This window comes from Callithrix jacchus, chromosome 1, assembly GCF_049354715.1.
Source record: "Callithrix jacchus isolate 240 chromosome 1, calJac240_pri, whole genome shotgun sequence".
NCBI lineage: Eukaryota > Metazoa > Chordata > Mammalia > Primates > Cebidae > Callithrix > Callithrix jacchus.
In genome coordinates this window covers 149,082,906-149,636,089 of record NC_133502.1, presented here as the reverse complement: position 1 = coordinate 149,636,089, position 553,184 = coordinate 149,082,906, and the positions used below count along the sequence as shown (strand labels likewise).

Genomic DNA, 553,184 nt, shown 5'->3' with positions numbered 1-553,184 from the left:
GATTTCTTTCCAGAACACCAGGCTTAAGAAAAAATAGAGAAGGATTTAAAATCCACTGGATCTTTAATGCCCACTAGCTGTAACATTTTATCAATCTAAGATTCTAAAAATGAGGAATTTTATAAAATATTGTCTTTTTTAACTGAAGATGCTATCAATTATAAAAGATATACCATAACCCTAGCTTTCCTTAACAGCTTTTTAGGGAAAAAAAAAAAAGCACGAGAGGCCGGGCGTGGTGGCTCAAGCCTGTAATCCCAGCACTTTGGGAGGCCGAGGCGGGTGGATCACGAGGTCAAGAGATCGAGACCATCCTGGTCAACATGGTGAAAATCCGTCTCTACTAAAAAGATACAAAAAATTAGCTGGGCATGGTGGCGCGTGCCTGTAGTCCCAGCTACTCAGGAGGCTGAGGCAGGAGAATTGCCTGAACCCAGGAGGCGGAGGTTGCGGTGAGCCGAGATCGCGCCATTGCACTCCAGCCTGGGTAGCAAGAGCGAAACTCCGTCTCAAAAAAAAAAAAAAAAAAAAAAAAAAAAGCACGAGAAATATATTAAGAGTATACTTATTATAAGATGCACTTCAATGTCAAGAACGTTCTTAAGTGCGGTTTTAGAATACTCATTCCAGCAAGTAGGCCTCGAGTTTTGGAAAGGGGTGGGAAGGATCAGCCTTTATAATTTAAAGTGCCCAACTTGTGGCCTCAGGACCAGGGCTAGTCTCAGGCATCATCTCCTTCCTTTAAAGAAGAAGCAGTACATTGCAACCCTACACATTGTGCTCAGCACTAGTTTCTCCAACCCCAGAATTTGTAGATGGTGCGGTTAGAGCCCAAATCCCACTCAAGTCTAAGGAATTGAAGCTAATTTTCATTTATTTATTTATTCATTCGCCAAAAACTTATTGGGCACCTGGCACTGTTCTAAAGTCTGGGGACAGAGTAAGAAACAAGACAGATGAGAGTCCCTGACCCCATAGTGCTTACATTCTAGCAAGGAAAACAAATGCTTACAAAGTATACAGATAAACACAATATGGGTCAGGCACGGTGGCTCACGCCTGTAATCCTAGCACTTTGGGAGGCCAAGGCAGGTGGATCACCTGAGCTCAGGAGTTCGAGACCACCCTGGTCAACATGGTGAAACCCTACCTCTACTAAAAACATAAAAATTAGCTGGGCATGGTGGTGAGTGCCTATAATCCCAGCTACTTGAGAGGCTGAGGCAGGAGAATCGCTTGAAGCCAGGAGACGGAGGTTGCAGTGAGCCAAGATTACGCCATAGCACTCCAGTCTGAGCGACAGAGAGAGACTCTATCTCAAACAATAACAAAAACAAAAAACACAAGATGATTTCAGATTGTGATAAGTGCTATAAGGAAAAGCAAAGCTGCTTAAGGATGTAGAAGGTGTGTGGGTTATTTCTGATAAGTTGTTATAAAGACTTCTCTGAAATGACATTTAGGCAGGGATGTTGATGATATGAATGAGTAAACTGTAAAAATCTGGAGTGTAGGATTCCATGCAGAAAGCACAGCAAGTAGTATCAGTTCCTGAGGTGGACATAAGCTTGGCCTGTTTAAGGAGCAATAAGGTCAGTATGGCTGGGGTACACAAAGAAAGAGGGAGTGGTCAGAGGTGAAGTGTGATGGGAAGCTATTGGAGAGGTGGTAAGCTTCTGAACCCTCCACTGAGGTTCAGAAGAAATATCTTCTGAGCACAATACTGACATCAGCAGTCTTACCTAATCTCCTCTACAGCAAATAGTTAGATTCTTTCTATTAATCACAAGACATAAAAGTACAAAGAATACTGTATTGTGCTAGAAATCAAGGAGAAGGGTCACTCACATGCTACAGACGGGAATTTTTGCAAGATACAATACAGATGGGACTAGTTTGAAAAAATGGCCAGTCCTATCTAGGACAACTCAGTCACAAGAAGGAACAACTAACCAGGAAGTGGACTGGCCGGGTGTGGTGGCTGATGCCTGTAAACCCAGCAGTTTGGGAGGCCGAGGCGGGAGTATTGCAAGGTCAGCAGATCAAGACCATCCTGGCCAACATGGTGAATAAAACTCCGTCTCTACTAAAATACAAAAGCTTAGCTGGTCGTGGTGGTGTGTGCACCTGTAGTCCCAGCTACTCGGGATGCTGTAGGCAGGGAATCACTTGAACCTGGGGGCAGAGATTCCAGTGAGCGGAGATCATGCCACTGCACTCCAGCCTGGAAACAGAGCAAGATTCTGTCTCAAAAAAAAAAAAAAAACAGAAAGAAGTGGATCCCAGCAGAACCCACCTATTTACTCAGGAGCTAGGGTTGGAGATGAGAGTGAAGCAACAGATAATCTGAGGGTGTATCTGGATCCCCCCAACAACTGTGGTACAGTGTACTTGATACCACAAGTCATTCCAAGCAGGATCCTCCAGTGTCATTTACTGCCAACGTGCCTTCGACAAGGATAAATATGCCTGGCAAATATCTGAGGTGCTACCTTGTCTGGTATCTAAAAGGCAAACCTTGCCATACAAAAAATAAGGGCATATGCCCGGCTACTTTCTAATGACACAGCAAACAAAAAATTGAAGCTCTTTAGTATACAAATGAATTTCCTAGGAAAATTCATTTTTTCAGGAATGGAGGTTTCCACACTATCCCCAAACATTCTGACGCTCAAAGTAGCAAAGAAAAACTACTTAAAAATCAAAATTGTCTATAGAGCCTTCATTTAGACACCACAAAAACTCTGAGAAATTACATTTTAAATTTCCAGGCGAGGCAATCAGAAATTACTCTAAGCTTACTTCTTTAAGAGTGTGCAAATGGAAGCATTTATAGGTGATTCAAAGAGATGAAAAAGAAGAGCAACAATCAGAGAAATATCTTCCCATGAAATACAGTTGCTACAACAAATAAGAGAAGTTTTAGAAAATTCCAAATCAAGTGTTTGCCAGATTCAAGAGGACTTTGAGCCAGGTGTGTGTGGCTCATATTTGTAATCCCAATACTTTGGGGGGCTGAGGTGGGAGGACTGCTTGAGCCCAGGAGTTAGAAGCTGCAGTGAGCCATGATCACACCACTGCAGTGGGTGACAGAGCAAGACCCTGTCTAAAAAAAGCAAAAAACCAACTTCAAGAGGACCTTGAAACTTCAAATCTCAAGTACATAGTCATGGAACATTAATGAAAAAAAAAAAAACCCAAAAACCTAGAACCATCTGTTGGTTGTAGTGAGTTTAATAAGCCTGTCTGGGTCAAATTTCTTAGTCCTATCCTGCCACCTCCCTCAATACCTTGACAAATGCCACCGTTTAGAGTATGTGCACAAGTGACAAGTTATGGTCCCGAATCACGATGTCATCTATCCTTGTGAATTAGGCTGGACTGAATGTCTTGAGACCAAGTGAGTCCTCTGCCTGCCCATGGGGCTTCCTTCACTCTGGTTCTTCTTTAGTCTTCTAAGTGGAGGGAGCAACCTTTTTAACTGGAAGAGCTAACCCAATGTCTTTCCATAGCACCAGCTTCATGGGAGAAAAGGAAACAATTCAATAGAAAGTACCTAAAAAGAGAAATTTCCAAGACCAAGTGACACTGGAGCATTTATTCTAACCGGGTTCTGCGTATCTTCACCCTTTTCGCTGGAAGTACTGATTCCATTCCTCTATCAAAGGAGAAAGCCTTGCGCGCCCCCTAGAGGACAAAGCGTGTAGACAGCATTTCCCCGTCTGAGCTCTCTGGTCTTCCCGTCTCAGGAGAGGCAGTGAGGCCTCGCTTACTGCCACGGGCACGCCTCTTTACAGCACTCACCGCATTGTGCTATTTGTCGCAGCTCATCATTTCCTTACACACGTGAGCCTCTTGGCAATCAGACTGTCATTACATCTCGTCTAACCCTTAAAATGGGGTCTGGTGCAAAGCGGGCCCTCAGCAACTGTGCTTGTTAGGGGAATAAAAGCATTCAAGAGGAACAAAAACATTAACATTCCTGGAATGCCCATATTTTATCTTGCTGTGCTCAGTTATTTCTCCTACTTTCTTTTCTACTTTTTCTCCATCACATATTATAACTAGCAACTTACATAGCCCTTGTTCATGCAATATGACAATGAATCCTACAATTCTATGTGAATAGAATTTCCCTTTTGCCCTTTATAGAAAAGAAAACTAACAGGTGAAGTGACCTGCTCAAGGTCACACAGCAGGAAGTATTAGAACAAAGAAACAAAGCCAGGTTTTTCTGACCAGATGGTATGATCAACTAGGCAACTTTATTGTGTTCCTTCAGATTTTGGTCAGCTTTAGCCTTGGTTTGTTTGCAATAGCAACATGCACACTGCATACGCACCATATGCACACGCATACTGCACATAAATTTGCAAAATGGAGATAACTTCTTCTGGCTCTCCCTTCTTCCTGATTTATAAAATGATCACTGATTGTAACGCATTCAAACCATATACCCACTCCAAGCTTGATTGCACATTGAATCATCTGGGTAACTTTTAAAATTACTAGAACCTGGGTTCACCTCCGGTAGTTCTGCCTTAATTTGTCTAGAATGGGCCGAGCATTCAGATTTTTCATAGGTTGTTAATGTACTAAGTTGAGAACCGCTGCAGTACAGAAAACTGTAAATAATTTTTTAAAAATCTGTAATTCCTTGGCCGGGTGCAGTGGCCCATGGCTGTAATCCCAACACTTTGGGAGGCCGAGACAGGTGGATCGGATTGCTTGAGTTCAGGATTTTGTGACCAGCCCCGCCAACATGGTGAAACCCCATCTCTACCAAAAATACAAACGTTAGCTGGGCATGGTGGTGCGTGCCTGTAATCCCAGCTACTCAGGAGGATGAGGCAGGAGAATTGCTTGAACTTGGGAGGCGGAGGTTGCAGTGAGTGGGGATCATAGCACTGCACTCCAGCATGGGTGACAGAGCATGACTCAGTCTCAAAAAAAAAAAAAAAAAATCTGAGGGTGGGGGCGGGGCACCAAGATGGCTGAAAGAACCCAGCACCTGAATGCAGTTCCCCGCGAATGAGATGCAAAGGGCTAGAGGACTTCAGGATTCCAAACAAGGTGCTGGGTTCATTTCTGTGGGACTGATAGGGGACTGAAATTGGCCCAGGGAAGGAGCTGCAGGGCGAGAGCCCCCCAAGGGGGCAAATCAAGACGGTGGGGGTGGGGGAGCGCATCCCTACCTGAAAGGTGAAGGAGGCTCGGAGGTTCAGGGGACTTAACCCCCTCGGTGCTCCGTTTTGGTCCTGTGCTTACCTCATCCATCCTGCAACCCACCCCACAGTCCACCAGAGCCCTGCCAGACGGCGGGGCGCCGTGGGCAGTGGATGCAAATTTGAGCAGCAGCTATCACCAGGTGCAGCAAGTTGTCGCAGGGACCTGGGAGGGAGTTTAGACTAACGTCAGCGGGACAGACTATCCCACAGAGGGAGGTAGAGTTGAAAACAGGGAAACAGACCATCAGGCCTGGCAGGCCTCACCTCCACAGAGTGCAAACTGAAGCCCTCGCTAGAGAACTTGGCAGCATAAATATACCAACTTCACCCCAACCAGGAAGATCCAGCTGGGGAAGGAGAGACGCCATGGGAAGGCGGGGCCAATCTCACCTGCGAACAGACACCAGGGAGGAACCACCCACCCAACAACCTGACTGAACCGAAAGAGTCCAGCAACGCCCTCTACAGGCCAAAAAAGATACAGCTCCAACCTCAACAGGAAAAAAGTCCACTCAGACTCCTGAAATCACCAGCTTCAAAGACTAAAGGGAGATAAATCCACGAAGATGGGGAAAAAACAGCACAAAAAGGATGAAACCATCAAAGAACAGAACACCTCTTCTCCTTCCAGGGATCACAACTCCTCACCATCAAGGGAACAAAAAAAAGAGAATGAATCTGACGAATTGACAGAAGCAGGCTTCAGAAGGTGGGTAATAAACTTTTCTGAGTTAAAAGACCATGTTCTAACCCAATGCAAAGAAACTAAGAACCTTGAATAAAAGGTTAGACAAAATGCTAACTAGAATAACCAGCTTAGAGAAGAACATAAACAACTTGACGGAGCTGAAAAACATAGCACAAGAACTTCGTAAGGCATACACAAGTTTCAACAGCCAAATCGATCAAGCAGAAGAAAGACTATTAGATATAGAAGATCAAATCAATAAAATAAAATGAGAAGGCAAGATTAGAGAAAAAAGAGTGAAAAAAATGAGCAAAGCCTCCAAGAACTATGGGATTATGTGAAAAAAAAAAAACAAAACCTAATCTACACTTGATCAGCATACCTGAATGTGACAGGGAGAATGAATCCAAGTTGGAAAACATTCTTCAAGATATTATCCAAGAGAACTTTCCCAACCTAACAAGGCAGGCCAACATTCAAATCCAGGAAATACAGAGAACACCACAAAGATATTCCTCAAGAAGAGCAATCCCAAAATACATAGTTGTCAGATTCACCAGAGTTGAAATGAAGGAAAAACTCCTAAGGGCAGCCAGAGAGAAAGGTCGAGTCACCAACAAAGGAAAGACCATCAGACTTACAGTGGATCTCTCGGCAGAGACCCTGCAAGCTAGAAGGGAGTGGGGGCCAATATTCAACATCCTTAAAGAAAATAACTTTCAACCCAGAATTTCATATTTGGCTAAACCAAGCTTGATAAGTGAAGGAGAAATAAAATCCTTTACAGGCAAGCAATTGCTGAGAGATTTGATCACTACTATACCTGCCTTACAGGAACTACTGAAGGATGTACTAAACAGGTAAAGGAACAACCAGTACCAGCTCCTGCAAAAATGTACCAAATGGTAAAGAATAATGATACAATGAAGGAGCCATGTCAATTAACGGGCAAAACAACCAGCCAGTAACAAAATGGCAGGAGCAAATTCAAACATAACAGTATTAACGTTGAATGTAAATGGCCTAAATGCCCCAATCAAAAGACACAGACTGGCAAACTGGATAAAAAATCAAGACCCATTGGTGTGCTGTATTCAGGAGACACCATCTCACATGCAAAGACTCACATAGATTCAAAATAAGGGGGTGGAAGATTTACCAAGCAAATGGAGAGCAAAAAAAAGCAGGGGTAGCAATCCTAGTCTCTGATTAAAATGGACTTTAAACCAACAAAGATCAAAAGAGACAAAGAAGGGCATTATATAATGGTAAAAGAATCAATGCGAGAAGAAGAGCTAACTATCCTAAATATTTATGCACCCAAATGCAGGAGCACCTAGATACATAAAGCAAGTTCTTAAAGACCTACAAAGAGACTGAGACTCCCACACAATAATAGTGGGATTTTAACACTCCACTGACAATATTGGACAGATCAACAAGACAGAAAGTCAACAAGGATATCCAGGACTTGAATACAGATTTGGACCTAGTGGACCTAATAGACATTTATAGGACACTCCACCCCAAATCCACAGAATACACATTCTTCTCAGAACCACATTGCACTTACTCCAAAATTGGCTACAAAATCGGAAATAAATCACTCCTCAGCAAATGCAAAAGAATGGAAATCATAACAAACAGTCTCTCAGACCACAGCACAATCAAATTAGAACTCAGGATTAAGAAAAGCACTCAAAACCATACAATTACACGTAAACTGAACAACTTGCTCCTGAATGATGAATGGATAAACAATAAAATGAAGGCAGAAATAAAAATGTTCTTCAAAACCAATGAGAATGAAGACACAATGTACCAGATCATATTGGACACATTTAAAGCAATGTCTAGAGAGAAATTTATAGCAATAAATGCCCACATGAGAAACAAGGAAAGATCTAAAATCAACACCTTATCATCAAAATTGAAAGAGCTAGAGGAGCAAGATCAAGAAAACTCAAAAGCAAGCAGAAGATGAGAAATAACTGAGATCAGAGCAGAACTGAAGAAGACAGAGACACAAAACACCCTTCAAAAAAATCAATAAATCCAGGAGCTGATTTTTTGAAAAGATCAACAAAATAGACCATTAGATAGACTAATAGAAAAGAGAGAAGAATCAAATAGATGCAATTAAAAAAAAAAAAAACGCTAAAGGGGAAATCACACCAATTCCTCAGAAATACAAACTACTATCAGAGATTACTACAAACAACTCTATGCACATAAAGCAGTAAATCTGGAAGAAATGGATAAATTCCTGGACATTTGCACACTCCCAAAACTAAGCCAAGAAGAAGTTGAAACCCTGAATAGACCAGTAACAAGGTCTGAAGTTGAGGCAGCAATTAATAGCCTACTGACCAAAAAAAACTCCAGGTCCAGATTGGTTCACAGCTGAATTCTACTAGACATTCAAAGAGGAGCCGGTACCATTTCTGTTGAAACTATTCCAAACAATAGAGAGAATCCTCCCTAACACTTTCTATGAGACCAATATCATCCTGATACCAAAATCTGGCAGAGACACAACTAAAAACAGGCCAATATCCGTGATAAACATAGATGCAAAAATCTTCAATAAAAAACTGTCAAACTGAATCCAACAGCATATCAAAAAGCTTATCCACCACGATCAAGAAGGCTTCATCCCAGGGATGCAAGGCTGGTTCAACATATGCAAATCTATAAATGTAATTTACCACATAAACAGAACCAAAGACAAAAACCACATGATTATCTCAATAGATGCAGAAAAGGCCTTTGACAAAATTCAACAGCCCTTATGCTGAAAACTCTCAATAAACTAGGTATCAATAGAACATAACTCAAAACAATAAAAGCTATTTATGACAAACCCACAGCCAATATCATACTGAATGGGCAAAAATTAGAGGTATTCTCTTTAAAAATTGGCACTAGATAAGGATGCCCTCTCTCACCACTCCTATTCAATATAGTATTGGAAGTTCTAGCCAGAGCAATCAGGCAAGAAAAATAAATAAAGGACATTCAATTAGGAAGAGAAAAAGTCAAATTGTCCCTATTTGCAGACAACATGACCATATATTTACAAGACCCCATTGTCTCCGCCCAAAACCTCCTTAAGCTGATAAACAACTTCAGCAAAGTCTCGGGATACAAAATCAATGTGCAGAAATCACAAGCATTCCTATACAGCAATAACAGACAAACAGAGAGCCAAATCATGAGCGAACTCCCATTTACGATTGCTTCAAAGAGAATAAAATGCCTAGGAATACAATTAACAAAGGAAGTAAAAGAGTTCTTCAAGGAGAACTACAAACCACTAATCAAGGAAATAAGAGAGGACACCAACAAATGGAAAAACATTCCATGCTCATGGTTAGGAAGAATCAATATTGTGAAATGGCCATACTGCCCAAAGTAATTTATAGATTCAATGCTATCCCATCAAGCTACCATTGACCTTCCTCACAGAACTGGAAAAAAACACTTTAAACTTCATATGGAACTAAAAGAGAGCCTGCATAGCCAAAACAATCCTTATCAAAAAGAACAAAGCTGTAGGCATCATGCTACCTGACTTCAAACTAGACTACAAGGCTACAGTAATCAAAACAGCCTTGTTGGTACTGGTATCAAAACAGAGATATAGACCAATGGAACAGAACAGAGGCCTTGGAGGCAATTCCACACATCTACAACCACCTGATCTTTGACAAACCTGACAAAAACAAGCAATGGGAAAAGGATTCCCTGTTTAATAAATGGTGTTGGGAAAACTGGCTAGCAATGTGCAGGAAGCTGAAACTGGACCCCTTCCTTACACCTTATACAAAAATTAACTCCAGATGGATTAAAGATTTAAACCTAAGAACTAACACCATAAAAACCCTAGAAGAAAACCTAGGCAATACCATTCAGGACATAGGCACAGGCAAGGACTTCATGACTAAAACACCAAAAGCACTGGCAACAAAAACCAAAATAGACAAATGGGACCTAATTAAACTTAAGAGCTTCTGCACCACAAAAGAAACAATCATTAGAGTAAACCGACAACCAACAGTATGGGAAAAAAATGTTCCCAATCTACCCATCAGACAAAGGGCTGATATCCAGACTCTACAAAGAACTAAAACAGATTTACAAGAAAAACAAACAAACAAACAAACAAACAAACCCATTCAAAAGTGGGCAAAGAATATGAACAGACACTTTTCCATAGAAGACAAATATGCAGCCAAAAAACATGTGAAAAGATGCTCATCATCACTGGTCATTAGAGAAATGCAAATCAAAACCACATTGAGATACCATCTCACACCAGTTAGAGTGGCGATCATTAAAAAATCTGGAGACAACAGATGCTGAAGAGGACGTGGAGAAATAGGAACACTTTTACACTGTTGGTGGGAGTGTATATTAATTCAACCATTGTGGAAGACAGTGTGGCGATTCCTCAAGGATCTAGAAATAGAAATTCCATTTGACCTGGCAATCCCATTACTGGGTATATACCAAAGGATTTTAAATCATTCTATCATAAAGACACATGCACACGTATGTTCACTGTGGCACTGTTTATCATAGCAAAGACCTGGAACCAACCCAAATGCCCATTTATGATAGACTGGACTAGGAAAATGCAGCACATATACACCATGGAATACTATGCAGCCATAAAAAATGATGAGTTCGTGTCCTTTGTAGAGACATGGATGAACCTAGAAACCATCATTCTCAGCAAACTGACACAAGAACAGAAAACCAAACACCGCATGTTCTCACTCATGGGTGGGTGATGAACACTGAGAACACTTTGGCATATGGAAGGGAACAACACTCACAGGGATAGGTAGGGGGGTTGGGGGGAGGATGGGGAGGGATAACACTGAAATGTAGGCAACAGGGAAGGGGGGATGGAGACAGCGAACCACCATGGCATGTAAGTACCTATGTAACAATCCTGCGGGATGCGGAATGTACACATGTACCCCAGAGCCCAAATACAATAAAAAACAATATGCAATTCTATCACTCTGAGATGACCACCACCATAGTTAATATTTTAGTGAATTTATCTTCTCTTAGCATAGAGAAGATAAATTACAGAAAAGGGCTACTATACAGGTTGTTTTGTAACTCAGTTTCTTTACCTGCACCTGTATGTGTGTGTATGTCTGTAGTGTGTACTCATATATGCATTTTAATGGCTTTATAGTATTTCACTGTATAAAGGTAATACAATCACTTAAAATCTCCTCCTAATGAACATATATCTATATATATATATAGATAGATAGATAGATATTTTCTGTTAAAGCCAGTACTTCAGTAAACATCTTTGTATATACTATTATGACACCAGGCTTGTTACAACATCATCATTTATTAATCTAATCTGATTTGCATGTCATTACATTTTCTCCTCACCTAAATTAAGAAAAATGAGAGAGGAGGCAAGGAAGAAAAAAATATATATGAAAGGCAAGTTCGGGAAGCAGAAAACCCATCTCTCTTGCATATTTTGAGGGTTTATTTTTAGACACATTTGGAATGATAACCTTTATTTGAGACAAGGTGATGACCCATTTCCTAACCGTGATTTCCTTGAAGCATTTTTTCTGTAGCCTGGGTGTTGGGGTGGGAGGTGGGGTGGCAGTGGCGGTGAACATGAAGCAGCAAGCCAGGTATATTCCAGAGGCAGGGTCTTGGCAGGGTGTCTGTCAGCCACAAGAGGTCACTAGGGGGATTAAAAAGAACCCTCTTGGCCGGGCGCAGTGGCTCAAGCCTGTAATCCCAGCACTTTGGGAGGCCGAGGCGGGTGGATCACGAGGTCAAAAGATAGAGACCATCTTGGTCAACCTGGTGAAACCCCCTCTCTACTAAAAATACAAAAAAATAGCTGGGCATGGTGGCGCGTGCCTGTAATCCCAGATACTCAGGAGGCTGAGGCAGGAGAATTGCCTGAACCCAGGAGGCGGAGGTTGCGGTGAGCCGAGATCGCGCCATTGCACTCCAGCCTGGGTAACAAGGGCGAAACTCCGTCTCAAAAAAAAAAAAAAAACCCTCTTTCCCTGAGCAAACTCTCCCAGATAAACACACTAGTTTTCAGAGTATGTGCTGGCAATGGTAAACATGATAAAAAGAGTGATCTGACAGGATACTGAATTTATTGGAGATACTGATTTGCTGCAAGATGTAAAGAAAAACATTTGCTTTTGAAATCATACCACCATTGTTTTAGGAATTATCTTGCCATCATAGAAAAATAGAGAGAAGTGGTTATGCTCATACGCTTTGGAGCCATAAATACTGAAATCATGTCTCAGCTCAATATTACCTTCAGTAAGTTACGGAAGCTTCCATTTCCTTATCTGGAAAATGGTCACAACGAATGATGATACCTAATAAATGAAATAACCCTGCAAAATGCTTGATACATGTTAAAAGCTAAATAAATGTTAGTTGGGTTTGTGTCTGTGTTTGCTGTTGGAGGGGACATGAGTTTGGTTTGGGGCAGTTTGAATTGGACATGCTGTTAAAATATCAAATGAAGACAATAGCAAGAGCAGAGGGAAGCATTTGTGGTCATATACTGCTCATGGGGGTGTTAACTAAACATACAGACATACTCTCTTTGTTATACAATTGGCAGTATGTTTTGAGAACTAAAAGTGTCTTCATTAGTCAAGACACAAAGTGTACAAAAGGGACCCCAAAATACAACAGCGTAAGCTAGGTTAAAATGTATTTCAATCTTGTTTAACATCCAGTAGGCAGGCAGTCCAGGGCTCTGCTCTCCAGAGCTGGCTTTATGAGTGTCTGTCTTGTGCAGTCACACAGAGCCCCACAATCGGAAGGGCCCAATGTGCAGCTTAATACTCTGCTGCTGCCGTCTTGAAATGCTTAATAATTTCATCTTTGAATTTGTATTTTGTAAGTCAAATCCAGTGGAACAATGAAGCATGCACATAAGCAGAGGAATACACAGTAGGTGTATCTGTCCTTCCTTTGTGTGACACCTGTCATTCACAGTAGATTTATCGTGTCATGCCACCATGTTTGAATGTAGTAATGGCAATGCTCTCTGAGCACAGAATCCCAATGGGCCCACAATCCATGGGAGTTCAGGGAGACTCCAAGTGAGTACAAGTTAAGTGTGTTATGTCTCTGACTAAGAAGCTTCTGGGAGACAGTACTGACAGATCTCAAAAGGCCAAGCTTTTCAAACTAGACTTGTTCTGTTGCAGAAAGAAAGCAATGGCATTGTAAGAAACATGAACAACCAAGGAATCCCATCACATCCATTATTACTTGTGCTACTTCCCCGTGTCAGCCAGCCACTTACTTTGAAAATGATGACACAGAAAGGGAACAAGAGGGTGATCTGTAGTTCCTTTTCCTGTCAGTTCTTCCTTACTCATCAGTAGGTGGAAGGCAGAGAATGCTGATAAAATATATGTTATCAAGCAGTGAAATAAAAACAGTTGAATTTTTTGTGTGTGCATTTTTCCTACTTTTCTGGTAAGAGTGAACTACATATGCATGTATGAATCACAAAATACAAAATTATAATTTTTGTGATCCTACATGAGTTAATGCTCTTATATTTGCATTTAAAATGGGTGTGGTACAATATAAAAATGAAAATTTATACTAATGATTTAAGCTTGTAGTTTTTTTTACTTAAAACAACATTATTGAGACACCATCTCACGCCAGTTAGAATGGCGATCATTAAAAAATCTGGAGACAACAGATGCTATAGAGGATGTGGAGAAATAGGAACACTTTTACACTGTTGGAGGGAGTGTAAATTAGTTCAACCATTGTGGAAGACAGTGTGGCGATTCCTCAAGGAGCTAGAAACAGAAATTCCATTTGACCCAGCAATCCCTTTACTGGGTATATATCCAAAGGATTATAGATCATTCTACTATAAGAACACATGCACATGAATGTTCATTGCAGCACTGTTTACAATAGCAAAGACCTGGAACCAACCCAAATGCCCATCCATGGGACAGGGAAAATGTGGCATATATATACCATGGAATACTATGCAGCCATAAAAAATGATGAGTTCGTGTCCTTTGTAGGGACATGGATGAACCTGGAAACCATCATTCTCAGCAAACTGACGTAAGAACAGAAAATCAAACACCACATGTTCCCACTCATAGGTGGGTGTTGAACAATGAGAACACATGGACACAGGGAGGGGAGCATCACACACTGGGGTCTGTCAGGGGGAAATAGGGGATGGACAGTGAGGGGTGGGGGGAGTTGGGGAAAGATAACATGGGGAGAAATGCCAGATATAGGTGATGGGGAGGAAGGCAGCAAATCACACTGCCATGTGCATACCTATGCAACAATCTTGCATGTTCTTCACATGTACCTCAAAACCTAAAATGTAATTAGAAAAATTAAAAAGTAACAAAAATTCTATAAAAAATTAAAAGAAAGAGCTTGGAAGAAAAACTTTATCTTTTATTACCTTTAATGGCAATTTCCCCCTCTTTCTTTATATTTCCATTTTGCACTGAGCCCCACAAATTATGTAGCCAGCCCTGTTGTAATTTCCACTTGTGGATCCTGTGCCTGCTTCAGGATGTTTGCCATCTTCCCACCATTAAAGGGCTGAAGGAAAATAAACAACAACAGGGAATAGAAGCATAATTCTTTAATAAGCCCACATCATCACACTCACATCTCACTAACCAGACCTCAGTCACACAGCCACATTTAGCTGCAAGGCTGCCTACATACAAATATCATTAATGAAGTAGCTATAGATCCAGATAAAACTCTACTCATTTAGGAGAGGAAAATGGATATTGGAGAATAATTTGCAGTTGGCCACAGAATTAATTCAATTTGATCTAATATTTCTAGTCCTAGAAATTTATGAATGAAATAAGCAGACGTGTATAAAAAGCTTTACTTATAGTGTTATTCATGGTATCTTTCTGTAGAATAACAGCGAACAATTAGAAATAGGCAGATTTCCAATAATAGAAATTGGTTTGTTATGAGAAAAACTTGGGACTTTAATGTCCTCTTCAAACAGAGAAGGAATGAAGAGACCAAAAAGTGACTCGAATAAGTCCAGCTTGACGCATAGATTATTGGGACTCATGAGCAGGACACTCCTGGATGGTGGCAGGATACCTCCAGAGATCCACACTGCCTCCCATTTCTAAACTGCTTTTAAGCTAATATCTGGCTCTTTGCCTTCGGTGTTTGAGCAATGAAACTGTTTTTCTTGTTAGGTTCTCAGATACTCTCCAGGATGTTTGGGTTTTCAGGGACACTTGTTTGCTTCTGTGCTGGGCATCATGACTATGACTCACTGCCCAGCCTTCAGGATTCAGGCAGCAGACATATACCCTTAAGTAACCTGGTGGGGGACTTGTCACACTACTGATCAAAGAAATAAAAGCATACCTATATCTTAGAATATAATAGACACAGTAAAAATTATATTCTCAGAGACTGTTTTTCTCTGATGATGTCATAGGAAAATGCTCAAGATGTAATGGAACATGAAAAAGCAGAATGCAAAACCCTACATGTAATGCAATTCAGTTGCACTTTTTCAACTATGGGGGTAGCGTCTGAATTTATCCAGGGATTAAAAGGACAAGACTACAGGTCTCAGAGGGTAAATTTCTCATGGCATATGGTTTGAACTATAGCCCTGCAGCATCAAAAACTAAATTTTGTTTATAGGCTCAGAACAGATACACTTCTCAGAGTGAATCATCTTAACCAGGATCATAAGATAAAAACATAGATCCAGAAGACTAGTTCATTCATTTACAATGAGGTATAATAGTGACATAAACTGTATATGTGTACATAGGGGTGTGTGTGTGTGTGTGTGTGTGCATTAGTCTGTTTTCATGCTGCTGACAAAGATATACCCCAGACTGGGCAATTTACAAAAGAAAGAGGTTTATTGGACTTAGAGTTTCACATGGCTGGGGAGGCCTCACAATTATGACAGAAGGTGAAAGGACTTCTCACATGGCAGCGGACAAGAGAAGAGAGAACTTGTGCAGGGTAACTCCCCTCTTTAAAACCATCAGATCTTGTGACACTTATTTGCTAACACAAGAACAGCATGAGAAAGACTTGCCCCCATGATTCAATTACTTCCTACCAGGTTCCTCGGACAACACATGGCAATTCAAGATCAGATTTGGGTGGGGACATAGCCAAACCATATCATTCTGCCCCCGGCCCCTCCCAAATTTCAGGTCCTCACATTTCAAAACCAATCACACCTTCCCAACAGTCTCCCAAAGTCTTAACTCATTTCAGCATTAACTCAAAAGTCCATAGTTCAAAGTTTCACCTGAGACAAGGCCAAGTCCCTTCTGCCTATGGGCCTGTAAAATCAAAGCCAAGTTATTGGGCCAGGCGCGGTGGCTCAAGCCTGTAATCCCAGCACTTTGGGAGGCTGAGGCGGGTGGATCACGAGGTCAACAGATCGAGACCATCTTGGTCAACATGGTGAAACCCCGTCTCTACTAAAATTACAAAAAATTAGCTGGGCATGGTGGTGTGTGCCTGTAATCCCAGCTGCTCGGGAGGCTGAGGCAGGAGAATTGCCTGAACCCAGGAGGCGGAGATTGCAGTGAGCCAAGATTGCGCCATTGCACTCCAGCCTGGGTAACAAGAGCGAAACTCCGTCTCAAAAAAAAAAAAAAAAAAAGCCAAGTTATTTACTTCCTAGATACAATGGGGGTACAAGCATTGGGTAAATACAGCCATTCCAAATAGGAGAAATTGGCCAAAATGAAGGGGCTACAGGCCCCATGCAAGTCCAAAATCCAGCAGGACAGTCAAATCTTAAAGTTCCAAAATAATCTCCTTTGACTTCAGGTCTCACATTTGGGTCACACTAGAGGTGTGTTCCCATGGTCTTGGGCAGCTCTGCCCCTGTAGCTTTGCAAGATACAGCCTCCCTCCCAGCTGCCTTCATGGGCTGGCATTGAGTGTCTGTGACTTTTCCAGGGACACAGTGCAAGCTGTTGGTGGATCTACCATTCTGGGGTCTGGAGGATGGTGGCCCTCTTCTCACAGCTCGACTAGGTGGTGCCCCAGTAGGAACTCTGTGTGGGGCCGCCTACCCCACATTTCTCTTCCACACTGCCCTAGCAGAGGTTCTCCATGAGGGCCCCACCCCTGCAGCAAACGTCTGCCTGGGCATCCAGGCATTTTCATACATCTTCTGAAATCTAGGCGGAGGTTCTGAAACCCCAGTTCTTAACTTCTATGCACCCACAGAAACCACCACATGGAAGCTGTCAAGGCTTGGGGCTTCCACAGTCTGAGGCAACAGCTTGAGCTGTAAGGTCTCTTTTAGCCACAGATGAGGTGGCTAGAATGCAGGATACCAAGTCCCTAAGCTGCACAGAGCGGGGGGGCCTGGACCCAGCCCATGAAACCATCTTTTCCTCCTAGGCCTCCAGGCCTGTGATGGGAGGGGCTGCTGTGAAGACCTCGGACACCTTGGGACATTTTCCCCATTGTCTTTGTGATTAACACTTGACTGCTCATTACTTATGCAAATTTCTGCAGCTGGCTTGAATTTCTCCTCAGAAAATGGGATTTTCTTTTCTATTACATAGTCAGGCTGCAAATTTTCTGAACTTCCATACTGTTTCCCTTTTAAAACTGACTGCCTTTAACATTACACAAGTCACCTCTTGAGTGCTTTGCTGCAGAGAAATTTCTTCTGCCAGATACCCTAAATCATCTCTCTCAAGTTTGAAGTTCCACAGATCTCTAGGGCAGAGGCAAAATGCCACCTGTTGCTTTGCTAAAACATAACAAGAGTCATCTTTGCTCCAGTTCCCAAGAAGCTCCTCATCTCCATCTGAGACCACCTCAGCCTGGATTTCATTGTCCACATCATTACCAGCATTTTTGTCAGTCATTCAACAAGTCTCTAGGTAGTTCCACACTTTCTCACATTCTCCTGTCTTCTTCAGAGCCCTCCAAAGTGTTCCAACCTCTGCCTGTTACCCAGTTCCAAAGGAACTTCCACATTTTTGGGTGTCTTTTCAGCAGTGTCCCACTCTACTGGTATCAATTTACTGTATTAGTCCATTTTCACACTGTTGATAAAGACATAACTGAGACTGTGTAATTTATACAAAAGAGAGGTTTAATAAACTTACAGTTCCAAGTGGGTGGGGAGGCCCCACAATCATGGTAGAAGGCAAGGAGAAGCCACATCTTACATGGATGGCAGAAGGCAAACAGAGAGCTTGTGCAGGGAAACTCCTTCTTATATAACCATTAGATATAGTGTGACTTATTCACAGTTAGAAGAACAGCATGGGAAAGACCTGTTGCCATGATTCAATTACCTCCCATCTGGTACTTCCCACAATACCCGGGAATTCAAGATGAGATTTGGATGGGGACACAGCCAAACCATTTCGGTGCACACATGTGTGTGTGCACGTGCACATGTGTGTATATCTTTGTGTCCATGTTTATATATCATCTCATATATATGATATAAATATATAGAGATATAGAGATGATAATATAGCATGGCCAAGGAAATGTCAGTCCAGCAACAAGATTGACGGTTTTATTCTTACGGAATTTTCCAAGAGTATTTTTTGAGAAAAGCAACCAGAGTGAGACAACAACTAAATTTCTTAGAAGCTCTTAACTTCTCTCTATAAAGAATTACAGACAAACGGAGGCACAGAGTTCCTATGTCCTTCAGCTGTTTTCAGGAATCCTGGTGCAGTTGATAAACAGAAATACTAGAAAGCCAGCAGTAGCTGGCTTCCATTTCCTGTGGAGAAGAGATGTGATGTGGCACAGGGAAGGAGTAACGAAAAGAATCTGCTCTAAAGTCTTGTCTAAGAGACCTTTGGAGGAGAGGAAAGGGAGGGTGCGAGATAGTGAGAAATGCTGAAGTACTTATGGAATGAAAAATCAAAGAAAAGGGGGTTTAAAGAAGTGTTACTGTGCTTAAAAATCTGATTTTTGTTAATGTTCCTTGAGAAACATAATATGCTTCTAAGTTATTTTTCCATTACTTTTGATTATATGATTTGGCATGTGTTCATGGCAGGACTGAACTCCATGGGGCTTTGGTTTATAATCATGTAATATTCCAAGGATACAAATTACATAAAGTAATTAATGAAATAAAAATCATCATATTAACAGTGAAAAACAAAATATTTTTAATAACCCAAAAGACTTTCATGATACTAAACATCTGTGTTTTTTTTTTTTTTTTGAGAGATGAAACATTTAAGATATGTCTCCACTGAAAAAATATTACTAAGTACCCTTAAGATGGCAGACTTCAAGCTGGGAGCAGTGGCCCCAGCCTGTACTCCTGGCTACTCCAGAGCCTGACACAAGAGGATCACTCAAGATCACGCCTGAGCCCAGGAGTTTGGGGCGGTAGTGCACAATGCCTGCGTCTATGAATAGCCACTGCACTCCAACCTGGGCAGCATAGCAAGCTCCCATCTCTAGAAAAAATTTTTTTAAAACCTGCATTCTTTTCAAAAATAATTTTGAGAGACAATGTACACCTTTGCATTTTAAATGAGTATCTACGTTTCATTATAAATGTAACTAATTCCAAAGGATGTCATACCCAGTATGTTTTAACATTGGTCACCCTTTTAAGTACAAAAAATGGAAACTTAAACAAGATAATGATTAAATTTCCATTATCATTCATTAAAGAAAAATACATGTTAAAGTTCAGAACATTTACATTATTCGGTTCCACATCCCTCACAGAACTTTATGTAAATATGATATACGTTTAGGCTTGGAAGTTTTATTGATAATCGTATTATACTTCTCCACAACAAACTAAAAAACTTCCTTCGTTTTCTATAACCATAGAGCTCTAATACTGCAGTGGCCAACACCATTGCCACTAGCAACACATGGCTAATGCACTTGAAATGAGATTAGAGTGATTACAGTACTACATTTTAAATTATATTTAAAATTAAAATGGTTTTCTAATTTCTCCATAGAGATCTTACCTATTTGCTAAGTTTATTTCTAAATATTTTATGCTGTTTGACGAGTTTGGAAATAATTTTTATAAAAACTTTTTTTTTCATTTGTCATTTGTGTGAGCACTGCTCAGTACCAAGCTTGGATTTTCTAATCTTTTCAGGCAGATTCGTGGGAAGAAAAACACCAGCCGAGGTATATAGAGAAAAAGAGTTTGTTTACAAAGAAAGGAAAAAAAAGTTTATTTACAAGGATACCTAGAGACGCTCACAAACTTCAACACCGGCAATAAAGCAGCACGGGTTTTCGCAAGTCCAAACCAAATCACCATCGAAGCTCAGTTCGGCTTCTGCTAAACAATCTTTTATACTTTTTAAAACAAAGAAGGGTCAAGTCAGGACACTGTCCATGTCTTCATCATGTAACTAACATCCTTGAGGTGTTTACCAAAAACTGGATCAGGGAACTGGCCAGGTTCCCAGGTCCGGCTCTTCAGAGCCTCTTTTTGCATTGGGAAAATTCTGAGCTCGGAATACTCCCAATGATAAGGAAATGAAGACAACATAAAGTCTGTCCATGACTTGTAAACTTAATTAACTCCTTCTGTTCCATTACAATTCTGCCCTAGGCATGGGCAGACTTATTATACACATAATAGTTGTAAGTAAATGCATCATATAAATTTTTAATGTGTTGATATAAGTACAAAGAACAGCAACAACTACATATACTAATAACTATTAAAATGAATACAATCATGAATAGTGGGACGAATCTATATGTCACTGATGAGTGTGTGAATAACCAATCCCACCAGTTATGATTACTATCTGTCGCTATAGCATGGGAATAGTCCTGCAGTTTATGACTTATTATGGTGGTTTGTAGTCTATATTCACTTAATTGTCGATCTCTTTTCTGTAATGTCTGATTTAAAGCTTTATTTTCATATAATATAGTAGTTAAATTTAAATAGGTTTCTAACTTTGGTTGGGGCAGGCTTATTGGGGTAAAAGTAATATTTTCATAGTCAATGATTGGGGTTAAATAAATAGTAGAATTATGCCAGGGAAAAATAGAGATATTATAAATACATCCAACAAATGGAAAATCAACTTGCATATAGACAATACTTCAGATTGATTGGATACAATACATAATGTATGGGGCTGGACTTCAAAAAGGGCAGTGTAATCACTTACTGGTAATAAGGTAAAAATACAATGATTAACAGAAAAATGCAATAGACATGGCTCCATCTGTTGTTGTAAATCAGTGCATACTAATCCTTTTGTAGTTACAGCACAATCATTGATTTTATATGTTATATTTCTATTGTCAATGTGGGTACCATAAAATTCTGGTTGCAAATAATAATAAGGGTATGGAATTGGCAGCACATGATAGGGACATAGCATAGTAGTATTTTGGGGTATATAATACATTATTATACCATAACAATATGTAGTGGTACAATAAAAGGGATTATGATCTTCTACCCATATATCTGCATGGCATTGTTTGGAAATTATTAAAAATTCAGACCAGCGTACTCTTCCTAATTGTAACTCCTGTTGTAGATTTTGTATTTGTATGTAACTAAATAAGTATTGAAGAGAACATTCTGTCCAAGCAAATAGATAAGTAATATTATTAGTAGTAGATACTATAGTTCGATTAAATATCTTTAAAAATATCTTTTGATAAGCAAGATTAGAGGTTAATGGGCTTATTACAGTAGGGATCCAATTAGCAGTAAGTTTAGTAGCTAATGCGGCATTTTTCCCAGTATTTTTTAATTTGTATGATAAGCTATCTAAATCAAAGCTATTAGCAAGTCCAATACCTGTTCCTACTCCGCCGAATAATGTATCATACCATTCCCGTTTTCGTCTAGCACAGGGATGTAATTTTGGGAAAGTTACATTTAATTGTAATTGATACTGCTGTGCAAAAAAGGTGGTGTTAGTACAAGCATGAGGTATACGTACAATAGTAGGTTGACTGTATGTGGGAGTTTTATGAATTATTACATGTAAATGTTGTGCCCATATAGTTCTGTTGTTGATTGCACTAGAATTAATACACCAGAGATATGTACTAGTATTAAATGCAAATACTGTACCTATTCCAGTGGGTATTACATGTTGAGTTTTGCTTGTAATTTCATTACAAGACAATTGGTTTCTCCAAATAGCTTTTGAAAACATGTTAGTATATAGAACAGTAGTTAAATCTTGTTGACAACAGGAAATATTCACTTTAGAAGTGACATTAATAATAATACTATCATTACTATAAATTATGCCTTGAGCAGGTTTCTGTCCCATCCAATAGGTAAGTGTAGTGTTGGTATCTCCACTAATAGTAAGATTGGTATGGTGACAGACTTGATTAGCAGAACAGTTGTAAGAGTCTTGACTTCTTACTTTTGTGGAGTTGACCCATCCCCACTGTAGAATCATGTGTCTATTGCTGGAAGTAGTTTGGTGAGACAAGATTTGTCCGGGGGAAATGGTCCAAGCAATCCAGACGTGAGTGCTAACAATAATACCTGTAAATACACAAATCTATACACGATGAAACAAATGATTAGTAGGTACTAATATAGGAGTATCAGCGGGGGGAATTAGGACATATACACAGTTATTTCTTTCTTGTGCTACTATCTCTCCAGCTTGTAATGGTTTATGGGGAGACGTTTGTACTTAAACATGACCTGATATTTGTTTCTTTTCATCAGTACTGCCAAATCCTAAATGAGCTGATTTTGGAGGGAACCTTTGGGATTCCCATACTGTGTTTTGTAAAACTGGAATTATTAATAGTTGTGCTATTCGGTGGCCTTTAGGCAAGATGATATCTTCTTCACTAAGGTTATAACAAAGCACTTTGATTTCACCATAATAATCTGCATCAATTATTCCCCCTAAGATTGTCATTCCTTTTTGTGCTAGACTAGATAGAGCAGCTATTTGTCCATAATATCCTGAAGGTAACTGTAAACCTATTCCAGTGGGTATTACATGTTGAGTTTTGCTATTTAATTTAGTTACAGAGTAGTTAAATAAATCATAACCTGCAGCAGTACTAGTAGCATTCCCAGGTTGTATCGCATCTGGGTGGAATCTCCACCAGGAGATAGTTATAGGCTCATGTGTTACTTGGGATCTGATCTCAACTGTATTAGAGGAATATATCATCCGTTGCAACGGGGTTTGGCCACTAGTTAGGGGTCTATTATTAAGTTGTTGTAAGGCTGGTAATAAAAAGGTTTTCCATCCTGAATACATTGGATTGGTTAATTTCCATAGTTTTTCCTTTAATAACCCATTCATCCTTTCAATGAGGCCTGCTGCTTGTGAGTAATAGGGTATATGATAAATCCATTCTATATTATATTGAGCACAGTAATCAGTAATTAACTTACCTTTAAAATGAGATCCGTTGTCATTTTGTATTTGTAATGGCACTCCATAATATAAAATAATAAAATCTAAGGTTTTCAGAGTATTTTGTTGGGTGGACCGTTTATAGGGACATCCAATAAGCACACCAGAATAAGTATCTACAACAGTGCATATGTAAGTGCACCCTTTAGAAATGGGGAGCGGCCCTATGTAATCTAGTTGCCAAATTTGTGCCGCTTGTTTTCCTCTAGCTAATTCTCCTGTGACGACACGAGGGACATTTTGCAACCGTTCTTGGTTACAAACTGGACACTGTGTTGTGATGGTTTTACATACATCTAATGGCAGGTATATGCCTCTCTGTTGCGCCCATCTGTACATAGCTTTGGCTCCTGCGTGTCCAGTGTGTTCATGCACCCATTTTGCGCACTTGGGATGATCTTCAGGGTAAGTATTAGAGCTAATTTTAGTTAATTGGTCAGTCTTCTTATTGTAAATACATTCAATAGAGTCAGTAGGCACGTGAGCGTCTACGTGGAAAATAGAAACATTAGTACTTTGCAATACAATCTATATATTTTGCTATAAGTCCTTTCCCCATAAATCACGGTCACGAATCTTCTAATTATCATGCTGCCATTGTGCAATCCAGGTTAATAATCTCATATACACAGACCAGGAATCTGTGAACACATGACATTCTCCCCCATATTCCTTTTCTAGGCACAGCCAGGCTGCGTGTAATTTGGCGAGTTGGCTGCTGCCGTTTGCTCCACTAGCTTCTAGTGTACAATCCAGAGCAGGATTATACGCTATAGCTTTCCAGTGCCACTTTCCCCCTATGTACTTAGCAGAGCCATCTGTAAACCATGCATGCTTCTGTTGTTCCTTACTTAAAGAGTCATATCCTTTATTAGCCCAAACTTTACTGTCAATATGTTTAACAAGTTGATCATGATTACCTTCATCAGTTGGGCAGGAAAAAACCTTTTCATGTAGCTGCAAAACTCCAGTGGGGCCTGGTTTAGCACGATTTTGTATATACCATTTCCATTTAATGACATGGGATTCTTGGGCATGTCCAATCTTATGTGATACCGGGTCAGAAAGTACCCACTGCATTATTGGAATTTGAGGGCGTAAGATTACTTCTTTATCAGTGGTTAAATGTTCTGTTTCAGATAAGGCCCAGTAAGCAGTTAATAATTGTTGTTCTAACTGGGTATATGGGTTTTTACATTGGGGTAATTTTCGAGACCAAAATCCTAATGGAACTCGTTTACCATTCTGCTTTTGCCAAAGACTCCAATTAGCATGTTCACTTTCTACACTAGTCATTAATTCAACAGGTCCTGACTGTAGGGGCCATAAATCTAAGGCTTGCTGGATTGCCTCTTTAGTTCTCTCAAAAGCATCCTGTTGGTCTTGAGTCCATTCAAATTGGTATTTTTTCTTAGTTACTTTAAAAAGTGGTTGTAATAGCATTCTCAAATGGGGTATATGATGTCTCCAGTAACCAAATAAGCCAATATATTTTTGTGCCTCCTTTTTGGTAGAGGGAGGGGGAAAATCTAATATTCTCTGTTTTGCTTTTGGGGTAATGGCACGTAAGCCATGATCCCAATATATTCCTAAAAATTTTACATGTTGACTGTGTCCCAATCAGCTTTAGCAGTTGCAATGACAGCATGCACCTTCTTTGCATTCACTTTCCGCTTTCGTTTTCTATATTTATACTGTGCACACCGTACAGCAGCCTTTTCAGCTACTCCCTGATATATTCTTGCCTGGTCACCAAGGATAAAATTCTGACATTGTAACATAGACAATTTGCCTTGTAAATCAGCCAATTCTTTTTCTAACTGCAATTTTTCCTGTATAAGGGCTTGGCGAGCTAAGTATTGTTTCCTATAAGCAGACAACAAAATTCAGCCTCGTCTACTAATGGCAGCTAACTCCTTTCCTTTATCTACTGACACCAGATCTAAAACTTCACATACCTGTGCGGGATCAGCCGTCCTAAGGCGGCCGTCCCAATTTTCACTTAAGCCAGTGCCAGAGGCCCAATTACGAGCAACAGAAACAAACACAGGATCTTCCCAACCAGGAATTTCACTAACAACAATTTTAACATTTTTTTTTAAAGAAAGGCATGATGCACTCCTTCTCCCCGAATCCTGCCGACTACGCCAATTTTGTGTGAGCACTGCTCAGTACCAAGCTTGGATTTTCTAATCTTTTCAGGCAGATTCGTGGGAAGAAAAACACCAGCCGAGGTATATAGAGAAAAAGAGTTTATTTACAAAGAAAGGAAAAAAAAGTTTATTTACAAGGATACCTAGAGACGCTCACAAACTTCAACACCGGCAATAAAGCAGCACGGGTTTTCGCAAGTCCAAACCAAATCACCATCGAAGCTCAGTTCGGCTTCTGCTAAACAATCTTTTATACTTTTTAAAACAAAGAAGGGTCAAGTCAGGACACTGTCCATGTCTTCATCATGTAACTAACATCCTTGAGGTGTTTACCAAAAACTGGATCAGGGAACTGGCCAGGTTCCCAGGTCCGGCTCTTCAGAGCCTTTTTTTGCATTGGGAAAATTCTGAGCTCGGAATACTCCCAATGATAAGGAAATGAAGACAACATAAAGTCTGTCCATGACTTGTAAACTTAATTAACTCCTTCTGTTCCATTACATCATTGGAGATATTTATATATGTCTGAGCACCTACCTGTTCTTTGCCTGGTGATAGATTGCTTTAAATATGCTAAGGTGACACATTTTGTTGTACTTCTAAGTTTAGTTCAGCTGACTGTGCTGTTGCCCTGAATTATGGTTACTTATAAACTATACTTTTTAGTAAGCTGCCTGGAGACATACGGTTTCTATGTTGCTATTTCTCCCTTCTGGAACATCCGTCCAGGATTTGCATAGGACAACTGTGCTTGCTCTTGGAAGGTCACATGGATTTGACAGCAGCTCTGCTCACTGATACGCAGCAGGTGTTGGCCCCTGCCGCCTCCGGAATCCAACTCCCTGGACACCGCTACCTTTTCAGCCACCAGGTACCCGTGCGCCGCCTAGTGACGGGTTTAGTGCGGGCCTCGGGGACTCGCAAAGCGTCGGTCGGCTCCCGGTGGAGCTCTCGGTTCCGTGTGCTTCGTTTCTCCTTCGCCGCTGCTTGTCCCTGACTGCCGGACACAGCGGCTGCCCTCTCTTCACCAGTGAGTGACCGGGTCGGGACAGGGTCCCCGCCCTAGCCCTGCGCCCCCGGCCCGGCCTGAACAGAGGGACCACCTCGGCCCTGCATGTCCCACCCGGCTCTGACGGCGTCCCCGCCTCCAACCTGGACCGCCAGCGCCTCCTGCAGGCACCCCGCGCCGCTGCCTCCACAGCGGCTCAGCTGTTGAACGTCTTAAAATTGTCAATCGCCTGCCTACCCGGCCTCTGGCCGGCCTGCCTGCCTTTCTCCTCCCCTCCTCTCCTTTTCTCTTCAATTCTTTTTCTTTCTTTCTTATTTGCTTGCTCTTTCCTTCTTTCTCTCCCTCCCTCCCTCCCTCCTCCCTCCTTCCTTCCTCTCTTTCTTTTTATTTCTTTCTTCTTTCTTTGTGTGTTTTTTTTTTTTCTTTCTTATTTCTCTCTCTTTGGTTTTTTGTTTGTTTGTTTTGAGATAGAGTCTCACTCTGTTTCCCAGGCTGGAGTGCAGTGGCACGATCTCAGCCCACTGCAACCTCTGCCTCCTGGATTCAAGTGATTCTCCTGCCTCAGCCACCAGAGTAGCTGGGGTTACATGTGTGTGCCACCACACCTGGCTAATTTTTGCATTTATAGTAGAGACAGGGTTTTACCATATTGCCCAGGCTGGTCTCAAATTCCTAGGCTCAACCTTTTCTATAATAAATAAAAAATAGATTTTCCAACAACAGTATTAGGTTAAAAATATAATAAGAAAATGTCAAATTTAACATAACACAAATCTTCTTAGAACAAACTTAACAAGAATTGCACAGAGCAATCTTGTTTTTTTGTTCTATCAAAACTTGTTCTATCTATCTTGTTCTATCAAAAGAACTACAAATATTTCATGAATTACAAAAATTAAGATGTAAATGGAGCATTTTTTTGATGGTAAGTTTTATTAGCGTATCGATTATTTCCTAATTTGTTTGTAAGTTTAGTATAATTTCAATCAAAATAACAAATTGGGAACTTCATGAAATTATTTTAAACTGTGTTTCAAAAATTAAAAGATAATAAGGGCAAGAAATATTGGAAGGAGATTGTGAGGAATATGTTCTCTCAGATGTCTAAATATATCATAAAGCTACAATCAATAAAACAGTGTTAAGAATAGCACAACTATTCATAGTTTTCCAGTCAGACAGGGATCTCTGAGCACTTCATAAAGAGCATAGCTTATGAAGAGATTACTGGACAACAGCCTGAGAGAGGGTTGAATAGACCTTTTTCTGATGATGACCTTCAGACAAATCAGATGGTAGCATGCTAAAAGCACAGAAGTTCTATTCCTGCAAAATGATTCCAGGAGGAAAGGTGTAGGCACAAGTATATAAGGGGCTCATTCTTGATACCTCTGAGTTTATTCAAACTAGATGGGCCACATCTTCTTCAAGCAATCCTCCCCTAATATTTGTTTCCAGTAGTTGTTTGCTAAATAAATAGGGGACTTGAGGCCAAGTTCATATTGCTTTGCTGTGGAATAAATATATATGTGTATATATCTGTATATATATGTGATTCATATATAAGGCATGTATGTATACAAACAATCAAGGTAGGTGAAAGATGGGGCCTTACAAAGGCCAAGGGACAAACAGGCTACTTCCATACTTTTAAGTTTCCCATCAATATAATAAAAGTGAAGAAATGGCAAAACCAGAGTTACCAAAACTTGGGTAAAATTTGGATTTATAAATTTAGTAAAATATTGCTTTGAATCCATTCATGAAGCAGTAAGTGTGTGTAAGACTCATTTGGTAATAACATCCAAAATGAATTTTAGACCTGATATGATTTCAATGTGTGTCCCCTCCAAATCTCATGTTGAAATGTAATCTGCGATGCTGAAGGTGGGGCCTGATGGGAAGTATTAAATCTTGGGGGTAGATCCCTCATGAGATAGCACCACTCCCTTCTTGATGAGAGTTCTCTCTCAGTTCACTCAAGATCTGGTTATTTAGGGGTCTGGGACCTCCCCCGGCTCTCTCTTGCTCCCCCCTTTGCCTTCTATTATGACTAAAAGCCTCCTGAGGCCCTCACCAGAAGCTGAGCTGATGTTAGTGCCATGCCTGTGCAGCTTGCAAAACTGTCAGCTGAAATAAACCTCTTTTCTTTATAAATTACCCAGTCTCAGATATTCCTTTGTAGCAATTCTTTTTAGCCATGTCCCACTCAAATCTCATCTTGAATTGTAGTTCCCATAATCCCCAAGTGTCATGGGAAGGACTTGGTGGGAGGTAATTGAATAATGGGGGCAGTTACCCCCAGGTGCTGTTCTCATGATAGAGAGTGAGTTCTCATGAGATCTGATGGTTTTATAAGGGGCTTTTGCTTGGCACTTACCCTTGCTACCACCATGTGAAGAAGGATATATTTGCTTCTCCTTCTGCCATGATTGTAAATTTCCTGAGTCCTCCTCAGCCATGCCAAACTATGAGTCAACTAAACCTCTTTTCTATATAAATTACCCAGTCTTGGGTGTGTCTTTATTAGCAGCATGAGAACGGACTAATACACAATCCAAACAGATGAACACAAAGCTTTTCTTGAATGCGAAGCTCAGACTCTCCTGAGCCCCTAGCATTGATTTGATCAAAGTGAAGGAGTCAGACCATTCAGTCTCTACTCAGCAGACAGCCACACAAATGTGGAAGCCGATGCAAGCATTGTTTTACTCCATTTCAAAAACTGTCTTTACTTTATTTCAAATGAGTGCCTACAACACAAGATGCTTAGAGTCTGTATATTACTAATCAAGTAGCTCAAGCCTCAGCTAGATTTCCTACATGTCTATGATAGCAACATTGATAAATGCCTAATTTTAAACAATGTTATTCTTGGTTTTAGCAAGCGAATGTGTGGGCTTTGAGTTTGACAACCCAGTTTAAAGAAGGGGATGTCTATTTAAAAAAATAGTTTCAGGTTCAAAATTATCTGTATCTTCCCTCGCCTTTCTTCCTGGCAATGATTAGCCAACAAGGCCAGTGTCTGCTCTGGTCATATCTAGCTCAAGAAAATGAAATTACATGAGCTGGGGAAAAGGAATGCTTGTCCTCTGTTAATTATTCTCTGGTGTTTTCTGTTTCACCCCACAGTCACAGAGCAAAGGGGCAGGAGAGAAGACAGATATGTAGAAGGACTGCTCCTCATCGCAGCTCAGCATCCACCTCCATCCTCCATTCCATGCACACACACACCTGAGAGTTCCAACTCAGAGCAGAAACACTGCACATTCCCAACCCTGTTTGGAGCTTCCTTATTTTGATTCTTGTCTGCAGTCTCAGAGAAAAAGAGACTGCCTTTCCTCTGAACTCATTTACAGCACTCCCCTTTGCCTCTCCTGTGGCCTCACAACACAACCTTGGAATATACTTAAAAGAGAAACTAAAATTGTGATGTAATACCAATAATGCCTTTTGAGGAATATGGAGCGTATTTAAAGAAGAAAAAGGTTTTTGTGAGGCATTTGTTGCTAGCAGAGAAGGTAGCCCTGTCCGATAGCCCAGTACATTGATCTTTTTGGAAACACAAAGTTTAAAGGTGAATTGAAGAGTGCGGTCCAGGGGAGAAAAAGCAGCTCAGATCTCTAAGTGAAATCTGTGAAGAAAGAGGTGAGGAGGAACGATGAGAAAGGAAGGAGAGAAGCAGAGCTTGAAGCAGTGAATGGAACACACCATACATGGTGTCTCACACGTGGTGGGGTATTTTAAGGGACTTCTACAAATAAGGATGACTAATGCTCAATTTCATTTATTTTCTTCCTTCTTTTTCTCTTCCTATGATCAGTTGAAATGATTAAGGCTTATTTTAAATTGATCTATTGCCACCATGTAATTCCCGTTTCTCTTTGTAAACTTTTAGTTGTGGCTACATAAAGGCTTTTTGAAAGTGAAATTTTTGTTTGTTTGAAGTTTGTTTCGGTGCTTTATGGAAATCAAATAAAGGAAGCCAAATTTCTCATCACGACGTTGGCAGGGCTGGTCCATGGGCCTGTCGTGATGAGCCTGGTAGTTGACTGAACTGAGTCCATGAAATGAGAAGCTCTGAGCCAAAGTGACCTTAATATCGTAACTCCCCTGGGAAGTTCCCCCACATTAGGGGAAGGCATTGAACTTCCTGGAAGTTGTAGAATGAAGATCTGAGCCAGCCCTTTCTGGATCTAAAAAGGCAAGGAGAGCCCAGCTGAGATGTGAGTTATACATATCTATGTGTGATCTTGCTTTCTCTTCTCTGTTAGACCTGAGTCAAAAGGGACCCTCACTTTTGCAGAATCTCTATAGGCAGCTTCCCTTATAGGTCCAGGATGGAGGAGAAAGAAGATGTCAGAGACTGTGCCTTTGGGGCTGGAGAAGGGGAGAGGGCACTGGAGAAATGACTGGCAAATTTACCTTCATACACTGTGAGCAAGAGGTAGCTGCTTATTTTCTCCGACCATGACATCTCTAAATGTAATTATTCTATTTTCACTTATTGTTTAACAGCTGTTGTAGGCATACTTTCTGTATCATAAAATTCATCTATTTAAAGTGCAAAATCCAATGGTCTTCAGTAGATTTACAAAGTTCAGCAAGCATCTCCACTATCTAATTTTAGAAAAATTTTGTCATTCCAAAAGAAACCCAGTATACATTAGCAGTTACTCCCCATTCCCTCTGCCCTAACTGATCTAGGCAATACTAATATACTTTCTGTCTCTGTGGATTTATATATTTTAGATATTTTATATAAATAGAATGATGCAATATGTGAGTTTTTGTGCCTGGCTTTTCTCACGTAGCATAACTTATTCAAGGTTCATCCATGCTGTATCTTGTATCAGTCCTTCAGTCCTTTTTATGACTCAATAATATTTCATAGTATGGCCGTATCACATTTTGTTTATCCATTTGCCAGTTGATGAATATTTGGGTTATTTCCACTTTTTGGCTGTTATGGATGATACTTCTGTGAATACTAGAGTGTGTGTTTATGTGGATGTATGTTTTTATTTCTCTTGGGTAGATATCCAGGAGTGGAATTTCTGGGTCATATGGTACAAAATATAATTGTATTTAAATAAATGACTGCCTTTCTATTCTTCCCATTTTTTTAAACTGACAGCTTTTTCATTCCTCTCTAGTATCAGACGGTCTCTGTTCTCACTTGGCAAATAGCCCAAAAAGAGCCATAAAAGGAGTGGCAAAAAGGGCAGGCATAAATTGAAAGAGCATGAATATCCCCCTTTCTCCCCTCCGAGGAAGCCAGGACATCTGCTGCCTGGTCATGATCATTCGGCATGCAGCCTCCTGCTGGAGTGCCAGCAATTGGACGAATTTCCTGGGCTCCCTGCCACAGAAATAACTTGCTCCAGCCTCTTATTTACACCTCCATCTGGCACCCCAGTGGGGGATCTTGCACACCTAAGAATCAGCTGTGCCACGGAGGACAGGCGTGCTCCAGTGCAGGCCAACCACACACCTTGAATGATGTGGTGGAGGGGTGCTAACGAGGTCAGCTGCCTGCCTGGCAGGTTGGGTCTTCCACCTGCCCAATCTGCTTCTAACTCAGAAAACATGGGCGCGAGTCCTTATCTCTTTATTCATCTTCCCTCCTTCATTACTTTTTACACTTTCCACAAATAATATTGCCTTCTTCTCAATTTTCCTCAAACCTGCTTCTACTGCTCTCCACGTTTTCTGCATGTAGCTTATACCCTCCTTTGGTTTATGTAACAGGGAATGAAGTCTTTATTTACCACTCCCCACTGTCTTCTACAGGGGTACTCTTCTTGGATACAGGTATACAACCTCTGAGATGAACTCAGGGTCCAGCTTCATTTTCTACATAATAAATGGGGAAATCTTTTGAGGGTGGAAGGGGGATGGAAGGATTTCACATGAAGGACATGGGAGATAATGAGACTGAACACTGTGGGAGTGAAAAGTTTGAAAGGGCTTCTCTTTGGTGACAGAGGAAGAAGGGAATGTGGAAACTCTGGAAAGGAGAAAGGCGTAGTGACAATGATCATCACAAGACCTGTTATTTATACGGTACTTACCTTTGCCAGGCATATACTTACAGCTTTGATTTATTATTCAATCCAATCCTCCAGCAATGTTGAAGGGTAAGTCTTATTATTTTTTGCTGAGGAGGAAACTGAGGTTCAAAAAGTTTAGAGAACTTTTCCAAAGTAACCATGCCTGAAAGTTCTGAGCTGGAATTTGAAACAAGTTTAATCTGACTTCAGAGCCCACATTCTTCATGACTAAATTATATTGACCTTCCAAGAAGGTATATGGCTGGACCTTCTGAAGGGCAGAGAGTTAAATTTGTAGGTGACTGGATTAATAACCTGGGAAGCAGAGTGGCCCCATTCTTCACCCTGTGTGAGAGCAAGTGGCATTGAGGTGGCCACTAACTGGCCTGCCACTGGCACTCGCTGCTGGCTCTTTGCCCCTTGCCAGTCTGGGCCTTTTAGCCAGACTTTTAGGAAAGTGTAGTTCTGGATCCAGCCAGGCTGGAGTTCTTCATTCCTAAAGGGTGCTGAAGTGGGACGCAGGAACTCCAAATAGCTGGGGGAAAAGAGGCAGGATGTTAGAACTACCCATTTCTTCCATACATGCCAGCATTGTGAAGATTTCTAGGTAAGAGTTAACAAATAATCCATACTGACAGCACTTCTCAACAGAAAACATTTTATCTTCTAATCTAAGTTATTATATAACTGTTTAAAATTATTTTCTTTTTTCTAATATAACCATGTATCTCAAAAACATGCAATATGAGCGGCAAAGACCATAGAATATCACAGCTAGAAGAGATCCCCGTTTTGCTGTATAGATAAGAGTTCAAAGCCTCGGGTGGATTAAGAGTCACAGATCTGTGTTCCAGACCCTACTCTGCTTCTTACTAATGGTAGGACCTCGGGGAAGATACCAGATCATCTCCCTCCTTTCCAAAACAATGCCTACCCTGCTGAGGTCATGGAGATTAAATGAGGTATTCTAGTGCCCAGAAAAGTCTCCCTAACAGTATGTGCTCAACAAATGAGACTACACTCCAGTGGGCAAGGTCATGAAGGCAAAGCTAGGGCCAGAACCTTGTTTTCTGATTCTCAAACTTGTGTGTGTATGCGTGTGTACGTGTGTGTGTGCATGAGTGCATACATGTGTGTGTGCATGCATATGTGTACACACAGGCACCAGGAATTGTGTAATGCCCGCTTTATAATGTTTCACACTTATGTAGGTCTTTGTAGTTTTTAGGACACTCATTTAGATGATATGATTAGATCACTGCAACAACACAGTAAAATTAGGCATTCGCAGTATTACCAGGCCATTTTACACATCAGAGAAGGGAGGCTGGGAGAAGGTGGCTTTATTTAGCCTGATGACCAGTCAACAGCAGAACCAGACTCAGCATCCAGACTCCTCATGCCTCCTCATCCAGAGGTTTTTTTCACCCTAGCTTAAGGTCATCTCACCTAAATGCCAAAGAGTTTTATGAAAGAGATAAGGAGGGGTGAAATAAATACTGTGCTGGGGTCATAAATGACCTAGGTAACTGACAACCTGATTAGATAGTGAGGGAAAAATTGAACTTTGAGATGATTGAGCAAAAGGCAAAGAAAAAAACACTGACAAGGCAGTTAACAAGCCCATTAAAGAAACACGGGGAAATGGGGGGGTTGGTGGACACTTCAGACCACTCTGTAACTTTCCTGTAAGCTAAATGCTCGTCGCTGAGTTTGAAGTTATTTCCTGTTCATTCTGCCTCTGCAACATCCTAACTCCACATCCACATTTCCTCAAACAAGGAAATCCTCCAGGTCTTCAACATAGTTCAAGCATCAGCTTTACTCTTTTTCTTTTCTTTTTTTTTTTTTTGAGAGACAGTGTCTCACTCTGTTACACAGGCTGGAGTGTGGTGGTGCAATCTCGGCTCACTGCAACCTTTGCCTCCTGGGTTCAAGCGATTCTCCTGCCTCAGCCTCCCAAGTAGCTGGAACTACAGGTGCCTGCCATCATGCCTGGCTAATTTTTTTTGTTTTTTTTTGTATTTTTAGTAGAGACAGGGTTTCACTATACTGGCCAAGCTGGTCTTGATCTCCTGACTTTGTGATCTGCCCAACTCAGCCTCCCAGAGTGCTGGGACTAAAGGCATGAGCCACCATGCCTGGCTTACTCTTTAGTCTCAAGGGGATATTTTTAAGCCCCAGAATTTGGATACTCTTGAATGTACTTACACTGGATACTCTAGTGTTCCTAGAATACACAGAGTTCAGATTTCTCAGTGATGAAGAGCATCTAAAAAAATTGCCACAAGGAAATGAAAGGGGCCCCATGACTCTTCCATTCTCATATCTGCTGCGCCCCAGTGGCTGTTATCCCTGGACTTCTTGCTGGTGCTTTAAAACTATTTACACCATCAGATTTGCAGCATCTTAAAAAAACTATCTTGTCTCCCTCACAAACTGACATCTAATACTGTAATTCTATAAGCAGACTAAAACAGCACTGGGTTGTACATTTTAAATGGGTGAATTGTATACTATGTGAATTCTATCTCAATAAAGCCATGAAATAATTGAAAGCAGAGTATAAATAAAGATATTTGTACACCCATGTTCATAGCAGCATTATTCACAATAGCTAAAAGGTAGAAGCAACCCAAGTGTCCATCAACAGATGAATGGATAAACAAAATGTAGTATACAATGCAATATTATTCAGCTTTAAAAAGGAAGGAAATTCTAACACATGCTACAATATGAATGAACCTTGAGAACATCATGCCAAGTGAAATAAGCCAAATACAAAAAGACAACAACAATATGATTTCACTTGCATGAAGTATATAGAGTAGTCAAATTCACAGAGATAGAAAGCAGAATGATGGTTGCTCAGGGTGGTGGGAGGATGAATGGAGAGTTGTCGTTTAACGGTATAGAGTTTTAATTTTGCAAGGTGAAAAGGATTCTGAAGATTGGTTGCCCAACTATGTGAATACACTTAATGCTACTAAGCTGAACCATTAAAAATGGTTAAGATGTTAAATTTTGTGTTATGTGTATTGTACCAGAATTTTCTGAAAGTAGGGAGGCTATGGTTCTTGTGTACCATTGCAAGGCACTACAGCCTGGATTCCCGTGAAATTCCAAATGAACAATGATAGAAGAGCTTTCAGAACCTAGTATAGTTTTAGAAGAAAGAAGTGTTCATATTCTACTTACTATTTATTTCAAAGCTCTCTGGGATGAGAATTATAAGCCAGTTACTCCAGACTTTTCTGAAATTGATGCTAATATACACCCACATTGTTAATCATATAGCTATTGATTCATGGATTCAACAAAAGTTGATTGGGTGCCTAATGTGTTCTAGGCATGGTGTTAGATAATGAGGAAACATTGGTGAGATACTACGACCTCCTACCCCCATAGGTCTTACAGTCTGACAGATTGAATCATTTGACTTGGTCTTGTAAAAAATCTCAAGTCTTTGGGTTTTTCATAGGACTTTTCTTTCATGTTACTTCACACAGTCATCCATGAACACTGCAGTAACAACAACAATCTTTTGTTATTTTTATATACATTCCCATATTTTGTTTGATTTAATTTAATTCTCAACTTCAATCTTTTCCTCCTTTAAGAATGCAGCTTTCTTTTTTTCTTTTCTTTTTTTTTTTTTTGGAGAGAGTCTTGCTCCATCACCAGGTGCCAGGCTGGAGTGCAGTGGCGCGATCTCAACTCACTGCAACCTCCACCTCCCGGGTTCAAGCAATTCTCCTGCCTCAGCCTCCCAAGTAGCTGAGACTACAGGCATGCACCACCATGCCCAGCTATTTTTTTTTTTTTTTGTATTTTTAGTAGAGACGGGGTTTCACCACGTTGACCAAGATGATCTCAATCTCTTGACCTCGTGATCCGCCTGCCTCGGCCTCCCAAAGTGCTGGGATTACAGGCATGAGCCACCATGCCCGGCCTAGAATGTAGGTGTCTTGAGAAAAGGCCAGTCTCACTTATCTTGTATCCTCTTAAAAGTCTCCATAGCTAACAAATGCCTTATACACATAAAAGCAAAACACTTTTAAGAACTGTGCTGAGAAAACACAGCTCTATCTCTAGACCAAAGTAGTAACTGCTGATTTTGGGGTTTTGAAACTATTCCAACCATCAATGCAGATTGCAATATGATAAGGAAATATCTGTACCACTGTTTGGAAAATATATTTTAAAATGCCAATCATGATTCTTCCAGTTGCACTGTGTAATGTGATCTCTTTTTATGAAAGTTCTTTCTCTATAGTATTACCAATTCTACAGTAAGTGTATCTCCATAATATGTGACATTTATTTGCAGGTACAAGTTTGCTTATGACTCAGACCTCACTCTATACATTAATCTCATGGCCTGTGACTTACATAGATATCACATTTAAACCAGAAGAAATATCTCAAGTTGGGCAAGGAGTGGAGAATAGGCCACTGTTGGAAGTATTGACTGTAAGGATCATGAATAGTATTGTTGTCATATTGCCTATTAAAAGATTCTACAATCAAAGCCCTCTAAACCAGAGTTATGCATTCAGATCTCTCTATCTAATGAAAACCCATTCTGTACAAAGTGCCACTCATATATTATTTCATTTATGCTTCATAATACATTTCTGATGGAAGCATTCCTAGTTCATTTTACAGATGGGGAAACTGTGGATCAAGGTTGAAGAATTTCCCAAATGTTTCACAGCATTTTAAAGTCCAATGCTGTTTCCACATATAACACTCAATTTTGAACATTTTATTGAAGTAGGAGACTTAAAAAATAAAAATGAAAACAAAAACCCTGCAAGCAGTGTGTGTTGGTCAAGAGTTGCTGTTTCTCTAAGATCCAGTAAGTCCTTAGCTTTGTTTTCCTGAACTTTGAATTTCAGTTGCACATCAAGCCCCCGAGGTGGGCAAATGCTGATGCTACAGGAATGGCAGCAAGTGGCAGCACTCGGGGCAGGAGCACTCATGCTGTTCTGACATTCCTAGCCAGGCTGTTGTTCACGTGAAACCATGCCCAGCTAACCAAGGACACCTAGGTCTGCCGGCGCAAGTCATTTCTCCCTGAGAGAAGGTTTAATGTCCAGGGTTATAAACTGCTGAGAGGGCAATAGGGAAAGAGCTAATTTATGAGTCTCTGGTTACCAAAATGTAAGTAACTCTGCTTTAGATCACTATCTTGGAATGAGACAAACTCTCCAACTACCTGTGCTGTGATTCTGGACAAGTTACTTGCCCTCTCTGAACCAGAGTTTCATTATACATAAAATGGGGATAATAAGCCTTTCTTAAGAAAGGCATTGAGATTGGAGGTGATTTATGAAAAGAACCAAGTACATCATAGGATCCCAAATAAAGGTAACAATTATTGTTGTATAACAAGAATAATTAGTACTAGTAGCATTTCTCAGCAGGTGGAATGTTTTAGCTTTGGTTCTGACCACTGCAGCCCTCACTCCCAACAACTTTCATTACACCCACTCACTTCTTTCATCACTATCCCCCTCTTATTCCTCCACTGTCCTTTATCAAAAACCATGAGGATGAAACCTCACATAGCCCCAAAGCTGGTCACATTGGTCTGATTAATCAGGTACCAGATGCCTGAATGAGCCCAAGAGGAGATGGAGAAACCAGGATACGTGCTGTGCCATCAGATAGTAAGTGGAGTCAAGGGAGCTGATAAGACCTTTCCCTGGTCTACCCATCTACTATCCTCAGGACTGGCTTTGGTCAAAACTTCCCTAGCCAAATGAGCCTCAATATTGTATTTCAAATACTTCAGTTTACTTCAATATTCACATTCAATGATGAATACTTACCATTTTCAGAAGCTGACTAAACCTAAACTCTATTTAGACCACCTAGTTCTGTTTCTTTTTTCCTTCATTTTGTGGACATTTCACCTTTTAATCCATAAATTCTAGTGTTACACTCTGTACCGTCAAGTATCTTGGTTTTGTTTTCCATTTTATGAATTATTCCAGAGGAACATGTTCATGAGAATTTACCTTTTTCTGTAATCATGGCCATTTCATCACTTTTAGATTTCCCTCTTTTATTTGCCTCATTTATCATTTGCCTCTGGAAGCATATAATATTTTTATTTGCCTTCTCTTGAATTAAATTTGGGTTTCATACTTAGGAAAAAGCCCTGCAGAATGAACCCATACCCAGACAGTGCCATATATTTAGGGGTGCTGACGGCTTAGTTCAATCACTTTGCGTTTAATTCTAGTTTTTACCAAATTTGAAGACAAAAGTACAAAGGTTGAAAGACAATATGAATAAAAAACAATTATTCCTGGCATTAAATACATCAAAAAGCCCAGCTAGGTTTTGGAGGACTGGAAAGAATGGGAGAAGCAATGATTTTTAAAAACAGAATGTTTTGAATTTGATTTTCCATCTGGACAAAATTCACACATGGGAAATTCAAGGATTCAGAATCCATTTCTTTTATTGAAAGATTATTTAAATTTAACTATAAATTATAGAATAAATTGTTGGAATTGGCTACTGTGTACAGACACTATAAAAACTCACTTAATGTTCCTGTGAAGTCGAGATCTCACTTTAAAAAGAAGAAAATAAAGGCTCAGACAAGTAAAAAGCAAAACGAAAAATACTTCACCAAGTTTATGTGCTTTGTAAGTGTTACAGCTACACTAACATTCTTCCTGGTATCATTTAATGGACCCTAGAGCTCTGTCTTTGACTAGCTGCACGACTTAGGGGAATCTCCTAGTCTTCCTTACCTCAGTTTCCTCACCTGTAAAATGGAGGGTCTGGATTAGGAACTATGTGGTCTCAAGACATTCCTTGCAGCTTCAACATTCTATGAGCATAGGAGTATATGAGTATGATTGTAAGGATTGGTTGTTTATGAGCCAATCAGAGATGTTGAATAAACACCTCCCTACTAGGTCAAGGTAGAAAGGGGAGGGCAAATGTTGATAAAAAAAAAAAAACAACTTTGATGAGAACTCTATAAAAATTGTGTGCTACCAAAGATCTGTCCTATTTGGCAGCTGCTGCCTCACTCACAGCTTTCGATATCCAGGAGGACTCTTCTCTCCCAAACTGTAAGTAAAAAAGCTTCCTTTGTAAACCTGGACTGTACCAGTGAATAAGGGGTTAATGACAGAACTGAGCTTATAGCGGGGAAGATTAATGTGCCTTTGTTTTAGAGAAAAACTTGTTCATGGCTGAAAACATGATGGCTCTGCTTGGAGAGAAATGCATGTTTTTCTCTCTCTAAGCATAAATGCTCATTCACACCTTTCCTGGCTTTTTGAGAGGTGGCAAATTGCCCAGGATTGATTGCCAGTTACATGTGTTACCTGAATGAGGCCTTTGTGAGTCTCTGATCTAGAAAAAAACACTTGAACACAACTATCGTTAGGTTCTAATCGGTTTTTGAGATTCCTGTTCATTTCAACTCTTGACTCTCTTTTCATAACAACGACTTATTTTAGTGGTTTATTTACATATCTATTGCCTTATGTCATTTTCTACATTCTCTTCCCACACGTACTGGTACTAACACTGAAGTTTCTTTTGTCACAGAAACAAACCCTTGGAGTGTTTTGCCCTTTGCCTTCACTCACTGCTCAAATGAGGAAATACAACAGGGTTGGAAACTTCACTGACCATAGTCATCATTTGATTATGTATTTCCAAACCCTTCATGTTTGACACTTTCTAGAACATTTCACGCTGGCCCCAGACACTGTGAAGAGCCGACAGCCTAAGACAGTAGAAATGAAAAGGTTGTATATTTTCATACATTTGCTCTACTATCTGAAAAACAGGCACTTGTGAGAATATGCTGCCTTTTTAAAAAAAATAACTTCTCTTTAAATAGTTACCTAGGGCTCCATTAGCTAATTTGGATGCCACAGGGCTTGAGTTCTGCCGCTCAGCTGTTCATCACTTTAGCTAAGGCACATCTAGGTAGCATCCAGGCCCAAGTTAGAGCCAGAGATACTGGGCCCCGGAATGGAGAATAGTTGCTGAAAAAAAACTAAGAGTTTCTTTGGCTTCAGCCCAAGCGTAGAGGAAAGAGCCCTACTCAGGACTCTTTCTGGGCTCCTCCACATGTGTTGAAGGACACTGGAAACCAGGCTGTCCTAGGGCTGCCCTAGATCATCCCACCGCACTTGTCACTGGGGCATTGGGGTGGATAATAAAGCTTTGGGCATCTTTACGCATCATATAAGAAAGTGCTGCATATAATGCCTAGAAATCACAGGCTTTCAATAAATAAGCTTCCTTATATTTGTCTTAAAAATCCATTTGTCTTGTACATAGAGAAGCAAATGGACTCTCTGCTGCCGTCTAATTGTCCAGGAATTAAACATTCATATGTTACAAATAATTATGTTTTCACAGAACATCTTCAAGGAATGCAGAAAGAACCATACCATAGGATTCTACCTGCTATTTTGCTGAAGGATTAGAAATAGAATTCTAAGTCATAAGCCAGTAGGATGTGACTTGCAATCCTAGAACATTACAACTTAGAAGGCACATCAGACATAGTCTCTCTGACCTCAGTTTCCTCATCTCTAAAGTGACAGGGTTGCCACAGATATCTCTGAGGTCATTTGTAGCTTTGTTTTTCTGTGGTTACTTTCTGTTGTTAACACAACTTTCCTCCAGATTTATATATACATTACTTGTTACACCTATGTAATAAAGTATGTGATAAAGAACTTATAAAATGAAATGTGACTGGGTGCAGCGGCTCACGCCTGTAATTCCAGCGTTTGGGGAGGCCAAGGTGGGAGGATTGCATGAGCTCAGGAATTCAAGACAAGTCTGGGCAACATAGCAAGACTTCGTCTCTACTAAAAATCAAAAAAATTGGCCAGGCATGGTGGCAGGCGCCTGTAGTTTCAGCTGCTTGGGTATCTGAGGTGGGAAGATCAGTTGAGCCCAGGAGGTCAAGACTGCAGTGAGTCATGATCATGCTGGTGCACTCCAGGCTAGGCAACAGAGCAAGACCCTGTCTCAGAAAACAAAAAAGAAAGAAAGAAAAAGAAAAGAAATGTGAGACTCTTTCCACCCTACCCCTTCTTCAGAGGTAATCTCAGAGTTGTTACTCTTTATACAGACACACAAACAGTATGAGTATATATCATTTTTTTAATTAAAAAAATAGGAGGATAGTATATATTCTTTGAAACTTGTTTTTTTTTTTATTTAATAATATAATGTGAACAAGTTTCCATCACACTGAAAAAAGTTAGCCTGAGACCTCAGAGAGCAGAAGCTTAGCTTAGGGGCACTGAAATCTTTCTGTGTCATTACCCATCCCAGGCTGGCCTCCTGTCTCCCAGTAGTGAACATTGGCCTGTGACCCTGTTTTACGATTAACAGAGAGGCGACATTTGTGCTAACGTGGAACAGACCTTTAATCCCGCTGTAGAAGTTTAACTCCCTGTAAACAGTATTAGCTTGAATTGACCTTTCCTCTGTTACTCTGGTTGAGTCAGCACACCCAGACTGAAGAAAATAGTTTGGAAATAGGTAGATAATAGAAACATGGAGGTACCTTAGATTTTTTTTTTAATTAAAAAAATAGAATTAGTAATACATTGCATTTTATAGTGCTTTGTAAAGCATCTTCATGTTTACCATGCAATTTAACAAATACATTTTGAGCAACTACAGTGAGCAGGGGGCTCACAGATTGCATTTGAGTTACCTGGCAAAGACACAACCAGAACAATCATTAGCACCATTTAATCCATAGTAAACGGAGACTCAGGAAGTTGCCTGACTTGCCCGAGGTTCCAGCTAGATTAGGCAGAGCTGGTTCTTAAACCCAAGTCTGTCTGATCTGCTAGCAGCAAACCTCTACGTGAATATGTCAGATGTTTGAATTAGTAATGTCCATGGTATAATCTCCCACAGCCTAAGGTACTCTGGGGTGTTATCAAGGACATTAGGAGTCATCCAAAGGCCATTCATTTTTTCATTGAGCTCATTCTTTTCCTTGAATAGAAATGAGTACTGCTCCTTATCTCAGTTTTGTACCTTCTTAGCTATTTTTCCTTGGACAAATAATTTATACTCTCTTATATTCTTTCCTAATCTATTAAATGGGAGGGCAGAAGAGCCCAACCACCTTCTGGGATTATTTTGAAGACTAAATTATATAACTGCATGTAAAGCCATTAGCAGAGGGCTTGATAATACATGACTACTTGTTGTTGTTATTATGATTGGGCTGATTTTTCCTTTTGTTTCATTAAGAAAACATCTTTCTTTTTCGGTGATTCTCAACTCCTTGGTGCAAATGCCCAAACTGAGAGAGAAAGTTTTCACCTTGCTCTGAGGGTCACCCCAGGTTGGCTTTTTTCAGCTAGATGATCTGGAGGCCAGGTCCAAAGCTAAAAATCCCTGACTCTAATATTAGAGGCTGATATATAAACAGGGCAAACACACTCTGCTGGTGGCTGGGATGTAATGGGCCTTAGAAGGTCTTCTTCTCTAGAAATTGTTGCCCACTAGCTTGCCCTGTTACCCCAATAACAGCACTGTGGTTTCATTATTCTAGGTTAAGACAAGAACCTCTGTTGAAATGGAGAGGCAACAATGAGTTCATCGGTTATACCTTCTCAGGATTTAGCTCAGTAGCTATTCACTCTTTATATCAAGGAACAGAGTACTGAGAGCCTACCCTGAAGGGATGCAGAAAATGTGGAGAAATAGATCTGTCATGAGGACAGGACTGTCTAGGGAGCCTGCTTCACCATAGCTGGGACCTTGGACAAGTCAGTTAGATTCTCTAAGTCTTAGCTTGCTCATTAATTAATTAAGATAATACCTGCTATATGCACCTCATTGCCAGTGGACCAAATGAGACCTGAGGTGTCCCTGGGCTTCCAGGAAGTAATCTGTAGACATGGAGCATCCATCCTGTGCTGAGTGCATTGGAAAGAGAGAAGATAAGGAAAAGGAGGAGACCCCAGGATTGATAGGAAGCTACCTGAGACACTCTTCACAACCATTTTTTCTTTGATAGCCCAATCTATGCAAAAAACACTCTTTGTGACACTCAAAGTGAGAGCTCTTTTTTTTTTTTTTTTGAGACGGAGTTTTGCTCCTGTTACCCAGGCTGGAGTGCAATGGCGCGATCTCAGCTCACTGCAACCTCTGCCTCCTGGGTTCAGGCAATTCTCCTGCCTCAGCCTCCTGAGTAGATGGGATTACAGGCACGCAGCACCATGCCCAGCTAATTTTTTGTATTTTTAGTAGAGATGGGGTTTCACCATGTTGACCAGGATGGTCTCGATCTCTTGACCTTGTGATCCACCCGCCTTGGCCTCTCAAAGTGCTGGGATTACAGGCTTGAGCCACCGCGCCCGGCCAGTGAGAGCTCTTTGAGCTTGCATTTTCAAGAACAAAGTGGCAGTTGACCAGGGGCGATGATTCCCTTCAGAGCACCACCACTAAAAGGGCCACTTGATTAGGGGGTCTTCAAGCCAGAGTCTCCCCTTGCTAAAGCAGTGAAGCTGGAGCAGGGAGTGCAATACAACTTTAGCATCTTCATAGAAACCTGAGCACAGAGGTATTATATATTTAGGCACTTAGGACGCATCCTCCCCAGTCTGCCCCAAGTGGTTTCAAAGATGGTTGAATACAAGGATAAGGAAACTTGCACTCAACCCTCTAGCCCAAGGCCAAAGGGTAACTACCTTGAAGCTACACATAGCTTCAGGACTATGTATAGATTTCTCCTTTCAAGCTTGTTGCCTGGAGAATAATCTGTTGGGACTACAGACTAACAGAGCAAAGTGGAGGATAACTACAGAGGCCAAGAGCTTCATTGTCCTGGCCTCAAGCCATTAAGGAAATCCAGTGTTGTTTCCTTATCCAGAGAATAGAGACAGTCCATTACTGCAGTTCCCTCCATTAGTCATATTTTTGTGGGTCACTAATTAGCTGGTTCAGTGTTAGGATTAATGATTCCAAAGGTCTCCTGGAAAGCATTCTGTCTAGGATAACCATGAACATTCAGCATCCCACCTTCATTCATTACAGCTAATTGCAACTAATAAGTGATGGGGGAAAAGCACACCTCATTTGTTTATCCAGTTGTGGAAATGGGCCAGAGGTGCCACAGGGGTCTGCACCCCCAACTGTCTTGATCATGCATCCATCTGAGCCACCCATGGTTCTGTGCACAACTCTCCTGCATTCTTTTCTAGACCTGTCACCATGGCCCACCGATTTCCAGCCCTCACCCAGGAGCAGAAGAAGGAACTCTCAGAAATTGCCCAGAGAATTGTTGCCAATGGAAAGGGGATCCTGGCTGCAGATGAATCTGTAGGTGAGTGTGAAAAGCAGTCCCATCATATAACAACATATTATTTTTTCTACACTTAGCAAAAACAACTTGATAATCATATTTTTTATGGAAGTCAAGGTTTATGTACACAGGAGTGGGAGCAGAAGACTCAGTAAGTGTAGAACTTTTGAGTCCTATAAGTAGCAGACACATTTCTGAAAGACACAGAAAGAGCCTCAAGCCCTTCATTTTCAGGCTCTTTGCCAGGGGTCATTTGAATCAGCCTTGTAGTAAGGCTAGAAACTTAGTAACTAGCATAAGATCAGATACACAGAAATCTGCTGCTAATGAGAAATCAGTTTAAAGTCAGTTAAGTCAGCAAAGGGAGGAAAGTATCTGCACCTGGAATAGGGCAGGGCTTATGGATGGCAGAACCTAAGGATGCCACAAGGGAGAGCTATGGCAGAGTTCCCCAGCCCACCAGAAAACGACAGAAGCCTGAGAATCAAGAGCGTGCCCCATCCCTCCTTCTGTATGTGCATTCAGAGAGACTGAGGACTGGATCAGGGAGGGCTAGAGAGGGCTTAGAGCTTTACATATCCACCTGGACCCCATGATAGCTTACACCCTGACCGCTACATGCTCAGCCCACACACTCCCTAACCATCAACCTGATAGCAACCAGGGTCTCTGGAACACAAAAAATTGAGGCAGGAGCTTTGACTACCTGAAAAAAGAAAGGGAGCCTTGCTTTCCTCTGTGGAGAGGGCCTCTGAGATGATGTAGAGAAGGGCAACAGAAAAGCCCTGGCTTGCTCCTTATGCTGCCCTCTGCCTTCCCACCGTAGGCACCATGGGGAACCGCCTGCAGAGGATCAAGGTGGAAAACACCGAAGAGAACCGCCGGCAATTCCGAGAAATCCTCTTCTCTGTGGACAGTTCCATCAACCAGAGCATCGGGGGTGTGATCCTTTTCCATGAGACCCTGTACCAGAAGGACAGCCAAGGAAAGCTGTTCAGAACCATCCTCAAGGAAAAGGGGATCGTGGTGGGAATCAAGGTGAACACCTCCGTTCACACCTCACCTCTGCCTTGTCCTAGGCAAACTCCTAGCACACTGGCAAGGGTGGAGCCAACATTCTGAACGTTCTCCTCTTCGAATTTCTCTTCTCACCCTTTTCCATTGCCATCTTCCCACAGACAACCAGATTCTCATCTAGATTTTTCCTCCAGTGCCCTCTTCTTTCACTCAAGTTTTCTACACCTTCTTAATCTCTTTGCATCTCAATCTCATTTCTTAAAATGGGATTCCTATTACTTAAAATGGGAATCTGTCTCATAACGTTCTTACAGGGATGAAATGAGTCAATATTTCTAGACTGGAAGTGGTTGCTTATGGTATAATCCCAGCACTTTGGAAGGCAGAGGAAAGAGGATCACTTGAGCTCAGGGGTTTGAGACCAGCCTGAGCAACATAATGAGACCTTGTCTCTAATAGAAACATAATGAGCAACATAATGAGACCTTGTCTCTCTAACAGAAATTTAAAAAAAATTAGCCAGATGTGTTGGTGCATGCCTGTAGTTCCAGCTACTCAGGAGGCTGAGGCGGAAAGATTGATCACCTGAGCCCTGGAGGTCGAGGCTGCAGTGAGCTGTGGTCACACTACTGTACTCCAGCCTGGATGACACAGTGAGACCTCGTCTCAAAAAAAAAAAAAAAAAGTTTATATTGCATAATTATTCAATTAATGGTAACTATTATAATTATTAAAGCATTTACTATTCTATCTTGTAACTAGGTCTTCCAATAATGCATAAACTTCTCAAAAGTGAAGACTAGCATACATTGGCTGGGCGCAGTGGCTCACGCCTGTAATTCCAGCACTTTGGGAGGCCAAGGCAGGAGGATCACGAGGTCAGGAGATCAAGACCATCTGGCTAACACGATAAAACCCTGTCTCTAATAAAAATACAAAAAATTAGCCGGACATGGTGGCACGTGCCTGTAATTCCAGCTACTCGGGATGCTGAGATAGGAGAATCGCATGAATCCTGGAAGTGGAAGTCGTAATGAGCTGAGGTTGTGCCACTGCACTCTACCCTGGGCAACAGAGTGAGACTCCATCTCAAAAAGAAAAGAAAGCTAGTATCCATTGAGTATGAGCATTTACCATTCTAAGCACTCATTTAGGTCTCATAACCTCTGGCAGTAGACTCAATTATTACCCTTATTTAGAGATGAAGTGAGAAAACTGAACTACAAAGAATAACATAACTTGCCCTTACAGCAAGGCAAGGTCAGAGCCAGTTTAGGCTAATTCTCAAGGTCATGACCTTGGCCTCTGCTATGTAGAGAGTAGAAGTTGTATTCTTATTCTCTTTACCTCCTGTATTAACACAATACCTGGTGTATGCAGCTGCTCAATCAATGTTAGGGTCGATACTCTCACACTGTACCTTCCAGGTAACTTCCCTTCTGCTATGTACTGAACTGTGTCCCTCACAATGACTAATATACTTTCTTAATTCAACTTCTTGGTCTGTAAAAGAGACAAACTATTAGTTCCCAGAGTTCTGCTTGTGTTTCCTGACATCTGACACCTGCGAATTAATTGTTAATTATTTGTATCCACAGTTAGACCAAGGAGCTGCTCCCCTTGCAGGAACAAACAAAGAAACGACCATTCAAGGTAAGGATATTGCCCACTGAGATGCGTCATGACAGTATAAGCTAGAAATTAAGGCAAGTAAAGAAGGGAGCAAGGAAAAACAAAACGCAACTCTTAGGCTGGTCTTAGAGCCACACATGCCTGGTTTTGAATATCACCTCCTCCGTTTAACAAGTGTGAACTTGGGCCAGTCACTGAAATGTTCTGAGCCTCAGTTCTCTGATCTCAAAATGGAGTAACTGTTGTGGGGATTAAATTAGATGACGTACATACGATGCGAACAAAAATACCTTTCACAAAAAAGATTAAACTCTGCACCTGCAAGTATTATTTTTAGAAAAAAATCTATCAGTATAAGAGTGGAAAGGCCCCACACTTTGAGATCAGGTACACCTGGGTTTGAATCCTGGTTCTATCACATGCTACCTAGATAATTTTGCGACGTACTTCTGCCCAAGTAGACAAGCATTAACCCACAACATTGGTTAGCTAAGCAGAATTTGAATCCCAGCTCTGTCATGCTTTAGCAGTTCAAACTTGGTAAATTGGCTTAACCGTAAGAGTCTCAGTTTCCACATTTGTGAAATGAGTATCAAATTAACTATTGCTTTCTTCTATTCTATATGTGGAGTAGATAGTATGTATATCAAAACAATATTTATTAAATCTAGGTCTTCTGGTTCAGTGTTGTGATTAATGCTTATATGCTTAGCTTTTTTCAGTCCTCAAGCTCAGTGAATTGAAAGCTAAGCAAAGGGAGAACTCCTTCACTTTATCAGAGGCCCCATGGTTCAGGTACAAAGGTGCAAGGAAGCCTTTCTCTCTTTTGTGACTTGCAGGGCTTGATGGCCTCTCAGAGCGCTGTGCTCAGTACAAGAAAGATGGTGTTGACTTTGGGAAGTGGCGTGCTGTGCTGAGGATTGCTGACCAGTGTCCATCCAGCCTCGCTATACAGGAAAACGCCAACGCCCTGGCTCGCTATGCCAGCATATGTCAGCAGGTGCTCTGCCTTCCCCTTGGGCTGAAAATGAGTAGGCTAGAGCTTTTCTTTAAACTTTTCTATAACTACACTTGGGCTCTTCTTTCCCCTCACCAGTATATCCTAGTGGCATTTTTCACAACTTTTTTGCTATAGCCAAGTATGGTAGGAAAGATTTGGTCCCACAAGCCAATAGGAGTTCAAGGATAACGAGTTCAAAGCATAAGCTATGAGTTCAAAGGATAATGTCATCAACTGCTGCCCTCTGTCAAAACTCCATAACTGTCTTATAAATGATCAGGCTTTTGAGGCCAGATAACTTGCTTCTCTACACTCTATTACATCCAATACATGATCCTCTTAGATTTCTAGCTGAAGAGTGGCAGCTCTGACCGAGTTCTGATCCAAATAATTCCTTGGAGGGTGATGACCAGATGCTAGAGTTTCCAACACATACTAAAATGTCTCTGGGTCCAAGTTAAGTTTGATTTGCTTCTGTGAGTACTACATTGGGGTTTTTAGAGTTGTGGACAGCTGGAGATTGCCAATTAGAACTATAAATACTGCTTGAATTTCTTCATTAGCCCACACTAGAGGCATTTTTCTTAATGATATATGTTTGAATGCCCTAAAAAGGTAGCAGTTAGGTTCTCAGGCAGTTAGAATAGTCTCTAGAAAGAGATATAGAAATTAAGTGTTTGTATTTATTTTTTACCCTGTTCTGAAAAATTTCACTGGCTTTAAGTCACCTATGTAGTATTTCTCCATAATGGCTTCAATTTAAACTAATTGCAACTGCTGAATCTCCTCCTAAGGAAAGGATGACTGAGCACACAGCTTCACTTTTGCTTCCCTGCTTTTCCTTTTTAGAATGGACTAGTACCTATTGTTGAACCAGAGGTAATTCCTGATGGAGACCATGACCTGGAACACTGCCAGTATGTTACTGAGAAGGTAAGTCTTAAATATAAAGTTCCCAATTCTAGCTGAAAAATCTTATTTTTAGGTAATAGCTATTACTTAACACATAGCAGCTGTGATATTTGAAGTAGTCTTTAGATTGGACTCATTGTAGCATTGAGAAGGTAGGGAGGTGCTCATCAGCCCTTCGCTTTTTTGGCACATGGTATGCTACATATAGAAAAAGCACAGGAGTTGCAGAACCAAGACTTGGGTGGGAGATTCCACTTTTCCACTTGTGGGATATTGGGCAAGTCATATTATCTCTTTTGACTTCAAGTCTATTATGTGTACACAAAGAAATTTTAAAATAAGATATGTGGCTCAAATGAGAAGATGTAATTAGAAAGTACTTTATTCCATCTGATTTTCTAAATTAGCCACAGTATATCTGAAAGAGGGTGGTTCCATTCATACACTGTGAGAACGTAGGAGAGTCATAATGTCACCTGACCTTAGTTTCTCTACTTGGAAAATTACGTGGACTGAAATGTGATCTAAAAGCGCTTCTGCCTCTGAAATGTATGCCTATATAACTACTCAGCTTCTGTAAACATGGACAGTGGAGGCCAGTTTAGATGACCCCAAATAGCTAAAACAATGCAGTCTCAATAGGGGATGACATTGACCAAGGGAGTAATGGGAAGAAAGGAATGAAGGGCTTCTTGGAAGCAGAGCCATGCCTGTCATTCATGCAGTGAATGAGAAGCTAGATTAGGGGTGGCGAATACAGGCCAGTTTGGTTGTGCTCAGTGGCTATGGATTGCAACACACTGGTCTGATGAGGCTTGGAGGTTGGTTCAGAAGCTTTTGCCAAGTGACAAATGAGAATTCCTTTATCCTGCTTTCCTGTGGTGTAAATGTGCCAAGGTCACATGATTCTGAGACTAGCTTTGAGTTTTACCTGGTGGGACCTCTTGTCCTTCAGGTCCTAGCTGCTGTCTATAAGGCCCTGAATGACCATCATGTTTACCTGGAAGGCACCCTGCTAAAGCCCAACATGGTGACTGCTGGACACGCCTGCACCAAGAAGTATACTCCAGAGCAAGTGGCAATGGCCACCGTAACAGCTCTCCACCGTACCGTTCCTGCAGCTGTTCCTGGTAATGCCTTCTTTCTTCTCTAACTCAAGGTCTTGGCCCTCATTCTTTGGAGAGCCATAAGCATTTGTGTTTGTTCAGGAATCTGCTTCGATTCATGAAACAAAATTCTGTTATCCCACAGGCAGCCAGCACTTCCCCTCACACTGAATACCAAGCATCCGAGTCTGCCCAAATGCCCACAACCCCTGTATTTCTTCAACATTTCACTGCCTTCCTTATGTATTTAAAGCCCTTCTCTCTAGCCCAACTAGCTTCAGCAAAAGCAAACTGATTTCTCTGACCCAGTTCAAGCAAATCAAACAGAGAAAAGACTGAGACATTGCATTTATGGTAGGTTCATTGCTTGCTTTCTCAAGCAGGGTACATAAGGTGGGACTAATAGAGCAAAATGGCTTTTCTTCTACCAGGCATCTGCTTCTTGTCTGGTGGCATGAGTGAAGAGGATGCTACTCTCAACCTCAATGCTATCAACCTTTGCTGTCTACCAAAGCCCTGGAAACTAAGTTTCTCTTACGGACGGGCCCTGCAGGCCAGTGCATTGGCTGCCTGGGGTGGCAAGGCTGCAAACAAGAAGGCAACCCAGGAGGCTTTTATGAAGCGGGCCGTGGTAAGATGCTGCTACCTCTTATCTACTTGACTAAGTTCACATTTGGGGCTTGATTCTCTGACATAAAGAAGTGTTGTTTTCAGGCCATGCAGGTATCTACAGATAGTGTCTATTAGGCATTTGAAAATGTGGCATTAGAGCTCAGTATGAGGATAGATGTTAGAGAGAGTTTTGAATTAGCCACACTAGTATAGTTGAGACAATAGACTGAAGACAATTTCAACAGAATCACTTCAGAGGGAAGGAGATAAGAGGACCAAGAACTGAACCTAGGATACTTTTAATTTGGGGAAGATGAAGAAGAAAAGCCACCAAGAAAAGCAGCAATTATATCATAGGATGAACCAAGGATTATGGGAACAAAGAGTAAATAATTTCTTTTTTTGAAATGGAGTCTTACTCTGTCACCCACCCTAGAGTGCAATGGTGCAATCTCGGCTCACTGCAACCTCTGTCTCCTGGATTCAAGCAATTCTACTGCCTCAGCCTCCCAAGTAGCTGGGACTATAGGCACACACCACCACGCCCAGCTAATTTTTGTATTTTTTAGTGGAGAAAGCGTTTCACCATGTTGGCCAGGCTGGTTTGGAACTCCCGGCCTCAGGTGATCTGCCCACCTTAACCTCTCAAAGTGCTGAGATTACAGACGTGAGCCACTGTGCCCAGCCAAGTAAAGAATTTCAAAGGGCCAATAACAACATGCTATACAGAGATTCTAAACAAAGGCCAAGAAAAGGCACTGAGATTGGCATTTAGGAGCATATCAGTGACCCTTACTGAAACACTTTCACTAAAGAAGAAAGGAAAGGTGCCCATTCAAGAAGTTTTTCAGGAAAAGATCCAGAAAGGTTGTCAGGAGAAATGGGGACCACCAAAGTTTTTATTCAAATAATAACCATAAATTTAAAAATACCCTTTATGAGCCTAGAACTGGGGTGAACAAATCCCATATAGCTGTGGCCTTCAGGAAGCTTGGAGTTTAGCCAAATAGGAGAGAGCCTGGTATGTTTAAATGTAAAGCAAGAGGAGACAGTAAAGATGAGGAGAGTGGGGATAACTGAATGGAGAAGAACTTAGAGGAAGCAGAACTGCATGAGACTCAATATTAAACATAGGTGGCATAGCTGGCGAAAGACAAAAGGGGGGTAAGAGGCAGAAAAGAGAACGCGGTTGGAATCAGCTCTATAGAAGTCAAGAGATGTAGCAGTTCATGACTGATTACAGTTAAGGTATCTGCTGAGAATGTTGAAGAAATGGAAATTTCCATACTGACAGTCGGAAAGGGTAGAAAAGCAGTTAAAGGAACTCGCTAGGAAATCAATCAGACATTATGGCCAGACATAGCCAAGCATCAAGTAAGGTGCTGCTGAAATAAGAGTCTGAGTTTGTGGTAGCTTGATTTCTGAATTTTCCTACCAGCTGTCTGAAGCATGCAGGAAGATTTAGATAAACTCGAATGCAAAATAGCAGGGTGGAAGAGTGAAAGTTGAACAGGAAGATAGAAGAGTGACAAATGTTAGCAATAGCCTCAGTTAGCATGCTGACTCCTCAGCAGCATTGAGGAGGCTGGGCAAGGAATCAAGTGCAGTCAGAAGTGTGGTGGTGAGGCCCTAAAGGAAAGGAAAGCCCCAGGGAATCTAAACCTCATCTCACAGGCCTAGGAGAGGTCTGAGATTTTCGAAGTAGTGCTTTACCTTGACTATGGAAAGCAGGGTGTGGCTGTGCTGCTGGGCAGCTGATGGATTGAGGAGACCTAGCTCACTTGACGGAGGGATTGTGAAAGCACAGGTCATGAGGGGCATCCACACAGAAGAAGGGAAGCTGAGTTTATCATCAAGGATGGTGCTTCTCAAGCTCCAGTGTGGATCCAAATCACGTGAAGGGCTTGGTTTTATTGTTGTAATCTTTTTTATTTACACATAATAATTGTATATATTTATGTGGTATCTGTGACGTTTTATACATGCATATAATGTATAATGATCAAATCAGGATAATTAGGGTATTCACTCCAAACACTTATTATTTCTTTGGGCTGGAAACATTCCAAATCTTCTCTTCTAGTTATTTCAAAATATGTAACAAATTATTGTTAACTGTAATCACCTTACTGTTCTATTGAACACTAGAACTTATTCCTTCTCTCTAACTGTGTTTTTGTACCCATTACCAACCTCTTTTCATTTCCCATACCCTCATTTGAAGAGCTCGTTAAAATGCAGATTATGGGCCTCACCCACTGAGTTTCTAATTCAGTAGGTCTCGGGTAAGGCCAGAGAATTTCTATTTCTAACATGTTCCTAAAGGATGCTGGTAGACCATGAAACACACTTTAAGAACTGTTGATGTAAAATGTAGAAATAAGTCCTGGAGAGAATAGACAGTAGCAACAGTGACTAGAAAAAGTGGTACCAACTGAGCTGCATTCAAATATTATCATGTTTCATAATTCTGAATTTACCTTTAACTGGAATGTATACAGGAAAGCAAATGATACCTTAACAACTAAATAAAAATTACATATTCTTCTAGACCAATATAGGTAGGAAATGAAAATGCTTTTAAATAAACATGTTTTTCTTTTGGTATTGTGCACTATACTAGTGAGAAATTTCTCAATTTTAGTTTCTACTGTTGCTGCAATATTGCTGGTACTGAACAGAGATTTTCCCAGTAACTGACACAAACCTCAAACTTACCAAAGAAATGCTCAGAAAACTGGGATAAAAAGGGGAGACACTTTATAGAAGGAAGGGGATGGTATCAGCAGCAATACTCAGCGACATCGCTGTAAAAAAAAGAAAATCTAAGTGAAGGTATGGCTGCTTTCTCAGGAGAAGTAGACAGGGTCAAGGTGAGGTCACATTTACTCTAACTGGTCTCCTCTCTCACGTTTGTCTTCTAGGCTAACTGCCAGGCGGCCAAAGGACAGTATGTTCACTCAGGTTCTTCTGAGGCTGCTTCCACCCAGTCGCTGTTCACAGCCTGCTATACCTACTAGGTTCCAATGCCTGCCAGCCTAGCTCCAGCACTTCTAGTAGGAGGGCTGAAAGGGAGCAACTGTTCCTCCAATACTGGAAATTAGACACAGTTAGATTTGAACTGCTGGAAATACAACACATGTTAAATCTTAAGTACTAGGGGGAAAAAGAATCAGTTGTTGAAACGAAAAAATAAATACCAAGGACCTGATCAAATTTCACATAGCAGTTTCCTTGCAACACTTTCAGCTCCCCATGCTTCAGAATATCCGCCCAAGAAAATAATAGGCTTTAAAACAATATCAGCTCCTCATCCAAAGAACAACTGCTAAATGAAATACCTCATTAGCTGAGTGTAGAGAAGTGCATCTTCTGAAACAATCTCAGCAGTGGGAAGGAGATAGCTGCAACCAAAAAAGAAATAAATATTCTATGAATCTTTGGCTGCTATTGAGTTTCACTTTTCTGCTCTTGTTGTCCAAGGACTCTGTATTTCATTACTTTTGACTCTACTAGACATGACTGGGTTTCGACAGTCAGGTTCTTCAACTCTGGCTATTCATTGGAATTAAACAGCAAACTTTTAAAAACTCTGATGCTCAGGCCACACCCCAGCTCAATTAAATGAGAAACTCTAAACCTGGGATCCTCTATTAGATTTCTTAAAGCTTCCTCAGTGATTCTAATGTACAGTCAAGTTTGAGAACTACCAATCTAAATTTCAAGTTTGAGGATATTTGAAAAGTAAAGCCATTCACAGTAGGAAGCCAGATAAAAATGTAGAATGTTTCTGAGCCACTTGTGGAGTGTAATAAGAAAATTAATGTGACTTTGATGCTTGGAGCATTCCTCTTCAAGTGGCCCAGTTTTGGTGACACAGGACTACACTGTTGTCTGCACGTCCAGGCACATTTCCTAGTTTTGCAGAAAATAGTATTCACATAATTATACTGTATTGACTTTCACTTTTCAGAATTAACCTATGTTATGAAAAATAATTTAAATATTATAACTTTGGATGATATAAAAGTAATGATTTAACTGACAGAAGCTGGGAAATATAAGGGGGAGGAGAATTGGAGGAAAGCAAAAAGAGTCAGGAATACTACTTAAAACAGATGGGTTAAGAAATAGTGCTTTAAATCTATTTAAGTAATAAAAGAAATGGATGTAAATCATTAAAATATATATCTAAAACTAAAATACTGAAGGTAGTATGCTAAATTTCTTACCTTGACTAATACAAAGAAAAATGGTATTTCATAGATTAATAAATGAAGAAACAGAGGCTTAACATATTATTTTGAGGCATAAGAATTAGCCAAAGGAGTTTACTTTAAGGGGAAAGACCTGTGAATGGGGTACAGGAAAGACAACTTTTCCTTCTTACATGCCCTCTACGGTATTTGAATGTTTATTTCCATGAATTTGTCATTACTTTTCTAAAAACAACTATATTCATGCAAGCAATTCAAGCCTACATTAGAGATCCATTAAGCCCACGGCTTTCATTTTACAGATGATAAAACCAAGCCCAGAGAAGTAAAATTACTTGCTGAGGGTCACACATTTATGGTAGAGCTGAGAGATTAAAATTCAGTTCTCTGAATTCAGGTCTCTTGCTCAAAAAATGGAGACAGCCAGAGATTTTGCAGGGCAAGTTTACAGGCTGTGTTCAGTATCTCTGCCACCAGTGGTTTAGGCCTTCTACGTTTCCCCTTAGCATTCAGTCAATCATCAAGCATTTCATCTCTTCTTATGTGCCAAGCTCTCTTAAAAGCCGGTAGGTAACACCTTGTGAGACAAAGCTTTTCCGCCAGATAATTTTTATCTAGATCTTACTCAGCATCGCTATATTTAGATATTTTAAGAGGTATCTAAAGAAACCTCTTAGATTCTTATCAGTTAAGCATGAATTTATAATCAAGGCTGAGTTACTTACCTATTGTGGTCAAGGCTGAATAACATTTTACTGGGAGTGAGACTCTACATAATGCATTTTCCTGGCTACCATCAGCTATATTTTCCCTACTAAAGGACTATAGTTGTCTTTGAAATCTCAATCCCATTAATTTCCTTCATTCAGGGTAATATGAAGACAAGTGTTACAAGGCTACAGACTTCAATTTCTCTGTGATTACTGAGTGAATATTTAGCAGCTTCCCAGTTTTGGTTACTTTGTCAGATTTATTTTAGTAATTATTAAACACCTACTAAAACTAAAACCTAGTACTAGACATAAAAAAATAATTAGAGAAATTTCAGCTTTAGGGCACACCAGACAATTAAGCTTAAATAGCTAAAAGAAACACACAAACCATTGACTGGGGGTTGGTAAGTGGGGAGGAGAGTCAGGGTGTAGAATCAAACGTCTGGGTGTAGAATCAAACGTCTGGGTGTAGAATCAAATGTCTGGGTGTAGAAAAGGGAGAGATGGTATTTAGGTTGGACATTACAACCTAGAACTCATAGAGAGGATACTGCCTGTGTGTAAGAAAATACATTCAGAAGTCACTGAAAGAAGATGACATTTTGAAGCTATCAAGAGCCAAGGCCACACACACACACACACACACACACACACACACACAAAAATGACTAAGTTCTGGAAAGAATGAAAAGAGGAATTTGTTTTGCTCTGAAGAGGGAGGAGGGAAAGAAGGAAGGAAATGGGCAAGAAAATGAGGGAAAAGAGGAAGAAATGAGAAAGGAAAAATAGGAGGCAGGAAAGAAGCTAGGGCAATATGTAATTGCGGGGAGGTGACTGACGGGCTTTTGAGAAGGAGGAGAACTATTATTAAGCATTTAAAGATACTGTCTTCTTGCCAGAAAGAACTGAGTTTCTCATATGAGTCTATATCATGCTTTATAAAAACAAGATACTGAGACGATTCGTAATGATTCATAATGTGAATTAATTTAGCAGAAGCAAAAGCCAACTGTGACAGTGAGAATGTAAGCTTCAGAAACTTGCAGAAATTTTGGAGTGAGCTTTAGGCAAAGCAGAAATGGGACTTTCAGATCATCTGATTTAGCCCTCCTGGAATGAAAGACTCCAGCCGCCGTCTAGATGTTACTTGCTTGAGCAACAGAGGAGGAAACTGGGGTCCAGCGTGCTAAGGAAGTTGTCCAAGGTCACATAACCAGTTGGTGGTGAGATTTAGGCTAGTGTGATTTGCAGGGTCCTCTTGGATGTGTGTAGTAAGGGGTCTCCAGCACAGGTTCTGGAGTCAGACAGCATAGATTCAAATGCTGGCCCTGTCACTTACTAGCCATGAGACCTTGGACACATTATACCTTTCTGTCTTCCATTTCTTCATCACCAAAATAAGAAAAAATATATTATCACATATTGTAGAAAGAACAAATGAGTTAATAAATCTCAATAACAAGTTCACGATCCCTTATTCACAATTCTGAAATCCAAAAACTCTGAAGACCAAAAATTTTCTCATAAGTTTTAATAAATTATTTGGTGGCAACACCTGACCTGAAGCTGTCATCTTTGTTCCATTTGATGATATGCAGCAATATTAACATGCTCAATTGCAGGTGCTGCCTCAGACACTGCAGAGGGAGTTATACAATATATAGCAAAAGTAATATATTTATTCTCTAAAATCTGACAAAATTCTGATTTCCAAAGCACATATGGCCTCAAGGCTTTCAGATAAAGAATTGTGAACCTTCCCTTAGAACAATATCTGCCATCCATTTTACCCATTTCTAGGGTAAAAGATAAATTGGCATGCTCAATGCAGCCTGGAGGGCTCATGCAATGCTACCAGTCCCAAAGCCTATTTTGTAGAGAGGATGAGTTAAGAGAGAGAACTGATGCAAAGCTCAACACAGCCAGTCACAGCTCTTTTTCTGCTGCTCGTATAAACATGGTATTCTGGCTGGAAAGTAGTCTAAGCCTCTTGAAATAATCTAAAGCACTCAGTACTGGGCATCAATATGTATAACACACATAAAAATCAGACAACTAGCACTCTTGTAACACCCACTGTATACTCAGCACTGTATGCTTACCAAGAAAATGAGGAAGGCAAGCACACAGTTAGAAAACAAAGAAAATTGTACACAATTATGTGCTAAATTGCAGTGGCATAGGCTAGATGCTGAGATCAAAAAGGAAGGATTGCTTTACAAGAGGGAGGATTAGCTGAAGCAGTTTATTATTACTTTTATGATCTTGGTCTCTCTGAGCCTCAGTTTTCACATCTGTAAAAGAGGGTTGTTGTGAGGGCAATATTTTATGTACAGTGCCAGATACATAAGTAGTGAATAAATATTAGTTTTCCCTGTCAGCTGGCTCTTGAAGAAAAGTAAAGGCTCATGAGTGAGAATAAACATAAATTATGTGTCTTTACTAGAGTACAAACTATGTGTTGAGAGAAATATGGGCAATCAGCCTGGCAAATGGTGAGGCTGATTTCCCATGATGGAGTGGCACACGGATGGACAGAGATATTTCAGAAAGTCTTGCCTTGAAGTGATGAGAAATAGGTAACTATGGATGATTTCTTTTTTCTATTTGTGTATTCTGATTATTTTTCTATTGTACTTGAGGTTCTGGAGTACATGTGCAGATCATGCAGGATTGTTGCATAGGTACACACATGGCAATGCAGTTTGCTGCTTCCATCCCCCTGTCACCTACATCTGGCATTTCTCCCCATGTTATCCTTCCCCGACTTCCCCACCAGCTTGCTGTCCCTCCCTTGGCCCCCACAACAGACCCCAGTGTGTGATGTTCCCCTCCCTGTGTCCATGTGTTCTCATTGTTCAACACCTGCCTATGAGTGAGAACATGTGGTGTTTGATTTTCTGTTCTTGTGTCAGTTTGCTAAGAATGATGGTTTCCAGATTCGTCCATGTCCCTACAAAGGACACGAACTCATCGTTTTTTATGGCTGCATAGTATTCCATGGTGTATATATGCCACATATTCCTTGTCCAGTCTATGGTCGATGGGCATTTGGGTTGGTTCCAGGTCTTTGCTATTGTAACAGTGATGCTATGAACATATGTGTGCACGTGTCTTTATAACAGAATGAATTATAATACTTTGGATATATACCCAGTAATGGAATTGCTGGGTCAAATGGAATTTCTTTTCTATCCTTGAGGAAGCGCCACACTGTCTTCCACAATGGTTGAAATAGTTCACACGCCCACCAACAGTGTGAAAGTGTTCCTATTTTTCCACATCCTCTCCAGCATCTTTTGTCTCCAGGTTTTTTAATGATTGCTATTCTAACTGGTGTGAGATGGTATCTCAATGTGGTTTTGATTTGCATTTCTCTAATAATCAGTGATGATGAGCATTTTTTCGTACGTTTATTGGCCTCATATATGTCTTCTTTTGAAAAGTGTCTGTTCATATCCTTCTCCCACTTTTAGATGGGTTTGTTTTCTTCTTGTAAATCTGTTTTAGTTCTTTGTAGATTCTGGATATTAGCCCATTGTCAGATGGGTAGATTGCAAAAATTTTTTTCCATTGTGTTCGTTGCTGATTCACTCTAATGATTGTTTCTTTTGCTGTACAGAAGCTCTGGAGTTTAATTAGGTCCCATTTGTCTATTTTGGCTTTTGTTGCCAATGATTTTGGTGTTTCAGTCATGATGTCCTTGCCTATGCCTATGTCCTGAATGGTTTTCCCTAGATTTTCTTTTAGGGTTTTGATAGTGTTAGGTCTTATGTTTAAGTATTTAATCCATCTGGAGTTAATTTTAGTGTAAGGTGTCAGGAAGGGGTCCAGTTTCTGCTTTCTGCACACTGCTAGCCAGTTTTCTCAACACCTTTTTAAACAGGGAATCCTTTCCCCATTGCTTGTTTTTGTCCGGTTTGTCAAAGTTCAGATGGTTGTAGATGTGTGGCATTGCCTCCAAGGCCTCTATTTTGTTCCATTGGTCTATATCTCTACCAATGACCTTCTTCACAGAACTGGAAAAAACCACCTTAAACTCCATATGGAACCAAAAGAGAGCCCACATAGCCAAGACAATCCTAAGCAAAAAGAACACTGGAGGCATCATGCTACCTGATTTCAGACTAAACTACAAAGCTATAGTAATCAAAACAGGATGATTTTTAAGAAAAGAATAACCTAAGAGCAATGCAGAAAATTACTTTCTAGAATGTAGAAGATCAGGTGGGAACTAGGAGCCAGCTAAGTGTCTATAATAGCAATTCAGTGGAGCACCTGGGCTTTTGTTGGTGGGTGGATGAGTAGACATGACATCTTTTTTTTTTTTTTTTTTGAGATGGAGTCTCACTCTGTTACCCAGGCTGGAGTGCAATGGTATGATATCAGCTCACTGCAACCTCCACCTCCCAGGTTCAAGCAATTCTCCCACCTCAGCTTCCCAAGCAGCTGGGACCACAGGCATCCACCAACAGGCCTGGCTGATTTTTATATTTTGTAGAGATGGGGTTTCACCATGTTGGCCAGGCTGGTCTTGAACTCCTGACCTCAGGTGATCCTCCCATCCTGGCATTCCACAGTGCTGGGATTACAGGCATGAGCCACTGCCACCACACCTGGCCAGACATGACATCTTTAGACTAGAGAAAACAACAAACAACTCCTTGTGTGTAGCATAGCCATTTGCCATCCTAATAAAGTCTGTTTCATTGCAGCCTGATAGGCAAGCATTTGGGACAAATGAAAGCTCAAAATTCTTTACCTCATTCTCGAAAAGAGACTTACATACATGCACAGACTCGGTCAGGCTGAGTAGTGTGGCACATGAAAAACAGGGCATTTTCTAAACATGGCATCAATTCTTTTGGCAGTTCAGAATATCCAGGGCTAGGTGGTAGCCCAAGGTCTCAGGTGTCAGAGAAATGTATTCTGCCCTCTTAAGTTAATCAAGGTCAAGGCATCTTTCTGCAACTATGTACAACTTTTCCTTGTCCTGCTCTGTTACTCCGTCCTTTTCAGAGTACATCTCTGGGTTGCAGGGACACAATGACTGTCATGTAATGTGGAGATTTATCTCAGCCAGTAGTCTAACATGAGAAACCTGTTCTTAGAGTATGGCTCCTAGACGGGCAACAACACAGGCAAGATGCACACATCATGTTTTATTTGTGTGAACGAAATACAAAGTTAATGAAAACTCAATGTTTTGGAAAGTTGGGTGACTTTTCCTGTCTTTATGCACTATATATGGCTTATTATGCATATTAATTGCATATTATGCATATTATTATTCTTCAAGTCTTCAAGTCTCCTTAATAATAAAAGGCTACTTGATGCAACTGTGAAACGGACATAACACCTAGCAGGTATTTTTTAAATACATGTTAATTGACCTCGTCCCACATGTGCAGTAAAGCAAATGTGTCTTTCTCTTTGTGCAACCTGGTTATGGATGGCCTTAATTTAAAAGAAACCAATCAACCCACCCCTATCACCCACCTCAGGCCACAAAATACCTTTGAATGTGGTAGAAGAATGTCAAAGGTCAAATACTGACTGGGAACAGTAACTTTAAAAAAATGATTAGAATATCTGGACTAGATTGTTTTCTAAAAAGGAGTTGAAATTTATTCTCCAAGCACTGTGCTCAAGTAGGTATGTTCTGTGTGCCCCTAGACTTGCTGATGACATCCTCCTTTAGAAAGACAGATAAATATGAAATGCCTCACTCATCAAAATTACAGTGAAATAGAATATTTTTGCCTGTTCTTTTTTTTTTTGCCACCAAAACCCCTTTTACTTGCTCATTTTGAAATTTTATCTAATCAATAATTTGCTTCATCTACTTTAAGCTTAATTTTCTTTTCAAAATTGTCTCAGATGTTAATACCCAGAATAAATTTGAGTAATTTCATTAAGTTCATACTTTTACTTCTTGCAATGCCATAGGAGTAAAAAATAAAAATAATTTTTAAAAAGTTTTACTTCAGCTGGGCTCTAAACAAAATCCCAACTCTCCCCAGCTGCTCCTTCAAACCATTATTATTGACAAGACACCTAACTCTACCCCTAACCATGTCCATCCATCTTCCTTCCCTGACCCTCAAAACATGAATTTACTATTTTTTCAAATGGGTCATCTCAAATGAATTCGATTTTCCTGTCACCCAACCAGACACCAAATCTGTCCACTTTCATTTTTTCCCAAATTGAAGGAAGAAGGTTTCAGAAGAAAATCTTTCCATAACTGCTAGTACTCATTTCAGCATATCCGATAACTTAATCAACTTGCATTCTGCTCTCCTCTATCTTCAACCTCTCCCTCAACTGGCTATCTACTCAAATTTTTCTTTAATCTCCATATACAGCCCTCTTTATATTCACAGATGAGTAATCTAGTTTTATTCTCTAGCTTTATAGAACAGTAAAATCAAGCAAGTAAAAAGAATAACCAATAAAGGGTTGCCCTTTTTTAAAAATAAAGACAAAAATGTAACAAACTATCCTCCCGAATCACTATTATTTCATAAAAGAACTTAAGTTTTATTTTTTTAAGAGCATACTTTCAGAATAACGGTCTCTAATAATCAATTTATCTTTTTAAGACAAGAATATTATATTATTATTTTTACTACTTGAATGTAGAATAATTTTTGTCAAGAATTGACAGTATTTGGGAGCTGATGATCCACTCTATTTAGCCCCCTGAAAACTGGCTCTTCCTAACTCCAGAAGCTGTTCTTACAGAAACCCATTAATGACACTCTAATTATCAAATCTAAACACTCTTCAGCCCTTCCTCAGCCTCTCTCCAGCATGCTTCTGGATCACTTTCTTATAGCAGTTATCACTATATGTTGGGCTTCCCATACTTCTGGTTGTTTCTGCTCCTTTGCACTTTGCCCACCCGCTAAATAGAGTAAGCCCTAGGATTCCATCTCTGGCTTTCTTTTCTTCCTTTACTCTTTCTTTAAAGCTTAATCCATACGTGTTTAAACACTGGTGAATTCCTAAATCAATTTCTAGCTCAATTCTTTTTGCTGAGCACCATATCCATATGAGCAGCTGCCTCTGGATATCTTTACTAGCTCACAGACAGAACGACACACATTCAAAGTGTTAGTGATCTCCTCATTCCATACAATGTAATTTTTTTGGTCCTGTCTCATCAAATAAAAGCACTAACCACCCAAACTGACTTTGAATCTTTACTCTTCCTTGTTTCCTCATCCAATTAGCAACCAAATCTCACTGTTTATAAATATTTCCCAAATTCATCTCTTTCTCCTATTCCCACTGCCTTAGTTGAAGCACCATAATCTCTCACCTGTACTACTATAAAGATCTCTCAAGGTTTCTACACAGAAACAAGGCCCTGGCACAATATTTTACACATGCAATTTTCTGAGAATTAAGATCCACAAATCTAAGGAAGGTCAAGAACCATGGTCCCTGTACACTTAATAAGAACCAGGTGAAAATTTAAAAAACAAAATATAAAAAAACAAAAACAAACAAAAACCTGGCCCTAAATTTTCCCCTCCCATTCACTTTCAAATTGTCCCAAGTTAAAATGGAGCATAGGATTTTTGGGGGTAGTATTTGGAAAGTTGCACAAGGGAAGTATTTGTAGTACTAGTGATGCTATTCTTAAGCTTGGTGCTGGTTACAAAGGTGTTTAGTAGCGAAAACTGAGAGCTGAATACTTCAAATATATGCCCTTTTAATATACACATCATACTTAAATACAATATAATGCCACAGAATTTTAGGCAGAATAGTCTCCCTAGCATGACAACTCTTGATCTGCCCTTACTGAAGGGCAGCCTTACCTCCTGTCACATTCCCAATTCACCAAGCAATCAGGAATTCAATTTGTAGCTACCGTTCTCTCATAATTTCCCCACCTTCAGATACTATTCATCTTCCCTGGTAATCATCTTTTAGCCTCATCATAAGCATCCTCCTCTTGATTTGACTTTTTCCTTCCCTTCTCTTTTGGATACTTCATTTCCCTCTCTAGAGCTCTCTGCATACCTGTATAATTTTCTTGGGAAACAGAAGTGGACACTTAACAGTTTTTTTAAAAAATAAATTTGTAAGTAAAAATGGCCATACTGCCCAAAGTAATTTATAGATTCAATACTATTCCCATCAAGCTTACAGAATTGGAAACTATTTTGAATTTCATATGGAACCAAAAGAGCCCATGTAGCCAAGGCAATCGTAAGCAAAAAGAACAATGCTAGAGGCAACACACTACCTGACTTCAAACTATATTACAAGGCTACAGTAACCAAAACAGCATGATACTGGTACCAAAACAGAAATATAGACCAATGGAACAGAATAGAGGCCTCAGAAATAATATCACACTTTACAACCAAATCTGATTAAAAAAACAAGCAATGGGGAAAGGATACCCTATTTAATAAAAGGTGTTGGGAAAACTGGTGAGCCAAATGCAGAAAACTGAAACTGGACCCCTTCCTCACATTTTATAAAAAATTAACTCAAGATGGATTAAAGATGTAAACATAAAACCTAAAACCATAAAAAGCCTAGAAGAAAACCTAGGCAATACCATTCAGGATTTAGGCATGAGCAGACTTCATGACTAAAATACCAAAAGCAATTGCAACAAAAGCTAATATTGACAAATGGGATCTAATTAAATTAAAGCGCTTCTGCTCACAAAAGAAACTATCATCAGAGTGAACAGGCAACCTACAGAATGGAAGAAAATTTTTGCAATCTATCCACCTGACAGAGAGTTCATATCCAGACTCTAGAAGAAACTTAAACAAATTTACAAAAAAACAAAAACAAAAACAAAACCCCATTAAAAAGTGGGCAAAGGATAGGAACAGACACTTCTCAAACGAAGACATTTATAAGGCCAACAAACATATGAAAAAAAGCTCATCATCACTGGTCATTAGAGAAATGCAAATCAAAACCACAATGAGATACTATCTAATGCCAGTCAGAATGGTGTTCATTACAAAGTCAGGGAACAACAGATACTGGTGAGGATATGGAGAAATAGGAATACTTTTACACTGTTGGTGGGAGTGCAAATTAGTTCAACCATTGTGGAAGGCAGTGTGGCAATTCCTCAAGGATCTAGAACTAGAAATATCATTTGACCCAGCAATCCCATTACTGGGTATATATCCAAAGGATCATAAATCATTCTACTATAAAGACGCTTACAAACATTGTTTGCTGCAGCACTATTCACAATAGCAAAGACTTGGAACCAATTCAAATGACCATCAATGTTAGACTGGATAGAGAAAATGTGGCACATACACGCCATGAAATATTATGCAACCATAAAAAAGAATGAGTTCATGTTCTTTGCAGGAAATGGATGAAACTGGAAACCATCATCAACAAACCAACACAGGAACAGAAAGCCAAACACTGCATGTTCTTACTCATAAGTGAGAGCTGAACAATGAGAACACATGGGCACAGGGAGGGGAACATCATACACCAGGGCCTGTCAGGGGTTGGGGGTAATGGGAAGGATAGCATTAGGAGAAATACCTAATGTTGGCTGAGCACGGTGGTTCATGCCTGTAATCCCAGCATTTTGGGAGGCCAAGGCAGGTGGATCACAAGGTCAGGAGTTCAAGACCGGCTTGGCCAACATGGTGAAACCCCTTTTCTACTAAAAAATACAAAATTAGCTGGGTGTGGTGGTGGGTACCTGTAATCCCAGCTACTTGGGAGGCTGAGGCCTCCTGAGGCTTGAACCTGGGAGGCAGAGGTTGCGGTGAGCTGAGATTGTGCCACTGCACTCCAGCCTCAGTGACAGAGAAAGACTCCATCTCAAGAAAAAAAGAAATACCTAATGTAAATGATGGGTTGATGGGTGCTGCAAACCACCATGGCACATATGTACCAAACCTGCATGTTCTTCTGCACATGCATCCCAGAACTTAAAGTTTAATTAAAAATATAAATATTTAGGGGCTATGTTTTTTACAAGCAATGATTTGCATATGCAGTCAAGAATTGTTCACTGCTACTGGAGTTTCTAAGTTGTCACTCCAGTTGTCATATCCAAGAATTTTAAAAATTATGTAGGAATACCTCATACAACCATGGCCTCAAACTACTATGAAGCCAACAGCAGCCAGTGCTTCTGCTGTAGAAGATAACCACACATGAAACTGATGTGACTTCTACAAAAAGCAAAGAAACGTGTTTCAGTGTGCATGCAGTGAAAACATACACATTAGATTTTTCAATTCTGAGAACAGGTCTAAAAACCTCTTTAGTTGAGATCCTGATCTGGGAACCACAGGTGTAAAATAAATAAAACTAGGAAGACCAAGGGCAGGATAATTTTATAGAAGATTCAGGTGCAATATGTTTGTTTTGTACTTTTCACTGGACTACAAATTGTTTTGAAATGTCAACTGTATAATAACTATGAGTACCTAATTTGAATTAGGGAGTGCACAAAGATAGGTATCTTTCTATACATGTACCATAATCTCCACACTCACATGCAGGTACACACATAAAGAGATGGGAAGACAAAAGTCTGGAGGTAATATTTAAAATGACTGAGGTACAGGAGAAAGGCAGGGATTGTCTGCTCAAACTATTAGAAAGCTGTAATTACAGAATTCTGGTAATTTGGAATTCTATACTCAGAAATGAAAGAACCTGGGTTTAGCTGAACTATTCCAGAAAAGGTTAAGGAGTCACAGGCAGAACAAATGAGAGCAATTTCCTTCCTATCTTTGATTCTAATTTTAAAAACACAGTAATGTGTTTGACAGAATTGGTTTTATACTAAAGTAACAACTCTTACACAAAGCAAAAAACAAAACAGGTTTTAATGATTAAAACAGATGAATTAATAGTTTATAATGAACATTAACTAAGGGAAGCCCTAGAATAAGAAACAAGGATTTTTAATTGCATGCAAAACCTAGTTACCATAAAAACCAATGCAATACCAAAATATCTCAGCTTCCTAGCATAGACTCCAGGTCTTTTTATTTCCGATTCTTGGCAATCAAAATATGTACACTTTTATATGCACCTGGTTGTGGAGGAATAAGCTTATTCACATAGGACTACAAATATCTTTCACAGATAGGAGGACACAAAAGAACAGTATCTTCCTACACTTTTTTGGGTCCATCTTGAAAAACAAAAAGGCACTCCCAAAGGTTCCTTGGTAACACCTTTGTTAGGTTTCTTAATTACCAACATAATCTTTACATATAAAGTTAACGGTCCACTCATTTCATAAATCTGGGAACCATTAGGCATTGGAACCGCCTTTAACTCACATGCCAAACAAGTGGCTTTCTTAAACAATAACAAAAACTGTACATTGGTTTCAAAAACATCTGGGCTTTGTTTCCTTGACAACTTATATATGCTTAATCACTGGACTTTGGCATGCAGAGCCAAACATATCATGGAACTAAAAGAACCACAATATGAGATGTGACAGAAGACTCTTTGAATTATTATTCTGTTTTCCAACATCAGCTGCTCCAGCTCCCTTATACGAATTCAACTTTGTCCCTCAGAGTACTCATGCTCTGAACCTGGGTTTAATCTCTCTGCTGGAAAATTTATTAAGGATACTTAGATAAATTACCAAGTCTTTCTCTATGATCATCAAACAAAGAGTAATGGAAGTCAGTTGCTCATGGGTAGTTGTCCACTATTCACAGAATCTTTAGAAACCATTTGCCTGAGGCCAAGGAGAATTTGCTTTTATCACTAAATCTGACCATGTTGAGCCATACTAAAACTGCACTTGGGTAACTAGTCTCAAATCAAATTGAGCTTACGTATTGCTCTACATTTATTGCATCCATGCTGTGTGCAATTTCTGATGCTGAATAAGAGATATGCGGCAATTAAAGGCTTCACCACAAGCATCGCATTCATGGGTTTCTTGGGTTTTCACCTCTGCATGAATCTTCTGATGGTTGACAAGACTGCGCTGCTGACTGAAACTTTTGTCACACTTCTCACACTTATAAGGTTTCTCTCCTGTGTGTATTCTCTGATGCTGAATAAGACCCGAGTTCCGACTAAAGGCCTTTCCACATTCATCACATTTATGGGGTTTATTACCTGTGTGAACACCCTGATGTCGAATAAGATTACAAAGCTGACTAAAGCTTTTGCCACACTGTCTGCACAGATAGGGTCTCTCACCAGTATGGATTCTCTGATGTTCAATAAGAAATGAGCTTCGACTGAAGCTTTTCCCGCAGACAGTACATAGATAGGGCTTTTCACCAGTGTGGATTCTTTGATGTTGTACAAGATGAGCACTAACACTGAAAGTTTTCCCACATTCATCACATTTATAAGATTTCTCCTTAGGGTAGATCTCCTGATGTATAACAAGACTGCAATTTGGATCAAAACTTTCCTTAGTTTCACTGTATGGATAAGTCTTCTCCCTGGTGTGAATTCTCTGATGCTGAATAAGACCTGAGCTTCTACTAAAGGCTTTTCCACATTCCTCACATTTATGGGGCTTGTCTCCTGTGTGAATTCTCTGATGACGAGTAAGGTTACAAAGTTGACTGAAACTTTTCCCACACTCTTTGCACTGATAAGGTCTTTCACCAGTATGGATCCTCTGATGTTCAATAAGGAATGAGCTCCGACTGAAGCTTTTTCCACACTCAATACAAAGAAAAGGCTTCTCCCCAGTGTGGATTTTTTGGTGTTGTATAAGGTATGTACTTAATCGAAAGGCTTTCCCACATTCACCACATTTATGGGGTCTTTCCCCAGTGTGAATTCTTTGATGCTCAACAAGCAATGAATTTCGACTAAAGCTCTTCTTACATTTGGTACAGTGATAAGGTTTCTCACCAGTGTGAGTTCTCTGATGCTCAATAAGGTGTGATTTCCAACTGAAGGCTTTCCCACAGTCACTACATTTGTGGGGTTTCTCACCTGTATGAATCCTTTGATGTTTAACAAGGCTCCTTCTCTGGCTGAAGCTCTGTTTACACTGATTACACTGATAGGGTCTTTCTCCAGTGTGGATTCTCTGATGTCTAATAAGGGTTGAGCTCACACTAAAGGTTTTTCCACAGTAGTTACATTCATAGGGCCTTTCTCCAGTGTGAATTCTCTGATGTTCAATAACAAATGAACTGCGACTAAAACTTTTCCCACATTCGTTGCACTGAAAAGGTTTCTCACCAGTATGGACCCTTTGATGTTGAATGAAATGGGCCTTGCGGACAAAACCCTTTCCACATTCTTCACATTTATGGCATTTCTCTTCTGAGTTTGGTCTTTTACGGATAATGTTAGTGTTTTCTCTGAACATTCTCTGTTCCTGGGTCAAAGATTCCCTTGGTATTTCCCATAAGAAGATCCCTCTTTGTTTATCTAACCTACCAACAAGTTCAAAGGTTTCTCTACCCATAGGATCCTGGTCAATTTCACTTTTGATTCTTGTAACTATTACACCCTGTGGTTCCACTTCTTCCTCAATTTCTTCAATTTCTTGTTTTACAGTTGGCTCCTCATCTTTATCTCTGTTCAAAACATCTGGAATAATAAACAGGAAATACAAAGATCAATCAAGGTCTTTAAGGCAAGGAGAAACAAAGTAAGATGGGCAAACAGAGAAAATAAATCAAGACAAAGTGGGATTAATCAGTCCATCAAGGAAAACAGGGTAGGATGAAAAAAAATCCCACTAAGTTCAGGAAAATTTAGGATGAGAAAGCATTATTGGAATATGATCAGACCATATAATTAACAGAAGGGACCAAAAGCTAATGGCTGGACATAGTGGCTTATGCCTGTAATCCTATCATTTTGAGAGACTGAGGTGGGAGGATCACTTGAGCTCAGGAGTTTGAGACCAACCTGAGCAACAGTGAGACTTCATCTCTACAAAAAAAAAATTTTTTTTTAATTAGCCAGGTATGGTAGTGCAAATATGTAGACCCAGTTACCCAGGTAGCAGGAGGATTGATCACTCAAGCCCAACAGGTCAGCTGCAGCGAGGCATCATCATGTCACTGCACTCCACCCTGGGCAATAGAATGAGACCTAACTCAAAATAATAATAATAAAAAAAGATGCTAAGAAAGATAAAAGACGAAGAACTAGGGGAAACAATAATTCATTCATTAATAAGCATTTATTCACTGTCCATCAAAAGCACTCCAGAAACAATATAATAAACCAGGATTCAGAGATAAGATGTGAAGCCTCCCTGCCAAATGGAATGGATGTTAAGTAAAAATGGGGAAAGAAAATAATATGATAAAGAAAATATTAAGTAAAAAGCAGTTCCTATATAAAGAGACAAAATCGCTTTTAAAAACAATAATAAAGGGTTAGGGGACAGAGAGTCTATGATATCAAGACACAGAGTTAAATAAGTATTAAGAAACATGGTCACAGTTCACGGAAGCAACAACAAAAAAGGGCAGTCTGTGGTAGCTTATGGCTTCACTTACCACAAGTCATACCTCAGGTACAAGTGATTCTAAACTCTCTAACAATATAAGACCCAAGGTTCACCATCTTGTTCCAACTGAGAGGCTACATGACATCTGAGAAATGAAAATCTTGCATGTGTTGAAGAAAAGACAGCACAGTAATCTGTGATATAACAGAGTGGCATATAGTACATTTAGGCCTGCTTCTGACATCTTCCTGATTTTCTATCTCTTGCTAGAATAGATATTAGATAATTCTGCTAGAAGATTCAATTATGACCAAATTTATATTTTGGCCTAAACAAGCTCCTTTTTCATACATCCTCTTTTCTCTCAATTTTTTATGGAGTCATCTTTGAATTTTCTATTTGTTTACTTCAAACCAGTCATTATTTTATTCTAAAAAAACCCTTCTCTTATTCCCCTAAGAAACTACTAGAAACTCTATTTCTTCTAAGGTTACTTATAATATCCCATCTCAAATTCATTTTCAGTAGACTGTATTTTCTTTCACATAATGAAAAAAGAATTCCCTCAGCTTTCTGTCCTCTACCTATGAAATTATCTGCCAACGGTACATAAGGATATATCCCACTCCTATGCAAAGATAATCCATCCACCCTTTATTGACCCCACTCACCTCTGGGCAGTTGCTTAATTATCCCCAGTTTTTCCTCTTTCTTCAATATACATTCTCTAATGACACTTTCCTACCATTACATAAATATGTTCAACTCTATCTTGAACCTGAAATCTTTTCTTTATGAAATCCAAGCATTTAAAAAAAATCTTAACATCATAGTTTTCTATTTCCTATATTTTCCATGCCCAACCTCTTCCTATTCAAGCTATTCTGCAACCTATGGCAAAATCTGGTTTCTGTTTCCAGCATCTAGAGAAACTTCTTATAAGTTCATCAGTGACTCAAATTTTTAAAAAAGGGGCATTTTTTTTTTTTTTTTTTTTTTGAGATGGAGTTTCACTCTTGCTACCCAGGCTGGAGTGCAATGGCATGATCTTGGCTTACTGCAACCTCTACCTCCCAGGTTCAAGCGATTCTCCTGCCTCAGCCTCCCTAGTAGCTGGGATTACAGGTGCCTGCCACCATGCCTGGCTAACTTTTTGTATTTTTAGTAGAGAGGGGGTTTCACCATGTTGGCCAGGCTGGTCTCAAACTCCCGACCTCAGGTGATCCACCTACCTTGGTCTCCCAAAGTGCTGAGATTACAGGGGTGAGCCATCGTATCCAGCCTAAAATGGGCATTTTTCAGTCCTTATGTTATTCAGCAGCACCTGACACTGTTGACCACCCCAGTTTCTTGACATTATTTGATTTTAGTTTTTACACTATTACATTCTTTTATTTCCCTCCCTACTTCTTTGTCCTTTTCTGATAAATTTCCCTCATTTATTTCTTTTCCTTTGTCAACTAATTTTTGTTATTGTTACCCACATTTACATCCTTACTTGTTCTGTATATACACCCTCCAAATATCTCCAGTTAAATGCCTCACAAAGGGCTCAAAATTAACATGGTCATCATCATCTGCTCTCATGTCTCTTCTCACCTTTAATTATCTCTTGAGAGGCACCATCATGCATTATCCTACAGTTCCAAAGCAGGAATCATCCTCCTATATTTCTTGCTTCTTTTTACTATTGATCAATCATCCAAATCCTAGATTTTTTTCTATCACCTACCTTTTAACTCTCACAATCATGTAGCTGCCTTATAATCTTTGGCTCCAATCTTCAGGCTGCCAACACATTATATATGCCTTACTGATTCCAGAAGAGATCTCTATAAAATGGAATTCTACTCATGTCATCACCTGTAGATTTAGCAGCTCCCCATCACCTTTAAGATCAAATCAAAGCTCTTTACTATGATACAAATCTTCAGGACACAAATCTCTAAGCCCCAATTCATGTTTCTACCTGCTTTATCATGCTTTATGTAGGCAATTTGCTTGTGTTACAGTCTTTGATATCTTTACATATCTCATTTACTAAATGTCCCTTAACACTGTTTACCTGGAAAACTCTTGGTTTCACTTTAAAATTCAAAGGAATCTAAGATTAAAGCAACAGTTCCTTTACAAAGCCTTTACTAAGTCCACTAGACAGATTTAGTGTTCTATTTTTTAGTACCAGCCCTCATCCAAAACTCTATTATAGCTATTATTACACTGCCCTTTTTATTTTTATTTTATTTATTTATTTATTTTTAGAGACGGAGTTTTCGCTGTTGTTACCCAGGCTAGAGTGCAATGGCGTGATCTCAGCTCACTGCAACATCCGCCTCCTGGGTTCAGGCAATTCTCCTGCCTCAGCCTCCTGAGTAGCTGGATTACAGGCATGCACCACCATGCCCAGCTAATTTTTGTATTTTTAGTAGAGACAGGGTTTCACCTTGTTGACCAGGATGGTCTCGATCTCTTGACCTCGTGATCCACCCGCCTCGGCCTCCCAAAGTGCTGGGATTATAGGCTTGAGCCACCGCGCCCGGCCTACACTGCACTTTTTAACTGCTTGTTATTTGTTTGTCTCTTCCACTGGATTGTAAATTCTTTGTGAGAAGGCAGTCTCTTCATAATATTAGTTCAGTGGATACCGTTCTGTCAATTTCATCAAAAAGAATAAGACAAAATTATCATTATATGAAGATGACATGAATGTATACCTGAAATTCCTGAAAGAAGCCAATGAAAATATAAACCTAATAAGATTAAAATGCTTTTTCTTACTACAAAATGTTGGTAAATACCATAGAGAAATGATATAAGCTCCTCACGATAGTAACAAAAAACATAAAACCTAGGAATAAACATAAGAAATGTGTAAGATCCATAAAAAATTCCATACCATTTTTCTGAAAGACAAAAGGACAATTAGAGTCAACCAAATGGCTAAAGAGATTCTGTATTATAAGGATCTCAATTCTTTTTAATCTATGAAACTAATCAGATTCCAATAAAAAAAATCATATGAACCAACAAAAAAGTCAAAAAAATCTAAATTTTAACTAGAAGGCAGATAGTTAAGTACATCCTGAAAAAGATTTTTAAAGAATGACTTATATTACTAGACATAAAATGTAATATATTGTTAAAGCAAATAAAATAATGACATTGGCATAAAAATAAATATGTCAACAGGATAGGCAGGTGAAGAAAACAAGTGTAAGGCTTTCACACAGTGCAGCCTTGAAATGACTATCCATTAGATTTGGGCTTGGCAATGCTTATACAATATCTTCCCATCCTGTGGTCATAGCTAATTTTTCTACAGTAGATAGTTGATGCAAAGTGGGTCTCACCAAAGAGCCTGGAATTGAAACTGAAATCGCTAGTTATTCTGAAGGTAGCTAGAATTGTAGCCTATCAAACCATAAGCTGAAAGGATGATAGTATGTGAACATAAGGAGGAAAGACTAAACTGTCAAAGAGAAAAAAGAGGTAAGACAGTGTTATAGACTGAATATTTGTGTACCCACCAAAAATTCATATGGTGAAGCCCTAATCCACAACGTGATGGTATTTGGAGGAAGGCCTTTGGGAAGTAATTAAATTTAGATGAGGTAATGACGGTGGGGCCCCCAAAATGGGATTAGTGTTTTATAAAAAGAGGAACAAAGACCAGAACATTTGTTTTCTTTTCTCTCTCTCTCTCTCTCTCTCTCCTTCTGCCATGTGAACATACAGTAAGAAGGTGGCCATCTACAAGCCTGCAAGAGGGCCCTCACTAGGAACCGAGTCTGCAATCACCTAGATCTTTGACTTCCCAGCCTCCAGAACTGAGAGATAAATATCTACTGTTTAAATCATCCAGTCTTTGATATTTTGCTATAGTAGCCTGAGCTAAGACAGATAGTAATTCCTGACATTCTGAGAATGATTCAGTTTCTGGTTGCAGTCCTTTTCTGATGTCCAGCTGTAACCATGCCCATATAGTCTATAAGATATCCCTATAGGAATTTCCCTTGTTGTCTTAAGCTGCTTGAATTGATTTCTATAATCTGAAATCAAACAGTTTTAATAACATCATAGCTGTGGGGAGGGAGAGAGAGCAAGGAAATAGGAAAGTAGAAGTAAATAAACTTTAGTATAGAATATGAGTTGGCACACTTTTTCTGTAAAGAACCTAACAACAAATACTTTGGGCTTTCTGAATCATAGGGTCAGTGTTGCAACAGCTCAATTCTGCCATTATAGCATGAAAGTAATCATACAATACATAAATGGGATGTCTGCATTTCAATAAAATTTTCTTTACAAAAACAGGCAATGTGCCAGATTTGGCCTGTGGGCCATAGTTGCCAATCTCGCTAGCCAACATATAGCAGACTATAAAATGAACAGTTTTCCTGGATGACATAAAAGAATGGGAGAATGGTCAAAAACTAAAATTTCTAGGGTGTAGCACAGTGTTTGATAACTATTCATTGAATGAATTAATGAATTCAATGAATTTTCAAGACTATAACCAAAGAAGAAAAACAGTAAGTTTCAAGGTCTTGTACATACAGCCATTCCAGTTCTCTTAAGATCCAATCTGGGCTCAAGCCGACTGAAAGAGTTATGAAAATGGAAGACGGCCATGACCTGAGATATTAAGCTATCAACTGTATCATCAATGTAGCTATTAATTTTTTTTTTAAATCAGCTTGAAAAGGAAAAGTATAAATGAAAAGCTAAAACTATAAAGCTAGTCCAGAGTTGCATTATGAACAGCAGTAAGATGAAGTAGAAGAGAATACTGCATTGCAACAGTAGAGTAATAGTGACCTCTCATCATGGAAGCTCTCACCAAAAGGATGGAGATAGGGTCTACTGAGGAGGATGAAAAGACTCCTGTGAGAGAAGAAATGATGAATGATGGAAAGCTGTATTTAAGTTGAAATAAAGAAGACAAGTACAAGATCACCTATAGGCACACTGTCATACCTTGTCCATGTGGTATTTACATGCTGCAGTTTTAGAGGAAGGTAGGGCTGGGCACTTATCTGGTTCTCTCAACCAGAATACTATTAATATATGGATAAGCTGGCAGTGACTGGGAGACATCATGGCATATTAACACACACACACACACACACACACACACACACACACACACCAGCAGCTGATACGGCTGAAGACTAAAGTGGTATGCAGGAAAAAACAGGTGAGGCAAGAAGGCTAGGCAGAGGCTATACTTGGAAGGTCCTATATAATAAGAAATTAAGATTTGTATCCTTTAAGCCATCAGGAACCATCATATGTTTTACGCAGTTAACTAATACAAAATCACTTTGGTAGCAGTAGAGATGAAATATTTTAAAAAAAGGAGACTAGTGGCAAGGGGTTAGTTTTTAGGGATTAATGCAATAATCCAGTTAAGAGATACTGAGTCTTAAATTAACTATACTTACTCAGTCATACGAATATTTAGGAAGCATATAATAAAGGTCCTGCTAAGTGATAGAGAAATAAAATGAAACCGGTATATTTACCATCCTAACAGTAATCAGTGAGGTTAGAAAAGTAACATATATAGAATGACTGTAGTATAGTATGATAAATTCAATAATAGGAGGATATACACAAGGTAGAACAAAGAAAGGAGTGTTTAACTCTGGAGAGAAGGCCCTTGATTTTAATGGATTGAAACTTGCCAGGGGTGAGTAACTTATGTGGTCTTCAAAAGATGACTAGGAATTTGAAGCTCAACAGAGAAGATGATGATGACAATAAAAGTCAATATTTATATTGTACTTACTACATGCTAGTCAGTGTCTTAAATGTTTTACATATATTAATTCAGTTTATGCTCACAATAACCCTAAGAGGTAGGTGCTATTATTATTTCCATTTTATAAAAAAAATAAACCAAGGCAAAGAGAGGTTAAATCACTACAGTCACAAGGCTAAGAAAGTAATGGGACCAGGATTTAAACATAGGCAGTTAGGCTCCCCATTACCTTTCTTAAATGGAAGTAAAGATTTGGGCTGGGCACAGTGGCTCATGCCTGTAATCCCAGCAGTTTGGGAGGCCGAGGCGGACAGATCACCTGAGGTCGGGAGTTTGAGACCAGCCCGGCCAACATGGTGAAACCCCGTCTCTACTAAAAACACAAAAATTAGCCGGGTGTGGTGGTGCATGCCTGTTATCTCAGCTACTCAAGAGGCTGAGGCAGGAGAATCTCTCGAACCCAGGAGGTGGAAGTTGCAGTGAGCCAAGATCACGCCACTGCACTCAAGCCTGGGCAACAGAGCTTGACTATGTCTCGGGAAAAAAAAAAAAGATTTGAGACTTACCATTACAGAGTGGTAGTTGATCTGAGTGTAGGTAAGGTTCCCCAAGGAAAGAGTACACACTGAGGGGAAGTCTGAGAATGCAAGCCAATGGAGGAAAACAATAAAGAGTTTCAAATATTCACAGAGAGACGGAATAAAATAAGGTCCCAAAAAAGTCTACTGCATTTGACAATGACGTTATTACAGATCACTGTTAAACAATTTAAGGGGAGTACTGGAGACAAGACAAAGGGGCTCAGACACAAGGGGAGGTAAAGAAGTACAGAACACACATTGACTACTCTTAAAAAAACTTAACTATGAAAAGAACAAGTAGTAAATTACAGGCAGCAGCAAGAGGGAGACTCTGGCTCATAGGAGAGATTTTTCTTTTTTCTTCTCTTTTTTCCTATTGGAAGAGCTATGAAAGTACCAATCATCAAAATAAGGGTACCAAGGGAGAAATAGAGACTGAAACTATAAGGGAAAAAAGTATGACTGGTAAGTTTCTAGAAAGGTGAGAAGATGAGAGCAGCTTTAAGTGTGTAGATAAGAGGCAGAGAAGTTGAGAGTTTGTGCTTATCGGCCTTTATTTTCTCTGACAAACAGAAGTAACATCACTACTGAATGATAGAAAGCTTTTGGAATAGTCACTAAATAGAACAGGGCAGTGAGCAAATCAAGGACAAAAAATATTGCTAAGACATAAAAACCCAGTAGAGACCAGAAGAAAAAAGCCATACAGGATATCAATCCTTTTGGCTAGAGAATTTCTCCTGCTGTGTTTAGCAATTTGGACAGAAAAGAGGAAAAGGTGCATTTTATAACAAATACAGGATTTGAAGTTTGCAGAATGGGTAGAGAATAAAGACAAGCTGGTAAGAGAGCTTGCTGGTGATTAGATGGGGAGGCAAGCCCAGAGAGGATGGACACTTTGGTGAAAAAACAGAGACGTCAGGGGACAGGAAACACTGTTAATAATGAATGGGTTTAGGTGGAAAGGAGTAGGAAAGACAGAGCAATTGTACTAAGCTCCACAAGGGGAGAAAGCCTGTCTCTTTTGGTTACCCTTGTCTAGTTACAGCCAATAAACTTCCATTGCCAAATAACTGGTCGGAGAATAGAGTATTGGGATTTAGGAGCTGGCTGTGATGACAAAATTGATATGATCCATGTTGCAAGATGCTGAATAAAATTGGAAAGCAGAGTCCCTGAAGTAAGATCCACTGAGGCTGAAATATGAACTAGGCCATCCATGGCAGGAGTTAGACAATGAAACATGTGACAAAGTTATGTGTGAGGGACCAAACAAAAAGTTGACAGATAGTGAAAAGAAATTGAGTGGAAAAAGCAAGACACCTCAAAGAAGGAGAGATTTTGCCTGAAGGTGGAAAACTAATGCTTTGGGGACAGCATTTAAAAGCTGGGAGAACAATAATGTCTCCCTTCCAACACTGAGACAAAGGATGGGGAAGGAGGAGGATGTGGGAGGATAAGCAGCCCCCACTTGAAAAACTGCCAGAGAAATGATGTCCTTGGGAAAGTGCCAGGTTTCAGTTAAGGCCAGGAGGTAAGGAACATTATGTGAAGAGGAACAGGGGCTCCAGAAGGCAGAGTGAAAAAGGGTGGGAGGAAAGCTGTGGGAGGATGAGCCAGGATGGAAAGTACAGAACAATATGGGAATGAGATTATGGAGACAGGATGCCAGAAAGGCTTGCATTTTGGTGACTGCAAGCAATCTAGGGATTAGAGTTATGGAAGCAATTGGCTTAAAGGTTTGAATCAGAACTGTAGAACAAAGCAGTTTTGGTACTGGTTTCCATCCAAATGTTCTGTTAGTCTGTTTTCTCTCTACCTTCTTAAGACATTTTAATTAGAGAAACAGCAGATTCTTACCCAGAGAGACCAGGTTTCCATAATTCTCCATCATGACATCTTTATACAGGCTTCTCTGAGCTGGGTCCAGATAATCCCACTCCTCCTGGGTAAAAAACACAGCCACATCCTCAAATGTCAGCAACCCCTGAAATAGTATGATTTCTGCAGTCAGTTCTTGTCTCAAGGACAATTCTACCACTGAAAGTGGCAGAGGCAATCACTTATCAGGGCCAAGTAGGCCAGGAGGAACATGATAACTGAAAGTTCCATATGGTGCCCAATTCTGGGAACGAACTGCAACTGACAGGCATCTCAGATTAGAAAGGACCTAAGGATAAGGCTTTTCTCATTTAATAATTATGCCCTAACAGTTTAATGTTAGTGAACTGCCCCAAGGCATCTCCAAGCTTCCCTCATCTCACTGCCTGCTACAATTCTCCATTTGCACTAGCTTGTGACTCTATGCAATTCCTTGAGGTTCTCTAAGCGAATTCCTTGGGTCCAGGCACTGTGCCAGGAACAGAAGACACAAGGGAAGGTCAAAAATGGTGCTTCACCTGAAGAACTCACAAATGAGAGAGCTAGCCTGAAGCATTACTTATTTTCTCAAGCCGATTTATAAAGCCTCTCTAGAAAAAGGAAAAAAAAAAGGAGCCAGTGGGCAGTTTGTTCACGAACCGCACCCCAACTCACTAGTGGGGAGTTCCTTGCAAGGCGCTGGCCCTTAAGAGGCAGTCAGGAGGTTGGTGGGGAGCCTGGGGGAGAAAGCAATGGTGCGGCCTTGCTAGGGTAGTGGCGAGACAACGGGGATCCCGGGGGGTGCTTACTTACCTTTGGCTCCGGCGGGGGACTCGGGGAAGCCATCTCCCGGCCAGAGAATAAGGGCAGGAATTGGGGGCGGCTGCACGGAAAGGAGCCTCTGGTGAGGCCTAGCCGGCTGCTGGAAATTAGGCCGGACGAAGACGAGGATCCCTGGCTGGGTCTGGCCAGTGACTGCCTCAGCCCCCAGGCGGTCACGACCCCAGTAGCATATTAGACCCGATCCCTGGCTGTCCCCCAACCCCGAACCCCAACCCCCACTCCTGTCTTGTTGCGCAGCCTTTCAGGCCTCGCAAGAGCCTCCTCCCTGCTGCCAGTCCTCCTCCTTTCAGCCAAGTAGCGCTCTGACCGCCCGCCCCCGGACCAGAAGGCGTCACCCGGATCATTCCCGGGACGCCCCTCAACTACAACTCCCGTCATGCTCCGAAAGAGCGCCGCGACCCAGGCGCCGCCGGCAATAGCTACCGGACTACATTTCCCAGAGTGCAAAGGGCGAGGGAGCCTACCGGAAAAAGAAAACGCTTGCCACTGAGCTTGCATCCGATTGGCTGTCTGGGCGCGTCACTGTTGGCTGAGGGCAGCTCTCAGGTCAGCGGATCTCAGCGAAGATGGCCGCGCGATATGTGTCTGGCATTGCCGGAAGAGTCTTCCTGTGGAAAGTCTCAGGGGCACCACGTAGAGAATTTTGGTCTCGATCCAGGTAAAGCTGAAGGGTGGACGGTGGGTCACGTTCAAGGAAAGTTAAGAGGGACGAGTTCAAAAAGAGTGTTACGCCTTCGTGGTCCCGCGCCTGATCAGAGCAAGGACAAAAAGGTCCCGTTAGGGTCCCGAGTTGAGAAGCACTCATTGAGTGGTGGGACCCAATCTCTTCCCCTCTCGGCCTTAGTTTTCTCATCTTATAACGGAAATACCACCCCCTTTCCCTTTCACTTCACTCATTCATTTATTAAGCAAACAGGATTAACCTCATGTGCGAGGCACCCAGTGTGTTGTCTGCAAACACAAAGCGCCTGATAGGCCGGGCGTGGTGGCTCACTCCTGTAATCCCAGCAGTGTGGGAGGCCGAGGCGGGAGGATCACCTGAGGCCAGGAGTTTGAGACCAGCCTGGACAACTTGGCGAAACCCCGTCTCTACTAAAAATACAAAAATTAGCCGGGCGTAGGAATACACACGCCTGTAATCCCAGCTACTCGGGAGGCTGAGGCAGGAGAATCGCATGAACCTGCGAGGCAGAGGTTGCAGTGAGCTGAGATTGCGCCATTGCACTCCAGCCGGGGCACGAGTGAAACTACGTCTCAAACTAAAAAAGAAAGAGAGAAAGAAAGAAAGAAAGAGAAAGCGCTTGGTAAACTAAACTCATTGTTTGCCGCCTGTGTTTCTTCATAAGCAAGGTTCAGAAATGTAGTACGGCCTCCTCATTTTGTGTGTTCATTCACGGAGTCATTCAGGAGATTTCTCAGGGCCAGCATTACTGTAAGCGCCTAGGATACAGCAGGAAAAACAAAATCGCTTCTCATCCTCGAGGTACTCCAAAATATGAGGAAACGGAGGCCCACAGGAGGGAAGTGTTTTTCCCAAAGTCACAAAGCAAGTTAATTGCAAATCTGGATCTAGAACATATGTCTCCTAACTCCCCATCTGTTGCTTTTTCCGCTGCACGGCTGCACCATGTGTAGTTGTTTGAAGGTAAATCTAATTTAACTTACATACTGTTTAGGAAATCAAAACGTATGGTAGGAACTGTAGGGAACAATGTATGCGCTCTTAGGTTTCAAACAAAAACTACAAGTAGGAAAGATGTTTTTCATCAGTTCATATATTAGCTCTCCCTCTTCTTTGGTTAATGTTTGTTATTATCTCTCAGATCTCTTCCAAGTTTGTTTTATTCAGTGACTCAACAAATATTTTTTAGACTGTTTACTATATGCCAGGCTGTATTTCAGGTATTTTAAGAATACAGAGGTTACAAAAACAGACTAAATTTTTGTTCTCATAGAGCATATGTTCTAATCGAGGAAGAAATGAACAAATGTGTAATTTCGAGATACGGTAAATTATGAAGAAAACTAGAGAAAATAAGAGATAACTGAGAATGATGAATTATATTTTATTATTTATTTTTAAAAATTTAAGGTATAAAACGAAATTGATTATTAGTCAAGATAATTATCATATTCATCTCTTTGCATACTTTTTGTTTTGTTTTAGATAAAGGAAGTCTCACTGTGTTGCCCAGGCTGGTCTTGAACTCTTGGGCTCAAGTAATCTTCCCCTGTCAGCCTCCCAAATTGCTGGGATTACAGGGGTGAGCCACCACTCCTGGTCAGTTACTATTTGTGTGTGTGTGGTGAAAACACTTAAGATTTACTCCTAGAAGCTTTCAAGTATGCAATATAGTATTATTAATGATTGTCACCATGGTGTACATTAGATCTCTTTAAATTTTACCTTTGCCCAATATCTCTTCATTTCTAACACCTGTGGTAACCACCATCCTACTCTCTGTTTCTGTGAATTTGACTTTTTTAGATACCACATGTAAGTGAGATGATGTATTTTTCTATCTGGCTTATTTCTCTTAGCATAATATTTTCCAGGTTCATCCAGGTGTCACAAATATCCTTTTTTAAGGCTGAATAAAATGCCATTTTATGTGTGTGTGTGTGTGTGTGTGTGTGTGTGTGTGTATGCATTGCATGCACATAATATACATATATTCATACATAGACATACACATACATATATACACACATGATGGCATTCTATTCAGCCTTAAAAATTTTATGTAGGTATGTATACATATATACATACATGCTGCAATGAACCTGAGAGTGCAGATATATTTTTGAGATACTGCTTTCATTTCCTTTGGAAATGGAATCTTACCCAGTGCTAGATCTTAGGATAGTTAGGAAAGTTCTGTTTACAACTTTTTGAGGAACCTCAATACTGTTTTTTGTAATGGCTCTGCCAGTTTTCATTCCTACCAGCAGTATATAAGAGTGCCCTTTTTTCCATGTCCTCCTCACACTTGTCTTTTTGGTAATGACCATCCTAATGGGTATGAGGTGATGTTTTATTGTAATTTTTTTAATGTTTATGGATGCATAATAGTTGTACAAATTTATGTGGTACATGTGATATTTTGATGCAAGCATACAATATATAATGGTCAAATCTGAATGGTTGACATATCTATCACCTCAAAAATGTATTTCTTTATTTTGGGAACATTCTAAAGCTATTTTGAAATATAAATAAATTATTATTAACTATGGTTACCCAATTGTTAAATCAAACACTACAACTTACTCTTTCTAACTGTATTTTTGTACCCATTAACCAATTTGTCTTCATACCACACGTCCCCACTATCCTTCCTGGCCTCTGGTAACCAACAGTTTATTACTACCTCCATGAAGTTATATTTTTTTGGTTCACACATGGGAGTGAGAACATGCGTTATTTGTCTTTCTGTACTTAGCTTATTTCACCTATCAGTGTCCTCCAGTTTCATCCATGTTACTACAAATGACAGGATTTCATCCTTGGTGGCTGAATAATATTCCATTGAGTATGTGTACAGATTTTTTAATATCCATTCATCCGTTGGTAGAAACTTCGTTTGTTTCCATATCTTGGCTATTAATAGTGCTGCAGTAAACATAGAATGCAGTTATCTCTGATAGACTGATTTCCTTTCTTTTGGACAACCCAGCAATGGGATTGCTGGATCATATGGTAATTCTGTTTTCAGTTTTTTTAGGAAATTTTCATACTTTTCTCCATAGTTGTTGTACTAATTTACATTCCCACCAATGCACTAACTAGTGTTCCCCTTTCTTCACATCCTTGCCAGTATTTGTTATTTTTTGTCTTTTAAATAATAGTCATTTTAACTGAGGTGAGATGATACCTCATTGTGGTTTTGAGTTGCATTTCCCTGATGATTAGAGATCATTTTTTCTAATGACTTGTTGGTCATTTGTGTATCTGCTTTGAGAAATGTATATTCAGATCTTTTGCTCATTTTAAAATCAGGTTACTTTTTTGTTATTGAGTTGTTTGGGTTTTTTATATATTCTGCTTATTAATCCCTTGTCAGATAGTTTGCCAGTTTTTCTCCTATTCTGTAGGTTGTCTGTTCACTTGTTTATTGTTGCGTTTGCTATGCAGAAGCTTTTTAGCTTGATGTAATCCCATTTGTCTGTTTTTGTTCTTGTTGCCTGTGCTTTTGAGGTCTTACTCAAAAGGTCATTGCCCAGATCAATGTCCTGAAGCATTTAATCAACGTTTTCTTCTACCCAGAAGCTTTTTAGATTAATGCAATCCCCTTTGTCTATTTTTGTTCTTGTTGCCTGCACTTTGGAGGTCTTACTCAAGGCCCTTGCCCAGACCAATGTCATGAAGCATTTCCCCAGTGTTTACTTTTGGTAGTGCTATAGTTTTGTAACTGCCCTACACGTTCACTTTGCTTAGACAGAGCTGATTTATCAAGACAGGGGAATTGCAATGGAGAAAGAGTAATTCACACAGAGCCCCTGTGTGAGAGACTGGAGTTTTATTGTTACTCAATTCTGTCTTCCCAAAAACTCGGGGTTTGAAGGTTTTAGAGATAATTTGGCAGGTAGGGGCTCAGAAAGTGGGGAGCGTTGATTGTCAGGTTGAAAATGAAGTCATATGGGGTCTATGTGAGTTCTTCTGTTCCTGGGTGGGATCACAGAACTGGGTGAGCCAGATTACTGGTTTTGGTAGTATCAGCTAATCCACTGAATGTGAGCTCTGCAAACTATCTCAAATACTGACCTTGGATTTTAAAATAGCCATGTTATTTCTAGGAGCAATTTGGGGAGGATCGTACTCTTGCAGCCAGACTCTGTATGACCCCTAACCATAATTTCTAATCTTGTAGCTAATTTGTTAGTCCTACAAAAGCAAACTGGTCCTCAAGCAAGAAGAAGGTCTTTTCAGGAAAGGGCCACCATCAATTTTGTTTCAGAGTCAAATCATAAACTGAATTATTTCCCAAGGTTAGTTTGGCTTACACCCAGGAATGAACAAGGACAGCTTAAAAGGTTAGATGCAAGGTAGAGTAGGTTAGGTTTGATCTCTTTCACTGTCATAATTTCCTTGGTTATAATTTTTGCAAAGATGCTTTCAGTTACAGGTCTTACGTTTAAGTGTTTCGTCCATTTTGATTTGATTTTTGTATGTGATGAGAGATAGGGGTATAGTTTCATTCTTAGGCGTATGGTTATCCTTTTTTTCCAGTATCATTTATTGAAGACTGTTTATCCCCAGTATATATTCTTGGCACCTTTGTTGAAAATGAGTTGGCTATAAATGCATGGATTTAATTCTGGTTTCTGGATTCTGCGTGCCTATTTTTATGTTAGTACCATGCTGTTTTGCTTACTATAGCTTTGTAGTATATTTTGAAGTCAAGTAATGTAATACAGCTTTTTTTTTTTGAGCTTAGCATTATTTTGGCTATTCAGGGCATTTTGTGGTTTCATATGAATTTTAGGATTTTTTTTTCTATTTCTGTGAAGAATGTCATTGATATTTTGTTAAGGATTACATTGACAGTTTATTGCTTTGGGTAGCATGGGCATTTTAACAACATTAATTCTCTCAATCCATGAACATGGAATATTTCCATTTTTGTGTGTGTCCTCTTCCATTTTTTCATCAGAGTTTTGTAGTTTTTATTGTAGAGATCTTTTACTTCTTTGTTGAAGTTTATTCCTAGACATTTTTTGTGTGTGGCTATTGTTAATGGAATTTATTTCTTGATTTCTTTTTCAGATTGTTCACTGTTGGCATATGGAAATGCTACTGATTTTGTTTGCTGATTTTTTACTGAATGTATTATTTCTAAGAGTTTTTTTGTGGATTATTTAGGTTTTTATAAATATAAGATTATGTATCACGTATAATATGTTAGATCATATATCAAATGACAATTTGACTTCTTTTTCAATTTTGATGTACTTTATTTCTTTCTTGTCTAATTGCTGTGACTGGGACTTCAAGTCCTGTGTTCAATATAATTAATGAAAGTGAGCATCCTTATCTCATTCAAGATCTTAGAGGAAAGGCTTTCAATTTTTTCTCCATTTAATGATGCTAGCTTGTTTTGTGTCCTTGTTTGGTGACTTTGTCATATATGACCTTTATTAGGTTGAGGCGTGTTCTTTCTGTATTCAGTGTAGTGACATTTTATATGCAGAAAGGATGTTGAATTCTATGAAATGCTTTTTAAGCATCTATTGAAATGATTCTTGTTCTTGATTCTATCAGTGTGATGTATCAAGTTTGTTGATTTGCATATGTTGAACCATTATTGCATCCTGGATGAATCCCACTTGGTCGTGGTGAATGATCATTTTAATGTGTAGTTTAATTCTGCTTGCTTATGTTTTGTTGAGGATTTTTGCATGTGCTTAACAGTAATGCTGACCTGTAGTTTTCCTTTCTTATTTTGTCTTTGTCTGCTTTTGGTATCAGGGTAATGTGGCCTTGTAGACTGTGTTTCAAAGTATTCTCTCCTTTTCAGTGTTTTGGAATAGTTTTGATAGAATCGGTATTGGTTGGTATTAATTCTTCTTTAAATGCTTGGTAGAGTTCATTAGTGAAGCCATCAGGTCTTAAGCTTTTCTTTGATGGCAGATTTTTATTACAGCTTCTGTCTCGTTATTTCTGTTTGGGTTTTCTCTTTCTTCATGATTGAGTCCTGGTAAGTTGTCTGTGTTTAGGAATTAATCCATCTCTTTTAGGTTTTCCAATCTGTTGGCTTATATTTGCTTGTAATAGTCTCTAATTAGTCTTTAAATTTTTGTGATGTCAGTTGTAATGTCTCCTTTTTTGCTTCTGATTTGATTTATTTGTGTCTTCTCTCTTTTTCTTAGTCTAGCTAAAGGTATGTTGATTTTAACTTTTTAATAAACCAGCTTTTCAATTCAGTGATCTTTTTATTGCTTTTTTAGTCTGTTTCGTTTCTACACTGATCTTATTTCTTTCCTTCTACTAATTTTGGGTTTTGTTTGTCTTTTTCTAATTTTTTAAAGTGCATCTTTAGACTGTTTATTTGAAGTTTTTCTTTTTTTCATGTAGGTGTCTATTACTATAAGCGTCCCTCTTATTACTGCTCTTGCTGTTTTGCATAGGTTTTGATGTGTTGTGTTTTCATTTTTATTGCTTCAAGACACTTTAAAATTTCCTTCCTAATTTCATCATTGACTCATTGGTCATTTGGGAGCATGTTAATTAATTTTTATGTAGTTGTACAGTTTCCAGAGTGTTTGTTACTGATTTCTAGTTTTATTTCATTGTCATTAGATAAGTTTGTGATATGATTTTGAGTTTTATGAATTTGTTAAAACTTGTTTTGTGTTCTAGGATACAGTCTGCCCTGGAGAATGTACCATGTACTCATGAGAATAATGTGTATTCTGCAGCAGTTGGGTGAAATGTTCTCTAAGTGTCAAGTCCATTTGGTCCAGAATGTAATTTCAGTGTTTCTTTATTGATTTTGTCTGGATGATCTGTCTATTATTGAGAGTGGGGTATCGAAATCTGTAACTATTATTGTATTGTAGTCTGTCTCTTTAGATCTATTAATATTTGTGTCATATGTTTAGGTTCTCCAATATTGGTTGCATATATATATGGTTGCTGAATTGACCCTTTTATGATTATGCAATGACTTTGTCTCTTTTATAGTTTTTGACTTGAAATCTCTGTTATCTGATATAAGTGTAGCTTCTCTTGTTCTTTTTGGTTTTGTTTGCATGGAATATTGTTTTCCATCTCTTCACTTTCTGTGAAGTAGAATGTAAGTAAAATTAAAACTCAGGTAGGATGTGATATGCTCTGAGAGCAGTATAAAGTGCTGAAGAGATCACATGAAATTACAGTTATATTTGATTCTAGAAATTAGTCCTCTTGGAAGAGAACAGTTTTATCCTAAGACTTACAGAATAAGCAAGATTTCCGTAGGTGAAGATAAAAGGCATTTCAGAAAAGATATAACTTGAGCTAACACATTGTGTCAGGAAAGTAGGAGTATGCTTGGGACACAGGATATAGAATAGCACATGGAGTACATGTAGGTGATCAGTGAGAGGTGAGAATAGCAAGGTAGACTGGGGTTGGATCTTGGAGGATGGGGAATCCCAGACAGAATGATTTACCTTACAACTTCACCCATTCTTAGGAATTCTTACAGTATGTAAAATATGTACTTAGTTTTTTTCTGTCTCTCCCAACTCAGTTCAACTATGAATGTTCCAAGGGCAGGGGCCTATCATTTTCTTTACTACTCTCCATAGTCCCCAGAGGTGGTCAGTGTGCATTTGTTGATTTTGATTGGTAGGCAAGATTTGGTCTGGTGTTTTTCAACTTCATTAATGTGGTAAACCAAAGATTAATATGTTTGTTTTTGATCATTCCAGAAAAGAGATAGAGCCAGTGGTTGCTGAGACTGTAGAAGAGGCGAAAAAGGAATCTATCCTAGTGTGTCCACCCTTACGAAGCCGAGCATACACACCACCTGAAGATCTCCAGAGTCGTTTGGAATCTTATGTTAAAAAAGTTTTTGGTTCATCTCTTCCTTGTAATTGGCAAGACGTCTCCCTGGAAGATGGCCGTCTAAAGTTCAGTCTCTTGGTGCATTTAGCTGATGACTTGGGTCATGTAGTCCCTAATTCTAGACTCCACCAGATGTGCAGGGTTAGAGATGTTCTTGAATTCTATAACATTCCTGTTCAAGATAGATCTAAATTTGATGAACTCAGTGCCAGTAATCTGCCCCCCAATTTGAAAATCACTTGGAGCTACTAAGCAATTTGGAAGAGAAATACACTGAAATCATTTTTTTTCCCTGGGCAGAGGGGCTGCTTATCATACCTTTCAATACTTTACCATATGAAATACTACCAGAACTGTTTGCTAAACACACTTTTTCTATAGATGAATGTATCATATCTTTTTTTTTCTCATATTATTAATGGACAAGTAACAGGACTTTCTACTTTCATATTTGCTGAAACTGTTTTTTAAATGAAATTAGGTCATTAATAATTTGAAAAATTTTGTGAGGATACTGTTACTAACTTGGATTTAAGACAGGAGGACATTTCAAGTTCACACCCTTCATAGGCATAAAGTAGTAGTTACAAGAAAATATTTTTATCCTGTTAGGACTCATATCTAAGGTAGAGTTATTATACGTTGCACATACACAAATAAACTTGTATTAGATAGATACCTATAAAAAAAACAGAAGTATGTTGCATGTTACTGACCATTCTAGATTAATTTCTTTTGGAATTAAAGTAGATTTGTTGAAGTGTATTGTGTGTTGTAAATTTTTTTAAGTGAAATTTACTTCAGTTCTGCCTTGGCATTTCTTTCCAGTAAGTATAACTTTGAAAAATTAAAATATGTGCCAACTATTGAGTGCTATGACTCTTGCTCATAAGAGATGTGCCAGATTCTATGTCTAATTGTGTACTATTTTCAGAGGAGATGATGCTTATTTTAAACCTTTTTTGTATAACTTCTAAAAAGTGGTATTGAGTATTCACTAGAATAGCAAGTCGTTGTACTTTAATGCACTTAATTTGTGGAAATTACTTAAACAGCAGGTTATCAGATGGTTCTGAATGACAAAGTTAGTTGTTAAATTCTGGATTATTTATTTATTTATTTTGAGATGGAGTCTCGCCCTGTCACCCAGGCTAGAGTGAAGTGGCACGATCTTGGTTCACTGCACCCTGTACCTCCCGGGTTCAAGCAATTCTCCTGCCTCAGCCTCCCAAGTAGTGGAAATTACAGGCATATGCCACCACACCCAGCTAAATTTTTGTATCTTTAGCAGAGACAGGGTTTCACCATGTTGGCCAGGCTGGTATCAAACTCCTGACCTCATGATTTGCCTGCCTTGGCCTCCCAAAGTTCCGGGATTACAGGCATAAGCCACCACGCCTGGCCAGGATTATTTTTGTTCAAGTGTTAGATATGGCCGGAGAGTAATGAGGCAGAAGGAATGTCTTGTCTTGTTTTGACTGCTGACAATTCCTAAAGAAATGTGATAGGAAGATTTTTAACAAAAGAAATTGCGTTTATTCTCTTTTTCAGGGTGACTTGAAGAGGGCAAAATTCAGTTGGGTATATAAATTCTGGAATGTTCATTAAGAAAATTAGTTAATAGTACAGCCATGCCCTACAAATGTCATCCGAAGGCACTAATTCAAGAACTTCAGGTGTCAGTGCCCGGAGTTCTGGAGCTTAGACATTAGAGTTGATTTCTTGATAACCACTGGGGATTGGTTCCAGGACACCTACTTGGATACCAAAGTACACAGATGCCCAAGCCTATTGTATAAAATGATATAGCATTTGCATATAACATATGCATATCCTCCCATATACTTTAAATTTAATTTTAGATTACTTATAATACCGAATACAATGCAAGTGCTATGTAAATAGCTGTTATGCTGATTGGGGAATATCGAGAAGGAAAAATGTATACATATTGAGTGAATATATCAGAATAACGGCCTTTAGTTTTCCTGAAGCATGCTTCAAAAGCTGATTATGCAGTTATCTTTTTTCCCCCCCGATTCATTTTTGATGCATAGTTGGTTGAATCACCGTTGGGGAACACACAGATATAGAAGACCCACTGTATGTCCAGCTTCTACTATGTAAAAGATTCAGCACTGGAATTTTGTATACAGGATTTGATTATTTCATTTTCTATACAATTTTTCCTTCTGATCCGGAGACAGGAAAACAAAAGCCAGATTGGAACTAAGGGATGAGGAGGTCTGTGTAGAAAAATACTTGGTCACAACTGGAGAGTTAACTGCAAAGACCAAGCAGCTTCATGTGACTGTTATGACAGAAGAAATTTCTCCTTTGTAGCCAAGAGCAGTATTTTCAAAATTTAATATGCACATTAATCATTTGGGGATCTTTTATTGATTTATTTATTTTCATGTGGGGATCTTTTAAAAATGCAGATTCTGATTCGGTAAGTCTGGAGTACATCCTGAGCTTCTGCATGCTTCAAAAGCCGATTATGTCTTGAGAACATGGACCTAGATGCTAGTATTGAGTTGGGAGACAAGTACCACTGCCTGAAACAGTCGTAAATTTAGCCAACAAGGAGGGTAAACACATCCGGACAGGGAAGGTAAACTGCATGTCGATCATTACCTCTAGAGGGCATCACTGGTTTATAGTTTAATACAGTGAATATATCAAAATAATGGCCTTTAGTTTTCCTGAAAGATTAAATTAGGCTTGCTAACTTGTTTAATGAGATAGTCAAACATGATGCAATTTTAAAGGGTTTACATTTTTTTAAATTTGATGGTTTCTACATAAAAAGGATATCTGTTAACTAATTTTACTTAGTTGGAACTTCTGGAAGCTTAGTAGGTATGCTTACATAAAGCCTGCTAATAAAATAGAGATTCAGACTCAATAGAATGGTTTTACATATGTAATATAGTTTTAAACAGCATAAAATAGACTTCTCCTATCTTAACATGTCATTCTTTTTCTTAAAAAAAAAAAATAGCACATTCTTTTTAGAAAATTAGGAAAGATAAAAAGTAAAACCAATAATGAAAAAAAAAAGCTGAGTGCAGGGGCTCACGCCTGTAATCCCAGCACTTTGCGAGGCTGAGGTGGGTGTATCACCTGAGGTTGGGAGTTCGAGATCAACCTGACCAACATGGAGAAACCCCGTCTCTACTAAATATACAAAATTAGCTGGGCGTGGTGGCACATGTGTGTAATCCCAGCTACTTGGGAGGCTGGAGAATCGCTTGAACCCGGGAAGCAGAGGTTGCAATGAGCTGAAATAGTGTCATTGCACTCTAGACTTGGGAACAAGAGCAAAACTCCATCTCAAAAAAAAAAATTGCAGCTTATAATTACCTAACATTTTGGTGTATTTCCATACGAAAAAATATTTTTTTCCTGTATTTTACAATTACTATGGCATCATGCCCCTCTTTACATTATAAGCATTTCTCCATATTTTTAAATAGACAAGAGTAACAAATTTGATTAATAGCATGTTGTATAATTAAATGTCATTGCAATTTTTCAATCAATATTCAATTAGATATTTAAGTTTTTCCCAGTGTTTTGCTTTTCTAGTTCTTAGAGAGTTGGTTTGCCATAAGTCTTTCTACTTAGAAGTAGAAGCTACTCTACTGTAAATTTCTTGACCCTAAACAAACCTAAGAATGAACAGTTTGTTCCTGCTTCTTTGATTCACAGTCCCATTAGCATATATTCTCTGAATCCTAAAATACAAAGTGACAAGGACCTTTAGATTTTTACTAGGTTGTTTCACAATGCAAAAGTCCAAAAGCTTTTACTTGAAAGGTTTCCAAATTTAAAAATAGTCTGTGTCCTCTGATTTCATAGAATTCAAAATTAATCTTAGCTGTATGGTAACAGACTGCAGCGACCATCAAAGTTCTGCTTTCCATAATTAAATAACAAATTCAAAATATGTAACACTGATATAACAATAATATACTGTCTACATTCAAATTTCACCAATGTCCTAGTAATGACCTCTATTGCAATTTCACCTCCAGTCCAGGATCCAATCCTGGTTTATTTAGTTGTTCGTTAATTATTATGTTTTCTTGGTCTCATTTATTCCTCTGTATATTTCTTCAAGTAATTGATCTAATGTAAGTTATCAAATTTGTTAGCATAAAATTGTTTGTAATATTCCCTAGCTAATGTCAATTGGATCTATAATAATAAGCCCACTTTCATTTTGAGTAATTTGTGTTCTATCTTTATTTAATCAATCTAGGTTGTAGTTTATCACTTTTTTAGCTTTAGCTTTATTTTATAATTTTAAAATTATTTATATTGTTCTTCCTTTATCATTCAGTTTGAAATATTTCCTAATTTCCAGCGTGATTTCTTTTTGACTCATGACTTATTAGAAATATGTTTGATTTTCAAATACTTGACAGTTTTCTAGATATCTTACAGTTTTTAATTACTAATTTTATTAAGAATATGTGATTTCAGTATTTTTACATGTATTGCAATTTTATGGCCCAGCTTATGGCCTATCTTTTTAAACATGTCATGTACATTTGAAGTTACTGAGGTGATTAGGGTAAGGTCATTATACTGTTCAAATCTAATGTTTAAAGAGGCATTTAAAAATCTCCATGGTTATGGAATTGTCTATCTTTCCTATTTCTCCCTTTAATTCTGTCCATTTTTGCCCTGTTGATATCTTAAAATCCATTATTTGGATTTATGATTTTTATGATCCTGTCATATAGATACATAATAGTTATAATTATAGTCATTGCTACTTTATGTTTCTTATGCTTACTGTTGCATGGTATGTATTTTTTTCATTGCATTCTGTCAATGTAAACTACATTAATAATTTTTCACCACTATCCAGTTTCTTAGTAATTCATTCCTTGGTTTGCTTAAATATTTACTCCAAAAGTGTGGCCTATAGTTTTAGTTCAGCAAATATAAGTTTGAAAGATTGATTTGTGTGTATTTTATGACAATATTACAATATTCTAACAATATTATGTTTGTAAGATTCATCCAGGTAATTGCATGTAGTTGTAATTCATTTATTTTTGTTCTCTAGAAGAGGAATGGCTGGGTCAAAAGTTATTCATATTGTCACATTTATTAGACAATGTCAGATTGCTTTCTGAAGTGGTGATACCAATTTATATTCCCTTAGTAGGGCTTGAGTCTGAGTGATTCACTTCCTAACCAACTCTTATTTTTGGAATTTTTAATTTTTGCCACGCTTATAGGTATGAAATATGCCCCATGATTTTAATTTGCATTTCATTGATAATAAATGAAAGTAAGCTTTTTTCCATATGCTTAAGCTTGTGTCTCATTAATACCTGTTTAAGTCTTTTTCTCATATTCATCTGAGATTTTTAGACTTTCCTCTTTTTCAGAATATTTTATGTATCCTAGTTAATAATTCTTAATTAGTTGTATCTGTAGCATAAGTCTTACAAGGTAGTAGCTTGTAGTTTTCAAGTTTTTTACGGAGTATTTGGCTGATCAGACTTCCTTAAAATTAAAGAAGTTGAGATTGCCAATGGCTTCCTTTAAGTTTGCACTTTTTAAATGCTCCATCACCTCAAAAAAGATCCAATACCCTTATGCAGATAGTCCGTTTATTTTCTTGTTATGTAAAGTCCTACTAACACTTCATTCTATAGCTATTTCAAAAACCCATGTGAATTAGTTGAGGGGATTAGTAGGAGATTTGGTGCTCCCCACATTCTGAAAGTGGGGCTTAAGTATTTTATTACTGGTTACTGTGATCACATTTGTATTTTTCAGCTTATGTTGTCTCAGGAAAGAAAGATTTGCAAATGTAGAGCCCTTCAGAAGTTACCTTGAGTATTTTATTGTAGAGGAAATAATATGCCCTAATGGTGCCAACTGCTGGAAAAGAAGGCTCAAGAGGAAAAGTCCAGGTATGTTGTGTTTTAATCAGTGCCAATAGAGGTCAAGCAACGTCTATAAAGAAAATTATTAACATTTGAGTAAAATGTAGTGGCAATCCCTAAGAGAGATTTCAAGAGAAGAGAAAATGAACAGGGAAAATAGTGATACATTTATTGGATTCAGTAACTGTTAAAAGTTAATAGGAAACTAGAGCAAATAGTATGTGGTAACCTGGCACTGACGTTAGCTCTGTTACTCTTCAAAAGGCATATTTGAGGTTTTGGCCTCCTGGGCAACTTGTGGTGGAGGTCTGTCATTTTCCCTTTGCTGCTGGAAAAGAAGGCTCAAGAGGAAAAGTCCAGGTACATTGTGTTTTAATCAGGACTACTACTTTTGGACTGATTGGGAAATAAGTTAAAATCTTTTAGCTCTTGAATTAACAATCAGTTTATTTACTTCAGTGTTTGAAATTTTAGCAGTTCATGAGGACAAATAGTCTTTTTGCTCATTTCATAATCTCAGTTGTAAAGTTGCCAGGAGTGCTCAGATAAGTGTGTCTTTTCATTTTGATTTGCTTAGAAAGGATGACACTAGGGACTTGCTATTATGATAATATAGAGCTGGAATTTGTATTTCCGAGGAAAATGAAAGGCTATCAGAAGTCATTTGTTAAAATGTCTTTATTCTGTCTTCGCTATCCCATTCAATATTTCTCCCTCTTTTAAAAGACTGTTTCCTAGAATGTTATAGAATAAGGCCTCCTATTCTGGGAAACTGGATTGTGGTCCTATTTATATTTTGTTTGAAGGGTAATTTTATTTTAATATAAGACTAATGCCATGCTAGAATTACATTCTGTGAAAATATTTCTTGAAGCTTTGAATATATGTCCTACATATTTATGCAATTCAGGAATGCTTTCTGGTAGTGAAATGTAATGTTCAAAAGAATACCAAAAAAGTAAGTATAAGTTGAGTTAATGACTTTCTAATTGACTTCTTTCTGTTTGGGCACACTGGTTGGTGCATGTAATATTTGAATAGAAATAAATTTAATGGATAATATTGTTAGGGGTGGTGAATATCTGAGTTACTGGGGCAAATCCGTATGGGTCTGCAGCAGTCTCATTTCTTGCCTCCTCAGAAGAAATAATTCAACTGAGGGGCATAAAGGAGTAAAAGAGACTGAGGCAAGTTTCAGAACAGGAGCAGAAGTTTATTAAAAAGCCTTAGATCAGGAAAGAAAGGAAAATACATTTGGGAGAGACCCAAGCAGACATCTCAGGGGTCAAGTGCCCCATTTGACCTTGAACCTAAGATTTTATATGCTGGCCTACTTCTGGCATCTTGCACCCCTTTCCCTTTATCCTTCCCTTAAGGGGAGCCACCCACATGCTTGGTGTCCTGCTTGTGCTCAGGATGTGAGCATGCACAGTATGCTTACTGGAGTTTTATGCATGCTCATCTGAGGCTTTCTTTTGAATTCTGGTCGAATACCCCTGGAAGGTCATACTCTGTCATTTTGCCTCTTAATGCACATGCTTGAGCTCATTTGCCCAATTCCTGAAAGCTGCTGATTACCAATTTCAGGTGTTTTTATCTATTGAGAAACTGCCTCTCCTTGGTGCTGGCTGTGATTGATACTTATTTTAGAGAAGCAGGGTGACAATCACTTGATAGTTACTTGACATTCTGTTGGGTGGGGGGACTCTCTCCTGTCCCACTCATGCATAACTAGCTACCTATATAACAATATGTGAAAAGAATACTATACCCTAAGCTTCTTTAGAGTAGGAACTGCATTTTATCTCTCAGTAACTATAACATGTAAACCTTTGATAAATTCTTTTTGAAGTACTAATCAATTTAAGAGTTGGAGATGTGGATTCCATTTCTGACTCTGTCATGTACTTCTGTATGACCTTAAGTTCTCAATTTCTCGATTACAAGAAAACAAGTGAAATGTGGCACTTGGAAGCTATAGTATCACTTATTTTTAAGCTTCTTAGGAAACAGATGCAACATTTACACATCACTGAATTATTCTCAGCACTTCTCTCTCTGTAGGCTTATTCTCATCAGTGTGTATTTATGCCTGTGTCTGTCTCATCTCTCTCTCATATATACACACACACACACATATATATACATACATATATGTTCAGTGTGCAAATATATGCAACACAAACACTATATATATATATATGTATTTCAATCTGTCTTTTTTTGACAATGTGTTTCTGGAAAAGAAACACTTGCTTTTTCAACTAGTTTGACAATCTGTCTCTTTCTTATTTTTATTTATGTATTTATTTTAGAGATAGGATTTCAGATCTGTCACCCAGGCTGGAGTCCAGTGGCATGATCACAAATCACTGCACCTCAGCCTCTTGAGCTCAAGCAATTCTGCTTCAGTCTCTCAAGCAGCTGGGACTACAAGTATGCCCCACCACACCCTGCTAATTTTTACGTTTTTTGTAGAGATAGAGTCTCCCTATGTTGCCCAGTCTGGTCTCAAACTCCTGGGATCAAGCGATCCTCAGACCTCAGCCTCCCAAAGTGCTACGATCACAGTCATGAGTCACCACACCTGGCCCATGTCTTCTAATTTGAGTGTTTGATCTCTTTATATTATAATTATTGATATGGTTGGATTTAAAACTCCCAAAGTGCTAGGATTACAGGCATGAGTCAGCACGCCTGGCCCGTGTCTTCTAATTTGAGTGTTTGATCTGTTTATATTTAACATAATTATTGATACAGTTGGTTTAAAACTCCCATCTTGGTATTGGTTTTCCATTTATCCCATTTATTATTTGCTCCTTTATTCCTCCTTTCCTGTTGTGGCCAATCGAATTTCCCAAAGATGTATATACAGATACACATACAAATACACACAGCCAGGTGTGGTGGCTCATGCCAGTAATCCCAGCACGTTTGGAGGCCAAGGTGGGTGGATCACCTGAGGTCAGGAGTTTGAGACCAGCTTGGCCAACATAGCGAAACCCCTTCTCTACTAAAAATACAAAAAGTAGCTGGGTGTGGTGGTGGGCGCCTGTAATCCCAGCTACTCAGGAGGCTGAGGCAGGAGAATCGGTTGAACCCAGGAGGTGGAGGTTGCAGTGAGATGAGATTGTGCCATTTTACTCGAGCCTGAGCAAGAGCGAAACTCTGTCTAGGAAAAAAAAAGTGACATTCATTACTGACCACAGGTCAGGAACCTTGTAAAGGGCTGTGTAGGGAAGGTACTTACTAGGCCAGTCTTTCTAAGGTGTTTTTTTTTTTTTTTTTTTTAAATCAGCTCTATAAAGTCAACCTCAATTTCTCAAAGAAGTAAGATCATATTTGAAAATATACCATTTCAGTCAGAGCTTTGGCAAAATTTCCAATGTGTCTTGTTAGAAAACATATTCTTCTTGAATTTATGTAATTAATGATATTTCCATAAAATAAGAATACAAATAGTTTCCAAATTTTAGAGAATTCTGGTAGAAAGGTAAATTTTTCTCACAAAAGTATATTCTATTTAATTGTTATAAACTATAGGTCATAAGAAGAAAGGTATATTAGTCAAGGTTCTCTAGAGGGACAGAACAGGATATATATATGTATGAAAGGGAGTTTATTAAGGAGAATTGACTTACATTATCACAAGATGAAGTCCCACGATAGGTCATCTGCAAATTGAGGAGCAAGGAAGCCAGTAGTGGATCAGTTCAAGTTCCAAAGCCTCAAAAATAGGGAAGCCAACAGTGCAGCCTTCAGTCTGGCTAAAGGCCAAGAGCACCTGGCACACCACTGGTGTAAGTGCAAGAGTCCAAAAGCTGAAGAACTGGGAGTCTGATGTTTGAGGACAGGAAGCATCCAGCGTAGGAGAAAGATGAAGACCAGAAGACTCAGCAAGTCAGCTTCTCCCACCTCCTGCCTGTTTTATTCTAGCCTGCTGGCAGCTGATTGGATGGTGCTTACCCTCACTGACAGTGGGTTTCTCTCTCCCAGTCCACAACTGAAATGTTAATCTTTGGCAACACCCTCATGAACACACCCAGGAACGATTCTTTGCATCCTTCAATCTAATCAAGTTGACACTGAATATTAACTATCACACAAGGTTTCTTTTGCTGAGCAGAAGCTCTTTACTTTAATTAGATTCCATTTGTCAATTTTGGCTTCTGCTGCAATTGCTTTCAGTGTTTTTGCCTTGACTCTTCTTTAATCAGACAGAGTAGCAGCCTTCCAAACAGGGCGTTATCAATTAACCTTGGCACTGCCATCCACAAATCAAGCAGCTCTTTGTAAGGCAAGTGAGAGCTATTTATTGGGCACCGTAGAATCCAGCAGTTCCTCACATAGTTCCAGAGTCATTTCTAGCGGAAAAAAGGCTTCCTGCACATGAGTGTCCCTCCTTGCACTTCCCAGGTAGTATGATCCTATATAAACCAATTCTATCTTATTTTGGAACTCTTTGGGGTACTGCTGTTTGCATTCGAATGTTTCTCTGACATTACCCCAGACTGCATGAGGATTTTAGCTTTCAAAACTGGGGTTTTATGGCCGATTATGGTGGCTCATGCCTGTAATCTCAACACTTTGGGAGGCCGAGGTGGGCAGATCACTTGAGCCCAGGAGTTTGAGACCAGCCTGGCCAACATGGCAAAACCCCATCTCTACCAAAAATACAAAAAGTAGCCAGGTGTGATGGCATGTGCCTATAATCCCAGCTACTCAGGAGCTGAGGCAGGAGGATCGCTTGAACCCAGGAGGCACAGGTTGCACCACTGGACTCCAGCTTAGTTGACAGAGTGAGACCTGTCTAAAAAAAAAATTTATGTTCTTTAGTCATAGGAGTAACTTCAGTTAATATCCCATAGCAACATAGCAAGGCAGTAAATGCCCTTCACGTGGAAATTCTCTAGCCTAGGTTCCTTCCTGGTAGTTGCTGCTGGGAGGCATTCACAGGCTTTTGCCATAAGCCCCAGTAAACATTCTACAAAAAGCTATCAAATAGAGAATTTGTCCCTGGCAGAATTCTAACTTCTGCTTTACCCTCTCTGGACTCAAAAATCTTACTGGTTCCCATTTAGTATGACCAATTAATATTGCTCAAAGGGTAGATTTATATGCCTTCCATTTATTTTCTAGTTACATGTAATCTCTATTTCCATAAAACATTTAGGTAAAGGAGACAACTTCCTACATAAACTCTATTCAAATATTTCAACCTTTTTTTTTTTTTAATTCTGGGAAATGTGCTGAACGTGCAGGTTTATTACATAGGTATACATGTGCCCTGGTGGTTTGCTGCACCCATCAACCTGTCGTCTGTATTAGGTATTTCTCTTAATGCTATCCTTCTCCTTGCCCCCTCATTGTTCAGTTCTAACTTATGAGTGAGAACATGTGGTGTTTGGTTTTCTGTTCCTGTGTTAGTTTGCTGAGGATGATGGTTTCCAGCTTCATCCATGTCAATGCAAAGGACATGGACTCATACTTATTTATGGCTGCACAGAATTCCATGGTGTATATGTGCCACATTTTCTTTATCCAGTCTATCATTGATGGGCCTTTGGGTTGGTTCCAAGTCTTTGCTATTATAAATACTGCTGCAATAAACATATGTGTGTATGTGTCTTTATAGTAGAATGATTTATAATCCTTTGGTTATATACCCAGTAATGGGATTGCTGGATCAGGTGGCATTTCTCATTCTAGATCCTTGAGGAATCGTCACACTGTCTTTCATAATGGTTGAACTAATTTACACTCCCACTAACAGTGTAAAAGCATTCCTGTTTCTCCACATCCTTTCCAGCTTCTGTTGTTTCCTGACTTTTTAAAGATTGCCATTCTAACTGGCATAAGATGGTATCTCACTGTGGTTTGATTCTCATTTCTCTAATGACCAGTGATAATGAGCGCTTTTTCATGTTTGTTGGCCACATACAAATGTCTTTTTTGAGAAGTGTCTGTTCATATCCTTCACCCACTTTTTGATAGTGTTGTTTTTTCTCTTGTAAATTTGTTTAAGTTTCTTGTAGATTCTGGATATTAGCCCTTTGTCAGATAGATCAATTGCAAAAATTTTCTCCCATTCTGTAGGCTGCCTGTTTGCTCTGATGACAGTTTCTTTTGCTGAGCAGAAGCTCTTTACTTTAATTAGATTCGATTTGTCAATTTTGGCTTCCGCTGCAATTGCTTTTGGTGTTTTTGACATGAAGTCTTTGCCCATACCTATGTCCTGAATGGTATTGCCTAGGTTTCCTTCTAGGATTTTTATGGTTTTGGAATTCATCGTGCATTAATTTTTGTATAAGGCATAAGGAAGGGGTCCAGTTTCAGTTTTCTGCATATGGCTAGCCAGTTTTCCCAACAGCATTTATTAAATAGGGCATCCTTTCCCCATTGCTTGTTTTTGCCAGGTTTGTCAAAGATCAGATGGTTGTAGATGTATGGTGTTATTTCAGAGGCCTCTGTTCTGTTCCATTGGTCTATATATCTGTTTTGGTACCAGTACCATGCTGTTTTGGTTATTGTAGCCTTGTAGTATAGTTTGAAGTCAGGTAACATGAGGTGTCCAGCTTTGTTCTTTTTGCTTAGGATTGTCTTGGCTATATGGGCTCTTTTTTGGTTCCATATGAAATTTAAAGTAGTTTTCTCTAGTTCTGTGAAGAAAGTCAGTGGTAACTTAATGAGAATAGCATTCAATCCATAAATTACTCTGGGCAGTATAGCCATTTTTACAATATTGATTCTTCCTATCCATGAGCATGGAATGTTTTTCCATTTGTTTGTGTCCTCTCTTATTTACTTGAGCAGTGATTTGGAGTTCTTCTTGAAGAGGTCCTTCATGTCCCTTATAAGTTGTATTCCTAAGTATTTTATTCATAGCAAGTGTGATTGGGAGTTCACTGATGATTTGACTCTCTGCTTGTCTAATATTGGTGTATAGGAATGCTTGTTATTTTTGCACATTGATTTTGTATCCTGAGACTTTGCTGAAGTTGCTTACCAGCTTAAGGAATTTGGAGGCTGAGACGATGGGGTTTTCTAAATATAGAATCATGTCATCTGCAAACAGAGACAGTTTGACTTCCTCTCTTCCTACTTGAATACCCTTTATTTCTTTCTCTTGCCTGATTGCCCTGACCAGAACTTCTAAAAGTATGTTGAATAGGAACAGTGAGAGAGGGCATTATTGTCTTGTGCTGGTTTCAAAGGGAATGCTTCCAGCTTGTCCCCATTCAGTATGATATTGGCTGTGGGTCTGTTATAAATAGTTCTTATTTTGAGATATGTGAGATATGTTCCATCAATACCTAGTTTATTGAGAGTTTTTAGAATGAAGAGATGTTGCAAACATTTCAGCTTTTATAATCCTATCAATCCTCACATTTTATGCTTTAGTCTCAGGAACTTCTATTCTCCACCCGCAGACCACCTCTATTGTGAAAAAAGCTTCGGGTTCCCAGCAAGGGGATGAGCCAAAGGACATGGGCCTTTTTTATCAAACTTTATCTGATTAGCCTGTCTTCACATTGCCCCAGGAAATTATTAATCAGCTTTCTCATTTGTAATTTTTGCCTTCTGATTTTTGAAACTTCCCCAATCTGGTGTAAATACAGAAAACTGGTGTGGGGCTCTTTAATGTTGGGGAATCAGCAGGGACTCCCTTTGGTTCACCCAACATTTGATAGTGTTGTATTAAGACCTAAAGGGTAAATAAAAATTTTTATTATCTCTCATTAATACTCTCTGAAAATCTTCAAAAGAGAAAACTAAATTTTACTTTGTGTTAGTATATTATAAATAGTAAAGCTATTTTTTTTTTTTTTTTTTTTTGAGATAGAGTTTTTCTCTGTAGCCAGGCTGGAGTGCAATGATGCAGTCTTGGCTCACTGCAACCTCCGCCTCCCAGGTTCAAGTGATTTTTCTGCCTCAGCCTCCCCAGTAGCTAGGACTATAGGTGTGTGCCACATTGCCCAGCTAATTTTTGTATTTTTAGTAGAGGCAGGGTTTCACCATGTTGGTCAGGATGGTCTTGATCTTTTGACCTCGTGATCTGCCTGCCTCCGCCTCCCAAAGTGCTGGGATTACAGTCGTGAGCTACTGCACCTGGCTGTAAAGCTAATTTTAACAAAATCTTGTGAATGAATTCATTGACTCTCACTCAGCTTTTGACCACACAAGAATTCCATCAATCTTTTATACCCTCTTAAAAATTGTTTTCTATTTTTCTTTCTCCAACTTTTAGATCTATTTAGTTATATCTGTATCAGTTCTTCCATTCATTTGGAAACAATCTTTAAATAACTACTAAACCGAGCCAGCATGCCTACATGCTCTCTAGGTTCAGCTAGTCTGTGTGCATTAGTAGGAGGTGGCAGGCCTCCAACTCTAGCCTTCTCTTCTGACTGTTTTTGTGAGATGTCTCCATCCATGAACTATTTTGGTACCTAGTTGGTGGGAGGCACAGTGACCTCGTTGTCACCACCGAAAGCCCTCAACAATGTAAATCTCAACAAAATTGATGTCTTTGGAGGATATCATCAAACTAAACTGAAAGGAAGGGAAAAAGCAGAATTTTCTAACTGGAGCCTGGAAATTTAGGATGAGAGTATGATAGAGAATCCAACAGAATTCTGGCTTTGGTAAGGCTAGTCTGAGCCACAGAGGAAGAGTAATGCCTGGAAAGAGACAGCTTTATGTCATTATCACTAGGCTCGCATCTAGGAAAGCAACTGGAATTCACAAAGGAATTAGTCCTATGAATCATCCATCTCTAAGTGACAGGAATATAGAACGATGTTTTCTGTTGTTAAAAAGGAAGGCAAACCTTCTGAGAGAAATATGAGGTGCAGAAGAAATCAGTTGCAGTTCTCAAGGGATCTAACCAGCTACACAGAAAAAATCAACATTCCAGCCAATTTTGCCAAGAGTGAAAATAAATTAAACCATCAGGAAGACATGTGTCAGGCAATTTTTCTTTTTAGAAGAGGCCTGAAGGTTCAGGCCCAGGCAAACACAGGTGCAATTGCTGGGTGATACAGCAGGAAAGAGAAATAATCAATGGCAGAGTTTTGTTACAGGACTGCTTTTTAGTTCAGTTAAAGCTGTGGTCCTTGTCTCATGGCCACAAAAGTTTAGGCTCACAGACAATTTGTGGAGTAAGAAAAATGGAATTTATTGGGCAAGAAGGATTAAGGGGGAACAGCGATCTTCCGCAAAGCCAGAATTACTGCTAGTGTGCTTCTTGCCTTGCCATTTGAATCCCAGGCTCCACACGGGAAGAGGAGAAGCCAGGCTCCTCCCTATTGCAAATGGCGGGAACTTCTGTGGCTCCTCCCCACTGTGCATTCCTCCCAGTGGCAGGCAGTTGGAGTTTTTCCAGGGACTTCTTACCTGGCTGTTCTCACTTTCACCACAAATGGAGGAATTTTAACTGTATCTGTGGACAATCCTGGAGCAGCGCAATGCCCAGTAACACTGAAATCATGATTAATTCATACTGCTGTATCTTCATTTTTAACAAAATGGAAGCAATCTAACATAAAGTTTTTAATGTGGTCCCCTACAATTGACATAGTAGTGCTGGAAAACAGAGATGACTTTGAGAAGTTTAGAATCCTGAAGGAACCAAGAGCTGCTTTGACAAACAACAATGGAGGAAGCTACTTTGTAACTGTATTAGTGTGTTCTCACACTGCTAATAAAGACATACCCAAGAGTAGGTAATTTATGAAGGAAAGAGGTTTAATGGACTCACAGTTTCACATGGCTGGAGAAATCTCACAATCATGGTGGAAGACAAAGGAGAAGCAAAGTCATGTCTTACATGGAGGCAGGCAAGAGAGCTTGTGCAGGGGAACTCCCATTTATAAAACCAACAGATCCTGTGAGACTTACTACCACTAGAACAGTATGGAGAAGAACCGACCCCGTGATTCAGTTATTTCCACCTGGCCCTGGCCTTAACATGTGGGGGTTATTACAATTCAAGGTGAGGTTTGGATGAGGACACAGCCAAACCATATCAGTAACCATGGGATAGATCCTATATCAAAGGACTTGTGAGTGATGACTTTGAAAAGTTGAATTGCTTGAAGAATTCATCATAGAAATTCAAGAAACTTTGCTTTAAAATATTCACAAGGCTAACTAACTCATTTTTATTTTTGAAGTTTTTTTTTTTTTTTTAAATAAATATAATGCCCTGAGCAAGTAACAGGGAACATACTTGACTGTTCTTAAAGATTTCATTGTTGGCTCAGACAGAACAATTATCTATTTGACTTCTTTGGTTCCTCTTGCAGCAGAAGGAAGACAGAAAGATAGAAATTGATTATTTTTATGATAGTGGTATTTAGGATCTCATTGCCTTTGCCTATTTTTCTATACTTTGTCAGGGCAAATCTTGGTCTTCAAAAATTATGAGTAGGTCCCTTTGTTGCTGTCACTTATCCTTTAATAGTGTTGATACAGTAAATCCACTCACCTTGTCTTCATTAGACATATTTTTTTAAATATTGGAATACTAGTTTGGAGCTTTAAGATTTATGGAAATATCTGAAACTTGGTTCATTTTTCAGGTGCATTTTAGGCTAATGTCCCAGAAATATGAACTTTTAGTGCTGAACTTTTAAAAAGAAATGTGGCTCTAGGCCTTAGTCTCAGATTAAAATGTTGATGCTTAAAGGCTGCAAATGCATATTTTCAAAGTTATCTGATAGGGCCTTGGAGGAGAGGGTCCAGTATAAATATCTGACAGTTTGTATTTAGTAAATGAAAGCATGAGAGGAAATAGCAAGTTGAAGGACAGGTAACTGGGATGAAAAACTTCAAAACTTAGGTCATAGGTATACTGTTTGGATTTAGTTTAGTCTTGAGTTGTGTCCACAAATAATTTTTCAAATGATATGTAGAAGAATAGTAATTATTTAAATGAATTGAGTCCCTTGGACATTTTGATAGTAAAATAAATAGCCGTAAAGTCATAAAGTTTATTTGAAAAGTTACTTCTCATTTGAAAAGTTAAAATTTATGAGCTTGAAGCTTGCTAAATTAATTTATAGCTTCAATACCAAAAATATACTTGTACATGTTGCAAATAACAAATGCAAAATTTATAATAGAATTACATTGTAACCTTGTTGTTTACCTTTCACAGATTTATTGTATGGTTCAGTACTGATGGGGAGAAAAGGGCTCCATCCCTACCCCCGGGTGGGAGGAGTTAGTCTGTTTGCCAAGATAGTGCTGAGTTCTCAGATGTACGCTATAAATTACAGTGTAATGTTCCAACTATGAGTTGGAACATTTATATACTTATTTATACTTATTCATATAAGTATAAATGCAGCAAAATGTTCCAACTATAAGTTACAAGTTTGGTCATTTTGCAGCTTGACATTTTAGTTTGCTATAATGTTAAAAACATCCAAGTAGGTGATTGTTTATCTGGAGTTTATTATTAGTGCTCTCGTTTCCTATGAAACAAAACATCGTTATCATTCCGCCTGCCTTGCATTGTACACTAGACTTCATTGTTGTCTCTCACACTTCTTGGGTTGCTTAATGGTTTATGCTAGCCCTGGAAAGCTCTCAGCAACAATTTCATGCTTATATCAAATAATTAAATCTGATCCTTAATATCTGATATTTTGCCAGTACTTCTAGTGATAAGGGATTATTGGAAGTTGGTCACATAATTTAAAAATAAATTCTAGTCTCTCCTTAGCTATTTGATGCTCATACCTGTTCCTGCAAAAGATATGATCACAATTTTTTTATGGCTGTGGGGACATATAGGCCAAGTACTCACTGTAAAACACTTTTGCAAGTATGCATGCTTATATTTGGTCCAGAAAGAATGCTTTCTAGACTGGTTTAGAATTACTGGTGGCTTATTTTACAGCAAGGAAAAGCAACTGAGCATGAGTTTGGTGTCTTTAGAACAGTTTGTGAAAATATGCTGTAAGGCTGTTTCCATTTTCATTTTCCTATTCCCTTAAATATTATTGTACAGAGCTGCTATTAGTGCCACTTTTTTTTTTTTTTTTGGAAACCTTAAAAATATCCCCAAATGTTGAAATTAAGTGTATCAAATAACAAATTATCTTTGGTATATGAAACTTTTTCCCTCATGGATCTATAATTTAAGTATAAAATGTTGCCTTTGGTACAATTAAAACTCTTGAGTATTTACATGTTGTATATAAACAAAACAATATGCTTTCTTGGAGGAAAATTTTGTTTCTTGACATTTTCTTTCTTTCTCTGGCTTTTTTTTTCATGATTGTAGTCGTTCTTGTTCAGTTCTTAAAAGTTTTGTTTTGCGTTGTTTTGTTTTAAGCAGAATGCAACTTAAAATTTCCTTTGCATCAAGGTTTATCCAAAACTTTGATGGAGTGCATCACAAAATGAAAGTTTGCATTTAGGGAGGAGATGCTTTACACTGTACTGTTTGTTGCTTTTTTGGAAAAGTTACATTTAGATCTATTCTGAAGCTGTTAACTTTTGATAAATAAGATGTTACTGGTTTCCACAATGAAATACCATCTCATAACAGTCAGAGTGACTATTATTAAAAGTCAAAATATAGCAGATGCTGGCAATGTTGTGGACAAAGTGGAACACTTATACACTGTTGATGCGAATGTCAATTAGTTCAACCATTGTGGAAAGCAGTATGGTGATTACTCAGCTAAAAGCAGAACTGTCATTCAACCCAGCAATCCCATTACTGGATATCTATCCAAAGGAATATAAATAAATCATTCTACCATGAAGTCACATGCATTTGAATGTTCATTGCAGTATTATTCACAATGGCTTTTTACAATTTCAAAGACATGGAGTCTACTTAAATGCTCATTAATGACAGCCAGGATAAAGAAAATGTGGTCAAAATACTATGGAATACTATGCAACCATAAAAAAGAATGAGATCATGTCTTTTGTAGGAACATGGATGAAGCTGGAGGCTGTAATAGTAAGCTAACACAAGAATAGAAAAACAAGTATCACATGAAGCTAAATATGGGAACTCATGAACACAAAGAAAGGAGCAAAAGACACTGGGGTCTACTTGAAGGTAAATTGTGGGAGGAGGGAGAGGAGCATAAAAGATAACTATTCTGTGCTGGATTTAATACCTGGGTGATGAAATATTCAGTACAACAACAAACCTTCACATATATCCCCGAATCTAAAAGTTTAAAAAGAAAGAATGAACTCATGAGCAATAAAGAGTTACAGATTTCACATGAAAACAATAAATAAATAGCTTCTAAATAAGACAAAGCTATTTCTCCTTTAGCAAAAACTACATCATCATGTCTTTTTAATAAACTTCTTTACCAAAAAACCACCTTATTTTTGTTGTTTACCCTGTATATGGAATTGTTTCTCTTATATCTAGTAGTTTTACTTATATATGTTTACTACTATTTTGACCTTTCGTAACCCTAATTTCCAGTGTAAAACCTAAGTTACTTAATTTAACATAGCATGTCTTTAAGATTTTAAATGACAGAAAAGAATTTGAAACTATGACACAGGTATTCTCCTGTATTAGTCAGGGTTCTTTTAGAGGAACAGAACTAATAGAATATATATAATATATATAAGTATATTTAAAGGGAGTTTATTAAGTATTAATGTACATTATCACAATGTCCTACAATAAGCCGTCTGCAAGATGAGGGGCAAAGAGAACCAGTCTGAGTCCCAGAACTGAAGACCTGGATTCCGACATTCGAGGGCAGGAAGCATCCAGCATGGGAGAAAGATGTAGCCTGGGAGGGAGGCTAGGTCTATCTCTCATTTTCATGTTTTTCTGCCTGCCTTATATTCCCTGGAAGCTGATTCGATTGTACCCACCAGATTAAGGGTGGATCTGCCTTCCCCAGCCCACTTTGACTCAAATATTAATCTCTCTTGGCATCGTGCACACAGACACACCCAGGAATAATACTTTGTATCCCTCAGTCCAATCAAGTTGACACTCAGTATTAATCATTACACCTCCCTAATGTCTTCCTCAGTTATCCTAAGTTCCAGGCACCCAAGGATGGCTATGAAGGGCAAGGTGCATTTGGGTCTTGAATTTACTCAGCAAGTGTTGACCTTAAGACAGAGGAGATTGCTGTGAAGCTAATGCCTGACCCTTTTACACAAAGCAAGGAGGCAGAGCTGGGCTAGGGAGAATTCTACATGGCCTCAGGCCTTACTGCGACCATTTACGTAGATTCTAGAATCTAAAGGCTCTAAGACATAAGGTCACAGACAATTCAAACAAGTATTATAAAATATCACAGAAGTGACTGTTTATAACCTTAAAATGTCTATTAGAAATAGCCTAAATCTGATCAGTAGAATTATATTTAATTCTCACAATACAAAAGACAATCCTATTTTATTTTACCAACAGTTTAAAAACTACCATTATTTACCAAAGATAACTAAAATTATGTGAACTAAAAGGCATGTGAGTTTTTATTGCTTTAATAAAATATTTGATTTAAGTACTTTTATAAGCCAATTAATTAGAACTTTTAAAATGTATTTTGTTGGTGAAATATCACATACACATTACACATATAAACATAGATATACAGACATACAGAGAAATCTTTTATAGCTGTGAAAGACTCTTCATTTGCCAGTTTCTAAATAGTTTCTCTCTACACCTTTAGATGACTAATCTCTTGATTACCTGTTCCGTTTTGATAAATAATAGATGGCCAGGCAACTCTCAATTTGTATTAACACAGACATAATTCTTAGGGTAAAAGAGGTAGAAAATTTACATCTTGAAGTCAGAGAACTTAGATCTAAACACGTTATCTGCGGAGACAAAGAAGAACACAGCTTAAAGCCTAATTCAGACAAAATTGCTAGGAAAAGTTTCTTAACAAAAGTAAGTTTGTTATGTAAACTTTAAGCCTAAAAGTTTTCAGTGGTTTAGATGCAGAGAAAAGGATGTCCTTACAAATGGAAATTTTCTTTTTTGTTTGTTTGTTTGTTGTTGTTGTTTGTTTGAGATGCAGTCTCAGTCTGTTGCCCAGGGTGGAGTTTGGTGGCAGGATCTTAGCTCACTGCAGCCTCCACCTCCCAAGTTCATGCAGTTATCCTGCCTCAGCCTCCTGAGTAGCTGGGATTACAGGCACACTACAGATATTTTACAGTCCAGGAGAGAATGGAATGATATATTTAAAGTACAAAAAGAAAAACAACTGCCAGCCAACATTACTACCCCAGCAAAGTAGCCCTTATTAAATGAAGAAAAAATAAACTCTTTCCAATACAAGCAAAAGCTTCGAGAATTCATCACCACTAGACCGGCCCTACAAGAAATGTTTAAGTGAGTCATATAGCTGGAAGTGAAAGGACAACATCTACCATCATGAAAACATGTGAAAGTAGAAAGCCCGCTGGTAGAGAAAACAAGCAACTAAGAAAGAGAAAGCAGGACTCAAATGTTACCATTACAGACAACCACCAAACTTCAATGATAAACAACTATAGAGAAAGAAAGGAACAAAGGATATAGAAAACAACCAGAAATCAGTTAATAAAATGACAGGAGTATTAGTGTAATTAATAACCTTGAATGTAAACAGATTGAACTTTCCACTGAAAGATATAGATGGGCTGAATGGATAACAGAAACATGACTCAACTGTATGCTGCCTATAAGAAACTCACTCCTCTGTAAAGACACACATAGGCCACAAGTAAAAAAATGGAAAAAGAGTCCATGTAAACAGAAATCAAAAGTGAGCAGAAGTAGCTACACTTCTATCAGATAAAAGAATTTAAGTCAAAAATGGTAAAAGGAGACAAAGAAGAGAATTACATAATAACAAAGAGATCAATTTAGCAAGAGGATATAACTATTCTAAACATGTATGTACCCCATGCCAGAGTGCCTAAATATATAAAGCAAATATTATTAGTTATAAAATGAGAGATAGAGTCCAATACAATAATAGTTGTAGACTTCAACAACTTATTCTTAGCATTAGACAGATCACTTAGATAAAAAGCTAACAGAAAACCATTGAATTTAAACTGCACTTTAGACCAAATGGACCTAATAAATGTTTGTGTAACATTTTCTCCAGTAGCCACAGAGTTAATTTTCTTTTCATCAGCACACAGAACATTCTCCAGGATAAACCATATATTAGGACACAGAACTAGTCTCAACAAATTTTTGAAAATTGAAATCATATCAGGTATCTTCTCAGACCTGAGTGGAATAAATCTTAAAAACCAATAACCAAAGAAAACTTGGAAACTGTACAAATATAAAAAAATTAACCACCATGTCCTTGAATGACCATTGGAGTAATGTAGAAATTAAGAAGGAAATAATAAAATGTTTCTTAAAATAAATGAAAATTGAAGCACAACACACTAAAACCTATGGGAAAGAGCAAAAGCAGTATGAAGAGGGAAGGTTAGAGCAAAGAAAACCTACATTAAAAAAATGAAAGTATTTCAAATAAATAATCTAATGATGCTCCTCAAGGAAATAGCAAAGAAGAAACTAATAAAGCTCAAAGTCAGAAAGAAAGAAATAGTAAAGATTAGAGAAGAACTAAATGAAAAAATTACAAAAGATTAAACAAAAAGTTGGTTTCTTGGTAAGATCAAATTTGATCAACTGCTAGCTAGACTAACCAAGAAAAAAAAAAAACCCAAATAAATAAAATTAGAAATGAAAAAAAAATTACAACTGATGTTACACAAATAGAATAGATTATCAGGAACTATCATGAACAACTATACACTAACAAACTGTAAAACCTAGTAGAAATGGGTATTTTCATGGACAAATACAACCTACCAAGGTTGAATCAGGAAGAAACAGAAAACCTGAGCAGACCAATAATGAGTAATACAATTGAATGAATAATAAAAAGTCTGCCAACTAAGAAAAGACTAGGACAAGTAGGCTTCACTGCAAAATCTACCATACCAAACTTACAAAGAAGATTTTCCTTAAGCTATTCAAAAAAAAAAAAAATGGAATAGCAGGGAATTCTCCCTAATTTATTTTATGAGGTAAGCATTATTCTGATACCAAATCCAGACCAAAAAAAAAAAAAAAAAAGAAAACTTTAGGTCAATGTATTCCTAACGAACATAGATGTAAAAACCCTTAGCAAAACAAATTCAACAATACATCAAAAAGATAATACACCATAATCAAGTGTTTGTATCCCAGAGATGCAAGGATGGTTTAACATATACAAATCCATAAACATGATATATTACACCAACAGAATGAAGGATAAAAACTGTATAATCATTTTAATAGATGCAGAAAAAGCATTTGTTAAAATTGAACATCCTTCATGATAAAAACCCTCAACAAGCTAGGCATAGAAGGAATATATCTCAACATACTAAAGGCTATATATGGCAAACCTATATGAATGCAGAAAAGCTGAGAGCCTTTCCTATAAGAACCAAAACAAGGATGCGCACTTTCACCACTCCTATTGAACATAGTGCTGGAAGTCCCCAACAGAGCAATCAGGCAAAATAAATAAATAAAAGGTATCCAAATTGGAAAAGAAATTAAATTGTCCCTCTCTGCCAGTGACATGATCTTATATTTAGAAAAAGATAAATACCCCACCAAAAACCTCTTAGATTTTGTGAATTTAATAAAGTCAAAGGGCATAAAATCAACATGCAAAATCAGTAGTGTTTCTATACACCAATAATTAATTAGCTGAGAAAGAAATCAGGGAGGCAATTCCATTACAATAGATAAAAATAAAATATGTAGGAATAAATTCAACCAAAAAGGTAAAAGACCTCTACAAGGAGAACTACAAAACACTGATTAAAGAAATTGAAGAGGACACAAATTTTAAGAAAAACTCATGCTCATGGATTGAAAGACTGAATATACTTAAAATGACCATATTTCTGAAAGCAATGTACAGATTCAATGTAATCCCTATCAAAATGCCCAGTCATTTTTCACTGAAATTTTTTAAAAAATTCTAAAATTTGCGGGGAACCACAAAAGACCCCGAATAGCCAAAGCAAACCAAAGCTAGCCATGTGCAGAAAGCAGAAACTGGACCCCTTCCTGACAGCTTATACTAAAATTAACTCCAGATGGATTAAAGACTTAAACATAAGACCTGGCACCATAAAAACCCTAGAAGAAAATTTAGGCAAAACCATCCAGCACATAGGAGTAGGCAAGGAATTTTTTTTTGAACACTGTTGATGGGAATATAATTTAGTACAGCCACTGTGAAGGACAGTAAGGAGATGCCTGAAAAAACTAAAAATAAAACTACCACTTGATCTAGCAATCTCACTACTTATTCAAAGGAAAGGAAATCATTCTATTAAAGAGATACTGCCATATTTACTGCAGCACTTTTCACAACAGACAAGATGTGGAATCAACCTAAGTGTCCATTAGTGGATGAATGGATAAAGTAAATGTGGTATGTATATACAATGGAATATTACTTGGCCATAAAAGAGAATGAAATCACGTTATTTGCAGCAACATGTATAAAACCAGAAGTCATTATGTTAAGTGAAATGAGCCAAGCACAGAAAGACAAATGTCACTCTCACTAATATATGGGAGCTAAAAAAGTTGATCTCATGGAGGTAGAAAGTGAAATATATATCAGAAGATGGTGAGGGTGTGGGTTGGTGAGGAGTGGGAATGAAGAGAGGTTGGTTAATAGATACAAACATACAGTTAGATAGAAGGAGTAAGTTCTAATGTTTGCTAGGCAGAGTAGAATGACTACACTTAACACATTGTATTGTACATTTCAAAACAGGAAGAAAGAACTTCAAATTTTCCAAACACATAGAAATGATAAATTCTCGAGGTAATAATAGATTCCCTAAATACCTTGACTTGATCATTATACATTCTATGCATGTAACAAAATATATCATGCACCTCATAAATAGGCATAAATATTATATCTGAATAAAAAGGTATCCTGAAGACCTTTAACTCCCACTTATAAGTGAGAACATGTGGTATTTGGTTTTCTGTTTCTGTATTAGTTCACTTAGGAAAATGGCCTTTAGCTGCATCCATGTTGCTGCAAAGGATATGATTTCATTTTTCATGGCTGCATAGTATTCTTATTCCATGATCTGTCTATTTTTTTGTGTTCTGTTGCAGGTGAACTCTTGGTTGCAAGGTGTTTTGTTTACAGGACTTGAGGAAGGAATTAGTGTGAAGTCAAATGTCTCATATCTACAGATGTTCAGTAAATCACCGTTTTCAGCCCCACATCTCACTTTTATCCTCCATTGTACCTGATTTCTTAAAGGTTCTGTATAACAGATTGTGTTATATTTCTAGATGTATTGACACTATTTATGCATATTTTGGCTGCTTCTACACTGGTTTATTACTGTTATAAAATTTGTTGGCTTGTTTACTGTCTTCTAGAAATTCGTTAAAAGCTCTCAGGTGTCTTGTACTAGAAGATTCTATTGGGAATCCTTATCTCTACTTTATTTTACTGCTCCTTCTTCTTTTTTGAGGTTTTGCTGAAGATATTTCTGAGGAATCATCCCAGGTGCCACACTACAAGAATGATTCAGTTGACAGCTACCCCTGTGAGTGCACTCGTTGATGAGCCGGTGCATATCCGAGCTACAGGCCTGACTCCCTTTCAGGTGGTGAGTTTTAAGGCATCACTTGAAGATGAAAAGAGAAACATGTTTTATTCTCAAGCCCACTATAGGGCCAATGAATTTGGTGAGGTGGACCTGGAGCATGCTTCTTCACTTGGAGGGGATTATGTGGGAGTCCACCCCATGGGTCTCTTTTGGTCCCTAAAACCTGAAAAGCCATTAAAAAGACTGTTGAAAAGAGATGTGATGAATAGCCCCTTTCAGGTCCAATTAGAACTTTATGACATAGAATTGCTACCAAACAATAAAGCTACCAGTGCTCCAAAGGCCAGCCTGACTTTGAAGAGGTGGTATGTGGCACCTGGTGTCACACGAATTCAGGTTCGAGAAGGCCGCCTTCGAGGAAATCTCTTTCTCCCTTCAGGTAAGTAGAATTTCTCTGTTTTGTTCTTCCATTTTAAATACATTATCTCTCTAGAAATTTAGCTTGAATATGGATAATACACTTGCTTCCTGCCTTACAATCAATGTTAACCTTGGGTCAGAACAAGAATGGGGTAATATTCCACTCCAACTCAAGTTTCATCTCAACAATTCTGAACCTTGTCTAAGAATGTGACTACATATAGTTTATGGAGTCCCTACATTATGGGATTTACATAGCTTTGGATTTATGCTAAATTTTTCTGCATTGAAGACTGGCTATATGAAGACCCTCATCCTGATGTCATGGAAACCATATCCCAGATCCTTGTGCGGGCTCTGTCAGGTTGAGTTTCAGTTTAGGCATGGGTTATTACCTTGTTGCCACAACAAGCTTCAGATAAGATGCACTGAAAGACTGCAGCAAATATAGAGAATGCAAAGAAACTTTGTACCCTCTAGTTTCATAAATATTACATATTTATAGACTATTCCATGAATCAGATAGTATAACATGCTTCCTAATGGCTACAAAACTTATCGGAACACTCATAGTTTCCCACAGAAATCTCCAAATACCAACAAATAACTTGTTTAAACATCTATTGGTACATTTCTCAGAGTTTATTGTGGGGCCAAATAAAGCAAAGTTAATTTCTCAGAAGAGAAGAAGCAATAAAAGCTTTCCTTTCCAAATTCACTACAACCATGCATTTGTTCAGATAAATTTGAATTTTTAAAATACCCAGTAAATAGCACGTAGACCACTTTAGCACAAATTGCTGTGACTCTATTATCCCACCCAGTTAAAAATCTGTTTATTGGTGCAGGCCTTCCATCTTGGAATGATGTGCTGGTGTAGTGTGCTGTTTGTGAACCCTCTTGAATGATGCATGTGCTGGGTCTCTTGCTTCAAGTGTGTTTTCTATAGGGGGAACAAAAGAGAGTTGAGTTGTGTGAGGTCATAAGGAGGTTGAGCCAGATCACAAATATTTCTTGATGGCAACATTCTTCAAAGATCAAAGACTCAGTACTTTTAAGTGTTCCCCATTCTTGTGAATCAGAAGGTCAAAACGTCCTTATTTATTTATGCAAATGATAATTTGTAACTAAGATATATTTAACATCACTTTATTTCTTTTTTATTCAATGTGATTAGTTATAGTAATTTTTTAAAATTCCCAGTACCCCTTTAAATCAAGCCACTCCTTTCAAACATGGATAGGTTTGGTCTGTCTTAGTTAAAACCACTTATAAAAGAATAGAATATCCCTAATAAGTGCATGGTAAATTTCTTTCAGTGTGTGGGTTCTGCTTTGTTTTGGAAAAAAGTGGCCTATATGGAGTGAGTGTAGAGTGATACTCTGGCCATCCCTACTTTTTACCATGTGTCAGCCTGCAGAAAATGAGCATAGTGTTATTGAATTAAAGGGCCCATCATTTACACATGCTTAGGTGTAAGATTTCATCACTGTATAGTCAAATGAGTGTAACAGAGCAGTGTTAAGTCAGGATTTTAGCGAATACAACCATTTCAAAAACTTTTTTGAACCGTATATTTCTTTGAGAACCAAGTTAAACCTGTGGAACCTCATAAGTAAAATTCACCTATAAATATATATATATACCATATTTAGCATAGATTGTAATTTCAGGATCTTCATGGACTTCCTAAAACCTATTTGTAAACTTCTTTATAGGTTAAGAAGCCTTGGCTTTGGTTGGGTGTGGTGGCCCATGCCTATAATTCCAGCACTTTGGGAGGCCAAGGTGGGCGAATCATGAGGTCAGGAGTTCAAAACCAGCCTGACCAACATGGTGAAACCCTATCTCTACCAAAAATACAAAAAAAATTAGCTGGGTGTTGTGGTGCACACCTGTAATCCCAGCTTCTCAGAAGGCTGAGCCAGGAGAATTGCTTGAACCCGGGAGGCAGAGGTTGCAGTGAGCCCAGACTGCGCCCTCATACTCCAGCCTGGGCGACAGAGTGAGACTCCATCTCAAAAACAACAAACAACAAAAAAGAAGCCCTGGCCTTATTTCTCTGCCTTTCTTTACAACAAGAGTATAGAAACTACTGTGAATTCCCATCTCCTCAGCTGCAGAGTAAATATGTCAGTGAATGTAGTTCCCAAACATTTAGGTGTTGTGTTCCATTATACATTCAATGGGCCTTAATTCTGCCTCAGATAGAAGGCTAAACATGTTGGAACTGTACATGAAAATTTAAATGTTAATTTCAAAATTACATTTGAAATGTAATTTTGCATTTCTGCTTTGTGTTCTCATGTTTTTATTATCTTTTTCACACCTCTTCATGTACAATTCTGTTTTGTTTTGTTATTTTTCAGGAGAGGGTCAATTCCCAGGGGTAATTGATTTGTTTGGTGATTTGGGTGGGCTGGTTGAAATTCGGGCCAGTCTGCTAGCCAATCGTGGCTTTGCCTCCTTGGCCTTGGCTTACCATGACTATGAAGACCTGCCCTCCAATCCAGAAGTAACAGATTTGGAATATTTTGAGGAGGCTGCCAACTTTCTCCTAAAACATCCTAAGGTAATTTTTACCTTTTCAGTAGCTTTGAATCCCTGGGTTTATTTATTTATTTTTAATTTTTTTATTTTAAGAGACAAGGTCTTGCTCTGTCACCCAAGCTGGAGTGCAGTGGCATGATCTGGCACTTGGCTAGAAGCCAGTCCCTTTTGATACTACGATGGGCACAGGCTAACTTCCTATGCATTTTGTCTTTCTGGGCAAAAGACACTGGATAAGAAATAAATTATGTGAATTATAAATAACATGGGCATGAATAGAATTTCAAGTTCACTGAGAAAGAATCATACTTGGAAGTTAAGAGAGGTCAAAGGATATTATGGTTATTTTTAAAAAAGGGACTGGCTGGGTGTGATATCCCAAGCCTGTAATTCTAGCACTCTGGGAGGCCAAGATGAGAGGATCAATAGAGGCCAACAGTTCAAGACCAGCCTGGGCAACATAGTCAAACTCTGTCTTTATAAATATTAAAAAAATAGCTTGATGTGGTAGCAGGTGCCTATAATCCCAGGTACTCGGCAGGGGCTGAGGTGAAAAGATTGCTTGAGCCTGGGAGGGTTGAGGCTGCAGTGAGCCATGTTCCTGCCACTGCACTCCAGCCTGGGTGTAAAAGCAAGATCCTGTCTCAAAAAAAAAAAAAAGAAAGAAAAAGCATAATGCATGCAAAATGCTTATCATAGAACCTGGCAATACTAAGCACTCAATAAAGATGAACATATGTTAGACAAAACTTTCTATGATCAGACTTCTGCATAATTCTTCAGTCTTAGAACTCTAATTATTAACTAGCTCTCATTTTTCTCATCACTATACTTAATCAGACAGATAATCTGTATTTCCTTGAAGATGAGTATGAATCTTCAGTTATTTGCGAGCCCTTAAACATAATACTATACTGCTTTTCAACTCATATGTCTTTTAAAATCTTAAAACATGTACTTTGCTACTATAATAGAGTTGGAGTTTATTAACCCTTGTTAATTGACCAATATTTTTTCTTTCCTTTTTTTTTTTATGAGACAGAGTCTTACTCTGTCACCCAGGCTGGAGGCAGTGGTGCTATCTCAGCTCACTGCAACCTCTGCCTCCCGGGTTCAAGAGATTCTGCTGCCTCAGCCTCCCAAGTAGCTGGGACTACAGGTGCATCCCTGTAGACTACCTGACTAATTTTTGTATTTTCAGTTGAGACGGGGTTTTGCCATATTGGCAAGGCTGGTCTCAAACTCCTGACCTCAAGTGATCCACCCGCTTTGGCCTCTATTTTTTTCTTAATAAGAATTGAAATAAAATTAAATCTGCATACTACATGGGTATGTAGATCCTATATAAGGATCACCAAAATATAATCAGGTTTGCAGAAATAACATAAGCAACAATTACTGAAAATCTACTGATGTATTGAAAATTTTAAATGGCTATTTTTGATGCATATAATGGAACTGCCCTTGGACTGTCAGTCAATATTATCATCGTGAGCCTTCTTCTTAGCTTAGTTGAGAAGTGGAGAGGTTATGTGATTCTCCTTTTCACTGTCTTTGTCTCGTTTCCCTTATATTTGCTATATGACTTTTTCATCACTATTCCTGCCAATGTCATATAAATAGCTAGTTAATGATTAATTAATTCAGGCCTGGAAACCAGATTTTTTTCCCCCAGACTCCAAGAAATCCCATTAAACTTGCTTCACATTGTCTCTTCTGCAGGATGATAGAACACAGATCTTTCTTGCAGGTCTAGTTTCTCTACCTGTTGATTTTAAGTAACTTCTAAGAACTCAGAATTTTCTGATCCTAAATTTGGTAGTAGAAGTTGTGACAAGAGTTATTGTTTTGGCAAGGGTCAGAAACATATTTGTTTCATGCACATATTTGAGTCATGATTTTTTTGTTCATTCGTGTTATACTTGCTTTTTACTTTATCTTCCATGGCCAAATCCATTCTGAGTTCCCATCTTTCCTTACCATAACTGCCACTCTCTATCTTTTATATTAAGATAAAGGACTGGGAGGGGTGGGGGAGAAAGGTAGGTCAAAGGATACAAAGTTTCCATTAGACAAGCAGACTAAGATCTGGAGATCTATTGCACAGCATGGTGACCATAGTAAATACTAATATATTTACTATAAGCTAAAAGATTAGAACAATGAGAACACATGAACACAGGGAGGGGAGCATCACACACTGGGGTCTGTCAGGAGGAAATAGGTGAGGGTCAACGGGGTGGGGAGTTGGGAAGAGATAGCATGGGGAGAAATGCCAGATATAAGTGATGGGGAGGAAGGCAGCAAATCACACTGCCATGTGTGTACCTATGCAACAATCTTGCATGTTCTTCACGTGTACTCCAAAACCTAAAATGCAATTAAAAAAAAAAAAGATTAGATTTTAAATGTTCTTACCACAAAGAAATGATAAGTTTGTGAGGTGATGGATGTGTTAATCAGCCTGATTTGTTCATTCCACCACATATATATGCACTGAAATATCACATTGTCCCCATAAATATGTATAATTATTATTTGTCAATTGAAACTAAAAGTTAGGCCAGGCCCAGTGACTCATGCCTGTAAACCCAGCACTTTGGGAGGCTGAGGTGGGCAGATCACCTGAAGTCAGGAGTTCAAGACAACCCTGGCCAACATAGCAAAACCCCTCTCTCTGCTAAAAATAAAAATATTAGCCGGATGTGGTCGTGGGCGCCTGTAGTCCCAGCTGAGGAGGCTGAGGCAGGAGAATTGCTTGAATCTGGGAGGCAGAGGTTTCAGTGAGCCGAGATTGTGCCATGCACTCCAGCCTAAGAGAGACTCAGTCTCAAAAAATAAAAATATAAATACATAAAAAAAATTAAAATTAAAAAATACAGAATTTCAGAGCTGGAAAGGAACTTTTAATTGATTTAAGCCGTTCCTATTAAATATGCAGGGTAGGAAATAGAGAGTACATATAACTCATTCCATTTGTTTAGTTTTTTTCCCTCTTACCCTAAGAATATCTCACATTTCCATCAGTTTGGCATTAATTGTACATTGATTCATGTATTTCTAGGTGGTATAGAAAATATCCCAAACATTGGTTTATAAAATACCTTTAAAATACAGGAGATCAATTAAAATAAATACAGGAAGTCAACAAAGGTTTTAGAAAAGTGATGCTTCTCTCTGAGACTGTCCTCACCAGGAGCCAGTGCTCAAGGAGAATCAGAGCTTTATTTTGTGGCACAAGAAACAATTTTCTTTAACTCCTTCTCTGTTGAATTCCCAACCAAACTGGTAAACGGGAGCAATACACTCAATACTCAAAAATAACTCATGAACACGTGGCTTCTTTTCATTTTTACTGGTGTTAGCTTAGTTCAGGACATCATAATTTCCTGCTTATGCCAGTGAAATAAGCTATGGCTTTTCTGCCTCCATTTGTGCAAGTCAGAGTTGTAAGACGGGCCTTCATAGAACACAGCTATTTTACTCACTTGGCTTACAAGTCTCCCTATTTATTACAGGATACAGGCCAGACTCCCTAGCATGTTAGACAAAACTTCCTATGTCTTATCTTGTACCTATCTTAAAAATTGTCCTAATTCTCCTCCTTAGTTTGGAAAAGAACTGAAGATGCTTAATACATCTTTCAAAGCTATGCACCATAAAGTTGGTGTTTTCTGTTCCAGACTTCTTATGTTATTTCCCACCTTATACTCTAAAGTCAAGTACTGAAGAACTACTTGTGGTTCCTCAAAATGCCTTGCTCTTCATTGCCTCTCAGTTTTTGCATGTGTTTCTCCCATGGTGAATACATTAGGAATGTTTTGGCTACATTTCCCAGAAAAGTGGCTGATGGTGGCTTAAGCAATATCAACATAAAGCCTCTTATTCTCTTACATAACAGGTTTGGTGATAGGTGGTTCAAACTTTGGTTTAGAAACTCAGTGTGGATTTTGGTCAAGGAGGTTAGATTGACATTTCTGCAATTTTCTATCCTTACTCTGAAGGTCACACAATGACTTTGGCAGTTTCAGGAATTAAGTCAACAGGCCAGCATCTTAGTCTGAAAACAGTGACCATAAACATAGGCTTTCTCTTCATGATTCTGTGTCATTTTGCATGGGGCAAAACCAAAGTTTTTAGGAATAAAATGTTGGCCTTAGAAGAGGGGCTGAGAAAGGGGAATAGATTAGGACCCATCAGAATTTATCCCTTGGGGCTGGATATATTGCTACACTGGACAAAATCACGGTCATATTAGCCTTGAAATTGTAGAGAATGGCTTCTGTGTAGGCAACTAACAGTGTCTTCTATACTCAGCATAGAATACTGTTCCTTCTTGTTGGCTTTCTTTTTCTTTTTCTTTTTTGAGACAAGGTCTCATTCTGTTGCCCAGGCTGGGGTGCAGTGGCACAATCATGGCTCACTGAAGCCTTGAACTCCTGGGCACAAGTAATCCTTCCACCTCAACTTCCTGAGTAGCTGGGCCTACAGGCACACACTGCCATATCCAGCTAACTTTTTTAAGTTTTGTAGAAATGGAGTCTCACTATGTTGCCCAGGCTTGGCTTTCTTTTTTGATATAAAGACCCATTTTGCAGCCTGTTTCCTCTGATAGTCTTTCTTTGATCCTGCCATTATTCCCTGCTAATCTGGGTTGGCAGTCTGGCCTATATGCATTCTTATATCACAGAATTTATGATACCTTAATCACTGTTGTGTTTTTTTCCTCCTTTCTCTCCATCTGGCAGTGAGTTCCTTAATGACAAGAGATTGTTCCTTTCTTCTCTGTGATTACCAGTGCTTGCTGTCGGGTGGAGGATCTGAGGATGTTTATTTGATGACTGACAATGAGGGAGGAAGCTGAACCAAGTCTCCTTTATGATATTTTTCTCCAAAATAAGAAAACTTTTGGGAAACCCAAAGCAAATCTAGAATCCTCTGTTGAAGTTTCTATGCTGTACCCCACTGATCTCACTTTCCTTCTCAGTCTCTTCCTACAAGGTGCCCTTTCCTCTAAAGGGAGCTCAGAACTGGTGCAAGAAAGTTTACTAGTCACTGTACTTACCACATTATTCACAATAGTCACGTACCATTTCTCATTCTCCCTACTATGTTTGCATTTCTTTAAGGAATTTTAAACTCAGGACCAAACACAATACTGAATCCATAATATACAGTTGGTAAAGCTTGACATGTTTTTGGAGTATTTCTTTTGAATACATATTATATATTCCAGAATTCTATAGCTAGGGTTGTGGGTGGGATTAATACTTGCTTTTGAAGTTCTTTGGTTTTTTGAGATTGTGGAGATTCTATCCTAAAAGAAGGATAGAATAATTTCTCATTTCTATTGTTTATTTTCAGGTCTTCAGCTCAGGCATAGGGGTAGTCTCTGTATGTAAAGGAGCAGCGATTGGACTGTCGATGGCTATTCATCTAAAACAAGTCAGAGCCGCGGTACTTATTAATGGGACCAACTTTAGTTGTGGCGTTCCACAGGTATATCGTGGTCAGATCTATCCGCCCCTTCCCTATTCTACACAATTAATATCCACCAATGCCTTGGGGTTAGTAGAGTTCTATCAGATTTTTAAGGAAACTCAAGTTGAGGCCAGTCAATATTTTTTTCCGATTGAAGAGGTCCAGGGGCATCTCCTCTTCATTGTGGGAGAAGATGATAAGAATCTCAACAGCAAAGCACATGCTGAGCAAGCCATAGGACAGCTAAGGAGACATGGAAAGAACAACTGGACCCTGCTATCTTACCCTGGGGCAGGCCACCTGTTAGAGCCTCCCTATTCCCCTCTGTGCTGTGCCTCAATCATGCACGATATGAAAATGTACTGGGGAGGAGAGGTGATCCCACACGCAGCTGCACAGGAACATTCTTGGAAGGAGATTCAGAAATTTCTCAGGAAGCACCTCATTCCAGATGTGACCAGTCAACTCTAAGAAGACTAGATGTTCCTAGAAAATAAAGAAGCAACTCTCTTTACCAGTTTTCATGGAGGAATGTCCTCCCCTCAACACACACATTTTTTATTAATTTTAATGATTAAAAAGAGCACAGGGTAAAAACCTATTATTTCACTTATACTGCATAACAAGCTAACCAAATTGGACATGGTGGATAAATCGTAAAACGAATAATTTTACTTATTATTTACTTGACTTTTCTTACCATCAGGTCTTCTAAATGCGACTGAGGTATAGTACACTGGCAAAAATAAGAAAAGGCAAACACGAATAGCACCAAAGTAACATAACCAAAATCAAGTACCATGTCAGAAAACACTGGATAGTAACAATTTATCAGATTAGAGCAGAAGGAGAAAGTTACTGTTAATTATTTTAGTGATATTTTTCAACTTCACCACAGTAAATTTTTTATTACAGATCCACTTCTAAAAGGTTTCCTGTGACATTGCAGCAAGACTTTTTTTCAGAGGAAAAATCCTAAATTCTTCCTCAAATAAAAATACATTATAGTAAATGGTAAATGCATAAAATTACAGTAAGCCAGACACTTAAAAGGACAGCCAAGAAGTCTTCCAGCAGTTTATTAGAAAGAATGTAGACATAAAAAATATCTCTACTGTCATTAATATAAATTGAGGTTTTCAGCCTTGGTACAAGCAGAATTTAAAAAAAAGGACATTAAAAATCCAAAGTGTACTAACCTTTTTTCAGTCATTTGCCATACTTCCAGTGCAAATACAAATCTGGTCTAAAGCTGCAGACTCTCAAGCAACAATGTACAGCTTCCTTCGTCCTTCATGCTAAGAGAATTAAAAGCTTATGGGACAAACAATACCACAGGCTTCAGAAACTATGTTACGGCATTTACTCATTTTAGCTATGATACATCTGGCACACTGACAAGTGGTCACTTACATACAATAGTGTGAAGTGAAATTTTTGAAATCTAAACGTTAGTGGAGTAGTCCTGAAGTGTATACCACAAGAACAGCAGGTTACCAGTTTAAGGTGTCAGCCAATTTGCTTTATCTGCTTTTGAGTCCATATACTATACCCTGAATTTAGTTATCTTTGCCAAAGCTGAGAGCTTCCTATCACATCGGTATTTAAGTTATGAAGAAAAGGAGACTTCGATGATATATTTCATTTATCACAACTGGTTCATCAATTACCTAGGACCTCAACAGCTTCATGGAAGTCTGGGAATGTTCGTGCGTAAGGTTACTGCCTTAGCTGACTTCAACTTGCCCACACGCTGGTACATATCAACCCTCAGTGAAGCCTTTAAAAACACAAACAAGTTGACATATGGGTTAAAGTAGGCAAACACAGCAACTGCCTTGAGAACTGTCAACTCAGGAATTCTCTCAATTATGAAATCTTGCAGAGAAGTTGCTTTTCTTTTTCAAAATCCAGTTGACGATAATATTCTTTACTCCAGATCTGGCATTTTTTCATTACTATCTTGTGAATTAGCATCTGCTCCATTGACTTCTGGTAAATCCTCACCACCCATGTTGTTAATGATCTCAGAGAAATGATCAAAATTAGACACGTCTTCATCCAAGTCATCTTCCCAGCTTTTCCAATTATTGAAGTCCACACTCAGCCAATTAAGTTTTGCTCTTTCTTTTGTTAACTTTGGCTCATGATTGGCCAGATTCTCCTTTTTGTAAACAATATAAAGTTGTTATTTGATGCCGGGAATCATTTGGATCAACACAGTGACAAGGGTCAATTTTCCTTAAATCTTTAAAATTGTCACTTCCGCCAAAAAAGATGAATGTAAGTTTGGATTTTTCAAAATTTACATCAACATCTTTACTGTCTTCAACACAAAATTTAATGAGGACATCTTCCCGTTGATGGCACCACTTTGCAGAAGCAGGCTGCATTGTGAACTGGGTAGGGGGACGGGTGCACAGGTGGGCAGGCCTCTATGGCGGCTGCTGCTAGGGAGTTGCCTCTTTTCTGGTGGTAACTCAGTGTTTTCCTCCCTGGTTGAGCCTCTTCTTTTGCAGCTGCAGCCTGACCTGGGTTCTCAGAATATGCCTAGCGGAGAGAGTGGCTCTTCCTGCTGGGGACAAGAGGAAAGTGTTGGAAAAGGGGCAGGAGGACGGAGAAGGTCAAATCTTGAATCATTAATAAAGATGACTTTGCTCTCCTTTTCAATACTGTATTGAATATTGAAAATATTGAAGTGAATCTTCCCTTTCACACTGCTCTACTATCACCTTATACAGTATCCTGTAACTTATTATAATCATTATTTATTGTCTGTGGTCCATTACTAGAATGTAAGCTCCATGAGGGCGGAAATTGTTGTTCTGTCTAGTGCACACTATATATTTGTTGAATGAATGAACAGAAAATAACACTGGCTACCATTTACTATATAAATGAAAGGTGCTTTGCATGTTCTCTCTCAGCCTTCGCTGCAGACTAATGAAGTAGTTTAATATTAAAGTTCTTCCAGCAACTTGAATAGAGTGATGAGAACTTTTTACATGAAAATAAACTTCAGCATAAAATAACAAATGTTTGCTATCATTCCCTTCTCCTCATGAGGGTGAGAAAAAAAATAAATTTAGTACATTTTAAATTACCTAGTTAGGAATTTTTATGCAGTTGTGCATATATCCATATAAATATATTTCTTTCATATAGGCAATAAATATATTTCACCTCTATTGCAATAGCCAGAACATGTAGGATAAACATTCTTTTGTATACTAAATAATTGTCAACTCCTATAAGTAACATTCCAATGTATTTCTGAAAAGAAACTCAATTCATATGAAAATTTATTATGTGAGAATTCATACTACACTTCCTACCATCTATATTTTACATGTCATTTTGATGCAGGGCGGGTGAGCCCCAAAGTAGGGCTTAGCCTGCAAGCATTCTTGGCTTCGCCTAAGGAAGAATTCATGGCAACCTGGTGTTAGGGTAGAAGAAAATAGCCTGACTCAAGTGGAAGTACTACAGCTTCAGCAGTGTTGCAGCTCCGGTGCTGGTAGAGCTCCCTGACTTCTGCAGAGCAGGACCTCCCCACAGGCAGTGTGCTGAGAGCGGCAGCTCAGGGCAGCTTTGCAGTTGCATTTATACCTACTTTTAATTACATGTAGATTAAGGGGTGGTTTATGCAGAAGTTGCCCAGAAAAGGGTGATAACTTTTGGGTCATGAGTTCATTGCTATGGAAAGGAGCTGCGACTATGAGGTGTTGTCATGGCCACGGTAAGCTGTCACAGCACATTGGTAGGTGTGCCTTACAGAAAACTGCTTCTGCCTCATCCCTGTTTTAGCTAGTCCTCAGTTTGGCCTAGTGTCCGAGCCTCACCTCTGGAGTTGAGTCCCACCTTCTGCCTCAATTTGAACTTCAAAACAATAATTTTAGAAGTTTTAGTTCCCAAAGGTTTAAAATACTGATAGGCTCACCTGAGCACCATCCTTAATGTCATGCAGGCAACTTGTTGAGTATTACTCTTACCCTAAAATATCAATGAAATCAGGAGATTGACACTAGCCTTGAAGTATTGTTCAGAAAAAGAAACCCATAAATTCCCTAGTCAAAGTGCACGTTTATTACCTCATGGGATCAATGCCCTTGTGAAAGAGGTTGAAGACAATCCGCTGAGTTTGGATGTGCGAGGGTGGGGCCCCGTGGCTTCCCCCTGCACCTCCAGGCCATCAAGGTCTGCATCTGCCCTCTGGAGTCTGCATCTGCCCACTTAGTGGCTGGTTATGATACCCTTGATGGAGTGGCCGCTGCTCCTGGAGGCAGCTGATATGTACCTTGCACCTGATCGTGGTGCCTAAAGGGCCAGTTGAGACATATGAGGAGGATGAACAGTTTCTGAGGAAGATGCACCATGTGCTGCCAGAGATATATCTATATATAAATTTTTCTTTCTTTCTAGAAGGAACTTTTTTTTTTTTTTAAACGGGGTTTCACCGTATTGGTCAGGCTGGTCTTGAACTCCTGACCTCAGGTGATCCGCCTGCCTCAGCCTCCCAAAGTGGTAGGATTACAGGCGTGAGCCACCGCACCCGGCTTCTAGAAGGCACTTCTATACTTCTTTGTTTAGTGAATCCCTACCCAGGTGTCAAGCTCCACTCATAGGTACCACCTCCAGGAATCTTTCCTGCTATGTGTTAGGCTCCCCTTGTGAGTACTCCTGGGATTTTATTTTTGGAAGTGTACTTACCACACTCCATTAAAATAGCTGGTGTACTTTTTCTATCTTTTTAGCTACAACAGGGGGTCAGCAAACTTTTCCTGTAAAGGGCTAAATAGTAAATATTTTAGGATTGTAGGCTGTATTAGGGCTTTTCAAAGAAACTGAAACTATGCAGATTGATCCTTGATCTGAAAATCTGAAATGCTCCAAAATATATGGTCTCTATTGTGATCATCAACTGCCATTGCAAAGTGAAAGGAGCTGTAAATAATACATAACCAAACTTTATCTGTTACAACAGATAGAGACTGGATTTGGTCTGCAGATTGTAGTTTGCCAACCCCTGAACTAGACTATGAATTTCTCGAGCAGGAACAGGGTCCTGATTAATTCAAACATCCTCGGATATAACAGGAACTTAATGAATTATTGTTGAATGAAAATGGAACTGATAGCATAATAGCTATGTGATTGCCATTATGGATCTGCATATTGGCAAATTCACAAGCATTTTGGTTACTATCAGGAACTATATTTCACAATATGTTTACTTATGTCATCTGGATGGCCATATGTGTTTTTCTTCAGTTTGCATGTGCATATACTTTATTTTAGTTAAGCAAAAATGCATATATATAGCTTTGTCATATTTTAAGTTTTCCTACAATTTTTCCAAATGAAATGATACAAATCAAACAGAATTTTATTTAAAATAATTTGTCAATGTTAGGGTGTCCAGGCACTCTAAATTTTTCTTCAGTTATTTTTAAGGAAAATCAAGTAACAGTCATTAAGCACTAAAATATGCCAACTACTTTATACCTTCACCTCTATTTTACAATTCCTGATCCTTCTGGAGAATGTGGAAAATTTTTCTGCTGAAAACAACCCTCACAGTTATTTCTGGGGTGTCCTTAGGGGATGTCTCATGTGTTAATCAGTAAGTTCTATCTGCTTCCCTGTAACACTGATCATTCATTATTTTCTTTCTCTCTCTAGCTCTGCTTGCTCCAGGCCTTCTTCAGTGAATGACCGAAGCTGAGTGATGTCCTCTCACCTTTGGTGTGTGTGTGTGGCTCATACATATCACTGACATCTGCGAATACTTCCCTTGTATATGATGAACACCTTATGTCCAGTGCTTTGCCAGTGTCCTAAATTCTCATTGGCTATATCCCTTGAGGGTCTTTGGACCATGATGTCATCTGTTCTGGGGAGCAGCATGGAGAAGGCCTGGATGTGTGCTAGTTTAGCCTGTCTATCACTTTGTTACCTAAGTCATCATGACTTGCCTAGCCTTTTCTGTGTTTCTCTTAGAACCTTAGTGAAAAATACTCATATGGCTTTGGGATTTTGAATTGGTAAATATTCACGATGTGTGAAAAAGCATAATACATACTGTATGATCTCAGTCCCATAAAATCGGATGTTGTGCCTACACACGTACAGGATCTGGAAGAAAATGTCAAACTATAAACTGCTTGTGATTGTGAATCACTTTGTTCTTTGCTTCTTGTGTTTTTCAGTTTCCTATAATGCACATATTAACTTTTTAAAAATAAAGGTTATTGTAAAAGCCAAAAAAAAAAAAAACCCACCAGTTTCTATTTCTGCTGCACCTCTCCTCCACTTCATCTCCTATGTTTGGATCTGGTTCTGGAAATCAGTCATGAAGATGGGGTCCTTGCTATTTTGCCAATGTATCTCCCATCCAGTGTGAGAACTGTGTATCAAAATACCTCCTTTTTCTAGGCATCCCAATATGTCTTTGAGTTCCAAGATCAATCCCTTTTTCCCAAGTCTTTCACTTTTATTACATTTTATCATGTTACTCCCATTTTACAATTTAGAAAGCTGAAGCACATGGCAAGTTAAGTAATTTGTTTGATGTAAGTCACACAGAGTAATGGAGTAAGGGTTCTAATCTAAATCTCTCTGAATCCAGAGACCAGTGATCTTCCAACTACACTTTACTGGCTGCCAGAGATGCAAAAATGAAAAGGCAAGGCTCCTCCCTTAAAGAATTCACAGCCTAAAGCAGAGTATACAATCTGTATGTTAGCTCATTTTTTACATTTTGACAATGGCTATTGGCTGATGAAATTAATAGTGGACCATGGGAATTTTAGAAGTTCCAGTTCTGGGTAACTCTTTGTTGTCTGGGAGAGCTTTTGCTGTCCTTTGGAAAAGTGGTTTCCAAAATGGGACACACATTAGAAACCCCTGTTAAAAATACACGTGCAAGTACCTTATCTCAGACCTATCAAGTCAGAACTTTCGGGTGCAGGACCCAGGAATCTTTACTTAACAGGCTCCTCAGGTGAGTCTTATGTCATCAGCTCACATTGCTCCTAAAATTGGAATTTGGGAGTTGCCCTTTTAGACATTGTTCCAGGGGAAACTGTTCAGAGACCACTGACTTAAAGGAGGAAACACAGAAGGAACTAAAGCAAAGGAGACTAGAGCCAGGAGTTGAGTGAGTCAAGAGAAAAGGCTTAGAAACCTGAGCTATGTGATGAAATATTAGACTCCATTGTGAACACCTGAACTGAAAAGCAGAGTAGCGAGACGACTCTGCCCAGACCCTTCGGCGCATCTGCTGGTAGCCCTGTTGCTGGGGATTTAAAAAGAGGAGCAGTGGATGGTTTTTGTGCAGACAATTTCAACTTTAATAGGCTGGGCTGTTTTAAATGATATAAATTAGCAAGCAACCAGCAAGCATCCAGTGCTTCTAAGTTGGATTCTAAGTTCATCAAGCCATCCTGCTTTAGGATTGCATCTGGCAGCTGAATTCAACGGTGAGTATTTGGGGAGTCAGGGCTGTCATTGCATGATAACGAGGGTCAACTTTCTGATACATCTGCCTGCAGGGCATCTGGAAAGGCTGCTTTCATCATGCTGTGTTTGTTTCTCTCATCCCAGAGGGGAGCTTGATTACCTGAAGTAATCATCACTTCAGGTGGTTCATTGCTCTGAAACACAGATTTTTGTCAGACGCGTCAACCTAACTAAGAGATTGTTGGGTGACTATTTTGGAGGCAACATGCACAACCTGGCTGCCAGAGTAAGGGTTCAGCTAATATGAATTGATAGAGATTGTTTCTTGACTTTCAAAACAGTTTTCTCTGGGATTTAGTGAATGGGAGTTGGGGGAGGTGAGCTGGGGGCTGTGTTTCTACCTGGGCTGAGAGGTGAGGTGCCAGTGTTGACAAAAGCGACAGACCCCTCAAAAGAATAAGAGTTTTGTTTCTTGGTTAGTAATTTTTATCTGCATTGGTGATCTTCTAATCTTTTATTCTTTGTCTTCTGCCTCTTCTTTTTGGTGCCCTGCCAGTTTTTGACTTCTCTTGCTTCGAATAGGTCACTGTCTCCCAGTAATATAGACTTGATCCCTTTCACTGTGGGAGTCTGGAGGTCCCTGACCCCAGCATGGCTTTCATGTTCAGCTTCCAATAAGGCTGTCTCCATATTGCTAAGGGCTCCCTCCCCAACCACTCCAATGCGAATCCTGTGGGAGGCAGCAGAGTTAACGCTGCTTGTCCTCCACTGCTTTGTAACCTTTGTCTCCTGAATACCTTGCAGTGTAGGGAGTCCTGGCTTCCAGTGCAAAAAAGTGGGGAAGCTGGGAAAATATATTCAATTGGATGTTGAAAGGTCTCCTATCTTCAGAAGCAGACTATAAACAGTCAAGTTGGCTTCTATTCTTTTTTATTCATTACCTCAGAAATTTCAATTTTGTCTTTAGCGCATATCATTTATTCTTTTACACATTCATCAAATATTTATTAAGCAGCCACTTACTTAGTAAATATGTGCCAGGCCCTATTCTAAGAACTGAGGAACATAGTGCTGAACAAAGTATAATTTCTGCTTTTGAGAAATTTACAATCTAGAATAGCACCATCCAATGGAATATTCTCTGATGGCAGAAATGTTTTCTACCGACATTGTTCAATAGAGTAGCCACTAGTTACACCTAGTTACTGAAATTAAGTTGTGGTTAGTGTGGTAGATAAACTAGATTTACTGTTTTATTTGTTTTTGATTAATTAAATTTAATTAGCTGTGCATGGCTAGTGACTACTGTATTTGGACAGAACAGAAAATGGATAGTCAGATAAAGCAGCAGACTTTTACAACATCATATGTTAAGTTTGTAATGAGGCAGTTGTTTAGACTAGTAAATAGATTGAGGTTAAAGGCTTTGATTGAATCAGATTCTGAAGGGTGCCAAACACAAAGGACCATCCAAGTCTAACACTTACAGATTTCAGCTGGTAAAGAAATAATGAACTAATTTTAGATTCAGCCAGATTATTACTTATACGTATAATAAGACAAGAGAAGCTAAAGATGTCAGCCCTGTGAGTCCTTATCCCACACACCAAAAGGAAGGCATTGAAACAAAAGGGGCCAGATTGCTTCAATATAAGTTGTGATACACCCTATTGCTGACCAGTCAATTCCAGACTGCAGCTAAATGGCTACAGAGCTGCAGTTCTGCCCTACGGAAGCCTGGGGATTAAGTTGGAAAGTCTCTTGTTCTTCGAGAACCTAGAAGGTATATCAGAAAACTGCCTCATGGCAGTGTCCCACAAGATAGAGGCAGATGAGAAAACAACCTCATGAAGCCTTCTTTGAAGATTTCCTCCCTTGCCATGTTGCTGGGAGGATCACAGGGCATTCTACTAGATTTAGGTCACATAGCAGTCCAAGCTTTGCCTGTGCATCCCATGTAGATACATGCAGAGTCTCTAGGGCTACATGGTGGAGTCATTCCTTTGGAAATGGTCTTAAGTGCTATGCCAAAGGATTTAGACTCTACCCTTGAATCTGGGAGCTACTGGAAGTTTAAAGTAGAAGAGTAATTTGACTTTTGAGTTTTGCAGAGATCAGTCTCACAACATTGTAGAAACTACAGAAAAAAAAACTGTGAAAACAAAGATTTGGGAAAAAAGGATGAGAGTTTGTGGGAATGAAGAAGCGTGTACAGTTAAAATCATTTATGAACACATGGAATGTGAAGGGCTCCATACACAGTAGAAGTGATGAATTAATGAAACAATTCTGCCCTCAAGAAACTTTCAGATTAATAGGAGAGGGGAAACACAAAACGAATGATTATAAGGGTCAGCTTTGTGCAGTGGCTGTATCATAGCCAATGAGGTTTACTGAGGCGAGATAATTGATAATTGAAAACTTTTCCCAATACCCTGCTATGACGACTTGCAATATAGTCAGCATTGGCAATTTTTGACAGTCTATATGGAGATAAATAAAATTTTTAAAAAATGGCTATAAGGCTCAATATGTTAAGCACTTTGAGAAGCATGCTGGAGGGCCCAGAGAAAGGAGAGACCTCTTCAGAGGGGTGTCCTTTATATAGTAGGTAGTTTATTGGTGATGATGACAATGCAGTGTGGACAGGAGAAGCCTTAAGGATCTTACAAATTAACACTCTGGAAATCTATGAGGTGCTAGCTCTGAGAAGCAATGAGGCTTATCAACTAACAGGGGTACGAATCCATATACATGGATTAGAGTCCAATTGAGAACAAGGTAATACAAATGTAATACAAGAAAAGTAGGAAAAAGTCATACAGATTAAGCATGGGGAGAGGTGGTAAGGAGGAGGTTTGAAGGCTTTGGATTTTGAGGACAGCGTCAACTTGTTCTTTATCAGTGTACATAGTAATAGATAGGTCCTCACTTCTCACTTCCCATCCCCACATTTTGGCATTTCTACTTTGTCGTCCATCGTTTAACCAAGGGAGGCCAGTTGATATCCATGGCCTTAAAAAAAGGTAACACATCAGAAACAGGAAAAAAATCTTCTTCTGGCTTTTGAGTTACAAAAAGCCTAATGGTTGGTATGCAGTCCAGAAGCCACAACTGAGTGTGTTTTGTTTGGTTCACATCTTGTTTTGCTGCACATTGAATACCTTTAGACTGGGCTAAAGACTAGGCAGTCTTTAGTTCACTACAGCTCTGAATTTGATTTATTCCTGTCCCTTATCTACAAATTTATATTATCTGCTTGGTCCCTATGGGTATCTGAATTTGGAACCTCTGGAATACATTGTACAGCAGGTTCAGAAGAATGCATAATAATGTATAAGCTCCCTGAGTCGTCTGTCAACATTATAGAAATCACAGAAAACTTACTTGGATTCCAAGTAATTTGAGTCTTTCTTCTTCCAGGTGGCAGAGATATAATCTTAGAACAAAGACTTAAAATAGAAATTACTTGGAATCTAGAAAAATAGAAAAAAAGTACATTTTGTGCACACATGAGTTTGTGGACTATAATTTAATTCTACTATTTCACTATCCTGCCGAAGTATGCACCAGGGTGTGTTCTTAAATAAAAGCTTCAGAGTCAGGAAAAAGAGAGATGAAATTAAAAATGAGAAAGTATTGGGAAAGCAAGAAAGGAGGGGTAGGTCAAGAGAAGAGTGAGTTTTCATATATCTACTCTCATTTGGGGAAAATAGTTAAGGTTTGTGTGTGGGGTCATCTGGTATCGGTCAAGATTCTTGCTTCACCATTTTCTACCTAGGCAAACTTGGCTTAATCATTTGACTCACTGAGCTCAATTTTCTAATTTGTAATGTAAGGGTAGTAATACGTTTTTATTCCCACAGGTTGTTGTTCCTACAGGGAATAAGGACCTTGAAAGAGCCTTGAAAAAGTGAAAAGGCTTTACTGTGGGAATTAATATTATCCAGTAGCTAGGTTTTAGTAAATACTTAATAATTCCTGTTAGAGAAAAAGAAATTAAGGGGAGAATAGAATTCCAATAATCATTTTAAATAACAAACCCTTTCTCTTGTCAAATCATTGTGATATATAATTGTCTTTTCAATTTTCCTAAAGTCATTGCTGCATTTTCAAATAGTTTGTTACACTGAAAACAATGGAATAGGACAACTTTTATTACCAGTAAATGAAAATCCCATTGATAATTAGCCTCATTGTAAAGATGGATTTTTTGATGTGTGGTCCCCTGAAGTTACTCAGAAAATGGTAATTCTGCATCACTAATCTTATGAGTATTGTCCCTAGTCTTGCAATCCTTGACCATTTAAAATTTCTCTTCAAAAATCACCCTATTGGACCATCTGACATATTTGTAAAGTGCCTACTACAACAGAGCAGCATACTAAATTACAAAATGAGAAAAATCCCCCAAAATACAATTTCTTATTATAATGCTCCTCTTACACTGCCCATATTTTGCAATGTTTACAATAACAGCAAGGTCTCAGGGTGCAGCTGAGTGGCTGTGTATTTTTAAGAATGTGAATTTCCCTCTAATTTTCTGTTACACCAATACAGTTTGTTCTGTCCCTTAACTAATTCCACAGAGCTTAGGGAGAATGGGGGGAGGTAATTCAGGAAGGAGAGAAAAATATTATCAGCCTGTTGTTCTTCTCTTCCTGCAATATAGTGTTCACTAATCAACAACCTCCTCTGTCTTGCATCAAAAACTGAGAATGGGCTCAACCCATTGAATATGGTGCCTTTTCACACCACCCTATAGGGATGAGAGAACTGTAAAGAAATCAGCAAGAGGGCTGCTTAGTGACTATTCATCACTGTAAACACTAGCATTGCATGACATTTGAAGTCCGAAAACTGTTTCTTTTTTCTCAATTAAGACTTCTTGTGGATCCCTTGTGATATTTTGCTGGACCTTAAAGTACTTCAAACCCTAGTTGAGATTCCATGGTATATAGGTAAAAAGTTTATCATGTCTGTTTTGTGTGTGTGTGTGTGTGTGTGTGTGTGTGCGCACCTGTGTTGTGTGTATGTATTTCAATCCTAGATTTTTCTTGTTTCCATTGAATATCTAATGGATGTTACTTAAGGGAGAGATGAACACATGGATTTGGTAAGTCTAAGGTCTGTTAGACTTACAACCAATTGTGAAAATGCAATTTTTTGAAACTTGCCTTAAATCTCTACCAAATTTTTATCAGGGCACACCCTGCCTTGATAGTTTGTGAAAGAAGGTATCTTGTTTTAGCCCACTGATATGATTTGGCTGTGTCCCCACCCAAATCTCATATGAATTATAGCTCTTGTAATTCCCATGTGTTGTGGGAAAGACCCAGTGGGAGATGATTCAATCATGGGTGCAGTTTACCCTATACTGTTCTCGTTGTAGTGAATAAGTCTCACAATATCTGATAATTTTGTAAGAGGAAATCCCTTTCACTTGGTTTTCATTCTGTCTTGTCTGCTGCCAGGTAAGCTGTGTCTTTCACCTTCTTCCATGATTCTGAGGTCTTCTCAGCCACATGGAACTGTGAATCCATTAAACCTCTTTTTCTTTATAAATTACCTAGTCTCAGAGATGTCTTTATCAGCAATGTGAAAACAGATTAATATAGTAAATTGGTATCAGTAGAGTGGGTGCTGCTGTAAAGATACTGAAAATGTGGAAGCGACTTTGGAACTGGGTAGCAGGCAAAGGTTGGAACAGTTTAGAGGGCTCAGGAGAAGACAGGAAGATGTGGGAAAGCTTGGAACTTCCTAGAGACTTGTTGAATGACCTTGACCAAAATGCTGACAATAATATGGACAATGAAATTCAGGCTGAGGTGGTCTCAGATGGAAATGAGAAACTTGTTGAGGACTGGGGCAAAAGTGACTCTTGCTATGTTTTAGCAAGAGACTGGCAGCATTTTGCCTCTGCCTTAGAGATTTGTGGAACTTTGAACTTGGGAGATATGATTTAGGGTATCTGGTGGAAGAAATTTCTAAGCAGCAAAGCATTCAAGAGGGGACTTGGGTGCTGTTAAAAGCATTAAGTTTTAGAAGGAAAACAGAGCATAAAAGTTTAAAAACTTTGCAGCCTGACAATATGATTTAAAAAAACTCATTTTCTGAGCAGAAATTTAATTCTGCTATAGAAATTTGCATATGTAACAAGGAGCCAAATAATAATAACCAAGACAATGGGGAAAATGTCTCCAGGACATGTCAGAAATCTTTGCTGCAGCCTCTTCCATCAGAGGCCTGGAGGCATAGGAGGAAAAAATGGTTTAGTGAGCAGGGCCTGGAACCCCACTGTTGTGTGCAGCCTAGAGACTTGGTGCCCTGCTTCCCAGCTGCTCTAGCCATGGCTAAAATGAGCCAAGGTACAGTTCAGGCTGTGGCTTCAGAGGGTGCAAGCCCCAAGCTTTGACAGCTTCCACATAGTGTTGAGCCTGCAGGTACACAGAAGTTAAGAATTGAGATTTGGGAACCTTTGCCTAGATTTTAGAGGATATAGAGAAATGCCTGGATGTCTAGGCAAATGTTTGCTGCAGGGGCAGGGCCCTCAGGGAGAATTTCTGCTATGGGCAGTACAGAAGGGAAATGTGGGGTTGGAGCCCCCACATAGAACCCCTAGTGGGGTACCACATAGTGGAGGTGTGAGAAGAGGGCCACTGTCCTCCAGACCTCAGAATGGTAGATCCACTGACAGCTTGCACTGTGTGCCAGGAAAAGCTGCAAATACTCAATGTCAGCCCATGAAAGAAGCCAGGAGAGGCATTATACTTTGCAAAGCCATAGGACAGAGTTCCCTAAGGATGTGAGAGCCCATCTCTTGCATTAGTGTGACCTGGATATGAGACATGGAGTCAAAGGAGATCATTTTGGAGCTCTAAGATTGGATTCTCCTCTGCATTTCAGACTTTCATGGGTCCTGTAGCCCATTAAAGTGTTTTAGCTAATTTCTCCCATTTGAAGTGGCTGTATTTACCCAATGCCTGTACCCCATTATATCTAGGAAGTAATCAACTTGATTTTGATTTTATAGGCTAATAGGCAGAACGCACTTTCTTTGTCTCAGATGCGACTTTGGACTGTGGACTTTTGAGTTAATGCTGAAATTAGTTAAAACTTTGGGTTAATACTGTGAAGCCAGTGCACACAGATGAACCACTGGAAAAACCAGTTGGGAAGGTATGATTGATTTTGAAATGTGAGAACATAAGATATGGGAGGGTCCAGGGGCAGAATGTTATGGTTTTGTTGTGTCCCTGCCCAAATCTCATCTTGAATTGTAGCTCCCGTAATTCCCACATGTTTTGGGAAGGAGCCAGTGGGAGATAATTGAATCATCAGGGCAGTTTCCTTCATAATGTTCTCATGGTAGTGAATAAGTCTCAGGAGATCTGTTGCTTTTTATAAGGGGAAACACCTTTCACTTGGTTTTCATTTTTACTTGTCTGCTACCATGTAAGACATATCTTTCCCTTTCCACCATGATTGTGAGGCCTCCCCTGCCACATGAAACTGTGAGTCAATTAAATCTCTTTTTCTTTATAAATTACCCAATCTCAGGTATGTCTTTATCAGCAGTGCGAAAATGGACTAACACACCAATAATCCAGGGTCAGTGACTGTAGGGTTACTGACCATATGGCCATTCTGTAGATTTTGGTTGGGAAACCTGACACAGCATTTCCAAGTACACATTGTTGGCCGATCTAGTGGCCTCTCTCTCTCTCTCTGTCTCTCTCTCTCTCTCTCCCTTCTCTCTCTCTCTCTCTCTCTCTCTCTCTCTCTCTCTCTCTCTCTCTGTTATCTCTATCTCCATCTCTGTTTCTTGGGTTTGTTTTTGTCAGAACCACATAGTCCTCCTGAGAGAACTTCTTATAGCAAATTTCACTATAATCTAATCTCTTGCATTTCCTTGGTATAATAGCAAAATTTAGACTAAGAATAACAATGATTATTACAAGGAATTTCTGACAAGTCAAAATTAATAAATTCGCACATTTAACTAGCACTACAGAAAAATCAAGAAACAAAACATCAAGGATTTAATAGGCTGCTGAGTACTAAGCCCCCACAGCCAAATTCCAGCTTCAAGATAGAGTATCTCAAAGCCTATAGCTTTCTGAAACCTATCCTCTTGCATCTCTTTCCTCTTGCATTTATCCACATAAACACTGACTTTTAAAATTAGCCATCCTTTCCTTCTTCACGGTATTCTCAGGATAAGAACAAATCACATTGTAAAATTGCTAGGTCAGAGGCAGGGGCATAGAGATGAATCAAATATAGAAACACATACTATAATTAAAGATCTTTCTGAATCTCAGGAAATTTATGGAAATTTGCTGTAAAATCATAATTTTAAAAGACATGTTGTTCTATATTATAGAACTATACTATACTGTTGGTAGCCCCTCAATTATAGTATAGTATGAAAGGGAAAATTTGAATAAACCAGCTGTGTAAAACTTTCTAAAAGTTACCTTGACAGAGCAAGAAAACAAAAAATCTCTGAATATGGTAATTTCAGATGCATCTTTTAAGAGTAGATTGGGAAAAGCATCAAGATTTTAAACAAAATAAAGACTTAAAAAACAGTCATCAAACAGTATTCTGGAGAAGATCCTTGGCTAAAATAAAAAGAGGCTTGTCTTCTATTTTTGTAAACTGTCTAAAACCTTAATTAAGGATTTAATTAAAAAATAAATTAAAATGTAAAATTGCCAGTGTAAAAAATGTTCAATATGCCAGTAGACATTTTTAGGAAAATAATCAGTCCCACTGATGACTTTCTAGATAAATCAAGTGGCTCTTGAAATTAAAAAGTCAAAAACAAAAGTAATAAACAAAGAGGTCCTCTGTTATCTTTGAATTAGAAGCATATAGATGAGGAAGGATATTGCAAAACTAGTGCGGACAGATGAACCATTGAAAAAAACAATGTCCCCATATTGACTAAGAAACAGAACAAGAACCAAAATCTCTCCAGTGATGTGGCTCCAGAAGAAAAACTATCACTCCATTCCTTGTTTTCACTTCCAATTAAGGAATGGGAGTTGCAGAATTTGAAGTGACCATTGACATTTTTTCCCTCACTTTGGCTGACATATTAAATAATACAACCTAAACTTAGAGAAATACAATATAGTTTTCATTTCTAGTTCAAGTAGTTATGGATAATAGAATAGGATTAGATTTTATTTTTGCCAAACACAAAGGAGTTTGTACCATTGCTAATATTTCTTATGGTACCTGGAATTAACACTGTAGGTGAGGTATAACAATCTATATTTAAATTGGTGAGAAAGTCAACCTGGCTATTTAAGATAAACAAAGGGAGTTATTGGGACATATTTTTCTTATAAGGTCACCTGCCATGTTTCTTTTATCTTGCTTATGAAATATCTTCTAGTCCCATCTGATAGTACCTTTAGTTAGACTTTGATATGGGTTGGCTGTGTTCCCAACCAAAATCTCATCTTGAATTCCCACATGTTTTGGGAGGAACCTGGTGGGAGGTAATTGAATCATGGGGCCAAGTCTTTCCCATGCTGTTCTTATGATAGTGAATGAGTCTCACGAGATCTGATGGTTTTACAAAGAGGAGTTCCCCTGCACAAGTTCACTCTCTTTGTCTGCTGCCATCCATGTAAGATGTGACCTACTCCTCCTTTCCTTCCACCATGAGTTTGAGACCTATCCAGCCATGTAAAACTATAAGTCCATTAAAATTCTTTCTTGTGTAAATTGCCCAGTCTTGGGTGTGTCCTTATCAGCATCCTGAGAACAGACTAATATAGTAAATTGGTACCAGGAGTAGGGCGCTACTGAAAAAATACCCAAAAATGTGGAAGCAACTTTGGAACTAGCTAACAAGAAGAGGTTGGAATAGGTTAGGGGGCTCATAAGAAGACAGGAAAATGTGGGAAAGTTTGGAACCTCCTAGAGACTTGTTGAATGGCTTTGCCCAAAATGCTGGCAGTGATATAGAAAATAAAGTCCAGGCTGAGGTGGTCTCAGATGGAGATGAAGAACTTGTTGGGAACTGGGACAAAGGTTATTCTTGTTATGTTTTAGCAAAGAGACTGGTGGCATTTTGCCCCTGCCCTAGAGATTTGTGGAACTTTGAACTTGAGAGAGATGATGTAGGGTAGCTGGTGGAAGAAATTTCTTTCTTTCTTTTTTCTTTTTGAGAAGGAAAGAAAGAAAAAAAAAGGAGTGAAGGAAAGGAAGAAAGAGGAAGAAAAAGAGGGAGAGAGAATGGGAATATTGCTTTATTCTAAAAATGGGTATTAATAATGGCAGATCAATATTTTGTGTATTTAAAGTGGAGAATGTATATTTTGTGTATTTAGAGTGGAGAGCTCTATAAATATTTATTAAGTTTACTTGTTCCAGATCTGATTTCAAGTCCTGGATATCCTTATTAATTTTCTGTCTCTTTGAATCTAAATCTCTTTATGGGTCTTACGTATCTGGGTGTTAGGATAGTTAGCTCTTATTGTTGTGTTGATCCTTTTACTGCTATATCTTTGTTGCTTTAAAATCTATTTTATCAGATGCAAGAATTGCAACTCCTGCTTTTTATTTATTTATTTTTGCTCTCCATTTGGTTGGTAAATCTTTCTCCACCCCGTTGTTTTGAGTCTTTGTGTATCTTTGGATGTGAAATGGGTCTGCATGTAGCATACCGTTAGGTTTTGGCTGTATCTTTTGATTGGGGGATTTAGTCGATTTAAATTTAGGGCTACTGCCATTTGATGTTAACTGGAGGGAAGAAGACCCCAGATTTTCCTTATAATGGGTACAAAATGGTCAATCAAATGTAAATTGCAGTGTCTTTACTACAAACAGCATTGGCATTTATAACTGTATTAAAAAAGCATAATAGCAACAAATAAAATATAACAACAAAAGCATGAAGTTTTATTTTCCCTTAAAAAGAACCAACAATGGAAAATCTACAGAGAGTTAGAGGTCCAACAATGGCAGGTGGGGATGAAAGACTAAAAGGAAAAACACAACCATAATACAGTGCTTGCTTATGTAATGCTATGCCCAAACCCGTACCCAACAGGTGTGGGGGCTGAAAAGCAGTGTTGTTTCAAAGCCCTTTGTCATATATTATCCCCTTTGGCTCCTAACACCTTGTAAAATAGGTCACGCGGATAATATTTCAACTGAAGAATTAAACTTTGATGTACTGAAAACCACAAAACTAAGATTTACTGGTGTTATAATGGGTAAGACGAGGCTATGGTGTCAGATATAGCTTGAATTCCCACTTCTACTATCAACTATTTATTAGACTTGGAGCTCCCGTATGGCCCGTTCCCTCATCTGTAAAATGAGAACAATGAGTACTTTCTGCATGTTTCCCTCTCCCTCCTCCAAAAGTTCTGCACATTTTTCACTGAGTTCCCAGAAGTTTAATTTGGTTAGACCCAATATAAACCTTGCTTTGATCTTTTCTTAGAATTTAAGCCTCCAACTTAAAGTGTTCTCTCCTACTACAAGGTGTGAAGCACCAATTGGTCCCTTGCCAGTTGCCAATGTTCCAGCTGTCAGCCACCCCACCAAGTGCCCTTGCAGATGACCCAGTGCATATCCACGTGACAGGCCTGCCCCCATCCCAGGTGGTGACTCTGAAGGCCTTGCTGAAGGATGAGAAGGGGAATCTGTTCCAGTCCATGGCCTTCTACAGGGCTAATGAGGTTGGTGAGGTGGACCTGGAGCAGGCTCCTGCATTTGGAGGTGACTACACGGGGGTACATCCAATGGGCCTCTTCTGGTCTCTGAAGCCTGAGAGGTCTTTCCCGAGCCTGCTCCAGCAGAATGTGATGAACAGCCCCTTTTGGGTTACGCTGGACCTATATGACTCTATTTGTTTTCAAGATTCAGCCACTGTTCAGCCCAAGGCTAGCCAGACTGTGCAGCACTGGTTCTCAGTCTCTGGGGTGCAGAGGAAGCAGATCAGAGAAGGTCGAGTGCGAGGGGCCCTTTTTCTCCCTCCAGGTGAAACTAATCTTTGGTGATAGAGAAAGCAGTGTTAATGTGTACTGGTTTGTTTTCACACTGCTGATAAAGACATACCCGAACCTGGGAACAAAAGGACATTTAATTGGTCTTACAGTTCCACATGGCTGGGGAGGTCTCATAATCATGGCCGTGGGCAAAAAGCACTTCTTACATGGCAGCAACAAGACAGAATGAGGAAGAAGAAAAAGCAGAAACCCCTGATAAACCCATCAGATCTCACGAGACTTATTCACTGTCACGAGAATAGCACGGGAAAGACCAGCCCCCATGATTCACTTACCTCCCCCTGGGTCCCTCCCACAACGCATGGGAATTCTGGGAGATACATTCAAGTGGAGGTTTGGCGGGGGACGCAGCCAAACCATATCATAATGGAAATAAAACCAATAAAAAAGTATCAGATTATTAGAGCGCTAGTATTTTTTATAAACTTTAAAAATTAATGTGCGTGTGTGTGTGTGTGTGTGTGTAATTAATTTTGCTCACCTTGTATTTTTACAGCTATTTGACCCTTTTTTCACTCTTTCTGATCTTACTTTCTTTTCTCTCTGCACTCTCAGGGGAAGGCCCTTTCCCAGGAGTAATTGATTTGTTTGGGGGTATTGGGGGCCTAATAGAATTTCAGGTCAGTCTTTTGGCTTCTGGTGGTTTTGCAGTGCTGGCATTAGCATATTTTGCCTACGAAGACCTGCCTGACAAACTGCAGGAAGTGGACTTGTAATATTTTGAGGAAGCTGCCAACTTGCTACTAGCTCATCCCAAGGTATTTAAAATACTTTCCATTTTACCTTGCAACATTACACATACACACACACAAAGTCACCAATGTCTGCTCTGTTCTACCAACTTGTGCAGACTTGGAGACAGCACCGCTGACAGTTACATGGAGATATAATAGCTGCCTTGTAAGTTGAGTTGATTTGTGATCACTTTTGTGATTATTGGCACATAGAAGACAATAGATAAGTGTTGGACATAATACAATTATTTTTTAGTAGGAAAAAAAAACAAGAAATCTTTAATTTGAAGTGCTTGTAACTTTTTCATAAGTGGCTCTTCAATGCTTTACTGTCACTCATCTCAAATCATGAATTCCGTCGCTTGACAGGTTTTCAAACTTCAGTGATTATCTCTGCAGGGGAATAATGCTGTAATAAGTAACACTGAAGAGTCCTGAAACTAGAACAATGCAGAAGTTCAATACTAAACCCGAGGTACAAGATCAGGTCAGGAGTATTGGCAAAACTGATTTGACTGCATCATCTGCCTAGCTGAATTAGCTCTTTAGTTAGTTTCAGAGCTAGGGGCAGAGTGAAGCATAGAGTAAGTGTCCAATGCCATGAGCCAGGCTAGAGAAAGGAATCTGAAAAGGAAGGGTCATTTTAGCACTCTTTGTCAAGTGTGTCCTTCTACTACTGAAAATGTAGTTCATGGACCAGTGGCCACAGCATTATCTGGAAGCCTTCAGAAATGCAGAATCTCATTTTTCATCCCTGAATCAGCATACTGCATATTAAAAAATCCCCAGGTGATTCTTAAGCACATTAATGATTGAGAAGGACTGGAATAGTACACTAACCTAGCTTCTTCTAAGAGTTAAATATCAGTTGAACTAGGATCTCGTTCTCTTGAGGAGTTCCAAAGTACTAATATTTGTGCTAATGATTAAAAAGAGAAACCCAGAAATAGATATCACAATATCAAGTATCAAGGTTGGTATTCCACTGAGTTTAACTTATTGTTTTGCAAACCACAATGTTCAAATATTAGACATATCTTATGGATCAACTTAATAATGGTAAAACATTACTGGCTTACATTGGTTGAGTGACTATTTGTTAGACTCTAGGAAAGATATTTTATATGCAGTCTCATGTAACATTCACAATAGCCTTATGAAGTACTATCAACAGCAACCTCATTTTTCAGATGAGGAAGCATATTTAAAGTAATGTGTCAAAACTACATAGCCAGTAAGTGACGGAGAAAATCTGATCATGTCTTTGCTCCAAACCATTAAATTATCTTTGAGTTCCCCAAATGTTTCATTCTCTTCCACCCCAACCCTGAAGAGCCTTGACTCTTCTCAAGGAGAAATAGGATATGTTTCCTATTCGAATATTATCAAGATCTTCATCTTTAGTGTTGAGAAAACATGTAATTTTTCTAAGCTTATTTGAGTGTTTTTAAAAGATTGCCTAAAAAGAATTAACTACCAACTAAAATGTTTTCAAATTATTATTTTTTTATTTCTCATGTAACTATTTGTGACATTAGCCTGAGGAAAATAAGTCAACTGCAAAAATTCAACTTAGATTCAGAAGATAAGCTTCAATTTCTACCTCTGCCTTTTGATAATGTTGTGGCCTTAAGCAAATCTTTTAAGTTTCTTGAATCCAGTTTGGCTATTGGAAAGACCAACTGAGATACTGTGTATATATCACTTAGCATACAGTAAACTCTCAAAAAATCCACTGTTATCTTTGCCCATCTATTTTCTTCCCTCTCCTCCCAAGTCTTCAACCAATCACCAAGTGTTTTAAGTTCTACTCCGGTCTTTCTCAATACATCACACCCTCTTCGTCCTCCTCGACATTGTTTTAGCCCACTTATCAATTCCTACTTCCAGATACAGCCGTCCTCCTTCACTCTCTATTCATCAATAACACGGATGGTTCCCGATTTTCTTGGGGGACATTTTACACTATCAGATTCCTGGGCCCACTCATACCTATGGAACAGACACTCAAAAAAATTGAATTTCAGAAAGCTCAAATTAAATAAATAAGGATGATTCTAATGACAGGAAGTGCTGGGGATAAAATTGTGAACAAAATAAGCAAAGTAGGTCTTTAAGGACTTGCTGTTGTTTGTCCAGACTGCCCTTCCTTTACTCCTTCATCTTTGAGACCTCTCATGGCCCTTCCGCTCCCTCAGTCTACAAGAGAATTAATGATCCGCGTCTATGAGCTACTACCTTTTCCTCTTGGGCTAGGTACTACAATTCAATTATTTATTGATTATACTCTCATTGCTTTCAAAATTAGCTGTTGAATTTATGGAGGTAACAAATACATGGGCAAAACCTTCGTAGCTATAAAATGCTATTTAAATGTGAATTCCACTTACATAATATTTAAGAGAACCTGGGAAACACCTTTTTATTTTCTGGCTAGAGACAATTTTGCCCTTCAGAATGCTTACCTGGCTCTGTTCTTGCACTGTCAAGTATCACTGGTGCATTAGACTCTTTTTGCCTTTACAAAACTGTGCAATTGATGAAGAGTGTTTATTTCTATTGTTTCACTGGATCCTCATAACATCCTTGAAAGGTCAGTAATAGTATCAGCCCTACAAGACAATAAAACTTAGAGAGGGTAAGTGGGTAATGTTCTCAGTCCCAGAAACTGGTAAACGTGGATGCCAGGTCTCGACCTCCTTTGACTCTTTCTATCATACTTATTTGTTGGCATGCCTGAGACAGCTATTTCTCAGCTTGTGACCTGTAACAGATTTCCCTTTTTTTTGTGCTTCAGATCCAAAGCCCAGGGATTGGAGTGATCTCCGTGTGCAAAGGTGCCGAGATTGGCTTGGCTATGGCATGCTACCTAAAGCAGGTGGTGGCCACCGTCTGCATTAACGGGACCAACGCCAGCTTTGAAATTCCACTCAGATACGGTGATCTGGTTGTGACACCCATTCACTCAGCTCAGGAGCGCCTGCAGGTCCACGTCTCTGGAGCTGTGCGCATCCGCCACTCTAAGGGGGACCCCCGAGATGAGCTCCATCAGCAGAGCGTGCTTCCTATTGAAAAGGCCAGGGGTCGGATTCTTTTCATCGTCGGAGAGAGTGACGAATGCCTGGATAGCAAAGCGTACGCTGAGCAGGCCGTGGACCAGCTGCGGAGCCACGGCAGAAGCAGCGGGAGGATGCTGGCTTATCCCCGGGCAGGCCACCTCCTAGAGCCTCCCTATGCTCCCTTGTGTTTCGCGTCCTGGAACCCGGGCATTTCAAGGCCCTTGCTTTGGGGAGGAGACCCTGCTGCTCATGCGGCAGCCCAGGAGCACGCCTGGGGGGAGATCCAGAAATTCTTCAGGCAACACCTCAATAAGACCAGAAGCAAACTCTGAGCAAGGGCTGAGTGATGATGGGGTGGGCAGAGGCTGGAGTGAGGGTGGGAGGATGATGAGGATGAGGCGAGAACGAGGTGGGGTGAGGGGATTCTCCTAGTTTGGCTAGATCCACAGTCATCTTGAATCAACTGGAAGGAGGTAAGACAAAAATCAAAGGACTGGGCACACATTCATAGGAAGTATTTCTCATAAATTTGTACGTGTTACAAATTTTTGTAAATTGAATTCTACTTTATACAAACTAAGGCACATTATTATTTCAAAATAGTGATACCCTTGCAAACTGTTTTATTGTTTTTGTTGTTGAGACAGAGCCACGTTCTTTCACTCAGACTTGAGTGCAGTGGTGAGATCATGGCTCACAGCAGTTTCGAACTCCCAGGCTCAAGCTATCCTCCCAGCCTCCTGAGTCACCGGGACTGCAGGTGTGTATCACCAAGCCTGGCTAATTTTTTTTTTTTTTTTTGAAGAGACAGGATCTTGTTAAGTTGCCCACACTGATGTTGAACTCCTGACCTCAAGCAATCGCCTTGTCTCTGCCTCCTAAAGTTCTGAGATTAAAGGCATGAGCCACTACACCTGGCCCCTTGCAAATGGAATATCTTTTATACCCCGGTTAGCAATAACTTGAGCCAGGCATTGCCAATCTAGATAAATTCCCTAGAACCTCCCAGTTACTGACAGAAATACATTTTCTGTTTATACTATTTTGAATTGTATTTCAGACTCTTTTTATAATTTTATAATTGTATTTCAGACTCAATTTATAATGCTTGCTATAGATTTCCAGTAGATTCTTAATTTTTTTTTGAATAGTGATGCTTCTATTTATTCCTAAAACATAATATTTACCATTTTAATAAAATAGGATTTTATCAAATGCCTTTGTGGTATTCATTAAAATTAAATGAGTTGATATTTTTAAAGCTGTTAGAACAGTGCCTGGCACATAGCAATTACTATTCTGGAGTTAGCCATTATTATTTTCTTAAAGCTTTCCTTCTCAAGTCTGTTAGTGAAGTGAATTACATTTATTAATTGACTCATTTTTCTTATGTATCTAATTTTAATAGATGAGTTTCTCATATTGATTAATGTGGGTTCTAAAACTTGTTTTAGAGCCAATGTGGTCATTTATATTTTTTCAGAATTGCACCCATGTTTTCTAGAATACATTTTTCTCTTATAATTTTTGACATGGCCCCTATTTATATATGTGTTTTCTTTTTCTTCTTGGCCTGATTTGCCAAATATTTCTCTTTTATTGATCTTTTCCAGGGACAGTTTTTGGTTTATTTGTTGGTCAAATTGTTTTTTAACTCGTTGAGTTCTGATTTTTAGAAATAAATTATTTTCTGCTGCCACTTTTGTATTTTTCTGGCTTTGTGATAGACAGTGCTCTCATTTCCTTAATTTCTTAAAAAGTTCTAATTTACTTTTTGTTCCACTTAAACCCAAGACTTATTTTGCAAAAGTACAAAGCATTATCCTGTAAATAATTTGTCATTACTAGGAGGTGGGGAGAAATGTTACTTTGCAATGAAGGAATCAGATTATTACAACCTGAACTCAAGGCTCAAATTTAGCATCTGTAAAAGGGGTCAGTGACATTATATGTTTCAGGATGGGATGTAATGTGGGGGACCCAGCACTGCTTAAAACTATTCCTGACAACAGTTTCAGGAATAGTAAAAGTAATCCTAGGAGGAGACTTGAGACTAACCAACCCTTTAATAATTAATTAATAATTACTATGGTATCTGGAAAACAAAGTAAATGGCCCTACAAGTTAACAAACTGATTATGGGTCATTCTATGGGACAACTGCCTTGCTTCTTCAAGTTAATCGCATGAAAAAAAGAAAGGCTGGAGTGGGCTGGGGCAATTCAGAACTAAAAGAGACTTGAGACTTGTCAACAAAATGCCATGTGTGGCCCTGGTTTGAATAAAGTAACTGTAAAAAGACATTTTGGGGATAATTTGAGAAATATGAATATGGACTGGATATTAAATGATACTAAGGAATTATCTCATTCAGTGCAATAATACTATTGTGGTTATATTTAAAAATCACTATTTAGAGATCCATTCTGACATATTTAGCATAATAAAGTGATATTTGGTAATTTAAAATACTATGGGAATATGGCAAAATGTGAATAAGTATTAAGTTTAGATGATAGGTATAGTCAAGTTTGTTATATTATGCTCCCTATTTTTATGTGTGATTGCAATTTTTCACAATGAAAAGTTAAAAAAAGAAATATAATCAAGATATTTACCTTTCTGCTCCAGAAGACAAGAATATGAGTATGTATGACATCTTCTTCTCCATGGCATTCCTCATTAGTTTCGGGTTTTTTAAAACAATAATAACTATGCTTTAGTAACTTCCTTGCTCTTTTTATTTACAGCAATAACTGTGGCATTCTCGCTCCTTCTTACAATTCATTTTTTAAAAATTCTTGGCTTTACTTTTGCCATTTGTTCAAAGTACAAGCTATTTAAAAGATTCACATCCATTTGAAGCTTAGCATATCTGAAAATGTCTATATTTTGCTCTGACATGTTAATTGTAATTTTTATAGATAAAGAATTTGATGTTAATAATTATTTTCCTTCAATACTTTGGGGTTTTTTTTTTTGTTTTGGGACAATTTTTGTCAAACATAAGTTGATTCCCATTATTTTGTGGGATTTTTTTCCTTCTCTCTCTCTGGAAGCTTTTTACCATTTTCTCTTTGTTCTGAAACTTCATTAACATATGAATAAGGGCAGGTTTATTAGTACCCTTTAAATTTATTTATGGCCCATTTTAAACTGAAAACTTGTTTCAATGTTGTAGTTAGAATATATGGCGCCCCCACAATTCCAGGTGTTGAAACTTAATGTAATGTTTATACTACTACATCACATTAAATTTCAACACCTGAAATTGGGAGGGGAGCTATACAAGGTAATAGTATTAACAGCTGAGGCTTTTGAGAAGCGAGGCCTCCTCCCGTGTGGATGAGATTAGGGTTCTTAATAAAAAGAGGCTTCACGGAGCATTTGGGTGTTTTGCTTTCTGCAACACGAAGATATAGTATTGCTCCCCATGAGGACTCAGCAACAAGGCACCATCTCAGAAACAGAGCAGCTCTCACCAGACGACTGAACCTGCTGGCACCTGGATTTGGACTCCTAGTCTCTAGAACTGTGAGAAATACTTTTCCCTGTTTTATAAAGTACCCGGTTGTATGTATTCTGTTATAGCAGCACAAACGGCCTAAGACAATCTGTCTTCAGCTTTAGGACATTTGCTTCTGTTAATTATCTGTCCACTTCACCTTTTCTATTTTTCTGTTCCTTCCTTGGAACTCCTATTAAGAGGATTTTGGAGCTTCTGATTCATGCTCCGTAAATGTTAAGTTTTTCTCCCTTTGCTCTGTACTTTCCCCTCATGCATTCTTGGAGAATTTTACGGTTTAACTATTCAACCCACTAACTTGTTCTTAAATTATATCTAATCGATTTAGTTAACCTCTTGGGTTTTATTTTGATGATCATTATTTTTAATTTTCATGATCCATAATTATATCTGATTCTTAAAATCTGTTCTTATAGATATGTCATCTTTTCTTATTCCTCCTTTTACCCATGGCTTTCATGAATACATCCAGGTTCTATTGTGAGTACTGTCATTATATTTAAAAAACGAATGAACTGGAGTCCCCTTATTGGGATCAGCACCACCTAGGTCTTACTTTTCAGGGATCTGATTTCAGCCGAATAAAGACGTGTTTTTTTCAGCTTTCTTCTTTGCAAGACGCTGTTGGGATCTTGGCTCCTAGCTCTGCCTTGTGGGCTTAATTTTACCAAATGTACAGAAATGAGTTTTCAAGGTTGTCATACTTAACTTAAATCTCTCAAATGGTGAATTAATTCCACAAGTGGTGACTAGTTATTAGTTATCCCTAGTTATGAACCTCACTGGGCCAAGGCCCTGAACCAGGGAAAGCCTTACCAGACAATGGGCAGCTGTGGCGGAGCTGCGCCTGCTCACCTACACGCTTAAACCCCACAGCTGCTGACAAACAACAACAAAAAAAACGGCAAAATGAGAAAACCCCTGACTGCAAGGTCCCTATAAAGGCAGAGAGAAACTTTTGGCTGTGAAGAGGGGGAATTAAAAGAACAGATTTTGTCCAGAACTACATGTAACAAGTCTGTGTGACTTTAGTGAGTCTAGATTTATCCAATCCTGAAATACTAAAAAACATCACTTGAAATTGGAAAAAAAACTTTTTTCCTTACAGGACAATTCAGTAGAGAAATTACTTTGTGTAACAACATTAAACATCATCCCAAAGGAAGAGTTGTTCTCTGTTCCAAAGAACTTGAAGTAAATTGATAGATGGACGTTCCATTAAGGTTAATAGGGAAATGTGAGCACATTTCACATCTTTCTTTTAAAGAGAAAGAGAATGGCTTTGAGGAAAAGAGTTTTACCCTCACTCTCCCCTCCGCTGATCGCATGGGTTTACTTGGCTTCTTGGAAAGTCACACAATGTTGCTTTTTATAGATGCTGACACACAGGATACCAAAACGAAAAGCCAGGGTGAGGACAGAGGCACTAGTTTTGGGAAGTGCAAAAGTTAATTTTCCTGGCAGAGTCATTTCTAGTGTTAGAAGTATGTGTGGTGTCACCTGGGTTTCCATGAGAAGTAAAACTGTTAGGGCTCAATGGGCTAGAGAGTAAATCCAAATTCAATTTATTTTCTTTTCCAGCTTTTCGTCTATCACCAGGCTCCTATGATTTGGGGGAGTCAGATTTGGAAAAGTATTCTCTAGGAAGAAAGGGTTTATTGAAAGCTATGATCCCACCACATACAATCGGGTCTCAAACTCTGTGGAGTCCGCCTCCTGGATACGTTTCATGTCTTTCCAACCCATGTTCTCTTTGTCATTACTGCCCCTACCCTATGTCCATCATAATGTTGTTTAGCCCAACACAATACCCTCTTTTTTTTGAGACGGAATTTTGCTCTTGTTACCCAGGCTGGAGTGCAATGGCGTGATCTCGGCTCACCGCAACCTCCGCCTCCTGGATTCAGGCAATTCTCCTGCCTCAGCCTCCTGAGTAGCTGGGATTACAGGCATGCACCACCATGCCCAGCTAATTTTTTGCATTTTTAGTAGAGACGGGGTTTCACCATGTTGACCAGGATGGTCTCGTTCTCTTGATCCACCGGCCTCGGCCTCCCAAAGTGTTGGGATTACAGGCATGAGCCACCGCGCCCAGCCGCCCACAATACCCTCTTAATTGATCATCTCACTTCTCTTGATTTTCTTCAGCTCATTCTATACACAGATGTAGCCCAGATGGACCCTTTAAAAATACAAATCTGAGGATGCCATTCTCCTGTTTACTGAAGGCTTCCTGTCCACTGAGGGCTTCTTACCACTTTAGGATAATTTCAGAGTCTATAACAAATCCTCCAAGATCTCTGATATTCAGTATCATTAAATGTCTCTTCCCCATTCACTCCACCAGCGGATCTTCAGTTCTTCCCATGTATAAAGCTCTCTCCTGCCGTAGGGCTTTTGTACGTGCTATTCCCTTGGTCTCATATGCTTTCCCTTATGGTTTCTGTCTCATTACCTTCTTATTCTAAATAGATCACTTCTTTAGAGAAGCCTTACCTCATAACTCTGTCTTCCCTGTGTAAATCAGGAGTCCCTTAAAAACATTTAATTATATATTAAATATTTTATGTGTGTTCTCCTTTTCTTCCATGTGACTCTAAGCTTTGTAAGGGTAAGAAATAGGTCTGTTTATTTGGTTGTGTACCTCTAGTTCTTCACATGATCTTATCATATAATAGATGCTCCTTAAGTACTTATTGAATAAATGAATGCATGTATCAATCCTGGAACAATCTGAATTAAGAATGAGGATGTGAGCAAGAGATTTGATATTTATTACAAAATCCCTATAGTAGTATAGGGGATGATAGTAGATGGCATATAGTTCTAGTACGTATCTTGAATTCAACAGAGTGGGAATAGTAGAATGACCATAATAAAATCTCCTTAAAACAAACTTGAGCAAGCTGGTATTTGGTGTGTTTATCTCGAAGATATTGAACACATTTGAGAGGTTCTGGCAGTTGGATGTAATAAGGAATCTAATCAGTTTTTTGAAACAAAAATGCCCCTTATGGTTCTTTCACTCTTTACATCATCCCAGTGATCCCTACTGTCTTGCATTGTGAGGATAGAATTTAGTCTGTTTGCATTCTCTGATTCAGTACAGATTACACAGTCTCTCCTGAAGGGCTATATATTCAGCTACACATAGCCCATCTGTCTATCACAGCCTGATAGGGAGAGCTTTAGAACTTACTGAGAGAGGCACCCACATGTTTAGCTGGTAAGTGCAATTTCCTCACCCTTGTTAGTCCTGCACCTAAATGTATTCATCTCTCAGCTATTTTCAGGTTCCACTAACATCCTCTTGATTACCAAATGAGTCACAGTCTCCCTTCAGCCAAGGTTGGAAGAAATCTGGCATCTATTCATGTATGACAGAAATATTAACTAAGTGATTTTTCTCTGTGCCATGTCATGTTCTTGGCACGGAATAAAAGAAAAATGAAAGACATCATAGATAAACAAGGGGGTAACAGCCTCATGAGGTTGCTTATGTCAGTACACCTGGCTAGCCTTTTTTTTTTATCATTTCCTTTTCAGCTTCCCTCTTCCAATGAGTCAGACTTCCTCATGCACCTGTGGGCTTTCCTTAAAAAGAGAAAAGTTTACTACAGAATTCATTCTCTGAGGCTACAGTCACCACTTGTTCTAGTTGGACAGAGGGCTTTGTCCTTGGCAGAAGACACACATGGAGGAGTCTCTAGCCTGAAGGATTTCAAAGGACAAATTGAAAGATCAGTGTGAGGCCTGTGAAGTGTCTTGGGGCTAAATAGGAAGCAACGCTAAAGTTGCCATGCCATAGTAAGGAGTCAGACTGGCTCAGGGATTCCAGGGGTGTGAGTCCAGAGTTGCCCCTTAGCTCCAAGTACACAAGGGTGGTGTCTTGGCATGGTTCAGTCATGCACCAACATCTCCCAAGTCCAAGGCCAGGAAAATGGAGTTTGTGGCCAAAGCTCCTAGAATACTACAGATAGGTCCCTTTAAAATCAAAACTAGAGGCTGGGCATAGTGGCTCAGGCCTGTAATCCCAGCACTTTGGGAGGCTGAGGCAGGCTGATCATGAGGTCAGGAGTTCAAGACCAGCCTGACCAATATGGTGAAACCCTGCCTCTGCTAAAAACACAAACATTAGCCGGGTATGGTGGTACATGCCTGTAGTCCCAGCTACTTGGGAGGCTGAGGCAGAATTGCTTGAACCTGGGAGGTGAAGGTTGCAGTGAGCTGAGATCATGCCACTGCATTTCTGCCTGGGAAACAGAGCAAGACTCTGTCTCGAAAAAACCCAAAAAACAACATTGTAAAAAAAAAATCAAAACTAGAAAGAAGAGTAGAAAGATAACATGACTCACTCTGCCAACTTATGTTCTTAAAATGCTATTTGGTAGCCAGATTTACTGTGACAAGAAATGCGTAACATAAAAGCAATTTAGACTGCCAGCATTTTTCCAGCATGTCTTGTGAACAATAAAATGAATCCCTCATTGCTCTTTTAAAAATCCTAAAATGTTTAGAAAAAAAAGTCATTGTGAAATTGCATGATATTACATGTAGGTAGCTTATACAGGATTGGAGAGCTCGGAGCCTACAAATAATTCCTTCTCACTATTTCCTTTTCTTCTAGTATCCCTTAAGCCAGATAAGTAGGTATATTACACTGAAAACCCATGAAAAGATGTGGACTTGGTTCAAAGGCCTATCTTGATGAAGTGCAGAGAATGAAATTTGGAGTCGGGCAGAGCTGGGTTTTAATATTACTGCTGACATGTAGAGTACTACTTTGTCTCTGTTACAGCCTCACTGGGCTCACTTTTGAGAACAGACAGATTATGTTTGTGAAACTTCACAGCTTAGCACCTGCAATGAATAGAGCCTTAAATATTCTTTATTCCTTGTCCCTCTCCCAACTGTGGTCAGATATCACCCAGAAGATGTGTGCAACCATTGTGTGTGTGTAGGTAAGCTTAGGCCAGAATGAGATGGGGGATTATGAAAAATGTTAGCAGAGGTAACTTTTGTTATTAAAAACTATTGTCTAACTTTTTATTGACAACTCGGAAGTATCTATGGGTAGCCTTGAGGTAGAGGAGCGTGCTAGGGATCCAGAATGTTTGAGTAGCTTAATAATTTAAAGAATTTTACTTGCCTAAAAGCTCACACTGTCACACACGCATGTGAAATTATCTCTTGGTCATGTCCCTATTAGAATTTATTTCAGCTGACATGAAACTGAATAGTGTAAACACTCGAGTTCACTTCATAAAGACTTTCCAAATACCTTTGTCCAGTGGATGAAGGTTAAAACAAAAGACATCAGCCAGAATACATTTTGTGATAACTTTTTCTTCTCTTTAGAAAAAAAAATATGTACAAAAAAAGCTAAGAAGAGCCAATATGGAAGTGTCAAGAAAACATTCTGATAGGTACAGACAAAAGAGCTCCCTCTCTCAAAGGAGTTACATATTAGTTATCACCATGCTAGAAAAATGAGATGCAGTTAAAATTCTAGAATAATTAAAAGCCACAAAGTGAAGCTGTTGTTTTGGGGCCCTATGTTGTAGATTCTCTGATTCCCTTTCTGTAAAATAATACTGTGCAAACTGTAAAATACTCATTTTCATATAAAGTCATACAATATGATATACAAAACTGTTGAGTTGACAGGGAAGGCTGATGTTGGCTGCTTTTTGGAAAAACGCGGCAGTGACACCTGCCTGCCAAAGGACATTCCAGAAAGATCTTGAGTTTTTTAGTAGAGGCCGTTATCTAGGAAAGGATCATATAACCCCAAATACCCTCCAAATCCAGGATTCTCTGACAATTTTTTGTGTGACTAGGTGACTTTGTTATATATTACTTTAAACTGTGGATGTAACAACTTTTTAAAAGATCAGAACGTAATGTTCTTTTTAAAAACAAATTTTTTTTCTACAATTGACTTTGAGATTTGTTATTAACCAACATTGCCCTTCCTGTAGCTCAAAAGTTTGCCTTTCATTAAAATTCAAAAATTCTGGAGGAGGCAGAAACTATAGTAATAAAAGTTTAAAGTGAACTGTTATATTCTGTGTTTATAAAACTGAGAAAAGAAGATTTGTGTACAAATATCACAAAACAACATCAACGATTGAATAAATGTGGTTCTTCGATGCACGCTTGAACAAGAAAATTTTGTTGGTTTTAAAATTCTGGCATAAATATATTAAAGCTGACCAAAAAAAAAAAAAATTCAGGGCAAGCTACATCACTTCCTCATACAAAAGATGTACAAAACATTAGCTTCTAACTAGATAAACATAATATTTGTCATCACAGTTTGTCATTGAGCAACTGTGTGTTTTGAAGTATAGAATTGGAAGGTGATTTTTAAAAACGGCTTGTGCCACGTCAGTCATCTCAGGTAACTTCGGTCATGGAGGCAGAGTGATTCTGTGGAGCAAACACAAGCAGATACAATCTGAGACTGGGTTGTGTGACACTTGCACACTCATTGTCTCTAAACATTCCCTCGTTTTGTCTCCTCAAGTGTGCACAGGCTGTTGCCTCCCCTTAATATGCTCTTCCAAGGTTCCTCAAATTCTCTTACCTCCTTTATTAAAACTTTCCTGATTTTTCATCCAAAATAGGATAATTTCTTCACCTAAGCTTTCTGTTTTTTTTTTTTTTTTTTTTTTTTTTTTTGAGACAGGGTTCACTCTGTTGCCCAGGCTGGAGTGCAGCCTTGATCTGCTGGGCTTGAGTGATCCTCCTTTCTCACCCTCCCTCCCAAGTAGCAAGGACATTCGGTGCATGCCACCATGCCTCACTAACTTTTACATTTTTTGTAGAGACAGTGTCTCACTATGTTTCCCAGACTAGTCTCGAATTCCTGGGCTCAACTGACCTTCCTGTCTTGGCCTCACAAAGTACTGAGATTACAGACACAAGCTACTGTGCAGGGCATCCTCACCTAAACTTGCTCTCAATATAATTCTGTCTTACACTTCAGTATTTTCTAATATAAACATTTAAGGACCTCAGAGTAACTAAGCATCCTACACATTTCTAATGTAATGTTTTTAATATGAAACAGTTCTAGTTTTTAAAAACTTTCTATGTTTTATCCTTTGAGTGATGAGTTACATAGAAGTGAGTTTAATATTTCAAAATGTATAGACTTTTTTGGGTTTGTTTTTAGTTAACTTTTTTCTCTAGAGAAAATGCGGTTTACATAATACAGATCCATTAAAATGTTTTTCTTCAGACTTGTATCAGAGCCTTGTACATGATGCATTTTCATAATGTTTCATGTATTTCAAGGAGGGTTATATATAATGCACATCAGATTATCCTTACTGATCATGTGCGTCCTTACTATTTTTATTTGCTTAGTAATAAGAGAAATGTATTACAATCTCCTATGACTGAGGATTCATTCATTTTCCTTGTAATTATGTCAAATACTTTTTTGTCATTGGCTTGCTTTTAATTAGTTTTAACTGTTAAGCTTCTATGCATGTAATCAATCAGGTGAGGGTGGATATTTAGGTTCTTCTTTTGAGTAAAATGGGCTCTTCACTGTTGACAAGGTTATTTCTGAGTTGCAAAAATTCTCTCTCCACGTTTTCCCTGCCATGACTCCCCTATTTGATCTTGGCTGCCGCAATCAGACAGAAGGCTCAAGGATACTTTTTTCTTGCATTGGTAATATAATACAAACTTTAGCAGCAGATAGTAACTGTTCCAGGTCCATCAAATAGAAGCATTCAATTTTTAAAACTACATGTAACCTCCCACTTCTTGCAGACCCAAGGATGTCCTGTATTTGAACTTAAAACTCAATGCCTTGGGTCTATGAAATTATTAAATACTTTAACAAATTGCATCTTTGATCTAATTATTATGGCTTTCCTGATTCCTGTTTTTAGAACACTGGGGATTTACAGTATCTTCTTTAGAGCTCAGATACACATTTTATAAATAGAGTATTTTGTATTTTTCAAGGTACTTTTGTCTGAAATCTTTGTGTAAACTCAGGTTTGGTGCATTTCTTTCCTAAGGCAAAAATATTATTTTACTTCTATAATATGCTTTCTATTTGAATAGAATATTCAATTTGCCAATATTTCTGTTTGACAAGAATGCAGCTGAACAACACTCAGCTGATTGCTTATGTACATTGTGAGCCTGGGATGGATAATTAAGAGTTGGTTCCTCTGGGATCTCAATAACTTTATAGAACTGTAAAATAATACTTTGAAAAACTTGACTATTTTTGTTTTATAATTGTTTACTTTTTGGTTTCTTTATGGTATTTGAGAAAGATTTTAGAAAATGCACCCTGTCTCAATCAGCTATACTAAGGGGAATCACAGAAGGCAGATATTCCAATTTGAGTTAATGTTTTAGAGAAGACCAGAGCACTGTGGCTCTGAGGGCTCCATGTGGCACAGGGAAAAGGATGTCTTGGGAGAATGGGGAGAGCACTCGTCACCCTCTTTCCCTTTCAGTCTTCCCCTTAAGGTACTTTGAATGGTGGGATGGATTTCATGTGTTTGAATGTGTGCTCTGAAGAGAGGTTCTAATCTCTGATCTCCAAAATCTACTTCCTGGGAAGATGGTTCTGTTCCAAAACTTAATGAAGATGTCGTTTCGAGTAGAAACCATGGCTGTTGGAGTTGCAGGGGAAGTTCTCGCCCACAGGGGATATTTATTTTGGAAGAACTATATCTCAGGCCTAATATACCAGCCCCCTGTAGCATGTTTTCATATCCCACGCTGGGAGTTGTGGCTTTCAAAAAAAGGAATTTTCACTGAATGACATCACAGACTGTGTAGTGTAGGAGAACCGGCAGCGCCTTTAGAATTGGATGGGTCTTCATTTAATTTTGACTGGGTGATATTGGGCATGTTACTCAAAGCTGGTGCCTTACTTTCTTCATCTGTAAGGTAGGATATAATGAAACCAATGCAGTATTGTGAATATTAAATGAGACGACTCTCAGTAAATGCTAGTTCTCTTTTCTTGACCAACAAACAAAGGCTGTATCTTTCTAACTAGACATGTGGAAACATTTAATACCAAAAGCAGATGGTTGTAGACTTGAATTTTTCACAACTGGTATGGATAGCATAATGTGAGAGGCAATACTCGGCTTTAGCCTTCCATAGCTTCATTCTAGCTAGCCTGCAGAAGTCCTGCTCATCGTCTCTCATAAATCTCTACTTTGCCTGGATGTTCAATTAGTGACTATGGTTAAGTTTGAGGTTCTCGGTTTTGGCTAAAGTGACTAGGTTTTGGGACAAGTTTGTATTCATTCAAGAACATTTATTTCACACCTTGTGATGCCAGGAAATACGGTGAATGAGACATGGTTTATAGGGTCCTGATTGTCAAAGAGCCCTAAGTCTTTGTAGGAGGCAAACATGAGGGAACACTTGGCTTTAATTAAGAGTGACAATCACGTGAGAGGCCTGGAGGGACCTTTGGCCCAAGCTGGTATTCAGGCAAGGCCTCAAATTGTATCCATATGTGGTAACATCCATTGCCACAAAGATGTATTGATGGGCTTCAGAGAAGTTCAGCTACTACCTGTAAACAATGAATTAATATCTATTTCAAGAATCCTTTAGCTTGTGAATAGCAATGTTTGAAACTCTGTTTAACACTTCATTTTTGAATTTAAGTAGAATCCTCCAAAATAGAGCCTGGACATCTCTAGGTCTGATCAACAATCCATGGTCCTGAGAACGAAGAGAAAGAAAGCTGGGGACGGAGTCCCACAGAGGTCATGCTTGAGCAGTGCTGGGCAGAAGGATGGGGTGTGCAAAAGGGGTGTTCTTGTATCAGGATATTCGGGGGACAGCATTTACAAGGACACAGACTGATATGTCTGTGGAACTCGGCAAATTTTTTCTGTTTCTTTTTAAAGTTCACTTGTTGTCATTTTATCCCCCCCAAAATAGAGACCCTCTCTGACTTTACTAAATACAAGGATTATAATTAGGGAACAAAAGTTAGAGAGATTCTATTCACCATTTCATTACAAGGTATAGCTATTTAGCTAATCTGATATTTAACCGGTAGCAACAGGCTGTATATAAATCATCCAGAAATATTTGTGTTAACATTGTATTTCTAGACCAAGTCAAAATGTTTGCCTTAATACAAGTTAAAGAAAAACAAACAAAACAGCAATACTTGGTACTGTGTTAAGGGAGATCATTAAATATTTTTCCCAAAAAGGAGATACGGATATAAGCTGTCTTGTTCTCACCGCTACCCACCCTGTTCATTAATAATATTAGAAAGATTTAATTAAAGGTAAAAAGGCATAGGGTATTGAGACGAGCCTGGCCAACATGGCAAAAATCTATCTCTACTAAAAATTCAAACAATTATCTGGGTGTCGTGGCGTACACCTGTAGCCCCAGCTACGTGGTAGGCTGAGGCAGGGGAATCGCTTGAACCGGAAAGGTGGAGGTTGCAGTGAGCTGGGTTCACACCACTGCACTCCAGTCTGGGCAACAGAGTGAGACTCCATCTCAGTGATACAAACAAACAAAAAGCATAGGGTAGTTTGTGTTAGAGAGATGTTATAGTTAATAATCTTTAGTGAAAATATTTTATATTGCACTGTTACGAAGTACATAATAATCTAAAGGGAAATGAGTTGCTTTTCCCTTACATCTTCTATAAAAGTGGCTGAGTAGGAAAATGCCAAATACAAACAAGATTTCAAGATAAATAGATTATTACAGAAAATAAACACGATAGCCAGGCTCAGCTACCTGGAAAAGATGACATGCTAATGAAAACCATATTATTAGTTGTTCCCTATCTGCTTAGAAAACTCCTACTCATCCCAGCTTTCCCACTTGCTACCTATAGGGCCTTGGGCAGGTAATCTACCATCACTCTCTTCAGGTTTGATTGTTTGTTTTGTCTTGAGACAGAGTCTCACTCTATCACCCATGCTAGAGTGCAGTGGTGGGATCACGGCTCACTGTAGCCTTAATCTCCCAGGCTCAAGCACTCCTCCGACCTCAGCCTCCAGAGTAGCTGGGACCACAGGCATGTGCTACTATGCCCAGCTAATTTTTGTATTTTTTTTAGTAGAAGGAGGGTTTCACCATGTTGCCCAGTGTGGTCCCAAACTCCTGGGCTCAAGCGATCTGCCAAAGTGCTGGGATTATAGGCATGAGCCACCATGCTCAGCCTGTCTTCTGTATTCTTATCTTTACCTGTGAAATGTGAATTACAGAATCTTTTCAATAGGATGGTTGTTCAAGTCATGATATATTTGTAAAGCACCTAGCAATTGTCCTGGGCAAAATTAAGTGCTTCATATCATCTGTCCAGGCTCCTTTCGGCTGGCAAGTCGTCTTCCTGGCTTTCCTTATCTTCTCAGACAGAGTAGACTGTTTTCCCTTTCATTTGCATATACACAGCACTTTGTGGACTAATTCAGCATGTCATATTATGACTGCCTGTTTATAGCCACCTTTCCTGATCATCTGTGAATTAATTATTCATTCATTCATTCATTTAGTAGAGATGGGGACTTGTTACATTGACCAGGTTGGTCTCCAACTCTTGGCTTCAAGCAATCCTCCCACCTTGGCCTCCAAAAGTGCTAGGATTATAGGTGTGAGCCACCGTGCCTGCCTCTCATCTGTGCTATTTAAGTGCAAGGACTGTATCCAATTATGTTTTGTATCCCTGGTATGATACAGTTTCTGTTGCCGAGAAACGGATCAGAAAGTACTGTTGCATGAATTTTTGTCACAAAAACAGTTCCTAAGGGACATTTAGCAGCCCTTTAAAAAGTGCTCCCAGCTTACATCACTTTGTATAATGCAACCTTTTTCTTTCCAAATATTGTCCTAGTTATGAAGTCAAATTGGTTTTCCATATGATTAGTACAAATTTCATAAATGATATTGTGTTATAGATCAAAGTATCCTGAAACTGCTGGGGTTTACGTGAGACATGAGTAAGAACTCTCTAAGCATTCAAGATTGCCAACCCCCAGAATAAATACAAGAATAATTTAGAGGAAAAAGTGAAGACTGCCTTTCGTGAGGGCCTTTACAATAAATGAATCAGATTCTCACTGATGCTAGGGAGATCTAGTGGTATCAATGGATTGATACTGACCACCCAAAATGTTCAGCCTGTGGGTTGGGTTGGCTTGGCTAAAACTGCTTTACCATACCTGTGCACTTAAGGTTTCCAGAGGGCTTTCTATCCTTGGGAAAGCCATTAGGGGTACTCCACGGGGATCCTCAGGTTTGGGTTTGGAAGGAGATCCTTGTGTTCCTTTAAAGTTATGAACCACACACATTCCCTGCAGGATGAGGGGGAAAAAAGAATGGGGTCAGACTGCAGCCATTAATGCCTGGCCTTTCCCCTTGAATACCATCACCCAAGTGACCTCTTTCCTTTGAGAGAGGAGGAAGGGACTATGGGAAGTACTGTGGAAGCATGTGTTTAATCACCAGATGACCAGTAATAATCACTCCCCATCCACCGGGCCCATTTTCTCACTTGTAAGAATAATGACACCTACTTCATAGATTTGTGATGATTAAAGACATGGTGAATGCGAACCACCTCATCATAACATCTAAAATCTATTGAGGGCCACTCTGTGTCTGACACGACCCTGAGGATTATATCCGATTTCAGTTAACCCACCCATCAATTTCATAAGGGAGGTACTATTATCTCCAGTCTAGATAGTGGGGCACAAGGAAGTTAGGTAACTTGCCCAAGGTCACACAGAGATTGAAACTCTAGAGCCCCTAAATCATACCTTTATACTATTTTGCCCCTTAAGAAGTGCCAAACATACAGCAAGCATTCAGTCTGTGTTCACTGGTCTCTAACTCTTACCTTAGATCGCCATCCTCAAATTAGGACTATTTGCTTGAGATTAGATAACTCTTTAGTTTTCTTTTATTGCTTCCATTTAAAAACTTTCCACTTTTCTGTTTCCTGCTGAGGTCCCTTCATAACTGACTCTACCATCTTCCCTGCTTCTCTGTTTTGTTTCATTTGCCCAAGAAGAAGCCTCCTTTTCCCTCCTGTTTCCATCCTTTCTTCATTTCTTCATCCAGCATCTTCGAATCTTTCCTGCTATTCTTCCAACCCTGGAGTCCATTTGCATGCGTCCTCTCTACCTGGCTCACCTCCATCTCACTCTTACACTCTGCTTTCCCTCCCCTATCAGGAAATGGGAGCAGGGGGAATATGTAGAAACTCTAGAGTGAAGAGACCCAGGTCCTGCTGCTGGTTATTGGCTGGGTGGCTATTGGGCAAGTTACTTATCTTTAAGCCTAATTTTCATCATCAATAAAATGAGGATAAAACTATTGTTTGCGTTGCCCTGAGAGCACTTGATTAGATGTATGTAAAGCATACAGCATGTGGTCCCTGCTCAACTAATCTCTTCCTACCCCTTTCCCCCACATTCCGCCTCATGGGAAACACAAACAGAAAACACTCTTGAACATTTGCAGGCGACCTGCTGCCATTCTCAGTGTTTGCTTTCTCTCTCTCTCTGTCTCCTCTTCAAGCCTCTGCTTTGGAATGCCTCCAGCCTCCTCCAGGACATCCTTCCCCTCCCATTTCCCAGCTTTGTGTGTGTCTGTGAGGTGTGTTCACAGGCATGTGCAGACGGGGGTCTCTCTCATGCCAGAGCAATTCAACCGCAGATCTGGGTCTTAATGGTCCCATAAAGGCCATTTGTGGGAAAACACATTTTTGACATCAATTGGGAAGTCACTTGAAAGCACAAGCAGACCAAATAGTTACTGAGTGGTGAGAAACAGGACTGCATGTTAGGGAGAGAAAACAAGTTTAATGTTGCAGCAGAATTTGTGGGGATTCAGTAAACCACAAATGTCATCCCACAAAGACCCTACAAAATTGCTTGGACAGTCAGAAAGGCTCTTCCTCTCTAACCGGGGATGGCTGGCTTCAGATCTGATGGATAGCAGCACTGTTTGTCTTTTCTTGAGCCAAAGTCTTTATTTATAGACCATTGATCTCCCTTTGAAACACTTCTGTTCCCTTCAAGTCACGTGTTTTCTTTCCTTCTTTAAAAAAAGGATTCCTCGGGAACAGTAGTTGGGGGTAGTGGGAGGAGGAGTTGGTTAACGAGCACAAAAATACAGTCAGATGGAAGGAATGAGATCTTGCTAGCACAGTAGTGACAACAGTTAACAATAATTAACCATATATTTCAAAATAAGTGAAAGAATATATTTGGAGTGTTCCTGACACAGGCATTTGAGGTGATGGATATCCCAGTTACCCAGATTTGATCATTATGCATTGCATGCTTGTATCAAAAGATCACACATACCCCCAAAAGTGTATAACATCTATATATCCATAAAACAGGCTTTTAAAAGACATTCCTCAGGAAAATTCCTAATGAGAGATCGGCAGTTCATGATCACTTTGGTACTACTTTCCCTGCAACTTCATCTAGAGTATTTGCATTTTAGTCTTCATCTTTCACTATAGAAAGAATGCCTGGACCCATTCAAAATACTGGCATGTTCTCATTTTATTTCACTTCACTGCATGGTGCAGATGTTGTGTTTTTAAAAGACTGAAGCTTTGTGACAGCCCTGTGGGCAGCAAGTTGACTGGACCATTTTCTTCAACAGCACATGCTAGCTTTGTGTCTGTGTCAACACTTTTTTAAAAGCCATAAAGTGCTTTTAAATTAAGGTAAATACAGCGGTTTTTAAAAAATACATAATGCTATTGCACACTTAATAGACTACAGAATAATATAAACATAACTTTTTATATGCCCTGGAAAACCCAAACGTCGTGTGCCTAGCTTTATGGTGAGTAGCTTTATGGTGCCTAGCTTTATGCACTCACTTAACGGTGAGTACACTGTTGCAGTGGTCTGGAACCAAACCTATACTGTCTCTGAGATACGCTTGTCATTTTGAATTAGAAAGAAGCTTCTCAATCAGTTTCCTAAATGTGAGCATTGTCTGTATCTTAGCAGATTTTTTTTAAAGTTGGAAAACCAGTAAGAGGCTGGGACAGGCATGTGTGTATTTTGCATTTTGGGGAGGAAAGAAGAGGGGCTAGGAAAAGGCAGTGTTAAGTCATGGGACTGAAGTCCATCTGTGTGTGATACCAGTCCCAACGGATCTAGGGCCAGAGAAGGCAGAATAGGAAGAGAGAGGTCCTTGAAGACGGTGATAGCTTCCTTCTCCTTGGGAGGCTTCCTGAATATTGTTAGGGGATTCATTTCATGCACAATATGGGAACCTCCAGACCTGATGATTCATTGTAAATCTTTCTGGGCCTGTTTTAAGTCCTTGAAGATAATGGAAATCTGCATCTCTGAGGTGTGGCCATGCAATGGAATACTACACAGCAATAAAAAGGAATTAGTTATTGTTACATTCTACAACATGGATGAATCTCAAAATAATGCTAGGTGAAAGATACCAGAAAAAAAATACATTATGCTTCAATTACTATGGATTCCTGGGAAAGGCAAACTAACAGAATGACAGAAGCTCACCAGTTGCCTGGGGACAAGGGAAAGAAAGGACAGGAGGGAAAGTAGTGTGTCAAAACTGATCAAATTGTACACTTGATGTGTCATTTATTGTATGCCTATCATACTTCAAAAAAACTGTGAAAGAGACGACAAAAAAGAAAAATTAACCTCTTTATCAAATTTAGCTCTATTTAAGGGATTTCCTAGGTGAGCAGGTGGCCAGACCTCCATCTATTTGAGGAACTAAAACATAATCAGAAATATAGAAAAAAAAGCTGTATTAACCAAAACTCTTCTCCAGGAAGATATGTGGTTGAGAAGCCAGTTAGTAAAAATAAGATTCCCAGGAGGCATGTTCCAGTAGTAACAGGCCCAATATAAAGGGTGGGTGTGATAATCTGCAGGGTTTTTAAAATCTCTGATTAGGAGATGCGACTTGGAGCTAGACTCGAGTTTCTTGGAATGAGGGAGAAAAGGCTGCTTGATTCTACCAGTGTTCTTCATTCTGTTCCTCCCTCAAGCAACACTTAGTGTTTGCCCCCAATATGCTGAGAGCAAATACTTAAAGAAGATTGGTTTGAAGGTATGCCAATTTATCATTAGTCTGCTTGGCCCCAGTTCCAAGCCCCATGTCGAAAGTAGAGCCAGCTGTTCTTCTAGGGGCAAATCTCTCCCTGACACCCAGAAGAAATATGGCCAATCCTGTTTGTGAAAGGAAAGTGTTTTGAAATCATTTTTGTGGCAAAAGTATGTGTAATACTTGGAGAATGATTGCAATTCACAAGGTTGGAACAAAAGGAACCCAGATGGTGAAGTCTGGGAAACCTGACACAGTTTTTCAGAGAGAAGAAGAGATGGGGGAAAGGTAAACAGAGGGAAGTCAACTTACCAGAAACAGGGCCACTGCCGTGCCCAGGATGAAGCCAGCAATCACGTCCGAGCAGTGGTTCCGATACTCGGAGACCCGGTTGAGGCCTGTCAGGAAAGCCGTGCAGAGAGTCCCGAGGCACAGCACTGGCTTGGCCAGTCGACTGCTCTTTGTCTTGATTGTGCTTGTGATGTACATCTGGAATAGGACACAGGCAAGGGAGTGACCAGGCAGCCTCCTTGTGCTGGTGCGTACACATGCATGCATGTACACATGTATGTACACCAGCACCCATGCAAGCAGGGGCCCACGTCAAAGCACACACACTCACTTCCTTGAATAACTCCGCTAAGCTATTTAGTAAAATGTTTAGGTAGGAAACTAGTGCAGCAAGAACAATGAGCAGATGCACATTCATCAGTCTTTTGTAATCTAGTGGACGTGGGAACAGAAGTTACTAGTGACACAAAGAATGCACATTAACGATTAGCTTCAGGACATGCGGTTTTTATGTGACAAATTTAAGAATTATTTGGGGTATAAGAAATCCACATGAGAGTCTGAGATACCAAATAAACCTTCTGGGGGAATGAAGCTTTGGGTGGAGAAGACCAGCTAGGTGAGTGTCTGTAAGCAACTGTACATTTTATATTTTTGTGTCCCCAAAACTTCCTTTGCTTTGTCACACCTACAGGCAATTAATAGAAAAGTGTTGACTGATTCGTTGATGGGCTGAATTAGAACCTCCCGACAAGTGCATCACATAAATAGGTTTCAGCTGTGCTAGTAAATGGACTCCTTCATTCCTCAGGACAGCTGTGATCAGCTTTATTCATTCATTTACTTCGTTTCTTAAAATATTAAACTTTTCTATGTGTGCCACAATATACAAAAGCTTTGAGAAGACCTGAACTAAGTAAAAGATGATGCTCTTTATGACACTTGAGATGTAGGAAGCTGTTATTAGTTTGTTGTGGGGAGCTGGGTAAGACTTTTACATTTTACAGGCTCAGTTAGCAAATGTGTCCCTGGTGGTCTAAAGTTAGGAAGCTGTGCCTTTTTCAAATAAGTCAACACATTCTTAGATGACCTTTGGTAATGGTTACAAATCACCACTAGAGGGCACCATTGACCTATCATTTCTTAACAAAGGTGCTATGTGAGTTTAGCAATCCTAAAAAGTAGCATGCTGTGTGGTTCAAGCCTGTAATCCCAGTACTTTGGGAGGCCAAGGCGGGCGGAGCCCCTGAGGTTGAGAGTTCGAGACCAGCCTGACTAACATGGAAAAACCCCGTCTCTTCTAAAAATACAAAATTAGCCGGGTGTGGTGGTACATCCCTGTAATCCCAGCTACTTGGGAGGCTGAGGCAGGAGAATCGCTTCATCTGGGAGGTGGAGGTGGCTGTGAGCCGAGATCACGCCATTACACTCTAGCCTGGGCAACGAGTGAAACTCCATCTCAAAAATAATATAATAATCTGATACTTATAATCTATAGTATGTTTGTATGGCCTAAGCACATATAAGTTTAAATAGATGCATTTTACAGGATTACAATGGAAATTTTTAATATCCTAGAATGATGCATCAACACTGGTGAGAATACCAGAAGGTAGGAATCTCTTTCATGTAACAGATTGACTATAAAACTGTGGTTACATCAAAGTTACCTAAATTACAGCATATTATTACACTATTTTCTGACTCTGGTAAGTGTTACTTAAAATCTATACTTAATATATTTAGTTGTTTATGCTAGTTTCCAATTATATCTTTTACAAATCTTTCCTATAAGATTACAAACTATTAAAAGCATGAGCCAAAAAAAGGAAAAAAAAAGCATGAGCCTATGGTTAGTTGGTATTCTTCGTAGTATTAACTAGTGCTTAGGAAATCCTTGTTGAGTAATTTCTGAAAGCATTTGACATGTAATAAAGACTCATAAGATTTATGCAACTGAAATCTTGTATCAGGGTTTATCTGACTATAGCCTGTGAGGCATGATTTGAATTGGATATTACCTGAATCCTTGAAAACATGCTATAGTAGTATTTATTCTGTGTGAGCCGACAATATTTACTTCTTTCTTCCCCAAAGAACTTGATGCCTCATTTGTTGAGACAGTAGTTTATTATAAGTAACAGAATAATTTTTATAATGGCACTATAAAAATTAATTTCACACAGCAACGACTTGAGTCTGATAAAAAATACAGGAAAAGGCACAAGAGTACATTGTTTAGGTTCTAGATAATTAGGACAAAGCAACATTCTGAAAATTAGAAAATATGTTGAATACCTCAGAGGACTTTGTTTAAAAAAAAAAACTGCATCGAGGTTTTTTGGTCTTGTTTTGTTTTAGGTAAAGCAAAGACATTTAACAAAGCTACAATCTGTTTTGTAAACTGAGGCTTCTGTGTTATTTGCATCCATGCTGCTTTAATGTGGGGGCAGCTGAAATCATTTTTGTCACATATTCATTAAAGAGTAGATCCAAAAGAAATAACTAGAAAGACTCATATTTGGTAGTTGCTGGTTGGCAAAATAATCCTATGGATGTGATCCTGTAAATGGGACACAAAGGCACTATCTGCTCCTGGTTGTTTTAAATAAATAGACCAGACTCAGTCACAAAGAATGTGTGTTAATGATTAGATTCGGAACATGCAGTTTTTATGCAACAAATTAAAGATTCATTTGGGGTATAAGAAACTCCTATGAGTTTTTGCCTTTTTTTTCACCTTAGGGGTGATGGCACAGACCCCTTTTCTTCCCCCAGAGGCAGAATGTGCCTCCTAAAATTACACTCAGTGACAGGAAGGGTAGCATCTCCTTGGGTGGGGGTGAGCTGAGGGCACACCTGGAATGTCTGGGAAGAATGGACAGTTTGAAAGCAATCTTCCCTCTGTCTTTTGCCTTCTCCACTTTCCATTGAGAATCACCAGACTAGTCATATTATGAATATAAAATAAGCTAAAGTAAGGAAAGGGGGTGTTTTTGGCCAAAAGTTGCTCTAGCACTGGTAAATGTACCTGATGTCCACCAGCAGTATCTTATCAGCCTTTGGAGCCTTTGAGCTGATCCCTGTCTATATTCTGGGTCCTAAGGGTGCATAGGCCAGACAAGAGGGAAATGAGGTTGTTTACAAAGTGAATACAGTTAAAAAGTTGGAAAATAAGACACCATTGTTCTTTAAGATGTGGGATGTACTTTGTTTTTTTTGTTACTAGAACAAAAAGAAAAAATAAATCATACCCCAGTGGGGCAGTCAATGGCTCTGCAATCTGGGGCACAATGAGAAACAAACTGTGGGTGTTGAGGTTCTTCTGGGGTCATCCTGTCTCCTAGCAAAGTGATGGAGAAAAGTGTCAGAGCAAAGGAAAGCTGTGTATTCGTCCTGGGTCTGCATGTTGCTGGGGTAGCCATTCATGAGACCCATGCTTGTAAATTTCTAGGCAGGTGTGAGAAGATGTGCTGTTCTGAAACCAACCAAAACTTTGACAAAGAATACTGTTGTGGGTGGTAAGGAAATCTCAGGCATGGTACCAGGAGTCTAGGTCTCTGCTTTAGTTGTATGATCTTAGCTTTTGTCTTGGCCCCAGCTTTCACATCTGTAAAATGGGAGGATTTTACTAATTCTAGTAATTAGGTGATTATCAAAATATTCCAGAACTAATATCTTCTGGCAGATCAGGAGATTGAAAGTGGGGTAGAAGTGTTGGGGAACTATTATATCAATAGCATAATAGAGAGAAATATACCATACATAACTTTAAAAGTCAATATAAGTGACAATGAAAGAAGGCAGAGGGCAGGGAGACACATACCCCACCGAAAACTAAACTTAAGAGTGACAAGATTCACATACTTACTGTGGCATATAAGGCGGAGTAAATGCTCAGAGCAGCGTGTTTGGAGGGAAAGGATCTCCGAGCCTTTTCTATCACTTCCAGGTCCCCAGTACAAATGTTCCCATTGTTTATAAACTGGTGGTGTGCTTGGCAGTCTGTACTGGTGTAGTTGGGCTTGCACACAGTCAGGAAGTATGGCGTTAAATGCCCAGTGACCACTTGTCCGGCGTTTACAAAAATGTCAGTAGCAAAAAGTCCAAATGCAAACACCCCTATAAGAAGATTTAAAATCATTAGGAATGGTAACATACTCCATCGATTGCATTTTTCTCCTAAGCAAACAGCGGTGAGAGTCCATGATGGCCTATGAGAAAGATCCTAAGTACTCCCCAGGTATCTTTCCAGGGAGTCGAGCCCACTTCCCAAATCACCGTTTCTTCCAAATTGATGTAGACATTGTACTGTTAGCATTTTATGGTTTTCTAAACCACTAGTTTAGAAAAAGCACAGTCCAACTAAAAGAATTTGAATATTGGAGTCATATAGACCTGTGATCAGGTCTCATCACTGGTGACTCATTCACAGTATAAATTTCTATCTTCTTGGAGCCTTGGTTACCTCAGCTGCATAATGGAGGGGGTTAGTTTGGGGAAAATGGAATAAGATACGTGCCAAATACCCACTATGGTGTCTAAGTCATTAATCAACATCAGTTCTCCCTCCTTCTCTACAAAATACCTTCTTAATTTTACTTGAAAATGCACATCATCCTGGGAGGAGTTATTCACAACATCACGGCAGGTGAGAGTAAAGGACAATCTTATGGAATTGCTTGTTTAAAAGAAAAATCATTCTATAAACCTTGATTGAATTAGAGTTTCATTTGATGTCAGAAACAGAAAATAAGAATAAAGGAAAAGGGCTAAAAACAAATGTTGACCATTAGTTTCCTATTGCTGCTGTAACAAATTACCACAAACCGAGTGGCTTACACCACCACAAAGGTATCCTATTCAGACTTCTGTATTCTGGAATTCAGAAGCCTACAATAGATTCCACTAAGATAAACTCAAAGCGTTGGCAGGGCTGAGTTCCTTCTGAGTGCTCAGGGTATAATCCCCACTTTTACTTTCCCATATGTTCTAGAAGTTTCCTTCATTCCTTATCTTATGGTTCCTTCCCAGCAGTTCACACCATTCCAACTTCTACCTTCACTGTCATGTCTCCTCTGACTCTGACCCTCCTGCCTGTCTCTTATAAGGACCCTTGCGATTATATCTGCATAATTCAGGATAGTCTCCCTTTCGCAATCTCAGCCACACCTGCATTCCCTTTTGCCGTGTACGGTAACATTTAGTTTCCAGGGACGTGACCATCTTATGGTGGGGAAGAGTACGTTATTCTGACTGTACTCTTTGTTGGAATACCCTGTGAGTAAGCTATGCTTCCTGGATTTTATCTGTTCTCTGGTAAATTTCATAGGATTAGCCCCAACAAGCTTGAACATACATTATTTCAAGGCCTGTATATTGACATCTGCACTGAGACAGGCTGTGTAGAGCTATAAGTGGCTTGAAGAGAGGAAGATGTCTTATATGCAATTGAAGGTAGAAGTTGACAAGTGTGAGAAGCAGCATTAACACTTGTAAATATCAAGGGTTTGCTATAGTTTCAATTAAATGTCTACCCAGTTTTGACTCCCATAGTCAATGTTCTAAATCTTCAAAGGTGCTGACTTCAGCACCCCAAAGTTAATCCATTATAGCAGAAGTGAAGACAAGTTTGGCTGAAAACTTTCATCTGGCTTTCACTTTTATCTGTATTGATTGCTATAATTTTCCTTTTTGTGGCTTTGCCAGAATGTGCTTTATCACAACGAAAGCTAGCTCTTTGAAGAGATTCCACTGGCTCATACTCATTGGGTCTGACCTCTGAGAGCAGGCATTCATTGATCATAGGAGGCAGTTTTCACCCCCATGTGCTGGAAGTCTGAATGGTTGGCAGTTTTCTACATCTTCAGGCAAGATCCTCAAAGACCAGTTTGCTGGGTCTTTCAAGGGGCAATAAGTCTGTCCAGATATAATTTTTCCAGGAAACGAGGGTAATTTATGATCTGAAAAAGGAAAAGTGGCAGCATCTCCCTTTGGCATTTTGTCAGAAGTGTTTCCAATTAGGACGGGTTTTGTTCTTTCTGTGGCTGAGGATTTCTAGGCTTTGGGGTCAGTGCCAGATCAGTGGTCACAGTGTTCGTCTGATGGCCAGCTCTCCATGCCACTGTCCTGTGTGCCAAGCTGAAAGTGGATATCTCTTCTTGTCTTTGCCTTCTGTGGGTTGTGTCTGTTTCTCCTGCTGGCTTCAGGAGCATCTGTTGTCCAAGAACTTCATTCTGGTGCATTTGAGCCAGCTTCAGAAGGTACCACATCTGCTCGGGGAACCCACCTGTCTGGTGCAGGCCACACCAACAAAGCTCGCTGGAACCTGTTCTGGTGACTCACAGACCAAGTCAGATCATACAGGGCTTTTCTAAAGGAATTCAAGCCATCACTCTGTTACTTAAAAATAGAGCTCTTTATGTCTATTTTTACAAGCCTCAGAAGCTAAACACAGCTACTTTTGCCCTCAGAGTCAGATGAAACACCATTTGATCTCTAGTATTGCAGGGAATGATTTGAAGATGCTTTAAAAATGTATCTGTATCTTGGGGTCTAAAATTCTTCAGGTGAGATCATATTTTTAACAGATATGTTTCATTTCTGTAACCATGTACCCCTCAGAGATGATTCTATTTATCTTAAGGCTCTGCCCAGTCTGTGATGTTTCTTACTTCAGAGAAGCCGATTATGTTTCTGAAGGGATTTTCCAATTTACAGCACACACAAACGTCCAAAAGTGAAGCACTTTTGATTTGCTAGAGCTGTATGCTTGTTGTGATTGGTGTGGCTGTGTTCAGAATTCTGAATATGTTTGGTTTGGAAGATCAAGAGCTATAACCCGGAGGGTGAGACAGTGTTGCGAAGTTTCTGAAATCAACTGCAGAGCAGGGGAGGAAGGCAGATGTGGGTGTCACAGGAGGAGCTGGCACCCTGCCTGGTCCGATTACAGGAGTAAAGAGGCACTTCCAGGCTCTTCATGCTGGTATCAAGCCTCAGGGGCTGGGAAATACAAATCTCCAGAAGGGGTTTTTTTTTTTTTTTTTGGAAATGTGGATGAAGGGCAACCTCCTCCTGCTGGGGTGTAGACTGGTAGACCTACAAGCCTCTTAGAGAAGTTTCACATCCAGGTCAGCACCACAGCACATGGTAACTGTTAGCAAGGGCCAAGGACGGGTCAAATTAGTTGAGAAGAAGCTTGGAAGAAGGACACAAAAATTGGCATCTGCTGCTGATGGCCATGATCAGGTCCCAGTAACATGGATGTCTAAGGAAACCTGAGCTCTTTGTGGCCTAAAAGAATGTAACTGATACACACTGGGCTAAATGAAGGATGAAGAGAGAGGATGATGAAGGTGTTAAAGTCTCCCTCTTTTTTTCTCAGGGTTTTACCTGGATCCCATCTGATCTCATGTAGGATATCTCTGCGCAGATTAGGATCTTGGATCCTTAGTAGTTTAGCACATGGAGTGAAATTCTGTGACCCTGTTACTGCTGTGGACTCAGTGCAGGACTCCAGCCCTTTACTCCACCAAGAATGTATTAGAAACAGTGATGGAACCAGAAAATATGCATGATGGGGATCTTGGAAGCCACCAGTAATTTGTCTACTGGCAAACAATAATAGGGCTCATCCCAGGATCCCTTCAGAATTGATAAAAATACAGAATCAGATTCTCAGTGCTGTCCATATAGCAGACCTTCATCAGGAAGCCTAGATCCATGCAACAGAGTAACAATTAGCAGGGGTTGGTGGGGCAAGCAAAGGAAGGATCATGTGCCTTTTAAGCCCAAAAAGTCTGGGACCTTGGGTAAAGCCTCAAAACTGAAGGCCAAATGTTGCATACAAGATGATAAATGTGTCATTTTTCAGTCAAAAAGGCCATTTGCTGACAGATTCTGATGGATCATCTCTCAGTTGTCCACTAAAATATATGTGACGACAGTGAAAAAGATGGAAACTTTGCCAACAACCAATGTCACACTGAAGGGAGGATGAGTGAGAGGTGTCCACTGTTGATAACCTTCATATGGAGTATGTTGAATCTCTCTTACACACACTTGCATGCATGCACACACACACGCATACACATACACACACACACTTGCACCTCATGGAAAACTCAAGCTTCTCCTCAGAAGACAGACTACAGAGACTGCAGGAGAAAACCCAAGAAAAGGTTTCTCTCATACTGTCTGGGCCCCTGACTCTAAGATCCAGGATTTAGACTCCCTAGAAAACAAGGCTTCTGTCTCTCCACTGGATTTGCCTGCAGACTGAATTTGCCTAAGGCTCTCCTCTTCTGTTTTTTTTCTAAACGCATTTAGAGAGACATTCCTGGACAAGATCTAGGCAGGAGGTGGCAGGGGCACAGGCATGGGCATTTTGCATTCTAAGGCTAGAGCCAAGTGTTCTGGTCAGCATGGCTGCTGCTGCTATGGCGGCATGGTGCGCACACTCTCTTTAGAGTATCTGTGAGCCACTCAGTGAGGACAGCAGATGCTAGTTCCTTGGAGCTGAGGAGCTCTAGTAGGATGACCGCTAACTAGGGACTGGACTTGGGGCTGAGTACATCTGCTTTCAAGCTGTAGCTCTGAAAAGCTGACCAAGAGCAAGTCACACTGCTGTTGGTGAACACCGAGTGTACATAGGTCTTACCCCAGTTAAGAATAAATAGGGAGAAATAATCACAGGTCACATGGGATCTTGGAAAAATCTCCCATTTTAGACTAGCGTGGTACCATTATTTTCTTCCATATTCCTCATTTCAGTAGAAAGTTTACACTTGCCTAGATTATTCAGTTAATGTCCATCTCTCACATTAGAACTGTCGAATATGCAAGCTTTATTACAGCAAGGAACACGTTTGTTTTTGCTCATCATTGTATTCCCAGCACCTAGTATCAAACTTGGCACATAGTAAACATTTAATAGATAATTGTGAGATCAATGAATAAATTTCTGAAGAAGCTTTAGAGGTTAACAGAAGAGGACAAAAGCATAGAAACTAGTCCATATTTTCTAATTCGTGTTGGTGCCTTACATACAGAGAACATAGGGTTGACAGCAAGCAATTAGCATGTAAGTTACAGAGATCATATCCTCTTTTTATAAAATTCACAAAGTCTGGCATAGTGCCAGACAACTAGAAAATAAGTGATCATTGAAAACTGGGATTTTGTAAGTGTCTCGTGAATTGGGAAACTGTAAATTGTAATTCACAAATCAAAACATTCTTCTAATGCAGCCAAAAAAAAAAGCCCAAATACCAAAAAACACCAACTTTGAGCGTAAAGATCTATGCCATACACAACAAATGCTTTTTATTGGAGATGTTTGTGAAGGACAAGAAATTGAAGTCATGATGAACTTGGGAAGTACTGATGGGTACACATTTTTTAAGACATACATATTTTAGAAATGTTCCTATTTCTGATTCTGAGAAATTACAGTGGTTGTCAGTTTCAGTATTGACACATGGGTACATGAAAACTCCTATACATTTTCATGTGCGGAAACTAACACAAAACTTTAAAAAAGGGAAGAATACTGAAAAAGACACAAAATCAGTTTATCTGGATTACATTAGCAACAATACTCTGCAACTATGTTGAAAGGCAAGGGAAGGGATGCCCCCATCCTAGCAGGCCAAAGCCACTCTGGGCAGCTGCTTAGTCTGAACTGCAGCTTGGGCTGCCCCTTCTGACTTTCCTTAACATTCATTCTCAATCTCTTCTCAAAAAACTTGGCTGAGTATGGTGGCTCACGCCTGTAATCCCAGAACTTTAGGAGGCTGAGGCAGGTGGGTCACCTGAGGTCCGGAGTTTAAGACCAAACTGACCAATGTGGTGAAACCATGTTTTTACTAAAAATATAAAATTAGCCAGGTGGGGTGGCACATGCCTGTAATCCAGCTACTCAGGAGGCTGAGACAGGAGAATCAGTAAACCTGGGAGGAAGGGGTTGCAGTGAGCCAAGACTGTGCGCTGCACTCAAGCCTGAGCAACAAGAGTGAACTCCTTCTCAAAACAAAAAAACTGTTAAACTAGGGCCAGGCACAGTGGCTTGTGCCTGTAATCCCAGCATTTTGGGAGGCCTGGGTGGATGAGTCACTTAAGGCCAGGAGTTCGAGACCAGCCTGGCTAAAACAGTGAAACCCTGCCTTTACTAAAAATAGAAAAATTAGCTTGTGGTGGTGGGTGCCTGTAATCCCAGCTACTCAGGAGGCTGAGGCAGGAGAATCACTTGAACCTGGGAGGTGGAAGTTGCAGTGAGCCGAGATTGTGCCACTGCACTCCAGCCTGGGCACTGTGTCAAAAACAACGAAAAATCTGTTAAAAGAGGATTGTTCTTTTGTTTCTTTATGGTAAAATGATGTCGTGAAAGTAGTAGTATGTTGTGTATATTGACGATATTTGAACATTTTCTCATTTTCAAAATCTAACCAGCTTTGTACATCTCTTCATGGTAGCTTTTCTACCATGATTTCCACAAAATGAGAAAACATGCCCTGTCATCAGCTTCTGGCCTTGGTTTTGGTTGAAAAAAATCATGAAAAATGTTATCTCACACAGATATGTACAAGCAAATGGCAGGGGTTTACCAATGCCATTTTCGACAGTGTGAAGGAATACCTAAGGAATTCTTACACGGTGTCTCCAACCACCAGCTCTTACTCTAGATCACATCTTTCATCAAATCACCATTGGAAATGGAACACAAGATTAAAGAAATAGATGCATTCACGCTTGCTTTTTCTTCTGCCACATCAGGATCCCCAGTAGACAACCTCAATCTAATTCCATTTTTGCCAAGGTATCTCAGTTCAACTACTGAAGATGATTCCTTCAGGAAATGACAGTTTCTTTAGGAAAAGGAAAAGTGGTAAAATGCTTTCTCATTAATATGACTGGAAGTTTCCTATGAAGATAATTTTTCTGAGGTTACCGTGTTCAACCCATTTCTTTGTAAAGATGTACTGAGCTGATGAGATGTTTAACTATGACTGCTGTGGACACCAGGTAATAATCATAAATAATAGCTAATATGCTGTGCTTAGTACATACAGGGTATTCTAAGTGCTTTGCGATATTAGTTCACCTAATGCTCACCACAACTCCGAGGCAGATCTCCACATTTTACAGATAAGGAAATTGAGATACAGAGAAGTCAATTAATTTGATGATGGTCACACAGCTAGTAAGTAGAGGAGCTTGGGTTAGAAAACAAACAGTAAGGCTCCAGACAGAGTCCATACTCTGAATCATAATTCTCTAAGCTTATTTTTCTATGTATTAACATACATATAGATAAGCATCAGACCATAAAGACATTTTAGCTTATGCTTGGGAGCATGTGCATGCGCGCACGCACACACACACACACAGCAGGGAGAAGAGGCAAGGATTTTATAGCATGTCTCTCATGAAATGTATTGTACTTGCCACAATAGAATAAGAATTCTTCAATTTTGTAGTCTATTTTCCAAAAAGAAGATGATGGACTATCTATGACATGTCATCATTTGAATAAGGCACTTTTCTCATCACTTTAGCAATGAATCTGAGTTTTTTCTAGTATAATACAAACACAATTGGTGCAAATTGATCCATATGCCTTGTATATTCTGCTTCAAAAATAAGTTTCTGACAAAACCGAATACATCAGTTCCTCGGATAGTACATTTCAAGTGTTTACAGAGCAATGCTGTAGTCTCCTTCTCCTGTAGATACCGCACAAACACCGAAGGCTGACGACGGCCTGCTTGTCTTGATCAGATCGTTGAGATCATACAAATTGATTTTATTGAAATGAATTAATCTGAACCTAGTTACTTTGTCTGTTAAAATGGAATTATAAGTTGCCCTTATATCACAGGGCAGTTATTCAAATCACAAAAAACAGTTGTAGAAACGCTGTCAGTTGTGAGCCCTTTACTGATACTGCTGTTATACCGGAGGAAAGTAGATGTAACAGAGGGAGGTGGTTATAAATTGATTGTAAGATTATTTTTAAGATGAAGGAAAGAGATAAGAAACCTACAATTCTAACAACCTAAAACAAATCTGACTCAGTTATTCTTCCTTTGCATTAATAAGGCACCTTTTACAATGCAATAAGCTAGTAGTTTTATAAAAAATACCCTGTATTTGTCATTGTAATTAGTCAACATGATAAATGAAGATGAGGGATAATTACTTACTAACGATGAGTAATCAATTAGAAAGCCCATCAAATATTTTTATAAACAAAAAACAAATACATCTTCCTTAAAGCACAAAATTGGTAGACTTCTTAACAGGATTTTATTTCAAGAATGTCCTCTTTACTCCAATTCCCCAGTGCTTGATCTCACAAATACAAGGCTTCTATCCTGCTACCTGGCCTCTACATACCTTCTCAGTCCCTCTAGGCAGTCTAATTCCAAATGCTGCTTAATGGAGAGGAAAACCAAAAAGTTTGTCAGTGGCCATGGTGACTTTAAAGTGGAATGGAACATGTGGATACAAGTCAGTCTAGAAAATAAGCCCTGGATACAAACTAAATGTGGAAAAAAAATGCCGCTATCGAGAAATACCAAGGAGGGATTGCCAGGGGAGAAATACCAAATGTGGGTGAAGGGGAGAAAGCAAACAAAACACACTGCCCTGTGTGTACCTATGCAACTGTATTGCATGCTCTGCACATGTACCCCAAAACCTAAAATGCAATAAAAAAAAAAGAAAAAAAAAAAATACAGGAGAATTGAGGCCTGTGTTTTTGATATCGCCTGTTTTTTTGGTTTCCAGAATTTATCAAATACTGCTTTTGTGATTCCATGTTTATAAGTTTCTAAAGCTGAAGCTGATGATCTGAATCTACTCCCATTCCTTCCACAAGATCAGCATGAAGCCCCCATAGACAGCTGCCAGCCCTGTTGGTGATTTACAGAAATGCTGAGATCTGGCGCTGTTGCTCTCTGCTTGATGCACTTCCTCAACACTTTCATTATGTTCTAATGTAATAACTTTAATTGTTTCTGCTCATGCCTGTAATAGCAACACTCTGGAAGGCTGAGGCTGGAGGATCCCTTAAGCCCAGGAGTTCGAGACCAGCCTCGGCAACCAACATAGGGAGACTCTGTCTCTACAAATAATAACAATTTAAAATTAACTGGGCTTGGTGGTGTGTGCCTGTGTTCCTGGCTACTTAGGAGGCTGAGGTGGGAGGATTGCTCCAGTTTGGGAAGTCAAGGCTGCAGAGAGCTGTGATTACTGCACTTCAGCCTGAGTGACAGAGTCAGACCCTGTCTCAGAAAATAAACAAGTAAGTTGCTTCCAAAACACGACTTTTAAAAAATTATTACAGAAAACTTTGAAACTACTCTTTATTCACTGTTGAGTCATTTCATGCCTTACTATGCCTAATTTTGTTACATGAATATTTTTGTCATGCAAGATAATTGTATAACTTCTTAAAAGTCTTTCAAATATACTTTAAAAAACAAAAAACCTTTACAACAGTGGTTGTCAGCTGAGGGTGACCCTGCCCTAGGGAACCTTTTGGAATGTTTGGAGACATTGATTGTCACTAGTGGAGGAGTGAGTGATCTTGGCATCTGGTGGGTAGAGGCCAGGGCTACTACTAAACATTGTATTAATACAACAGACAAAAGATAGTATTCTATTTCTACACAAAGAAGAATTTATCTGGTGGAGAATGTCAATAGCGCTGAGGGTAAGAAACACTGTTTTACAGCAATTAAGTTCACTGTGGTGTCATGAATTTGCATTGTCTAGCCTGCTAAGTGCTAGAGAAAGTAGTTCTCTGCTCAGTCCTTTATTGCAGTCCAGCTTCCAAACACTGATGTGAAAAAGGACCCTTGGAAGAGGATCACAGAGTCTCATATGACTCAATTTTTCTCTTGATAATTAGGGTAACCTATGGAGTTCTAGGGTAACCTATTGAGTTCTAGGGTGAGAGACGTGTTCAGATCTGTGATATTCTAGCTCACCAAGGATGACTTTCTTTTTTTTTTTTTTTAATTTTTTATTGGATTATAGGTTTTGGGGTACATGAGCAGAGCATGCAAGACAGTTGCGTAGGTACACACATGGCAGTGTGCTTTGCTTTTCTTCTCCCCTTCACCCACATTTGGCATTTCTCCCCAGGCTATCCCTCCCCACCTCCCCCTCCCACTGGCCCTCCCCTTTTCCCCCCAATAGACCCCGGTGTTTAGTACTCCCCTTTCTGTGTCCGTGTGTTCTCATTTTTCATCACCCACCTATGAGTGAGAATATGCGGTGTTTCATTTTCTGCTCTTGTGTCAGTTTGCTGAGGATGATGTTTTCTGACAAAGGGCTGATATCCAGAATTTACAAACAACTCAAGCAGATTTACAGGAAAAAAACAAACAAGCCCATTCAAAAGTGGGCAAAGGATATGAACAGACACTTTACGAAAGAAGACATATATGAGGCCAACAATCATATGAAAAAATGCTCATCGTCACTGGTCATCAGAGAGATGCAAATCAAAACCACATTGAGATACCATCTCACGCCAGTTAGAATGGCGATCATTAAAAAATCTGGAGACAACAGATGCAGGATGACTTTCAAAGGGGGAATAGATTCAGTCTCTGCACAGAGCAGAGGAACCAAAAGCAACCTCATCGCAATTGCTTGAGACTCAAGCAAAGGTTGTTCCCTGGCTATACCTTCTAGGTCAGTCATGGTCTCAGCTTCAGCATCCTTCCTCCCCTGCATCCTTGAACTCCAGCCACAGGTTCAATCCTGATCCCTAGTAGGAAGTAGCAAACATCTTAGTCTCTAAGTCTAGTGACTTGGCTGCTTATGTGGTCCAGAAACAGGGCTTCCATATTTTTCTCCTTAAGATTCTTCCTGGCTCTTTCCTCTTGACCTATGTATCTAAGCTTCAGCCATGGTTCCTGTTGCTGAGTTCTAGAAATTATCTCCATCTGTGTCCATGTCTTGCCTTGCTGTTGACATTTGTCTTTTATGGTCTAGACTCATGGCTCAGAAAGAAAGTTGGGTGCCTGGGCACTGTCCCTTATCTTTTTTTGTTTTTTCCTTTTTTTTATTGCATTTTAGGTTTAGGGGTATATGTAAAGAACATGCAAGAAAGTTGCATAGGTATACACGTGGCAGTGTGATTTGCTGCCTTCCTCCCCTTCACCTATATCTGGCATTTCTCCTCATGCTATCTCTCCCCAACTCCCCACCCCCTGCTGTCCCTCCCCTATTCCCCCCAACTGACCCCAGTGTGTGATGCTCCCCTCCTTGTGTCTATATGTTCTCATTGTTCAACACCCACCTATGAGTGAGAACATGTAGTATTTCATTTTCTGTTCTTGTGTCAGTTTGCTGAGAATGATGGTCTCCAGGTTCATCCATGTCACTACAAAGGACATGAACTCATCATTTTTGATGGCTGCATAATATTCCATGATGTATATGTGCCACATTTTCCCTGTCCAGTCTATCATCGACGGGCATTTGGGTTGATTCCAGGTCTTTGCTATTGTAAACAGTGCTGCAATGAACATTCATGTGCATGTGTCCTTATAGTAGAACGATTTATAATCCTTTGGATATATACCCAGTAATGGGATTGCTGGGTCAAATGGAATTTCTTTTTTTTTTTTTTTTTTTTTTTTTTTTTTTTTTTTTTTTGAGACGGAGTTTCGCTTTTGTTACCCAGGCTGGAGTGCAATGGCGCGATCTCGGCTCACCGCAACCTCCGCCTCCTGGGTTCAGGCAATTCTCCCGAGTAGCTGGGATTACAGGCACGCGCCACCATGCCCAGCTAATTTTTTGTATTTTAGTAGAGACGGGGTTTCACCATGTTGACCAGGTTGGTCTCGATCTCTCGACCTCGTGATCCACCCGCCTCGGCCTCCCAAAGTGCTGGGATTACAGGCTTGAGCCACCGCGCCCGGCCCTGGAATTTCTATTTCTAGCTCCTTGAGGAATTGACACACTGTCTTCCACAAGGGTTGAACTAATTTACACTCCCACCAACAGTGTAAAAGTGTTCCTATTTCTCCACATCCTCTCCAGCATCTGTTGTCTCCAGTTTTTTTAATGATCGCCATTCTAACTGGCATGAGATAGTATCTCAATGTGGTTTTGATTTGCATCTCTCTAATGACCAGTGTTGATGAGCATTTTTTTATGTTTGTTGGCTTCACGTATGTCTTCTTTTGTAGAGTGTCTGTTCATAGCCTTTGCCCACTTTTGAATGGGCTTGTTTATTTCTTGTAAATCTGTTTTAGTTCTTTGTAAATTCTGGATATCAGCCCTTTTATCAGATGGGTAAACTGCAAAAATTTTTTGCCATTCTGTTGGTTGCTGATTCACTCTAATGACTGTTTCTTTTGCCGTGCAGAAGCTGTGGAGTTTGATTAGGTCCCATTTGTCTATTTTGGCTTTTGTTGCCAATCCTGTTGGTGTTTTGGTCATGAAGTCCTTGCCTACTCCTATGTCCTGAATGGTTTTGCCTAGATTTTCTTCTTGTGTTTTTATGCTGTTCGGTCTTATGTTTAAGTCTTTAATCCATCTGGAGTTAATTTTAGTGTAAGGTGTCAGGAAGGGGTCCAGTTTCTGCTTTCTGCACATAGCTAGGTATTGACGAAACATATCTCAAAATAATAAAAGCCTTTTATGACAAACCAACAGCCAATATCATACTGAATGGGCAAAAACTAGAAGCATTCCCTTTGAAATCTGGCACTAGACAAGGATGCCCTCTCTCACCACTCCTATTCAATATAGTACTGGAAGTTCTAGCCAGAGCAATCAGGCAAGAAAAAGAAATAAAGGGTATTCAAATAGGAAAGGAGGAAGCCCAATTGTCTCTATTTACTGTCCCTTATCTTTAGACTACCTAGACAGCTTGAATGCCCTCGGTCAGCACATGGAGCTGACTGAGTTCCCCCCACATCTGGTTCCCTGGGATCATCCCTGTCTTGATTGCTCCATCATGCTATGAATTCACTGCCAACTTGACAATTCTCATGGCATAACACCTCCCCTCTCCATTTAAAATTACATACCTGCCACCACGAACTCCCTATTTCCTTTCCCTAGTTATTTTTCTCTGTAGCATTTATCTTCTAACACTATAATTTATTTATTTTGTTTAATATCTGACTTTTTCTATTAGACTATAAACTGAGTGAGGGCACATTTCTATTTGGTTTACTAATATATTCTCAACACCCACTAGATCTGTAACTAGCATCTAGTAGGTGCTCAGTGAGTATTTCACTGAAGGTTGAATGAACCTGACTAGGCCCCAGCTATACTTCAACTATAAATACTGAATGCAAGCAGAAATAGACTAATTGAATCAAATAAAGTCTTTTGTCTGATAAAGCACATTTAAATGACTTTAAAATTGAGGATTTTCTAGTTCTCAAAATGGCTGACATTAAGCTTGTCCCAGGGTATCAATTCTTAAACCATACAATGCCATGACCTTTGAAACTGCATTTAAAATATTCATACTTCACTTAGACCACAAGTGATTTATGGCTATTAATTAGAGTTACATGAATTAGCTGTTTACCATGGCACTTTTTATTCTGTCCAGTGCTACCTAATTCTCGAACCTGACCTAAATGGCAGAAGACTTGATTGGTATTTAATTAAGTTTTTATTAGAAGTAATGTATCAACTCTGTAACCTGAAGTGAAAAGACTATAATGAATAGTTTCCGGATGACTTCTGGAAGCTGTTTTAGGTACTAATAGTTTAATGTTGGCATATTTGGATCCATTTTCAATTAACTCAAAAGAAAGCAGCTACTCAGAAAAGGAAAGTTAGTTTTCCTTCTATATGGTAAACAAACCAAAAACCTTCATCAAATTCTAATGCTTTCTATTCATTACTTTTCAATATTAAAAAGTCACCATTTAATAATTGATATTTACAAAAATATTTACTCAAGTATATTTGTGAACGTAATTTAACTGATCGTCATTTTTTTTTTTTTTTTGGAAATGTGACTTCCTTATTTAGTCATTGCTACTAAAAACAAAAATATAGGCATTTAACTCTCTTGAGAACTTAAATCTCTATTGCTGTTATTTTGCAATGGAATGTAGTAGCAAAGGAAATGGTATGAAGTAAAAAGAATGAAGAAGGAAAAAATGAGGAAAAAGGAGTTTTGAGACATGTTACTAATTTGACAACATTTGTTTTTGTAAAGTATAGGTAGTATAAAATATAGTTTCACCAGTTTCTTTCTTCCTTTCCCACATTATATAACTTGAGAAACTATACAATGGTTTAGAAGTAGACAGAGAAGTTTAGCTATGATGTTTTTATGCTTAAAACCTGGGAGGAAGGCATCTTTAGGGACAAATTTTCTTGTTGGATTTATGAATCAAAGGAATTTAATCCTCTCTGTCAAAGCCAACACTGTTAGCATTTGGTAAAGGAGGAGACGGTTGAATTTGGATGTTTTCTCTTTGACTTCACTATTCTTGCCATTTTCCTACTTAAAACTTAATTTGGATCTGTTGGGTGAAGCAGAAGCCTACCCTTCAAATCCATGCCACACACACAGAAGTAGACAAAGAATTAAAGAAGCAAGTTGACATTTTCAGCTCTTCTTCCACACTGAAGACGATGTTAGAGAACTTGGCCATCCTTCTGGATAGCCGTTATTTTGCCTTCACTCCTTAAACAATTATCTTTAGTTCTTTTTCTGATTTCTAAAAGTATACATATTCATGGTAAAATTATAAAGCATTAGAAAGCCAAAAAAGTGTTTGCTCAATTTGCCCATTATCCTGCAATTCAGAAGTGACGACATTTAATTTTTAGTGTATATCTCTTCAGTCTCTTTCCTATGGGTAACACACACACATACACATAGACACTTATATAATGTATTCTTATTATTTAAAACAATTATGGATTCATAGTGTTTTGACTTTTCACATATCATGAATATTCTCCATGAAAAATTCTTAATACCTTTTTCTGAGTTTCCAACTTACAATAGCAGCATTATTTTTTTAAATTATTGATATCTAACTTATAAAATAATTTTAGTCCACAAAAATTAATCTACATTTCTGATTGTTTAGAAGAGATTATTTGCAGTGGAATTTGGGGTTAAAAATTATTATTATTATTATTATTATTATTATTATTTTTTGAGACGGAGTTTCGCTCTTGTTGCCCAGGCTGGAGTGCAATGGTGCAATCCCGGCTCACCGCAACCTCTGCCTCCTGGGTTCAGGCAATTCTCCTGTCTCAGCCTCCCGAGTAGCTGGGATTACAGGCAAGCACCACCATGCCCAGCTAATTTTTTGTATTTTAGTAGAGACGGGGTTTCACCATGTTGACCAGGATGGTCTCGATCTCTTGACCTCATGATCCACCTGCCTTGGCCTCCCAAAGTGCTGGGATTACAGGCTTGAGCCACTGCGCCTGGCCCCAAAAATTATTTTTAATGTTATTGAAATACACTGTCAAATTGCAATGCAGAAAGGGTTAAATATCAATTTACTTTCACTAGAATTGTATTAGAATCCCAAGTTTTTTCTTCTTTTACAGCATAAAGCCTTGTTTTCTTGAAAACTATTTTGCTAATTCATTGGTCTTTTTTGCAGTGTCAAGCTGATAATATTTTTTGGAAAATACTATTTGTAGTTGATTGTAGAATAATTACATACATTGAAAGAGAAAAGTCATGCCATTTCAGCTTTATTAGAATGGTTACCTAAAATAGTTGTCATTTTCCAATGTCAATTGCATAGTATGTATTTTGGTAGCTTTTTTTTCTAAGAAGATAAAGTGTTTTTTTCTTTAAATATTTTTTGTTGTACTTTAGGTTCTGGGGTACATGTGCAGATAATGCAGGATTGTTGCTTAGGTACATATATGGCAATGTAGTTTGCTGCCTCCATTCCCCCATCACCTATATCCAGCATTTCTCTCCATGTTATCCCTCCCTAACCTTCCTGCCTCCTGCTGTCCCTCCCCTAGTCCCCAACAGACCCCAGTGTGTGATGTTCCCCTCCTTGTGTCCATGTGTTCTCATTGTTCAACATCTGCCTATGAGTGAGAACATGCAGTGTTTGATTTTCTGTTCTTGTGTCAGTTTGCTGAGAATGATGGTTTCCAGATTCTTCCATGTCCCTACAAAGGACAAGAACTCATCATTTTTTATGGCTGCATAGTATTCCATGGCATATATGTGCCACATTTTCCTTGTCCAGTCTATCATCGATGGGCATTTGGGTTGGTCCCAGGTCTTTTCTATTGTAAACCGTGCCACAATGAACATTCATGTGCATGTGTCTTTATAATAGAGCAATTTATAATCCTTTGGATATATATCCAGTAATGGGATTGCTGGGTCAAATGAAATTTCTATTTCTGGTAGCTTTGGGGCTAGAAGAAAAGACTGTTAGGCTCTTCAAAATAAGTTTTTCTAGTATATTTTGATAACCACCTTATTTTACTCTAATTTTTTCCAAAGAAAACATTTCCATTTAAAGAGTCTTTATTCTAAGTAGTACACTTTCTTATGAAAAAAGAAATCACACATATACATAGAGTAAGTTACCCTTCTCAAGATAAACAGATCCATTCCTTCACCCCTCCTTCATGAAAAGTCAGAGCAGACTTCTCTGGCTTTCTCTTAGAAATTACCTTATTTATTTACTTTAATTTCCTAGGACTAAGCTGAAAGTAGTAATAAAGTTAATTAAACAGAAGGCAAATGAATATTTAAGAATCAGCATTTATGAAGCTAGTTTTAGGCAAATCTGTGATTTAACAAAGTTTATCTTTGCTCTTCACTCACCCTCCTCTGAGGTTCCCTCTTGTATCAGTCCATTTTCACCCTGCTGATAAAGACATACCTGAGGTTGGGTAATTTAAAAAGGAAAGAGGTTTAACAAAGAACACACAGTTCCGTGTGGCTGGGGAACCCTCACAATCATGGCAGAAGGCAAGGAGGAGCAAGTCACATCTTACATGTATGGCAGTGGGCAAAGAGAAAAATAGGAAGATGTAAAAGCAGAAACTCCTGATAAAACCATCAGATCTTGTGAGACGTATTCACTACCATGAGAACAGTATGGGGGAAACCCCATAATTCAAATTATCTCCTATTGGGTCCTTCTCATAACACGTGGGAATTATGGGAGTATAATTCAAGATGAGATTTGGGTGGGGACACAATGCCAAACCATGTCACCTCTCAAAAATCATTTTTTTGGTAACCTGTGTGCCAGATACTTTGCTTATTTAACAATACTATGTTGTTGACACAGAATGAAAAAGATACAGCTTCTGCTCTCCAAGGGATCACAGATTAATAGGAGTAACAGATTTAAGTAATTATAGTAATATGAGAAGTGCCTATAATAGATGTAGGTGCAGGGCTCAGTGGAGGCCTAGAAGACAACTAGTTGTTGGGATTGGTAAACAGGTAATGTTACAGCATGAGTAGGGTTTGGTCAGCTTTTAAAATGAAGGGGTGGCAATAGAACATTCTAGGCTGACAGTGCAGCACATGCACAGGTACTGAGACAAGGCATCACACTTTCCTTTGGAGGGCATGTGAAGCCCTTTAACCTTATGGGAGAAGTACTCATGAAGGAGTGGCTCCAGATGAGGATGGAGACATGTGAGGACCTCAGATTGTGAAGAGCTCTGTAGACTATGTTAAGAACACTAGGAATCCATTGAAAGGTTTTAAGCAGAGAATTGACTTGCTCAAATTTTTCTCCAAAAAGATTAATAGCTATAAAATAACCAATAGATAGTAGCTTTGTGGGGCTGGGGTGAATGCAATGAAACTGCAAAACAAGATGTAGGGAGACAAGAATTTTTAATTGCCTAAACCAATGGTTCTCAAACTTTAGATGCATCAGGAACACTTGAATGACTTGTGAAAATACATATAATGAGACTTGATCCCCATATTTTCTGATTTAGCAGGTATGGAATGAGGCCTAAGAATCAGCATTTCTAACAAGTTCCAATGGTGTAAAGTGTCTCTCAAGTTTTTTACTTGAGCAACTGGGTGGGTCCTAGTGTCATAAAAAACAAAAGAGGGAAAACATGAAGCAAGTGCTCTTTTTTTTTCTCTCTCTAAACTCAGCAATCCTCCTTGCCTTTCAATGCTGTTTCCTCTAATTCTCCAAAGGTTACATGTTACCTGTGGACTGTCTCTCCGCTCTAACATCCCTTCCTTAGCAGCAGAATCTTACGATGCTGAACTCTAACTCCCCTTATTTGAATGTCTCTGACTTATTCTAAGTCTAGATCTCCACTAGCTTATGATAGACCCAAATGGAGTGATGTGTCATTGATTATAAACGGGAATTTGATACTCCTCCAGGGTGACAAAGTTCTACGTTAACAGTGGTCTTCCTGAACCATGCCTCACTCCAATGCAGTGTCTCAAGTGGGAGTTTCAGACACAACAGACAATCTGGAGGACTAGTTCTTGGATGATAGACTTGTGCTATCAATACATACAGGTCTATATAAATGACAAGTGCCAGTCAAAATTTCTATTCCTTGGACCCTACTCCAGGTGTATGGGTCTCAAAGGGCATAATTTTTGTTTGCCTAGGGAAATAACAGTGACTGTTAAAGGTATTCCAATTTAATTGTAATAAATCTCTACTTTAGATAACTTGCTTTAATTACATGTACAGGAAGCAGATTAGACAGCAGTCATAAATTCTTGCCTGAATCAAATTATGTACATGTGTGCATGCATTACTTTGGAAAAGTTACTTTACCCCATTTCCTGTCAAGATTCTTCATATGTACAAGTAGGACTATAAAATACCTTCTGGGGCTGGGCACAGTGGCTCATGCATGTAATCCCAGCAGTTTGGGAGGCTGAGACAGGTGGATCACCTGAAGTCAGGAGTTCAAGACTAGCCTGGTCATCATGGTTGACACGTTCTCTACTAAAAATAGAAAAATTAGCTGGCCTTGTGGCAGGCATCTGTAATCCCAGCTACTCAGAAGGTTGAGAAAGAATTGCTTGAACCTGGTAGACAGAAGTTGCAGTGAGCTGAGACTGTGCCACTGCACTCCAGCCTGAGGACAGAGCAATACTTTTTCTAAAACATAAAATACCTTACAGAGTTTTGGGTATATTAAATGAAACAACTTATGTGAAATGTCTAGTTCTGCATAATAAATATTCTCTCCTCATTTCCCTTTGATGATCTCTTATCTTGCCCCTCTGAGAAGTGATCGAACTCTGGACATCTTTGGAAGGAACCACTGTTTGGAATGAGTGAACTAAACAGTAGTGGCATCATATCGATCAGGGTATACCTGATAAGCCAATTGCAAACTTCCATCATCTGCAAAAACTTCTATTCTGCAAGTACCATCAAATGCCTGAGACAATTTTAATACTAAGAGTCACTTCTTTTAAATTAGATTTTCTTAGGTTTCCCACTGCACCATTTCTTTCATATCGACTCCAACCAGATAAGTTATTGCATATTTGATTTTGATGTGATCATTTGCTTATAGGTTGAAGAAATTCAAACCTTTCCTACAACAGGAAAAAAAGATTAGGGATTACCAAAAGGCTTGTTAAGAGCATGCTATATTCTGACCCTCACTTTCTCAGTTGTCAGTTCTCTTGTTCTAAATGGTATCATGCTCATGCATGTAATCCCAGCAGTTTGGGAGGCTGAGATTTTTAGGGTATCATGGCTCCCTTAAAAATCTGGTCAGTAGGTATTTGTATGATCTTATTAGAACACCATAACAGTTATCATTTATGGAGTACTTAATGTGTACGAGCTTTGTAAGATCACTACTGCTACCTGTACCCATACACATTTATTCCCCTATCTCGAATCATTAATCACTAGCACCTCAGGAGTTTTCATAAAAGTCCCAGGAGGAGGAATGTACAATATGCCTTCATTATTCCCTGTCATGAACACTAATAAAAGTATTTGTTTTCCAACTTTGGAAAGGTATTATTTTCAAGAATCTGATGAATACGATTTCCAATTCTTTGTTAAATTCCCTGCATAAAAAAATTACTGGACTAGAAATCTCTGTCAGGAAGTTTGATTATTTCTAAATTTATTTTATTGGTGTCCCCTGCTGACCCCACACCAAACCTTTTGCCTGACTCTGCTAAAAGGTATATAGCAATATTCAGCCAATATTAAAACCTATGTCCAGGGAAATCTTGGATAACTGACGTGTGGGGGGACAATCAGTTGAAATCATTCATAAGACAATTAAAGAAGTACCACTTCAAGGGTCAAAAATTTGATGTGGCAGTAGGATCGGTCTCAATTTCTGCACTTCATAGCAAATTCCAAAAGCAGCCCTTGCTTTTAATGTTGATACTTACATAGTTTATTTTATCAAGTGTTTGGCTTTAGTAATTTTACCTATGTGTGAGAGCTTAGTTCAAAAAGGTCTTGTACTCACCTGTGAATCTTATAATCCTTCGAAGTAAGGGGTTCAGGTAACAGCATTCTCCGGTCAGAATTGTTTTCTCCTGAGCAATCAGGGATTCTCTTGTTGATTTTATGAAATACATGGATATCTCACCAATAAAAATCTAGGGAAGGAATTTTTAAGAAACATCAAGTTGGAGATCTGTTTGATAAGAGGGGCCCATAACTTTAAAAAAAAATAAAACTGTTGAGGACCCACAATCCTTTTAAAAGATACATTGGAGAGATGATGAATTAGATAGTAGTTTGCATTTAATACTTCAAAAGAATTAGAGAAAGTGATAATCATTTCAGATAGAGTTTTAGTTTATAATGTTAAATTCTAAGGTCACATGGAAACAAATTGAAATAATAAATTGTAGCAGAATTTATGACAAGGTTCACGCTGGTATTGAATTCTTTTTTAACTTTCTTTGTGAGTTGCAATGATGAGGAATGATTCAGACAGCCAGTGTGCCCAAGAAGGCGTCATATACACACATCACAGAGGTTACAGTAAGATCTCACTTAACATCAGTAGGTTCTTGAAAACTGGAACTAGAAGTGAAATGACATACTGTATGCTGTAAGAATTTAACTCTTGTTTATATCAATTAGTCTATGGTACAATTGGTTTTGTTATACAGCATGTTGTTTTGCTTCAACTTTCAGTTTCCAAATAACCTATCCACAACATTAAGTGAGGACTTTACTTAACTGCATTACTTTATTATGTGGCATTATGATTATTTACATTCTAAATTCTTATTTGATCATATTTGCCTCAGATATATTTCTCCTACCCTGAACTGGTTGACTATCCCTTCTTTATTATACTACATATCTTTCTCTTGTTAACTCAAACTAATAAATATGTGTTGTCCTTTAAATCATAATGCCCTCATGTAGATTTGAAGTCCCCTAATAGCAAGGACTACATCTTAGTAATTCTTTATTACCCTATAGCACCCAGCACATTGTATTCCCATTTAAAACAAGAAATTGGCAGGGGACAAGTTTTGTGAACACTGGCACTGCCACAACTGAAACCTGGGACTCCTCAAGGAAGAGTAAAAGGTTAATTATTGTCATCTATTGAATACCTGGCGTTAGGCACTTCAGTATAGTATTTTCATGCTCACAAGATCTCTCCTGTAAGCATAATTATCCTAGCTTTACTGTTGAGGAGTGAAAGTTCAGCAAGCTTAGGTAATTTATCCTCTAAGCATATGAATGGCGCATGGGGGCACTGGAATTAGTATACACCTCAACTGGATACCCACTATTCATATGCCATTTTGATTTTCCTAACCCTAATTTTAACATTTCCCCAGAAGAACATGATCTCACAGATGACCTGTGATTTTAGAGAAAATTTATCAGTGTTTTAATTCCCATACCTTATGTTTTTTCTGTCATGCTGGAATAACTGTTTAAATGGATAAAGATGATGGCATAACAAAAAGCACATGGGTAACAGAAATTAAAAAGCATAAAATTTCAAAACTGGAATCACTTGTCATGTTGTTCCTTCCTTAATGGGTTTCAGGAACTTGGACACACAAAGTCAGATAATATCTCTAGAATGTGGCCTATAGTTCTCTTTCGACTACACTGTTCTACCTCAAACTTTAAGAGCATATGAAACAGTGAGCATTTAGAACATACTGAATTTAACATGCTTTGTTTTCTCTGTCCTCAATATTAAGTAAAAATTTAAGAAACATTTTTATTAAGTCATTACTATGGACAAGTACAGTGGTTAAGAGGAAGAACTCTGAGGCCAGGGTTTCTTGGCCTCCAAGCTGGGATTTGTGATTTATTACTTCTGACGACCTTGAACAAATTAACCTTTCTATGCCTCAGTTTTGTTATCTGTATAAACAGGATAACAGTGTCTATTTACAGGTTTAACAAATATATACACTTATATATGCACGTGCATTAATTGCTTAGAACAGCACTATACTATGTACTACATTATGTAAGAGTGTAAAGTTGTGAAAACAATTACAACTGCATTAACATTGTCGTCATCATTATTACTCCTATTATTACAAAGCACTTTGTAATATCACTGGGGAGGCAGATTCCAAGATGAATAAAAGACTTATAACCTCCATGAGTATATAATCTACTGAAGAACACATTCAAAGATTTTATAAAATCAGATTAGGTTTTATACACATTCCAAGGACAAAGTGCTAAGAAGCCAAGGCTCCTGGGTAGAAGGAGATTTCTCTCCTCTAGGAAAGTCAGTTTTCATCCCTAATGCCAAATGGATCTCATGGCTAGAAGACTCTGCTGCTTGTTATATATGTAAAAGATGCCATCTTTATTTACAGGAGGGCCTTTTGCTGCCTCTGCCTTGATCCAGACATCTATCATGGTTCTTATCCCAGGACATGGAAAATCTCAGTCTATCTTAAAAACATTGAGTTCCTCCAGTTGAGGGCCATTAATTTTTGTATTTTTGCTCCTACCCTTGCCTAGAATCTGAAATGTGATTGGGTCCTTCTCTTTTTTAAAAAGAACTTTAATTTGAATTTTATTTAAAAGGGAAGAAAAGTAGACAACATTTTATGTGGCTTAAAAGATTCTTGCTCTTACAGGCAACAAGGCCCTTGGCATCTTAGTAGCTCAGCGAGGCTTTGGGAGTTCTCTTTAATTCATGACCAACTTCCCTGGAGATGTCCTAAATCTGGATGATGTCACCTTGAAATGGACAGTGCTGGTTTAAATTGACATTAGAGAACAAATGGGGAAGGGAGAAAGAAAAAACAGAAAAACCAATGAAAAATGAAAAGTCACTCAATATACAGGCTAAGATTATTGTAACAGTCATAAGCTACTTTATTTTGATAGAATGGTGTTTTTAAAACTTTAGTAATTATATTTAGTCTAGCTATAAATTTACTATGACTACATTTTGGCCAATTTTTTTTTAACTGAACAAAATGGTCTTTAGCTTTTAGATGTGAAGATCTTGCTTTACAGCTCTGCCACACTCTAAACGTCACAAGACGTCCTTGGCGTTCAGCACCAGCCTCAGCCTCAGCAGAGATAGGACAGATGTGTTGAATAACACATGGTACCATGGTGTTATTGGTTGAATCAGAGAGACATCCACAAGGAAGGGCCAGTGAGGTACAAGACAGAAGCAAGGCCTAGGTGGGTTGCAGGTGGGATAATGGCTTGGCACTGATACAGAGGGAGCCAAACAAGTAAGAACTGGGGTGGAAAGAAGGTGGGAAAAATAGAATTGAGTCATACAGGCAAACAATGATCCAGCATGGATCATCTTGGGAAAAGGTGTCTATGCTTGTACAGAGTTAGAAATATTCTGTGCCTAATATTCCTTGGAATTAACAATGCATTGATGCTCCACCATATAAACATATTTGAATAGCTTCTGGAACTCAGCCCTCTCTCTTTTCACATAAGACCTATCTCTGCCAAAATAAGGTGCCAAGGGCTTTGTTTGTCCCTAATATATGTGATGGTACTACACTACCATTTTTCATCTCAGTGAACAGATGGGGATAAATTCACACATGATTGGATAAAGGAAGTAGTATTTCCTTGAGGGAGATTTCCCGGGTTTTGCAGACTAGATTAGGTATTCTAATTATACATCAATTTCTTACCTTGTGTTTCTTGTTTCTAGCTCTTATCACAAATTACATATTATTATTTGGTTATGGGATGTCCTACTTGTCTTACTCTTGTTTGTACCCTAAGCCAATACCAGTGTAAAGTTACACAGTACTCAATATTGAATGAAATGTGTATCAAGTTAATGAAGGTCCTTTAGATGATAGGTTTAATGAAGCAGACTTAAAAGAAGAACAAATGATTTCTATTACTTTTCAGACCTAATGAAAATGTGATTGCCTTAGTGGGGAAGCTTTGGTCAGGCCCTGTAGGAAAATTAAGAGGCTGTCCTGTCACTACTGTAGTGCACTATACAGATGGCTAGCCCAACGTCTACCCAGTGAATGGGATTGTTGTTGATATGTCTCTCCATTTCTCTGTGATGTCTTCAAGGGCAGAACTTTTGTCCTTCCTTGTATAATGCCTAGAACAGAACCTGGTATATAGTAAGGGCAGTAACTGTTTTTGTTATTTTCTATAGCCTAATCTTGGAAGTGAAATACTTGTTGAATAAATACCATACTGAATCCTTAAAGGATTTACTTTTGGATAGAACATTCCAACTTTAATTGTCCTGAAGATGAACACTTGAGGAAAATTGCAGTATGCGCAGAAATCACAGAATTCTTGCTGTATTGCTTAAGAATAAATAAAAATCAGAATAAATATAAACTCTTGTATACTAAATTTACTTATTTATTCAGTTAGTGTTCAACAATTTGGGGGAGAGGAACACCCACTCTGTGCCTGGCATTGTAACAGTGCTGGAGACACAGACATGAACAGATACATAGTAGGGAAATACAGACAAATCATAATGTGGTATAAGAAGCGTATACATATAGGTTTCTGTCCCCAGTCCCTGAGACAGAGTTCCTAAGGTCTTTGTAATTTCCTCTGTGATTGGAGCATCTTTTGTTCTAATGAGACAAGTGGTGAGTTCTGGGTAGCCTAAGGGTGGGGCTGGTTGCCAGGAGAACCAACCATGTGATTACAGGACTGGAACTTTCAGCCCCACTCTCAACTCTGGGGAGAACAGAGGGGGTTCAAGGCTGAGTCAATAACCAGTAGCCAGTGATTTCATTAATGTGTTTACATAATGAAGCCTCCATTAAAACCCCAGATGGACTGGGTTCAGGAAAGTTCTGCACTGACAAACGTAGGGAGGTACTCACAGGGTGGTGAGCCCTGAGAGGCCATGGATGCTTCATGCCCCTTCCCACATACTTTGCTCTCTCCATCTCTTCCATATGGCAGTTCATCTGTGTCCCTTGTAACATCCTTTATCATAAATGGGTAAGTGTTAGGAAAGTGTTTTCCTGAGTTCTGTGAGTTGTTTTGCAAATTAATGGAACCAGTGGAGGGGGTTGTGGGAACCCCAGTTTATAGCTGGTTGGTCAGAACTATAGGTGACAGATCATTACTTGCAAATGGCATTAGAATTAGAGGCAGTCTTGTAAGGCCAAATCCTCAATCTATAGAATCTGACACCAATTCCAGGTAGATAGTGTCAGGACTGAGTTGAATTAAAGGACACCAGTTGGAGAACTGCTTTGTGTGTGAGGGAACTATATCAACGTCTGGGTTAGAAGTGATGTGTTGACTGTGTAAAAGAGTAGGAAAGACCTTTTTCCACCCTTTGAAAATGTCATGAAATCACACATGATTAAAAAATAAACCAAGAAGATGGGAGAGAGACAAACACATGAGATAATAAGAAAAAAGCATTGCTTGTTTCAGTGATTTCAGAAGCCCATTTATTACTCTACAGAAAAGAAGTACAAATTCTAGAAATTCTCCATTCATTGATACTTTTCAATACTTACACAGGGGCCAAAAAACAAGATAGGGACAAAATTTACACACAACCTATCTTCATTAAAACACATAAGTGTGTACACACACAGATCTAAACAAAAGCACACCAAAGTACAACAGGCTAAACAGAACTTATGCAAAAGAGTTGGGTCTCAAGTTCATGAGTAAAATGTCCTAAGACTGTCGTGTCAAAAGTGAGAAGTGGTATAAGGATTATTACTGTCAGCCAACAACAGTCAAATAGCAAATAATGTATGGAGCGTAAAAGAAAAAGCAGAGCAAGGGTATATACTAGTGTAGTTATTGGCGTAATGCCTGGATTATATTAAGTGATAACGAATGTTTGCATAAGAAATATAGGGAGGGAAGAAGTGGGTAATTTTATAATTAAAATATAATACGATATTCCTGGCTTTCAGCTAAAAGTGTGATGAACATAAAATGTGCTTATGAAGCAATTCAATTCTCACATGCAAATGAGTAGGTTTCGGAGATGTTCATTTTCCTGTGTTTTGCTGAAACATATGATGGTTCATTCACTGGGTCCCATGGTCTCATACAGAGCCCAATTCTGCTCGAAGAGAAAGAAGCCAAGAAGCTAAGGGGTCTTTCTTCTTTATGCCAAGCCTTCAGCCCACATTGGATGTTGGTGTGCTCACCATGGCAGACTTGTGACTCTGGTTTTGGCAATGGCGGGAGTCCTCCATCTGTACCTTTGCCACATCATTCTGCCTCAATCTATTACTCTGCTGAGAGCATCTGGGTCATATGGGGCTCTCCATGTATTCAGAATTGCCTAATTTTGGTCTTTCTGATTGTTGGATAACAAGCACCATAGCACCCATAGCAAATGAAAAATGGTCCAGTGAGAAATGATCAAAGCCAAACTGGATTGGCAATGCAAATGGATTCCATTGGTGCATTTTTCCATAATCCCAAAGGACACATGACCTTTAGATAACAGTGTCTATACTTTAAATAATGAAGATAACTGTTCTATCTTGATAAAGTTATCTTCTGAATATGGAAACCCAAATATAAACAAAATAACCCTGAAACACAGTGGGTCAGTTTGGCATATTATCTTTTAGGCTGTGTTTCTTCATAAATTTTATGTTTTAAAATTCAATAGATAAAATTGTAGGTATTTATTGAGTAAACTTGATGCATTAAAGTGTATGTACACTGTGATATGAATAAATCTAGCTAATTAACATATGCATTACCTTCCATAGTTATTATTTTTGTAGTGCAAACAATATTCACTCAGCATTTTTCAAGAATATGTTTTATTAATTATAGTCACAGTATTATGTAATAGATCTCTTGGAAATTATTCCTCCTATGAGATCAACTTTTGTAGATTCCACATATAAGTGAGATCATGCAGTATTTGTCTTTCTGTGCCTGGATTATTTCACTTAACATAATGTCCTCCAGGTGTATCCATTTTGTCACAAATGACAGAATTTCCTTTTTAATGGCTGAAATGTATTTTACAGTGTGTATATATATCACTTTTTAAAATCATCCATTCACTGCTGGACACAGGCAGATTCCATATCTTGGCTACTGGGAATAATGCTGCAATGAATATAGCAGTGCAGATCTCTCTTTGATATACTTATTTAATTTATATATACACACACACACACACACACACACACACACCCCCACCCAGTAGTGGTATATATACTGCTACTAGATCATATGGTAATTCTATTTTTAACTTTTTGAGAAACCTCCATATGGATTCCTATAATAGCTATACTAATTTACATTTCCACCAGCAATGTGCAAGGGTTCCCTTTTTTCCATATTGTCACCAATACTTCTTTCATCTTTTGATAATAGCTATTCTAACAGGGGTGCAATTTTATCTCAGTGTGGTTTTAATTTGCATGTCTCTGATGATTAGTGATATTGAGCATTTTTTTCATATATTTGTTGGCCATTTGTCCTCTTTTTGTCTATTTAGGCCTTTACTTCATTTTTAAATTGGGATATTTGCTGTCTTGCTATTGAGTTGTTGGAATTCCTTATATTTTAGATATTAACCCTTATTAGACATATGGTTTACAAATACATTTTCTTATTCTGTAGGCTGTCTCTTCACTTTGTTGATTATTTTCTTCACTGTGCAGAAGCATTTTAGTTTGATGTAATCCCATTTGTCTATTTTTACTTTTGTTGCCTGTGCTTTTGGGGTCATATTCAGAAAATTATTGCCCAGACGCACGTCATGAAGTTTTTCTCCTATGTAAGACCTCATAGTTTTAGGTATTACAATTAAGTATTGAATCCATTTTGAGTTGATTTTTGTATATGGTGTGAAATAAAGGCTTAATTTTACTTTTCTGCATGTGGATAGCCGGTTTTCCTAACACAATTTATTAATGGACTGTTCTTTCCCCAATATGTGTGCTTGAGACCTTCGTTGAAAATCAGTTGGCTATAAATATGTGGATTTATTTCTGGGTTCTCTTCTATTCCATTGGTCTTTCTTTATATACCAGTACCATGTTGTTTTGGTGACTATAGCCTTGTAGTATATTTTGAAGTCAGGTGGTGTAATGTCTCCAGATTTTCTTTTGCTCAGGATTGCTTTGGCTATTCTAGGTCTTTTTTTGTTTCCATATGACTTTTAGGATTGTTTTTCCTATCCTGTGAAAAATGTCATTGATAGCTGAGTGTGGTGGCTCATGCCTGTGATCCTAACACTTTGGGAGACTGAGATGGGAGGATTACTTGAGGCCAGGAGTTCAAGATTAGTCTGATCAACATAGTGAGATCCTATCACTATAAAAAAAGTATGTCATTGATATTTTGGTAGCAATTTAGTTGAATCTGTAGATTGCTTCTGGTAGTATTAAACATTTTAATAGTATTCATTCTTCCAATCCATGAACATAGAATATCTTTCCATTTTTTTATCTCCTTCAATTTCTTTCATCAATATTTTATAGTTTTCATTGTAGAGACTTTTCATCTCTTTATATAAATTTATTCCTTTTTTTGTAGCTATTATAAATAGGATTATTATTTAAATTTTTTCAGATAGCTTGCAGTTAATATATACAAATGCTACTTATTTTTGTATTTTGTTTTATATCCTGCAACTTTACCAAACTAGTTTATTCTAACAGTTTTTTTTTTTCAGTAGAATCTTCAGTTTTCTATATATAATATGTCATATGTGAACAAGGACAATTTAAAGTTTTTGCTTCCAATTTGAATGTGTTTTCTTTCTTTCTCTTGACAAATTGCTCTGGCTAGGACTTTTAGTACTATGTTGAATAGAAGTGGTCAGAGTAACCCTTGTCTTACTCTACATCTTAGAGAAAAAAACTTTCAACTTTTCCTCATTGAATATGAGTTTAGCCATGGGTTTACCACATATGACCTTTATTGTATTGAGTTACATTTCTTTATACCTAATTTGTTGAGGATATTTTTAATAATGAAAGAATATTGAATTTTGTCAAATGCTTTTTTTGGCATTTGTTGAAATAATTATATGGTTTTTGTTCCTCATTCTTTTAAAGTGATGTACTACATTTATTGATTTGTGTATGTTGAACCATCCTTGCATCATTAAGATGAATCCCACATGCTCATGGTAAATGGTCTTGTTAAAAATGCTGTTAAGTTTGGTTTGTTAGGGTTTTTCAAGGATTTTTGTATTTATGTTCATCAGGAATGTTGACCTGTATTATTATTATTGTTGTTGTTGTTGTTGTTGTGTCCTTCTCTGGCTTTGGTATTAGGGGAATGCTGGTTTTGTGAAATGGATGTGGAAGTAGTCCTTCCCTTTCAACTTTTCTTGGAGAGAGTTAGAAAAGGTTTGGTATCAGTTTTACTTTAAATGTTTGGTAGAATTCACTGTCAGCTCCTGGGCTTTTCTTTACTGGGAGATTGTATATTACTGATTTAATCTCCTAACTTCTTATTAGTTTGTTTGACATTTCTATTTCTTCATGATTCAATCTTGGTAGGGTGTGTGTAACCAGAAACTTATCTGCTTCATCTAGGTTATCCAATTTGTTGGTGTATCATTGTTCATAATAGTCTAATCTGGTCCTGTTTCTGTACTATTTGTTGTAATGTTTCCTTTCTCATTTCTGATTTTGAATCTTTGACTCTTCTCTTTTTTCTTAGTCTAAAGGTTTGTCAATTTAGTCTACATTTTCAAAAAAGCAACTCTTCATTTTGTTCTTCTCTTTTGTTTTTCTAGTCTCTACTTTTTCTTCTTCTATTTATTTTTCTACTAAGTTTATAGGCTTTATCTTATTTTTGTTCTGGAATGTAGTTTAAGGCTAGTATTTCCTTATTGATTTTCCATCAGAATGATCTAGTTCCCTAAGGTTCAACATTAGATTGTTTGAAGAGTTGATTTTTTGAAAATGTAGACTAAATTGACAAACCTTTAGACTAAGAAAAAAGAGAAGATTCAAAGATTCAAAACCAGAGATGAGAAAGGAAACATTATTTGAGATCCCTCTTCTTTTATAATGTGAACATTTATTGGTAAAAAAATTCTCACTTATAACTGCTTTTGCTGTATCCCATAAATTCTGATGTATTGTTTCCATTATCATTTTTCTCAAAAAATATTTAAATTTGTCTTGTAATTTTTTCATTGACTCATTGGTTGTTCAAGAGCATGTTGTTTCATTTCTATGTCTTCATGAATTTTCTAAATTATCTCCTGTTATTTAACTTTATGCCATTGTGGTCAGAAATGATACTTAATTTGATTGTAATCTTCTTAAACTTGTTAACATTTGTCTTGTGGCCTAACATACAATCTACCCAAGAGAATGGTCCATGTGCACTAGAGTAGAATGTGTATTCTGCAGCTGTTGGCTAATAAAATATTTAAATAGGCTTGTTAGGTACATTTGTTCTAGAATGCAGTTTAAGTCTGATGTTTCCTTACTGATTTTCTATCAGAATGAGATGATATCTTGCAGTTTCATTTGTTTGATAATCAATAGTGTTGAGCATTTTTGCATGTACCTGTTTACCACTTGTATGTCATCTTTGAGAAATGGGCTATACAGATATTCTGCCCATGCTTTGATCAGATTTCTTAATCAGATTATTGTATTTCTTTTTCCTATTTAGTTGTTTAGCTGTGTATTCTGGTTATTAATCCCCTGTTATATGGATAGTTTGCAGATATTTTCTCCCATTCTATGAATTGTCTCTTCTCTTTTTTGACTTTCTCTTCTGCTGTGCAGAGGCTTTTTAACTTGATGTGATCTCATGTGTCCATTTATCCTTTGTTCGCCTGTGCTTGTGGGGTATTACTCAAGATATCTTTGCCCAGACACATGTCCAAAAAGTTTCCCCAGTGTTTTCTAATAGTTGTATAATATGAAGTCTTGGATTCAAAGCATTACTCCATTTAAAAATCAAGAGGTAGGGGTATAATTTTATTCTTCTGCATATGGATATCCAGTTGTCCAGGAACTACTTATTGAAGATGCTATTCTTTCCCCAGTGAATGTTCTTGGCATGTTTGACAAAAATAAGTTTACTGTAGATGTATGGATTTATTTCTGGGTTCTCTATTCTATTTCATTGGTATATGTCTGTTTTCATGGCAACACCATGCTGTATTGGTTACTATAGCTGAGCAGTATAATTTGAAGTCAGGTAATATAATTCCTCAAGTTCTGTTATTTTTGCTTAAGATAGCTTTGACTATTCTGGGTCTTTTATGATGCCATATAAATGTTAGATTTTTTTCCCTCATTTTTTGAAGAACATCATTGGTATTTTTATAGGAATTGCACTGAATCTGTGGATCACTTTGGGTAGTATGGGCATTTTAACAATATTCTTCTAATCCACAAACATGAAATATCTTTCTATTTTTGTGTCCTCGGTTTTTTTGCATCAGTGGTTTGTTTTGTTTTGTTTTGTTTTTTTGAGATGGAGTTTCGCTCTTGTTACCCAAACTGGAGTGCAATGGCACAATCTCGGCTCACCACAACCTCCGCCTCCTGGCTTCAGGCAATTCTCCTGCCTCAGCCTCCGGAGCAGCTGGGATTATGGGCGCGCACCACCATGCCCAGCTAATTTTTTGTATTTTTAGTAGAGACGGGGTTTCATCATGTGGACCAGGATGGTCTCAATCTGTTGACCTCGTGATCCACCCGCCTCGGCCTCCCAAAGTGCTGGGATTACAGGCTTGAGCCACCACGTCCGGCCTGCATCAGTGTTTAATAGTTTCATCGTAGAGCTTGTTCACTTAGTTGATTGTTTACTCCTAGGTATTTTATTTGTAGCTATTATAAATGGGATTATTTTCTTGATTTCTTTTTCAAATTGTTCACTGTTGGCATATAGAAATAATACCATTTTTTGTTTGTACATTTTGTATCCTGCAACTTTATTAAATTTATCAGTTCTAATAGATTTTTGGAATCTTTCTTTTTCCAAATATAAGATCGTATAGTCGCAAGGAAGGATAATTTGACTTCTTCCTGTCATTGTTTCTTTGTCTGATTGGCTAGCACTTCCAGGCTTATATTGAATAACAGTGGCGAAAATGGGCTTCCTTATCATGTTCCAGCTCTTAGAGGAAAGGTTTTCAGTTTTTTCCCATTCAGTACTAGCTGTGGGTCTGTTTTACATGGCTTTTACTGTGTTGAGGTATGTTTCTTCTATACTCAGTTTTATGAGGGGTTTTTTTTTTTAATAAAGGGATGCTGAATTTTAGCAAATACTTTTTCAGCATTAATGAAAGTGATCATTTTTTTCATTATTCTGATGATATGATGTATCACATTGATTGATTTGCATATGTTGAATCATCCTTGCATCCCTGGGACAAATCCCACTTGGCCATGATAAATAATCTTTTTAATGTGTTGTTGAATTCTGTTTGCTAATATCTACTGAAGATTTTTGCACCCATGTCCATCAGAGATATTGGCTTGTACATTTGCTTTTTTTTAAATTGTACTTTAGCTGAGGTACATGTGCAGATCATGCAGGATTGTTGCATAGGTACACACATGGCAATGTGGTTTGCTGCCTCCATCCTCCCATCACCTACATCTGGCATTTCTCCCCATGTTATCCCTCCCAAACCACCTCATCCCCTCATTGTCCCTCCCTTGGCCTCCACTAACAGACCCCAGTGTGTGATGCTCCCCTCCTGTGTCCCTGTGTTCTCAATGTTCAATACTCTCCTATGAGTGAGAACATGCAGTGTTTGATTTTCTGTTCTTGTATCAGTTTGCTGAGAATGATGGTTTCCAGATTCATCCATGTTCCTACAAAGGTCATGAAATCATTTTTTTATGGCTGCATAGTATTCCATGGTTTATATGTGCCACATTTTCCTTGTCCAGTCTATCGTCAATGGGCATTTGGGTTGGTTCCAGGTCTTTGCTATTGTAAATAGTGCCACAGTGAACATATGTGTGCTTGTATCTTTATAGTAGAACAATTTATAATCCTTTGGGTATATAAATACCCAAATGTATACCCAGTAATGGGATTGCTGGGTCAAATGGAATTTCTATTTCTAGGTCCTTAAGGAAGTGACACACTGTCCTCCACAATGGTTGAACTAGTTTACACTCCCACCAGCAGTGTAAAAGTGTTACTATTTCTCCACATCCTCTCCAGCATCTGTTGTCTCCAGATTTTTTAATGATTGCCATTCTAATTGGCATAAGATGGTATCTCAATGTGGTTTTGATTTGCATTTCTCTAATAATCAGTGATGATGAGCATTTTTTCATATGTTTCTTGGCTTCATATATGTCTTCTTTTGAAAAGTGTCTGTTCATATCCTTCTCCCACTTTTGGGTGGGTTTGTTTTTTTCTTGTAAATCTGTTTTAGTTCTTAATAGATTCTGGATATTAGACCTTGGTCAGATGGTTAGATTGCAAAAATGTTTTCCCATTCTGTTGGTTGCCGGTTCACTCTAATGATTGTTTCTTTTGCTCTACAGAAGCTCTGAAGTTTAATTATATAACATTTATCTATTTTGGCTGTTATTGCCAATGCTTTTGATGTTTTAGATAAGAAGTCCTTGCCTATGCCTATGCCCTGAATGCTTTTGCCTAGGTTTTCTTCTCGGGTTTTTATGATGTTAGTTATTATGTTTATGTCTTTAATTCATCTGGCGTTAATTTTAGTGTAAGGTGTCAGGAAGGGGTCCAGTTTCTGCTTTCTACACACTGCTAGCCAGTTTTCCCAACACCATTTATTAAACAGGGAATCCATTCCCCATTGTTTGTTTTTTGTCAGGTTTGTCAAAGACCAGATGGTTGTAGATGTATGGCATTGCCTCCAAGGCCTCTGTTCTATTCTATTGGTCTATATCTCTGTTTTCATACCAGTACCATGCTGTTTTGATTACTGTAGCCTTGTAGTATAGTTTGAAATCAGGTAGCATGGTGCCTCTGGCTTTGTTATTTTTGCTTAGGATTGTTTTGGCTATGTGGGCTCTCTTTTGGTTCCATATGACGTTTAAGGTGGTTTTTTTTTCCCAGTTCTGTGAAGAAGGTCATTGGTAGCTTGATGGGGATAGCACTGAATCTATAAATTACTTTGGGCAGTATTGTCATTTTCATGATATTAATTCTTCCTAAACATGATCATGGAATGTTTCTCCATCTGTTTGGGTCCTCTCTTATTTCCTTGAGCAGTGGTTTGTAGTTCTCCTTGAAGAGGTCATTTACATCCTTTGTTAGTTGTATTCCTAGGTATTTTATTCTTTTCGTAGCAATTGTGAATGGGAGTTCATTCATGATTTGGCTCTTTGTTAGTCTGCTATTGGTGTATAGAAATGCTTGTGATTTTTACATATTGATATTGTATCCTGAGACTTTGCTGAAGTTGCTTATCAGTTTAAAGATATTTTGGGCTGAGATGATAGGGTCTTCTAAATATACAATCATGTCTTCTGCAAATAGAGACAATTCGACTTCCTCCTTTCCTAATTGAATACCCTTTATTTCTTTTTCTTGCCTAATTGCTCTGGCTAGAACTTCTAATACTATATTGAACAGGAGTAGTGAGAGGGCATCCTTGTCTAGTGTCAGATTTCAAAGGGAATGCTTCCAGTTTCTCCCCATTCAGTATGATATTGGCTGTAGGTTTGTCATAAATAGCTTTTATTATTTTGAGATATGTTCCTTTAATACCTGTTTATTGATAGTTTTTTGCAATAAAGGGCTGTTGAATTTTGTTGAAGGCCTTCTTGCATCTATTGAGATAATTGTGGTTTTTGTCTTTGGATTTGTTTATGTGGTGAATTATGTTCATAGACTTGCATATGTTGAACCAGCCTTGCATCCCCAGGATGAATCCTACTTGATTGTAATGGATAAGCTTTTAAATATGCTGTTGTAGTCAGTTTGCCAGTATTTTATTGAAGATTTTTGCATCTATGTTCATCATGGATATTGGCCTGAAGTTTTCTTTCTGTGTTGAGTCTGTGCTGGGTTTTGGTATCAGGATGATGTTGGTCTCATAAAATGATTTGGGAAGGATTCCCTCTTTTTGGATTGTTTAGAACAGTTTCAAAAGGAATGGTACCAGGTTCTCTTTGTATGTCTAGTAGAATTCTGCTGTGAATCTATCTGGACCTGGGCTTTTTTTGGTTGGTAGGCTATTAATTGCTGCCTCAATTTCAGCCCTTGCTATTGGTCTGTTCAAGGTTTCAACTTCTTCCTTGTTTAGGATCGGGAGGATGCAAGTGTCCAGGAATTTATCCATTTCTTCGAGGTTTACCGGTTTATGTGCATAGAGTTGTTTGTAGTAATCTCTGATGGTGGTTTGTATTTCTGTGGAATCAGTGGTGATATCCCCTTTTTCATTTTTTATTGCATCTATTTGATTCTTCTCTCTTTTCTTTTTTATTAATCTGGATAGTGGTCTATTTTGATCTTTTCAAAAAACCAGCTCCTGGATTTATTGATTTTTTTTTTTTTTTGAAGGGCCTTTTGTGTCTCTATCTCCTTTGGTTCTGTTCTGATCTCAGTTATTTATTGTCTTCTGCTAGCTTTTGAGTTTTTTTTTTTATCTTGCTCCTCTACTCTTTAAATTTTGACAATAGGGTGTCAATTTTAGATCTTTCCTTGCTTCTTTGGTGGGCATTTATTGCTGTAAACTTCCCTCTATTCACTGCTTTAAATGTGTCCAAAAGATTCTGGTATGTTGTGTCTTCATTCTTGTTGGTTTCAAAGAACATCTTTATTTCTGCCTTCATTTCATTGTATATCCAGTTGACATTCAGGAGCAGGTTGTTCAGTTTCTGTGAAGTTGTGCAGGTCTGAGTTAGTTTCTTAATTCTGAGTTCTAATTTGATTGCCCTGTGGTCTGAAAGACTGTTATGATTTCCATTCTTTTGCATTTGCTGAGGAGTGATTTACTTCTAATTATGTGGCCAATTTTAGAGTAGGTGAATGCAGTTCTGAGAAGAATGTATATTCTGGGGATTTGGGGTGGAGATTTCTGTAGATGTCTATTAGGTCCACTTGGTCCAGTTCTGAGTTCAAGTCCTGGATATCCTTGTTAATGTTCTGTCTCGATCTAATATTGACAGTGGAATGTTAAAGTCTCCCATTATTATTGTGTGGGAGTCTAAGTCTCTTTGTAGGTCATTAAGAATTTGCTTTATGTACCTGAGTGCTCCTGTATTGGATGCATATATATTTAGGATCATTAGCTCTTCTTGATGCATTGATCCTTTTACCATTATGTACTGCCCTTCTTTGTCTATTTTGATCTTTGTTGGTTTAAAGTCCATTTTAAACTAGAGACTAGGATTGCAACCCCTGCTTTTTGTTTTCTCTCCATTTGCTTTCTCCATCCCTTTGTTTTTAGCCTATGTGTGTCCTTGCATGTGAGATGGGTTTCCTGAATACAGCACACTGATGGGTCTTTACTTTTTATAAAATGCCAGTCTGTGTCTTTTGATTGGGGCATTTAGTTCATTTACATTTAAGGTTAATATTGTTATGTGTGATTTTTGATTCTGCCATTTTGATGCTACCTGTATGTTTTGCCCATTAGTTGACACACTTTCTTCATTATGTAGATGGCATTTACCATTTGGTATGTTTTTGGAGCGGCTGGTACTGGTTGTTCCTTTCCTTATTTAGTGCATCTTTCAGGAGCTCTTGTAAGGCAGGCCTGGTGGTAACAGAATCTCTCAGCAGTTGCTTTTCCATAAAGGATTTTATTTCTCCTTCAGTTATGAAGCTTAGTTTGGCTGGATATGAAATTCTAGGTTGAAAGTTCTTTTCTTTAAGGATGTTGAATATTGGCCCCCACTCTCTTCTGGCTTGTAGGGTTTCTGCTGAGAGATCTGCTGGGAGTCTGATGGGCTTCCCTTTGTGGGTAACCCGATTTTTCTCTCTCACTGCCCTTTGCATTTTTTTCTTTCATTTCAACCCTGGTGAAACTAACGATTATGTGCCTTGGGGTTGCTCTTCTTGAGGAATATCTTTGTGGTGTCCTCTGTATTTCCTGGACTTATATGGTGGCCTGCCTTGCTAGGTTGAGGAAGTTCTTCTGGATAATATCCTAGAGAGTGTTTTCCAGCTTGGATTCATTCTCTATGTTACATTCAGGTACACCTATTAAATGTAGATTAGGCCTTTTCACATAATCCCATATTTCTTGGAGGCTTTGTTCCTTTCTTTTCACTCTTTTCTCTCTAATCTTGCCTTCTCATTTTATTTCATTGAATTGATCTTCAGTCTCTGATATTCTTTCTTCTGTTTGGTCAATTCAGTTCTTGAAACTTCTGTATGCTGTGGAAAATTTTCATGCTATGTTTTTCAGCTCACTCAAGTTATTTATATTCTTCTCTAAGCTGTTTATTCTGCATCTCATCTAACCTTTTTTCTGGGTTCTTAGTTTCTTTGCATTCAGTTAGCACATGTTCTTTTAGCTCTGAGAAGTTTAATACCCACCTTCTGAAGCCTGTTTAGCTCTGAGAAGTTTAATACCCACCTTCTGAAACAGGCTTCAGAAGGTGGGTATTAAACTTCATCAGATTCATTCTGCTTCATTAAACTTCATCAGATTCATTCTCCATCCATCTTTGATCATTCATTAAACTTTGATCATTCATTCAGATTCATTAAACTTCATCAGATTCATTCTCCATCCATCTTTGATCCCTTGCTGGTGAGGAGTTGTGATCCCTTGGATGGGGAGAGGCATTCTGGTTTTTGGTGTTTTCATCCTTTTTATGCTGGTTTCTTCCCATATTAGTGCCTTATCTATGTGGTCTTTGTAGTTGGTGACTTTCTGATGGGGTCTCTGGGTAGACGTCTTTTGGTTGATGTTGAAGCTATTTCTTTCTGTTTCTTAATTTTTCTTCTAACAGGTCCCTCTGCTGCAGGACTGCTAGAGGTCCACTCCAGACCCTGCTTGCCTGGGGATTACCCACAGGGGCTGCAGAACAGTACGGGTTGCTGCTGGTTTCTTCTTCTGTTATCTTCATCCCAGAAGGGTACTTGTCAGATGTTGGCCTGAGCTCTCCTTTATGAGGTGTCTCTTTGGGTATATGGGGTGGGGAGCTGCTTGAGGAGACAGTCTGTCCCTTATAGGAGCTCAAGTGCTGTGCTGGGAGCTCCATTGTTCCTTGCAGAGCTTCTGGGCAGGTACATTTAAGTCTGCTGCAGCAGAACCCATAACTGCCTCTTTTCCCAGGTGCTCTGACCTAGGAGGGCTGGCTTTATTTATAAGTTCTTGACATGCTGCTGCCTTTTTTCAGAGATGCCCTGCCCTGCATGGAGTAGTCTAGTCGCAGTCTGCCAGCAGAGGTGTTGCTGAGCTGCTGCAGGCTCTTCCCAGCTGCTTTCTGAACTGTCTTGGTATTAGCGGACTGCCTTGGTAGCAGCGAATTCCCCCACTGAGATGGACTGTCCAGGGTCCAGCTGCATTTGCTGCAAAACTGTGAATCCAGAGCATTTCAGATTGCTTGTTTTGTGGGGGTGGTACCCACTAAGCCAGATCACCCAGCTCCCTGTCTCAGCTCCCTCCCTTTCAGTTGAATGGACAGCTCTGTCTCCCAGGCATACCAGGTGCCAATTGAAATAGCCACCCAGATTTGTGTGAGTTTCTGTGTGCCAACCCACAGCACCAGCTGTGCTGAAAACTCGTGGCATTTTTCGGCCCAGGAATCTCCTGGTCTGTGGGCAGTGAAAACTTGTTTGGAAATGTAGTGAGCACTCACCCTCTGCATTGTACTTCCTGGGAACTGCACTCCAGAGCTGTTCCTATTTGCCATCTTTGATCCTCCCCCCGACTTTTCCTTTTTTGGATATGTCTTTGTCTGGTTTTGGTACAAGGGCAATACTGGCTTCATAGAATAACTTTGGAAGTATTTGTTGCTCCTCTACTCTGCAGAATAGTTTGAGTGGAAATGGTATTAGTTCTTCTTCAAATGTTTGGTAAAATTCAATAGTGAAACCATCAGGTCCTGGGCCTTTCTTTGCTAAAAAACTTTTTAGTATAACTTCAACCTTATTTCTTGTTACTGATCTATTCAAGTTTTGGATTTCTTCATGGTTCAGTCTTGGTAAGTTGTATATGTCTAACATTTATCCATTTCCTCTAGGTTTTGCAATTTATTGGCATATAGCTGCTCATAGTAGTCTCTAAGGATCGTTCTAATTTCTGTGGTATCAGTTATAATGTCTCTTTTTTAATCTCTGATTTTATTTGTTTGAGTCATCTCTCATTGTCTTAGTTTGGCTAAATGTTTGTCAATGATCTTTCCAAAAAACCAACTTTTTATTTCACCAATCTTCTTTTGTTTTATTTCATTTTTTTTCTGCTCTGATCTTTATTATTCTCCTAATTTTGAGTTTGGTTTGCCCTTGTTTAGTTTAAGATGTGTCATTATGTTGCTTGTTTGATATTTTTCTACCTTTTTGTTGTAGGAGATTGTTACTATAAACTTCCCTCTTAGTTCTGCTTTTGTTCACTTCCATCCATTTTGGTATGTTGTGTTTCTATTTTTATTTGATTCATAATATTTCTTAACTTCTTTCTTATTCATTGATCCACCTGAATATCCATTCAGGAGCATATTGTTTAATTTCCATGTGTTTGTATAGTTTCCAACGTTCCTTTTATTGATTTCTAGTTTTATCCCTTTGTGGACAGAGAACATACTTGATGTGACTTCAATTTTTTGAATTTAAGACTTTTTAGTGTCCTAATAGATTATCTATCTTTGAGAATAATCTATATGCTGAGGAGAAGAATGTGTATTGTGTAGCCATTGGAAATCCCTAGCTATTTTTGCATTGAGGTCTCTCTCTCTCTGGCTCTAATAATTTTTGGCTCTGTATATCTGCATGCTCCAGTGTTGGGTGAATATGTATTTGCAATTGTTACATTCTCTTAGTGAATTAACCCCTTTATAATTATATAATGCAAAACATAATGTCCAGTATAATGTTAAATTTCTTGTTCTGCTCACTTATCTTTTCCTGATTTATTTGCATTGTTTTTCTGCATTTTCTTTAAGTTCATTGAGCTACCTTAAAAACATTGATTTTGAATTCCTTGTCAGTGAGTTCAAACATCTCTATTTTTTTAGGGTCAGTTAGCAGCATTTTGTTTTGTCCTTTTGGTGATGTCATGTTATACTGATTGTTCTTGAATCTTGTGGTTGTGTATTGATATATGCACATTTGTAGAAGTAGGTACTTATTCCAGTCTTTGCAGATTGGCTTTGTCTTGAAAAGCTCTTCAACAGCTGGTTCAAAGATTTTGGGCAGGCCATTGAGCTTGGTTCTGAATCCTAGGGTTACTACAGTGATAGGGTGTGCCCAAAGCCTGGGGCTGCTGAGCCTGCCTGCTGCTTAGGCCTGTCCAGATCCTATGTACACTAAAATCAAGCCAGTGGTAGTACAATTCAGAGATCAAGTCTATCTCACAGGCTTAAAGTCTGGAGCTGCAGGGTCCCACCCAGCACTGGGATTCAGTTTGTGGGTACCACTCTGGAGTCTGGGGCTGTGGGTGCCTGTCAGCATGCCTGATGCTGGATTTTACTGTGGTGGGCCCAGTATTGGGTTCCAAGGCATAGTTCTGTTCTGACTTTTATCTTTTTCCCCAAAGCAGATGGTGTCTCTCTCAATGTTGTGATGGTTGGGGAAGGGGTGCTGCAGGTAATGTACAAGTCTCCTTTTTACCATTTTTAATGCATCTTTTATTATTATAGTGCTCCTGCCAGTTACTCTGATCTCTCACCTTGTTTCCTTAGCTCTTGTAAAGGTATTAATATTTTAGTGCATGGATAGTTGTTGATATTTCGGTTGGAAGGGATATGATCACTGGATAGTACTATTCCACCATTTTGCTCCATCCCTCTTTTTCACAAATATTTTTAAAAAGATGTGGTGCAATAAATGACTAATATAAATACAAAAAGTTTAGAGGAAGTTTTTAGATTTTAGAATATAAATTGTCTGTGGGGAAAAACTAGTCACTGAAAGATGTATTATAATGTTATAGTGTAAGCAAATTTCATTGCATGTTATATGAGGTTGCAGTTTAAAAGGGCCTTTAGAATTCCTAGAATACACATTTTGAGGTCATACATATGCTATTTGTGGCTCTAGTACTGGGAAATATAAAAGTTTTTGCCATTTCCTGAATGTGGGTTTTGTAGTTGAAATCTCAGCTCTCTCATTTATTGATGTGTGACTTTGGGCAAGTAATGGAAACTTTTTGAGGCTCAGTTTTTCTTTTTCTAACAATTTGAATATGACAATAGTGACTGTATTACATAGTTGTTGAGAGAATTAAAAAGTGAATGTAAAAGCATACAGATGTCCTAAGTTTTCTGTTTGCGCTTGCTGGTCTACCCAGGCAAGAATGTGTGTTGAAACAGGAGAAAGAAATCATTGTGCCTAGTCCCACAATATGGAAATATGGCGTAATTCTGGCTCTGCTCTGCTCTAACCAGGTGTTTGATTTTCGACTAGTTGTGCTTGATCTGTTTGGGCATCAGTTTCTCATCTGTCAAATAAAGAAGTTTTACTATAGGATTCCTAAAGTGCTTTTTAAAAAACAAAACAAACAAACAAACAAAACTCCAACATGTTTGCCATTATGATAGGAGCTAAAAAGAGAGGGCTCATTAAGGGAAACTGAAGTCCCATAACTGGGCTTCAGTCTCAGTTCAGTCAGTCAGTTAAGCTCTCCAGGGCCAGTATGATTCCTTCCATTGCTTCTTCCTTCAGTCATCATTTCCTTCTACAATCCCATGGGCCTTTACCCACACCAAGTAACTTTCCCTGAAAGCAAAGTAGACACAGCCTACCCCAGAGTCATCATATTTCCTGGTATCAGTGTCACTTTTGGTTCTTAAAAGACAGCAGAGGCTGGTGACCAGATTTATCACTCTCTGGGTATTCTAACACTCTGAGGAAGAGGAGAGAGTTCTTTATACACTCCCCAATATTTGTCTCTAAGTAGTTTCAGAGCTCTCAGTCTTTAGGGATTTTTAGATACTTTCAATATTCTCCCTGGGAGGCTTCAATAGTAATAAGCATCTCCAGGAAGGCAGAAATGGTTTTTGTTTTAGATTTTGTTTAAAAGTGGCCCAGGAGATTTTCAACATACAGACCCTGTTGCTAGCTGTAACTGCCACTGTCTCCATGCTTTAATCTTTCCTGATGTGTGCTGCCACGTTGACAACCCCAGATCTGCAGAGAGCTGCCTAGCCCCTTACTTGCTGAGCTTTGGTTAGTTCAAGAGTCCTTGACTTCTGCTTTATTACACATAGGTGTAAATGATGCAGTTCAGCTCTAGACACTTCCTGTGCCTTTCAAAGCTCAAAACTTAAATGGAACTGAGAGGTTGTTTGGATGATTCTGAAAATCCTTCAGTAACTGGGATAATAAATGTTTTTGTAAACTGGAGTCTCTCTACTGGTCTTACTCCAGAGGCCACATCCACCCATTCAGAAGTTGTCTTTAGTTGACACTTGATATAAAATACAGCACCAAGGTAATATCGTATATTTCCAAAGCATAGTGTTCTCTTATATATTTTTTTCTGAACAGTGAATACAAGATAAATGGGAATTTACAATGAGTTAGCTAAAATATTGCTTTCAGTAAAAAGTAAAATGCATTGACAATCACATATTTTTAGCCAAACAATATTCTTTCCAGGAAAGAAATTAGCAAGTTGCTTAACATAATCATCTAGTCACCAATTATTAGGAGGTATATTGAAGATAGAAAGCATATTTCTGGAGGAATGATGTCGGGGAAAAACAATCTCTAAAGGAGATTTGGAGCAGTCATCTGCAGTATGGACAGAAAATGGGAAAATGGATTTAAGTTATTTTTTTAAAAATCCACAATAATTAATTAGTGGGCATATCTAGAAATCTTTCCCAGAAAAATATAAATTATAAACACTGAATATATTAGCAACAAACAAAATGTAGTCATGGTGAATTTTTTTTAAAGGAAGTCATGTGATAATGTACAAAAGGGAAAAAGATGTGAATTATAAAATGTTAAAAAGAGTTTCAACAGATGAGGTTGTTCAGAGCCTGGAAAAGACAGAGTATAAGGAAGTACAAGACCCTACAATGTCTCCTTTGCTTCGGCAGCTGCACCCCTCGTCAGCCAGCCAACAAGCTTGCATTATTGAGAGCCTACTTTGTGATCTGCACTGTGCTCTGGGTTTTTACATTTGCTGGAAGAGCTTACGGCCCAGAAACCCCCAAATGAAGATTCTCAATTTCCTCCAAATTGTGCCTTTCTATCAAGTTGTGTTTGTCTCTTCCTTTCCTAGGAAATTCTAGATGACTCTTGTAATGCATGCATGCACACTTGCATACAAAATGTGAGCTATTTCAGTCCTCAGGCTGGAAGTCAAATGTTCTGCTACTTCAATACTAAATACTCCCCTGTCACTTCGTTGTGAGGCCAAGAAAAAAGGTTTAATAGCCATTTTTTTCATGCCTTGTGCTGCTGGGGCTGAGATAAAATGAGGGTAAATCAGATTCTCTGCTGAGTAAATCCTCTTATCCAAACAGGCTCTCTTCCTTTGACTCTGAGTGTATGAGTTTATTCAGAAGGCCCGAGGCAGTAGTTAGCCAGGGTTTCCAGGTGGTCAGAACATACCCTGCAGATTTCTTTCAAGCAGAGGCTGTCACTTTGGGCTAAACGGGGACACAGTAAATCCCCCATGCTCTAACCTTTCCTAAAGATCTGGGACAGCAGTGGCCTTGGCCTTTTGCAGTTTATCCCATGTGGCTCTGTCTCCATATGATGCTGATCTTTTCTGACAGCAAGGCACAAAAGGAGAAATAGGAAATGACAGGTTGAACATACAGCAGAGTCTTTCCCCTCAAGCATTTCTTGTGCACCCCTGCAGTTGTGAATGGGGTCATTAATACCCATCTGCAGACATGCAGCGGTGTAGTGTACTTCCATGCTTAACATGGAAGCACATTAACCATGGAAGAACCTAGTACCCTACTCTGAGGATGCAGAGAAAAGCAAGGACAAGTCTACATTGAGCTACACTTTTGAGATTTAATATTAGTGTCTCCGAAATCATCCAAGAGGAGTTGTGACTTCATTATACTCCAAAGAGAGCAGGAAATGCTTCTGAGAAGGATTAAACAACTGTGCAGTTCTGTGAAACACCTAATCCAGCACAGAGGTGCAAAAGGAAACCCCGGAAAGAAAGTCATGACTTGGGACGTTGGAAGGCTCCACATGTTAGCTTCAGATCAAAATGTTCCTTTTTCAGTTTTCATGTACTCTGAGAACTGGCAGGTACTTAGAGTCATTTAGCCTAACCTTTTGTTTTAGAGACAGATGAGGAAACTGAGCCCACAGAGAGAATGTGATTTATCAGAGGTCACAAAATTACTGGGGGGGCAAAGCTGTGAAATGAGACCCCTGCCTCTCTAGTCTTATCAAACCTGGGAAAAGATGACTGCGTTGTGAGGAGAGTGGAGGATGCATACTCAGAAGCAGGTGTGTGTGCTGAGGTGGGCACCTGGGAGCTGCAACAGGTCATACATCACCAGGATGGGACAGGAGAAGTGAATGCAGCCCTCTTGTTCTCAGGAAACTGTTCCCACATAACTTCCCTGAGCATTATCCGAAAAGTTCTTCTGTTTTCTACTTTCCTGCTGCTCATGTATTTTTAGGTCTTGAGGGAAAATCGAGTGCCATTAGCAGGGTAGCAAGGCCACACTGCTCTTTGCCATTGATCTGTCAGCTGCCGTCAGCCCAGGTTCCTAGCAATGCCTCTTATTTGCAAGGAAAATAAGTGGAACCAAAGGGTTGGCTGTCTAATGATGTACAGAACTAGGTGAAACCTTCAGCAAATCATCTAAGCTACTTGAGTCTCAACAGACTTAACTCAAAATGAAAGAAATTGGACCACACACTTTCTTTATGTTCTTTGGCTCTTCTGAGGATAAATTAGGCCATGCCTGCACAATATATTAAAAGATGTTATTCTTGTGATCATCATTTATGGAATATATTTTGGTGGTTTGTTAGTATTATCAGTCATATTCATTACCCAGAGAAGCAAAGGAATGAAAAAGCTGAATCAGGTTTTCATAATCGAGAGCTAGAGTAGAACTGTAGGTTCTTGAGGCTCTGTCCACTGACCATATCACCCTGACTTCCTTGGGAGCACTTATACTACATGTCAATTTATGTCACTTGGGGAAAACGAATTAATGGAAGAGATAAGATCAAAAGTTGTAGCCTGGAGTAGAGCTTCTGCTGAAAATCTTAAAATGAAAGACTTATCACTTTTACCCTGAGAGAAGAGAAAATTCTTTGTAAAGTTTTGTCTATTTTTGTTTTCTGGTTATGTGTGTTTTTATTAGAATTGCCATTTTCAAGTCTTATTAAAGTTTGTTCATTTCATAGTGACTGCCAAAAGAAATGGAATATACAATTTGTTTTAAATGCATATCTTTTGGTTCAAAATAATATACATTCATGTAGAATTTAGAAAGATATGAAAGTATAAATTAGGAAAAAATTAATATTACCACTTGGAAATAATAGTTGAAAATGTTCAGTTTCTTTTTTTACATAATTATAAATCTGAGATTATACTTGCAACATCTGCAACATATCTTCTTAGGATCTGTTAAATGTTCAGAACCACAGACTACATTTGGTGCTGGTCCACTTGGAACAAACCACAGTTGGGCGGGAGGGTAGCGTTATGTATTTATCTCCAGCACATGTCCTTGCAGTGGTCCCGCAGAGCAATAAGCTCAGGTGCATGGAGGCTACATACATATCAGAGGATGCAGGAGTTACCCTGGCTGAAAAGCCACATGCCCTAGAGGAGTCAATATATGATTTAACAACTCCATAGGCATAGTTTCTAGGGTCTCACAATAGATATGCCAAGTTACCAGAATCACTGTTATTGGAAGTCATAGCAGAAGCACTCTCTAGGTTATAACAGTTATCTGAGAACTGATGCAATTCAATAAGGGCTCAGTTTTACCTTGTGACATAATTGATATATATTATATTTTTCTAGAGAAACAGGCAGAAAATTATGAGGTTGGATTCTCTTATTGAAGAAAAAAGCTCTTTCCCACAATACTGCATGCAATTTTTTGGCCTTAAAAAATCCAATATTAAATTACAAACATGTTCTATCACTACTTAAGGTGTTTCAAAAACATGACTGGCACATAATGCATTAAACAAATCTTCTGGTATTGTGTATTTAGTTAGCTCCAAATTACTGACATGAACATCCCTATACACAAATCTTTGTATTTTTATAAATCCGGAAAATGTAATTAACGACTGGGTCTGAAGTTTCTTAAGCTCTTAATACATCTTTGATAAACTGCTCTTCAGAAAAAACATGTTAGTTTATGCTTTAACTCGAACCACATGAAATTCTCTGCATTTCATTATCATAGACTAAGTTCCTTGAAAACATTTGCCAATCTTCTATGAGAAAAATGCTGTATCCTTGAAAAAATTACTTTTCTTTGGTAACTGATGAGTTTAGAAGTATTTATCTACACACAGTCTATTGATTGTTAGTTGTCTATTCTTATCCTCTGTCATTTTGATTTTGGAAAGCTCATCTTTTTAAGTATTGAAGGCATTTACATTTGAGTCTCCTATGCAGCAAGCTGTTTTGCAGTCTTTACTTTTGATAGAAATTGGCCGGGCGCGGTGGCTCAAGTCTGTAATCCCAGCACTTTGGGAGGCCAAGGCGGGTGGATCACGAGGTCAACAGATCGAGACCATCGTGGTCAACATGGTGAAACCCTGTCTCTACTAAAAATACAAAAAATTAGCTGGGTGTGGTGGCGCGTGCCTGTAATCCCAGCTACTCAGGAGGCTGAGGCAGGAGAATTGCCTGAACCCAGGAGGCGGAGGTTGGGGTGAGCCGAGATCGCGCCATTGCACTCCAGCCTGGGTAACAAGCGCGAAACTCCGTCTCAAAAATAAAATAAAAAAATAAATAAAAATAAAAAAATAGAAATTTTCTTAGTTAGCAAAATCTACCAGTTTGTTTTTATATGCTTGCATCAACACTCCTAAGTGAGATTATTGTTTCTATTTGGGGTGCTTTTGTGGTTATTTACGTGCACTCACTTTCTAAGTGCTTGACATCCATATTTTTCTTGTTTTGTAATATGTATGGAAAAGTTTTTCATTTATGTTTTAGGCCATAAAACATTTTATATAGTCTGAGATTTTTTATTCCTCCAATGTTTGAGGAAAGTTATTCCACAGTTATGTGTCCTGAGTACTATTTTTTTGAGATAAATTTTGGTACGTTTAAAATTTTATTCTATTGGCATTCATATATTTAGCTTTGCTACATCTTTTAGAAAAGTTTTTGATATAAGGCATCGTTAGTAAATATCTTCATAGAGTTACCAATTTTATTGGCACAGAATTGTACATACAACTTAAATAAGTCTTAAAAACTTGATATTTTTATTTACTTTTGCTTACATGTTTTCTTAACTATATTTGTATGGCTGCCTTTCTATTATAGACTAGCTAGGTGGCTGTACATTTAATTTATTCTATTTTCTTATTTTAATGTTCTCATAATTTTTAACAAATTTCCCTTGCTTTTCTTACAGTTTAAATATAAAACAATCTCTACAATTACAAAAAGTATCTAAAAGAGAATCTAGGCAATAATAAATGAAATTTCCTGGGCCTGGGAAGGAGAGAGGAAATAAGGTAGCAAGTCAATGGATCACTCAGGGATGCCTGTCTGAATACACAGGAAATGATATGCTTATGAAACAGGAAGAAACAGGATCTGATTCCAGACTGAGCCCATCACCTCCAGGCAGAGCCACCATAAAACCATATCAGACAGAACCCAGTGTGGCCTCTTACTTTTACATGGGGTGGAATGTGTCACATTGTGAGGTACATGGAAAGGTGTCTTGTCTGCTTTCTCTTATTCTGCAGGCTTGTAAGAGGGATACAGAGAGTAGCCTTCCTCTGGGGAATGGGCATCCCTTCCTTCACTCTAGAACTGGAGAAAAGAGGTCTTAATGAGGGTTCTCAGTGGGATTTCATTTCTTTCAGAAGTAGGAAGGTAGTTTGTGATCCCAAAGAGGGCAAAGAGCAGTTCCAACCCGGTTTTTTGTTTTCCTATTCCTGACCACTTAGTAAATGCCAGGCACTGTGCTAAGTCATTTCTAATCCCCCACAACAAGGCATGAGGTAAGCATTCAGTTGTCCTTATTTTCTATGAGAGGGAAGAGTGAGGTGACTTGACCAAAGCCGGGATGTGACTCCAGGTATGCTGGGCAGCAAAACTTGTGTTTGTTAGCCTCTCTGATACATCACGTTGTCGCTCATCAATGCTATTAGTCCTTACAACACAGTCGAATTTAAAGGAGAGCTTTGTAGAGCCTGGGATCAATAAGCCAAATAAATTTATTATGCCCATATTATTTATCTTCAAATTCTATTCCACTTATTTTCCAAAAGCAAGCCAAACATTGGCACAGAAAAATAATACTTGAACTGAGTATCTGAGCAATTGCTCTATTCCTCAGCATGTCAGTCAGGGTTTTTTATTCCTGCTGAATAGAGGGCAGGTAGGGAGGAGGGAGAGTTGGGGGACTCAGCTATTAGAAGAGAAGGAGGGCAATGGGAACTAAGATCATATCCTGACTAATTTGACCATACGGCATATTTAAGCAGAAACAATTTAAAACTCCCCCAAATAGCATTTTCAAAATAAAAATGTCTAAGTGTTAAATCACTTGACCAGACAACACGGATCTGCAAACTTTATGCTGTTAAGCCATCTCCCTGGAGGATTGTCTGGCCAATCTTTTGCCTCATGAGAGAGGAAATGAAATAAATGAAGGTAAAGTGGCAACTTAATTTAATGCGATATAATGTGAACAGAGCCAGAGCCATCAAGAATGAATCACAGCAAACTTCAAGTTAAGCAATTTCTCTCATCTCTGGCCTCTCTGGAAGTTCAATGAGAACAGCAGGAGATACCGGCCTGAGAGATTCTATTCTACTCTAATCTCAGTGGTGATATCAGTGCCAGCACTTAACATTCAGAATCTCTTTTGAATACACGCAACTCATAGCATAGTTTTTCAAGAGGACGATAGCTGTTTTTAGCACATTAGCTAGTTATACCTGTTGATTTATAACATTCTCACATGCTTTTTAAAAATATATCTTTTTAAAATTCAGATACCAAAAAGCAAAAGCTATCTATACAAGACAAGACCTATTTTAATGAGTTTTTCTGCAGACCTCCATTCACTCTGTTTTGGCTGAAACAGGATGCTACTGATAAAGCTGCTGGGTGAATACTCAGGAAGAGAAGAAAGAAGAGAAAAAGCAGACAGGAAATATTCTTGGGTATCTGACAATAAAAAGGAAAGTGTATTTCTGTACTTACAATAGCAGTTGGGGTGGCAGCCAGCACACAATAGAGCACCAGAGGGGTGATGAAGCTTTCTTCCTCTGTTCCTGGGTAAGGCTTCATTAAGTCTCCATCCTGACAGAAGAATCCTTGAATATGCACCTGAAAAGTGTCAGTGCATTCGAAGTAGTAGGCAAGCAGCACTGTCCCAGCCATGATGACAAGCTGAAAATACAGCATGGCCACACAGAGACATTAGCAGGGCTTCGGAGCAGCCCTTGCCCCTCAGAGCAAACTCCCTCCATCACCCCAGCAGCGGCTCTCCTGATATTGGTATTGGCGAGTGTGTGCGTGCCTGGCGCAGCGTGCTCTGGGAGTGTGCGCTTGCTTGTCTGCCTTGTAACATCTGTTCTATAAACCTTCCAGCAAATAATGAGCAGCTCCCATCTGAAAGGCAGATCCCAGCCAGGCTTCTAGAGAGCCTCAGCCCTTGCTGCCACCCTTTCAGAGTCTCGGAGTATGTATGCACGGGAACCAAGACGTTATAGCCATTTAGGACAGAGGTGAAAAGTCAAAGGGCAGTGGCAAGAGAGTTGGCAAGACATAGATGTTCACAAGAAATTTCATACAATATTACAGGTAGACTTAGCTCATTAAATATAAAAGGTAGGTAAATCATGAGGAAATGAAGGAATATGAAAGGGAGATAAATCATGAGTACAAATGAAGAAATTAACAGGAAAGCCAAATCCTAAATGGATCAAGGGAAGTTTCGACACCCCAAGTTATTGGCAGGTATTCTATATCAGTCAAAACTTTTATCTTTTTCCAAAATGGTTTCTTCCAGTTAGTCAAGGACTTAGCTAATGATTGAATCTTAATGTAGAAATACAGCCTTCGTAAGATTTAGACATTAAAAAAGAGACCATTATCCTTTCTGACTCAGATGTTGTGGATACTCACTGAAGTCTAGTAGGTATGTGGAATTAAGGGGATATGGAAATGTAACAATTTTTCCCATTCATATTTGGAAATCATCAATGCCAAGATAAAATGGTGATAAAGGTAGATGGGAACTACATCTTTGAGGTCATGAAATGACAGAAGCTTAAGCTGGGGGATATCTTGGACTTCCTCCTGTCTGACACCTTTATTTCATAGATGAGGAAAATGGAACTGATCACTTCCTGATTATCCAAAAATTAAAGTAAATGTGCTTAGATTTAGTATTAGCAAAACAGGGGAACTAAAATGAAGAAAATAGATTTTTAAATGTTGATTAAAGGTATTAAAGTTATTATGTAAAAAAATCAGAACTTGGTAGGACATCTTTAGATATCTATGGCTTATTTTGAAGTACATATGAGGCAACGAGGAGAAACCATAATCTTTTCAGGGCTTAAGAAGACTAAAGTTCTTATTTCAGCTCTGGAATGATTAATCCAAGGCCACACAGCTGGTTAGAGTGTTAGAGCCACAACTAGAAACTCACATTTCCTGATCTGTAGGGAAAAAACAAAAACAAAAAATTGAGCTGTATCAGGATCTAAAACTGCATCTTATACAAAAAGGTGGAGAGAGAGAGGGGAGGCAAAGTAGCTGAACTCCAGCACAGAAAGGCAACATTTGGCAATCTCATCCATTTTCCTATCCATTGCTTTAGCCACAACATTGAAGCACAGCCTTTACCCTCTCCCCCACTCTAAGCCCTTCTCTGGAACCAGCATAGCCTCTACTTCTGGAATAGTAATCCTGCAACTCTTCCTTATAAAACAGACAGCATCATTTTCTTTAAGAGTCATTTGAAGTAAGAATCTTCTGTCTTCCCTATCCTTCCAATTTCTCCTCTTTTGCTGCCTTTCCTCTTTGGTTCAGAAGCCTGTGGTAACGCTCAGTTATAATGTGTCTCAAGTACAAACTTCTGGGTTTGTTGTTGTTGTTGTTTTGCTTTTGTTTGTTTTTTTTTAGACGGAGTCTTGCTCTGTTGCCCAGGCTGGAGAGTGCAATGGCAGGATCTTGGCTCACTGCCACCTCTGCCTCTTGCCTGGGTTCAAGTGACTCTCCTGCCTTACCTCCTGAGTAGCTGGGATTACTGGTGCACACCTCCATACCCAGATAATTTTTGTATTTTTAGTAGAGATGAGATGTGGTTTTACCGTGTTGGCCAGGCTGGTCTAGAACTCTTGACCTCAAGTGATCCACCTGCCTCAGACTCTCAAAGTGCTGAGATTACAGGTGTGAGCCACTGTGCCCAGCTTCAAGTACAAATTTCTAAATATCTGATCTAAAGGTGTTTACCTTTTGGTTACATCCATTGCCCCTTTCCTTTTATTCCAGTTAGGCCACAAACCATCTCTCCATTCGCTAGCTCTTATAGATGACTTGTTTCTGGATATTTATGGATTACATTCATCTAGTATCTAGCATTTTCTGCTCCTAGGAATGTGGATCTCCCATCACAACTTTGGACTGTGCAGTAATCTCTGAATACCTCCATGTGTTTTTCCATTGTTTATTGGTGCCACATGTAAATCAATGTTTATGCCAGCCTTCTCTGCTGTTTGAAGTAATTGGTGTATTTATTTTTCTTATACCAATAGAAAAGAGGCTTGGATAAGTATGTTTCCTATAAGATTGAGAGACATACTCCAAACCTACCCCTGCTAACAGGTGCTCTTGATTGCAGCTAGTTTACTATGAAGTTTCTCTTTCTTTTATGCTTGACTGGTTAAGTGGGTTGACCTGATAGAAAGGAACCTAGCTAGTTGACCTGATGTTTTGAAGATGAAATAGCACCAGTATTCCAACAGCCACTAGAGTTCTCTCTGTGCCACTGAACAGGGCTGATCTGGGATTTTTGTGTGTCTCATCCCTGTGGCTAGAAACGCTTTTCTCTCTCTTGGTTTCATCTGCTCTTGGGAAATATCTTCTTGGGAATAGGCAAGATCTATGGGGGCTTGTGGACAAAAATATAAAAACCAAACTGACATCTAACTTCCTCTTTCGTGGAAAGACGATTGTGTTTTATGGGTATCTTTGTGCTACCACTTCCATTTTTTAAAAAAAGGCAAAAATGAAGTAAATGACAGAGAAAACTTTATATATATATATATATATATATATATATATATATATATATATATATCTCAAGACAAATGCAAGGAATGGAAACTGTTAAATAAGAACTATCTAACATCAAATACACTGAAATCAATGAAGGTCTAACAACAAAGAAAGCACTACAAGCCTAAATTTGAAATCTATAGAACAAATCTTAAATAGCTGCCTAGCTGATTTAATCCTGGAAGAGCATTCAGAGAGAACTAAGTAAGTTAAAAGTTTATAAAAATTTGCAGGACATAGAGTAAAGAACAGAGAACCTTGGAGACCAAAAGGGTGGTAGTGGTAGGTGGGAGCTTCAGCAGCTTATGTGACAGAACTGACCCCCACCCCCAACATGAATTGACTTGCTTTGGTTCTTCCCTCAAGCAACCAGAAATGCTTCCCTGTCATTTGCAAGCAATCCTCAAACTCCCTGGGAAGTCCCCCAATAATGCCATTTAGAGATGCACAGAAGCAAAAATAGAACAACTCAGATTTTGAATTCTGGTTGATGTTCTATTGAACATTCTCCTGTGGCCACATTTTAAAAGAAAACTGATGCGCTTACTGCAGGAACAGAAACCACACACATTGATTCTGTCTCCATGAGCAGAGAGATCCATCTCACTGCACTGATGATGCCACACAGTTAACCACCAGCACGCTCCCTTCTTCCTCCTTGTCCTGAGACACGATTTATTACAGTCTAGGTTTGTGTCACTGGTGCCAGCTGGCACACTTGCGATCTCGTTGCCTTTCTCAGCTTCATTTCAGAATGCATGGAGAGAGGCCATAATGTTGGTGTCACATGAGCAGATGGTGAGGCCATGCTGGGTGCAAGTACTTGGGAAGGGTTGAAGATGTCAGTGTGAAAGAAGCAATTATGGCAGTGGGAGTATAACAGGGTGTAAGGAGCTCATGTACCAGGGACTTTCCTCAGCTGTTGCTTTCCAAGAATGACGATCTAATATGGTGGTAAAAAAATGCATTAAGTGCTGATCATCCACGAGGATTCAGAATGCAAAAGCCAGCAGTATCTGAAATTCAGCCTCCTGTGGTTGGAAGCACTGTGTTTCTACTGACGCCTTTTGCTGGTTTGAGAAAAGTAAAAATGTCAAGAAGAACGGTAATTGTGAAGTTCACAAAGCTGAGAGAAGAGGATGAGAACATTTTCCAACAGGCTGGTAAGTCTGGAGGAATTGTGGGCCAATAATTTATATGTCCTGATACAGCTGGGAAATGGAATCAGATGATGATGACGTGACTGATGTGAGCCTGTGTGTCCAGGGCAGTATGACAGAGGCAAGACGTTGGAATGAGAGTATACATGAAGCATCTTGTCTCAAGAGTAAAGGGTATATTTCAAACTGGGGAATCCTAGTGCTGGGTGACTAACCATGCAGTTTCTTGAGGACTGAGAGGCTTCCTGGGGCACAGGACTTACAGTGCTAAAACTGGGATGGTCCTAAGCAATCTGGGGTGACTAAACACAAACAATGAACCAAGTACAGACAAAACTGAGACGATGAATATTTTCCTCCCCAAAGAAGTTTCTCATGCTGGTTCAGCCATGAGCTACCAAAGCTAGTCAAAGCTAGCAAGTCCTCTTGTGAGCAGCTTCTGAACTCAGTCTCACTCTAAGTGCTGTGAAGCTGAGGAATTCTCAGACATGCTCGCCAATCCCAAATAATTTGTAATCTACCTGGGGTGTGCCCACCAACACAGGGAACAGGCAGTATTCTGTAGGAGGGTGTCTGCTGATCCCAAGTGGGAGTCAGGCATGGCTGCATGTGCCTCATGAACTGGTTGGGACGGGAGTGATGGAAGGAGAACAAGGGAAGGGGGGATATTGCCTGAGACAGAAGAGAATATGTGGGAAGGGAGAGGGCTGTGTGGTGTCTGCTTAGGGTATTGGTTTTGGCCCAGCCCCATTGATAGAGATGTTCCATTCCATAGAGTGAGGATAAAGGAAACGCTGGGCAGAAGGAGCATGGTATCAGAGCTTAGGTGGTAAGAAGTGACATGGTTGACATCAAAGCAGTGTCTTAGCTAGGACACCAGGGAATAGCACACTTTCAGGATTTGCATGTTTTTGGGTATTGAGAAAAAGCATCCCAGTCACAAATGTGAATGGTTGCACACAAGGGCTGGGGTGGAAACCCTCAAGTAGCATTGACAGAACTGGAAACCAGTGTAGTAGGCTAGAGGAGGAACACATAAATTGATAGTGAGTCCCATGTGAGACCTCACTTGGGACCCTTTGAAATAAGTATTACCTCCTAAAGAGGGGCTGGAGGTTCTCCATATACAACAGAGCCAATGACCTGGAGGAAGGGGAGAGAAGAAAGGAGAGCAGCCGGAGATGATAATGTTATATTGTGCATGTCCCAGGAACTGTTTAAAGCACCTTACATAAATTAACTCTTCATCTTTTCAACCATCATAGGTGGTAAATATATTATTATTTCCATTTACAAATGAGGAAACAGGCACAGAGAGATTGCATGAGGTCACACAGCTCACAGAGGTAAACCTTGGATGATTACTATAAACATCTCTCTCCACTCAAACTTGTGTGGCCTAGGGGAAAATCAGGTTACAAATATAAGTCAGCATAATATTAAGAACTAAACTGTGTTACATACCTGGAGACTTTATTTAAATGTCTCCAAGCATCAGTTTTCTCATCTGTATGAAGGTTAATGATAACCATCTCAGAAAGATGCAATGAGGTGTGTTTATGCATTCCCATTTTGTTCCAAAAACGCTATTCCTTTAATTTCCCCTTTTCCTCAGCCTGGTCTGTAAATGATGGCACCCTCCCAGGATCTATCTTTAACCCCTTTGTCATCTCTTTCTGTGGCTTCCATTCTTATATTGATTCCTTTGCCTCTCCTATCACCAGCTGTAGCTCTGGGTTTCCTCCTGACCACCAACTTGGTGTGTTCCTTAGGTACTCCAAATGCCACACGTTGAAACTGGAAACCAGTGTTTCTCCGCTCCCCAAGCTGCAGTTCCTCTTGCATTCCCTATCCTGATAAATCCAACCACAATTCTCTCAGTTACAGAGGCTAGAAATTTCAGTGTCATCTTAGGCTTCTCCTTCCCCCAGTTTTCTCACTCCTATTCATGCCATACCTGGCCAGTTGCCAAAGTCTCACTGCAGTGTCTCCTTACATTTATCTCATTTATTCAAACTGCCACTGCCACCTTCAGGCTTGCACATTCTCTCACCTACACTATTGAAATCTTGTCCGATTTGCTTTTGCTGTCTTTGGGATATCAACCTCTCCATGCCATCATTTACCTGGCTGCTAAAGAGTTACCATCCAAAGGCATAGCTATGATTATATCTGTATACTCCCCCAAAATCTGCAGTGATTACTTTCTATGGACTGAATTTTTTGTGTTCTCCCCAAATTCATTTTCAAAGTCTAAATCCCCAGTGTGATGGTATTTGGAGGTGGGTTCCCTCTCATAAACAGGATTAGTGTTCTTACAAGAGGAGACATGCAAGAGGTATCTCTCTCTCTTGGCCTCAGTGAAGTTATAGCAAGAAGGCAGTGTGAAATAAATGAATCTTGGAACCCCAAAATCACTAAACCAAAGGGAAAAGTCAAGCTGGGAACTGCTTAGGAAAATCTGCCTCTCGTTCTATTTCTAAAAACAAGATTAAAAAGCTACATGCCTCCCTCACAAGGAATTGCCTTGTGGACAAAGGACAGACAGAACTCAAAGTTATCCCTCTGCTTACTGAGATAAATACGTCTGCTTGCTTCCTTTGGAAAGGCTAATCAGAAACTCAAAAGAATGCAACCAATTGTTACTTATCTACCTATGACCTGGAAGCCCCACCCCTGCTTCAAGTTGTCCCGCCTTTCTGGGCCAAACCAATGTACATCTTACGTATATATCTCGGCTTCCCAGTTTTCAAAACAGTGAGCTATATGGTCGTTTATGCTACCTAGTCTATTATAATTGGCTATAGCAGCCCAGATTAAGACTAAGAAATTATTAACATTAAGAAATGTTAAATGTATAGTGACACAAAACGGGCAGGCATAGCTATATCTAGTAATTTTCTCTGCATCAAACACCCAGGGCTTCGTTCTGCCCATATGTTTTGCTAATGGATAGAAGAAGCCTGACATTTGAATAGAGTCCAAACCAGCAAATCCCATCAGTTAGTGGAGAATATCTTAGTAGCCCCTTCGTTAGTGGAGAATCCATAGGTCTACCTCTCTGCCTGGGCTGCCTTTACCTTCTTAATTGGCCAGTCCTTAAAGAATAAATGCAAATACTACTTCCTTGTCTTCATTTAGCATCACTTCCTTCCTCCAGTGTCTCGGTGGTTATTTATAGGTGGATGATGTGGAGAAATGTAGAGCATATAATAATATTACTAAGTAGATTTATAACGACATCAAGGAAAGAATAACTATTGGGTATTAGTTCAACTAAACTGGGCTACCAAATTTTCTCTTTGATCTTTTGCTGCTAGGGATTTTTTAATTCAATGACATGGATGAATACATAGAAGAAATGTTAAATGTATAGTGACACAAAACGGGCAGGCATAGCTATAGCAGAGAAAGCAGAATTACAAATTCAAAATTATTCTGACATTTGGGATAAATATAAAATCCTACAGCAAGATTCTGATAGTTAATAATAATTGCAGGGATCAGTAGAGCAAAAGGCATAGAACTAGAGCCTGAGAGGTTCAAGAGCTCTGTCCTTTCCCCAGGGCTGCCTCAGAGAAGGGCAGAGCTGAATACACATGTGTCTATGAGAAAGTGACGGTAGTGAGAGGATGAGCCAAGAGAATTCTGTGAATAGAAAGTTGTGGATGACTTGTGTATTTTACTTATGTATTCACTTGTTCAAGGTAGGTAAAGGAGGGGGAGGGGATAGACACAATCCATCAGAAGTCTCTATAGTCTAAAATTTTACAGTTCTGCTATATCTTCTGTAAAACTAAGTTGATTTTGGTGCTAACTTGAGGTCTGTCCGGTGAAGCAATAGAAGTCAGCAAACTCCTGCTACACACCAACCATGTGCCAAATCCCTCAGAGGGAAGAGGGAAATATAAAGATGAAGTTCTTAGTTTTTCAAGGATATGAGCATGTGACCATGTTATCAGTGTTACAACACAACTGGTTAGTAGTTATACCTGGACAGATGGATAGATGAGTGGCTGAGAAAGATGGAAGGGTGGACAGACACCACAAATGACATCAAGAAGCAAATATTAACTGTGAGAGACAGAAGTGTTGTGGCAGCAGTGACATTTGAGCCAATTGTCATGGTGTAATGGAAAGGTACAGCCTTTGGAGTTTTAAGACCTGGATGCAGTACTAGATGGACCATTAACTGCTTGTGTAACTTTAAGCATTGTACAAAACTGAGTACTGAACTGACTTTGGGAAGACTGGTTTAATTTACCTAGCCTTTCCCTTGTTCTAACAAATCATTTTGAGTCTTATACCTAAACAGGAAAGTCAAGAAAACTTTGTAAAATTACTTCTTTTGGCCTGTTCATGCTGTGATAATATCCACATTAAAACCTTAATGTGTAATGTTGTAAGTCCAAAGTAAAAATAACTTAAGGATTTTTAAATAGATTAATTCAATTAATCTAAAAAAATAGGATTTTAGCTCAGCAAAAGAAGTTTGCCCAGTCATTACGGATGGGTTACACAGCAGGATTAAATTGTATGGGGTTTGTGGTATGTTTGATCCTGTACTTTTTATTATTTGGGGATAGGAGCATGTAATTTGTTTTCTGTCACTAGACTATTCTAGTATAAAACACTAGTTGTTGAATTATAAAGAAGAACCCAGGTGAATGGACATAGGCTTAGATGAACACTAAAGCTCCTAAAATTGCACGTAAGTCTTCACAGCATAATGTGATGGCTCACTCCTGTGCTCCTATACAGCTCCAGTGCATACCTGCCAGGAACTCTGCCCTTCTGGCATTAGTGATTATCCCAATTTTCTTGTGAGCCTTCACCAACCAAGCTGTGAGGCCGTAAGGGAAAGGAGCCTTCAAATCTGTAACCCCAGTTTAGCCAGGCACATAATAGGTAGTATTTTTAAAACTATTGGTTGAATAAGTGATTGAGAGTGTAGTTTGTGTTTACTCAAAGCAACTGTTTGGGACATATTAAAACTAAACTATTGGTTTAATATAAATGTGTTCTCTGATATAAAATATAGCAATAAGTGCTCTGGGAAAGAAGAGGGAGCCTGGGGGCATAAGACAGAGAGGTAAATATCTATGGCCAGGAGAAGTTTGTGACATCCTGGGTTACACTCAATTTGACAAATTTTATTACTAGAAGATTCTCTGGGCCTACTGGTTTCGTGGAATTCCCAGAAATGCATTTTAGTGTATGGTCATTTAAACTTATTTGAACACAGAACCTCCCCCCTTTTCTTTCCATGGTGCACTAATTATAAATTTAAAGAATATTCATGAAACTGAATTTAGGAAATGCAGTCACAGTTTCTGAACTGGAAAGAAGGAGGAAGGGGTGAAGAAAGAGAATGAAAATATGACTTTATTTGCATTGCGGGGTGTTAAAAGCAACCTGTTTACAGGTATCAAATAAAAAAGAATTTCATATTGCTACAATCTTCATTTCTGCCAGGATAAATATACTATCTGTTCTTGATCATTGAACCATCGACCTCAATTGTGGTTACGAAATAGGAACATTTTGCTTGGACCTTTTTGTGGAACTCAGAGACAAATGCCATCTCAGACCTCAGGCATAAGGCCCCACCCCCAAATCAGGTTCTTTGGTACACTGTTCACTATTATGCATATGTCATAGCAAGCTAAGAAAGGAGAATGAAAGAACGTGGCAAACAGTAATAGCAGCAACAACATACTTCGCAATGAGTACCACCCCTGGAATTCCTGCGATTACACAGATACCTTTTGGATCTCTGGGTTGCTTAGGAGCAATTCTGGTGAAGTGCTGCTGGCAAGTCTGGTCACCCCCTCAACCCTAGAAAAGTATGGCTTGGAGCTCTTCAGCTCCTCTCAGGATAGTTCTTCTTGTTCAACCCAGTCAGGCTCAGCATCACTATCACCATCTATATCTCTAAAAGACTTAGGAATATTTTTTCAAGGCTTATCTGAGTGTAGTTTTATGTGATCACACCATTCTATGAATGTGTAAGCAAACACCTACATAATCGAGTTTCTATAAATACATATCGAGTTTTCTATAGAAACATATCGAGTTTCTATAAATTATGTAAAACACATTTATCCTATTTTGAAGCATATAAGCTATATGGGGAAAGAGTTTCAAAAGAGAGGATGCAGCTCAAACAGTTGGGTTAGAGGAGAATAATACAAGAGTTGCTGCTGCTGTTTTTCAAGGTAGCACAGGGAGGAGCAGGAGTGGAAACTAACAAGAGAAGCAGCAAATATGTATGGCCATAGTAGGGGGTTAGCAATGGACTGGACTTGGCTTCATCACTGCAACTTCTGTTATCTTTGGAGAACGTTCTCAAAGCAGATGAGGAAATTCCCAAGGCACTAGGATGCTTTTTGAACTTACAAGGAGACATTATATTACCTCTCCTAACTTGTGCAGTTCAAACCTTTAATCATTTACCCAAATGCACTATTGGGGAAAATTGTTTTGTTTTGCAACATGCATCTAAATATTTGCAAATGTAGCAACAATAAGCACATTCTATATTGTATTGCCACTATTCAGTTGCATGTTGTTTTCTTGCCCCTAAACTGCAAGCTCCTCAGGAACTCATCTTTGAATCCCAAGCAGCAAGAATGAAACCTGGTGTTTAATAAATACTGATAAACACATTTGGAGTAAGATGCATTTCTTAAATAAGACTCCCCCAAAGCAAAAGGCCAAAGGGGGAAAAGTGAAAATAATTGATTACATCAAGGCATTCTGTTCAGTAAACTAACTCTTCAATAAAGTTAACAAAGGGGTTAACTCTTGCAGAGTTGGAGACATTATTTGCAATCTTCAAAACACAGATGTAATTAACATCTATCTTACACACACACACACACACACCAAACTTCTGTAAATCCACAAGGGTAAGACAGGAAATCAAACGTTAACTTAGTAAAAGTTATGAATAAGCCATTTCTAGAAGGGACAATCCAATGGTGTCCTAGAGCAGTGTTGTGTCATCTTATGAGAGCCTATTATGAAATTTCACTAGCTAGTTGCTAAAGGGTAGCTTGAAATTGGCCATGCTACCCTTTATACCAGTATTTATACCATGGAAATTGACAAACTGCACAACAAATCAGGCTCCCTTCTCTTTCGTCATCCCCTAAAGCCAGGAGTTAAACATTTACCAGCTCAATGCTAGAGAAATCCAAATGACTAACTTTCATGTGCATGAGCTTACTAATAGAGAAATGCAAATCAAAACAATATTGGCATTGCCACTTTTATGTCTAATCAAATTAGCACAAATTTGAAAATTAGATAATAACAAGTTTTGATGAGAATATAGGCAAATGGAAACACCATGCAAAGCCAAGAGATTTTAAGTTGGCACAGACTTTTTGGAGTGCAATCTGGCACTGCCTGGAGAAAATGTAGTGTGCATATGCCTGATAATCCAGTAGTTTCACTCATTGGTATATATCCCATAGGTTTGTGCAAGGAAATACATAAGGATGTCTATATATTGTCATTTTTGGTTAAAAAGTTGGAAGGAATGGGAAAATAAGTAAAATGAAGTACTGCACATGATGGAATATTACATAATAGAAATTATGTATTAGATTTTCATAAAGTAATAAACATATAAGTGGCTCTTAGTAAATATCTAATACTTTTCTAAGTTCTTTGCACAGATTAATTCATTCGCTCCTTACATTTTTAAAAAGTGAATATTAGTAACTCTATTTTACAAGAAAGGAACATGAGGATCAGAGAGTTTAAGTAATTAGCATAAGGTCACATAATATGGAAGAGCCAGCATTCACCCTATGTAGTATCATCTGATAGGAACTGTGGCCTGATAAGAACTGGTCCACACAGCAGGATAACTGCTGGCAAGTGAGCGAAGCTTCATCTGTATTTATAGCTGCTCCCCATTGCTCACACTACCATCTGAGCTCTGGCTCCTGTCAAGTCAGCGGTGACACGAGGTCTTGTAGGAGCGTGAACGTTATTGTGAACTGCGCATATGAGGGATTGAGGCTGCACCCTCTTTATGAGAATCTAATGCCTGATGATCTGTCACTGTCTCCCATCACCCTCAGATAGACTGTCTAGTTGCAAGAAAACCAGCTAAGGGCTTCCAGTGATTCTACATATGGTGAGTTGTCTAATTATTTCATTATATGTTACATTGTAATAATAATAGAAATATAAAGTATGCAATAAATGTAATGTGCTTAAATCATCCCAAAAACATCCCTACCCCTGGTCTGTGGAAAAATCATCTTCCACAAAATTGGTCCCTGGTACCAAAAAGGTTGGAGACTGATGGTCTAGATTTTCCATTCTTAATCATTATGTTCTACTGACTAAAAAGCTTAAAAAAACAAAGCTTAAAAGCATTAAGTAAAAAAACAGAAAAGAAGCAGAGAAAGATTTGTAGTACAATGATTTTTATCTGAACTAAAAACATGTACTAAAAACACTACATACTTTTCAGTATGTACACCTATTTAAGGTCATATAATAAATGCATTAGAGTCAGGTTAGGGGATGGTAAGGACAAATCATCAAATGACTGTATCACATATTGGGCAGTATAAATAATTCAATTTGGTAGATCCAAAGACCAAATAGAGCCAATGAATAAATATTTAGCATCCTATAGACTTAGAAGGTGTTATGCTGAATAAAAGACAGCATTTGATAATTGACTCAAAATACTGTCTTTCTCAATCTGTGGTTGTAATAAATCTGACTTGTTGAAAAAGAATGAGTAGAAAATGAGAATCATGCTGCATGCTAATGCATTTTTTTTTCTCTTTTGGAGACAGGGTCTCACTCTGTTGCTCATGCTGGAGTGCAGTGGCATGATCTGGGCTCACTGCAGCCTCCGCCTCCTGGGTTTGCGTGATTCTTGTACCTCAGCCTCCCAATTAGCTGAAATTACAGGCATATGCCACCATGCCTGACTCATTTTGTATTTTTAGTAGAGACGGGGTTTTGCGAGGCTGGTCTCAAACTCCTAACCTCAAATCATCCGCCCACCTTGGCCTCCCAAAGTGCTGAGATTACAGGAATGAGTCACCACACCCAGCCATTAATGCATTCTTAATCTTTTATTAAAAAAAAAAAGACATCTGATTACCATTGACTCTTGCACAAAAGTTCACAACCACAAAAAAATGATTTTATGATTCCACCTTAGAATAAAAACATAAACACTGAGTTTTCTGCATGCCACATGGAGCAAATGTTAAAGATTAAAATTATAAAAAACTTAGGAAACATGATAAGAGTTCTCTATGTTTGCTTTCAAACAATTTCAAACAGAAGTACTTATGGTATCATTTAAATTTCCTTGTCAGATAGGAAAATGATTTTTCTTTCTCAATAAGCATGGCCAAGGTATTGGGAATTAGGCAAATAAGAAAAAAGGAAAAACATTCTCTCAAGTCAGTTTGTTTTTCTAATTAAAACAGGTAAATCTCAATGTTGCAGAGACTCAGATGTTGTCATTTTCCTTTAAAAATTACTGGGTAATGATTTTTCTTATTTCCCTTTGAAATTACTCAACAGGTTGCCTCTAAGCTAATGTCTTTTCCACACATTTAAAGATCCTGCATAAATGAACAGATTGGGACTCCACTCAAACTCCTGGTGGCTGTCAGATCAAAGTGATCAGGCCTGCACCTGCTTCCCTCTGGCTGCATCTAAACGAAGCCAATTATACTAGAGAAAGCAATCAGGTGAACATCTAGTTCATCGAGCTTGACAGGTGTTTCACATTGTGGGAGTAACACTGTTTATGGAAATGTTTGATACCTGTGCATTCAGTATGGCAGCCACTAGCTATAGGTGGCTCTTGAGCATTTGGAATGTGGCTAGTGCAACTGAGGGACGGAAATTTTTTATTTCACTTTTAAATGTAAGTGGCCATACCTACGTACTAGCTCCATATTGGATGGTATACGATGGCAATGCATTAGCAGGGTGATAACATGAAGCAAGCATACGTTTAAACAGTTTCCATGATAAAATATTCTAATATATAAATATGTAAGTTGGAAAATATCAGGATTTTTTACTCACTAAAGGTTAATTATTACTAACATTTGGTGTATATTCTTCCAGACTCTTTTTGTTCTCAGGCATATAAACACACTCAACCATGGGAAGATTTAAAAATATATAAAATAGAATCACAGTATACATACTAATCTATAGCTTACTTTTCTCTCAACAATACATTGTGACCAACCATCCTTATCAGTACAGAGACATATTTACCACTACATAAGACAATACATTCTCTTCTTTGCTAAGCATATCTCATTTCTGTCATTTCCAGCCAAGAAGTCCTGATGAACGCAAGGGACCAGAGTCACAGTTTTGATGTTGCTTGAATTAAAATCCTTATCTCAGGATGAAGGTGGAGAAGAAAGAGGTGGAAACTCAAAGAAAGGAGACCTTTGGATGCCAGGTGGAGGAAGTTAAATTTCTTTATATACCCCAGAGGAGTTTGAGCAAGGTAGTGGCGTGGTCAAAGCTGTCATTAAAGAGGTTGACCCAGGTGGTAATCTCTACGAGACTAGAGCAGAAGATAGTAGGCAGAGAAGTCAGATTTGGTACAAAGGTTTGTTTACACAACAGTTACCAACTCAGAATACCTCTAACACTGCTGTGCTATTGCATTTCCAGAGCAAGCTCATAACATTCTATCTAGCTTGCTCTCTCACAATAAAGCAGAAGTGAAACACCCTGCTTTACAGCAGTTTAAACTATATTGTGAAAATATAAAATGATTCATTCACTAAACATTTACTGAGCACCTACTATTGTCAGGCAATAGAGAAATAGCAATGCCCCAAGGTGAAGTCTCTGCCCACATGGGAGGGGTTGTAAAAGGAAGAAATTTGGGGGCTATGGAATTAAAATTAAATAAGTTAAATTTTGAGCATACACATGTTGATATGCCTATTAGACATCCAAGTGAGGTATGAAGGAGGCAGCTGAAATATGAGTTGAAGACAGTTTTTATTTAGGATAGATTGGGGGTTCATCAGAGTATATGATCAGCTAGTTAGTGAACACATAGAATGAAGAGGAGTCCGGGAGATGAGACTAAAAAAGGTGATGACAAGAATAGAGCTGGAGAGAAAGCAACCATGAGCCATGGTTCTAGGACCAGAATCTCCAAAGAATAGGGGAGCGGCTGGGTTCTAAAACTATGTATAACTGCACCAAGGAGACAGGGTTAGTAGTATTGACCTGACCTAGGTTAGATGGTATGAGTTTCCAGGTGGATTGATTTTAAGAAGGAGAGCAGGACATGAGTCTGGAAGAAGCAATGAGGAGCAAAAACAACACCTAGCCTGTCACTAAGTCCAGTAGTACAAGAGGTGTGGAAAATAAGACATTTCTTTTGCAAAAGAAAAAAATGTATAGTCATTTAAATCTTTTATATAAAAAAAAGATTGCTAAGGGAGTATAAGAACATATTCCTAACAAAATACATCTGGGAACAACTTAATCTAATATTAGAAGTTAAAAAACAAAACATATCTTTGCTGCACTCAATGCTGTGAGTTTTGGGAGGGTCTAGGGTAGCAACAGAATTAAGGAGAGCCAAATTTCCAGTAGGAAAGGGAAGGTACTATTCAGACAAGATTAAAAATATAATGGACTTTGCTGATTGCAAGTGAGTTTTGGAGTTCACAGAGCAACTCCTACTTTGAATGTGTATAAGAAGGTGCTCTTTGAAAAGGTGGGGGATGGAATCAGAGATGCACAGAGCTGTGTGGGCACAAGAGACCACAGGGTGAGAGAGGACCTGGAGTCCTTATTTTCTAATTGTGGTTAATACAGATAGGAACAAAGGGCATGACAGAATTCGTCCCAGTGTTCTTTGAGGCCGAATGGTGGAGCTGTATTGAGAAGGGAGGAGGAGCTAGCTCTTCTGTATTATGCTCTTCCATGTTGTGCTATAAATTGGGGGGGAAAATTAAGCCTTTGGTACTAATGTAGAAATGCAATCATTTAAAAAAAATTTTTTTACTGTGTAATGTGTTTTCTACGTTGTGATAATCTAGCACTAGGCAGCACGGATTTAACTCTTACTCCAAAAAATATCAGCTGAACCCCTACTATTGTACTGGGTGTGGACAACAATGTAAAGAAAGGAAAGCGGTCATCTGCAGAAAACACAAGCCCTCAAATACAGCTATGCCTATTGTCCAGCAAGGGGTGAGAAGAGAGATGCCAGCTGCAAACCCTTTTCTTGCTCTTTGGGATTACGGGAGTTGGATCTTCTCTGTCTGCAGAGCAAAGGTCAGCTGTCCATTTCCAGTATTCCTATGTTGGGTATTTACAACATTCACATAACAAACTAAATAATCAGACAATCATACACATATTAGACCATCTTCATTGTTCAAAATATGGGGGATTTATTTTCCACACCCAATCAGGCTGGTACTTCCTCTGTGTTTAAAGAAGTGAGAAAATGTGAGGAAAAATTAATATAGAGTCAGCAGAACTAGAAATGACAAACACATGCTATATGTGCCACCCTTCTCCATCCATGATCATATCAGATGTGCTAACAATTTGGGGGTACTCTTTCCTGTTGATCTTTCCCACATAGTACTCCAGTCATTACCAATTATTGAGAATTGGGCCACCCCTGATAACACAAGTGGTACCACCTTTCTAGATACATAAAGTAGGTTCTGAAATGAGATAGAATGTCATGGGGTTTTAAATACATGCTTGAATGATTTCTATGCTCACTTATTATATCCACAAGTTCCTGAGATGAGAAAACTCTGGTTTCAAAGTATCTTCTCCAGGAGAGAGGACAAAAGGCAATCTAACATGAGATACTGCTAGACATTTGCTCATTGATGGTTTGATTTTGCAGGAAGCCAAATGGCTTCGGTGAGGATGGCTGTCTCCTGCCACAGGTACATCCCCAAATCTGTCACCTAATAGTGTTGGCATATCATGAAGTTTGCATGGAATTTGGTGTAATTATGGTGATTCTACAAAACTCACCGCATTGAGTGCAGCAAAGATTTGTTTTGTTTTTTAACTTCTAGTATTAGATTAAGTTGTTCCCAGATGTATTTTGTTAGGAAGATGTTCTTATACTCCCTTAGCAATCTTTTTGTTTAATAAAAGATTTAAATGAGTATAAATTTTTTTCTTTTGCAAAAAACAAGGGGAAAGCGTAAACACAGTCCCCCACTACCACAAATTATGCAGTTGAGTTTCCCACATTTGGGTAAATGGCAGGGATCAGCACATCCGGAGTGCAATGGATAAGCCTTTCCCTGGGAAAACCACCTTCGTGATCATGGTATCTCCCCTGCCAGGTAAGTATCTCCCTTAACAATCTTAAGACCACCTTTTAAGTTTTCACCTGGGAAAGGCTTTCTTCACCTTCTTATATTTAGTATGAATGCTAACCAATTTGGTCAACCACATAAGCTCAGAGCTTGGAGTCATTTAAAGTTTCATTTGGAGAAGCAGACTTGGAGCAGATACAGCATTTTTGTTGTTCTCTGTATTGAATAAGATACAATTCAATTGAAATAAGAACAGGCATTAAGCTGCTTAGAAATCTGAATCAGAGAAACAATTATTCTAATACACATGATAGGGGAAAGGATCTCAGAGCTCATAATCTCCTGATTTGTATGAAAAACTGTCACTGTGGATGTCCATGCCTGACTGGAGGTTCTGAAAAGTATTCTAAGCCTCCATTTCTCACTTTTATCTTCTCAGATTGATTTCTGGTTCTTTTGAAAATGATTGTTCCTCTTAAAACTTTCTGAACATAGCACAATGCATTATCTGTATCATTTGGCACTCTAAATACTCTGCTATTATACTAGGATTCTTACGCATGAGCATGCCTTGTTCGTATTTGCAGTTGAAATTTATTCAATGAAATGTGACATTACTTTGTAAGATACATTTAGAGCATTTGACTTAGGCCAAGCACGCTGAGTTAAAAAGGTTTGGGAAGTTATAATCTTAGATATTTAATATTGTTCATGACAGGGTACCTTTTCATTTTTGACCGCCTGCTTTTTGACCTCTCGCAGTGGCCACCAGAGGGTAGGAACTCAGTATATAAAAGATCATTTCAATGGTGACTTCACATTTATGTCAAAGAACTGCCGTAACTAGGGTGTGTAGTCAGGGAGCTGGTCTAAGCTTCATCATATCTGACACCTTGTACCTCACAATCTACTATCTCCAGAAGTGGATCCTGAAAACAGTTAGTATTGCTATATGAGCTCACCCAGACTTAGGCCACCCCTTTCCTGAACAAAGTTTATTTTCTGTAAAGGAGAATAAGAACTCTATTCCCTGAGAATCAGAAAAAAAGTAAGCTGGATATACTTAAGAAGCTGTTATACTCACTCAGCATGTTCAGAGACTGAGCAGTCTTAGGAAACAGAACAACAATAATCAGGCTGCTTTAATTCCTACAATATTTCAAGGAGCACCCTGGGCCTGAAAGACACATCCCTCTACTTGGGAGAAGGTGAAAAATCAGCACTCCAGACTAAGATTCTCAATGATTGAGAACACAGCACAGCTCACGTGTTTCCAGAGTCTGGTACATGGTAACCGCTCCATGTGTGCTTGGTTAATAAATGGTGAAAGTCAGAATGGAAAGGCAAGATTCAGACATGAGCAGCCAGATGGGTGCCCATACCCAGACTACTGCACACCCACATTCTCTCAAGTGCCTAAAGACAACTGCCAACCAGAGATGCTCTGTAGAGTGCCACATGGTAACTGTGAATCCTATTAGAAACTGAAAACACTGTTCTTCATAAATCTCTCTTTAGGCCCCCTTCCTTTCTCTATGGTGGCTGTGCAAATTCTCCTCTCAGATGTTAAGAGGTTGATGTAAGTACCCACGATGGTCATCTAGAAGCCTGAGGAAGGGAGGAATGGAAGGGCTCTGGAGTTGTCTTTGTGTTACTGCTTCTGTTTTTTTCTCTCTCATTGAAAAATCTTCTGTGGAGGCCACATTTTTGAATCTAGTTGTCTTAAAGCTTGGATCCAAATGACATGTTGTTGGGCCTCCCTCTTTCCAGGAGCTGCTGCCCATGGCTTCAGGAAGGAGCCTTGTCATTACCACAGAAGCTGCTCTGTGCACCTCTTAGCATGGCTATTATGGTAAATTAATAATGCATATAATAGCTATGCTAAGAGGTGCACAGAGCAGCTTCTGCGGTAATTCTTCTATGAGACCTCACCTACACACATGCTATTTTCCTTGTAGTTTCTCTCACTAAATAGGAAGAGTGACATATTTTGGCCAGTGGGGATATGTGCTGGTATGACTACAAGCAGAGGCATTTGAGAGTTCATACCTGCTCTTGCACATCTGCCAGGAGAACATGCCTGGGTTAGCCAGCTGGAAGGATGCGAAAGATTCATAGAAGAGAGCTGAGTCATGCAGGTGATAGTAAAATAACTCCCAGACGTGTGCACCACAGACAATAGCCGGTCAACTCTGAGACCTAGTTGTGTCCCCCAGACAAGACCAGGAGAATGGCCCAGTATTTTCTAAACAACCAACCTACAAACTGGTAAGCTAAATAAATGCCTACTGTTATATGTCACTGAGTTTTGGATTGGTTTGTTACACAGTGTTATTACAGTGATGGACACCAGATATAGCTACTTTCTTTTGCCACTGAAGGACAGTATAATTCTGTGATTAAGGCACCAGATGCTAGAAGCAAAAAGATTGGGTTCACATCTTGCCTCTGCCACCCACTAACTATAGAGAATCATCACTTAAATTCTCTATACCTCCGATCCTTCATCTGTAAAATGGAAACACTAGTATCTACCAACTGGGGATTAACATGAAGATTAAATAAGCTAATTATTTGAAGAACTCAGAACTATCTCTGGCATGTAGTATGCACTATAAATATGCTGTTATCATTTGCTATCATGTTGATCAGCATTGGTGAAAAGTCAAAGTGGTTTGAGTCTGTATGTCTCAGTCTCTGTCCTCTTCATTAGAGAATGTTAATGGGATTTTTCTAAGGAGTTTTGTTTTTATTTCAAGTGCTACTACTGCTTAGGGTGGGCAAGAAGTTTTTTAAGTTGGCCTCAGTGTCTTCTCTCTTCCTATGAGCCAATCTGTGCCATATCTGGAGATATTTATTGAGACTTTTGGCATTTGAGTATTATTTTTCTGTAGATTTCAGTGTTTATACAAATCCTTATTTTTATATTATACCTTTTCAATTTTGAAAGGTATAGGGGAGATTATGGTCAAGTAGCTCTTTGGCTCAGAGGTAAAACAATATAGTTTCAAATAACCAAATAAAACCTTGTTTATTTGTCTCTTCTTATTTGGACTTTCAATGTATTAAGAATAACTTGGCAGATTAATATTCTTTGTTCCTTTTCCTTATTATGAGTCTATGTCAAAATATGTAATTTGAAAGGTACTTGGGGAAGTTCCCTGACTTACATACTATGTTAGTTCTTTGGCTCATGGGATTAAAAATTGTTGCAAATGGAAGGCACTTTAGAAATTACCCAGCCTTTCCCGTTACAGATGAGGGAACCAAAGCTCAGACAAGTAACTTGTCTTGAAGGTGGTTTGATTGACCAATAGCACGGGATTAAAAGGATATGGCAGGATTTCCACAACAAAATCAGTAAGAAAATACATTCTAGCCTCTGCCTTGGTCTCCTGGAATGTCTCTTCTTGAGGTGCTCACACTCCCAACTTACTCATTTTCATACTGTGAGAAGCCCAAGGCTCATAAAGAGGCCACATGTTGGTGCTGCTAGTGCCAGCAAACTCCTAGGTAACAGGTGGCTTCAACTGCCAAGGACCTGTGAACCATTCTAGATGCCCAGGCGGCTTCAACTGCCAAGGACCTGTGAACCATTCTAGATGCTCAGATTAGTAGATAACTGCAGCCACATGAAAAGCCTAAGCAAGAGCCAGTCAGCAAGATTCTAAATTCCTGATCCACAAATTAGGGTACAAAATAAAAAGCATTTTGAAAAATAAATTATTACATTTGGGGATTTTAACTATTAAAATGGGGTGGTTTGTTACCAGAAACAGCTAAAACCACCACTACAAATGTTGATTGATTGATTGATTTGGTAACAAACCATTGTGACAAAAACTGACTTGTACCACACTGATCTCCCTTTAAGAAAGGTTTTCCTGCCCAGTTACAAGGAATGTGGTTATCTGGCACCCATCAGCTATTGGCTCCTTCAGGGTCTACTTCATATCTGAACTGTGAGCTTGCTCTTTTCAGATAAGGCCCCAGCCAATGGCTGAGTAAGGCAATGGTAGCCAACGCCACATCCTTAGAATGTCCCCAGTCAATGTCTAACCAAAATGGGGTGTGAAGGTCTATTTCAAGCTTGTCCAGCCAGCAGCCCATAGGCTGCATGTGGCTCAGGATAGCTTTGAAAGTGGCCCAACACAAATTTGTAAACTTTCTTAAAACATGAGATTTTGTTGTGAAGCCAAAAGATTGGACACCGCTGGTCTAGCTATTTCTGTCCAAGTGAGGACTCCTTGAATGAACAATCTTTGCTCTAGAACACCTCCCTTAGGCTGGAAGAGACTTCATCTGTTTGCATCATGAATGATGTTTCCACTTGTCCAGTACTGCTGCCTTCTCTTTTCACATGTATAAACCCTTCATGTACCTATTCTATCTCAGTTTGGAAAGAACACAAGACATACATCCATCTTGCATTATTTTAAGAAAATTATAATAGCAAAGAGCAACTTTGATGACATGGTAGCAAAACAAGGCCCATGAACACTTGTGTGGCTGTTGGTCCTAGTTACTAATGACTTAAGATTATTGCTTGTTTTACTGGGTTGAAGTAAAGTATGGCAATGACGGGGAGAGGACTCAAGATGGCGCTGTGAGAACAACCCAGGATTGGAGCTCTCGTTGAATCTGCAAAGAGGTGAGTCGGAGTTGCATTTCCAGACTGATCTTTGTTGCCCACAGAACGGGGAAACTCCCAAGTGTAAGGGAGACACGGGATGCCAGGCAGCCAGGGCAGTGGCAGCCAGCCCTACCCAGCAATCCCCACAGGGTGCACTTGTCCGGGTGCCCTGTTGAACTGGCAACCTGAGACTTGAGAGGGCTGGACTTGAGACTGAACGAGACTTGGACAGTAGGCCAGCCCAGGGGATTGCAGGGACAGAGCGTTCGGGGTACCCAGAGGGACGAACAAAACCGTGATTTCAAACTATCCCGAGCAGACGGTCCGAGACGCTCTGTGGGAAAGGGGCGTCCACCACTACCAAGGCAACCCGCCCCAACTGAGATACACGCCCACTGCTGACGCAGCCTCCCATTGCCGAGGCAACCCGTCCCTACTGAGATACATGCCCACTGCTGACGCAGCCTGCCGTTGCCGAGGTAACACGCTACAACGAAGAGACTCCACCGCAGGGCGTGGCGGAGACCACAGCAGAGCCTGCAGGAACAGGGCGAATCACACAACAGCAGGGCGGAGCCTCGGCAGGCAAACAGTGGCTAGTCTGCCTCCTAGCTGGGCAGGACACCTCAACGGACATTGAAAAATAAAGCCCGAACCCCCCAACACAGAGCATTTGAGAAAAAAAGGGTTTTTTAATGAGCTCTGTTGCAGCAGAATCAAACATAGCAGCCTAACAGCCCTGAATGAACAACAGAGCTCACAGCTCAGAAATTGAGCTCCTAAAAAGAACAGACTGTCTCCTCAAGCAGCTCCCTGACCCCTCTATATCCAAAAGACTGACATTTGTCAGGCATCATCCTGGGACAAAGATAGCAGAAAAAGAAACGGGTAGCATCCCTCACTGTGCCACAGCTGCTAGAGGTGCACCCCAGACAAGCAGGGCCTGGAGTGGACCTCAGCAGTCATACAGCGAAGGGGCTAGGCTGGTAGAAGGAAAACCAAGCAACAGAAATACTTCATCATCAACAATCTGGGTGTCCACTCAGAGACCCAATCGAAAAGTCAGCAACTACGCAGACGACAAGCGGATAAACCCACAAAGGTGGGAAGAAACCAGCGAAAAAAGGAGGAAAACACCCGAAACCAGAACACCTCTCCTCCTAGAAAGGACCAAAACTCCTCACCAGCAAGGGAACAAAGCTGGACGGAGAATGACTATGACGAAATGATGGAATTAGACTTCAGAAGGTGGATAATGAGAAACTTTTGTGAGCTAAAAGAACATGTATTAAATCAATGCAAAGAAACTAAGGAACTTAAAAAAGATATGAGGAAATGATAACAAGAATGGATAACTTAGAGAGGAATATGAATGAATTAAAGGAGCTGAAAAACACAATACGAGAACTTCGCGAAGCATGCACAAGTTTCAATAGCCGAATTGACCAAGCAGAAGAAAGAATATCTGAAGTCGAAGACCAACTCAATGAAATTAAATGAGAAACCAAGATTAGAGAAAAAAGCGCAAAAAGGAATGAACAAAGTCTCCAAGAAATGTGGGACTATGTGAAAAGACCTAACCTACGTTTGATAGGTGTACCAGAGGGGACGAAGAGAATGAATCCAAGCTGGAAAATACCCTTCAGGACATCATCCAGGAAAACTTCCCCCACCTAGCAAGACAGGTTAACACTCAAACGCAGGAAATACAGAGAACACCACAAAGATATTCTGCAAGAAGAGCAACCCCAAGGCACATAATCGTCAGATTCAACAAGGTGGAAATAAAGGAGAAAATACTAAGGGAAGCCAGAGAGAAAGGTCGAGTTACCCACAAAGGGAAGCCCATCAGACTCACAGCAGATCTCTCAGCAGAAACACTACAAGCCAGAAGAGAGTGGGGGCCAATATTCAACATTCTTCAAGAAAAGAACTTTCAACCCAGAATTTCATATCCAGCCAAACTGAGCTTCAGAAGTGAAGGAAAAATAAAATCCTTTGTGAACAAGCAAGTACTCAGAGATTTTGTCACCACCAGGCCAGCTTTACAAGAGCTCCTAAAAGAGGCACTACACATAGAAAGGAACAACCAGCACCAGCCATTCCAAAATCACACTAAATGCTAAAGAGCACCAACATAATGAAGAATCTACAACAACTAACAGGCAAAACAGCCACTTAGCATCAAAATGGCAGTATCAAATTCACACATAACAATATTAACCCTAAATGTAAATGGACTAAATGCACCAATCAAAAGACACAGACTGGCAAATTGGATAAAAATCCAAAACCCATCAGTGTGCTGTATCCAGGAAACCCACCTCACATGCAAGGATACACAAAGGCTCAAAATAAAGGGATGGAGGAAGATTTACCAAGCAAATGGAGAGCAAAAAAAAGCAGGAGTTGCAATTCTCATCTCTGATAAAATAGACTATAAAGCAACAAAGATCAAAAGAGACAAAGAAGGTCATTACGTAATGGTAAAAGGATTGATACAACAAGAAGAGCTAACGATCCTAAACATATATGGACCCAATGCAGGAGCACCCAGATACATAAGGCAAGTTCTTAATGACTTACAAAGAGACTTAGACTCCCACACAATAATAGTGGGAGACTTTAACACTCCACTGTCAATATTAGACAGATCAACCAGACAGAAAATCAACAAGGATATCCAGGGCTTGAACTCAGACCTGGAGCAAGCAAACCTGATAGACATTTACAGAACTCTCCACCCCAAATCCACAGAATATACATTCTTCTCAGCAACACATCACACCTACTCAAAAATTGACCACATAATTGGAAGTAAAGCACTGCTCAACAAATGCAAAACAACTGAAATCATAACAAACAGCCTCTCAGACCATAGTGCAATCAAGTTAGAACTCAGAATACAGAAACCAACCCAGAACCGCACAGCTTCATGGAAACTGAACAACTGGCTCTTGAATGTTGACTGGGTAAACAATGAAATGAAGTCAGAAATAAAGAAGTTCTTCGAAACCAATGAGAATGAAGACACAACATGCCAGAACCTCTGGGACACATTTAAAGCAGTCTCTAGAGGAAAGTATATAGCAATAAGTGCCCATACGAGGAGAATGGAGAGATCCAAAATTGACACCCTATCATCAAAATTCAAAGAGCTAGAGGAGCAAGATTAAAAAAACTCAAAACCCAGCAGAAGACAAGAAATAACTAAGATCAGAGCTGAGCTGAAGGAGATTGAGACACGAAAAACCCTTCAAAAAATCAATAAATCCAAGAGCTGGTTTTTTGAAAAGATCAACAAAACAGACAGACCACTAGCCAGATTGATTAAAAATAAAAGAGAGAACAACCAAATAGATGCAATAAAAAATGATAAAGGGGAAATCACCACAGATTCCACAGAAATTCAAACCATCATCAGAGAATATTACAAACAACTCTATGCACATAAACTAGTAAACCTGGAAGAAATGGATAAATTCCTGGACTACTGCATCCTCCCATGCCTAAACCAGGAGGAAGCTGAAACTATGAATAGACCAATAACAAGGTCAGATGTCGAGGCAGCAATTAAGAGCCTACCACACAAAAAAAGCCCAGGTCCAGACAGGTTCACAGCCGAATTCTACCAGACACACAAAGAGGAGCTGGTACCATTCCTTCTAAAACTATTTCAAACAATCCAAAAAGAGGGAATACTTCCCAAATCATTTTACGAGACCAACATCATTCTGATACCAAAACCTGGCAGAGACCCAACAAGAAAAGAAAACTTCAGGCCAATATCCATGATGAACATAGATGCAAAAATCTTCAATAAAATATTGGCAAGCCGAATGCAACAGCAAATCAAAAAACTTATTCACCATGATCAAGTAGGATTCATCCCAGGGATGCAAGGCTGATTCAACATACGCAAGTCTATAAACGTAATTCACCAATAAACAGAACCTAATACAAAAACCACATGATTATCTCAATTGATGCAGAGAAGGCACTTGACAAAATTCAACAGCCCTTTATGCTAAAAAACCCTCAATAAACTCGGTATCAATGGAACGTATCTCAAAGTAATAAAAGCTATTTATGACAAACCAACAGCCAATATCATTCTGAATGGGCAAAAACTGGAAGCATTCCCTTTGAAATCTGGCACTAGACAAGGATGCCCTCTTTCACCACTCCTATTCAATATAGTTCTGGAAGTTCTAGCCAGAGCAATCAGGCAAGAAAAAGAAATAAAGCATATTCAAATAGGAAAGGAGGAAGCCAAATTGTCTCTATTTGCAGAAGACATGATAGTATACCTAGAAGACCCCATCACCTCAGCCCAAAAACTCCTGAAACTGATAAGCAACTTGAGCAAAGTCTCAGGATATAAAATCAATGTGCAAAAATCACAAGCATTTGTCTACACCAATAACAGACTTAACGAAAGCCAAATCAAGAACTAACTGCCATTCACAATTGCTACAAAAAGAATAAAATACCTAGAAATACAACTCACAAGGAATGTAAGGGACCTCTTCAAGGAGAACAACAAACCACTGCTCAATGAAATCAGAGAGGACACAAACAGATGGAGAAACATTCCATGTTCATGGTTAGGAAGAATTAACATCGTGAAAATGGCTATACTGCCCAAAGTAATTTACAGAATCAACACTATCCCCATCAAGCTACCATTGACTTTCTTCACAGAACTGGAAAAAACCACCATGAACTTCATATGGAACCAAAAGAGAGCCCGCATAGCCAAGTCAATTCTAAGCAAAAAGAACACAGCGGGGGGCATCACACTACTGGATTTCAAACTATACTACAAGGCTACAGTAATCAAAACAGCATGGTACTGGTACCAAAACAGAGATATAGACCAATGGAACAAAACAGAGGCACCAGAGGCAACACAACATATCTACAACTATACAATCTTTGATAAACCTGACAAAAACAAGCAATGGGGCAAGGATTCCCTGCTTAACAAATGGTGTTGGGAAAACTGGCTAGCCATGTGCAGAAAGCAGAAACTGGACCCCTTCCTGACACCTTACACTAAAATTAACTCCAGATGGATTAAAGACTTAAACATAAGACCTGGCACCATAAAAACCCTAGAAGGAAATCTAGGCAAAACTATCCAGGACATAGGAGTAGGCAAGGACTTCATGAACAAAACACCAAAAGCACTGGCAACAAAAGCCAAAATAGACAAATGGGACCTAATCAAACTCCACAGCTTCTGCATGGCAAAAGAAACAGTCACTAGAGTGGATCGGCAACCAACAGAATGGGAAAAAATTTTTGCAGTTTACCCATCTGACAAAGGGCTGATATCCAGAATTTACAAAGAATGCAAACGAATTTACAGGAAAAAAACAAGCCCATTCAAAAGTGGGCAAAGGATATGAACAGACACTTTACGAAAGAAGACATATATGAGGCCAACAATCATATGAAAAAATGCTCATCGTCACTGGTCATCAGAGAGATGCAAATCAAAACCACATTGAGATACCATCTCACGCCAGTTAGAATGGCGATCATTAAAAAATCTGGAGACAACAGATGCTGGAGAGGATGTGGAGAAAAAGGAACACTTTTACACTGTTGGTGGGAGTGTAAATTAGTTCAACCATTGTGGAAGACAGTGTGGCGATTCCTCAAGGCCTTAGAAATAGAAATTCCATTTGACCCAGCAATCCCACTACTGGGTATATATCCAAAAGATTATAAATCGTTCTACTACAAGGACACATGTACACGAATGTTCATTGCAGCACTGTTTACAATAGCAAAGACCTGGAATCAACCAAAATGCCCATTGATAATAGACTGGATTGGAAAAATGTGGCACATATACACCATGGAATATTATGCAGCAATCAGAAATGATGAGTTTGTGTCATTTGTAGGGACATGGATGAATCTGGAGAACATCATCCTCAGCAAACTGACAAGAACAGAAAATGAAACACCGCATATTCTCACTCATAGGTGGGTGATGAATAATGAGAACACATGGACACAGAAAGGGGAGTACTAAACACTGGGGTCTATTAGGGGAAAAGGGGAGGGCCAGTGGGAGGGGGAGGTGGGGAGGGATAGCCTGGGGAGAAATGCCAAATGTGGGTGAAGGGGAGAAGGAAAGAAAAGCACACTGCCATGTGTGTTCCTACGCAACTGTCTTGCATGTTCTGCTCATGTACCCCAAAACCTAAAATCCAATAAAAAATTAAAAAAAATAAAAAATAATGAAAAGATAAAAAAAACTTCTAGTATGATATTGAAAAAAAAAAAAGTATGGCAATGACTTCATTATTGGCTACCCATACACTTAGCAAATAGAACTGGAAGTAAAAGGAGGGGATGAGACTTACACAGAAAGCACCAGGATCTTGATTTTACATCTGCGTGAAGTGGCAGGACACTCAATGGAATGATAAGCATTTAACAAAGATCTAATTGGCTTTCTCAGACATGGGCTGATTTTTCAAAACCTTAATCCAACTTCAGTAATTTCCCAACTTTATTAGAAATCCTCATCTGACACTGCTTGCTTGAAAATATGTGGGGTAAGAAGGGAGGTCTGATAACAATTTAGAGGCATTTCTGAAGGAAGCTCGAGATTGAATCTTTTGAAGAACATTCAAGTCACATTATCATAGAAGCTGAAATTGGCTCTTTTTTACTAAATTCAAAGATAGTTTTCATGTCATCCTCAGAGATTAGAAGAATCGATATTTTTAAGAAGACTGTGCTACCCAATGCAATCTACAGATGCAATAAAATCTCAATCAAAATGCCAATGATATTCTTCATAGAAAGAGAAAAAACAATTCTAAAATTTGTATGGAACCACAAACGACCCAAAATAGCCAAGGCAGTACTAGCAAAAATAACAAAGCTGGAGACATCACACTACCTGACTTCAAAATATACTGCAAAGCCATAGTAAGCAAAACAGCATTGTATTGGTATAAAAACAAACATACAGACCAATGAAACAGAATAGAGAAGCTGTAAATAAATCTACATATTCAGAGCAAACTGATTTTCAACAGAGGTACCAAAAATATACATTGGGAAAGGGACACCCTCTTCAATAAGTGATGCAGAAACAAACTGGATTTCCACAGGCAGAAGAATAAAACTATACTCCTATCTCTCATTATTTACAAAAATCAACTTAAAATGAATTAAAGACTTAAATGTAAGACTAGAAACTATAAATGTACTAGAAGATAACACGGGAGAAATGTTTTAGGACATTGGTCTAGGCAAAAAAATTATGAGTAAGTAGTCAAAAGCAGAGGCAACAAAAACAAACATAGACAAATGGGATTATATCAAACTCAAAAGCTTCTGCACAGCAAAGGAAACAATCAACAATGTGAAGTAACAACTTGTAGAATGGGAAAAATATTTGCAAGCTATTCATCTAACCAGGGAATATCCAGAATATACAAGCAGCTCAAACAACTCAACAATAAAAATCTGATTAAAAATGGACAAATGATCTGAATAGATGTTTCTCAAAAGCCATTATTAATGGCCAAGAGGTATATGAAAAAACGTTCAACATCACTAATCACCATGGAAATGCAAATCAAAACCACAATAAGTTATCTTCTTACTCCAGTTAGAATGCCTATTATCAAAACATAACTGCTAGTAAGGATGCAAGGAAAGAGGAACTGTTAATGTTTTTTAGGAATCAAATTTTTTTTTTAAACTTGAATTTTAGATTTATGGGGTACATCTGCAGGTTTGTTACCTGGGTATATTACATGATTCTGATATTTGGGGTATGAATTATCCCATGGCCCAGTACTGGGCGGAGGACCCAACAGTTTTTCTACCCTTACCTCCCTGTCTCCCACCTCTAGTCCTCCGAAAAGGGACTCATACACTGCTGGTGGGAATGTAAATTAGTACAGTCATTATGAAAAACAGTATGGAGGTTTCTGAAAAAACTAAAAGTAAAACTACCATACAATCCAGCCATCCCACTGGTATATATCCAAAGGAAGGGAAGTATATGGAAGAGATACCTGCACCCCCATGTTTATTGCAGCTCTAAATCACAATACCAAAGATATGGAATTGCCTAAATGTCCATCAACAAATAAATGCATAAGAAAAATATGGTGTATATGTACATGCACACACACACACACACACATACACACACACACACACAGAAACACACACCCCACACATTAAAATTCAGCTATTCAGTATGAGTAAGCCTTGAGGATATTATGTTAAGTGAAATAAGTCAAGCACAGAAAGATAAATACTGCATGTTTAGGAGCTAAAAAAAGTGAGCTCATAGAAGGAGAAAATAGAATTGTGAGTGTTAGAATCTGGAAGAGTAGGAAGGAAAGGATAAAAAGAGGCTGGTTAATGAAGAGAAAGTTACAGGTAGATGGCAGAAATGAGTTCTGGTGTTCAGTAGGGTGAGTATAGTTAATAATTTTAAAATTTATTTTTATGTATATAGGGAGTACAAGTGTAGTTTTGTGACGTGAATATATTGCACAGATGTGAAGTCTGGGCTTTTAGCTTACCCATCATCTGAATAGCAGACATTGTACCCAATAGGTAATTTTTCACCCTTCTTCCACCCTTCACTTTTTAGTGTCTCTAGTGTCTATTATTTCACACTCTATGTCCATGTGTACCTATTGTTTAGCTCCCACTTACAAGTGAGAACATACAGTATTTGACTCTGTTTCTGAGTTATTTCACTTAGGATAATGGCCTCCAATTCCATCCATATATGTTGCTAAAAGACATAATTTCATTACAAGTAGTAGTCCACTGTGTGCGCCTTTATATATACGCACATATATACACATACACACAGCCACACACATATATACACATGCATGAAATTCTATCATACATATATACACATATGATGTGTGTATACATCTATATATAGCTTATGTATATCTATATCTATATAGAAAAAACTAAAACTACCATACAATCTGGCAATCCCACTACTGGGTATTTATCCAAAGGAAAGAAAATATACAGAAAAGATACCTTCACCCCTATGTTCACTGCAGCTCTAATCATGATACCAAAGATATAGAATTGCCTAATGTCCACCAACAAATAAATGCATAAAGAAAATATAGCGTATATGCATGTACACACCCACACACACCTGTATCTATATATCCAGAATATACAAGGAGCTCAAACAACTATATATAAGCACCCACACACACACACCACATTTTCTTTTTAATCAATTGATGAACACTTAAGTTGATTCTATGACTGTACTATTGTGAATAGTACTGTGATAAATATAACAGCACAGGTATCTTTTTTATATAACGATTTATTTTCCTTTGGGTAGACACCCAGTAGTAAGATTGCTCCATCATTTGGTAGTTCTATTTTTAGTTCTTTGAGAAATCTCCATAGTGTTTTCCATAGAGGTTGTACTAATTTACATTCCCACCAACAGTGTATTATGGTTCTATTTTCTCCACATCCTTGCCAACATCTGTTGTTTCGTTTTTTGCTTTTTAATAGCCATTCTGACTGGTATAAGATGGTATCTCATCGTGGTTTTAATCATTTCTCTGATGATTAGTGATGTTGAGCATTTTTCACATGTTGAAAGACATGCTTGCCTGTCTTTTGAAAAATACCTGTTCCTTTCCTTTACCCACATTTTAGTGATTTTACTTTTTTTTAGTTCCTTGTAGATTCTGGATATTATCTCTTTGTCAGACATATAATTCATAAATATTTTCTCCCACTCTGTAAGTTTACTGATTATTTTGCTGTGCAGAAGCCTTTTAGTTTAAGTCCTATTTGTCAATTTTTGGTTTTGTTCCATTTGCTTTTGAGGGTTAATAATGTAATGCATATTTTGAAAAAGCTAGAAGAGAGGATTTTGAATGTTCACACACAAAGAAAAAACATTCAAGATATTAGATTCACTAATTATCCTGATTTGATCATTACGCATTGTATACATGTATCAAAATACCGCTGTATCCTATAAATATGTACAATTACTACATGTTAACTAAAAAAGGAAAAAATAGTCATTTTTCAAGTTTGTTGTGGTAATTATGAAGAAAATGTGTGTGTGTATGTGTTTGAGTTTAGAGAGAGAGGGCAACAATTAATCTATGATTTTAAAACAGGAATTTTATATTCTACTGGCATTCTGTCCTTTGGTCTCACATTTGTAGAAATATTTGCCTTTTCTCTGACAGTTAATGTTACTTTTCCTAGGAAAGAAAGGAGTGCCAGGAGAAGGACATGGTTCTTCTGTTTAAATATTAGAAGTATTATGAGAAATTAGATTTGTTATAGCAAAAGTTGTTATAACAGCCAGAGGGTAAAAATTGGTCCAATATGTATTTGGAAGTTGGACAGAAAAAAAAACTGCATAAACTTTTTTTGGAATTGTTTAAAGATGCAGTGGTTTGCTGTGATAGGTAGTGTATTTTCTATTGCTGTGGAAAATCAAACACAACCCTGACAATTAATTGATGGAGAAAATATTAGAAGGCATTTAAATAAATCTCGAACAACAGGCTTTAAAGTCTCTCTACCAGAAATTCTATAAATACTGAAGAAAGAGACAAATCTGAAGGTACCGTGAGGAACTCTACCCCTCAAAATAGAAACATAATGCAACAGGAATTACATTACTATAATCAAATGTTTGTTCTGGTTCCCATTTTGTCAGGTATAAAGTTCTGCTGATATCTTTAAAATTATTTTTTAATAAAGCCAGCCAAGCATGAAATAACTTCCTAGCTGCTTTAGCAAAGACTAACAGAGAAAATTACACTAATGAGAGGCTAATAAGGCACACTAAGATGAGCCTACAAGCACACATCCTTTTCAGAGAAAGCTGGTGAATACTGTGCCTGTTGTGAGAGGTTTATGTCCTAATTTTCTAAGGAAAGGTTTTCAGAAATTTATCAGTAGGGGGCATTGGTGTTCTATCAGCAGGAGAGCTAGACCCAGAGAAGTGCTCTTGGTAATTCTGAGCACTTAGAAATAATCAACAAGTCAAAGCAGATAAGAAACTATTTTTTTCTTAGAAAAAATTCACATAGAAATGTCATCTGTTTTACAGGAAACTTTAGAAAATGAAAGTACAGCATGTACATATTTGGCTTTTCCAAGATAAATGAAAGATGCTAGAGGTTAAAAAAAATTCTTTTAAAGGGAGACTAATATTCACAGCAGCTGCAGATTCAGCACTTCCAGTCCCAGGAATTGAGAAGAGAGCTGAATTTGCATCATGGTGAACTAGCATCACCAGTGCTTACAGTTCCCATCTAACTGTCATGAGAGTGAAATTAAACAGTTCTCCCTGTGTTCAAAACTTATTCAGTACAACAAATACTGGTCTGTTCTTCCCTCTCCCCTTCTACCCATATAGGCAAAGTCATACAATTATGAAAGGAATCAGGGGAAAAAAGTAAAATATACAAATGTGGAATGCAGAGACAAGCTAAAGAGCTGCGCTTATTTACCTTAGACGCACAAGACTCACAATTTTTCATGTATAGAAAGATCATTAAACACCGTTGAAAGTAAATGCAATTTTTTCCCACATTTGCAATAATATAAATGCTAGATGTCAGATATAATTATATATGAATCATCATACTTTATAGAAAAACTTGATATCCCAGCTTTTTTTTTAATCTCTGTACTCAAGAATATGTTTTACAACTTAGGAATTAGAAGCCTGAGACTTAATGAAATTTGGGATCTTAAGAAACAGCAAAAAGCAAGGATACATTTAAACACAGATACATCTTTACATTTCTCTGATTCAAGTCTACTTGGAGAATAAGCAGACAGACTAATTCTCACCCAATTTTAAGGTTCATTCAGATTTTACCTTCATTTATTTAATACAAATCAAATAAGTCACTTCTAAGTAATTGGCAGACAAAGGCTAAATATGCTGCTCTAAAATTTGCCTTTGCCTTGGCCTATGGGACAATATTCTGAACTCCCGGAACAGGAATTTCTAGTTGAGATCTTGCTCTCTCTAATTCCTGAGACATGTATCTCAATTTAGTAAGTCCTTATAGTATTTAAGGTATAGAAATTTTTAAAAAAATACACTTGGACATTAGAGAGAAAGTAAAACCCAAGGACACGATAGGAACCAAGTTAATAAAAGGGAGTGCTAAATGTTACTGCATTTTTAATAAATTATAAATTGGTAGACCAGGAGAGAAAGAAGAGGCGGGGAACCATTGAGATAGTTATCTGGGGGTTAAGTAGCCAATTACACTCTCTACATGATGAGAAAGCTATTTAGAACTAAAATGTCTAATTTAAATATGAAGTTATTTGCAATATTTCAAGGTAAACTCACTTTCTTCTCTGTATACTTTCTAAAACAACTGCCTTGTGAGTGAGTATGTGTATGTTACAAATAGTGGGTGGGGTGTGGACCAACACCTTGGCTCCATGTTGATGACAGAAGGAAAAGAATAAGAACTTGAATGATAGAGAAGTCACACAAACTAGACTGACTGCAGAATCAGGAGCATGAAGCTAGAAGAGACCATGTAAATGTAAATCCTTCTCTCATTCCTTGCCTCTCACTACCTTCCCCCTACCCTAAGAATTACAGACGTCTTGGGTAGGACTCTGGATCTCTGTAAGTACAGAATAGAGGACTGAGTATTATAATGATACTAAGCCATCAAGTAGCTTAATAAATGTAAAAGAAGCTAAAGTACAGATAAACAAACAAAAGCGGTCCAATAACCCTTAACACTCTGAATTCCGACATTTCTCCTGGCTGGCTTGCCAAATATTTAGCTGACTCTGGAATTACATGGTAGTGAGGGACTGTGTTAAGGAAAAAACTTCTATTCCCAGGTCCACAAGGGGCGTGGTTTCAAAGGCAAGAGTTTCCTGGTGTCATGCCTCCATCCAGGGCCCCATCTGGGAACATAAACTTCTTTGTCTAGGTTTCCCCGTGTGGGATAGATAGAGGAATCCAGGTAGGCTTCTTTGTCCAAAAAGCCCAAGGAAGGCTCTGGGAGAAAGGGGCTCTGTTGCAGACCAAGCAGCCAATCCGGTATCAGAGTCAAAGATCAGTCACTCCAGAGGAAGTCTGAAAGAACTCCTCTAATTGGACGAGAACATTAATGAGGTGGGAATAACTCCAGGGTTAAAACTCTAGTGCTCCTTACTTATACAAATATCCCCTCCAGATTCCCCTCCCACAACAGTGTGAGAGTGATATCTCCCTCTCCCCCTCCCCCTCCCCCCTCCTCCATTCTTCAGAGTGGAAGAAGGCAAGGACCTCAGATCGGGAAACTGGTAGCATCTTCAGGATGCCCCCCATCCCGGGCTAAATATTTGGCAAGCTAGCCAGGAGAAATGTCGGAATTCAGAGTGTTAAGGGTTATTGGACTGCTTTTGTTTGTTTATCTGTACTTTAGCTTCTTTTACATTTGTTAAGGAGGTAAAGACTGGGCATAGGGGCCATGTGCAGTAGCAGAGGCAAGGCCAAGTAGGCACCATCTACAGAAAGCATTGGGCAGCTGGGCCTGTGTGGGGTCATGTGCAGTGGTGGAGGCAAGGCCTGGTGGGCACTGCCTCTGGAAACTGTGTGGCAGGGACTGGGTGGGGCTGTGCTCAATGGCAGCAGCTGAGCCCTGGCTGCTAAAGCAGCTGCCACCTATGAAAGCCATGCCCAGACTTTCAGACCCCTATTTCCTGGGTCCAGATTTCCATAAGGCAAACTTCTTCCTGGCTCTTTGCTCTAAGATATTTCCTACACATAAGGACCTCGTACAATGCACAGGGCCAGTTCCCTTAGTCCACAGTGCTAGGTTATGTCCTAACAGAGCCAGTCTATCAGAGGGTACTGAAGGCAATAGGACATTGTGTTTTTGTCACTGCAATTTCCCAATCAAACTGAGTGGTTCCAGAATCTAATAATGTACAATTTTTCTTGCCTAGGATTGACTCTCTGTATGGCAGAACTTCTCCATCTGGAATATCATAGTTAGACCTGGTCAGAGGCTCAAGTAGTTAATTATAGCCTCCACAACCCTAGGGCATATTCCTATGATAGAAAATGGGGTAAGGGAGGAGGCCCAGGTCCCGAGGCCAACCATTACCTTCTTTAAGATTGTTGTGCTACCAGTGGAACAGAACAGAGGACTCAGAGGCAATGCCACACCTCTACAACCATCTGATCTTTGGCAAACCTCACAAAAACAAGCAATGGGGAAAGGATTTCCTGTTTAATAAATGGTGTTGGGAAAACTGGCTAGCTATGTGCAGAAAGCAGAAACTGGACCCCTTCCTGACACCTTACACCAAAATTAACTCCAGATGGGTTAAATACTTAAACATAAAACCTAACACCATAAAAACCCTAGAAGAAAACCTAGGCAAAAACCATTCTGCACAGTGGCATAGGCAAGAACTTCATGACTAAAATACCAAAAGCATTGACAACAAAAGCCAAAATATACAAATGGGATCTAATTAAACTCCAGACCTTCTACACAGCAAAAGAAAAATCATTAGAGCGAACTGGCAACCAAAAGAATGGGGAAAAAAATACAATCTACCCATCTGACAAAGGACTTATATCCAGAATCTACAAAGAACTAAAACAGATTTACAGGGAAAAAAAAAAAAACATTTGAAAGTGGGTGAAGGATATGAACAGACACTTTTCAAAAGAAGACATAGATGAGGCCAAGAAACACATGAAAAAATGCTCATCATCACTGGTCATTAGGACAATGCAAATCAAAACTACACTGAGATACCATCTCATGCCAGTTAGAATGGTGATCATTAAAAAATCTGAAGACAACAGATGCTGGAGAGGATGTGGAGAAATAGGAACCCTTTTACACTGCTGGTGGGAGTGTAAATGAGTTCAACCACTGTGGAAGACAGTATGGCAATTTCTCAAGGACCTAGAAATAAAAATTCCATTTGACCCAGCAATCCCATTGCTGGGTATATATCCAAAGGACTATAAATCATTCTATCATAAGGACACATGCACATGAATGTTCATTGCAGCACTGTTTACAATAGGAAAGACCTGGAACCAACCCAAATGCCCATTGATGACAGAACGGACAGGGAAAATGTGGCACATATACACCATGGAATACTATGCAGGCATAAAAAACAATGAGTTCATGTCCTTTGTAGGGACATGGATGAACCTGGAAACCATCATTCTCAGCAAACTGACACAAGAACAGAAAATCAAACAGTGCATGTTCTCACTCATAGGCAGGTGTTGAACAATGAGAATGCATGGACACGGGGAAGCATCACACACTGAGGTCTGTGGGGGAGGACTAGGGGAGGGACAGCATGGGGTGGGGAGTTGGGGAGGGATAACATGGAGAGAAATACCAGATATAGGTGATGGGGATGAAGGCAGCAAATCACATTGCCATGTGTGTACCTATGCAACAATCCTGCATGTTCTTCACATGTACCCCAGAACCTAAAGTGCAATAAAATATATATTAAATAAATAAATAGATTATTGTGCTTAGAGGCCCCTCTCAAGAAGTTTATTCTCCTAGGGAAGCTTTATGATCAGGCCTATGTTAATTGAACTCTTGCTGGGGAATATTGGCACTCATTGCCCAGTCTCACTGACCTAGTTCTTCAAGGACATGCCAGTATAGAGCAACTAATCCCAGCAGTCCCATGTCTTTATGGTGGCCGATAAGGATGTTAGACACTGAGCATGTGCCCTTGATGCTGGTAAGCATGATTAAACCCAGCACTTGGGAGGCCCAGAAGATCATGCATCTAGGGTGCAAGGAAACTACAAGGTGCTATAACTGGGGGACATCCCAAGGCTAGCAGTTGCCAGGAATAACCAGTGATGCGAGCATCCCTGTGTTTGATTTCAGATGGGTGCTACTCTTCCCAAGGCAAAATCACCCTTAAAGTGTATCCTGAATAACTGGGACTAATTTGACTCATAATCTTTAAAGAAGCAGCTGGCCCTGGGGCCAGAACAGAGTCTAGAATCATTACTAAATCTAAGAACCTTGGTGTTCTATAATAGAGACCAGGAGGAACAGGCTGAAAGGAACAGGAGAGACCAGAGAAAGGCCGCAGCCCTCCTCATGGCCTTTAGGCAAGCAGACCCAATGGGCTCGGCAGAGTGAAAGGCTTGAGTTAGCCGCCAGTCTGGAAGAGCTTGCTAACACTGTGGCCTACTGGGACTCTTTAAGAGAGATTGTCCCCAGAAGAACGGACTATCTCCTCATCCTTGCCCACTATGCCAAGGGGATGACTGGAAGGCACACTGTCCCAGAGATGAAGGTTCCCAGGGCCTGAGATGGCTAACCAGATGACCCAACAGAAGGACTGAGGGTCCCCGGGCACCAGCATAAGCCATCACCCTCACCAAGCCTCGGGCAAAGCTAACCATAGAGTGCCAGGAGGTCAGTCTCCTCCTGGACACTGCCCTGGCCTTCTTAGTTTTGCTTTCCTGTCCTGTACAGTTGTTCTCCAAGTCTATAACTATCCAAGGGGTTCTAGAACAAGCAGTTCTAAAATTTTTCCCAGCCCCTAAGCTGTAACTGGGGAGATACACTCCTCTACCATGCCTTCCTCATCATGCCAGAAAGTCCCATTCCCTTACTAGGTCAGGACCTGTTAGCCAGAGCAGGAGCCATTATCTATATGCACATTGGCAGGGAGGAAATCCCTCTCTGCTGCCTGTTATTTAAAGAGGGAATTAATCCTGAGAGTTTGAGAAATGGAGGGACAATTTGGGTGAGCAAAGAATGCATGCCCAATTTGAATAAGGCTAAAGGATCCCACCCCTTTTCCTTACCAAAGACAGTGCCCACTAAGACTGGAAGCCAAAAAGGGGCTACAGGATATTGTAAGGAACTTAAAAGTTCAGGGTCTAGTAAGGTCCTGTAACAGCCTTTGTAATACTCCAATTTTAGGAGTCAAAAAACCTAATGAACAATGGAGGCTGGTGCAAGATCTCAGGCTTATTAATGAAGCTGTCATCCCTTTATACCCAGCTGTACCCAACCCATACACCTTGCTCTCTCAAATACCAGGAGAGGCACAATGGTTTACAGTCCTGGACCTTAAGGATGCCTTTTTATGTGTTCCATTACATCCTGACTCCCAGTTTCTGTTCACCTTTGAAGACTTATTACACCAGAATTCTCAGCTCACCTGGACAGTGTTTCCCCAGGGCTTTTGAGATAGCCCTCACCTGTTTCATCAGGTTCTAGCTCAGGACCTTAGTAATTTTTCACATCCAGGTACCCTGGTTCTTCAATATATGGATAACTTACTTTCAACTGCTAATTCAGAAATCCAGTGTCAGCAGGCCACCCAGGACCTCCTAAATTTTTTAGCCACCTGCAGATATAAGGTTTCCAAAAAAAAAGCCCAACTTTGTAGGCAAGAGGTAAAATACCTAGGACTTGTCTTGTCTAAGGGCACTCAGGCCCTTGATGGAGAATGTCTCCAACCCATACTGGCCTTCCCCCCATCCAAGAACCTTAAAACAGCTGCAGGGATTCTTAGGAATAACTGGTTTCTGCCTCTTGTCGATTCCCAGATATGGTGAAATAGCCAAACCAACACTCGAATTAAGGAAACCCAAAAAGCTAACACCCATCTAATACAATGGGACCCTATAGCTGAGGCAGCCTGTCAGACACTGAAGCAGGCACTACTGCAGGATCCAGCTCTAAGCCTTCCTACAGGGAACGACTTCTCCCTATATGTTGTGGAGAAGTCAGGAGTGGCACTAAGATGGGGGTTCTCACCTAGACTCAGGGGACCATGCCACAACTGATGGCATACCTAAGTGAGGAAATTGATGCTGTAGCAAAAGGCTGGCACTGCTTGAGGGTCATAGCCACAGTGGCTATACTGGTTTCAGGAGCTGTTAAAATAGTGCAATGGAAAGATCTAAATGTATGGATTTCACATGATGTAGCTGGAATTCTGGCCTCTAAAGGAGGCTTATGGCTGTCTGACAACTGCTTACCCAAATATCAGGCCTTAATGCTTGAAGGGCCTGTAATTCAGCTGCACACATGTGCAGCCCTCAATCCAGCTACTTTTATTCTGAGGAAGGGGCAGACAAAGAACATGACTGTCAGCAGGTTATAGCCCAGAACTATGTGGCTCAAGAGGATCTCTTAGAAACTCCTCTAGCCAATCCTGACTTTAACGTATACACTGATGGAAGTTCATTTATGGAAAATGGAATTCAAAAGGCAGGATACACAGTAGTCAGTGATCAAACAGTGCTTGAAAGTAATTCCCTTCCTCCTGGAACTAGTGCCCAACTGGCAGAACTAGTAGCCCTCACTCAAGCTCTAAAATTAGGAAAATGAAAGAGAAAAAACATGTAAACACATTCCAAATGTGCTTACCTGGTTCTGCATACCCATGCTGCCATATGGAAGGAAAGAGAGTTCCTAACTTTGGCAGGAACTCCCACTAAATATCATAAGGAAATTTTATAATTAATATAAGCTGTCCAAGAACCCAAGGAGGTAGCAGTCTTACACTGCCGAGGTCAGCAGAAAGGAGATGAGAAGGACGCAGAGGGCAATTACCGAGCTGACTTAGAGGCAAAAAGGGCAGCTAGACAAGAATTTATAGAAGGACCTTTAATATGGGAAAACCCTCTCCTGGGAACTAGAGGTAGAGTGGACAATCTCCCAGGGACACAATCTTCTTTCAGGATGGCTAGCTACTGAGGAGGGAAAAGTACTCCTACCTGCTCCCAGCTGGTGGAAAGTACTTAAAACCCCACATCAAACCTTCCATATGGGTATAGAGAATACACATCGAATGGCCAAATTTTTATTTATAGAAAAAGGTCTTTTCAAGACTGTCCAACAAATAGTCAAAGGATGTGAAATATGCCCAAAAAATAATCCTTTGACACATTGTAAAGCTCCTCCTGGGGAACAGCAAACCAGTCATTACCCAGGTGAGGACTGGCAAATGGACTTTACCCATATGCCCAAGTGTCAGGGATATCAATATCTGTTGGTATGTGTAGATACCTATACAAACTGGGTTGAGGCTTTCCCCTGTAGAACAGAAAAAGCCCAAGAGGTAGTAAAAGTCCTGATCAATGAAATAATCCCTAGATTCAGACTCCCTTGCTGTCTTCAAAGTGATAACGGTCCTGCCTTCGAAGCTGCAGTGACCTAAGGAATTTCCAAGGTGTTAGTATCATCTCCACTGTGCTTGGAGGACTCAGTCCTCAGGGAAAGTGGAAAAGATGAATGGAATTCTTGAGAGACACCTGAAGCAACTGGCACAGGAAACTCACCTCCTGTGGCCTTCTTCATTACCAATAGCACTCTTAAAGGCTTGAAACTCTCCTCAGAAAACAGAACCCAGCTTCTATGAGATGCTTTATGAACAGCTCTTTCTCACTATCTCATATTAGACAAAGAAACAGCAGATCTAATGAAAGATATAAGCTCCTTGGCTAAGGACCAACAGGCACTTAGGACCTGACCTGCAGGACACCCTTGGGAAAAGGGAAAAGAGTTGTTCTGCTCTGGAAGCCTAGTGCTTGTTAAGTCTCTTCCCTCAGACTCTCCCTCTCTAGGTCCATCTTTGGAAGGACCATTTTCAGTGATTCTGTCTACCCTAATGGCAGTTAAGGTGATGAATACTGACTCATAGATTCATCACACTTGGCTGAAGCCTTGGACACCACCTGAAGAAAATCATAGGCCCTCCACTCCACAGCCTGAAGTTCCAGGAGACGACCCTTTGTACACCTGTGAGCCGTTAGAGGATCTATGTTTGCTCTTCCAGCAAGATCCCCAGGAAAGTAACTACTCATGAGTCTAACTTACATTCTGGTGTTAACAGGACTTCCACTCTTAACTTTACCATCTGTGACTGGACTCTATGTAGTTGCCCCTATGGATTGGCCTAATAGATCTCCTCCTTTCCTTCCTAGTGCCCCCCTCCACCCCAGTAACAATCTAAACTGACTCTCAGGTGCAGAGTCTTCTCTTGCCGAGGCCATGTCACACTTGAACTCCAATTATTCCTTTCACAGTGTGTGGCGGGCAGGGGAGGGGTGCAGAATAGTAAGAGGACTTGGTACTGGCATTGGAAGAGTTACTACCTCTACTCAGTTTTACTATAAGCTATCTCAGGAGTCAAATAATAACATGGAAAAGGTTACTAATTCTCTCTGCTTATGAAGTTTAACTCTAGCTACTGTGGCTCTTCAAAACAGAAGGGCCCTGGATATTCTGGCAGCAGAGAGAGAGAAGGAACCTCTCTCTCTTTAGGAAAAGCATGCTGCTACTTTATAAACCAATTATGTATTATCTTAAAGTTAAAAAAAACTCAGAGATCAATCAAACTCAGGGCTAAAGACCATCAAAAAACAGGATCACAGAGCTTGTTTAACAACAGGCTGTCCAGGCTCTTTCCTCTTCTAGGCCCATTTATGACCATTCTATTATTGCTGGCCTTCAGGCCTCTCATCTTTAACATTCTTGTGAAATTCATTTCTTCTAGAATTGAGGCCATAAGGCCACAAATGGTCCTGCAAATGGAACCCCGGATGTCCTTGGCTCATGAGTTCTATCATGGACCTCTGGATCAACCTCAGCCCCTGGAAGACTCCCCTCTGGCGGAAACCTTAACCGTAGGACCCCTTCTATGCCAAAATTCAGCAGGAAGTAGTTAGAGCGTGATCCACGCCCATGTCCCAACAGCAGTTGGACTTTTCTGTTCGGAGGAGGCACTGAGGGACTGTGTTAAAGAAAAAAACTTCTCTTCCTGGGTCCACGAGGGGTGTGGTTTCAAAGGTGAGCATTTCCTGGTGCCACACCTCCCTCCACACCCCCATCTGGGAATGTAGAGTTCTAGGTAGAGGAATCCAGGTGGGCTTCTTTGTCCAAAAAGCCGGCAGAAAGCTCTGGGAGGAGAGGGCTCTGTTGCAGACCAAGCAGCCAATCTGGTATCAGAGTCAAAGATCAATCACTCGAGGAAGTTTGAAAGAATTCCTCTCATTGGATGAGAACATGAATAAAGAGGGAATAACTCCAGGGTTAAAACTCCACTGCTCCGTACCTATAAGGATATCCCCTCTGATTCCCCTCCCACAACAGTGCGGGACCAGCTCCCCCGCCCCCCGCAACAAATTGTTTTTTTTTGCAAAACTCTTTGGGTCCACAATATTTATTTGAATGATAAGCTCACCGCACCTCTGGGGCCCCTTTCCCCATTCTTTGGGGTAAGAGGGGCCAAGGACCCCAGATTGGGAAACTGGGATCATCTTTGGGACACCCCTGCCCCCTCCCCCAGCTCCAGTGGCAAAGTCCAAAAATTATTTTCAAGCCATGTTTAAAGGGTATTCTTGTCTTACTTACACCCTCCAATGCAAAGTTGTTCTGGGCACTTTCTGAATAACTGAGGTCCTGAAATTCTGGTCTTCACTTCTATCTTAGATAATTTTGTGCAGCTGTATTACCTGAGACTTATAATGGACAGTCCTGAAGGGTGAAAAGTCCAGTATAAAGGAGTTGGCATCTGGTAAGGACCTTGCTAAAAACATACATGGCACATGGCAGAAGATGAGAGGAAGAGAGAGTGATAGCAAGAGAGGGCCAAATTCACCTTTATATAATGGCACCAATCTTACCCATGAAGTTAGAGCCTTCATAGCCTAATCATCTCAAAAGTCCTACCTTTTAATATTGTTACAATGGCAATTAAATTTCACCATGAATTTTGAAGGGGGCAAACATTGAAACCATAGCAACTCCCATTCCTGTTGGGTCATTCTGGCAGGACCAAGACACAGGGTACCATCTCTACCACCATCAACCCTTCTGATGAGCTCACTTTCATCTTAAGTTTGTGATTCAAACTTTCTCTTTTTGTAGACATTACTTCATTTTCCCCTGTTACAAAGTAATTTTTTAATCATTGCACTTTCAGAAGTAAATGAAGAATGGCTCTAAAATCACACACCTACACCCAGTTTGGCATGTTTAGAGAAGCTTGTTATGGTAGTAAACAGAATTAAGTGCAGCCATCTGTTGGTAAATGAAATATATATTGAGTAGCAGTTATGTTTCAGTTTAGAAAAAGATTCTGGGCTTCATATAAATGTGCTTTTAAAGCTAACTCAAGTCTATTTGGAAAGGTTAGTTATATGTATGAGATGTATATTCCAATACAGGTTTGGAATCTGGAGTTCTCACATGCTGATCCAAATGAGGAGGTCTCGGTGGTTGGATCAGGTAAGAAAGTTGTCCAGTGTAGGATCAGACACCTATTTATTTCAGCTGGAGTCAGAAAAGCCAACAGAAAGTTAATAAGATAAAGGGAAGTTTTTAGGTGCCTATGAACAACTGGGCATTTCTTTTAAAATACCTCATAAAGTTGAGCGTCTTTATACCCATTTTACTGATTGAGAAAACTGAGGCCCACAGAGAAAAAATAACTTGCCTAAGACCTCATAGCTAGTATAAGGTAGTGATGGGGTTGAAATGCTGATATAATTCTAATCTTTCCATAAAAACACAGATGTAGCTCAGCAGGCAGGTGACTAGGGAAGTGATTATAGACCCAAGGCTATTTTGACATGTGAATCAGTGCTGAGAAGTATGAAGAGCAGATTTGTAATCAGAAGGTCCAAGCTCTACTACTCATTAGATCTATCACCTTGGGCAAATTGCTTAAGTTACTCTTTAACTCCAATTTTTAAAAAAATTTTTAAGAAAAAAAAAAAAGGAGGAGGATGATACAATTATCTAGTGAGCCTGTAAAAAGCTCCCCAAACACAACAATTTAGGAGCAGTAAACTGTAGCCTTTTCATGTCATGATGCCAGGATAAAATTATCTACTGAGCCTGTAAAAAGCTCCCCAAACAGAACAAGTTAGGAGGAGTCAAATGCAGCCTTTTCATGTCACGATGCCCAGTTGCCCAGTGACACTAGCACCACAGTGAGAATGGACACTCTAATGCTACTGATCTACTTGAACCAGTTTTTGCAAAACCAGGAGAGCAGATGAGATATATCCTAGAATTTCTCAGTGAGGCTCAGAGACCTGCAAAGAATGCCTTTGGATACCTAGCTGCTTACTTTCAAAGACATTTAAATAAAGAAAACAGCACCAGAAAAACTGGCCTCCCACATATCAGTTCAACTTAATGTCAGTAACTGTACTCAAATATTTTGTTCATTCCTTTGTGGCTGCATTTGGGCCTTTTTCCATGCCAATATGCTTCTGCAAGCATACAAATGCTGAAATGTGTATTTGTATGTGATTTTAATATTTACCTTTGAAAGTGTAATGCTTTGGAAATTATATTTAACTAGGCCACAAAATTTGATGATCAAGAATAGGAAGTTTGAAGTATAAGACTGAAAAAGTAAAAATAAGGAAGATAATGAGGGGAGTTAAGAATATTTGTGTCAATATGGATTAATACAAACTTGGCTTTCTCTCTGATGCTGCATGCAGCAATAGGAAGGAAAAGTCACTATTCTCAAGCCAGTGAATTAATAGTGAGCAAAGTTCACTAAAACAGAGTATACTTTGATGTTTCTCTAAAATATGGGTTTTATTATTGTAGTGACACAAACGAATCTTTCTCAAGGGTGAGAACTCCCTGGGTAGTAAACTCAAGACATTTTCACTTTTGTAGTAACATTTTCAAAGCCATTAAACAAATTTGAAAGAAATAGGTCGTCAGATTTGTTTCACAATTGAAAAAGAGCCTTGGTTAGCCCCAAACAATCAAAAGCATAATCACATAAGACATTTTAAAAAACAAGGTGGAATCTTTCTCCTTTTTCAAAAGTACCTGAGAAAATTAAGCTCTTGCAATAGGAGAAGTTTTGCTAAATCTCTGCTTGATGTATACAGCTTAACCTGCTTGGGGGTAGAAAGAAACCAAAAAAAGACCTAATTTATTGCTGCGAGACTTCAGGTTACAGATGGTACCCACTGCTCTCTTCTAATAAATTTTTCTTTTTCCTTTTTTTTTTAGATATAATTTTTCTCTCATTTCCCATGCTGGAGTGCAATGACGTGATCTTGGCATTCCACAACCTCCACTTCCCGGGTTCAAGCTATTGTCCTGCCTCAGCCTCCCAAGTAGCTGGGATTACAGGTATGTGCCACCACACCTGGCTAATTTTGTATTTTTTCAGTAAAGATGGGGTTTCTCCATGTTGGCCAGGCTGGTCTCAAATTCCTGACCTCAGGTGATCTGCACGCCTCAGCCCAAAGTGCTGGGATTACAGGAGTGAACTACCATGCCCAGTCTTTTTTTCTTTTTTTTTTTTTTAACCAGGACACCATTTTCCATTTCTTTATTCCCTTCCTGCAAAGGTCACCACAGTGACAGGACTGGGCATGGTATAGGGGTTGTAGGAGGGGACATGGTGAAAGTTTCCCTGAAGAAAAACTTTGGCCTTGGCGCTAAACAGTTCAAACCCCTGTTCTGCTGCTAAATGGCTGTGTAAGTTTGGATGAATCACTTAACCTCACCAAGTCTTCGTTAATAAGGAAAGTAATTCCTAATGCAACAGAGGATAAATATCAATGCACCTCCTGCCAGGGACAATTCTGGCCACTGACAGCTAGGTCTTTTTCTTTTTATCCAATAGATCCAGAATTAAACACTACAAGACAGAGTATAGCAGAATTGAACAAAACAAACAAACAAACAAACAAAAAACCCTGCAAATTCAGAACAGAAAATGACTAGTCCAAAAAAAAAAACTTTAAGAATGCCTAAAACTGTGGTGTTTTACCTCTGTTTTGTTTTGGAACTAGCCTTTGTGTTTTGGTTGTGTTGATAAAATAGCACCCACTTTACCCCACAGTGGGTTTGAATCAGTTGAGAGAGAGGGTGTGAGAGAAATCAAAATAGTCCCTCATTACTTCTAAAGGCTGGGTTAGAGGCTTAGGTGGACCTCCTAATACTGAACCACATAATTAGGTAGATGTGCCTACTCAGTCATAGATAGTGCTAGGAAACTGCAGCCCTTCTCCACACAGAAGGAACAGACTAGGAACACGTTTTCTGTGGTACCTGGCTCCCAAGGGGAAGGAGAAAGGAAGATGCTGAGCTATGCATACCTAGTTCTTCTTCCAAATTTGGCAATCATGTAATTTTGTTCATCACAGGGGAGAAAAAAGTAAAGGTATAGACAGAGGCCAGGGTTTATACCTTTACGGGTGTCTCTCCATATGAAATACTAAAAATCAAAAATGTTTCTGTGAGCATCAATCATCTCAATTCATCCTTGTTGAGTGGAATGAACTGAATTTATAGTAATTTATTGTAAGTAATAGAACTCTACATCAATATCCTTAGTGTTTAAACAATACAGTTCAGCATACTGATGAACACATCCTGGTTTTATTCTGGAATGGTTTGAAATGAGATATGGTATGTCTGGATTTTCCTTTTATTTATTAAACCTTTTAACTCCTTTAATTTCCAGAGATGATTGGATTGGTTCCAGGAGAGGGAGGGGAGAAGCCAGTATACATCTGTAATGATTTCTGACAGTGTGACATGGAGCACCAATTTTTACAGCAGTAGTCAAAATTACAGTAATTAAGAGAAAATACCCACATCTTTATAAACAGAGTGTTAACTGACTCAAAAAGAACTTAATGAGAACTTACAAGAGGAAGTGCCCTGTTGCCACTGAGTATTAAACATTAATTAATGTCAGAAGGCAATAGTCAAATTGCCTCTCCACTTCAGTCACTTGGCAAGGCACAGAAATTGGGAGAGGCTTTAGAATCTGCTGACTTTGCTGGCTCTGACCCTCTGAATGGGTTCTGTAAATTTATGGTCAGTTTTGCTGCTGAATTTTACTTCCTATTAAAGACCGTGGCAAGATTTTGTTTTAGAAATTGAAAGATGAAAGTTTTCAAATGCATAGCATTTTAGAATTGGGTACCTTATTTTAAAAGGGTATTTAATTACCCTTATTTTAAAGGTAAGTTAAAAAAAAAAGCTATCTGTGAAATATAGCATGATCCCAATCATGAAATAAAATATGGACAAAAAATATTGGAAGGAAATATATCAAATTATTAGAAATGAATTCCTATGAATGATTAAACATTTGATGAGTTTATTTCTTTTCTGCATTTTACATGTATTAGTTTCATAAATGGAAAAAAGTGTTAATTTCTAAAAGTTTGTATATTCTCATGGAATAGGTCATCAGTGCCCCAAAATTGACTCAGGGTACACAGAAGAACTAGCTTTTGTTTCTGTTTCTGAGATCTTGGGAATGCTGCAAATTCGATAAGATGCAAAATACTAATCCTTGAATACCACACTGCACTGTTTTTCTTTTTACTGAATGACTACAGATACACTTGTCATTTAAATATACAATTACACTTCTGAATGTGTCACTGTGGCTCAGATCCACCATCAAACCCTTGAACTGATAACAAGACAAATTTCTAGAAGCAGACCTAACAATTTTTTTATTCTGAGTTTAGAAGTGACCAGTTTGAATGAGGCAGGTCATATGAATGGTCAGATGAATCAACTTGGGAGCTCCAACTCATCAAACATTTTATATTAACTCCTAGGTAAATAAGACAGTGACTTGAGGTGGGTGGGAGGGAGGAATCTTTCCTCATTTTGTTCATTCAACTCACTTATTTTGTATTTTTCTCCTGTGAGTTTCTGTTAACTTCCTATTGTTCTTCTCCAGTCAATCTACTCTCCCAAAACTTTGGTTGCCACTTTGTCCATTGCCTTCAACTTCTGCAGGAAATTCACAATTTAACTCTTTTAGATTATGACTCCCCCTTTCCAGTCTAGCATTTATGGTGTACTCAACTGGTTCTGCTTTTAAATAATCTTGTTTCCCTAATACGTCACATCCCCAGTAGTGCCCCTGGAATTTACTATCAATTTCAACCTCTCCAGTTTTTCTTTTTTTGTTTAAATTGATTAAGTAGACTCATTTACCTTTTCTACTTCTTTATATTTTAACTTCTATGCTTAATTCCCTCTTATCTGTTTTATATATTTATTCTTTGCAATGTCTTTTAAAAAAAACCCTTTTTTACACTACACTTACACTACACTTTTAAGTGTGATATATTTTCATGAACTCACTAGTTGGTGAAGCAAGTATTATATCTATTAACAGGTGAAGGAATTTAAGAAACGAAGATCTAAATAAAGGATGTGGAGCTCACTCTTTGCTTTCAAAATCCAGGGTTTGTTCCACTGCATCCCTACTGTGTATGGTGGACATTTGAACCAGAGCTTTGGTCAGTGTGAGGAGCTTATATTAGGCCTGGAAGAAGACACCTATAGTGGGCATGTGGGTAAGGGGAGTTTGCAACATTATTTTTTTCATCATTTACTTTGGTTTTACCTGCTCTCCCTAAACAGCTAGGAACTTCTTGATGGAGTGTATGCGTGTGTGTGTGTGTGTGTGTGCACGTGCATGTGTGCACATGCGTGTGTGCATGCATGTATGTGTGCATGTGTGTATGTGTATGTGTGTGTGTGTGTGTGTGTGTGTGTGCTCCTGATAGCAATAACAGAGGATTTTTAACATCCTAGGCAGTCATCTTGAATTTGTCAGATCTGAGTGAAAAGGACAGCAGCCTGGGTGCAATTGTTCAGGTCTGTAATCCCAGCATATTGGGAGGCTGAGGTAGGTGGATCTCCTGAGGTCAGGAGGTCTAGACCAGCCTGGCCAACTTGGTGAAACCCCATCTCTAATAAAAATATAAATAATTAGCTGAGTGTGGTGGCACATACCTGTAATTTCAGCTACTTGGGAGGCTGAGGCAGGAAAATCATAGTATACAGTATAAGATAAAGCACAAGTTCAGTCTCTCTGGCTGCACTGCCATGGCTACCCATGGTGTCATTGCCCTGGTCAGCAAGGGGTTACACTATGCTGAGTACTTGCCGCCCTCCACCAAACATCCCGATGCTGACCTCAACCAGCAGGGACTGGATTCTCTTTGAAATAACATCAGTGAGGAGAACAGTTAAAAAATGCTGGGCTCGAGATCCAAGATGGCACTTTAGGAGCAACTCAGGATTGCAGCTCCCAGTGAAAGTGCAGAGGGTGAGTGGATGCCACATTTCCGGGCAGATCTTTATTGCCCACAGAACAGGAGATTCCCAGGTGGAGGAGCCCAACGGGTTGCCAGCATGGCTGTTTTGGCCAGCGCAGCTGATTTGGCTGATGCAGCTGTTTTGCCAGTGCCCAGGCATGAAAGCTCTCCATAGAAAATACACTGGTCTGGTTGCCCTTTTAAGCTGGCAATTGTAGCTCTGGGAAGGCAGATTCACCCATTCATCTGATTAAACAGGTCTGAAACAGGGAGCCAGGCCAGGAGATTCCCAGGCAGTGCCATTGTTTCAGCCAGCACAGTGGGTCGCCACACGGGAAATCACACAGATTCCAGCACCCTTTCAGCAGGCGACTGGAACACCTGGGAGAGAGTCAACTATTCAACTTAAAAAGAAAAGGCTCTGAGGCAGGGAGCCAGGTGATCAGGCTCGGCAGGTCTCACCCTGACAAAAACAAGCAAAAAAACCCAGAAATTGGATATGCTTGGGGTTGAGTGTTTCATGGCAAGCACAGCTGAACCCAGGACTGTGCAGCTCGGTGGGGGAGGGGGGTCCACCATTACTGAGGCACTCCACCCCTACGGAGGTAGTCCACCATTGCTGAGAGAGCCTGCTGTTGCTGAGGCAACCCACAATAACAAAGAGAGTCAGCCATTACAGAGGCAGGCCACCATTGCCGAGGCAGTTCTAACCACACCCATATAAACAGGACTGCAGGGAAGTTCACATGGCAGCAGGGTGGAGCCAGCAGCAGGGTGGAGCTGGCAGCAGGGCAGAGCCCACAGCAGCTCAACAAAGCCTCTGCAGGCAGACAGTGACTAGGCTGCTTCCTTGCTAGGCAGGGCAGCCCTGAAAAAAGAAAAAGGAGCAGCACAACAAATACTCATAAATAAAGCCCTAACTCCCCAGGACAGAGCACCTGGGGAAAAAAGGGGGTTTATGAGTTCTGCTGCAACAGACTTAAATGTACCTGCCTAGCAGCTCTGAATGAACAACAAAGCTCACAGCTCAGCACTTGAGCTCCTATAAAGAACAGACTGTCTCCTCAAGCATCTCCCTGACAACCATATATCCAAAGAGTCAACTCTCAAAGGACTGATCAGACTAACATTTGGCGGGCATCATTCTGGGACAAAGATAGCAGAAGAAGAAACTGGTAGCAACCCTTACTGTTCTGTAGCTGCTGCAGATGATCCACAGGCAAGCAGGGCCTGGAGTGGACCTCAGCAATCCTACAGCAGAGGGGCCAGACTATTAGAAGAAAAACTAAGAAACAGAAATAACTTCATCATCAACAATCTGGACATCCAGTCAGAGAGCCAATCTGAAAATCAGCAACTACACAGATGACAGGAGGATAAATCCACAAAGATGGGAAGAAACCAGTGCAAAAAGCAGGAAAATACCAGAAACCAGAACATTTCTCCTCCTACAAGGGACCACAACTCCTCAACAGCAAGGGAACAAAGCTAAATGGAGAATGAGTCTGAGGAAATGACAGAATCAGACATCGGAAGGTGGGTAATGAGAAACTTCCATGAGCTAAAAGAACATGTTCTAACTCAATGCAAAGAAACTAAGAACCTTGAAAAAAGATTTGAGGAAATGATAACAAGAGTGGACAACTTAGAGAGGAATATGAGTGAATTGATGGAGCTGAAAAACGCAACAGAAGAACTTCATGAAGCATGCACAAGTTTCAACAGCTGAATTGACCAAGCAGAAGAAGGGATATCACAGGTTGAAGATCAACTCAATGAAATAAAACGAGAAGGCAAGATTAGAGAAAAAAGCGCAAAAAGGAATGAACAAAGTCTCCAAGAAATGTGGGACTATGTGAAGAGACCTAATCTATGTTTGATACATGTACCTGAATGTGACAAAGAGAATAAATTCAAGCTGGAAAATACTCTTCAGGATATTATCCAGGAAAACTTCCCCAACCTAGCAACGCAGGCCAATATTCCAGTCCAGGAAATATAGAGAACACCACAAAGATATTCTTCAAGAAGAACAACCCCAAGGCACATGATCATCAGATTCACCAGGGTTGAAATTAAGGAGAAAATGCTAAGGGCAGCCAGAGAGAAAGGTCGGGTCACCCACAAAGGGAAGCCCATCAGACTCACAGCTGATCTCTCGGCCGAAACCATACAAGCCAGAAGAAAGTGGGGGCCAATATTCAACATCCTTAAAGAAAAGAACTTTCAACCCAGAATTTCATATCCAGTCAAACTAAGCTTCATAAGTGAAGGAAAAATAAAATCCTTTGCAAACAAGCAAGTACTCAGAGATTTTGTCACCACCAGGCCTGCTCTACAAGAGCTCCTGAAAGAGGCACTACACATAGAAAGGAACAACCAGTACCAGCTACTCCAAAACATACGAAATGCTAAAGAGCATCAACAAAATGAAGAATCTGCATTAACTAATGGGCAAAACAGCCAGCTAGCATCAAAATAACAGTATCAAATTCACACAAAACAATATTAACCCTAAATGTAAATGGGCTAAATGCACCAATCAAAAGACACAGACTGGCAAATTGGATAAAAAGCCAAAACCCATTGGTGTGCTGTATCCAGGAAACCCATCTCACATGCAAGGATACACAAAGGCTCAAAATAAAGGGATGGAGGAAGATTTACCAAGCAAATGGAGAGCAAAAAAAAAAAGCAGGAGTTGCAATTCTCATCTCTGATAAAATAGACTTTAAAACAACAAAGATCAAAAGAGACAAAGAAGGACACTACATAATAGTAAAAGGATTGATACAACAAGAAGAGCTAATTATCCTAAATATATATGGACCCAATACAGGAGCGCCCAGTTACATAAGCCAATTTCTTAATGACTTACCAAGAGATTTAGACTCCCACACAATAATAGTGAGAGACTTTAACACTCCACTGTTAATATTAGACAATTAACCAGACAGAAAATTAACAAGCATATCCAGGACTTGAACTCAGACCTGGAACAAGCAAACCTGATAGACATTTACAGAACTCTCCACCCCAATTCCACAGAATATACATTCTTCTCAGCCTCACATGACACCTACTCTAAAATTGATTACATAATTGGAAGTAAATCACTCCTCAGCAAATGCAAAAGAACAGAAATCATAACAAACAGTCTCTCAGACCACAGTGCAATCAAGTTAGAACTCAGAATTCAGAAACTAACTCAGAATCGCACAGCTTCATGGAAACTGAACAACTGGCTCTTGAATGTTGACTGGATAAACAATGAAATGAAAGCAGAAATAAAGAAGTTTTTCAAAACCAACAAGAACAAAGATACAACATGCCAGAATCTCTGGGACACATTTAAAGAAGTCTCATGAGGAAAATATATAGCAATATGTGCCCACATGAGAAGAGTGGAGAGATCCAAAATTGACACCCTGTCAGCCAAATAGAAGGAGCTAGAGGAACAAGATGAAAAAACTCAAAACCCAGCAGAAGACAAGAAATAACCAAGATCAGAGCATAACTGAAGGAGACAGAGACATGAAACACCCTTCAGAAAATCAGTAAATTCAGGAGTTGATTTTTCGAAAAAATCACCAAAATAGACAGACCATTAGTGGGAGTGTAAATTAGTTCAACCATTGTGGAAGACAGTGTGGCGATTCCTCAAGGCCTTAGAAATAGAAATTCCATTTGACCCAGCAATCCCATTACTGGGTATATATCCAAAAGACTATAAATCGTTCTACTATAAGGACACATGTACACGAATGTTCATTGCATCACTGTTTACAATAGCAAAGACCTGGAATCAACCCAAATGCCCATTGATAATAGACTGGATTGGAAAAATGTGGCACATATACACCATGGAATATTATGCAGCAATCAGAAATGATGAGTTTGTGTCATTTGTAGGGACATGGATGAATCTGGAGAACATCATCCTCAGCAAACTGACACAAGAACAGAAAATGAAACACTGCATATTCTCACTCATAGGCAGGTGATGAAAAATGAGAACACATGGACACAGAAAGGGGAGTACTAAACACTGGGGTCTATTGGGGGGAAAAGGGGAGGGCCAGTGGGAGGGGGAGGTGGGGAGGGATAGCCTGGGGAGAAATGCCAAATGTGGGTGAAGGGGAAAAGGAAAGCAAAGCACACTGCCATGTGTGAGCCTACGCAACTGTCTTGCATGCTCTGCTCATGTACCCCAAAACCTAAAATCCAATAAAAAAGTTAAATAAATAAAAAGAAAAGAGAGAATAACCAAATAGATGCAATAAAAAACAACAAAGGGGAAATCACCACAGATCCCACAGAAATTCAAACCATCATCAAAGAATATTACAAACAACTCTATTCACATAAACTAGTAAACCTGGAAGAAATGGATAAATTCCTGGACACTTGCATCCTCCCAAGCCTAAACCAGGAAGAAGTCAAAACCATGAATAGACCAATAAAAAGATCTGAAGTTGAGGCAGCAATTAAGAGCCTACCACACACAAAAAAGCCCAGGTTCAGATGGGTTCACAGCCAAATTCTACCAGACACACAAAGAGGAACTGTTACCATAGCTCTGGAAACTATTCTAAATAATCCAAAAAGAGGGGATCCTTCCCAAATCATTTTATGAGAACAACATCATCCTGATACCAAAAGTTGGCAGAGACTCAACAAGAAAAGAAAACTTCAGGCCAATATCCATGATGAACCTAGATGCAAAAATCTTAAATAAAATACTGGCAAGCCGACTGCAACAGCACATCAAAAAGCTTATCCATCATGATCAAGTAGGATTCATCCCAGGGATGCGAGGCTGGTTCAACATATGTAAGTCTATAAATGTAATTCACCACATAAACAGAACCAAAAACAAAAACCACATGATTATCTCAACTGACGTAGAGAAGGCCTTTGACAAAATTCAACAGCCCTTTATGCTAAAAACCCTCAATATACTCGATATTGATGGAATGTATCTCAAAATAATAAATGCTATTTATGACAAACCAACAGCCAATATCATACTGAATGGGCAAAAACTGGAAGCATTCCCTTTGAAATCGGGCACTAGACAAGGATGCCCTCTCTCACCACTCCTATTCAATATAGTACTGAAAGTTCTAGCCAGAGCAATCAGGCAAGAAAAAGAAATAAAGGGAATTCAAATAGGAAAGGAGGAAGCCAAATTGTCTCTATTTGCAGATGGCATGATAGTGTATCTAGGAGACCCCATCATCTCAGCCCAAAAACTCCTGAAACTGATAAGCAACTTCAGCAAAGTCTCAGGATGCAAAATCAATGTGCAAAAATCACAAGCATTTCTATACACCAATAACAGACTTAAAGAGAGCCAAATCAAGAATGAACTGCCATTCACAATTGCTACAAAGAGAATAAAATACCTAGGAATACAACTAACAAGGAATGTAAAGGACCTCTTCAAGGAGAACTACAAACCACTGCTCAACAAAATAAGAGAGGACACAAACAGATGGAGACACATTCCATGTTCATGGTTAGGAAGAATCAATATCATGAAAATTGTCATACTGTCCAATGTAATTTACAGATTCAACACTATCCCCATCAAGCTACCAATGATCTTCACAGAACTAGACAAAACTACATTAAACTTCATATGGAACCAAAACAGAGCCCACATAGCCAAGTCAATTCTAAGCAAAAAGAACACAGCGGGAGGCATCACATTACTGGACTTCAAACTAAACTACAAGGCTACAGTAATCAAAACAGCATGGTTCTGGTACCAAAACAGAGATATAGACCAATGGAACAGAACAGAGGCCTTGGAGGCAACACAACGTATCTACAACCATACAATCTTTGATAAACCTGACAAAAACAAGCAATGGGGAAAGGATTCCCTGTTTAATAAGTGGTGTTTGGAAAACTGGCTAGCTACATGCAGAAAGCAGAAACTGGACCCCTTTCTGACACCTTACACTACAATTAACTCCAGATGGATTAAAGACTTAAACATAAGACCTGGCACCATAAAAACCCTAGAAGAAAATCTAGGCAAAACCATTTAGGACATAGGAGTAGGCAAGGACTTCATGATCAAAACACCAAAAGCATTGGCAACAAAAGCCAAAATAGAGAAATGAGACCTAATCAAACTCCACAGCTTCTGTACAGCAAAACTAATAGTCATTAGAGTGAATCAGCAACCAACAGAATGGGAAAAAATTTTTGCAGTTTGCCCATCTTACAAAGGGCTAATAGCCAGAATTTAGAAAAAACTAAAACAGATTTACAAGAAAAAAACAAACAAGTCCATTCAAAAATGGGCAAAGGATATGAACAGACACTTTACAAAAGAAGACATACACGAGGCCAACAAACATGAAAAAATGCTCATCATCACTGATCATTAGAGAAATGCAAATCAAAACTACATTGAGATACCATCTCACGCCAGTTAGAATGGTGATCATAAAAAATCTGGAGACAACAGATGCTGGAGAGGATGTGGAGAAATAGGAACACTTTTACACTGTTGGTGGGAGTGTAAATTAGTTCAACCATTGTGGAAGACAGTGTGGCAATTCCTCAAGGAGCTAGAAATAGAAATTCCATTTGACCCAGCAATCCCATTACTGGGTATATATCCGAAGGATTATAAATCGTTCTACTCTAAGGACACATGCACACGAATGTTCATTGCAGCACTGTTTACAATAGCAAAGACCTGGAATCAACCCAAATGCCCATCGATGATAGACTGGACAGGGAAAATGTGGCACATATACACCATGGAATATTATGCAGCAATAAAAAATGATGAGTTCGTGTCCTTTGTAGGGACATGGATGAATCTGGAGAACATCATTCTCAGCAAACTGATACAAGAACAGAAAATGAAATACCGCATGTTCTCACTCATAGGTGGGTGTTGAATAATGAGAACACATGGATACAGGGAGGGGAGCACTACACACTGGGGTCTGTTGAGGGGAGTAGGGGAGGGACAGCTGGGGGTGGGGAGTTGGGGAGAGAGAACATGGAGAGAAATGTCAGATATAGGTGAAGGGGAGGAAGGCAGCAAATCACACTGCCATGTGTGTGCCTATGCAACTATCTTGCATGTTCTTCACATGCACCCCAAAACCTAAAATGCAATAAAAACAAAAGATAACGCACAAGTTCAACTTTTAATGAGCTTGAAGCCTGGCCAGGGACATAGTCTTATCACATATTATGACAGGTGGGGAAGTGAGGGATGGGTAGTGAGGGTTGAAAAATTACCTGTTGGGTACAATGTTCATTGTTTGGTTGATAGGTATACTAGAAGCCCAGAATTTGTCACTATGCAATATATGCATGCCAGAAATCTGCATTTGCCTCCCCACATATATAAATATAAAAAATTTTAAAAATAAATAATGACAATGCAAAGGGTCAAATGCAGTCAGAGATGCATTTCCAAATTAGCACAATAGCACAGAGAAGGGTGTGTCTGGTCAGAAAAGGCCTCATAGAACAGCCAAAATATCTCATCATAAACAGACATCATCAGAGGTAAATTATTAGTTTTGAAGATGGGCTTTTTTTATATACTAATGTTGCTAGGATTCCAGTTATTGAGGCAAATGTAATACCCACACTTGCTTAATGATAAAATTTTTAATACAAATGTAAATAATATAAATCTTGCCTCTAAACTGAGGTGTTAGAATAACCCATTTCTTTCTTTTTTCTTTTCTTTCCTTCAACATTTATTTTAACTTCTGAGGTACATGTGCAGGTATGTTATATATGTAAATGTATTTCATGGTGATTTGCTGCACACATTAACCCATCACCCAGGCATTAATTCCAGTATCCATCAGTTATTCTTCCTGATGTTCTACTTCCCACCACCACCCCTGCCAGACAGACCTCAGCGTGTGTTGTTCCCCTCCCTGTGTCCATGTGTTCTCATTGTTCCGCTCCCATTTGTAAGTGAGAACATGTGGTGTTTGGTTTTCTGTTCCTGCATTAGTTTGCTGACAATAATGGCTTCCAGCTCCATCCATGTCCCTGCAAAGGACACAATCTCATTTCCTTTTATGGCTGCATAATATTCCATGGTGTATATGGAATTTTCTTTATCCAGTCTGCCACTGACAGGCATTTAGGTTGATTCCATGTCTTTGCTATTGTGAATAGTGCTGCAGTGAACATATGCATGCATGTATTTTTATAATAAAATGATTTATATACCTTATAATCCCAGTGATTACTGAATCAACTGGTATTTCTGGTTCTAGATCATTGAGGAATCGCCATACTCTCTTCCACAATGGTGGAACTAAGGCTATAGAAACCCAAACAGCATGGTACTGGTACCAAAACAGACACATAGACCAATGGAACAGAATAGAGAACTCAGAAATAAGACTACACACTGACAACCATCTGATCTTCAACAAATCTGTCAAAAATAAGCAATTGGGAAAGGATTCCCTATTTAATAAACAGTGCTTGGAGAACTCATTAGCTATATGCAGAAAATTGAAACTGGACCTCTTCCTTACAGCTTATGCAAAAATTAACTCAAGATGGATTAAATATAAAACGCATAACTATAAAAACCCTAGAAGGAAAACTGGACAATACCATTCAGAATTTAGGTATGGGCAAAGATTTCATGGTTAAAACTCCAAAAGCAATAGCAATGAAAGCAAAAATTGACAAACGGGAATCTAATTAAAGAGCTTTTGCACAGAAAAAGAAATGATCATCAGAATGAACAGACAACATACAGAATGGGAGAAAATTTTTGCAAACTATCCATTTAATATCCAGAGTCTACTAGGAGTTAAATGAATTTACAAGAAAAGAACCCCATTAAAAAGTGGCAAAAGACATGAACAGACACTTCTCAAAAGAAGACATTCATGTGGTCAACAAACATATGAAAGAAAGTTCAACATCACTAATGATTAGATACATACAAATCAAAATCACAATCATATACCATCTTATGCAAGTCAGAATGGCAATTATTAAAAAGTCCAGAAACAACAGATGCTGGTGAGGTTGCAGAGAAAAAGGAACACTTTTATATTTCTCTACTTTTTAAAGTCAATGTATATCTGGCACTGAAGCCACCATCACATTGGGCCATAGGAAATGTATTCCCAGTTGTGATTATTGGGGTTCCCCTACAGGACCTAGTGCATCAAGGAGGCCCTCAAGGTGCTGATCTATACTGGTTAGCTCTGCAACCCTTTGTGTGCAGCCCACACAGTTCCTTTAAGTTCCCATGGCTCTGCTGCTTTTGTGTCATAATTAGGGCACAGGACCTTTCCTGGGGCTTGGAGCTGCAGGGTCCATGGTCCAGCCTCCTTTGGTGCTCCCATGTGGTCATCAACTTTGAGGTCCTGCTACCTCACAGAAGATCTGCCACCCAAGAGGACATATGTCTCCATTAATAGAAAGACCTACCCATTTTGTTTCTCTTTTCTAGTTTTGGAGAACATGCTCCTTCTTTCTCCCTTCTGGCCCTCAAGGACATGACTCTTCTCTTCCTGCCCCTTCAGGTACCCTGGGATAACCAGTTTAAAGAATATAAGCTTTGACAAAACACAAGTGCTGTGGTATAAATGTTTGTGTTTTCCTCACATTTACATGTTGAAATCCCAGCCTCCAAGGGATGGTATTAGGAGGTGGAGTCTTTGGGAGGTGATTAGGTCTTCGGGTTGAAGCCCTCATAAACAGGATTAGTTCCTTTATAAGAGACCCAGCAATCTCTCTCATTCCTTTCTGCTACATAAGAACACGGAGAAAAGAGTCATCTATGAACTAGAAAGAGGGTCCTCACCAGACATTGAATCTATCAATGCCTTGATCTTGGACTTCCCTGCTTCCAGAACTATGAGAAATAAATTTCTTTTGTTTATGAGCTACCCAGTCTAATGGCAGTTTGTTATAGTAGCACAAACAGCCTAAGACAACAAGAACATCAGTAACTTTTAGTAGCTTCAGCTGTTTTCCAGCTCTAGCGCACTGTAGTCCTGGCTACTTGCTCGGTATTGAAATGGAATGAGATGAGATGAGTGAGAAAGGAAATAAACACGCATGTGTGCACAAATTAATTTCTCTAAATATTGTTCTGCCACATAAGCAAAGGGATTCCCAGGAAAATCACCTTTGGGAAAAGCTATGATGATAGTGGTGCATAGCACAAGCAGCTAAACCATTGTGTCAGAGGGTAAGCTCAGGAAATGAGATTGAAAAGTTATGAAAATAAGCCATGGATTCTTTGGTTCTGTAGAAAGAACACTGAATTGGGAGTCAGGACACCTGAGGTCAGACCTTAGTTTTCTCACTTATTGTATAATCTAGGAAAAATGACTTTAATCTCTCTGGGCCTCAGTCTCCCCAGATGCAAAATAAGGGGTATTGATGGGTTGATCCTAAACATCCTGTAAGTCTCAATATTGACAACTGGTTTGGTAAAACAGAAGAGGACCTATCATTTTTACAAAGCATCCTAATGATCACCAAATCACTGTCTCTAATATCTGACACATTTAAATTATATTACTTGGTTAGACAGATACAGGGGACAGCAGCGGGTGGGGGATAATGCAAACTGGGTGTAGGAAGCCTCCAAGAGTGAACACGATGTGTAAGCATGGGTGTGTGACATTCAAAACCATCACACTCTGACTGCTTTGGGCCCTTCTTTCTTTGTTCATTTGGAGTTATTTTCACTGCATGTTCCTGCTTCATGTTCAGCTGCACAGGAAGTTTTTGCAATGGGGATGAGAAATTCTAGAAAACAGGAATTTATGGGTGAATCCTTGTATGGCAGTGGTCCAGCTCTTGCTTTGGGTGAGCTGTGTGGAACTGGAAGGAGCCAGTCAACCCTGCACAGGGAGGTGAGGCATGGCTCTCATTAAATCCATCTGCAGTGCCTGCTATTTTAGGGAAGCCAGTGTGAGCAGTGGTAATATTTCACTCCACAAATGGGCCATAAGAAACATTAAAGATGTCATGTACTCTAAAGAAATTGACTTAATGATTCTTCTCACTTAAGGAGGAATTGCTGGCAAAATTCATTCCTTAAATGAGTCCAAATGACAGTTTCCTGCACAAACACAAATTCATGCTAACATGCATGAATTAACAAACATGCTAACATGGTAAATCCTCACTTATCATCGACAAGATCTTGGAAACTGTGACTCTCAGCAAAATGATGTATAACAAAGCCAATTTTACAGTAGCCTAATTGATGTAAACTGGAGCTAAGTGCCTATGGCACATTTCCAGTTACAAAACTATCACCAAACTTCCAAAGAAAGATATCAAAACATTTAAAATATTAAGCATTGCAACTAATGTGAATCATACATACATTTAAGAAATATTAATAAAAAGATAATTATATACTCAGGGTTGAGGGTTGCTATTATTTATTCCAGCAACTCAGGGTGCAAGGCAAGAACTAGTGTGGACAGGACGCTGTCCCATGGAAAGGTGCCTTCACACCACACCCACCCTCTCAGACTGGGACCACATAACGTCACCAATTCACCTAATGTGCACAGCTTTGGGATGTGAAAGGAAGGCAGAGTACCCAGAGAAAACCCACAGACAAGGAGAAAGCATACAAACTTCAACCAGACTGTAGGACTGACCAGGAATCGATTTTTTCCTTCATCAACATTGTAATGAGGCAATGTTATTTGAAGACCTGCTTTTTCAAATAACATTACATCCTCAGATCTCCCCTATTCTGTCTATAAACCCCAACCCTAGGTCCGAGGGCACTCAGAAAGAGCTCAACGTGTGTTTTCTTTCCCAAGAGAAACAGTCACTAAGATGCCCACTTTATAAGGAAGAAATGAAACACTGTCAAAGACTCAGTGACAGCAGCCCGAGCATCATTAACTTTGAGTTCAGTAAAAACGTAGGGAAACAAATTCTAAGTCATCAACATGAAAGCTTTTAGTTATCTTCCCCACTATGGACTGAAATGAAAGTTCAAAATTGAATACTGGATTCTACCTTTTGGATATGGCCCTGGAATCCCCCCTGTTTTCTGGCAGAACATTTACAATCATTGTTAGTGTGTAACCATCACCAAAAGCAAAGACCTTCACCCAAATGTGTAGAGAATCCTCTTTTGCAGAATTTTTCAATTTTGTTCAGCTTCTTACATTGTAAATTGCCAGAGACTAAGTAAGGCATGGTGAAATATTCTTATATATTCCTCACACGAGCTCCTCTAGGGAGGCTTGATGGCTTGTTATTCCATCTCCATAATATGGGGGAGATTTAGAGCCAGATATCAAGCCATGTGTTATAACACATCATCAATAGAAACAGATCTCAGGCAGAGGTATCATATTATTACATAGTAGTGACATGTTTTAAAGAGAAACTAAAAACTGACTACTTGTTTTCTGCAATGATGAAGTACTGATTTGGTTATACATGCATATAATGTATATATATATTACATATTTATATATTTTTATTAGTTTATGCAGCTATAAAGAAATACTTGAGACTGGGTAATTTATAAAGAAAAGAGGTTTAATTGACTCACAGCTCTGTATGGTTGGGGAAGCCTTGAGAAACTTAAAATCATGCCAGAAGGCACCTCTTCACAGGGTGGTAGGAGAGAGAATGAGTGCAAGCAGAAAAAATGCCAGATGCTTATAAAACCATCAGATCTCCTGAGAGTCACACACCATCACAAAAACAGCATGTGGGAACCACCCCCTTGATTCAATTACCTCCACCTGGTCTCTCCCTTGATATGTGGGGCTTATGGGGATTACAATTCAAGATGAGATTTGGGTGGGGACACAAAGCCCAACCATATCAATATTCATACATCATTTTCTTTAAATTGATACAACTAAAGTGATTGGTTGTTTGATTTTACACAATTGCCATTTCATTACTTCTCAGGAGAACTCAAGTTATCTCAAAATATAGCATAATTTCCCCATGCCTTTTTTTTTTTTCTGAAATAGGGTCTCACTCTGTCACCCAGGCTGGAGTGCAGTGGTGCCATCATAGCTCACTGAAAGCTCAAACTTCTGAGCACAAGCAATACTCCCACTTCACCCTCCCAAGTAGCTGGCACTATAGGCTAATCCCATGGTGCCCAGCTAAAAATTTTTCTTAATTTTTTGGTAGAGATGGGGTCTCACTTTGTTGCCCAGGTTAGTCTCAAACTCCTGGCCTCAAATAATCTTCCCACCTCAGTCTCCCACAGCACAGGGATTACCCATGTTAGCCACGGCACCTGGCCCCAGTCCATGTATTAAATGCATTTCTTCATACTCTTAGGTGGTAGGTTGGGAGAGAAGTAGTCTGTAGCCTCCTTTCAATGTCACTAGTTGGAATAGAAAACCCAAACACTTAAAGTCCTGGTGCTTTACTTAGAATGTATCATTATAGGTCCTGTTGGCTGTGGGTAAATAAATGAAAGGATCTAATATCATAGGGTGGGGGGTCATTTTATGATGAATCACCTCAAACAAATTATTGAAATTCTATTTTTAAAATTTTGTGTCCCACACTATTGTACATAAACAAACTATCATTCCTATGCAAACTCAGGAGAGTTGCCACCAATAATAGCTGGTGTCCTCCACAGCAGTTGATTTCCATATTGTTTTAGAACCTGTCATTCTCAGAATAACTTAGACATTTCAGAGGCAGATATGTGCTTCCTTCTAGGACTATGGCTTTTAAACCTTTGTTAGTGTAAAATGTACTTCACAGACACAATCTTACATAGAACTCCAGTATTAGAAACATACTGAAGTGGAGATACCCCAGGAGAAGCAGTGAAGAAAAAACACACAGGCTCCCTCTTGGCCCCACCTCATACCATCTTTAAGGCTCTCTTAGAAGCCTAGACCTCTGCAGAACCCAATTTGAGGGCTGCTGCTCTAGACTAGCTGTAGAACAAGCCAAATCACATACAATTGCCCATATTCTCTGAGACATACGATAAAAAAATGGTAGACTGCAGCATGTGCCTTTTAGCAAAAACCATGCTCGTGTGTATTGGCACATCATCTAACAGGAATTCCCCTAGGACACACCAACCTGAGGGGAGAGCTGAGTTACCTTATAATGGGACTGTTGTACATAATGCTGGCTTGCCCAGTTTCTCGGGTGCTCCTTCAATTACCAAGTTGCTGCAGAGCTGCCCCAGCTGCTGCTAATTTCTCTGAGGACTTGGTGTTACTAACTAAAGAAGTCATGCATTACACTCCTGGTGAAGAAATTGTTTTACCATTGATACAGATGCTGTTGTTATATGTTGATGCTGATTTTCTACATGGTTTCTTTACTACTAGAATGGCTAAGGATCCTCTCAATACACAAGGGTTTTCTCTTTCATATTTTTTTTCCTTCTTCCATTCATTTAATCCTTGGGAAAAGAGAAAAGGCTTTGTGTTCTGTCTTATTCAAGTAGTGTTGAGCATATTGCTTGATAAGTAACTGATTCTTAGCAAATGTATATTCTCTGTAAATATATATTCTTCTAAGATGTTCACTTTTGGAGACAAATGCACAGGCTTCAGAGTGAAGCCGTCATCAGTGTGAATCTGTGTACTGTTTCCTGCAGGTGGTATAATTTGGGGAAAGTTACTTCACCTCTCTGAGCTTCCATTTGCTCATCTGTAAAGTGAGATAGCAATACTTACCTCAGGGCGGTTGTAGGAAAGAAATAATATGGTGTATGTGACTGGTGTGGCATGCAGTAAGTGCTCAAAAAATGTAAGTTCCCTTCTTTTCCCCCTTGAAGAATGAAGTGCTGTGTTACTTGCAGGGGGTTCAGTCTGGGCTCTGCACTTCAAGGAGTCCCTGTAAGCCAGAGATTTGAGCCATTCCATAGGAGCCAGCTGGGAAAGCCTCACCAAAGAGCAGGGTGGGACCCATGGATCTGGGTCCACCATGCTGTTCTTTACTGACTAATGGGATGTTCCCATTACTGACTAATGGGATATTTGTCTCAAGGAGTTTCCAGCAATGTCAAGCAAAGAAAACAGGCCTATGATAAGAATGACACAGTGGACTTTAGGGACTTGGGGAGAAGAGTGGGAGAGGGTCGAGGGATAAAAGACAAATATGTTGCAGCATATACTGCTCAGATGATGGTGCACCAGGATCTCGCAGATTACCACTAAATAACTTACTCATGTAACCTAATACCACCTGAACCCCAGTAACTTATGGAAAGATAGAAAAAAAAGAAAACAGGCCTATGGTAAAGTTGCAAAAATGAACAGGGAGAGGGTAGTGTTAAATAATGAAAACAATCAAGTGTAAAAGGAATGTTAGCAAAATCAGTGTAGAAGTGTGTTATTTGTCCCCAACACAGCATCCACGTCTTCATCTTCTGGGATTACACTTCCAACATCCCTTGAAGAACCACTTCTCACCTTCGGCATATAGTTTGAGGGGGATTAACCCTATCTATTGCTCTAGGGTAGACCCTTCATTGGCTAAAGCCAACAACATATTCAGCCTTCTAGCTGCAACCATTGGTTCAGAGATGGGCATATAACTCAGTAAGAACCAATCAAATATTTTCTGGAGCGTAAGAGGAAACAGAGTTAACTTTCTGTGGAGCTACCACAAAAGTGTGTCTTCTTTTTGGATGGGATATTGTGAAGCTGTATGACATGAACTACTACCATAAGGGGAAAGTCTAGAGCTGCTAGGCCATGGTGTAAAACATGAAGATAAAGAAAGGGGGTTAAGAAATTAAATTAGGTATGAGGAGTATGAGGGGATAAAGTCCATATTTAATGTCTTTGTACTGCTGGATCAAGCCTTTTCTGAAGCCTGTATCCATCTGGACTATTAGATTATATAAAGCAATCAGTTTGAAATCAGTTTTCCTGATATTGCTGCTTATTAACTGTGTATTACTTGGCAGGACCTCAATCTCCTCATCTGAAAGAAAAGGTTTAATCGTATCCTTTTATAGTTGAGGTGATGAATAATGAATAATATATGGAAACTACTGTACTCAAATGACATTTTTAACATAAAAGTGGTTAGAAGGTAATATAGAAGTATCATCTAGAAGAGTGGTTCTCAATTGAAGCTATTTTGTCCCTCAGTGGACATTTGGCAATGTCTGGAGGCATTTTGGGTTGTTACAGCTCAAGGCGGTTAATGGGTTGGGGCCAAGGATGCTGTTTACATACTATGATGCACAATGCAGCACCCTTTTCCCTTGTAACCACCCATAACCAAGAATTATTTAGTCCCAAGCATCACTAATGGCAAAGTTAAGAAACCCAGATCTAGAGGACACATCTACTGATGTCAATGAAGTGCTCAAATTGAGGCGTCCATTGTTTCTGCCAAAACACTATGGGGAAATGAAAAAAGGACACTGGCACAGTGAGCAAGCACATAAGACGGTAACCACAAGGGACAAAACAGGGATTCCCCGACGCTCTGCCAAGGTTATGAGAGATCTACCTGTGAATTTCAGAGTAAATGAAGGTTATAAGAGCCCAGATGAGGTAATGTATAGATTATGGAGCCCTAGAAAGTGTGAGCTTGATCGCTCAATTAGAGCTGATTGCAGTAGAGCAGAAAGAGCATAAATACTGTTCAGGTGGGTATGGAATAAGACACAATCTCAGAACGCATGCTCCCTGCATCTTTAGGTATTGTGAGGTGCAGCACAGTCAAAATGTTGAGAACTTCATACCACGAGAAGTAGAACATCTTAGTATCATTAATGAGCTACTGACTTCCTGTAGGTATTACACTGTTTTATACTAAAAAATACACATACATCTCTGTGCCAAGAGAATTTGCAAATTCTGCCATGATGAGGAAATTGAACACTGCCTATTTCAGTCTAACAGATATTCCTAGACATAACAGAGAGCAACAATTTGTGGTCCTATAAATCATAATCTGGCCCTTTGTAGCAAGGATAATTGTCATGAAGTTGCAGAATACTTTCAGATTTCAGCATTAAATGCTTCCTTTCTCACTCACCAGGTGGCTGGAATGAATTCAGTGTCAGGTACCCACCTCCTAGACCAGGGACAGAATTGCCTGAAGTAACCCAACTACCAACCCCCACAGACCATCCATCTACACAGTATCTAGGAGCCCCATCCACCTTCAGTGAGAGGTAAGGACAAGGGAAAGGGCAAGGGCAAGCTTGAACAGCAAAGCTTCCGTTGCATTAATGCTGATGCTGTGACTTCTTTTCCCCTTTCCCAGTAGGGGAGAAGCTGGATGGAGGAGTGTGTTCATGACATGACGGTCTAATAACTATCCTTTTTTCTGTTCCTCTGCTGACTTAGTCAATCTCCTAAAGGACATATAGATGTGTGTGAGTGTGCATGTGTATATGTATCTGGTGGCAGCTTTAATTATCACCGCTCATTACCTTTTTCCCTGTGCTCATTTTAATTGTCTCCATGACTTTCCTTAGCCACTAGTTTGAAAGCATTTCAGTAATTCTTTTCTTATTTCTATGGGTGAAATCTTTATAATAGTCTTTTTATTATCCATGTTTTAATGTTTTAGTTTGCTACCTGCTGAGATTGCTGTAGTCTTAATCATTACATTTTAAAAGACAGCTGTTAGAAGTTCTTTAACTGCACAAATAACATGCTAACAGCTGAACTAAAAATGAAATAAACTTTTAATTTCCCATGCTTTGCTAATAAAAATCTTAACAATAACAATAATAGCTAACATTTGAAAGCTTACTATGGGCAAATCACTGCACTATGCCCTATATATTTTTCATTTAAGGGTCACATCCGTATGAGACAGGGATTACAATGTTATCTACATCTATTTTGTAGACAAGGAAACTGAGTCATAGAGAGGTCAAGTACCTTGCTCGGGGTCATGCCAAGTGGTGTCAAACAAGGCAGGGCCACACATCCAGCTCAGAACTAGACTGATGCCAGAGTTGGAACTCAGAGACTGTATTCTGATTCTTTCCTCTCTGGTTTCTTCCAGTAATTATCATTATGCACATAATAGTTTTTACATTTTTGCAAACACAGCATTGACAGATTTTATTGCCTATTCTTTCCAGTTAATAGAATACTTAAAACACTTTCCAGGTTGCTATCTGGTATTCCCAATGTGGATCATTTTTGGGATAGTATTCTTGATAGTATATCAATAATAGTATATTCTTCCAAAAAAATTGCTAGATCGTACTTGAATTGAGCATACTTGTGTTATATGATATTTATATGGTTTTCAGTTTTTCATCTTTTTAAAATAAACTAGTGAATATTTTCATGTTTGTAGCATTTTCTACTTTTGATTTATTTCTTGAGATAAATTTCTAGGAGTGAAGTTACTGAATCAAAGGGTAAGTGCCTTTATATATATAAATATATATATTTCTTCAAATGTGTTCTTCGAATGTTTTCCAAAATTATGTTTGGAGTAAACATTTCTTGTGATACTAGGTTTACCATGATTTTATTAACATAGAAATTTATCATTAAGTCTATATTATTTCAATAGTCATTTTCAAGCTATAAAGTAATATAGTTTGTAGATTATTTCCAATGTTTACTTTTCTTTACTTTTTAGAGCACACGGTTGGACTTCCAAACCAATTTGATGAATAATGTTGATAGAATTAAAAGTATGAAATATTTCTCAATTAAGCAAAATGTTCTTTAGAATGTTTATCATTTAAGTTAAAAATAACAACTTTTAATGACTTTCTGCATGAAAAATTAAGCCCCAGATTTTTGTCTTAATATAGTTACTACTGGCCTTTTGATTTTATTACACAGTATATTCACATGTGTGAATATGTGTGTGTGCATGTGTACATATCTACACACCTATCACATATATAATAAACCTCTAAAAATTAATGTGACATGGCAAAGTGCTGGATATGTGCTAGCTAGGTTAGAATATGTTGGCAGTGCCATGATGTACTCAAGCTTATTGGAGTACAAGAAGCTATTCACAAGCCATCAAGGTTAAAAAGTACCTCTGTAGCAGGTCGAATTGTAATTTCCCCCAGAATTCCTGCAGAATAATGTGATTGATTCTTGAACAGACTTGAAAAGAAATATTTCTGACCTAATCCTTAGTCCTTCAGTGATAGCAATCCCTAAGTCTCCTTTTTATTACCAGGATCTGTCTGGTCACCTCATCCATTTCTTTATATATATACACATATATATACATATTTCTTTATATAGATATGGAGGCCTTACAGGGCAGTCAAGGGTGACTGAATTGCACATTTCTGTTCGGAGATCAGAACTGTAGGCACACACTTCTCTGTAAACTGACCCACGTTTCTGGTTCTTTCTATGAATATAAGATGTTATAGATGTTTGCATTATGAGATACAATACTGATGAAAGAAATTATTTACTTCAGTCATAACCTTTATTTCTTTCAGTATTTAACCTTACGTGAAGAATATTAAGACAATGATACATTTGCATTATAGGTGTTTATGAGTAAACTGTTTCCTTTGCTTTTTCACAGTGTATTTTCCCTGTTAGGTACCAAACATCAGCTTTAGAATCTGATTGTCAATATGGAGGAATGGCAGGATCATAAAAATAAATTGCAACCCAAATGGTATAAGGTAGGAATTGATAAAGAGTATCCTATAAACAAAATGCTACGATACATCCTAAAGGCTGAGGTGGTGGTCATAGGTTTTCCCATGATTGCTCCAGATAATCAACATGAAAGCACACAGTAACCATGTTTAAATCATATCTTTTAATTTATAAAGTTGACTTTGAAAAGTGACAGAAAGGTAATGCCTATTTATAAATGTTATATGCTTTGGCACTTTTACTATTTTATTATTAACCTTAGAATTTCCACATATTATAAGTGTTGAACAGATTCCTTATTTTGAATTTAATATAGTGCTTTTAAAAAGTATTGTAAGCATTATATCTCTTTCTGGTTGCTTACTCAAACTATTTTATGCATATTGGGGTATTCAAATAAGCTCTTGATTTAGTCACTAACATGGGTCAAATGTTTAAAGGGTTGAAGAGGTATAAAAATGGCTAAACTATTATAAAAATTCTGACAGACTGTAGAAGAATGGTAAGTCTGCATGAAAGGAATGTTGATCAGCAGCCTATGAGATGGGAATAAAACCACTATGAATTTGAACCCTAGTTTCACCATTAGCTGTAATAATCTTGGGCAATTTAATTCACCTCTCTGCATTTCAGTGTCCTCAACTGTAAAGTGAAGGTAATAACAGAATTCACTTCCTAGGCTTGTTACAAGGACTAAAACAAGTTAATTTATGTAAAATATTTATGACTACAATGGGCAGAGAACAGCAACAAATGAGTATGATTGGTATCAAAGAAATAAAATACCCTAGGGCAAACTGAATAGCACTTCTAGATATAAATACTCAACAAGCTATTACCAGGGAGGAACAGAATTGCACAGGAAATGTGTTACAACTGACAACATTATAATACGCTTGTACTCAATGCTCATATTATAGATATCTCTCATTCCTTTCAATATAGATATGTCCATCATATTCAAAGAAGACAACTTCCTATATAGTTGTACAATGATCCTTGATAACTCAGAGGAATATATAATCTGAAACCTATAGTTATATACTGACGGCAGTACATTGTTCTCTCAAGAGTTTGATCACTGGACTCATTAACTGTTGTACTAAGAATGATGATGTTGGAAATTACATTTACCATAATATGTAGCCATTTGACAATTACTGTTATGATCTTCTGGAATTATGTTTGTTACTCTGTATATAGCTGATATTTTGATTTACTACTATAAGATTTTAGGGAATAGAGAAGGTATCTCAAAAGCAATGGGATGTGAGTTAGGAGCAAAGCATGTGGCCAGGCATGATGGCTCATGCTTGTAATTCCATAATTTTGGGAAGCCAAGACAGGCAGATCACTTGAGGTCAGGAGTTCAAAACCAGCCTGGCCAACATGGTGAAACCCAGTCTCTACTAAAAATACAAAAATTGACTTGGCGTGGTGGGGCATGCCTGTAATCCCAGCTACTAGGGAAGCTGAGGCAGGAGAATCACTTGAGCCCAGAAAGCAGAGGTTGCAGTGAGCCAAGATGGCACAATTGCATTCCAGCCTGGGTGACAGAGTGAGAGTCTATCTCACAAAAAAAAAAAAAAAAAAAGGGCCGGGCGCGGTGGCTCAAGCCTGTAATCCCAGCACTTTGGGAGGCCGAGGCGGGTGGATCACGAGGTCAAGAGATCGAGACCATCCCGGTCAACATGGTGAAACCCAGTCTCTACTAAAAATACAAAAAATTAGCTGGGCACGGTGGCGTGTGCCTGTAATCCCAGCTTCTCGGGAGGCTGAGGCAGGAGAATTGCCTGAACCCAGGAGGCGGAGGTTGCGGTGAGCCGAGATCACGCCATTGCACTCCAGCCTGGGTAACAAGAGCGAAACTCCGTCTCAAAAAAAAAAGCAAAGGAAGTGGTGTTAGAACAACTTGAATTAGAGCTCAACCTTCACTGTTAGCTATATAATCTTGGCCAATTTAATTCACCCCTTTGTATTTGTTTTCTCATATGTAAAGTGGAGGTAATAATAATGTCCATTTCATAGACTTGTTGCAATGATTAAAACAAGTTAATTTATGTAAAATATTTAACACGGTGCCTGATATATAGTATTAGCTGTTAGCTATTATCATTTATAAATGAAAGATCCATTTTTAGTTTGGATTCTAAGAAGAAAGTTATTCTTTCTGTCCAAAGGACTGAAATCTTTTCATCACATAAGCACATTAATAATACATCTCTCAGAAGAATTGAAGTCACAGAGAGGGACAGAGTTGCTGTAAGAACAAGCCAGGCCTAGTGTTAAGGAGGTAGGCCTAACTAGTAGAATTCAAATGGACACAACTGAGTAATTAGCCCATTTATAGAATATTTTCTGGCCAAAGACCACCCAGAATACCCCTATAGTTCAACAAGTTTGGTCTGCTTGTTGCAGCAAGGGATAATGCATCCCATGGGTAACTGTGTGGTCTCAGACACCTCAGTCACTCAGATAAGAAAAAAAAAAGCTTGGTATTTTGTGATTTGGACAATGTTTTGTCTGTTTCCAGATGTGAATTTAGAGTAGTTTTATTTTTGTCTTGATCCATCATGATCACAGAATGGCCTTGTTTAATGATGATGTGTATGAAATTGCTTGTGTTCACAGGAGAACACAAGGCCCAGCTGACAGTACTAGGACAGCTCCTGGGTGGCAGGGGCTGCCTTTCTTTTTTTCTTATAATCTTAATAATTCTTATTTCTGACTGAGTAGGTGACCCCATGTGACCTTCTTATTTCTGACTGAGTAGGTGACCCCCAGTCCTATCTTTTCTAAATGTTATTTTCAGTATCAACATCTTAATTCTGAAATTAACCAGGGGCAATAAAATCATAATTACAACAACAGGATGAATATAACATTAAATACAATTACAATTATAAATGGAATGATACCCAACTTCCATGCTAAAGATAAAGCAGTAGATTGCATTCTTCTAAATTCGATTTTTAAAAATTATACTTTAAGTTCTGGGGTACCTGTGCAGATCTTGCAGGATTGTTACTAGTTATACACATGCCATGGTAGTTTGCTGCCTCCATCCCCCCGTCACCTGTATTAGGTATTTCTCCTAATGTTACCCCTCCCCAACCTCCCCACCCCCTGCTATCGCTCCCCTAGCCCCTCACACCCCAACAGACCCCAGTGTGTGATGTTCTTCTCCCCGTGTCCATGTGTTCTCATTGTTCAACACCCACTTATGAGTGAGAACATGTAGTGTCTGGTTTTCTGTTCTTGTGTCAGTTTGCTGAGAATGATGGAAACCATCATTCTAAATTCTAGATTTTAAATGCCTCTCCATTTTTACAAACAAAACTGATCAACATAAATGTGTTAAATCCATCATACTCATATGTTCAAGGCCAAATTTTGAAGAAAAATTGTTTGGAGACTACGAATCCTCTTATAGTCTGTCATAAAGAATGAAAGAAGGAAAAGTCAAGTGCGTCCTGCAGAGGACTCAGGAGAGTGGGTGGAAATCATGAGGCACAGACTTGTCCTCCCAGGCTGTTCTTTAACCACTGCTTACTTCCCATACAAAGCCCCACAGAACCCAGGGAGCCCCTGAGCCCCCTGGATTAAGGATTGAGAGGTGTCCCATTTCTTGTGTCATATACCAGATAATCTATGCAGTGTTCTAAGGAAGTAATGGGGCTACATTAATTTCTGCAAAGTATATGCAATTCATACCTGACTATCCCTAAATTGGAGGTACTTTTGTTTATGACAGAATGCCATTGTATATTGTACTGCAGCCCTAGCCACCATTTGTAATGTTAGCAAAGCATGGTTGATGATTATAACTTAAAGCAGTTATCAGGACATAGAAAATGTATACAATATTTGGTTTTATAATTCTAAAACTGATCCTACATCTGAAGGAAACTTACAAGGTTATGAAAGTAATCCATATACCTCCAGGAAGTATGGCTCATTTTTCACATCTAAGACAACATTGTTCCTGGGCTCATAGCTGGGTTAACAGTCACGGCACAATCAAACTGTCTACAGGAATCAATGTCAATCTTGAAGACAGAGCAAATTATTAGATCAGTGAGGCTGTGACCCAGAACATAGCTGATGTGCTATTTTTAAAACTTCTCGCTAAAACAATTATCCACACTTTCAATAATTCCTTAGAGTGACTACCTCAGTAGCCGAAAAATGAACAAACCTGAAATGGTCAGATTCCTTGACACTGATTTGATGTGGAAATCAAATGCTTTGGCTAGCAAGAAAAATGCAGTGTCAATTACTCAAACTATGTTGCAGGTTTTACGCTATTCATCTTCATGGTTTAAAGCAAACATCAGTCCCTCATTGTAAATTGGTTGATCCTACCTTCTAATGAATGAACAATGAAAAGGGGTTGTATAAAGGGAAGAAGCACAGATGGTTGGGCTGTGGAGGTGCTGATGGACAGAAGGAGCCAAAAAATCCAAGAAATAACCCTAAAGGGAGTGATAAGGAACAAAGATGTTTCATCCATTCCACAATTAAGGCTGGTCCTGCTATAACAACTATGTTGAGTTACCCACACAGCACACATATCTGCCAGACAGGAAAAATTCACAGAGGAAAATGTCCACCTCTGAATCTACAGACCTCATGCTTAGTTTATTCATTTCATTTCAGAGGAAGCTTTGTGGAAAAAGTCAGAGTATAGTTTCTGTAAATGGAACACAGAACACACACATTCTCAAATATTTAGGTGTGTTACAATCACCTGGAAGGCTTGCTAAAATACAGATTACAGGGCCCTACCCCGCAGACTTTCTGATTCATTAGGTTTGAAGTGGGTGTTGAGATTTTGCTTTTCTAAACAATTCCGAGGTAATGATGATGCTACTGGTCTCAGACCAGACTTTCAGAAAAACAATTCTTTTTTGTTTTGTGAATTCTTTTAGTTGATTAGTTTCTGAGCTGAGGGTAGGCCTCTTTTCTTGACCAATATTCTCCATGTGTGTTCAGTTAATTATAGCAAGTGAATGAGGAAACCAAGGCACAGACAGACTAAATGGCATGCCCAAGTTAGGTCCTTTTTTCCTCTTAGTCTGGCCAAAGTTGAGAACCACTAAAGCCAGTGTGATCTGTCTTTGTAAATGTGAAAGGTACCAAACTACAATGAATTAGAATTTTTGTAGATCTTTTAGAAAACCACTCCAAAGGCTCCATTATAAATGTTCTATTTCCTTTTTCTGACTGCTGTGGAAAAAAAAAAACCTTAGTGGAATTACCTTTACAAATGTATTAATTTATTCTACCCCAAGGATATTATATTCAGTGATTTGGCAAAACTAATCTGAACTAATAACAGGCTGAGACTAAGCAAATTTCCCAGTAGAGAGCTACTTAGCCATTTGGAACAAATAAAGGTTGAGGCATAAAGATTAAAGAATAGCCGTAATGTCCAAAAGAGGTAAGAGTGTTTACAGAGACATCAGCACAGATTGACAAAAATGCAAAGCCAAAGATGTTAAAAAGGAAACGATCACCAGGGAGTGAAAAATTTACCGGGAAATTCTCCATCACTGACAAATACTCAGGTTCAAGAGACATTCTCCATGTGTATCTCTGGATGACTTTTAATCACTATCTGACAACCACACCTTCTGGTTCCGGCCTTTGGTTCTATCCAATGGAGTTAGGCAAATAGTAACTGTGCACTCACTTCCACACTGTTCCTTTAAAAATCCTCAAGCTATTCTCACAGCCTACTGGAAGCAATATAAATGAGTAAAATTGGGGAGAATATAGTTAATAGGTAGTAGTGAGACTTGGTTAACCAAAAAAGTTTATGCTCCATTTAAAGGGGGAGCTGCAACCCAGCTTCAAGACATTGTTGCTCTATGGGATGTGATCCTAGTGTTACCAGATCTTTCAATTTTGCAAGAAGCATCAGAATTCAAACTTCCTGATAAACACTGTGTGAGCCAAATGTAATATGCTCGTAGGTAGAACAGGACCTCTAACTTTTCCTTTGAGACCTTTCCTTAGGCTCTTGGAAGTCCTCCTCTGGTCTTCTTTACCTGGTTATAATTTCATTCTGGATATATACTCTATCCCCCAGTCTCCCCAGAAGCACTCTTTTTTAAGAATCTCTCAGAAGCACAGAATTCTTCTTCCCCTAATTCCTGAAGGACCACACAGATAATGGTTCTATCAGGAATTGTCTTTGACTACTTCATATGAGATACAGTCCATTAGTGATGGGTTTGTTATCCATGGCGAATGGGAGTGACCCAGTATCATACAGCCTCATAAGGGGAGCTGATTTAAGGGGAAGGAGCTTAGGTTCTAGCCTCCCTAGCCAGCTTACTTCTCATACTCACACTTCATCTCAGGCCCCTGGAACGACTTTCTAAAAAATGCATCTGGGCTCCAAGAAAAAAGAATACCCACTGCTCAGAACACAAGACTGCCTGCCAATCCCCATTTGGGCTTTGAGAAAAACTGAACCAATGAATAAAAAGTTTGAAGACAGCTTTGCTTAATTTTTCCAGTTTAGGTACAACTAAAGTATAGAGGGCAGTAATAGTTCTGCAGGTAGTGTGGCCTAATGCTTCTAGCTCCTTTACTATCTCATTTTCCTTCATTTTTTAAAGGGGGATAAGTGAGGGCAAAGAAAAGTTTTGAATATTTAAATTTTTCTTTAAAGGTTTATCTACTCATTCCCTGAGCCAATATTTAGAGTATTTTACATTTGACATGGAGCTTACAGTCTATGAAAGATAGACACACACACAATTTAAAAAGTAGGCAAATAAAAAAATTAAGAATTATATATTATAAAAAGTACAATCTGGAAAATAATCAAGGTAATGCAAATCACAGAGGAAAAATATCTTAGTACTTATTGCATATTTATATTCCCAACCTAGAGTGGAAAGGGGTAGGTGTTGTCCCTTTTTGGAAGAATTTAAGTGTCACGGGATTATATTCACTCTAAGTCCTGGCTTGGCAATGGAGGGGTTGCTCTCATGGTCCACTCTATGCCATTACAAAGCATGTGAAGGCCCTAGTAATGCCTGAAATCTCTTTAGCCCTGGCGGTTCCTTGAAGAAGCTCTGAGTCCTGGAGGAATGAGTACTTTCAGGTATAGGTAGTAGTTACAGGGAAAATATAATTAGCTCACATATAGATAGACACTCAACAGTGTCTATAGATGAGCAGGAAAACCTAGCAAGGTGTTGCAGTTGGGAGCTGAATCAATTTTCATTTCCAACCTTTTCAAGAAGAGACTCTGCTGGTAAATGAGCCAAGTTTAAACCAATTCTGTCCTCCATCCCCACCTCTGCCACCTTGCTGTGGAGCAAGAGAGGCTTGGATAATGTGCCCACAACTCAAAAGCACAGAACAGAAAAGACACCTAAACAGCAAGCAGAGCACTCAGACTCTGGGAGAAAGCTCGGGCTGCAGAATAGAACAAATGGAGTCTCGGGTTAATGGATCAAAACAGTAGGCATTTAACTACACATCTTCAGATGTAGTCCTGCTGTCCTTACTCAAAGGTGAACTTCCAGAAAGTTAACCATCAGGTTGAGAGTATGAACTTGGAAGTCACGTGTGTGTGTGTGTGTGTGAGAGAGAGAGTGAGAGAGAGACAAAGACAGAGACAGAGACAGAGACAGAGACACAAGACTTTGTCCTGAATATCTTCCTGTCCTGAGCATGGATTCAAACATTCACATATTTTTCAAACAATTGTTGTATTTACAAAGTCCTCAGTTTAAAAATATCTCCAGAAATCATTACAGGTCAATAGTTTTAAAATCTTTTCAATCCCATGGTTTTTGAGAAATGGGTTAGTTCCCCTAAATCCCACACATTCACTAAGGCTTTAACAATTCTCCCATTTGCCAGAATCTTCGGGGAAATGTGATAGTGTAATTTGTGGGCACACTGTCTTGCCACCATCAGTTGATATTCTCTCTGAGGAGATACAGAGCATATTCTTCCTCCCAGTTATAGGAAAGACTATGGTAGCTGACTAAAACTAAGCAAGCAGTAACTCTTTGCTTTAGTAAAACTCATGTTTGTCTGAACCTGTGATATTTACACAAGCCTATAGGTACAGGTCACTCATAGACCATTTACAGGAGAGTTCAAACATGGTATCACTTCAGTGGCTGGCATAGGGCTGAGCACAAAGAAAAGTTTCAATAAGTATGTATTTAATAAATGTTTGTTACATAAAATCTCTGATGGAACAGTTTTAAGGTCACAGGCTAGTCTATGACATGACAGAGCTCTTACGTGGTTATATTTGCCATACCTAAAGGGAATTTGTCAATGCGAACTTTATAAACATCAAAAAAAGTGAACATACAAAACAAAATGTTTAAATACATAAATGCCCCCAAATAACAACAATGACTTTCAGATGAACATCTCACACCTACTGTTTACTTTCCTGTAGATAGCAGAGCATTACTTATTCATGATTTATGTCTTCTTAGAAACATCCAATTCCTGGCATTGACGAGGCCTCTTCTTGGTAGAGACTTTTCAAAAACATTTATCATATGAGCGTCTCTAAAATAGTTTTGTTCAGAAAATAAGATCCACCTGCGAACTGCATTTAGCATCATGTGGGGCAATTATTTAAAATGTAAATTTCTAATCAACCACTTTTCCTGAGTCTAGTCTTTGAGAGGAGAATCAGGAATCTATATTTTAAACTCTTCTAGTGATTCTCATGCATATTGAAGTTTTAAAACCACTGCTCTGATACCTTCAAGGTAGAATAAGATAACCTGCTAAAAGAAATAAAAACATGCATTGATCTTATTAAGCCCCCTATCAGATACATAAGGATTTTGTGAGCAGTAATGACTCCATTCTTTCTTCTAATAGGGACTTAAAACTTTGAGATATGAGAAACTTAAAGGCTACAAAAATAAAATCCACATGCAACTATAGAATGAATTGGTTACCACACTTCTCTCCTCCCTCAAAGTATACACAAACCTTCCCTCCAAAGAGAGAACCTAAACTTCTTTCTGGGACCCTAATAAAATTGAGCCTTATTCATTTTAATTTGTGGTAGACTAGAGTGGACTGGGGTGAGCATCTCATATACCTAAATGTTCTCAGTTCTTAAAAAGTCGAAGCCGGGCACGGTGGCTCACGCCTGTAATCCCAGCACTTGGTAGGCAGAGGCAGGTGGATCACGAGGTCAAGAGATCGAGACCATCCTGGTCAACATGGTGAAACCCTGTCTCTACTAAAAATACAAAAAATTAGCTGGGCATTGTGGCGCGTGCCTGTAATCCCAGCTGCTCAGGGGGCTGAGGCAGGAGAATTGCCTGAACCCAGGAGGCAGAGGTTGTGGTGAGCCAAGATGGTGCCATTGCACTCCAGCCTGGGTAACAAGAACGAAACACTGTCTCGAAAAAAGAAAAAAAAAGTCGAAAGTTGAATTTGACCTGAAGATCTTTTGGCATCTCATTCATATTCGCCCTGTAAGAAAATATCAACACCTTAGAGGTAGTAGAGAAGCTCAGAAACCCATTCAGTACTTCCAGGGCTCTCAAGACCCAGTTTGGAGTGGGGCTGGTCTCCAGGGAAGTGTACACAGTAGCCTACCCCTTTAAGAAAAGCCAGGCTGTGGCTTTGCTTTCTCAATATATGTAAACAGCAATATATGTTTCTCGATGTATGGAAACTACTGTTTCCATATTCTGATAATTTTTATGCAATTTCTTTATGCAATTTCTCCTCTCAAAGACCAGATTCAGGTGTTTCTAAGTGGTAGAGAATATTTGCTTTCAGGAAAAAAGAGAAAAATTTGCAAATCACATACTGAATGCCATAAAATGCAGAATACTCATCAACCTGGCTGCTGGAACTTAAAACCAGAGCTAATCATACTCAGCCTCTTCACCCAAACATCAGCAAGCCTAGGCATTCAGGTCGAGAGCACCCAGGTGGGAAGGCAAAAGCCAGGGATGATTGGTTTTAGCCCTGGTCTAGAATGTTAATTGCCTTTTGTTGGCATCTCTAGTACAATATGATTTTCATCCTTACCTTGAAACTCCTGATTTCCCTTATTCACGGTGTGACATAAAGTCCTCTAGGAAACAGAGGTTGGGGCAGGTGAGTCTAGAAATTTCCAATGGCCTTGAGCTGGTTGGTACTACTCCTTACATGACACTACCTCTTGAGAACAAATAGGACAAAATCTTCCACTTATACTAGGTTACAAGACCAACACTTACGCTAAATCAGCAAACAGACTGCGAGGATTCTTTCTTTTTCTTTCTTTCTTTCTTTCTTTCTTTCTTTCTTTCTTTCTTTCTTTCTTTCTTTCTTTCTCTCTCTCTCTTTCTTTCTCTCCTTCCTTCCTTCTTTCTTTCTCTCTCTCTTTCTTTCTAACACTAAAAGATAGGAAATCCTTTTATACCGATATAATCCTACTGAGTTTCTGAAGACTAATAGGAAATTAAGAGGAACTTGCATTACAGGGGAAGCAGTCTCAGTGCATCCACACAGAGTTTCCATGGATACTTATCTTTACAGACCACTTAATCAGGCCAGTAATAAGAATAACAAGGATATAACTCTCTCAAATTCCTTTCCCTATTCTGATGCTACATGGAAAACACATTCTCATGTCTAAGTGGTAGAGAATATTTGCTTTCAGGAAAAAAGAGAAAAAATTTGAAAATCACATTCTGAATGCCATAAAATTTGTTTTTTAATTTTTAGAGCAAAAATTAACTTTTAAAATAAAAATATACACATCTATACACGTATTACAGAAATATATGTATTTGCACATATGTATGTCCATTTTTTTCTCCCAATTTCTACTAGATCCACATAACTTTTGTAAGTCCCATTGCCTTATTTCATAGGATCATTGTGCTTGAATCTGGAAGAAACCTTAGTGTTCAATATGTACATTTTACAGATGAGCACAATGAAGTCTAGAAGGTTCAAAGTGATTTCTCCAAGGCCACATGGCTACAAGTTTACACAAGAATGAAGATTAGAATCCGAATTCCCTGATTCCTGGCTCAGCACTCTTTCAAAAGGATCATGAAATCTTTTTGTTTTGTTTTGTTTTTTCCCCTAGGGTCTCTGCTGAAATCCCGTATAGCTTGGTTTAAAAAGCATAAAAGGTATGCTATAAAAGTAATGGCAGAAACAGCAATGACTTTTACACCAGTCTAATACTTTTAATGCCCCATCTGTAATACAGCCTGGGTATAGAAGACATACCAATAGTGTGATAGAATAGTGTGTTCTAAGAAAAAAACTGTCTTGTTGCTTTTAGAGAAGGCACTGCCCCAAATCATTCAGTAATGACAGAGTTGATAACGGTTTAAAACATGTATCTGCAGGAGGTTTGTAAAAAATCAATGATTTGATGTCTTGGGGTTATTTGACATTTCTCATAGCTCTTGACAACTTCCATTCAATTCTGTGCAATAGGAGTTTATTGAGCATTACTGCAGAGGTAGCTAGTGCCCTGCCCTAGTCCCTTGGTACTCACCTTTTTCTTACAAGAGTGAATCTGTGCCTGAGGGTTTCCAGAGTCAGATCTACACTGGCCGTACGCAAGGTTACCCAAAGCGCCCAGAATTCAATGCCTCTGGGAATAAACCTCAAACAACAATGTAGCTACCATATGACAAATATTCCAGCTTCCTTACCCTCAACTGGGAGAACTTTGAGGCATATTCTGGCAGCCTCCTAGAAGTTTCCAGCATGCACAGAGCGCCACTTTTCCACAGTGAGAGCCTGCTCTTTAATGCATCCTGTATTAGCTTTATTTCATTTCCATTTCCATGCTCTCTGTAGTACTTTCTGGGATTACCACCTAGATAAACTACTTGGATTCAAATCCTCATTTTAGGGTTGGCTTCTGGAAGAATCCAATATAAAACAAGCATATAGTTTGTGCACATAACTGTAGAATAGCAAGCCTTGAGGGATATAAAGGTGGAAATGATATTACCCTAGCCCTCAAAAGGTTGAGGGAAGGAAGGGATGATTAGCCTCCTATATATGCAACCATACAGGTAAGACAAGAGAAGACAAAATATTTTGGGAAGATAAGGGATGTATGCAATAAAAACATTTTCACAAATAAAGGATTCTCACAATGAACAGTAGAATTTGCCATTAAGAACTCAGGGTGAAATTCTCTATAGCATGAAATTTGCAAATAGTCTAAGCAGTCACATTATGCCCATTAAACAACCAATGAAGGTCTTAATTTTCCTTGGAAATACGTGTCAGAGAATTTGTTATTGCTTATACAATGTAAGTTTGCAAGACCAATCCAAAGGGAAAAATTTCATGCAACTAAGACTTGTTTTTTAGTGGCAATAGTAGGCACATAAACCTCCAAACTGGTTGGACCTGATTAATTCCCTATTTTGCATCTTGTGTTTGAAGAGTGTCAAAACTATGTTTTTTATTTTCATTCAGTTCTGTGAAAGTATACTAATTTCTGTGGGAAGCAAACAAATTGAATAAACTCTGTGTATGTCATTAGGTTGACAAGCCAGCCCTTTGAGCTCTCATCTGAGCTAGGGATCATGCCAAAAAAACATGTTGTTTGTAGGTCACAGGCATTGACCACACAGAATCCTATAAATAATTCTTCCTCAGCCCAAGATGAGTTACGAAATAAAATGATATAATAGAACAAGCTGAATAAAACTATGTGATAAGAAACCTGAAGGGCACCCCTGAGCTGAGACAAGGTTGGCTTTTTCATGTTGGCTTTTAGCTGGACTATCTTTTGAGCAAATGATTACTGAGCATGTAGCCTGCCAGGCTCTAGGCACCTTAAAAGCTCTATTTAACTCTCAAAACAGCTTAGTAAAGCAGGTATTATTATCTTTTCATAGTTTAGAAAACTGAAACTCCGGGATGGTCAGTAACCTGCTGAAGGTCATGCAGCTATTTCTGTCAGACCCTCAAATCCAAACTTTCCCTAAACTACCATGCTCTCTTACTCCAGGGCTTCTTCCTGTCATGTGAGAACATGGTGTTTGGCCCCTCCAGAGGTTGCAGTCCTTTCCAGACAGGCTTGATCTTGACCTTTCCAGACTCCAGAACCGTGAAAAATACTTTGCTAACACTTTGATCTTGGACTTTCTAGTCTCTAGAACCATGAAAAATACTTTTCTTTTTTAAAATAATTTACTCAGGATCATATTTTTTATAGCAGCACAAACAGATTAAGAAATTGGATCTAATAACATGTACTTCCAGGGAAAATAAGCCTTCACTTTTTTCTGAGATTATTTTATCTAGTATCAAAAGAAAATTAATAATTTTTTGAGTTATCTAAATTCCATGCAATGTATACAAAATATTTATCTCGAGAATATCTAAAGATATTCTCAAGGAAAAGTTGCAGGGTTTAATATCAAATGATTAAAATGCATTGCTTGGGAAGGATGTGTAACACATTAAATTTCACAGAAGGATGGGGACCTACACAGAAATAATGGCACACAACATGAAAAATACATAACGAAATGGTCTAACTTGACTTAATTTTTATTAAGTAATAAGTACCCTGGATCACATAGCTCTCAGATTTACTTCAAATCTCTTTAAAAATTGTTTTAGCTCTCTGTCATCTAGTTTTGTCAGAATAAAGTTTTTCTACTCTGCATGTATTCCTTGCCTTATTGGGTTTCCCATAAAGTGAACTTTGAGACAGTGATGTGGGTGTAAGCAGCTTATTTGTGAAGTGATCTCAGGAAGCATACTGAATGGGATTAATTCCCAAAGGGATGGGGTGGGATGGGATGGGAAAGGGAGAAAAGTCATGAGGTCTATTAATGAGTGTGTTATCACTATGGGCAACTGGCATTCTATTTTGCTGGTACCCTCTCAAAGACTATATCAAACTACCTGTGGAATTGTCGCACTGGTGAATGAAGAAGCTGGATTATTTATCTACCACCACCCCTCCTTCTTTGGTTGAGGGTTGCTCTTGGGAGTGCTAATGCCCCTGCAATTATAATCTACTCTATTCGTTGATCTAGCATGTTCTTACAGCTGGAGAACAGCCTCAGTCAGAGGACAGAGAATCCTATCCGTTCCGGAACTGTTTGCAAGACCCCTGGGGATAAATCATGAGAAAATGAGCATCTCCCACTCTCTATTGGTATACCTTCTCAAAATGAGGTTCTTTATTCATTTAGTTCTGAATCTTTACTGGAATGACCTAAAAACTTATAAAATGCAAATTTCTAGTTTCCTCCCATTCTGATTAAAATCAGTGATGAGGTTCAGAATTTTAACAAGAACTTCAATCACTCCAAAGCAGGTGGTCTGTGTGCCACAGTAAGAAAAAAGTGTGCAAGTGAAACCAAAGGTTATTAGTTTATCTCCATATAGGCTAATTAGTACCTCAGAGATAAAGATCTCTATCTTGGTCATAGATGTACCTTATTTTTCGGTGTCTCATTTTTCAAATATAAGCTGTTGCTTATAAAGAATATAATGGGTATATGGTTGAGTTAGCACTTTGCCTGTCCAATTCTGAAAAATCCCTTATATGGGGAAACAAATCACTTCTATATCTAACAGATCATGCATCAGGAGGAAAAGTATCAGATACCCTTATGCTAGAGCGATCACATTTTTCTAACACATGGTCTGCTGAAGGAATAAATTTATGGGGAAAGTAGAACAGAAGAGTTGACTTTAGGACAGAGAATAAAGTTACTGTACTTACAAATGCTGGTTAGAAATCTTAGGAAAAAAACCATTTTCAAGCCTGTGCCACAGGGACTGGCAGATAAACTAAAGCAGCTTTGCAAAGCATCAAAGTTAGGCCAACCATTGAGATTGTGTTTTTAAGTTTCCTGAGTTATAAGAAAGGGTGACGCAGTAGTTCAGAAAGCAATCCCTTATATTCAGAAGTTTTTCAATAACAGAATTCCTTTCACATTTTTATCTGTCTACTATGTGTTAGGGAAAGTGAGCAATGAGGACACTGGGGCCATGACACTTGTTCCTCTCTGAGAAAGATACTCTGCAGTCCGAAGGGAGATGGTTATCTATTGTAAATAGTGAAAATTTCAGCTCATGTCTCCTTTCCATGGCTCTAGGTTCTCAGCACCACTTCTCTGATCTCATATCAACAGGTAAGGTCTAAATTCAAAATATCCAAGAATGCTCTTGTTTCCCAAAGCCCTTACGATAAATAAACTGCATAATATGGCCTGTAAGGTACTGCACGATTTGGCCTCTCTACCTTGCCAGTTTCCTCTGTCACTACTCCCCGTCTCATCCTCTGAGCTCTAGCCTTGAAACTCTTTCAGCTCTTAAAATTCTCAGTACCTTTATAGGTCTCGGTCCATGCCAAGCTATCCTCTCCTTCTGAAGCCCTTCACACCTCACTGGTCTTCAGGTATTGGTCTAAATGTAACTTTCTCTGGTCAGCTTTCCTGACCCCTTCAGACAGGTGATTTGGAGCTCCTATAGAATCGTGTTAGGCACTGGGCTTTCCTACTCTTGAAGATTCCTCCTTTCATCATGTTACGTATGTGATGTACCACACTTCCCATTATGAAATTATTCTGCTATAAACATTTTGAAGTAAGTTTTATGATTCTTCTTTTGAAATTTAGCTATAAATATGAAATTAAATTTGTCATCGATCAGGACAGAATCAAGACTTGCAGGTTTGGTTGTGAACTCAGTTAAAATCAGTTGTATGATCTTAGATGAGTTACTTAACCTCTATGAATCTGTTACCTAATTTGAGACGAGGAATTTGCGTAAGTGATCTAAGGGCTCATTTAGCTCTAAGAGTCTATGCTTTTATCATTAAGTGTGAGGAGAGATGTTTTTGGTGGTGGTAAGTTCATGGGGATAGGAGCAGGGCACAGATTCTTTACTGATTTAACATGTGCCACAAAGAATGAGAACACCAGTGGGTACACTGGTCAGAGCTACATACACAAGTATATGTACAAAATATAGTACTAAAACTAAGATAAGGAAAACTATTTATTTTATGTAATGAACAATTTATTAACCTAAAGGAAATTCAGGGTACTCAAATACATTTTCCTAAACAAGATTGACAAATGAAACATGAGTATAATTATTTATAGCAATACTCCCTAAGGCTTGGCATTGGTGAAAACCACATAGAATGTGCTGTAAAAATAATCAGGTGTTTGTTAGAAAAAAATTACTCTCACTGTTTCTATTGTGCTTTGAGAAAGGATACTTAAGTCTTTGGATTTTTTGTGAATATAAATAATTTTTAAATTGCAGAAGACATAACCAGTCTCTAACTTTGTATAAAGAATTCTGTATTTCATACTATACACATCGATAGCTTAATGCAGTCTTTAAACCTAATTTATTTTATCTGATAAAATGTAATACAAGTTCAACACCCAGAAACAGACACTGATTTTGGTGCATAACTTTTCTTTCTAGGCATACACTTGTACAGCCACATAATTCCAAAAAGGCACCATATTTCACGTTTTGCCCAGTTGCAATGGAGCGGTTATCTGGCTTGGAGCCTGCAATATCTACTGGCATGACTCTAACATACCTGGCTTATCTGAGAAGTTAGTGAATCTGATGGTTCACAAAAACCATTTCTATGAATTAATGTGCATAGAGAAAGTGGAAGGAAAAAAGTGATAGCAGATAAGACAAGAATGTCTGCCTTAAATATTTGTCCTTCCACAAATACATGCATTCAGGTCTGGTCCTATGACAAGAAGGGCTATAGGCAGAAACTTAAGACACAGCACCCCACTGATATTCGGGTAACAGTGAGACATCAAGTTTGGGAGCAGGGCTTCTTCTCACCTCTATGTGGAGAAAATATAATACTAGTGGGTTCATATCAGCATCCCTCCTGTGAGTAACACTAGCAGTGGCAGGGTGAGGCAACTTTACATGCTTTTCTTTGCTTGAAGAAACAGATATGCATAACCAAAGTTGATGAAGACAAAGGTGGCTCATTCTCTGGGTAACAAGGCAAGAGACTGCTTCATGAACACAGGTGAAAATCTCAGGCTGAACTGGGCAAATGTGTAGAGCTGTTAGAATCCTCTGTGAACAGGTATGAGCAATAGACACAGATGTTTCAGTTCTTACTGACACCATGACTGTCATCTATATTCGTGTACTGGTGAAACCTGGGGAAACAGATTACATACTACTTTGAAGCCGTTCCCTCCTGCATTCACTTAACTATCTAATTTAAATATTTTCTCATGAGGTTAAATTTTTAACAATGTATTTTTTTTTATCAATGCGTAGTGGTCCACTATGCAAATGGTCAAGAATTTTAAAACCAATATACTATGCCGGGCGTGGTGGCTCATGCATGTCATCCCAGCACTTTAGGAGGCCAAGGTGGGCAGATCACAAGGTCAAGAGATCGAGACCATTCTGGCCAACATGATGAAACCCCATCTCTACTAAAAATACAAAAAAATTAGCTGGGCATGGTGGCACATGCCTGTAGTCCCAGCTACTCGGGAGGCTGAGGCAGGAGAATTGCTTGAACCCAGGAGGCAGAGGTTGTAGTGAGCCAAGGTTGTGCCACTGCACTCCAGCCTGGTGCCTGGTGATGGAGTGAGACTCTGTCTCAAAAAAACCCCCAATACTCTATAGTTTAATATTGGGAATTTTATTTTCCATCATTAACAATTTTGTGATAAATTATCTTCCAGCAAAATCTGTCATATTCATGATTTATGTAAGATAGATTATTAGGAGTGGTTTTTTGGGGTCTAAGATGAATACAAAATCTTGAAAATTTTGCTGAACATTGCCAAGCTACTCTCTCAACAGACTGCCATTTTGTATTTCATCCTCTTAAAAGTAGACTTCCTATAAAGTCTGTTTTTATTAGCTCTGAGATAGATTGGAATGTCAGTTGTTGTCTTAAAGTAAATTATTATAGCACTGCATTGGCTTAGAAATTATGCTTCATGTAATTTTGGAGTTAACATTCAAGAGAAAGTATAATACCTTGGCCAGCTACACATATCAGTGATGGTATGGTTACTACATTTGAAGAGGGATTAATTCAATGAGAGAAAAAGGCATCACAAAGCAGGGAATGAAATTACCAGCTACCTATGCAAAATAATACATTGCATTAGACAAGACACTATCTTTTATAGTTCTTAAAAATATAATATGCTTACTTCAGAGTCTGTCATTATCTTGGAATGGTTGTCTGGGCTTACGCCCCATGAGGGAAGGGAAGAATGTAAAATTCTATGAAGATCAAAGTATTGGTATATTCATTCAACATCATGAAGCATGCTTGGTTTAAAGTACTATAATGCTAATTCTCAGGGAAATTTACAGGAAACATGTGACGTTACCACATGGTATACAGCATAGGAACAAGGTGGTCTGGAAAACAATATAAAATAGATGGCAGATTGATGAAAGCTGGGGTAGAATCTGAAAGATGCCAGATATTTTGGCATATATGGTTGTCACTAGGACTGTCATCTTTGGAATGACAGCTACCCAGAGTCATGAGGAACTGTTACTGGTCTTCTAGTCCAGTCACTCACATAGTGCTAGAATCTCCTCTTCAGCCTCCTACCACTTGGCAAACTGGTCTCTGCTTGAACTCTTTAGTGACAGGGAACTCTATCAGCACCACTTACTACATAAACTATTTAATGAATGAAAAACTCAAAAGCACATGCAAATGTCTTTATGAACTAGAATATGTCTAAGTAAAACCTCTTATTATCTGGTTGATTTGGGACTTACTTTTCGGTAGGAAAGCCGAAAAGCATGAGGGAGCCATAGTAGTCATTTAGACTATAAAGAATCTCATTCCTTTCAATATATTTGTAGAATGCAATTCCCTAATCTCTTTGAAGTGGGGCATGGCCACATTTCCATTGCTTGGGCTAATGAAATGTGAGTGGAACTGACCTATATCAATTAAATATGAACCCATAAAAGCTTGTGTTGTGAATCACCATGTTTGTTTGTTTCCCTTTACCAAAGTGACCATAAAAGCTTGTGGAGATAGAGATACCAACAGGATGGGTCCCCAAGTAATTCTGATGAACACAGCTCTCACACCAACATACATGGGACTGGCAGTGTGAGAAATCAGCTTGTGATGTGTTAAGCCACTGAGATTTAGGCATAGTCTGTTATTATGGCAAAACTATTGCATACTAATTATTAACATCAGTTTTAGCAGAGATTATTTTAAAATGCCAATTTAGAATACATAGCCTGGGTCAATACATGTATTTCATCCAATTTCCTATACATCTACAACTATGATAGCCTACAATCACAATCTGTGTTTAATACCTTATCATTAAAAAAACAAATATAATTGCACTCAGCATTTTGAACTTTTTAAGGCACAAAGTAAATGCATTTTAGCAAATTGTTCACATCTTAGAAAACTACACGCATCTAATTCAGCTTGGGGATTATCACTGCAGAGGCAAAGAGGAAGACAAGATCCTCTATGGAAGGGTTCATGGGTGTTTCAACTATATCAGTTATGCTTTTATTATTTTATTTTAAATCGGAACTAAAGAATGTCAAAATGTTAGGATTTTATATAACTCAGTTGTAAGTACTTGAGTAATTATTAATTTATTTTTTATTAATATAGAATATACTTGAAGTCACTCAAAATAGATTTTTAAATGAATGTTACTTAACAGTTATAAACATCAGAGGAGTTTTTATTATCAGCTAAACCTTCATCAAACAAAATGAGCCTGTATCCAGAGTTCCAGATAGTTGAGATTTACTTAAATTAAGACAGAAAAAATATTCTTTAAGCTCTTAAAGGAAAGCAGATTGTAGAAAGCTCATATTTCAATATTTCTCTATGTCTGAACATATCAGAAAGGACTTTCTTAATCTATGTTTGTTATCCAGTGGAGAAAGTTGACTTCCTGAATGTGACTCAGAGACCAATATATTGCCTACATATTTGTAGTGGAAGAAATCTCAGATTTGCATTTATGTTACATTTAAATCTCAACATTTGACAATGTAGCCTTAAGCGAATCAATTAATTCCTCTATACTTTTTCATTTGAAATTTTAAAAGTGAAGATGAATTTCTATTGCATAGTGTCACTATTATCCTAATGATTTTTTAGTACTCCAGTTTTATACTAAAATACCATACAAATGTCAAATATGGTATATTTAATGATATAATGTCAATATTTGGGGATTTAAAAATCTGAAACCTGAATAACATATGTTACGATATGTGCAGATTTATCTATTTTATTAAAATGTGGAAGGGAGCAAAGGTGCTTTCATTCTAACTTCATCCCTTCTCATTCAAAATCCTTCCATGGTATGTTACAGTTATTATTATTACCATTTTATAGATTACTGGTGAGGCTGTATATCTTTTACTTATGAGATTTGTATTTCCCCCCAGAGTCAGATTGGGTCTTTATTATCTCTGAAAGGGCCAGGTGGGGAGAGAAGGATAAACCATTAAGGAAAATAGGAAAAGGGAGTAGTAGGGGAATTACAGAGAAACATGGCAGGTAGGATATTTCCAGGCTCAACTCCCAGTTGAGTCTAACCACTGATTTCCCTGAGAGCACTATTTCCTTCTCTCCCAATTCCTTGTCCGCTGGGGCCAGACCCATTTTCTTAGTCCACCCTTCTTTTCTCTTCTTTGTGATGATTCATTTTAACAGGGGACTTGATCCCAAATATTCTACTTGTAGAGTCTCAGTGCTGAAGAACAGAGGAACCCTCACTCAATTGGAAGGACATCTAAAGACAGTGGTAAAGGGTGACAGAAATGACAGTTCATTTTAGAACTTAACACTGGTATTTCAATACCATGAAAAGCAGACATCTGAATGCATGTATTATCCTTGTTCTAATATTGCATCACTAGTCAAATGATGTTTAAGTGAGAAAATGCATGCAAAAGTACTTTATATTTGTCATTCCAATTTAAAAGACGCTCAAACATTTTTATTTGTTTGAAACCTTATTCAGTAACCACCTTAATATGTGTTATAAAAATATTTAAGCCCAGCAATGTCACATTTCTAGGGATTAAACTATGCAGACTCCATTTCTTTGTGTCAAGGGTGTGTGTGGTGGGGGGTAGGTTATTTTTCATCTTTGTTGTTTTATACTGGGTAGAAGCTGTTGTTTTTCATTATTTTCATGTTAACATTTATTAATCACCCACCTCTTGGCAAACACTTTCAAGTACATTGCCTCATTTTTCCCCCAAAAAGTTTCCATAAGGAAGTCATTTTTATTTCCATTTCACAGATGAAGCAATTGGGGTCCAAAGAACTTTCCCATGTTTATACTAGCAATAAATGGAAGAGCCAGGACTCAAACCCTGTGCTTTTGACAACAAATTATTTTCTCTTCTCACTTCATTCTATTTAAGGACAAAATTATGATACTTTAATAAGAACTTCTCTAAATAAGTAAAAGAGACTTTATAAAACTTTATGTTACTTAAATATAAAAATATTACTTTAAATTTATATTACTTAAATGCAAAAATCTAAGTCTCAGAAACAGTGCTCAGCCCTGTTTCTGAGACTTAGATTCAAAAGGGTAAAAAGCAAAGCCAAGACACTCGTCTTTCAAAACCTGAGGCACAGAAAACAAGGAGGCAATGAAATGGTATTCAGTGTCCAGAGGTGATGATGTAGAATTCCTGAAGTTCTGGCCCCAGAGAAAGACACTTGAAATCATCAAGTTCTTGCTGAACTTCATGATATTATTTATCTGCAGACTGCCATTTATAACAATCACCTGCTAGGTTTGAGCAGAGAAAAATGAGTTGTCAAAAATAGGCAATAAAAATTCCAAGTATGCACAGCCATCAAAATGATAAAACTGTCAGATCTGTACATATCAAACAACAATTGCATTCATTCTGTCCAATTCCTGGTACTTACTATTGTCTGCTATGGTAACTAAGCTCCACTTAGACTTGCTTTTAGCACAAATATATATAAAAGAGACTTGACTGAGTTACTAATGGTTTCACAGAAAACAAGGTGAAACTGTCTTGAGAGGAATTCACTGATGTCTGGGAAGATCTGTCAAACAGGACATCTCAGCCTTAAGCATTTTGGAAAATATGTCCGGTATTAGCTGTGAGAAGCCACGAGAGACCTCAAGAAGTTTACATTCCTGTTTTTCAGATGTTTCACTCACCAATTACAATGTGTTTTTCTCAGAGAAGTCCTTTTTATGAAAAGAGCCTCAAGCATGAGAGGTGTTGCTGAAATGACAGTGAAAAAAAGGAAAGAGGGAGAAAACGGGAAGAGAGAAAGAGTATCAAGTGGAATGGGAGAGGAGGAAGAAGGAAGGCAGAAGGAAGGGAAAAAGAAAGAGGACTAAGAATGAAAAACACAGACTATTTGCATTTTTATCACTATTTTTAATTTGTTCGGTATGTTTAAATACCTTTATTCTAACAAAAAGTAATGTCGTGAGTTTAAGGAGAAAAAATAATGAGGATGAGAAAATAGATGTCCTCATGTTCATTTAAAGATTGTCAATTTTCTCCTTTTCCTACTCCCTCTGACTTCTCTAGCTTTTGTCTGGCTCAGCATTGTTTCAGCTTGCTGTGATAGAACCGGAGCAGTGAAGAGCTACGACCCATTGGCCAGAAATATCATTGTACACTTGAAATTTTAGTGATTCTGTCTGATAAGTGATAGAAAAGTTTATATTCTGGCCCTTAAGATCGTTATCTTATTTTTAAGGGCTCTGGCCAGGACTACAACCGGGAGATGTACAAAAGAGAAATTTTTCTGAATATCTATTATTCAAGCATTTGGTTTTCAGAACTGCCTGCCATGTCCATTACATATACTTCTCCATCCATTCTGCTTTCCTCTCAGTTAATCCTCTCCATTTCAGCTTTTCCCTGGAGGTCCTCTCCTAATCTACAAACTATTCTCTGTCCAGTGGCGTCTTAACTTTTCCTTTTGGTCTATAAGGAACTCAAGGACTGCCAGGGGCAATGCTGCTCCTGACTTGTGGTCCCCATAAGACCTTTTCTGTTGCCTGCGGCATTGTCAGGCAGCTTCTCTACCACCATTTCAGCCTTCTGGGTGAGTCCCAGTCAGGGTCCTCAGTCAGTCATCAGCAACTTTGAATTGTAGAGGCTGCATGGCATCTATTCTCCTCACCAGCTGCCATAGATAAACAAAGCATCCCCATCAAAACTCTGCTCTTACAATTAAAATCACCAAGAAAATGCACATCAGCATTCCACTATGAGCAGCGTATATGTCTCATTCCCACCCTGTTTCTGTCACACACATTTCAAGCATGGCCCAACAGTCCTGGCTCTACGAAGAACTTAGTGAGATCCAAGTTACAGAAGAGTAGTTACAATGTAAAGCATCCAAAAGGGCAAAAGACATAATGCCTGGGGGGAAAAGGTAGTAACTGAGTAAGTGTTTGTGGAATGAATAAATGCATTCATGAAACAAAAATGGCGTGAAAACATTCCACTGCAAATATCTACAATGGTATCCCTCTCTCCTTCCCTTCCAATTCACAGGTAAACTGAAAGTGTTCCATATAATCCTCCTGCTAGTACAGGAAGACTACAAGAAAAGATCAGCTTTGACTCTATGTGTGAGACTTTCCAAGTTTGGTTGCTAAATATAGAAGTTAAACCCTAGGGAAACAAACATTTATGCAAAATCCCTCCAAAGTGATACTCTCAACACCTAAGATCTACATGAACCTTACAGAAGAAGTAAGCTCTGCTAAACTGAAGCTAGACAAAAAACACAAATATAAGGAAACACTCCACCATGAGCTAAAGACATCAGTCACAACACACAGTTGGATCAGAATGGCAATGATTTCAGATAATGGGACCAGCTGAAAACATATAATTACATTTAATGTAACTAAAGACAAAAGAAACAAAACTATAAGTAAAGAAAATGAGGCTATAAAAATAGATTTTAAAAACACATATAGAATTTCTGGAAATTAGAAAACAGCAACAAGATGGGCTAAGAGATGGAGTAGAAGAATGAGAAGATACAAAAAGATGCTATGGAAAAAAATATTGGAAGCAGCAATGGCTGAGAGTTTTACAGAATTAGTGACAAACATGACTGTTAATATTCAAGATACACAATAAGTCCTAGCTAGTATAAATCAACACCTAGACATATTATATTGAAATTTCAAAGCACCAAAGAGGGGGTATTTAACTTCTTAAATCATGACAAGATTGGAGGGTCAAACAAGGTTGGAGGGTCAACCAACTGCCAATCAGAAAATCTTAAAATCTACCTATAACCTGGAAGCTTTCCCCTTCGAGTTATTCCTTGTTTCTGGACCAAACCAATGCATATCTTAAATGTACTTGATTAATGTCTCATGTCTCCCTAAAATGTATGAAACCAAGCTTCACCCTGAGCACCTTGAGCACATGTTCTCAGGGTCTCCTGGCTGTGTCACAGGGCATGGCCACGCATTTAGTTCAGAAAAGATCTCTTCAGAGTTTGACTCTCTGCATTGACAGTACAAGACTTGCTGAAAGGATTGCTAAAGGATAAACTTCATGAGGAAATTAAAGAAGGAGAGAAATAGTAAGAAAAGAAACTGATGAATACAGGTAAATTCAAAGAAGCCCAACTGAAAAAAAAGTGAAAAATTTAAGGAAAATATAAAAATGAAGGATGACGTACGCTCAAAGTAGCCAAAGAACGGTCATTGATCGTTTAAGAGAATGATGGAGACATGGCTGAACTGTAGTTTGTGCTGTCAGGTATATATATTTAACATTTAAAAGTCATTTTAAAAATAGAAATATAATCTCTGATTTATAACCAATAAAGGAAGGAAATGGGGGATTAAAACAAATTATCAAAATTAGATGATGGTAGAGAGCAAGAAAAAAGTAAAAGTCCACATTTATTCATAATTCAATAGTAAACATTTAAAATTTGTTGCTGTTGTTTGAGACAGAGTTTTGCTCTTGTTGCCCAGGCTGAAGAGCAATGGTGTGATCTTAGCTCACCACTGCCTCTGCCTCCCAGGTTCAAGTGATTCTCCTGCTTCAGCCTACCAAGTAGCTGGCATTACAGGCATGCACTACCACATCTGGCTAATTTTATATTTTTAGTAGAGACGGTATTTCTCCCTATTGGTTAGGCTGGTCCTGAACTCCTGACCTAAGATGATCCACCCACCTCAGCCTCCCAAAGTGCTGGGATTACAGGTGTGAGCCATCACACCCAGTCTGAAGTATTTTTCTGTAAAGTCGTCAACAATGCAATGATGTTCTCTACCACTGCCTCTATCCAACATTACAGGGGAGGTCTTAACCAAAGCAATAACACAAGGCAAAAAAGTAAAAACACGACAATTGGGAAAGAAGAAATAAATCTGCTGCCACTTAAAGACGATGTAATTGTCTGAAAAACACTACAGGCTATATGGCATACGCATAAACTAATAAAGGTTTTTAAAATTTCTTCAAAGAAATTAATATACAATATCAAGGTTGCTTCTATAATGCAGCAGAAAACAACTGGCAAATATAACTATCCCCTAGCAATTCTACTGCTATGTGTCAATCTAAGAGCGCTCTTGCATGTATGCGCACAGAGACAAAAATAAGAATATTTTCTGCAAAAACATTTATGATAGTGAAAGAGCATATTAAGTAAACAAATGCATGAAATCGTTCCTCAGTATATATATTTGCACAATAGAATAAATAGCAACAATTAAAATGAATGAACTGCCAATATAGATAAATCTCAGAAACATAATGTTGAATGAAAGGGCAAGTTGCAAAAGAAGGATCTGGCATAGCATCATTTCCATAAAATTTTCCTAAAATGTTATTTATGAATACATACATATGTAGGAAAACATAAAACATGCATGGAAATCATGCAGGGAAAAGAAGCCCCAAACTTCATACGTATAATGGCTTCTGGCTTCAGGACAATAGGATTTGGGCCATATCTGTAACATTTTGCTTTTCTTGACAAAAAGATTTGAAGCAGATATGGAAAACACTTAAGATTTTTGTCTTGGTAGTAGGTGCAGGGATGTCTTATTTTCTGTGCTTAAATTCTTTCATAATTAAAAAACAGTAAAAAGATATTCATTGGTCAAGTTGACACTTTTTTTAACCAAGTTTTCTGATATCCTTGTTGAAGTACCTAGAATAATGCAGGTAAACACTAAGTGTTTGATGAGTGAAATACATGAGAATCATGAAAGCCACTTTGAGATTCACCTCCTTCCCCCTCAATTTCTTCTGTATTCTACTTCCTTTCCCTTTTTCCTGACTGTTTCTGAGAGAGGTCACTGATACATCCTAAACTTCCATGCAAAATAAGAACAACAATACAACAAGAAAAAGAACAAACCATCTTTCTTCTCCCAGATTTGTAGACTTCTATTTATGTTTGTGTCAGGGTAAGCTACAGAAGAACTAATTTATCTCCCTTGTTGCTGCTCCACTGGCCAAGCTCATCATTCACACATTAGAGAGCTGAAAATCTTCAGAGACTACAGCTTCCAGCAATAAATTAAACGTCTCACTTTGAGGGTTGCTTCCTACTTGATTCTTAAGAAAATTTAAAATAAAATTGCCACAGGGAGGATAAAGATGATGATGGATGACTTATTCCCCAACTTCCCCAGCCTACTTAAAAGAATTATTTTTCATATAACAAAAGAGAAAGCAAACACTGAAAAAGGTACTAGTATACCTTTTAACCTTTTTGCATGAGCAGGAAAAATGATTTTTTCCCTTTATCACAATTTCAGTATGAAGAACAGTAACCAAAAACCACAATATATATATATATATATATATATATATATATATATATATAATTATCATTATTGCCTGAATGGAGTTATTTTGGCATTGTATAGCAAGTTAAATGCAGAGTATTAAGAATATGTGTTTCTTGTTGAGAGATGAGTTCTTTGTTTACCCTTTCAGAGATTTAGCTTAAATTGAGTCTATATGTACCTTCGTTTGTATTAACATATCTGCACCAGCTTTCTCTCCTATCTTTACATGATTCTGCAATACAAACAGGTTCTCAAATATCACCAGAAAATAAACCATTATGAAATATTTGTTCATCTAAAAGTACCAAGCAATGTCTGTAAGGTGAAACTCAATGATCAGCCAAACACCCATATATTTGGCCAAAAATCAGACTGTTCAAAATTATCTAACTATATAAACAGGTAAAGTTATTTCAAGTTGGAGAACATAAATGTTGTAGTCTAAATGATTCACAGGCTTTGTATAAACAACACATGTACTGAAAGTACATTTTTGTTAATGTAGGTAGTGGTTTAACCCAACTTTGTTTTTCTATGGATAACAAAGTGGATCAACACACCTTTCTCCCACAGTCAGCCAAAAAGATGCCATAACATAGAATATGCTACAGCTCACTCCTGGGATGTAGGCTATCTTGCAGTTTCCCAGACAGGAAATTCAGGATGCTTACTTTTCAACTCTTTACACTGTCATATTTTAGGTATAAGCTTTAGGATATAAAAAAAAATCCACTAGACACCCTATCTTCTTGATAAGGCAGATACAATATTATCGCTGGCAAATCAACATCTTATTTTAAGATAACCTGGAAAGCAGTTTTTTTCCCAAATTTCCTAAAATTTTATGTCTCAGTCTCCTCTATAGCAATATATAGAGAGAGGTAATTTAACCAAAGGACTTAAGGTAATTTAACCAAAGATATGCTGGAAAAACTGCTGTCACAAAGTTAGAGCAACTAAACAAAGTAATCCAGGAAAGAAGAAATCACACATTGCACAAGCTCCCAATACCCCTCTAAAGGAGAATGTCCAGTGGAGATAGTAAACTCTAAGATCATTTTTCCTTATTTGGGCTCTAAGGCAAAAGACCATGAACTAACCTAATCTGTAAAATGCCTGGTTTATTGACTTCCGGAAACAGGATATTGATTTTTTAATAAACAATTAAAATGCTTCATTCTCTTTCATAGTTAGCATTCACATCACTGTTGAAAATAGGAGAAATATAATAAAACACCTATCGTACCCAAAGGTGAAGTTTAAAAACATTCTTACTCTATAACTTCCTATTTAAGGAAGTTATTAAACATTTCGAAAAAACATTTTGTATAGTTTATTAATTCTTTACCATTTGTGCTATCAAAATTGAATTATCAACCATAAAATTAAATAATTTTATAACACAATCTAAGTTATCAGAATAAAAACTGCTACTACTATTTCAGTTTGTCCATAAAGGTTAAAAATCCACATACCTCAACAAATATAAAACACGGGATGATGGAATAACTTCGTTGAGTGTTGTTTCCTACAGCCATTTCTCACACCATAGAGCAAGATTGCACCGTCTAAAACTGTCCAGGCTGAAATAGAAATAGGTTGCAGGGTATAAGAACCATATATTGAGAAGTCCCTTAGGTTCTTACATAAAAATATCAGCTACCTTCTAGAGAAGCAGGTTGTGTACAAAAGCAAAATCGTGATTTACAACACAGTCAAGTCAGACTAATAAACATTCCAATGTAAAGCAAATAATATATACTTGCCATGAATAGTTTTACATTCCAAATAAACAGGTCAGAAGCCCCTTGTGCACTCAGCAGGTGGAACGGAATTCTAATTGCCTGGTACTGCATAGTGCCTTACCCCAGTAGACTGCTCTGATGCCATAACACACAATTTCTAATATAAAACATTTGTTACTGTCCATCCTGCATGAATCTCTCTTACCTGTGCCTAATCCTCGCCATTTGCAACCTAGGAAATTGTCTGCCTATGCTCCGGCCTCTCCCTTTGAAACTGACATTTAGTACCAAGATGCTAATCCCTGACTTCCTTCCTTCACCATTATTTGCCCTTGCTCCCTTGAATACACAACCATGAACAACTTTGGGTTAAGATGTCTCTGATCTGTTCACTGGTTTCCCTCAGCCCCGTGTATGACCCAAACACAAAGCATTAAAGCCATAACACATTTCATTTAGCTTATAAGACATTCACTGAATTTACAAGAATGATTTAGCTGGGCAATAGCAGACTGTAATCAAATATTTTATTAGAACATATCTGCTTGCTTTGAACTGAAAATATTCTTGTATTAGGAGATCAATTAGTTTTGGTTCCTCTTAATACAATGAAGTGTTTAAGCTTTAATAAAATTTCTAGTCCAGAGTTTTAAAAATCCTACATCTTTTACTCTCTAGCCAAAGCAATACTGCACATTTCAGATATCTGCTCTTAGAGTTATTATTTTTCATTTGTTCTGTTCCTTTGTCATCCCTACCAACAGTTCTTGTAGATTTTGATTACAGTATGAAAGGCAACATAGGAACTACTAGTCTATTTGAATGCCAAGCTGTACATTTTTAAAGGTCAGACATTAATGTTAATGTCTTCATTTCTATCCTTCCTAAGTTTCTTCCTGCCCTTTTCCAGAATGAAACTTTAAAATACGTATCCTTCCCTTTTGAGATATCAATTCCTCATTTGTCAATAAAAATTTTAATATTATATGCTTTATAAATCCATACCAATCATAGTATTTAAATTAACTTTTAGGCAACTTAATTTTTTTCAACTAAAATTGGATATTATCTGTTATAAAATAATACCCATACTACATCTGTTATTTCACCATTCTATTCTATAATAAGAAAGGACTCTATATGTAGAAAACACTGAATTCATTGGACAATTGTGTATTATTTTAATTTTGCCCTTGCTTAACCCAAATGCCTTAGAATTTACTTAGTATTTATGATATAAATGAACTTTCCTGTTAGCATCAACCAAATGCAGTGCTGTATATCTGAAGGGAAAATTAAATATTAATCATGTTCAAGAAGGCAGAAGCACCAGAAAAAGCAAAGGCACCAGACACCTAGTGTTCTAGATGGCTTCTCCATGCAATTAATAAAGAATAACCACAACGTGGAGAATATAAGACAAGCTTTAGGATATGAAATTCACATTTTCATTCTTCTGGTCCAAAATGTAACCTAGCTTTTTATATGTATACGGCTTACACACACACACACACACACACACACACACACACAGAGAGAGAGAGAGAGAGAGAGAGAGAGAGAGAGAGAGATGGGGGAGTAACTATAGTGAGGTATATTTTAAATATACCAATTCACTCACTTTAAGTGTACAATTCAATATTTTAAATAAACTTGCCAAATTGTGCAACTTTCCATAAAATAGTTTTAGAACTTTTTAATCACCCCTAAAAGAATGATCAAGTCCATTTACTGTTAATTCCCACCATCAACAACTCCTTCAACATATCCCAAAGCCAGGTAATCTAATTTCTGACTCTTCAGATTTGCCTTTTCTGGATATTTTAAATAAAAAGAATAATATAACACATGACCTCTTATTTCTGCATTCCTTCACTTAGCATAACGTTTTTGAGATTCATTCACGTTGTAGCACATTCCATCATTTTTTCCTTTTAATTGCCAAATACATTCCATTGTATGGCAATTGCACTTTTTCCAGCTGGTAGAAATTTAGATTGTTTTGAATTTTTGGCTATATCCAATATTTGGTTGTATCTAATTATGAAAAATCATATTAATAACATATATATATAATTCTTTGTGTGGATTTATGTTTTCTTTTCTTTTTTTTTGAGATGGAATTTCACTCTTGTTGCCCAGGCTGTAGTACAATGGCATGATCTCGGTCACTGAAATCTCCACCTTCTGGGTGTAAGCGATTCTCCTGCTTCAGCCTCCCAAGTAGCTGGGATTGCAGGCACATGCCACCACGCCCAGCTAATTTTTGTATTTTTAGTAGAGATGGGTCTTCTCCATGTTAGGCAGGTTGGTCTCAAACTCCTGACCTCAGGTGATCCACCCGCCTTGGCCTCCCAAATGCTGGGATTACAGGCGTAAGCCACCATGCCCAGCCTATATTTTCATTTCTGACAGATAGACACCTAAGAGAATTGCTGGGTCATACATTAAATTATGTTTAATTTTTTAAGAGAACTACTAAAATGTTTTCCAAAGTAGTTGTGTCATTTTATAGTCCCACCAGTAATGTATGAGGGTTAATTTTATTTTTTCCATCTTTTTTATTGAGGTAAAATTCACGCAACACAACATTAACCATCTTAAAGAATAGTCTGGGGAGGGATAACTTTAGGAGAAATACCTAATACAGGTGAAGGAGGGATGGAGGCAGCAAATCACGATGGCATGTGCATACCTATGTAACAATCCTGCAAGATCTGCACATGTACCCAGAACTTAAAGTATAAAAAAAAATACAATTCAGTGACATTGAGAACCTTCACAATGTTATACAATCACCAAAAGCAAGCCCTGTTCTCTTTAAGCTACCTCCCACTTCTTTTTCTTTAATTGACCGAGTTATATATATTTATGAGGTATAATATGGTGTTTTGATGTATGTTTACAATATAAAATGATTAAATCAGGATCATTAACAAATACATCATCTCATATACTTATTTTTACCACAAAAACATTTAAAGTCCAATTTTGTAGGAATTTTGAAATACAGAATGTAACATTTATTATAATCACCATTCTGTGCAATAAATCATTAAAGCTTATTTTTCCTAACTGAAACTTTGAACCCTTCAATCAACTTCTCCCCTTTCTCCATCCATCTCCCCCTTCCAGCTACTGGTAACCATCATTCCACTCACTATTTCTATGATTTCAACTTTTCAAAATTCCACATGTAAGTGAAATTATGTAGTGTTTGTCTTTCTGTTCCTAGCCTATTTTACTTAGCATGATACTCTCCAGGTTCATCCATGTTGTTTATTTCCCCCCTTTTTTTAAGGCCAAATAGTATTCCTTTACAATATTACATATATCTATATATGTGTGTTTGTGTGTATATGTAGTTTCAATATCTTGGCTATTGTGAATAATGCTGCAATGAACAGAGAGGATGCAGATATATTTTTGGCATACTGATTTCAATTCCTTTGGATATATACTCAGAAGTGGGATTACTGGATAATATAAATTCTATATTTAGTTTTCTGAGGAGCCTCCATACTGTTTTCCAGAATGAATATATTAATTAACATTCCCATCAACAGTGCACAAGCATTTTTTTCTCCATACCCTCACTGACAATTATCTTTCATCTTTTTTATAATAGCCATTCTAACAAGTATGAAGTAATATCTCATTGTGATTTTCATTTGTATTTCCCTGATGATCTGTGATGAGTATATACATACACATGTATCTATCTGTTGGCCATTTGTATGTCCTCTTTTGAGAGCGTCTGTGTAGGTTCTTTGCCCATTTTTTAGATTGGGTTGTTTTATTGCTATTGAGTTTTTTGAGTTCTTTATATATTTTAAATATTAGCCCCCATCCGATTTATGTTTGAAAATAGTTTCTCCCAATCAACAGGTTGTCTCTTAACGCTTCTGTTTCCTTTGTGGTGCAGAGCTTTTCTGTTCGATGTAATCCCATTTATATTTTGCTGTGCTTGTGCTTTTGGGGTCATATCTAAAAACACCTTTTTCCAGACCAGTGTTGTGAAGCATTTCCCCTGTTTTCTTCTAGTAGTTTTACAGTGTCACGTCTTATGTTTAAGTATTTAATCCACTTTAATTTTTGTTTATGGTGTGAAATAAGAGTCCAATTTCATTCTCTGCTTGTGTAGATCCAGTTTTCCCACATCATTTATTGAAGAGACTATTCTTTCTACGCTAGTTCTTTCTTGGCACCTCTGTGGAAAATCAATTGACCACAAATATATGGGCTTATTTCTGGGGTCTCTACACTGTTTCATTGGTCAAAATGTCTATGTTTTACGCCAGGAGTATGTTATTTTTGCTCACTATAGCTTTGTAATAGATTTTAAAGTTAGGTAGTGTAATGCCTTCAATTTTATTCTTTTTTGTCTCGATTCCTTTGACTATTTGAGATCTTTTGTGGTTCCATATAAATTTTAGAATTGTTTTTATTTTGATAGGGATTTCACTGAATGTACAGACTTCTTTGGGTAGTATGGACATTATTTTAAATTTCTTAACTGTTTTAGTTCAGGGTTTTCTAGAGGGACATAATCAAGCAGAATTAATGGAACATATATATATGTGTATGTGTGTGTGTGTATATATATATGAGTTTATTAAGTATTAACTCACAAGATCACAAGGTCCCACAATAGGCTGTTTACAGGCTGAGGAGCAAGGAGAGCCGGTCTGAGTTCCAAAACCGAAGAACTTGGAGTCTAATGTTCCCGGGCAGGAAGTATCCCACATGGGAAAAAGATACAGGCTGGGAGCCTAGGCCAGTCTAACCTTTTCAAGTTTTTCTGCCTGCTTTAGATTCGCTGGCAGCTGATTAGATGGTGCCCATCCAGATTAAGGGTGGGTTTGCCTTCCCCAGCCCACTGACTCAAATGTTAATATCCTTTAGCAATGACCTCACATACATACCCAGGATTAATATTTTGCATCCTTCAATCAAGTTTACACTCAGCATTAATTATCACAACTCCATCCCTTGTCAATGTAAACCCATACACATCTCCTGAGATTATGCATAATCTTCAAATAAAGATAATAATAAGGTCATAATTATGTCTAACATAATGCAACTATCCTTCATACAACAGGAAACGCACCAATCCCCAACCCAAATTGTATAAAGTTAACAATACTGAAATGATGATATGAAGAAATCTCATGTTACATTATAAAAAAGGAAACAAAATGAAGATATTTTCTTAGTACAAGTGTATACGTGCACAAACATGTTTTTAACAAAAGAAGGAATATTCATGGCTATTACAGTCCTCATTTCTGTAGCTGGTCACATGGTCGTAGCTGGTATTGATGATGATCTTCTTCTACTACCCATTCGGTATTCCCTTTGCCTTCAGCAAGCACCTTAGCAGGTTGTGTTATTTTTCCTGTGGAGTGATTCAAACCTTTTCTCCTGAAGGGTCTGGGCCATTTGTAGTGGATTGAGGTGTTATAGTTTCCCACTGACCTTAATCACAGGGCATGGTAATACTAAGAGACACCCTAATGGATTTCCTGTATTCCATGGATTAGGTTGTTGAGTTTCCCATTGACCTTAATCACAGGGCAAGGCAATACTAAGAGACACCCTAATGGATCTCATGCATTCCATACATGCTCTTCCTTACCTCCATTGTGGAGTAGCAGATTGATTTCATTTTGACAGTCCAGGTCAATCACCCAGCCAATACTGTAACTCCCTTCTTAGCCTGTTGACTTAAAGGTAGGAGAAGCCCAAAGTGTCCAAGTGACAATCTTAACTTCTGGTTTAATGGGGTCCTTGTGTCTCCTGGTGGCAGTGTTCCTCCCTCTGGAACTAAGACCTCTAGGCTAGCAGAACATAATGTCACAGGAACAGGAAGCAAAAATTTTGCTAGTGGATTGCTAGGGGTGATGGTGAGGGCTCAGTATTGGTGGTGCCACTTCTACTTCTACCCCTTGATTGCTGGACCCATGAATCCTGTCTAGGGGACAAACAGTACCATATATTGGATGCTGATTCAGAGCATACATGGCCTTCTGGAGAACTCTGCCCCAGTTCTGCAAAGTATTGTCACCAAATTGTCATTGTAATTGTGACTCTGAAAGGCCATTCCACCATTCTATTAATCCAGCTGCTTCAGGATGATGGGGAACATAGTAAAAGCAGTGAATTCCATGGGCATAAGCCCAGTGCTGCACTTCTTTAGCCACAAAACAAGTGCCTTGGTCAGAGGCAATGCTGTGTGGAATACCATGATGGTGCATAAGGCATTCCATAAGTCCACAGATGGTAGTCTTAGCAGAAGCATTACATGCAGGATAGGCAAACCCATATCCAGAGTGTGTGTCTATTTCAGTGAGGACAAACCTCTGCCCTTTCCATGATGGAAGAGGCCCAATATAATCAACCTGCCACCAGGTAGATAGCTGATCACCCCAAGGAACAATGACACATCCAGGGCTCAGTGTTGGTCTCTGCTGCTGGCAAGTTGGGCACTCAGCAGTGCCAGTATCCAGGTCAGCCTTGGTAAGTGGAAGTTAATGTTGCTGACTCCATGTGTAACCTCCATCCCTGCCACCATGGCCACTCTGTTCATGGGCCCATTGGGCAATGATAGGGGTGGCTAGGGAAAGAGGCTGACTAGTATCCACAGGTCATAGGTCATCATATCCACTCGATCTTAAAATCCTCTTCTGCTGAGGTCACTCGTTGGTGAGCACTCACATGGGATACAAATATTTTCACAGTTTTTGACCACTCAAAGAGGTCTATCAACATTAATGATGTATTTTATATTTATATTTTACTATTTAGCCATTTTTACTTAGAAATTTTCCTTGTTAAACTTTAATTTCAAAGATCATTTAATACAGATACTGATTACCTTACTATTCTTATACCAATCCAAATTTTCAAAAGCAATTTACAATGTAAAAAATACAAATCAATGTCAAAATAAAGTTAATATTGGGAATTATTAGAAAAGACTAACAATAGAAATTATATAAATTATACAACTTAATAGAAAACTGGATATAGTCGATTTAAAGAAGAAATATGGATGACTAACATAAAAACATTTACAACCTCATTAATAGGTTATAAAAACTAAAATAATATTTTTTTGTTTCACACCCATGAAATTGGAAAAAGGTGAAACTCACAGGTTGGTCATATGGAGCAGCAAATGCTCTTTTACACAGGTGAAAGAAGTGCTATTTGGAACAACTATTTTGAAGGATTATTCAGCAAAATCTAGTATGGTGCAAGATTCTCATTCATTTCACCACAGCAAACAACAACAAACACCTTTAGTAAAACTCTAACCATACAAAACATACATTAGTTTTGTTTCTATACACTAACAATTAACTATCTAAAAAAGAAATGATGAAAACAAGCCAATTCACAATAGCATTGAAAAGAATACAATACTTAAGAATAAATTTAACTAAAGAGGCAAAATATCTGCATATTGAAACCAGCACATGTTGATGAAAGAAATTGAAGATGACACCAAAAAAAAAGGCATCCCATGTTCATGGATTGTAATAATTAGTATTGTTTAAATGCCCAGACTACACTAAGCGATCTACGGATTCAATGCAATTCCTATCAAAATTCCAATGGCATTTTTCACAGAAATAGAAAAAAATGTCCTAAAATTTCTATGGAACCAAAAAAGACCCCAAATCACCAAAGTAATCTTGAACAAAAGTACAAAGCTGGAGGCATCAAACTTCCTGATTTCAAAATATATTACAAAATTACAGTAATTAAAAACTTTTTTTGCTGAGACTGTTTTTCACTTGTTTTGAAGATATTTGTAATTTTCCACTGAAGCATTTGTATGATGGTTGTTCTATGATCATTTTCAAATAATTTTAATATCTATGTTATCCTGGCATTGGTGTCTTTTGATTATGTTTTCATAATTAGTTTATTTTTGATTCTTGGTATGAAATGTGATTCTTTATTAAAACCTTAGGACATTATAAAGCTCAGAATTTTCTTTTGATCTTGTGTTTAATGTAACTCCCCTGACACTGCTCAAGTGGGTGGAGGAGGAATGTCACTTTGTTACTGTGTGTGTGAAGTCTAGGTTCTCCACTTGGCCTCCCATAATACACGGTTAGGGAGGGGCCCTTGTTATTGCTTGGCAGAGGTGTAGTTCAACATTCCCACTGGACCTCCACTGATACCACCTTGGTGGAGACAGAGGTACTTCATTACTGCCCCTAGGTGGCCTCACAGATACTGCAAGAAGTTGGCATTGTTTTGGTAGTGAAATTTCTGACTTCATATTAGGCGTCCTCTGATACCATCCCAGTGAGGAATGGGAAGGAATGCCTCATTACTGTCTGTTGGAGTAGGAATCCTGGTTTCCCACATATTCTCTCTTAATGTCATAGGAGGGAAGATACTCAGTGGTCATCAAGAAATAAAGTTCTGGCTTCACTTGGCCTTCTCTGTCCTGACCTCAGCAAGAGTGTTGGGAGCTTTCTTACATCCTGGCAAGGGTGGATATCTAAGCACTCAAGTCAGTCTTTTCTAGCAGAGGTGGAGGTAGGGCCTCAGTTTTTTTCTGTGGTGTTTCACTGGGGTCAAGAGGGTTTTTATCTAAAAGTTGTCTGGCTTGTCAGGCTACCCTTTTCCAGGCCCTTTAGCTAGAACAGGCAGGCTTTTCTTGGGGTATTAATTTGTCTGCTTTTATTACATTTGTGGCTGCCAGCTTCTCCAATATCAGTTCTGAGATACTTGAGGCAAAAAGAAAATTCTGAGAACTCACTACTGTGTTGTTTCTTGTGTTCTAAAATCCTTAGCCAGTCTGACTTTTCCTCCAAGCTTTCTACTTGCACTTAGTGAAAGGAATAGGGAAAAGTATGTCTTACTTTATCTTCTCAAAGCAAAAGTCATCACAACTCTTTTTGAAGAACTACCACATATGGCAACCACCAAGATTCTCATTTAGTCCAGCCTTGCTGTGTTCTCATGAATTTGTATTTCTTGATGACTAAGGTTTCAAATTACCAGAACAAGCCACATAATTTATTCATTTGCTTATCCTTAAATCATGTCAGGTATTCCATTAGGTATGACTAGAAGCAATAAACTAGTCAAATACCCTGTATTCTAGGGGCTAACAGATATCAAGAAGAGACTGAAAAACAAATATATAGACAATATAACAATGTATCATAGGCACTCACATAAAAGAAATGATGGCGCCAAAGAATGATCAATTCTAACCCTTGCAGATAGAGATGTGTTATCTATTAGGCATAGTAGACAGTGCCTAGGATCCACAACACTTTTTAGCAGTCTATGAAAATGTTTTAATTTCTTTTAAAATCAGAAGAAAAATTAACTTTTAGGTAGACAAAAATGTTTTCAATATATAATATTGATATGTTCAGTTTTATGCCAATTCAATTGTAAAATACAAATTTTAATTTTTTTTTCATGAAGAAAGGTGCCCACAAAACTGCTTAGGGCCCATGAAATAATGATGCAGCCCTAGTTGGAATAAAAGTAAGTAAAGGCTTGTTAGAGGAGACAGCTTGTCTAAGTTGATTAAAATAGTGTAAGTGTTCCCTTATCAGACAAAGGAGAGAGAGGCGTTTCAGCTAAAAGGAACAGCAGGAGTGAAAGTTTTCAAAGATAAGAATCAGCCTAACATGTTTGTACAACTCTAAAAACAATACCAGGTCAAATGTATGAAGTTCAAGGAAGAGCTATAGATGCTATCAAAATTTATTTATGTACTTGAAGCTCATTATGCACAAATTCTCAGAATACTTTAAGAATAAGAATCACAGAATTGGTTATTTCCACATCAGATAGGAATATACAAGTAAAAAAAAAGGAATCAATATTGACAGACACTGATGTTCCTTGCTAATTAAGTCAAATAAAGCTCTTCATTTCTGTGCATGTAAATATATTATGAATCAGACTTCTTTGGAATATGAATTTCAATAAAAGATTCAATGTTCTTTTATGTGTTCCCATGAAATTTTCTACATAATTTCTTTCCTCTTATTTATGAGAAATACAATCATTCCTAGGTAACTCGGGACAAATAAAAGTGATTACCCTTTACAAAGTATCTGTGTCAATGGTACAGAAAATGGATGATGATGGAGTAGGGCGATAGCAGGAGGGGAAAAACCTCTTTCATTTCTAAACTATGCCAAGTCAGATCCATGTGATCAATCAGGGAACATGCAAAGAACAAAAATGCCCTTTAAAAAGGTCTCCATGACTTAGTGGACCTCTCTGCCCAGCCTTGATGTCAGTTAAATTGCTAGTGGTCAAGTCACAGCCTGTGGTCATTCACAATAGCCCAGCACTTGTGATTTTAAGAAAGCTACAAATTGCTCTTTGTATAGAGAATATGTTCAATTAATCTTTTTAAAATGTCATGATGATTCCATTCAAAATTAGAATGACTTAATAGATTTCACTAAAATAAAAATCTAAAAAGCTAGCTACAATAGGCTCACCAAATATTGTACCTTCAAAGTATGCCCAAGAATTCTGCACTTTGAGCCTACGATGATTTTTGAGCAGTGTCTTTTCTTTTTTCTGACAGGATCTCACTCTGTTGCCCAGGCTGGAATGCCATGATGCCATCACAGCTCACTGCAGCCTTGATATCCTTGATATCTCTCTGGCACAACCAATCCTCCCACCTCAGCCTCCTGGGCAGCTGGAACTACAGCACATGCCACCATGTCCAGCTAATTTTTAAAGTTTTTGTGGAAACAGGGTCTCACCATGTTGCCCAGGCTGGAACAGTGTTTCTCAGTTCTGTCACTGCTGATCCTGCAGGCCAGATAATTCTTTGTTGTGAAGGGCTCTGCTGAACATTGCTGGATGTTTAGTAATATTGCTGGCCTCTGTCCACAAAATGCCAATAGTAGCAATTCTCCCTTTGCCACTAAAGGGTGAAAACTTAACATTTCTGCAGATGTGGATGCATGTCCTCTTCAAGGGGAGTGAGGAAAAAGGCATGGAGACTACCCATGATGGAGAACTGCTAATTTAGGAGGATTGAGAGCAGAGCCCCTAGAATGAGAATTTTTGAGCTGGTGAAGAAACTGCTTTACCTGAGTTTAAGGTCATAGTTTTAGCCAAGGGGAAAACGATATTCCTGCCTAATACCTAAAAGAGGGAAATGTGAAAATTACCTCTCTGTCTTATTGTATTGGAAACAAAGGGCTTCCCAAGCCCAGAGGCTATGGGTGATGTTAAAACACTCTAAACTCCAGAAGAAAGCAGGGCTCTTTTATCCACTAGGTACTAGAGACCCAACTGCTAGAGCTGGCGAGCTATTAAGGACACATGTACACGAATGTTCATTGCAGCACTGTTTACAATAGCAAAGACCTGGAATCAACCCAAATGCCCATTGATAATAGACTGGATTGGAAAAATGTGGCACATATACACCATGGAATATTATGCAGCAATCAGAAATGATGAGTTCGTGTCGTTTGTAGGGACATGGATGAATCTGGAAAACATCATCCTCAGCAAACTGACACAAGAACAGAAAATGAAACACCGCATATTCTCACTCATAGGTGGGTGATGAAAAATGAGAACACATGGACACAGAAAGGGGAGTACTAAACACTGGGGTCTATTGGGGGGAAAAGGGGAGGGCCAGTGGGAGGGGGAGGTGGGGAGGGATAGCCTGGGGAGAAATGCCAAATGTGGGTGAAGGGGAGAAGAAAAGCAAAGCACACTGCCATGTGTGTACCTACGCAACTGTCTTGCATGCTCTGCTCATGTACCCCAAAACCTATAATCCAATAAAAAATTAAAAAAAAAAAAAAAAAAAAGAGCCCGTGAAAATACTGAAGAAATTTTTTAAAGGCATGAAAAAATACGTAAAACCAAATGAATAAATATGTAAGAATATGCCTGAAAAGGTAAATCTCCAGCAATTTCATTAACTATTAAACTTAATCTTCATAACAATTTCATTAATATAAAAAATGATTTGTAAGGAAGTTACTGTTAATTTTTAAAAATCCTTTGCAGAGAAACTATAAATAACTGTATATTAAATTAGTGACTCAAGAAAAGGATTTTAAAAGAATAGTTAAAATCTTTTCATTTTGCTTTGCATTAAAATAAAAGTTTACTCTTAGATGTATTCTTCCTGGGTTTGTTATCCTTCAGATTGTGGCCTCAAAAAGTGAGCACTGAAAACAATCTTAACAACCTTAAAATAGCTCTAGAGGGATTTTGCTTCCAGCCAAGACAAAGTAAGTGGAACTGGATTTCATGCCTGAAACAACTAAGAAATGCAGACAAAAATAAATGAGACAATGGTATTCAAGACCTTGGACATGAGGAAATAAAGTGCAATGATCCCTGAAAGATGCGAACAAACAGAGGTGAGCCCCATGATTGCCCTAGCTTACAGCCTGGAGAGTCTCTAGGTAACGACACAACAAGGGGAATCCAGGCAGGTTGCCGGTGATCCCCCTGAGCTGGGGCACAAATTTCTGTGAAAGTGGAGAGGCCATAGCGTCTCAGGTTCACAAGGCAGAGTTCCAGAGAGAGGGGAGTGCTGCACTGAGAGAGCACTTGGGAGTTTGCAGAGGGAGGGGCCTTGAGTCTTCAGCAGCGTATTGATGAGCACATGCATGGGGAGAAACTACCCAAAGCCCAGGGAGAAACCCTCTAACAAGATTAGAGTAAGTAATAATCAGGGTTTTTACACAGGTCCAAGAAAACTTTCTCTTCCCACCAACCAAAGTAGAAAACCTCCCAGCTAACTCATCAGATATCACTTGTACTTAGGTTTTGATTGAATAATTCAGCATGAAAACTTTTCTCATCCAGGGACCATTAAGTGACATTGAAAAGTACTCCTTGTAGCATGTTTTCTGCTTTTCCCCTTTAGGGTGTCTGTTACCAAATACTGAGTATTCATTGAGATATCTCTTGTTTTGCAAAAGACATCTTAACATGTTATAGCCAGTCTTTGCACTACTGAGTGGTATGCTTTTCCCTCGTGTTGGAATCTCCTAGGAGCAAGTACGTATGACAGCATAATCCATGACCCAGGTCAGTTGAAGGCATCTCTAATAGGAGTTTTACAACATTTAACATGGTGAAATTCCCTAGAAGTTCCTCAAAATTAGGTTGGTTCACAATAAAATGAGATTATGGCTAGAATTAAGCGGGGGTGGTATATTTCTATATAACACCAAATCTTAATTGGAGGTAAGAGGGTTGGAGTAGAAAAGGAAAAATTAAAAGATAAGAAAGACTGAGCTGTGAGAGTTATACTTCATCATATTCCCCGGTACCCAGAGCAAGCCATGGTCCCAAAAGGGAGCTCATGTTTGACACATGTTAAATAGGCATTCTCTTCCTCAGTGGTACTGAGCTACCCCTCCCTGTTCTGGATCATTTCTGTTCAGTACATGATCCCTAAGAACAAATTTAATTTTAAAATTAATTTGCACTTAATTCTCAAAGCTAGAAAAAAGTCCTTTTTTTTAAAGAACAAAGACATGAGGGATACAAACAAATCCAATGAGATTTTAGATGAGTGCAAAATAGATTTCACCAATAGATGGTGTGGAATTTAATAATACACTACTTGAGCTTTCAAGAGAAATCTTCATTCACCTTTAGAGAGTTGCAGAGCTTGTGAAGGATGACAATGTGAAGACCCAGACACAACAGAAGGGTGGCATTGGCACTGCCCTTCTCCACAGTCTCTCCACTCCAGTTTCTCACAGCTAGATCCACAGTCCTGCCCTTGAGCTATCCCTAACTAAGGCAATGAGATACAAAGAATGGAAGACCTACAATCCAGGGGAATCTGAAATTGAGTCAAATCTTTGCAAACTACCCGGATTCAGGAATGCTGTGAGGACACCTGGGCCCCCACATTGTTCTTAAGTGGCTTTTTAGACCCAGGGGTAATTCCAGGTTTCCTCAGGGCTCTCACAGTACACTCTCCTTGTCCAGAAGACCAGTCCTTCAGCTTTGTTCCCATGGCTTAAATCTGGCACATCACAAATACCTCATTCTCTCTCCAAGCCTGGATCCCCACCTGGACCTCAAGTGAGTGACCAGGACTCATCAGCCCTATTTACCTCTCTGAATCCTTACACTCATATGTCTGCTTCACAATTCAGTTCTGTGCCTGAATGGAAAGTCTACAAGACAGTCATTGCTGTCTTGGAGCTGGGGACCCCTAGCTTAGAACACTCTTATCCCTCTATGTTTGCCTAGGAAAATGTCTGTCTGACCTTCAGATCCACAATTAAATGCCACTTTCTTTTCTTTTCTTTTTTTTTTTTTTTTTAAGAGACAGGATCTTTCTCTGTCACTCAGGTTGGAGTGCAATGATGGAATCATAACCTACCATACCCTTGACCTCCCTGGCTCAAGTGATCCTCCCACCTCAACCTCCCCAGTAGCTGGGATTACAGGCACATGCCACCATGCTTAACTATTGTTTTTAAAATTTTTTTTGTAAAGATGGAGTCTCACTACATTGCCCATGCTGGTCTTAAATCCCTGGATTCAAGTGATCCTCCACCTTGGCCTCCTAAAGTGCTGAGATTACAGGCCTGAGTCACTGTGTCTGGCCTAAATGCCATTTCCAGTGGGAAGGCTTTCTTGCCTTCTCAGACTACTTCAGGTCTATTATACACTTTCATCATACTTCTTCCTAGTATGTGATATGGTCTAGCTGTGTCCCCACCTAAATCTCATCTTGGATTATAGCTCCCACAATCCCATGTGTCATGGGAGGGGCCTGGTGGGAGGTAATTGAATCATGAGGGTGGGTCTTTATCATGCTGTTCTCATGATAGTAAATAAATATATAAAGATCTGATGGTTTTATAAAAAGGAGTTCCCCTGCACAAGCAATCTCTTGCCTGCTGCCATGTAAAATGTGTCTTGCTTCCTCTTTAATTTCTACCATGATTATAAGGCCTCTCCAGACATGTGGAGCCATGAGTTCATTAAACCTCTTTCCTTTATAAATTACCCAGACTCTGGTATGTCTTTATTAGCAGTGTGAGAGCAGACTAAAACAGTATGTATTGTGTAATTATTTCATATCTTTACTTTTCTGCACTGTCAGCTTTGCTCCATGAGGCCAGGTCTTGGTCAGCACAGTAACTTCATACAGTGCTTGGCACATAGTAGGTACACAGTAAATGTTAATATAAACAACGTGCCTCAGCTACTCAGCTCCATTTTTTGATTCTAAATTGGCCCTAGATTAGTTTTCTTAAGCTCCAGATCTACTTTTAGGTCTTAGGTCAGTCCTCACTGGGTCTTGAATGAATTCAACAAGATGGTCTTAATCCAGATTTCAGGTCAATCATTTTTGCCTATTCCAACAAGATAGAACTCACTCTACCTTGGACCCTAAGAACAGTGAAAAATAAACTATTTGGAAGTTCTAGATATAAAAATGTAAACCAGAACACATTTCCAAATGTACAATTGAAAGGAGAGATTATTTTATTGAACTCTACATCTGGGATTTTATTGTTACGAAAAAAATCACTTTAGATTTTTTTTTTAAATGTATATACCTTGATTACATGTAACAAAAAGTAAAATGTTTTGTTAATTCTGAGTTCATCTAAAAAAGTAATCCATTTGAGTTAACGACTAGTCTTTTTAAGACAACAGTAAGAATAAGGGTGCCAACCACAAAACTCGGCAGGTGACCTGAAGCAGTTGAGAAGAAAGCAGAAAGCATGATAATATCAAAATTAACTCATGGATAGGGAGTATCCTGAATTACCTTATGGTCTACCACCAGGAGAACTGCTAAGTAGGAAATAACCATCCCCATACTAAAGGGCATTGCCCTGATTTCTTCTTAAAATTGTCCTTATTGTCTACCTCTGATTTTCCACTAGGAAAAAATAGCTGCAAAAAGTAGAAGGGCACAAAGAGATTTGCTTAATTAGAAAGTAGCGAGTTAATGTTTCCTTCAATAAAATCAAAGGCTGGAAGAAAATGAGGTTTTGATGCTCAGTTAAACTGAGACTTTAAAGCAGTGGAGCAAAAACTGAAGTGTGTGCCTGTGTGTGTGCACGCACATACACACACCCACACCCACACACATAAGCACACACTCTAACTCCAAAAGGGAGACATTAAGAAAGTCCCCAGCAAAAGTTATACTTGGTTTAAAGTCTGGGGGGGAAATAGGCCAAGAATATGTTTTCATTGCTCTCAACTTAAAGGTAATGAATATGATTCTTTAAACACACTTAAGTATTTGTATTCTCTTCTTGTCTTGGTTGTAAAACTTCAAACATAAAAAAGCAACTGATGTTATCAACAACGAGAAACCCCTATTACGTTGCCATTACGATCCAGGTTGTAGGGCTGACTATACAAAAGGTCAAGAATTGTTTTGTTCTGTTCTCTCACACTCTTTCAATAAAAAATGTCCATTAATAAGGTTTAAGATGAAATTGGAGTATGTTAAAGTCTATTGTAAAATGGACCATATTTTAGAAAGCTTTTAGTGTTCCAAGTGTCACAATGCCTTTTACTAAACTATTTTGAAGAAGAGCATTGAGAAAAAGGTTCCACTTTATCCATTTACCCACCAATCCAATAATGCTTTAAGTACATTTTGGGTACAAGGCCCTATCTTATGCTTTGAGTCTTGCAAATATGAGTTAAGCAGTTATTGACAGCAGGTAGCTTACAACCTAGCAAAAGTAAATGCAAATGGAAAAGCAGAATCTATTTTTAAAATAACACAGAGAATGAGAATTCACAGGAAGTAGAATTTTTCCATAGATGACAGTTAGCTAGGCCTGTGAGGACAGGTTAGTTATGGAGAAGCTCAGGAGGAAAGAGAAGGAATAAGGAATGGAATGAGCAAAGTATGGAACAGAACATGCCATACAATATCTATGGTATGAAATGAGGGTTAGTCAAGTTTGGCTAGCACATAAAAGACACCAAGAAAAATAGCACTGCAGATAGGGACTAAGCTGTTGAATGCAAGTTAAGGATGTTAGTGTCCCTTTATTAACTATGGCTAAGAGAATGCAAGAGGATGGCAGTGGGTATCCACTGGAGGGAGACTTATTAGGTGCCACTATCATTTAGGACAGAATTAGAATTTATATGATTTGGCTGTGTCCCCACTCACATCTCATCTTCAATTCTAGCTCCCATAATTCCCATGTGTTGTGGGAGGGACCTGGTGGCAGGTAATTGAGTCATGGGGGCAGGTCTTTCCCATACTGTTCTTGTATAGTGAATAAGTCTCATGAGATCTTATGGTTTTATAAAGGGGAATTCCCCTACATAAGCTCTCTTACCTGGCACCACATAAGATGTGACTTTGCTCCTCTTTCGCCTTTGATTCTGAGGCTCTCCAACCATGTGGAACTGTAAATCAATTAAACCTCTTTCCTTTGTAAATTACTCAGTCTCAGATATGTCTTCATCAGCAGTGTGAGAACAGACTAACACAAGAATGATGCAAGAGCTGGCTTCAATCTAGATTTTGTATTTTTGAGATGAGCAGGGAGGAGAGGTAGACAGAAGCTCTTGTTTGAGCCTGGGATTCTCTGAAGTGGTTTAAAAGGGACATTTGTTATGTTATTCAAGTCAGAGAAGGACCAAAGTGCCCTTTCAGAACTCCTGTCTTGTCATGAATTCCTCTTCATTGCCCTCTGATGTCTGTACCAGTTCTCATCTCCAGGGCCACAGTGGTTTCTAATGATGCAAGAGATGAGGATCATTAATTAAGCAGACAGAAAAGAAGCCAAAGATCAAGTCCAGAGTGAGAAACTGCAGAAGGGAGGAAATGCCCCGATAGACTAGAATTCTGAAAAAGCTGCACAGGAAACTCTTTTTGGAGGTGGTGGTTCCAGGATATTAGACAGCCCTTTATGGTCTTGCCTGCAGGGATGTATGTCACAAGCTGTTCTGAGCAGTGGGGAGGCTGTGATACTGTTGTTCTGCCAAGCAAGGCTGCATTTTTCAATTTAAAGCTAAGCTTCCCAGGAGCCAAGCAGTTTGTTTTTCAGAAGGGGAGACAGGAAGAGAAAGTGTGTGTGTGTTTGTGTGCATATTTGTGCGACAAACAGAGACAGAGAAAGACAGAGAGAGATAACAGAGATAGCAATCCAGGAGTTGAGATACCAAATCTATCTGCATGTCTGATCTCTGGAACAGTGTGATTTTGTTTTTTTCTCAATAGATCTTCTGGCGCCCACAGAAATCACTGCCAAGAAGTCCCTATGCCCTAGCGACAGGGTAATTAATTAGTTCTGTTAGACTCTGTTGGAATCTCATAGGAGACAGGAAGAAGAAGTGAGAGGAATTCTCTTTCACCACAGGAGATTTCAGGGCAGAACTGAGATGATGCTGGGGTTGGCCATGGTTTGCCTGCACTGCTGCAGTCAGGGGAGCGTTGTGTACATTGTGGGGCTAAACCAACCTCAGAATTCTGAATGCGTGTGATCATGAAAATTTCACTCATCAATCTCCTTGAAAAACATTTATTGACAGCTTACTAGTCCATACCAGACTTTACAGAGGCCATTGCTTTATATTTTAAGATTTACAGTTAACACTATAATATTTCTGGAGTTAATTTTTATGTGATATAGAGATATACTGACCATTCTTTTTAATATTGCAAACTGCTTTCTTTATCTAGCATTCCTGATTCTCCTTACTCTAATATCTTCTCTTTCATCAATGTCACTTATCACTGGACATAGTATATAATTTCTCTTTGGTTTACTAATTGTCTTTCTTCAATTGTCTGAATGTATTACTAATTTTCACAACTTCTTGCCTGTTTTGTTCAACAGTTGTATAGTAGGTATCTTTTGGAAAGATGATATTAAACAAGTCATTACAAGTGGGAAAAAAACCTTGTCACCCCAAGGTCTATAATGCAGTATTTAACATAGGGTAGGGGGCCAGGAAAGTGTCCCTTGAGAGACTGATCTTTGGATGTACAGGTATTAAGTGAGGGTGAGCAATATATTCCTGTCAAAGGGAATTCTATGTGGGAAGTTTCCAAAGTGAAAGAAAACATGACCATTTGGTTGAAACATAAAGGGCCCAGGCAATGGGGACGTGCAGTGATGCCGGAGAAGAGACAGGGCCTGGGGTGCAGGAATAGATAGGGTAGGTCAGGCTATAAAGTTTGGAATTAATTTGAAGAATACTAAATTATAGAAAAGTTTTAAGAAAGAAAACTGCCATAATCTGATTAGCTTTTATTAAAGATTGTTCAGTTGGCAGAGTGGGACAAGAATAAATACAATAAAGTGGCCAAAGACCCCTATGATCATTTACACAAAAGGAGGTGGTGGCTTAAGAATTTGGCAACAGAGACAGGCAGGTGAGTGAATTCAAAACTATCAAAATAGCCAATAGATAAGAGTCAGCAATTGATTAAAGTGAGAGTCATGGGATGATGTCAAAATGCATTTCCTTGTTTATTTAAATCCCTTACACTAAAACATTCATCTGTCCTCTTTTGTTTCCAGTGGTGATGAACAGAAGATGAACAGCTTTCTGCTTACTCTACTATTAAATCACCTGGAGCCTGCTCTTCAGTCTTTTTATGAATCCCAATTTTTCCTCTCAGCCTTCATTTGGCCCTGAATCAGGCATAGCATGGACAGACTATTCTTGAGAATTGCTTTTTGGTATCTCTTTTTAAAATACCATGCTGAAAGAAAAATGACCAAAATAATATCCTATTGTAAAGTTATTCCCCAAATAAATAGGAGTCCCTAAAAGGATTAGCATCCTTTATTTTCTCTTTGCCTTTCCAACTCCTACACATACTTCAAGGCATAGTTCAGTTTCTATTTCTGCCATGAAGCCTCCTCAGGTCACTGCATTCAATTCACTCAGTTATTCATGACGATCATGCTTGACCCACCAGTAAGCCATACAACACTTACCATCTCAGCCACTGATTTGGTGCTTAACCACAGGCAACATTATGTCAATGACAGAGTGAGAAAATTGCCATCTATTAAACCCTCTTAAACCCAGTCCCTGATTTGCTTTCTGTGTGCTCATATTTTCTTTCCGTCAGACTCTAAAGTTCTTATCTAACTTCCTATAGACATATGTGTTATCCTTCAACCCTGATTATAAACAACAGGTATCTCTGACATACATAATTCTCTATGTCTCTCAAAGCATCTGGCCTGGTGCTTTAAATGTTGCCTAAGTGAACAACACATGGCAGAATTTATGGGTTGTTCCATGGCGAACTGTGGAGAGGATACTAAAAGTTTGCTCCAATGCCCTCTCCTCTCACTCCAACCCCTTTCCTCTCATATCTGCAAAAGACTCTATGATTAATGAGTCATAATATTCATGTTAGAAAGAAAATGAGTGAAGTCAAATAACCAGCAACCCAATTTTATTTTATTTTGTGAAGTTGTTCTCTTTTCATTGGAGGAGACAATACAGAAGTTATAATCATTGGCTACAGATTGTATCACAGAGCCTAAAAATGTTTAGGTGCAAGACAATCAGTAGAAATTCTTGCTTTGGCTAATCTTAAATCAGCATCCTATTTTTTTATTGCATTTTAGGTTTTGGGGTATATCTGAAGAACATGCAAGAGAGTTGCATAGGTACACATGTGGCAGTGTGATTTGCTGCCTTCCTCCCCTTCACCCACATCTGGCATTTCTCCCCATGCTATCCCTTCCCAACTCCCCACCACCACTGTACCTCCCCTATTCCCCCAATAGACCCCAGTGTGTAGTGCTCCTCTCCCTGTGTCCACATGTTCTCATTGTTCATCATTCGCCTATGAGTGAGAACATGTGGTATTTCATTTTCTATTCTTGTGTCAGTTTGCTGAAAATGACCTTCTCCAGATTCATGCATGTCCCAACAAAGGACACGAACTCATCGTTTTTGATTGCTGCATAATATTTCATGGTGTATATGTGCCACATTTTCCTAGTCCAGTCTATCATCAATGGGCATTTGGGTTGAGTCCAGGTCTTTGCTACTGTAAACAGTGCTGCAATGAACATTTGAGTGCATGTGTCCTTATAGTAGAATGATTTATAGTCCTCTGGATATTTACCCAGTAATGGGATTGCTGGGTCAAATGAAATTTTGATTTCTAGGTCCTTGAGGAATCGCCACACTGTCTTCCACAGTGGTTGAACTAATTTACACTCCAACCAGCAGTGTAAAAGTGTTCCTATTTCCCCACATCCTCTCCAGCATCTGCTGTCTCCAGATTTTTTAATGATCGCCATTCTAATTGGCATGAGATGGTATCTCAATGTGGTTTTGATTTGCATTTCTCTGATGACCAGTGATGATGAGCATTTTTTCATATGTTTGTTGGCTTCATGTATGTCTTCTTTTGTAAAGTGTCTGTTTATATCCTTTGCCCATTTTTGAATGGGCTTGTTTGTTTTTTCCTGTAAATCTGTTTTAGTTCTTTGTAAATTCTGGATATCAGCCCTTTGTCAGATGGGTAAACTGCAAAAATGTTTTCCCATTCTGTTGGTTGCCGATTCACTCTAATGACTGTTTCTTTTGTTGTGCAGAAGCTGTGGAGTTTGATTAGGTTTCATTTTTCTATTTTGGCTTTTGTTACCAATCCTTTCGGTGTTTTGGTCATGAAGTCCTTGCCTACTCCTATGTCCTGAATGGTTTTGCCTAGATTTTCTCCTAGGGTTTTTATGGTTCCAGGTCTTATGTTTAAGTCTTTAATCCATCTGGAGTTAATTTTAGTGTAAGGTGTCAGGAAGGGGTCCAGTTTCTGCTTTTTGTACATGGCTAGCCAGTTTTCCCAACACCATTTGTTAAACAGGGAATCCTTTTCCCATTGCTTGTTTTTGTCAGGTTAGATATGTTGTGTTGCCTCCAATGCCTCTGTTCTGTTCCATTGGTCTATATCTCTGTTTTGGTACCAGTACCATGCTGTTTTAATTACTGTAGCCTTGTAGTATAGTTTGAAGTCTGGTAGTGTGATGCCTCCTGCTGTGTTATTTTTGCTTAGAATTGACTTGGCTATGCAGGCTCTCTTTTGGTTCCATATGAAGTTTAAGGTGGTTTTTTTCCAGTTCAGTGAAGAAGGTCATTAGTAGCTTGATGGTGATAGCATTGAATCTGTATATTACTTTGGGCAGTATGGCAATTTTCACAATATTGATTCTTCCTAAACATGAACATGGAATGTTTCTCCATCTGTTTGTGCCCTCTCTTATTTCGTTGAGCAGTGGTTTGTAGTTCTCCTTGAAGAGGTCCTTTACATTCCTTGTTAGTTGTATTCCTGGTATTTTATTCTCTTTGTAGCAATTGTGAATGGCAGTTCATTCTTGATTTGGCTCTCTTTAAGTCTGTTATTGGTGTATAGAAATGCTTGTGATTTTTGCACACTGATTTTGTATCCTGAGACTTTGCTGAAGTTGCTTCTCAGTTTCAGGAGTTTTTGGGCTGAGACAATGGGGTCTTGTAGATATACTATCATGTCATCTGCAAATAGAGACAATTTGGCTTCCTCATTTCCTATTTGAATACCCTTTATTTCTTTTTCTTGCCTGATTGCTCTGGATGGAACTTCCAGTACTATATTGAATAGGAGTGGTGAAAGAGGGCATCCTTGTCTAGTGCCAGATTTCAAAGGGAATGCTTCCAGTTTTTGCCCATTCAGTATGATATTGGCTGTTGGTTTGTCATAAATAGCTTTTATTACTTTGAGATACATTCCATCGATACCGAGTTTATTGAGGGTTTTTAGCATAAAGGGCTGTCGAATTTTGTCAAATGCCTTCTCTGCATCACTTGAGATAATCATGTGGTTTTTGTTTTTGGTTCTGTTTATGTGGTGAATTACGTTTACAGACTTGCGTATGTTGAACCAGCCTTGCATCCCCGGGATGAATCCTACTTGATCATGATGAATAAGTTTTTTGATTTGCTGTTGCAATCAGCTTGCCGATATTTTATTGAAGATTTTTGCATCTATGTTCATCATGGATATTGGCCTGAAGTTTTCTTTTCTTGTTGGGTCTCTGCTGGGTTTTGGTATCAGGATGATATTGGTCTCATAAAATGATTTGGGAAGGATTCCCTCTTTTTGGATTATTTGGAATAGTTTCAGAATAAATGGTACCAGCTCCTCTTTGTGTGTCTGGTAGAATTCGGCTGTGAAGCCATCTGGACCTGGGCTTTTTTTGTGTGGTAGGCTCTTAATTGCTGCCTTGACTTCTGACCTTGTTATTGGTCTATTCATAGTTTCAGCTTCCTCCTGGTTTAGGCTTGGGAGGACACAGGAGTCCAGGAATTTATCCATTTCTTCCAGGATTACTAGTTTATGTGCATAGAGTTGTTTTAATATTCTCTGATGATGGTTTGAATTTCTGTGGAATCTGTGGTAATTTCCCCTTTATCATTTTTCATTGCATCTATTTGGTTATTTTCTCTTTTCCTTTTTATTAATGTGGCTAGTGGTCTATTTTGTTGATCTTTTCAAAAAACCAGCTCTTGGATTTATTGATTTTTTGAAGGGTTGTTCGTGTCTCTATCTCCTTCAGTTCTGCTCTGATCTTAGTTATTTCTTGTCTTCTGCTAGGTTTTGAGTTTTTTTGATCTTGCTCCTCTAGCTCTTTCAGTTTTGACTATACGGTGTCTATTTTGGCTCTCTCCACTCTTCTTATGTAGGCATTTATTGCTATATATTTTCCTCTAGAGACTGCTTTAAATGTGTCCCAGAGATTTTGGTATGTTGTGTCTTCGTTCTCATTGGTTTCGAAGAACTTCTTTATTTCTGCCTTCATTTCATTGTTTATCCAGTCAACATTAAAGAGCCAGTTGTTGAGTTTCCGTGAAGCTATGCGATTCTGATTTAGTTTCTGAATTCTGAGTTCTAACTTGATTGCACTATGGTCTGAGAGACTGTTATGATTTCAGTTCTTTTGCATTTGCTGAGGAGTGATTTACTTCCAATTAGGTGGTCAATTTTAGAGTAGGTGTGATGTGGTGCTGAGAAGAATGTATATTCTGTGGATTTGGGGTAGAGAGTTCTGTAAATGTCTATCAGGTTTGCTTCCTCCAGGTCTGAGTTCAAGTCCTGGATATCGTTGTTAATTTTCTGTCTGGTTGATCTGTCTAATATTGAAAGTGGAGTGTTAAAGTCTCCTACTATTATTGTGTGGGAGTCTAAGTCTCTTTGTAAGTCATTAAGAACTTGCCTTATATATCTGGGTGCTCCTGCATTGGGTCCATATATATTTAGGATCATTAGCTCTTCTTGTTGTATCGATCCTTTTACCATTATGTAATGTCCTTCCTTGTCTCTTTTGATCTTTGTTGTTTTAAAGTATATTTTATCAGAGATGAGATGCAACTCCTGCTTTTTTTGCTCTCCATTTGCTTGGTAAATCTTCCTCCATCCCTCTATTTTGAGCCTTTGTGTGTCCTTGCTTGTGAGATGGGCACAATAATGGGTTGTGCCTTTTATCCAATTTGCCAGTCTGTGTCTTTTGACTGGTGCATTTAGCCCATTTACATTTAGGGTTAATATTGTTATGTGTGAATTTGATACTGCCATTTTGATGCTAGCTGGCTGTTTTGCCCATTAGTTAATGCAGATTCTTCATTTTGTTGATGCTCTTTAGCATTTCGTATGTTTTTGGAGTGGCTGGCACTGGTTGTTCCTTTCTATGTGTAGTGCCTCTTTCGGGAGCTCTTGTAGAGCAGGCCTGGTGGTGACAAAATCTCTGAGTATTTGCTTGTTCGCAAAGGATTTTATTTTTCCTCACTTATGAAGCTCAGTTTGGCTGGATATGAAATTCTGGGTTGAAAGTTCTTTTCTTTAAGAATGTTGAGTCTTGGTCCCCACTCTCTTCTGGCTTGTAGGGTTTCTGTTGAGAGATCTGCTGTGAGTCTGATGGGCTTCCCTTTGTGGGTGACCCGACCTTTCTTTCTGGCTGCCCTTAGCATTTTCTCCTTAATTTCAACTTTGGTGAATCTGATGATTATATGCCTTGGGGTTGCTCTTCTTGTGGAATATCTTTGTGGTGTTCTCTGTATTTCCTGGACTGGAATGTTGGCCTGCCTTGCTAGGTTGGGGAAGTTTTCCTGGATAAAATCCTGAAGAGTATTTTCCAGCTTGGATTCATTCTCTTTGTCACACTCAGCTACACCTAACACCTATCCAAATGTAGATTAGGTCTTTTCACATCGTCCCACATTTCTTGGAGACTTTGTTCATTCCGTTTTGCGCTTTTTTCTCTTATCTTGCCTTCTCATTTTATTTCATTGAGTTAATCTTCAACTTCTGATATCCTTTCTTCTGCTTGGGTTTTTCAGCTATTGAAACTTGTGCATGCTTCACAAAGTTCTCGTGTTCTGTTTTTCACCTCCATCAATTCATTTATATTCCTCTCTAAGTTGTCCATTCTTGTCATTTCCTCAAATCCTTTTTCAAGGTTCTTAGTTTCTTTGCATTTAGTTAGAACATGTTCTTTTACTCACGGAAGTTTCTCATTACCCACCTTCTGAAGTCTGATTCTGTCATTTCATCACACTCATTCTCCATCCAGCTTTGTTCCCTTGCTGGTGAGGAGTTGTGGTCCCTTGTACGAGACGAGGTGTTCTGTTTTCGTGTGTTTTCTTCCTTTTTGCACTGGTTTCTTCCCATCTTTGTGGACTTATCCACCTGTCGTCTGAGTAGTTGCTCATTTTCTGATTGGGTCTCTGAGTGGACATCTGGATTGTTGATGATGAATTATTTCTGTTTCTTAGTTTTCCTTCTAACAGTCTGGCCCCTCTGCTGTAGGACTGCTGAGGTCTACTCCAGGCCCTGCTTGTGTGGGGAACACCTGTAGCAGCTGCAGAACAGTAAGGGTTGCTACCAGTTTCTTCTTCTGCTATCTTTGTCCCAGAATGATGCCCACCAAATGTCAGTCTGATCAGTCCTTTGTGAGGTGACTCTTTGGATATACGTAGGTCAGGAAGCTGCTTGAGGAGACAGTCTGTATTTTATAGGAGCTTGAGTGCTGAGCTGTGAGCTCTATTGTTCATTCAGAGCTGCTAGGTAGGTACGTTTAAGTCTGCTGCAGAAGAACTCATAAAACCCCTTTTTTTCCTCAGTTGCTTTGTCCCAGGGAGTTAGGGCTTTATTTATGAGTATCCGTTGCTCTGTCCTGCCCAGCAGGGAGGCTGTCTAGTCACTGCCTGCCTGCAGAGGCTATATTGAGCTTCTCTGGGGTCCACCATGCTGCCATGGACTCCACTCTGCTGCCATGGGCTCCGCTCTGCTGCCGAGAGTAATTCCCTGCAGTCCTGTTTATATGGGTGTGGTTAGAACTGCTGTGGCGATGGTGGCCTGCCTCTGTAATGGTGGACTCGCTCTGTTATGGCAGGTTGCCTTGGCAATGGCAGGCTGCGTCAGCAATGGCAGAGTACCTCCGTAGGGGTGGAGTGCCTTGGTAATGGCAGACACCCCTCCCCCACCAAGCTGCACTGTCCTGGGTTCAGCTGTGCTTGCTGGGAAACTCACAACCCCGAGCGCTTCCAATTGCAGGGTTTTGTTTGTTTGTTTGTTTTTGTGGGGGTGGGACCCACCAAGCCTGATCACCTGGTTCCGTGCCTCAGAGCCCATTTTTTTTTTTTAAGTTGAACCATTGACTCTCTCCCAGGTGTTCCAGTCACCTGCTGAAAGGGTGCCAGGATCTGTGTGATGTCCTGTGCAGCAATCTACTGTGCCAACTGAAACGTCACTGCCTGGGAATCTCCTGGCCTGGCTTTATGTTTAAGTCCCATTTAATCAGATGCATGTGCTAATCTGCCTTCCAAGATCTTCAATTGCTGGTTTAATAGAGCAATCAGAGCAGCGTATTTTGTGCAGAGTGCCACTGCGCTGCAGTGCCGGCTGAAACAGCCTCACCAACCCAAAAGCCATGCTGGTGACCTGTGGGGCTCCTACACCTGGGAATCTCCTGGTCTGTGGGCAGTAAAAATCCATCTGGAAATGCGGCATCCACTCACCCTCTGTGCCTTCACTGGGAGCTGCAATCCTGAGTTGCTCCTACAGCACCATCTTCTCTTCTTCAGCCCCAATTTTAGATCAATAATTTCACCTGGTTCTTATGCTAAAATTACTCAAAAATAAACCCCTGAAAAAACAAATACTTTTAGTTTTACTTCTTCTTCCTTTTTCTTAATTTTTAGTGAAAAAAATTTGTAATGTTAAAAGGTAAGGATCACAGGGATGAAGAAAACAGCAAAATTTTTGCCAGATGCAGTGGCTCATAATTGTAATCCCTGCACTTTGGGAGGCCGAGGCAGGCAGATCACTTCAGGTCAAGTGTTCCAGACCAGCCTAGCCAACATGGCAAAACCCTGTCTCTACTAAAAATGAAAAAAAAAAAATTAGCAGGGCGTGGTGGTGTCCACCTGTAATCCCAGCTACTCCAGAGGCTGAGGTCTGAGAATCACTTGAACCTGGGAGGTAGAGGTTGCAGTGAGCCAAGATCACACCACTGCACTCCAGCCTGGACAACAGAGTGAGACACTGCATTTAAAAAAAAAAAAGCAAAATTTAAATAGCATTCATTTATTTAAAACTTATAACACAACTCCATGAAATAGATTTAATTATAAACTGCATTTTATAGAAGATAAACATTTACAGATAAACATTACACAGCTGGTAAGTATTCAAGCTAGAATTTATACCCAAGTGTCTGGTCCCAAAGTTTGAGCACTTAGTCACATCAATTTCTTCTCTGGAAAAATAAAAAAGAAAGCAAAGGTCTTAATCTACATACCTGGTCATCAGCTTTCTGGCTGACTGTTAGTTTGCTATCTGATTTATTGGTTCTTTTTAGCATGCAATAAGTGCCCAGGGATGGTGACTCCATGATACATGTCCTGAGTTTTCAGACAAGCACCACAAATTTCTATCAAGATACATTCAATGACTACATTTAGGAGGCCTCCTCTTCTTTTCTATGTCACTGAAGCTCTACACTTCACAGGATGGTAAAAATTATTCCAGGAATTTGTAATTATTTTGTCACCCAACCTGGAATGGTTAATATAAATTAGCCCCCATAAAAGATAGATTTCTCCTGTTTGACTCTGCTGCTATCTCTAAATAAATTTTGAAAGAAGTTTACCACCAGTCACAGTGTTCTCATCCACTTGTCTTTTTTTTTTTCTTTGTCTCAGTACTTTGCTGACAGTGACCTACAGAGTAAAACCTAAATGGGTTCATTAAACAACCTGTGCTTCAGCTGGATGTCACTAGAATGCCACAAGAACAGCAGAATTTCCTTTCCAAGTCAGCACCCCATCACCTGAGTAAATGTATGTAGCTTTGCACCTTGATGAAAAAGCACCTGTTCAATGGACTTCAGCATTACTGTTAGTGTGACAGCTGTGGATTTGAAGCCAGGTCACAACTGGAATGAAGTAAGCAAGCCAGTCCCTAAAACTTGCTGCTTTCCATTTACTCCTTTTTATTATGACGGGTAAATTTTGTGATATGTGTACTGTTTAGCACATGCCAGGTGTTGTATAAACATTTGTTGAATGAAAGCTCTCTTATCCCCAGCATTTGTAGTTCAGTTCTCTATTTTTGTCCTGGCATGTTCAGACACCACCAATTAGGAAGAAACTATGATACTATTCTGTTCAGTAAGAAGGGACTGCTTTTAGAGAACATTAGCAATACTTATTCAACATTCTCCTTGTTCATACAGATAAAAAGATCATTAATTACATCCTGGTCGGCATAGTGAAACCCTGTCTCTACTAAAAAAATTAGCTGGGCATGGTAGTGCGTGCCTGTAATCCCAGCTGCTCAGGAGGCTGAGGCAGTAGAATTGCCTGAACCCAGGAGGTGGAGGTTGCAATGAGCTGAGGTCACGCCATCTCAAAAAAAAAAAAAAAAGCAAAACTCCGTCTCAAAAAAAAAAAAAAAGATCATTAATTACTTAGCTTTGGTTAATTCCCAGAACACCTAATCTGTTCACATCTATATACAGAAAAGCTTAAAATTTAAATATGAGTTAATTTTGACAATTATTTCTTCTCACAGAGAAACCGCAAGGCAGTCAAACAGGCAGCAGTTTGCAGGCTTTATGAGAATTTTATTCTTGAGATTGAAGGAGAAATGTGGATAATAAGATAAGGAGGAGGATGAACCAATCAGCAAGAAAAACCTAAAAATTACTTGTGGGTTCTGCCTGGAAGCCTTAATTAACCACATTCTCCACAACACAGAACAAACCCATCTGGACAACCAAGAACATAAATACCCAGCATGTCGAGCTCTGTGATGGGTCAATGCTAATAAAATGGTAGGTCAAACCCCCAAAGCTTTTAGAAGACCCAGGAAACAAAAATAAAAAGCAATGTTAAGGTTGAAGCTAGAATGTCCCAAACTTAGTCCAATTCTCTCTAGTTTAGCCATCAAGCTAAGAAGCCTCAATGGCTTTAAAAAGGGAGAAGAGAAAGCTACAGAAATGTGCACATATGCTGTTGGCAGAAACTTCACAAATTCTTCCCTAAGTAAATAAAAGCCAGTCACAGAATCATTTGCTTTGCCTTTGGAAGTTGGTCACTTTTGTCACTGCTTTGTGAATGAGCCAAAACTGTTTCTAACCAAAGCATTTATTTAGGGCCTTTGTACTGACAAAGCCTGGGAGCACTCCAGAATCTCCCATCAATTTTGTGTTAGGACAAAGGCAAGGCAGAAGATAATCCTGCTGCTTGCAGGGTAGGGAAGAGGCACTCTCAAGCTGTGTTTAATCATGCAGACAGAACTGGCTGGCCGAAAAGGGAAGATCGCAGCCTTTGGAAAGACTCTTTGCTAGATAGACAGTACCATATGACATAACATGAAATAACTCATCACTTTTCTTTGAATCCTTTAAAATTATTACTATGATTATTTTTTTTTAATGGTAAATATTGAGGCTCAGAGAGGTTAAGTAATTTGCCACAGGTTAAATAATTTACCAGGCTGAAAAGCGTCAAAGCCAGAACATAAACTATGGCCACTGTGCTCTAAAGTTGGAGGGCTTCCTACTTTACCATGCTAGCTCCTCATCCTATACAATGCTTACTTACCTAGGATAGCCAGACTATCAGTATTTTGAGAGGAAAAAAATATTGAAATAAACACTATAAATTAAATACTTAAAATAATGGAGTCTGGGGTAGAAACATATTCCACAAGTCTAGTCCAAGTACCCAGCCTATGATTAAAGTTTCAGAAAAGGACTCATACAGTTTGAAAAAGGCAATAATTTCTTTGGAGAGACAAATGGTCCTACGATGTGGGAAAATCCCCTTATAAGATATTCTTTTGCTCTTCTTTTAATAAAAAGATTCTATTTTGAGTGCTTCCTATGAGCTAGGCGGAGTGAAGCACTCCAGGATTGCCTTAATGAATCCCCATGATAATCTTATAAGGTAGGCACTCTTATTCATAACACCATTTTACAGATAAGGAAACTGTGTCTTAGAGTAGTTACATAACTTGTCCTAAATCAGCAAGCCTTAGTGCAAGGGTACCAATCTAATTTGTTAATGTGGTTTTCAAGGTATGTGGAGACACACAGAAAAATACAAGGATGTAAAACCTAATGAGTTCTTAATATTCTCTGGTTTACCATCAGTGAATAGTTGTGCTTATTTTCAGGTTTGCAGAGAGACACCCCATAACCAATTCTTTCCTCAACTCAATGTATGTCCATATTCTTCTCATTGTCTTTGGTTTCCTCGAGCCAGAACACCTTAGGGAAACTGAGACAACATCGTAACTACTATATATTGAGCCTATATTTGAACACCTGCAGTGAACAAAACACTCTTATGGCTTGTTCCATTTGTAGTCAGCTCTAATAATCGAAAAATTACACTTGTACTCAGCTGACAATGCTGAAATGACTTTTAGGAACCTCCCACTTATATCTCTTATAGGTCAAGGGCAAAAAACCAAGCTGATGAAATGACATTACCAAAAGAAAAGAGGTTTAATGCTATTCACTGAAGCAAAAGTGATCTTCAAGGAAATTGAGAGAGATTCTTTTTCAAGGACAGCTTTAATAGCTGAAGGGGTATAATGTTTTATATCCAGTCAACCATCCAACTACAGACAACTTGTCACACTAAAGTGTTTTAAGGTTTTTTTTTAATATTTCAATGACATGTTAAATGCATACAAGAGGTTAGAGTGAACAAGGAAGGGCTTTATTTCAAAATCACATTTGCATTTAACTTGAAATTCTTTCCAGCCATATGATTTTTGCATAAATATTTATGGGATCCTGATGGCTAATTAGATTATAAGTCTTTTATCCAGGAATTTGTCTAATTTTATCCTCTCCATCAAACCTGAGCTCTATGCTGATCTTCAATCCATGTTAAACAAAATTGTTTTAACAGCCTTTAAGGCTGCATTTTAAATTCTCCCATTGGCTACACTTACTATGTCATGGAATATATAGTCTTTATTTTTGGATGAAAGTTTGAAGACCCAAATCCCAAAAAAATTGATTTCCCATGTGAAAGCTTTCATTTTGATCAAAGAATAATAAAGTGCCAAATGCCTCAAAAGCAAAGAAAGCAAAAAGCATAAATGGGCACTTCATATCATTCCCGCCAGGCAGACTTTTACATCAGTGTCTTCACGTGGTCTCCACAACACCCTTGGAAGTGGAGACTACCATCCCATTTTACTATGAAAGAAAGAAAGGAGGAGAGAGGCTAAGTGACCTGTTCATTATCATTGAAGCAACTAGCAAATATTGTTCTCCACCCAAGCCCTCAGATACAACCCCACTTTTCTAGTTGGAGGAAGTTCAGCTTGCAATTATTCAAATGGGAATAAAATCATTCTTCTCATTTCTAGAGGCTCAAGCTGTCTCCAGGCATGCACTTTGAGAATCCAAATGGGTTTTGCAAAGGTCTTTTCACCTACACTTAGCATGGATGAATCTGGAGAACATCATCCTCAGCAAACTGACACAAGAACAGAAAATGAAACACCGCATATTCTCACTCATAGGCGGGTGATGAAAAATGAGAACACATGGAAACAGGGAGGGGAGTACTAAACACTGGGGTCTATTGGGGGGAAAAGGGGAGGGCCAGTGGGAGGGGGAGGTGGGGAGGGATAGCCTGGGGAGAAATGCCAAATGTGGGTGAAGGGGAAAAGGAAAGCAATGCACACTGCCATGTGTGTACCTACGCAACTGTCTTGCATGCTCTGCTCATGTACCCCAAAACCTAAAATGCAATAAAAAAATTAAAAAATAAAAATAAAAAATAAAGATAATGCTATCACTGCCATCAAATTTTTCTTAGTACATTTTGTTCTAGCACCATCATGTCATAATAAGCAAAATAAATCCTCTTTGTGGAAGAAACTTAAGTTATAGTCTTAAGCATCCAGCTCTGAAGGTATCACTCTCTGGAAAATGATATGCTAATGTTAAACTATCAACACAAAGCTTGGAACACAGTAGTTGCTCATTTCAACCACGTGGGTACCTATCAGTGCCCTTTTTCTTCATGGAGGCATTTGCATAATATCCCTTTGTGCTCATCTGTGGAAGTGATTTATCATCCTTGTCTGCCTGGAATCTTTTGTTCTTTTGCACTCCAGTTCTGACTTTCCACCTCTTTCTACTGGTCTCTATTTTAACCCTTCTTTTTTGTTCTACAAACACTTATTTCTTCATAGAACCTTTAGAAATAAAGTAATATAAGTGCCGAGTTTAAAAGGTCAAATAAAACTACAAGGTTTCTAACTCCAATAGAAGTTTCTCATTTCACCTTTCAGCTCCAAGTCTCCTTGAAATATTTCAATCATTTCTTTGATATTTAGCAATTAGATTCACACATTTAAGAGTAAATAGTGTTACTTGTATTATTATATAGGAGAAAAATCATTTTGACCCTAATTTCAGAGAAAAAAAATTCAGAAGGGAAACTTGCATTTTGAGAGCCTATACTACCATACAAATTTTTCAAATCAACTCAAAATAGTATGAATTTGAGGCCAATGCCTATATTTACGTCTCTATAATAATAGAGACCAAATAGAGGATGATGATTTGTCTTGTGTTTGGAGGCTTTCTCCCCAACTTTACTCTAATTTCTAAATACCTAGATAATTCATTGATTATTTTGAGTCAAATAAGATCTTCTACTTCTATTGAAACTGGAGCTGGGCATCATCAGGATTATATTATCAATTCCATATGTCAGATGGGAGTAGGTTTTTATCCTATAGATTCCTAATTAAACATATTTGACTCTTAAAATTGAGAAAATATGAAAAAAACATGAACTAAATTTAGGGCACATAAACTTATTACATGAAAAGTGAATGAAGAGTCCATTCAGTGCCATGCCTTCATTCACTCAGCAGAACAGTCAGTCCTCCTAACTGTAGGAGAAGCAGTTGGTGCCTGGCATGTACTTCCCTAGCCTTACTGCTTCAGTTGATCTGGCCCAACTCCCACCTGTGCAGTATCTGCAACCTCTATTTACCTGGAGCTATTTTACCTGAAGCAGAGGCTACTTGCTCAGTCACCTGCAATGCATGCTAGAAGTGCTAGAGAATTAAAACTGCTGGAAGCAACCCTCAAACAAAGTTTGAAGGCGGATGGAGTAAAAATGCCTCAGCTTTCCCAACCTTTAGCTGAGAACATTCTGAGCCATGCATTTTACACTGTTTTGGCTTTCCCATCGAGTTAGGTTCCAGTGACTCATGGTGACAGCTGACTTCAGAGTTTATTCTTTGTCAGCTGTCTTCCTTCCCTTTCTCGTTGTCCCACTCCACTACCGGTATTTCCTCTGCTTCCCAAAGAAACTGTTTGTATATGCTTTTTTGTCTCAAGGAATGTTTCTGGAAAGATCCAAACTGAGATGAAAGCCAGCTTCTTCATCTGAATTCTGGTCCCATCGCCTTTCCATCTCACTCTCTCCTCCATGATCTCTTCTTCTTCCTAGGAACCAATCTTTTCTCACTCTGATGAAACCCTCTCTCATCCCTTTTCAGCTATCTTTCTAACTCTACCCTCCTTTTTCCTTTTCATTCAATCTAAATAGTGCTTTGGGGTTGTAATTTTCCCATCTTTACTAATTGCAATCTGGCTTCTTTACCATTTCTCTATTGAAGCTGTTTTTACTAAATATCAACAACAAACTTTTAAGTGCCAAACCCAACTAATACTTTTCTGCTCCTAGTTTACTCAATTTCACTGTAATATGTAACACTGTAGAAACCATTTTCTTTAAGCTTATTTATTTTATTTTATTTTATTTTTTGAGACGGAATTTCCCTCTGTCACCCAGGCTGGAATGCAATGGTGCAATCTTGGCTCACTGTAACCTCTGCCTCCCAGGTTTAAGTAATTCTCATGCCTCAGCCTCCCCAGTAGCTGGGATTACAGGCATGTACCACCACACCCAGCTAATTTTTTATTTTTATGTTTTTAATAGAAATGGCCTTTCCCCATGTTGGACAAGCTGGTCTCAAACTCCCAGCCTCAAGCAATCCACCTACTTGGCTTAGCCTCCCCAAGTGCAGGGATTACAGGCATAAGCCACCATGCCCGGCCCCTTTACGTTTCATTTACCTTGACTTCTCTGACACCACTCTCTTGATTTTCCTCTTAAATTCCGGATTATTTCCTTGCAGGCTGCCTTGCTGGATTCTATTCTTCTGCAAACTATTTAGGCATTGATGTTCCTCAGGGTTTTCTTCTCACAATTTGCTTTTCACCACACATCCTCATCCTGGGTAATTTCATTTATCCACATGGTTTTAGCCATCACAATATGCTAATAATACTCAAATCCATGTATTCAGGATTGATGACTCTTCTAAATTTAGACTCATAGAGTCACCACCCAACTGGACATATTTAATAAATGTTTATAGATGTTTATACTTCATACATCCAAGACTAAACCCCTAGGTTTTTAGCTCAACTCTCATAGAATCTGTATGTTATTTAGTGAAACCTCCATATGCCTAATCACCCATCCTTCCCCTTAGAGATCATGACCAATCCATCACTTGACAAGTGAATTTTACCTCCTGAATGTTTCCTAGATTTGTTCTCTCCTTTCCATCTTCATTAATACAGAAAAGTCAAGTGAAGTGGGGACCAAAAAGTGTAAGTTGGCTTAGGTATTTAGAATCTGTCATTTCAAATCTGTGATTAAAATAGGTCACTACGATTCCTCATTAGCTCCCTCACATGGTATAATATTCTATTCATGTTCCTTATCTCCAGGCTTTATTCCACCCATTAATCCATCCTCAATACTGCAACAAAATGATCTGTCTGTAATAAGTGGGACCATGTCAATGTCAAGCTCACCGATACATAAAAGACAAAGTTTAAGCTTCTTTATATGTCATATAGGGACCTTTATTATCTTAACCCTGCCTAATGCTTGCTATTCAGAATCACTTATATTTCTTAGCAAAATACTAGGCAATAGCTCTCCTTAGCTTTTGAACTCAAGCTATTTCCTCCATCTGGAAAGCCTTCCACTCGCATCCTCCCATTGACAATACCACTCATTCATTAAAACCTCCCTCAGGTATTCCCTTCCTGTGATTCTCAGACCCTATAAGACAAAATTAATCATTATGTCTCATATTTTTTCTATTCTTTGTATTTTGTATTCTTTGCTATTTTACTGTATCATAGCAAGTTCCATTAGTTTGCTTCTGCAGCTATTTCTTTTTCTTTTCCTTTTTTTTTTTTTTTTTTTTTTTGAGACAGGGTTTCACTCCCACCACCTAGGCTGGAGTGCAATGGTGCAAATTTGGCTCACTGAAACTTCCACTACCCAGGCTCAAGCAATTTTCTTGCCTCAGCACCCGCAAGTAGTTGGATCCACAGGTGCACACCACGGTACCTGGTTAAATTTAGTATTTTCTGTGGAGGCAGGGGTTTGCCATGTTGCCCAGGCTGGTCTTGAACTCTTGAGCTCAAGTGATCCACCTGCCTCAGCCTCCCAAATTGCTGGGATGACAGGTGTGAACCACCATGACTGGGCTTCTGCAGCTATTTCTAACACTAGCTGGAAAACCCCTCCACCCACAACAAACCCAGAACCCATGGTCAAATACAAGTAGTAGTATACAGTCTACTACTTTGTAGGGCTTTATGTATTTGTTAGTTAACAGAATTCAGAATTATATGTGCTGAATTCCCATCTTCCTTCTAGACTATTCATTTCATGAGGACAAGGTCAGTATCTCTTTTGTTCTCTGCTATAACCCCAGTGCTAAGCGTGATGTCTGCCAGAAGTGTTCGATAAACACTAATTGACTAATTGGCTAACTCCTTAAAGACAAGGCTTATATTATATTCATCTTTTCTCTTGTATGAATGTGTCCCCCAAAACCCATGTATTAGAAATTCGATCCCCTGGCTGGGCACAGTGGTTCACTCCTGTAATCCCAGCATTTTGGCAGGCCAAGGCGGGGATCACCTAAGGTTGGAAGTTCAAGATCAGCCTGACCAACATGGAGAAACCCCATCTCTACTAAAAATACAAAAATTAGCCAGGCGTGGTGGTATATGCCTATAATCCCAGCTACTAGGGAGGCTGAGTCAGGAGAATCACTTGCACCTGGGAGGCAGAGATTGTGGTGAGCCAAGATTGCCATAGCACTCCAGCCTGGGCAACAAGAGTGAAACTCCATCTCAAAAAAAAAAAAAGAAAGAAATTTAATCCCCAGTGCAACAGTGTTGAATGGTAGGACCTTTAAGAGGTGATTAGGTCATGGGGGCTCTGCCCTTGGGAATGGATTAATGCTGTTATCACAGGTGTGGGTTCCTGGTAAAGGAATGAGTTCACTCTCCTTAACCTCTTGCACATAAATGTTTTCTTGTCCTTCCTCATGGGATGACACAGCAAGAAGATTCTCACCAGATGTAAGCCTCTCAACCATGAACTTCCCAATCTCTGGAACTGCAAGAAATAAATCTCCGTTCTTTATAAATTACCCACTCTCTGGTATTCTGCTACAACGGCACAAAATAGCTAAAACAATCTCCTTTCTCCAGTTCAACAGGACTGGCCCAGAGAGGGCATCAATATATATTTAAATTGAATATCAGTCAACCTATCCAAATGGCCTGGAAAACAAGCAAATAGACTATTTCCTGACAATTAGACAATCTCATTTTCTATGTATAATTTTGCACATTTCTACTTGCTCATCATTATTTTTCGAAGATCATCAAATCAGGACATCCAATGGTGAGTTAGACAAAGAGTGGCAAGCAGATTGCTTTAGTCACGCCAACTTGAGTGGATTTAATAGTAGTGCTTTAAGTTTTGTACTGGAAAGATTCTGATGCCATGTTTGACCTAAGCGTAAGATGATGAATTAGCACTCATTTATGGACTCGGAGAGACAGAAGTGGCAGCACAAGTAAACCAATAGTGGGGAGGGTGACAAGCAATAGTGCCACACAGGAGGCTTCATGGTACATGCTCAAGCATTCATCCAGAATGCCAGAGAACCCGGCAATTCATTCATTACTTAGGATGCTGCTCTGCTATTCTGTATGACTCTAGAATATTTCAAAGCAACACAGATTTCTCTGTCAGTTATGTAATAGCTGATATTTGCCTCTGCTTAAGGACACTAACATATTTTCCTTTGAAAATAAGAAAAAATATTTGAAGCCAAATAAATAAAAAGGCCTTTGGGTGTTTCAGCAAGTTTCTTAGGATAAATTAGATTTACATAAATTATGTTTTATAGTGAATATTGCCATCTTATGCTTAGTTTCCTACTTTCTTAAAGTTGTTTTTCCTCCATTATTCCATCTGGGAAGGGTTCCAAAGAATTACACAGCCAACTCATAATGGCAACAATTTCCCTTATTTTGATGTTATCTAGTTCAGAGTATTTTCTGTAAGCCACACATGGCTTTCTTTTCATCTGATTTGACCTTTAAAAACATGCCATCTGGGCCTTTGCTTAAAGATATAAAGGTATTTCCATTTTATTCTGTTCTCTCAAATATCACATTAAGACTATTAAGGGAAAAAACTTATTTGATTAGAAATGGCAATGTTGCCCCAACTACAAAGCACAGCAGACCAATCATGTAAAATGTATATATGTAAGAGTGAACATATACACCTCAGAACTCAAGCAGAAGGCAGACTGCACCGAGAACAAGCGCCATTGCCCTTAAAGGCATGTTGAAATGTCGTTTTGGTAGAGGGAATCAAATCTGAGGTCACAAACATATCATAAAGAAGCAGGTCACATCCCAACGGATCAGCAGGGAGGTGGATCTGAAGCAGAAACAGGCTGAGTGGCTCTTCCTATGACCCACAGCATAACCATCTAGTTGACAGAGATGGTCAGAGGAGAACAGGATGGTAGATGGACAAGAGTCAGCCATCCGCAGATCATGACACTAACCAACTATGACTTAGAGGTTTTGCTAAAAACCACACCAGATTTTTGAGTAACAAAAATTGAAATCAGGTGCTTAAGATTAAAATAAATAACAAACACAAAACATAACAGATTTTGTGAGAAGGCTTTTGAGATAAGAAGGCTCAACTAAAATTGTGGAATGCTCCAATTTAATTGTTCTGTTTCACTAAACATAGATATATTCTTCAGAAACTAGTGGCCCAAGTCAAGCATAACTAATAGCCAGCAAGGCACCAATTTGAGACCTATAAATAAAAGCTACAAAACTAAAGCAAAAGCAAAAATAAACAAAACTAAAACTGAATTCCCACAACAAAGAAGAAGAGAAGAAAAACTGAATTAAGATTATTTAACAGAAAAGGAACCATCTGATGTAAAAGGAAGGATTCTTCAAATAAATCTTAATAGACACAAAACCATTTTATATAGCTGTAGAATGAGCTTAAAGAACAGATACAGAATTTCAAATAAGTGATTACTATGAGATTATAAAAAATGATAAAAAAAAAGTAGAGTTCAAGAAAGAAATGGAAAATAAAAATAAAAGCATAAAGTCCCTTTAAAATCACATATATAAAATAAACACAACTGAAAACAGAGACAGGGATATAGTGGAGAGGCTTAAGGAAATGACACAAAACAAGTTAAGAAAAAACAAAGATACTGACATGGTTATAAAGATGACAGATGTAGAAGTCAAAGGGAATCTGATATACCTATGATTGATGTTCCTGAAAAAGAGAACAGAAGAAATGGAATAAAAATATTAAAAGAAATAAAAGAAAGAAACAAGCCTGGAATAATATTTGAAACTGAAGATAAAAAAGACATTGATATTTCCCTAAGAAAGCCTGACATACTACTGATGATGCTGCTGAACTCCAAAGATAAAAAAATTCTATGGATGCCCACTTATAAAGAGCAAGGAGAATAAAAATTCTATTGGTTTCTGACTCCTTTCTAGCAACATACAGAATATATATGATATGCAATGAATTAGAATAGAACATAATATAGAATATAATTAAAAACCATAAATAAAATTCTAAAGAAATGAAATGTGACCCGAGAAGTTCATAACCAGCCAAACTGTTCTCCCTGTCTCGCTACCTCTAGTGTAAGCCAGGTACGGAGCTTACTGTAGGGAAGGTAAAGCCCACAGGTCCCAGATGGACTAAGACTTGGTGCACACATCAGTACCCCTGACAACCATAAGACTGTGTAGGCTTAGAGAGTTCTGAAGTTCTTGCAGATAAGTCCCAAAAGTGTTTACCATGGTAATGGTTGTAAGGTTAGGGATTTTTAAAGACTGAACTCTTGAGGAAATTTCATTTACTTATTTATTTATTCATTCATTAAACAAATATCTGTAGAGTCCCTGTTATATTCCAGTTTCTATGCTTTACACACTTAATTCTGGATGTATAATGTATAGAGTTGTAATTATTTCTTTTAAACATAGCTCTGATAACACTGTTTTCCCACTATCTCACAAATGTGAGGAAAACACAGGAAGAAAATGTCAACTGGTTATAATTCTGTGAAGCAAATTTCTGCAAGAATACATAACACTAGTACTTCATATTATCTAAATAGTTCAAATACAATGGTCTTGAAAAGAGTTTTCAATAAAAGGTGGTGGGACATCATAACTTCAGCCAAAGGATGAGGAAGAGAGTGCTAATAAAAGGTTTTTGGGATATCTGGCATTTGAATTACAGACAGATTTGGACATGTGGGGATAAAGGGAGACTGACTTCCAAGCAGAGGAAATTGTGAGATAAAGGCACAGAAATGGGAAAAATTCTAGATATGCCCTGGAACAGGGAATGTTAGATTGGAGAGTACTAGAAGGTAAGGTGGGATGAGTGGAGGGCTTCAAAGGCCAAACTATGGGGTGGGAGTTTTATTCTGCAATTGGTGGTGGTCAAGTGAACATATAGCAAAACCAACACTGTGTTTTGGGTAAGAATAATCTGGCAGAAAATCTTTAAGAGGAACAATAGGAGACCCTGGCATGGGGCTATTTACAAAGCTAATGGAGAGGCTTAGCAAAAGACAGAAAGGGCTTGACCTGACACAATGGGGTAGGGGAGGAGAGATAGAGAGAACATTGGAGATTCATTCCATGAGGCCACAAGGGAGCTGAAGCAACTGTCCCAACAAATGACTGAAAATGAGGTGAGAAAAAGGTGGTGGGGGATGCACATTCCAGGTCTGATTACTTGGGAGCTGCTAGCAATTTCCTTACTCTTTAAGAGCTCTTTGCAGGAGTTGTATATGTAGTTTCATTGCAAGGCAAATGACCAGGGCAGGGTTTCAAGTCAAATAATCAGGGGCACCTAAGTTTCCCATAAATGAGAGCAGAGTCCCCAGGCCATGAAATATGGGAATGAAGTAAAGAATACTGGGCACAAGGGCATTTACTGTATGAGGGTCCAAGGGAGGTACATTCCAGAGAAGAGAGTATGGAAGACTCAACTCATTTACCTATCTTGCAGTTATACTAAGGTGAGGGACCCTAGGCAACTGAGACTCCACTCCATCCACTTGGAGCAGAGAGGTATGTTGGTACCAGCCTAACTGCACACAAGTAGAACCCTCTCCTAATAGCCACCCTCAAGTGAATGGGTATCCAAATTTGACTTCAGTTATGACCATGGTTTGCAGAATGCCCTGAGCCAGGAGAAGGAAAGCCCCTTGGACTTGGCCATGAGAATGTGCTTTGAGGTCAGAACACACCTGGACTTAAATTCCATTTCTGCCACTTAGTGACATTAGGCAAGTGAATTAACTTCACTGAACCACTGAGCCAGGGTTCTTGTTAATATCCCATAGGGTTCTTGGGAGGATTTCACAGGATAGCAAGAGTAAAGTGAATAGCAAAGAGCCTGAGATGTTAGGAAGAATTAATATCGTGAAAACGGCTATACTGCCCAAAGTAATTTACAGAATCAACACTATCCCCATCAAGCTACCATTGACTGTCTTCACAGAACTGGAAAAAACTACCATGAACTTCATATGGAACCAAAAGAGAGCCCGCATAGCCAAGTCAATTCTAAGCAAAAAGAACACAGCGGGGGGCATCACACTACCGGATTTCAAACTATACTACAAGGCAACAGTAATCAAAACAGCATGGTACTGGTACCAAAACAGAGATATAGACCAATGGAACAAAACAGAGGCATCGGAGGCAACACAACATATCTACAACTATACAATCTTCGATAAACCTGACAAAAACAAGCAATGGGGAAAGGATTCCCTGTTTAACAAATGGTGTTGGAAAAACTGGCTAGCCATGTGCAGAAAGCAGAAACTGGACCCCTTCCTGACACCTTACACTAAAATTAACTCCAGATGGATTAAAGACTTAAACATAAGACCTGGCACCATAAAAACCCTAGAAGGAAATCTAGGCAAAACTATCCAGGACATAGGAGTAGGCAAGGACTTCATGAACAAAACACCAAAAGCAATGGCAACAAAAGCCAAAATAGACAAATGGGACCTAATCAAACTCCACAGCTTCTGCACGGCAAAAGAAACAGTCACTAGAGTGGATCGGCAACCAACAGAATGGGAAAAAATTTTTGCAGTTTACCCATCTGACAAAGGGCTGATATCCAGAATTTACAAAGAACTCAAACAGATTTACAGGAAAAAAACAAACAAGCCCATTCAAAAGTGGGCAAAGGATATGAACAGACACTTTACGAAAGAAGACATATATGAGGCCAACAATCATATGAAAAAATGCTCATCATCACTGGTCATCAGAGAGATGCAAATCAAAACCACATGGAGATACCATCTCACGCCAGTTAGAATGGCGATCATTAAAAAATCTGGAGACAACAGATGCTGGAGAGGATGTGGAGAAAAAGGAACACTTTTACACTGTTGGTGGGAGTGTAAATTAGTTCAACCACTGTGGAAGACAGTGTGGCGATTCCTCAAGGCCTTAGAAATAGAAATTCCATTTGACCCAGCAATCTCATTACTGGGTATATATCCAAAAGACTATAAGTCGTTCTACTATAAGGACACATGTACACGAATGTTCATTGCAGCACTGTTTACAATAGCAAAGACTTGGAATCAACCCAAATGCCCATTGATGATAGACTGGATTGGAAAAATGTGGCACATATACACCATGGAATATTATGCAGCAATCAGAAATGATGAGTTTGTGTCATTTGTAGAGACATGGATGAATCTGGAGAACATCATCCTCAGCAAACTGACACAAGAACAGAAAATGAAACACCACATATTCTCACTCACAGGCGGGTGATGAAAAATGAGAACACATGGACACAGAAAGGGGAGTACTAAACACTGGGGTCTATTGGGGGGAAAAGGGGAGGGCCAGTGGGAGGGGGAGGTGGGGAGGGATAGCCTGGGGAGAAATGCCAAATGTGGGTGAAGGGGAAAAGGAAAGCAAAGCACACTGCCATGTGTGTACCTACGCAACTGTCTTGCATGCTCCGCTCATGTACCGCAAAACCTAAAATCCAATAAAAAATTTAAAAAAAAAAACAAAAAACAGCAAATGGGTTTCCGGTGCCCTTCACCCCACACTCCCAAAATACCTGCTCTGTGAGCTGCTGGTTTTCTGCACAGTCACCTCCAATTCCTGAAATGACATCTTCTCTCCTCTCCACATATGCCCACTCTTTGCTTCTCCTTCCCTGGAATTTATTTCTCTTTGTAAATTTCCTAGGTCTCTTTTCCTCCTAAATTTTGCTCTCCCATCTTCTTCAGTCTCTATGCTTTATGCTATTCTGCTCCTTCCCCACTAAGCAAGTATTACTAAAAAGACAGGATGAGCCAAAAAGGAAGCTAATATGAAAATTCATCATCAGGATTCCCAGAGTAATTCAAAATACCATTCCTTAATATGAAGAAATAGGTGCTTTCATAAGACTAAAAGTGACCATTTTTGTAAAACCCACCCAAAGACAGAAAATGGGTGATTCTCACAGAGAACCCTTATTGTGAACAAATACAAGACATTCCTTACAAATTATAAATGCACAGACATTGGAAATATACTAGACCACTAAGCACCAGGTAGAATCCTGCTCTAAGCCACAGAGAACAACTTGTGAGTGAAGTTCACATGAGGCCATCAAACCAGCCAGTGGGTAATTCCGAGCACAGGGCCTCTTTTGTGGGGAAGTTACTCTCAGCCTGCACACATAGTTCCTTTTTAGTTCTACCGTTATCAGGTAGCTGAGCTGTGACCCCACTGTTTTAAAACTGTCAAAGCTGCATTTCACCCTGTAACAACACAGCCTTAACAACATTCTGGTTCTTTTTAATTAATAAGCATAAATCAGAAACAGAAGTTTCTTAAAATTCTTAATGCTAGGTGGAATCAGAACAAGGCTTATAATTGCAAAATAGCAATATCACAAAATAAAGTATCTCTTTTTCACATGCTAATGCCATGTGTTTCTGGTAGCATTTAAAGCTTCACCCTAGGATAATGGCCTGGGTCATCACTGAGAACTCAGGCAGTGTACTCTGTCCTGGCTATGGGTGAGAGGGAGATTAGAGGCAGAGAGCATTTTGTTAATGGCACCTTAGGTAGGCCTCGAATGGGGAGTACGGGAACTCATTCCTTCTAAACTTCCTGCTTGGAAATTTACTGTTCAGCCGTTTTTTCTTCAGCTATGCTTTCTATAATGGTACTTTATTGGTTTCTAAGATTCCTGGGCAATCCAAGAGGACAGGACATGAGACACACGATTTTGAAACATCTTGACTTTCTTTCTGCATAGTTAACAGAAAGTCTCTTAAATTAGACTGGCTGGTAGTTTCTGGGGTGTTTTAGGAGACCCATGCTTTCTACTCCATGGGCTTCTGTCCAAGGAGGCTTAATATCAGGTATCCTTATAAGAGGATATCAAGTATATTACCCTCCTTCATTCAAGACTGCTCTGAAGGCCCTTCTCCAACCACACTAAGAATCTAATTATCTAACTAGTCATTTTTTTCAACAAACATTTATTGAGCATCTACTATGTGCCAGGCTCTGTGCTACCTGTCGAGGGTGTAGAAACAATTAATTCCTCAAAGCAAGAGACACAATTATGCTGCACTATAAGAAATACCAAGAGATATGAAGCACTATGGGAGACAGAAGTAGTAATTAATTTTATCTAAATAGTAGAATGAGGGAAGGAGTCTCAAAGAAAATTACATTTAGGGTTTTTTTAAAAAATTAAGAGGTTTTTTGTTATTTTGTTTTGTTTTGTTTTGTTTTTGAGACAGGCTATTGCTCTATCACCCAAGCTAGAAAGCAGCAAAGCCATCATGGATCACTACAGCTTCAACCTCCTGGGCTCAAAGGGTCCTCCTGCCTCAGCGTCCTGAACAGCTAGGACCATAGGCTCTTGCCACCATACCTGCTATTTTTTAATTTTTTTGGCAGAGATAGGGTCTTGCCATGTTGCCCAGGCTGGTCTTGAACTCCTAGACTCAAGATATCCTTCTGTCTTGGCCTCCCAAAGCACTGGGATAATAGGCATGAGACACCTCACCTGGCCTAGCAACTCTCTTCTTATTCTGATTCTTATTTAACTGACAAAATTGTATATATTGCCAGGCATGGTGGCTCACACTTGTAACCCCAGCACTTTGGGAGGCCTAGGTGGGCAGATTACCTGAGGTCAGGAGTTCAAGACTAGCCTGGTCAACACGATGAAACCTGGTCTCTACTAAAAATACAAAAGTTAGCTGGGCGTGGTGGCAGGTGTCTATAATCCCAGCTACTTGGGAGGCTGAGGCAAGAGAATCACTTGAACCCTGGAGGCGGAGGTAGCAGTGAGCTGAGATCATGCTGTTGCACTCCAACCTGGGTGACAAGAGCAAAACTCTGTCTCAAAAATACATATATTGTATATATTTAATGTGTACAATATGATGTTTAAAATCTGCATGCATTATGAAATGGCTAAATCAAGCTGATTAACATTATGTATTACTTTAAATACTTATCTGTTTGTGGTGAGAACACTTAAATCTACTCTCTCAGCAGCTATTTTCAATTCTATAATACGTTGCTATTAACTAGAGTCCCCGTGATGTACAATAGCTATCTTGAACTTAGTCTTCCTGTCTGAAATTTGGTATCCTTTGACCAGTGTCTCCTCAGTTCCCCTTAGCTACTGGTATCCATCATTTTACTTTCTGTTACTATGAGTTGCAGCAACACGAATGAAACTGGAGGACATTGTGTTAACTGAAATAAGACAGGCACAGAAAGACAAATACCACATGATAAGACTGGACTTTCTCACCATGGCAAGAAAGGAGAATAAGCATTAAGGCAAGAGAAACAGCATGAGCAGAGGCAACAGATGAGAAAGTGTTTGGCATATTGAAAATGCTATGAGTAGTGTGGTTGGTTAGAATGCTATTATATAAATGAATGAGAGGATGGGGAAATAAAATTGGAAATAGACCAGTTTATGGAGGAGTTAGCAAATGGCTCTTCAGACCAGTCATTTTCAAAGTGTGGTTTCTGGACCATCAGCATCAACTGAGAACTTGTTAGAAATGCAGATTCTCAGATGTGAGAATGTGTTAGAAATGCAGATTCTCAGATCTCACCTGTATTTGTCTGCTAAGGCTGACATAACAAAATGTCACAGACTGGATGGCTTCAACAACAGAAATTAATTTTCTCATAGCTCTGGAGGCTGGAAGTCTAAAGTTAAGGTGCAATAGGTTTTTTTCTGAGACTTCTCTCCTTGGTTTGAGATGGCTGCTTTCTCACTGGGTACTCACATGGTCACCCCTTAGTCTGTGTATCTCTGTGTCCTAATCTCTTCTCCTTTCAAAAACACCCATCACTGGATTAGGGCTGACTCCAATGACCCCATTTTAACTTAATTACTTCTTTAGAGGCCCTGCCTTCAAACAGAGTCACATTGTGAGATGTGAGGGGTTAGGGCTTCAATATATGAACTTAAGGAAAGACACAATTCAGCCCATAGCACCACCCCAGACCTACAGAATAAGAAATTGGCAAGGGCAGGAAGGATGAAGAAGAGGTCTCTAGTCTGTCTGGTAATCTCTCTAGATGATTTGACAGACTTCAGTCTGGAAACCAATGCTATAAGTAGGGGGCATCAGAAATTTCTAGTCAGAGCAACAACATGACACACCTGTGCTTTACAAAGAACATGTTTGCATTAATAAGCCAGGGGGGCAAATAAGAGATGACGAGGAAATGAAGAAAGCCATTGATCCATTTACCTTCTCTGTGTGTCATCCAACCAGGCAAATGTTACAAAAGAAAAAAAACACTCAACTCGGATCTCTAGTTGCATAATAAATTTATGAACACCTACCTCACAGAAGCCTTTAATACCCTCAGGCCATCCCACTATACCCCACTCCCTGGGGTTTGCTTTTCCCACTCATACCTGACCCTTGTCATAGTACTTATCACAATCTGATCTCAGTTGCATCCTCTGCCCACTACAATGGGAATTTCTTGAGGACAGGGGCTTTGCCTATCCTGTTCCTCACTGAATCCTTAATGCCAAGAAGAAAAGAAAAGAAAGAAGCCAAGTGAAGGAATTAAAGAAACAACAATGAAAAATGAATAAAAGAGACAGATTTAAGAGAGTGAGTTTTAGGAGAGTATTGGAAGGATTCTGGGACTATTCCTGAATTCTTATCTGGGTGAATGTCCTCAAGTAAAACATGGAATGTAGAAGAACTAGCTGAAGCAGCCAAAGAGACGGGGAGCATCCATTCTGGCCACACAGCAAGCTGGGACAAAGCAAAGAATAATGGTAGAGGAAGTTCCTCATAGGAGTGCCTCTGATCCAGGAGGAAAGGGCCAACTGAATAAAACCAAGTCCAAACAAAAGCATGTGGGGTCAGGTCACATTTAAGTACAAGCCTAGCTGTCCTGGCTACTATAAGCCAGAAGACACCCAAGTTTCAAGTCCTGATGGGTCCTTAACCCATCTAGTCATTTATTTACTAATTCATTCAAAATGCATGACCAGAGAGAGGCAGAATGGCATAGCAGTTAATAGGGCAGAATCTATAGCGAGATTGACAAAGTCTGAATCCCCACTCTACTGTTGTTAGCAGTAAGACTTCGGGCAAGTTACTTAAACTTTATGTACCTCCTTCCACTTACATGTAAGATAAAGTCTAATGAGATAGTCTCTTGGTGAAGGAGGAAGTTGGGATCACCTAGTGAGAGAGATGGTCAAATGGATTTGGATTCAGAAAACTGGTAATGGTTTGGACCAGACACTGGAAGATAAAGAGTACACTTGCTGAACAGGGAGAACCCATGGGCCTGAGAATGAGAAATCTGCAGTGATATGGCCAATCAGCAGGGTTATGCATTTTATTTTCTATATTGTAAGGCAACAAAAGAGCAGCAGGAGAGAAAGTCAACAATGGGGTTGATTTGGGGTGGGGAATCACTGGGTGGGTATAGGAACTGAAATTTCAGGGAGTGTGGGAATAGAAGGTATCAGTGACGGAGGTTCAGGTAAGGATGTCTTCATGCAGAGCTTTCCAATCTCAGTTACTCCCAAACTTCTTTATGGCTTTCCTATGCCCATCCTATTGCTAGATAATTAACTCTACTATTTTTACTTAGTCTCATTGTAAGAACTAAGGATTGGATTCTTTTCTAAACTCGTTCAATAAATGTTTTTAAATATTCATCCATGTACAACCTAGAATACTCCTACTCATCATATGTTAGGAAAAAATCATTATTATTGTTAAGAACTTGGGTTTTACGTCAGTTCAATTTCGTCTAACAGGGAGTAGTAAGATTTGCCATTTGCAGTGTGGTTTTTGGCAAAGTACTTAATCTCTCTAATCTTCAATTGGTAATGATAATACCTACTTCATGGATCGTGCCCAGAATTAAATAAGATAATTCACATTAAATGCTTACCCCGGTGACTGGCGTAACAAGGATGCTCAATAAATTACAGCTATTTTTGTTATATCAGCCCTCCTAGTCATTAAGAATTTATGATGCTAATGATTAAATAACTTGAAGCATAGCCAATACTTTCACAGTGTGGAATCTTCCCTTTTGCCAGAGGAGATTCCCATAGATTCTCCTAGGAGACCGATCTCTCTTCACAATGTATTACGACATGCCATGTTCTTCATAGTTGGTAATTAATGTTTATTTTCTAGTCAAGGAATTCATATTGAAGGAATATGACACTCCTACATAGGGATAAGCTACACAGAAGTGTCATGTTTTCTTCCAAACAGAAACTTCTATAACTGGATCCTTTTGTCACAGGATTCCTGCTAGGCATCATCATTATAAGACCCCTAAGCAAAGAGTGCTGCCTTCTGGGAGATCTTGAGGTCACTTATCGCATGGAGCACACTTTCTATCTCTTTCTCACATCTGCCTGTGTCTGGATATTGCCAGTTAGTTTAGTTTATCACCCTAGTACTGTACTGTTACAGTACATACCAAATTGTGTGAGTTCAATAAGTGTTATTACACTTTTTCACAAAAATGATCCTCCCCACAACTCCTTGGAAAGTAATTGGTTATTATCTTTTTATCCCTATTCTGCCCAACTCTATGTAAGGGTATAACAATTTTACTGGTTTCTGTTAGGTTATCATGTGTCATTAAATAGCTGCATATTGTACCTTCTAGAAGGAACTATTTATCCTTCTACAACAGATGAGAGGTAGATTATGAAGAGCTATTTAAATGGGGAAAAGTCCCTGGGGATAGAGCCTGTTCTGTAAGAATGTAAGGCATCCTCTCCTGCCCCTTAGCCACTTACCAATATATGTAAAGATATAAAAAACATTTTACATACTGATTTACACTTTAGCAACTTCAAATCTATTTCATCCTTGCTGCCTTTTCTGTACCTTTTCTGTTCAATAACAACCAGAAACCTCAACAAACATTTGCTGAATGAATAAAACTCAAATTTGGCTTCAATACATTTCAGTAATCCACTTTCTCTCTTTTACCTTGTTTTTCATTGCTCTAGAAAAAACAAAATCTATTCTTCAAAAGTAATTTCTATGAGAATGTTTAAAACCTTAGTCCTTTTGGTGACACAAAGAGGGGACTAAAGACAGATGTAGGTGGATAGAAAAATAATGATACCTTTCTAGCTCCTTCTGTACTCATACTATCCCTCTCATTTGAGGAGGCTGCAGATTCACAAGCTTTCTCTCATTAGTTCTATTGACTGCCAGGTTGTGGCAGATGCTTATTCCATTTGTTTCATTGAGTAGTTAAGGCACAAAATAGGGAAAGGCTCTCCAGCTGTGGCAGATCATAGACTCCAGCGGATTCCAGATTCAGATCTAGATTCCAAGCCCTCAGTTCTTGGCTCCAAACCCACATCCACTTTCATCTTTTAGTTCAAAATGGTCATTCTAGGGAGACTGTGCATGTGTGGGAATAAGGAGGTTATGAGAACTCTGTACTTTCAGCTCAATTTTGCTGCGAACCTAAAACTGCTTTAAATATAAAATTTATGAACTCTAAAGCATGGTCACTCCATTGGTCAGTTATATATAACTCTTGGTTTACATTTCCATGCCTCCATGGAAGCAAAGTTAACATAGTGGCCATACTCCCAGTTTGAGTGTAACACACTGACTATTCATTTGTTTTGCAGTCACCCTCTGCATCTTATCTGACTACCTCTTCACCACACTGTCAATCCTGAAGGGGAAAAAGAAGACATACTCAAGTAATTAGAATTTCTCTTTTCTTCCAGTCTAAATCTAAAAAGCATGATAGCTTTTTAACTGTCTCTAGACTAAACACATATGAAAGCTTTAGTGTAAGGAACTGTAAGCCCAGTTTCTGAAGACCAACTAGTCAGATTTTCTCTCCTTCATGTCTTTGGTGATGACTTTTTCTCCTTTAAGCACACACCCCTCATCAGCTCTGGCAACGCACACTCTCACAGGTCTCACCGCATGGGAGACAATGCTACTGGCTTCTTTCCAAGGATATAGAGGCGCAGCCAAAGTGGCTAACATTCCATATGGTGGTGAACACAGTTCTGTCTTTGTAATGTATTCATCCCAAGAGGGCTTGTGCAAAATAATTAATTTTGCAGTTGGTGGATTTATCTATTTCTTGTGAAATAATCTACATTCCTTCACCCTTAGAAGACATTGGTATCATTAAACATGATACTTGGATAACATGAAAATATAATACTTAGAAAACATTAATAGTTATGAGTTCTAATGATAAAAACAGTTGCTGGAGACCCCTTCCCTTAATATGAAAAGACAACTATGTCCCAGTGGTAGGATAGACACACAGAAGTGGTCACAGTTCATAAACCGTCAACTTTAATCCTACCAAACCCTAAGGGAAAAACATGAAATTTGAAATAGAAATAAATACATAGGTTCAAATCCTAGTTCTGCTGCTTTTTAACTTTATCATCCTAGGTAAGGTATCATCTTCTCTGAGCCTTAGTCATCCTCTGTCACTGGAGGCTGATAATTCCTGCTTCACAGGCACTTTGTGAGCACTAAAGCAGGCAACAGATGTGGCACACATAGCAGAAGTGCTAATGAGCGAAGTAACTCAGCAGAGGTCACACAGTTAGTGAGAGCCAGGGCTGGGGTTCAAATTTAATAATTCTGGTAGCTAAGAGCATAAGCTTTAAGACCAGACACTCTTGTATCTTGATTTCCTTACTTGTGAAATGGAGGTTGTCATACCTATCCTGCATTCAGAAATAAATGAAATATTTGTAAAGCATTTAGAACAGCACCCAGCATGCAGCAAACCTTCCAATTTATTAATTCTTTCAATAGACAAGCAAGCAGTCAAGCAGATAAGTAGATATAAAACACCTTTTTGTGCCAGGTGCTACACTAGTCTTTGGGATAGAGCAGTAAGTGAAATATAGCCTCTCTGTCCTATAAATTTTAACATTCAGAAACATGACTATGACTTTTAACAACCCAGTGTGTTATGAGGTAGATATTACTGACCTCAATTTACAAATGAGGAAATTGAGGCACAGGAATTCATTTCTCAAAATCACCTCGATGGCAAGAATTTTGATCTGTACTGACTCATATCCTACTTTCCATATTATGGAAAATAATACTGGGACAGACAAGATGGGACAAGATGATAGAGTTGTCTTAATGACTGGATGTGCATAACTTAATTACCCATATGCATGAGGGGTGACGATAATTTACACACACAGCCTCATCAATGCTATCTCTGTGCTGTGTAGGTAGCCTGGTACAGCAGAAAAGCTCAAGATTTATAGTCAGAGGGTCTGGATTTAAATCCTGCCTCTGCCACTTACTTACTACTTGTGAATAGCTTGACAACTTGAACCTGTCTGTTCATTTACACATTGGGTATAACAATACACTCACAGGGCTATTTTGAGAATCAAATGTGGCATGAATATTTAGGAACTCTGTAAACTCCAACACATTATGGAAAGAAACAATATGACTATTTCAGAGGCAAACTATTTTCTTGCATTACATTTTAGTCTCCAGTTATTTCCTAGAGGTAACACATACTAGAAGCTGTACACTGCTCTTTAGAGGATATTCTCGAGCAGCTCACCCCAGACTGCCATGTACAGTATGCAGGCTATGCCTTGTGCAAGGACACCCAACCAAGAAGGCAAATGAAAGTTAAAAAGCAGCCTGCTCTCTGCTCACCAAGCCATTTTCCCCAAATGCAGGACCACCTCCCCCCAGAGGAACTGGTATCCTTTCCTAATTTACCCAAGGCAGAGTACAGGCTCTCAGTGTCCCTAATTATACTTTGTGTTCTCCTGCTTTAATCTTTCCTTCTGCCATCAATTCCTATCCCACTATGTATTTCTTGTCCCTCCAACTTCCATTCCTTGTGCCTGTGTTCTTCTCCTCCCAGACCTTCTCACCTGGTAGTGAAAACCAGCACGGTGCCTCTCCCTGCCAGTTGCTTCTCTTACCTTTACGTATTTCCCAAGCCCAGTGTACTTCCTTCTCTCCAGAACTGCCCCTCAGTCCGCCAAAGAGCACCACCTCTGACTGCCTTCAACACTTAAGGAACGGGCTCAGTGAAGAGCGTATCCTTTTCATTTTTAATTTTAATGGGTACATAGTATGTCTTTGTATGTACAGCGTATATAAGACATTTTGAAAGAAGCATACAATGTGTAGTAACCACATCCAGGTAAACGGGGTATTCATCACCTCAAGCATTTACCATTTTTTTTAGTTACTGACATTCCAATTATACTTTCAGCCATTTTAAAATGAACAATAAATTATTATAAAATAATCACTCTGTTGCACCAACAAATACCAGATCTTATTCATTTTATGTAACTGTAATTTTAGACCCATTAACCATCCCCACATCTCTCACCACTGCCCACTGCCCCCACTACCTTTCCCAGCTTCGGGTACCTATTATTCTACCCCAAGATCACCTTGACTATAAGTCAGAAGAGCCAGATGCTGCCACTAAGAAGTCAGGTAACCACTTTCAAGTTCTCATCATGCTAATATGACCTATAATAACACAACATAATTCCATACATAGAAGTACACAAAGTTCTTAAAACTAAACATACAGATTAAATACAATCCACAAATGAACATATGCTGATCTTATTGATCCAAAAATTGAATAGGAAGAAAGGGATTCATGTGTAAAAGATTCAATAGTACCAAGTAAAGGTAGAGAAATTGGAAACTTCGCTAAGGTGATAAAAGCAGCTTAAAGTTAGAGGAAAAAAGACATTGTCATGCAAACCATGTGTTAAATGGCATCAGATAGGACCAGTGAAGGAGAATCTACAAGGCTTTTGTCCCCCAATTTTAATAGATCCAGTGAAACAGATCTCCGATTTGGTGTACATACATGTATTTACTCTCTCGACTCTAACACTGACTACATAAGCTGTTCATAGGAACATTCTGTTTCCTCCAGGAACTCTGGAGCAATTTGCAACATGCAAGCAGTATATCAGATTCTAGAGGGAAATGAGAAGATGAGAAAATGATTCCTCACTAATTCCTATTTACCCCCCACTAAGGGAGGGAAGAAGAGGAGGAGGAGGTGCTGTAAGAAAAGAACTCCAAAGTAATTAACTCCCACTCAGAGGTGAAGGAGAGAGATTAAAGCTGATGAGGGGGAAAAACATATTAGAGAAACTTTCCTAAATCCCTGTAACTTCAATCACAGAACACACTCTCTGCTTTTGCATTTTGTCTAGTTTCTGACCTACCTCCTCTTCCTAGCACAGCCATCTAAAATAAACCATGGGTGTGTTAATGGACAGGATTTACCTGACTCTCCTGCTGCTCCTTTCTTTGTTGAGAATCTGCTGGGCAGACAGGGGCAGGAAGGGAAAACTGAAAAATGTAAAGGTGAAAATAACTGTACAAGAATGTAACAGCAAACCAGGATCTCCGAGGATGTGAGTCTACAGCTTTTATCAAGAAAGGACTCCTACAGCAATAGAATCTGCAACCTTTAAGCTGGAGGTGACTCAGAGTAGAAGGGAAACATCTTTCTACTCTAATGACCTACATGATTCAGGAACACAACTGGACACAGTATAAACTCCAAATCAACAGATCTTAGGGAGCCAGGGAGAGCAATCCTGAGAGCCCCATTTAAGTAGAAGAGGATAATGTGTCATTGATCTTGAGGTAGTTCATAAAAGTGAGAGAGAAAAAGAAAAACCACCATAGGAAAACCAAACCAAACAACTGGGCCATTTAGCCTGGCAGGGATAAAAATAAGGAGACCCTTAAGAAAGGAGCTGGAAATCACAGTCAACAAGTGCAAGTGATCTGTAAAATGGGGAACGATGTAAGTTGAGCCATATTTACAGGTCCCCTTTGCCTCATAAGCCATACCCAGCCTCACTTCCCACTATTTGTCCACAGATGCCCTCTGAATCTCCCAAGGTTTGTCATTCATCTGCTGTTCCCCTCCACAAGTACCATGCCCAACCCTACCTTGTCCCACCCATTCGCTCTTGCTGTTCTGTTGGACTAGAATTGGAACCCATCCCTACCACATTCCAAACTCTCTTAGTCATTTGCCATACTCTACTCTGATTAACTGAAATTGATCTTTCCCTTTTTCCTATTCTGGTCATGCGTGGTGGCTCACGCCTGTAATCCCAGCACTTCAAGAGGCTGAGGCAGGTGAATCACTTGAGCTCAGAAGTTTGAGACCAGCTTGGGCAATGTGGCAAAACACTGTCTCTACAAAAAAAAATTACAAAAATTAGCCAGGCATGATGGTGCATGCCTGTAGTCCAAGCTACTCAGGAGGGTGAGGTGGGAGGATCACTTGAGCCCATGAGCAGAGGTTGCAGTGAACCCAGATCGTGCCACTCCATTCCAGCCTGGGTGACAGAGCAAGGCATGGTCTCAAAAACTATTTCCTGTTCTTATAGACCACAATTTATCACTTAGCACTTGGACAGTATTATCTGATACTCTATCACATTATTTTCTATGACTTAGCCTTGTCTCTTTAACTAAATAGCCAACTCCTTACATGTTAAACTTTCATATTTTCTATAATTCTTAAGCAGTCAGTAAAGGGTTAATACACAGATGCAGTCAGTTTGGCTTGAAAGCTGGCAGAATCTGCTAGTGGATGCCAACTTCATCATTATACAGAATAAAACTCATGCACATTTCCTAGAACACCAAACCTAAACTTGAGTTTAGTTATGTCATTTACAATCTGTGATTTCCTCAACTATGCTTGAATATTAGTGATTCAAATATTGGAATGCTTTCCATAAGCCAGTTCTACGTGCCACGGGCCTTGTGTGTAGCATCTTACTTAATTCTCACAACTACCCAATAGATGGTATTATGGATCCAATTTTGTAGATGAAGAAAATGAGGCAGGTTGCCAAAACTCAGAGTAGTAAGGCATGGAGCTGGGACTTGCACCCAGATTGTCTAAGCCTGGGCCTAAACCACCGTACTATACTGCTATGTGGCTTAAGCGTCTTTTTATTTTGCTGTAGTTTTCTTCACTTTCCTACAGGGATAAATGCAAGTATAGCAGGCATATAATAGTCAGCCTCCTGGTAAGGAAGGAGGATGTTCTTTAAGCTGAAAACATTGAACAACAGTGATAGAGTGTTATTTACTGAGTGCTCACTTGATGCCAGGCACTACACTAAACCTGGCATTAAATGTCATATCATTTAATCATCATGATGGCCTAAAACTAGCCATGTAAATATCATGTTTAGTAGATCTAACTATTTTTCATTTTTTACAGATAAAGTAATTGGAGCTTAAGTTAAATAATTTATCATGTGAGAAAAGGTTTCACTCAAATTTAGTTCCATCTGATATTGGGAGCCAAATTCAACCTGTTCACTTTCCTGTGTGCTCATGTTACTACAAATTATAGTGCTTTAATGATTTAATTACAGCAAATTTTCTTTTATAATAGACAGAAAATCAGGGGAAATAATTATATCTATATTCTTCCCAGCAGCTGAGAACTATGCTTATTAAAAGGAAAATATTATTAAAGTCTAAGATCAATTTCAAGCATGTGTAATATCAGAGTAACAGACCATGTGTGGTAAAGGAAACTTTGTGGATCAAAGTTGGTATTAATGGGGAAAATTCTATATATGGAAAAAGAAACAATTCATTTTATTCCTAAGACTGTTACTCAAGCTTATCTTTCCATAACACTTTCCTAATTGGAACCTGATTCCCAAGGGACTTCTATCACAGCTAAACACTAATTCAGTTGCACAGCTTTGTAGCATGATTGAATCTATCTGGCGGCTAAATTTAGACATGAGAGAACACAACTATAATCCTTGCTTAAAATTATTCAAGACAGGGACAAGTTCTAGAGACTGAGGCAAAAAGAAGGAATGAAAAAACCCACTTAAGTACTGGAATTCACTAGTGCATTCCTTTTTTTCTTTTTTTTCATTAAGATGTAATCTTTTTAAAAAAATCAGATTTAGCTTTATAGCAAAATTGAGAGGAGGGTTTAGACATTTCTCATATACTCAGTGTCCACACATATGCATAGAGTTCCCCAGTAGCAACATCCCCAAGAGTGGTGCATTGTTACAACTGATGAACTTACAGTGACACATCATGAGTATTCAAAGTCCATAGATTACATTAAGGTTCATTCTTGGCTTGTACATTCTTTGGGTTTGGAAATGTATCCATCATTATAGTATCATACAAAGTAATTTCACTGCTCTCAAAATCTTCTATGCTCTGTCTATTCATGTCTTCCCCAATTCCCAACTCCTGATAACTACTGCTCTTCTCATTGTCTCCATAATTTTGCTTTTCCAGAATGACATATAGTTGAAATCATGGAATATTTAGCCTCTTCAGACTGGTTTCTTTCACTTAGTAATACAAACTTTAATTTTCTTCATGTCTTTTTGTGGCTCGATAGCTTATTTTTTTTTAATATTGAATAACATTTCATTGTCGGGATGTACTACAGTTTATCCATTCACCTTCTGAAGGACATCCTAGCTGTTTTTAAGTTTTGGAAATTCTGAGTAAAGCTGCTATAAACATCCATGTGCAGGTTTTTGGTGCACATAAATTACAACTCCCTTGGGTAAATACAAGGAGAGTGAATTCTGGATCTTACAGTAAGAGTATGTTTAGTTTTTTCAGCAACTGCCAAACTGTCTTCCAAAGTGTCTGTACCATTGTGCATTGCCCCAGCAATGAACAAGAGTTCCTATTGCTCCACATCCCCACCAGCATTTGGTATTCTCAGGGTCCCAGACTTTGACCCTTCTAATAAGTGCGTAGCCCCAGAATACTCTTTGAGGGATTTGTACCCTGTTCACTTCTAGGCATTTAATAGTGTTAACTGATCTTAATCTCCTCATAAGCCTTTTAGGAATCTTAAAACAGGTATTTTGGAAACGGGGGGGGGGGCTGTTTGCAGTTCCCCCTCAGTTTCCAAACTATCTGTATTTTAAAAACCACTGCAGTGTCATCAGACATTACTAGCCAAACGGTCTAAGATAAATGTAGTTATGGAAAGCCAAGCTAATCCCAATACACCACGGCTTCTTTTCTTATGAAATTTCATATTTCAAACATTAAAAAAATAATGAACACAAATATAGCACTTGCTATAAGCCACTCTTCTGAGCACTTTGCTTCAACTCATGCTAGTGCTGGCAACAACGCTATGAGGCAGATATTATTATTATCACCATTTCACAGATAGGGAAACCAAGAGAAAGATTAAGTGATTGCACCAGACCACACAGTTGGCAAATGGCAAAGCTAAACATTGAACCCAGGTAATCTGAGTGCAGAACCCATGGTTGTAACTCTTTATTAACATTTTCTTTCAAAGCAAAGTTCTTCACTACCTTTTTCTCTAGAACTCAGTTCCTCCTCTGAAAAGTTAGGTTACAATATATACCTTTCTCAGACTCCATGGAAAGCTAGCTAAGAAAAAGAGAGTGTTGGCAAACCTTTCATGTCCACATGTAGATGCTGCCGTCTGAGGGAGAGCCTTCGCTAAGCTGACCAAGTGGTCTCCCTGCTCCTCGTGACGACTCCTCTAAATTCTAGCTCCATCTGGCTCACTTTCTGCTTCTACTTCCCTAACAGAATTTCTGAGTCCTGAAAGTCCTCCTCAGGTGGCCCCTTTAAACTTGCTGATCTCAATGACAAACACAGCTGGGGTCAAGGAATTTGGAATTGCCTTAGGAATTAGAGGTTGGGTTTTGGCACCTGTCTTCGCTGCTTTTAAACAAAAATACTGCTTTAGTTACCCTCCTGAGCCTATTTCAAATATGACAGATATTCTCCCCTTAAAAGAAATATTAATGAGAGGATTCAGGAGTTCAGGTAATCTCATTTCTTCTTTCATTCACGCACACACATGGTAATTTCAGAATGAGTTTACAGAATGCTGTACCAGGGCATTACAGTAGGTGATTTTTAAAAACTGCCATCAAGGTCAGGTTAAATCACATGACAATCATTATTAACTAGGCAATTGGCCTTATCCAGAACAAGAAGGAATAGTAGAGGCCATTAGGCACCTATTTCTTTAAAATTATTTCTAATATTAACATGATTATTTATTCTCAACATCAAATTTGTGATGTGTGTACTGTTATCTACATTTTATGCAGGCACAAAATCAGGTTCATGGAAGTTTAATAACCTGTCCAGGGCTTTTTCTGTAAATCTAAGTGACTGATATTTAATGTCAGAAATGTCAAAACCAAAACCCATACTTTTTCAAGTACTTCTTGACTAGTTTATTAAATCTCACTTTTCACCTGATACACGTTCTCTGTATTAGCCTATTCTCCACTGAGAACAGCTGAACACACTTGCACACATGTTGCCAACTTAGTTTAGCACAAGTGATGGAGAATGAAGACAGGTGTCCAGAAGTGATTTTGTATCTTCTATATTTTCAGTCATAGTCTGTTCATTCTTTGTTAGTTGCTTTATTCTTAGTAGTCAATTGAGAATCAGCAAGAACTAAAATCAAACTGAGAAAGTTCTCAGTAAATGTGTGCCAGTCCCATAAAACGTAAGTGCTTAACAACATGTAACAACATGTATCTCATAGTGATATCTACCATCCATAAAGTTCCAGACATTTAATCTAATTCAGGTTTTAAAGCATCCCTCTGAGGTTGGTATATAATTAATTCCATTTTATAGAGAAGAAAACAGGTAAGTTTCCTAGGGTTATGAAGCTGATAAAGGGCAGAGTTTGGATCATGCAAGCTCTGTCTGACCTGAATGCCCCCAATCTGCTCAGTGTCATCTGGATGATTGTCTAAAAGCAGATGCTTCTTACCATGAAAACACAGAGACAATGGAATACTAAAGGGAGATGCACAATAGTTTCTGTACAATATTTTTTGTTTTCCCCAGCTTCATGTCGCATAATTGACAAACTGAACATATTTAGAGTGTAAATTTGATGACATTTGACCTATGTATATACCCATGAAACCATCACCATAATCAAGATAATGAGCATTTCCATAGCCCCAAAAGTTTCATCCTTGTGCTTTATCTACTGCCCTCTGCTTTCTCATCCCCAGGCAGCTACATTATCTGCTGTCAAAATACATTAGTCTGCACATCCTAGAATTTTACATAAATGGAATAATATAAATATATATTATTTGTTGTCTAGCTTCTGCAATTAGAATAATTATTTTGAGATTCATCCATGTTATTGTATGGCTGTTTTTTTCCTTTTTATTGTTATTGCTGAGTAGTACTTCATTGTGTGGCTATACCAGAATCACTTATCCATCCACCTGTAAATTTCTAGTTCTGGGCTATTACAAATATAGCTACTATGAACAATTGTGTACAAGTTTTTGTGTGGACATATGTTTTATTTTCTTGGATAAATATCTAGCAACGGAATGACTGGGTTATATGGTGCATGAGTATATTTTTTTAAGTTTCTCAGCTGTTATTTAAAGCGGATGTACCATTTCACATTATCATTAGTGGTAAATGAGAGTTCCAATTGCTCCATCACTTTGCCAATATTTGATATAGGCAGTCTTAAATTTTAAACAAGGCTCTCTTGAGCCCCTACAGTGTGCTCTATAATGAACAAGTGGGCTTGGGAGTACTAAAGAATTAGAGGACAAAGAACTCTATGCTATGAGGTTCAAAATCTACCTGGGGAGACAATAAAGTAATTAGAACACCTTTAGTACAGATGCATATCTATATCTACACCTATGATCTGTGAGATTATATGATAAGAAGAATTAACATTATATAATATCTATATATGATATGTTAGTCATTATTAAGTAGAGTTGGTTAGGTTTAGCTTCTAGGGATAGATCAGCTTTGCACCAACTTTGAGAGAACAGCAGGATTTGTATTATTTGAAAGATGGGGTTTCAAAGTCCTCTATTGATGGAGTTCACTTGAGTCCATGTTTTAACCTCTCTATTCCTCATAACAGAAGGTTATGTTGTGAATTACCCTCATCAAACAATAAGACAGAGTATTATAAAAACATCTTCTTTCAAAGCTTTCACCAGAGAAGTTTTCAACCCTGCAGATTACATGGATTTAGGCAGACAAATTGATAATACCTACCTCTGTATTTGGAAAGATAACTCAGATTAACTTGGGCACATCAACAGAAAAAAAGTCACCTTCTTGTCACGTGAAATCTGCACTTGGCTGAGTGCCAAACAGCATCTAATTGCCGCCTTGAAGAACGTTCAAGTCTACCATGCCTTTAAAGCAGCAAATGGAAACTAAGTTTGGCACTCAGTAAACTGCCTGCAATAGATTGGTTCAAATGATACACGTTTGGCAAAGAGCAGGTAAGATTATCATTATATCTCAAAGGAAAAATGATTTCTGTGCACTTTTCAAAAAAAATACTCACTCTGAATTTAAAGAAAATTCTAAAAGGATAGGTTGGGAAGAATCATGATTCCAGTGAGGTTTTTCTTCCTTTGAATTTCTCTACATTTGGATACTCTGGGTGGTGTTCCAATGTAAGCCACAGACCCCTTGGTTCTTTAATACTATGGTTCCAGTTTTTCCTTAAAGATATCTCTAGACGCAGAACCCATGTTTTCCAAGAAAAGTCTCAATATCCCAAAGTGCTTATTGTTTTCTAGATCACAGAAAAATTCCTGAACTACTTTTTCTAGAAATTCTGTTAACCTTAATCCTCACCTGCACCTCAGCCCAATATCCCCTATACCATGTCTGAAGGAATTTAATTCTTCCCACTCTCCTCTCCTCTACTTCTCATCCCTCATCCTCTTGAAATGATCCTCTAACTATCTACTTGCTTTCATTCTCCTTGTTTATCCCACCCCTCTCCATGGGCTACTGTCTATCCTATGAGCACCCATCTATCACTGGACACATTACATTTATGGTAACTCACAGTTGCCCTTACAGGCAAACTCAGGCCATCCAATCAGACTCAGTCCATCTGATTTCCAAGCTCAGAGAACTAACCATAAAAATATTCTGCTTCTTGGTGTCTTGAAGACCTTGGGACTAACTTATAGGTAAAGCTACTCAATATTCCTAATTTGGGAGGACTTTCAGATTTTTAACATTTGGTATCAATTTTAGAGCATGGAACACTATTTAGGATTTTGAAAATATAGAGATATATTGATATGTCTTATAGAGAGAACTATCTATAACAAAGAGCTTGAGAAGCTTCAGGAACACTAATTCCTTGGCACAAGCCCAGGTAAATCTACCACACTGATGTTAAATTCAGGTGTAAGGGAAAGAGTGCTTTTATGAGGCCCAAAACACTGTACTTAAGAAAAGCTATTTATATTAAAAGTTACTATTTGCAATTCTGAAAATAGATGTAGACAAATACAGATCTATCTCCTCTGGACAGAACTGAAACACAGCAGTCTTTGAGAGTAACCAGTGCTAACTAGGTATTAGAAGAAAGACTCGCTAGGTATTAATGAAGATGGAAGTATAGTAGTATACAAAATGCAACAGCTCTAATTCAGAGTTTGCCCTGGGTTATATGGGCAGTGGAACTCCAAATCTTTCACCTGCTATACTGGTAATATTTCTTCTTGCCTTCTGTCTGCCCACTTCCATATGCCTTCTTATGTGCCCACTGAGCTTCTTATGCAGCTGATGATAAGTCTTGGTTAGGAGATAAAGATGTGACCTTGAAGACACTTTGTGAAATATATTTCTACTTCAAGGAAAAATGCCAAGATAATTGGGTTTCCAAAGAGAGAGGAGAGATAAATGGAATGTTCTAAAGAATTCAGTGAAAAAAAAAGAGTATTTTTCATAGAAATGTCAATCATTTCACAATAAATCACAACTGATTTTGATTAGCTACAGAAATCATTAACCATGACTGAACATTAAGATGTACAATAAATAAGACTCTACAAATAACTTTGGGAATATACTTCTTTGAAACTATTTTTGTTTTGTTTTAAATTAAATATCAACCTTAAAGCTTCAGGGATTTTGATTCATCTTATTTTTTTCTGGTCTATTAAGAAAAAGAATTAAGCTTTATACAGTTTCCACTTCTGGAAAATGAGACTCATCACAGGGTTCTTGTGAGATAAAAAGCTCGTAGAACCATGCCACGCACATAGCCAGTGCAATGAACTGTTTTCTGGTAATATGATTAAAACCAACAGCTGTAGACTAAGTGAGTATTTATAAAGCAAAGGAAAGATAAATATGTTTTAAAATGCCTGGAAAGGGTATATATCTTTATGATGTATGACAATGTTCCTGCGGTGAGATTAGCCTTCAGTGACAGATCAGGGAAGACTGCCAGATGAGATTCCTTGTTACAACTCAGATGCTACTTCTGAAAAATCCCTCTATGCATGTTCAAAGCATATTGCAAGAACTAACCTGAAAAACAAATGAATACAAAGCAAGTCTCAATGTCTGTTTTCATATAAAGGAAATAAATACTCAAAGTCTGACTATTTGGATGTGCTCCAGCTTTCTAGATAGTATTGGAAAATGCTAGCTCCATGTTGCTTGGGGTGGCACTGACCTTTTTGTCCTTTAAACTACAAATTAATGCAATCACTTAACCATATTGTCATAGCCACATTTGTAATCAGTTTTCAAATGGCTTCCCTAGCATATTCTATATTTAAAGAAGAGTAGATTCTTGGCTAGCATAGTAATAGCAAGGGTAAAAGCTGCTACCTTCTGAAAGAACTCATTAGTTTTACTTAACCACACTCGCAATTCTTACAGCATAGCTGGTTATAAAATTTTTGCAACTCTTGTACATCTAAGATGATTGATCATTTTTGCCTTATTTGAGCACCACTTCCACTCCGTCTGCTGACATTCAGTGTGAAAAATGACTGTACACACACTCAGGTGAACGTAGAATGAAGCTGAGGTAGGTTTACCAAGTATTGACAAAAAACTGCTCCTTGATCCTGTATTACTATTGTAAATATTATTTGCAACTAAAATGCATAGTAATACTCAGAAGAACAGAGCTTTGGTAAGGATAGCCTTTATTTCTTGATGAAAGGTGGCCTGGTGTGCTGAAAAGACAGCCATTCAGGCAGACCTGGCTACAAATTTGGGTTCTGCTATGATGTGAACTTAGACAAGTGATTTAAACCTCTGAGTCTTAGTTTCTTTATCTATGGAATGAAAGAATAAGCCTTGCCTAGTAGGGTTGTTGGAAGCATTAAAGAATGTAAACTGCTTGGCACAATACCTGGTACACAGGAGCTCAATGAATGCTAATTTATTCCTCATCTGGTAAAAAGAAGTTAGATATTGTTTTTAAAAGGCATTGCACTATCCTATTGCTGCATAAGGTTTCAGGTAACAGTATTAACTTGTTAGAAATCCATTCTAGATGCTGGTAATCATTATGTGTCTCAAGTGCTATGGAAGACTTGACAAAGAATATGATCTGACCATCAGAGAGGACCAGTGGTACCAAGAGGCCTTCGCATCTATCTAAAACCCCAAGGATTACAGTTTACCGCTTTGTGAATCAGCCCCATTGATCTTTAGGCAGGTTTAACTTAGAAAATGCTCTTGAAATTGAGTTCTCGTTTCCCCGTAATAGCCATTCACTGATGAATTCCAATTCTGTCCTCTAAGCCACCATATATCCAATGCAATGGATGTGATTGTGGTGATAAGATGAAAAAGTCACTAAATTCTGAATATAATAGGAAGGGCCTCATAGGGTCATATTCTCTTCCAAGGTACAGAGAGTTTTAAGCCAATTGGGATGCGTGGCTGAATAACTGGTCCTTTGTTTAACGATGACCCCTTACTAACATCTGTTGAAGGACAGGAGCATATGGTGGTATAATCATCTCCACTGTTTAGCTGAAGAAATAGAAATATCTTAAGATAAAAGAAGGAGATGGCACTTATTATCTAATAGCCACTTACCTATCCATTTACTCTGCTGTGCCTGTTGGTAACCAACTATGAACAGAAAGGCAAGGATGAGTCATTGAAAAAGAAGCCTTACCAGGATACGAGGCCCTAGCCAATAAGGATATTTATGATGTTTCCTTAAGGTGTAATAAATGTAGATAATACAAGAATAAAGACATTGATAAGATATAGTTGGCTAATGACCTTGAACAAAAATGTGGACATCCAAATTTTATCTCTGCTTGAAATAAGTTGCAAAGCCTACTGCCAGTAATATCAGTGACTCTAGCCATCAAGGCTAACAATAGGAACTCACAAGAATGGATTCCATTGTCTGTTATAGCTAAAGTAAAGGTGCCAACAGGAGAAAAATAATGAAAAATAAACTGTGAGAGATTCCTATTCTTTTTCTCACATGTGGCAGATGATTTTTTTTATTATATGTGCAAATATATTATTTATTCTGAGAAACCATAGTAAAAGGAGGCTGGAACATCTCTTTAGGTGTGAAGATGTGTGACTTAAATTAGTCACAGAAAGAACCTCGAGACCTCTTTTAGCTGGTAAGCAAAAACCCAATAAAATAGAGGTTAAGTGTAGAAAGAAACACCTGCTAACTTCTAATTATGGCAGTAAATAGAGGTTAGATTGGCCGCAAGTGAGGCTGTTGAGTAGCCAGTGAAAACCTGAGTTTTTACCTACATATGACACTAGCTTCCACAATTGAGTATAAAACCACAGAGGAGACAGAAACTGGGTGGTTTGGGTGGGGAGGGAAGTGAAGAAGGATGGGGAGGAGATTATTATTCCAGAGCCCAGAGCCACTGCACTCTCTAAGCTAGATAGAGGGTCAAAAAGCCAATTGAGTTTCTCTCTGAGGTCCGCTGGAAGGCATCTCATCAAGTCTGGCCTCTGGTGATCTGCAGAAGGCAGAAGGATTGTTCTTATGCTGTTAGGTTGGTCCGTACTCCACATACTCACAGTTTTTACTTTCCCACTGGTATTCCCTAATCTACTTCAGGGTTGTCAAGGTGCCAGCTCCTCAATTTCTCCACAGCCCGATCTTTCTCCCAAAAATATACTGGCTCTTTTTGATTGCCTATGGGCATTTTCCTGTCAATTCTGTACTCTCACATCCAGATACATGTCCTGGTAGTTCCACACCCTCCAGGGGGACACTGGATTATGCTCTGCTGCCCTCCACTGGCCACATCTGATGGCCAGCGTTTGCTCTGAGCTCCCTGGGCAGCAGAGTTGGAAGTGGCTTACTCTTGAAGCATCTCCCAGGAGGCCAGTGGGCTGCCACATTGCCAAAGCAGCTTACCACCCTGGAACACAGGATACCATAACATGGGGGAAAGCACCAGTCTGAAGGCCCTGTCCACAAATTACTCTTCAAAGAAGAGGTATCAGCCTTTCATGTACTAAACATACATTGAGCTCTATGGGCTCATGGTAAGGCTGGGGAGACAGGAGATGAAAAAGAAAGAGAAAAATAATCCCAGAAAACTCCTGGTGCTGCATGTCCAATTTGGCTGGCCCATTCCCAGGGGCTTGATTTTAGTATAGGAGAGAAGCAACGGAGCCCCAAGCCAAAGTCCTTCAGGAGTTTCTAGAAACAAAATTCTCATGTCCCATGGATGTCATCCAAATTTGAATTTTACCTGCAATGTCCTTGTCTTTAAAAAGAAAAGAAAACTAAAACATGGCACCAAAGCCAAAGACATAGGGCCTGCCTTCAAGATATTTCACAGTTGGAAGGAGAAAGACAGTCATAGGAAAAAAAAAAAAAAAAAACCTAAAAAATAAGTCATGATGTGGCAAGAGCCAAGCTGCGTGGGATGCAAAGCAAAGGCAATTAATTAAGACTGTGGGAATAAGGTGAAGCATTAAGTGTTGTCTTTCTAAAACAGAAATCTGATCAACATTGTCTACAGGCTCAAATAGAAACCCCTTAGTGTGATCTAAAGTAGGCTTCATAATGTTTCCCCTACCTTCCTTAACAGCTGCTCTCATCATTCTCCAATAACTGCTGGTCCAACTGAAATTCATCTTTATGTCAAACAACATGCAACCTCAGAACTCCGAGAGAGAGACAGACAGAGAGAGAGAGAGAGAGAGAGAGAGAGAGAGAGTTCCAGCTATCCCTCCCCAGTTCAGAGACCGGTCTCAGATCTTCTGTGCTTCACTCCCTCCTCAATTTCTCATCACCTCTTGTTTGATTTATTCAGCTCTCTCTTTTATATCTTTCTCTGGAAAGGCAACTTTAATCTGTAAGTTCTGAAGTCAGACACATTCTCTCTCTTGGATATTTATGTGCTTTCTCTTCAGCTCTCTCAGCTCAGCCCCACTAAACCCAGATACCTAGAACCCAACCAGGCAACACCTATGTCCCATCTGTGAAGTGGCATCTAAGATCCTGGAACATTATTGCTCACAGCAAGTCACAGCCTCTATTTATCAGCTTCCTGCTCATCTCTGTCCTAGGATGTTAGTAAAAAATCAAAGCTACAGCAGCTATGCTGTATCTTAGGTAATTTCTCTGAGCATTTGATTTTATCTTCTTTCACCCATTGATTGGCTACCATTTAAATTGCTCCTTTATGCTTTTTCCTGGAAAATACTGCTAAACTTACACATTCTGTCTCTATTGACAGTGTCCAACAAAGCAGCCCTTGGACAGAGTTAACCCCAACATCCCAGAGTACCACTTAATTTGAAAAGAGAGTCAGACAAAACTATAGTGATTATGAGAATCCTGGTAGGATCAAGGAATGTTTATTGGGTGCTCAGATGTGCCAGGCTCTGTGCTAGGTACATGATGTCATTTGATCTTCACAGTTGCCTTTTTCGAAAGAGGTATTATCTTCATTTAAAAAGAAGGACACAAAGACTTTGGAAATTAAGCTATTTGCCTAAGATTTTCTTTCACGTGTCTGATTTCAGAGCCTGTATTTTTTTTAAGTGAAAGCAAATTTATTAAGAAAGTAAAGGAACAAAGGAATAGCTACTTCATAGGTAGAGACACAACATGGGCTGCTGGTTGCCCATTTATACAGTTATTTCTTGATTGTATGCTAAACAAGGAGTGAGTTATTCACGAGTTTTCCAGAAAAAGGGTGAAACAATTTCCAGAACTAAAGGTACCTCCCCTTTTCAGACCATATAGGGTAACTTCCCGACATTGCCATACCATTTGTAAACTGTCACAGTGCTGGTGGGAATGTCTTTTAGCATGCTAATGCATTATAATTAGTGTATAATGAGCAGTGAGGACAACCGGAGGTCATTCTTGTCACCCTCTTGGTTTTGGTGGGTTTTGGCTGGCTTCTTCACTGCAACTTATTTTGTCAGCAAGGTCTTTAGGACTTGTATCCAGTGCTGACTTCCTATCTCATCCTGTGACTAAGAATGCTCTAACCTCCTGGGAATGCAGCCTAGTAGGTCTCAACCTCCTTTTACCCAGCCTCGATACAAGATAGAGTCACTCTGGTTTAAAAGCCTTTGACATTTCCCCCCTTCTTTTTAAAAGAGAACCCTTAATCCTAAGAGCTATAGAGGATCAAAGATCCATCTTCTGTAACTGCCTCGGATTGAATAGGGACGATGATATCCCTGCCTAACTATGAAGGTCTCTTATATTCAGAGTAGAGAGGAGGTTAGTCAGAAAGCATCAGTATGTTGGAGGCCACTCATAAATCTTCTGTTTCAACAAAAGGTGATATTTGGAATTAGTAAGTGTTCAATTTAAGAAAACCTTCAGTAAGCTTATCCTGCATTTCTACACGAAGAGTACAACAACAATACATCCCACAACAGTAAAGCAAAGTAAGCAAAATTATCCCAAGTAAACTAAGTAAGAAGGCTTTGCATGAACTGGACAACTGGTGGAACCAAGCTGATATGGACTGCTAGCTGATTCCAGTATGTGCCCAAAATTAGAATACCGATTCAGACTTTTACATTACCCATCCCTTTTGTTTCTTCTGAGCAGCAGCCAGAGATCACTGGTGTTTTCACAAGAATAAGCAGAGTTAGTCTAAATTCAGAAAAAAAAAAAAACTAAAAAACAACTGATGAGACTAGAACCTAGTAACAGGCATACTACAGTTCCCAAAACATAATTATTCTCTCAGCGCCTTTACTCTTAACCCCGTGTTTTTTTCTGGTCGCCTGCCTTACAGTCAGTACTCTATAGATACTTATTGGATTTTCTAGATGACACTGACATTTGGCCACAGAACCACATTTGAATTTGTATTAATTCCTAGAGAATCTTCAAAGTTTTGTGCTTTTATAGAATGTCGTTCTCATTCTCTGAAAAACTAGAAGGTCTTGAGTAGAGTCCAAAATCTACTGTTAAGTAGTGAGAGTTACTTAGAATTTAGCATAAAGTGGTTACGCTTAGTGGAGTGACTTACACTGTTATTGTTGCTGCTATTATCTCTTCTAATTAAATCTAAGAAAATTCTACAAGGATAAAGAAATCAAGAAATCCCTTTCATTAAAATGGGATGCAGCTAAGTGTACATTCACGTAATATGACAAAAAGTGTAACACACACATGCCATATGGTGTAAATGCACATTTCACTGTCAGGTTTTAAGTAACAACTGCTAAAAAGGCTATTATGCAGTATGTTTTTTTATGTCTCTTACATCTACTATTTTCTTTTAAGCTCAATTCTTTGTCCTCTCTTATATTCCCTGAGGGAAGAAAAGACACATCTTTCCATCTCAACTGGTAATTTGTACTTCTAAAAGTAAAATCCTGAAAGTATAATAAGACTACATCTGTTGTGTTCATCACTATAGCCCCAGTGTTTGCCCATTGTAGGCGCTCAATAAATAATTGCATACTGAAATCAGTCATCACTCTCACAACTATCACAATCGCCCTCATAGGCTAAATTTATGCAGGTTGCTGATGCTTTGTGTGAATCAGCCTGGAAGCACAGATACATGTATATGCTTAGGCTGTCTCTTTTCCCATACTTTCTGAGGCTACATTTGGAAAAAAGAAAGCCATCTTCCAGAAGTGAGTGGGGCACTTCTTTTCACTAGGGCTTTGCAGTGGAAATGGAGTGAGGTGTCATAAATGAATGTACTTCCAGGACTATGGAGATGGGACAGAATGTGAGAAGGCAGCGTAATCAAATGCAGGCTGGCCCCAGAGTGTGATGCTGAAGTCAACTAGAGAGTCATCTCCAGTGGCTTCAGAACTCAGACTATGCTGAGAAGTATAATTAGCTATAAGAAGTAACACAATAGAAAGGAGACCTCTCTACCACCTCTTAAAAGTACTGAGTAAGTTCATCTAAACCAGACCATTAACAAATTGTCCTTAGCTCTCCCTTTTATAGAGAAGCACGTCTATCAGCATCTACCTACTGTGCTTCTAAGGAGCACAGGAAAAACAGTAACCCCTCACTAACCATGCAGGTCTTCATTAAGCTGGGACCAGCCCTAGCTAAGCACTTTGTACTTAGAGAGGAAGATATGTTATTGTTAAGAGTATCTGTCCCAGAAGCAGATTAAGTTCAAATCCCTGTTATACTGCTGCTTACCCCCAGATCAACCTTTTTCACGCTGTTCTGTGTCCTAAGGCATTAGTCTATGTGAATCACATTAGCTGGCTTCCTTATCTTCCTTCCTCCCAACGGGAAGCACTGTCAGGAGACCGGGAGAAAGGATAGTGAGGTCTGATACTCCTGCCTCTTTCCTTGCAGAGTGACCTTAGGCCAGCTATATTCCTTACCTAAAGATCTCACCCTTTGTAGGTGACCCCACCCACACAGCCATATCTATTTCCTGGATCTTGAGGTTTAAGGTCTTCTTAAATCAGACAAGTACAAGTGTGCTATCTGTCCCACGCTGGGATCCTGGCCTGATACACCATTTATTGGTATGTGTTTGGTGAGTTACTTAACCTCTCTGGGTCTCAGCCTGCTCATTTATGTTGGGGATGATAGTAGTACCCTGGTCACAAGGGTGTTGTGAGGATGAAATGATACATTAAAGCAGTTAGAACAGTGTTCAATGAAATAGTAACTACTGTTATGACAGAAGCTCAGTTTGAGAAGATTTCTCTTTTTTAGCCTCAGATTGGCCTCATTCATTCTCTCATTCCTGTTCTTTTTCTTTCACTTGATTTCAAAGGAAAATACCTATGCAAACACTTCTTTTTAATGCCTCATCTTACTGATCTTTGACACATAATGTGAGACACAGAGAGCTTTGTTTCTGGGTTCCTAAATGAAAACTGAACTATTAAAATGGTTTCTTGCCTAACCCAAATCCACATGGAGGTTAGGTCCAAAGCATAAATATGAAATCAGGCCCTCTGGTGACCAAGATTTTAATCTAGGCAAGTCAACTTGATTTCATCTTATATGAAAACTCTGATGCATTGGTGGTAACTCCAACGTTGACAAGGAATCAGGAAGGAGGAATGCTATGACGGATTAATAATGTCTGCCACACATACCCAAGAAACAGTGATCATGTCAATATCCCTGTTCTTCTCTGTCTAGTGGTCCATTGCACCCTCCAAATCAATCAATCAATCAATCAAATAACCACATAAATAGTAAACAGATATTGATGAAACATATCTTCTATTTGGATGCTTTCCTAGGTAAGGTGGAACACACAAAGATAGGTTAGAATAATTTATTCTTGCTCCCTAGAAGTTTATAATCTGGCCAAAAAGACAAAGCCAAAAGGATAAAACAATGAGATCAGGCTGCCCTTAACTATGAATGCAATAGAAATTGAAAAGGGAGCTGAGTATGGTGGCTCACACCTGTAATCCTACTACTTTGGGAGACTGAGGCAGGCAGATCACCTGAGGTCAGGAGTTCAAGACCACCCAGGCCAATGTGCTGAAGCCCCATCTATACTAAAAATATAAAAAATTAGCTGGGCATGGTGGCATGTGCCTGTAATCCCAGCTACTCAGGAGGCTGAGGCAGGAGAATTACCTGAACCTAGGAGGCGGAGGTTGCGGTGAGCCGAGATTGTGCCATTGCACTCCAGCCTGGGTAACAAGAGCGAAACTCTGTCTCAAAAAGAAAAAAAAAATATATATATATATATATATATATATATTTGCTGGGTGTGGTGGTATACGCCTGTAATCCCAGCTACTCAGGAGGCTGAGGCATGAGAATCACCTGAACCTGTGAAGCGGAGGTTGCAGTGAGCTGAGATCAAGACTGCCAAGCACTAGAGATGTAAAACTGAGTAGAGCTGCTTTGACAGGTGTACAAAAGAGAGAGAGGGAGGGAGGGAGGTGGCGGGGGGTGGGGGGGAGGGGGAGAGAGAGAGAGAGAGAGAGAGAGAGAGAGAGAGAGAGAGAGAGAGAGAGGGAGAGAGAGAGAGAGAGAGAGAAAGCAATAGAGGGGAGAAAAAGATACAAAAAATACAAAATACAAAAATAAACCCAGAAGACTCTAGAAAAGCATCATGGAGGGGAGCTTAGCCCAAGCTCAGTGGAAGGATGGACTATCCAAAAAAGCATTCTAGAAAGGAAAGGGCCAAACAGTGTTCAGAGAAAGAACAGCCTGCTAGATACTCTTCCTTCTCCAAGGCTGTGGCATGTGGCCCTTGCCTCCCACTGTAATCAGCTTTGGACTCTGAGACCAATGTCTTCAGTCAGAACTTAAAATTTCAATTCAATGCTTAGTGAATTGGGCATCAAATTTGTTTTGATAACATTTACGTTAAGACCTGATGCCTTAGTTCTAGAAACCAGAAATTCTTGAGGCCAAGTTTTTACCCTGTCCCCCAATTCTAGTTTTAGAGTATTTGCCTTGCTGCCAAATACTAAGTTGCTCTTCTCATCATATAGATATTTCAAATATCTATTTTGTTTTTACCTGTACTCTCCTTTCTTTGCCTTCATTCACTCGCAATCAATTAATTAACTGATTGATTCAATCTGTGTTAAACAGCAGCTTCTGTGCTGGGCACTGACTATATGGCAATAAAACAAGACACACTTATGTAACCTACAATCCAATGGAAAACACAGATATCACAAACAAGTAATTCTATATTCTAATAAGCACAACAAAAAAACAAGTATGGGGCTCAGTAAGACTGTGACAGAGTATCAGTGGGCAGGGGTTCTACTCCTATGAAGGAGGAGGTCAGGAAAGGCCTCTCTGAAGGTTACGTTGAAATGGAGACTTGAAGAAGTAAGACTCAGCCAAATTATAGGACACTGGGTGGAAAATGGGGGTCAAATCAAGGGAGAGGATTCCTGGCAGAGGAAACAGCATGTGGAGAGTCTCTGAGCTGGCAAAATATTTGGATATTTTGGAAAAACATAGGCAAGAAAATTTGCTAGAGTATAGTGAGCAGCGGAAAGTATATATAGAGAGAATGCTAAAGAGGAAAGCTAGAGCTAGATTTTATAGGACTTCGCAGGCTTCGATGAGGATTTTGGATTTTATCGTTTGTGCAATGGAAAGCCGTTGCCAGACTCTGATGCTGCTGTTTGCCCTCCTGATTTTTTCAATAGTACATTATTTTCAGACTGCTGCCCGCTTTTCAGGACACCTCTGTTGCACCTTGCCTCACCTCCTGGGGTCACCTGAGCTGCCCCTGTTTTCTGCACGTCATTGCCTTTCCCTCCTTCCCTATCCGAGCTTCCTCCTCTCATCTCCTAAGAAGTCCCTTTCCAGGTTCCAGGCCTTCCTCTCTGCCTGCAGCCTCTGCAGGTAAACTTTCCATGTTTGTCTTCATTTATTGCTGGACAGAGACTTCTGTATAATTCTGTACAACAACCAAAAGAGTCACAGACCTTCAAGTTTCTGCAGAAATATGCAAATTGCTTTCTTAAAAGTTTTCTTGTGAAAAAAGGTATGTCCATCAACAGTGCAGGAGTTTGGTTGATTTTCTGTTTTTGTCATTGTTTGGTTTTCTGCATGTGAAAAAGCTTCAGTGACAACAGAGACTGATGTTTTTTTTCCTGTTCTTTCTTAACACTATTATATTTTCCCCCAAGCATATTCAATACTGGAATATTTAAGAAGTTGTAAGAGTTCCTATTAGGAATGCAAATTGTAGTGCCATGGGAACATTTGAATTTTGATTTGTAAAGATCTTGGGATGATAAATTTTCTGGTTCATCCTATAAAAGATCTATTTCCTGCAGAAAAATTAAAAACATAAATAACCATTATATATTCCCTACTCATATCACTTTCTTGTTGCTTCTCTAAAGAGCAAGCAGTATTTACAGAGTATGAAGGCATAAATGTACAAAAACACTGACTCAATTCCTTAGTGTTTTTTTTTGTTTAGTTTTGGTTCAAGTAAATCAGAATCAGTATTTAGTTTTCACACTGGAGGCTACTAAAACATCCCCCAAGGTTAAAAAAAAAAGGATTAAAATACTTAAAAAATCATCAAGAGAATAAAATTCTTCTTATCACTTCCTCTCCCAACTCTGATTACCATTCTATGACCTCCTAAACTTGAATGTCTATGTCTAAAAGAATAACACGGCCATGGTTGAGGTTCCAGGTATATACAATTGTGAACAAATAGAAACATCTTTCAGGATTTTTTTACCTCCCAAAATGAGAAATAAAACACTAAAAGAAAGAGTCCATCTTTTAAGCTGCAAATCATGTTCACTGCAAATAAAAAATATCTGACACAGACATCTGAATGGTCAGTGTTTGCCTAATCCCATGTGAATTACCAGGAACTTGTTTCTGCTGGGTGTATTTTGACATAAATGATAAACAAACAAACAAGCAAGTGCTGCCGCCTGGCATTTGATAATGTGAAGATGAAGTTTTAACACACCTGCTCAGATGTTCCACAGTTAGCTGCCAGCACCACTTCCTATATCAACTGGGAGGAATGAAAATGCACTCTCAGCATTCCTCATTCCCACATTTCCCCCAAAGTGTGAAGCACCATACGGAAACTGTCAAGCTCAGTTCTATACTGCCTGGGGTAACTATGGAGTCAGGTAGGGGTTCTGCATGTGGAGGGAAGGAACTACTGCATGCCAGAAGAAGACAATGATTAAATGCAGGAAGAGAGAGCTTCTGTACTAAACCATCCGAAAGACTGCTAATGACACTGTTCGCATCTGAAGCTGTTAATATTGGCTATTTTTAGATGAAAACAGTAGCCAAACTCCAAAATCTAAAACTGTATCCTATCAGAATATGAATCCAATACTAAATAGGTAAGACAGTAATCTTATCTAAACGATATTCATGAAAATAAACTTTTCTTTTCCTCTGTACTCACTTTTTAATTATATGTAGAATATCTGTTGCCTGTTTGTGTAAATATAAATACACATATACATGTGCTTCATAATGCAATATAGAAAGGACAGAATCTGAAAAGTTGTCTTAACCACCCTGAATACTTTTGTGACACAAAAGTTTCTAGGTGAAAAACTATGTGTTAAGCTGATATGCAGGTTGGATGTTTAAATAACATGGTAAACCTGCATTGTCTTTAAATGTAATTCTCAGTTGCCATGTATGCCTGCTGATAAAGTGTGTATATGGGGGCAGGGAAATTCCAAATGATCCTCCGAACTTCAATTTGTTTAATTAAAGCATATTATGCAGTTGGGAAGGGAGAAGGTGAGGCTGAAGCAAAGCTGTATCTATTTTTAAATATTGGTATTTGAGAGAATACATTTTTTTTCAGTTCTACTCCAAAAACTTTCTGATATTTACGTGCCTCTCTAAATGTCTCATTATCCATGGTGGGTTGGACAGACAGATACCTTGAAACGATATGATTCAATTGGGTCCAGCAGAGAGAAATGCAAGCATCTGCACTGCTATGGGGTCAGAGAGACTCAGAAAATAATAATATGCAGTTTTTACAACTGTGCCATTAGGTTTCAGTACCTGGTATTTGAAATTTTCGCGAAGTAACTGACAGTGCTTCATAGTTTGTCTATCTTAGTAAAGTAAATAAATCTATTTCTAAAAATCCCAGCCTAGCACCAACAGAATATTGACAAATCATACCAAATTGCATTGATTACTTAATGTTATTTAGGCATGCAAATATAGGTATAACAGGAAAATACTGCCCCACAAATATTTTCCCATACAATCTCCAAAATATTTTTATTAAAGAAATTGAGTGCTAAGTAGAAAGGGTCTTATGAATTCATCAGTTACATATAAATTTTGTTGCATAAGCAAAGCATTATTAGCATTACTGAACTATGAAATAGAATTGGGCTACGATAATGTAGAATCAGATATTATAATAATATGAAGAGAAGATTAATTTACTCTTAGCAGAAATATCTTCCTAGCTTTTATTTTTTATTTTCTGAAAATGACTTGAATTGCTTATTTTCTTTTTAATAGCAATAACACTTGTTCTTTGGAGAGTACTTAGGAAATACAGATTTAAAAAGAGAAAGAAGAAAGTCAAAATCACCTATTATCCTACCACTAGTTATGTTTTGGTATGTATCAATTTAGATGTTTTAGTTACACTTTCCATACTTTTCAAAGGGTCATCATCTAACAATATATGATTAATATTCCTTTAGGACATTATTTTTAATAACAAACTATAATTCCATTAGCCCATCTTCTGTGGTTGATTGCTTATATTGCTCCTAATTCTTCACAATTATTAACAGTGCAAAAAGAACATCTTGGGACCATGGCTTTGCACACATACCTAGTTATTTCCATAAGATTAATTCCAAAATGCCATATTGCTAGATCAAAAGGTATACATCTTAAGGCTTTTTATAAACTACTATTAATTATAGAAGTAACACAGGAACATAATTTCTCCAAAAGCAAACACCTATATTTTTTCTTCCTCCATGCCACTCTGCACTTAGTTGTGACCACCATTAGCAATTTCTTGTTTATTCTTCCATATATTACAAAAAAGAAGCATGCTAAATCTTAGCAATACATCTTGGAGAGTTTTCACTATCAGGACATTACATCTCTACCTCAATCCTTTTGATAATTTTACTAGATTTAGTGGTCTGGATATATCATAGCTCATAAAAACTGTCCACTATTGATGGACAGTAGGTTTCATTCAATTTTTGCTATTACAATGGTAAAACATTCTTGTATGTATATTTTGCAAATTTGTGTAAATGTATCAGAATAAAAGAAATTTGCTAGTAAATGGATATATGCCTTTTAATTTTGCTAGATGTTTCCATATTGCCATCTAAATAATTGTATTATTTACATTTTTGTTATTCTCAGCAACACTCAGTATTATGCAACATTTTAATCCTTGTCAATCTGCAAGCTAAGAAACTGTATTATTTCTGTTGTTAATTTCATTTGTAAGTTTTAAATTATAAGTGAGATCTACCACTTACTCAATCTGAAAATCAAATTAAAAAATCCAGTTGAATCATCATATGGATTCTGAAGCCTGTTGAAATTCTTGTTCCTGTTATTTTTCAGCTAATTCGTTAGCTAAAAATTGTTTTGTAATTTACATTCTTTACTTTGTATACATATAAAATAGATGATAATTTAAAACAATAACAAGAGCTGTTTTGTTTTAGTACTGTTAAAAATGACTAACTGGTTTATATGTCTGGGATACTTTGCTGGGAAATTATTGAAAATAAAGCATCCCCACCTTTCCCAAAGCAGAGTCACTCAGTACAACACAATGGCCATTAGTATATACCAAGAATGTAAAGTAACTTTGAAAGTGGTATGTCACAAACAATCTTCCCAGTGGCAGATATTACACATGGCTAGTTGATTATGATGAAAAGGTATTAAAATGTAAGTTTGCATTTAAATATTCCAAATTGTATTAAGAAAGGAAAAAAGAATATACCCAAGAATACTAACAGTGATTATCCATGGGTAGTATGATTACAGATTACTAAATTATAAGAAGATCATGCTGTGGGAATGCTAAAAAATCAACATTAAGTGCTTTGTGCATGAACTTACTATGTAAACCTTTTCAAAAACATAGTAGAAGAATTTTTGAAATTTATGGGAATAATAATTTACTCAATGGGTACATTTTGAATACTTCCTATGTAGCTATGACTGTGCTATTGCCAGAAGTACATGGCATAGCACTGACTTTCTAAGAGAGTACAGTCTTCAATCTACAAAACATGATGAGCAATGTCAAAAGAGAGAAGATAATAAAATACTGATTTAAATGCATCAACTATGCCCTTGGGGAAATCTAAGTTTCAGTTTTCTATTGAAACAATGGTGTTTAATTATATTGTATCAGAGGTTCCCAAACTTTTTGGTCTCAGTACTCCTTTACACCCTTCAAAAATATTGAGGACCAAAAAGAGCTTTTGTTTATGTGTGTTGTATCAATCAGTCTTTACTGTATTAGTAAATAATACTGATAAACTGAAAAAATATTTATTAATTCAGGAATAACACTAATAAACCCATTGCATATTAACATAAAAACACATTTTATGAAAAATAGCTCTTGGAGATGAAAAGAATTCTGGAAATTCCAAAGCCCACAAAAACTGTAGCTTAATTGTTTGGAGTTCATTTATGGCATGAGGTGGGATTTACCAAAAACTAAGAAAGAATAAAGATAAAAGGAATTGAATTACAATGATAATTGGCTTTTAATTTCTCGAAACAGAAATCCACTTGGCTATCTTAAGATGACCAAAATTTTTATCTACCTGGACAGTGCCTGTTGTTCTGGGACGACTACTTAGTTACGAATATTTCCCGTCTTCACAAACAGTCTCAAAGTGGACAATACATTATCTAATCATACTACTTATCCAAAACACTGCATAATCAATTATGCATCACTTATGCATGTGTTTATTTCATTCAACAAATATCTATTGAGCACCTACTAGGTACCTGATTCTCTGCCATCAGTCAGGAATACAAAGTAGAATAAGCCTTTGCAAGATGCTTACTATCTGACAACTCTTGGTCCATAGACAGATCAACTGACTTTTATCATACATTACCCGATACAAGTATCTTTTAACAAACATGATGATGATAATTACTATTTCCAAAAACATAGAATTACAATAGTAGAACATAAAAGTCATTTCTACTTTCAAGGAATTTACACGTTTATAGTAGAATGGAAAAGTAGACAATTACATAAAAATTACTGGGAATATGATAGGTGAAAAAGTAACTTACAAACAGCACGGAAGAGGTGATGGCAGACTTCTTTTTTGCGAGAATACTACTGTGCTTGTATTTAGAAGTACTCTTTAAAGGGCTTCTAGTCTGGCTTTAAAGGAAGACGTTTAAACAGAGGAGCTCATCTGCTTTGTGGTATAGGGTTATCTGTGTTGGGTTCATGGGTTTATTCTTTAAATATATTCAAGAAATACTGTAGTTCTTGAGAATCAGCTTCTATAGAATGATGAATGAAGAAAAAAATATTTGCCCTCGAGGAGTTAATTGTTTTGTTCAAGGGTTTGAAGCACCTGGTCGATTAATGTCTAAAGGATCTTTACTTTGTTTATTCTTTCATTCATCCTTTCATTCTACTTATTTAACAGGATGATCATATATTGGGTAAAGTATTTAATAAGATTTTGGAAAGCAATAACGTCTGATGCTGAATTGTTAGTGATTCCTTTTTTTCCCCCTTTTGAATTATCTTAGAGTGTCCTCAGGTCCTCACTAAATGTGTCAACCACTGTCCAGAGCTGGTTGTGGAGCTGCAGCTGGACCAAAAAGTAACATACAGCAACGAAGTTTCAGGAGCATTGACAGTAAACACTCATTTTCAAGAGAGGACAGAGTTTCCTTTAGTATTAGCACACTAAATTAAAGAGCGATAAATAAAAGACCAGAAAACCCAAGTCACTTACTATATTTTTATGGGAGAAATATATGATGTTATCTAAGCAATCACTGGAGCATTAACCCAGTCCAAATACATTCACATTTTTCTTCACAGAGACCTTAACTTTAATAATCCTCAGAAGCATTCACGACTGCCATCCCACCATACAAAAAGTTAAGAACCACTGATAAAGAATGAGAGAAATGGAAACAAATTGTAATGGAAGAATGCACAGCAGCAGTAAGCTCAGCAAAACACTCACAGGAATGGGTGTCCATTTTTGAAGGTTTAATTGACATATTCATATACCTTTTAGTATATACAATACAGCACACTGTCTCAAAGTGTCAGTTTTGACATCAGGCAGATCTGCATTCACATTTGACTCTGCCAATGTTACTCTGGGTGAATTACTTTGCATTACTAACCACAGTTCTCTTGGCTGTAGAATGGGGAAATAACAGTCCTAACTGCAGGGCTTTAACTATGAGGATTAAATTATAAAGAATCTGGGGAAATACCTGCCTATTATAAGTGCCTAATAAACAAAAACTAGGAACACAATACACACACACACACACACACACACACACACACACGGAACAAAGAGTAACTAATTTCTGATGAACTGTCTTTAAGTTCATTCCATATGTTATCAGAAAATAATTCCTTGAAATTTCTTAAATGTTAGCATATAAAAGTGCGTGTTCTAAAATACATTTCCATAATAATTATATTACTTTAGTGGTCAAAAGTAATGATGTGGCATTTTAAGCAGGTGAGTTGAGAGAAGTGTGAGGAGTTGGGGTAGAAGACTCGTACAAAGGCAGGCAGTTCTGACAATACCTAGAAAATGCAGTCTTAAATAAAAATAAATAAGTAATTAGAAGGTAAAACCTAATTCTTATTCCTTTCCCAGGTCCCCCCTTTAATACACTCAGTCTCATTAGCCTGCCTTTGCAAATGGAGATGAATCATTTTGCATTGCCAAATAATCACTGTCACCCCAAAGGTGAGATCTTCCTATTTTCATCACTTTCCATGTGTGACATTCGTTAAATTAGACCCTTTTATCTTTCCACTTTGCTGGGTTCTTAATTTAGTTAGGGACACATATTAACTCATTTTTCATTAATTTTGTTTTTCAGAATATTGCACATAAGAAAAAATTGTCTAAAATGTGATTCTTGTAAAGGAAGCAATGAGTTCCACTGACCATGTGTCAGAAGGAAAATAATCAGCCACTACATTTTCCCCAAATCTATAACTCTTTGTCGTTTTACTGCAATACATTGAGTAAAAATAATCATCAGTGACTGGATCTGGGAAGCAATTTATTATTGGTCATTAGTGGAAGACTCTTGTTCAATTCTACACAGCACAGACTCCTTCACTGCCTCAAGGGGAGAGGAGGAAGAGGAAGGGCATCTTCTGGTGAGTCACATTTTATTAGCGTACTGTCATCCCTTAGTATCCAGGGGGGATTGGTTTTAAGACTTCTCAGGAATATCAAAATCCACAGATACTCAAGTCCCTTACATAATAATGGTGTAGTTTTTGCATATAACATACACATGCACATTCTCCTGTATATCCTAAATAATCTCTTAATTTCTTACAATACCTAATACAACGTAAGCACTATGTAAATAGGTGTTATATTGTCTAGGGAATAATATAAAGGGAAAAAAGTCTGTCCCTATTCAATCCAGATGTAACCCTCCTCTTTCTCCCCGTGTATTTTCAATCTGAGGTTGGTTGAATTCATGGATGGGTAACCTACAGACAGGGAGAGGTGTGTTAAAAAACTTGCGCTTTGAATGAAGAGACCTTCCAAACAGGCTTTGTGTGAGCAACATGGCTGTTTATTCACATGAGTGCAGGTGGGCTAAGGCCAAAAAGGGCATTGGCAAAGGGCAGTGGGATAGGAGTTGGTTTCATAGGTTTGGGTAGTTTTTTGGGGGGGCAGGGGTGTTGCAGAGTAAAATCAGTTACAGTGGTTGGGGGGTAGGAGGCAAGGCGTATAGTCCAGTTACAATGGCAGGGTTGGGTGAGAGGTATTTACATTATCTTAAGAACTGTTAAGATGGCAGGGTTGGGTGAGGGGCTGGTCTGGGGAAGTGATCAGGGACAATGGCCAAGGCAAGCAGGGGATGGGAGACATCAGCCGAGGCAAGCAGGACTTCAGACTTTCAGGCTTCAGGCTTGCATACGGAGACCTGACATACCTGTTCTTTTATATAGAGAAAGAATTAGAGAAGAGGGAGTAATAACAGGTTTTAGGGGGTGGGGGTGAAGTTTCCCAAGGCTTCTTCCAGCAGGATTGGGGGCGGAGTGGAAATCTAAAAAATGGGAAAGAGTTTAGACTGCTGAGATTTGGGGAAAGAGGTAATATTGTTGGGTTGTTAGAAGGAGCATTTGTCATATTGACTGATTGGTTATTGCTTGTATATTATTTTGTAGGAATTGAGAGATTAATTAGAAAAACACAGGGTTTAAATAAGAGAAGGAGAAATATAGTATTAGAGAAGGTTAACTGTGTGGAGAGCTTTTGTTTTTACGGTGTATGAGGAAGCGTGTGGTATTTATAAGCAACCACTCTTATTAACAAGACTGGGTGTGAGCAGAGAAAGCAAGCCCGATTAAGAGTGAAATCTTAGCTGTAATTGCCTGGAGGAAATGTGTAAACAGGGAACTTTAAAAAAAGCAGGGCAGTAAAAATCAATGAGGGCAGTGAATTTGAGCACAGTTAGAAAATAATAGAAACAGACTATCTGAGGTGTAGTTTAAGTAGCAGGGGTGACAGCATACAGGTGGAGAAGGTGAGGGTCTGAAAGTAAGTGTGTGAGGTGTAAAGAGAAAACTTTGGAGGTTGTGAGAGCTAGAGGGTAAATGGGGCATCACCTGTGATTTTGAGGGATTTTAAGAGTATTAGAGTGGCAGCTGCTGCTGTGCATTGTCATGAGGGCCAGCCCAGGACTGTTAGGTTAAGTTGTTTGGAAAAAAAGGCTACAGGACGTGGGCCTGGCTCCTGTGTGAGAACCCCAACCGCATAGACCTGGATTTTAGCAGTATATAATGAAAAAGTGTTGAGACAGGTTGGGGAGAGCTAAGGAGGCAGCAGTTTTTAGAGCTGTTTTTTAAGGAGCAAAAGGAGTGAGGAAAGGATTTAGGATTAATAGGGTTGGATAAGTTGTCTTCTATAAGGACACATGTACACGAATGTTCATTGCAGCACTGTTTACAATAGCAAAGACCTGGAATCAACCCAAATGCCCATTGATAATAGACTGGATTGGAAAAATGTGGCACATATACACCATGGAATATTATGCAGCAATCAGAAATGATGAGTTTGTGTCGTTTGTAGGGACATGGATGAATCTGGAGAACATCATCCTCAGCAAACTGACACAAGAGCAGAAAATGAAACACCACATATTCTCACTCATAGGTGGGTGATGAAAAATGAGAACACATGGACACAGAAAGGGGAGTACTAAACACTGGGGTCTATTGGGGGGAAAAGGGGAGGGCCAGTGGGAGGGGGAGGTGGGGAGGGATAGCCTGGGGAGAAATGCCAAATGTGGGTGAAGGGGAGAAGGAAAGAAAAGCACACTGCCATGTGTGTTCCTATGCAACTGTCTTGCATGCTCTGCTCATGTACCCCAAAACCTAAAATCCAATAAAAAAAAAAAAAAAAAAGTTGTCTCTAGTGAGTTTATACAATGGCTTAGTTAGAATAGCAAAACCTGGTATCTAGAGGTGAAAGTAGCAACCACACCCAGGAAGGAGAGAAGCTGTTGTTTGGTGGATGGGGTTGGGTTTTGGGAAATTAACTGGATACGGTTGGCAGGGAGAGTGGGTGTATGCTGGTGAAAGATTAAAACAGATGGGGGATAAATTTGGGCTTTGCAAGGGGATACCCCTTTGAGTATAGATGCTGAAGAAGCAGGAGGGTGAATTAAAAGACCATGTTGCAATAGAGGGTGATAACAGAATTTACTTTTAAAGCCTGTGTGGGATGGGGTACTGGGGCTGGGCAGGGTAAGGGTGGTTAGGTTTTAAGGGGATGATGAGGGGTGAATGACTTGTAGCAACAGATGGGACTGCGGTGTTTTACACCCTAGGGTTAAGTTTGGGGAACATAAGGGGAGCTATTGAGGGAGGTATGGGTTTGGGGAGGAGGGTGACAATGAGGTGTGGCTGTAGCCCAGGAATAGTTAAGGAGGCAGACAATTTTGCTAGGATATCTCAGCCTAACCGGTGAACTGGACAAGTGGGGATGATTAGGAAAGAATGTGGAAAGGAGTGCTGGCCTGATTGACACCAGACTTGGGGAGTTTTGAGAGGCCTGGAGGCCTTGCCATTAATTCCTACAACACTTATGGAGGCCAAGGAGACAGGTGCTTGAAAAGAAGGCAGTATGGAGTGGGTGGCCTCCATGCTCCTTAAGAAGGGGATGGACTTACCCTCCACCGTAAGAGTTACCCTAAGTTTGGCGTCCGTGATGGTTCAGGGGGCTTCCAAGATGCTAGGGCAGTGTTAGTCTTTAGCCGCCAAGCCAAGGATTGGAGCTTCAGGAGCTCAGGGAGCAGCAATGTGAGTTCGACAGTCAACTTTCTGTGGGGGCCCCGCACAGACAGGGCAGGGCTAGGAGAAATCCCGGGCTGCTGGCCTTTTTTGGCCCCGTGGCCAGGTTTTTGACACTTGAAGCAAGGTCTGGGCAGGGTGGCTGGATGATATGCAGTCTGGACACCTTGAAGTCTTTGTGAGCTGGTGGTGTGGCTGTGGTTTGTCTTATGGAAAAGGCAAGCATCTGTAGTTCTGAGATGTGCTGCTGCTGGGCATATTTTTCCCTATTATTGAACACCTTGAAGGTGAGGTTGCTTAATTCCTGTTGTGGGGTTTGAGGGCCAATTTCTGTACCTTTTTGTAATGTTAGGGACTGATTGGGTGATAAAATGCATATTAAGCATTTTTTAGGAGAGTAGAAGGATGACATTTAAGTCACTCCTGGTGAGATTATAGGACTGAGTAAAGTATTGGAGGATTTGATGAAAAGGAGCCTAACCAGTGGCCAATTCGGAAAGGTTGAATAAAGGAAAAGGAATGTGCACCCTAACTATGCCTTTGGCTCCAGCCACCTCTGGAAGGGGGGATGGTTGGGGAGGTAGCCTCAGGACTAAACTGTAAGCTGGACCACGTATGAGGTGGGGAGGTGACTGGAGGGGCATAAGGAGGTGGGTTGTGGGCAGAGGAAGAGGAGGAGGCTCGGGGGGGGGGTTAGGTTCTGGATTAGGGTCTGGTTTGGACAGGTGGGGAGGAGAAAGGCTGGAAGGGTTAATGGACAAGGAGGATTCTGGCTTACCGGCAGAGGAAGGAGGGGCAGACAGAAGGGAAGAGAGGAGTAGAGATTAGGGAGGGACTGGTGTGTAAAAAGATGCCTGGGTTTAGGGAATTTCAGACCATTTGCCTGTCTTGCAACAAAAATTGTCTACATTTTGTAAAAGAGAGAGGTTGAAAGTGCAGTTTTTTGGCCAATTGGAGTGGTTGTTTAACTTGCATTGTGGCCATGCGGTGTTACAGAAGAAGATGAGAGGTTTGGGTTTTAGGTCAGGAGACAGTTGAAGAGGCTTGAGGTTTTTTAGAACACAGGCAAGCAGAGAGGAGGGAGGGATAGAGGGCGGATGATTGCCCATGGTTCTGGAAAGGTGGCAGAGACAAGGAAAATGGACACACAACCCAGCCGCTCAACAAGCATCCCTAGATGAGCCTGGGTTGACCCTTGCCGTTGGTGAGTGGTCAAAGAGAGTGTCCTCTACGTCGACCTGCCACCAATATTGTCCATCAGCCTGGTGGGCAAGTGACTAGGGTGAATGTCTCCATGATAGTCAAACCCCTGGGGAAACTGGGTCCCTGGATCCATGACCTACATAGGATTTTCCGATCATAAACCTCAGGCAATAACCTGGTTTACCTGATTTTCCTTGTCTTTGCAGTGGAAAAAGGATGAAACCGAAAGGTGGAGGAAGTGGAAAGGAAAAACAAAAGGATGGGAAAGCAAAAAAGAGAGACTGCTCACCAAAATAGCTGGTGGTGTGCGTCTGTGGGCTGGTCTGATGACCCCAGGTCAGTAGGTAGATCGCTTCATGGAGAAAGCACAAGAATAGGGATGGGGGTTTGGTCTCCTGTAGGAGTTACCCTGTCCTGGGTTTCCGGCACCAAATGTTGAAAAACTTGCGCTTTGAATGAAGAGACCTTCCAAACCGGCTTTGTGTGAGCAACATGGCTGTTTATTCACATGAGTGCAGGTGGGCTAAGGCCAAAAAGGGCTTTGGCAAAGGGCAGTGGGATAGGAGTTGGTTTTATAGGTTTGGGTAGTTTTTTGGGGGCGGGGGTGTTGCAGAGTAAGATCAGTAACAGTGGTGGGGGGAGGGGCAAGGAGTATACAAGTTCAGTTACAATGGCAGGGTTGGGTGAGAGGTATTTACATTATCATAAGAACTGTTAAGATGGCAGGGTTGGGTGAGGGGCTGGTCTGGGGAAGGGATCAGGGACAATGGCCAAGGCAGGCAGGGGATGGGAGACATCAGCCGAGGCAAGCAGGACTTCAGACTTTCAGGCTTCAGGCTTACATACGGAGACCTGACCTGACAAGCTGGATGTATTTGCATTTCATGCTTTTTTTTTCCATCACAATTACTTTCTCCTGACTTCGCAGTATATGTCAGAAATCAGAAAACAAATCCTTCTTCCTAGTCAATACTTAGGACATGAATATTTACCAAGTGGCTCATCATGGGATTATAGACAAAAAGAAAAACAGACACAGACAAAGAGTGCTGGGCTGGGAGGGACATTAGAAACAATTGAATCCAACTTTCTCCATCATAATAGCATTCACAGGGTTTTGTTGCTGCTGTTGCTGGCTCAGTTACATTTTACTAAGCACTTCACTTGGCTTGTCTCTTTAAATACTCACAATTCTCCCTGACTAGCACACTCCTCCCCACACACACACACACCACATCCATCTGTTAGACTTATTTTATGTTTTTAAACACTTAGAGGGATTGAGTAGCTTTCCAAGAGTCAAAGAACTAGTAATTTGTGCCTCCAGGCTTTGAAGCCAGGACTGAGCAACTCCAGAGCCTACCTTTGTATAAAAACAAGCATGTCAAGGACAGCCTTTAAACCCTCATCTACAAGTTAGTGAGCTCTTGTTCTCTTGTATCCAATACTCACTTCTCACTTTTCATATTTGAAAATGGAGGCCGAGAAACTGAGATTAATGAACAAAGGCCACAAAAGTACCCAGTGACATGGCCAGGATGGAACTCAGGAATTCCTGTTCCCAGTTGGTTCCTTTTGAATCACGCATGCTATCCTTGACATTTATATTAAATACACTTTTCCTATTTTTAAAGGGACACACTGTTTTGTGAGGCCACTTGCTGCCGCATCTTGCCTGCTTCTCCTATGGGCCCACTTCATTTCCCATTGTTGGGTCTCTTCTTGTACCCACCATTCACATGCTGATGACTCCTGGGGCTCCCCATCTTTAGCCTTTTTGTTCCCCACTCATTCACTAGTCAGTCCCATTCCCATGAGTTTAGTTATCACTGACAGATCATCTCCACATTTCTGTCTTTTGCCTGAACTAACCCGACCTCTGGACCCTAGAAGGGGTATGCAACTTCCCCTTCTGAATGTTGCAGAAGTGCCTCAATTGACTGTGTCTGATACCAGATGCATCATCCCTCCCAGGGCTCCCCTCCTCCCCCATCTCATTTATTCATTCTACCTGATACTCCCAACCCAACAGGACACAAGTCCATGAGTGCCATAGACTTTTACTTCTAAAACAGCTTCTTATTCTGCCTCTTTCCACTGCTTTTGGTATCATTTAAGACCTTATCATCTGGCACAAACAGATGTTGCAGTAGATTTCCTGCTACACTTCCAATCTGTCTTCCATTCGGCCTCCAGAGTGATATTTCTGAACACAAATCAATCACATGACTTTGCTGCTTAAATCTATCCCTTGATTCTCTATCACTTACTGGGAGAGGGAAAAAAAACACCACCATGTTCAAGTTTGGTGTTATGGACCACAAGGACTTCTGTTACCTGAGCTCTCATCAACACCCTAGTGTCACCCTCTACTCCCACTTCCTATTTTCATTATACAAATCCAAAATTACATGAGGTTTTTCAGACATGCCAAGCTATTTTATATTTTGTGCTTATTGCCTTTGCTGGGAGCCTCTTGCAGAAATACCTCCCCCACCTACCTCTTCCTGGCATCCTGAAGAATTCCTAATCAGCTTTTGAAACAGACCTCACATGTCATCTCTGCCATCTACACATCCTCCTCTGGGTGGCTTCCATTCTGAATCTGGCTATTGTTTCTTGTGTGTCTCTGTTCCTTAGATACTCACTGCTGCATTTTCCATGGTGTATGGTAATTATTTGTATATGTTTGTCTTATGATATAGACAATGAATACTTTCAGGTGTAAAACACATACATAACTTTTAGAGGTTGAATCTTCTAGCACTCACTCAGATATTCTGCATACCCTCAGATTTTAAACATGCTTGTTCATGATTCACAGATGGATTGAGATGTAACACAGGTTCACTTGTATTCTAAACATATCCTTCAAATGTTACATGTGCTCCTACGGATAGTGCAACACTTATTCAGGTGATACATATGTCCCCTAATTGTTAACATGTTCACTTAGATCTGATTTAGATGTTAATCAGCTCACTTGGATGTTACATGCAGGTGTCACACACACTTAGGACAGTGGTTCTCAAAATGCAGGTTCCAGACCAGCAGGCGCAGTGTCACCTGGAACCTTGTTAGAAATGCAAATTCTTGAGTCTGACCCTTAATCTGCTGAATCAGAAACTCTGGGATGAGGTCCCAGCAATCTGCAAGTCATGCAGATGATTCTGGCCATGCTCAAGTTTGAGATCCCCTGACTTGGGTGTTACACACCCTCATTCAGATGTTCTCCCTGCCTGTTCAGATCATATCTTTATTCATGTGGGTGATACACATGTTCACTGAAAAGTTATACATGTCTGCAGCTGTGATCTCCTGGGCTCAAGCAATCCCTCTCTGTTTAGACTCCTTTGTAGCTAGGACTATAGGTATGGGCCACCACATCTGGCTAAGTTTTAAATTTTTTTGTAGAGATGGGGTCTCAATATGTTACCCAAACTGCATTGAAACTCCTGGGCTCAAGCAATTCTTCCACCCTGGCCTTGCAAAGTGCTGGGATTACAGTGAACCACTGAGCCTGGCCAGCTTTTCTAAAACCATATTCACTTAGATGGCAATCAGCTCCAATATCACACACTGCTATTCAGACAGGGCATGGGCTTATTCAGATGTTATACCTGAGATATTGCAAATTCTCATTAGACAGCACATGTGCACATGAAAGCAATACAAATGTTCACTGCATTAACAAGGCTCATTCAAATCTTACACATGTTAAATTATTCACTTTGATCTTTGACATTTGTGTGCTTATTTAGATGTTACCTACCCTTTTGCAGATGACACACATGATCATTCAGGTCTTACACATGTTCACAGATATGCTTCACAAACGTCTTCTGATGTTATAGGTGCCTATTCAGATCACTCTTGTTCATGTAGATGCTCATGGATCATTGTGTCATATGTCCAGTCACTCAGATCCTGTATCCCGTACCAGGTATGCACTGCTAACCAATCCACACTATAGATGATCAAGGAGCAACTCTTGTTATGGCCAATTCCCACTTTGATTATGGTGTTCTTCTTCAGAAAGGTCTACTTGGTCCTCTGATGCTGCTGACATTCCACTGCTTTTGCAGAAGAATGTTCTGGCCCACCCCTTGCCTCATTGCTTTTTTTGTGATCTGGGTAGCCCATACACACCATGGTTTACACAGAATTTATACCAGTTTGCCACACTCAAATACTCTCATCTACTTGAAGAAAATTGTCCCAGCAATTGCAAGGCTTTTGCTGGATTTGAACGTGCTTATAACCACATCTTCTGTCATTTTTGGCAACCCACAGTCATGTAACTACAAGGCATTCACGTTCATTCATTTCAGGGAAGCTTTTGATTGGTTCTACTTCATGATTTTACAATTGCTTTAACCACAATCAATAAGAAAGGCCTGGGCAGCAATACTGGGTCAACATTTAAAGCAAAGAGTATTGATTGAGAACTTATTATGAATTCAGCCTCCTTCAGAGGCCCAGAAATACTTCTCTGCATGTCCCAAATGTTTCCTCCTTCAATTTGTGGAGAAAGAGCTTGGTGTCTGAAGTCAGACTGGTGCTAATTTGAATCTCAGTTCCACTATTTACTGACTATGTAACCTTAGAAAACCATTTAATATTTCAGAAACATAGTTTCTCCATCTGTATAAGGGGGTAATGATGCTTACTTACCCTGCAGCTTTTATGTGAAGGTTTTATGTCTGGCATATAGCATGTGATCAAGGAAGTTTAGCTTTTAAGGATTATGTTATAAGCTAAATAAAGGCAAAAATTATGCTTTCTCACATTGAAACTACCATGATACATGCAGGTAAGGTTTGGACTGACAGGTAATCGCCATTTATACAGGAATCGCCATCACAATTTCAGGAAATATCCAGACCAGGAACCTCCAAGAAGTAATAAGGACAATGCTCTAAAGTCCAGCAGTCTAACAAAAAAATCAGCTACTATAATTCTACCCACAGCTATCAGAAAACTCCCCAGCAAAAGCATAGGAAGCAATGGAGAATGTGTAGAATTCCCAACTATCTCAGATGTTGTTGAAATAAAATCTTGGAATAGGAATTCAGCTGAAGTCCTATCCTATTGATTGAGGCACGTGAGGAGAGAAGAAGTGAGAACATTGAGCTTGGTAAATATGGTGCTAGTGGACCATTCCAGGCCAGACAATTTCAAGATCTGAGAAAGGGACAGACAATTATATAAACACTAACTACAGGTCACCATTCAGACACCTCACACTAGGCCAGATTAGCTACAAGGCCATTGACAACACAGTCTGGAACTTGTGTTCAGGACTGAGACTTCGTGCTACCAGGCATGAGGAGAAAGGATGGGGCTTCTTGAAACTTCCTGCCTAATATCAGATTGCTTTTTAGAATGGAGATAGACTGAAGCCTCACCGTGAGCAGAAAAAGATGGAAGCAAGAAAATGGGAGTGTGGGTTGGTGACAGAGTGGCTGCTAAAGTAGTTTTCCCATGTTTGTGACACTTAAGCCACAATTTGGTGCTTATTGACCAAAAGGATCACCTGGCTGTATGCATTCATTCTTTAAATGAGGCAACCTATGGGCAGTGCTTAGAACCATGCCTGACACCGACTAAAACAACCATATGAGCATTTTATAATATGATGGTATTTATGAATTGATTCAACAGCTGCATGTTTTAGTTTTGGGGGATATAGGAAAATAAAACATAGTCCTGAGCTCAAGGGATCAATAATCTATTAATCTAATCTAATTTTTTACAAGCCTAAAAATATAAAGGAAAGAATGCCCAATTCTGCATGGGTTTGATGAGGTGTGTGTGGTCCAGAGAGCTTCTCTGACATGTTTGAGGGCATTCCTGTGTATTCAGAAAAAGAGAGAAAGTAGGATATTGTGAGAGAACAATAATAACTGCAAAGGCACAGAGGGCAATACATTCAGGGAAATGAAAGAAGCCAAAGATACTATACAGAGAATGGAAAAAGTGCAAGCTATAGAGAAAGGTTAGAACCAGATCACAAAGGCCTTAAGCGTCTTGATAGGAGATTAGACATAAGCCTATGGGTAATAGGGAGCCACGGAAGGTCTTTAAGCAAAAGAGTGGCTCGAGTTGATTTGTATTTTAGAAACATCACTCTGGCTACCATATGAACAATAGCTGGAGAGTTTCAAGGCAGGAAGAAGGGTGCTTACTAGACCATTCTGGCTGTAATTCAGATGGATGATGGTGATGGCTTGAATAAAGGAGGAACAGGAAAGATACAGATGGGAGGCAAGAAGTAAAAATTATAGGATTTGATGATCACACGAACAAGGGCTTGGGAGAGAGAAGTGTATCCTATCATACTTTCAGAAAACTGCAAGTTACAAATCAAATACTTCACTGGAGCTGTGAACGATGGTCTGTTCCCTGGGCGAGGGATCCAGGAATGCTGGCAATGAGTCAAAGCTTCCTGGTCATCATGTATTCTGGGCATTGACTATTTTTTCTGGGATGATAAAGCCCCACAGCTGATCTAGTGAAAAGAGGTAGTCACAATCTCCATTTCATTTGAGCAAAGAAGATGGGAGTGGCTGCCATGCCATAGTGATGCACTAACATGTAAGTTGAATGGATGGATGAAAATTTGGAAGTTAAAGCAGGACATAGGGTTGAATGCAAAATTGTTCCATGGTTGTGGCATGTTTGCTAGATGCATCAAAACAGACAAGGAACTAATTACATGACTTCTGAGTAGGCAGAAAGCTGACATTCTGAAGTTTCAAAGCTCTATTATAGTTCCCATGACCAAAATATTCAGTTAAAAATGTCAGGGCTCCATATTAAGTGGGCACTCAATTGAGTGAATAAGTGAATGAATGAATTTCTCTGAAATATTAAATCTAGCTTTCAAGATTCCCCAATGATTACTTTATCGTTCATATTTTCTACATGGACTTGATGGCAGCCTATTAATAACTGAGAGTGTTGATTAATGGATTAGTATTAACTCAGAGGGAAATTTTAGCATTCCCAGGTTTCTGTATTTAGCTCAATCCTGTTCAAGCTTTTAGTCTATAATTTGGATAAAAGTGCTATTGTTATTCTTATCAAATTTGAAAATGACTCAAAGCTGGTGACTTCCCTCTCTCCTTCCTTTCCTATTCTATGTGATGATCAGGGCATGTCTAATCTTTAAAAGAAAAATGAGAACTAGAGGTAATCTAATTGCTTTATAGCCTTTGAAGAACTAAATAGGGAAAGGGAAGGGAGAAGAGAAGGGGGAGTTAAGGGAGGAGGGAAGGAAAGAAAGGAGAAAAAAAGGATGAAGGGGTTAGGAAATGAGAGAAAGAAAGAAAAAAACAAAATAAAAATGCAGAGAAAGAAGTAAAAAAGGAAGGTAAAATGGGAGGATGGATAGAAGGAAAAAAGGAAAGAAAGGGAAAAAGAAAAAAGGAGATAGGGAGAGAAACAAAGGAAGAGCCTCAAAACACAAACAGGATGGTGATTGTTGAAAGGAATGGAACCAGAAGGGCACCTTGGGCAAGGAGGAGCATCCCTAACAACTGCAAAATTTGAAGAAAGTCATAGTGAAGGGACAAGAACTTTATCCTGTATTGCTACAGAAGGCCAAGACAGGATAAAGGGAGGAATGTATGAAGATAGGTGTTTCTGGGCCGGGCGCGGTGGCTCATGCCTATAATCGAAGCACTTTGGGAGGCCGAGGCGGGTGGATCACAAGGTCAAGAAATCAAGACCATCCTGGTCAACAAGATGAAACCCTATCTCTACTAAAAATACAAAAATTAGGTGGGCATGGTGGTGCGCACCTGTAGTCCTAGCTACTCGGGAGGCTGAGGCAGGAGAATTGCTTGAACCCAGAAGGCGGAGGTTGCGGTGAGCCAAGATCGTGCCATTGCACTCCAGTCTGGGTAACAACAGCGAAACTCCATCTCAAAAAAAAAAAAAAAAAAAAAAAAGAAGATAGGTGTTTCTTTGCTAAATGGAGAATCTTCAAACAATCCAAAATATTGAAAAACTTAACGAATTGACACATCATGAGCTACCAGGGGGTGAGAAGGTTCATTAGAAGTGATCCACCCAAGCCTCAGGGTTGGCGAATGAAATTCTGTCTGGTATAGAGATGGGTCCACATGATCCTATGATCCTTCCCACAGCTATCCTAATGTAGCCAAAGAAACACTTTCTGCCCTCATGTATTTATGAGTTGCCCTAGCTGGCACAGTGACTAAAATTCAGGGAAAAGAAAAGGAAAGGGGAGAGGGAAGGGAAGAGAGAAACTCAGAGGACAAAAAAAGAGGAATTAATTCCTCCACTCATTCATTTTTTTCATCCAACAAATATTTATTTGTGGCTGAATAGGGATGGAATGATGAGTCAAAATAGATACTTTCTGGTTTTATGGTACTTCCAGTTTAATAGTGAGGAAAACATTAATTAAATATTCCTTCTAATGAATGTGTAAATACTAAGATAACAGCTCTAGTAAAAATGTTTTTGCAGAATATATAACAAAAGAGCTTAACTGGGAAAGCAGCAAGGGTGTGTCTAAGCTCAAGCTGCCATAACAAAAGATCATAGACTCAGTAGCAGTAGCTTAAACAACATTTATTTCTCTGGAAGCTGGAAAGTCCTAGATCACAGTGCTATTAGATTTGGTGTCTGGTGAGGGCCCTCTTCCTGGTTTGCAGATGGTTGTTTTCTCACTGTTGTCTTCACAAAGAAGAGAGAAAGAGCAAGTTCCAGTCTTTTTCTCTTCTTACAAGGACACTAATCCCATCATGGAGACCCTAGCCTCATGACCTCATCTAATTTTAATTCCCCTTCAAAGGCGTCACCTCCTAATATCATCACATTGAGAATGAGGTTTCAACAGATGGATTTTAAGGGGATACAAACAATTAGTCCATAAGAGGATGGAAGTCAAAGAAGATTTCCCTGAAGAGGTGAGCCCTGAGCTGGAGGACATGCATGGGCATGGGAATTCATTTCAGAGACAGGATGCAGTGGGCAATGTTCCTGCAGCACGAGGGAGGTAGGGCCCCTGGAAATGCTGAAAGGCAAGTGTGCAGGGGGTACAGAGAGGGAGAACGAGGCTCAAGAGGTATACAAGGCTGGACTGAGCAGTCATTTTATTTAGTAAGGATTTAAACTATGGTGATTCTTTCCCTTATTCACCAAATTTGTGTTGAGAAATTCCTATGTCAAATATCAGTTAGGCACTAAATATATACCAAGAATGGTAAGCACGACAGATATGACTTCCTCATGGTCCTGATGAAACTTTAGAGTCAAGAAGAGCCGAGAGATAGTCAAATAACAACAACAAATCACAGTGCAAAAATAATAGGTTCTGAAGTAGGGAAGTAGAGACTTATAACAGTTTGGAGGACAGGGATTAGCAGAGGCTTCCTAAAGAAAGTAACATTTAAAATGACACCTGAAAGAGAAGTAGACTTTAGCAAGACAAAGATAGAAACACAATGCGTTCTACTTTAAAGGAACAGGTGTACAGGCCCAGAGGTGAGAGAGAGCATGTTGTACTGGAAGAAGATGAATTTTAGAAGCAGCTGAAATAAAGGGTGCAAGGAGAGTGTCAAGAGAAGCAGCTGGGGATGTAAGCAATGGATACATCAAGAAGGGACCCATGCTTCATGTTAAGAAGAAAGAAGGAGGCTGTTAGAATGCATTGGCAAGGAGAAAGCCAAAACCTGGGAGGACAATTAGGAGATTATCAGCATAATTCAAGTAAGAGTTGATGAGACATGAATTATAAGTCAAGACAAGAAAGGAAAAGGAAACTGGAGTGGTTGAGATATATTTAAGAGATAAAAGCCTTTAGATGGAGTAGCTAATTAGCTAAGAAAGCTATAGTAGGCAGAATCATAAGTACCCAAAGATGTCCCTGGCCTAATCCCCAGAATCCACGGATGAGAGGCTATACAAAAAAGGGGATTAAGGTTGCAGATGGAATTAGGTTGCTAATCAGATGACTTTAAATATGGAAATTATCCTATATTACCATGGTAAGCCCAATGTGGCCACAAGGAATCTTAAGGGTGGAAGAGGAAGACAAAAGAGAGAGCCAGAAGAATGGCAGTGTGAGAAGGACTTAGGCTGACCTTACCGGGTTTGAAGATGAAGGAAGGCAGCTATGAGCCAAGAAACACCAGGAAAAGCAAACTAAAAAAAAAAAAAAAAGAATTCTCCCCTAGAGCCTCCAGAAGATATGCAGCCCTGCCAACATCTGGACTTTAGCCTAGTGAGGGTCATTATGAACTTCTGACATCCAGAAATGTAAGATGCTAAATATGTACATTTAAATCACCAATTCTGTGACAATTTGTTAGAGCAGCAATAAAAAATTAACACAGTGAGAGAGAGGAAGGATTGAGGATGATGCCAAGATTCTGCCCTGGGCAACTATATGAGATGGTGCTTCTGTTAGGAAACATAGTAAGGGAGAAACAAGGAGATAGGAGTTGATTCACTTCTGAACACACTGGATTTGGAATTCTGCAATACTGATATCAGGTAAATGCATGGGTCTGAAGATTGGAAAAGAACTCTAGATTAGAGATGTAGATTTAAGATTAATTAACATATGTGGTAATTTAGGCTACCAAGTAGAGGGAGAGTGGAGGGAGAAAGAAGAAAAGGAAAGAGGGGAAAAGGAAGGGAGGGAGGGAGGATAGGAAGGCACTTAGTACACAACCATGAAGAACGCTGGGATTTAGAGGATGGGAAAAAGTGGAAGCACACATAGTTGAAAAGGAGCAGCCAAGAAGAAAGGAAGAAAACCAGAAAGGCGCAGCCACGTGAGGTAAACTTAGAATATGTTTTAAGAAGGAGAGTTGGGTCCTAAGAATACATTACTGTAAGGAGGGAGTGTAAACGTCCCCAGCTCCCAGTTCCGAAGAGGTTCTCAGCTTTTCTTATCCCGAAGAATGGATAAAGGGGCCACCGAGGCGCGGTGAGCTTACTTCGAATAAACATCGTGGACCCAAAAAGTTTTGCAGGAGAGTGATTTATTAGACAGAGGGAGAGAGTGAGAGAGAGCTCCCATACTGTCGTGGGAGGGGAGCCAGAGCAGGATATCGGTTCAGGTAAGCGACCCCTAAATTTTAACCCTTGAGTTATTCCCGACCCAGTCATGTTCTCGTCCAATGAGAGGAGTTCTTTCAAACGTCCTCTGGAGTGATTGATCTTTGACTCTGATACCGGATTGGCTGCTTAGTTCACAACTCTTGAGTCACAGAACCCCCTCCTCCCAGAGCTTTCCGCAGGTATTTAGCGGGGACAAAGGAGCCTCACCTGGCTTTCTCTACCTATCCCACCTGGGAAACGCCGACAAAGAACTTTACATTTGAAACACCTCTGTCTCCCGGATAGAGGCGTGGGGCCAGGAAACTCCTGCCTTTGAAACCACACCCCTCGCGGACCCAGGAAGAGAAGCTTCTATAACACAGTCCCTCATTACTGTTGAGCATTTATAGCAGTTAAAAAACTTAGACCTGAACACTGAACTCGGGGAAGGAGGCCACTGGTACTCTGGAAGCCAGATCAGGATGGGTCAAGCGTGGATTGAGGGAAAGAGTAATCATCCATAAGAAAATGAACAATCTCAATAGAAATCGAACTACATGTGCATGTGTGTGCACAGTTTTTCATCTTTAAATTAGCAAACGTGAAATCTTCTGTATTAAATTTTATGCAGTCCTGGTGAAGAGTCAGGGAAATAAGGACTCTTAGACATTGACAAACTGTACTTAGTGATATGTATTGATTTATGTTCCCCCAACAAAGATACATTGAAGTCATAACGCCCTATACCTCAGAATGTGACCTCATTTGGAAACGGGGTCTTCGCAGATTTATTCAAGTTAAGTCGTAATCTACTAAGGCTCATGTCGTTATATAAAAAGGAAATTTGAATACAGACACAGAGAGCAGGTGTGAAGAGACATAGGGAGAATGCTGTGTGAAGATTGGAGTCATGCTGCCACAAACCAAGGAATGCCTGGGGCTCCCAGATGCTGGAAGAAGCAAGAGATGATCCTTCTCCTACATGTTTCAGATGGAGCACAAACCAGCCAACACCTTGTTTTCAGACTTCAAGCCTCCAGTCTGAGACAATAAATTTTTGTTGTTCTAATCCACCAAGTTTGTGATATTTTATTACTGCAGCCCTGGAAAACTAATGCATCTTGCAAAAAATCTGCCAGTTTAGAAATATGTATCAATTGCTTTTAAAAAAGTAAGTTTGACTCAATCTCAATTAATTTATACTGATTAAAAAACAAGAGACTCAAACAGGAAAGCTCACTGTAATAAGCTTATAATGATGAAAAGTTAGAGAAACTTAAATCAAAATGAAAATAAGAAATTGGCAACAAAACCACATATTTATAATGTGAAATATGATATGTGTTAAACACTATTATCATTTTAGAAGAAAATTGATATGAACAAATGTTCATACTACATGTTTACATAGAAAAGCAGGTTACATTTGGTCCAATATTATTTCAACTTTGTACTTCATGTGTATATCTAAATAACAACAAGCATTAAAGGAAGGCATGAGTGATTTTTATCATCATCTTAATACTTTTCTTGTTTTCTGATTTTTCTACACCGAATATAATCATGAGAATACTAATAGTATTTTTTGAAACATATTTAATTAAACTAGTTACAACAATGTGTTTGGCAAACAACAATTAACAACTATCTATCTGTCTATATTCTAGCTTTATTATTTACTATGTGTTCTTGGGCAAGTCCCTTAACTTTTTGAGCATCAATTTAATCATCTGTAAAGTGGAAATGAGAACTTTCTCATTTGGCTATTGTGAGGATCGAATGATAAAATGGATATAACACACGTTAGCACAATGCCTGCCAAATACCAAGTAGTCAATAAAAGTTACCCACTATTATACACCTGTCTCCTAGAATTAGCTTATCAGGAATCAGAGATCCATGCCAACTCACCAGGAAAGGCAGGCCTTGTGAGTTTTAAATCTTCACGATTTAGAAATGTTATAAGGTGTCAAAATATTTGTTTCATCAGCTGAGTACTAACACTCAGGGATTGAGAATGCAACACAGCAAATTTGAGGGGCTCCTTTGTGTTCGTGTTACTTTCCATTTAAAGTTATAATTTCATTATAAAGGAGATTTCTAGACATGGAATAATAAAAGGCTAAGCAGGTTAAAAATGTTTGGTTACTATAAAATAAATGGCAGCTGAAATATCATTGCCCACCATTTCTCATTGTAATCCTTGCTGTGGTTTCCTCAAAGCATTTTACAGGGTGAGAGCAATAAAAAAATGTCTTTTTGCTCATATAGAGTTTAACAATGGGAAATTTTATTGCTGGTTACTTAAGATGTTCTGATATAGTTATCATAAAAATCAACAGTTGCTCAATATTACAGAACCAAACTCTGTGTTTTATTTTTTTTTAAAGGAAGGAAACACAAAGGAAGACTATTTTCAACTTTTATGCTACTCATCTGGTGATTTCATTTGCCTACTAGATGGCTTATCTGACTTCTATAGAGAGGAGACAATAATTTCACAAGCAAAGAAATATTTTTAAATAATATTTTATTTACTTTAACATTTTTCCATATTTATTTTATTTATTATTTTACATATTAGATAAATATTTATATTATTCATTCTAGCTTTATTTCTCTAGGTCTCACTTTAGTGGCCCTCTAAAACCAATATAGACTGGGTTGAATTTATATATTAAATATATATTTAATATATATTACATTTTAATATTTATTTATTTTTATTGTGTATATTTAAGGCATACATCATGACATTTTAATATACATACTGAAGTGATTACAACTATCTAGTAAATTAACATCCATTATTGCATATATTGGAAATTTGCTGAGAGTAGATTTTTGTACTGTTACCACAAATTCTTCATTGGTCCTCAAAGTCACTTTCTATCTGGACATACCTGCACCGTTTTATTAGAAACTTCTTGATGGTCCCTGCAATATCTAAATTCAACTAGTCATTTCCATGAGGATAGGGAAGGTAGAATTTAAGGCAGGGGAAATTTTGATGTTTCTTTTCATATTCCAAAATTTATCAGTAAGGGTTCTCTTCTAATTTGCACTTGAAAAGTCCTAAAAGCATTGGTTCATTCAGTGTTTACAAAGTCTCTACCATTGTACCAGTCTCTCTGCTTAGTGCTGGCATTGGTCAGAGAGACAGAGATAAATCAAACGCCTGTTATTAATGAGCCAATTTTCAGATTAAAAGGAATGATCAGTTATTTCATTTGTGGAAGAAACATTTGCCTCAGAAAACAATAAGTAGGCAATTCAGAATAAAATAATACCAAATAGTCACTCTTACTTCTAGAATAGATTAAGGTCAATGGTTAGCAACACTGAGTGGGTTAATTTCTCCCTTCCCACTTCCCAGATAATCTAGTATGTAAGACCCTGGAGACTTATTTACATAAAATGTATTGACACTTCATATCATTGTAAATGTGGTTTCCTGTTCATTATGCCACACTTTCTGGGAACAAAGAATGAGTAAATTCAACCCAGTCTGCATTGGTTTTAGAAGACCACTAAAGTGAGACCCAGAGAAACAAAGCTAGAGTGAATAAAAAAGTAAGACCCACAGCAAGCCAAATATCTATCCTAGGTTTTATAAACGTTTCTTTGGCAGAAATAGATATAACTCTTACAACTCTTTTTCTTTTCTTCTCATGATTTCTATGGCTTCCTGAATAACATGTATGGAGACTTTTAGAAGAAAAATGAAGATGACAATGAGAGAAGACTAGCAGAATAAATAAACATAAAAGAAAACAGGAACATTAAAGTACATATTCAATTAAAAATTTCCTTTCTTATATAAAGAGAGTGTCAGTAAAACTTCACTCTTAGTTTTTATAAGAATTATCTGTCATCATAAAAAATAGAAATCCAATCTCAATTTTTTTTTTTTTTTTTTGCGACAGAGTCTCACTCTTTCTGTCACCCAGGTTGGAGTGCAGTGGGATAATCTTGGCTTACTGCAACTTCTACCACCTGGGTCCAGGTGATTCTCCTGCCTCCGCCTCTGGAGTAGGTGGGATTACAGGTGTATGCCACCATGCCTGGCTAACTTTTGTGATTTTAGTAGAGATAGGGTTTCACCATGTTGGCCAGGCTGGTCTCAAACTCCTGAACTCAAGTGATCTGCCCTCCTCGGCCTCCCAAAGTGCTAGGATTATAGACCTGAGTCACTGCTCCCAGACTCTCAAATATTTTTTTGATTTGGGGCTGCTCTCTTTCTCATAATATAATATTTAAATTAGTCATCAAAGCCTTCGAACACTGGGTATAGAGTTTTGTGTGCTGCTGAGAAGTCCATGAAGGAGTATGAGGACCTGCTTATGGATTTGTGGCTATTGGACTACTATACAGATTTTGACCAAAGATATGAAGGTTATCTTCACATTTCTGTTCTCCTCTGTGACTCATACCTCTCATACTAGAACAAATGTTGGGTGAGAGTCTCAGATTTCTATGAGTGGTGGTGTGGTTGACATAGTAATGTATAGCCCAGATCACCCTTCAGGGGAGAATTACTGAAGACAGCCTCCAGATACCAGCATTTTCACGGTCCCTTCAGCTGTAGACAGCTATCTGGCTATGGAACACACCCTTCATGGGGTAGACCACATTTGGTTACTGAGCAAAGTGAGCAAAAATGTCCAGTCATTTTGACCCATTATAGAACAACTCTGATGGAAAATTCCTATCCCAAAGCTCCCTGACAGATGGGCTGAGACTTTGTCAAACATATATCACAGTTCACCTTCTTCCCCTGCCCAATCTTGCTTCCTTTCACCTCTTCCGTAAGTGCCAATCCCTAATAAAACTCTTGTGCCCCAAATTCTAGCCTAATATCTGCTATCAGAGAGCTTAAGCGATGACATGAACTGAGTATACAGAGATAAATGTCCTCAGGTGTTCAAGAAGCTACATTAAAGACAGCAGACAAATGAACATAGTCATCTAATCAATAGATTAAAAGACAAAAAGCACATGATTAGCTTTTCATAAAATCTAACACTCTTTCATGATAAAAAAACACTCAATAAACTAGGAATAGAAGGGAACTTCCTCAACCTGATAAAAGGCATCTACAAAACATTCACAATTAACCTCATACATAAAGATGACAGATTGAAAGTTTCCCACCTAAGGTCAGGAACAAGGCAAATAGACTCTTAGAATTCAGGTCTGGGTTAGGATGAAGACAGTAGAGCGACCCACTTCCACTTTCAGTGAGGGAAGTGGAACCCCAAGAAGCCAGAGTAAGTTCTGGGGACAACCTAAAGAAATGAGTCCATTTTACAGATTACCCTCGTGCCTCTGGCATTTTCTCCTTCTGAAAACAAGTCCCAGCCTCCCCTCCTTTAAAGGGCCTGTCTTTGACCTACTGAGGAATACCTGAACCTATTTTCTAAACATTTTCTGGCCAAAGTTAATGAATTATGACTTCACTTCCAAATAGGAACTGATTTTTTTCTATCGTATTTTTTCCCTCTTTTGTGTCTTTTGTCTTTTAATGTTGGCCCCGACGTTTGTTTCTGAGACTCCATGTCCCTATGTTTAGGATTAAAATTACAGATGGCCCCATCTGGCCATGTGCTCTGTGGATGGATCCCATCCTCTCACCCTTGACACTCTCCTACCTCCTTCTTCTTCCTTACTGATCTCACAGGCAGCCCTGTGAATTAGTCAAGTCACTTTTAGTTTTAAGCGGTAGCAACCCAACTTAAACTAGCAGCAACCCAACTTAAACTAACTTTTGCTAAAGAAAAGTACCTTGGAAAGATATTCTAGAATGTCTTTTTTTTTTTTTTTTTTTTGTAACAAAATAAATAGTTGAACAACCAAATTGAAGGAAATATATCACTAGGCCTTAGAGACAACTGGGGCCAGGGATGTGAATACCATTGTGGACTCTTGATCACCCCCTTCCTCTTATGTCTGCTTCTCTCTGTGAGCCTGCTCCACTCTCATTACAGTGGCATCCTCAAAGCAGGAGATCGTGGCCATCCATTGGCTCCTAAGCTTCCATAGCAGAGAGGTACAGAAACGATATCTTAATTTTAATATGAAAAATCACAAAGAAAACATTCTATTGGCCAAGGAATTAAAAAATAACTAGCTCATGAATCACAGAAATAATGACCATGGCTAATCCATTCCAGAGAGGAGTTCTGCTTACACGGCAAGGATTTTTGTTGCCATTACTGTTTATCTTAATTGGAACACCTTTAGACGGGACAAGCATTCTCTAGCCAGCCTCAGGCCCTGTCACACTGTCATATTCATCAATGTCATACAGCATGACTGTCCCTGAAAAAACTTTGGTTTGTAGCTCAAGGTAGACTGAATTTCCTAAGTATAGGCACTAGGCCAATTTTCCTTTCTCTATACTTAGTACCCCGTCAAAGACCTACATGTCCCAAAGAAATCCTTGAATCAAAAATTGAACAGCACTGTAAAAAAAGTCAAAGAAGCCTTGCAAAATGAACTGTCAAGTCGTACATTAGAAAAGCATGACCTTCTCTTTGAAGCTCTGATTTTTCACTTTCTTCTTTTCTAACAAAAGCCAAGGACTTTACTTGTATTATAATAGTACCAACTGTACAGAATATTGTGTCGATTAAAGATAAAATAGAGCATGTGGTTCTGGACCTATCAGAGCAGCATTCAGTAAAAGTTAATCATCATCATCACTGACACCATCATCATGTCAACATCATCATTGCCATGCTGCTGTCACTCTTAGGAAACCCCCTCTATAGGCATCTGGTGATGCCTAAGAGTTTTAGCTCCTTTAGTACCATTGGTAGGAATTTTCACCATGTACCTTGCTGGGCACAGCATCTCCAATCTATCCAGATCATGGAATTTAGAAAAGAGATTGGGTCCAAGCAGGTCTCAAAAGCACTGCACAGACTGTGTTGCTCCTCCAATGGCTAGAACCACCTGAACATTTTCAACACATATTCCCTGATTAGACAGCCTCCCAGGAATCCCACACAGAAAGCTCTGAGTCAAAGTCCCCTTGTGTACAAAACTTAGAATAGGCCTCATTATAGTGACTGTAGAAAACTCCTCTAAACCCAGCCATTCAAGCCAAATACAATTTATCTTCTATGCTCCATAGCTATTAGATCTACAGATTGGGACACATTTAAACTGCATCCTCCTTACAGATGAACTGTAAGGATTAATTAGGCAGTATCAGCCAAGGTGGAGGGCTCATGAGAATTATGCATGACTGTACTCACTCTTGTTTTCATAAGTCTTGGGAATATTCTTTCCTTCTCTTAGTTATTTAAAATAAAGAATCTGATCATTTATAAGTAAGCAGATGAAAGAATAAACATTTGTATTCAATGCAGCATTCCTCAATCAAGTCTTCTCCTTTGAAATAGATAAAGGAATCTACACTGAGGGTGCTGCATGGTAAGCAATCACTCCTCTTTAGGGGATACTGCTCTATGGTGTAGATGCATTTTTAATACCATTTTGCTTCAATTTTTTGTTAAAGATCTACCTTGAGTTAACAATTGATTTTTGTTAGTCCCTGGAGGAAATGCTTCCAGGAGGCTTCATTGCATTTATTTAAGAGGTTCCTGCTCCTTTATGAAATGCATCTGATTTAATAACAGGAGAAAGAAAAAAGGCTTCATTTACTCTGTGCTATTCTTTCCAGTCAACTTTGCATAATTTTTTTTTTTTTTTTTTTGAGGTGGACTCTTGCTGTCACCCAGGCTGGAGTGCAGTGGCACAATCTCGGCTTACTGCAACCTCCGCCTCCCAATACAAGAGATTCTCCTGCCTTAGCCTCCTGAGTAGCTTGGATTATAGGCACATGCAGCCATGGTTGGCTGATTTTTGTATTTCTAGTAGAGACAGGATTTCACTATGTTGGTCAGTCTGGTCTCGAACTCCTGACCTCCTGATACACCCACCTTGGCTTCCTAAAGTGCTGGGATTGCAGGTGTGAGTCACCATGTCGGGCCACCTTTGTTTTTTTAAATGCTAGAAATCCACTTCTGAATTACAGATCTTAGTGAAACCTGTTTGTTTTGGTAGCTCAACAGTTTTCTTTGTTTTTTCTTTTTTTTTTTGAGATGGAGTCTCACTCTGTAGCCCAGCCTGGAGTGCAGTGGTGCAATCTCAGCTCACTGCAGCCTACACCTTCTGGGTCACGGTTCAAGCAATTCTCCTACCTCAGCCTCCCAAGTAGCTGGGATTACAGGCACGAGCCACCATGCCCAGCTAATTATTGTATTGTTTAGTAAAGATGGGATTTCACCATGTTGGTCAGTCTGGTCTTGAACTCCTGACCTCATGATCCACCCGCCTCAGCCTCCCAAAGTGCTGGGATTATTGGCATGAGCCACTGCACCTGGCCCCTAGCTCAACTTTTTAAATATACTCTCTCCAGATCTGAAAGTATATCAGCTAGAAGTTTTGGTCTGATAACATTCCGTGTGCTTACTATACACTACAACAACTACTGGTGAAGATTTGGACATTTTAAAATGTTTTTGTTAAAATGATACAGTTTAAGCTCTTTATTACTCTATTGGGATTCTCTCAATAGTAACAATGTTCATTGCCTGTTTAGTTTGGACACTGGCAAGAAAGAAATGTTCTTGTGACTGGAACTTTGAAATAGTGATACTTAACTGAGCTTCTTACTTGGGTCTAACAAGGCTGTCTGACATGCTATAAGATAAATTCTAAGGCCAGGCACGGTGGCTTACACCTGTAATACCAGCACATAAGGAGGCCAAGGCAGGAGAATCGTTTGAGGTCAGAAGTTTGAGACCAGCATGACCAACATAGTAAAATCCCATCTCTACTAAAAGTACAAAAAAATTAGCAGGGCATAGTGGCTCACACTTGTAATCTCAGCCATTCAGGAGGCTGAAACAGAAGAATCATTTGAACCTGAGATGTGGAGGTTGCTGTGAGCCAAGATGGCGCCACTGCACTCCAGCCTGGGCGACAGAGTGAATCCATCTAAAAAAAAAAAAAGGTAAATTCTAGAGGGAACTAGTGGATGTACCTGTTCCATAAAGCAGGATTCATTTGCTAATCTGTGCTGTAGAATCAAGTGTTTACAGGTCTTAAACTAGATTCTAAAGAAAAGGCTGGTCCTCAGCCTACTCCTATGCCACTTGTGAAATTCATTTTCCCTCTTTTTTTCCCTTCTAACATTCTGTTTCTTTGAATAGTAATGACAGCAATAAAAATCAGGGTGATGACAATAAGTGTCCCTCACTTGTACATGCTGAGCCATTTGCTTATATTTGCTTCTTTAATCTTTACAGCAACACTAAGAGGAACACTCACATCATCCCCATTTTACAAATAAGAAGGCTGAGATTTAGAGTGATTAACTTGCTTGATCCAAGTCACACATATTTAGACCCTGATTTGTCTCACTCCAAAACCCATACTCTTTACTCCCGAGTAACACATGGGACTAAAATATCCCGGCCAAATAAATAATCGTCATACCAGCATTGTTATTCCAAATTTAAAACCCAGAAAAGGTGAGGAGTGGCCAAGCTTCCAGTGCAAAACAGTAAATGACAACTTTATTTTCATGAGCTCAATTTTGCAATTAAACATATATCCAATCCAGTTTAATGCATGGCAAAGAGAGCTCTATCCCTGCAGCAATGGATTCACAATATGCAATAACATTACCTAAGGTGAACTTCGCAAGGGCAAACCATACTAAAAAAAATTAATAAATAAAAATCCCCTTCAGCAGGGTCAGGGATAAATGCTTTTCTGCTCACCCCAATATCCCCACTCTCACCAGAAAAGAGAAAAAAATTACCCCCAAAATATCTGGGTAAGTTAATGTTATAACTAAGATGAAGGCTAACAGATAAGAAAAATGAATGGCAGAGCAAGTAAACCTAGGGACCGTGAAAGTAACAGGGTCATCAGACACCACTTTCCAAGAAGAAATGGGAACATACAGTATTAATAGGTGGGTTACATGTGGTGTTTTTCATACCCATGGCTATAACCCCTTACTCCCCTCCACAATTGTCTCTAAGGCACTACCCATCTGACAGCCACTACATCCTCCACTCTCAAAAATGAAGCCCAGACATTAATTGTATGTAACTGACTTGATCTCAGAGACAACTCTGCAATATCTAAAGATGCATCAATCAGAGCATTACACCTGCTTAAAATTGCAGATATTTCCTTATCCAGACAAAGAAAAGAGTGGGCTTGTTCCTGCACCCAGTGTTGTGCCTTACAAAGGCAATGCCAGCCAAATTAAGATCCAAGCTTATGCTCCTAGCTCTGTGTCAACTCAGCTACTCACAAGCTTCAGTGGATTCCCCGATAACACATTTCAACATCCCACACAGTCTGGAGATTTCTGCTATTATCTAACCTCCATTCCTTTTTCTGAGATTTAAATACATCTCTTCTCATCTTAAATTAAGCAGAAACAGAATTGGACCATGCCAATATGTAACACAGAGAAAAAAACTTACCATAAGCTATTTCGGATTTCTAATGGGGAAGTATAGGGATAGAGATGCTATAATTCATATAATTCTCGACTTCTTCTAACCCAATTCAGAGACTAGAGGGGAGGAAATAGATTGGAAGGCATTTCTGATTTAAAGTGATGAATTAAATACACGCATTGGCTGGGTGCAGTGGTTTACACCTGTAATCCCAGCACTTTGGGAGGCTGAGGCAGGTGGATCATGAGATCAGGAGTTCAAGACCAGCCTGGTCAAGCTGGTAAAACCCCATCACTACTAAAAATACAAAATTAGCCAGGCATGGTAGTGGACACCTGTAATCCCAGCTACTCAGAAGGCTGAGGCAGAGAATCGCTTGAACCCAGGAGGCGGAGGTTGCAGTGAGCCAAGATCGCACCACTGCACTCTAGCCTAGGTGACAGAGCAAGACACTGTCTCAAAATAAATAAATAAATAAATAAATAAATAAATAAATAAATAAATAAATACACGCATTTAGTTCTGTACCCTCTCAAACCACATTAAATCCCAAGTAAGGTATTTTTTAAATGCATGAACTCACAAAGAAAATGGGACAGAAGACAATAATCTAAAATGTTGGGGGGCTAGAGAGTGGATAGGTGGGTGACAACTGACTTGGTAGACTGAGAAAGCAGAATTCTAAATCAGCAGCAGGAAAAGGCAAGGAACAATCTGTTTTACACCGCATACGTCTCAATAGGCTCCAGAATCAATGGCACCAGGTACTTCTGAAAGGGAGAAAGATGATACGGCTAAACACAGGAAGATGTGTTAGAAGAGTGTTTAGGAAGCAGTTTGCTCCTCCTAAGACTACTACCATCGTTCTTTCTCCATCTTAGTAAAACCTGGAGCTCTATTCCCAGGAATGGGAAGAAAGGGTCTCCAAACAGTTGACTGCAAACTGAATGCTCAGACCTCACCTGTTTTCCACCTCTCAGTTCCCAGAGGTTGGCAGCCATGCGGGGGATTAGAAGAGACTTCTCTGGGGATTGTAACCAGCCAAAGAGAAAAATCTAAAGATATTGATATCAGAAGTTTTGTGTTGTTTGGTTGTTGTTGTTTTTGGTGGGAGTTGGTTTTTTGTTTTGAAACAGGGTCTTACTCTGTTGCCAAGGCTGGAATGCAGTGGTGAAATCATGGCTCATTGCAGCCTCAACCTCCCCAGGCTCAGGCAATCCTCCCACCTTGGCCTCCCAAATAGCTGGGGCTACAGGCATGTGCTACCATGTCTGAAACTTTTATAGAGACAAAGTTTCTCCATGTCAGCCGGGCTTGTCTTGAACTCTTAGGGCAGCCTCCCAAAATGCTGAAATTATAGGCATGAGCCACTGCACCCAGTGTATCAGAGGTTCTGTAAGAAAAGAGTCCATTCAATCACCCTACAGTAAAGACCAGAGTCAACAAATCTCTCCATAGTATGCAGAGATTCTAAATAGATTTGCATTTAAAAAAAACTGAATCATCAGATAGAAGAGAGAAAACAGAAGAGAGGGACTGTCAGTGAAAAAAACTCAAGGAAATTTTCTACACATGAAAGACAAATCTCAGATTTAAAGCTCTGACTAACCTAATGGCCCAGTGTAATGGGTAAAAATAGATCTGTACTGAGGCATTGTATAAAATTTTACAGTCAAATTTCAGAATTTGAGGGAGAACTAAAAGATATCAGAAACTTCCAAAGAGAGAAGAATACAGGCTTTCCAATAAAGAATAGAGAGTCTGAACGGCAATCAAGATGAAAAGATAATAGAGCAATGCCTTCAAGATGCGAAGGAATAGTGATTTTTTATCTAGAAGCCCTTACATGCCCAGCTAGTATTATTTAGTGTGAGGATAGAAGAGAAACAATTTCAGACATGAAAATTCTAAAACAAAACACACAACAACAAAAACCTTCCCCCTTGTGTATCCTTTCTTGAGAAGATACTGAGAGATGTGCTCCAGCAAAACAAAGGAGTAACGTAAGAAAGTAGAAATAATGAATTTAAGGAAACTGAGGCTTTTACACAAGAAAGCAGAGAAGGGAATCTCCAGGATGACAGCAAAGGGAGATGGCAGAATAAAATGTGTGTAGCCTGTGTAGGGGTCACCAAACCACACTGGGCCATGTCAGATGTCCATGGGAATGATTTCTACAGGAAGATAACATGAGTAGAGACTGATGAGAGGAAATTTACTTTAAAACACAGCAAGCAGATGCTTCTAGGGAGGTGAAAGTGGTAGGGAGGATGTCATTTCCTCACCAGCATATTAAAATATTTAACTCTTAATACCATCTGCATATATAACTTTAAAAATATTTTTAATGCTATTTTTATATAAAACATACATGAAAGGATAAGACCCTGAAAATCCAGCACATTGTTTATAGGATGATATTAACTAATCTTTGCATATACAAAAGGGGATTAGAATCAAGCTTCACGTTGGGGATAGGAAGAGGGCCGAGTTTTTCTATGTGAGAAACTGAGAATACTTTTTTTTCTTACTAAGAAAGGAACAAGAATTGAGACAGGAGGGAACCAACATAGAGGAGGGCAAAAAGGAAATAGACTGGAGCAAGTACTAGCAGAAATGGCCAAGAGATTCATCTTTTTCTTTTGAGATGGAGTGTTGCCCAGACTGGAGTGCAGTGGTGCCATTTTGGCTCACTGCAACCTCTACCTCCCAGGTTCAAGTGATTCTCCTGCCTTAGCCTCCCAGGTAACTGGGATTACAGGAGTGTGCCACCATGCCTGTCCGGATTTACTTTTAAGAACAGGCATATAAATACTTTGTTTTGATTGTCTGTGTTGCTAAGGTAAAGCCTTAGCAATTCCAACTTTTGGAATTTGCTTCATACAAAAATTCACACGTGAATAGCTTTTATGGCAAAAGTCATGTTAAGTTCCTAGAGAACCTGGAAGCAGCCCTGGCCTCCTATTAGACATGCGATGGGCTATGAGCCTCTTTCGCTGAAATCTTAAAGACAGAGAACAGTAGCCGTTGGCTTGACTTGCGAGTTAACTTACATGTACCTGGACCATCTCGCACCATCATTCTCTAACCTTAATGCCAATCTCAACATGTAAAAAAATCTAGAAGCACACACAAATCTGATTACAAAAACCTGAAAATCTTAACCAAAGATTTCTCAAGGAGATCAGGAAGGAAGTTGTATTTGACTTCACACAGAAAGATTTCCTAAAACACCTTTTTAAATATCTTTATCTGTCCTCTGGGTTTTCTACATTCTACTCTGAACAGGACCTGCTCACATCGAGCCTTTTTTTGTTGCCACATCTCAGAACTCAGTCTCACTGTCACTTCTCTGACCCTACCTGGAGTCTTTGACAACCTCCTCCTCCTCCTCCACCTCCCTTCCAGACTCTCTTTTCTTCCAGGTCAAGCCGTTTGGCTTTCTCCTAGCTCCTCCAGGTCTACTTTTCACTTATTGGACATTAGCGCATCAAAGGTATGAAAAGGAATGATCATACACATTTGCAAACTGTGTTTTCCCCTCACATATAAAACCAAAAGCTCTTTCTGCAAATGTAGTGAATAGTGGTACAGAACCCATATCCCATTCCCCATCCTCAGGACTAAGACACTGGTTCTCATACCTGTGTCCCTTTTGGAAATGGCCCTTTCTTAGGTAGTGGCCCTGCCCAAGGTTAGGCCCCCCTCCCCAAGTCATACAGGGAGGTTTCTAGATGCAGCTCCCTTGCCTCAATTTGGGATGACTCTGAAGGTCTTTCCCAGCTTTGGAGCTCCTCATGGGATTGTCTGAGGCCTCTTTGGTGACACATTGCAGTTTCACTCCCTCCTCTGTCCAGTCAGCTTCCTACCCCCTCACAGGTGCTATTCTGAGCACATCCTCCAATAAACTTTCTGCACACTAATCTCTGTCTCAGAGAAACTGACCTAAGACAGTCAGTTATAGGCCTCAGGTAACTTAATCAGCATACGTAACTATTTAAATGCATAATATACCTACTAATGTGGCTGCATATGTTTTCAATACATAAAAAAATAAAGAAAACAAAGGCAGCAAAGTTTCAAGTAATACACAAATGGTTAAGACAGGTGGCTGGAGAAACGGGGTGGCTGGTAGAAAAGAGAACATATAGGAAGGAATGAAAACTCAGGGTTAGTCTTGGAGAATTGCCTCTGGCCATCCCTAGGAATCCTGTCTGGTCCTAAGAAGAGAGAGGGGTGTAAGCAGGGATAAAAACAGTGGATTTTTCTCACAAGATCTGTAAGACGTGTAGAAGCTGAGGCATCACTTATTTGGGCTTTGTCTGTCTAACTTTGACATCAATGGAGTGTGAGGAATTTGCCCCGTCAGCAAAGTAGCCATAGCACTGGTCCACTGGGATGCTACCACAGGGCCACAAGGACATATTACAAGAGGTAACACCTCCAGTAATGGGAGTTGGCACAGGTATATCTGTGGTAGTTGTAGCACAGACAAAATGCCCTCATATAATTTTACCAGGTATATCATAGGAAAAGAGGGAAGTCGGGAAGAAGCAGAGGAAATGGCAAATGTAAACAGTGGCTAAGAAGACTCGTTCTAGAACATTCTTGGACCATCCCTTGAAGACTCAATAAATATTCAGAGGAATTTTATAGTAGAAAGATTAAGTTTCCACTTTAGAAATATGTTTTACACACACACACACGCACACACACACACACACCCCCAAAAAATGAGCTGCTATCCAGAGCAAAATAGACAACTAATATTAATTAATAACTCTCCTAATTATATTCCATTGCTAAAGTCAATTGTTTATTTCAACTAGAAAATCTGCCTTATTTAAGACATTAGTACTCAAAGAAATTGATAATGGGTTTGCATTCCCATAAGTGTGTTTGAATTTCAGTTATCTGACATCTCACAGTAGGGAACTGCTATTTGCATTTTCAGGTACAGACATCTGGGATTCAAGCATGAGACTGAACACAATTATCCTTCACAATAAAAGCAAATAGAGCTTGGCATGAATTTGCTAATTGTTCATTCCCACTGAGCCACAATTTTAAGCCAGGACATATACATAAAAGAATAAGTACCAATATGCCCATTCCTCTCACAAAGGCCAAAGTTATCTTCTCAAAGGCAAAGTCACATTATTTCACTCTCTTGCTTTAAAGTTTCCAATAGAGACAAAAACTCAAATTCCTTATTATGGCAAACAAGGCTCTAGATCAGTGGATCCAGGCTTGCGCATGCATCAGAGTGACCTGGAAGGCTGGTTAGAACACTGATGGCTGGATCCCACCCAAGAGTATCTGATTCAGCAAGTCTGGGGTGAGCTGGAGAATTTGCATTACTCACAAATTCCCAGATGATGCTGATGCTGCTGGTCCAAGGACCGCACTTTGAGAGCCACTGCTGTACCTGCTCAAGTCCCTGTTCAATCTTCAGCTTCATCTGACACTCTCCAACTTGCCCCTTCTGCGTCACTGGCTGCCTTTCTGACCTTGAACACCTCCTGCTTATTCCAGTTGCAGAGTCTTTGCACTGATAATTCTCTCTGACTAAACTTATTCTCACTCTGATCTTCACCTTCTCTAAAGCACCTTCTTACTCTATCCCTCAGTTAAAGAAAATCCCCATCCAACCACTCTCCATCTACATCACTGTCCTATTTGATTTTCTATCCCTGGCACTCATCTCTTTCTGAAGGTATGCTATCATTAATTGCTTATATGCTTATTATCTGCCTTCTCTACAGAGAGAAAGCTCCAAGTAGGCAAGGAATTCCTCTGGTTCTCTGTTTATCTGTAGCTCTAGGGGACAAATGATAAATAATTTTTGGATAAACAAGTAAATCTTTGGAGGAGACCAGACAACAGTTTGAGTTTTCTAGTTACAAGAGAGCTTCCATCACTAGGCACCAAATGACTCTACCTTTATTGGTCTTTTTCTGTTACTCTCATCTGAGAACTGTTTGTGACCTGTGTCATCTGTAATTAGAAAATGTATTCCACATGTCATTTGTAATTAGAAAATTAGAACAGGGCTTATAATTTAGTACACAGCTGGTGGAATATTCGTTGTGCTAAGCAGGGAAAGAATATAGTAATATTATCCTTACTCTAACAAAGACAATAAAGCTGTTTTGTTAAAAAAAATGGTGTTGTGAACAAATCAAACATTTTAAAATGAAGCAGAATGCAAATTTATTTTGGAGGCTATTATCTGTGATCTCAGGCATATGACTCTTAAGAAGTCACCAAACTGCAAATCCATAAAAGGAAATGCTAAGTTACAATATTTGAATAATTCAGTTTTCAACCCAAACAAAAATATAAAAGATGTACTTCTCTCAACCACTGGATTATTTAAGAACTCTATCTGTTTTCCCCAGCTCTTGACATAAACCTTAATTTTTATGGCACTCATTTGAGCGGTTTCCTGCAACTGTTGTCCATTATTTTTAGGAGATGCTTAATGTTTGATTCAAATTCAGTGGCTCACAGTAAGTGATCTTCCTTAATTTCTTTTGCTTGGGAAGGAAAGTAAAACATTGTACTTTAAAGACAGTTCCTGCTGAGGGGCTTTAATGACACTTCATAAACTTGTATCCGTAGTTCTTCCTTTCATTATCATTGCACCAAACATGTTTCTATTATTTGAAATTATTTTTTTGGGTAATCACTGGATAATTAGTGCAATACTTAGCTCACCCAGTATACAACCTAACTCACACACTGTTCTCTTGCTGTTCAGTTAAACCTGGCAGAAAACCTACCACATAGTTAAGCCCAGGGAGTACTAAATGAATGAATGACCAACACAGCAATCAAAGAGAACAGGAGCACCAAGTCATAGTGAGAGAAAGGATAGATAGAGGAAGGAAACCTGTTTCTACCATGCCTTGCACTGCCCCATTTTCTCAGAGAAATGTTTTCTTTAAGAGTAGACAGAGCCTTGATGCTTATTCAAAGAGGAGAATATTTGTGGACCTGTTGCTGCAAATGGGTTATCATATAATGTGGCAAAACAAGTTACTAACTAGTTGGGTCTTTTTGGGAAAGCTGCTGTACCTCTATGAACCTTGTTTTTTCTTTCAGGGAAATATTAGTGAGTTAAAATAATTTATGTGATACAAAATTCCATGCTTATCTATTAGATCTATTTCTAATAACTGAAGAAAAATGCTACCTGCCAATGTCATACTTGATTTTTGATAGCTAATCACCTAAACTGAAATACATATATAGCATTCACAAACCATTAAGTTAAAGTATTGCATGTTATTGATCCACAAAGACACTGGATGCCATGTTCACTTTTCCTGCTGCATCTGTATACCCCCTAGGACTTCACAATTGAATTCAGAATTGAAACCTCTAAGCCATAGATTTTTACTATGGCAAGGTCTGAATCATATTTTGCTTCATGTGCTTTCCTGGCTTTCTTTCTTTGTGACAGAAATTATATAGATTACCCTGGCACCCTTTCTCACTTCGTGATTTTTATGGTATATGTGCTTGGAATATCATCACATGATAATAGGATATTAATATTCATGGTTTCATCTCCTTTTTCCTCTCTCCATAAAACAGATTCATATAGATTAGCACTGGCTGCTTCAGTGCAGATACACAAACATGAGCCAAGGCATGGAAATCTGTGTAAGAAACAACTTAACTTAGAGAAAGTAAAACAGAGCAATCTACTTTCATTCTTCAAGCTGAACACGCTGTAAAAATTAAGCAAACAAAAGTCAAGTGTGACAAGGGTTTTAATCAGAGAATATAATGGATTGCCATCATCAAAGTCCATAGGAAAAGACAAGTCTAATCCTGTGAAGGTTTTTTGGGTATTCAGCAATGACCCTCCTCAAGAAACCCACTGTTCTTCAGTCAATTTCTCTACCAAGGGAACTTAGTTTATTCAGGCTAATGAACTGAGAGAAGATATAGGACAGCAAATAATGTCTAAGCTTTACTTTTTTATAGCAGAATATATAAATGATTCAGGTTGCATACAAACCAATAGGTTGGTTTACTCTTAATGAAACATGTAAATTTTTCTTTACATGTAGCCCTGAAAAGTTGCCAGATGAAGAGAGCCTTTTCCCTGCTTAGTGGCCCTTTGCATAACACCCCTCACTATATAGTCATGGAAACAAAACATGCTGCCTCAATTTGTGCAATAGATTGGCTGCAAAACAAATTTCAACCCAGAATCCTATATTGGTGAGCTACAATTGAGTTGGAAGTTCCTTTGAGAAATAACTCGGCACAAATGAGAGTTTTAAAGTATCACTATACTATACAAACATGCCATGATTCATTACTTTGTGCTCAGATCATCTAACCTAGACCCATTCCTCTCCAATTGTCTTTGTTATATCTATATAATAATAGTAGATACCTTTGATTGTCTGTATTTGTCAAGGTATACATGAGTTTGTGTACTGTTATCCCACTTGGTAAATCAATAAGAATTCCTAAACCTCACCAATTTGGACACACATGCTTTCTTAAAGTTTTCATGAATAGCAATCATGAACAGTGAAATTATTTTCTTTAATAAAACGTGAGAATAAAAAGCTTTCATATGGATGCAAGAGCTCCTAAACTTTCCTGTGAATCTTCTCCTGAGTTGCTACAATATTTTCCTTTGTTTTCTTTTCAAATACAAAGCCCATAATGACAACCTAAGATCTGGGAGATATTAACATATATTTTCCATGGCATATGATGTAAGCACCATCTCATTGGCAGCAATTTTATTTGAAAAATGTATTATTTGTCTACCCTCCATCCCAGGCCCAATCCATAGCAATTTTACTGCCAATTCCACTTGCCCAGTATCTAGTAAATGCATCTCTTCCTCTCTATTCCCTCAGTGAATCTTTCTCTCTCACCTTCATTACTTGCGGCAGAGCCTGATTTGTTATACAACAAATCAGTTCCCTTCTCTTCCTGGGCACACAGCTAGACTACACTTCCCAGCCTCCGCTGCAGTTAGCTGAAGCCACGTGATTTTGTTCTGGCCATAATGGAATGTATGTGGAAGTATTTGCTCCTTCTGGATGGCCCATAGACTCCTCTTGACGGTATCTTCCTTTCTCCTTTCCCATCTGTGAGCTGGATGAAAAAAAGACTCCAAAGACCTAGAAGAGGGCTAAGCCACAGCACTTAAGGAAGATGAGGGCTTGAGTCACAATTTGGAGGACAGCTGTCTGTAGAAATGAGCCACCCAACCAGAAACATCTACAGTGGACTTGCAAACATGAGAAGCCAACATTTATGGTATTGACGCCAGACTGTAGGGATATCTGATACAGTAAATAGGCTATCTCACTAATACACTACTAAAATAGCCTCATTTCTCAACTTCTCCCCGCTCTATCCCATTCTCCATACTGATATCATGTGTATCTTCCCCAAACACCACATTTTAACCATTACCCCCATTCAAAAATTATTGATAGATACATTAAATAGACAGTTGCTGAATTTTTATTATGTTCCAAGCTAACCTCTTGCAGAATTTTACAGTTGAAATTCCTTCACCTGGCTTTCAAGGATTTCCATGTGCGTTCACAAGTTTGCCTCTCATTACGCACCCTACCCTGACCTCTCTGTTCCTAATTTCTGGCAATCCAAATTATTCACTATTCCTGACATTGGATTTAGATTGTTTGCCTTCAGGCTTTTGATTCCTTTGTTCTGTTTCTAAACTTTACATTTCTTTTAGGCTTCACTGTAAATGCTATCACTACCAAAAAGCTGCATTTTCCTGAATCTCTAGCTGAAAGTAATCTTTCAGCTGTAATATCTCTCTCTGTCTCTCTGTGTCTGTCTCTGTCTCTCTTCTTTCTCTCTCTCTCTCTCCCCTCTTCTCCCCCAGAGCTCCCACATAATTTTATCTGTTTCTCCAAGTTGTGCAAGTGCATGGAGGATGAATCCACACCTGCCTCACTCCTCACTGGAGCTGACACTCTGGCATATAGTGGGTACTTCATTGAATGATTACCATTTATTTGTTGGGACTTAGCATAGTACCAGAAAGTTAATAGGTCATTGTTCAATGGATGTGAAATCTACATTTCCACCAGGTCACATCAGTCTGCAATTTTTCATACTTCACAACAGCTTTACTTTTTCCCTCCAAATATCTGTTCTTCCTCAATACTCTCTGTCTACATGATGGCTTTCCATCCTTCTGGTTGCCTAAAGCAGAAACCTAAAATGACTCCCCTCTCCCTCACTCCCTGCTGATGCTACTGCCTGAGAAGACCTCAAATGCATCTTATCTTCTTCAGCCACTGCTCCCTTAGTGCAGGCTGACATTGTCACCAAACTGACCTTACCCTGCCTGTAGTCCAGCCCTCAGCCTCCCCATGCCCAAGTCCACTAGCTACACAGCAGCCAGATGTTCTTTCTCAAATCACATCTGATCTTGTTCTTCACCTATTTAAACTGAAAAGGTTTTGACTGATTTCACAATCCCACTCTAGATAAAGTAAGCATGATCTAACCCAGATTTTTGTCAGTTGATTAATTCATTAAGTTAACAAATGAATGCGAAGCACCTCTTTGAAGTGTCAGATACTGTTTTTGGTGCTGGAGGATATAATGGTGAACAAAAACAAAATCTGTGCACTCGGTGAGTTTATATTCTAGGGTGAAGATATGCAGTAAATAAAGGCAAAATAAGTATATCATTTAGCATTCCAGAAGGTTACAAATGTTGTGTGGGGGGAAATGGAGGCAATAATGAAGTCCAAGAGTACAGGTTTGGAGGAAAGACTATGATTTAAATGAGGAAACCAGGGTAGGTGCTCATTGAGAAGGTGTTACTTCAGGTGAAAGAGATGAACCATGCAAACAGAGGAAGTAGCCAGTGCTCAGTCCTGGAAAGAAGCCTCTCTCTCATTTGTATGAAAAGGTCGATCTGATAAGCTCTTGGTAATCTCTGCTTCAGCCACCAAGACCTTCTTCTAGTTCCTTTATGTGCCATTCTTCCTTTTCTGGGCCTTTGCGATGTTATTCTCTCTTTAGAATTCCCTGTTCTTCCCTTCCCTCTTTCCCTATCTAAGTCCTCCTCATCCTGTAAGGGGTTAGCGGGGCACTGCCTGCCATTTTCTCAAACTATACTGGTCATATAAATCACCTGAGGTGAAGCCTGGCAGTCTGCATTTCCAACAAATTTCCAGGTGATGCTGATGCTGACAGTTCATGGGGCATAAGTGTTGCCAGTCCAGAGGGCTGGTCAGTGGTTCTCAACTTTGAATTATATTGGAACCACCTGGGGGACTTTTAAATACCTCCCTCTCCCCCCAACAATGCTCCACCCAGATCAGTCAAATCCAAAATTCTGAGAGTGGGATTCAGATATAAGTTTATTTTCTAGCTTTCCAGGGAATTCCAATGTACAGGCAGGTTAAGAACCTGTGGAGTCTCTAAGATGCCTTCTAACTCAGAAACCTATCACTGGGAGGGCTAGGCCTTTCCAGACAGGACATCACTGATACTGCTTGGTTACGTCACAATCCTACCATTGTAGACACAGGCCTGCAGCACAGTGGTTCTAATCAAGGGCGCTGGAAATTAGAGGTGTAGGTTAACATCCAGCTATATCTTGGGAAAGTTGCTTTACCTCTATCAGCTTAATTTTTTCATCTCTAAAAGGAAAATCATTATATCTAACATGTTGGTTGCTGTTCTATTGCAGGATTTAAAAAACATGATTATGTTCAGCAACTCACAGGTATCGGGAGCCAGGCTTCTGTGGAATTTAATATGAGATTTTGCAGCATCACAGCTTTTTTTTTCCCCCCTGGTTTGTTTTCTTGCTTTCCTCCTGAAAAGCAACCATATGGAAAATAACAATAGCCATCAGGGAAGGCTAGATCAGCTTAAGCACCACCGGGGGAACTCTTTCCAATAGTTAATTTCCTCTTCTGTCCTCAGTTCCCAAAGCTACCTAAGCAGAAGCCCACTGTTTTACTTTGCAAAACATTTGCCCTGGAAAATAGACAGTAATTCTAATAGTCTGTGAGCAGACAGAGTCCTTTTCTTATCCCCTGTCACCCTGCACATAATAAGCAAAGTTGATATACTCTACTCACTAGGAGTAACGCTCTTGTCTGTCTTCATTTGCTAGCAGTGGATTATAGTTTTGATTGCCTTACATGATTCAAACACTCTCTTAATGGAAGCTGCAACAGTAATGAAATCATTAGATGGTTCCACCTAATTAGTAAGTCTTGAGCACATTTGTCTCTTGGTGTTTGGGGAAGGGATCAGAGACTCTGGGAGGCTAGGTTTTAATTTATACTAAGCCTATGGGCACCCTAAGAAGTGACAGCATTTTCCCTACTCTTAGTTCATAAAGTTTCACCCATACCAAATGTTTCCGCATTAGGGCAATCTCAAATTCTAACCCTCCCCACCCTACCAGGCCTGGTCAGCAAGGCTTGAGAAAAAAATATTGAAAATTAATTCATAAATCCAGGTCTTTCCAAAGCTCTTCAGTGATGAATGAAAACTCTGCTCCCAAATACTGCTTTTTTAAGCCCCTACTGGGACCTGTCTGCTCTGTTCACTTCCCCTCAGGCTTCCATCAATACACCTGCTATGTCTCTACACTACTGCCATGAATCTACTGACACTGAAGTATTCTCTTTCTTCTCTCCCACATCCAAAATTTGAGAAGTATTTTCCCTAGAAATAATTTACAAAGACTGATTGGATTCCATAATATCATTAGTATAATTAATTCAGTTAATATATGTAAGATCCTAGAATAAGGATTTGTACATGGTATTTGCTCAATAAATGTTTGGCTTTAATATAACAATTATTGCCCTTATCATAGAGGGTCAAACATATTATTTTCTGAATAGGCTTCTGTGGGTTAATCTGTACTTTAGTCACCTTTTTATTAATAATTGTGTACCTTCTCAGCATTTAGCATTATGTTAAGCATATGCTTTGCCTCAGAGAATTCTCATAACAGCCCTAAGAAGAAAGCACTATTATTCCCCATTTAAACAGTAAACGAACTAAAACTCAGGAAGGTTAAGGAACCTACTCAAGGTCATACAGCTCTTAAGTGCCAGGCCTAGGATTTAAACACATGGCCTTTCTGTCCTTAAACCCTGTTCTCTTAGTCACACCACTCAACTCCCTAACAGAACAATGCTTGGTCTACTCTGTCCACCTTTGCTATTCTCAGCATCCACCAAGAGGAGAGAAAGGAATCTGTTAGTGCCAAAGGGTTTGGAAGGTGTTTTTAAAAAAATCTAGGGAAAACTTTTTACCTGCACTCCAGACAAAGTTTTGAAAGGTGGATTGTGACCTCTCTAGGCAGAATTAAAAAGCGTTTGGCTTTTCAATCAAATGACTTTCAAGAGTCCTTTCTGGCTTAACATTACTCATCTTCTAACTTCCTAAGACTCAATCATGCATACCCTCTTATTAAAGTCCCTTAGTCATTAATGAATCATTAATTTCTACTGATTATATACATATATTACATAAATATATATTTATATTACATATATAAATATATATTATATATACACATACGTATATAATATATATTTATATATACATATATATTTTTTCCCCATCCTATTCAATACAATATCCTTGAGGGCAAGAACCATATTTGTTTTACAAAATGCACATTCCAAACCACAAAAGCCAAATGTCTCCTCTGATTGACCCCACTTCCTCAAATTCCTATCCTAAATCAGATCAAGACAATGATGGTGATATTATATGAAGTAATGTTATTTGCTTATTAAATTCAGGTCCTATCTTTGAGTCTTTTCTTTTTGGTGACTTGTACTGAGACAGAAATATTATATTCTTCAGTTGTAGTTTGAATCTATAAAATAGTTGACTACATTGAGAAGCAAAATTTATGACCTCGCAACAGAGTTGAGGCATCATTGCAAATGAACACTGTCCTTACCGTTACAGAGAACAAAGCTTGAACATTAGCTTTGTCATTTACTAGCTCTCTAGCTCAGGCAAGATATTTAACATATGAGAATTTTCTCATCTGGAACACCATCAGGCAGGGTGAGAATTTATTCACCTTGTATAACTAAAATGTCTAGCTCAGAGTAGTTGTTCAATAAATGGTAGGTGGGTGTTTACAAACGGTAGGCTGGGGAAATTCAATGAACCCACCCAAGTAGCAACGAGCATATCTAAAAGCCAGTTCTTGGTTTCAAATATGATTTTGCAATAAAAAGATCAGGAACCCCTGAAAAATGGCTGATTCTAGGGCAGGGGAATAAAATATATAAGATGAATTTGGGACATCTTTTACTGTCAGAAAGTAAGGGAGTACCCAAGAATATCACTATCATGGGGATATGTCAAAGGAGCCCAGGATCCAACTGAAAGAGCTCCCAAAGGCCAAGGCTGGAACAATTTGAGAAACATGGTGGTATTGGATTATAACCTAAGGTATATAATAAACATCCACGAATCCATACTGACATAAATGATTAAGTAAATAAATGAGGGAAAAGAAATGAATCTCCTGTACAGAAGAATTCCAAATAACTTAAATGGATACTTTCCCCAAACCATGAAGGTTAAGCATGCATGACTCCCCATTCTTTAAGTGTGAAATGTGCATAGTAAATTCCTTCCAAAGTATGGAAGGGGGTGGGGACAAAAGTAATTTGCTACCACAGAGAAGTCTGACATACATTATCTCAGCCAGGTGATCAAGGTTAACATCAATCGTGATAAGTAATATAGATACTCTTGATATGATATAGGTAGAAGAACACTATTTTTCTCCCCAAGACCCATAAGCCCTGTATAATCACAAGAAAGCATCAGACAAACCCAAATTGAAAAATATTCTATGAATTATCTGATCAGTATTCCTCAAAACTGTCAAGGTCATCAAAAACAAGGAATATCTAAAAAACTGTAACAGTCTAGAGGAGTCTAAGGAAACATGAGAAATAAATGCAATGTGGTATCCTGAGTGGGATCCTGGCATAGAAAGCAGACAGGTAAAAATTAAGAAACTCTGAATTAAGCATGGAGTTTAGTTAATAATAGTGTATCAGTATTGGTTCATAAATTGGAACAAAAGTATCATAGTAATGTCAACAATAGGGGAAGTTAGATGACAGTTATACAAGTGTTCCCTGTAATATTCTTATAACTTTTCTGTAAAAATAAAATTCTTCTAAAATAAAAAGTTTTTTAAGTCAATGAATCCTTGCTCAAGGTCTCATTTGGAACAGTATTTTATAACTAAAAATAAAGTCTCATAGTAAAAATAATAGTGGAATTATGTTACACATTTGATTAAGGATTTCCTGTGTATTCTGGAACTTGGACTAATCTAACAGTTTGTGAGTTTTCTAACACAAATAATCTACCTTTTAAACCATCTCATGAGAAGAGGTTACTGAGATGGTCATAAAGAAGCATCCCAGAACACTTGATAATTTCTTCGTACAGAATTCTGGCCAGGGTAGAGAATATTTTTGACCCATTTGTTTGAAATAAAATGCTTTAATGAAAATAGAGAATTTGTTACGTAAAATATTAAGGGTGGGAAACCGAGACCAATTATTCTGAGAAAAGCTCTTTTCCATAAATGTGCCAGAGCAATGTTAAGGATTAATATGGCCGATTTCCAAAAGTATGAAATGAAGTGAGTGCTTGATTCAATGTCAGGGTTCTCATAATATGACATCTACAATACCCTGCAGAGGAGGCATTTTTCAAATAAGAAGTTCTGAATCCATACATGTCTTAGCTACTTAGAGAGAGGTCTGTGCAGGGAGGAGGTTAAGTGCAGTGGAATTCCTTCCTGGCCTGTATAAAAAAGGGTGAGAGCGAAATCCTGGTAACAAGTCCTTAACATGCTCTGCAAGTCTAAAAATTGATTCTCTGGTTGGTATGACAGTTTAAAAATATATCCACAAATCCTTTGACACTTCTTGATATGGTTTGATTGCATCCCCCAAAAGTTCATGTCTTAAAAACTTGGTCCCCAGTGTAGATGTGTTGGGAGGTTAGAACTTTGGCAGGTGATTGGGTCTTAAAGGCAGAGCCCTCATGAATTAATCCACTCGTTGATTATCAATTATCATGAGAATGGGTTGGTTATCATGAGAGTAGATCTGTTACAAAAACCACTTTTGCCCTCTCTCATGAGCCCACTTTCCATGGGACTCCCTGAGCTACCTCAGGACTCTGCAGAGTCCCCAGCAGAAAGAAGGCCCTCATCAGATGTAGTCCCTTGACCTTAGACTTCCCAGCTTCCAGAACCATAAGAAATGCATTTTTTATAAACTACTCAGTCTCAGGTATTCAGTTATAGTAACAGAAGACAGACTAAGATGCACTTCATACCCAGAGTTGGTGTCTGTTTGCTATGCCAGGAGGGCTTTTGTGACTGTTCCAACCAATGGATACAGCAAAAGGGCTGCAGTGCTACCAAGGCTAAGGTCACTGACATACATGTCAATGTGCTCTGACTGGCTCACAGGAATACTTGCTCTCTGGAAACCTGCCGCCTCTGTCTGCTCTGGCCCCACTGTTGGTCTACGTCCAGTGACTATTTGACCATAACCCCATTCATTCAATCATACATTTTTTAAATATTCATTTCATAACCCCATTCATTTATTCATTCATTCCATAAATATCAACCCCATGAGAAACTGTGAACTAGGTTTAGCCAAACCCTTTCTGAATTCTTGCCCCACAACATCCATAATAGATGATAAAATTATTGTTTCTCTTTTAAGCCACTAATTTTTCAGGTATGGTACTATACAGCAATAGCTAATTGGAATAGTCAGTTTATAATTATTCAAGAAAGAGTTGGATTAATATAAAGTATCAGTGCAGGGTAATAATGATGCATTGACTGCCTTTTGTCAAACCTGTCCATAGAATCATAAATCTATAAATTTATATTAATGGCAATGGTGTCTTAGTTTAATACTACAAATATTTACTCATAACCCAGAGCCTCTGCTTTAATTTAGACCATATTTGTTAAGCATCTACTATATGTGAAGCACTGTGACCAGCATTAGGAATTCAATAGTGTAAAAGACAATCATATACCTAGTTTCATGAGCTCACACTCTGGTGAGAGAAACAAACAAAAAGAAGTAAACAGATCAAATGATTACCAATTACGGTAAGTGCTGTAAAGAAAACCACCAAGGTACTTGAGACAATCCTACTTTTGACAGTGTTTAAGAAAATAGTGTTTAAGAAAACCCTGAAGATTATATATATATATAAAATAACGATCAGACAAGTTAAGGGCAGCAGCAGTTTTCCTAGAAGAGAAAAAACATAGGCAAAGGCTCTGAGGTGGGAATATGCCAGGATCAGGGTGGATGGAGCTTAACATGTGAGGAGTGTGGAAGACACAGCTAGTGTTCTACCAGAGAGTGTCTATGCTGTGTTGAGGAGCTGAATTGGAGAAGGGGCTTTCCAGTAAAATATTTTATTTTTTCCTCCTTCCCCCTTGCATGTAAACAGTCATGTGACTGAATCTTGGCCAATAGCATGTGGGTGGAAATGCCACCACTAGAAGGGTCCTCATCATCTCTCCACTCTCTTTGCTTTTAAGCACCAGGTGGACATTGACACATAGAGGGTCTTTGAAATCACTTGTGAGGATGCCATATCACCTTCACTGCAAGGCCCTGAAAGACTGCACAGGGGAGAGGCCCATCCTCTCTTCCACTCTCAGCTTGATCCAAAAGAACAAAGTTCACAAAACTGGAATTTCTTTTAAATGAAAAGAAATAATCATACAGTTCAAGGAAGTGATGTGTGCATTACCTAGCAGCTTTTACACTTGCTGGAAGTATTAATAAACACTTCATATGTTTTAGAAAACATAATCTCCTCAAGTATCTCACTCTGGCTGTGTTAAACAGTTTATGTCAGACTTTTCACCCTTTGGGATATGTAAAAAAATATGTAAAGATCATGTGATCTTTATCAAGCTTAGCCCATTCCTGCTGCCCCAAAAACTGAACTTTGAGCATGACCTAAGGCTTTGTAGCAAATGAGGATTGCAAAGATCTGGTCAACACAATGATACATAAATGACCCAATATAAACCATATTTCCAAACACAAGCCCAAAGACCACACAAGCACTTATATCATATGATAATATAGGGTCCATTATTTTTTTGCCTTGCCTTATAATTGTTATCTATTGGATCAATTTTCATTAGTGAGTCTCTTCTGGGAAAGAATATTTAGACAAAAAACAAATTTCAGGTAAATTTCATTATCTTTCCTCTCTACATTTCAGGATTTAGTGTTCTCAATGCAGTTATAATGTGTCATAAGATGTTCAAACATGTTCCCTAAATGTAACAGTTTAAATCACAGTGTGAAATTACACAGACTAAAATATTTGAGGATTATGCCTATAACCATGTATTAAAATAATTTTTTTGCTATGGTTAAGTATAAAAATCTATCAAAAGGTGTGCTTATTCTGCAAAACTCAGGGCTACCAATACTAAAGGAATATTAGCCTGTATGTGGTCTAATGAGGGCTAAACTAAAATAAACCCAGGTAATCAATGAGCCCCATTTGCATAACTATTCTCTGAAAAGAAAACATCTATTTTTAAAAATTACCTCCTGTCAGAGAATATCTGTAAGTTTGAAGGGATTTGGGGCTTGCAATGAGGTGGTGAATGTTGTTTAATGTGGTCCTTGACAAACATCTGCATGAAATCCGTAGGTTTGTGAAGAAAAACACATATACACACACACACACACACACACACACACACACACACACACACACACATTCTCTCTCTCTCTTTCTGTCTCTCTCTCTTTTTCTCTCGTACACACAGTCCATGTTTTGTCATAACTGTGAATGCCGAAGAAATACTTGCAAAAGGCAGAAATCGATTGGCAGCTAGAAACTACATACATCAACCATGTTTAGGTTTTGGCTACTTCAGCCTTTACCTACCCAATTGTATCACCTAATGAACAAAATGCAGCCATTCACAAGTATTCAAAGCAATTCCAAATAGCATAATTCTTGTCTCTCCTGAAAATTCTAGACTCCAGCCAGCCAGATAGTTATTTCTTGAATTTTCCACCCCAAAATTTTGTTCATATTTGAGAAGAACTGTAGAGGTTATCATATTAAAGCAGTTTGAACTGATTTCCAGAGACCCTGACCAATTATTTGTTCATTTATTCCATAAATTTCAACCTGTGTCTGCTATGTGCCAGTTACAATAACCATGTATAAGGACACTGCATAAATACAACATCATCCTTGACTTTGAGAAGAAAATAGTCTCTAACAATGCAATACATGTTTGAGGAACACAGACTAGAGACAATAAACTCTAAACGACCCTGGGAGCCTCAGGAATCAAAGGAGTTAATCTTACTAGGTTGGTGCAAATGTAATTGTGGTTTTTGCAATTAAAAGTAATGGCAAATCTAAAGAAGATCCCAAAAGAATAAGCTTCAGTTGTTTAAAATGTGACTTGTGCTCCATAGTGATGATATCTGACTGAGTTATTTTTTAGTCAGTTTTCAGAAGTGTACCCTGTAGTGAAAATCTTCAATTCCCGCAAGTCCCTCTCGCTCTCTCTCATACACAGATACACACAAACTGTAGAGCATTTTGCAAGTTATATCTTAATTAAGTTAATGAGATGAAGAGCTCAGAAGAATGCCTTGCACTGGCTAGAAATTTGCCTCTGCTTTCATAGAGGCAATTAGATATATTTCATATCTTACAATTTCAAGATATTTGAATGGCAAAATGAGATCTTCAACTGATTGTGAGACCCAACTATATGTGAGACTACAAAGTTACGCTGCTTTTGTAAAGGGCAGAGCAGAATCTATCAACTCAAAGACATGCAGGTACAATCAGGATAATCCACATTGGGAAGTTAATTATTTAAGAATTCCGGGGGCTTCCTCCACAGTCTTTTGGATTTCTTTAATGGTGGTAAGTCTTCACACTGAGACACAAAGATTAGTTTGGGAAAACAGTCAAAAGCAGTTCAGATTTTGGTTTGGTAAATAAAATGAATTACAGAATGAAGAATTACCACTTTTTTAATGTGGCACATATATACTATGGAATTACTATACAGCCATAAAAAAGGATGAGTTCATGTCCTTTGCAGGGACATGGATGAAGCTGGAAACCATCATTCTCAGCAAACTGACACAAGAACAGAAAGCCAAACACTGCATGTTCTCACTTATAAGTGGGTGTTGAACAATGAGAACACATGGACACAGGGAGGAGAACATCACACACCGGGGCCTGCTGGGGAGTGGGGGCTAGGGGAAGGATAGCAGGGGGTGGAGGGATTGGAAAGGGATAGCATTAGGAGAAATACCTAATGTAGATGACAGGGTGATGGATGCAGTAAACCATCATGGCACATGTATACCCATGTAACAAACCTGCACATTCTGCATATGTGTCCCAGAACTTAAAGTGTTATAAATTTTAAAAAGGAGGGAGTAATTATAAATTGATAAGACTTTTTGTACCTTATAAACTGGCTCTGGGGAAATTTTACATGGGGAAATTTTGAAAGTGTTTTAAGAAATGACATTATGACTGGAATAAATATATAGAGATTCTAAAGTGGCAACTTTAGAGATAAAAACACACATTTAAATGTATAAAATCCCTGTAGCTTGCTACAAAGTATAAAGCTTACACTCATTATTTTTAATGCATTAAAATATGTTAAAATGATTATCTAAATTATTATATATATTTTTAATACTCAGTCCCTATTTTAATAGACAAGTAAAAATTATACATATTTATGTATGGTGAACAGCATGGTGTTTTGCTATATGTATATACTGAGAAATGGCTAAATTAAAATAATTAACATATGCATTACCTCACATACTTTTCAATTTTTTTGTAGTGAAAACACATAAAATGTACTCCCTAAGCAATTTTCAAATATGCAATATATTAACTGTAGTCACCATGATGTACAATAGGTTTCTTGAACTTACTCCTCCTAACTGAAATTTTGTGTTCTTTGACAACCATCTCCCTAATTTTCCTACTCTTAGCCTCTGATAAACACAATTTACTCTCTGTTTCTCTGAATTCAACTATTTGATTCTCCACATATAAGCAAAACCATTTGGTACTTGTCTTTTCGTTTCTAGCTTATTTCACTTAACATAATGTCCTCCAAGTTCATCCATCTTGTTGTGAATGACAGGATTTCCTTCTTTTATTATAGCTGAATAGTATACCATCATGTATACATACCTCATTTTCTTTATCCACTCATTGACTCATGATAACTTAGGTTGATTCCATATCTTAGCTATTGTGAATCATGCTGCAATGAACATGAAAATACAGGTATCTCTTCAACACACTTATTTCAATTCCTTTGGGTATATACCCAGTAGTGGGATTCCTAGATAATACTATAGTTCTATTTTTAGATCATTTTTAAAGCAACCTCCATCCTGTTTTCCATAATGGCTGTACTAATTTACATTCCCATCAATGGTGTGCAAGGGTTCCCTTTTCTCCACATCCATGCCAGCATTTCTTATCTTTTCTTTTTGAGAACTGCCATCCTAACAGGTGTGAGGTGATATCTCATTGTGGTTTTAATTCGCATTGCTCTGCTGATCAGTAATATTCAGCATTTTTTTATATAACTGATGGATATTTTTAAGTCTTCCTTTGAGAAAGGTTTATTCAGGCCCTTTAACCCATTTTTCAATTGGATTTGTGGCTTTGCTACTGAGTTGCTTGAGTTCCTTATCTACTTTGGATATTAATCTCTTATCAGATGTATGGTTTGCAAATATGTAAATTTTTGCAAATTTTAAATCTCATTATTTTACAGCCAAAATGCCTATTCCCTCCATGTAATTATCAGAAGCATTTTATATACACCAAATTCAAAAGTCTTTTACAGACAGGTGGCTGGTGAATTACCAGATCCTTAATTCATAAATTTAACTTGTTATACTTATTTAGTTTCTTATGTGTAATGCACACAAACCCTGAGTGATTCACACAAACTATTTTTTATTCATAAAAACACGTCAAAACCTTTTCGGAGAGTTGCTTTTGTCTCCTTTTGGAGTGCTCATTCTTGAGTGTGTATAAACAAGCAAATTCTTTGATATTCAAATTGATGAAAGCAGTGAAAATGAGAAATGAATCTGTCTGAAAATCATGTGCTTCCTTTTGATACATATTAATGAAAAGAGCACAGACAAAAAAGTTATTTAAGAGACTGTCTATCTTACATGCAATGAAGAACTCTCTTGCTGGTAGAAAACAGATGAAAAAGTTATTTCACAGATAATCACAAAATCAGAATTTTAGTTCTCTCCCCACCAGAAGAGTAAGTGGCTGAAAGTGTGTATTTTTAGGTGGGAGTAATATGGATTAAAGCCCTGACTCAGCAATTCGTTAGCTGTGTGACCTTAAGTTAATTGATGTTTTTGAGCCTTAATTTATTCATCCATAATATGAAAATAATACCAACACTCATTTTAGAAAGTAATTTTAAGAATTAAATAATAGTGCACATAACTTGCTTAGTATACTGCTTTGGAACTTAATTACTGTTGTTACTGTTAATATTTTTAATTTGAGTAACTTTTTTCTGTGTATCAGTTTTCTTGCCTATAAAATGAGGCTGCCACTTAATTGAGCAGTGAGAAATAAAAGAGATGACATAGAAAATATTAAAAATATTTAAATGTTATGCTATTCTGGATATCATTATGAAATACAAAATGTCATTTTGCCTTTATCACAATTAACAGTAAGATGCCTATTCCCCATACTATTTCAGACTGAACATATATTTTAAATAGTTGCATCTCCTCTGTTAGCAGTGGGGGACTGGGTAACTTTAGTCCGGGATGGTTGAGTTTCTCTGGGCTTCACCAACAGATGGGATCACAGTAGCTCTAATAAATCAAATTTCACTGTCTCCTGCCCCATCTGTTCCAGCAGGACCTGCAAACAACCCCACCCCCACTTCCTTAGAGTCTCACTCAGATATGTTTGGTGGCCCCACGAGGTATCTTACGTGAGCTCACAAGTGGCTCTCTGAGTTCTCATCATCACATGGTACTTGTCAGGTTCTACCTTCCCGACTCCAGCTCTCTTGGTCAATGTTCACAGACATAAAAGCTGTTTGAGCAGGCCCCTTGCTGCTAGCATAGCTGCTAATACCATCCCCTTTCCCACATGGAATAGTCATGCCAAGCAAAACGTATCTCAGTGCTCACAAAACCATGGATCTCTAGCTGTGTTCAAGGAAGAAGGCTCTGGTTCCACACTTTCCCCTTCAGCTTTGCCACACCGTTACTTAGAAATGGTGCTTTCCAATGGGCTTAGGTGGGGCAGAGCATGAAGGTAGATGTTTTGCAAAAGCCATCATGTTGTACTCCCTAGACCCACTTTCTCTTCTTCCTCACCTCCAAATTTACTCATGCAAATAGAAACTAACAGCCTGACTAGCTGTTTGTCTGCTCAGGTGTACACAAACATGCTTGGTTATAAAGGTAGATGCAATGTTAGCTCAACCAGACACTCCTTCTGAATGAAAAGAGTATAACCTAGTGATGGTTAAAGCATGTTCTTCAGTAACAGACAGAAGATTCAACCTCCAGCCCTCTTATTTACTAACATAATAACTCTAAATCTCAATGTCTTTTTCTATGAATTAGGAATACTAAGGACACCTTCTAAGTTATTGAGAAAACTGTCAGTAAATGAGTATAAATATATTAAACACTAAGCATAGTTCCTGGCTCATAGTAAGCACTAAAAAGTTGGTAGTTATTAAATAAGGTATTTTTTTACAATATATCTTCACCTTCTTTATTGTGCATTTCCACAATGCCCATTAATATATAATATTTAAAAATACTAAATTTTTCACTCAAATGATATATCTTCATAATGCAGATACCAGTTTATTCATTTTAGAGAAATAACCTACTTTTCTGATCATAAAAATAGGCTTCCAAATAATACTGTTATCTATAGTGTATTTTTACAGAATATTAATATCATTCCTTTTAACCAAGAAAATAGTTGATCAAATAATTTGTTTTTGATCCTTATATATCTAACATTACACTTAAAATTGGATTACTTTTTGGGGATAAGAAGAGGATTCATTCAAACATTTGCTAGTAATGTATTATTTCATTTATTTACTCTAAAGACACAAATTGAGGCCAACAAAATGCTAAGCACTGAACTAGTGCAAGACATACGGGGCTTACAGGGGAGGAGATGGTTTTCAAGGTGAGCAGAACAACACAAACACTGGCAGGATTAATGCATTAAGTATGTTTGGTGTGTTGTCTTGTGCCTGGAAAGCTGGGCTGGGGACACCAGGGCAGGGGCTGGGGGATTGAGTCATGAGTAATCTGGCTTGACTGATATAGTAGGCTCATCTCTGAGGAGCATTACAGAATAACCCCCAGACTTTAGAGTTCCTCCCTCCCTGCCACTCCTCTGTGGTTCACACTTCAGTCCACTCCACTCCCATTTCTAAGCTCACTGGTCCATGGACATGATCACAATCTCCTTATCTGCATCTCCAGCTCTTTCACACCTACTAAACTACCTCTTTGGAGTTCAAAGTTTGAGGAATTGATGAATTCTTTCCCTTATCCCTTGCACATGAATCCCCTTCTAATTTGCTCTAGTACATTTGCCCTGCTCAGGCTATATTCTATGATGCTTTCACTCTCATCTTGTTTATCTTGCATTTTTATAATATTCTGGGTCCACTGCCACCACACTCATTCATCCTGTAACTTGAATCACTCCAAAGGCCACAAGGTTATTGCTGCAGAAAAACAAAAATGTACTAACCCATGCTGTAAGTCTGTGCTAACCTACAGCAGGGGTGCTGCTGATAGCCCAACAATCTCTGATTTTTAAAAATTACCTAAACAAATTTTATCTCAGGATTTGTCCCATACTGTAATAAATCAAACTTTAAAGTGTAAAGTTTTGCATTAAAATCTATCACAGTAACTTACTAGTTTGGTCAATGTCATCAAATAACTTACTCCTTCATCTGACAAACTTCATCTCTAAACTAGAATCAGTAACATCTGCCTTACATCTGTCACGGATGTATAAAGGCCCTAAATGAGACCTGGCAGATCATATTTTTCCCTCCAGCCACACAAATACTGGGTTTGTTCTGTCAGCCTCACTTTTCTCACCTAAAGACTATGGGTAATAATAGTACAAACTTTCCCAGAATATTAAATGATAATAAAATAATGCCTGTAAAGCACTTACTCAGAGACTGGCACTTAAGAAGACTCAATAAATGGAAGCTGTTGCTATTGCTGCTTTTGTATTCTTAGCTTGCCTAAAGGAGAAGTTGCCAACTACAGATACAGAAGGCAGTTAGCTTTGGGAACATGACGTAAATTCCAAATGTATTCCAAGCAAACAATGGCTTTATAATTGACAGCTCCAAAGAGATGCAGTTAGTTGTGTCTACTAGCAAAAGAAGCCTCAAAACATCTATGGCTATTCACTGTACTTCTCCATCTACCCGTGTGATATGGAACCATGTGGCCCAACAATAAACCAGACAGATCAATAAACTTAAAACAAGAATTCTCACATAAGAGAATGTAGGGGGAAAAAACCCAAACCCATCAAATTAGATTATGACATAAAGAGCTTCTGTGTGTGTGTTGAAAATATCTGTAAGTGATTTTATATGACCTAAAGTAGAATATTAAGGGCCAGTGATTACATAAATAATGGAGCAGGAAGATAGCATAAAGTATTTAAGATTATTCGAGACAATGAGTAAGCATAAAACTGCCATTTGAAATGAGAGTGTCTAATCCAATTCTCTAAGGAATTGATTAGCCCATCTTTTGATTTACTTGAAACACTTGGCCAAACTGCTTTCAGAAAGATAAACACAACTGTCTCAGCTGGAGACTTAAAGGTAAGCTCTGTCTTGAATGAAATAAGAACTCACAACAAATTTCATAACCTACCATTTGGTTTTAGAGATTGTCTTTATTAGGTGGGTATCAAAAAGATTCTTCCTGGATTAGCATAGGAGAGGAAAGACTAATCCATTTAGATTTTTTCCACTGTTAGCATAAAAACTCAAAAACAATTTAATGTTACAAATGATCTTCCTGTACGGGATGCAAAAATCCTGCAAGGAAAATAGAACTTAATTTTAATCAAAGTGTGAAAAGCCCCATCCTAATGATAACCTTTTTATACAATCATTGGTTCTAGTTGAACCTTTCAGTCAAAGGAACTTGGAATTGTAGGAACTGAACTATCAGTTCAGGTTAAGCAGCCCACATGGAGCCTTTTGCTTATGAAATGACCACGTTGTTAACCGAGAAGCAAAGAAAAAAGTGCTTAGCTCCCCTCCTGCCACCGATGATCCCTGCCTTCATGCTCACAGCAGGGCCAGGGGCTCTCCGTATCTGATTCCTGCTGGTTCAGCTCCTAATGGCCTTCCTCAATTCCCATTCTGTCTTTTCACTTTTGGCTGACACAGCAAATGCACACAGAGAGGTTTGCAGCGTAGTGGAAGTCAGAGACTTGAAACAAAGAAGGCTCATTTGTTATTTATGTATTTGTTTATTTATTTGCAATTCCCTCCATTTGATGGTCAAGGATTTCGGTGGCCAGCACCTTGGAAAAGCCCTGGAACAAATCAATTTTCAATAACCTCAGGGATCTCAGGGCACTGGATAATAAGCAATAAGTCTTTGTGAAGAACAAATCCTGTCTAAAAGAAGGGTTTGTGCAAAGCACAGCTGAAGCAGGAAGCCCTAAAAGAAATATTACACCTTAACGCCAGTATGCCAATACCATTTTGGATTCTTCAATATGCTTCAGAAATATTTCTGGAATCATATTCTGATGCATGTCAAAGGTTGTGTCCAAATAAATGAATGCATGAGAGGGGCTTGAAAAATTATCTGGTGAATTTAAAGCCTTTGTGAAAATCACGTTATAGAATTCAGGCTGTTTGGGTATTAAATTTCATGAGGAAATTGTAGTCCAATATGGGAAAAAGCATTCACATTAATAATTTCTGAAACTGAATTATATATTAAAAAGGGTTTTTTTTTTTTGGCGTTTTTTTTTAAGACAGAGTCTTGCTTTGTCGCCCAGGCTGGCATGTAGTTAGTGTAGCTTAATCTCAGGTCACTGCAACCTCTGGCTCCCAGGTTCAAGTGATTTTCCTGCCTCAGCTTCCCAAGTAGCTGAAACTACAGGCATGCAGCATCATGCCCAGGTAATTTTTGTATTTTTAGTAGAGATGGAATTTCACCATGTTGGCCAGGCTGGTCTCAGACTCCTGACCTCAAGTGATCTGCCCACCTCAGCTTCCCAAAGTGCTGAGATTACAGGCATGAGTCACCACCTCTAACCTAATAAATGGGGTTTTGTATACCTTTTCCTAGAGATTATGTGAAGTATCAGAGGCCATCATATGCTTCTAATTTTTTATAGAATAAAGCCTTGTCTTCTCAGCCTCATACACAAGGCCATTTATGATCAAGCCCCAGACTATCCTTCAAGATGCATCTTTCTCTACAACTTCCAGATCCTTTACTGCAGCCACACAGAAGTACTTGCTTTTTATTCACTTACTGATTCATACCCTTGTTCATTCATTCAACATACAGACAGTATCTCATCTGTTTCTCCAAAGAATCTTGTAAGGTAGACTGAGGAATGATCATAATCTCTGAAGGACATGGAGATTTCACAAGGACATAAAATTCAAGAGATTTTTGTCTTGGAATTGAGTTGTTTATTTTGGGATGATAACTCTGGAGGCATTAGAGTAGGAGAGTTGATAGTGGACACAGAAGCTATTGTAATGATCCAAGCAAGGAATTCTGTCTAAGTGAATCCTGTGGTGATTGGAACGGAGAGGTATCAATATGAGAGGCCCCTGTTGGGAGGTAAAGGAGGGCTTGATGACATTAAGAAAGGAAGGGATGAGGAAGAAGCCTCTGGGAGGAGACCCAGTTTTCGGGTTCAAGTGATTAGATAATGGTGGCTCGATTAACTGAAATGGAAAGCATAGGCAGTGCAGGTTTGTGAGGGAAGGTAAATATGTTTACACGTTCTCTTTTAGGTACTGTGTGACATCCAAGTTGAGATGCCATCAGGCTATTTAACATGTGAATCTGAGCCCTTCAGAGTGGAGATATCAAAAATGGATTAACATAAAGTACCTATTTTGTGCCACTTCCACCCTGTCCTTTTACTCTCACCTGACTGATCAAAAACTTTAAGTGCCAATTTATTTTTACCACCAGCTTAGAAGTATTTATGAGATAGTTTAATACATGTGACCAAGCCTCCCTGGAAGCAGTTTAGCAAAAACAGCCTCAGTTGACAGTATGCCTACCCTATGTGGAAGATTTTGTCTTAAGCCACAGTGGATTGCAGCTCTGATTAAAAAGTGCAGCTCTTTTTCTACCCACTAAACCTGGGCTTGGCTCTAGAACTTACTTTGGCCAATGTGACATTGGAAAATATGACCTAAGCAGAGGATATAAAAGTTTTTGCACATTGGGGTTTGCCCTCTATTACTGCTGGGAAATCTTCTGCCTCCATGCAAATAGGCCCAAGCCAGCTTCCTATGACAAAAGACAATGCATAGGGAAATCCCAGCCACTCCAGCCATCTCTGTCTTCTCCACTATCTTGTATGTGCCAAGTGAGGCCCTAGACACCCTAGACTGTGGCCTCTCATTGATATTTGGATTGCTATTTGGAGCCATGTCATTCATTGCAGTGGGGGTGGAGATCTGTCCTGTGAGTTGCAGGATGTGTAGCAGTATCTCAAGCTTCTACATACTAGACACCATAGCACTACTTCTTCCCCTATTATGGCAGCTAAAAATGTCTCTAGACATTGCCCAAAGTGTCCCCAGGGGACAAAATCACCACCAGTTGAAAATCATTCATCAAGACCATACATACGGCTTCAAAGATATGTTCATATATATTTTTGTAATAGTAGCAAGTAACATTGATATTTATTATGTGCTTATTCTGTTCAATACACTATGGCATATTTTATGTGAATTATGTTATTAATCCTTACCATAAGCATAAATGCTAAGTATTATTATCTATATTTTACAGATTAAGATGCTGAAGTACAGAAAGGTTAAATATTATGCCCAAGTTGACCTAGCTAGTAAGCAATAAACCAGAAATTTGAATTCAGGCAGTCTGTTTCTAATATAACTCATTTATCTACCACTCAGTCGGATGTCACCTTACTTACCAAAATCCAGTTATAAAAGAATAGGTATAGTGTAACATTTTATTTTTTAAAATGAAGAAAACTATATGTAGGCACAAAGAAAGGCTGCAAGGATAGACATTAAAATGTAAATAGTGGTTATCATGAATGTGCGTTGGAATTACTTACACTTTGCATCTTTAAATTCAAGAATAAACGTCTACCTTCCTTGAAGAAGGTGAAGAGCAAGTGGAAGAGAGTAACACATGTATAAAATAGCTACAAAGCAAGAATAGTGAAGTGAGCACTGGTAGAAGTAAAAATGTAATGTGAAAATTAGGTAGAACATAATTATTTCTGACTAAAAGCATCTGAGAGATGGAGGAACATTTTAGTAGGTACTGAAGGATAGTTAAAATTTTGACAGGTGCACATGAGACAAGAATGTCTAAGATATGGAAGTAGGAATATGCAGGGCATGCTGGTGGAAAGGCTATAAATCTGATGCACTTGAACAAGTAGAAACTAAGGTAAGGAAAAAAGTCTGGGGCTTTCTACTGGAGGATATTTAGTGCCAGAATAAAGAGCTTAGATTTCATGATGAGCTACTGCTCATTGTTGAGGAATAGGATAATAATAATTAAGTGTGTGTGTGTGTGTGTGTGTGTGTGTGTGTGTGTGTGTGTGGAGAGAAAGAGAGAGAGAGAGAATAGTAGGTACAAAGAATTGGTGGAGATGGAGCGAAGAGGCCAATTAGGATAGGAGTTAAAACTTACGGGCAAAATGATTACATCCTTAACTGAGATAGCAGTAAAAACCGAAACAACACTGAATGTTGTAGAGAATAGAGAATGGAAGCTCATCCATATCAGCATTTAAGGGATGATAGAGTGAGATATGCTAGAAAAGTAGACTGCAAGCAAGAAGTAATAGAGGTAAGGTGAAAACTATGAAAGGATCATCTTTGGGAAGTCCTGGGAGAAGACAAAGTGAACCTAGAGTGGCAACAGAGTTCGAATGAAACATTGGATTTACAAAGAGAAGGCTAAGGAGACTGACTGGGTAAGAGTGGATGGATTAAAGGAGACAGGCAGTGGCAGTGAGACAAAAGGCTAAGAGGTTGTGGTTACACAAGGGTTTCAGAATTTCAGGCTTTGAAACTCTGTGAGTTTCAAAGTGAGAACAGTTCTAGTTTGTCTAGGATCAATCAATATTGCTATTAATAGGCATCATGATGGGCCAGTTGTGACTATTATAAATGTTTTGTATCAATTTGGCACTACCAGTAGAAAGACCAGCAGAAAGACAAGATCTGCTGCGTACTCTCACCATCCGTCCTCCCTCCTCTGGATCCATGTTCTATCCTACTCCACAGTACTCAAACGCATCCTTACGATACTCCCTGTCCCAGATGCTGTCTTTTCACACTTGGCTTCACCAGGAACAAATACATGGCAGAAAACCCAGCACCTACTCATTTGGGAAATCTTCCTCACAGATGTCTGGATATGAAAAATAAGACCCAAACGCTTCTTGGAAAGCTCAAATATACATATAGTTTTCATTGCTTTTCTGTCTTTTATATTCATGACTTCATATTTCAGATAAAGTCTTTGCCATTACTCTCCTCCACCTCTCATGGTGGACAGAAAATTCTCTCAACACATGCATATCCTTTTTGGAAAAAAAGACATTGAGAAAAATTCAAATCAATTTGGAGTACACAGAATCACAGATCCTAGGATTTCCTGGAATATATAAGGAAGCTCCTGTTATAGTTGTCTGGTCTGAGTGTAATAAACTCAGAGAACTTCTTATACACTTTTTTTTTTTTTTGAGACAGAGTGGTGCAATCTTGGTTCACTGCAACCTCTGCCTCCTGGGTTCAAGAGGCTCCTGCCTCAGCCTCCCAAGTAGCTGGGACTACAGGCATGCCCCCCAACACCCAGCTAATTTTTGTATTTTTAGTAGAGACAGGATTTCACCATGCTGGCAAGGCTGGTCTTGAACTCCTGACCTCAGGTGATATGACCGCCTTGGCCTACCAAAGTGCTGGGATTACAGGTGTGAGCCACCACACCCAGCGTATACTCTTATCATTATTATTATTTTGAATCAAGGCTCTTATTAGAGAGATCACTTGTTAGCATACGTGTATATATATGGTTATTTTTTATTTTGTTTTTATAAAAAAATAGAATTTTATAATACCTATTACTCCATAACTTGAAAAAGACAATACCATAGTAGTTAAGAGTGCCAACTTTGGAGCCAGCCCACCAGAGTTTAACTCCCAGTTCTACTCCTAAGCATTTGTGTGACCTTGGACAAGTCATTGAACCTATATCTGCTTCAGTTTTCTCAACTGTGTATTGATACCGTGAGAACTTAATGAAGTGATATATGCAAAATACTTGGAATAATGTCTGGCATATAGTGTGAAGTATGTACTTTTAAGCCACTATTATTAATTTTATTTTTCTAGCTGCCAAAAGATAATGAACGTTCTTCCAGGTGAACAGACACAAAGTCACATTTGTCAAAGTGGTATAATGTTTCCATTTATTTAATACTCTATAAATCTATTCAACGTCTTGTTGTTAAGTATTCAGATAACTTTCCAGATTTTAGCTACTAAATGCCATATCACTAGATATATCCTTAAATATTCATATCCTAATTTTTCTAGAATATCTTCCCCAAAGTTGGATTACTGAATGCAAAGGTACACACATTATTAATTTTGAAAATAATTGCCAATTAAGTCCCAAAACTGTTATAGTAATTCACACGACTATTGGCAGTGTTCAAAGTGTGTTTTCCCACACACAGGCCACACACAAGTGCCAGTGCTCAATGAAAACAATATTTTAAAATTGTTTACTGATCTGATAGCTGCAAAATGATATCTTGAGCTTTTATTTCTCTAACCATTAGTGAAATTGAACTTCCCTTGATATGATATTGACTATTTGCATTTTCTAAGTTTCTTGTTTACACACTTTGCTCATTTTCCTATTGTCTATTTCTTATAATTTTGTAATGCTTTTGGATAGTATGTTTATTAACCCATTGTATGCCATATGGAGTGCTATCCTCTTCCTGTATTTTAAGGCATGATTGCCTATGGGTACTAGTCAATAGCCACCCTGTAGTTGATGGCTCTGAATCAAGATTTTTCCTGGCCTCTGAGGATTGTGGCTATTGAAGTATGCTCATTCAATGCAAATGCATTAGGAGATGTGCACGTTTCCTATTATAAAATCAATGCTTCTGTGAATCTCCCTGAAATGAGACAGTGTCACATTAATCTTTATGCTTTACCTAAAGAAAAAGAAGACTTTTCCTGAAAAGGGATTTTTGACTTATTGTGATTTACTATCTCACTGTAAGCCCCATATTTCCTGGATAGCCTTACAACCTGAAGTGGTGTATTCTTCTCTGATATCTTGTAGGAATATATAAGAGACTCAGTAAGAAGTCAACACAGTTTCTGAGAGGCCCAAGGGCTCTAGGATCCCTGTGACTTTTAATTAGCTCAGGGAAGGCCTGGTACCTCCTATCTCGAATGTTCACTAGATCAAGGATTATGCTGTCTTATGTCTATGCCTTTTGTCTTCCCAATGAAATGATGAACTCAGTTGTCATTTTTCATTTTGCTTTTCAGGAGCCCCAGTGTTTTCTTGGACACAGAACAAGGCTACTTGGCATCTCTCCCTATAAGTAAAGATCTATTTATGAACCAGTTTCTCTGGCACATTTCTGCTGACATAGTTCTCAAGACACAGCAAAAGAAGAAATGAAGTTGGCCCAAATGGCACCTGAGCATGGCAAATGGAATAAAGGAGCGTGTGATTCACTCGGTCAGTCAATGCATTTTTTTCTAGCTCCTTCCATAGACTAGGCTGAGATCAATCTACCAGTATGGCACAATTTGAGGAAAACCACAAGATGCTCCTAAGCTAAATCACTTCCTTCAACATTAAAGATTCAGTTTCTAAAGATCTCAGCAATACCTTAGCTTTGATCCGTAGTCTGAGCAAAGGAAATATGACAGTAATCAAAAGGGTCGAGAAGAAAACAAAATTGAAGGGCTGCTCAAAGATAGGAAGGTTTTCTAAACAGACTACTATAGCATGAGCATTATAAATTTATACTTTTAAAAAGCACAGGTATCAAGTATCAAATAGTGAGGAAATCACATGGTTCAGACCTGGGGGTGGATTCATGCTGGCTACCATGAAGCTGCGAAAATGAAAAGAGAGAGAAATTGAAGTGATACCATTGTAAGGTTACAATGGAGACTGCTTGAGCTGATGAAAGGAAGGAATGGTGTGTTCCTGACACAAAGCACAGAATATGTACCACAACATGGCAGAGGGGGTATTGAGAACAAATGTCCACAAACTGGCTAAAAGACAATTTCCTTACACACTGCTCAGATACACCCTTAACATTCTTTATACGATTTTATTTCTCAGTGGACAAATGAAGCCGTTAGGTAGATTATTACTCTATAACTAATTCTGATCAACAGTGATGTGGAAGTATAAAAGACATCCTCAAAACTTGAGAGTTCCTGACTGTCAAGGAGGAATAGTGCAACAGCTTCCTAGAAGGGGCAAAAATCCCTTAATCTAGAAATGGTTAAAAGGACTAAGTGTCTGTATATGAGAGGAGGGGAGTCACAGAGTAAAAATAAGGCTAAAAAACTGTGTGTGTGTGTGTGTGTGTGTGTGTGTGTGTGTGTGTGTGTATTTTTTTTGAGATGGAGTTTCGCTCTTGTTACCTAGGCTGGAGTGCAATGGTACGATCTCAGCTCACCGCAAACTCCGCCTTCTGGGTTCAAGCAATTCTCTTGCCTCAGCCTCCAGAGTAGCTGGGACTACAGGCACGCGCCACCATACCCAGCTAATTTTTGTATTTTTAGTGGAGTCGGGGTTTCACCTTGTTGACCAGGATGGTCTCAATCTCTTGACCTCATGATCCACCTGCCTCAGCCTCCCAAAGTGCTGGGATTATAGGTGTGAGCCACCGTGACTGGCCAAAAAACTATAAATGATTCTGCTGGGGAAGAAAAGATGTATTATCTACGGCAGCATTAGGTTCTCATAAGACTGTGAACCCTATTGTGAACTGTGCATGCAAGGGATCTAGGCTGTGTGCTCATTATGAGAATCTAATGCCTGATGATCTGAGGTAGAACAGTTTCATGTAAAAACCAACCCTCTTCTCCCCCAACTCCAGATCTAGAGAGATCAATGTGACCAAAGAAGGGGGTGGTTCAGTAAGTTCCATTTTAAAGGCCATATACTAATAGCAACATTTAACCAAGATAAAGGCATTACAATGAAATAATTACAAGGATTTGTGAAATTCATAACAGCAAGAATAAACTAAGAGAATAAGAGTTGATAAAACACTGAGAGATGACTATTTACTGGATTTTCTAAGAATTAAAGAGATAAGGAAAAATTGCAGCAGATGATGGAGAAGGAAAAATGCAACTTGACAATTTTCCTATTGCTCTGAGCAGGGGTGGCGGGCAAGTATGAACTGTAAAACTGTCTAGGGGAGGAGGAGGGCATTAACATAACTGTAAAACTGTCTAGGGGAGGGAGAGGGTATCATGCATTAAGAGCAGCAAGGGCCGTCTAAAATGGACAGGAGAGTAGACAAAGACAAAAGCAAGGGAAAAGTAGCTCTGAAAAAAAGCAGGCAGAAAACTGGGAAAATGTCAAAGAAGAAACCATCCTGGGTGAAGTCCACACACAGCAACAGATGAAGTGAAGTTTGTGTTTAGTAGGGCCTCAGTGCAGTGCACTTACAAACACATACATGCGATAGAATGTGTATGTTGAATTTTGTGGTGTAAACCAGTGTTGGTTAGTTAATATAAATTTCTGTAATTTTGGAAGAAGCTGTGAGTTTTTGTTGGTTTTTAACATGTCTGTATCTGGAGGATGTTGCTGATATTTTCTGTAATCCTAGATCAAGGAAAGGGGAAGGCAACTGATATCTATTGAGAATGAACAATGTGCCAGAGATTCACAGACTGCTCAGATGCTCCTCACAACAGTCATATGTAGTAGGTATTATAAGCCCATTTTTCAGTGAGAAATTGAAGGTTAGAGACATGTCAAAGCTAGTAAATGAGAACTTAAAATCATCTGGTGGATTCCAGAGCCTAAGCTCTTCCTATTAGCCTATACCGTGTCCACAAGGCAGTGCAAAGATACTAAAAACTCCTCAAACATCGGGTGGTGTTATCACTCATGGCTTGCACAGCTTTGGGGCCAGTCTCTTATCTGACCCTGTCTTGCTAAAATATGCTTCTTCTTTTTTTTAAGACGGAGTTTCACTCTTGTTACCCAGGCTGGAGTGCAATGGCGCCATCTCAGCTCACCACAACCTCCACCTCCTGGGTTCAGGCAATTCTCCTGCCTCAGCCTCCTGAGTAGCTGGGATTACAGGCACGCACCACCACGCCCAGCTAATTTTTTGTATTTTTAGTAGAGACGGGGTTTCACCAAGTTGACCAGGATGGTCTCAATCTCTTGACCTCGTGATCCACCCACCTCGGCCTCCCAAAGTGCTGGGATTACAGGCTTGAGCCACTGTGCCCAGCCAAAATATGCTTCTTTAGAGCAATCATTTCCAATCTCTAATCCAGTGCATTTTTGGCTCATTTTCTCCCCACCTATTGCCAATTAGGCATCTAGATTCCAACTCTCAGAAGCTCAGTCATTCCATGTATTCATTGCTCTTTGGTTCATTTATTCATTCACTTCCATTCACTTACTCATTACACTTCCATTCACTCACCCATTCCATAAATATCTACTACATATTTAAAATATGTTGAATAAATCAAAGAACAGGAATGTGTCTAGTTTCAACCACTGCCTAACTGCCAAGACCTCCATCAACCTGTTTAGATACTATCTAGACTATTCGTTTAGTTGAATTTTCCTAGTAATTCGGGTCAAAAATGGCTTAAGCTGCTTCCAGTTCTACAGAGGTCAAGGGCATTGAGACCCTTCTTTGGCACTGAGTTTAGTGCTTTCAAACCATACAGCTATGTCTGGCAAGACCTTGGTGCTTCTTTTCTCAGTAGTTCTGACATAGCTTATTCCTTCTGGATCAGTTCAGACCCCTGCTCCCTTAACCCTTTCCATTTTCATCTTTTGCAAGTAGCCCCCTCTGCACCCAACCAGCTTTAAAATCAAGGCTGAGAATCTTCTCAACTCCTCTGGGTGATCTCAGATAGTCCTCAGATTAAGAAGGGAACATAGTAAGCATAACACTTAACACCCTTAAGTAAGTAATTTGGGGCTAATTAGGTAAAGAGACGCCCTGTATGAATGCCAAACATGTGCTCTGTTTACTGTAAAATACTTCCTAGACACATCAAAGAAAAACACATCTGATCCTAAGGTCATTTATATCCTCAGCCAGCACATGCATTTCCATCTGATTCATACTACATGCTTTGATTTTCAATTGAAAAATAAACAGTAAAAATTTGAGTTTCACAATGCTAGACGAGTTACTTCATCTCCCTTCATTTTCTATAAAATGATGGTGCTAAATTAGTAAACAATACATTAATAATGAGTACTCGTGCAGAATTTTAAATTTTACCCTCCAATACATTATCTCAAAACAATTCTCTTTGAGTTACCCGTGTCTTCATTTTACAAATGAGGCAATTAAATCTCAGAGAGGTTAAGAAAATTCTCAGCTGCACAGTGAATAAACCAGAAGTAAGGCTCACACTCAGAACTTTTGACAGAAATCTCACACTCTTTACAGCACACTCTACCACTGCCAAATGATTTCTGTGTTCTCTTTCACAGGAGCATCTAGGAACTGCAAAGTCATCTGGGAGAGAGTGTGGGGATCATGCAGTAGGAGTCAGCAGCAAGGGCGGCCCAAAAACACATGAGAGAGCAGACAAATACAAATGCAAAGGGAGAATTGTCTGTTCATGTCCTTAGCCCACTTTTTGATGGGATTTTTTTTCTTGCTAATTTGTTTGAGTTCCTTGTAGATTCTGGATATTAGTCCTTTGTCAGATGTATAGAGTGTGAAGATTTTCTCTCATTCTTGGGTTGTCGGTTTACTCTGCTGACTATTCCTTTTGCCATGCAAAAGCTCTTTAGTTTAATTAAGTCCCACCTATTTATCTTTGTTTTTGTTGCATTTGCTTTTGGGTTCTTGGTCAGGAAATCTTTGCCTAAACCAATGTCTAGAAGATGGCCAACAAACATATGAAAAAATGTTCAACATCACTAATGATTAGGGAAATGCAAATCAAAGCCACAATGTGATACCACCTTACTCCCTCAAGAATGGCCATTATCAAAAATTAAAAAAAAAATAGATGTTGGGGTGAAGGCAGTGAAAAGGGAACAGTTCTACACTGCTGGGGGGAGTGTAAACTAGTACAACCACTATGGAAAACAGTGTGGTGATTCCTTAAAAAACTAAAAGTAGAAGTACCATTTGATCCAGCAATCCCACTACTGGATAACTACCCAGAGGAATAGAAATCATTATACAAAATAGATATTTGCACAAACATATTTATAGCAGCAAAATTAACAATTGCAAAACTGTAGAACCAGCCCAAATGCCCATTAGTTCACGAGCGGATAAACAAACTGTGATATATATATATATATATATCCATACATGATGGAATGCTATTCAAACATAAAAAGGAAGGAAATAATGGCATTTGCAGCAACCTATATGGAATTGGAGACTATTATATTAAGTGAAGTAACTCAGGAATGGAAAACCAAACATCATATGTTCTCACTTATAAGTGGGAGCTAAACTATGAGAAAACAACGCATAAGAATATTACAATGGACCTCAGGGACTCAGAGGGAAAGGGTGGGAAACTGGTGAGGGATAAAAGACTACAAACTGGGTTCATTGCATACTGCTCTGGTGATCGGCACACCAAAATCATCACTAAAGAACTTACTCACGTAACTCTGTTCCCCAAAAACGAATGGAAAAAAATGTAAAGGGAAGCAGCTCTGGAGAAAAGAGGTAAACAACTGGGGAAAAGTCAGAGGAGAAATTTTCCAGGGTGAAGTCCACATGAAGTGACTAATAAGGCAAAGTATGTGTTCTTATCACCTCTAGTAATCAAATAATTATCTTTAATTCACATTTTTAAAATGTTTAAATCACTCTCATTTATGGAATATTAATCTGGGAATTACAATTTCATTAAACTTTCTTTTGGTCAAAAGCATAATCACTTAAGTTATAGCAATTCCTTAAACTCAAATCAAGAAATAATCCAGAATTATCTTTGAAGACAAAGAAAAGCTCTCAAGTCTCTTGCTATGGTTCTAGATGTTGAGCAGCAGGTCTTTTTGAAAGCTGAATCTACCCTGGCAGGTAACCCACCATTATTTCAGGATGGTGTCCAGCGTGGGGTGAGGGGGAATCTAGCAGATAGTCTCTTGGCTATAGAATATCTGGTAGGCCAGGCAAATTCCTAGACAGAAAAACGTGTCCTTGGAGTGATTAGTAAATGCTTTCTGAATGAACAAGAGGAAAAAGAAACCCTAGTCTCAGCAACTGTCTCCTTGGATCCACAACAACTAATCTTGAATTAAAGAAAACACCTAAATGAACAAAAACTTGCAGCTAAGGAAATTAGAGTTTGGGAGAGAGGGGAACGATTCCCTTCTTGGATGAAGGCTCATCATTTGATGAAATGAGATATGTGGTGTTCTCTCCTTCAAATGCTCTATTTGAAAAAGCTACTAATTATCTGATAAACTCTGATTTATTCTCTAGTGACTTTACCCTTCTTGTAATGTCAGGCAATCCATTCACCCAGTGCTGAATGATTAAGTTTCTCTTCTCTCAGTTCTTCTTCTATAAATTATACTTTCTCTAGAGGTGTACAGTTAGCTTTTCCCCACCTCCCTCCAGACTTACTTTTCCTCATGACACTTATAAAGGCTAATACCTTTTAAGAGTCTAGGCCATAATATTCTCTTTTAACATGGTTAAACTTTCCAAGAATTTTACAGTTCCTTTCAATTGGTTTAGTACATTTTTCCATGTAGTTGCCATTTAAGTGAGTAAGAACTTCTGTTCCAAGCAAGAGAACCATAAAACATTCAATAATTGCTCTCCAAGGAAATCCAGAGACAGAGACTCGGACTCATGTTTATCAGGCAACACTGCCACACCTTACACAGCTTCCCCAGGAGGGACTCTAGGCACGGCTTCAAGTAGTCCAAAGCTTCTTTATGGTCCCAAAGTCCTCCACAGAGTTGCCTCTGGCTGCTGTACCCTAGAACACAAAGACTGTAACAAACCATTTAAGAACATCTGTCAGTATTTCACCCAAAACCAAACCTAGTAGCCAGAGGTAAACCCACATTTAAGGATCTCAAGATAGCTAGACTTCCCATACAAATTTGTGTTCTCTCAATAACAGTACACATACAGAAATAAGAAGATATATGTCCTAAATAGTTTTAGTTTTCCAAAAGCATTTTCTCACCTTAATTTCTTAATCTGTGTTCCATTTGCCTATTTTGTTGTAGCACTATACAAATGAGTCTTTATATTACTATAAAAGAGTTTTATTTCTATGGGTACCACTTAATTTCATCTTCTTTCATATGAATTCCCTTTACCTGGCCACCTTCCATCAAGTAGCTAGAGGGAGGCAGAATTCAGCTCCAACCAGGAAGCATGTTTTAATGTTGCAAGGTCCCACAGTGAAATGGACTCGTATGTACAACTAAGCTCTCAGACATATGCTCCAACTACCAGAGCTCCATGTACCCAAGAGCCAGTGGTTGCAGCTGAGGCACCTCTGCCACACTGAGAGCTGTCCTCTGGGACCAAGCCCCTATACTGGGTGCCATTTTGCACTACGCATTCACAGATTTCCCCTATTCTGGGTCTCTGGAGCTAATGTCACATTTTTAGATGTTCTCTTGCTCTCCTGCCTTTCAGATCTAGTGATTGCTACTGGTTTCTTAAATCCATTCTCAAGAAGCTAATAATTTTTTCTTTTGTTCATTTATCAAATACATTTTAATTAAATTTATAGAGTGTGACAGGTACTCTTCTAGGTCTTAGAGACAAAATATACAGAGTTCCTCATTTTATAATGCTTACATAGTAGGAGGAGGCTGGTCACAAATAAGTAAACAGACATATGAATAATAAGGTACTTATCAGTACTATGAAAAAATGCAAATCAGAGTAAAGAGTTAAAGATTAATGGGCTGGGTGTTTTAGATAGTTATGAGGGGAGGCCTGTCATCAAGTGATGACATTTGAGCAAATGTATGAGGTGGTGAGAAAGGGAGACATTAAAATTTTTGCAGAACAGGCATTCTAGACTGAGCTAACAGAAAGTGCAAAGACTCTGAGATGAAAGTATGTTTAGGATGCTTAATGAACAACTCTCAAGATCCTGGTCACTCACAGCTCAGACCCAATCAGCTGCTATTTTGGATACATCCCTTACAGTTACCAACAAGGGGAAGGAATGGAGCCCTGATGCCTAAAAGGGGAGGCTGGACAGTTTCTTGTTACATAGTGTGAAGAAAGACACTCCAGCACTGAGTGGGTGGCTGGGATTCTTGACATTCATGATTCAGTTCCATGATTCTGTGCAAGCATATATATGAGTCTACATCCAGGTAACCTATCCATATAATTAAGGCAAATGAGACTTGAAAAACATACTTAACTCATAGTGATTATGATCTTGTCTTTATGTTTGAGAAAGGTAGACGTTATCATCAATTCCCAAGCATTTGCATGAAAATAAAATCATGCAGAGAAAGAGAGCTGGAATTTAATTTTTAAAGCAAAGTTTTGATGTATTGATCAAATTCTTTCATTTTCCCACCTCTTGCTATGCTTCTGATTTCTACCATTCATGGATCAGCAACAGCTAAAGATGACATTCTGCAAAAGACCTGATGAAGTTTATGAATTACTAATATAATGAGTCCTATTTTCTGGTTTAAGTTTCAATTTTTTTTTAAAGGAGGTGATGTGATTTGGCTGTGTCCCCACCCAAATCTCTTCTTGAATTGTAACTCCCACAATTCCCATGCGTCATGGGAGGAACTAGGTGGAAAGTGACTGAATTATGAAAGTGGGTTTTTCCTGTGCTGTTCTCATGATAGTGAATGAGTCTCATGAGATCTGATGGTTTAAAAAAAAAAAAACAGGAGATTCCCTGTACAAGCTCTCTTTTCCTGCCGCCATCCATGTAAGATGTGACTTGCTTCTCCTTGCCTTCTGCCATGATCGTGAGGCTTCTCCAGTCACAGAGAACTATGAGTTCTCCATTGAACCTCTTTCCTCTGTAAATTGCCCATTCTCGGGTATGTCTTTATCAGCAGTGTAAAAATGGTCTAATATAGAAAGTAGGAGTGTTATTCAGTATTTTAAAGCTTGACATCTAAGTGGTTTGGTTCTAAGGGCTATGTCAAGCGTATAGACCTTATAGCTTTATATCATGGTTATATCATAAATGATAATAGTAGCTACAGTTTCATTGGTCATGTTGTAGACTCTGTGTTAAGGCAAGTAATTTATCTCACAAAAAAATCTCTGTGGGAAGGGTACTTTTATTATCTCCATATCACAGGTGAAAGATCTAAGACTTAATAAGAGTAAGGAATTGGCATTAACATCACAAAGCTAGTGGATGTCAGAGCTCAGCCTAGAACCTAGTTCCATATGATGCTCCAGTCCAAGCTCTAGAGTATTTAAGAATCAGAGTTCTACTTATGCTATCATCATGAAGCAAAACCATTGGTAAGTATGACTAACTTCATGACTTGATTATTAAGTCCTCTCATTATTTTTCTCTCTTGCTAGATTGTGAACATTTCCAAAGTACATTGTATAGTTGGTAGCTCCTCAAAGGAACTCAGAAAAAAAATATTTGTTGAATGACTGAATACACATGAGGACTGATGGCCAAAGGACTCTGAGATATATCAACTGAGCTCTATTTTAAGATGGAAAGACTTCATGACTTGATAAAACTAGCAGGTAACATGCATTTATTTTGGAATTCGCTCCTTAAGGTTCAAGATGGCAAGAAGCTAAATTGAAAAATAAATCTCTACCAATATATTTACAGATGAACTCTCTCCCTAGGTAACATGGGCATCACCTGATCTCAATATTACAGCTGATTATTGTCTAACTTCAAAGTGGTATTCTAATGTGAGACTCTCAGGCCATGGAGGAGGAGAAGATGGAATGTAGTCAGGGGTTATATGGCCAGAGATGGGTGGGAGAATGGGGAAGCAATCTCTGCAACCGTTTGTAGGTAATAGCAGTTACATAAGCCATGAATTTCAATGTGCCAGAAATTCGTTTCTCATGCTAGTATTTGTGGAGTTCCCTTGCTCCCTCTTCTTGATGTGGGGGTTGTTTTGCAGTCAAGTGTAATGAAATCAGCACTGGCTTAACAGGCTGGAAACTGCCTGTTATCCCAGCCTCTTCAATCACCAGCTGTGGAACCCTGGACAAATCATTTAACCTTAATGGACTTCAACTTTCTTATCTAGAAAAATAAGACAATAGAAACAGAATTTCCCTTCAAGCAATTCTGTGAATCAAGGAGAATTTACAGCTTTTGCCATTTATTAAGTCCTCTCATTAAATTTTTCTCTTGCTAGAATGTGAACGTTTCCAAAATACATTGTATAGTTGGTAGCTTCTCAAAGGAGCTCAGAAAAAATATTTGTTCAATGACTGAATATATATGAGGACTGATGGTCAAAGGACCCTAAGATATATCAACTGAGCTCTATTTTAAGATGGAAAGCAGCATTCATCCTTCTCATATAATAGTAATATTTACCAAATATTTATTAATGAAAATAAATTGTTTCTATTTGAAATTATGGCTAAATAATAAATAGTAAAATAATATGTAAAGTATAATCCTACCTTTATTTAAAAAAATGTAAATGTTAATGGACCAAAAAGTTGAAGAAACATACACCAAACAATTGACGTTGGTTTTCTGGGAAAGAGATTAGGGGGGAAATAAGAGTGATATTTACTTTCTACACTAAGCACCTCATTATATCTACATTTTGAATTTTATCATAGTAGACATATAATTGGTTTAATTCACTTCTAATTGCTAAAATATTTTAATTGTTTCAAACTAGCCTTGCCAGGAACTCTTTGTGTCACATGTTACATGTCAACTCATGCAAAAAACACTAGACCCAAAAGATTGTCTCAAAACTAGAGATACTTTCTTGCTTTTACACCGCAGGAAAAAAAAAATACAGAGATAATGTTTTTTTCCAGTTAATACAAGTGTGAATGAAAAGGTCTTTCTTTTTTTTTAGCTCCTGTGACCCCCAGGAGGGAAGGCTGTGGGCTGATTATTAGAGCATTGGAGTGTGTGGGTTGCCTGGAAGTGATAGCTAGCGAAGGCTAGGAGATGGGAAAATGATAAAGCATGCTTGGCTTACAGAGCTGCTGAACTGAGCAGCGGTACTCTCATCCAGATATTATTCTTGTTAATTGTATCTGATTCCATTTGATTATGTATTTCATGAAATCTAAATGTTGGTTGGGGAGGTCACTGCTCCATGCTACTCATCAGAAATCTCAATAAAAAGGGCACTCCAGAACCCCTTGACAGAGAGTCATGCAAATACATTACCCTTCATGATGACAGATTTGCAGCAGTAAATACGATCACTTTTTTCAGCCTGTGTCTGTAATCATTTCTAGAAGACTTGATGCCATATACCCAAAGAAAAAGCCCTTTCTAACAATGGAAGCAATATAAAATATGGGCTTTCATGTCATGTAAAAATTATAGCATTCACACAAAGAGGAGATTTATTTCTTATGTGTATGCAGTTCTTCTCTCTGTTGTTATTGATGAATGCAAAAAGATAAATGTAACATATAAGGAGGAAATAACAGCAGGATGTGGAACTGACTGCTGACTCTCCATCCAGTTAACAGGGACAAGCTGCTGAGGTTCTCTTCTATGGCTTCAGGGAATCATGGGTGGCAAGAGGGTTACGGAGTGATCAGAAACTCTACACCTTTGAAAATCAGAAGGATTAAATGGGATAAGCATAGATTTTGGGCTCAGACCAGGTTTTTAGTCCAGCGGTCTAGTCTAGCTTTGAAAGCTTACATAAGCTAATTCAGTTTTCTGAGACTTGGTTTGTTCAGCTGTCAATGGGGATACTGATACCTATCTTCCAGTGTGTTTATAGAGGTTAATAATCCATAGTAGTAGCTTGTATGGTACATAGGAGACCCACTCAAAATGTCTTTTGTCTATCTCTTTTTATCTTTGCCATTCATGCTGCTTTTCCTTTTTTCCTCTCTTTTTTTATAGCCAAGCTCTGTCATCTACTTTCCAAGCTCTGTCATTCTACCTTCTGACCTCAAATCTTCAAAACAAGCCAGCAGTGCCATAAGCCAAGACCAGCCAAGTTTACAAGTGAAATAGTTTTCTTCTCTTTTTTATCTTGGGTCTTAAACAACTCAAAAATATGGAAGTATAGTAATAAGTACATGTAAATTTATAAATGAAGGACTAGTCTACATGATCTTTACATTTTCCTCTAGCCCTGAGACAGAGATAAGTAGATAGATGATAGGCAGATAGAGCTCTTATTTAGTTTTTATTTGTACCTTTTGGCCTTGCTTTTACAATGTAAATATAATGTTTATTGACTAGAATATTAGCCAGGTCATGAAATGTTTATTAGCAGCTCATACCACCATGATCAATGGTGTTTCCTTCAATATTTTCAATCAGGACCCCTGCCATACACACCGTTCCTGCATATTTACACCAGTGTTTGGAAAGCTAGGATGTATCCTTTGTGGAAAGAGCAGGGCTGAGACTAGGGTCAGATGAGTGAGGCACCTGCATTGGGCACTAAATTTAAGGTATCCCAAAAAACTCAGTAATCAAAAATCATAATGCAACATTCCATGCGGAACACAATATAAAATGTTAAATAAAGTCAGGAACCAATGCCGCATTTGCTTCTCTCACCCCTCCCTCATCCCAGCCCTGGGCAGAATCTGGGTCTCAAATCAGAATGCAGGAGTTCTGGCCTCAGTTCCAATATCAGTTAGCTACAGTAAGCAAAAGCCTCAGGCAAGTCGCTGCAGTCCCTTAGTTCTCAGTTTCCTTGTGTCATTTCACTTGAAAGTCTGATTAGGTAACTTTTAATGAACCTTTGAACTTGGCACAATTCAATGATTTTCTAAAATATGAAGTTGCTTTATTTGAAGCATCATCAATGACTCACAAGGACAAGTAAGTTCAGTAATTCATTCAGTTATTCAATCAAAAAATGTTTACAGAACACTTACTATATGCCAAGCACTATGTTAGGCACAAAAAATACAAAGTTGGGGACTACTGAAACACATAGAAAGAGAAGACAACCTTAGTGTTAAGAGGTCAGGACAACTTCGCTAGAAAGTGACTCTGACCTAAAAACCCAGAGGAGTTAGGAGAGGGCAAGGATGGAATTCCAGAAAGAGGTAACAGCATGGCCAAAGGCCTGAAGGTAAAAAGCAAAATCTCACTGGGGTAACTGTAAGAAGTTTAGTTTGGCTGAAACATGAACAGGATGGATGGGGGGAAAAAGTCTCTGATTACAGCACAGTAATAGTATTTGCCAGAGTGTGATGCAAAGAACACAAGGTTATGAATCAAACCTTGGTTGCAGTTCCTGCCCTGCTGCCAAATAGCCAGATGACAGGGTTTCCACATCCACTGGGACTGCATTTTAGAACACGTGACAGATTTTTCCATGAAGAAGGGAGGCATTTAATTTCCTACAGAATGTTGTAAATCTCACGTTTGAGATATTTACAGTTTACGTCCCTCAGTACCAAAGAGGTGCTGTAATTAATACAAGTAGTCATTTCCCCAAAACAATCTGCTAAACAGCTAAGTCCCTGTTGTGTGATGCCTATGAGGCTGAAGGTGCAAAGACCAGCCTAAAAGCAAGGAAACGTTCATCTTCCCCAGACAGGTGTGAGAAGTGGGCAACTAGGCAAGTGTTATTGGCAGGTACTCCCAGCACGTGTCTACTCTACCTAGGCTTATGACAGCCGAGCTGGTCTGCTCCTGCCACACTTGTGCCTACTGATTTAATTTCTGCACTTAGGAAGACAGGATTCGAGCCAGCTATTTATAACCATCCCCCCCCAAAAAAATGTTTTAATGAATGCAAAAGCACACCATGTCTGGAGTCCTGAGCATAAAGTCAAAGCTTTACGTTTTTAGCCTCCCTGCTATCACACATAATACTCTCTGTTTATTGAGTGCTTACTCTGTGCAAGCTTTACAAGTAACTCAGCTAATCCTCACACTCCTCTGCAATGGGTTCTAGTATTGCTCCATCTTAAAAGCAGGAGTAATTGAAAGCACAGAGAAGTAAACTATGTGCCCAAAGTTGCACAGTTGATAAGTGGCAGAGCCAGAACTAAGAATTCAATTAATTTAGAATTGTGAATTAATTCAGGTTAACAGCCTGTCCAACTCTAGAGTCTGTGCTCTCAACCACTGTGCTTCATAAACAAGACAGGCTCATCAGTCTACATACCCAAGTGATGCCACTGAGGTATGGCACTCAGAGGCTCCTTAAGTTTCCAGGACACTCAAGGATCTGAATTCTCTGAGCTTCACTTAAGTCATTTAGTCGTAGGGGAGAAGGGCATCTTCTGTATCTGTCCTCAAATCTATCTTTCCATGCTCTTGGGGAAAGGCATCCTTTCTCCCTCTCTCCTCTCCTGCTCTGATTTCCCAAATCCTTTTTTCTTAGACACTGGTTTGTTCCATCTGCTCCCTTAATAAAACCTGTAGTTGAGAGTCACTGTACCTTTTCACTATATCTACAGCCCCATAACTCTTTCTCCTGCTGAACTTCAAAAATGGCTGATAGTTACGCATTGCATGGGTCTTTGTTTTGTTTTGTTTTGTTTTAGCTTCTCATTCCCCACTGAACTCTCTGAAATGATTTCTGAGCACACTGCTATACTAAGGTTGCTTTCCTCATGGTCACCAGAAAACTCTTTTTCATTGTCCTTTTTCAGTTCCCTACTTTCAACCTTTTCAAACTCCCCTCACTTAAAATCATCCTGGTAATTTATACATTTGATGAATGGAAACTGCTGTACAATTATGGAAATGGGCTTTGAGACCTGACTGATACTTCGTAATTTGGTAGCTATGGACAAGCTACTGCGACCTCTCTGTTACAGCTGCCTCAGCTGTAAAGTGGGAATAGGAATCATAGGTGTTGTAGAGATTAAATAGGATTCCACGTGGAGGCATTTAAACAAGTCCTGGCACAGCTGGGACTGCGTCTGTGAAGTCTGAGCACTCCTCCTGATTCTGAGGCTTTCGCTTTCTTGCCAGTTCTTTTCCTTCTTGTCTGAGTATTCACTTCCTATGCTCTTTCTGGGCTTATTTCTCTCCTTAATCCCTAAATTTTGCTAAATGCTGAAATTCAGTTTTTGGCTCTATGCTCTCCTCCTCTTCCCATCTTCTTCCCTAATAAAAAATAGTAGTTGGCATTTACTATGAAATCACTAGATGCTGGGATCCATACTAACGCTTTCCAAGAGGTTCTGGTGTCACCCCAAAATCAATTTCTGCAAAACAGCATTGAGCTTTTTACTTTCCTGAGCTAAACTCCTTCCCCATCCCTCTGTCACCATCAATCCACCTACCAATGGTCAAATCCAAAGCGCTATCTTTGATTTGCCTTCTGTTGCACCCCCTGTAGTCAATTTAAAAACAAACTCTATGTCTTTTTCTCTATTCTGGTATCTTTTATTGGCATTTTAAGATTGAATTCAACATGTTTGGGCTTGGTTTAGTAAAGAACCTAGTTCCTGGGTCTGCAGTGTTGATGGCTGGAACACAGATGATCTGGCTCTCATTCCAGGAGGCCAAGATGCTATGGGCTCTTTAAATGAGATCCTTATGAACTCTCTGGTACAGAGTATTTTTAAAGTTTTCACAAAGTATATTAAATCAGGAAATTCTGACAAGAAAGGGGGAAAAGGGAATTTACATACACTGCCATTCTACTAAGTATCAGGAACTGTGCTAAATGCTGTTGCTTCCGAGATACAGTAATGATCTCACTTTTTAAATATAAAAAAATAATGCCATGATGCTTTTTCCTAGTGGCACTTCAGAGTACAGTTCTTCTTCATAGAGGCAGCTGAGAAAATACATTTTTGTTTTGATTTGTGTCCTCCTGGCACATTTTAACACTGACCTCCAAGTCAGTTGATCACCTTGGAGAAATGGAAGCCATGATTTATCTTCTGTTCTAATGCAGGAATCATCACCTCATGGCTGGGTTTCTCATTCGTTTATTTAATGATTCATTCAACAAATATTTATTGGGTCCCTACTCCATACCAGGCCTGTGCTAAATGCTGGTAATGCCACTGTGAATGCTTCACTCTCACAATGCAAAAAAGGCAGCTATACAAGTGAATGCGGAGGAAGAAGAGGGTGATACAGGAGCGCACAGTAGAAGGAAGGCCCTTCTTAGATTAGCAGGCTTCACTTTCTTCAGTTGTCCTCCAGATACATCTCCTTGTGTCCACCCCTACTGCCACCACCCTCATCATTTAACATCTATATTTCCACAATAAGTTCCCCGCCTTCAGTCTCACCACCTCCAAGTCATCCTCCACACTGTGGTCATAGTCATCATTCTCTAATGCAAATCTGATTACATCTCAAACTTTCTCAACTTTCAAACAAATGCCCTGGCCTTTCCCATAAAATTGAAGCTCTTATGCTTGGATAGTATCATTCACACTTGATTGCTGCTTATGCCTCTTCTTGATGCTGTGCCACTGCAAGGAGCTAAGAACCCACATCTCTTGCTACAGCCACACAGAACCACTTTCAGGCCTTACAGAGATGTTTCTGCCTGGACAGCCCTTCTTTTCTCCTTGTTCTCATTCAAGACTCAGCTCATGTCAAGTTCTCTGAGAAACCTTCTTGATCTTCTTACCCTCCTTGAGTTTGATGACCTCCTTTTGTGCTTCCACAGCATTCTGGGCATATCTCTCTGAAAAACTGACTCTATAGCACTAGTTGTTAATTGGTGTCACCCAGGTACTCTTCACCCTCGGTGCTAACCACATGAGATGGCTTATTGTCACCCTAACTTATCAGGCACTCTCAAATATTTTCTCTGCCTGGAATGTCTTTCTATCCTTTCCTACCTGGTAAAAGACTATTCAATTTTTTAAAGATCACCTGTTCACATCTCCTGGGAAAGGAAAAAATTACTTTTATGCCTGAACTATTGGCACATGGTTTATCATAGAGTTATAGCAGTTAATCAGATTGAATCATAGTTAAATACCTGTTTCCTCGGTGACTGGGACCATTTTTTTACTTTCTTGCCTGTTTTGCCAGCCTCTAGCACATAACAAGTGCTTATACATGTTTTCTGAATGTTGAGAAAATCCAGAAGGAGGGGATGGAGTATACAGCATACACATCAAGATCTCATAGTACAATGTAGAAGTATCCTGCTTTCTATTTCATGTGTGTTCTTTTTGTATTTACAACTAGATCATGAACACTTTGAGGGACAGAACTATGTTACATGTTTTATATGACTTACAATGCTAAATGCAGGATAGGTGGTCAATAAATGCTTGTAAATGGAATCTGAGTATAATCAGAATAAACTGATCTTGCAGATGAAGAAAGAGGAAATATATTGTAAAAAAAACAAATAAAGAGCTCTAGTAAAAGCAAAAATATTCTTGATCTTTTCTTGCCAAAGTTTTCCAAAAAAATGATGAGGGTGTTCACCATGGGATAAAAAGGACATATGCTGACAATTATATTTAAATTCTCTCTATGCCAATTTCACTTGAAAATATTCCTGGAAAGGTCTCTACTTCACTTGTTATTTGAAAATAAGAAGCTCAGATTTAAAGGTATTCTTAATGAATACCTTTAAAAATCATAAAAACAAAGCTATTTTAATAATAAGCATCCCTTTCCCAATTCCCCTCTTTTCATTTTTCTTTATCAAAAAAAGCTCTTCACCTTCAGCTGTGCTGTCTTATGAGTCAAGATCACTTTCATAAGTGTTTCTCAATTAACCTCATGAATATCATGTTTTTTCCCACTTCAAAGAAGTCACAAAATGTTAAAAATAAAAAGGTCCCCATCCCAAGCGGCAAAGAGATGCCCCAACCTGTCATCTCAAAGTGAAGAGAACCCCCCGTGGTGAGGAGCAGCAGTCCTAAGTACTGGATCTGAGCTTCCAGAGTTTACTTCTGTCCGCATCAGCTTGGCTTCCAGATTCCCCACACAGTTTTCCTAAAAATCCAAGGTTCCCCACGTGCACAAGAGCCAAAATATACCTGTCTGCCCATCCCACCTTTCAGGTACAAACAACACGTGAAGGTGGAGAAACTTTCACACGAGGCTCTTTCTAGACCTAAACAACTAATTTGTAAATATGCTACACGTTATCCCAGGAATAATGAAGTCTTTTACGCTCCAGATGTGACATTCTAGCAACCTCAAAACTAGATTCCCACCAGATGATTAGGAGCTGCCAACCGTACACATAGAAGGGGCATAGGAATTCAGTGAAGCCTGCAGAACACCTCCCTCCAGTCAATCTCTTCCTGCCTTCATTGGCCTCTAGTCATACCTCTCCTAAGTGACCATTATCTGTCCCTCTTCTATCTCCCTTTGTCCCAGTCCTGGACTCCTCACACACTGACCCAGTCTCCGCTGTTTCAAAAGGCCATTCGATTTGACGCTTTCCCCGGGTGCAGTGGGTGCACTGCACTCTGAAATCCCGCCCCTGTGGGACTGGCATTTTAGGAAATCTTTTTCTCAGGACCTTTTCCATTGTACCAAAGAGATATTCAGAACCGTGCCTGTCCACCAACTAGATAGCAGACAGCAGAGAATCTCTTCCAGGAAAGAGATCGAAAGGAGAAAACGACATCCCCACAAAGAAAAATAATAACCCAGAATCCTCCACATATTCCACACGTGCGTGTCATAAAACCCTTGGGAAATGGGTTGGGGGAGGATAAAGACCTGGCTTCCCACTGCTGCCGCCACCGCCACAGCAGCCCCTGTCCAGCTCCCAGCGCTGACGCGTGGTGTGCGTGAAGACAGCACCTTCCCCCGGGAGGAGAGATCCTGGCTCCCTGCGTTTCTAGGAGGTGATTATGGCAAGCCTTTCAGTAATTCATCATTTAACCCCGCACTGACCCGAGCCTTACCCCGGCGTCTTTGGCACTAGAGCTCAATCAGAAAGCCGAAGGCTGCCCGTCCAATTTTCCAGGTGACACCCCACCACCACCACACACACACACACACACCCCACTATGTGCCTAGGGCGCAGAGGGGTGGAAGGGAAGGATGCCAGGTGCCCATGCCTGAGGGAAAATCAATGGTAACGCTTACAGCTTGGGGTGAGAAATCCCAATCCGCGCCCGGGTGGGAGAACTTGGCATCAGCTACCTGCAGGGCGCCCCCGCCTGCACACCCACCCAACGAGTGCAGGCTCCCGTTGCAGCCCGGAATGCAGTCAAGACGGTGGAACGGGACGGAGGGAGCCTCCACGCCCCCTTTGTCTCCACGTTTCCCAAATGACATGGAAGGAAAGTTTACGAGCAGGGAGGTGGTAGCTTTCTGCTGGGTCAATCTGACACCTCGCAGGAGGCGACCCTCCCTGGGTTCGTCCTCTCCTCTGCACAGCCCAGCACCGCCTTCATCTGCACCTCAACACCCACAAGCAAGGCATGGGACACCTGCGCCGCCGGGTCCGGCCAGGAGCCTGCCCCCGCCCCCAGCTGCCCCACAGCCCCGCTGCAGCACGTCCCGAGCGGCCAGGCTGCGGGCGCCGCACTCACCTCCCGCAGCGGAGCGTCCTCCCGTGAGCCCTACTGGGCCGTCCGGCTCCCGGGGGCGAGGTGCATTCAGGCGGCGGCCCGAGACACGCTCACCCGGCGCTGCTGCATTCCGCCTGCGTGGGAGAGCCAGCCGGCGAGCGCGCGGCGCGGGCGTGTACGAGTGTGTGTTTGTGCGAGTGTGTGTATGTGTGTGTCAGTGTGTGTGCGCGCGCCCGTGGGGCGGAGGTGCGCGGGATCACAGATCCCGCTGGGCGCCCATCCCGCGCTCTGCCTCCTCCGCTGCCTCCTCCTGGCGCTGCCGCTTGCGCAGGGTCCAGGTTTCAGGATCTCCTGTTTGTTTAATGAAAGGGAAGGAGCAAAAGGCTGGCGGGGAGGGGGCGGAGGAGGGGAGAGGAGGGGAAGGGTGCCGGGCTGCGCATGCTCAAGACAGACTCAGCGCTGGCTCCGGAGCCGAGGCTGAGCTGAGAGAGTGAGCCTGTGGGAGAGGCTAGCCAGCCAGACTGCGTCCAGCCGAGCGGTAGTTGCTCCGCGTGGTTCTCAGGAGGCAGCTGGGAAAACCCGCCGCAAAGGTGCGCCTTGCGCGGGAACTCCTCGGCGCATGCAGTGCTGGAAGCCAGTAGTGGGATCCCCACCCATCCCTGGAGACCGCTACTACCTGGAGTCCTCAGTAACGCGGGGCTGTCCTCTCCCTGTGTGGTTTTAGTGCTGGCGCAGGCGTTCCTGTGGGCCATTCTCTCGCCTCTACCCTGGGGGCAACCGAGATGCGACTCCCCAGAGGTCCCGGAGGAACCACAGGCTGCAGGTCGCCCCGAACTAAAATGAGTTTCCTGATGTGTGCTTCTTTCTTCCCCTCCCAACTTCCACTCCTTTAAGAGCTAGAAAAGGCAACATCCAGTCGGGTCCCACAACAGCTTTAATGGGGAGAAGGTGGGGAGGGAGCTAGGGATAACTCTTCCAAAGAACAAAGGAGGAGTGGAAGGAAGGTGAGTGGCTGAGGATCCCATACTCAGCTTCCTTTGGTGACAGGGTTAAATGGAAGAGACATTTGCCCTATTCAAGAAGGAGAAAAAAAAGAAGAAGAAGAAGAACAATGGGTTCATTGTCCCCCTTGCCTAGAATGCCAACGCAATTCTAGGTCTTTGTGAAGTTTCTGGCTACTTGGTGAAGTGGAAGAACTGTCAACTCGAAAAGAGTCCAGTAAGAGAACCTGAGCCTGCGATGATTGCACCGTAACCTGAGGCCAGGGGAGATGGCAGGTGAGTCTCTGCAAGTGGAGTGGAAACTTCCTGGGTGAGATTGTTCTATGAGCAAAACAGAATGGTTAGGATCCACTCAAGAGCTTCTATTTTCAATCTTTCCCTGTTTAATCGCACTGTCTCCCCACACACCACACTTCATTTTGTCTCCTGCAGAAGAAAAGACGTCCCAAGCAGAAAACTCACTGTAAAGAGATTTCTACCTTCTTTTTATTCATTTTCTGTCCCTCCAGTAAAGGATTACCTTTGGTCCCCTCTGCTATGGAGGAACAGAGGACAGCCTGCCTTGTGCAAATCGTTTCCAAGCTTTCATTAAAGATCACCTCTAAGCATTTCCACTATACAGTGGAAGCGAGCAGATGCCTTCTTGCTGAACTCTGACCCACATCCCATTCATCTTCCCAATAATAATACCAAGTGACACTCGAACAGCAGGACAATTAGATCAAATCCTAGAGCACACCCAGAGGAGAAAAAACAGCATGTCTAAACACCACCAACAGAAACAAAGTTTAGAACAGACTTACAGGAAGGAAAGAATGAAGGGAAAGTTCTTGAAAAGAGAAAGTGCCCTGGATGTAATGGCCGGTTTCTTTTCTCAGTCAGTCCTCTAAAGGAGTAGAATTGCAGCATCTCTTTGCTTAAAGGACAGTGAAAGTGAGTCTCCATCCACCAAGTAAAGGAGATCAGGTTCTCCTGAAGAGCCACAAAACCTCTAATAGTGAACCACATAGGGTATTTGGAGCTCCTCCTTCCCAGCCTGTATTTATTAGGACTTCCCTTTGGTGCTTGGAAGTCATCCAAGATAAATCTGCCTTGTTGTCACATTCCCCTCAGAACAGTAAACAGTGTTTACTGGAATTTCGAGGTGTTAGCATTGGTGGGGCCATTTGTTTCCTTGAGGCAAGAAAGCCATTCTCTTTGCCCTAGTGCGTAAGCAGGAAGTGAGTGACGGCTTTGAATCCATGAAATAAGTGGGGCTGGGGTTTACAGTTCACTCAGTAGGAGACAGTTCTAAGGCACTTTCTCCCATAGTGATAAGTATCCAGGGTTGCCTGGCCAAGAAGCCCACTCTATTTGAGCTTGGCCTTGGGTGACAGGGAAAGGGATACCACTCCCATCAATGCTTAGGAACACCCTGTTCACCATTTCAAAGCAGAAAGTAGCTCCAACAAGGTCAAGGGTGAAGAGGAATTTTTAAATGCAGAATTGCAAATAAAGTGAAATATCTTTATGGTGCGTCTGCTAGGAGATGGTGAATGAGCAGTTCTGGAAGAGATTTTTACTGTTTAGGGACAGTGGGGGAAACACAGAGAACATTAAGCGAGATGATGTACGTAAAGCACTTAACATAGTGCCTACTGTATAACAAGCTCTCCATAACTTGTAGCTCTTATTTTGGTTATCAATATTTTGATTATTAGTTTATTTTTTAAAAAAAAGGCTAAAAACATCTTTTTTTCCTCAGCTTAAACAGGCAAAACAGATAAAAGCCAAAAGCCTTCCAGTTTTCCTTCTGGCTTCCTCCATCACCTCCTCACTCATCACCCTGATCACTGATGTATTCAAATCCATATAATGAAAAGCATGCTATAAAAACGTGTGGCAGTGTGAATGGGGAATAGCTCCAACTCTCACCCTTCCACCCTCAAATCTAGACGTGTGAGATAGATTTGTCTTTCAGTAACATGCCTCAAGCACTTTTTGCCACTCATGTCTCACAGTGATTAAGGACTCCTGCCTGGCAGGGTCTCTTGCTATAATACCCCACCTACACTGGAACACCAAGCTTTGTATTTTTACTCTTTATTTTTATTTTATTTTATTTATTTATTTATTTATTTGCCTGCCTTCTAATTTTAGCTATCAAATGTGTTACTCCTCCTAGATAACAGAATGCCCAAAGCCAATTAATATGCACACATCTGCAGATGGCTTTGAGATAAATCAATGGTAAGAATTTCAGGGGCTGCCAGTATTTTTAATGCCTCTTTATCACAGATTTCAGACTTAGTATTCATTTGCTCTACTTAAAGAATTATCCCTAAACTTTGTACCTCCTTCTACAAACCAGTCAACAACCTAATGGCCTTACTTCTTATGTCAGCAAAATAACCTAATATTGTTGTCTGGATATATATGAAATTACATATTTTTAAAGAAAACTAGCTATTAAATTTTAAATAGAATTATCTATTCAAAACATAGTATCAAGAATTACATAATTAGTAAAAACCAGTAATAAAGCACTGAACATAAAATTCTCCAGAGTTATAATGCCATAGTGATGTCTGGATTCTTAGAAAACTGTATTTTCTTATAGTTTTCTATATGTTTACATATAGTTTTCTAAGAAAACTATACGAAAATTGAATTAGATTATATACAGGTGAGGTAACATAACTGTCATGATACAGTATGTGCAAAGATTCTGCTCTGAATATTTTCTAAGAAATATGAAATATGCCATTTCCATTTGAATTTTCTCTTACCTATAATTTTGGTTCTTTTCAAAAATCACCCTAGTAAGACAAGTAAATATATAATGTTTTCTTCCTGTAGAAATTTCTTATATATAGCAATCTTTTCTGGTTCAATAAAAATGTCAGGCCATTACTGTAAGGGCTAAACTAGTTGTTTCTTATTCTGAGAATTAAAGTGTTTCTGGAACTATCAAAAACTATTCCAAGACTATCCCTACAGCCCTTTGCATATACTCTTACTATAACTCTTAACATCAAGTTCTTTTTTTATATCTGCCTTGTCCCCACTAGGTTGGATGTAAGCCATTCAAGAGCAGGGTTTCTTTCTTTTTTTATGCTTCTAGTGCCTTGTGAAATAAGAAAGATGTATCTGTTCAGTAAATGTTTAAGGAGTAAATGAATAAATACATTGCCAAAAATGAATTTCTGTTGGTAACACGTTGACTTTGAAATAGACTACCAAGTACCATGATACTTGGCATTCCTTATAGATGATGAAGTCAGGAGACACTGTTTTGTGTGTGATTATCTATAAATGGCAGTTGAGATGAGAAAAGCAAATCAGTAGATAGTAGTTTTTAATCCCCTTGGAAACACATATATTAAACCCATTCTAATTTTTCTGGTTCAGAAAGCAAATTAGTTTTGGCTCTAAGTGTACTATTATTCCAAGGATAGATTCATGCTGACCAACCTAATCCACCAAAATAACGTTCTAATGTATTAAACTTTGCCCCTAAGTAGTACAAAATATTTGGGTCAGTCATGGTTAGAACTCTTCTTTGTCATCAAGAAAAGCCAAAAAGTAAAAAGGACCACCCCCAGAACTTTACCTACAGCATTTCTATTATAGCTGTCTTGAATGAAAGGGTCTAGTAAGAAGCTGGTTCTGTTTTCACGGATAGGAATTTGGGTGATGGGGAGCAGGTGGGGTGGAGGAAGGCTTAACTATGAACAGTCTCATCTCTGATCAAAACTACTCTGAGACAGGGAAAGGAAGATGGGAGGACCAGGGGATTGGCATCTTGTTTATCTTTTCTCTTTCATTAATTCATGCATCTAATAAAAGAGTTTCTTAAGAATTATCTGAAAGAGAGAGAGACAGAGAGATCCCAAAAAAGAAGCTGCAGTCTTTTATAGACAAATCTCAGAAATAACAGGCCATCACTTCTGCCACATTTTTTTCAATCATACAGACGAACCCTGGTACTCTCCTCAGATTATCTTAATTTTAGGGTGATTTTTCTTGCTAGAACCCTGGCTGATATAGATTTCAAGAATCTCTTTGTTACTTATGGACTCATTTCACCCACCTTGGACCTAATGCGTGCTGTTATTTCATATGTTCTGATTTCTAGGTTTCTCCATATATCGTGGTTTATAATCCGGGTTAATGCCTCATATGGCCCAGCCCCCAGGATCTATGCACATGTGTTGCTGGAGCTCACACCTAGTTTTCCATGTCTGCAAAAGTAGGACCAGATACCTATCACTGATTCCATCACTGTTTGATTCCACCTTCTGGTGCCATCCCAGTTATCCCCTCTTGCAAGCCTCATTGGGAATTGTGAGAATTGTGATTCAACCTCTGCTGGGTTTTACATCTTGTAGATATTCTACTGTTAGCTCTTCCCTTCTGTGGACTCTGCCCTTATCCAGGAAAGGCAGGTTTGCAAAAGGCCATCTATCTTTTTTTCTCAGTCTGTTCCATACTGGCAATGTGGAACCATTCACCTCCAATGATTGATAAATGGCATGACGTCTGTCTTTATTTTTATTATCTTAAAATGAGAGGGCTGAACTAAATTACTCAATCATCTTTTTTTTTTTCTTTTCTCTTTTTTAGAGACAGAGTCTTGCTCTGTCACCCAGGCTAGAGTGCAATGGAAGGATTGCAGCTCACTGCAACCTCGCCTTCCTGGATTCAATTCTCAAGTCTTATCCTCCCAAGAAGTTTGGATTACAGGCATGTGCCACCACACCAGGCAAATTTTTGTATTTTTAGTAGAGACAGGGATTCACCATGATGGCCAAGCTGGTCTTGAACTCCTGGCCTCAAGCAATTCATCTGCCTCAGCCTTCCAAAATGCTGGGATTGAAGGCATGAGCCACCACACCCCTCCCTCAATCATCACTTTTTAATAGTCTAGTCCAGGGGTCAACAAACTTATCCTGCAAAGGACGAGATTGCATATATTTTAGGCTGTGTGGGCCACATGGCCTCTGTCACAACTACTCTGCTCTACAGCCATGGACATGGAAACAAAATGAGAATGGCTGTGTTCCAACATATTTAAAAGAAAACAAAAACAGGTGGTGGACTGGATTGGCCAACAAGTTATAGATTGCCAACCCTGAGTCTAATTCTTCATTTTCCACACTTCATCTCTGGCATCAGCAATGTGTTGAGTAGAAGGAACTCGAATCTTGCTTTCTGTCCTGCCTGTACGAAAATAATAAGAACCACGAAATTGTCAGTTTAGGATCTCTGCATTAGCGAGTGTGGCTTTCACACTATCTTAAGAATGCATTCAGAAAATTATTTTTTTTCCTTTTTGTAAAGCAATTGGCTGTGTTTTCCACATGGAACAATGGAAGCAAAGGCAACTATACTATTTTTAACCTAAAACCAACATATGTAGCCCTAAAAGTTCAGCGAGAGGAATATTTTAAAGGAAAATAAAAACAATAGTGTGAGCATGATACTCCTATTAAAATGGAGCAGGTAAATATATTCTAATTATGACTAGCAACTTAGGAAAACTGCCTCTAAAGATAAACTCAATCCCAATAAAACAAATACATTCTTATCCAGGCCCCAGGTATAAGAGCAACACTTCTGAGATGAATTCACACAAGTTGAGCTGCTGTCTGAGCATTTTTCCACATTCAGCCCAAGTTATGAAATTCAGCTTATCTAAAAATTTCACTCAAATTTCACTCTGAGTTACAGATTCAATGCAATCCCTATCAAAATTCCAACATGTTTTTTGCAGAAATAGAAAAATCCATTTTAAAATTTATATAAAATCTCAAGGTTATTTGGGGGAACCCAAATAACCAAGACAATTTAGAAAAAGAACAAAATTAGAGGTCCCAAACATCCTAATTTCAAAACCTACCATGAAGCTAAACAAAATACAGTATTAGTGGCCTAAAGACAGACATAAAGATTATTGGAATAAAGGACCCAGAAGTAAATACTCACATATATGGTCAAAGTCATTTTTGACAAAGTTGCCAAGACCATTCAATGGGGAAAAGATAGTTTTTTTCTCAACAAATGTTGTGGCCAACAGGCACAATAAGGAAGTTGGACACTTACACCATATACACAGATTAACTCAAAATGGATCAAAAACCTGAACGCAAGAGCAAAACCTACAGGACTCTTAGAAGAAAACCCTTCATGGAAAAGCTTCAGGACATTGGATTTGGCAATGATTTCTTAGGTATGACACCAAATGCGCAGGCAACAACAGCAAAGGTAGATAAATTAGACTACATCAAAACTAAAAACTTCAAAGGACATCATCAACAGAGTAAAGGGTAACCTATGGAATGGGAGAAAATACTTGCAAATCATACATTTTCTATATCCTATGAGGTATTAATATCCAGACTATATAAAGAACTACAACTCAACAACAGGAAAAAACACAACCCAATTTAAAAATGGGCAAAGGAGTTAAACAGATATTTCTTCAAAGAAGATATACGAATGTCCAATAATAAGCACATGAAAAGATGTTCAGCATCACTAAGCAAATCAAACCCACAATGAAATACCACTTCCCTCCCAATACGATGGCTTTTATCTTAAATAATGGGAAATAAGTGTTGATGAGGATTTGCAGTAACTGAGACCCTTGGTCCAACGGTGGAAATATAAAATGGTGCAGTCATTATGATGGTTCTTCAAAGAATTAAACATAGAATTACTGTAAGATCCAGCAATTCCATTTTTAGGTATATACCCCTAAAAATGCAAGGGACTTGGACAGACATTTGTACACCCACATTCATAGAAGCATTACTCACAACAGCCAAGATGTAAAAGAAATCCAAGTGCCCACTGACAGATGAATGGATAAATAAAATTTAGCATATATATATATATATATATATACACCCACACACAGACATATATATACACACACACATATATAGATACGCACACACACAATGGAATATTATTCAGCCTTTAAATTGAAGGAGAATCTGATGCACACTATAACATAAGTAAACCTTGAAGACTGAGAAATAAGCCAGTCACGAAAGTACAAATGCTGTATGATTCTATGTATGTAAGGTACCTAGAATCATCAAATTCAGAAAAGCAGAAAGTAGAATGGTGGTTACCAGAGAATGCAGGTAGGAGGGAATAGGGAGTTATGGATAGAGTTTCAGTTTTGGAAGATGAAAAATGTTAGATGGATGATGGTGATGGTTACACTTAAAAATGGTTAAGATGGTAAAGTTTATGTTGTGTGTATTTTACCACAATTTTTAAAATTAGAAAAAAAAATTGTAATCACTCCTTCAGTTACTTCCTCCCAGCAAGCTTTCCCTCTCAAAAAAAATAATATTAATGGTACCCATAATCTAGTAAAAACTGGATATTAGGCTGACATTGAGTTGAATTCCAGCTCTGTCAGGAAATGTTTTAGCTACATGCCCATAGGCAAGGTACTCTAAGCCTGTTTTCTCATATACAAAATATGGAAAGTAATTTATCTTAATAAATCATGAGAAATAAGATAACATAAAAGATGTCTGGCAAGAAATTGACAATCAGTAAACAGAAGCTATCAGCAGCAGCATCATTCATATTTCCCATCCAAAAGTTATCTAAAAAACTTGAGGTCATCTTTGGCCTCTTATTATGACCAGTTATCATATTTCATAACACTGACAGGACAATTCTTTTTACAAAACGTTTCATGACTTTTTTCTTCCTCTTCTCAAGGCTGACATCCCAAGTATCATCCCAAACTGGGATAAGAAGGATACGCAAAGGGATCTTTACGTATATATTTAACTTTCCTATAGGAATTAGGCTATGATAGTTATCCATTCATTCTTCTTTTATTTAACAAATAGGTATTGTTTGTGCCGATGTAGTCAATGAAATTGAGGTCAGTACCTCAAGATAGTACTCTGAACAAATCCTGCCTCATATTCTGATTTTGTGTATGTATGTTATTTTCAATTTACAAATGTATTGGGTAAAATAATTTCATGAAAGTTATAGAGGAAAAGCCTTGAGGACTTAGCTAAAAACAATCTTAAGGTGTTGCTGGAATAATATACTTCAGTCATATGAATATTTTATGTTAACCACCTAACTTTGATATAGATATGAGTTAGGATTTTAAGTCATTTAACTGAAGCCTTTAAGAACATGGCTCCTAGTCCTTGCATAATTCCACAGCACTATAATGGTAAATGATACATTAATTCAGCAAAGTGCCTAAACCACTCTTCTAACTAGGAAAACTATCTCAGGAAAATTACTCAACTATATACCAAACTATACAAATCTCTTCATAAAGTACCAATGATAATTAATCACCAACTATCAATTATATTATCATCATCAACAACAGATAACCTTCATCAGAAATTAGTCACCTTTAGTCTAGATAGCTTGGTAAAGCAAAGATTCAATAAAGTTAAGTGTCTGTTGTTGTGGTTTGCAGTTTTCCCCTTTTTGCCAGTAGTGGTATCCATATTTCCTCCAAGAAAGCACTATTCTCCAACAACTAATCCATTTGTTTTGAGTGGGATTGAAAAACCTCCTCCTGCTGCAAGCATGTGCATAGAATTCCAACCTAGTTAACCAGAGTTTCCCATTGCCCTAGTCATTGTGGTGTCTCAGGGAGAGCAAATGATCCAAAATGGGAAAATTAGATTAAAATTCAGAACTTTTGTTCCCATGAAAAAAAGGCATCTTTTTTACTAGACCGCTAAGCAGTTAAAATGCTGTAAGGCTGGGAATGACGGAAGAGAAACCTTAACACAATTTTGAATCCCTAATCCTACTATGCCCTAAAGTGTCACTGGACTTTTTGGTTACTTGAGCAGTTAATTTGTTTTTTGCTTAAGGCATTTTGAATTAGATTTCCTTTCCCTGGCCCCACTGAAAATGTCTTTATGGACACATTTATTTAGGCATCTCTTTAAGAATAAAAATGGTAAATAAAAGGGAAAGCAGGCAAAAGGTGGGGACAGCGTGTAAAGGATCCCAATGGCTGCACCGTGATGGTTTCTAGCCCAAGACATTTTAGGCAGTCTTTCACTTATGAGCATACATCTTATGTGTCCTCTTCTCCTTTTCTGAATTGCCAGAATCGATGGCTGGCACTCTTCAAGGCTGACACCCACCGTTAGACAGATGGAGCTGAGTGGGGCAAGGCAGAGGACAGGGAGACCCTGCCAACTCATTTGGCCTCAGGCCCAGCCCTACTCCATAACCACAGATGCTGTCAATATCCAGCTAAGGCTGGTCTGAGTTCTCTTTACTGTCAGCTTTTCTAGGTCCCTGAAGTTGACAGTAGCTTTGCTCCTCCCAGGCCTGGTGGGTACATGTGCCAAATCACAGCTTTGCAAGAGTGCAAGTGTCCCTTGGCACTCAGGCAGGCTCAAGCTGCCTCTCATCCCAAGGGCTCCTGCACCACAGGGGTTGTAGGGAGAATGCCTGGAACAGCTGTCACCCTTCTGCTTGTCAGACTGATGTGACTGGCTTTGTTGGTATTCTCTCCTTCCCCACAGTTCCCAGAGTTGTCCAGTTTGTGAATGTCAACTTCCCAGAGAAAGAGGAACTGTTCTTGGTTTGTCCTCCTCACGAGGTCCATCTTTTAGTCTGCATCTAAATGTGATCATGTCACTCACTGCCTAACTTTTCAAGGGTTTTCCCAGCCTGATGCTCAAGGTCCTTCATAATCTTGACCAAGGATATATATATCTGCCCCAAACTTCACTATTCACAACCCACCCAAATCTTGTCACCTCCAAGCCAGTCCACATGTGCCAAGTTTTCTCCTATCAGCATCTCTTACATGCAGCTGTGACTTTCCCTGGCTTGTATGCTGAAGTCTTATCTGTCCTTCAAGTGTCAGCTCAGATATCCCCGCATCCAGAAAACGTTTCTGAATCCCCCAAAACAGGCGAGGGGAAATAAAGTACCCCTCCTCTGTGTTCTCACAACTTTCTGGGTTTACTTGTATCCTAGAATCTCTCAGACTGTAACTGCACATTTATACATGGCTATGGTTTCACTATTTTTTTCCACTCCAAAATTTACAGTGAAACTTTTAATAACCATTGTGATAATATTAAGAGGTAGGGCTTTTAGTAAGTCATGAAAATGCAGCTCTACGGATAAGATTAAGGATCTTATAAAAGGGCTTGAGGGTATGAATGTATTCTCTTCTGTCCTCCTACCATTTAAGAATATAGCATTCCTCCCCTTTTTGCCCTTCTGCCTTCACCATGTGAGGACTCAACAAGAAAATTCTCACTAGATGCCGGCACCTTGATTTTGGATTTCCCAGCCTCCAGAACTGTGAGAAAATAGATTTCTGTGCTTTATAAATTAACCAGTCTCAAATATTTTGTTATGCCAGCACAAACAAAGACAACATGCGACTCCTTTTATAGCCTGTGAACAAATTGAAAATAGGAAATGAAAATATGTCTCTCATCTGGTATATAGCAAGTACTTCACTTACATTTGTTAAATAAATAAATAAATGGCATATACATAGTTGTGCTTCCCTATTAGAATTAGAGCATGAAGTAAGATAGTAAAGGCCTGACTCCTAGAAGGTGTTTCATTTCAGGAAAAATGTTACTGCTGTCTTCTGCTAGTTCACATTCTAAGTGAATGTGGATTGTACTGGCCAGGATAGAAGAGCAGGAGGACTCTCACCACTATTTCCTGCCTCTTGTAGGTCTAATAGAGAAGAACTCTTGGCTGTGGAGTATCCCATCACCACTTCCACCAAACCAAATCACTTTATCTCTGTGCCCACTCCCAAAGAGCAGCACATTATGGGTGTATACAGAGCACCAGGGAGCACAGCTCTGCTTTGGCAATCAGTGGTACCAGTGTCCCCACACTGTCCTTGACTGGCAGGGATACCCGGTGGCTACTGTGTCACTGCATGCCCATGGTAATGAGTGTCAGCAATATTGAGGGCAGTGAGACTTCCATGGCACCTGCAATGCTGGCTCAGTGTATTGGTTTTATCCCAAACATTAGGATCTGTGTTAATAATGGTGTGCCACAGCAGTAGTTACAATGTTGAGGCTCCCTTTCCTAGATTGATAGTGTCCACTTGCCAGCAGCCAGAACTAAAAAAATAGAAAACTAAATAAATTAAACCCAAATCAAAAAGTAAAGAATAGAACATAGCTGGTAGAAGAGAGGATCTTTTCATCAATACTTGTGCTACCATCTCATATACCATAGAAAACTGGAAGAAGCTAGAGAATCATTTTTTTCTTCTGTCAATGAGACCATTGCCTCTAAACTAATATGATCTAAGATAATGTTAACACTCTAGGTACTGTACTGAAATATAGCCCCAAACTTTGTGTCCAAATCTTGCTTTTGCTCTGTGTTTCTCACGATGTTGGATACGATCGTTCTCAGCCTAGGGACCATTATCTGTAAAATGGGCATAATAAAGACCCATCCCATTGGATTAATATACGGATTACATAAAATAATGTATATCAAAGTACTTCACAAATGTGGGGTGTGTATCAAAGTGCTTTGCAAATTTGGAGTATGATTCACAGCCACTCTGCAGGGCTTAGTGCTTTACACATAGAAGGTGCTTGAATATGTGTTGAGTTGAAATATAAGAGATCTGTCACTAAACACAGCACCAAAATGTTGCAGGATAAATTGATAGTTCCTTACTCGCTCCACTTCAGGTGATTCTCCTCAGTTTTGGAGAAAGAATTGACATTTATCAGATGGTTTGCAACTGACTGGAAAAAATATATAGGAAGTGACCCTTCATTTCAATGAAAAAGGTGCCCTCTAGGTTCTGAAGCAGGAATCACATTTCCTGGGCATCCTTAGAGATTCTCACAGTTCCACAAAGCTCCTCCATAGACACCCTACAGATGTTTGAGCATGAAGAAGCTACAGAGGGTGGTTGGCTGCATTCACATTCTCTTGACTATTAAGTGGAATAAGGTTGTGTTAGTTGTGAGCAATGGAAGTACTCAACATTGCCAAAGAGGACCAAAAACAAAAAAGCTACACATGGTTTCACCACCCACTGTGAACAGAAAAGGGCAGTCTTGGCTAATTGGCTCTCAACAGATGCCTTGCTAAGGGTGCCTCAGATGATGGGAGTCATGATTCAAGCAAAGCAGGAGTCAGCAAATTCACAATGCCTGCCCAGTGGGCAATGAGAATCTTCGAGGAATGTTAGGTATACATGCAAATACAGACTTCTAGGAGAAAGGTTTTGCAGTAGACCAGAGTGTATGCCCTTTCGAAGGAAGATACTCACAGTTGTCATACAGAAAAAAGACACAGTGTTATCAGATCTTGGTTTTACATGATATCTTTGATTTTCGTAAAAGTTGAATATTTTTGTTTCCCAAAAGGCAGAAAAAGAAGCCCTGCGTTAGTCAAGATAAACAAGCAAGATTTAAATTGTGGTCAGCCAGTGTGATCTTCTGATGAGAGTTTCTCTAAAACTCTTCAGAGCTTTCTTCTTTTGAGGACTTAGCAGGATGTAATAATAAGAATAAAGATTGATAAAATAAAAAGTCCACACAATGGCACATCCTAAGGCCTGTGGATGACTAGATTATGCTGTAGTCACAAGAAAACTATGAAGTGCATCAGGACCATTAGGAAAAGAGCTGTGATATTGTAGGGCACAATTTCCTGTGAAGCAGGGGCAGTATGGCAAATGAGGAGGGTGAAGGCTTTCCTATGCAGCTCCAACAGCATAGAAGCACACGCACACACACACACACACACACACACACACACACACCAGACTAGATCTCATGGACAGCATCACACAGTTAAACCATATGCAGCAAACTCAATAGGAGAGTCCTGTAGGTGAATGGAAAGAGCATTATGCTAGGAAACATAGACTTAACTGCAAATCACCTAGCTTGTAAAATGGTGATTAACATAATGCATTATTTGTAAGGCAGTTTAGAGGATTCAATGAGATTATATGTTTGACACGTAGCATAGTGTTTGCCAAATAGTATACTTGGCTTTAGTAGCTCTGCCTGAACCCAGTCTACAATCAGCACATATGTATGCAGAAACAAGGACGGGACAGATATCACGTCCACTTTATGCACAGGTTGAACAGCATGAGGGGAAAAGTTCTTAAATGTTGACCGAAAGAAAATGTAAGGGAGAATACCCTCTTCTTTCTCTATGTAGGACCATACTTGATTTAACAAGTACAGACTCCTCTGTGGAGCTGCTATGAGCATACATGAAGGGGATAATTTCAGTTAATTTATATTTAATACAAAGTACTCCCCAAAGAAGTAATTTTTAAAATTCATATTTTCTACTTCTTACTGTGTCAGGTTTTGGTAAGTTGAATTTTTCTGGTATGTTCATTGCATTTATATTTCAATTTTATTGTCATAAAATTGTGCACAATGCTATCTTAATTACATTTTTACTATTTGTACAAGATATAATGAGGTCCCTTCCTGACTTACTATTCCTGACATTGGCTATTTGTATCTTTCTTTTTAACAATCAGTCTTTCCAAGGGTTTCTCTATTTTGGTAGTCTCTTCGAAAAAAAAAAACACACACACACTTTTGGCCTTTTTATTCTTTTTATTGTTAATTTTTATTTTCTTAATCTTTGTTCTTATTACTACATCTTGCTAATTTCTTAGAGCTTAATTCACTTGGTTTTCCTTACTTTCAAAAGGTAGATGTTTAATGCATTGATTTCCAGCATATACCTATATGTATATGATCTCTCTATGTATGTATAATTATTTTTATATTTTTAATTGTTCAGATTGACAGATTAAATTGTATATATTGTATACTGTATGACATTTGAAACATATATACATTGCAGAATGGACAAACCAAGACAAGCAACATATGCATTACCTCACAAGGTTGTCATTTTTGTGGTGAGAACATTTTAAAACTTAGCATTTTTTAAGAGTACAATTTATCATTGTTTATTATATAATTGCCATATTGTACAATATAGCTCTTGAACTTATTATATCTAACTGAAATTTTGTAACCTTGGATCATTTCCTCAACCCCTTCCTCCACCACCACCTCAGCCCCTGGTAACCACTATTCTAGTAAGATCAACTTGTTTTAAAAAATTCCACATATAAATTTGTATTTGTCTTCCCATGCCTGGCTTGTTTCTCTTAACATAATGTCCTGCAAGTCCATCTACGTTGTTGCAAATGTCAAGATTTCTTTCTTTTTTATGTGTATATATTTTAATTTATGCATATTTTAAATCCACAAGGACATCATTATACATTCAACATCTACTCCTATTTATGTATAACTTTTCTATTGTCTTTCATTTATTTCTGTATCTCCAAAATTTCATCTGGGATCTCATTTTCCTTCTGTCTGAAATGTACTTTTGAATTTCTTTTAGTGATGAGTTATCACCATTTTTGTTCATCTGAAGATGTCTTCATTTCACTTTCATTCTTGAAGGATATTTTCATAGGGCGAATAATTCCAGGTTGGTAATTTTTCTCCCAGGGCTTTGAAGACATGCTTTTTTCTGGCTTCATTTTTTCTATTGACAATTTAGCTGTCAGCCTTGTTCCTTTAAAAGTACTGTTTTCTTACTGGCTGCTTCTTTTTTATTTTTTGAGACACAGTTTCAGTCACCACACTGGAGTGCAGTGGAGTGATCTTGGCTCACTGCAACTTCTGCCTCCCAGGTTCAAGTGATTCTCCTGGCTCAGCCTCATAAGTAGCTGGGATTACAGGCACATGCCATCATGCCAAGCTAATTTTTGTATTTTTAGTAGAGGCGGGGTTTCACCAGGTTGGTCAGGCTGATCTCAAACTCCTGACCTCGTGATCCGCCTCAGCCTCCCAAAGTGCTGGGATTACAGGTGTGAGCCAGCACACCCTGCTGCTTTTAAGATTATTAAGAAAAACTTCCATGTATAGACTTAACTCATCTTGCTTGGAGTTCATGGGAGTTGTTGAAAATGTGACTTGATATCTTTCATCAGTTTTGAATAGTTTTAGCCACTGTCTCTCAAAATATTGATTCTGGACCATTCTTTTTCCTTCCTTTTGGTTCACTTCCACATGTATCAAATCTTCTAACCATATCCTGCATATTGCTTATGCAGTCTTCTGCATTTTCTATCATTTTGTCCCCTTGTTTCTCATTTTGGGTATTTTTTTCTGATCTGTCTTTCAATCACTAGTTCTTTCTTCAATTGTGTCTAATCTGCAGTTAATCCCATCTATTAAGTTGTTCATTTTGGCTATTTTTTTTTTCATTTTCAGATTTTCATTTGATTATTTTTTAGTTTTCAATCCTCTACTGAAATTTCTAGTCTTATTATACCCTTGGGCATACTTATTTTAAAGTCTTGGTATTAACACTGTACTACTGGGGGTCCTATAAGTCAGTTTCTATTGTTTATCATTTCTGCTGCTTTTCATCTGCATTTTCTTATCTCTTGATTACTTTTACTTTTTATTGTAATCATTTCATTTTATTTCTAGGAATAATTTGAGGCCAAGTCTCTTTCATGGTTAGTTTCTGCCTGGTCCATAAGGCACTAGCAATCTAGAATTCACTTTAATCTAGTTGAATGATTGTTAATATATTTGCTAAGGCTGTTGTAACAAACTATCATGGACTGGGAAGTTTAAACAACAGAAATTTATTTTCTCACAATTCTGGAGGCTAGAAATCTCAGATCAAGGTGCTAGCAAAGTTGGTTTCTTCTGAAGCCTCTCTTGTTGGTTTATAGACGGCTATCTTCTCCTTCATGTGTCTTCACATGGTCTTCCCTCAGTGTGTGTCCGTGTCCTAATCTTTTCTTCTTATAAGGACACCAGTCACATTGCATTAAGGTCCACTCTAATGGCTTCATTTTAACTTAATTACTTTTTAAAGACTCTGTCTCCAAATACAGTCACAGTCTGAGGTAATGTGGGTTAGGACTTGAACATATGAATTTCAAGGGGATATAATTCAGCCCATAACAATGAGTGAATGAGATGACTCAAAGCTACTGACATATTGGGAAGGGGTGCTGTTTACCTCTAGTTGATGCTACTCTTTAGGATCCGAACACAAAGTCAAGAAGTTCACCAAGGTCTGTGCTTTTTGGTGGTCCCTGGAATTCAAGTCCATAGACCCTTAGTTTGATGAGATTCTCAAAATATTACTCAGGTTTGTAATCTCTCAGCACTCACCTTCTGCAATCAGTAAATTCTCAAAAAGGAACAGATCTTCTTCTAGCATAGTAAATATTCCACAACATGTTGGCTGTTGAGTATCTATGAGTAGATTTGTAATATATTTCATCCAAATTTTCTAGTTGGCCTCAGTGAAAGGACTGGCACATTTCTTTCTTTTCATTATCTATCAAGAATGAGAGATTTCCTTGGTAATGTGTATATGTGTTTGAGTGTGTATTTAAATAAACAGGGTTATGTATATTAGTTTATTACAAAATAACGTTATGAAAAATTCAAGGTATAGAGATATGTTTACAGAAAAAATAAACATGGACCTCATTTCCATTTTCCGCTCTCCCACTAAACCTACTTTCTCCAGAGGTGACAACTGTTGACATACTACTGCACATCCTTACAATAAATTTGCTGTACACTTCCATATGAACATAAAATATGTGGTCCATATTCAATAAATGGCATCAGACATACCTTAAGGTCATTTAATGTGTTGTCTTTCTGTGTCAGTTCACATAGATCAACCACATTCTTTTAATTTGTTATATAGAACACTAATATGAATATATCATCATTTATTTACCCATTGCTGCAGGATGAACATTTAGATTATCTTCAATTTTTGCTGTTTGAACAGTGTTGGAATGAACATCTTTATACATGTCTCTTTCTGCACACAGATAAATATTACTCGATAGAAGTATGTGTGCACTTCAGATTTTAATAATTACAAATTTCTCCTCAAACACTTTACCAGTTTATACTTCTGGAAATAAAAATGTATGAGAATACCTGATTCTTAGTACCCTCACAAACTCTAATTTCCCTAAATATTATGAGCATTTTCATTGATAATTTTTCTTTTTCTGTAAATTGCCTGTTTATGGCCTTTGCTCCTTTTACTATTTATGTTCCTGTCTTTTTCATTTCATTTGTATAAGCCTTTTAATATTTACAATAGCATTTTAAAATATAATGCCAAACTGCTGCCTGGTTTTAATTTTTGTGATAATTTAAAATTGTATGTGACTAAATCAATTTTTTCTTTTGTGTTCAAAATTTTTATCACTTTTCTGCATTTTCTTATTGATACAAGTTTTAAAGTCATCATCATAAATTTTATTTTAAAATTTTGTGTATGCTACACTGAATTTATTTATGTAGAAGAATTGTCAACCTAAAATATTGACTCTCTCCCTTCAGTAAAATGCTACCTTTTCATTTATTCAGGGCTTCTCTAGTGTCTTTCAGGAAAGATTTGTAGTTTTTGATGTTTGTATTATATATTTCTCATTTGGCTTGGTTTTTATATATTTGAAAGATTTTACTATTACAAATGCTTCCAAATTTTTATGGGTCAATGTGATTTTTGCTGTATTTTGTTTTCTTGTAGAGATACTTTTACAGTTGAGAAATTTTCTTCTTTCTAGTTTATTACAAATTTTATCAAGAATGAACAATTATTAGATTAAACTTTTTTTGGAATTTTGGGGGATAATATGATTTTTCCTCTTTTAATTTGTTAGTGTGGTGATTTGCTTTAATAGAAATTATTTAATGCTTGACCATTCTAGGATTCCTGAGACTAAACTATTTGATAAGGATTTTGATTTATTATAAAACATTATTAGATTTTCTTAATATTTAAGAAGGATTTTACATGTATTTAATAATAAAATTTACAATTCTCATTTTGATTTCTCTGTCTAGTTTTTGTATCTAGATTATAGAAGCCTCATGTACCGAAGTAAAAAAATTTTAGCTATGAAATGGTTTATATAGCACTGGAATAATTCGTTATTGAGTAAGTTTTTGTTGTTATTTTTAGTATATCTTTTCTAAGCAACCTGTATTTGGATTGGCTTTGCTATAATATATACCTCGGTTTCAATGTATGTCGAAATTTAAAAAAATTTTATTTTAAGTTCAGGGATACATGTGCAGGATGTTCAAATTTGTTACACAGGTAAATGTGTGTCATGGGGTTTGTTGTACCTATTATTTTATCACTTAGGGATTAAGCCTAGTACCCATTAGTTATTTTTCTTAATCCTCTCCCTTCTCTCACCCTCCAGTCTCCAATAAACCCCAGTGTGTATTATTCCCCTCTCTGTGTCCCTGTGTTCTCATCCTTTAGCTCCCACTTATAAGTGAGAATATGCAGTATGTGATTTTCTGTTCCTGAATTCATTTGCTAGGGATAATGGCCTCCAGCTCCATCATGTCCCTGCAAAGGACATGATCTCATTCTTTTTTATGAGTATTCTATGGTGTATATGTGTCATATTTTCTTTATTCAGTTTATTATTGATGGGCATTTAGATTGATTCCATGTCTTTGCTATTTATTGTAAAGAATGCTATAATAAACATGTGTGCATATGTCATTATCATAGAATTTTTTATATTCCTCTAAATATTATTTAGTGATGGAGTTGGTGGGTCAACAGTTGTATTTCTGTCTCTATGTCTTTGAGGAATTGCCATACCATCTTCCACACTGAACTAACTTACACTCCCACTGACAGTGTAAAAGCCTTTTTTTTCTCCACACCCTAACCAGCAGCTGTTATTTTTTGACTTTTTAATAATAGCCACTCACACTGGTATGAGACGGCATCTCGTTGTGGTTTTCATTTGCATTTCTCTAATGATCAATGATGAACTTTTCATATGATTGTTGGTCTCATGTATGTCTTCTTTTGAGAAGTGTCTGTTCATGTCCTTTGCCTACTTTTTAATGGGGTTGTTTTTTCTCTTGTAAATTTGTGTAAGTTCCTCATACATGCTGGATATTAGAACTTTTTCAGATGCATAGCTTGCAAAAATGTTTTCCCATTCTGTGGATTGTCTGTTTATTCTGTTGATAGTTTATTTCACTGTGCAGTAGCTCTTTGCTTTAATTAGCTCCAACTTGTCAGGTTTTGCTTTTGTTGTCTTCATCATGAAATCTTTGCCCATGCCTATGTCCTGAATGATTCAATATGAAAATTTAATCTATTCACATTTATTGTGATTTAAGATACATTGGAACCATTGAAACCATTTGTACAATATACAGTGAGGTCCCTTCCTTAATCTATTCACATTTATTGTGATTACATATACATTGGAACCATTTGGAACTATTTGCACAATATATAATGAGGTCCCTTCCTACTTACTATTCTTAACATTGGCCATTTGTATCTTCCTTTAAAAATCAGTCTTTCCAAGGGTTTCTTTATTTTAGTAGTCTTTTCAAAAAAAACTCTTGGCCTTTTATTCTTTTTATTGTTAATTTTTATTTTACTAATCTTTGTTATTACATCCTGCTAATTTCTTAGAGCTTAATTCACTGAGTTTTTCTTGCTTTCAAAAGGTAGATGTTTAATGCCTTGATTTTCAGCATATACATGTATATATATGCTCTCTCTATATATGTATAATTATTTTTATATTTTTAATTTTTCAGATTGACAGATTAAATTGTATATGTTGTATACTGCATGACATTCTGAAACATACATACATTGCAAAATGGACAAACCAAGCTAAGCAATATATGCATTACCTCACACTGTTGTCATTTTCGTGGTGAGAACATTTTAAACCTTAGCATTTTTTAAGAATATAATGTATCGCTATTTATTATAGAGATGTTATGTCATATAATATAGCTCTTAAATTTAATCTATCTAACTGAAATTTCTTTTGATTTTACTGTTTGCTTAAAGATTTCCCCTTTTTTAAAAATTTATTTTAGAATTCACTAACCAAATTTTGTTTTATTTTTCTTTTCTTTAATGATTTTATGGTTTTCTATGTGCCCTTTGATGGCTACACTTAAAGTTTTATTCGAATTTATTTATTTCCCTCAATATCTAGGGTTAGTACTATAATCTCTTCTTCAATTAAACAATAACATCATATTTTTTCTTCTCTTTCTCTGTACCCTGTCACTTCCTTTGTTAGTTCCATGTTGTTGCTTTTTTTCACTATACATTGACAACTACATAGTCATAACAATATGAATTTATTATTATTTATTGTGCACCACTTTTTTTTATTCCCATGTGTTCTTTTTGGATTATGTCTGTTTTTGTTTTGTTTTGTTTTTTCTTTTTGAGATGGAGTTTCGCTCATTACCCAGGCTGGAGTGCAATGGCGGATCTCGGCTCACCACAACCTCTGCCTCCTGGGTTCAGGCAATTCTCCTGCCTCAGCCTCCTGAGTAGCTGGGATTACAGGCACGCGCCACCGTGCCCAGCTAATTTTTTGTATTTTCAGTAGAGACGGGGTTTCACCATGTTGACCAGGATGGTCTCGATCTCTTGACCTTGTGATCCACCCGCCTCGGCCTCCCAAAGTGCTGGGATTACAGGCTTGAGCCACTGCGCCCAGCCCGGATTGTATCTGTTTTATTGGCATATCCTCAGGTGCTATTTCAAGGGGGCTCTGAGTAATTATATTTTTGAGGGTGCATGTTAGAGAAACAACTTAACTTTTCCACTTATATGCAAATTTAGCTGAAGTGGACTTCTTGAATCAAAATTATTTTCCTTAAGAATGGAAATGATACTAAAGTTTATTGCTACTAAAGTTATTATCATTTACTTGAATTCTAGAAGACATTACTGGCGGCATTACTATTCATATATAAAAGCAAATGAGAGTGTGAGGGATATTTTCATTATCTTCTGGAATCTAGAAAAGTCTGATAAAAATTCTTTTTTTTTTTTTTTTTGTATCTTTGTAGAAGAAATATTTTTTCCCCTCTGGAAGTTTTTAGGATTTTACTATTGTCCTGAAATTTAGTATGGTTTTTAAAAATCATTTATTCTACTTGTTTCTTGGGGACACTTTTCTACTTAAATGTCTTTGGTTTTGTTCAGCTACATAGAAGTGCTCTTTTATCTTTCTTCTGTTAAATAACCTCCGTTCTCTGTTTGTCTCATTCTGAAATAGTTTTTCAGGCACATATGTGTGTCCTCTCCTCTACAGTTTCTCTCAAATTTCTTTCAGTCTGTGTTTTATAAAAATATGTTATTGCATTCAAGGTTTACCCAGGTAATCCAAGATAAACTCTGACTTTTAAGATCTTTCACTTAATCAAACATTTTGTCACATAAAGTAAAATGCACTTTGCTTAATAAGATAATACTCATAGTTTCCAGGCATTAAAAAGTAAATTAATTTTGCAGGGAAGGACATGTTTTCAGCATACTGCAACAAGGCAATCATAGTCCAAAACAGAATACATTCCAGATCACATTTATTTTTCTTTGGGTTAAAATTTATTGGCTCATTGGATTATCTAGACTGACTCTTATGTTCAGTTCAACAAATGCTCAGTCTATAAAATTGGCATTACAGTATTTAATTCTTATCTATTTCATTGGCATATGGGGAAATAAAATGAGCTATGATATATAAAGCATTTTCTGATGGTATCATGGAAAGAATAGAGGGCCTATAGTTTACATTCTAGGTTCTAGAATCAGACATTGGAATTATAGCCAGAGTCTTGCCACTTAATAACTTAGTGACCTTGGTCTCTTCATTTATAAAGGTAGGACATCTATTTTTACAAGTTTGTTATCATAATTAAATGAGAATTCATATAAAAATGACGGACATGCTGCCTGCTGCCTGGCTCACAGTAAGTAAGATTCATCTTCCTCTTTCTGCTCTGCTAAGAAAAGGTTTTGTACACACTCTGTATTGCTAAAAGATGTTAAGATGCAGATGAGCTTAGATCAGCAGTTTTTATTTTAAGCAAGAAAGACAAACATAGATAATAACTATTTAAATAATTAATAGGCTGGAACAAACTATTCACTGAAGCTATGCATGAAAAATAAGAATTCTCTGCCAGGACCTAATTCGTGTCCTTGGTCAATACATTTTTCCTCCTCTTTGTTTCAGGGAAAATTAACAGTATTGTAGGGAAAAAAAGCTTACTCAGGGCCTAGAAAAGCATAAACAAGTAAATTGTACTTATTGCTACTAAAGTTATTATCATTTACTTGAATTCTAGAAGACATTACTAGGGGTATTACTATTCATATATAAAAGCAAATGAAAGTGTGATTCAAAGGACTAATAAATTACTCTAAGTTCACTCCATAGTAGTTCTATTTCCCTTTATATCTCTGGCTAAATGGCTCCATTCATTAGTTCTCCAGACTGATAATATCAAGCCTGTGGATCTAACTACGAGGTGGCTTTTTACTCATGGCCTCTGACAGTATCACAGACTGAAACTCTGATGTCAGGCAGAGCACTCATAAATGAGGGCTTTGACCAAAAGGAAGGCTTGATGAGGACCTGTTTATATTTAAAATAAACTCCTTCTTAACTTCTACCATTTAAGTGGTGGCATTTTTCACAGCATAAAGACTGAATGGTATGTTCCAAGGTAAGTGAGTTTTAGTTAAACAACTTATACATATTGAGGATCTAGGAGGTAAAGATGGATTAAAGATTTAAACATGAGGCCTAACACCATAAAAACTAGAAGAAAACCTAGGCAGTACCATTCAGGACATAGGCATGGACTTCATGACTAAAACACCAAAAGCAATGGCAACAAAAGCCAAAATAGACAAATGGGATCTAATTAAACTTCAGAGCTTCTGCACAGAAAAATAAACTATCAATAGACCGAACCGGCAACCAACAGAATGGGAAAAACTTTTGTAATCTAACTATCTGACAAAGGGCTACTATCCAGAATCTACAGAGAACTTAAATTTACAAGAAAAAAAAACAAAGAACCCCATCAAAAAGTAGGCAAAATCTAAACAGACACTTTTCAAAAGAAGACATTTATGCAGCCAACAAACATGAAAAAAAAGCTCATCATCACTAGTTATTAGAGAAATGCAAAGCAAAACCACATTGAGATACAACCTCACGTAAGTTAGAATGGTGATCATTAAAAAATCAGGAGACAACAGATGATGGAGAGAATGTGGAGAAATAAGAATGCTTTTATACTGTTCTTGGGAGTGTAAATTAATTCAACCATTGTGGAAGACAGTGTGGTGATTCCTCAAGGATCTAGAAATAGAAATACCATTTGACCCAGCAATCCCATCACTGGGTATATACCCAAAGGATTGTAAATCATTCTATTATAAAGACACAGGCACACATATGTTTATTACGGCACCATTTACAATAGCAAAGACTTGGAACCAACCCAAATGCCCATCAACGATAGACTGAATAAAGAAAATTTGGTACATATACACCACGGAATGCTATGCAGTCATAAAAAAGGATGAGTTCATGTCCTTTGCAGGGACATGGATGAAGCTGGAAACCATCATTCTCAGCAAACTGACACAAGAACAGAAAACCAAACACCACATGTTCTCACCCATAAGTGGGTGTTCAACAATTGGAACACACAGACACAGGGAGGGGAACATCACACACCAGAGCCTGGAAGGTAGGGAGCTAGGGGAGGAATAGTGGGTGGGAGGGATTGAGGAGGGATAGCATTAGGAGAAATACCTAATGTAGATGACGGGACAATGGATGTAGCAAACAGCACATGTATACCTATGTAACAAACCTGCATGATCTGCACATGTACCCCAGAACTTAAAGTATAATAATAAAAAAAACCCTCTTCTCTTTATAAATTACCCAGTCTCAGGTATTTTTTAAAACAATGCAAGAGCAGTCTAATTCAGTAACGTTCATGTTTCTCCCCTTACTCTTCATGTCACCATTTTGTGCCTACAAAAGTGAAATAGTGCCTGTCACTATTGCCGCTTTGTGAATTTATATGTAATGAGACTTATTCAGCTTCAGGTCTTATGGATAGACTTCTTTTTCTTAAGAAGCAATATTTACTTTTGGTTTTTGTAAGTTGTAATCTCATCTGACAAACAGCAGGATGAAAATAACTAAGACTGGATAAATAAATGAGTTAATTATGGACTTTCTTATTTCAAAGAAACATTAAATCATAAAGGATTATGCAGAGTTGGGTAATTGTTCTTGATTTTAATTATTAGAATATAGCATTTATAAAAGTGGTACCTTGTTTGTTTGCATAAACCAGTTGCAAGCCAAGTGAGCAGTATTGGTCCCAGCCTAATTCTCATCTCTGCATTCCTCCCTCTGCCAATCCATGGATCTCCTTTTACTCCCCCTGCCTTGTCAGCTCCACCCCCAGGGAAGAGGAGTGCTGCTATAACAAATTGCCACAAATGACACAAATGTATTACCTTACAAATCTAGAGGCTGGAAGTACTAAATGAGTCCTGGTGGGTAAAATCGGGCTGTACTCCTTTCTGGAGACACTAGAAGAGATTCTGTTTTCTTGCATATTCCAACTTCTAGAGGCTGCCTGCATTTCTCATCTCATAGCCCACTTCCATCTTCAAAGCCAGCAATGACTGATCAAGTCTCTCTCACATTGCATAATTCTGGTCTCTGCTTCCATAGACTCGTCTCCCTATCTGACTCTGTCTCGTCTGCCTTCCTCTTATTTTAAACACATTTGTGATTCTATTGCACCCATCTGTGTAATTTAGGTAATCTCCTTGTCTTCAGGTCCACTGATTAGCTACCTTAATTCCATCTGCAACCTTTGCCACATTACAACATGTTGACAGGTTCCTGGGGTTAGAATTTGGGCACCTTTGGATAGGGCATTATTCTGCCTACCACACAAGAAGTAACCCCAAACTGCAGCAGAAGTCACCTCTCATTTCCTTCACCTTCCATCACCCCTTAGGAAGCAGGTGTCTACTATTCTGGCTGCTAATCTGATCCTGGCATCATGGCCAATAATCCACTCAATAAAACCTTCCAAAAAAACAGTCTTCTAAGCCTGTTTTGCAAACACAGGAACATTCAGCCATGCCCTGGTGTTTACATACTATCTATGTCTGCTCTCATGCCACAATAGCAGACTTGAGTGTGAAGCCTGCAAAGTCTAAAATATTTATCATCTGGTCCTTCATAGAAAAACTAAAAAGTTTGTGGGCACCTGCTATACAGAAGTGCTCCCTTTTGGATTTATTCTTTTCCTCAGATTGTAGCCTTTCATTCTCTCTACTGAAAACCAAGAATCTAGAGCAAGACCTCTCCCCATTGGTGGACTCCCTACTGGAGTCTGAATTTCTTGTGCCACAAGCCCTATTAGTCTGCCACAAGTTCAGATCAATTTCTCAACCTCTAGGCTGACACTTTCGGAATCAGCAAACTGTCTTGAGAAAAGAAGTGACAAATGCAAGGTTAGCTTCTTTCCCAATTTCTTTTCCTGCAAATCCCTTCTATTTTAGTAGCCCTCCAATGCCTTCAAACATATATTGTTTTACTTTGTCTAGCTTTTCTAGTTGTTCTCAGTAATAGGATTGATCCAAGCAATCTGGTCTACTATTGCCAGAAGTATATTTTTAGTGCTGGTGTTATATTTTTGTTGCCTCCAAGTCCTTTTTATAGTATCCATATTCCTTTATATTTTATTCTTCTGTCTTTGGGGTTTATCTTATGATTTCTTTATGGCTTTTATAATTTCCTGGGAACTATGTTTTCTTGCTTCCTGAGTAGCTGAGATTACAGGCACATGTCACCATGCCCAGCTAAGTTCTGTATTTTTAGTAGAGACGGAGTTTCACCATGTTGGGTCAGGCTGGCTTCAAACTCCTGACCTTGTGATCCACCCACCTTGGCCTCTCAAAGTGCTGGGCACCTTGCCCGGCCTGTTTTCTTGCTTTCTAATGAGGAAGCTAGGTCTTAGGAAATATTCTGAATTCTACAGCTAATTATTTTCTCAGGTAAACTTATTTTTATTCAGAATAACATTTTTTTCTCTTGTTGTGCACCGATTTACTAGAGTCCTCACTTATTTAATTTTGTCTCTTTTTATCCGTCTTCCAACTAAGCAAAGTTAGACTTGAGAATACATTGGTTGCTTTTAATCTCCCTTATCAGATCAACAATACATTCAATTATTAGTTTTGTCCTTAACTAAAGGAAAAATAGATGCATTATTTCCATTCAAAATATTCCCGCAGCTTCTTCCATCTTCTGGTGTATCGTGCATCATTGCTCTATTCAAGTGAAATATCCTATTCTCACTGCTCATTCTGATTCTGAATTGAATGAGTTCTTAACATTTTTTCTCTTAAAGCATTTACTGCAATGGAAGTTCTTATCTCTCTCATTTTTGATATTTTTCCAGTTTCCTTTAATGAATAGATAGGCAAAAGTGAGGTACAGTGTCTTTGTTATCCCATGGAGAAGCACTGATAATCAGAGACAACTGGTAAGTCTTCTCTGGTTCCAGAGATGTACACAATTTCTTAATTTCTCAGATTGAGTCTGTTTCAAGAGGTGAAGCCTGGATAGGTTCTTTAGTCCAGCACTAAATACGTTTGTGGAAATCTCTCTCACTTTCTTGTATTATATTTCCCATAAATCTTCATTTTTTAAATGTTGTCCTGAAATGTACCTTACATAATTATACTCCTGTTTAGGGACTGTATTTAGGAATTATAAATTAAAGGTCAGCGTCTGCTACCAGTAACAGTTCTGTAGAAGTTAATCCTACAATTATCCAGGGACTGGGTCATTCCCTTCATTCCATAGAGTTAAATGCTTTTCATAAATATTCTACTCGGGGTTTCCAGATTCAAAGGAATGACATGGCTTGTGATATGAGTCACAAAAATGTAAATAGATATCAATGTAAGTACTTGGCATAAATTAAACTTAATTTTATTTAAAATTACTGATTTGTGATTTGATATCCAGGAATTTAGTACAGTCAAGGATTTCTTCTTGTTTTACGAGAAGTACTAATGAGTTTCAACTTGCACTTTGATATTCGGGTGTCTAATAGATAAACAGTGTTGTACAATGGAGTCAGAAGACCTGGATCTGTGCCTGTAACTCTGTGTCCTGGAGCAAAGCACATATCTCTGAATCTCTTGGTCCTCTTCCATAAAATGAGAATGATGATGATCCAATCTTACCTATTTCCCATGTTCACTGAGAGAATAAATTGATATATGATGTATTTTATAAACTATTAAGCCCTATTTATACTTATTTTTGAAACTATTTCAGAATGAAAACTGAGAACTACTCTTTGACAAGGCTAAACTTGAATGATTAATACCCATGTTAATCTCTAATTATTCATTCATTCTAGAATTGACATAGAAAATATTTAATACTTATTTTCTCTGTGATAAGTGTATTCCAGGGTAAAGAAAGAAGCCTATGAGAAATGAAGCTAGGTTAAACTTTAAAGGTATTTTTCAGAAGTGTAAATCCATCCACTCTTCCCCTGGTAACATATCAGACATCAACTATCAGCACATTTCTCAGGTGCTTGAGGTCCACTCTGAATCTTTGAGAAACTTGGGGAAAGTTGAGACCAAAACTTTAAAACAAAAAACAAAATAACTAAGAGCAAATACCATAAGAAATTGACTTCAGATGTTTATTTTCAAAGGAATTTCATGTTAGCCCTCACAGTATGTTAGAGATTTATTTTTTCCTACCAGAGAATTAGAAATATGTATTCTTTCCACCAATGAAAAAGACTCAACTCTGAAAATACAGTTCATGGTGAAAGCCAGAGAAGGGCAGATTACAGTAGAAGATTAGCTCACTAGAATTGAGAATTTTTCTGATATCTTTCAGTAGGAAACATCATTATCTCAGGTGTGAGACTTTAATAATTTGCACACACAGAAAACAGGATGGAGGGTATTCCTGTAAAGGCTGCTGTTATAATGACAGCATCAAAACTAAAGGATGTGCTTGATTTCTTCTAATAACATTGTGAAAATTATGGTGAGTAGATTATTACCTTGAAACATGATTTCTCTTACAATATGATTTTTTAAATGTAGTATAACCCCATTCTATCAAGAAATGTGAGAAATTATCATTAATTACTACAAAATTATAAATTTTTACACAGTTTTTACTAGTATTAGTAGCTGTAAACTTGCTTAGCTCTAGGGTTACAGCTATAAAAATTAAAATAAAAATGTGTAAGTTTTATTTTTCCTCCTAAATTTCATTATATACATATAGAATATTCATTTAATCCTACAAATAAAATGATTATTGTTACAAAATTTTTACTGATACATTTTTATGGTTAATGTTATTTTTTATTAGATGGCTTTCCTGGACATCAATGAATATATGATAAAGATTTAAAATAATTAGAAAGTATAGAATATAGCAAAGAGAAAATACAATGTTACTACCCAGAAATAATTATAGCTTAATCAATATTTTAATTTTTTTCTATGTATCTATCCACCTTCATATATACTATAGTTTCAAATTTCTGGCCATAGTTTGTATTTAGTTTTGTTTTTACTTAATAATTTGATCATTTTTACTTAAAATTTTATAAGCATTATCCATGTAATTAAATATTCTTCAAAAACTTTCAATCTCAAAGGAACATATTATCATATAAATATGATACTTACATATTCTAGTATATTGTTGCACATTTTAGTTGTTTTTATGTTTTTCTGGTTATAAATAATGCCATGACTAGCATTCATATACCTAAATCTTCGTTAGCAGGCTTTATTAATTTATTCAGTTGAGTTTCCCTCAATTATAATTATTCAACCAAAGATATAAACTCTTTTAAAAATATTATACAAATGACCAACCTATTTTGCAGCAAGGTCATACCAATGTTCATTTTTATAACAGGATGTTAGAGTGCCTTTTAAACTATGTACGCCATGCATTTAAACATTTTTTTAAGTATTTACTTGTTAAGTGATAGATGAAAATTGCATGTTATTTTAACATTTATTCCTGATTCATTAATGAAGATAAGCTTTTTAAAAAATCTTTTGAAATATTTGTTCATGTTCCTTGCCCATTTCATCTATTGCTTCTATTTCTCTAATGATTAGTGATGTTGAGCATTTTATCATATGCTTGTTAGCCACCTGTATGTCTTCTTTTGAGAAGTGTCTGTTCCTGTTCTTTAATCAGGTTGTTAGTTTTTTGCTTGTTAATTTGTTTAAGTTCCTTATAGATTCTGGATATTAAGCCTTTGTCTGATCCATAGTTTGTAAACATTTTCTCCCATTCTGTAGGTTGTCTATTCTGTTGATGATTTCTTAAGCCCATAACTTTTAAACAATTTAATTTTTCTACATTTTTGGACTTAATATGTAGTTTCCTATCTCAATGTCAGTTCAATACTCATCTATAGAAATATATAGTTGTTTAGAGCGTTATTTTTAAATACCTAATTCTATATAGTATGAAGTCAAAATAAAACTGTTTTTCAATACCCTGCACTGAATAACTTGTACTTCATTATTTATAATAGTCCTTATATAATACATTTTTATATAGAGTAAGATTTATTTTAGGACTAACTCTATTGTTCCTGTGATGAAGCAGTCCTTTCTTACTCAAACCCCACACTATTGTGATCTCTTCAATTTTGTAATACACCTTAATAATGGTCAGAGAAAGTTCATCTCATATCACACATATTTTTAATCTAGATTTTTAAATTATTTTTTCAAGTTACAAGCGCTTATATTTGAAATGCTATAAAACTACAAATTAGGGAAAAATGATACCTTTAAGATATTTTCTTTGTCTTTTCATGCTAAAACTGGTATAATTTTCTACTAATACAAGTATTAATTTAACATCATCAGATAAAGATTTGTAGTTTTCTTTATGTAAACTTTTCTTGTGAAAATTATTACTAAATATTTTATGATTGTCGTCACTTTTGATAATGGGAAATATGACCCCCATTCATACCCTAATTGCTTACTTTTAGTATATAAGAAAGCCATTGATTAAAAAAATACTTATCTTTGTCCGATCTTTTTGCTGAATTATATTTATTTATTCTAATAATTAGCTTATCTTCTTCCTATATGTGTGTATATGTAGACATATTATCTACAAATAATAATACTTTTTCTCCTCCTTTCAGGTATTGTACCCTTTAGATATATTTATTTGTTTATTGAATTGCTATAAATTCAAAAGCTATGGTAAATGGCCATCATGAAAAAAGAGGGATACGTAGCTTTAATTCCCTATCCTCCTACTTGTAGCTTAAATGAAGGTCTAATGAGAGCTTCTCTGGCCAACACTCTACATAGCTTCCTACAAACCTCTCTTTAATTTTCTTTCATTATCCTGTTAATTTTCTTCATAATACTTCTTACATGAAAACTGTATTTATGCAAAATAGAAATTATATAATCTCCTATTCCTTGTATATATTCTACTGTGGTGCTACACTGTAAGTAATATCGGAGCAGGGATAATGTTGTTTTGCTCCCCTCTGGTATACCCAGCATGTTTCCTAGTCCCTGCTATAGAATTGGTTAATAAATAGTGTGTCTGTTTCTGATATAAATGGAATGGTCTTTGGTGTTGTATTTTAAATAACGATTATATTTATGTTAAGAAATACTTCTATTCCAGCTTTTAGGATTGTTTTTTGAAGAATAAATGCTATGTGTTATTATACAGCATTGCATTTTCAGATTGCACTGAGATTATAACATATTGTCTCAAATCTATTCAGTCTCATTAAACTTATCCAAATTATTGTATAAACTGATTGTCTAATACTATATCATCCTTGAAGTTATCATAGGAATCCTATTTGGTTGTGGGTGGACTGCAAATATACTATTGAGTTCAACTTTCTGGCATTTTTCTAGTTTTTTTTGTTTTTTGTTTTTTGAGACAGGGTCTCAATCTGTCACCAAGACTGGAGTGCAGTGGCACAATCTTGGCTTACCACTTCTGCCTCCTGGGTTCAAACCATTCTCCTGCCTCAGCTTCCCAAGTAGTTGAAACTACAGGCATGCACCAGTAACACCTGGCTAATATTTGTATTTTTTGTAGAGACAGGGTTTCACCATGTTGGCCAGGCTGGTCTCGATCTTAAATGATCCACCTGCCTCACCCTCCAAAAGTGCTGGTATAACAGGCTTGAGCCACTGCGCCTGGCCCTTTCTTGCATTTTATTAAGGATTTGTAGTCAAAGGGAAAATTAACCTATATATTTTTTTCATTGCTGTTGCAATCTCTCTCATGTTTTCATAGTATTATTAAAGAATAAATAAATTGGATACTTTTTCATCTATTTCACAAATGAAACAGTTTATATGTGATGGGAATTATAACTTAGAGAAAATTCATTAGCTAAATAGTCTGTAAGTACTTTTAAGAAGTAATTATTTTGTGACTTTTATAATTTCTCCTACAAATACAGAATCTTTTCCATTTTTCTATTTTTTTCTGAAGTAATTAATGTATGGTCTCATTTTCTTAGTGTAAAATTAGTTTCTGTTCTCTGAAGAATATTCAGTAATATATATAGAAGAAAATGAATATTATCTATAGGCTCACCACCTATAGTTAATTTCTGTTGATATCATATTTCCTTCTAGGCTCTTTCTTACACATTTATTTGTAACTATACATATATTTATATAAAAACTTGGTATCTCTTTGTAGATAGATAGATAGTATTTTGTCATATTTTCAGTTAACACTATATCATGTTCATTTTCTCATATTTTTGAATTTTCTTTGAGAATGTGACTTTTCATGAATGTACAGTATCTGATATCTAAAATAAGTTTCCAGTATTTTACTGTAATAGTAATTTCATAAGCTTCCTTGATATTTGCATGTATATCTGTATACTTAGCATCAATTTTTAGAAATAAAGTTATTTTATATTTAATATCAAAGTGTGTATACAAATTTAACTTTTACCAAAGTGTTTGAAAGGGCATATTCCACTGAGCAATTTGAAACTTTATATTTATTTTTAAAACCATACCAGTTTGAAAAGCAAACTACGCTTCATTGTTTGTTATGTCTTTGATTAATTACTGCCAATTTTTCATACATTTATTTGTAATTTGCCTTTCTATCTTACAAAATTTATTCAACTAATGTGACCAGTTTGATTTGTAAATGCTGTATATAAGTCTTAGCTTGACATTCAGAAATTGTAAGCAAATTGCTCAACATTAGTCAATAATGGAGTAAAGCAAAGATTATAACCTATTTGATTTCTAGGTGCTTAATTGATGTTTCTTTACACTACAATAAATTATTAATATTTCCTAGCCATGTGATCTTCAGCAAAATATTTTACCTCCCTGAACATTGTTGATTATTATACATATTTTAATATATTTATTTATATTAATATTATATATAAATTATATTTATCAAAATTTTCAAATAAAATATTGAATTTTGATATTTCTCCTGAATATTAAGTAATCTAATGCCAAAATCAAACAAATCCTGATTCTAAGGATATTTACTGATAATCCAATGATGTCTGCAGATGGGTTTGACTAAGCTTTTTGAGCTTTTGTATTAAAGGTTTCTGAGAATAGGATGCCTTCCTTCCAACCACATTATCACTGAAGCTGAAGCACCTTCTTTTTCCTGTTCGGTGCTGAATACTTTAAATATATTATAGCAATTACAATTTGTTTGTGCATATATATATATATATATATATATATTTGTGAATAAAACCTTGCCATTAACAAAACCCATTGAAAACAAATTCCATGTCTACTTGCGACTTATCTTCCCTGAGTCCTCAAATACCTAGAAATATTATTTGCATTTATCCTTGTCATATTTCAATATCTCATTGCCAATGTTGAGTGTAGAAAGAGGTGGAAAAGGAGAGTAAATGATAATTGTGAAGCTGGTCGCTGGATGAATTAGTAGATGCTAGAAGAAGGCTGTGCAAAGAAGCTTGAAATAAAGTAGTGGCATTTGAGTAAATAAGTCACTGGTGAGTCTGTCTTTTTCTTTTTTTCTTTCCTATTCTTCAGCCTAAAAGATTTGACTTGCTGGCAAGTATAATAGCTATTATGATTCCTGGCCTTCATTCTCAGAGTGGTGTGAAGCAGTGAGAGAATAACTGAAATTGCAGAGTCCTAAAGAAGATTTGATCTAGCAAAATTAACCTTAAGCTATCTTCTTAAGGTTGGTGTCTTCAGGGATGGGTGATCCATAAAATGTCTACCTCTTTATCAAAGAGGGGCCAACAGGACTTGATAAGGTAGCCCTGTGAAAAGATTAGGCCTGGCTATGACTATTCTTATTCTCTTACCAACCCAAGAAACTGGACCCATTTTCAAAATGCTAAGCTTCAGAGAACTGCTTTTAATTTTAGCTCCTCCCTAGGTCCTGTGAAAACTGTCTCCTCTTTATGGTGATGTAAGACTATTTGGGGCTGAAACTTGGCTTCGAGTAAGTTGCTGGCCCTATTTATCTTTGTTCACGATTTGAGAATTAAGGTACTGACACACATCTAATTCCCCATTCCAGGTCTATGAAAAAGTCTAAAAAGCAATGTTGCTCTCATCTAAGACAGTTATTTTTCTACCATGAATGCAAAGAAATAAAAGAAGCAGAAGAAAGAGTGCACGCTCAGGAAAGAGAATTTCCAGTTAGATCCAGTTCCTTTTGAAGACCAGCTATACTTTTTTGCCCTTACATTCCATGAGAAAAAACATGCATTCTTTTAACAAACGCTCTTCAAAATAAATTAGCTCTGAAAAGTTTCTGCTAGTTTCAATCAAAACAACATTGGCTAAAACTAGCCAGAAAAATTTATTCCATATCTACCTACTAGACCCAGCTATGAATCAAACATTCACTTTTGCAAACACTAAAACTCTGAATATCCTGTTTTCCCCAAGAATACTTCAAGCTCCCAAACTGCTACTCTAATTTTCTTTCCTAAAACATACAAAAAGCAAAAATTTCCCAATAAACAACTTCCTATTATATTTATATAATACTTGAAATTGTGACTTTTTTAAGAGGCCAAAGGGTTATATTGAGGTATTACATGTTAAAGTGTGAATGACCAACAGGTTAAGTCCCCTAGGGATCTTTCTCTTAGAAGTACAGCTTTAAATCTGACTTGTAATTATTGTTTTGGAAACATATTTGAGTTCAACACTGAAAGTAGCTAACTTCCTGTATCTTAATTTCCTTAGCCACAAAATAAAGACAAATATATAACTTTCAGATTTGTAAAGACAAATAAGATAGTATTTTTAAACTATATAGCAAAGTTTATAACATTCAAGTCACATCTGTGACTAGTTACATTAATTAATTTATTCAAGAAGGTATTAAATTTGCCTTACAATAGAAGTCTCCTGCTTGGCCTCATATAAAGAACAATCCTCAAGGCATCAGTGAATTTCTTGGCTAAGGTTGATTGGTCTCACAGTAGAGTGGAAAAATAAAACCCTGTGGTAGAGAATTACAAATACTTGGCACAAGTGTCACCAATCTTAGCTTCTCTGTCTATAGCAGACATTGCTAATAGATCCCTGCACTCTTTCTCATCAACCAGAGACTTGAGAGTTTTCAACACAGCAAGTCCAGGCAGCCATTCTTGACCAATCAGAGCTCACGTCAAGATTAAAGCATGTTTCTATTAATAGCCTAGGACAAAGGTCAGCAAAGATTTTTTGTAAAGGGCTAGAAGATTGTTTAGTTTTGTTTTTTTGCAGGCCATATGGTCTCTGTTGCAGCTACTCAACTTTGTCTTCATAGTACGAAAACAGCCACAGACAATATGTCAATGAATCAGATTGCCTGTATTCCAATCAAATCATATTTACAAAAATAGGCAATAGAGGGCTTGAAACTTCCCAATCCTAGGTTTAGAGGCTCTCTAAAGTCAAGGGGAGTCACGGTAGTGGCAAATCCTGCTGAAGTCATTCAGGAGAGTTTGCAAAGGAGGTGTTTTAGCAGCCTGGCAAGCTGAGGGACATAAAAATAGTCCTTAGACCTGGGGAATTCCCTTGCTCAATTTTTCCTGAAATCCTGTTGATTGAAGTTTTCCCTCAACTCTCAGTGATTGCAGAGGGCTCTGTGCCCCATTTCTCTTGGGTCCTAGCTGATGCCATGGTTCTGTCCCTGGTATTTTTGTTCCTGTTAAAATTCACCAGCTGATGTTTCCTATCCAGACCACTTACTAGGAGTCCAGTTATGTTATATTGCAATACTACTTTTATCCCTGAGTTTGAGGTTCCTTCATACTTACACTCACAATTCAAAAGACCATTCGAGATTCCTATTCCCTCAGCATTTAAAGTAACCCTACAGTGTTCCTTACCCTATGGAGTTACAGATAAGCAATACTAGAACCTTCTACTATCTCTTGGATAATTCTCATGAGTCCACTGTTTTATTGTCTTTAATAGAGAGAAATATGAATGGTTGAGGGTATGGCCTTAAGCAAGTCATTTTACCTTTTAGAGCTGCAGTTCCTCATTCACAAAACAGAGGTGATAATATTACTTTGCTACATACTTCAAGAAGTTATATGAGGCTCAACAGATACATTTTTTTAAACTAAGGCTCAGAAACATTATCCATTAAAACCCCTTTAAAACCAGCTTTAACACTGCCATTAACTCCCACCCACATTATCATAATTACTCACATCCTGTGGCAAACATCAGGGTTAATATTGGAGGAATAAGTCTATTCCCTAAATCAAAGATGTTTGGCCCCATGAGTGTCCTCCTACCTTCATTCATCAGCCTTGCGCAACAGAGAGCACGTAAAGGTCTCCAGATGGATCCTGGTTTTTGTTTCCTTTTTGGCACCCCAGCATCTGCAATCAGACACATACGAAGTTTTATAAATCCTACACAACTATGCCAAGGCAGGTGATAATAAAACATCCTAAGGCATAATGGACTCAAGTAGTGACTATTGCTGGGAAACATTAAGTAAGAATCATTTACCATAATAGCTTTGACTTGGGCAGAAGAGCCCTTCAAATTCCAGCTGAAGTCCTCTTCAAGAAAAATGAGTAACTCATAGCCTTATTGTAAAATCAAAGGTGTTGCTCTCATTCTAAATTCCCTAAACTGCATGGGAAGTCTATATTTGACTTCTTGAATAAATTCAGATATGAGAATACTCCCATAGAACTTTGAAAACATTCATTTCAGAACAATCTACTTTTTCTTCATACATACATTTACCAAATGATGGTAAATTCCACTGTTTTGGTGTTAAAATAAATCCATGACAAGATTTTTTCCAAGGTCACTTAGTTCCTCTGTGAGTTCCCCCCATGAGAAACTCTACTTCTGCCTTTGTAAAGTAAAATTTACAAATATCTGCTTTTTTTCTTCGTGAAGGTATAAAAAGGAACAAATGGAATGATACAAATGTGAGCATTTTGAGGTTGAAAGATCCACATAGCAAAGTTCCACAATTTTTTTTTTTTTGAGATGGAGTCTTGCTCTGTTGCCCAGGCTGGAGTGTAGTGGCTTAATCTTGGCTTACTGCAACCTCCACCTCCCAGGTTCATGCGATTCTCCTGTCTTGGCCTCCTAAGTAGCTGGGACTTCAGGCACATGCTACCATGCCTGGCTAATTTTTTGTATTTTTAGTAGAGATGGGGTTTCACCATGTTAGCCAGCGTGGTCTCCATCTCCTGACCTTGTGATCCACCTGCCTCGGCCTCCGAAAGTGCTGGAATTACAGGCGTGAGTCACAGCACCCAGCCAGTTCTGCAAACTTATAAAATGATCTCCTAAAAGTTAAATTGGAACAATAATCCCCTTGCAAGAAGTGTTTTCTTTGAGATGATTTCTGCAATGAAAAATCTAATAATTCACTTTTTTGTTATCTTCTCTTTTCCTCCAAGAGTCTGCTGCCTCTTATTAAACATAGTCTCCGCTTTCAGCAGTTTTACTAGTACTCTATTGCCTCCTAAACTAATAAGGTGACCAACTGTGAAAAGCAGAACACACATCATTCTTACAAAGTGCATAATGTTTACTCTTCACAGAGCATGATGGTTATAATTTGCACAGTCCAAAACTGACAGTATATTTGGCTATTTTCCCAATTGGGGAAAAAAAAATCAAGCTGTTTCTGTTCAGCTGCGTGGCTCCAGATGCTGGGTACCTTACATTGTGCAACAGCCAGGACCCACTGTTTTTGTTCAGGAGATTACAAGGGTCCTGCATTGTTGAAGTGGAGGATTTTTCACAGAAATCAGTTTAGGTGGGCCAAGTGAAGTGGAGGCCCAGGCAACAACACTGCTGTTGGAGGGTCAATGGGTCTGTCTCTAGAGCCCTCACAGACATGATGAGGGCACTAACAGCACCTTAGCAGGAACCATCACACAAACTGTCATGGACAGCCTGCGGGTGAGGCTCTTGTCCACAGCTTCATGATGCCAGCCATGAAACGTGCCCACTCTAATAGACCAGGCAGTGTCTCCTACATGAGGACTTTCCACTTACGGAGCCCACTGGCCTCCTCCCTAGTCTCCCTCCTCTCTTTCTCTCTACTCTCTAAGCCTAGGCTTCCCAATTCCACCCTTCCCTTTACTCCCAGGTCTGAGTCTTCTGACTGGTCTCCTACCTTGTTTTCCATTTTTATTGTGTAGGGTTTCACTGTTCCTTTAGGGCTTTACTGGTGGACTTCTCAAATGCTGTTTTCCTCTCCTGGGTCTTGCTCTCAAAGCTTACATCAAAAGCTTTGTCTTTCACAACCGTTTCTCTGAACTGGCTGCAAGAGTCCTATTTGGAAGATAAAAATTAAACAGTTTCGCTTTTCACACTGCCATGTGTGTACCTACGCAACTGTCTTGCATGCTCTGCTCATGTACCCCAAAACCTATAATCCAATAAAAAATTAAAAAAAAAAAATTAAACAGTTTCGCTTTTATAATAATCCAACCATTCTCAAAGTATTGAGTCTCTAGTTGAAATGGGGAAAGGAGATAGATGGGATATGAGCTAACCAGCATATTCCTGTATATTATCTCCTTACATCAGCCAGTGCTCTCTTGAGTTTCCTCTAAAGGGAGGAGACCCAAATTGAGGTGATCTTCTTCTGATTTTCATCTCTTCTGCTCAGTGACTTGCCCACAGACTAAGAGGCCACTTCCCACTCATCAGGGGACCAGGAGAGAGCCAAGCAGTCACTGGCAAGGAGCCATTTCCTCTATTACCCAGTGTGTCATGTTAAGAAATATATTGCTGTGAGATACTGTTTTAAGAGTTTTTCTGAAATCATGTCAAGGTGCTAATGGAAGTCTTAATAAAAAGTATACCATAAATGTAACTCTTGAATTAATGAGAAGGCACAGTTCCAAAGTAGGCCAAACTTTAAAAATTATAGTGTAATGAGTACCTTCACACCCCCACAAAAATACTTTTCAAAGAGTTATTTGAGCATAGAAAGATTCTGTAAACTGTCCATAGTAATAACAGCAATACCTTCCCTTTTTTAAACACGTACTCTGTACAAGTGCTTCACATATGATAACTCATCTAATTCACCCACAACTCTAAGTGGTAAAATATCTCCCCATCTTACTGATGAAGAAATTGAGACCCAGCAAGATTAAATAACTTGTCCAATTTCACATAATACATATTCACACAGTCAGAATTCAAACCCTAGATTATATGATTCAAAAAATGTACTTCAGAATAAACTACAAAGCTGGTAACAATAGAGATACCCACTTACCTCCAGAGATTTGCTGCTAAGTTTTGGGGGTACAAGTCATTATGCAGCTTATGTCCCTAGAGTTGGGTGCTAGGCTGCCTTTGTTTATAATCCTGAGCACTGATCTGGGTGGTTGTGTGATCCTGGAATATTTGCTTCTTTGTGCCTCAGTTTACTCATTTTTTAAATAGAGAGGAAGGGATTGTAATAATGTCTCCTCATAAAGTTATTCCCGAGGACTAAATGAGTCAGCATATATAAGCTGCTTATAGTGATATCTTCACATAGTAAACACAGAGATTATTATTGATCTGATGCATTATTAATCTGATCCTGACACAACATATCACATTAAGCAGCATGTTTCTGTGATATATTGTTTCAGATTTGAGAATGATTGTGCTGCATTCTTCTTCTTGACTTCAGAAGAATTTATGGGAATAAGCATCTAATCACATACAAAAATTTCAGAGAATTATCACTTTTTTACACTGCAAATTTTATATAAAATTATATGAACTAGCCATAAGACATCTGAAGAATATATTTTCAGCTGTACTCTAATATAGAATAACATCTAATAAAACAATTACTTTTCACTCGACTGTGAAGTATAAAGCAATTGTTCAAATCTAATGAGTCCAATTTGTTACATTTAAGTCTCATACATGTTTATAGCAGACAGGTGACTTTTTTATTATAAAATTAGAGTGCAGGCTGCTGGATACATGAGAAAATATTAGGGCAGCTAAGGCAAGTAGCTTCTTGCATAAAGCAACCTATCCCAGGTATGCATAATAAAAATATTCTGTTCTCAATGTGTCACCCCTTTTATCAACTATTTTCTCAGTCTAGGTTAGGCAGAAGCATGTGTGCTTTGAATTTCTAAAGAAAAAATGGCCCAGATAATCCTGTGTTTACTCTCAATATATGGCATTTAACAATGATTTAGAAAAAAAAAAGTGAAAAAAAAAGAACACCTAATTAGGTTTGTTTGGAATTCTTTTGAAGAAAGCAGCTACTTCAGCTATTTTAGACAGTGTTGATTGCATTAGTCCATTTTCACACTGGTACTAAAGAGATACCTGAGAGTGGGCAATTTACAAAAGAAAGAGGTTTATTGGACTTACAGTTCCACGTGGCTGAGGAGGCCTCACAATCATGGCAGAAGGGAACAAGTCACATCTTACATGGATGGAAGCAGGCAAAAAGAAAGAGCTTAAGCAGGGAAACTCCCCTTATAGAACCATCAGATATTGTGAGACTTATTTGCAATCATGAGAATAGCATAGGAAAGATCCACCCCCATAATTCAATTACCTCCCACCAGGTCCCTCCCACAACACCTGAGAATGCCTGATGAGATCCGGGTAGGGACACAGCCAAACTATATCACTGACATAAAAAGACAAACAGAAAAGAATATATAATATATATTCATCAAATCCCTATTGCATGTCACTAGCATCTTCATCTTTGCAGATGTTCGAGGTCCAGGTGGTTTACAAATTCATGTTAATATAGGTGCACATGTAGTAAACATATTCCTTTTCAGATTCTAAGTCATTCTCATAACTGCAATCGTTACATTTTGCTATTAAGCCCTAGTTAATTTTTAAACCACATTAATGTAATGTATTTTATTTTAAAATGTAACAAATCTCTTGATTAATTTGATTTACAATATAAATATTAAACATTATCAAAATGCTAAACAACTTACTTTGTAGTTTACATGTAAAACATTTAAACCTTATTTGACTATGCTTTTATCTATTGAATCCTTGCTACCAAATGCATTCTTACATTCACAACCTAGAATTAATATTTTTATCTCAAACATTTTAAACTCAATCATTTATATTTTTATTGGAAACCAACTCTACTCTAGCATTAATTATGTTTGTGCTCAGTTTTAAGCATTCAATTATATTCGTGTTCTATTTCAAGCATGCAGCTCTTTCAGTGAGAATTTTATAGCTAAGAGTGTATCCATGTTCTTTCAATACCTCCATTTTCTGCCTCTGTAATACCATTAGTCATCATTAAGACAGGATTCCAATCAAGGAAAGAAGCATGTAGATAATGAAAATACCAACATAAAGATGAGCATTGTGACACAAAATACTACTTTTACGAATTATTTCCAGCTAACACTACAGAAGTAATATCATCCTCTGCTGAAGATCTTAGAACTCATGAAAGAACATGGACAGTAGCTGGAATCCTGATTTGAGGAATGCTTACTTTAGAAGCTACACCATGAATTTACTGTCAAATACACTGGCTTATAATTTACTAGCTTAATTCTGTGTATACAAATTGTGCACACTATAAAATAGCAGACATCTAAGGCATGAGACTCAAACAAAAATTAAAAATTATTACAATATAAACTGCTGAGAAAATTATTAGAATTTTATAATGTAGTATTTCAAAGCTGAACCACAAAAATAAGAGAGTGAGACCCATTTACTGGGATATTATGAATTCAGTTATAATATAACATATGGTGTAAAATTAAGAAATCAGCTTTTGTACATTAATTATTGCATAAATATTTACTAAGTGCCTATCAGTATGCTGAGGGTTGAATATCTCAAAGATAAACAGGATATATTTCTTAACATCAAGATGCACACCATGCATTCACCAACATATATATATATATCAATACTGACCATTCTATTTGGAAGGTTGTATACTACAGGTTTGTACAAATTACCATGAGTGCAAGGAAATGGAATGACAAATTCCTTGGAACAGTTTGAGCAGTACCACAAAAGAGATGACATTTTGAATGTGGGTTTAAAGAATAAGAAAGAGTTCTCTAAGTGGAAAAGTATTTCATAAAGAAGTAGGACCAACTGAAATTAGATGCCTGGTGGAACAGAGTGAACTTGGAGAATTGCAGAGGGCCTAGGAAGGCTGTCACAGCGGGCATGGTGGTTGGGAAACAGAAGCAGCCGAGTCCAGAAAGGCATGTTAGAAGGAGATTGCAGACTTCGGCACTGTAAACCATATTAAATAGGTTGTATTTCATCCTGGGAGCAAAACAAAAAAAGAGGCCACCTTAGGGTATTCACCAGGAAAGCCACAGATTTGTTTCAAATATATTACTCCAGTACTCACTCTACTTGATGAGAGCACTCAGTGGTTATGGCTTCCTTAGCATCTAGTACCATGCAGACACTCAAGAGACAGTGTCAATTATCCAAGTGAGAGTGGCTTGGGTTGAATGGTCTCAATATAACACGTTGTCCTGGTGTATCTGTGTGTGTGTGTAAGTGTTGCCTAACTCTCACTTGGATAATTAACTCAACATTAACTCAAACATTAACTCAGAAACATTCAGTATAGATTCACTCTGACCTATGTATTAAAATAGATTCTGGGATACAGAGAAAATAAAACAAAATCCCTGACAAATTATCTAGTACTGTTTTCTTTATTCATTCCTTCAATTATCTAGCTATTACTTGAGTGTCTCCTCCAAAACTCATGTTGAAATTTAATTGTCATTTAGTTGCCTACATGGATGGGTTTAATGCCGCTATAGAAAAGCAAGTTCAGCCTTCTTCCTTTTGCCTCTTCTGCCCCCTGAGATGTGAGTACACAAACTTCCTCCCTTCTGGAAGGCTTCACATGCAAGGCACCATCTAGGAATCACAATCACCAAACCTGCAGGTGCCTTAACCTTAGACTTCCCACTTCCAGAACTGTGAGCCAATACATTCTTCATACATTACCCAGTCTCAGGTCGTGTACCAGAGTGGGACAAAACAGACTAAGGGAGACCACTTTAAAAACATCTGAGTGCCTGATGTATGTAGTTACTGCTTTAGGAGATATACAGATAAGTAAACAGGTAGTATAACTGTGTAGGGTGAATGCAAAATGAAACAGGAAAGCATTGATCAGTTCTGTGAGACAATTCTAAAAAAATTTCTACTGTAAGTGAAGTCTGAAATGAGAGAGAAGGATAAATACAACTTACTAGAAGAAGAATGGGAAAAGAAGGGTTGTGGCCTGAGACCTCAGAACAAATAGAGTAGCACTTCTTAGGCCTGTTAAGAAAAAGAACTTTGTTCACCCCTCAGTCTGAATACAGGAGATCAGCATGGCTAGAGAAGAGATTATAAGGTGAGGGAAAGGGAGCTGGAGCTGGAAGAGGAAAGCAGGAGCCAAGTTGTGAAGGGCCTTGCGTTTCCTACAAGGTATGGATTTGATCAATTATGAGGATATAATTGTAAATTTGACAGCTGTGATCTCTTGTCTCTGAAAACCTATGGCCTGGTGACATTGACTGGACATGGTCAGATTTGCATTTTAGAAAGATCACTCTTCATCTCTGTAGAGAATGGGCTGGATGAGGGATTGAGAAGGCCAGAAGCAGAGAGACCTGTCCTGCTCATGGACATATTCCCAATAGGTAACACAGGGCCTGGTGCATAGTAGATGTTCAATAAATACAAACACGGGGTGGAGTGGGGGTCAAAGGTAACCCCTGTTTGTTAACTCTGTAGTCCACCCATCAGCTGCATTCAAAGAAGCCAACCATAAGTTTCTAATAAACAGTCAGTCTATGAGGTTAAATCTTTGCATGTTTTCTTAAATCACTAGGCTAATTATTTTCTGTTTCCAAAGCCTATTAATAGATATTCTCTTAGGGACCTATAAGAACAACTAACATCACAGACTATTAATCAAACTCACTTTTGTTCTCTTTGTCAATATGTACTGAAACTACTGATTTATTATTTTATTACCTTATTCAAAATGTCCTGTACAAAATCCATAGATCTACTTTAAAGCCTTTTGCAAACAGCAAGAGTGATCATCAGGGAAAAGCACGTGGTTTGGAGGCATAAAATCCAGGCTCTACTTCTAGTTCTGCTTCTTACTAGTTCTATGATCACAAATAAATTATCTACTTTCTGAATATAAATTTTCTTACTGCCAAAATGAATATAACAATACCTAATTCATGTGGTTGCAAAGATTAAAGAAGATCATATACATGTAAATTATCTTGTAAAATCCATGGAACTATACCACCAAAAGGCTCCGGGAACTGATAAATGACTTCAGTAAAGTTTCAGGGTACAAAATCAATGTACAAAAATCAGTAGTATTTCTATACACCAATGAAGTTCAAGTTAAAAGGCAAATCAAGAACACAACCCATTTAAAATAGCCACGAAAAAATAAAACATCTAGGACTACATCTAACCAAGGAGGTGAAATATCTCAACAAGGAGAACTACAAAACACTGCTGAAAGAAATCATAGACGACACAAATAAATGGAAAAACATTCCATGTTCATTGATCCGAAGATTCAAGATCATTAAAACGGCAATACTGTTTAAAGCAATCTGCAGAATCAATGCAATTCTTATCAAACTACCAACATCATTCTTCACAGAATTAGGAAAAAAACTATTCTCAATTTCATATGGAATCAAAAAAGAGCTGGAATAGCCAAAGCAATCATAAGCAAAAAAAAAAAAAAAAGGAAAGCCAGAGCCGTCACATTACCCAACTTCAAACTATACTGTAAGGCTACAGTAGCACATAATATTGCCAGATCCATTATGTTTATTGATACAAACAGGTGGAATCTGTATAATTTATACTCTCTTTCCAACATTTTAAGTTCACTCCTCAGAGCATAACTGGCTAAGAAGAGTTGTCAAATGTTCCTGAAGAAGCTGTTCATGATCTCTTGGCACTTTCTTGAGAAATGTATATCCCTTTTAGTCCTTAATTATATATAAATATGTCAAATATATATATGTACATATATTCACTATGTAGTGCTGTTTTCCATAATTAATATACCTTAGTTCACCCCTCAAGAGGAGCACTTACTAATTCATCCCTTGGGAAGGCATATTTCTAGCTGAGAAAAGCTTACACTTAACCACCATTGCATATAAAGTTCTAAGCCCAGGGCCTGGCACAGAAAATTCCCTCAATAAAATTAAACTATTATTATTGCTGTTGTTTAATTGCACCATTCTTAAAGGGTGAATTAGAAATTCACATTTCTAATTCTAAGAATGTACATGGCAAGAGTATGCCCTTCGTTTCCCAAGCACTTCATTAAAGGTCATCTTAGTAACACTTAGCTCTCTCCCTGGGTGCTGCAGGCCTTCAACTTCCCACATAATCAGGGGACCAAATCTTAGTCTGAAAAAATTTCTTTTGTGTGATACGCTAGTTTCCAGATAACCCAAATTGAAAATATAAAATTCTCTCCCAAAATGCACGGCTCAGCCTTGTGAGAGTTCTACTTTACGGAGTACTTAGGCTATGGAAAACTAGATTCACCTTCTTGTACAACCATTCACTTAAAGTAACCTTGTGTAAACTATTTCTCTCACTGAACTTCAGGTTTATCTTCTGTAAAATGAGGATATTAATACTTGTTAATGGTTGCCATGAAAATTAAAGAATGTATTTTTGATAAACATATATCTTCTTATATCTTGCCTGGCATAAGGTAGATGCCCACCAAACCCTAGCCTTCTTCCTATTTGTGTTTCCTGAAATTATGAAGTTGAAGGCAATAAAGACCTTCTAACAGGTCTTAAAGAAGTTTTATTTGCTGTGTACTAGAAGTCAGTGCAGGATTCAGTGACTTCCACTTTCTGCTAAAACTGGGTTATATCAATTTCTGAGTGACAATGAGATACAACTGTGTTTCCAGCTGGTATTTTAGCTGATATACCTGGGCTTGTGGATCTTGATTGGTTTACTTTTCCAAGTGAATGCTTGTTTCCGGCAAACAGTATCAACTCAACATAAGTAATCTCTGTGTCTCCTCCTCTATGGATCTTGCCTCCAGAGCCTGCTGCAGATTTTTCAGAATGGCTCCTTGCCCTCTGAGGGTCCAATTCCATTTTGGAAACAGCGAAAAATCATTTGAATCCAGACAACAAGGCAGGGGATCAAGCTCCTGTAACAAATTCAAAAAATGTTTTTAGCATTGGCGGTAGAATTGCCTTCCAGGATGACTTAAAAAACCCACAGCGGGGTGCATCCATGGGTGTGTTTACAAAACAAAACAATCTCTATGCCTTTTCAAAAAGTATTTTCTCATTGTGAAAATAAGTGCATACTATCATCAGTACATTGGGATGATATTAAAGTGTTTTCTAGGAATTTAGAAATAAAAATCACACACAGTGGCTAGGACTTATATACAGTGGATGTGAACCAGAACTCTTGTGAGAGAAACAGATGTGACTTGGAGGAACTTGGGAAAGCAGACCTAGATTGTGACATTATTTGGTCAGTAGATATCTAACTAATTACAAGTTAAGAGGAGGGAAATATGAAGAGCCAGAAGTTGGCAGCGTTTTATTCATCCCTGTCCAGGCTGAGAAGCATATACTCTCCCATCATTGGAAAGGTGATTTCTGCTGTAGAGCTGGGTGATTTATTGGGTTTCCCCTTAGCCACAATAAAATGTCTCTCAAGACTAACCACCTTCATTTGCTCTGATTCTAGGTGACCTCTGATAACACTGGATGTATTATCCAGGGTTATAGGGCTATAGTCTAACCAGGGCCACAGCGAGGTCTCCCCAAAAATGCCACATTATAAAGACCCTCATAAATCCTCAACCTGTCTTCTGGCAAAAATTACCCTTTTTGCCTACAAAATATGCCCATTGCTGGAAATCTAAGATTGTAGAAAATTATTCAGAAAATCAGAATCATCTTAAACTCACCATCCAGAGATAATCACTGTGACCACATTGATGTATTTCATCTGAACTATTTTTTTACATTGCTGAGATCAAATTGTATATTCAGTTTTCTATGCTGTTTTTTATTAAGCATTAACAAATAGATATTTCATGAATTCTCATAAACTATAAATGTAACCATTAAAATTGTGTAATATCAAGTGAATTTTTCAGTATACTTATTCATCCTCTATTGCCAGATATATTGGATGGTCTCTACATTTTTGTTGTTGTTCTTTTGTAAAGAATACTATAGTAAGCATACTAGTGCAAAAAGACTTATTCTATATTTGGGAGTATTTCCTTGGTTCAAGCCCTTAGGGTTGATTTTTAAGCCGACTTACCTCCTTGTTTCTATATTTAATTGCCTATTGGACTCCTCCACTCCAAAATTCACATGGTTGAAGCAGAGCAGTACCGAAGGTGAGCCCATCCCTTGCCTCAGTCTAGGCACATTGAAGTGTTTTCTGGTTCAAAAGAGACCAATCTTAAAGCATGAGCCAGGGAATTGCTGACAGGGGAAAGTGACAAGGATTGATGGGAGTGAGAAGTTGGTGGGGGAGGGAGAGATGGTGGCCCTCATCTCATCCTTTAAAATCTGGGCCTATGGATCTTGACTGTGTAAACTTTGACACCAGTCAGAGCATGTAACACTTCACTCTATTTCAAAATGTATTAGCTCCTTCATTACCTTGTCAATCCTCAGAATAGTCCTGGTTCTGGAGTATAATAGCTTCTAATATCAATCCCATTTTACTGAGACTCAGAAACAGCTTGTCCAAAGCCAGATATATAACAATGTTGTACTCAAATCCAGATCTGTTCACTGGAGTTTGTAACATTTCTACTTCACAGTGATGTTTCCTCTTAAGTAGTTGTGTTGGAGTGAAAGAAAAAAAATACATGCTACTAGAGCTTTTATTCTTTGTGAATGTGTTCAAGGGGCAATGATGGTAAGCATCAATCTGCAATTCTAAACAAACACAGTTTAAAAATCCCACATGAACTATCACACATTGATCCACCTGAGACCCCCAGTTTGAGTGATGATAGAAACAGATGGAAATTTGCAGTAGTTATGGGAGATTATATATGTTCTGAGGGCTCAGAAGGTCTAAGCACTCCACTATCTATAATTGAAAATGTACTGGAGCAAATGGAAGTTTGTGATCCCATGTGTATTTTATCAGATGCTTTAGACATTAAAGGAATTCTTGGGAAAATTATAAATTGGAACACTCATCACATAGCTTTAACAGAAAAAAAATCATTCTTAGACTTTAGAAAGAAAAGAATAAATTGCCCAAAAAATAATTCATAATAGACTTGCAGCTAGAATTGGTTATGAGAGAGTAATATGGTATAAAAGATAAGAAATAGAATTTCAAAAATGCATGGGAGCCATTGCTAATTCTCTATACAGGAGCAAGAAGAATTGTATGGTGACAGTTAATCATGCTGAATGGAATGCAAAAGAAAGACAAAAATAAGCAATAACAGCATAGCATAAGGCACATGAGGGAGAAGTAGAGGAAATATATTTTTCTTTATCTCCAATTCTATAAGAAGGAAATTCCACTCTAAGTAAAACCAACAAATTGCTTTCACAATAAAAAGTACTATGAAAACATGAAAAAGTGCCTCCATTTTCTCATTTCATAATGAGAGGGACTCTTACAACAAAGAACCTTAGAGCCCATTTTAGTAAACTGTAGCGGCACATTATTTAATTAAGTACTGTAAAGGTACTTTCAGACAAAATGGTGGCAAGGGCTGTCCTTACCCCCAATTCCCAATAAAATGTCCAACAAAGTGTATAAATAGAGTCTACACAGAAGAAATTAGCAATGAGTTCCTGACAGAATGGGCCAAATTAATGGAACCCATTAAAGACCGACCTGAGATGAATTACTAAGAAAGAATAGTATACCAGGAAAGCAAACAGGAGAAAGCCCCAGCTTGAAGGGTAAGAGCTTGAGAACAAGCTGTGTTGCTGGTGGGAAATGTACCCCTGAAACATTTTGTGGACTGGCAGCAATGCGCACAATACTGAAGCCCACTATAGAGATTTGCTCTGGGTGAAAATGTGTAAAACATACAGAGATGTGGGTTTTGCATGTGGTGTGGTACGTGTGTATGCAAATGTTGCAGAGAAGACTTCCATGGGGTTCTACTTTAACAGTAATAAACAAAAGAAAGTCCAATCTTTTAGAGCCAATATTGCTTTTTCTCTCCTCTTTGTTCTTTTTTCCTATCTGCACCTACATTTCCATCCATAAAAAATTTACACAGAAACACACACACTCTCTAATGGAACCACCTGAGTTCCATCCCAATAGGGGTAAGAATATATTGGCACAAAGGAGCTATGAAAAGAAATTCCACTATTCAAAGGAAAGGGGAAACTTCTTTAAGACCTGTTAGAAGGTCTCTACTGCCTTCAACCTCATAATTTCAAGAAACTCAAATAGGAAGAAGGCTAGGATTTGATGGGCACCTACCTTAATGCTGTCTTCGTCAGGTTTTGGTGTCAGAGTTATCTTCTAAAATGAATTGGAGAACTTATACCTTTTTCTATGAGCAAGAACAGTATAATAGCATAGGAATTATCCATTTTAAAGTTTAAAAACTCAGTTGTAAGAAAGTCTATACCCAGTGTTATTACAAGGGAGAACTCTTGGACAATGTTTCCCAATTTTCCTTCTTTTTAAAGTTATTTAAACTTCTTTTTAAGTTACTTTCAAAATGTACAAAGTCCTCACTTGATATCACTGATAAGTTCTTAGAAACTGTGACTTTTAGCAAAATACCAAAACATGAGGCCGGGCACAGTGGCTTATGCCTGTAATTCCAGTACTTTGGCAGGCTGAGAGCGGGGATTACAAGGTCAGGTCATCAACACCATCCTGGCCAACATGGTGAAACCCTGTCTCTACAAAAAATATAAAAATTAGCTGGGTGTGGTGGTGTGTGCCTGTAATTCCAGCTACTGGGGAGGCTGAGGCAGGAGAATCACTTGAGCCAGGGAGTCAAAGACTGCAGTGAGCCAAGATCATGCCACTGCACTCCAGCCTGGTGCCACAGAGTGAGACTCCTGGGGAAGGGAAGGGAAGGGAGGAGAGAGGAGCTGGAAGAGGGGAGGGGAGGGAAGGGGAGGTGAAGGGAAGTGAAGGGAGGGGAAGGGAAAGAAGGGGAGGGGGGGAGGTGAGGGGAGGTGAGGGGAGGGGAGGGGAGGGGAGGTGAAGGGAGGGGAGGAGAGGGGAAGGGAGGGGAGGAGAGGGGAAGGGAGGGGAGGAGAGGGGAAGGGAAAGGAGGGGAGGGGAGGGGAAAGGAGGGGAGGGGAGGGGAAGGGAAAGGAGGGGAGGGGTGGGGAAGGAAGGAGAGGGGAGGGGAGGGCAAGGGAGGGGAGGGGAGGGAAAGGGAGGAGAGGGGAGGGGAGGGCAAGGGAGGGGAGGGGAGGGAAAGGGAGGGGAAGGGAGGGGAGGGAAAAGGAGAGAAAGGATGTTTTTCTCATCAATGTCATAACGAAATAAGTTAAACAAAAAGGACAATATTCGAGAACGTGTTGTGCATCATTTTGCTTAAAGTCACAGTTTACAAGTACCATCTACAATGTTAAGTGGGGACTTACTGTACACAAAATGTTTTATATTTTTGTCCACAACCTACATGTCTCCATTACCAAGACATAATTTATTTATTGTATATTGTGAAATGAGTTGTAAGGTTTTATTCTTTGACATTAATAATTGTAGTTTCTAATTAATAGTTGCTGTTTCTAGCTTACTTCTCATTCTTTTTATTTTTGAGTGTATGTATTTCCATGCTTACAGTCCTTTGGGATGCCCCTAGCTCTGGGTCTAATCACTGTGCTTGTAGTGCCCAACTGGCAACAGGGTCCTAGAGCACATTTTTTCTAACAATTCTGCATTCCATCTGCACCCCTCACTGGTGATTCCCACCAGCAGCGATACCACCACTACACCCTCTCTGTGCCCTGGGAAGAAAATAAGCAGAAAAACTTGTGACTTGGATTTTTAAAATATCTTAAGGGCCATTTCTTAAAGAATGATACTTCAAATCTGCTCTACTTGGTCAAAGTCTTATCACCTCTACTCCTCCATTTCCAGAGAAAATGTTGGAAGACTGTAGAAATTGGCATTTGGAATTATGTGAGGTTAAATAAACTTATAGGATTTACAGTACTTACATTCCTCCCAGAGTAAACACCAGTTAACCACCCCAGAGGTCTCTTGCAAAGTATTTTGGTTAAAGTTACAATTTCCAAGAACCTATCAACAATGTCAAGTGAGGACTTACTTTATGTATTTTTTAATCTTTTGAGTTTTAAATCATGTATTAGGTTGGTACAAAAGTAAAAGTATGGCAATATATACATATATATAGACAGATATAACCCTAAATATGTGGTATGTTTGGAATTATGCCCAACAAGATCTTAGTGTGATAGTCTCTGGATTAAATAATTATGAATGTATTTTCCCCTTAATTCTACATTCTAGTTATTCCATTGTAAAAATGAATAACTTGTGTTTTAAAGTGAATAAAAGAAAAATGTATTCATGCTTTAAACTAAAAATTATACTGTAAGTCATTTATCCAGAGCTAGTAATTAATAGTGAGCACAAAAGCTGGGTAATGGGGATGTTCATCACAATATTTGTCTTTTTTAGTTTTAATTTAAAACTACTTCAACACAAAAATTCTACTCAGAGTATGTAGATACCACTTACCTGTGCATAGATAACAATTACCTACAGACCCCTGCACCCAGGTTAATCATGTATTAAGATTTTCCCAATTTTGCTTCAGATTTTTTTATAATGAAATGTTACATTCAAAATCAACATTTAACCATCCAAATTCCCTGCCTCCTCAGTGATAACAATCCTCATGAAGTTGTTGCGGGACTGTCCTCATTTCATGTTTTTGTACCTTTTTTAATAGGTGTAAATATCTTCAACAGTACGTAGTATTTAGAGGCAACTGTAAAATTTACATGAATGACGTCTTTCTGTTTAACTATATCCAAAAGTTCCTTCTTAATAAAGCATCATGTTTCAAGATTTATCCATGTTGATACGTATATAAATTTATTTTGATTTATATATGCATATATAGCAGGCTATGTTACTCTATTAATATACCATAACACATCTATTATTTTATTAGTGCATAGTTTAAATTAACAGCTTTTCATTATTAAAATGATCACTGCAAGACATCCTTGTACATGTCTCTTTGCACATATGCCAAAGATTATCTCCGTATATATCTAGATGGAGAATTGCTAATCACAAGATAGATATATCAACTTACTAGACATTGCTAAATTACTCTGCAAAGTCAGTGAAGCAATTTATACTCCATCAACTACATATGGGAGTTCCTGTTTCCCCGTATGTTCATCAATAATTGATATAATCGGGTATTTTGGGGGGAGGGGCAGGCATATGGGCATAAAATGGTAACCCAATTTAATTTTTCTTCTTCAATACTAAAATGTTATTTATATTTTCATATAGTTTTTGGCCATTTGGGTCTTATTTGTGCAGTGTCTGCATATATCCTTTGCCTATTTTTCTATTGGGTTATGTGATCTCTCTTTTAAATATGTAAAACTTTTTATATATTCTGTTTGCTAATTATTTATTACTTATAGGCATGAAAGTGTTCTTCCAGTTGTGACTTGATCTTTCATTTTGCTGATGATCTTTTTTATATACAATGTTTTCATTTTAGTCAAACACATTTATCTCTTTCTTGATAGTTGCATGTTCAGTATCTTAAGAAATTATCCAATATCCTGACATTATTTGTTTTTCCTCAGTGTCTGAAAATAACTTTACAGAAGCCAATGCTCCCCTGCTCCCTCTGCCAGTGTACTGAGTTGGATAAACCACTCTACCTGGTGCAATGTCTACGATATTTGATTCTGAAGACATCAAGCTCTTAGGTAGTGCAGCTCTCCTCTCCTTCACTTATAAAGTGTCTCCTCGGAGTCTTAGTTATTATATGACATTTTGTGACTTTAAAACATTTTGTAAACATCAAGTGCTAAGACTTTTGGATTGGTGGAAGAAAAGCAGTTGAGGGTCAAGAGCCCTGTACTCAGCCACCACTCTTATGACAGCAGAAACCATGGCACAAAATATAATATTTTTACTAATAAAATATCCAGCCATAAAAAGGATGAGTGCATGGCCTTTGCAAGGACATGGATGAAGCTGGAAGCCATCATTCTCAGCAAACTAACACAGGAACAGAAAACAAAACACCACATGTTCTCACTTATAAGTGGGAGTTGAACAATGAGATCACATGGACACAGGGAAGGGAACATCACACACCAGGGCCTGTCAGGGCACTGGGGGGAAGGGGATGGATAGGATTAGGAGAAAGACCTAAAGTAGATGATGGGTTGATGGGTGCAGCAAATCACTATGGCATGTGTATATCTATGTAACAAACCTGCACGTTCTGTACATGTATCCCTTAAAGTATAATAAATAAATATTTCTACCAACTATAACTCCCTCATACAACATGTAAGGCAAACTTTAAATTCAAGCATGCTTACAGAAGTTCAAATAGTTTTACATTTACCTAGAACTATTAATATTCTTATTTAATAAATACACATGAAGAGTTGACATTTATGTAAAGACAAAATAATTTGCTTGTAGGAAAAAAGAAATTTCAGCATTCTGAAAATGATAATATGTTTCTTTCAACTGTAACTTTAAATAAGAAACATCAAGTTATACCAACAATATTAAAAGGATGAAAAATAGTAAAAGCCAAAATTGAACAACCTCTAGATATCCTGCCCCTTGAGAAAATTTACAGAAGAAAAACTTTAGGTGACAAGTACCGCCAAAGGCTCTTAGAATTACCTCCAGCATTATCAGGACTCTCCAGCAATCACCATTAAAACGCAGTCATCATTGTATGCTCTCATATGCAGAGTATAAAAATGGCAAACTCATAGAAATAGAGAATAAAGTGGTGGTTACCAGAGATGCTGGTCAAGAGACTGAAATTTTCAATCACACAGGAGGAATTATTCCAAGAGTTCTATTGGACCACGTGGGACTAAACTCAATAACAAACAATATATTTGAAAATTGCTAGGAGAGTTGATTTAAAGTGTTCTTACCACAAAAACAAGTAATTCAGATAATGCACATGTTAAATAGCTTAATTTAGCCATTCTGCAATGTATACGTATAACAAAACATTGTGTTATACACCATAAATATATATATAATTTTACTTGCCAATTAAAAATAAATACATATATACATACATACGTATTTAAAACACAGTAATCATAAGGGGGAGAAAGGCATTGAAAATATATATAATTTCTGAATCAGAAACAAGCACTAAGTCTCTTTGTAGTCAAAGTGTAGTTAGTAATAACATTTAGAATGACCATGAGAGGGGTGTTTTCATAGTAAAAAAAAAATATGTGTCCTATCATGCTCAGAACAGAGTAAATATGTAACAAATTGTCATTTTCATTATTTTTAAAATTATTACAGTCAACAACAAGGAAAAACATAACTAAATTTGAGGGAGTGGAGGGCAAATTACTATACAAATTCTGCAAACAACAGCATTAATTGCCCTGACATAGACTGCACAACAAGTGGAGATTCTAAAACAGATTCTATTTTCAGTGAATGTATGAACAACGGTGATGATGTCACTCTAAAATAGAGACAAGCTAAAAATATAAGAAGAGTAAAAGAATGATGAGACCTCTCCTCAATCCAAATTTAATATTGTGACTTTAACCAGTCACTTAACTCTGACAACTGTCACAATAAGAGGTCTGTCCATTCTAAAGGTAGCACGTAAAGCCGCATATACATTCAGTCTTTAGTTGCAATCCAGAGGACCCCAGGCACTCCACCTTCAGTATAAAGAAGCAGATGGCTTCTTTAATTTAGTTTCCTAATTATACACTCTGTTCTCAAGTGTATAATTTGTCCTGTTTATCAAGAGTTAAACCTCTGCATCCAAGTGTTCCTTCCAACTAAGAGAATGAAAGGAAATCTTCTCTCATTAAGGAAATTACAGGTTTTGAAGTATGTTGATGTTTGAAGAAAATATTGTAACATAATACAGTTCTTTAACATTTTATGTAAAAATTTCTAAATTATTCTGTAATTACCTTGTTTAAAAACTAAGAAACAATGATGAGATTCATAGAAATATTTCTTAATTTCCTTTCCTAAGTCACACAAATGTTCTCATTTTCCATCAGTGATATCACAAATATATCTTTCTAAATAGCACATGGGTTTAACTTCCAAGAAATCCTTTTACATACTCATGGCAATTCTAAGCTATAGTTTCTTATTTGAGCTAAGTTTTAACTTTCTCAAGTTTACATCAAACTAATGATAAAGAATTTAATTTATGTGGAAAAATAAAAGTTACTCTTTTTATTTTTATTTTCACAGACTCTTACAATCCTTTGTAACATAAAATAGATGTGGGAAATACTGAAGCTTCCAATATGCTGCTAGATGTCTCCTTCCTGTATGATATACATACAATTACTAAGTAGAAAATACATTCTGATCCATAACTTTTCTAGAAATACAAAATAATTTTGAGTTCTTATTACAAATAATATTGGACTGATTAATACATGAAAAACCTAGTAGGTGAAACTCATAATTGACCTTAAAAAGCCCTAGGTATTTGAAAAGTGACCTGGAAATAGAAGGAAATGGGAAACATGAGGATGATGAAAAAGTTGATCTCTTGGAATCACATGACATTATTTTAATAAACATTTACTCTCTGACTTCTAGAGAATCAGAGATTCAAAACTGAATCAGGCACAGAATCTGGCCTCAATGAGTTCACATATAATACATAGAGCAAGAAAATACTTATACATATTATATTTCTAGCATTGTACAAACTGCCATAGTTCCCTTAACAGCTTTTGTGTTTGTGTTGTTGTTGTTGTTGTTGTTGTTGTTAAACCCACCAGGCTCTTCTGCTAGCAGTTTCCTGCAAGGCTCCTCCCATCGTGAACTACCTGGGAGAACATTTCCAGGAAAGGCCTCTGGGACACTCAGTCAGCCTTGCCTATTTCCGGTTTCCAAACCTTTTCTTGAATACATTTCTCTCCTTAGTCTCCCCTCGGTCATGACACTTTGAAGCATCTCTGTCTACCTGAGCTTGGCCTTGTCTAAGACTTAGATTCTGGCCCCTCTCCACCCCATACCTCAGAACTACCTGCTATTCTCACTCATTCTTGACTTGGGTGGATCCTGGAACTCCAGCTGGCACTGAGCCAGGGCACTCTCTCGCGCCTGCTGGGAAGTGAGGGAATCTTTTCAATGACCTCATTTTAATAACATAAAGTTTAGAAAGATGAAGGAACACTTAAAATGATCCCACGAGGACATTAAGTTGCCAAGTGCTTGAACAACTGAAAATTATGATGATGATAGCCATCTTTTATACTTAGGTACTCTATCCCTATGTACAGGTGAAGAAACAGGTTCACATTTACAAACTGTGTGAGGCTTGAGAATCTCTTGAACTTGGAAGGCGGAGGCTGCAGTGAGCCAAGATTGCAGCACTGCACTCCAGCCTGGACGACATAGTGAGTGAGTGCAGTGATGCAATCTCGTCTCACTGCAGCCTCCACCTCCCAAGTTCAAGCAATTCTCATGCCTCGGCCTCCTGAGTAGCTAGGACTACAGGCACATCACCTTACCCAGCTACTTTTTTTTTTTTTTTTTTTGTATTTTTAGTAGAGACAGAGTTTTACCATGTTGGCCAGGCTGGCCTCAAACTCCTGATCTCAGGCAATCTGCCTGCTACCTCGGCCTTCCAAAGTTCTGGGATTATAGGCATAAACCACTGTGCCCAGGCTATTTCATTTTTAATTACAGTATCAGCAATATTCACTAGATTGAATCAAGATGGCAAATACTATAATGGAGGAGCTGGAGGCCACTACCATTTAATAATTCCTGATATTAAATGTTTACTATATACCAGGAACTGGGCTATGCCCTTTATAGAAACCATCTCATTTAAATCTCAAAAATAACCCCATGGGATACACAATGTTCTTATCTTCATTTCAAAAAGGAAAAGAAACAACTATGGCTCAGGGAAGTTTAGTAGGTCCCACAACTATTAACCAGTAGAGTTAAAAATACCATGAGTCCAGAGCCCACGTCACCAGTCATCATGCCTAACCATTCTATCAGCCATTCTAAAATTTTGTCAATTTGACAGATGTGGGAATTTGTCCCATTCCTCTTGGCTTAGATGGCATCTCTCCCCTCCTTACCATCCTTGAGGCTCCCAACTCAATCCTTGCTGACACAGTAAAATTTTACAAATAAGTATAACTAGTAAAACTGGATCCCAAAGCAAACTCTGAATTAAATCTTCTTTATCCGTTTTCTGCAATGGCTTCCAATGTCTACTAAAGATATATATCTCTGTTTTATAATCCCAGTATGCTATAATCTCATTCAAAGCCAGAGGAGATATGTATGTTGTATGTTTAAAAGGTATGAAGTGGCAGAAAAGAAAAGGAAGGGGTAACCCTACGTTAGAAAAACTGGATATATTTGATCAGTACAATGATATATTGTGCTATTGTTTAAACAGCTGTTACTCTGACTGTGCTTCTTTGACCTACTTGCTGTAGAATCATTTGAAATGGTTTTTCAATGCAGATAGGTAGGCCTCCCTCTGCCTGTCTCCAAAAATTCTGGAAGGGGTATGGAACTCAGTAATCTTTATTTGGCAATTCAGAAACTCCCCCAATATTTCGGATATAGATGCACAACAGAACCCCTGGCCCCATTGTGCTTATATACTCTAGTATTATGAAATTTTGGTTTTGTAACTGACAGATTGAAGATCAGGATTTGTGTTACCTCAGAGCTTACAGAGTAATTTATTACTCCAATCATTATCAGAATAGATTACTGATATTATGGATACACCAAAATAGTTCAAGAATTTTATGTACTCTATTGTCATGGAGGCCTGGTGTGCAATGATACATACACAGCATGTCCCTAAAAGTAGCAAACAAAATATAATTTGAGTACTTTTTTGCATATTATGTCATACTGATCTTTAATTGCATTAGCCCAAGCACTGTAGAAAGATGCTAATCAGTACTTTGAGTACAAAGTGTTTTACATTCAATAAAACCTTAGGACGCTGCTTTATTAAATCCTTCTCCTGAGGATTCACAGTCATACTAAAATTTTGAGATGCTCCAGTGTGAAAAAAAAAAACTTGTTAACTTTATATAGTATTTCACAAAACAACTTACTTGTGTGGAGGATGAGCTTCTTCCCCTTCTTTTCTGCTCATTTCTTACCACCAATTTGCTTAGCTCTGAATTCATTTACTCCACAAATATATGTTGTGAATATATGCAACAACTATAAGCTAGGCAGTTATGTTAGATCGGAGGATAAAATGATGACTAAACTAGACAGACTCTTCAACAGCCACATTCATTATCATTTGAAATTTGTCAAGTCTCAAAGGTTTCTCATAGCCCAAGGGGCCCTGATGCAATGCAGTCAGCTATATTGCCTCAGTTCCACTACTGACCTTACTTTAGTTACAGCTTTCAAGAGGCTTCAAGAATCTCCAAACAAATGTAGAGCTGCTGCTGAGCTGAGCTTGACAAGCAGAAGAGCTCCCCAGGTGGCTGCATATCCAAGTTAGCCCTGTAACAAGTAGAGTATAACAGAATCTGTTTGGGCATACATGGTGCATGGCTGCTTCAAAACAAGCATTTGAACTAGTTGTTGCATTAAAATTTAACTCGCAAATTTTTGTGCTGGGCAGGAATTTTTTCGTAGCATGGAATAATGCTAATTATTTGTATGGCTATTTTGAACATCCACTGACAAATAATGCAGAAAATTGAGGCATAGATTTGACAGTGCAGGGGGACAATCCTTTGTTATTATACTTTTGTTGTTATTGGCTTATTATTTTTCTCCTAAAATAAGGAGCACAAATGAGTTCACTGAAACAGCAGATCTTCCTTTTATCCATAAGACCATTGCTTTGAGAATGACTGAAAGAATGGCACCTAATTGACATATATGAACTGATTTCAGAGTTTTATTTATTTTTATGGTCATGCCAATGATACATGCTCCTGCTGCAAATTCTCTAATGGCTATATGTATCCTCATATCTGTTACGATTCAGGTGATGATAATTTTGTCTTTGCAAAAGATACCTTCCAACATGGAGAATTGTAACCTATACAGGTTTTATGATTGTGAGACATTAAACTCTGCCTTAGTTCTCTCCTATGGCAGAGGAAATAATACCAGAAATTTAGAAACTGAAATAGGATAAAAAAGTGGTGGTCAAAAGGCTCCTAGTCTTCAATGCACACAGCACAGTGCTGTTAGAGATGTCCTGCTGAAAAACAGAGGAAAATATCACTTCACCTTCACAGTCTCCTAATGCATCGGATATTGTCCAAACTCTTCAATGTGGTTATCAGAGCATGCCACAATTTGTTCCCAATCTACTTATCTTAAACTGCTACTTATAACCAACTGCATCTTAAACTTAGGCTCCTTGTTTCATAATATACTGACCTTTCCTACCTCTTGGCACATGCTAGTTTTTCATTCTGGAATGCTTTTTCAGCCTTAATCCTCAGCCTAGTCATCGAAATCAAACTTGAATCTCATTTCATAAAACTTTTCTAGATCCATCTAGCAATTCAATAAATGTTTTATTAGAGGCTCTGCTGTGTGCCAAATACTAGGCTACATGTTAGAGATTTTGAAAATAATTTTTTCTTAAAAAAATTTAGGGCCGGGCACGGTGGCTCAAGCCTGTAATCCCAGCACTTTGGGAGGCCGAGGTGGGTGGATCACGAGGCCAACAGATCGAGACCATCCTGGTCAACATGGTGAAACCCCGTCTCTATTAAAATTACAAAAAATTAGCTGGGCACGGTAGTGCGTGCCTGTAATCCCAGCTACTCAGGAGGCTGAGGCAGGAGAATTGCCTGAACCCAGGGGGCGGAGGTTGCGGTGAGCCGAGATCGCGCCATTGCACTCCAGCCTGGGTAACAGGAGCGAAACTCCGTCTCAAAAAAAAAAAAATAATTAGAAGTCAGTAAGTGATGTTTGCAATATAACATGATAAATGCTATACTCAAGAAAAAAACCCAGGTCATCTACCGTATGTGTAGTAATTTTTCCATTCTTGCATCTTCTGCTTCACTCAGCTGTAGCTTAAGTGTGTACACCTAAACCTTTAACACCATAGGACTCTTGCAATCCTCAGGAAGAATAACATGACTCACTCTGGTACCCTGTATTCTAGACATCAGCTGGATCCACCCTGCTCATCAACGCAGTGACAGATATTGCTGCCAAATCTTGCACACATCCACATTCTAACTACTAGCTTTCAATGCCTGCGTGCTGTTCCTATTTTTATCTGGCCAAATAATGGAATGCTTTGCTTTGGAATTTGGACAAAACTGACAAAATCAGACCTAGACTAAATTGAATATGTTTGTTTCTTTAAGGCAGCAGAATTATTCTTCATCTGTCTAATCAAGAAGTATTTAGCAAATGCCTACCGTCTGCCAGATACTCTGCTAGGGAGTGTAGGCGCAGCAGGGAAGACGACGTCTGGAATTAAAAGTACATTTTCTTGAGCCATATAAGGTTCAATTCTGAATATGTAAAACAATCTGCAAAATTAAAATAGCTTCTTAGTTTCAAAGTTGTGTGATTAGTTTGGGTCATATAAGCCTATAAGTTCTTCCAGGCTCACTACCCACCCCGCCTACCCCCGACCTCTGCCACTATGGGGCTTTTTATGGAATCCTAACTTTCAGCTGAAGGAGTTTCAAAAGGAATACTAAATAGAAAATATGATGGAAACAATAAAGCTTATTTGGAAGGTAGAATTAATAGAAAGTATTAAAGTAGAAATGGGTGACCTAAGTCCCTTTTGTAAGAGAATGTAAAACATGGGTTACATATAATGGTTGAAAATTCTCTCCCAAAATAAAATTATTAAAGATACCACTCTGTCAATGTGAAGTTTACCATTTAGCATACCAAAAAAAAAAATGCAAGTTGTCTTGTCTTTATAACCTGAATTTGGGGAACTATCATCTGATTTAAAGAGGGAAAATAACAGTAAGCAGGAAATTAACATTCTGTTATCAAAAACTCTAGACTTCAATCTTTCTGCAGAAAATTTTGAAATTTTTTTATTAATCATTTACCTTTTAATATATGAGTTCCTTATTTCCACTGGAAAAAAATCTATCAGTCTTCTAAAATCTATCACTAGTAGAGAGTAAAATATAACTAGATATGGAATATAAGTGCAGTATGTACATATATATTTGCATACAAATAAACTATAGCACTAAACAAGTTATTTGAGGGGCTTGTTTATGATAGCACTTTATGAGATGGTTTTAAACAAAAGGTAGAAGAAACTGGAGCTATTTGTGTTTGTCTCAAGAGAATAAAAGCTTTTCCCTTGAGTTCTCTGATGCATGTAATGTTTGAGATTTACAGAAATAGCATCCTTCTCTCAGGAGAATCAAAGAACCCCCAGGCAGCAAAATAACCCTGCAACATGTAACTAGTAGGTAGTCTGTTTCATCAGTTACTCAAATAAAATGTGCAGGAATTAGAGAAAAACAATTTTAAACTCCATTACAAAAGCACATATTTCCCTAACAGAGCCGATAGTCCATTCTGCTCCACCAAAAGAAATGGCATAGAATGATTCAATTCAATTCTTTCTGCTTTGCCCCTCTGCCCTCCCCAGTTCCCTCTCCTACCCCAGAGAAATTCTAAAGTTCTAGGGGAAGCTTCGCAGTCAAGGACAGCTTTTCACAACATCTAGTCAGCTTGTCCTGCTGTCAACATTGCTGGAAATAGCACTGAATTCTCCAGGTATTCAGGAGCATTCTGACAGGTAATGCTCCAGGTATTCAGGAGCATTCTGACAGGTAAGGGGAATATGAGAGTCCTGAGGTCCTGTTCAAGGGATGCTTTCCCCCATAACAGCACTATATTTGTATCTGTTCCCTTCTTCCTGACCCTCTCTCCTTTTTTGGCTTCTCTATCACTTCTCAAGCCTGGTTTTCCTTGAACACACCTGACTCTCCTTCTCAACTTGTCTTACCTTCTTATGTTTGAAATGTTGGTATTCCTGATGTTTCGTCCTCAGCCCTCTTTTGTGTCCTGTACTCTCTTCTAAGTTAGGCATCCTTAGGTAAGTGACTTCCCCTCTCTGATCCCCACTTACACATATGTGATGGGGTGAAAGAGACTGGACTGGATAGTTTCTGAAGTTTAATCCCATCCTAAAATTCAGTGGTATTTTACTGAATAACCCATAAAGAAGAAATGACAGTGAAGATAGCTGCAAATCCTGAATGAAAATAGATGGGCTCAGGAGAATGGGTCTCGGTAGGGATACCAAGAGAGAACTGGATGCCGCAGCTCAGAACAGGAAGCCCCAGTAACGGTGTGATATTTTGTATTTATTAGAGAATAATTTATTTGAGATTCTTTGTATTTATTAGAGAATCTCAATAGATCCCACTCTCTTTGGGATTCATTTACATTCTCTAATAAATACAAAGGGTCCGTGTGAAACAGGGAAATAGTCACGAAAGGGAAATCAGAGAAGTTGTCGTAATAAGGGGACAGATGTGTGGAATCCTTTTCCTTGCTTCCTAATGCAGAGAAAAGCAAAGTAGAATCAACATTCTCTAAGAGGCAAGTTACTGCTTACCTGGTTTTGCTCCAGGAAGCCCAAGCACAAGATACTTTACTCTGATATTCAATTAGAGCTCACCCAGGATTCAAAACAGTAGTCAAAGTACTCTGCAATCATGGATTCTATAACAAGAGGTTTTCTTAATAATTCCAGGTATTCTGGAACAAAAACTCTACAGACATGGTTTGTGGGTAACTTGCATGTAAAAACGATTTTTTTGATACCTGGATCACAAAGCTACACACAAAAATCATAAAAATTGTTCATTTGGGAGCTAATATAAATGTCCAGCTCTTCCTCACTAGGGACCTGGTAAAAGGCATTCACCAGGTGTGGCTCAAGGCTATAGCTCTGTCCTGGTTGAGTTCCCTTCTTTCATTGTGTAAGTGTTGTTGATCCCTATCTGTGACTCTTTTACCCTGCCTACATGGGATGTCTCTTTTTGTTTGGGAGCCCTTAGTGCTATCTTCTACCTTCTGTCACTGCTCAAGAAGTTTGTTTGTGCCAATGAGTCTACAAAATGCCTGAAGTACATACTTGTTACCCAGGTGTAATGGATCTGGACTGTTCCACAAGACTCAGGTTCAGATAATGTCTTGTCAGCTTCTCATATTTGTTTTAGAACCATGATTCTCAATCGGGGAACCCCAGAAAATGTTTGACCATGTCTGGAGACCACTTTGGTTGTCACACTAAGGGAGTGGGGTGATACTGGCATCTCACAGGTAGAGGCTAAAGATGCGACTTACCATCCTACAGGACACAGAACAACCCCCACAATAAATAATTATATGACCCAAAGTATCAATAGTGCCAAGATTAAGAACCTCCAATTAAAACCAACTCAGAGAGCCACCTGTCAAGATTCATGAGAACTCACCTAGGGACTCTCTCCCACATCCTTCCCTCTCTTCTCTTTGGAGGTTTATTAAGTCTGAAAAAACACTCGTGTGACTCTGAGCTGGGCGTGGGGAGTTGTGCTGCTCAGCCTATGGTTACCTGATGTTGTTCCTGGTGGCCAGGTGGTACCACTGCTCTGACCCACCAGGAATTTGTTCTTACTTCTCGTTTCCCCTCAAGAGCCCCTGATTCTCATCAGAAGTACCTTGAAGTCTCAGGATCCAAGACTAAAAATAGCTTTTTTGCCTTTTCTGAAAGAAAGGAAAGCCAGGGCCTTAAGTACACTGTGCCTTCATTAAACTCTCAGTGAGGGACTCCACATGCCTCTCAATTCTTGCTGATGAGACCACAGCAGTGGAAACAAAGAACAAGGTAAGTTTCCAGTAGGTTCCCCTGCTCTGTTTAAATCTGTAGTAACTTACTCTGATTCTGGTAATGGTACTGCTCACTCTGCCTGCCTTTTCTTGTCTGTGATTCTGCCTGTCTTCTCCTGAGCTGGGCCTTCAGGGGCCTGAATTCTGCCCCTAGAAAGACTGTGCACATCTATACCCTCACTACTGGGATGGGAGATGGGGGGAAAGTGCCACCCTTTAGACACAAGAGTAACTCTCTGGTAGGACCTCAGAGCTACAAATGGGTGCCATGGGGCACTGAGCATGACTCTTCCTGTGGCCTACCTGCCATGTCTCATCCTCACCATTAGTAATGGTCTGAGATTTTCCCATTTATCCATTTCATACTTGATGTGTGTAGACACCAAATGATATGGTTTGGCTGTTTTCCCACCCAAATCTCATGTTGATTTGTAGCTCCCATAATTCCCATGTGTTATGGGAGGAACCAGGTGGGAGGTAATTGGATCATGGGGGCAGGTCTTTCAGTGCTATTCTCCTGATAGTGAATAAGTCTCATGAGATTGAATGGTTTTATAAAAAGATGTTCCCCTGTACAAGTCCTCTCTTGCCCACTGCTATGTAAGAAGTCCCTTTGCTCTTCTTTCATCTTCCACCATGATTGTGAGGCCTCCCCAGCCATGTGGAACTGTGAGTCCATTAAACCTCCTTTTCCTTATAAATTACCCAGTCTTGTGTATGTCTTTATTAGCAGTATGAGAACAGACTAATATACCAACTCTTCACCACAATACTTATATCACTCATTTGTTTTCCCCCTGGGCCTAGAACTCCTTGAGGAAAAAGACTGTTTCAGTTATTGCTACAAAGAGAGCACAAGGCAGAGTGCTTGTACATAAGAAGCACTTAGCATTACAGAATTAAAAATGCACTTGACTAAAATATTTTCCAGTGGAATATTTGTAAAGATTTATTAAGAAAAGTATTAATAGAATGAGACTGGCTATCCAGAATTTACAAGGTGATATTTTTATAAAAAAATAAAAAGACTAATACACAGCTCTTCTGAAGCTTTTACCACAATGGAATAAAAATTAGAAAGAATTTTTTTCTTGCATTTGGAAATTGTGACAGCAAACAAATTCCTCTGTCTTTTATTTTTGGAAGGCACTGATAAAATTTCATGCATCATCATTTGAATTATTTATTTCACAAGGTTAGATGAAAAACTTACCTGTAAGTTAAATAGAAGAGACACAAGAGTGAGTTTTCACAGGCTCACTGGCTTTCATAATCTCAAGAGAGAAATTACTGAAATCAAAGTGTTCTATGGACCTATAAGCAACTTCTCTCCAATGCTCTCTTTAATCTAAAAGCTGCCTGCTTTTAGAGATAGTTCCAAGTTACATAAATGATCAAGGAACTAGCATGCATGTGTATTTCATTTAGAAGAATTCTGGTTTTGTATCATATATTTTTCTGGCTATTGGGTGCTTCTTACTAAACTGTTGAACCACCTGAATTAAGTTTATGGGAGTAAGTTTCAATTCTTTATAATAGCAAATTATAACCTATGTTGTAAGGTAGCTACTCTTCACCTATCTTAAAAAGTGGCATAAAATTATCAATACAATTTATTTTTATTTATTTTAAATAAGAAATAAAGTGACTCAAGTGTTGAATGTGAGAATAATTATTATAGCCAATGTACTTAATCTTAATCTCAGACGTACAAATAAGTAGACCATTATAGTAATATTAACAACTTGACCTAATATATATTTGAATTTCCATTCCACCAAGATAGGTTAAACTTAATCTCACATATTTTGGGGTTCCTATACCTCAAAATAATAAAAGCCATATATGACAAACCTACAGCCAACATTATAATGAGTGGGGAAATACTGAAAGCATTTCTCCTAAGACCTGGAACAAGACAAGGATGCCCATTTTCACCACTCCCATCAACACAGTACTGGAAGTCCTAGCCAGAGCAATCAAGAAAGAGAAAGAAATAAAAGGCATCCAAACTGGAAAGGAGGAAGCTAACCAAATTACTTCTGTTTGCTAATGATATCACATTACACATAGAAAACCCTAAGGACACCTCCAAAAGACTCCTAGAATTTGATAAATGAATTGAGTAAAGTCTGAAGATACAAAATCAATGTTCAAAAGTCGGTAGCATTTATATACACCAATAAAGTTCAAGCTGAAAATCAAATCAAGAACTCAATCTCACTTACAATAGCTACCAAAAAAAAATGCCTAGGAATATACTTAACCAAGGAGGTGAAAGATCTCTGTAAGGAAAACTACACAAAAGACTGATAAAAGAAATTGTAGGTGACACAAATGAAAAAGCATCCCATGCTTACAGATTACAAGAATCAATAGAGTTAAGATGAACATGCTGCCTGAAACAATATATAGATTCAATGTAATCCCACCAAAATACCAATATCATTTTTACAAAAAGGAGCCCAAATAGCCAAAGCAATCCTAAGCAAAAAGAACAAATCTGGAGGCATCACATTACCTGACTTCAAATTACACTGCAAGGCTAAGGTAACAAAAATAGCTGGTACTAGTATGAAAATAGACATATAGATCAATAGAGAAGAATAGAAAACCCAGAAATAAAGCTACATAACTACAGCCAACTGATCTTTTGACAAAGTTGACAAAAATATACACTGGGAAAATGGTACCCTATTCAATAAATAGTGCTGGGAAGATTGGCTAGCCATATGTCAAAGAATGAAACTGAACTTCAATCTCTCACCATATATAAAAATTAACCAAGATAGATTAAAGACTTAAATGTAAGTCCTGACATTATAAAAATACTAGAACAAACTCTAGGAAAAACTGTTGTGGACATTGGCCTAAGCAAATAATTCTTTGCTACAATCAAATGCAACAAATGCAAAAATAGACAAATGGGACTTAGTTAAACTAAAAACCTTCTGTGCAACAAATGAAATAATCAACAGAGTGAACAGACAACCTGAAGAATAGGAGAAAATATTTGAAAACTATTCATCTGAAAAAGGACTAATATCTGGAATCTAGAAGGAATGCAGACAACTCAACAACAACAAAATAACCACATTAAAAAGTGGGCAAAGGACATGAACAGATATTTTGCAAAAGAAGACATACAAATGGCCAAAAGACAGGAAACAAAATGCTCAATATCAGTAATCCTCAGAGAAACTCAGGTTAGAACCACAAGAAGATATCTTATAGTAGTCAGAATGGCTATTATGAAAAACATCAAAAAATAACAGATGTTGTTGAGGATGCAGGGAAAAGGGAATGCTTACACATTGGGAGTGGAAATGTAAATTAGTACAGCTTTTATGGAAACACAATAGTACGGAGATTTACTAAAGGTCTAAAAATAGATATACCACTCCATCCAGCAGTAATTCCACTCGAGGATATACTGAAAGGAGAAGAAATCATCGTATCAAAAAATATTTGCACCCATATGTCTATCACAGCACTATTCGTGATAGAAAAGTTATGGTAGCAACTTAAGTGTCCATCAACAGATGATTGTATAAAGAAAATGTGTGTGTGTATATTTCTTTATACACACACACACACACACACACACACACACACACACACACACACTGGAATACTATGCAGCCAGAAAAAAAGAATGAATTCATGTCTTTTGAAGCAACATGGGTAGAACTGGAGGCCATTATCTTAAGTGAAACAACTCAGAAACAAAGTTAAATGCCACATGTTCTCACTGAGAAGTGGGAGCTAAGTAATTTGTACACATGAACATATGAAATAATACATGTCATAGACTCAGAAGTATGGAAAAGGTGGAAGGGAGTGAGGGATGAAAAATTACTTAATGAGTAAAATATCCATTATTCAGGTGATGGTTACATTAAAATCACAGACTTTATTACTACACATATAGCTATGTAATAAAATGGCACTTATACCCTCTAAGTCTATAAAAATAAGAATTTAGGGTTCCCTCCCCTTGCCTAAGAGTGTGTTTAAAAGAGGGTGATTTATACAGTGCCATGCCATTTTAATGCAATGGGTTGGACTTCCATCTGGTGTTCAATATCATATACCCTTGCAGTTTTTCTCTGAGAATTCTAGGACTACATTTGGTTCCCTGCTATCAATCCACAGAGATCACCACTAAAAGAAATATCTCCCTGCCCCATTCAAGTCAGTTGGCTTTCTCCATTTTTTCCTTTCATTTTATGGACAGACACATAATATATTCTAACCTTTCTGTGTCATGTTGAGACAACAAAATCTCTGCCAAACTGGCTGAGACCCATTCTCTCTAAATTTACCATACCTGTTTCCTCTCTGCCCAAGCTTCCCCCAGAAAGCAAGATACAGGATCCATCTTCCTGGAACAATCCATTCACCTTCTTCTACCTGGGGGTTAGCAAGGTCAACCTCTTTCTCTTCCATCCCAAACATTTTGGCTGTGCCTAAACTCCTCTCCAGTCACCTCAAGGCCTAGGTTTTTGGAGACAAAGTCAGTAAGACTCCTTTGTTTTATCTATTACTCTATCCTGTCCCTGCCTTGAGCAAGGATCACAGAACTGCCCAAATCATTGAATGAGGTAGGGATAGGGGTAGGAGGTTGATGAAGGTGAAATACGCATGGGAAACAAACTGTTAGTATCTCAAAATGTTATCTCACCACACCTACCACATTTATTGAGTATCCTTCCCTAGTCAATATTTTTTGAATTGCCTCCTGTGGTTTGGTTTTGGGTTTTGTTGGCTTTGGCTTTTGGTTTGAGTTTTTGTTGTTGTTGTTGTTGTTTCTGTTTACTTATCTTTCAATCCAACTCCAATGTTTGCCGGAGACAGCTTGGATGGACTGTCACTCCTCCTCCTTACACCCTATTCTGATGCTGCCACTTTCCTTCACATAAGGAGTCTGGGGTTTTGTGCACAGCCCACAGCTTCATTTGTGATTCCTAGCAGATGGACTAATGAGCTAAGTAAGGTTGGATCTTCCCTTCCTCAATCTGGTCATTTCTTTCATCCCTCTCTATTCACTACTCTCAGTGTTCCACATGTCTCTACATGTTTCCATTTTTTTCTCCTACTAAATATCCCATAATACAGGACATTTCTCTCCTAGTACACCATACAACACAGTTTTTTTCTGAGCCTCTCTTCCTCCTGCAAAGTATGTCCTTGATGTTTTATTCACCTCATGGACTGGAGAAAGAGAACCGCCACTGGAGGGTTGATGGGCTGGGGCACTGTCACAGAGTCTTGGAGAAAGGATTATCGCTCAGTCTGGCTCAGGGGCAGTGTGTATGTAACTTGCAAGACGGCCCTGGATTTTTCCAGTTGTGTGACCCTTCCTTATCCTGAGTTGGATATATAGGGGAGGGATTGGTTAGAGTTTTTCATCACCTTCCAAGGGACTAGATTGGGTGGAGCACATGGCACATGATCTAGGAAAGTGCTTCTTAATTCTTCCCCCTCAATAACTCAATTAGTGAAAAGTTGGGCCAGACTTTGTACTACATTCTTTTCTTCATTACTTCCATTGTTAATTTTATTATTTTTTCATATTCTTTTGGATTTTCAGTGGAACTTTCATGGCATATCTATTAAGGAAATCCAATATACCGCCCTGCAAACCCAGAAGTCCCAAAGCTGGACTTTCACCCATACGTATCTAACTCCAAAGCCCCACATTTTCTGCTACTTCATGCTGCCACCTTAAGTGTAGTACATTAAGTTCTGCTCCTTGAATTCATGAGGCTATTTCAAAATACATTCTAATTTTATACTTTATCTTTGATTTCTGTTTCCTGAATTCCTCATTTTTCCATAGGAAAAAATGGGTTTTGTACACTGTGTGGTCAAATATCAAATAATATCAGTGGATGGAAATACTTCCGGAGAGAAGCCAGCAAAAGGCATGAGACACATGGAACATAGAACTTTAACAAAAACATCTGAAAGTGACCTGGGACTCCACAATTGAAATATAATATGACATAAGCAGAAAAAGTCCAGGCTTTAAGTTTTGATAGAAGCAAATCCACCACAAATCCATCTATTCTGCTACCTTGAGCAACAATTCCGAGCCTCAGGTTTCTAATTTGTCAAATGGAGATAACTATGTTCACTTCCCAGGATGGTATAGAAATTAAATGAGTTTATACCTAAGGCGTTTGACAGGCACAGGAAGTAAATGAAAAATAGTAGTTGTCTTAGGTAATATACTATTGATTTCCAGTAAAAGAATACCTAACAAGTTGGCTTAATTAATAATGAAGGTGATTTATTTTAGTATGCAGATGAAAAGTTAAAAGATAGAGTGGGCTTCACATACCATTTAACATGGCAGTTCCTGATGTCATCCCAGGATGCCAATAATTCTGTGGGCTTGCCTTTGTTCTGCTCCTCTCCTTGAGTCAGCTTTGTGCTGAAACTAGCTTCCCCAATATTAATAAGATGGTTCACTGTATTCTCCAAAGTGAGAGAATGAGCACTTGTTCCACAATTACTGGCAGGAGTCATGAGATTCACTCCAGAACCATGTAGCCAAGAGGATGGAATCCACTGATTGGCTCAACTCAGGACTCTGAGTTGGGAACAAAATACAAGCTTACTCTCTTTGTTCTCAAAATATCTACTGTTTTATTTTCCTTCCATTTCTTCTACATACCCTCAGTACTCCTTTTTTTTTTTTTTTTTAATTTTTTATTGGATTATAGGTTTTGGGGTACATGAGCAGAGCATGCAAGACAGTTGCGTAGGTACACACATGGCAGTCTGCTTTCTTTTCTTCTCCCCTTCACCCACATTTGGCTTTTCTCCCCAGGCTATCCCTCCCCACCTCCCCCTCCCACTGGCCCTCCCCTTTTCCCCCCAATAGACCCCAGTGTTTAGTACTCCCCTTTCTGTGTCCATGTGTTCTCATTTTTCATCACCCACCTATGAGTGAGAATATGCGGTGTTTCATTTTCTGTTCTTGTGTCAGTTTGCTGAGAATGATGTTCTCCAGATTCATCCATGTCCCTACAAACGACACAAACTCATCATTTCTGATTGCTGCATAATATTCCATGGTGTATATGTGCCACATTTTTCCAATCCAGTCTATTATCAATGGGCATTTGGGTTGATTCCAGGTCTTTGCTATTGTAAACAGTGCTGCAATGAACATTCGTGTACATGTGTCCTTATAGTAGAACGATTTATAGTCTTTTGGATATATACCCAGTAATGGGATTGCTGGGTCAAATGGAATTTCTATTTCTAAGGCCTTGAGGAATCGCCACACCGTCTTCCACAATGGTTGAACCAATTTACACTCCCACCAACAGTGTAAAAGTGTTCCTTTTTCTCCACATCCTCTCCAGCATCTGTTGTCTCCAGATTTTTTAATGATCGCCATTCTAACTGGCGTGAGATGGTATCTCAATGTGGTTTTGATTTGCATCTCTCTGATGATCAGTGACGATGAGCATTTTTTCATATGATTGTTGGCCTCATATATGTCTTCTTTCGTAAAGTATCTGTTCATATCCTTTGCCCACTTTTGAATGGGCTTGTTTGTTTTTTTCCTGTAAATCTGTTTGAGTTTGTTGTAAATTCTGGATATCAGCCCTTTGTCAGATGGGTAAACTGCAAAAATTTTTTCCCATTCTGTTGGTTGCCGATCCACTCTAGTGACTGTTTCTTAAGGAAAGCTTTTCTAGTCTAGGTTTGAAAGGTGAATAGAGGGTACCCTCTATTCTCAAACTATGCCTAGAATTCTGTACATAGTTTATAAAACTCAGATATTTGGAAATCAAAACCAGAAAGTTCTCTTTGTCTCTGTGTTTTACCCCTGCCTGTCCCTCCTCTGTGATGATCACTTGATTCTTAATTTTTCCTTTCCTCAAGTCAAAAAAGTTAGAAAGTCTTACAGTTATTTAAGCCAAACACTCGTATTTGTCTGTGGAGATGAGATACATTACACACATAATACTTATTTCAGTAATCATCAGCAGTTTCATCTTGATGTGATTTTTTTGCACCTGCTTTGGTATCAGCAATAAACTCTAAGGACCATCTTGCGTATTCTTTCAACAAATAAATAAGAATATTTCTAATCACTAGCCCATAAACACAACAACTTGAGCATGCACCAAATCTTAATATACTCCCCAAGTACTACCTGTGAGAGCTACACTAACTCTTGGTTTGAATTTCTGTCAGCGAATATCATTGACTCTAGGTATTCTAGTTTTCATCAGGCATTTGGGGTTTGATAGTAAACCTAACAATCTTTGGGATTCTCTTCTTGATCTTATAGTTTTAAAATAAAAACCAAATGGCTGAGAACAAAGAAATTCAGCTTTTGTGATCTTATATCAGAGGACCCATAACTGCATCTAGTTACATATCTTGACATATTTTGGCTATTGTTTGTCCAAACACAACATTACCTCACTAGAGCTATCGTTACGTATCAAACAAATCTACAGACAGAAAGACAAACAAGCAAACCTATCTGATTTTTGGAATGCCTTTCTTCTTTTCCTCTCCAAACCTGGAAAGTTGATTTAAGGATTGGTGACATCACAATTTACATACAGTATTTAGCAAGTACTCAGCTGATGGCAACTTTACTCCCTTACTATAAGAAGAAAGCTATACAGACGGTCCCCAACTTACCCTGGTTTGACTTACAATTTTTTGACTTTACTATGGTACAAAAAGAATAGTTACTTGGTAGACTCCTTGACTTAAGATGGGGCTAAACCCATCATAAGTTGAAAATATTATGAAGTCAAAAATATACTTTCAACTGATGATATTTTCAATTTATAATGGATTTATCAGGACATAATCCCACTGGAAATTGAGGAGCATCTGTGTATTCTTCCCAAACTCCTGGTCTGGGTCTTCAATTCTGTTTCTCAGTACAGCTCCAGTGGGTAGTATAGAGGCTTTGTAATAGAGTTCCTAACTGAAATTAAATACATGGGTATTTTCAGCGAAGCTACAAGTAGGAGATCTGTGTTTGTTAGATTAATCTAAACACTGTTCTGTGTTGTTAAAGTTGTCTTGTATTGTGCTGATATTGGATTCAGCTGAAATTTTAAAGGTAGGGCCTTTTGTTTGAAAGCATTTTTGTTAAGAAATGAGTCTAGGCATGGTGGCTCATGCCTGTAATACCAGCACTTTGAGAAGCCAAGGCATGAGGATTGCTTGAGCCCAGGAGTTCAAGACCAGCCTGGGCAACATAGAGATATCTCATCTCTACAAATAATTTTTATAAATAGCTAGGCATTGTGGCATGTACCTGTGGTTCAGCTACTCAGGAGGCTGAGTTGGGAGGATTGCCTGAGTCTTGGAGGTCAAGACTGCAGTGAGCCATGATTGTGCCACTGCATTCTAGCCTGGGTGACATTGCAAAACGCTATATCCAGAAAAACAATAAAAAGAAGAAAAAATGAAAGGAAATGTAATTAATGACAAACCAAGGAGAGGTGAATAAAATTTTGAAGAATGAGGAAAAAATCTGAGTCCTCAAGTACTATTGAAGACGTTTAACCATACCCAAAAATCACCTAGGTAGACAATCCATAAGAGTAGTAATTCCTGACATTGAAAGCAGGTCATCTTCTACACATAGAGTTCTTTTAACCAAGTTCCTTCCTTTAATAATAGTTTGCCTATAACAGTGCCTGGCACAGAGTGGGTGTTTAATATACAGGCATACCTCAGAGATATTGTGGCTTTATTTCCAGACATCCCAGTAAAGTGAATATCAATAAAACAAGTCACACAATTTTTTTCTTTCCCACAGCATATAAAAATTATACTTACACTATATTGATCTTATAATATATCACTTGTGCATTATATCTAAAAAGATGTACATACTTACTTTTAAAATACTTTATTGCTAAAAAGTGCTTACACAGAGACAAAAAGTGAGCACATGCTTTTGGAAAAATGGCAATGGCACCAATAGACTTGCCCATGCAGTGATGCCACAAACCTTGAATTTGTATTAAAAAAAAAAAGGCAGTATCTCTGGAGCATAATAAGTGAATCACAATAAAATGATATATGCCTAAATATGTGTTGCATGAATAAATAATTAATGAGACACCATCTGATTTTTGCAGGCTTTGACACTCCAGTCACCTTCTGCACAAGCAATGGCCTTCAACGTTAGAGATGTTTCTAGATAGATATGCAAAGACTCCAGGAACCAGTGTTAAAAAAAATCTTTTCTCCCATAGCACACCAACTCAGGAGAGATGTAAGCAAGGAGACACGCTGTTAAGGCTGATCCTACCCACTTAGTAATTTGGAATAGCCAGAGTGTTTTGTAGGGGTAGAAGGAAGGTCAAGTAAGTGTAAAAATGGGACTCTTGGAAAGAAAAACATAGCAGGTATTTCCCTCCAAATGTTTTCATATTATATTTTAACCTGGGACAGTCAAATGCAAGACTATAAATAGTGAGCAGGAAACAGCTCTTTTGGGCAGACAAAACAGGGAAGTGTTCTCTGTCACTTTGTTAATCCAACCTCATCTATGCTGCTGCAAGGTCCTGGAGTAGAAAGGCAGCCTTCCAGACTGCATCAAGCTTCCCCAGTTAAAGAGGTCTGCATTCTCTACTCTCTCCTATAAGACCTAAACTCCAGTCCTGCAGCTGCTATGGACATGTGGAAGCTGCAGACCAACAATTTTAAGAGTAAGCAAAGTATTAAGCAAGCTGTCAAAATGAACCACTCTCCCAAGGAATGCACAAAACCAACTATATATCTTACAAATTAGATTTTCTTACCAAGGATAAATATTTATAAAGTAATCAAGACTAAATTATCAGGAAAAACTTCAGAAAATTTGCAAATACACTGAAATTAATCAGCATGCTCCTGAACGACCAATGGTTTGAGGAAGAAAATAATAGGGAAATATTAAAATATCTTGAGTTAAACAAAAATACCAAATACCAAAACTTCTAAGATGCAGCAAAAGCACTTCTAAGAGTGAATTTTATAGCAATAAATGTCTACATCAAAAAAGAGTGAAGATCTCAAAGACACAATGTAACATTACATCTTAAGGAACTAGTAAAACAAAATCAAACTAAGTCCAATGTTAGTAGAAGAAAGAAAATAGTAAAGATCAGGAAAGATGCAAATGAAATAAGGACTGAAAAAAAATCAATGAAACTAAAAGTTGGCTTTTTTGAAATGATAAAATTCATAAATCTTTAAACTAAGGTTAGATTAAGAAAAAAGACAGAAGACTCAAATAAATAAAATCATAAATGAAAAAAGAGGAATTATGACTGATACAAAAGAAACAAAGAGGATCATGAGAGACTAATATAAACAACTATATGCCGACAAATTGGATAACCTAAAATTGATAAATTTCTAGACACATGCAACCTACTAAGACTGAATTATGAAGAATCAGAAAATCTGTGCAGACCAAAAATGAGTAAGTAGATGGAGTCAGTAATTTTAAAATCTCCTATCAAATAAAAGCTCAGGACCTGATGGCTTCACAGTTGAATTCTACCAAACATTAAAAAAAATCTACCAATTTTTCTTAAACTCTTCTGAAAAATTAGAGGGAGGAATACTTTCAAACTCATTTTATGAGCCCTGATAGCAAAGCAACATAAGGACATTACAAAAAGAAAAAGAAAACTAAAGGCTAATATCCCT

The 553,184-nt window shown here is 38.6% G+C and overlaps 6 protein-coding genes, 1 long non-coding RNA gene, 2 other non-coding genes and 1 pseudogene across 15 annotated transcripts; 5 read left to right on the top strand and 5 right to left on the bottom strand.

The window, feature by feature from the left end:
• Positions 1-20,154: 20,154 nt before the first annotated feature.
• On the bottom strand, positions 20,155-25,771 carry LOC144582606 (uncharacterized). Its single transcript, XR_013535652.1, has 2 exons — positions 25,690-25,771; positions 20,155-23,881 (listed from the first exon to the last, which is right to left on the bottom strand). It is a non-coding gene; the product is annotated as an uncharacterized LOC144582606 (long non-coding RNA).
• A 13,871-nt stretch (positions 25,772-39,642) lies between these two features.
• ALDOB (aldolase, fructose-bisphosphate B) lies at positions 39,643-54,674 on the top strand. The gene is made up of 9 exons (XM_002743150.6): positions 39,643-39,708; positions 44,845-44,966; positions 45,772-45,983; positions 47,561-47,615; positions 48,434-48,594; positions 49,444-49,527; positions 50,462-50,636; positions 51,044-51,243; positions 54,149-54,674. The coding sequence occupies exons 2-9, from the start codon at positions 44,855-44,857 to the stop codon at positions 54,242-54,244; spliced, it is 1,095 nt and encodes a 364-aa protein (XP_002743196.3). The 5' UTR covers positions 39,643-39,708; positions 44,845-44,854; the 3' UTR covers positions 54,245-54,674.
• Positions 54,675-66,995: 12,321 nt separating this feature from the next.
• Positions 66,996-79,949, bottom strand: ZNF189 (zinc finger protein 189). Of its 3 annotated transcripts, none has more exons than XM_002743161.6 (3): positions 79,616-79,949; positions 78,803-78,929; positions 66,996-69,723 (listed from the first exon to the last, which is right to left on the bottom strand). In XM_002743161.6, exons 1-3 carry the CDS (start codon positions 79,646-79,648, stop codon positions 68,003-68,005), a joined length of 1,881 nt encoding a protein of 626 aa, XP_002743207.1. In that variant the 5' UTR covers positions 79,649-79,949; the 3' UTR covers positions 66,996-68,002. The 3 variants fall into 3 exon arrangements, with proteins under 3 accessions (XP_002743207.1, XP_002743208.1, XP_008998636.1); XM_002743162.6 differs by having other exon boundaries at positions 78,803-78,887; XM_009000388.5 differs by having other exon boundaries at positions 78,803-78,884.
• Positions 79,950-80,194: 245 nt separating this feature from the next.
• On the top strand, positions 80,195-88,961 carry MRPL50 (mitochondrial ribosomal protein L50). Its single transcript, XM_002743160.7, has 2 exons — positions 80,195-80,303; positions 88,061-88,961. Exons 1-2 carry the CDS (start codon positions 80,212-80,214, stop codon positions 88,446-88,448), a joined length of 480 nt encoding a protein of 159 aa, XP_002743206.1. The 5' UTR covers positions 80,195-80,211; the 3' UTR covers positions 88,449-88,961.
• Positions 88,962-94,399: 5,438 nt separating this feature from the next.
• LOC100396712 (bile acid-CoA:amino acid N-acyltransferase) lies at positions 94,400-128,470 on the top strand. Of its 3 annotated transcripts, XM_054258392.2 has the most exons (5): positions 94,400-94,471; positions 113,666-114,182; positions 116,533-116,735; positions 122,078-122,212; positions 127,877-128,470. In XM_054258392.2, the coding sequence occupies exons 2-5, from the start codon at positions 113,717-113,719 to the stop codon at positions 127,907-127,909; spliced, it is 837 nt and encodes a 278-aa protein (XP_054114367.2). In that variant the 5' UTR covers positions 94,400-94,471; positions 113,666-113,716; the 3' UTR covers positions 127,910-128,470. The 3 variants fall into 3 exon arrangements, with proteins under 3 accessions (XP_054114367.2, XP_008998607.2, XP_078229567.1); XM_009000359.5 differs by lacking the exon at positions 127,877-128,470 and having other exon boundaries at positions 122,078-125,230; XM_078373441.1 differs by lacking the exon at positions 127,877-128,470 and having other exon boundaries at positions 113,298-114,182; positions 122,078-125,230.
• On the bottom strand, positions 124,125-124,587 carry LOC118143600 (prostaglandin E synthase 3 pseudogene; annotated as a pseudogene).
• Positions 128,471-132,009: 3,539 nt separating the features above from the next.
• On the top strand, positions 132,010-132,149 carry LOC118147947 (U4 spliceosomal RNA). Its single transcript, XR_004734654.2, has one exon. It is a non-coding gene; the product is annotated as a U4 spliceosomal RNA (small nuclear RNA).
• Positions 132,150-141,079: 8,930 nt separating this feature from the next.
• On the top strand, positions 141,080-145,909 carry LOC100394190 (acyl-coenzyme A amino acid N-acyltransferase 1-like). Its single transcript, XM_003732027.6, is given in 3 exon segments — positions 141,080-141,667; positions 142,252-142,454; positions 145,228-145,909. Coding segments are annotated over 3 exon segments (1,260 nt in total). The 5' UTR covers positions 141,080-141,204; the 3' UTR covers positions 145,822-145,909.
• An 8,435-nt stretch (positions 145,910-154,344) lies between these two features.
• On the bottom strand, positions 154,345-513,679 carry PLPPR1 (phospholipid phosphatase related 1). 3 transcript variants are annotated; one of them, XM_035253096.3, is made up of 8 exons: positions 513,659-513,679; positions 317,606-317,713; positions 219,296-219,484; positions 189,869-190,001; positions 169,281-169,531; positions 165,431-165,607; positions 161,215-161,346; positions 154,345-155,446 (listed from the first exon to the last, which is right to left on the bottom strand). In XM_035253096.3, exons 2-8 carry the CDS (start codon positions 317,666-317,668, stop codon positions 155,414-155,416), a joined length of 978 nt encoding a protein of 325 aa, XP_035108987.1. In that variant the 5' UTR covers positions 317,669-317,713; positions 513,659-513,679; the 3' UTR covers positions 154,345-155,413. The 3 variants fall into 3 exon arrangements, with proteins under 3 accessions (XP_035108987.1, XP_008998590.1, XP_054114364.1); XM_009000342.5 differs by lacking the exon at positions 513,659-513,679 and adding an exon at positions 476,872-477,236; XM_054258389.2 differs by lacking the exon at positions 513,659-513,679 and adding an exon at positions 476,423-476,542.
• LOC118148527 (U1 spliceosomal RNA) lies at positions 236,757-236,920 on the bottom strand. The gene has a single exon (XR_004735362.3). It is a non-coding gene; the product is annotated as a U1 spliceosomal RNA (small nuclear RNA).
• Positions 513,680-553,184: the final 39,505 nt, after the last annotated feature.

Coding starts and splice junctions, on each gene's coding strand:
- LOC100396712 (XM_009000359.5), top strand. CDS start 113,717: ATGATTCAGTTGACAGCTACCCCTGTGAGTGCACTCGTTGATGAGCCG. Junction 114,183..116,532: donor AAATCTCTTTCTCCCTTCAG/GTAAGTAGAATT, acceptor GTTATTTTTCAG/GAGAGGGTCAATTCCCAGGG. Junction 116,736..122,077: donor TTCTCCTAAAACATCCTAAG/GTAATTTTTACC, acceptor GTTTATTTTCAG/GTCTTCAGCTCAGGCATAGG.
- MRPL50 (XM_002743160.7), top strand. CDS start 80,212: ATGGCCGCGCGATATGTGTCTGGCATTGCCGGAAGAGTCTTCCTGTGG. Junction 80,304..88,060: donor GAATTTTGGTCTCGATCCAG/GTAAAGCTGAAG, acceptor TGATCATTCCAG/AAAAGAGATAGAGCCAGTGG.
- PLPPR1 (XM_035253096.3), bottom strand. CDS start 317,668: ATGGCTGTAGGAAACAACACTCAACGAAGTTATTCCATCATCCCGTGT. Junction 190,002..219,295: donor CTGCCACCCCAACTGCTATT/GTAAGTACAGAA, acceptor TTCCTTCCCTAG/ATTTTTATTGGTGAGATATC. Junction 161,347..165,430: donor CGGCAGTGGCCCTGTTTCTG/GTAAGTTGACTT, acceptor CTCATCCTGCAG/GGAATGTGTGTGGTTCATAA.
- ALDOB (XM_002743150.6), top strand. CDS start 44,855: ATGGCCCACCGATTTCCAGCCCTCACCCAGGAGCAGAAGAAGGAACTC. Junction 45,984..47,560: donor GGATCGTGGTGGGAATCAAG/GTGAACACCTCC, acceptor TTGTATCCACAG/TTAGACCAAGGAGCTGCTCC. Junction 47,616..48,433: donor CAAAGAAACGACCATTCAAG/GTAAGGATATTG, acceptor TGTGACTTGCAG/GGCTTGATGGCCTCTCAGAG.
- ZNF189 (XM_002743161.6), bottom strand. CDS start 79,648: ATGGCTTCCCCGAGTCCCCCGCCGGAGCCAAAG. Junction 78,930..79,615: donor GTCCCCCGCCGGAGCCAAAG/GTAAGTAAGCAC, acceptor ATACTATTTCAG/GGGTTGCTGACATTTGAGGA. Junction 69,724..78,802: donor TGGAAACCTGGTCTCTCTGG/GTAAGAATCTGC, acceptor TTATTATTCCAG/ATGTTTTGAACAGAGATAAA.